Source organism: Exophiala oligosperma, assembly GCF_000835515.1.
Source record: "Exophiala oligosperma strain CBS 72588 unplaced genomic scaffold supercont1.7, whole genome shotgun sequence".
Lineage (NCBI taxonomy): Eukaryota > Fungi > Ascomycota > Eurotiomycetes > Chaetothyriales > Herpotrichiellaceae > Exophiala > Exophiala oligosperma.
In genome coordinates this window covers 1384425-1910572 of record NW_015622824.1, presented here as the reverse complement: position 1 = coordinate 1910572, position 526148 = coordinate 1384425, and the positions used below count along the sequence as shown (strand labels likewise).

The window sequence follows — 526148 nt, the reverse complement described above, 5'->3', positions numbered from 1 at the left end:
GTGACTGGCGGTGCCTCGGGCATTGGTCTGGCGATTGTGCGGAAACTCCTGGCGGTGGAAGCCAAGGTTGCCGTCGCCGACCTGTCTCCCCAACCGGAAGAATTGGCCAACAATCCTAACGTCATCTACACGAAAGTGAACGTGACTTCACGGGAGGAAGTCCACAGCTGGGTCGAAGAGATCGTTGAGAAATTCGGGCGTCTGGACGGCATGTGCGCCAACGCTGGCATCTGTCCGGTGGAAAATGGCGTTGCCAGCGACGATGTCTACCGCAGGATCATCGAGGTCTGCGTCACTGGGGTATGGAACACGGGGACCGAGGCATATCGACAATTCCAGCGACAGAAAGGTGGCGGTGTCCTGGTCAACACGGCCAGTGCTGCGGGCTTAAAGGGCTACCGAAATATGGCCGTTTACTCAACCGCCAAACATGCCGTTGTGGGTTTCACGAGATGTTGGTCGGTGGATTGGGCCCCCGAGGGCATTCGCGTGAATGCAATTGCTCCAGGTGAGAGATTCAAACTGCGTGTTGAACAGCCGTTCCATCACCCGCCGACATCTCACATATTGTTCACAATTAACACCGGGGATCCCCAGGATTTACCGAATCTCCCATGACTGACGCCGTTATCAAAGACTTCCCACAAGTCGCCGAACGTATGATCGCCGCCATCCCCTTAGGAAGAATGGGTAAGGCAGAAGAGCTTGCAGATAGTGTCTTGTTCCTGTTGGGCGATACGGCTTCCAACATCACGGGTTCTATTCTCGTCTGTGATGGCGGTATGCTCAACTCGTGAGCTTGGGTCTAGGTCGCTGCCTCTGGTGCCACAGTTTCTAAAGCAATTTCCTGTAAGTGCAGGCATCAGTTCATCCCAGGGAAGCGCGGTACTCGGTTTGCTGTTTGATGCATCGTATGCATTGGAAATGCGTGCATGAAGCGTAGCTGGCTTGCTGGGATCTCCATTTATCGTCCAGAAATGACCAATACATTTATAGGCAACGCTTTGTTATCTGTACGTCCGCCGATCATCCCAAAGCGAGACTGTGCCCTCAAGCGTAAGGAGGAATCCCTCCCAAGAAGACCGTATTGTGGTCCCGGAAGCCCTTTCGTGATGTGTTTGCGCGCTCGCTTCCCCCATTCCCGCCCTACAAAGTCACTTGCACCAGATGGCTACCTCCCGGAAGCTTAGGTTGCCAGCACCTTGTTTCTATCTAATCCATATTGAATGAACGTTGAAATGAAAGTATCTCAACTATTCCAGTATTCCAGCATTCCAGTATTTCAGCATTCCAGTATTCCAGCATTCCAGTTTTCCAGCATTCCAGTTTTCCAGCATTCGTTATTAACTTTCTTCATAAAGGTTGATAATCGTGAATTGCACTTGACCGCATTGGTGGCCTCGTACCACGTTTCGCGGATCACCCCAGACCTCGTCGTTAGGATGACATCGCCATGGACCAGGGACCAAAACACAAACAAACCAGCTAACACCTATAACGAGTGGCGGGGAAAAGGCGTGTCAGAGGGTAAGTGCCGTCAGATATACCACAAGGCCAGCACCGATGAAGCTAGATGTGCCCATATGAAAAGTTTGTAAGGAACCCGACGAAAAATGGGGATAGGAAGGAAAACAACGAACGACAGTGATGATGCCCCCTATACCTAGGCATAAGTATCTCTATGGCGTAGTTAAGACAGCAGACAAGCCCGGGACATGGTCCAAATCAAGAGATGACCACGTTACAACCGGTACTACTGTGTGGAAGCTCACGAGCAGAACCGCCATGAGACCAACCGACCGATGGATCTGCCGAATCGTACGAAGCTTCTCACCTAGCAGAGCAGCTAGGGTGTCGAGATGGGACCCCGCAAACACAACTCATCCAGTCTTCCTCTTTCAAGCTACCTCTCTACCTCGTTCATCTCCTTGATCGCTGTAATCAACTCATGAGAGTCCACGAAGACCTCATAATACTCCGCCTGCAGATCTTTTCCATCTCCCGGATCCGCGAACTTGATGGCAGAAGCAAAATCGAGATCAATCTTCCGGCCATTTCGCAGCTTATACCACAGTGACCCCTTAACTATAACCTCCTGCTTTCCCTTCTCAGGTCCGCCCGCCACAACATAAAACTTTATCAAGGTGTGCTCAAGGTCCACGATGGGCCCGTTGATGGGATGGATCATGGCGTCGCGAAAAGCGCGAATTGCTTCACGGCCTGTGGTCGTTGTACCGTAGACTAATTGACCTTCCGGTGCGAAGAGATTGAGATAATCATGATTGGAATTGGGATCGTCCCAGGATCTGAAGAAGGCAGGAAGTTGTTTGTCGAGTGGAGATGGAATAGAACATTGGTTGGCGAAGGTGTAGTTGTTTCTGGAGCTCATCGTGTTGTGTTGTTCGTCAGTCCTAAACAATATGGAAGCAATCTTTTGTGTTATAGTATATCTGTAACCTGACTCCCAGCTCTATATCTGCGACACGCCCTCTATATATGTCGGCAGGCATACGGTTCAGCCTTCAAATATGGGCTAGGTATGCGAGTATGGTATCATACCCGCGGTCAGGATGACATATTATAAATCGCCCCACAAGTACTGTGTCGCGGGCCCAGAAGACTATCCCTCGGACCTCGCTATTTAACGCATCAGCTTGAGTACGTCCTACTCAAGAACCCCTCCTAGCCTCGCTCAAACTAATATTTACTAGCATTCTGACTACCCAGCACAACCTCTCCCCTCAAAATTGTCAAATAACAGGTGTCAAGCACTCCCTGGCCGAAAGTTTCGGATCCATCACTGCTCTATCCTTGTCGTTAGAATGAAACGCTTGCGTGCCCACTAGAACGCATGGCCGGTGAATACCCGTGCAAGGCTCTCCTTCAAAGCTGCTTTTGAGAGAACAAACGGGTCCTTCAATCAGGATATTGTTATTTATTACCGCAGTCGGCACAAAATAAATCGGGGTAGCTAGGCTCATTCGATAATCTATGGGAGCACCGATAAATAATAGAATCTAATCCTACCTTGGTAGCTATATAATAAAGTGAGGGTAGCCGACTTCGTAAGTAAAAATACAATAATAAGCTAGTTATCGGTTCTTTGTCAACCTGATCTACCTAAATCTACCTTGCCGTCTAAATCACAGCGAACGCGCCAATATACCTTAGCAATAAAGCACTTTGACTCGATATGCTCATGGGGATACAGAACTGCAAGGAAGAATAGCGAAGCTTAACCTAGACTCATCCGATTTCGAGAAAGGACGCTTTTACAAATAACGTTAATGTCACGGGACGCTGTATAACTCATTCGTCGACCGATCTGAGCCTTCTTCGGATACCCCTGAAGTACGCATGTCAGAATCCTCCCGAATCGTTTGACTCGACCTCGGATTTACCGAACCTCCAATAAAGCAATGATGAACCAAACATAGCTTCCACTTAGACCCGGCTAGATGGTGAAGATGGTTTGTGTTCTTTGACCAAACAAAACTTATTACCACGGTTGAGCAGTCGGAGTATTTGTCCCTTGAGTGGGGCAATGGGGAATTTACTATCGCAGGAGAACTTATTGTATCAACGGAGGTCAACTTTGCGAGGCAATTGGCAAGAGAAGGCAGGATATCAATGTCCTGATAACCAGGTGGATTTCCGAATATGAATTCGTGTCAGAAGATTCCCCCTGGGACGGAGTCTATATCAGTTATGTCACTGGTCTGCAAATCTGCCAACTCTATGGTTCAAGAGAGCTTAGCGAGTTCCTTGACGGTCTACACCTGACACAAGAAAAGCTACCACTCGAACCAGAAATCTCCGTCATCAGATGCGATAAAGTCCCTATTTCGGTCAGAAATGATTGTTACATCAAATGTGACCCATATCCTAAAACGATTCGCACAAATTGACCGCCATACAATAAATCGGATAATTCAACCAAGAAAGGAAATGCGGTTGGAGGGTTTGAACGAAGGTGATGCCAGGCACAAGGCACGTTTGCGGAATTACGAGACGCACTCAGTATCAGCAAAGACTATCAACTATGGTCTGTTGCTCGTTGCATTGAGGATTTTGGATCAAGATGGAGCTTTCGAGCCGCATGATAACGGTCGCTCCGTAAGTATGAAATTACATATACACAGGCAGAAAACCCTCGAGGAAACAGAGAGCTCCAACCCCATGATTCCACGTCTCAAGTCACAGAGAATTTCCATACCGTCTATCGTGACTTCGAGGTCGCCTTTGATAATTTGACCAAGGTCAACAACAAGATCCGGGCAATCAATAAAGAGCAAGGGCTTGAGGAGCAATCATTGGAGGACCGCGGTAGTGTACGGAGTCCCTGTAAACTGGCCGGAAGAATTCACCCTGCTGATGACCGCTTCTAGATACTGTTTTACCGAGGCGAGGGATGGGAGCGCGGAAACTGCAAAGGGCGGACACTATCATTACGATGCGAGTGAAACGCGGGAAGAGATTGAGTATGAGGGTTGGTTCAATGTCGCTATTTCCCTTGACCTCGCTGATGGCCAAGGCCGACCGGTTCGGAAGCACCTTATCCAAGAGAACTCCTGGCAGGTGTATACCTTGGTGAAGCAGTAGTCACGGCCAAGGTGCAATTCAGGTCGTTGTGGACGCGGTTGGCAGTTCAGACGTACATCGAGCTGTGTTAACTCCGTACGGACGTGGACTCCCAGTCAGACTATACGTAATAATGAGTACAGTAGTTTCCATGATGTCAATAACCAAAAATGTCAGACCATTGCGCTCGTCTCAACAACGACGGGAACGGGGCTAGTATTCACGATGTGCAAGGGCAATGGATCAGCCATGCTAAATCACCCTTTCTAGTCACTTTAATGCGTAAGGTCCAGGGTCTCTCGGCTCCGATGAATGCAGAGCTGCTAGGATGGATAGCTATCTGGCCGATATAACCTTGCACTTTCCTAAGACGGCCACGCACTCCACACTACAGCAATCTCCACCGTATATAGCAGAGTCTTCAGAGAGCATAGACGACTTATCTCTCTGAAACGAGCAGAGTTCTAGCTACATGCTGTTGCTTGGTAGGACAGTGCACATTCAAATCCGTGCAGTCGCCACTTGTGGCATGAATGGGTTCTTGGACGGATGGATTAGTCATGCCGCTTGCGAGACGGCCACCGATGGCCATTGATAGGGCGCCAGTCAAGAGCGTTGATGATTCCAGCCATGCTTCCTTTTTCCGCTTTGGGTAACTGGCCGGAGGGCAAGCAGCCAATCAAACAAAGCCAACCACTGGTGCAGACATCGTGTTCTGTACCTCAGGACTCCCTAGACAGGTAGGAAGGTAGCGGTGTATGTCAACTCCTCATCGCATCTGCCTGGTGGTTCCCGACGTGGACCGTCACCCAGCATGTAACTTGATTAACAATACTTGCGTAACGGGGTATACAAGAACGGACCTAGTGCAACGGGGATTAGAGAGGAGCTTCGGAGGCAGGAGGTAGACTACCTCCCTTTGCTAGCTGTATAAATTCACAAGCAATCCTCTCCTAAGTAGACTCTAGAACTAGCTTAGAAGACCCCTTTTTGCTCGTGACATTGTACATCCAGCGCGAATTCGTTACCTCACTTCCTTCAACCCCGTTCTCAAAACTAGTGCGTCAACCATGGGTATCGACTTTACAGTCTTCAAGGGCTCCAAGTCCGGAGAGATCGTCGAGGCCAAAGGCCACCGAGATGTCGGACCGAGACAGGCCTTGGTCCAAATTACGCACAGCGGCGTGTGCGGCACAGACGAACATTTCCGACATCAGGACCAAGGCCTGGGCCACGAAGGCGTCGGCATCATCAAGGAGATTGGTTCCATGGTGCCGGAAATCTCGGATCTTAAAGTCGGTGACCGCGTAGGTATGGGCTGGATCCAGAAGGTTTGTCTACACTGTAAGCCATGTTTGACCGGTCAACACTCCAAATGTCTCAATTCGGAGCAATTTGGGACGGCGAACTTGGACCAGGGCTCCTTCAGCACCGGACTTGCCTGGGACGTCTCCGCTCTGTTCAAGATTCCCGACGCGATTGATTCGGCGTCAGCTGGACCACTGATGTGTGGAGGAGCGACGGTCTGGGGACCTTTGTATGAACATGGCGCCAAAGCGGGAGACCGTGTCGGCATCTTGGGTATCGGAGGACTGGGTCATCTGGCCATTCAATTCGTCAACAAGATGGGGATGGAAGCCGTTGTGTTCTCAGGCACGGAGTCGAAGAAGGACGAGGCTTTCAAGCTTGGAGCGTCGGAGTTCCACGCCACCAAGGGCGTGACTAAGTTCGAAGGCATCGAGCCTGTTGATTTCTTCCTCATCACAACGAACGTCCTTCCAGATTTGTCCTTGTGAGTGGATAACCTCCCCTCCCCCCATTCTCAATCTACCTTCCGAGGATTCCTCTTGACTAATGTTATTGCAACAGATACGTTCCCGTGCTAGCACCGTTTGCAAAAGTGTTTCCCCTTACCACGAGCTTCGATGCCTGGCCTGTGCCTATCTTCCCCTTGTTGGTGTATGGGTACAGCATCATTGGGTCGGGCGGGGCGCATCCTCAATCAATGAGAGCGATGTTGTCTTTCGCTGCCAAACATGACATCAGGCCAATCTTGGAGAAGTTTCCCATGACCAAAGAGGGCATTACGGCTGCCATGAAGAAGTTGGATGAGGGAAACATGAGGTATCGGGCTATCGTCGAGGTGTGATAGGACAATGTCCCATTCCATAAGATCACACGAATGGGCATATGAAGTTGAATGAAACATACCTAGGTTTTTCCGATGCCGTATGAACAGTGATTGAATTTGCCCGTCTCCTGAGTCCTGCGCTAGAGGCCTCCAGATATCTCAATGACGCTGCCATTAACGTAGCTACTTTGCTCAGAGAACAGAAATGTTACTATGTTGGCCAAGTCTTCTGCAGTCCCCATCCTTCTGAGAGCCACACTCTGCTCCGTCTGTTGGATCACCTCCCTTCCTTGACGAACAGAATTGTTTGTTGGAGTAGTTATCGATCCTGGAGCGACAACATTCACTCTGATGCCCCGGGGGCCCAAGTTCTAGTGCCATAGACTGTGAGAAGCCGATCACGCCAAATTTTGCTGCGTTAGATATAGCATGGCCAGCACTTGACTTGAATCCTGCCACCGAAGACACATTGACAATAACGAATCCTTCAGTCAAATGCGGAATGCTAGATCTGGTCATGAGGTACGTTCCTTTTACGTCTTGTCCTAAGACTTATCTGTTGTCACCTGCAGTGGTAGATTAGTGATCAATTCGCGGCCAATCTCAACACCTGTTAGGGAGATTTAGTAGCTTGTGCTGTGAACCTGACAACACAATCTCCGTAGTGATATATCTTGACACCTCTAGCCGCCTCATTTGAAGACATGTTAAAGCTTTGATTATTATAAGCTATTTCTGTCATAAGCTCACACTAGATATGCTATTAATCATTTAGTCTGCGGCAAAGTATGAGACCTAGTACTATACTGTAGAACTACTCAGAGTGTTTTGTTTGTGAATGGAGTGTCACAAATCAAGTCATCAGGATTTGAGAGTTAATCTTAGTGTCACACTCTCTGTGTAGAAGGCACAATGTTCACAAATGTAGTAACCTGGTCTAACTTAGTAGGTATCAAGGATAGAGATGAGTAGTTAACATTGTTAGGCTCTTTCTTCGCAAGGGTCTCTCTTAAAGGTTACGCCTATTTAAAGATTAAAAGATATCGTCAAGTTTTAGGCGGGACAGGATTATAAAAGGATAGTTGTGATCATTAAGTGTTGATGTGAACATGTAAAGAAGAGAGCGAAAGCAACAATCAAAACCCCTGTCTAGATAACAGAGAGAAGTGAAAAATGGACTATATGATTAGCTTGAATAAAACAACCCGTGAGGATGCCAGGAACTGACGCTGCTTTGTGACTTTATTCCTTACCCCACAGGGCACTTCAACACCCCTAATTAGCGAAGCAGATACATAGACTGGCACTGTCCCTTACCCGGCCAGTCAAGCGTCGCACCATCAAAGCCATGAGGGCCCTTAGTGTACCGCCAGAAATTCGTCCCCTCCCATCGGTGCGTCAAGGGTGGTCACTCACCCCTGGTCGCGCGAGTCGAGGGTGAGCAAGGGCGGCATCACATATTTTCCTAATCGGGCGGGAGCCGCGAGCAGTTCGACCACACCTTGGCAAGAACGTGGTCAAAGACTTCAGCGATCTCGACCACGACGACAACGCTCTTATCTTGTTCTATTCATGCCCTAATTTTCCTTGCCAGACGGGCTACTATCAATCTTCAATCCTAATCATAATGCATACTTAAAGCCTTACAATTGTTGGTCTTTGCAACACCAGCCTTACCCTCCACCGCCCCCCCTCCCGGCGTTCCATTAGCCTCGCTCGAGTCCTACGCATCCCTTCCACGAAAAAGAACACAACACCTCGCCGCGATGGACTCTTCTATCAGTCATGGCTCCGAGCGCTTCATGGAACTTACGCAAAATCCCCACCATCGGGACCTGGACGTCCACCGACCGATGACGACATCGAAGCTGCTCCATGGCGAGGCCAAGACATCTGCGATTCCGAGCGACAACATGGTCTCTCGTCACCGAACTCCCTCGATGTTCGACGCTGAGAGTCAATCACCCATCCATGCTTCCGCCTCCGACCCTCTCGACCTGTCCCGCAGGCTCAAGTCCCGGTCCGAGCTTGACCGCATCACGGCCAACACCGCCCGAAAACGCAACGCCTGCAACCCTCTGGTCATCACCGGACGCATCCCACCGTCCAAGATTGCGGATTTCTACGAGTCTCAAAATGAGCAGATACAACGGCTCCTGAAGCCGGTGGACGAGCACGTCAGGGAAGCAAGAGACGTACAGAGCGCGACGAACCTGCGATATCAGATCGCGGTGTACGGCAGTTTCGTGGCCAACATCATCTTGGCCATTCTACAACTCTACGGCGCCATATCGTCGGGCTCCCTGTCTCTTTTCACCACCATGGCTGACGCCATCTTCGACCCCATGTCCAACGTCACGTTGATACTCTCGAACAAGGCGGTGAAGAAGGTCGACGCCCGAAAATTCCCCGCTGGGAGGTCGCGGATCGAGACGGCCGGCAACATCGTCTTCTGCTTCCTCATGACCTCTGTCAGTTTCATTCTGATCGCCTTTTCCATCCAAGAACTCGTCCGGGGCCACGAGAGCGGGACTAAGAGTTTCCACCTGCCTTCTGTGATCGCCGTCACCGTGGCGTTCTGCACGAAACTGGCCCTGTTCTTGTACTGTTGGGCTTTGCGGAACCAGTACTCTCAGGTGCGGATTCTGTGGGAGGACCACCGAAACGATCTGTTCATCAACGGCTTTGGTGTCCTCACCTCCGTCGGTGGCAGTAAGTTGCGCTGGTGGCTGGATCCGGCCGGTGCCATTGTGCTCTCGGCACTCATCTCGTTCCTGTGGCTGCACACTGCTTCGTCCGAATTCCAGTTGTTGATCGGTATCACGGCGGACACGGAGACGCAACAACTCATCACGTACGTGAGCATGACGCACAGCGACCGCATCAGACAGATCGACACGGTGCGGGCGTGGCACTCTGGCCCACGACTCGTGGTCGAGGTCGATGTCGTCATGGACCCCGAAGAGACTCTCCGCGTCTGTCATGACATCGCGGAGGAGTTGCAGATGAAACTTGAAAGGCTGCCTGACGTGGAGCGAGCATATGTCCACATTGATTTTGAAACGGACCATCGACCGGAGCATTTCTTGAAGAAGGAACTTTGAGTCGTCAGCCGTCCCAAAAAGCCCCGTGGTCAGTCCGGTCCGTGATGAGTCGCGACGACTTCGGGCTGTGGAGAGCGCCATTGACCAGATAAAATATTTCACATTGGGTGAGGCGGGTTTTGGACACCCATTAAACCATACCATGTTGCGCAACATGGTATGTGACAAGTGTAGCAAAAGGCACATGTGTGCGTCATTCAGCCTCAATTTGCCGACATGCCCATGTGCCTTACACAGCCCACAGCCATAGTGGCCTCACTATGGCGGGCCAATACAAGGCTATCACCCGGGTGAGGGAGGTTGTGGTACCAGTATACTGCAACAATGTGTTTGGTCTGTACCACGCCTGAATAATGGTGACCGAGGCAGCACCACCTAAAACCCTCCGAGAGTGGTTACCATACCAAAGGAGTTGTTTCTAAAGATCAATTAGACTTTCTCGAGTTTTTATTGAGTAAAGCCTTTGATGTCTGTTTTTTCTCGAGCGTGACTATGGTCAGACACCAGTCGGTGTCTCTGCTATCTGATGCAATGACAGTACAGTGATGGGCGGAATTCCACGTCCTTGACTCCAAGGCCTCATATATACCTCGAGCAATGCGTGTCGTGGCCATACCAACCCCGTCGGCATGCAGATGGTTACGAGAGAAGCGAGGCCCTTTCCGAAGGTCACTGCTTTTTGTATGAGGAGAGTCCCACGGGCCGTCTTTAGACAGGTTTTTTGGATGGGTGGGAAGCAGTCAGATGTTCAAGAGACACGATCGCTCTCCCTCTCGAATTAATATTGATTGAGTATACGCCTTTCCTATGCAATGATCCAGCCTACCCTTTTTGCATCCAAATTCGAGACCGTCAGCCAGGTGAATAACACAAAAGCCACCTGGGTTGTACACGAGCATTTCCCACCTCTCCTGGTCGCCATTCTGATGGATGACTCCCATAGAAGTTGCTTGTTTCACCTCAACCATGAAATCCGCGAAAGGGTCTATGTCGTACTGTGCTCTCTCTCTCTGCATCCACCTGCAAGCCCTACATAGATAGAAGATTCTGACCGTCTATGATCCGTAAAACTCGTTCCTCATCATTTTCTGCTTCATCAGAGACCTCTCTCATGACTTGAAAAAAAAGGGTGGTATGCCGCGACAAACTTGTGGTTCAACAGAGGTGATGCCCAAAGTGTTGGTCGAGCAGTTACGGTTGACTGGGTATGTTTTCGAGCCCCCATTTCCGGCTCAGGACTTCTTGTCTGAAAGAAATCTGGAAATGAACCGTGCGGGCACATGATGTACATGTCCTGATGTGGCAATGTGCATTTGACATCGCCATCATGACAGTCTTCACACGGTGCCTTGACGGCTTCGGAAATGCCGCGACCGAGGTGGTCGAGCCTGCGACATGGGTTGGGAGTCGGCACGGAAGTGTCGTACCTGCGGCGACGCAAAGGGAGCATCGTCACCGTCACTCACGACGACCGAAGGCCGTCGGTTGCCTTTACCCCGTACGAGGACCTCGGGCTCCGTGGGCGATGACGGCGCGGGAGGCGGCAAACTGTCTCGGGTCCGGGCCAGGTGGATGGGCGACGGCACCTGAAGGCTGTCCGTCGTGGTGTGGTGGCGCAACGGTGCGCCGCCGGCCCAGGACGACCCTCCCTGTCCGCTGCTGCCATTTGTGATGACGGTCGTGCCGGTCTCGAGCCGCGACAGTTGCGGCGAACGGGACCATGGTGCCGGTGGTGATCCCGCCGATGGCGAATCCGGGGATCGGTTCGCCGTTCTCGTCGAAGCGGCCTCCCCGTCACGCCTCGACTGTATGCTGGCACTTCTCGAACGCGGTTGTTGGTCGTTCATGCTGGAGGAGAGATCCCTCGAGCGTCGGTACTGATCGGCCGTCTCCCGCAACGCGGGATTCTTGTACTTCTCTCCCGGGTACTGGATCCACCTCTCCTTTGCCTGTTTGAACTTTTTGTTCTCGAACGTGTCCTCGGCGGCGGTGCCGACAAAGTCGACCAGCTTGATCATGGCTCGCGTCCCCCGTCTTCGCCAGTCGGAGAGCCTCTGCATGACCTTCTGACCTCGAGACTGGCCTCCTCTGGTCCTCCACCAGCTATCGTCGCGTGCCGCCATGATCCGGCCGCAATTGGCACATACGGCGGCGGTGGTAGTGCTGGGAAGAGGAGAAGTGGCGACGTTTGGCGTCGCATTTGGCGCCGCAACAGGCCTGGTTGGTGGTTGTGGTGGCACTTGTTGTTGACCATTATTGTTATCATCGTGATGTTCCACAGACGGACTTGTCTTTTCTTGTATGCTACTGCTCCTCTCAACTTGCTTCTTCTCCTGTTTTCGCTTTTCTTGTTCCCTCTTTTCGAGTACGATGTCTTTGGCGAGAAGAACGTAAACCGAACCGACCATGGCGAGGCCTGTTCCGACGACCGGTGCCCATTGACCTTGATAGAGACTCTGGATCAGCACAAAGCCCGAAGGGAGTAGACTCTTCGTGAGGAAGTGTGGTTGTGTCGGGGGTGGCCTTACCTATACTCGCTATGGGCTCGGTCTGGTATGAAACCTGCGTGCTGAAGAAATTCCACTCCCCGATTATGAGGATGGCCAATATCGCCGCCCCGAATATCGGGGTGGCCACGACGTTGCGAGTCCGTCGATTACCGGTGTTTGCTGGGTCTTGGTCGTTGCAAGTGCACAGCAGTACCTCTGTATCATCCGCGTCGTGACTATTCGGTCGTGGCGGCGGTTGTTGGTTGACATTCGTGTCTCCTTGATCATTCTCGTCGCTGGGTGCCATTGACCCTTGATCCTCCTCAGCATCTGCGTCCGTCTTCTCCTTGAGGCGTTTTGCTTCGAGGGCGTTGATCTCACGAATCTTGTTCCAATTTGAGATGAGGAGGAGCAGGGCAGGTACACAGCAGGCGGCGGCGAGGAGAGTGGCGGAATTGAACGTCAGCTTATCCGGAGCTGGGATCACGTAGATGTTGTTCGCGGAGCCACGTCGCATGGGAGAAAAGGGACCCTGGTCGACCGAGCATATGAGCCCACACGTTTCCGTGCCGTATTGAAAGCCCTTAGCACTGATTGGCATCGGGTTGCCGGCGCCGTCGTCGATGCAATGTGTTGACTTTGTTCGAAAGAACTCTACAGTCAAGCTCAGTAGTCCTAAACAACGTATAGATGGTCAGCCGAATGCCAGCCTGCCGGCCAGGTGTTTGCTTCTCAGCAACTCACCAGCAAGGATCAGTGCTGTCCACAGAATGATGATGCTACTCCCTGCTTGCTCAAAGTAGCTTCGAGATAGCATGACGGTGACTGGAGCGAGGAGAATGCCGATGGAGCAAACCTGGAAAGCTCCATATACATCCATGTCGACTGCGTCTGGATATGCCGTTTTTCAGTGTTTTGTTTTCTTCTGGAGCCACAGAGACTGCAGTTCCTCCGGGAGATCTTCACATACCATCGACATGGACAGCGGCGATGACAATCCCATGAAGGGCAGCAACGGCAGGGAACAGCAGAGCCGCCGCCAAACAAGCCGCTCTGAGCCACTGTATTTCCCTACCGAAAAAACATGCGCTGATAAGAGCATAATAACTATCGATGGTTCATGAGACAGTAAGCTAGTGTCTCTGTTGAGAAAGAAGGGGCAGAAGGTGTGACCGGCAGATGGGCAGTTTCCGCAGACAGGGCTGAACTACTTACAGGAACCTCGTGCCGGGCCCATATTGGCCTGACACTGGCCATGCACACACGACTTTCACCGCATGGCTGCTGACATTGGTGGTGGTAGCGATCGTCACGCTTCGATCCAGTAAGATTGCTATGGGTGAAGTTGGAGGCAGAACTGGCATGATACTTTCATCTGAACCCAAAGACCATCATCGTCTGGGAGTAATGGAAGCAAACGACCAAACCTGGGGAGGGAGGCGAGAGTGGAGAGTGTTTATCAGTTTTGCGAAAGCAAGGGCCGAACCACAAGGGCCCGGCCACATCGAAGCTTTCGTTTCGCCCCAGCTTTACTTCGACTCTTACGTCGACCTTGTCCGCAATTGCACCAATCGTCTGTGAGAAAACGGGACTTTTTGTTTCCCATGTCGGGGATGGCTTACTTGTCACTTTCGGAAACTGGTCGCGTGCCCCCATGCTGGTTCGGGCCCTTTTGCCTTCGTCACGAATGAACCCTGCAGGGCTTGAGGTGATAAAAAACAAGGCTATCGTTTAATCGATGATTGTGTCAGGCTGAGAAAATCGAGTGGATGTTTCTTCTTGTGATATGGACGGGGCTTTGATTTCCGGATTTCCCAGGGAGTCCTCGCACTGGAGTCATTTACTTGGTAACAGGAAATGGCGTTGCACAGTACGGAGTATACGGCACGGTGCATTCATTCCAAGTTCACTTTTCGAACGAACTACTACAACCAAGAGGGCTATCATTGATGGTCAGTTACGGTGGCGCTGCCAAACAACAGCCAGCCAAGTTTGATCTGGAGTTGTAAATGTTCTCAGTCACCCCTACGGAAAATGAACGTTTTGATTATAGTGTTGCCAACAACTGACATTCGTGGTAGAGACCGTAAAAGACGAGGTAAGTACTTACTGGCAGCCATTCTGGCCCGAATGTACTGTACTGTACGGAGCACGTATGGCATCATGGATCATCATTTCGTCTTATCAATCATCGTGCTGGATCCAGAGGCTCAGATGGAGTCAAAGTGTGAAAGATTTCCACTTGTCTCTGCCATTCGTTTGGATACACTGTGCGAGATTCACTTGGAGGGGCAGGACAACAAGACACAGAAAAAGAGAGGGAGAGAGCTGGAACCGGGATCTAGGGTAGTAGAGTTTGATTGGAAATGAGGCGGCTGTACTAGCCAGGGTGTGCCCTGTATTGAGCCTTATCGGGGGAGCAATTTTTGCCCTGACTGCTTTTCTTTTTGTGACAGTGTAACAGCTGCTGCAGTGCTGCATGCAGTCTTACTCTGTCACTTTTTCCTCAGCCGCGCGAAGTCAAAGGAGAGCCCGACGTTCTGGACATTGTGGAACCCAAGCACAAACACGAAGCATGTCCTGAGGTTCATCTGCTCTCCGAACCATGCATCTGGATTAAAGTGGTCACCCCGTGGAGCTTCTCCTCGCTAAGAAACGACCAAGTGGCGGTGGGGGTGGAATGAAAGGCGTCCTTTTCCTATTTTCGGAGTACAGCAGGGCAGTAGAGCTGAAACTCCTCGCGTACTCCTACTCGTCATAACCCCTACACTGGTTGGGATGCCTTTCCAGCCACTTTACCAACACATGGTTACACCCCAATCATCCAACCGTAGGACAGCTGCAAAACGCAAACTTTGGGTGCTAATGCGGCCCTCTTTCACGCCTTGCATATCCGCAGGATGGTTACTCGTCGGACGCCTTGGGTCCTAGCATCGCCCGCCCCTCCGGATATTTACGAATACTCCGTACAGTGGCAGTGAGAGCTACTGAGGGGCAGACTGCTGTGCGGTGTGCGTTTTCATCACGCCCGTCAAAGGCAGGGAGCAGACCGTGGCGGAAATGCTTTGTCCTAAGAGGGCTGGTTTACAGTGGCAGTGCTCTGGTGAGCATCACATCATTCATTTTGCGACACCTTCTACGCCGAACCTGAAGCATTTCTCTCCCTACCCGAATCACACCGAGTCAAACACCTGTCGCACTTGAAACAACAAATCCTGCTATGTCTGCTCCAAAAGACAGGTAGAAGCGACAATTCGAGGTTGGATCTAGGGCGGAGAAGAAAGCAATGGCAGAAGTCCTAGACACTGGCCAGATCAAAGACTGGCGGTCAATCGTGACTCTGATTATTTTCTTCCTGACAAGTAGGTACAACATGGTCTTTCCCAAAATTCCCGTGGTCGTTCTCTGAGATTGATTTTGTCTGCGGTCGCGTAGATCTTACTGTGCTGTTCCCATTCAGAGTGTCACTGTTCTTTCCCACGCGGGTCTGGGATGGGATCTTGCGGCTGTTGGGAACTCTACGCATCATCTCGCCTCGACGACGGCACCTCAACTATGGAACCGACAGTACCGGCAAAGTCAAGCCTTTCATGCGCTTCCAATTCCCCATGAACTTTGTGACGGCGCCTCTGCTTGCCGACCTCTTTTTGCTGGCCATCTCTGCCATTGGCCGTCAAGAGGTTCACGATGGAACGGTTGGGGCCGATAACATCTCGCCCATCGACATCATGGCCTTCTTTTTGACCTTGGCGTACCTGGCCGTGTCTATCGACGCCTCCGGCTTGATCAGGTGGTTGGCCTTGAAAGCGCTCGAGAAGGGTGGAGACAATGGACATGCCCTGTTCTTCTACCTTTACGCCTTCTTCTTCTGCCTGGGGAGTTTCATCGGCAATGATCCCATCATCTTATCTGGAACCGCATTCTTGGCATACATGACCCGAGTGTCGGACAATATTCACACAGCCAGAGCCTGGATCCACGCGCAGTTCACCGTGGCGAACGTTGTCTCGGCCATACTGGTCTCTTCCAACCCGACGAATCTTGTACTGGCAGGAGCCTTCGACATCAAGTTCATCCACTACACAGCCAACATGATTGTCCCCGTCACAGTCACCGGCATCATCTTGTTTCCCTTTTTGTTGTATGTTGTCTTTTCTGGAAAGGACGATGTCGAGAAGAAGGATTACATCCCGTCCTCGATAAAACCCAAAGTCTTGCCGGAAGCTATCATGATGCTAAAGCCTGGAAATCCCAACATCGATCATGTCAAGAGTGGTGGCGGGGACGAGGAAAAGGATAAAAAGGCCAACAATGAGAAGGGCAAAATGCGAATGGCCGAAGAAATCATGAACCCATACATCGACGAGAAAAGTGCGGCGTTCGGAGCCATCTTGATGTCTGTGACGCTTGTTACCATCCTGGTGCTGAACGCGGTCAGTCAAACCACAGGCACCCATCCCGTTTACTGGGTCACTCTGCCGGCCGCGTTCGTCATGTTCTCCTGGGACGCCCTTTATGGGCTGTCTCAGCTGCCCAAGTGGCGGCGGGATTTCAGGGAATACCAGGAGAAGCGCGATCGGATTGAACAAGAAGAATTACGAAAAGTGGCACAGGAGCAAATGCAGTCATACCAGATCGCGGATTCGAAGGCAAACTCATCTCTTGCAAAGCATGGCCAAAGTGGCGACGGATCTCGCAGCTTCGTGTTGTCCGAGGAGGAGGACCTCGTGCCAGGTGCCAAGCATGTTGCCCATATCGGTACCCGAGGGCGATCCGGAATGAATGACGATGATCGAGTGTCGCCTGTAGATAGCTCACCATCGTCGCCGAACTTTTCCAGATCCGCAACTTGCCCTATCGAAATGACCAGACCCAACCGCTCCGTCTCGAGAACAATGACCGACAGAGTCGATGAGAGACACTATGCGCATGGTGCTCTTCATTCACGGACATCAGCAGAAAAACCGGTTGGGGCAAGTTTGACAGCGAACGAGAAAGAGGAAAGGTCGAGTGACGACATGTCTGAAGAGTTCGACGCTCGCACAATTTCCGGCCCGACGACGTTCGAAAGTCTCGTGAAAAAAGGGTTTGGATGGTTTCAGTCAAAATTCCCAACTGTCACAGTGGTGGCTGCGCATCTGCCGTTTGCTCTTGTGCCGTTCGCTCTCTCGATGTTTGTCCTTGTGCAGGGACTCGTTACGAGAGGCTGGGTTCCAGTTTTTGCCTATGGGTGGGACCATTGGGTAAACAAAACGGGAACTGTGGGCGCCGTTGGTGGTATGGGATTTATCTCCGTCGTGTTATGCAACGTAAGTCCTTTCTAGAACACCAAAAATTCGGTAAGACTTCACGGGAAGTGAGATCACAGTTGACATGCGTGGTGCGTTTTTCTAGTTCGCAGGGACGAACATCGGTAGCGCCATCCTTCTTTCTCGGGTGGTTCAAGCATGGCAGACGATTCATCGCCAGAATGGAATCCCAATCTCCAACCGAACATTCTGGGCCACCGTATACAGCATGGCGATTGGCGTCAATTACGGCGCATTCAGTGCAGTCTTCAGCGCCTCACTTGCTGGTTTGCTGTGGAGGGACATCCTGGAACGCAAGTATATCGAGGTCAAGCGCCTGGAATTCGCGAAAGTCAACCTGCCCATCATCTCGGTGGCGATGGCGATAGGCTGCGCCATTCTTGTCGCCCAAGTTTACATCGTCAGAGACGATTCGCCATACGATAAATAATCGACGCCTTTGAATAAGAGGAAAGGCCCGAGTTGGTCTGTTACAATCAGTCTCATGTCAGCCGGGCGGAATACAACCATAGCGCCGAGTTGTTTTCATGGCGCAGTCTGAGGAGCTTCAGGATTCCGACGCAAGACATCCTATATAGATGCTGGAGGCTGTTCATCAATTGAATGTATAGAGAGGCTTTTGTGAAGCAAGAGCCAGCAACAAAAACTCATCTCACAACCCTTGAGATCGGGGTTGTGAGAATAGAAAACCTGGACATGCCAGATGTTTAAAGGGGCAACACTCTGGGAGTTTTAACGTCAATGGCAAGCGGTCACTCCCTGCTCAGGTTCACAGAGCCCAGCCTCCAGAAGGAGGTCCGAAAATTGTTTCCTGAGCGCCCCAACCGCCGTTCAGGACGAGGGTCAGAGACTGAAAGTGAGCGCTACCATTACGCCATGTACCCCATTGTTGCCTGGAATTCTGAAAATGAAATATTTAAACACAACATTATTGAAGGATGTCTTCACTGTGGTTGGGGAGGGTGTCTTCACCTTGTTCACCGCGACGGTGCATCAGGGAGGGCTGAGGACTTTTCTATATTCGAGGAAAAGGAGAGGGAGAAGAGGACAATGCGCTACGTTCGAAAGAAGATAAACTCCACCGTATTCAAAACGGTGGATCAAACAAGCGAGGCCGACGGACATTGACAAACGTCCAACAATGCCTCAATATCACGAAAAGTTACGATCCATATATACACAATACACCACAGTAGGTGGCAGTCTGTTGCCCTTGACAGTACATACAGTACACAATGGGATCATCCTTGATCTCATATCTGCGTCTATAACGTCCCGCCTCTGCACGATCATCGTGCGGCTGTTCCATGGAGCATGTCGAGTGACATGTGTCAAAGGCTCTCTTGACGCGTTTTCAATCTAAAGGACGAACGATCTGGTCCGTGACCCTTTTTTTTGACATGGAAAGCTAAGAAACCCCCTTTCGATGTCCATGGAAGTACAATTTGAGGTAAGTCTTGTTCAGCTTCTTCATGTAGAACGCATGATGCTTCCTTCCTCGGTCGAAGTACTGTAGAAGGTTTCCCCATACCTACAGGATTCGTTGTCACGATGGCTATACAGTCATTCAAGAACGTCCTACCGGACGACGACGAGCGGCACCGGTCCCAGCAGTACCCGCTGTTGAATGGAGATCTCGAAGACGAAGAATTCGGCGGCGCGTGCCAGGCTTCATCAAACGACCAAAGGCGACGACGTACTCTACTCGCCAAAGCATTGGCAGTTTTTTATTTGATACAACAATACCTGAAACCACGACGGTCACTTCTAGACAGCTCTTCACAACAACAAGCATCTCTCCTTGCGTTTTCTACCGGAGACAGCAAAACCGGTTCGATCCTGAGGGCGGCCTGGGTGGCCGTCCGCCCCACCATCCTGTGTCCGACGACGACGACAAATCGCAAAGTCCACGCGACGGCGTGGTTGGACGGCCTCCGAGGCATCGCGTGCTTCACCGTCGTCTTCTACCACAACTCCCTCTTGTTGTACCCGGGCCACTGCGCGGCGTGGCAGAGTTCGGACTCGCGCCTGTTCCGCCTCCCCGTCCTCCGCCTCCCCTGCACGGGTCCGGCGATGGTGGACATTTTTTTCGTCATATCCGGCTACGCCCTGAGCTGCCGGCCCTTGTCGCTCACGCGGACGGCCGACTTCACCCGGTTTTCCGAGTCCCTCTCGTCGGCCCTCTTCCGACGCGGCATCCGACTCTACGCGCCCGTGGTTTTCCTGACCCTCCTCAACGCCGTGCTGAGTTACCTCAAGCTGTTTGACCCCGAGGGCGCCGACCACGTCCCCTACGACGGCACCGTGGCCGCGACCCTGTGGCACTGGCTGGACGACCTGTTGACGGGCCTGAACCCGCTCAACCTCGACCGGTACCACTCCTGGAACATCAAGGGCCTACGGTACGCCATCGGCATGTGGACCATCCCCTTTGAGTATCGAGGGTCGATCATCGTCTTCGTGGTCCTCCTGGCCCTGGGCAGGACTCGTCCGCCCCTGAGGTTCGCCGTCATAGCGTCGCTCGTCCTATACTGCGTCGCTCAAGGACAGTGGGACGTGTTTTTGTTTCTCTCGGGACCCCTGTGCTGCGACCTTCACCATTATCTTGAAAACCGAACGATGCCACAATCCACGTCCACGTCCGCTTCGACTTCTGCCAACAGCTCCGGTGTTGTCGGTTTGTCGAGCGAGAAACCACAAAATCCTCGTCAGCGTACGAATCTGATTGCCTTGACACTGAAACGCGTCGCTCTCATCTCAGGCCTCGTCGCGATCCTCGCCGTCGTCACCATGCCCGAGTACCCTCACATGGGGGACGTGCGGCTGTACACCACCATCAAGTCTTTCGACCCCAGCAGCTGGGACAAACTCCCGAGCGTCGGCCGGTTCCCGGTCTGCGTCGCCTCGGTGGTTCTGGTGTTTTACACGGGTCAAACACGAATGCTTCGGAGGTTCCTGTCCACCCCTTTTCCGCAGTACCTCGGGGAGAACTCTTTCGGAATCTACCTCATGCACGTCACCTTGATCAACAGCATAGGAAGGCCATTGATGCGTTTTCTCTCTCGAATTCCCTCCCACGTCGGTCTCAGACCGGAAGGCCAAGTCGGTTCTTGGTTGGTGTTTTTGCTCTACGCCGCCATCGCCATCCCCACCTTGTTCTGGATCAGTGAGTTGGTCACGCGGTACGTCGACAAGAAGAGCGTCCAGTTGGCCAGGTGGTTGGAGCAAAAGTGTATGATGAAGACGGCCTGATCGGCTTTTTTCTCTCCTTGGTACTCTCGCTCCACAGAGCAAAATGTTTTTGCATGCATAGCCATCTTTTTCCTATTCGTACCGTTGGACAATCACACCAAAGAACATTCGTTTGCTTACGATAGTTCTAAAGAAATCTACTCCCTACTGCCGACCCATGTAGCATTAACGATACTTTGCAATCGTCACACCTGGAGTGCATCACTCCGCACACACAAAGTAACTATCAGAAACAGGAATAAAATATTGGAAAAGAACAAGCCCAGGTCGAATCTTCAAAGGCTTTCTAGTGGTCTCAATCCCATTTGGGTTCAGTACATATTATTCAATATACATTTTTCCATGTGTGCGATTGTGACTGCAGAGCTCAAGAATTTTGCCCAACACACAATCACAAAAATCGAACCCCTGTTTATTGTTATTGTGCGAAGCCGTCCTTCAAGTTCTCGTTCTCCGTAGAAAGAGAGAGAGCAGCTTACCACTTTACAACAAAGACAAGTTGACAAACACAACAAAACACAACCGCTATACTCGCACCAATCAAGCAATGCCTTGCATAGTTCGTCTTTTGACCAAAGACGACTTTCTTTTTCCCCGAAATTCAAATGAGAAGAAAAAAAAGGTCAACCCCCATAAACACCAATTCAAGTCGACACTGTGATATTGGTCTTGGTCGTAACTTCGTTGAATGGCCAATGTCCAAGCCGTAGCAAATGCCAAGTGGTATACATCCCAATGGGTTATGCATTCGTGTAACATCCGTGATCTGGTGCAGCGATCCTCAAACGTCATGACGCCAACTCATTTTCCCTCAAAAGCTTCAAGCGTTGCCATATTGACCAGGCAAGAGGCCTTCAGCGTGTGCAAGGCCCAACTTTGGCCACCACAAAACTCCAAAGCGTGCCATCAAACCCGATCATGTCATGTCGTAAAATTTCGCTGAATCGACACACCCCGCCGTCCCAATGCACAAAGAGACCCCGTCGAACCAACAGAATGATACCCAATTTCCTCGGAGGGGAGGTCCCTGGATTGCCTCACCAAAGCAGGGATGCGAACCAAATTGAGATTCCCACTGTTCTGGCAAAAATCCAGAAGTAAGATGTCAAGATCAGACCTTACCCTCGCTGGTGCTGAAATTGCATGCCTTGCTGCTGTTGTTGTTGTTGTTGCTGCTGCTGCTGCTGCTGATGTTGTTGTTGTTGTTGTTGTTGCGCCATCATTTGTTGGGCATGCTGCATCTGCATCTGTTGCATTTGCTGAGCCTGATGCTGCTGTAAGGCTGCGGCCATGTTCGGATTGACATTCATGCCCATGCCACCGCCATTCATATTCATTCCTCCTCCACCTTGTTGAGTTTGCTGCCTCATCTGAGCATGCATCTGCATCTGGTTCATCTGGCTCATCTCAGCCTGACGTTTGCGCACAGCAGTCATGGCCGCCTGTTTGGCTTGACCCTGCACCTGTTGCAGTTCGGCAGGTTGAAGCATATTTGTATTGCCGCCATACTTAGAAGCGGCTTGGGTCAAAAAGCGTTGGGTGTATGCACTAAGGGTGTTCTGATAGAGCGCCTGTAGCTGGGGACTGATCTGTGGTCGTTGTTGAGGGCCATTGCCACCCATCATTTGGCCCTGAGCCTGAGCAGCCATTATCCTTTGCTGTTGCTGGGCCTGTGCCATTTGTGCAGCTTGTTGTTGAGGGGTCATCTGATTCTGACCAGGTGAACCTTGGGAGTGTGGTTGCTGAAGGCTCTGCATTTGTGCTTTGACATGATCGGCAACGGACTGGTTGTACGCCTTCTGACTCTGTGCAGGAACGGGCGACATGTGCTGACTTTGTGGTGTGCCCTGCTGCATAGCTTGCTGCTGTGCTTGCTGACGCTGCATGGCGGCTTGGCGGTCCATTTGTGCATGATGCTGAGCCTGCATATGAGCCATTTGGGCTTGGGCCATCTGAGGAGTGCCATTGATCATCTGCTGATGCATAGCAGCCTGTTGGGCTGCAGCCTGCTGCTGCATTGCATGGCGTCGTTGCATTTCTGCGAGCTGCTGAGGATTGGGTTGTCTTGGGACACCGTTCGGCATTTGGCCTTGCATGCCTTGAAGCATGCCGTTTGGCATCATTTGAGGTGTAGGCGCCGCCATGCTACTATGTGGGCTTGCCTGGCTGATATGCTGACCAGGAGTGCCTTGGCGCATGATTGGCGTGGCGTTTCCACCAGCAGGTGTTCCATGGGGCAGTTGTGGTGTGCCGTTGCGACTGAGAGCTTGTCCACTACCGACTCTTGCCATCGGAGCGGTGGGATGAGCGTGCTGAACTGCGGAACCGGGTCGAGCCGGCGAGCCATTGCCTTGTTGTGAGCCAGAGACTACCATGGGAAGCCCACCTTGTGCAGTAGCGTTTGTGACTACGGGTGAGGATGCCGCGTGAGGAGTACCTTGTCTGAGTATTGGCGAGCCACGTTGTTGTTGAGCAGCCATTATCTGATTCTGCATATTTGGAGGTATGCCATTCATCTGCTGCGAAGGCGGTCTCTGGTTCGTTTGAGCTGACTGCTGTTGCGCCGCCAACGCTGCTTGCATTTCTTGCTGGCGGGCACGGATGGCTCTAGCCTCTTGCGCCCGCTGCATCAGTATGCGTTTCTTTTCCTCCTCTTGTAGGCGTTCTTGCTGGCCTCTCCTATTCTCATCTTCCTGCAGTTGCCGATCCTTTTCACGTTGTTTCCGCTCTGCGATTTCCCTCTTAATGTTATCAAGAGCGTTGAACTTCTCGAAGCGTGGTTGGAATAGCGCAGAGGCAGCTTGGCCATCAACAGCTCCCGCGTTCGGCGCACCAGATGCACCGGACGTGCGCTCATCCATGATGAGCATGAATTTCTCCTGTTCCTTGGCATGCGCGTCGTCGGCAGCGAGTTCTGCAACAGTTCGCTTCCGGCTGATTGGTGAAGGAGGACGTGCGTCGTGGTAAGGATCTCGGAGCATATCCATCAGCGTCTCTGCCTCTTCGATGCTTTCAACGGCATCTAGGTATAGAGGGGGGGCAGTGGCGTTCACAATCCGAGCCTCATAGTCGAGGAGATCCTTGGGGTCGATCTTCAATTTCAGCTTCTTGTGCGGTGGACCTTTGTCGGTGGATGGCGTTGAAGGTACCCCGGAGATCGGGGTTTGTGGAGCTCCTGACCCTGGTGCTCGATTACTCGAGTTCGCTTGTGACTGTTTGCGATTGACGGATTTTGGATCAGGAGTCATAGCATCAATTACCATATCCATATGTTTTGAGAGGACGGTAGGTCGCAAAGCAACATGATATATCTTGGGTTTTGGCTTCGTGGATTTCGGGGCGACATCAATAGTATCGTCAGAATTGAGAGTATCTTTGAGCTCTCCTGATATGGAGTCCCGACGCTCTTGCTTCGTTGGTGGTGATCGAGCCACCGACTGCTCTTTCGTTGGATATGGCACGTACGGGGATGGAGTGATGTATTGGTTGTAATTGTGTATACTGAAAGGCTTCTCGTCTCCGTTACAAGCATCGTTGGCAGCGGCATCTTTCGCGACGGATTTGTAGTCGAGTACCCGTACTATGAGCCAACCATCATAGTATTTGACGTCTGACTTCCGAAACTCTTCCACCATATCATGCGGTATTGTACCCTTGGCCAGGTGGTCGATGAAGATGCGCATCTCGGAGTGGTAACTGAAGCTCCCTTCTTGCTGATCGAAACGGAAGTGGGTAGGATGCAGGTGAACAATGAGTGAGGGCGGAGAACCTTTGAATTTCCGTAAGATGTGAGATTCTTTAGGAACTATACCGAGGACACGTGTTAGTCCAAAGGCGCACGATATCTTACGTGTAGGAAACATACCATATGGCTCAGGAAATTTCTTGGTGCCTCGTTTATCTGAACCCAGGGTGTCTGTCGTGCTATTTCTCGTGTTGAGTCTTTGTAGTCTTCGGTTTGGCCTCGCGGTACCATTTACTGCGGCACTATTGCTAGCCGCGGAGGGAGCATTTTGGCTTTGACCAGGGAGCGTCTTCCTGGCACTACTCGGGGAGGAGGAGGGCGCAGCGGGCTTCGTTCCGTTCGTATTCGTCTGGAGGACAGGTGCAGGCGGTTTCTTCATTTTGGTGGCCGTACCTGTGGCCTTTGCCGCGACAGCAGCCATCTTGGGCGTGACTATCGATCAATGTGGGGTTCCAGGCTCTTGGACTTGTCACAACAACTCTTCAAAAGCTGTAGAAGCCTGTAAAGGTTCCCGGCCAGATTGCGACGGTACTGGCGACACGCGCATCATGAGGGGCACGTCAGGGCGTTGCAGGCAACTCTGGGGGCATATGTTGTTGATCTTGCTGTTCTACCAAGTGTCTCAATACGTGTATCGTTGCCAGACCGACAGTCGTGTACAAGTTGATATTTGTTGAATGGAAATTGCTGTATGATGGTCATTCGTATGTCGTCGCCCATGCCCAGGTTCTCGCGAGATCGGGGTATGATTAAGAGATGCTCGGCCTTGGCACCGATCCAAGTGTCACGTGCGCCCAGATATGACTTACCCCTACTCCGTACTTGTACTGTGTAGACTTCAAAAAGATCTTTGGTTGACCCAGAATTTGTACTGGCTTAGGATATGCCGGTCAGTGAGACCCGATGATACATACAATTCTTCTCTACGAATGTGATCTATCCGCATAACACAGTAAGGATTAATGGTTTTCTTGATTGATGGTCCGCCACCCCACTGAATATGGCAATCTCAAGACTATCATGACTACTCTGAGGCTGTTACTGATATTATCTGAAGTCTTAGGCTCTATTGACACTTTGCCCTTTGTGTTGGAGAGTACTCCGTATCGAGCATCAAGTTGTCGAGCGAGGCTGAGACCCACAAGGAGATGCTTTGGCCAATCAATACGTCGAGACCTATGGAATAGCAGTCGGCTACATATCCGCACAACGAAGAAGATTGATGCAATAGTACTCCGTACGGATGACTGGCAGTGGCAGTCAAGTCAGAGGCCCAGGGCTGCAATAATGCCTACCTGATAGTCTTTACAGGCACGTTCTCCGAATTACATGAGCCATTCATTAGCCTATACAGCGATGTTCGCTATGCTGAACTCCCCGGCAGATATCGAAGTATCGATGTATTGTACTCATTGATCAGAGGCGGAAGCCTTCGGTATAAAACACTTCTTTCAATACGCTAAATAGTAACTAGACTATTCATGTGGCAGCTTTGAGCCTCCAGAGCCATTATGCCATTTGTTGACATCAAAATCATCAATCTGCTCAGTCTCGATCATTAATTCGCCTTTGCCAATCCTCGCCTATCTTCAGACTCTCGACAACGCCCACACGTTTCCCCAGTCCAGTCCTTTCCTCTTTTTGCCACCATATCTCATGCTTATGGGTAACCGACTCATCGTCCGTGTCCACTAAGCCGCCGTGCCCTCCCTCGTCACCAATAACAACAACAGTTTGGCGCACCCAACCAGAAAGCTCGGAAACAAGTTCGCCATCAGCTCCGCAGAGAGATTCTTGAATGTATACAAGTTCTGGTGCTAGGCTTCGTAAGATGTGTTTGTGTCCTTTTGATGAAGTGAATGGGAGAATCATGGTCTCCCTGTCCACTATCGTGAGAGCTTGATCGCGAAGAGCCTTATATGCGGAGAATCCATCTTCAACTGGCTTGGGATCAACCTGTGCTAGTATACCATCATCTGGCGTTCCTGATGGGAAGTCGCCAGGTGTTTGAGCTGGTGTGTGTGCTTCGGCCTGGCTAATGTTCGAGAAGGACGACGTCATTGACTGTGATGGTCTTCTGTGGCTAAGTGGATGCGTCTTCAATTCAGGAGCGTAGATCAGTACAAAAATCCGGGTTGTGTCGGGGTCAACATATTCAGGAAGATGTGACAAAATGGACTTGCTCTTGTCAGCTTGCGTAGACGGAGTGTTGACTGTTGGATAAAACTTACAGCGTGATCCACATCACCATCAGATCCTAGACCGGCCGCAGAAACAACGACGGCAACAGTTTTCCTCTTCTGACGAGCAATGGACGACTCTCTTGGAACTTCGACATCGCCAGAGAAGAACTCGTCGGCTGTGCCCCTACGTTTGATTCCTTGTTTGACGTCCCTGTCGGTTTCACGTTGTTCGACTTCTTCACTCCACCGCTCATGGTCTTCGTAGCCGTCGCCACCATCGCCTCTGATAGAACTGATGGCAGCACCCACCATGGCGCCAGCAGCTGCGACTCCGGAAGCGAATGGTTTGTTGGCCCAGTCGTAAGGCTGTTGAACGGAGTCCCCTCGTATTAACGGCTGCGATGGGGTTGTTGACCGACCAAATCCAAGTGCACTTGACATCCTGGCGACGAATCCAGTCTCTACCTGCTGCTCTTCCGCCGTTGATCTTGAAGCGTAATATTCTCCGCCAGCTTCACGGTAACCATCAGGGCCTTGTCCTGGAAATCCAGGAGGAGGTGGATAGCCTTGGAAGCCGCCGGGTTGATTCGGACCAGGCATCATCGGACCCTGAAAGCCTTCTGGCCCAGCGCCTGGAGGCCCTTGATAGCCACCGGGAGGCGGTGGGCCGGCAGGTAGAGCACCGCTCATGCTTGCATATCCTGGAGGTGGTACTCCTCCTTGGTAGTGTTCCTCCTCGCTCGCCTCTTCTTCATCATCGCGCCGTTCACTCCACACCCAGGCGGCAACTCCGATGGCCGCAGCTGTGACAGTGACGACCAAGGGAACCCAGTAGCCAAATGCGGACCTATGCCCGGAGTGGCCGTAGCCACCGGTATTCGCTGTTCTGCGCCTGCGTTCGGTGACAGTATATTGATAGGACATATCGCGTTTACTATCGCACAAGGTGCCGACTTATATAGTCATGGAGGCAGACTGCTCGAAGTTCTGAAGTCGTGGAATGTTGATTGTGGGTATGACCGCTGGTCGTTTGTTTACTTCGTCAAGCCGAGGCTTGTTTGTCGATGACTTTCTATGGTGAGCGCAATACGACTTCCTGAGATGAAATCGATACACCCGTGCTCCGTACAGAGTCAATGCGCAATCGATAGGAAATGAGGAGGACAAAAGAGGGACGAGCGCTGGGGGATGGGTGGTTGTGCTTTGATTTTCGTGGAATCCATGTGGCTGGTTCATTAGGCCGCGGCCTATTCGACCTTCCCAGCCTGCGATTGCAGCTACGCAACTCAGGGCCCACTTCTCACCAGACGAATTGTTGTCAGCACCAAACATTGTCCAACTCGATGACCAAATTCTTGGAAGTGCATCCTCTGCTACTAGAATTGAAGACTCACGGAAATGGCAGACTCTTCCTTGCGTAGACGCCCACCAAAGACCCAAAGCTCAACAGTGCGAACGAAATCTCCCGCGCAAGATGAGATCGAAGACCAAACGTCTCGAGTAATCTCCGTTCTCGATGTCCTTCGGGTTATAATAACTCTTATTGGCGTCTCCTGTGCATTGTCATACTACCTAACTTCTGGCTCTTCCTTCACTTGGAACTACCATCCCTGGTTCGCGAACCCTGCACAACTCGCGCGATGGTGGAAAGGGCCACTGTATCTAAGTCCTGACGAGCTGGCGCTATACAACGGCACAGACCCCAGAAAGCCGATATATCTCGCCATCAATCGCACGATCTTCGATGTTACCGAGGGAAGACGGACATATGGCCCTGGTGGAAGCTATGAAGTATTTGCTGGGAGAGACGCCACCAGGGCGTTTGTCACCGGATGTTTCCTCGAAGATCGAACGGGTGATCTGAGAGGGGCAGAAGAAATCTACATCCCCAAAGAAGATACCGATGAGGACATCTCGAGCGGAGCGAGGAAAACAAGGGCTGAGAAAGAGAGGAGGAACGCAAAGAAACGTGTCCTGGAGGAAGTGGCTAAGTGGGAGGCTTTCTACAGGAATCACAAGAAATATTTTGAAGTGGGAAAGCTGGTAGGCGTGCCAGAGTACACAGGTGATGCCCCAAAGTTGTGCGAGCCGGCTGAAAAAGGACGACCCAAGAGGAAGAAGGGAAAGCAAATAGATAAGGCGCAAGGAAAGCCGGTACAGTAATTGAGCTCAGGACAAGACCAAATGGCGTTGATCGTTAGAGTCGAAACAAATCATGATAGACAACATGGATATCAATTCCTCCTGGAACGAAGGTTACTGCAGACAATGATCGAGAATGGGATCGCGTATCCTTCGGGATAATCGTGACCATGGGTCTGAAAATTGCTCCCCAGTCCTCCGTATGTGCAGGAAATTTGCATTATGCCTGTCTCAGTTCTCATCCGTGGCCATCCTCGACCACACTTGGACCCGTCCCAGATGCATATTCGTGACCATCATACAAGCGCCATCGAGCCTCATTGTCTATTCGGCATTGGTGCCTTGCAAAGACTGAATTGATTTTTCCTAGTCGCCTTGCTTCGTAAACCAATTGTGATTTAGTCGCTGCCGGCAGCCGCTCTCGTGTAGATGCCACCACTGTGATGTGCCACAACCTTGCGAATAACACCACGGTCCTCGAGATCAGCGAGCGCCTTTCGTGCTAGCGAGCCATTGATCTTCAGTCTGTCAACGAGAACAGCGACGGTGATGAGTCGGTACGATTGGACGTCCTTGTTGAGCTTGTCGGAGGTGGCCTTGTCCAATACAACGGCGTGGTTCGCCTTGTCCTTGACTGTAGACGAGCAGAATATTAGCTTTTTGATCAGAAGAATGCGAAATGTTCGAATGTAGCTGGTTGAGATGGTGAACGTGGATGCGCAGGTTCAGAACATACCCTTTCCCTTTGACCACTTCTTCTTTTGCTTCTTGCCGCCGGATGATGCTGCGGGCGCCTGGTATCGTCAGTTACGAGTTCTCCGCGACATCAGCACCGGGCTTGGAAATAAACATACCATTTTTGCGATGTTGTCTTGACGGATAACTAGGGATACTGAAAGACTTGATGTTCAAAGTTGAAGAGATAGGTATTGTGGGCGGGCCGGCTTGGCACGGCGTGAAAAGTGCGGTGGGGACATTTGTGGTGCGCCAAAGTCGAACGGAGCAGCACGCGAGGAAACGCATGGACTGAGAGAAGTCTGCACAAATAATACAAGCATACAAGTCTCTACATTGCTGTTTTCTGGCAGATGATTGCTTTTATTGAATTGACAGTCACTGCCTCAAGGTCTATGTGATTTCTTGTCCAGTGTCTATGACAAGCTGGAAAATTCGAGAGAACTTTTCGAGATCATTCCCACGCTCATGTCATCGTCAGAAAACATCAGAATACGCAATGTCTAGTAGAAGAAGCCAATAACCTTTCCAGCGACGTGCTTTCTTCTGGCCTCCTCGTGGTCCATGATACCAGCACTGGTGGTCAGGACGATGTATCCGAATTGACGAGATGGCAACAACTTGACAACCCACTTCTCGAGGTCTCGGAGCTGAACGTTGTAGCGGGGCGAGATGACGCCGGTTTTGTTCAGACGGCCGTTGAGCTGGATGACAATCTTGCCGTTGCGGTGGTCATCGACCTCCTCGAATTCGCCGATGTAACCTGTGCAAAAGCCGTCAGCAGAAGTTGAGGTAGAGTATGTTGCGATCGAATAAACATATAACCAACACGAAGAAAGAAAGCAAATGTGTAAGATCGACCGCCGAGATCTTGATTTCTCGGGTACTTAAAGGGCAAAGGCTGTTGAGCAAACTGAAACCGCCGCCTAGTTATCAACCCGAATACCATGCGCAGTCCTCCTCTTCCTTGTACAATCGCAACAGCGGGGGCAAACGTACCATGCTTCTGCATGACAGACAAGAACTTGATGATGACCTTGGAGCTAGGTCGGATCAGGACTTGACGCTTGCCAGCCTTTTCGGCGTTGTTGATGCTCTTGAGAGCGTCGTTGAGAACGGAGGTCTTGACCATTTTGGCGGTATGTAGTGAGATTCTCAAGTCAGGAAGAACAAGGACTTGAGGTGTCTGTCGAGAAATATGTTAGTCTTCAGAAGCCTCGAGCAGGAAGAGTGCCCATTCAAGGGTTCTTCAGCTCGTGTCGCAAAAGATGAGCGTATCCTGAGTGCGCCATCCGGAAATGTTACAATCCAGACGGACAATCGGATTGCTCATCCAAGGCCAGCTGAAGAGCGCATGAAGGTCCACATACCTCGGAAAGATGTGGTGGTTTGGACGATGTAAATTGTCGTTGTCGTTGCGAAATCAGAATTTGAGATCTTGTGAGACTGCGTTTCAAGCAGAAGTTTGGAGTGCGTGTGGCCAAGAGTTTTCACCAGCCATGCCTATCTGGGTATAGCGTCTGTGTCTGTGTCTGTGCGTGACTTGTCCAATGAGCATTTAGAGGCTCCAGCCTTATCCGACCTGCCAGTGATCAGAGAGAAAGGGATTAGAGTAACTGTCCTTGTTAATACCATAACAAAACACTTCATATACTGTCGCTCAGAAATAGTGATGTACTATGGATTGTCGCAACAACTGCAACAGTAACAAAGCTGAACAGCTTTGCTTCTATCAAACCAAGTGTCCACACTAGTCCTCTCGCCGTAGTCGCAAGCAGTATCACTCATCATTCAACATGACTCTACTCAGCAAAAGAAGGCTATGCACTGTTGTCTGGCTCTCGGAGACATCAACTGACCCAAAGCACTGATATCCCTGATTTCTTCACTTGGACATGACCTTTACTTCGAGCAGATAGATCGCAGACGCTACAGAATGCTGGCTTACTCTGCCGAGGGAACGGACGGGAACTGGTCAGCAGTCCACAGCATCACCAAGTTTCTAGGTTGGTGGGACAAACCAAAATTCACAGGTTGGTCAATCCGTCGAGGCCTTAGAGGACAAATTTCATTCACTGCAGCTTCACGCTCAAATTGGAAAGTGGTGAGCTTATTGCGTCTGCCTCACCTTACCTCGAGTAGGTCCCAGTAGACCAAGATGCCACTTCACCGCGGCAGTACGAGAACACACACCACAAAGATCAATAATGCCCTTCCCCTCCGAAACGATCGAAAAGAGGCATAGAAACTTGGTGGGTATGCCGCGATTATCTCAGAGTGGTGTTTACAGAAGAGGCCGTCACGCCGACTCGGTCTATCTATGCGGCGAGTCAGGAGCAGGAAGCTTTTCAGGACGTCTTTTCGCGACTCACCGTATCCACGAGCATGACATTAAAGATTTCGTCAGGTGGTCACATCCGAGCTTGTACCAGAAACTGAAGAACATGCCGCTCTCCAGCTCATACTTACCAGAAGATGGTGAAGCAGAGTCGCGTTCGGCTTTGCCTGAGCGGAAAGAGGAGGATGGTCAGACATACTGCAAGGGACTGTCTTCATCGTCCAGAAAATTCGAGCTTCGGGGTCGTGCTGGACGAGATTTCCAAACGGCGGGAGCAATCACGAAAGACATCACGCGCCCTGGCTTCAAGCTGCAAGAGTTGGCTGCGCCTAGTAAGATCCCAGCCCAGCTGATTTGGTTGCAGACACTAACTCCACATTGATGAAGGAAATGTTGAGATCCTGCAGATGCAGAATGATTTGGACAGAATCTGTCACCGTTGCAGCACTGCTTGTGGGGGATTGACGTATATCATTCCACATGAAAGTACTTCTCTGAGCATGGCCGACAACGTTGAGAATGACCTCCAAGAAACCCGGACTAATAGCGTTTATCTCTGCCTCGACTGCGTCCAGCTTGCTTCGCCAAGTGAGCCTGCAGGTGAGAACGAGCGGAAGGTCTTCCCCTACAACATCGATGGAGCCTGTGAAAAGGATCAGATCATGGAAGCTGCTGAAAAGCTTCATCCTCTCCTAAAGCAAAAAGAGGTTTTCTGCATCTACCTGCCCGAAGGACCAACACTTGAACCAGGTAAAGGATCGAACTGTAAACAAGGCCTCCGGCTCCGACGTCAAAAACAGTACGACGTTATCAAAATCCATGAGGAACTCGGAAAAATAAATTCCGGCCATAACTGTCAACATATAGACCTGAATAATGACGAACTAGGTCTTCGCATTCTATCTCCAGTACTCTTTGAAGGTTACAGGGAGAGCTACAAGAAGCAAGGGCTGGAGTGGAAAAACCGCATGGACCATGTCAAAGACCTGGAGGTTGAGCATATTTCCGAATCCGAATGCGAAGACGAACCCAAGTCTGGCATGACCAAGCGTGTTCTGGAGGAGATCAGAGCTACCTGTTACTGCGATAAGACGCTCTTTCATGAGAAGATGATTCGCTGCAGCTCCGCATCGTGTCTCTATGTTTGGCTTCATCTTCGTTGTGCAGGTCTTACGGAGATACCACAAGATTGTGAGGACTATCTTTGTCCGCGTTGCACGGAACTCGCAGCTGAGCGGCTAGAATCAAGTTTTGAAGACGGACCAATACATCGAAGCTCAAGTGTTGGCTGTTCCGAGGGCTATGAAGCGAGCATCAGTGGCAACGAACAGTCATCTGGTGATGAAGAGCTTGCTCAAGATGGTGCTGAGAACGGCCAATATGTCTCGCGGGCCTCTGGCTGGGTTGCTGTCAACAATTGAAGGATGATGCTCAGTCAGAGACTAGCCTAGCTGGTGATGATGGATGTGACAACAGCAGGGCATGTCAAGGGACTTGGATATGAAATCTGTATCAGGGTTTGGCTTAGGATTGATGGAAGGCAGCAAGTAGTGCTTGGATCGCTTTGGATCTGCTTGATGAGAGTTTGGAGCACAGAAATACCAGGCCCAAGATGATACTCGTCGGTACGTCGGTAAGGTAGACAATGTCGCCTTATGTAATCATGCCAAGCCCAAATAGGCGCCAAATCCAAACTGCGTTGTTCTTTCCGCTTCAACTTCCATCTTCTACTCCCCACCAGAAAGTGAATCAGATCGACTCTCAAACCCCTTTGTTCTCGGTCGGATCGACCAACTACTCTAATCGTTAATAACAGTCTTTTGACCGTATACGATAGAACCACCGCCTCGCAGGCCGAAGGAAAGCTCCTATACGGAGCAGCACCGTCTAACAACTTTTCTTGCAAGGGTTTGCCTGCGCACCCTTTGCTTCATTGCTCGACTCTGACAGCTCAAGTGACTCTCTCCTTCAGCAAATATATCAAGTTTGAGCAAGCCGCCGACTATTATTCAAAATGTCAGGAATCGATGTCGAAGCTCTTCTCGACTCCACTGCCACTAGCGACGTCAAAGACTCTCCTCGCGATAATGAAGACCTACACCAGACCGAACGCAACGAGCGTCGCGACAAGGACAAGTATCGTGATGGCTCGCGAGACCGTGATAGGGACCGTGATCGCAAAAGACGGGATCGAAGTCGAGAACATCGAAGGGATCGGGATCGAGACAGAGACGATGACATAAGAAGCCCCAGAAGCGAACACGGCTCTGCTAATGGCAGTCATAGGAGCAGGAGGAGAAGTCGGAGTCGCGAAGATGACAGAAGACGCTCCGGACGTGACGAAGGTTACCATCGCCGACGATCGAGGTCTCCTGGATATGATCGCTATTACCGAGCAGAAGGCCGATCAAGACGTGACGACGATGAGCGCCGGGATCGTGAAAAGGGTCACAGAGACCGCCGTCGCTCCGAAAGTCCCAAAAACGCCCTGAAGCGCAAGACGCCAGAGCCACAGCTTACTGAGGATGAGCGTGACAGGAGAACGGTTTTCGTACAACAACTTGCCGCGCGACTCCGAACAAAAGAGTTGATCCAATTCTTCGAGAAGGTCGGCCCGGTCAAAGAGGCACAGATTGTAAAGGATCGTGTCAGCGGACGTTCCAAGGGGTAAGCTTGATGCACATTTCAGGTCGCTTCTTTTGTACTAACAAGTGTACAGTGTTGGCTATGTTGAGTTCAAAGATGAAGATTCGGTACCCCTCGCCATTCAGATGACTGGACAAAAGCTACTCGGAATCCCCATTATCGCTCAACTCACTGAAGCAGAGAAGAATCGACAAGCTCGCAACCCGGAGGCGAGCAGTGGCAACCATAATTCCGTTCCGTTTCACCGCCTTTATGTTGGAAATATTCACTTCAGCATAACTGAACAGGATTTACAGAACGTCTTCGAACCTTTCGGTGAGCTAGAATTCGTACAACTTCAAAAAGATGAGACAGGTCGTAGTCGCGGTTATGGCTTTGTACAGTAAGTTCTTCGCTCATTGCTATCTACAGGTGCTGACGTCTGCAGATTTCGTGATCCCAATCAAGCTCGTGAGGCTCTTGAGAAGATGAACGGCTTTGATCTTGCAGGTCGTCCCATCCGCGTGGGTCTAGGCAACGACAAGTTCACACCCGAATCGACGGCCAATCTGCTTCAGCGCTTCCAGGGTCAAAACCACTCTGGTTATCAAGGCTCTGCATTTTCTGGATCTGGCGGACGAGGTGCCCATGCTGGTGGCTCTGGCGGGACCTTCGACCGCGCAGGCGGCCGTGACAATGACAAAGGTACTGGTGGCGCAAGTGCGTTAGACGATACAGATGTTGCCGGTGTGAACTTCAACAACTATAGCAGAGATGCATTGATGCGTAAACTCGCCAGGACAGACGATTCAAACGTCGAATCCCAGAAGAAAACGGTTGTTCCGAAGAAGGAGAGCAAGCCTCTTCCTGTCAACGTGAGCCAAGCGAGTCGTTGTGTCTTGCTGCGTAACATGTTCGACCCAGCTGAGTAAGTTCTTCACCGCTCGTTGCGATTTTTACTGACAGTTATGTACAGCGAAGAAGGCGACAGCTGGATCAAAGAGCTCGAGGACGACGTGCGAGCCGAGTGCGAGGAGAAATATGGTCACGTCGTGCACATTTCGCTTGACCCGAATACTCAGGGCGACATCTATCTGAAGTTCGAACGTGTATCGGGTGGTGAGAACGCAATCAAAGGCCTCAACGGCCGCTACTTCGGTGGTAGGCAAATCAGCGCACAGCCAGTCGTTGACGCCGTCTACAGCAGCTTGTTCTCTAGGACCAAGGCATTGTGACCTTTTCCGAACGAAGACATTGATCCGCAACTCCCAGCCACCATGTCGCGAATCATGGTGGGACTAGAGCCTATATCATCAAAGTCAGCACTCGTTACTGCATCAAGGCCGGGCATGCTAGTCGTTTTGGGAGGAGTTCGGGATGGTCAGAGCTGGAATCTCGACTGGTGTGTCAAGATCCGGGGTTGTTGTTGTTGACAGTCTTTAGTGCCTTTCTCCAGGTCCTTTCCAGTACCAGGGCATCGCGAGCACCAGTACTGCTTCACGCCCATCCAGGTGCTCTAGTAGGTCGGCGTTGCAGTTTTTTGTTCGATTTGATCTTGACGACGTGAATTTCTTTTCATGCGAAGGACATTAACCGATAGCTAGGACATACTCTTTTGAATGCTACGGCGTCTTTTCTCTGACCATCTATGTGCTAGGGGTTTTAGTCACATTCGATGCTCTTCTTGCCTTGTTCTTTGAGCATTTTGTATGTCCCCTCCAGAATCTGGATGTTTACTGATGTGTGAAAGTTCGTTATGACTTTTTGATAGTAATCCACGCCCGTTGTATACTCGTACTGAGTCGAAAAGATGATACGCACTCTTTCCTCTTCGCAGGTCAAACTAGGTTGTTCCCAGCCTTCAGTGCCGCAGATGCCTCTTGGCCCCGGGTGCTTGGTGTTGCTCACTGGGCGAGTGTGTAGATAAAGGTATTTTTGATCTAATACATCTTATACCACCGCCATTCGAACGCAACTTTGAGGATTCAGCTTTAGAGTCACAGAGCCCGAAAAGTAATAATATTCTCGGTACCCGCGTCTTCTGTCTCTAGTTGCAGTTACGTGTCATGCTGTGTAGACCTTCCCTGCCATTCCTCCTATTATTTTTATTGTCTCTTAATCCAAATCATTTCATTTTCCAACGGTCAGTGGGACACCTGTCGTTGTGGCATCTTCCATCTCGTTGTTGACCGTCAACTAGTGACATTCGTCGTAGACCTGTAATCCTTGAAAGTCGAATCGGCCGCAAATGTAATGCTTTTGAGCCAAATAGAGAAGTGTTGACGCTCGCTTGCCTCCGCCACGACAAGACTGATTTGTCTTTTTCCGGGATCTTGTCATTGGTGTCTCTCAGATCTCAGATGCTTCGATACCTGGTGGCGGTATTGCTCTCGACTTCTGTAAGATGGGTCGTATCACAACCGGACCCAGACCCAAATCGATACCTCTGTAGCGGCCGGAATGATTGTACTGTGCTTGTCATCGTCGAAGTGTCAGGAAGATGAGCAGGCTCCATCTCCCTGAACACTGGTCTGCCTTGGGAGCAGCTCTTGGCCCTGAACACTGAATGAGAATCGCTGGGGATAGTGCTACACTTGTTCCTGAGGATGCGGAGGAGGGTTATCGACCAATTAGACTAGGAAGTTCATTAGCTATCATGGAAAGTTGTCAACAGATTTTGGACTAGGATATTGAGCAGGTGAAAGTGGAGGCTTGCCTATTTTCAGGACCACTCGTGAAGGAAAGGGCGTCGAAGATGACAGGATCCTGAGAACGGCCCTCCCTTTGTAATAGGCTGACCAGTCCGGTTGTCCAACGTGGATTTTTCAACACTGTGAGAAGGAAGAGACCGGATATGTGACCAGGAGGCCCGATGATGTTTGATCAGGGCGTGTTTGTGCTGATGTTGTCAAAGAGAGTAGCTCGCCGTAGCGAAGACAGAGCACTTGGAATGCTTTCAGGTCAAGAGAATCAACAGGAATCTCCTAGGATAGCGGTTCGAATCAACCAGCACTCTGCATGATCTCTTCTCGCTTGTCCCTTTCTCGTTGAGGGCTTTCACAACATGCGGAACGAAAAGGCACCATAATCCTCGTCCTACCACCAACAGCCGCACTTCATCAGCCGCGAATGCTCCTTGGCTTGCTGTCTAATCCATGAATAGAAGCGGCTGATGCTTTGTCCTTGCGTTCTAGCCCTGGTGAAAACTATAAAGTCTTGACTTTTTTTCTCTTCCTGAACTTTCTCTTTTCTTTTCTCCCCAAGTGCGGACAGCGACAGATCATCACAATCATCATCAGAACCTCTTGGATTAGGACTTGTTGATCATTTTCTCTGTAGCAACACACTTGACTCTCTCTCCTCTTGGACACGGGGATGATTCTTTCTTGTAAAGAATCATCCCCGTGTTAGGAGACCTTCCGGCTCTTTTCAAAGTAAGTGAGATCTGCAGGCAGTGTCCGCCTCAAAAACATCTCGATTAACCATTCATCAGCAGATGCAAAATATATATTATCAAGAGTCTGCTCAGCCCTGCCTTGATGGCAGTTGGTGTCTCTTGTGTCTCTGGTATGTTCACTTTGCCATATCTGTGTTTTGTCTCGCTGGCTTCACTGGATGAGAATAAGAGGAGGATCAACACCAAAAATAATATGAAACAAACCCATACTGGAAGATGACATGACATTTGTACTGGACCCTCTAAAGACTCAGTCGTGGAAAGCTCGAGGAGACTTGTGGTACTGAGTACAGGGAGAGCCATCACTGCCTTGAAACTCACCTTGGACATGTCTTACCTGAAGACAACAATGATATTGTCAGACTTGATCTGATAATGAGAACCACTGCCACTGTGGATGACAACTATCATTCCTCTCACTCAGTCTTGTTCGCTTTATTCAGGGGTCAACGCCTTGTGAACCTTTCACGTGACCTGACGATTGTGTCCATCAGCATTGTCACTTGCACGCAGGCAAACACAGCAAGCACATGGCTATTGGCGGTCAAAGAAGGTGATGACAAAGTGAATGAGTGAATGAGCCTCAACAATTGCAAGGATCCGCACAACCTTCCGCCTCCAGGATATAAATTGGCCAGATACTCTCTTCGACCTTCCTCATTCTTCTTCATCACAAGCATCATACCATCTGCACACTCATGAGCTTCTCTTTTCTGCAACTACACGCAAATCTTCTTGCACAAACCCCTGTCGATCGAAACTTTGGTCAGCAAGAACGGAATTCTTTGCCATCGATCTCACTCTTCAGAAACCGACATCGACATTACCAATCTCACACTGCCGGCTCTTCTCTAGCTCGCTCAGATCAAAGCACGAAAGAGAATAGCAACAACATCATTGCCATCGACAAGACTGCTTCAAGGGAACGGATTTTTGCAGCCGCTCGGACAACACAACACATACATACACCATCGTCTTTTTCAGAGTGAAGGGTCAATAACATCCAGTGCGGCTGGCGTTCTGATTTTGATACAGGAATTTGAACTGACCTTTTTTGTCTTAGTTTACCTTTTTTTGTCTCCTGACTGCATTTCCTTCTTCTCTCGAGTCTCTTGTTCCTGGTCACAGAACCTTCGAAGTTCAAACATTCAACAAAATCAGAATATCGGCGATATTGATTCGACTTTTAAACACGTCCGACTTTCCACAAAAACCTCAACAGCCACTCGTCATCACACACCTCTGTTTAAGTCGAACACAGTCGATCTGAAGAAGTTTGATCTTCAACCTTTTTGAACTCGTGCAAGTGATTGAACACTTGTCACAAATATCAAGAGAAAGAGAAGAAACCGAAGTCAAAACAATCTCACCAAACCATCAACATCCAACCTGTTTTTTTGAAGAAAATAAAAATCACAGACTGGATTGTAAATCTTTTATCCAACACCCTCCATACCTTTCCAAGACAATATTCATACTTTATACCACCGGGAAGATGTCTTACTACTTCGGCAACACGGCCATGCCCTCTGGATTCTCGCCTGTGCTTGACCAAGCACAGAGTCAATTGAATTCCGCCAGAATGAGTCATGCGCAGATCCAACAGGAGCTGCAAAGTCTCATACAATATAGGGCTATGACGCCAATGTCAGTAGTGGAGGGTCAACAAAGAGATGGGGAGATGTCACAACTTCGAGTGCGCCTCCGACAAATGGAGGACGAAATGAATGGATTGAGAGACACGATTGTCCGTCAACAAGCCACAATCCGGAACCAGAGCGTGGCGATCTCTAATCCGAGACAATACTATCCTGCACCAAACGCCACACCCACAGGGTGTGGGGACAACCCACCGCAGGATAGGACGGTGGTACAATCAATGGGGCCAACGATGCGCTCGACGCATCAGACAGTCTACAACCACCCATCCAGTGTCAACCCGTTCGGTTCGCCGGCGGATAGATCATCCAACAACACTGGCAACCCACCGTCGGCTCACGGAGGAGGCCAAAGGGCACCAGGAACCGGCATGCAACAGCCAGAGAATAACATGGCATTGGTGCCGGTTTCGGCAGTCACGAGCACTGCCACCACCATCAATGAGCAGTTCGCTTGCGTTTTCGGCATGGTCGAGAAGTTCAGCTGGTCACATGTCAACTTCCCCAGCTCCCACGGGGACAACCAACTGAACAGACACATCAAAGAGCGTTTTCTCCAAGCAGCGGCACCGACGCAGGCATTTCCTCTGATGACTTCACCAGCGACCCGTTACCTGTTGGTGGCGAAGGTCATCAATGCCTGGATTCAAGACAAGGTGCTGAGAGCCGACAGCTTTCGAGGCTTCAACGCCAACATCGACTCGATGATCGACGATGCCAAGAACCAGGTCTATCAGTCGACGCCTGCCCAAGTCAAGTTTCAGCTTTTCAACAAAATCGCAGCACAGATGCGAGAGCTGAGGCAGAATGCTCAATTCATGAGATTCGTCGGCAAGCTGGCACAGGACCGTGGAAACGAGCTCTGGCAGCAAATTGTGCTGCCCCTGATGCACAACAAGACGAGTCGAGATTGGGACGACATGGCCTCGCTGATGGAAGAAGCACACAGGCTGGCAATAATGATGTACTCGACCACGGACCAATATCGATTCGAGATGCCAGAAGGAAGTACGCTCTTCAAGAAAAACGCAATGATGGTGACCTCCAAACAGACGATGCCAAATGGCATGTCGACGGATCAATTGGAGGCAAGAGGTGCAAGAGTGAAACTGGGCATTTCGCCCCGAGTCGTCGTCAAAACCAGCACACCAACGGGCCTGATCAATGAAAAGACAGTGGTACCGGCAAAGGTGTTGGTGGACATGGCGTTTAGGTGAGGAAGAGCAGCAAATTCGCAAATAGGTGGGTTTAGCTGCCGAATCTGAACAAGGAGGAGGGAAAAGGCATATGCCGTTCAGCTAAACAAGGAAAAGAAAGAAATGATTGCCCTCCCTCAATACTTTGTACTTGTGTTTCGCCTGTGATCTCGTGAGTTCTCCTAGCTCGTACTGTTTGACATGAGATTGTTTTTATCTTACCAAGGCGTTATTTGACCATTCATACCTCACCCTGTTCTTGGAGGGAGGTCGATGTCGCCCTGGGTAACGCGTGAGCCCTGTGAGCGAGTACTCTTGACTTAGCCGTTGAAGAGGGTTAAGAGGTTAAGGAGGAGCTTGTTCTCGAAGTCTAATAAGGCCCCACATAGATGGACTTTCGAGGAGCCCACAGCTCTGATGTTTGGGCAGCACTATGAGAAGCGGGATCTGAAGATGTCCTCTCTTTCAAGCTCAGTCCGAGAAGGCTTAACCTGCTTATATGAGAGATTCATAGGCGAATGCGTTACGTCAAGCGTTTTGGAGCTCGCTCCGATTCCGCAGCTGCGAGCCCGGAGTGGATCATCTGATTCGATAAGATACCAGTAATCTGATTAGATTTTCCCCACTACATGGCCATGGAGTACTTGAACGTTCCATCAGGTCAAAGGCTTTTCTCATGTGGCTTTTTCACCATGCCTGAGAAGGAATGGTAAGTGGCACTGGGTATGTAGAGGCGATGTCGGGTGCTGTGAGGGCTACACAAATGACATGGGTTCGGCGACATACTTTCGGAGGTCGGCTCGATGGCCCATTCATAAGGGGTGAAGGGGCTCTGCTCAATTCTGTGTCTGACCTATCTCACCCGTCGTTTTGCCCATCATGGTGAAGATTCATGCTTTTGCGAAGCATTTCCGCCATGAGGAGGCTGATGTATCAGCGGCAATTACAGACCTTACCGAGGGTGCACCTACGGACAGTCTGTCAAACGAGAACGTGTCGGTGCACCAGGCGACCGGGTCCAGTCGAATCGAGTCATTCTACGCCGTCTTCGGTCGATCCTGGCGGTTTTGGGGATTCTGTGCCGCCTTTCTTACCTGGACGTTTGCCATTAGCCTCGATAGCGATACAACCTATGTGTGTGCGTGACAGAAGATCACAATACCGTGAAGCGCCCAGCTGACAACACAACATAGACCTTCAGTTTGCTACTTCTGAATACTCTAGCCAGCCAGTGATAGGGACTATCTCCATCATTACTTCGATCATCTCTGGTGTAACTTCTCCCTTCTGGTAAGGCATCATTCTGTTCAGCTTGTGAATGTCTCGGGGCGAACACTGATTTTAAAGGGCGGAAATGGCCAACTTCACCACCCGTCCAACGACGTTACTCCTCTCTACTTGCATATACACGCTCGGATATCTTGTGACCGCCGTGTCATCGACCGTATCCGCAGTGTGCGCGGGACAAATTGTCTACACGCTCGGAAATTCTGGGTTGGAGTATCTGGAAACCCTGCTTGTCGCCGATCTGACCACATTGCAATGGCGGGGCTTCATGATCAGTGTTCTGGATCTCTCATACATACCATTTGCTTTTGTTGCTGGAAATATTACCGACGGCTTAGGATTGCAAAATTGGCGATGGGGTGTACGTCCGTGTCAATGTGCCGTATTTCCGACGAAGCTGACCGCTATAGTTTGGTATGTTCTGCATCATCATGCCTGTGTGCCTCGCGCCTATTATCATTGCCCTCTATTGGGCTGACCGTCGCGCCATCAAGCTGGGCTGTAAGTCAAGTCGCTGTTCTCAGTACATGCTATATCGTTAACCGATTACAGTAAACTCTTCGACTGCTCCATCTCGCGAGATGCACGCGCAGTCTGCTCATGGCACCAAAAGTTCTACAGTCTCAGCAATCTGGTCCCGTTTGAAGACAGCCGATCTCTTCGGCTTTGTCCTCCTCGGCTTCTCCTTCGCCCTCCTGCTGGCTCCTTCTAGTCTGTCCTACACGGCGTCTCACGGATGGAAAAATCCTTCGCTTATCGCTATGCAGACTGTCGGAGGTATTTTGTTCATCGCACTGATTTTGTGGGAGGGATGGGGCACTCGTTACCCTTTGATGCCGAAGAGAATCCTCAATCGGACTTTCGTCCTCTGCGTCGGCATTGAATTCCTCTACGAGCTCGGATCCAATTTGACCGACACCTTTTGGTCGACACGGTTGTACGTCATCCAAGACTATTCAACCCGTGATTATACCTACATGAACCAGATCGAAACGGTCACCGTCTGCTTCTTCGGTCTCATAGCAGGGATCATCCAGCGATACACACATCGCTACAAGACTCTACAGATCGTCTCGCTCGCAATCCGCATCGTCGGTGCAGGAATCAACTATTACTCGTCTGGCGGGCACTACAACACCGCAACACTCTTCTGGGCTCAATTTCTTCTCAACCTTGGCGGATGCATGTCGGTCACATGTTCAACCGTGGCTTCGCAAGGCTCAGTGCATCATACCGACCTCAGCATCGCTGTCGCTCTGCTGGGCCTCTGGTCGTCCTTGGGAGGATCGATAGGGTCTGCCATCTCTACGGGGATATGGACTCATCAATTGCCTCGACAGCTGAGGAGATATGCTGGAGACTTCCTCTCCGCCGACGATATCGCCGCAATCGTGGGCGACGTGAACACGGCGAAATCCGCCAATCCCCACGATATGGTCATTCGATCGTTCAACGCTGCCTATCGTCAACTATGCATCCCTCAGCTCGTGATTGTCTTCATTCCTTTCGCCCTCGCATTCTTTACGGAGGATTTTCGTCTCGATTCGCGTCAGAATGCAAGGGAAGAGACTTCGTATTAAGGAAAAAAGCAACGATTTCCTCCGAACAGAAATATCAGATCGGGTGAAGTGGCAAGGTTAAATTTTGATGGCGTCTCTTCTGCGAGTTAATTCTTCTCTGCCAGAGTGTGCATACCCGTTTGCAGAGATTATTCTGCTTTGAGAATATCTGACCCATTCAGCCTTTTCTCGAGGGTATGGAAACATTTGATAAGTTTTAATAAGTGTTATGAAGGAAGAGTAGATTTGGACCCACTTGGGGGGGGGGGGGGGGTCACCGTCTCCGAGCATAGTTATGTTCTACCAGTTGGATAATGGAAAACGATGTTTTGTTCATATTTTTCGTATCCAAAAATGCTATTTTCGGGACGCGAGGCTTATACCCCTAAATTCCCGACAATCGCACTGGATCATTATCGATTGAGTACCTAGGTGAACATTGACAATCCGTACTATCCATTTTTGTGGCCAGCAGGCCAGCCAGGTATACTGATACCGTTACTGTGATGACTGACCCTGTCTGGCTTGATGGTTCATTCCCTAAGTGGAATATATAAACTTGTCCCTTGTGTGTGTTTTCGTTCCCTCTCAACTCTGGCCCATTCTTTCGACGTTTACAGAGTGTATCTGTAGAAGGGGCTCAAGTCTCCGAGTTCCAAGAGTTCCTGCTCGGTGAACCTGGCCTTGATGGTGGCCTCTCCCTCCCTGGCGACGTACTCGTCACGCCTGTTGTTCTCGCGGCGGTAGGCGATGCGGAGGACAACGGCCGCGACGATGGAAAGGAAGCAGATGGCGAGACACACACCGAAACCGGTTGGGTATTTGGGAGCCTCGGCCGCGAAGTAGATGTTGGAACCACAGATACCACCCATCTAGAAAGAAAGAAAAGGGTCAAAAGTCAGTGTGACCTCCAAATGAAGAGAAACCAACAAAAAGAGAAGTTGACTCACGTTTCCAACACTGATCAACAGTGCCATGCCGACAGCACGCTTGCTCGACGGGGCGAGGTTGTTGCCGACCAACGTGACCACGCACGTAAAGGGGCAGTACAGACCGATGGCGACGAGGAACAAGAAAAAGTAGGTCACGCCGGGCAGGCGAGGGTGAGGGATGGCCAGCTCGCCGATGAACCCGACACAGGCGATGGCGAAGCCGCCCATCAAGAACGGCGTGCGCTGTTGGATGCGATCGGACCACCACGCGACCCCGACCGTGGCGAAGGTGGCGGCGACGTAGATGGGGATGGTCATCAGCTGGGCGTTCGCGTCGCTGTACCCGAGGTCCTTGACGACGGTCGGCACGGTCGCGGTGAAGCCGTAGGTGCCGATACTGCAGCCCCAGAAGGGGATGACGGAGAGCCAGACTCGCCAGTCCCTGAACCCGGCCTTGAACGAGGTCCAGTTGATCCTGTCGGCGTTGGTGACGCGGCCGGCGCCGGAGCCGGTGTTCAGCGCGATCCGGTTGACCACGAACTCACGCTCGCGGATGGTGAGGAACTTGGCCGTCTCGGGTTTGTCCGGGAGGAGGAAGTAAAGCGTGAAGGAGACGGCTATCGGGGCCAGGCCTTCGAGGATGAAGATCCATTTCCACCCCGCGAGGCCGGCGATTCCGTCCATTTTCTCGATGGCAAAAGCGAGGAGACCAGAAAATGCACCCGACAACGAGGCTGCGGCGTAGAAGATTGCCATACGTCTCTGGACTTCGTATCGTCGATACCAAATGGTAAGGAGCTGTGAGGTTCGCCGTGTCAGTTCGACCAGACAACCGCCACCGCCACCATAACAAGGACAACAACAAAAACAGGAGGCTTGGAGGTTCCAATCAAACTTACGAAAGTGGCAGCAGGGAAAAATCCGGCTTCTGCAACACCCAAAAAGATACGTGCTGCCAGCAGACCCGAGTAAGAGTTGACCAGACCCATCAGAGTCATGACGAGACCCCAGGCAAAGCAAATGATGGAGAGCCAGATCGATGGTCGGAGGATTTTGAGTACCTAAAAGAGAGTCACATTAGTACATTTTCCCCCGTTGTGATGTTGTGGTGAATGCTCCCGGTCTATCTTGTTGACCCACTTTTCCCGGATCAACTCGACGACGACCATCACCATCACCACCAGCGCTCAAATGGGCCAAACATACCACGTTGGAAGGTATCTCGAAAATAACATAGGTCACGAAGAAAACGGTCAGAGCCGTGTTGTATTTCATTCCGTAGAGCTCTAGGTCGTCGTACATGCCGGCAATCTTTGCGTTGCCCAGATTGCTTCGGTCGATGTATGCGAGACTGTTGGGTACGGACACAGTCAGTGATGGAACGCAGCCAATCAGAACTTGTATCCACAACTCACAGGTACAAGAGGGTGAGAAGAGGAATAAGGCGGTAGTCGATCTTGCGGATGGCGAGGGCTTCTTCAGCCGGGCTCATTTCACCGATGACCTCGTCAGGAGAGAGACCAGCGTCGACGGTACGGAGGCCACCGTCATTGGGACGAACGTCTGGAGAAGTGTCAGAGGAGACGCCACCGAGGCCCTTCTCCTCGGCCCCGTATTCTACTCGCTTCTCATCTTGAATCTTGTCCGTCATGTTGGGTATGGCAGGGGGGTAAGAGTCAGTGAGTCGGTGTTTGTGAGAGAGTGAGAGAGAGAGATAGACAGAATGTGTGCACTGTATAGATGGCACAAAAGGAAAATGGGAAAAGGACAAAAGTGAAGCTCAGGGGATGATTTTGAGGAGTGATCTGGAGAGGATCCGGGGTTTATTATAATACCAGGGTCACTGTCAACAACAAGAAAAGAAAAGGGAACCCATTTAATTACCATGCTCGCGGGGCACGGGGGCATGGGCAAGAAATCAAGCGTGGAGTTGCGCCAGAGCTGGAGTTACTTCTGGAGTCATTCACGGAGAATACACCTTTGGCCCTACTCGGAGAGGGTCTCTAGACTCGATACAGCAAGATATTCAGACGGCCCTTGTCAGATTCAAACTCGATCCGGTAAGGCTGCCTCGGTATGCATATGGAAATATAGCCCATTAAAGTTTAGGTAGGTCGTGGGATGGATAGGGTGGTTGTGTGTGTACATACATCCACCGGGTGATGGTTGGCCTGGCGCGCCGAGACCTGCGTCGAAAATTCCACCGCTTCGGTCGTCGATAATTCATGGCAAAAGTTCTGGGCACAAAGAGATCGTCCGACTGGGCTCGAAGCGATGGAGGGTGCGGAATTACAGCAGTTGGTTATGGAGGAAAAATTTGCCTGACGAGAAGGCTTGGTCCATAAGTCGGTGATACACCCGGCTAAGTGGACCTCACGTGATGCTGTCCTACCAGATATGGAAGGCTTGGCTATAGTAGCAAGATCCATATTCGGGCTTGGTACGGGCATCCGGAGTACTCTTTACTAGGTACGGTGTCAACCATGATGTCTACTCAGTATCAACTGTTGCGCATATCGGGGGCAAGGTTCAGGAGACAAAATGCCCCAGAGCTTGTGATCCTGCCTCACCCTATTTCGAGTCGTTTCTCAATGGAATCTTTCTCCCCTCAAAACGATAAATCGAGGTCGCCGTCAAATCCGGGGCCCCGACGCCACACACAATCAACCACCGGAAGCTCCGGTGGAAGTGTTCCCTCATAACCAGTAAGTGGCATCACGAGATACCACATCGAGCGCGGGACGTCAGAACACACCTTAGTAACAAAAGTATATTGTATCCAGTGGCGTCGAGACCAGGTGGACAGACACCCCTTGGCGACGCTGACTTCTTTCCCCACAGATCGCTTGACACGAGAATCCTCGACAACCAGTTCTCCTCGTTCGCGGGCATGAGTGTTCTCGCGTGTGAATGATGTTTCTATCGTGCTACGACCCTTGACTTGCCATGAGGTCTTCCACATACTCCACGTGCGACAATGCATGGGCGGCTCTAAGCTCGATGAGGACGCCTCGGTTCGGAACAGATCTTCGTAGTCATGGTATTCTAGTCATTTAATGATGCTAAAAAGGGCATTGGCAATAATATGCGGACTACTGTACGTTACCTATCCGCATCCGTACTTTCACGAATTTCCAAGATCTTGCTAAGGAAGATACTTCATGTCGCCTAGCAGAAATCATTCTCGTTCAACAATCTTGTAGATGCATAGGCTATGTTATATTCACTTTCATTGGGATGAACTGCGACTGACAACACTGGTAAAGTGTGATCACCAACAACCTATTCGAGAACCGTGACTCTTTGTACTCCTTCCTCCACTGGACACATTTCTTCAGGATCTGGATCTCCTGTATCCTTAGACCTCGGAAATTGATCTAATACTCGTATTATTGTGATGCTGGCATTGCGGGTCAAGCGCCACAACCGGTTAGACTTGGAACAGCCGCTTTAGCGGGAAAAAGCATATCGCGACGTTGGGACACGACAACAACCATTTCTTCCATCTTTGCAATCTCAGGAATAATTGGACTTTGAACGGCCTCCCTATTGACATACTTGTTCATTGATCGTTCAATTCCAATCTCCATGTATAGCAATTGTCCGTTTGTCGCGTGTTATTCCTATCTATGAACCAACGACAAAGCAGCTCTTCTCATCTCATATCGAGCCCGCCCAGTTATACTAAAGTTGTCGCCGGCGATCGTGTGGTACAATCTTCGCTTAGAAGAGCGGCCAGCGTCGTTCCTTTCCTACTAGCAACAAAATGTCACCCAGCAACAAAATGTCTGGGTGTCAAGTACTTGTTGCTAGAGAAAATCATGTCGATTACAAACATCAAGCGCCATCTTGACTCTTGGTAACCCCCTACTTTCTTCACGCTCCCTCACCAGAAGGGGAGGAAACACGCAGAGAGGGCGGCGGTAACTTATCGCAAACTCTTCGGTATTGTCTTCGAGGTGCAATTTCGCCGTCATGAAGTCTCATTCTGACATTGTCCGTGTCATCGCCATGCCATACGCTGATGGCTTAACTATCAATTCACCCAGGCCTCAGGGTTGCTCCTCAATTCCATCGTCAAAGTCTCCCATGACATACCTCTTCCTCTTCGACAACCGTGTCTGCCATCCAACGTCTGCCCGAACCATTGCCCTTGCCTTCTCGATATTGTCACGTATATGCTCGTCATATCGACAAGAGTCTGTCTTTGCGGCCGTCTCTTCCTTCGAGGGGCCTCCGTGCGCTTAGTCAACACCCTCCTGCCCTGTAACCTTCTTTGCAACCTTATTGTCAACTCGGGTCTCTGTTTTTCTGAGTCCAAACACTTTCAGCCTATAGGGTTTGTGAAAAGCCCTCATCTTTGGCGTTGCTTGTTTTCTCTCAATTTCTTGTTCATATGTTGTGAGTTTGGAATTCCGTTGAGTATGGTCGATTCGGTACATGAATAAGGTCGCGAATGGCGCCTGTGCGAAGATGTTTCTCTGTGATTTTTGTGGTGACTCCAGAAACGAGCAACATGGTCTCGCAGCACTTCACGTGTGAGTGCATGGTGAATGCCCTCAGCAAGAACCACGTTGCTAGCGTGTCAGGCAGTTCGCGGTTTGTTGTAAGAGGGCAGTGCCGAAGCAATTGTTCTCTTTCATTTGTCTGGGCGAGATACCGATCCAAACAAACATGGATCGATGCAATTTATATATATATATTTGTTGAAAGCGACGCCAACAATGGTGGTCCTCCATTGGGTCAATGAAAGGAGGATTGTTTGAGGCTGTGTACTGTACGGATGTCTCTGCTTGGGCGGCGGCAGCGCAAGATCCAGCGGCGACATCATACAACTGAACATTCCGGCATTTCAGGACGATGTCATCGTCGACCATGTCGATTATGTCGTCGCCGAGTGTCGCCGAGAGTGACAAGGACACACGCATCATCAAAGGGTTTGACTATTGTTCTCGCTGGTCAAAAATTTCCAATATCTCAAACTTCACAAACGTCTCGATCTCAGTCCTTTTTTGGTGTCAAGAGATCAGACTCTGCACGTCTTTGTGTCTCATCTTATCCAACAAAGACTGCAAGACCATCACACCTGGCTACTGTCGAGTTTTCTTTGTGACCAGACAATCCTCCCACACAAAGACAGCAAGAATGTCGACCATAGCTGGACGTGACGAAGTTGAGATCGAATGGGCCGAGTTCCTGGCCAACCTCGAGTCCTACAAACGTCAAACCACCTTTCAAACCCTCTCCAACTCGCTCGGCCCTCCCTGCCGCACCCAGAGCATCCAGTCGGCCAGAGAGGACGCGCAGGCTCACCAGCAGTCTGTGCGGATCGAGCTCATCGGCACTTCCAAGGCGTCGGCGGCAACAGACAACCACAAAGCCAAGTATGTGGAGAAGCATACGAGGCCAGATGGAAGGCTACTTCCGTCTGCGTTTGCCAACGACTTCGAGCCCAAGGCGGCCCGTCGTCCAAGACGGGTCAGAAAGACCGGATACACGCGAGTCTCGCCTTGGGCAAGACAAGCCATGGAGACGAGGCGGCTGTTGTCCCTAAAACGCCGCTGTCAGGAGGAGGTGGAGGACGGCCCTCCGACAGACATCACCCAGCAGCCAAGAAGATCATATCCTGGTGATGTGAGGAACGCCGTCGCCAGAGAGCGGTCGTTGGGCGTGGTCGGTGCTCACTGGACATCTCCCGTCCAGCACCTGTCTGGCGTGGTGTCCCCGATGGGGGCATCACGTCAGCAGGTGCCGGCGGGGGATGCGAGCCCGGCCACGATGGGTCCAGGTGGGACGTCTGTCGGAAGGGTCGCGGGCAGGGAGGAGGGAGCTGGCACGATGGCGGCCGATGTAGACGAGGAGGACGTGGTGGTGGTGAGAGAGCCGCCACGCCTCTTCCAAGAGGTCTACCACGCAGACCGGCCATTCACGCTCTGCACGGTCGTCGACGAGACGAGGGCCGTCAATCAACTCGTCTGGCGTCTGTTCGAGATCCCAATCTTCGGATGGACACCGAGGCACCCCGTCATGTCGGCCGTCCCCAGACCCGGCCAGTTCCAGCAGGGCCCGGGCGAGGTTTACGTGTTCCGGGGAGTCAGCTACTACGGTGGCGACGTCGAAACCCCACACGGCGACACCGACTTGGCGGCGTTCGAGTGCGGCGATACGCCCGGCGAGGCACAAATGAGCCGTTTACGCCTGATGAGGTCCGAACCGTTGCGCGATTGGCCGCGCCGGAGTGCCATAGACGATTACAACGAAGACGACGACGATTCTGACGAAGACTCTTGAATCAACACTGAGAAAAAGCGGTCAGATACTCCGGACCCCCGCAAAAGATACTTGAATTTGATACATCAGAGACTCATGAGATCAGTTGGCATTGATTTGAGAAATGACACAAGAGTGGAGAATGTCACGATGAGACTCACGGGGCGATAATGAACTACTAAAAGAACTGCCACGCCATTCCTTTTGCAAAATGTCGGAAAGTCAGAAACTCGCATTTCACCTTTGCGACAGAGTACTTGTCAGCAGGCAAAGTCCAGATGAACGGACTAAATGGGAATCGATGGAAACATGCAATTACGAAAGACAGAAGATAGAAGTCAAATACAACAGACTCGGCGAAAGAAAGAGAAAATTGATTTCCTGTCGATTGCACACTTGAATCACAAGCCACTTGAATATTACAGACCTGGTCTGGCACTGGAGAACTTTGGGAGAATTGGAATGGTGACATGAGACTGGATGGGAGAGATGAGGCGTTTGGCGAGCACGAGATTTCATTGCTGAGAGACAGTATCACCAGCAGCATCAGCACGACACAAGGGGATCAGGAACTACTTGGTTGCAGTTTGTACGGATTCAGGATACTTTTGTGAGGCTCAACACGATAGGGTAAGGAGGAGAGGCACGAGAGCGCCAAAAAGATTGCGACGCCTCAATGCCACAGCGAGTAGAGAAGATAGCAAAAAGACGTGTATGGAACATGAGACCAAAAAAAAGCAAACAAACACCAATTTGAAGTAAATGGTTTTTTTTCTTCTTTTTCACATTGCGGGGAATTACCATGCTACAAGTTTGAAAGATGCACGTTCTTCTCTCGTTCAAGTCCTAAGGCCCTTCCATGCCGCAAGTGTAAAGTTGTGTGATCATCGAAAGCCGATATCGACTCCAACTACATACAATTCTCCTTTTGCAGTCGAGCCGCCATACTTGTGTGTGTCCAGCTAGCGACGACACCTTCGCCTTCCCATCCGTCATCCATCAACCACGTTTGTACTTTCACCAAAAAAAATTGCCATTCGATCGAGATCATCATCTTTCACGCCCAGGGGGGAAAGAAAAGGTCGGTTCACGACATTTGTTTTTTCAATTCGTGTCCTTTCAGCTTGCGGTTCAGAATCTCCTCGACTGAGTTGATTGATTTTGCAAAGCAAAGAGAATGAACCCCGTCTATGAGGAGGTGATGGCCTTTCGTCTCTGAGCACCTCGCTGTCTGGAGTTCAGTCTCTGGGAGACACCCAACTCCTCGGCCTTGGTGACGGCCTCCTCGCCTTCGGTCAGGATCAGCTCGATGTGGCACGGGTTGGACATGTAAGGGTTGATGCGACCGTGGGCGCGGTACGTTCGGCGACGCTGCTTGGGGGCCTGGTTGACTTGGATGTGCTTGACGATCAGGTTAGAGGTGTCGAGGCCCTTGGTGTCGGCGTTGGCTTCGGCGTTCTTGAGCAGACCGAGGAGGAACTCGGCCGACTTGACTGGGTGGCGGGCCTTGGAGACACCGAATTGCTTGCCTGTGCGAGAGAGAAGAAGAATTGTTAGCCCACGTGTACATTGAAGTTTTTGACGGTTTTGTGCGGTTGTAGGTTTTTCTTGAAAGGCCAACGTCTGATGTCTTTTCGACCATCCTTTTGCATCGACAAAAGCAAGTACGGCTGGCCAACAGCGAGAGAAGACCACAAATCCCATGGGCCGCTGTGTTGTTTTTCCAAATTCTTTTTTCCTAATCGGTGCATGAATTCATACCTTGTGCGCTTCGGCCAGTGCTGCCGGCATATCTCCTCATCGGAACAGCCTCCTTCAATTCCTGGACGTTCTCAAGGTACTTGACGGCGCGCTCGAGTTTCCAGCCGTTGATGGCCTGGGCCGTCTCGCGGGTGTTCTTGAAGCTGACTCGGAGGTAGCTGCCACGGCTCTTTGCCGATTTGGCGCTGGGGATGCGGTCGGCGGGGGCGTAGCGGACCTGCAAAAGTATTTGTGAGTACTTGTGTATAGCATAACATGATATCGGGGCTTGTCCTACCATCTTGTCGATTGTGTGCGGTAAAGAGATGGTCCTTTGTTTATCGGCGTTGTCAATTGATCCTCGAAATCGACTTTGCCAGAATTTGGGATGTGCGAAAGCCAAGACTGCGATTTCACACAATCGAAAGGGCAGGTGTACCGAATAATTTTCGTCACGTGTGCGTCTTGGCACTTCCCACATCCACAGCCTTGTCAGGCTCGCGAGGCTATGGGGACAAAATTCAACTTCGGACCAAATGTCTCTGTTGGTAATGTCTCTACGAACTGTAGTCACTTTCTACGTATATACGAGCAATCGGAACAGTGTGTAACCATCATCAACAACGCGAACAGGTTGAAAAAAGCTGTCTAGAGAACATTAAATCTGGGGTTAGGATATTCAGCATCGTGCTGCGAGACGATTCTCGGCAATATTGTGTACATTTGAGCCCTCTGTTCTAAACCAATCACCACAATTCCAGTCATCGAAGCCTTTCCCATATCAAGAACTCTGTGTCCGTGATCACTGAACTCGTATTCATGCGAGGGTCTCACTTCTCACTCCAATAAACAACTGCACCATTCCAGGTCCATCATGACCAGACCCAAAACTCCCTGTTGCCGGAATCTACTCAAAATCAGGTCGGTAGTCACCGCCTTCGGATTCTTCTGTTCCTCCCCGAATTGGGGGATGATTGTGCAACCACTCGTCGTCATCGTCGTCATCGTCATCATCGTCATCGATATCCTCCGGGTTCTGCATAATCTGTGCCTTTGATTGAACCGGCGTCCTCTTCTTTTGAGGAAGAGGACTTCTACGATCCATTGCACTGACCAGCGACCGATCCTCAACCGATGGCAACACTTCCTCAGCATCTTCGAAATGCTCATTCTCGTCTTCGTCGCCTTCATCGTCCTCATCATCAGTTGATACCAAAGCAGCTCCCGCAAGTTGACTGCTCCCGTGTCTTGGCGTCCAATTGGGCTCTGCGAACGCTTTACCAGCAGCCTCTTCATATCCTGGATCGCCTGGCATGACCACCTTGCCATTAACAAGCTTTGAGCCAGGCTTCCTTCCACGGCGGCCACCCACCCCTGAGAGTCCTGATAGAGAAGGAAAATCCGACTTGAACTTGAAGAGCTCTGGCGTATCTGTATGTCCGTTGATAAGCTTCATATACATCCGCCATTGCTGGAGAGTCTGTGGGGTCCTGGCATCGTGATACTTTCCAACCTCAATGCCGTTGATTGTCTGGATATCCAGTGCCTCGACTCTCGTGTCAGCCCAAAACCATCCTAATTGACCTGGCTTTGGTTCCTCGATGCGCTCATCATTCTCGCTCGCAAATTTCCGACCATGCTCGATAGCTCTCAAATCAAAGTCCAGGCTCGGTCTGATATCCAACTGCTCACGACCTCTTTGTTTGAACTGTGATTGGCCGGTCCATAGCTTCACCGCCGCAGCTTCGTATAACCTGCCCAGCACGCGGTCATAAGAGATTTGATACCTCTTAGTTGGGTCGTGTAGGTAGTACCAAGTACCGTAATCACCCGTACCAACAGGTCGAAATACCGTTTTGACTTCCTCTTGTGGCACTGGCGCTGGTAGCACCGTCTGGGCGGCATTCGGGTCATGGTTATGCATTGTATAATGACGCCGTATGTCCAGAGTGTATGCTCTGCCGACAAGAGTGATTGAGGATGCAGAAGAGAGGAGCGGTGTATCTGGTAAGACATCTTCTGATCGGATGTTCAGCAGATTCAGTCTAATTGAGTCCACGATCATGACATCTGTGCACCTCTTGACCTTACCCGCAGCTTTGGCATCGGGAGTTATTCTGACCGTATCACCTGTCATGATGAATTCAGGACCGATGTATATTCCTTTGCACAAGACGCTTGCAGTGGGCCATTCTCCCTTGAACCACCACTTCTCGTACAACGATATACTCGTCATACAGGTCATGGCAGACATGATAGACGGATGCCACTCTGAATGGGGAATTCCACGAAGAAGCATCTGCCAATGGCTAAGCGGTCGGACATTCCGCAGCGGGACATATCGATACTGTTTGGATGCTGTCTTGTCAATCTCATCGTTCGGGTCTGGAAAGGTCTCGATGCGGAAGCCAGAAGTGTTCAGAGAAGTGCTCTTATCCGGCAGTGTTTGAATGTCCGGAAAATCAACAGGGCCATCTGTTGCAGTTGTCAATGGCACCTGGGTGACAAGACCAGCCCGCCATCGGGGAAATCCGTGGTATTGTTTCTGGTCGAAGGAGTAGAACTTGAATTCGCCCCTGGTAGAGTCTAGCATCAGATAGTGATCGTCAAGGAAATGTGGCGTCCAGAGAACGAGCTCGCCAATTCTAGGCGCGAAGGAATGTTGTTGTGAGATCAAGGTGAGATGTCGCTTTATCAGTTCGACTCCATACTTCTCATCCTTTGCGAATTCCTCGTGCTCAGCTCTCCAGTCAAAGGAGTTGAGTTCTCGAATGTCGTCTTCGATTCCTTTCTTGCCATCCCTGCTATTTTCAAGCTTTTTGAGATACCCTTTGTAAACATCTTCGTTTCCCTCCTCATCAACGGCGTAGTGAGCTCCGGCTGGTTTTAATTGACGCTGAGGTCTTCTGGAGGGGCGTCCCGTCATACTGCCACCAGCAGAGGTCGATCCTGACGTATTATCAGATTGGTATCCGTTGTTTTCGCTTCCGCGCAGGGGAAGGAGTCGTTCAAACCCGGTCGGGCGTGGCTTTCGTCCTATGGCGGGTCGTGTCTGAGGTTTTCCACAGTTGATACATCCACAGTCACCCTGTTTGCCGGACATCAGCCATAAAAAGTGAACCTGAAACCTCACAATAGAATCGTAATAGTTTCCGCTAGGGTGGCCGAACAGGCGTTTCCACACTTGATTGCCGGTAAGTTGATCCAGCTCAAACACAGCATATCCCTCGGGAAGTTTGTCTAGGTAGTAATTAACTCCTTCAGCAAGGTCATGCTGTTGCTTCTTCCATGCTTTGGCCAACTGGATTAAGTGGCGTTCTTCGGAACTTGGACGGTATCTGCCTTGTAAAGAGCCTTCACCGGGCCAAGTTTTGGACTGCCCGTCAGTGAATGGCTTTATTGGGACTTTAATCCATGGCCCGCCTTTCTTTCCAATGATTTGCCACATATGTGGCTCTGACGCGGTTGGATTCATGGCTGAGAGCTACTGACTGACACAGCAACTTGCGCGATGAGAGTGTGATCAATTGGCCGGTGATACAACAACTTGCGCCAGTCCAGATGAACTATCGGGAACAGCATGCATGCCTTATGTGAAGTGTTGTGCATGACAAAGGCCTGTCAACCATGCGACGAATAATGGTCGCATGGAGATAGAATGCGCGTCGAGGGGTTTGATCTTTAATAATCTGAGTGAATGGGTTTTAATGTTCCAGTGAAATGAGAATGATGTGAAGTTCCGGATATAATTCCTAAAATATTCCCAAGGTATCCTTTTGGTTAGACAGGCTACATCCTGGGCATAAATATTCGTCATTACAAGTATAAATAAAACCAGTAGGCCATCACTGCCATCATGCTCCAGGCACACTGGCTCCAGGTATCAATGTCCTCTCCAGGCTAACTTGTATCTTCCGTCGTCCCTTTGGTACAAATCTGCTTAATCCATCGTTATCCATGTCATAATATATCTGCCATTTGTGGGTTTTTGGATCTTCCACGGCTGTAAAGTCTTCCGTCTCATCGAACGTAATGCCTTCTTCATCCTCGGTCCAGTCCCAGGGCCCGACATGATGCTCAATGCTTGCGCTTTTGTTCCCATACTTTACTTCCATTGTGTCCTTGTCCACATATAGCCAATTCAGCAAAGGAGGGTCCTCGCGAACCTGGCTCACAAGGCCAATCGGTATCGGCACTCTCTTGACTCACGTTAGTTGTCACGGAGATCAGGTCTTTGCGTAAACAAGGTCGGATCGCTTACTTCGTTGTCCGGATACTCGATGTAGAAACACTCAGCGACATAGCCCTCGGGACAGGGATTCAACGCTTCCCTCGGGCCTATCCATACCCTATCATCCCTCAAGACCAGCCTCTTTTCATGAATCTCTTTTGTGCGAGAGCTCACAGCCTCGCAGTACACATCGATGTGGAACTTCTTCATTCGTTTTTCATCTTTCTGCCGCTCATCGCGGGTCTTCTGGGCGGAGATGGCTTGAGCGACGCCAGTCACAGTAGGAATCGAGGTCAATATGAGCAATCCAATGACCATCGTGAGGGGCGCTTTTAGGATTTGTATGTTTTGTATGGACGCCTGAGTATAACAGAGATATTCTCTGAGAATGCCATCGTCATGCTAGAAGCGCTGCATGTTCTGGCGCAAGATGATACTGCAGTCGGCGCAAGTTGGCACTTGGCTGTAGAAACTTGGAAAGCTTGCGATTTGAGGCTAGTTCTGTCACATAATCATGGTTCATGCTTTTAGACGTTTTAGTGCAATGACAAAAAATAACGTTGTCTGACAGAAAGATGACCTCCTGGTTTCGACGTGTTGATGTCCGAGTACAAGTAAAAGGGAGGTAGCGCATGATGATCAAAGTAGCTGTATTATCGCAGCAGGAGACAAGAAGACCAGTATCAGGTCGAACGTAAAGTGATTTCGAAGTATCATCTTTTGTTCTGCCACGTACTTGAGCCTGAGAACTAAATGGTGAAACCGCAGCGGCGCGCTTTTGATTCCGGGATCAAAGTTTATCCGCAAGTTCTTGGCATCAAAGCCAAATCTTCCTTGCCCTGGAATCGACAGAGAGAATTGAATAAATTTTGAGACGAACTCGAAATCCGGAGGGAATAGTCCGCGGACAATGACCGTGTCATAAGATGAATGCCTTCCAAATACTGTCTCGGTCAACAGGCCTTAAATCAAGGACGACGAGGCCTTCGCAACAAAATCAAGTGCCAACATCGGGACAATCAATAAATTCAATTTCTCCCGGTGCATCTTCAGGTCAGAAACGGAAAAGAGAAGATGATGTGACGGCAGTGACTACAGCATCACCGAGTACCAGGGTCCCACCCACTGAAGATGAGATTCGACAATACCAAAAGAAGCACAAGATAAAAATTGTCGATTTAAATCGATTTCGTTCGGCTGGTAAAACCGAAGAATCACGAAAGGCGCAAAAGGAACAGTCGCGCATTTTCCCTCAGCCTCTCGTTACGTTCGATCAACTCTCTCAGCAGAATGCCAATAAATCTCTTGTCCGTAATGTCTCGGAACAGGCGTATTTCCAGCCTACAGAAGTTCAAACGGCAACCATTCCACTACTCCTGTCGAGTCTCTCCAAAGATGCCCAAGAACCAGATTTATTGACTATTGCGCCTACCGGGAGCGGAAAGACTCTCGCTTTCCTGATCCCGCTGATAGACAAGGTGTCCAGAAGTCACAGAGAGCAGTCCAACACTACTGAAAAACATGCCAGTGCCATCGTCTTAGCTCCAACAAAAGAGCTCGTGTCGCAAATCGTCACAGAAGGACGAAAACTCTGCACAAAGACCGGCGTACGAATAACAGCCATGAGGAAGGGAATGAGGCTCTTCGGGATGCAAGAGTCGGCTGTGGAAAATGAGGAATCGGAGGGTGAAGATGACGAGAAAGAGAGCGAGGACGAGCATTCAAGGGAGTCTGCCACGCTGACCAAAGCCGACATCATCGTCTCTACGCCGCTAAGTCTTGTCCATACGCTTTGTCCGTCCTGGGAAGAGGACGAAACGACACCGCCTAATCCTCTTCCCAAGATCGAAACCCTGATATTCGACGAGGCTGATGTACTTCTGGATCCTCTGTTTCGTGCGCAGACACTGGCGATCTGGTCAGCATGCACATCTCCCACGCTACGGGTCAGCATGTGGTCGGCAACGATTGGTTCCAACGTTGAGGAATTGGCTGTGCAGAAGATCCACGATCGACAGAAGAGCCTGAAGATCCGCCGGAGCGATCGACCACCTTTGCTGCGGACGATCATCGGGCTGAAGGACATCAGCTTACCAACTATATCACATCGTTTGACTTACACGGCGACCGAATCTGGAAAGCTGTTGGGCATGCGCCAGTTGCTCCATCCGTCCCGTTCAGGAGGGGCGTCATCCTCCAAGGGCGGATATCAAGCCGCGGCGGCACCGCTTCGACCACCGTTCCTCGTCTTCACCCAGACCATTGACCGAGCACAGTCGCTGTACGATGAACTAAAGTACGACATCCCTGCACCGGCAGGAGGGTCTTCACGGATTGCCGTGCTGCACTCGTCACTCCCGGCGCACGCACGCTCGAGCATCATGCAGAATTTCCGGCTCGGCAAGATCTGGATCCTGATCACGACGGACCTGCTGTCGCGCGGCGTGGACTTTCGTGGCGTGAACGTGGTGGTCAATTACGACATCCCCAACACGGTGGCCGGATACGTCCATCGTGCAGGCCGGACTGGGAGGGCTGGTCGGGAGGGTGGTGTCTGCGTCAGCTTCTACACCAAGGAAGATGTCCAATACGTCAAAGGCATCGCCAATGTGATCGCCGCGAGTGAGAAGGCCCAGGTCCGGTCGGATCGTCCCACCGGAGCAGGCGACGGCGGCGGCACCACAACCACATCCGATGTCCCGGTGACTGCCAACGGGGGCCTACAGCCGTGGCTTCTACATGCGTTGCCATCCGTGTCGAAATCTACCCGAAAGGATCTCAAACTCCACGGCGTCCAGTCCCGACGTGCCATCCACGCCGACGATGACGAAAAGACCAAACGCATGAAACGGAAAGCCAGGATCGGCACGCAAAGCGGCTACGAGAGGCGCGAGGTTAATCGGAAACGTGGTGCGATAGTGCATAGTATGCAGGAGAAGAAGAAAGAAGCAAACCAAACAGCCGATCCAGAGAATGGGGAATAGGAAGGGTTTACTTGAGCGTTGTGTGTACGGAGGGAGTACTTTGGTATCGAATACGGTTTATTGAACGACGCCGGCAGTTTTGAGTATGAACATTCCGCTTCCGCTTCTGCTTCCGCTTCTTCTACCGCCGGGTCATCACCAGAGGTGGGCGATATAGTGATCCAAGGTTGTCGGTTTGGGTACCGTGTGTTGTCTCCTTTTCTTTTTATGAAAATTGCATGTACAGGCCCGGGTAAAAGAATGTGCGTGTTCAGACTGGGGGGCTTAGTAACGTCAGGTGTACTCCGTACCTGTCCAATGCCTATTAACTCGGTAAGTGTTGGGTGAGCCTCAAGAGTCTAGAACCGCAACCACACCCCCCCCCTGTCAAGCCTGGGTACGGTATCGTACCTGACTGAGCGGTCCCTTCCAGACTTTGTAATTGTATGTATGGTAGGTAAACATTGCCGACAAGCAACACAAACAGGGTTGACTCGGACGTCGCCCGTATCCGCATTCCATTGAGACCCTCCCCAAAATAAATAACCGTCGTTCTCACCTGATGTTTTACAAGAACTCGCCACACGATTCACATGGCAAGTAGACGTGGATTTTGATTTTTCTTTTTCTCTCTCGGAACCGCAACGAGGGACTTTGCTCTTGACATACTGGTTCTTTGTTCATTCCGTTCGAGCGGAAGCGCGTACAGTACCGCACATTGCGGTCCCGGATGTTCTCGTTTTTGATGTTCCGCCCCGGGATGGCCGTAACGAGTACCATTGTGTGATGGCAAACGACGGAGCGGCCCTTTTGGTTCTCGGATGCTCCCACACTGGTAGTGATAAGTACCGTAGTTTTCAGATTGCGGTAGGTACGGATATACACGGAAGGACTTTTCTTATTACCATAGGTAGGCAGGGGATGTACTCGTACCGTGCCTTTTGCTGTTACGTGATTTCGAGCAAAGAGAGAGGAAAAACACACATACACTGACCACCACCTGGGCCTTGACCCTATCCAAACCATGTACCTCGTTCTCTTCTCCGTGGACTCGCGACTAGAAAAAGCGTGAATGGGAAATACTTTCGTTCGTACCCCCCCTCTTACGGTACAAAACGCGCACGTTCCTCATCCTTTGGAATCTGTCGGTGTGTACTGTATATCATCCGATGTGGCGTTGTCATTTTTTCGTTAGTACCCAGTGATTAATCACTGGTGGCACGGCTTTTTTTTCTTATTATTCTTTCTTTCTTCTTGTTTTTTTTCTCGGGTCATTGTATCCTGACTTCTCGGTAACTTGACCGATGCTCTTTTTGTTTGAATCGGCACGGCAATTTGCTTCGATTTGATTCATCACGAGTACCACGATGAATATTTCGGGGCGGGTTGAGGTTCCGAATTGTTCATGTAAGGGAATTTCCCGAGATATTCCAGAGGGGGGGCGTTCATTTTAGCCTGGCGTGGCACCCGGATACGAGATTTCCCTACTGAGTACTCGGTAATCCCCCTCGTATTTATTACCTGTACTGTATGTAAGTGGTGTTTTGTTCTAGGTCTCGCCACGCCTAGACAAACACCAGTGGCCGAGTTTCCCAGGGGCCAAGGCTTGATTGTTTGGTGCCAGCCGCCTTTTACCCATCGACAAAATCATCACCCCGTTGGACCACCCATCACCACCGGCGGTCCCCGTAGCCGATGGTTCCCGACTGGAAGAGGTGCATCCTATACCGTCGCTTCATCGTGTTGACCATATTGCCATCTCGCCACCAAACGGTCGTAGCCGCCCACTGCCTCGTCTATATACACCTCCTCTCACATTTCATACCCGTGACCATGACCCATGCAAGCAAAACGGAATCGGCGGTAGCCTACACGTGGGACTGAACTACTCTCCTGTTACCGACGGTACCAGGTAGGGGGATTCCGCCAAACATGACTCAATCATTTACTCTCGACAGCCGCCGGGACACTATTGTCGATTTGCGTTGTGATTACATACTTCCGCACAGTACTGTAGGTGATTTACCTAGGTCACTCACCTACCAGTGGAAGCGGAAGCGCAAACGCTTCTCCGTCTTCTTTGCCTCGCGTGCTCTGCGGATCCGCCGCATTAACTTGGTAGTGTCGTGCAGTATACATGTCCCAGTTACAATCTCCCAGGATCGAGATGGTGAAGGAATGACACGAGAGGTGTGTCAAGATCGAATGAAAAACAAAAAAACCGACAGCCAGCTGAAAGGAAACCTGCGTAGATGACACTACCTAGAATTTCTACATGTTACCACCTACCCTGCACAGATATCTGTATTGCGACACCCCGAGAGCATAACCACAACACGCGGGCATCCAAAGAGGAAGATCAAAAATGTCTTGACTCGATCTTCGGGACTTGGTCGCCAAATCATTCTCGACATCCCAGAATGCAGAAACCCGGACAAGAAATTAACTGGATACGAAAATTGTTTTTCGTTTTGGGACGTTGGCATTACCAATACATACTACTCTTTCTCCATTGTGGGAAAAGAAAATCGAGTCTTATAGCTACCTATAAGCAAAACATGCAAAATACATCCGGGGTATCATGAACTCTCGTTACCAAATTAAAAAAAAACATTCACCATTTCCCCCGCCCGTAGACCTCTAATGCTTGCCCGTTGCCATGCCGTCTGAAAATGTTGTAAGATCCAACCTCCTGCTCCTATAAACACTTCGTTTGTTCGGTCTGAAAAAGAAAAATGTGATTCTGAAAAGGAGAAAAACCGTCGTGCTTGGGGATCAGGCACTCCGTACTCATGTCGCAAGCAACGACGACGACATCGGGTGGCAACGCCATATGTTTCCACTCAACGAGAGGTCCCATCCCTCCACCTCTCCCTTGGCAGACGCCGTCTCATGTGCCGTAGAGTACGAGGAGGTGCGGATTGTGTTCCACGTTGATAATGCCTATCATACCACATGCATAATGACGCAGAAGTCCGCCAAGACACGCGTACACAATGGTGCGAGTATTTTAGCCCCGATTGACAGGGCTGCCGGAGCGGCACAACTGTCCCGTTGATCTCGGAGAATCTCGAGGCGAAATCGAACCGGCATCTTTGTCTAGACTCGTCGATCGCATGGGTTGTCTTTCGAATGCCATGACTATTTTGTGTGGCCGTCGGTATTTCGTCTCGTGCGGGGCTTCGAGTCCCCTGATTTTGCCTGCGAGACAACCCTCACCCTTGTTTGCCGGGTAAATAACGTGACGCCTGGGGAAGAAAGAGGCTAATTGCCGGGTATTGCGTCGCTCGAAAGACAACAGAGAATGGCAATCAGAGGTAGGACTGTCCAGAGAAATGCCTAGGGACTGGTTCTCTTCCTCATCCTGGCTGGTTTTCTGACCGTGGCAATTGAACCGCTTCGACTTTTCTCGATCCGTCCGGTGTTCATAATTTCAGCTGTTCCCAACCCTGAAAGCCCGCTCGTCGAATCGCTCCTCCCATTCGTCAGTCTCGCCGTGTCGTTACCAAGAGGTAGTGAACTCGGATGGCATTCTTCAATCAACATAGCAAGATCTGGCGCCCGTGATACCAAACACTGTAGCCTCACCAATGCTTGCCGTTGCTTTCGTCGCATCGTATACGAGGACAGCGCCTGTGCTTCAAGTGATAGTGATGGTCGGGGTGATGATGTAGCTGTCATGGCGTCGGACATGCTCAAATCCCACCAGGTAGGATCAACTTCGGCCGACTCATATTCATCGGACGCTGTGGTGGCTGGAGTATCCGGACCATCATAAAAACCTTCGTCTACGTCAGTTGCGCATGCAGAATCGGCAGGTGAACAAGGATCGCTGGGCGACAGCGACGGTGACTTCATCTCGGTGTCATTGAGAGCGTGGGACTGTAATTGTGCTGTGAGTGCCGTCACGGAAGGGTGTCGAGGTGCGACGACATATCGGTGCGTATCGAAGCGAGAGTCTCTTTGAGAAGAGGCTCTCCGGTCCTCGCGTGGTGAAGAGCATCGTGAGGTAAACGGGGAGATGTCGGATGAGGTACACTCGTCAACGGCCGGTGGTAGCTGATGTTCAATTGGTGATGAGCCAAAGGAGAAACTTTCATTGAACATTGTGACAACTTCCTCTTCCACGTCTGCAGACTGTTCAACCGACAGGAGGCTGCAGGGAGAGAGATCAGTAATCGCAGCTTGTAGTCCCGGTTTGCGGCATGGAAAACTTCGAGATGTATATGTGGACGACTAGGAGAAGGTGGGATGTCGAGACTGTTCGTTATTCTATATCGGCGACGCGAGGAAGGTCAGAGTCCTTTGGTATTGAATTCAATGGAGAGTCACATTGAAAAAGAAGATCATTCCTTCTTAGATGTTGGGTGGTAACCGAGTAAGTATAAACCGCCGCTCGTCATGGCGTAAGTGAAGAGGCGATCGGTGCCTATCGGATAATAACAGCGTCTGGTGAGTGGATCGAGATGTGTGGAAGAAAAGAAACAGCGAGCAGGGGTGTCGGACCTTTAAAAGTTATCGTTCCATCGTGGTATCGTGCCCGCACAGGCCCTCGTAGGCGAGCGAAAATACGAGCGAAACATCGATGGGGCGGATGCTTTGGGTGATGCAGGCTCCAGAGAGGCCGCCCGCCGGCAATCGGGGAAGCGTTGCTGAGTCTGGCAGGTTGTTGCAGGGCTCTGGGGCCCAAGCTCAAGGAGGAATGGCCGGCTGCCTTGGTGGTCTGCCGAGGGTGCCCAGAGCGACGTGGAGAAGGCCCAAAGAAGTTCCAGAGGTGCCTCCAAAGGTGCCAGGGAGGCGCCATCTGGCCCCCCGAGCAAGCCACCTCGACAATCAAGGATTTGTACCGTTTCAATTGCGACGTTGAGGAGCTGATCCATGTTCTCGGCCTTTCTCTTGCTGATCCGACTCTACCCATCCTTATTTCGGACTTCTCCTCACCTCAGCCCGGACCCCTGCTGTCGATTTGACGTTTCCACCCAGGCCGCGAACGCTCTTATGCCGACGGATTGATTGGCGGTGATGTCTGAAGAAAATCACACGCTGCATATGAGTAGTGATATCCTCGCGACTCGCTGTCACAAAACGAAAAGCAACATTGAAATTATTATTCAGACCAAACAGCTTTCGATTCGCATGTGTCTCGACCGCGGTAACAACTCGGAAGCCTTCATCACGGATGGAGTCAAAGCCTCGTCACCACAATGGTGGCATGTTATCGTCGACTAGGAAACATATCCACGTGGTAGAGTTCTGCCCGTAGAGTGGGCTGCAGTACATATGTTTCCCAAGGCCTTGGTTACCCCATTTTACCTTCATTGAGAAGCGCTGGCCCTGCGCAAGGCGTTCACTCATTTCCACAATAGCTTCCTGTCCCGTGTGCGAAAGATGTCCATTGACATAATCCTTCGCGGCGTGCACCGTGGGCGACACGTTGCAAATCTCATAGTATGTGTCATCGAGAGGAGATTTACCGAGCAAGAAGCAGTCGGAGTATAACTCTTGCAAATTGCCCATAAACTCCTCCAAAACCTCGTCCACAGTGCTGCTGTTGCTAGATGAAGGTGTCGACTTCGACGACTTTGTCCGCGCATGGCTTTTCGGTGTCGACCGAGGAGTGCTGCTGCGGGTGGATGATCTACTCTTCTCCTCATGCGCAAGGTTCAGCCAGATATCTTCTCGATGTGCGATGCCTAGTGATCCAGTTCCTCTGTCTCCTGGTAGGACGCAACCACCTAAAAGGTCCTCTGCTGACAGCTGGGGAGTCGATGCAACCCAGCTAGGCTCTAAGCGATCCTGCACTGGGGTCTGCAGATCACTTTCCATGAGAGAACTTTCCGGGGATTTGTCTAATTCTGGCAACGACGCAGCCCCGGAGATGAACCGGGTGACATCGACCAAGCTTGCAAGCATAAACCTGCAGCGACCACTGCTTGGAATAACCAGTGGGCTGAAGAGTACAAGGTGAGTGACAGGATCCCCCGCTGCGTCCTGGCCAGTCACAATGTCCATCGAAGCTCCTTCACATTCGCAACTATTGAGGAAGAAGTGCTCGCCAATCTCAAAGATATATCTGAGCTCTTGAGACGTAGCCACCACAGGGAAACCTGGAGCAGCTGTGTCAAGCACACAAAAAGACCTGAAGTGTTCGACCAAGGGCATGTCTCCGGACACACTCTCGCTGCTCCGCCAGCTGTGAGTTTCCGACATGGATGCAGAACTGATGGATGGAGATTGCAGCCATGACACCTGCTTCTTCCGAATTTGTTGATTCCCTATAACAGGCTGTGAGGGGGCAAGCCCCGATATTGGTCGACGCTGCTCGACGAGATGCTGGTGAGAGTCTCTCAGTCTCAAGGTGGATGTGCTTTGGAATGATGATAGAGTCGATATGCTCCCTTGTCGACTGGTCAGAGTTGCGCAGTTTGGCGGCACTGCTTGTTGTGCATACCCGCATGGAACTGTTGATTGTTGCAGATACGCGTGATGAAGATCGAATTGACTCAAACTCGTCGCTGGAAGAAGAGTCTGACGAGCTCGGCTTGGTGAGGCCACGTTGGGAGGAGGCGACTGAAATCGATTTGGTATAGATCGAGAAATGGTCCACTGGTCCAAACTGGCTTGGCTGTTGGTCAGGTCGGAGAATGAAGTAAAGGTTGTGACGGATGAAACGACAAAACTTGAAGGATCTGCTCTACGCAGGATGCCCGATCCGATGGTGTCGGGAGGACTTGGTGACTTTCGCATTCGACGCAAAAAGACATCCTTGAGGGATTGTTTTAATGATCTTCGAGGCGCCTGGCGCGGCTTGGCGGCCATTGTTGAGACGGCGCGAGGCCTGGGAAACTAGTTGTCGACTCTCCTTCTCATTGATCAATATTGTCTGAGAAGAACAAAACTATGCGTCGCGAGGGATTACTTTTGTGGCTCGATCGAGGGATAGGATCAGGACAAATGCGCCTGTGATAAAAAGTTTGCTAGAACGCGAGGGACCGTAGTGACAGTCGAGAACATGACGGATAAACAAAGAACGCCTCCCCAGAACCCTAGAATCGCAAGTCAGAAGAGACCTACCCCATGTACGCAACAGAATGATGATGTATGTAGTGTCAAGTCTCTGCTACATGGCGGAGCGTTGTCCAAGGAGGAATGAAAAGAGAGATGATCAAAAAGTCTTCCCTGTCTTTGGGAGTTGGGTGAAAAACAACCGAAGATCGGGTCTCCTGCAGGGGCTTGGGGGCCGGCACTGTCACCGGGGAGCTCGGATATGGATTCCTCTGGGTCAAGTGTGGCCTCACGGAATGTTTCAGGTTCCTTTGACAACCGCAAGACTGGTTATGGCAGACGTGAGACAGTATTTAGGGGGGTCCGAGAGAAAGTGAGGCGAGGCGACCGGACGCAGAAAAATGGTTAGATGGTCTGCTGTGAATACTGTAGGTGGTGGTGGCAAGTGAAAGGACATACGAGGCCTTGGACGGCGAAGGAGAAGCGGCTTCGAGATAGGAATCAACACCTGGCTTTCATGACCACATGAGGTCACTTCGCAACAGTGTCAACCCTTGGTAATGACCGAATGAGGCATTGAGGAGTGGGAAGTAGTATACACGTCGTCTTTTTTTCTCCCTTCTGTATCTTCTTCGCCATGTCAATTTGGTTGTTGCCAGCCCAGGTACCGGAGAATATTTAGACCAATCACGAGCTTTGGCGGCTGGGCGCAGTTTTTGGTGTGGAATAATGGCAACGATCGGGAGAATTTGGGGAGCTGCTTTTCATGCCTTTTCACTCCCTCTTCGCAACCACCATCATTCGACATCTGTGATCAGGACGCGCCTTTCCCGGTGTGTAGTCACGCAAGCTCTTCCTTCACCTCTCCTCTCATTCTCTACGTCCCCTTAGGGAGCTTCTGTAGCCATGTCTGCAGCTCCGGTCTCGAGAGCCGTTCTCCGCCAAAGCCGACTTGTCTTGCGCCGCAACGCTTTTAGACAAGCTTCTACCACCTCAGAGGCGGCCTCGAAAGCACAGGAAACCGGCAAGCAAGCTGTATCAAAAGCATCAGAAGGCCTCAGCCGAGTTCAGAGCTCCGCTAGCTCGGCCATCACCAGAGTTGGATCTTCGGCCTACAATGCAGTGAGCAAGATTGGCGGAAGGACAGGACGAGTGATTTCTTTTGTTGAATGTAGGTCATATGGCTGTGGGATCGATATGGATGAGGCTTACTGACTGTGGACAGCCTTAATACCACCGACTCTATACTACTCACGCGTCGGGTTGGAGCTTGCAAGAATTGTTTTCAAGGGTCAAAACATGGCGCCTCCGTGAGTATTGCAAGCAGATATTCTACTGAGCAATGACTGATAGATCCCAGATCCTCAGCACAATGGCAGTCATACTTCCAGCCTTTGGTCAACGCCTTCCGGAACCCTCGAACAATCGGCTCCAGCTTGAGCTCTGTGTCCAACACCGTTAGCCCCGAATCCTTCCTCGGCGGCGTCCGCAACATGAACTCTCGACAATTGACTACGGCTGGCATCGTCTTCGCTCAAGTACTGGGTTTTTTCACCGTTGGTGAAATGATCGGAAGATTCAAGGTCGTCGGCTATCACGGCGAGGCACACCACGAGCATTAGACGAAAAAACATCGCCCTATTTTGCATTGGCTGCCCTTGTAATCTTAGGACTTGATTCATGTATCGAAAAGGAAGGACAATACATATTCACAGATTACAAAATGCATTGACTTTCACCCATTACGCGCCTTATTTGAACACATCTTAGGGGAGGGCGTTCTATCAGAATGCCTAAAGTCGAAGAGATGGCAATGCTAATTGGCGCAGAGTACCTGTTTCCACTTTCGACACATCTCTCAGAGCCTTGAGAGCCGAAAATATAGCCATACTCGAGATTCTGGCTTTACCTCTTTTGTTTTCGCTTTGCTGGAGGACTTTTCCCTGGCTCCCAACAATGCGCCCAGTCTTACGTTTCTGATACTTGATTGAAGATGCCAGCATGGGACCGGTAATTCCGGGCTCAAAAGTCGTGCAGGATGCGCTACGATGGCTGTTCCAATTGCATACGTTGTGAAATTGCAAAATGACTTGAATCAGATTGACTCCAGGAGAATTGGTGTTCCTACGGAACCTTGCCAATATTGACAGACTGTGCCATTCAGAAGAATATCAGGTTTAATAGACATACCTCGACTTGTCCATCGTGGGAAGCAACCGCCGACATCGGGAACGACAGTCATCCGAAAGAGAAATTCGAAGTCTTTGCCCCGAAAGATTGCAGTCACTACAGCCACGAGACAACAAAACTGCACGTGGGAGGAGTCGTCTATCACATCAGACAGCTTTGTCTGAACTTTCTTCTGTCTTTCGTCCGCTGCACTGTTCTCTTCGTCCGCGTCGATTGTGCGAGGACGCTTTGCTTTTGTTTCGGATCAGGTGGAAAGAGGCTGTGACAATACTTGATTGCAGCTGCATTTCCCGACTAGTAGGAAGCCGCAATGTTCGTCCAGTGACACGCAGAATCGGGAAAATTCCTCGAACCTGCTAAGCCCTGTAGAGACCTGCAGAGGCGATTTGACTTTCGTGATCCTCGCCGAGATTACCATGGATTGCATCGCGGCCTAGACGAAGCCAGACCATTCTCCAGTGTTGAAGAGACCAATCAAGAGGTGACTTATCAGTAAGCTAGCTTCTGTGCAAGAATTGATGCTTGGTCTCGTAGTGCTTCTGATCATGGACAAAGTCCTGGGGACAAGTCTGTGTATCAGTCTCCATCCCGAATCTTGGTCGCCCAGTCTTGATCAAGGGCTTGGTGGCAACAGCAATGTCTACTCGGGACAAAGACTTGCAACGACGCCTCTGCTCGGAACTGGAAATCTTTCAATTCCCGGGTCGTGCGGCAAGACGGTCCATAGTAGAACTCGCAATTGCAATGTTCGAAGTAGATTATGGAATAAGCAAACAAAAAGCAATTTCTGGCCGCGGAGGAAGTAGGAGGCTCGTCCTCCCTAGACGTGAAAGGAGTGGATCGCCTTCCTCTTTCGCATGGAGTAGCCTGATAGAAAAGACATAGCTGGACCAACAAGAATTTCTAGTCTGGGCCGGAGCCTGGCAGGTAGATCATGATAGCGAACATCCCCTCCGTAGGTACGGGGACATAGATACAGGTAGTTTTTAAGATATGCGGGAGGCTGATTGCTTGTCTGGGGATTGGCTTAGCAAAGGGCATCAAGTAATGGACCACAAGACTCCATCAGCCTCGACAGAGCCTCGTAACCAATCACCATCCGCGCTCCCTTGGTCTGATAAGCAACGGCGTCGACCGACGACATCATGTCGACACAGAGACACAGATGTGTCATGTCTTCTTTATCTCTCATCAACTGTACTCGTACTCCGTACACGGATGATCTGCACAACCACCGTAACTGCCCCCCTATATCGCCTATACTGATTGGTACATCGCTTGCTTATCAGTGTTTCCCCCCCCCAAAGTTCTCGTAGCTTGCATTCGCGCGCGTCACAAGCTTCAAGCATCCTTGCCTTCGATTTTTCCCCCGTCGTGTCCAACCACATACACCACCACGGACTGGTCCAGTGACCGTTCTACAGTCGAGTTCTGGCTGTCACCATGCTTGCGACTCTGGTCGAGTTTGCCGTTATCGGCGCCCGTCGACCCAAACCAAACCCACATGCTGAGCTTCCTGGGTCAGGATCGCGTGCGCTCATGCGAGAGCCGTGGGAACCACCGATTGTCTCCGTACGGAGGAGTTTCAGCTCCAGATCTTCTTTTTGTGGTTGTTTTTGATCATCGAAATTCCTCGTGTAGCTCCACCCAGCCTCCGGACATCATACTGAACGAACTATATAGCTTGCACGGCATCCCACGAAAATCCTGCCCTTCAGGACCATTTGGAGGCCTTCTCTTCTCATTCTAATTACATCCAAGAATCCACTCTCACCCAGCATGCCAGATACAGCGGGGTCTGCGTACGTCCCTCTCTCACAAGGCTTCGGCTATGGCATCATCCTCGGTCTAGGATTCGCCTTTGCCTTGGGCATGATAGGAACTACGTGGGCTCTGAAGCGATACCATGGAGAGGTTTGTGCTCGTTTGGCGTCGAGGATACACAAGACTAAGGATTTCCAGGTCCAAACCTCGGAGGCTTTCTCCACTGCCGGTAGGACGGTCAAATCTGGTCTCGTTGCAGCGGCTGTTGTCTCGAGCTGGACCTGGGCTGCAACTCTGCTTCAATCGTCGGGCGTCGCCTATTCTTATGGCGTTTCTGGGCCGGTCTGGTATGCATCAGGAGCCACTGTGCAGATCATACTTTTCGCGACATTGGCTATCGAGTATACTCACCTCAAAACTTTTCCTCTCCACCTACGATCCTGACAAGCTCTCAGGCTCAAGCGTCGAGCTCCAAATGCGCATACTTTCCTCGAAGTCATCAAGGCTAGATACGGAGTCGTCACGCACATTGTCTTCCTGACATTTGGTCTGATGACAAACATCTTGGTTACGGCCATGCTCTTGACCGGTGGTAGCGCGGTGGCCAGCTCTCTCTGTGGTGTTCCCACAGCGGCAGCTTGTTTCCTGCTCCCTGTTGGCGTTGTTCTTTACGTAAGCACGCACTTTCTGGCCATTTTCCTCATTCACTCGTGCTTTTCCGACCCCTGAAGATGGATGCACCGTCGCAACCTCGGATGAGCCACGACAGTCTCTCAATGCTAACGAATGCTTCATGTACTCAGACGATGTTTGGAGGAATCAAGGCGACGTTCTTGACTGATTATGTCCATACGGTTATCATCCTGGTCATCATATTCGTCTTTGCATTCTCAGCTTATGCCACAAACGAAGTTGCAGGCTCCCCGGGCAAAGTCTGGGAACTTCTGGTCGATGCTGCGAAACGACACCCGGTCAAGGGCAATCACGAAGGTAGCTATTTGACCATGCAATCTCGAGAGGGAGCCATCTTTTTCGTCATCAACATCGTGGGCAATTTTGGGTAAGGTTTTGGTCAATTCTTCTGATTGACGTTGAACCCCCCTACTGTATTGAAGAATATCTCTGACGGAAGAAAATTATAGGACCGTCTTCTTGGACAACGGATATTACAACAAGGCAATCGCAGCTTCTCCGGTCGACGCATTGCCAGGATATGTCATGGGAGGGTTGTCGTGGTTCGCCATCCCCTGGCTATGTGCCACCACAATGGGACTAGCGGCTCTCGCTCTGGAGAACAACCCGGTCTTTCCAACCTATCCGAATCGAATGGCGCAATCAGACGTTTCTGCCGGTCTGGTGTTGCCGTACGCGGCGGTGGCCCTCCTCGGAAAGGGGGGTGCCAGCGCGACGCTCCTGCTGATCTTCATGGCGGTCACGTCGGCGTCGTCGGCGGAGCTCATCGCCGTCTCGTCGATCTGGACGTACGATATCTACCAGACCTACATCAACCCGAAGGCCAGCGGGAAGTTCCTGATCCGCATGTCGCACGTGGCCTGCATAGTCTACGCGCTCATCCTCGCCAGTTTCTCGACGGGGCTCTTCTACGCCGGCGTCTCGATGGGGTACTTGTACCTGATGATGGGCTGCATCATCTCGAGCGCCGTCATTCCCGCCACGCTGTCGCTGATGTGGAAGGGCCAGAACTGGCAGGCCGCGGCCGGCGCCCCGGTGCTCGGTCTGGCCTGTGCCCTCGTGGCCTGGCTCGTCACGGCGAAGAAGGAGTGCGGCGTCCTGAACGTCGACTGCACGGGGAGCAACAACCCCATGCTGGCGGGCAACGTGACGGCGTTGCTCAGCCCGCTCATCTTCGTCCCGGTCTTGACGTTTGCCTTCGGCCAGCAAAACTACGACTGGCAGAGCATGAGGGCCATCCGCAAGGGCGACGACAGCGAGATCATCCGTCGTGCGAGCGTGAGTGTCGAGAGCGACGTCGTACCCACCGCCGACGTCCCGGACGAGACGGCCGAGCAAGAGGCCGTGGAGCAAAAGAAGCTCAAGAAGGCGGCCATCATCGCCAGAAGTCTGACCGCGTTCATGACCGTCGCCTTGTTGGTACTGTGGCCCATGCCCATGTACGGGAGTGGATACGTCTTTAGCAAAAAGTTCTTTACCGGTAGGCTATTGTGGTGTCTGTACCATGTCCCCGACATGTTTCAGATCCCATGTGCGTGAGTGTTTGGGCTGACGTGTAATTTCAGGTTGGGTCGTCGTCGGTATCCTGTGGCTCTTCTGCAGCACCTTCGCCGTGGGATTGTTCCCGCTGTGGCAGGGACGCAAGACAATGGCCCACACCGTCAAGTCGATCATCTTGGATATCTCGGGCAAGAAACATCCGGCCATTCATGGTCGCGTCAGTGCCGTCGGGGACGACGAGACCAGCGGAGCCGCCACGCCAGAGGAGAAGACCACCGTCAAGACTGAATAGGGTGGACTTGGAACAGGTTTGCGAGAAAGTACTTGTTACTCTGATGTGACGATACCCCTTTTTGGTGTCTCGTTTTCAAGATGTGGTCGATGTGTGGGATGTGGATGTGTGGCACACTTGAATTATTGATACCCTTTTTTGTTACGGCGAGGTAGATGACATTAAGCAATCCATTTGATCGAGATACATTGTATCCTCGTCACAGTTACAACGTTTACCAAACATGTTTGTTATCAAGGACAGAGAACACGAGTTGTTATTGTCAAAGAGTTGAAATCAAATACTTGACTGTCTGAATATACTACATAAACTCCTCCCTCCACTGTTTTCACTGTTTCCGGTGTGCCCTTCGAACGCGTGTTTTGTCAGAGAGTATTGCCCTCCCTTCTTTTTGTTTCCTTTTTGTTTCTTTTTTTCCCTTTTTTCTTTTGGATTTTCTTCTTTTTTCATTTTGTGGGTGTTTTACTTAGTGGGGATTTCCAATTCTCAATTCGGGGGGTATCCATTCTCTTTGGAAGAGTCCAAACTTTCGAACCGAAAGACGTAAAGAGGGAGTGAGTCTCGAAAATCACTTCTTGTCTCCAGACTTGTTGACGAATCCTCCAAACAAGCCACCCAGTCCACCTGGAGCTTTCATGTCTTCCCAACCCTGACGGCGTTGATCGTAATCATCCTTGCCGCTGCGAGTGGCCATGAGACCACTGAACACACCACCATTGGAAGCCGAGGACTATTGAGAAATTGTGAATGTCAGTACTTATTCTGGACTCTCTGGTAAGGGAATGCCAGAATGAATGTTGGAGTGAATAGGATTCTGGGCTCAATCACAGACAAAACATGCCTAAGGGGAGGGCTGGGGGGTCATGTCATTTTGTGGTCATGGTGATGACGATGATGGTGGTGGTGGTGGTTGTATAGACCTGGTGTTCAGTAACGTACCCTTCTTCTACCCGCTATCGCAGCTGCGATCCCACCACCTGGAGACGTCGGTGGTGAGGCTGAGGTCTTGACGGCCCCTGCGAATCCCGTACTTCCCGTGCTCTTGTCACTGGATTGGGAATTCCGACGAGCTCCGGCACCCTCGTGTATCTCCCTGGGTACTGTACCCATGAATCTTCGGTCTCCTTCCCAAGAAGGGAGGATCTTTCCGGTAGGCATTGCGGCCGCGGCGGTGGAGGTGGAGGTGGTGGTGGTAGGAGGAGGTTGGGAATCAATGACGGCAGAGTCCGCAGCAACGGCGGAAGCAGTAGCAGCAGCAGCAGTACTGACAGAAGGATCCGAGTCCTTGTTGCTACCGCTGTATCGACGTGAACCCTGATGGACCTCACGGCCCGCGGGGAACATGAAGCGACGATCTTGCCAGGATGATGAAGACATGGTGGTGAGTTATCGTAGATTGTAGGTTTGACTCTGAGCAAGATCAACTAAACTAAAGATAAAATTCAGAGGTAGTAGTCGTGGGATGGATGTTCGTTCTGATAAGGAGGAGGAGGAGGAGGAGGTTGGGAACAGTAACTGAGAAAGATACGAGGTTCAACCCACAAGACGAGGAGGGATGAAAGAGGAGTAAGGAACGAAGTAGAATAAGGGCACGTGTGATTTGTGCTCGTATTACAGTAGACCATGGGGAGGAAAATACCTCCAAGGTACGGAGTACAACACGTACTTTCCCCACCATGTCAAGGATGAGGTCAGTGCTTGCTTGCATCCGAGTACTTACGAGTACGAGTCCTCTACGAATAGCAAGGGTAAGAAGTTGGGTTGGTAAGCGACGTATCTTTTACCAATTACTCCGTAGGTCAATGTAAGAGCCCGTCATACTGTATGTATGGGTACGCGTGCGAAGACTTCGTAGTGGCTAAGTGTTTGCAGTAGTACGCCGTACTGTACTGTACACTAACTTACCCCTCTTCTTAGAAATCCGGGGTAATTGTACCCAGTTGCCGAGTATGACGTGTACCGGTCCCAGTCGGACCGGTCAGTGATGAGCCCCGACTTTGGGTCCCTTGTCAGGTGCTCTGTCTTCATGCCCTCGAACAAGCATCATAGTTACTCCTATCCGTACGAATAAAGTCAGCACAGTGGAAAGTGAGGCAGAAAATAATGAGTTCGCATGGTTGTACTCCGTACATGAAAGATAAACGCCACTTCCCATTTTGTCCAATTTCGAGGGTAGCACCCCAAACGCTCAATGATCCTCAACGTATTCGTTCCTCATACATGACTTGAGATCACTCATCGCCAGCTGGATTGCTCACTCGACCAAGAGTTACTACCTCTACCACGAATAATCATCACTCCAGTCATCCAGCATATCTCCGACGTGTCTTTCGATGCGAGCTCGCAATGCTTCCACATCAGAATAGGCACCATAATCTTCATTACAGGCTGGACTCTCCACATGTTGCAACAATGCGCTGACCTTGGGGAAATTCATGTCGCACTCGGGGCATCGATACTTGTTGTGACTCGACCGGTGGTTGGTATAGCTGCCGCTGTTCCAGGAGTCGAACGCCCATTGCTCAATGTGTGCTGGAGTGACTCTTGAGCGACAAGTCCTTGATTCGAGGTGGATGAGGATACCGGATGGACTCTTGAACATCTTGTCGCAGCCATAACATTCTTCATTGCGTTCCATATGGACTTGCGCGTGCTTTGAACGAGGCATTGTTAGCACATTCTGGGTTTGCCGAAAAGCCCCAAGGATGAACGACTTACCATCAAAAGCGCGTTTCGAGTTGCAAACTCCTGGCTGCAGTCGGCGCATCGATTGTGATCTTTTCTACGATGCTGCTCGTAAGACCGAAAGGACGCTTCGCAGTCCCAGCAGAAGCCGTGCTCATCTGCCAGGTGTTCGACAAGGCTCTCTCGATCCAAGCCGTCGAAATAATTGCACAGGTGACAGTCCCAATGGTGCGACGATGCTTCGACATGATTCTGTCGGGCGTGTGAAGAGACAAATAGCCATCGGCATCTCTCACACCACTCGTCTTGGTGGCATGCTGCGTACCGACAATGTTGAAGTAATGAATGTTCCGATTTGAAGGAACGATTGCCACAGGAATTGCAAAGGTAGGAATTCTGATCAGGAGCGATGACAACTTGATTCTCTCGGGCCATCTTCGCAGCTCTTATCTATTGACGGAGTTGGAGCTTACCGGATCTTTAGCGACCGAAGCTGCCTCTACACAGAGGCCGTCAAGGATCATGGAGGCAATTGGGAAAAATCGATGATCAAGGAGAATGAGTGAATAACTCATGAAGGCAGCAGTGTTGGAATGCTGTGAAGCTTGAGTTCAGACAAAGAATTTCCAGCTGTGAATATTTGGTCTAGTCTGATGGGAGCTTCGCCATTACTGGTCTGACCAAATTCCGACTTGGCATTCTATCCGGCAACTGATATAGCGGTTTTTGCATCCAGACATGGTGTTGACCGGCAGAGTGCTTTCCTTCTCGGAAAACTCCGTCAGACGCGTCTTTACAACGTTCTTTCCCACGCCAGACCTTTCACTAGTTTCAAACACTCCTGCTGTAATAGTCCTATTTCCCGTAGTGATTCTTTTGTCCTTTTCGTAGTGTATCTGAAAGAGCGCTTGTTTGTGGCGAACAACGTTTAGCCTCGAGCCCTCAGACTAAGCCGATCGAGACCTCATCCGGTACCTACAGAGAAAAGCCTCAATCGTATAGAAAGTTTTTGACCCCTGCCCTATATGTTACCGATCAGTCGGCTTGTCGGAACAAAGGCTTCATAACAGAGGGACATCCGTGTTGCTTGCTTGTATATACATGACTATGGGCTCCTTCAAGCTCATATACACATTATGAGTGCTTGGTGCTAGAATCTGCAACCTCTATCTCTGGTTCGAGGGCTGATTTCGTAAAAGGTGCCAGGATACCTTCCTCCTCGGCCTCCAAGATTCGCTGATAGATACATTAGCAAAGGTCAAGAAAGATACGCCACATAGCTTCATCCAGTGACAGAGGTAGACAATAACGAGCGACTTACATCAATTGCATGTGTCGCTGTCAACCAACTGGCGACCAACATACTTCGCAATACCCAGCTTTGCCGAAACTCGGAACTTCTGAAGCGGCTGGCTGGCCATGTCTCGAAACCACGATGTGGGAAGTTCGCGTCCAGATGTAATTGCAACAGGCGAGGATACCGATCGAGGCTGCGGAGGGATTTGCGAACGGCGTCCCGGTAGAAACCCAAGGTCCCGAGCACGAACCCCGTACATGCGGAAGCGACGAACGGGACGGTTGCCGTGTCGAATATCATGGCGCCGATTGTAGCACCAGTCATGCCCATAAACACCGATGCAACGGTGCCGGAAATTATGACGCGGACCATGCTGTGGCCCAAAGAGGTGTTTCGTCAGTGGCCGACACAAGTACAGATCAGGATATACGTAAGATGGAAGCTATCCAAGGCTCATGACTAGCACAAAGCCGTCGAGCTTTGAGAGAATGCAGCACTTACAACAAGCCTGGACCACTGAGCGAGCGGACAAAGGTCAGCTTTTGAGTTTCAAGGTATTTGGAGCTTTTTCTAGCTTTCCAGATCTCGCGTATAACCCACGCAGAGACGGTTCGATGCAGCACATATGAAAAGGGGGAGTTTTCTACACCTACCTAACTGTCCCCCAGCCGCCTCCAACTCGCATCATCGTCTTGAATGCATCAGTGTAACTACTATTGCCGATAATCTCGTTTCCGGGATTGTTGCCGCGAAAAGTTGACATGATGTTCCACGCCACCAGGGCAGTTGGGTGGCCGGAAAATCAGTGGTGTATTGTCCAGGAAGTATGCGCTCAAGGTCGCCAAATGAAATGTTAGAAACCTACATGAAACATGACCAGAATATGTTTCCGATAGCTACGAGATACGATCGACGCGTTTTCGTGGATGGGAATGAAAAATGTTTTAAAAGTGCCATGATTTAATCGACGTGGAGGGATAAGAGTTGATGCTGCTCTTAGCATAGACCGATCATGCTCTGACTCGTATTACAGAAAAGCAGTTCATGATGGGTGTCGGTGGTATTCGTTATTTTGAATGTCACGATAGTTGTTGTTGTTATTGTTGGTGGTGGTGGCGGTGGTGATGATATACGAGTACGCTGCTATTCGACAAATGCTCGTAAGCAAGGAATGTACGGAGTAGGTATGCAATAAATTTATTGCTCAGCCTCCTTGCATTCCAGGTTATTACGACTTGTGCATTATTGTCGCTCTTACATACGGCTTCCTCGGGCGGCGTACTCGCATCCGTACCGGCGACAATATGCCCTCTTCCGGGGGCGGTTCATCGGCCGTACCCGTTATTCCTAGGGGCCAAGCTTCACCTAGAGACCTACTAGTCAGGGCACATTCGTTTAGGTAGGCTTGACACCATCTTTTTACTACCCCGTACCGAAAACCCACCCGAATCTCAGTGGTACCACCAGGGGAAGACCTTTTCCGACCCAAAAATTATACTCCGTATTTACGGTAGATAGATAATCGCTGAAGCAGAGCGAACTCTTTTTACAAGGCTCAAGCCCATTGACTTTTACCTTACAATCACCTCCAAGCCTGTCAAACAAGGGCACTTTTGTGTTTTCGTTTTTCATTTTCAATTTTTCAATTTTGCATTTACTTTTCTTTGGAAAAAAAGAAAACGAAGAAGAACTGTCGAGTTTCGCCAGGGACAAAAAAAACAACCCCAAAGAGCAGAGGAAATAATGCTCTCGACACGACTCTTGTTCTTCGGGGCCTTGCTCCTACCTATATTCTACTTTCTCGACCAGAACCTCCACAAGGCTTACGTTTTCGACCCTGTCAAGTTACAACAGATATCTCAGAATGCCATCGCGGTTCACGGCAACGACACCTTACCCATGATGAGGCAAATCACCGAGGATTTGAAGGCGGAATACGGTAGTGCCATTGTCGACGACTGGACAAAGGAAGATTGGTTTTTTAACAATGCCGGTGGTGCCATGGTACGTTTATGCCTTCCCCCCCTTCTTTTTCTGAAGAAAGTTACTCGGTAAAATAGCCAAAAACTGACAAATACAAAGGGCACCATGGTGATTCTACACGCTTCATTGACGGAATACTTGATCTTTTTCGGTACCGCCTTGTTGACAGAGGGTCATTCCGGTGTACACATGGCCGACGACTATTTTACCATCTTGGTCGGCGAGGAACACTTTGCGGGCCCGGGTGACCTGACGGCACAAGTCTACCGGGCAGGAGATCAAAACCATTTACCCCGTGGCGCTACATCCAGACAGTATTCGATGCCAGGTCCCTGTTTCGCCCTGGAACTCGCCCAAGGTTGGATTCCTGCCATGTTACCATTCGGTAAGCACTTGCTCTCTCTCTCTCACTCACACACACACTCCCGCCCCCTTTCTTCGTCTGTATGCCACTGTTTTCAGAACATGAGGAGAACGACGACCACCACGGCACGCTCGCTAACAAACAATTTTGTACCTTTAGGCTTCGCGGATACTTTTAGTAGTACATTGGATTTTGGTAACCTTTGGAAGACCGTCTGGTTGACAGGAAAGCATATGGGATCTCAAGCTCTTATGGGAAAGTTTTGAAAGGAACAACAAGGAAAAACCTCCGGCTACCTACCTACCTACCTCAGGTATCATTCTGTCAAGCATTGTATGTTTAACTACTCGTACTTTGTTTCCTTTCCCCCCTTTCCTGCTGTAGCGGAATGGTTGTATCATGAGGACGATTTCTGGCATCACTTCAGGTCGCATACTAGATTGGACGGGATTGATCATCATTATCGAAAATACCAAATTCAAGATAAACTCTCCTTTTCTCGCACACAAACAGCATGTACAGTACGTATACAATACTTGTCTAATCCGTGGCACTTGTGGAAATACAAATGACCAAAACATCAACACAGACGCGATACTCGGTGCATTGCGTCCACAGAACCAAGGCAGAGCGTTGATGGCTGCGAGTACTACAAACAACCTCCATTGTCACCGATTTCACGACACGAAATGGAACCAGGGTTCAAATAGAATTACTCTATTAAGATATGGAGCTTATCAGCATGCTATGGTTTAAAACTGTTTCATCATCCATGCCAAAACTCCTTCGCGCCGTTTATCATGCTGTGGTAGCATGCGTGTCATCATATCGTCACATCTGAATAGAAGATGATGCATCTGCCTAATCGTGCCCGAGAGAAGTAATGCTCGCGCAATTCAAGCTCGAGAATAGCTATCATGCCGGCCAAGTAGCATGACTCCATTCCTGAGACTGTTCAATGAGGCTATCGGCTAGACCTTGACCGGCGGACCAATTGATAAACTTGGTGAAACCAACGGTAGACCAATATCTGAAGTACGTGCCTCTGGGAATGAAAGCCAAATCACCAAAGATCAATTGCGCCGTGTCATTGCCGATCTGGAGATGAACCTGGCCCTCGGTGACTTGTAACGCTTGATCGACGCTGAATTTGATCTGGGCAGATGGTTGGTTGGGTTTCATGGTGATTGTTGCAATGCTGAGCTTGTCGTTCGTCTGCTTACCGCTGGCAAGCTGAGCAATCACCTTGTTCGAGCCATGCTGCAGGTACTTTGGGCCACGGTTGCTGGATATGAAGTATGGCTTCGAAGGGTCGGTAGGCAAGGTTTGATCCGCAATATGCCAGGTATCCAACCCATCTGCGGTGGTACCGTTGATCCATTCGATATTGATGGTATTGTATGGCTCAGGAACGATGTTGAACTTGGGCATCAAGCTCAAGACTTTGGTGACGTTTAGCTCAGACTGATCCTCGGGATTGAATGGTGCAGAAGATTGATAGGGCACACCGGTAGCCGCAAAGAATTCGTCAATGCCACCGGGGGCCATACACAGACTGAGCTGGAAGTCAAGGTCATTTGGACGGTAGGTGTGATTGTTTCCAGGGGCGAGAAGAACGAAGTCATTGGCCTGAACTTGACGACCTTGGTTTGAATTGTGGAAGACCTGGACACCGCCTTTGAGTGCGTAGAAGGCTTCAAATTCCTTGTGGTAGTGGATGAGATTGAGTGGAGACGGGCCAGAGTTGACGCCGACGATAGAGAGACTTCCACATGAGGTGGTGTTTGGGACGAGAGTTCGGATGATGAGGCCACCGAAATCGACTGCGCTGCCTCTCAGGTTGGGAAGGACGTAGGGCTGAGGCGTGGTTGGTGCGGTATCGACGACTAGGCCGCCTGCTGCAGGGGACGCTGTGGCTAGAATGGCCGCAGCCGAGGTAATTGCTTGCATGACTTTGGTGGGACCCATGTCGGCGGCGTCGATGGTGTTTGGAGAGAATAACCACCGTTGTGTCTTCGAGATGAGGGTGTTGAGTAAGTACATCTCGGATCACAAATTTAATGAGCGCAATGAATTTGGCCTGAATTCCCTTACACTCACTGTCGAGGCAGGAACGATGCAGTGAAGTACCTTGATATATGGTGGGGAGGAAGGAGTCAGCTGAAAGAAGGTGCCATTGGAGAGCGCTCAGCCGCATCAGGCACACTGGGTTACAAACAGGATGGTCAGATAGCACAGCCAATTACCACCAAACAGTTCAATTTGGAATCTGACACTATCCAAAGTGCGGATGATGGATCATGTTGAGGATTCTCTCAATCGGACTACGGCTGACATCCACGCATCATAGGGCAACGGAGGCGTCACCACCTTCCCGTTGTTTCCTCTTCTTGAGCCATGCTTCGCGCAGAACATCCTTGATGTTATCTTCACTATCCGCGAAATTTGCGAGGCATACTGTGATGAGCATCTCGACTTGTTCAGGAGTCCAGACAAGGTTGTACGAGCCAGAGAATTTGGCAGTGGACGGGTCGAAGTCTGGCACCGCAGTTTCATTTGGCAGAAGCGGCATGTATATCATCGTTGATTTGTGAAGACAAGGAGGTGCTGGTGGGTTTGTGACTGTATGCCCGTAAGAATCAACAACCTTTTCTGGTCTATCGACAAGAATGTTGCCATCATATATTTGCGCATAAAGCCCCTTGAACTGGTTCGCCTTATCCGACTCCGGGTCTGGCTTCGGCTTCGGGGACCGCCTGGCAAATCTTAGACTTCTGCGACTGGCAATCTGATCAACACGCTCTTGGAAGCTGTCTTTCAATACGTCGCTCGATGCGTCCATGTTCAGGACGACATCAACGTATCTGCGGGGATGCAGCATGACATAGGTGGGACAGTTGTTGTCCATGCCACTATCAATCAGATGGATCCTTGGTGAATTCTCGACTGGCGGTGATGGCTGCTCTCGAGCCTCAGACTTTGTCAGATGGAACATAAAGTTGTGCTCGTTGACTGCATGGAGAGGATGATGTCCTTGGAACTCTTCGGTTCCCTCTCGGCCCCAGAGTCTCGTGATACCCTTTGCCATGTCCTGTATAGAATTGCCAATGAACCCCGAAGGCAGGCTTCTCTTGATGGTTGCTAAATAAGACGTCAACGGTCCTGCTGGTGCACTTGTGCAAAGACCTAGCAATAAGGCCAGAGACTGCTCAGGAAGTTGCATAACATCCTGGCCTCGTTCGAAGGGTCGACCGAAAGCCCAGGTAGGTACCCAGGCCTCCAGTTCGTCGCATCCAACCTCGATGGGAGAAAGCTCGAACCAATTGAACCACGCATCCGAAGCTTCCTGCTGCTCTTTCGTATGGGGATCTGCATGCACGAATGGATGCTCTGCATCTGCCCAGTCTTTCCAGGGTCTTTCATGACGGATAGCTGTCAAGATGGGCAAAGGCTCTGTTCCATCGTTGATGTATCGTTATGCGGAAGACCATTTATACCATTGGTCGTGGTATCCTGCAACCTCTTTTCTAACTCCCATGCCCTTCGGGTCTATGTTCGGGTCGCTTCGCAAGAAGAGATGCCCGGTAGTAAAGACTGAGTATAGGTCCATGGCAACTGTATGCAGACCAGAATGGTGTTTTTGCACGATGGGCCCAATGGTAGTTGTCGGGCCACCCGGCGAATGGAGGACATCTCTAATAGCTTCGGGTGATAAGGGATGGTATGGGCTCAGCCTTCTCTTGCAATGTTCAATGACCGCTTCCATACTTGCATCTGCCCATGTGTAATAGGCGGCCAACGACCAACAACTGCCACTCACGCCAGCAACGTAGGTGAGTAAGTCCCATAACCCAGACTGTTTCATCCCATGGGAATATCCAAGCAGACCCAGCATGGCCCTGTATCCGCCACCCGAGCCTCCAAAAGCCACAATGGGCACGTCGTCAATATGTACTTCTGCTGCATCAAGACCCAAGTACCGACAGAAGGCATCTTTCACCCTAGCTTTCCTGGCTTCTCGAAATGCCACTTCTTGAGGAGAGAGCTCAAAGCCCCGTCTAACAGTAGCAACTTGAGCAATTTCGGGGTGTTTAGTCGCATCCCTGATGTCTTTGGTAACCATCGCTTCGACTTTCAGCGTCGCCTTCAATAATGTGATGTCTGCTACAGCCTCGGGGAAAGCGGGAACAACTTTCTTCTCCCAGAACGACAGGAATCTGTGTTTGATTCTAGAACTATGATTTGAGCCTGTTGCTTCGTTCTCTGCGTCATTCATCCTTGGTGATATATCATTAGCCAAATAGTTACCGTCGCTGCCAACCTGCTCTGGACGGTAGTGTTTATGCAGGATTGCTTGCTCATAGTGTTGCTGTTCACGAGTCTCTGACAAACGTGGGCTTCTAATTGTGTGTCAGTATTGTCGTTCGTTGTAAAACACTTCGCCTTACAATGGTGTGAATGTCATCCTGTTGATGGCTATCGGAAAGGATCATACCACTCACTCTACACTCACTCTAACACATTTATTCCTGGCAAAATAACAAATCGTCTCATCAAATTTACCTGCTGTCAGGGCATCACGGCTACTCAAGCACTATCAGGGAGATTCTGTTAGCCAAAGGGTCGCATGGACCTATCACTGAATTCAGCATGAGCATTGTGTCCTATAATCACGATGGTTGGCCACTGATGGCAAGTCAGCTTGCACGTGGTGGAGGTGAAGGCTGCGGTCATGATGTAGTCCGCTAGGGATTGTTCTTCACACGGCGAGGTAGAACAAGATGGCTACCTAGGTCATTAGGGCATGCTGGGAGTGTTACAGTAGTATGATGCATGGATGCATAGAGTCAGGAGGGCAAAGCTCTGAGAGACAGAAAGTGACAGGGGCTACTGGGCATTCCAGGGGTTACAATATGTACAGTACTGTACAAGGCTGGGATGCGCTGGCCAGAACTTCGGAAGCTGTTGGTGCTGCGAATTTCCCCAGAATTTCAGTCGTTTGGTAAAAGTGTCCACAACCACAATCACCTTTCAAACCACAACCCGCAACTCACATTCCTTTGCAAAGCAACTGCGCGTCGATATCTCATGCGCTCGATAGTCTTTGGAACAATCACTTGAGCACTTCTTCGTTTACCTTCGCGCAGTCGCCCACAAGTCGCGGCACGAGATCACTGCCCACCCCTACAATTCTTTCCAGCCATGGTACGGCTCTTCCTTCTCCTTGCTCAATATCACCTATCCTCCGTTTCAGAGGCACAACATGTGCTTCAAGCCAGATTGCAAGAGCATGCGGTGCTAACATTGGCTTTCAGGCTTCTCCCAGACCCTCCTCACCTCTGACCTCTGGCCCTGAATCCGGTCCCGATTCCACTCCGTCCGCTGCCAAAACCAGTGGTTCGTCCTCGATCGCACGCGCAGGCTCGCCTCCTGGAGGTCCTCGATCTGCTATTCGACGTCGCGCAGCTGCCGACCACAAGGAATCAGTCAAGAATGCTCGACCAGCCTCAACACGCGCCGCCGGCGCAGGTGGTTCCTCAGGCACTATGCTGAGGCTATACACCGACGAGAGCCCAGGGCTCAAGGTTGACCCCATGGTTATTTTGTTTCTGAGTTTGGGTTTCATTTTCAGCGTGGTCGCCTTGCATCGTATGTGTTTACTACAGCCAATTGGAGGTTTGTCATCGAAGAAATCACAGCTAACACCCTCTACAGTCATCGCGAAGGTTACGAAGAGATTCTCCTAGACTTATCTGGCAAAACACGGACAAGCGGGTACACGGGATGCAGACAAAAGCTCAAGTTCAGTCATATTTTGTATAGTACCGACAAGTGGTTGCAAATCACCATGCAAGGCTATCCCATCTTTCAAGCTTTGATAGCAGAAATACCGACAACGGCCTCGGAGTTGATTCGAGCTTTGTGAAAAGAAGGATTACAGATGAATACGGCGCGTTGTGAAGGAGTCTGAGGAATAAATGATCACTTCTTGCTCCTGTCCATTCAAGACCACTGGCCAGTTCTGCCAGAATTCTGAAGAGTTTTTTCGTGCCTATTGAAGTTTTGTTTCGTAAAGAAGACGAAGAACGCTGTAGGGTCTGCTGGGCGTATTGAATGTGACCACTTCTCTATGCATGTTATAAATGCACTTTTGTACCTTGCATGTGACGATCTCGTTCGATCTGACCTGATCGCGTGGCACGATACTTTGTGGCAAACATCTCACACCCCGCTGTCTTCAACTACACACTGTCGGACTCGCTACCCTTCCTTTGCGCTGGTTAGATAATTTCACATTCAACGCATGCCATTTAGGAACCTCTGAAACGTCTGCAAAAGCCCTGCCAATTCCCCACGTCATGGTCGAACAGGCCTCAGAGGGCCAGTCGCAGCCTGAAGGTCAAGGCGATCACCAAGTTCACCCTCACATAGAACTTCCTCCCTCAGATTCCTCGCACCAGCATTCGTCTGCACCTTTGGTCAATAGCAATGGATGGGATGGGAAACTGCGCATGCCTTCGCGCCATGCAGTCCTCAGCAATCCGGAGGCTCTCTCCGATCCAGACTACTCTGACCCCGAAGCCCCTCCCACCGAGCAGATCGATGCGGACGAAGATCTCCTGGACGACTATCCTCTAGACTCCGAAGATGTCGATCTTGTCCACTGCCGCATCTCCTCCATTTCTGCCCTCAAACTCGAGCGTTTCTCGCAACTCAAGAGGTTGTGTCTACGCCAGAACGCCATCACATCTATATCTCTGCCCGAGAACTTTGGTGACTCGTTGGAAGAGCTGGATCTCTATGACAACTTGATATCCCACGTCAAGGGACTGGACGAGTTGAAGAATCTGACGAGCTTGGACCTGAGTTTCAACAAGATCAAACACATCAAGAATCTGAACCACCTGAACAAATTGACACAGGCATTCTTCGTCCAGAATCGGATATCCAGGATCGAGAATCTCGATGGTCTGGAGAATTTGACCCTGATAGAATTGGGTGCGAACAGGATCCGTGAAATTGAGAACCTAGATCCTCTAAAGAGCCTACAGGAATTGTGGTTAGGCAAGAACAAGATCACCGAGATCAAGAATCTATCGCCGTTGACGAATCTACGGCTTCTGGACATCAAGTCGAACCGCCTTACTTCAATCACAGGTCTTGAAGAGCTGTCGAATCTGGAAGAACTGTACGTCTCGCACAACGGTATCACTGGGATCGACCCATCGGCCCTCGCAAACAACAAGAAACTTCGCGTGTTGGATATCTCGAGCAACCAGATATCTCATCTGGAGAACATTGGTCATCTCAAGGACCTCGAAGAGTTGTGGGCCAGCAGCAATAAACTCGCCGACTTCAGAGAGGTCGAACGAGAACTGGCCGACAAGGAAAACCTGGAGACGGTGTATTTCGAAATGAACCCTCTACAACTGTCCGGTCCTGCCGTGTATAGGAACAAGGTTCGCCTGGCTCTACCACAGGTCAAACAAATCGATGCCAGTAAGTACAAATTTCATGTGCAAGATTCGAACAGGGAATTGGGACCATTGCTAATGGGGTAATCACAGCTTTTGTCCGAGTATAGGTCAGAGGCCTGGTATACCAGTCATGCTCTCACTCGAGTGAAGACTGTCGTTACTCCTTGAAAACTCAAATGGGATTGATTGCCTAACGCACACCATGGCGAAGATTCTCCCTGTAATCACGAGAGATGACCAGTGAGCGTCATCATGGTGGTCGAGGTCTACATCACCAATGGCTCTGGTCATTTCGTTTCACGAGCATTTTCCGAGATGAGCCCCAGCGACTTTGTTGTCCAACAAGCGTATGATCAACCTCCCCCGGCTACAACGGAGTGAGGAGTAGGGGAAATGTGGCCGTCATGGCTACGCCGTATACGAGACATGAGAAGGAAGCCTGAATCATTTTCTGGCTGCCAGTTCGCATGGCAAGATGCATGGTGCTGGGACACAAAACGCACAGGTAGAATATATCAGGCACCAAATTTCAGTGGCAACTGCAAGTGCCAGTCCCAGAGAATACATTGCGCAAATTCGCACTTTTGCTCGGCAACGTATATCCGTCTTCCCCTTTTCTTCCTCCCGTCGTGCGTGTCGTTTCTTCTACTCCTGTGCGCGGTCAGAAAGTCATATCCCGAGACGACAGCTCCCCTCGAAGGTCAGTGTCCTCGGACTGTGTTTATGATCTCTCCCTGAGGATGTCCGTAATGTGCACAAATTTTTGTTTCACACGGTCATTCTACCAAAAATAAAACCTAGCCTAAAGACGTCTTGTAAAATAGTTCATTGCCCGGCTCCTTTGCCAACAAACGCATCGAAAACGCCGTGAACGCCCTTTTTTTCAAGTTCAAGCATTGCCACTTCATACAGGAAGGAAACATGACCATTGGGCTTCCGTGTTCCACTTCCGGTCCCCAAACCCCTCGGACTGGACCATTCGGCGTGGCGAATGACTTCTCCATCCATACAACACAACACCCTTTTTGCCTGCCGCATATTTGCAATTCGATCAATCAGGCCCTCCTCGCTGGCTCAGGCTATCCCGAGATGACGAGAGGATTGTACAGTACTTCACACATCAGACCGGAGACACCGTGAGTTACGGGGCGAACAGAGAGCTAAATCTAGCTTGGATTCGACCAAGCAACTTGAGGCGGCCTCGTTGGCTGGTGTATCAATGGTGCAAAGGTCGACGGGACAATTTACTGTTCGCTGTGCTGATAGATACCAGCCACGATACAGTGGTCTCGCTCGAAGGGTTCTGTTTGGGTAATCACGTTAGCTCATTTTATGGGTATGGACGAGAAGGAACAGAACGACATACCTAGCGTAAGTTGCTCTCTGGGCTTGATTCTCTCCTCGCGCATCTTCTTCACTTCCGAGGCAAACACCACTTCTGGCTTGGCCGTCGAGTCGATACAGTTTGCCTTGATACTAACAAGCACACCGCCACCGACCTTCAGAAACAGGTGAGCGTTCAAGCCTACGATACGAGCTTGATCGGGCTGGGCCACGTCGGCAAAGATGACGTCGACCATGCCGACGAGCATGCGGTAGCGCAGAGGGTGTCGGGCGTCTTCGATGATGGGGATGACGTTGGTGCGGTGAGTGGCCATGGTGATGAGATCACGACCGCTTCGGTGCGAGAACTCGACGGCGTACACGCGGCCCGTAGGTCCGACGATGTCGGCGACGTGCGAGACGGACGTTCCCGAGGCGGCACCCAGGTAGAGCACGCTGGCGCCGGGACGGATGTAGATGTCGTCGAGACCACCGAGGATACCGGCGGCCAACTTGCTGCGGAAGGGGTTCCATACTCTGTATTCCGTCTTTGTGGCTGCGGGGGTCTCGTCGGCGGAACCGTTGGTAGCAGGAGCAGGTGCTGCATCAACCGAGATGCGCTTCTCGCCGTACACGGACTCGCCTGGGGTGAGGTTCTTGGTCACCAGGAGATCTTCTTTGCCGCCGCGGGCTACGAAGACGCCGGGGTGTCGGTGTGGTTCCTGGCGTGGAAAGAAATTTTGTTAATACTTTTTGTGCTCACTCTCCTTTGCCGGGTGGTCACTGAGAGGAAGGAGGAGCATACAATGATGACTTTGGCACCTCCTCTGATACCAGGCTTTGCACCGCCTCGTCCACCTCCTCGTCCTCCTCGACCACCACGAGGTGCTCCTCGGCCACCACCTCTAGCACCGCCTCTTGGTGCGCCTGTGACGAGAAGAGAAGGGGTTAGTATATGCATTGCGCTGACACTTTTGTGTTTTTAGAGAGTAGACACAGCCACCTCCAAAATGTTGCTGGCTTACCTCTACCACCGCCGAAGCCACCACCGCGACCACCACCACCGAAACCACCTCTTGCGCCGCCTCTAGGTGCTCCTCGACCACCACCGCCGCCGCCGCGGCCTCGTGGAGGGCCTCCGAAAGCCATCTCTTCGCTTGTGTGTTTTCCTTGTGGGATTAGAAGGTGAAAGGGTTGGAAGTGCCGAGAGTAGATGAGCTGATATTTTCAGTCAAATTGGGCGACAAAGATAACCTTGGATTGTCTCTTCTCTTGTTGCAGACTGCGAAATTCTTTGGGTGATACTTTTTCTCGAAATTTGGAGCTCGATGGAGAAAATCCCGCGCTAGTTTGAAAGTGGTTAAGTAGAGCCTTGTTGGCCAAGACTTGGAGTTATTGGTGGATTGAGATTTTGTCATCACAGCCTTGTAGGGTGCCCCCGGCAAGTCCGGCACCACGCGGCCATCAACAGCTCATTCTAGGTATGCTGACAATATCGAGCTTACCGTGCATTCGCGTGTGATGGCTTTTGATGATTTTGGTTGTATTTTTTTTGGTTGGCAGTTTGTGGACATGTGGCGCTGAGTTGTCGTGACTGGTAGGAGCTATGGCATACCAGGCCATGCATGGGTATATATCTGCAATAACGGCATTTGTTTTGATCGGATTTACACAACTTGTGCTCTCGAATTCATTCGCTCCAGACTATGTCAAGAAACATGGTATGTTGGTCGGAAGCCATTTCTTCTTCAATGCCCCATGTACGTTCTTGACGCGAGTGGTGTTAATGTTGTTGTTCAGCTCCTATTATATGGCTTCATTCGGAAGATTCGTTGATGCCCAGTGATATACTCGGCCATGTATCACATACCACTCCCTACGACGGTTTCAAGCCCGTACGAGACTCCCCGGCTATGGATCTCGACAACTTGTCGTCTTTGAACAGGTTGAGTAAGGACACGTTCCTGACGGCGATTGAGAATGTTACTTCAATGCCGGACTGGCTGCTGGGAGAGACACCAGACGCCAAGGGGGCCTTGCACAACTCTACCGCATGTGCTGTCGTTCTCGTCGAGAAAGACAGTTCTGTCACGGATGCGTTCTACTTTTACTTCTACTCCTTTGACGAGGGCGCCGACATAACACAAGTCGTGCCACCTTTGAACAAAATTCTGCCCGACGCTAAACCAGGCGACCATTTTGGAAACCATGTCGGAGACTGGTAAGTGGAGATGTACATCACTACTTTTCCCAGTCCAACATTATCTGAAATTATTCTTCTCAAGGGAACATAACATGATCCGGTTCAAGGATGGAGTACCTTATGGTATGTGGTTCAGTCAACATGGCTTTGGCGAAGTTTGTCTCTGGGAGGACGAAGCTTGTCTTTCAATGCAAAGTGATAGGGTAAGATATGGCTCTCTCGTTCTATGGAATACAAGTTTGTGTGCTTATTTTGGCGCAAAAAGCCAGTTGTATACAGTGCTAGAGGCTCACACGCCAACTATCCTTCGGCAGGGTAATGTGTCGCCGGACTTTTCTTCATGCTGATATATCGTTGAGGGCTAACAACTGGATAGGAGCCACGTACATGACTCCGCCTTGATCGATGTCGCCGATAAAGGTCGCATCTGGGATCCGGTATCACCTGCCTGGTTCTACTCATATGATCCTACGACCGACCTCTTCGTGGCCTTGGAGCCAGAATCAGCTCCGACAGATTGGTTGTATTTCAATGGTGGCTGGGGGGACAAACAGTATCCCGACGACGATCCACGGCAAAGTACTGTTCCGTACTTTGGGCTGAAGAAGTACAACAGTGGTCCGACTGGCCCAAAATTCAAGCACCTTGCACGCAAAGGAATCGAGCCAGACCAAAAGCCGAAAGGGAGTCTTTTGAAGAGTGCGGTCGAGTTCTACATGTCAATGTATGGATGTTGTCTTAGAGGGATAAATCCATGGGTTGTTGTGATCAGCCTGGTCCTGATACTTGCCCTTGTCATCGGCCTGTTAGTATTCACTGTCAAGCGCTTGATCCCTGTCGTCAAGAGACGCCTTGTCAATCAAAGAGCGGAGAAGGACAGCGAGGGACTCTTTTCGCGACTGAAGGACTGGATATCAAGAAAGAAGCGACAACCTAAGGATCAGTCGGAATTCTCGTTACGGTTGCTTGACCCTGAACGACCGGATGACGAAGTATGATGATTACTACTAGAAGGAGGATCGTCGGCTACTTCTTGGGTATAAAATTCTGCGAATGTCTTACTGTCCATCCGACCCGTCGACGCTAAGTTCTATCACCCAAACCAATTGACCCTACAAAGCGATCTATGTCAAACATTCCTAACCATGCTTCGTTTTTCTCCCATCTCAAATTAGATTCTACCCATCTCCATCCACCAAACAAAAAGCAGGACCGGCCATTTACTGTTAAACACGTGCTGCCTTTTGCGACATCTTTGATGGCTGGTTTCTGACGAACTCCTGGAGCCAGATAGGATACGCCCTCAACCTGGCCAAGTGCTGATGGTTGGCTGGAAGGACGATCTGACCGCTACTTCCGGAGACAATCTGCTTGACGACGGCGCCTGAGACATCCTCTGGCTTCAGGATGTTGTTCCCGAACTTGGCTCCTTGCTTCTCCAAGGCCTCTACCATGGGGGTTCGCGTCCACAACGGATGAATGATACTATTTTGTGGGGCAAGGGTCAGTATTCAGCCGGGGTGGACGTCACTGTGCCTGCACGGAAAAGGGCCAATTCTCACCTCGTCCGGATCCTCTTCGCACCGTACTGGTGCCGAATCTCCTGCGTCAGGGCCTCGTGGAAGGCGAGAACGCCGACCTTGGAACAACAGTAGTCGCTCGACCGGGCGAAAGAGACGAAGCTGGCGACGCTCGCAATCGAGACGACGTGGCCGTGGTTGTTGCGTACCATGGCGGGCAGGAATTCCTTGACGGTCCAGTAGTTCGCCATCAGATTGACCTCGAACGTCCGTCGGATCAACTCTTCTGACTTGTCGATGATGGAACCGCCGTTGCCCACTCCGGCATTGTTCACCAGGATGGTCGGATCACCGTGTTCCCGTCGGATCTTGTCGGCCGTGATCTTGAGAGTTTCGGTGGACGTGATGTCTGTCTTGTAGAACCATACACCACGTGCTATTTTTGCCGCAAATGAAGGTTTTTTGGTTAGATGTGGCATTCTCCAACGGAGCGTCGTGGACGACAGTGACAATTTCGTACTTACGCAGGGGTCCCTTTGGTTCCTGGACGTCCAGAATTACAACTCTGACGTTCAACGCCGAGAGGTCCTTCATGATCTGCCATCCTATCCCGCTCGAGCCTCCTGTGACGACGGCGAGTTCGTTGGTTGGCTCGAATTTGCTCAGCGTGGTGTAATTGTTGAGAGTGTACCGTGAGAGTTGACTGTTCAAACCTCGCAACAACCGCAACGCGAGCCATGCTCCCAAGGCGTATCGAGTCAGCGGTGCTTTGACGATGTCTTGTGCCCGTGAAGGTAGTCGGTCGAGCAATGAGTGTATGATTTTGACGAGGGGTTGGAGAGAAGAATCCATTCTTTTCCGAATAGCTCTTGTTGCCGTATTCACACAGAATGTGTAGTGCTAGTAACTGATAACTAGTAGACTTGTAGTACCCGTCCAAAAAGTCAAGTTATTGTAAGAACTGAAGAAAATAAGGCGGGATACAATTTCCTATATACTAAAGCGGGTACCTCCCTAGGGAAGTAGGCCCTGGACAGGAATATGTACTTGGGTTTCTTCCTCGTGTTATGTTCTTGTTCAGGAAAGGTAAGGTATGGGGGGGATGGGTACGGGGCAAAACGGTCATGGCTCAGTCTTCTGAACACCGTCCTCGGTTTTGACAACTTGGTGGGTTGGTCTCAACAGCCATGTGTGCCTTTTCGTATCTGCTCCGTACTCCGTACCCCGTATTGGGTAGAAAGGTACTTTTCCATCCCCGTCTCAACAGGCGTAAAAGGGCCAAGGCTTACCCCGATTCGTACACCTCTTGCGACACTGACGACAGAAGCCACTGTACAACAAAGTCCCGTTTGAACTCCAACAGGTTTCGTGGTCATGTAACCTGGTGAGTCACATTGAACCGAGGTACTTTGTTTATTCAGGTGGCTTAGATCAACAAAAGTGTTTTTAATTTTTGTGTCGTTATCACTGACTACGTTTCGTACTCCTTGACGGAGCGTCAAGTGTGTACATAGGGTGAAGTGATGGTCTATGGTGGACTCCACCGGAATGTTGCTACCCGATTGGGAATCATTCGCGATGTCGAGAATCCCGGACGAGAAAGTCTGGGCTCCACCATTTTTTCCCCTGCGAAGCCGAGGACCAAACACTATAGCCGGAGGAATGAGTTACTCTGAGTAAGTAGACTTTGTTCCTTCATAATACCAAGTACCAGTACGAGATATCGAGGGGGGATTGGAAAACATAACATACAGGACATACGGAGTAGCACGTCCTTATCTTTTCTACACAGCCTCGGCTTCTTCAAGGGCACCGCGTGAAGGACTCGTAGTTGGTAAATTCGTACTCCGTATTATCTCCTCCCCCGCCCCCTTTCCTTCGATTGCACCGCCGCCCCCCAACCCACCCACACACGGACATCATTGTTCCTCCTTGGTCCGAGTGTGTGTCCGTTCAGGCACCTTCGGGTATTTCACCAGAGCCCGCTCCCCGCGAAGTCTGTTTGTACAGTACACAACGCCGGGTTTCGCTTGCTCAATCGCCTACAGAGTTCAAGACGTCAAGCCGAGGTATCATTTTAGTTCTGTGGCGACTCGTATGGGAGTTGGTATATCTTTCCTCACATCTCAGGCAACACTGTTCACTTCCAGCAAGTCTAAAACCAACAACATCACCAAAACCACCACCACCACCAACAACGAGCTGTTCTGGGAGGCACAATGAACGCAACGAACAAGCCCTCGAAAGAGCAGGCCTTTTGGGATGTCATCATCATAGGTGCGGGAATATCTGGCATCAACGCCGCGTATCGCCTACAGACCCAACTCCCCAGCTACAGCTACACCATCCTCGAAGCTCGACCTCGCATGGGCGGCACGTGGGATCTCTTTCGGTACCCGGGAATTCGATCCGACTCTGACCTCATCACGTTCGGCTTCGCCTGGAATCCCTGGGACAAGGAGAACCCCATCGCCGACGGCACGTCCATCAAGCAGTACATGCAAAAGTCGGCGTCGCAGTACGGCATCGACAAACAGATCCAGTACGAAACTTCGGTGGCCTCGGCGTCGTGGTCCTCGGAAGATGCCCTCTGGACGCTCAGCGTCTCCGTCAACGGAGGCCAGGCGACGTTCCTGACCACCCGCTTCCTCATCTTCGGCGCCGGGTACTACGACTACCACACGCCGCTGGCCGCCGCCATCCCCGGACTCGAGAACTTCAAGGGACACACCATCCACCCCCAATTCTGGCCCGAGAATCTCGACTACGCGGACAAAAAGGTCGTCGTGATCGGATCGGGCGCGACGGCGATAACGCTGGTGCCCGAGCTGGCGCAAAAGGCCGCCTCGACCACCATGCTGCAGCGCAGTCCGACGTACATTGTCTCACTGCCCAACAAGGTCCGGATGCGCCCCTGGTGGAGTCGGTTCATGCCGCGGTTCCTGTTCAGCAAGCTCCAGCGCCTGTTCTGGATCATTCGTGGCCGCTTCATATACAATTGGTGCATGAAGAATCCAGAAAAGGCCAAGGCCCTGTTCGCCAAAGGCGCCGTCAGCCAACTCCCCCAGAGCATCCCGTACGACCCACACTTCAAGCCGAGCTACTCGCCCTGGGAACAGCGGCTCTGCATCTGTCCCGACGGCGACTTTTACACGGCGCTCCGAGAAGGCAGAGCCAACGTCGAGACCGACACGATCGAGAGCGTCGTCGAAGATGGCATCGTCCTGGCCTCGGGCAAGAAGTTGGACTGCGACATGATCGTCACCGCCACTGGATTGAAGCTGCAATTCGCTGGAGGAGTCAAGATCGAAGTCGACGGAAAGCCCGTCGAGATTCACTCAAAATACTGGTGGAATGGTGTCATGATACAGGACATCCCCAACGCCGCCTTCGTCATGGGATACCCCAATGCCTCGTGGACGTTGGGTGCTGACGCCACGGCTCTTTTCGTCTGCCGATTCCTCAAGGCGCTCGACAGTAAAAAGCAAAAGGCCGCTGCACCATATTTGGAGGACGCTGGATCTCTCAAACCCACTCCCTCATTGCCACTGACGTCGACGTATGTCAGGCTAGGGTCTGGAAGTCTACCCAAAGCGTCTCAAGACACTCCATGGGTGGCACGAAGGAGTTATTTCGAAGATGTATTTTTTGCAAAGTATGGAAGTCTGACAAAGGGAATGAAGTTCATCGACACTTCTAGGACTGAGAAAAAGTACGTATAGTTTATGTACCTCGACATTGGCGTTTGGAGTTGGTTTGGACGTAGCGAAAGTCTGGATATCCCACGTCTCTTTCAATTTGAAGCGCATTAATAGTTGGTGTAGATAGGGCACTAGATCCCGAGGAAGATGGTTGATCTTATACAGAATGACATGTCTCAGATAGACAATGGCGAACTCTAATAAATTTTACTGAGTGCTGAAAATCGATATCATCAGCATGACTCTTACTCTTGCTCATGGGAGTACCACGAAGCTTGGACCGCTCTCAAGGAGATCAAAGAGCGATCCAGAGAAGCCCGCGTCGCGCTTGTCCCATGCTGCCTTGACTGCTTTGGCCAATTTGTCCAGACCGAGTGATGGACCGTCCATGATCTTCAAGCTTTTCCAGACTTCTTCCGAAAGAGTACGGCTTTCCAACATGGATAGAAATATTGGAACGAACACAAACTGGAGCTTCTTGCGTGGGGCTGCCGCGGAGAGGTAGTTTGATAGCTCGAGGGCAACAGTATCGGCGTAGGCCACTGCAACGTAGTCGTTTGTTCCCATGGGGTTCATGATACGGTGGATCAGCAGCAAGGCGGCTGTGCGATACATCCTCGCTTGTGTGTTTAGCTGCAAGCATTCCATTGTGGAGAACCGTTGTTCTTCTTCCGCCGACAATGTCCGCGTCCACGATGAGATGGCCGCGTGGAGATCTAGAAGAGGCTCAAGATGTACCTGGAGACTTGATTGGGCGATGCCATGGCTCAAAGTGCACAGTCTGTAAAGCAAGGGCAGAAGCGTCGTGCATAAGCCTGCCACTCGGTCGATGACATGTTCATCTCTGGCTTCAAATTCAACCACGGGTATCTGTCGGTTAAGGAGGCAATGGGCCGTGTCCCAGAATATCGAGGAGATCGTCACTGGGTTGAGAGCCGGGGTATCCAGGAGCGTTTGGTACCATGGCTTCGCTAACCTTAGGGCATGGCGCAGGATCAGAGCTGACCCTATTCCTGAAGTGAGAAGGTCGAATGCAGCTAGAATTGGGCCCAGACCGATGGCCATCACAGCACCCGAAAGGTCACAAACCGTAGCCGTCCGCAGTCGTTGAAGAGTCAAGGCGCCCGTGGTAATGTCCACCTGCTCGTAGGAGGAAGTGCGGAGACGCGCCCAGGTGAGTGCAGATAACATGGCCCGGCCAATATCACGCAAATAGGCAGGTGAGAACCTATACACTAGCAGCAGGCTGTCGCGGTACTGGTTGGCGAAACTGGGCCCGGACATGAAAATGTCGTTCGTGGTGTAGAAAACGTCGAGGTCCACATATCGATCTTCGAACAATTCCCTGGCTACAAACTGAGACTGATTCTGTAACCAACGTATGGTCACTCGGTAACCTCGAGGATTTCGTTGTTCGAGGTCGAGACTGGGTGTGGCGGGGTCGGCATGGCTGACGGCACGTGGCGATCTATCAGTCCGTATTGAGAGCGTCTCTGCATCGCCCTCGCTAGAATCTTCGGTTGCCCATTCCGTCGCAGAGGTGGCTGTGGTGGCAGGGGTATTTGGAAGAGCAAGTGTGCTGCTGGAGGTTGATGCCTCGGCACCAGGGACGGTCGATTTTTGTGATGTTCGATCACTGTCCCAGACGTGCATGTAATCGCGCGAGCCGAAGCGATTGACCTTTGGCCGTCGTCCCACTCTTCGCCGAACGCGGACAAATGTACAGTCGGCTTGGTGGCGCTCGCACAATGTGCACGAAGAAGCGCCGTGGCTGTTGAACGTACATCGTTCTTTCTTCGCGTAACAGCGGTCACACGATCTTCGGGGTTTCGTGGTGCTGGCTGTCGACATGCGGAGCGAATGAGTCAGGGATCGTACTTGGTAAGGACAATATTGGACACCATGTACTCGATGATGAAAGGGAGCGAAGACGGCGGGGTTGAAAGAGAAGTACGATGTCTGTCTTGCGGACTATGTTAGGAAACAAATCCCCGCCACTAAGCCCAATATGGCATGAACAACGAAGACCCGCCTGAAGAGGCCTGATCGCCAGAGCATTATACGGGGCTCATACTCGCCTCCGGGCACTTGTTTCCCTTTACTGAATAGTTCACTTCACGTCAAAACCAATCCCGCAAACTCATATATGGAGTCAGGCTGTCCAGGAGGGAGGCTTTGACTGTCGCTCTGCACACCGGCAGCGCCCTAACCCCCACAAATACCACCAAAGCCCCACAGCTTCTGTTCCCCGGAGTCTTGACAAGCCTCAATCATTAGTAGTCCTGTGCAACACCATGACTACACCTCAAGTCGTTTGAGATGTATATAACAACCATGATCTGGCCATGCCAGACTTGTCGGCTCATACCAGCAAGCTCCTCCTATCAACCCCCGAAGCCCTTTTGAATAACCCAGTGCAATCATTGATGGCAAAAGCAATGGAGAACCCCGATTTCAAGAATGGATCTTCCATGATCGAGAAACCCGAGGTAGCCCACCTCGCTTCCTCTGCCAGTTCCGACGTCAACATTGACCGTCATGTTGAGCAGGTCGAGACTGAAGACAAGGAGAGAGGTGAAGATGAAGCCAACGAGGGCCAGCCACCGGTAAGAACATCGACTCCCTATATCTATCTGGACGATCAACTTTGGCGGTGGCTGACGATGATTGTGCTCCTCAGTGGACGGTGAAGCGTATCTTGAGTTTCGTGGCCATGGCATTCCTGTGGACAGGCTCCCAGATCCCGATGTACCTCCTCGGTAGTGTTCCTCCTCGCATCTACAGGGACATTGGCGGTCTTGACCGATGGACATGGTTTGTGATCGGTCATGCCGTAGCACTTGCTGCCGTGTGCCCTTTCGTCGGCAGCTTATCTGACCTTTTGGGTCGACGTTATGTTGCTTTGCTCGGGGCCAGTCTGCTCATTATTGGCATGGCCGTCTGTGGGAGCTCGTTCAATATGAACCAATTCATTGGTCTGTCATGCATCTCGTCTCTACGAACTGAACGGCCCGAACTGACGTTTGTTTTTCCCAGCTGGCATGTGCGTCTCTGGTGGCGGAGCAGGCATCTGTGAGCTGACCTGTCTCGCCGGTACGTCGGAGCTGGTACCAGCACGAAAACGTGGGTTTTACGTCGCACTCTTGGTGGCTACGGTAGGCACTTCATCCTAAAAGACTTACTGTTATGGGTCTTCTGATGGTTCCCAGATCATCCCATTTTGTCCGTCCGCTTTGTATGCTCAGCTGATTGCGGGATACGGAAGCTGGAGATACTGCTGTCTCTTCGCAGGTGGGTGGGCCTTGGTTGGCTTCGTTGGTGTGCTGTTTGTAAGTGCTCTTCTCAAATGGCTGTTTATCCTTCACTCACCACTCTCTATATTGACAGTTCTACTTTCCTCCACCGCGAGAAAACTCCAAAGGCCTCAATAAACGACAGATCATCTCCGAGATCGACTTTGTTGGTGGCTTCCTGAGTATCGCAGGTGTCAGCATCTTCGTCGCCGGCTTGTCATGGGGTGGTTATCAGTATCCCTGGAAATCGGCCCATGTCATTGCCCCGCTGGTCGTAGGGGCACTGCTACTCTTCGTCGCGTTTCCAGTATGGGAGATCAAATTCGCAACTCACCCGATGTTTCCATCGCGCATGAAACAGGAAGCGCGCTTGTTCACCATGACATTAATCATCACCGCCATCTCGGGGGCCAATTTTTTCTCCGTACTCATGTTCTGGCCCACACAGTCCTTTAATGTTTATGGACATGATCCTGTTGGTACGTCTCTCACTCTTTCTGACCTACTCATTCCTCCCTCACTTTTGTTTCCACCCAAAGAGCCACGTCGGAAGATCGCGATGAGAGCCATGACTGAAAATCACATGTTTTCTAGACAACGGCATCCGCACGCTCCCCATCGGTTTCGCCATCCTCGGTGGCTGCGTGGTTTGCCTGACACTGCTGTCCTACATGAAAGGCCACGTCCGTTCCATCTTGTTGGGGTCCAGCATCCTCATGACAGCCGGCACGGGGGCCCTGGCGTGCGCCAACACGCACAACCTGCACACCGTGTACGCCCTCTTGTTCATTGGCGGTTTCGGCATCGGCGGCATCGTCGTCCCGGCCAGCATCATCACCACCATCATCTGCCCCGACGACATCATCGCCACGGTCACGGCCTTGACCTTGTCCATCCGCGTCATCGGCGGCTGCGTCGCCTACGCAATCTACCACAGCGTCTTTGTGCAGAAGCTCGAGCCTCGCCTCATCTCCGCCATCTCCCACGTCATGGTCGGCGAACTGGGTATATTCAACAAGACCGAGATCACCGCCGCGATCGAGTACACCGCGACGTCGTTGACCGAGGACATCATCTACCTCCCCGGCGTGGCCGGCAATCAGACGGCGTACGAGATGATCGTTCGCGCTGGCCAACAGGCCTATTCCGACAGTTACTCCATCGTCTATTACATTTCACTCGCCTTCGGCGGATTGGCCATTATCTGCTCGTGCTTCATAGGCAAGATCCACAGGTACATGGATGATCGTGTTGCGGTCGACATTCATTGAAAGAGCGGCTTTGCCGCTTGAGGTGCAGGACACGAATGGGTCAATCCAGGCTGGACACTGAATCATAAAATCCCGAGACCGAAAGACAAGTGGAAATGTGAGACCGGCGTTTCAACCACGGAACAGGTACAAAGCAAAGAGGCAGGTATGCAATGTGGACCTACAATCATAAAATGAGCCTTTCTGATAAGTGGGAGCAAGGTAGAAACAATGAAAAAGGGTATGAAACATGAACCCATAAAATGATTAAATCAAAACACTACGATCCTTGACCGCGTCAAGTGAAATCCATGCCCTTTTCCAGGGTAAAAAATACGAATACACATGGAAAATGAATGAATGGCGGCCATAATCTCTCCTGTTCTCTCCCCGTAGCGATGAACCCTTCCACTCGTACTGCCCGAGACATGCATATCCCACTAAACTCTTAAATCAAATGTGGATCGTACAGAAAAGTCAGTGATGCTTTACACGTCGAGCTCGGACTGTTCAACGTAACCACCGCGCTCATCACCCAGGCTCGCAGCGTCCATATCGACCGTAGAATGCACCGCTTTCACTTCCCGTGTCTCTTGCGACGGCGGGGTCAATACCTTGACGTGGTTATCGTCGTCGTTATCGTCGTCGGCATCAGCATCAACATCGTCATCAACCTCCACCACGTTCAACACAGGCAACGCGTCATTAATGTCACTGGGCAAAGAAGGGAGAGGGGGAATGCCTTTGGTGTTGTTTTCCGCACCCCCTACGAGCGTGTAGATGTCTGACTCGCTGTGCGCCCGAGGCAATCCTCGACTCCCGACATCCATGCCATTTTGTTGACTTTGTGTGAAATGCGGTTGGAATGACTGATGATCATGTTGTTGAGAAGGTGATTCAGCACTACCACCACCAAACCCATCCACTGCCGAGTTGAAGTCGTAAACATCATGGAAGGTGTGGTCCAATAGACCAGAGTCGGCAAAAGAGCCTTGTCGAGGTAACGTGTCAAAGCTGTGGTGAGTCTGCATGGCCGGACGAGCCAGATGAGAGCCCCAATGAGGATGAACGCCCGGAGTTTCCGCAGAAAAATGCTGATGAGCCTGATGGAGATGATTATGCCGCTGATGATGACGACGACGAAGACGTTGCGTCGCTTGTTCATCTTGGCTCGGTGACCATGGTTTGTCCCCGTCACTCCTCTTCCTCTTGCGTGTCTGCTCCTGGTGGCTATCCGCCAGAAAACGCAAAACGTGCATCTCTTCCTCGGGCACCTTATCCCATGGTTGGATGTCTGTTGTACGTGAATGTTGCTCTGATTCCGCGAAGGTGGTCTTGGACGATGGTATCACAATCTTCAAACCCTCAGCCGGCATGCCGATGTGTTCCTGCAACGCCTGGTGCGTCTGCAGGACCAGACCAGGACTGCAATTGGTAGTCTGCACCACGTCTTCGTGTGCGTCTGTCAAGGTATGCATGGTTTCGTCTTGCTCGGGGAGGTGTGGAAGATCAAACATATTTCCAGCCTGGGGCACTGGGCCCTCTGTCGCAGGAGGAAAGTGAGGAGGGGAGAAACCGTAGTATTGTAGGTTGTTACCGTTGTTGTTTTCAATGTTCAACTCCGGTGCAGTTGAAACACTCAATACGGAGTGTAGGTGGTCTGCGCTCGAAAGTTCTGGATCGAATGGATTGAAACTGCCACGTTGACACACATCTTCACCCGCCATCATAGGGAATTCGTCAAAACCATTGAAGGTGTGACGAGGTTCTTGAGCGACGGATCCCATTGCGTACTCGATCGTATTGATTGGTAAAGATGGTAACTCCATGCTCGGCATAGGCATAAGAGGGCTATTCTTGAAGGACCTATCGATAGGCTCGGGCAGTGTCAGTGGTTGCCAGGTTGTGGTCCGTTCTGAACTAGACCTTGCCTGGGCGAACTTCCACAAAAGTATTGCCGCTCTTCGGGGCTGTTCACTCTTTGCGTTGAGGTTTTCGCCTACGGTATATCGTAGCGCGAGGATCTCCTGCATGATCGTCAGACCTGCAAAGAATCCACGCGAATGTTCGTCTGCAGCTTGAAGAGCACCGGACTCGCTCGAGTCCTTTGCCATCAGCCTCTCAGCCGTGAGATCTGTGAGAGCCGATGCCCACCACGTGCTGTGAAAAGAAGGCTCGACTAACCCATCTATCGTGGCTCGGCATTCCTCGTGGGTGGGCGAGGCAACGAGCTGGCCGTCTTGATAGATATGGGTGGCAACAGTCCAACGCTTAGATTCTCTGCTGTGCTCCATCTCAGGCCAATCCTGACACTGAAAATCGACTTCCAGGCTTATTCCCAATTTCGAATGTTCAGGTGGAAAACCATCCAGGAGGTGAAACGACGAATTGAGTAGAATGATCTCACACGGATTACTCGTGCAGAGTTCGTCCATGATGGTGTTCAAACGAGGGAAAGAACGGCGCCAGTTGTTGAGACTATCGAGGGGCAAGTCTCTGGGTCTCGACTTGCGGGAGGACAGTTGCGTATAATGATGCAACACACGTGTTGAATCAGGCTCCGGATGATTGGAAGATGCTGGAGGGATAACACGGACTTCGAACTGCATGTGCTGCACAATGTAGCTTGCCAGGATGAATGTGTGAACAGAGCTATCAAAGAAAGTATCATCTTTGCCATCCCAGGCATCTTCTTCCCTGCACTCTGTAGGGTGGTAATAGGATTGCTCGAAGCCGCCTATCGGTCGCTGCGGGAGTTTCCCAATGTCATCCAGAGGCCTTTGTCGAAAGTATGGGCCTTTTGATTGAGTTTGAGAGCCACCTTTCACGTCGTCAGGTACTTTAGTAAGACGTACCCCTATAATACGTCAGCTTTGAATAGAAGGAACTTGCAAGAAGTAAGAATACACACATTCCGGCTCATTTCGCAGGAATTTGTCAAGCACCTGAATATGGCTCGAAACTTGCTTCCTTGTGCGTCGCTGTCCTGTCCTGTGATATATGAATTCGGAAATGAGCATGTTACGGCCATTTAATTTCCCTCCTCTGGCCCACTTCTTACGGCCCATGGGTTGTATACATTGGAGCGCTGTCAATGTCAGAGGAAGTCTACAGGGTCTGGTTTAGAGCACACCTTCTTGGAAGGCATCTTCGATGAAGAGAGGCCAGACCGGTTTGCCATCACCACCAAGATCTTGTCGTGGGCGTTTTCGATAGGTCTGATACTTGTCATTCTTGGTGTATCTGAATGAGCGTGCAGGCCTAGGAACGTGACGTCGACCGAGGAACTGGGTTTGTGACTGGGGTTGTGGTTCTCGGTCGAAAGCGTGGTCGGGGACGTCACACAACAGTGTTGTGGGAAGAGAGAGCTGATGAAGTGATGGTTTAGATGCGACTTCGACTTGCGTGCTCCAGGAAGTAAGCGGTTGCTCATTCTCGAGACCATCCCGCATTGTGCGGACTGTCGACTGAATGTTGCCTGATGTGATAGACAGAGGGTCCACGCCCAGTTCAGGCTTCTGGTGCGGTTGGAACGACACGGAATGCAGCATATTCATTGCAAGTCATGCGAGCAGGGCTTGTTGCATCATGCTCAGAGCAAATATGCAGTGAATGGGAAACAAAAAGACTCAGGAATGGGAAAAGGGAATGTGAATCTGGGGAGTCGAGCGTAATATGGAGGGCTTATAATATAACAGCCATTGTAAAACATGGTCTGGTCTGGTGCAATCTCTTCAGCAAACCTCACCAATGCATCTTGGTCACAACCCTTGCGATATTTGGTTGGACGGAAAGAGACGCTCAGGGAGCTTGATCTCGTTCCGCCCTAGAAATCACGGACAAGCAAGACAAGCAATCTCACGACGTAAAGGTCCTCTGCTATCCTTACCGCGCAGGGGTGCAAGGTCTAGAAGGGGCAATGCAAGGGATGCTGAGAACCCAGGCTTCGACTGGAGGGAGCGTGGATGCGATTTGCTTCGATCAGCGCGCCGGGTGAATGGTTGGCCTTTGCCGCTGCTGCTGGAATTCAGAGGTAGAGCCGGCCCGTGCGCACAACGATTGCCAGTGCACTCATCTTGGTCGGTTAGGAACCCACCCCCTTCGTTGGCAGAGTAGAAAAATCCCGTGCATTGAACGCTACTTGATAGAGAGCAAATGGAGATGGCTGTGAGGCGGCTCCAGGAAAGGACTTGAGGCAGTTCTTCACTAGAACTAACCATACTGATGTTTTCCTCGCCTTGAGATGGAGTTGCAGAAGAGTTCTCCTGTATTTCTGACGAACTAGAGATGAACGCTGCAAGGGGTAGGGTGGGTCCAACGCATATTAGGCGATCAGAGCGGTTCAACATCTTCTCGTGCATCGACGTTGAATTTCTTCCGGACCGATCCTGTCATCCTATGATGAGTCAACTTGTTCTGATGACTTTGTACTTTCTTCTCCATGGCACTGATCTCAGCTTCGGGGTCGATGATCTCGCTCTCCGCGAAATCGAGGACGAGTCTGCGACCGAGGAGATGAGTATTAGATAATGCCTCGATTGCGTTCTCAGCTTCCTTGGCAGTAACAAATTCGGCAAATGCAAAGCCTCGAGCACTGCTGTCAAACTTCTTGGGCATTCGGACGGTGCGAAGCTGACCGTATGCACCGAAAAGAGAGCGAACGTCTTTCTTCGTTGCCTCAAACGGCAAGTTCTTAATGATGACCTTCGTTTGGTTGGCATTTCTCTTCTTGGCGATGTCATCTTTTCGACGTTCCTCGGCTAGATCGGTAGATTTCTGCGATAGTTGAACAAGGAGCTCGTGCCCATCGAGCACTCGGGCATTCATGGTTGACAATGCAGCCTCAGCCTGGCTCTTGGAGCGGAACTCGACAAACCCGAAGCCCATACTCAAGACTTCGCCAGGTCGCTTGCTATCATTTCTTGTCTTTACACGCGCGGATAAAAACCCAGGGAGAGGGCTGAATGCTTCAGCCAGCCTTGCTCTGGTTGTGGCGAAGTTCAAGTTCCTAACAAAGAGGGTTGTCGTGGTGCCTGGTGCCTCACCATCTGTGTCTACAACAAACAAGGGTTTCTCATGTCGTACCGTATCCTGGCCACCTTCCCATAATCCTCGAGGTGCCTTTTCGAGGTAAAGGACTGACCCTCTGAGATTTCGATAAGCAAGACCTTTCAGCGCCAAGGTTGCAGAGTTTGCTTCAGCGTACTGAGCAACGGCCATAGTTCCAGTGGTAGGAAACACGAATCGTTCGACTGTGCCATACTGACCTAGCATTCCAGACAGTTCTTCCGAAGTGGTTCCAAAGGCAAAATTTTTCAACAAAATCGTCCTATCATCACGAGCCTGATTGAGGAACGCTTCAATCTTGACACCATGTGATTTCAAATAATCTTTGGTTTCCTTGATCACGCTCGTTTCTGCATGAGCTTGCTTAACAGCTGCATCAGCTGAAGCAGGGTCGAGTAATTCTGCTTTCGATACCCCAAGGCGATCAGCCACTGACGCGAGAACTGCGTCAGGGTTCATGTACAATGAATTCCAACTGAACTGTGATTTGGATGCTTCAGTCTTGCGTTTTATGGCTTTCTGTTGTTTCAAGGGCAACTTTGATATTTCGAATTCAGTCAATTTTGAGATCTTCTTGTCTGAAGCGGGCAAAATATGCATCAGTCGGCCTTGGAAATCTCGTCCATCGAGTTCGAGAAGAGCTTGTGCTGCATCTTGCGGTTCGACATATTGGACGTAGCCTAGACCCTTGCCAGTAGATCTTTTTGTATCCGTGACTAAGTGTATCTGAGTCTGGTCAGCATGTGTTCAGGCATAGCATGGCAATCAAGGCTAAGAGTGAACATCGAATGATCAGAAGTGAGAAGCATCTACTAAAATACTCTTTCCCGGTTCACATCAAATGCAATGCATAAGTTGTCCCTATCAGGAAATCATCATGAAAAAATGGGCAAGGAAGAAATGGTATAGCGTACCTCGGATATTCGGCCATAAGGAGAGAACGTCGCCCTGATATCATCGTCCCTGGTATCAAACGGCAGGTTTCTGACGAATAGTCGCGCATTCGGTACCGACACTTGAGAGGGATTTTCGGGGGAATTTTGGTGCCCTGTGACGCTTGTATTATCCTCTACAACATCGTTGGTGACAGTTTCTGGTTTTGTGGGCTGACCGTCACCCAAGGACTGCTGTTGCATGTCGGTCTGATCATCCTCTACCAAGTCTAGAAGCCTGCTGGTCTTCCCTCGAAGCCAATCGTTATCAGATTGAGGTGTCGCATCCATATACTCATCTTCTGGGGATTCAATTGGTGGTTGGGCAAGGCTTAGATCTTCTTGTGCTTCTGTAGAAGACACCAACGCCTCACCCTGACCATCTGCTCTAGACGTTTCTTGTGCGGCAGGCTCCTGCCTAGAATTGGCTTTTTGATCTCCATCGTCCTGAGTTGCACGCTTCCTTTTGCCAATTACAGTATGCCTAGGATGTTCATTCTCTTGCCGTTGCCTCGAAGAACGCTGGGATACGGGCGCTGCTTGCCCTCGAGGGTCACGTTTGATCTCGACAGGCTTGGCCAGGGTGACGGAGATCTTGGACATACGAATAAAGGACTTGTTGAAATAATGCACAGCATCTTTTGCATGCTGGTGGGAAGGGAACCCAACAAAGCCAATCCGGCGGTCTGCTACAACATGAGCGTCTGTAACTGGGAACTTTCCTTGAAAATGCGATCGCAGTTGTTCTTTGGTCATGGACGGAGGCAAGCCTGAAACGTAAACCCTGGTCAGAGAGGTGGCATCGACCTCTGTCTCTGCCATGATGATGTCTCCGAGGGCTCAAACGAAAGCAGTGAACGTGGAGGGGGAGGACATTGTCTGTTACACTGCGTACTGTAAAAAAAAGTTGCAGACGGAGAGAGCAGATCCTTGCATGACGCGCCAAGAGAAGATAAATCAACGGCTAGCTCGCCCCGCTTTCGGAAGAGGATGATGCCGCCCTGTGCTCACCACCAGCTTAGCCTTGCGTACCTAATGAACCAAGATCCCAACTGTTTTCACAGCGCGAGGCACACTGTAGCCAAGTTTGTGACTCGTTGGTGTTGCTCATCGGCCGGCTGAGTTCATGATTACCACCATGCTTCTAGCTATGAATCTGGTCAAGCTATTTACAAGGGTGCAATTGTACGATTCTCTATGCTGGCCCAGAAAAGGGGCACGGCAGTGCCTTGCTGGACTTAAAGTATCTGAACACCGAACCAATCCACGTAGAAAACGTTTCAACAGACGTCTAAGGTCATTTGCAAGAAGCCATCAGAAGTGATGAGTTGCAAGTGGCGGCTGGATGTTTGCTCTGGGAATTGTAAGGAGTAAATATTTCTTAAATTATCCACAACTTTTAAGGTACTCAAACAGCGAATATTATTCATTGCACCTCTCTCAGGATATCATATGCCGCCATGGTAATGGTCCTCACTTTTAGTTTTGCATGTCCTCAAAATTGACTGTTCTCTCATAGGACGACACGAATTTACATATGACGTGCGTGCATACATACATGTAGAAATGTGCTCCACAACCAGGTAGGTGTCTAAAGCCACCGTTGTACCATAGGTACGGAGTACAGAGGCAAGAAGGTACTCCGTAGGTACATACGTACATATAAATATCACCGCACCTTCCCCCACGGTCTTTAACCTCTCGCATCGTCCACATAATAGACCTGGTACTCCCTATAATTCCATTTCAGGGCTTCGAAAAAATGGCATTCTTGGGCGCTCCTCAAACTAGTAGTACATTCGACCCGAGAAACGTCGATCTCGCCACGGCCAACGCGCGCGACGTGATATGTGCGCTCACCCTCGCGGAGTCGGGCAACGGGTACAATGGACACCTGGGGGCGAGGGTGTCTTCGATCTTTGTCATCTTGTTTGTATCTTCGGCTGCGACGGTTTTTCCGGTGTTGGCAAAGTGGTTTCCACGTCTGAGACTGCCGCTTTACGTCTATCTCTTTGTGAGGTATTTTGGAGCCGGTGTGATTGTCGCCACGGCCTTTGTGAGAACTCTTGTCTGCCCTTTTTTTGCACAGTCTGTTGACAAACTCGCCACTAACTAAATTTTTTGTTAGATACACCTTCTTGACCCCGCCTACGATGAGATCGGCCCTAGTACTTGTGTCGGCATGACTGGTGGGTGGGCAGAGTATTCATGGTGTCCGGCCATCGTGTTAGCTTCTGTCGTAAGTGGAAAACATATGCATATCCTTGCTAGGTTGGTGAATCTTTAGATCCAACCCGACTAACAATAAACTCCCTTCATAGATGATCATCTTCCTCATGGACTTTGCGGCCGAATGGTATGTAGAGGTCAAGTATGGCATCGGTAACCCTCATCCAGACCTTCAGGAGGCAATCACGGGAGTAGGAGGGGGAGGAGGTGGTGGTGGTGGTCAAGCAGAGAGAGCATCCCAGGAGCAAAGAAGAGGAGACCATGACACAGAAGGACATGGCCCTAGCAGCGTCTGTGTCTTACCTATCTCGAGTTCGAGGAAATCGGCCTTTGAGAAACGATTCATCGAAACTGCTGTCGATATGAATGGAGATCTTGAGGCCGCGGCGGTGCAGACGGCATTCCGTCAACAGATTGCCGGCTTCCTCATCCTCGAGTTCGGCATCATATTCCACTCTGTCATCATCGGTATGAATCTTGGGGTTTCCGGCGATGAATTTAGCACCTTGTACCCCGTGCTGGTGTTTCATCAATCCTTTGAAGGTTTAGGGATTGGTGCACGAATGTCTTCCATACCGTTCGATAGAAGGAGTTGGCTACCATGGATTCTCTGCGCCATGTATGGCCTTACGACGCCCGTCTCCATTGCCATCGGATTGGGGTTGAGAACGACTTACAAGCCAAATAGTTTTACAGCCAACGTTGTGAGTGGTATTTTTGATGCAGTGTCTGCTGGAATCTTGATCTATAGTGGGTTGGTGGAGTTGTTGGCCCGAGACTTCATTTTCAATCCGGTCAGGACCAGAGATGGGAAGAGGATTGTTTTCATGCTCGTCAGTGTTTACCTTGGTGCTGGGATTATGTCGCTGTTGGGCCATTGGGCATAAGAGCATGCAGGACAGACGACATGACGAATTGTTCAGTGCGCCGACTCAAGAGCACATGCTTTCCAGACATGCACAGTGAGCGTGTCGACTTATCACGTCCTCGTATGGATACAGTACATCGATCGATCTGGGATGTCGATCTGATGCCTCGGCAGGAGAAAAAACATTTGGGCCAGAAGAATGCGTTCACGTGATGCAGATACGCTAGTACTGTTATAGGACTAGCGTAGACTTGGCAGTTCTCTCCCTCGATTGGGGCTGTCCGCTTTTCATCTGCGACTTTTCGCGAACTCGTCTTGTCGCCCTTTCTTATCAGCTGGTGTTGATTGTCAGAACGAGTTCGACGGAGGCTGGAAGACGTTGGAAAGGTCGAGAGGGAAGTTGCGCCATCTGTGAGTCCTCGTCCACCCTGTTCAATTCTCTTTCTGGAATCCTGCCCCTCTTTCCCACCCCCCGGTCGCCCATCCCCCTCTGCAACTACCCGCGCGCAGTCGCAGCTCCAGCGGCTAACCCTTGCGCCAGAGGTCGCGGGCATTTGGGATACTTCTACAAGGCCCAGCTTGAGCAGGTAATACTGTCTACCCTGCCGCCGCGTTTGCGCAAAGACCCCTCTGCTGCCTCGTCGGCCAATCTTTTCGCGACCCGGCGGGCCCGCGCGACACATTTTCATATGATATACCCGTGTCTTCTTTTGGCGCATCACGAACAAGAGCTGGATCTGACATTCAAGACTGTTCAGGAAATCGAGGAAGTTCTTCAAATACAACATTTACAAAGATGTCGTCTCTATCTCGTCGTGCATGCTACAAGTGTGGCAACGTCGGCCACTATGCAGAAGTCTGCACTTCGTCTGAACGACTGTGCTACAACTGCAAACAGCCTGGTCACGAATCCAACCAGTGCCCGATGCCGCGCACTACAGAAAGTGAGTCTAGAAGCCGAAGATGGTGACCAGAACTGCCGCTGATTACAAGTTGCAGCTAAACAATGTTATCATTGCCAGGGTCTAGGCCATGTCCAAGCCGACTGTCCCACCCTGCGACTTAGCGGTGGCCCTGCAGGCGGTCGCTGCTACTCATGCGGACAAATTGGTCACCTCGCCCGCAACTGCCCTACACCTGGCGCGGGACCTGCCACTCGCGGCGGTCGTGGTGGCTATGGCGGTGGCTTCCGCGGCGGTTACAACGTCGTCAACAACCGGGCTGCCACCTGCTACAAGTGCGGTGGACCTAACCATTATGCTCGCGATTGTCAAGCACAAGCCATGAAGTGCTATGCTTGCGGCAAGCTTGTACGTTCCAGCCTTTTAGTGTCCTGGTGGCTTCCCACTAACAGCTCACAGGGTCATATCTCAAGGGACTGCACCGCTCCCAATGGCGGTCCATTGAATGCAGCTGGAAAGACCTGCTACAAGTGCGGTCAGCCCGGCCATATTAGCAAAGACTGCACTTCTACTGAAACCAATGGTTCGGCTGTTGCTGTTCCAAATGGAACTTCTGCTGATGCTCCCGCAGCTGCACCTGCTGCAGATGGCTCCGACATCAATGTCGCTGCGGCTGCCACTGCGGCGGTCGCATAGATTGGCTATCTCATCATATCTTCAACCACCAAGCACTTGCAGAGCTCCAATTATTTCTCTTTGTTCGGCATCAAATTTCCCCTCTCGATCTGCAAGTGCTGCAACAGTCGTTTCCGAACGAACCACAGCTATTCGAATTTCGTTGGTTTTTCATTATTGCAATTTTGAGTCTTATCAGAGCATCTCGTCGCAAATTTCCTGGAGGCTGTTTATGCCTTGACTCTTTTTTTCGGTTTCGGTGACGTCAAGTACGTCGTCAACATCTCTTATCATTTATTCACGACTTTCCCCCAACCCACAACATATTCGGAAAAAGTTTTCACGACAGCCTCGGGCAAGACTACGGTCGATGCCCCTTGATGATCAAGAACGAACCTTCACCACGATGGCCACAACGGAGGTGCGAAGTGTTAGTGGCCGAGACTCTCGGGAATTTGTCACACACATCGATCACGAGCATCCAAGGTTCCACGGTTACTTTAGGCAGGCGCAATGATCTTGCTTTTCTACAGCAAATGCAGAGTATGGCCACCCTTTTTTTATATCAACGAATTTACTTGCTTTCTGCTTGGACCGGACGGCAGCCCGCAATGAGAAATCTGACCCCCATGGACAATCACGCTTTTTATTGATATGACACGACCGCAGCAAGGCCAATCATGACACGAAGGCAGTGAGCGACGCAGTAGGCTGAGCGAGCGTTGGGCAGGACAAGACAAGGACAGAAGCGAAGCAAGAAGCAGAGGGCCAAGAAATGAGTGGTGGATGAGTGATGAGTGGGTGAGGGATGAGCAGCAGGACGTGAAGCAAAGGAGCTACTTTGCATCGCAAAGCTGGTGTGACTGAGCGATAGATTGGTTGATACCCTAGGCAGACAGTCGAAGCAAAGAAAAAGAAATCAAGGTTGGCAGCTAAATTGAGCATTGAGCATTGAAATTGTCATGTTTCCCGCGGTGCTATATCAATTGCACCGCTGATCCATCCGTACGACGAACTCACATATGTTTCTCTACCGTGCGAATCCGTGAACCTTTCCATCTACCCCAGTGCAAGTAAAAATGGTTGATTTCTTTTTCCGTTTAACAATGCTATACCTTCATAAATCTCGTACAGTCATAGCGTTCCACTGGCCAGAACCTCTAGTTCAGAGGGTCTAGGCAGCACGAGGTTGTTGTACCAACTCTAATCATCCTTGCTATCAGCTCTTTCGATGACAGCCGGCGCCTTGATCTCTCGAGTGTTGAGATAGTCAAGTCCTTCACCACCCTGTTAGAAAGTTAGTACTCAAGGGCGTGGGCAAAAAGTAGAAGGAGAAGTAGAGTGTCGTGTGGGTAGACTTACATAGCTGATGAAAGGAGAGACCTCGACGCCTGCAGTGTCAGTTTCAGATACCACGACGGCCCCCGCGGCACGTAGCCATCTGGCACCCTGTTCCATGACGTCTCTTTTGCTCGTGTCCGCGTTGTCTTCGGTCGAGCCCTTGCCGTTCTTGAGCGGTGAGAACTCCTCCTTGCGATCGACTTCCAGGCAGGCAAACTTGGACATGGGGAGGAAGGGGAAGACGTCGAAGACGAACTGTTCCAGTTTGACGCCGTTGGGCTTCTCGGGCTTGACGGACTCGCCGGTCTCGGTGTCGAGGTAGGGGATCTTCTTCTTCGCGACGTGGTGGGGGAGCTTGTACGCCCACTGCTCGATCGACTCTAGGAAACGGAAGGAGTAGTAGTGGTTGACGATGTTGGCGGCACGGAATTTGAGGAGGCCGGAGGAGCCTTCGGTGGCCTCGGCCATGGACTGGTCAATCTCGGAGTACTCGACGACGTCGGGCTTGCCGTTCTTCTGGACGATCAGGCCGACGGACTCGTTGGCGGCCCGTTTCCGGACGACCTTGGTCGCGATGTCGACGTCTTTGGACGAGGCGAAGCCGAGGAAGACGGGGTCGGCGACTTTGACGAGGCAGTTGTCGACGCAGTAGGCGTGGACGTGCTCGATGCCGCGTTTGCGCATGTCGGAGCGGGCCTCGGACAGCATCAGCGCCTGGTAGATGCCGCCGTTTCCATCCGGAGCCACGGCCACGCGGGACTTGGATTCCATCAGGATCTTGCCCTCGTTGGAAATGCACGGGAGGACGCCCTGCTCGAAGATGACGACATTCTCCCTGGACAGGCCAAAGTAGTTGTGTTCTCGGAAGAACTTTTCCGTAGGACCACGAGTAGGACCGCTGGTCATAACGTACCACGGCACGACGGGATCTGTCGACGTAGACGCGTGCTTCTTGGCCAGTTGCTGCACTTTCCAGATCCGTTCCGCCTGCATTTGGAAGAGGGACTTGTGGCTTGGTAAACCGATGTCGAAGCAGCCTTTGGGGTCGGAACTTCCCAATCGTGTGCCCTGCCCACCGGCCATGAGGACCACTGCCACCTTGTTCTCTGCGATGTGACCTAGGCCGGCGTCGTACCATTCATCTTTCTCTTCTTGGGCGGCGTCCAGGAGGGAGGCACACGCCGAGGAAGGCAGTGGTTCAATGGAGGGTTGCTGCTCTTCCGGGGACGGCGTGGGGGGATTGAGGGCTTTGTCCGCCAGGACATTGATGCGACCTGGATCGATGGAGGAGAGTTGGTCGAACAGTGCAGCTCTGCCCTCTGTGTCGAGGCTGTCGTAAAAGGCGAACACATGCCCTTGTTTGGCCTTCTCGTACTTCTCTTGCAGTTCTTTGAGGTCTTCGCTGCTGGGCTCCTGGGCGGGGGCTCCTCCTTGGTCCGCAGACGTCAGATGGAGCTTTTCCAGGAGCGTGTTCATCATGTTTGCTGCCATGATGATGACGGTGGATTCTTTTCCCCCCCTTGTGACAGTTCGGCCGTCGAGAAAAACAGAGCGGAGGTACAGTACTCGTAGGGGATGAGAGAAGGGAGGGTCTGGCGTCGTACAGTCGGAAAGAGATGACGGGGTGCGCCAGTCAAAGGAAACGTATCGGGGTCCGTCAGCTTTTGCCCAACAGCTACAAGAGTACAAGCCCTGCTCGTTTCAGCTTCTTGTTAGCGTAGTGAGACAAAGGGATCAAAAAACGTTCCGTATCCCGTGGACAAGAATTCTCCGCAAACAAAGCGCAGCGCAGCCTCATCCTTCATCTTCATCCCTCGTGCTGACGTATGACAAGCCAATGGTCAATGCAATGACCACCACTCATGCACCCAACGAGATACGTACCGCTACACAGTCTGAATGCTTTGCGATATTCGAGAGACAGATTGAAAAGATCAGGGTATCACTAAGTCTTGTCTTTTTTCTACTGTACATATTACACGTCCAGAATACCGCCAAAAGGATGTGAGAGAGAGACTCTCATCTGCGACTGTCTCTCCTATCAGAATTACCCTTCCAGCCCCTATCACGGTCTCTGTCCCTATCTCGATCTGATTTCCGATAGTGTCTATCTCGGTCTCGTTCCCGTCCCTTTTCTCTTTCGTCATGGCGCCCCAGATCTCTGTCCGTTCGGTCATCACGATAGCGTCTGTCTCTGTCGCTCGCTGCTTCATTCCGACTGTGTGCTGGGCTCTGGCTTCTAGACCGTCGGGACTCGCGATTCCGACGGATATCATCTTTGTCAAAGACCATTCTGTAGTCGCGTCCACCTCGCTCTCCCCCATACTGCTCCCGGTAGTGGCTTTTCTTTTCCAGACTGTCAAACCCACCAAATCCTCCGGATCGCTTTGCCCTCTTTGAATTTGTAGCATCTCTCCACACATTGGAGAGTTTTGACACGCTTTGTGAGAAGTCGACGTGGATACGATGGTCATCGATCAGGACGCCTTGCATTTTGAAATATGCTTGTTCGCAGTCCTTTTGATTTTCAAATTCAATGAAGGCGTATTGGAGGCTGTCACCAGTCCGTTTATCTCTAATGACCTCGCACGAGAGAATTCTCCCGAACCGGCTGAAAATCAATTCGAGATCTTCATCATGTGTGACTGGGTTCAGCTTGCAGACAAAGAGAACATTTTCTGGAGGCTTGACTTCCGCAAAAGGGAGATCTCCAACCATTTCAAGAGTCAGCGCCTGGGCTCGTGCCTCGCGCTCTCTTCGCAACTTCTCCATGGCAGCTTCATCCATATCATCAGCCAACTCTTCATCGTCGGCAATCCTGACGGTAGCGAGCTGGGCTTTGGAAGGAGCAGGACTTTCATCTGGCACGGCCAGGCCCGGAGGGTCATCATAAGGGTCTTCCAGTATGATGGTATGGCGTATGCGTATATCCTTCAGAGGTCGGCCATTGCCGTCGGTGAAAGCATCGTTAATTTTTTCGAGTGTATCGAACCCTTCCACAACCGTGCCAAAGGGAGCGGCCTTGCCGTCCAAGGAGTCGATATCATCGCCAAGTGTTATGATGAATTGGCTACCGGCGAGCCGCTCATCAGCATCTTTGGACGAAGGCACTGTCGCCATACTAACCGTGCCGCGCTGAGTGTGTTTTAATTTCGGATCAATTTCTGCTATGAAACTCTTCTTGGAGGCTCCGGACAAAAGCCCCCATATCGAGCTGCCGCCATCACTGTCAGGAGAGTCAGGTCCTAACGGGTCTCCCGTTTGAAAAGAGAAGCCTTTCTGGACGGTGTGGATGGGCGAAAAGTTGTAGTACTTGACTTTACAAAGTTTTAGGAAACTAGAGTCGTGGTTAGATCAAGTCTGACCAACAATGTGTGGTACTTACTTCTCACAGCATTTAGGTGCATTCTCAACCAAGAGGTCAATGACAATCTCGCCCAAAGATGTCTCTAGAAGAACACTCATGATGAATTAACCGTCAGAACCGGACTTGGCTCAAACCATGGCCGGCCAAGGTGACGAGTGATTCAAATTGTGCCGAAGAACACAGAAGATTATTCTCCGTGAGAATACAGGTCTGAATCCGAGCACTCCCAGAGTGTAATGTAGTGAGGTAACTGATAAAGGTGGTCGGTGCAGACTCATCTCTAGGCAGTCTCCCCAATGTCTGGAAATCGAGTCGACAAAAATATATATGTACTATTCCAAAAGAGGAACAGCTCATCTGGAGATTCCTATTCTGCCTCTAAATGCGTTGTTCGGCCAACTTCGAGCTTTCAAGCTGCCTCAAGTCTATCAACTCATCTTCTCCCTGATCACGACTTTCACTACACCGGTTATTCAATCCATCATCTGATGCGGAAGTGCAATGCATACCTACCGAGTAGACCCATCCGACCTACGAATCGTGCGCGGAATTGAGAAAATCCTCGGATGATTTTGACTGCATGGTGTGTCACCTTAAAATGGTTGCGTCAAGAGACCTGCATCCAGCTACATCGAAACCCAGCTTGACCAAGTCTTGTGACACCATCTTTATGGGCGACTGGTTTCTATGCGGTAATGTATTCTGCGGACCTGTCCAGCGCGGTCTTTGCAACCAGGTTATGGGCTTCCGCTGAGGCTAATCACATCCCCTTGGAAATTGAATAAACCCATCTGATACATTGGTGCGATGCTGAGAAGTAGAGGGATATTCATGGGACCAAGTGACGATCCCCAGGAACGTCGACGAATCTCCCGACTTGATGGGCCCAAATGAAACCTTCGAGGTCTGACACCTCTAACACTGAAAGCCCTTCACGGCCTCGCTTTTGTTTCTATGAACTCTAGGGCTTGCTGCCAACTGACTAGTTCATATCTACACATGCAACTGTCCACAACCTCCCTACTCACCTACCACAGTCATACAGAAATCCCCCGATTCTGTCACAAACCGCCTTCTTTCTCGGCTTCCACCCGCTTCGATGACAGGTCCAGCCGCTCAGCCCTGGTCAGGCTGTCGGCCTTCCTTGTGTCGCATCAACCACTTCCTTGCACAACTTATCCATTTTCGGAAGGCTTCGATCGGGCATGGTCTAATTTTGAACTTACGGCTACCTTTGCTGCACGTGGGCCGCAAACAACCTGGAGAAAAACATTTCGATGCATCGGCACAAGTGCATTCTATTGCACTCACAGGCCAATCTTTGATTCTGCACATCGGCTCCGCCACTCCTTCCGTGTGATTATGGTTAGAACACGAAGGTAACTTCCACATGCCAACCAAAATCTCCCAGCAGCCCTTCATGTTGCGCATGACCTGTCTCCATTGTGGGTGCATTCGTTAGCAAAAGCTCTCAAAGGGGTGTGGCAAGACTCTTATTCTTCTTTGGTCTTCGTGCTAGACCATTGCGCCTCTGTGTGACCATCTCAGACTGCTAACTCTGTCTCTGATTTGTCAGGATTGTTGAGCGCTGGCCCGGTCGTTGCTGGGGCTTAATCTTTTGACATCTCTGTGTTACCAGAAATCCCTGTAATGTTCCGCAGGTATTCTGCAGCAGCTGCTCAGGGGCTACCCTTGTGGCATCACTGCAAGCTGTTTGATCCTACCTCAAACCAGTGGCAGGATTCACTGCTGGTATCTGTCATGTGCCTTGATGGAGCTGGCCGCCTTCTACATGGAATCTTCTGCGAATGCTTGATTGAATTTCCGCCACTGGCGCGAACTCATTGCTTCACGAGCCAGGCCAGAGCCGAATTCAGCGTCAAAAGCTGGCGCTAATTGGAAATGCTCAGCATTTGTGACCGTCTACGTACCGCACAATGCGAGAGCAGCCAGGCAGATTGAAGGTTCGTGTCGGATCCCTTCAACACCGGAGGGCTCCGAACCTCGGATTCCTTCGATTTCTGTGTCGAATGTGTCCTGCCGGCTAATAAGTTTGCTTGGATATTTGGTGGTGTAGTTGCCACGTTGGAAGCAGAAATCTGCGGCCAATCAGGCAGCTTGATCTTGCTAGCAAACAGAACATGACCTCCAGGCTTGATCATAACCAGGAGTGCCAATGAAACGATGATTTGAGTCGCACTCTCCACAGAAGACGCTGGTTCAGCCTGTACACCATGTTCACACCCCACTCAACCGGTCTAAGAAGCAGCTGGACAACCTGTTTGTCTCCCCACATGGAACCTATCTGCAAGACATCTAGATCCAATTCAGCCTACATTCTATGATGGATACGATTGATGGTCAGCCTCCGAGATAACATATAGGTGTCATTGGTGGGAGTAACCCCGATTTGTTTCACGATTGATATGGGAGGCACCGTTTGATCAAGTTCATGACTGGTCAGCCCAACTTTCCTCTCCTAAATCAGGTTGTTGAAGTGGACCAAGCATTATCGTGACACGAACGGAAGCTTGCAGCAAGCCCGTTACAAAGAAATCTTACGATCAAGTTTCAAGGACACTTCCGACAGCATGACCTACTGCATGCAATGGTTTTGAGGGAGCAATGAATATTTCACGCCTAATACAAATGGGGATATGACATATTGCATGGGTTTGATTCAGGCATCGATACAAGGACTGGCGACAAATCCTCCTATTGGAGTGTATGCTTGAAAAGCATTCGCATCTACCTCATCCTGGCTCAAGTCTATCTTCTCCGCCAACTCTCATTGCTCAAAATTCATAACAACGCGTTCAAGTGCGTCTGAACGTCCCCCGAGAACCTTGGTTCTCTAGTTTGATGGTATTTGCTACCACTCATCGGTCGAAGGAATAGTCTGGTTCGTTCCCAGAAGGCAATGTTTGCTTGTTTCAATAGAGTCTCGGACAAGCATCATGGTAAATTCACCCCACCATCTTCGCCCATGGAACTGCTTACAATTGAGTTAGATCTCAACACGGCCCGTCTACACTTCCGATCTCGAATTCTTCAGACGCAGTGATCGAGGTAATCATATGCCATTGAGCCAAATCCATCATATCCAGGACTATCATGAGCCCTCAGGACATCTGAGCAACCGGACTACTCCATCTTCGGAACCAGACAACAGAACAACAGGTGGGCCGAGAAAGCGTGTTCCAGTTGCAGTATGTTTGATGTATCCGGTAAAGCACTTTTGTTGTTTGAGCTGACCATGGATAGTGCGAACGATGCCGCAAGCGCAAAATCAAGTGTAGCGGGAACGAAGGAGACAACCAGAGTTGTGCAAACTGCAGAAATGCCGGGCACGGTGATTCCTGTCGCTTCTTGCGAGTAAGTCAATCCCTATCTCGCCGCACCTCACTCTAATATAATCATTTCAGGTTTCTTCGGCCGATGTGGGCTCTTTCAGTCTGCGAGGCTGGCATTCACCTCTCCGATATTCGCCTTATTCGGTGCCTTCGTCACACCGTCCCGAATATGTACCCTCATCCTCAAGATACACTCAACAAACCTCCGTGACTTATCCAACTGTTCACTCGAACATTGAATACGCTCCTTATGGAACGTCAAACCCCGGTGTTGACTGGACCAAAGCACCCTATATTGGAACATACTCTCCATATCCCGATGACGAAGAACGGAGCCCATACACGTCCCATCCTCCTCCTTATATCCTTCCTAACACTGATCCAATGTCATCTGCAAGTGGCTATTATGTTCATACTCAGAATGTCCGCCCAAACCCTGGTACGCTTTGGTCTGAGCAGCAAAATTGTCTTCCACAGCAAAATACTTCTCTGTCAAATCCAGCATTCACAGTTGTCTCAGAACCTCAACAGTCATATGCTGCGACCGTAGCACTTGGCAGTCTATCCTCCGATCGTATTCTACCCACCCCATTTTCTGCCCGTGGCACAAGTTCAACGCACGGAAGCTCACTGGATAGCGTTCCAAATTCTGCGTCGACCCAAAGAAGCTCAATATACTGGTCTCCAGACTCTGTTGCTTCTACTCAACATCTTCCATCTCAAGTCGACAGCGATGCAAGCCAAGAGCATCTCGATGATAGGAGGAACGCATCTTACAGCTTGCATGACATGTCATACAGCCACATGGCCTTGGGCGACAGCCTTTCTACAGATATCTTACCCATTGGACTCTCTCTCACTGCTGATGTGCCACATACATCTCCTCCTGTCGTCTCTGCTGAAGGCTTGCAAGCTCATCAATCCCGTATGCAGGCGTCCCGAGAAAGTCCAAAATCCCACTCAGACAACACGTCCGTCACGTATGGTTACACGGCACTGATGACAGGTCGCAGTTCCCAAGTGAGGACGACCTCAAGTCAGCTCTCAAACGGGGCATTGTATTGCCGCTCCCAACCACTCGTGACACGACCAGAATCCATGCCGGAAGGTTGCAGCCCAGACTCCTCAGGATGCCCAATGGACTCCACTCGAGGCTCAATCGCTACCATCAGCAATGTGTCGTCTGGATACTGAGCGAATCACCTATCATCTCATTTGGCGGATTTGTTCTTCAGTTGTTTTCTATACAAACGTTGTACTATGACGTGATTGACACATCAACTTGGTTCTAGTTTTGGGATTCCGTCTCGAGTGCATCGCAACATTGGTTCATATGCCTAGTGGGTGCTACGTGGCTGAGGCTACAGATCAAGAGACACAAGACTACAACGACTGTAGTACTTGAGAGGAATTTCTTTCGGGCTCGTTATTAGGACGGAAATAATTGGCTTCAATATTGCCATTGTGACCTTGACTATTCTGGAGTGGCTGTATGCATGGTTGTTCTGTCTCTCTTTGCAAATGGTGTTATCGGGAGACTCTGGTCATGGGAAAAGCATCTCTTACGGACATCTGGAAGCTAATATGTTCCCATCAGCGGCGGAGCACTGCGTTTTTTTGTTGTTGTTTGTTTGATTGCTCTGTCACTCAACCTTTGCCTAGCTGGTACACGGAATCATCGGCTTCGGTTGACTTTTGGTGTGAGAGTCTTCCAGAGGGATGGGCGATGGGCATGGAATCGGCGCCAGCTAAGTTGTAACAATAGCCCAGTCAGGCGCAACTGTTCACGAAGCTAGCATCATCAAAAGCAGAATACATAGAAACAGGAATTTCATGACCACGACGACTCCAAGTCTGTTTTGAAGGCTCGTTTGTGATTCACATTTGCTGTTTCATTTCAAAGCATTATCGATCTCATGCGCCGTTTGCCCATCGTTGAAACTGTTCAATGCACAATTGTCCTAGCCACATGCGAGATTTGCTTTCAGTTCCAATGTGACTCGGCCCTCCCTTCGTTTTTTGCGTTTTGGAAAATGATGGCCCGGTCACATTTTGGGCTCGTCGACACACCTCGTACCGCTTGAAAACAAGATGCGGACTAAGGAAACGCCTCCGATGCACACACTAAGGGCAAAATTTTTTTCACCTCGTCCCTCTGTCCTACACCCGCCGTCCACGTCCACATCCGCATCCACACCCCACGGCACGAGGATAACATCATCACCACCGCCCCGACGAAAATCTTCACGTTTATTTCTTGTCCTTCTTGGCACCCTTCGTCTTGGCTGTGCCTCGGAACTCCTTGGATCGATTCTTGCGCTGTTTCCGCTGTTGTCTGCTGGCCTTTTCGATCTTGGTGGCGTGGCCGACACGAACGAGTCTGTAGTAGGGTTCGAACTTCTTCATGGCCTCGACCGAGTCGTAGATCAGGGCGAACCCGGTGGACTTGCCACCACCGTACTGCGTCCGCATGCCGAACACGTTGATTTGGTCCTTGTTGGACTTGTACACTTCGGCGAGTTTCGCGCGGAGGTCGTCCTTGGAGACGTTGGGTCGGTTGGGGTGCAGGACATCACTGTATGAAGTTACACATGTCAGGAAACGCTATTCTCATGGGGGGTCCGTTGTAGTGCAGTAGTAGCAACAGCGCAAAAAACGAGCAATGGAGGTTTGAGCACAACAGAAAGTGGCAAGGGACGAGGGCTTTTTTTCACATACACAACCATCTGCTTGCGCGAGAGAAGTCTGTTGGTGATGAACTTGCGAGTTCGAATGGTGACAGGTGAGTCGGCCATGATTGCGGATCTGTGTGTGTGAGACGAGAGGATGACTCGCAATCAAAGGAAGGAATTGAAAAGACCGTCGAAGGTGCGGTTGAGGTGGTTTCGAGGGTGATCTTTTTGACTGCGCCTGGGTGAGGTCGTCGAAGGCTTCTTGGGTTCACTGTCCAAAAGAGATTGTGTGAGCTTCTTGGCGAAAACTTGGCGGGAAGTGCGCTAGTCCAGATGTGGCCGAGAATGATTTCTACAGGCAGGACTGGGGACTGGACATGGAAAATTGTTCTTCGAAGGGCTTTGTTACGAATATGCCTAGAATTGTGTGAGATCTTTTCCGGTACTTCTTTCGAGGAGAAAATCCAGATGCTGGACCAAGTCGACAAGCTTGCCGCAGCACCATATATTGTTGCGTACGTGGACTGGATCTTTGCACCTCCAAACCACTCCACGCGAGTTGCACGAAACGTGTAAAAGGACCATGGACATCACCAAGGCGGGCACCGAGCCTGTGATGGTCAAATTCTATCGTCAATACATGCAGGTGATCAACGATGTCAATTATCCTCCCGGAAGTCTTCTCGTCAACCAAGATGTCCAGGATTGTTTGTTCAAGTATTTCTTCGACGTCAAACAGAACAAATTCCTACCACCTGTTCGGTACCAGGCCAGAATCTTGAAGCATATCATTCAAGAGATCGAAAGGTCATGCAAAGACCCCGAAGAAGATGTAGGCTTTTATATTTTGCTCCGATTGCTGCTCTAGCTGCTGCTCGTCATCTTGTCTCCCTGTCCATGATGGTGTTTTGTTTTGTTCTTCAAGCGCGGCTGCCCTGTAATCAAGCATCGAACTACTGACTTTTCTTTTTTGAATCCACCACAGCAAGTATCCGATCAGCTGATGGAGCATATGGCTTACCTGACGACGATCCCGCAACAAGACGAGTCTGACGAAGCTCAAGAGCTGCACGTTCACTCGTACTTTCCACCGTTGCCGCTCGACCGGCACGGCGTCCGGCCGGTCTTGATCAAGGAGGCGCGCAACCTTCTCTCGAGAGGCAACAATGTCGGCCTCCGGACGTGGGAAGCGGCTCTACATCTGGCGTGGTATCTGACCGTCGAGCGACCGGACCTCGTACGGCGTCAAGGCGTGCTCGAACTGGGAGCCGGGACAGGTCTTCTGTCCCTTCTTTGTGCCGGACATCTCGAAGCCTCAGGTGTCCTGGCGACCGACGGTCTCGGCCACGTCTGCGAAAGTCTCCAGAACAATGTCGATCTCAACGTCGAGAACGGCACACTGGACGACCACACTCCACCCGAGGTCCGTCAACTAGACTGGACGGACGGACTGGAGATCGATCGACTGTTGAGGGAAGCCAACCAGTCTGGTGTACGCTACGGTCTGATCGTAGGTGCAGATATCACGTATCATCCGGATATACTGCGACCTCTGGCCGAACTCTTAAAGACCCTAAAAGACGCATTTCCCGAAACAAAGATATTGATCTCCGCCACGATACGAAGCGACACTTTTGCAAACTTTGTGAAGATTTGCAAGGAACTTGACTTTATTGTCTCTGAACTCCCATGTATCATACCCGACGGTCTACGAAATTGTGGATTCTTCCACTCAGTGGCTACAGAGATTAAGATTGTGTCACTGGAGCGATGACTCTCCTGGATTTTGGCTACCAATGGAGGACGGGCGTATACTCGAAACTTACACCAGGATGATTAGCACAACCACGGAGTAGATAGCAGAATAGACATAATTCATGGTATACACTTGTTGTGGCTTTTCATTAAGTCATTTAGAGTTAATAATGTAAGTGAGGTCCTCGAGTCGGCGAGAAGAAAGCCACAATGATATGCTGAACAGTGAGAAAAGGCGAAAACATCATAAGTCTTCGCCCCGAATTTTGTCTCCTAAATCATGGCGAGATATTAAGCCAATTGACGGTCAGATGGCCGAGTGGTCTATGGCGCAAGTTTCAGGTACACCTGAAGCAACAGCTTCTTGGGTTCAAAGAAGTCCTACTTGTGGGTAAAACCGCGTGGGTTCGAATCCCACTCTGATCATCATTATCATGACATTCGTCGTGAGTTATTTTTTTTTGTTAATTTTTCATTTTTATGTCCTGTTGAAAACCTGCACGGGGCCTCGGATTGCGGCCCGTAGGTGTCGGAATATGAAAATCTGTCGGCCCCGTGAAGTTCAAACACGTGAACTCGCTCGGTCCGGACATTAGAATTCCCCGATTCCTCTCATACTCCGCAAGGCCCGAGGCGAACACACTCCTTGCCACTTTCGCCTCCCCCGTCCAGGCACCAAGCAATAACGACAACCACCACCACAACTTCAAATCATGATGTGTGAAATAGTGACGGCCCTGGCCGCGTGGCTACAGTCTTGCCTTGTATGATTTCACCCAATCCCATCGTCACTCGTGTATAGTAGTGTGGTATCCCCCCGGTTCGAGCACCTTCTCGCCTCGTCTCTAGGTGAGTCTGATTCGTTGCTTGGTTGCCTCTTTGTCTTGACACTCGCTGAGGAAACACGTTTGCCTAATCGCGGGGAATCATGGTATAAGGTCTGCATCCCTTCTCTTGTGGCTTGAACGAGAACTTCCCTTTCCTTTCTATCCATCTATCCATCTATCCATCTATCCATCTCTACCTCTATTCAAACAATGCCTCCCATCTATTACCTCAATCCGCCACCAAATCCCTTCTGGGACTTTGTGGCCGGTCTCGAAGACCACCCTTTCTTCGCTCAACGTGGCCAAAACGTTCCTCCTCCAGCTAGACCTCAACGACCTGGCGGAGAACAAACTCGACCACCACCGGATACAGCCTCTGCTGCCGCGGCGGAGGCGAGTGGCAATGCCAAAAGCAAGCAAGCCGATGTGAATGTCGAGGATCCACCAGAAGTTGATCCCTCTACCGTCCGATCCGAACAAGGCATGCCGTTCCGTGGCCGTGGACGATTTGAAAAAGCCTTCCAGGCCGAAAACAGCAACGAAACCAACGACAACAATGGCTGCCCTGGCCGTGCTAAGAACCGTCACGGTCGACCTCATCATCACCATCACCACCATCGTCGCCACGGCAAAGGTCGACGCCGCAGTCGAAGCTCTTCCTCGAGCTCAAGTTCTTGTTCCAGCTCCAGCGACACCGACAGAAACAAAGACAACAACCCCAACACCAACACCAACTGGACCCCTTTCGGTGGCAGGTGGTGGCGTAACCGAGGGCCACCTGGAGGCCCTTGGAGAAACGGTCCTACTTTCGGTCCTCCACCATTCATGGCTGCGGGCAGCAGGGGTCCCATTCCAGGATATCCTGGCGGTCCAGGTGGATTTATGGGCATGGGCATGGGAATGGGAAGGGGCATGGGCGGCGGTCCTCGCGGTGGCCGAGGAGGACATCATCATCACCCTCATGGTCCCCATCCGCATGGTCCCCACTCACGAGGTGACCCCCCATTTGATCCTCACCACGGTCGCACTGGAGGGTTCGACTTGAACGCCTTCCTCAACAATCTGGGAGAACGTATTGGCGTCGATCTTTCCACGGCCGCTGAAGGCTTGGGTCTCAAGTCGCCCCAGTCGGGAGACACCGACTTCGAACCAAGAACTGACATTTTCGAAACCGAGAACGAGTATGTTATGCACCTCTCACTTCCTGGCGCCAAGAAGACCGACTTGGGCGTCGAGTATGACGGTGAACACTCGGCCCTCCGGATCACTGGCGTCGTTCACAGACCCGGTGTCGACGAGGAGATGATGACCAAGTTGGTTGTGGACGGCAGAAAGCGTGAGACGGGAGTTTTCGAAAAGAACATCCGCCTCGGAACTCCCAGAGACCCCGCCAAGGTCGACGTCCAAGGCATTACCGCAAAAATGGTCGACGGTGTCCTCGTCGTCCGCGTGCCAAAGGTCGACAAAGCCTTTGAGCGCAAATCGGTCAACGTCGCCTCGTCCTCGCCGGAGATTCCAGTCGAGAATCCCGAGGATATCTACAACAACGACAACGAGAGAGATCTTCTTTTTGACGCCGAGGAACAACAAGGGGAAGATGACCAAATGATGCAAGACGCGTACACGGACCTACCAAACTCCCCCCCTGTCCAGCCATACCCTGCCAAGGCATCCATGAGTAGTAGCAACGATGCCAACGGCAAGCGCAAGGAAGCCGAGGCGGAACGCGAACGTTCTACGACTTTGGACTTTGAACACCCAAACGAGACGGTCGAGACTCTACCTCGTTACGAGGCCGAGGCTACTACTACCGACGCTCATGAAGGAAAAGAAGAACATATGAGTGATTGGGAAAAAGAAGGGTCGGACGATGAAGGCGAGTACGTCAAGATCAACGTCGACTAATAACAACAACGACGACGACGACACATTTTACGGAAACCAAAACCCCACGCAAGGTTTAAGGAAGGAATGAAAGGATATGTAGGGCAATTTCTTGGGAATGGGTTTTTCCTCTCTTTTTCGAGGGACGTCTTGGAGTGTTCTCATTTCAGCACAAGAAAACAAAAGTGCAAGTGCAAATGCAAGTAATATATACGAAAGTTCATGTGTCACCACAAAGATCATGATCTACGGTGTCGAGCTGTTGGCCGTACAGGCAAAAAAAATAGTATATAAAATACAAACAAACCAAAAAAACAACAACGGCAGGGCATGATGGCCCTCGCTGAATTACAAACACTCAGTCATATACATACACATAATCAAATATAAAAATTTAATATATACCAGATCTTCATTTTACTTCTTTCCACAAAGTATATCGGTTTTTTCCTCTTTTCCCCGTTCGTTTTCAAATTTAACATCTTCGCGCGTATGTCAGTCTTCTAATCACTTCCAAAAAACAACATCTCCAAAGTACATAGTAAGCATAGATAACAATGGTGTTGATCAAGTCATGTCCATGATCAGATGAATAGATTCAGCATAAAAGTCACGTTCGTCATTAAGCATGAGCTAGAAAAGAAATAACATCACATCTAAACAAGGGATCTTCTTCGAGGATGGAGACAGGCATGGTGAGCACTCTAGAGAAGATAAAGGAGGTCTTCCTACTGGTACACTTGCTTACAGTCTACGGCGAACCATCTCCCCCGAGACAAAGGAAGTGATGCAAACAACTGATATTGGTTTTCCTTTTGGGTCGTGCGGTCATGCGTTTCATCTTTGTTTTTTGGCCAGAATCAACCCTTTTTCTTGTCCTTTTTCTTCTTTCCACCACCGCCACTTGAATCTCCTCCTCCTCCGCCGAGGCCAGGCATTCCTCCCATGCCACCCATACTACTCATCATGTTCTGTAGGGCAGCCATGTCCGGCATACCACCGCCGCCGGGCATACCAGGCATACCACCACCAGCGCCACCAGGTAATTGACCCGCACTTTGAGCCTGTCTCATTTCCTCCATCGCCTCTTTAAAGAAATCGTCCCTCACACCCCCGCCACTGACGGCCGGAGAGTGGACGGGCAAGATCGTACCCATCTTCCAACCTCTGGGTTTTGGGATTTCTTCTTTGCCAAAATTCTCGGGGACCGGCAACCCTTGGATCCTCAACTCGAGAGGGTCTTCCTTGGAGGTCGGGTGGTCCTGCAGCCACTGTCCAATCACCCTGTATAAGTGAGCCTTGTTTTTGATCTGAGGGTGAAGGGGCCTCCGTGTGTCCTTGTCGAACAGCTGAATCCTCACCCGACCCGGGTTCGCCCAATCCTTGGGGTGCGTCTTGTCCGGCTCGAAGGCGACGTGCAGCGCCGTACTGCCCAGGGTGTCTCGAGCGGCCATGACCAGGTTGTAGGCCAGAGGGTTGGGAACGGCGAGCTTAGATCCCACCCGCCGGCCCTGAGCCTTGGTCCGCGTGCTGTCAAAGTAGATCGGGTAGAGGCATTGGTAGGTCTTGATGCTCTCTCTGGTTTGTTGTTGCTGCTGTTGCGTCTGCGGTGTCGGAGGTGGAGGGCGGAAGAGGGTCGGGTTGGGGGTGCCTGAAGGTACAGGCGATGGTTTCGGGGAGGAAGAGGTCGAGGATGACGAGCGTTGAGTCGGGGCAGCGGCTGCTGCAGGGCGCAGGATCTGGTTGTCTGATTGTGGGAGAAAGTCGGAGGGGTCTTCGATGTCTGGATCCGAGTCGGACAGCTCTTCCACTCGAGCGTGAGACATGGTGGGCGCCAGGAAATTCAATAGTCTGGCGATTTAGACACTGTCAGTCCCTCTCACAAACGGGGAGCTGCGTCGTTTGTCTATATTTTTGTGGTTTTATGAGTATGTAACGTAGAACTGAGTACCTACAAGTACGCTTGGAGATACCGCACCAAGTAACTTGTAGAGGAGTGTGGGGAATCAGAATACGCTTGGCGCAGCCTCGTGGTTGTTCTTTCAGCCTCGTCGATTACGCTACAATCTACCACTCACTTGTATCTTTACTTCGTCTACACCAACATTCTCTCTCTCTCTCTATCATTCAAAGACGTTGAGAAGGCTCATTTCTACAGAGTACTGACGAATGCAATCATTTGCTGTGTCATCACCTTTCGGCAAATTTAACAGAATTTAGCAGCATGTTGTCCTTCATACACACTCTACGAGTGAAACAATCGAGCAAGACATCACATTTCTCTTTTTCAGATGATAAAAGTTTTGCACGCAAATATGCATATTCTGATTCATTGAATAAATCATGCTGCACAGATCTAATAAAATATGCTCCAGGCCGTCTCACACTCCCAAAAGAATAAGTACCTCAAAACAACTAAGCAAATTTTTCTGTCACTACAAAACAGCAGCAACACCAGCAGCAATGGCACCTGCGAGCAAGAGTCCATTCTTGACAGATACAGATCCGGCTCCGTTGCCGGCGGTAGTGGACGCGCTAGAACCCGAGCCAGTGGCCGATGCAGAGGTGGTCGATCCACTGCCAGACGTGGTGGATGAGCCATTGGCGGTGGCGGCACCAAAGACACCACCTTGGACCGTGGCAGGTGACGAGCCTTGGGCGTTTTGAGCGGCCGACTTGTACGCGTCGAGGGTGTTTGCGCTGTTTCTGTGTCATGCAGTCAGCATATGAACCAGCAAAAGTCCCCAAGTTTGGGTTGGGAGAAGCCGAGGACTTACGGTGGGTTCACGACCATGGCCATACCGCCCTCACAGTGGCCACTGGCGGAGCAGTACAGCCACAGAGGATCGGTGCTGTTGATCTGGATGCGCCAGACTTGTCCGTCGTCGGGGAAGCCAGAGTAGACGGCCGAACCGTTCTCCATGGGCACGCAGGGCGCGGCGAAGGAACTCTGGGCGACCGAGTGGCCTTGTCCGAAGGTGAACTCGACCCAGTCCCCGACGGCGGCCTGGACAGTGTCCGGGGTGAAGGTCAGGCCAGGACCGACCTTGACGTTGTGGATACCGGTGGACGAGGAGCCAGAGGCGGAAGCCGTCGCGGAAGACATGCCCATGCTCATCGTGGAGGAGGATCCCGAGTCGCCGTATTGAGGAGACGCGAGGACTGACGAGGTAAGGGCGGAAAGGACGAAGGCGGCGGAAGTGATTGCTGAATGCATTTTGTTCGGTTCGGTTGAGGGTGTTGATGATTATTTTTAAGTGGTGGTGGTTGTCGTGAGGTTTGTGTTTTGTTTGTCTTTTGAGAATGGAGCTTTGGGGAACGTAAAATGACCACCAGGGTTCACAAGAGGCAAGGAGATGATGGGAGGTTTGTGTGCTGCGTGCGATTTTATTTGGGTTTTTTGAGGCGTGAGAATCTCTTTTTCTGTAAGGAGACACGACTACCTACTTATATACAGCTTCTGTTCTGCCATACCCGTGCAATTAAAGGGGACGTGCTTACCTAGGCCGGAAAGGTGACTCCGTATATCGGCCCTGTACGTACAGGGGACGTGGACGTTTTGGATTTGCCAAATTTAGGTCCCAAACGTCAACTGTCGGAGACTGCCCAGAAGAAGAGAATGTGACCTTGGTCAGTGTGATCCTGGGTGACCCTTTCAGTAGTAGTGGTGGTTACTAGCTAGGGTCAAGGCGGGCGCGTTCGAAGAGATTCAAACGGAGTTACGAGCAAGTGAGTCCAGTAGGGGTGTGGACACCTGTGCACTGACTGGACACACATGGGATACTCGCACGAGTACGGGGTACTAGGGACGTCTTCAGACGGAGTTGTACAGAAGTAGTAGGTTGTTGTATGATAGGACCGCCGTCGGCTCGCATCGACTGGAATCCGAGACTGGAAACGTTTTGAGGGACTCGCTTGGCTCGATTGAGCCAGTCCAAAACCACGATGGCGTTCCCTGAAAAGGGGTTGGAATTGAGAGAAAAGGGTTCTGATTTAGCTAAGCCTTACTGGCTACGGGACGTACTTCGATAGTCCCCCTTCGGTGGGGGGCTGTGCCGCACGTTTCCCGGGGGTGGGCTTGCGAGCTGGATTGATCTGTAGCATGGGAAGGCAAAAAAGGAGATCAAACCGATGTTGTTCGGTATGAGTACTCCGTAGTGGTTCGCTATAAGTCATGAAACGATTCGAAAACATTCTTCCCCCCCTTGAGACGAGAGAGAAGACCTCCCTGTTGACTCCTGTTTCCTTGGCTGGAGTGTAACCCATATTCTTGGTATGAACTACAATATTTCTTTGGTTGAAGTTGTGATTGTGACTACCACCACTCATCACTCAGGTCGAATCACTGGTGACTATTGTTGATTAGGTCAAGAGTCTGGAATCAATGTAGAGTTGTACGCGCGCGCACACACACACACCCAGCCTCGTCGACACGTACACGCCTACACGCATGCGTAATTAGTCTACCATATTGTAATGTACCTCTGCTATAGCAAAGGGCCACGCTGGCGGATGCGGCTCAATGATTAGATTGTGTCGTCTCATTGGAAAACGACCGCTCAATGTCACCGTTGGGGGAACGGCCGGTCATACTGCTATTACTACGAGTACGAGTATTGTACCACTTTAACGAGTGCATTGGTTCCCTTCAAGCACGTCAAGTACGGAGCATCCTTACAGTACGGAGTAGAATGATTTGAGATATCTTACTTGGGTACCCGTCGAAGTAGACTGTTTAGGGATTTAGCGGCTTCGGACTATTGTATATTGTGCTTGATCGTGGTCTTGTGAGTGGAAACTTTCCACGCAACGCAACGAAAGACTTGCAAGTTGGACCGAGCGGTAAGTTTCCCTCGATATCTAAATTTAATGCGGCCAAGTTTGGTAAGCACACGGAGACTCATGTGGGATTCTTTTTTCGCAGAGTAAAAAAGACGATACTCATCAATTATGGAGTAATTAGATGGAGTTTGACTTTACTCTGTTGGTACCCGCGGGATTTGACCGGAACAAACAAAAGACCTTGCGAGCAGTTCCATCCCGTCCCTCTTTCACGGAGTACTGTACGAGCACTCGTAGGATGTACGGATTACAAAGAAGGGTGCCCGGATGGATATTACTTCAGGCTGCTGACCGCTAACGTAAGGTACGATCGTATGTCGTCTAACAATCAAATTGCCATGATTTGTGACGGATGGCTTTCCCAATGTCAATGATGCATCTTCAAGAATAGTTTGTCATACAGGAAGACTTAAGAAGAACCTGAGTGAAGATGCGCACTTGCGAAAGTGGCATCCGTACAGTAGTATCGGTGGACGTAGACAGCAGCCGCTTATTAACCTAAAATGCGCTGAAAAGCCACACGGCTCAGTGAAGGACGATTCAGTTTGCACCAACCCCACATAGCGTCCACACAACTCAAATATATATTGATAATACCTCCAAAAATGTATCACAATTGCCACAAATTTCAGTAGGATCTGGTTCAATCCGCATTGGTGTAACGGTCAACATCGCCGGTTTTCAGTTAAGAAAGCCTCTACCCGGCAGCTCGGGGTTCGATTCCCCGATGCGGAAGACTATGAAGCTTTTTTTTTGTGTGGTTTTTGTTCCATTTCTTTGTATTTTATCTCCTGCGCTCACTTTTTTGCAGGTTGAGAAAAGGGACTGTTTGAGTAGTGAACTCATGTGTAAGTGAATGGACAACGCGGAGTCACGTGAAATTATTATTGGCCAGAAACGTCGTTGGTGAATTTCAACCAAGCCTCAGCACCAGCACCAGAACCTGACCTTTGCAAAATTCCGTAACAGCCTTAATTTTTGCAACATCCAACACTTCGAACCGACCCAATGTGACAATATGAGATCCTGCTACAACAACAATAACAACAACAACAACAATAACTCCTCGTTCATTTCATAATATCTCTGTACAGATCCACTCGGATTCTAATCCTCTATCCTCTATGCCAGCATTACTAGTTATAGAGGTGTACTTAGTGTGTAACAATAAGAGAATATCAGTAGTCAGTACAACACAATAGTAGTGATTCCGCTTGGCCACCGCACTCCATGCTTAACACTTGTATTGTGTTGTATTGACTACTGATATTCTCTTATTGTTACACACTAAGTACACCTCTATAACTAGTAATGCTGGCATAGAGGATAGAGGATTAGAATCCGAGTGGATCTGTACAGAGATATTATGAAATGAACGAGGAGTTATTGTTGTTGTTGTTGTTGTTGTTGTTGTAGCAGGATCTCATATTGTCACATTGGGTCGGTTCGAAGTGTTGGATGTTGCAAAAATTAAGGCTGTTACGGAATTTTGCAAAGCACAATGCTACGCCGACATCATACATTTCCCTAGCGAGCCTAGGAAGGTACGTTCCGTCTGCTTCTAAGGAAAAAAGAAAGTCGTATATCAACTTCCAGAGCCCCTGTTTCTCCTATACGCACGTATGGGCTTCTATGATTGGCACCACTCCTCCCTTAAAGACTCACTCAGCCTTCCTCCCAAGTACGACAGCAGTCTTGTATACGATCAATCCACCATTTGCCAGATATTCAGCAAACAAGCGCTCACTCTCATCCAACTCTTGACTCTTCTCAGCAGTCATTCGTCCCGTTGCAGTGAGCATACCCCTGACTTGCCCCGAGATCTCGCCAAAAACCTTGATAGCAAAGTCCGTCTCGTACCTGAGTAACCACCATCATCAGCATGCCTCAATTACCTGGACTACCTCGACTTATAGTTGGGTTGTAGAGTTGTAGTTCAGTGCTTCGCTCGTGACTCGTATCTTACCACCATCCGAGTATGAAAGAAACACAGGCCAACAAAGACATGAATATGAAAACAAGTGACTAACCTCAATAGTCTCGGTACAAGATCCGGATTAACAGTCTCCACCTTTTCGAACAAACCGCTGGTCTCAAATATCTCATCAAGTTTATAGTTGAGAGATCCTTGCAAGAGCCCACCACTGGCTCTGTCAAACGCTTCGGCAAAGTTTGCCAACTCCGTTTTCGAATCGTCTATCTCGAGACTCTTGTCGACGAGTATCCAACCTGGGGCCATTGCATCCTGCCACTGAAGGTATCCTCCTGGCTCTATCCATGACAGATGGAAGTGTTAGCACATTGACGACTTCATTGACGACTTACAGCAGACCCGACACTGCATTACAAGAGACAGACTCGGAACATACTCAACATGGATCCCACATTCTGCACAACTTTCGCAAAGTTGTCTATACCTCTGAGCCCACCAGCAAGGAAGCGGATATGTATTATGTCAAAGGTGCCAACAAACTTATCGGGCGGAGGTTCAAGACAATTGTACAAGTCGAAAGAAATATTCTCTGGACATGTCCATGCTGGCGGGTACTGTCTATCGGAGATATCCAGTCCTACAATAGTGGCATTGGGATGTTGTTCTGCGAGTTCGGACGCCCAGATTCTGTCATTGAGGTACGTCAGCACACTATTCTTTCAGCGAGGAGGATGAGAGCTTGCTGGGCGACGTTCTCGTTCGATCAAAATCGGATTGAACTTTCTGCCCACCTGAACCTGCTCTGGGTACGTGCAATGAAAAAAGAGGGAAACCGGTACGTACCCATTCCCGGTCGCCACGTCGGCAATCTTCACCCCCGATCTCTCAGCCAGGCGCTGTACCTTGGGATGTAGTAACCACTTTGTTCGCTTTGTGGTCAAGAAGTGTTGACCGTAGAGCCTAGCATGGGCGTGTCAGTTCATACATCGAGACTTGGAGGAAGGATGTGTAGGGTCAAGCGTATTTACCGAACGGAGGCGTCGAAATCGCGACCCAGAAAATATTGATCCTTTGCTGTCTCTGGAGCCATTGTTGATGGAAGATATATCTGAAAGGCCCTCCTATGTCAGGCGGCATTCCCATGGCTCTTTTATGTGACATCGAACGATGCCGAAATCATTCGGAATATGCCATCACATCTCCACCATCCCCTCCATTGTCGTTAAGAAAACCTGTGGGAGATTTATTGATCTGCAGCGCGTATATGTATCCTATCAACGTCTCACATGCGAGAGCCGAAACCATGATACCATGGGCCCTAAAGAGAGAGTTGGACGGTATGTACTAGTGGGACAAGCTCTAGTCAGCGTTTTGGTTTCTTGTCTCAAGTCGCATCATGCCGGCGGCAACAACGGAACGTATTCGTTCTGGCATACTAAAGTTTCCTGCGCCAGTGTGGGATGCCTGAACGCCTAGAATTGTGCAATACGTAACGCGATCTGAAGAAGGTAAACCTAGGTAGCTAAGTAGCTTTTGACACTGTCTTTTTTCAGGCAATTCATCGACAGCGCCGGCGCCCTCGCTAGCCACTGGAGTAGCGACTACGTACAGATAGATACATACCTGACCTCGTATGCAAATGTTCGCTCAGGTGGGCAGCTTTTCAGGTTGCGTAAAAGTGCAGGGGGGTAAGCAGGATGGTCCACTGGAGATACTGGTGTTTGGCTTTTTCAACCATCGCATAAGCTTACTCTTGTCTTGTATACCTGGTATCTATCCCCCATGGCGCCAAAGGTATGGTCGAACTGCTCGCGCCTCACCCCGGATCGGGAAACAGGGTGATGCCGCTCTTTCACAATCCCGGCTCGCGCGAGCCGCCTCACCGGTCATGGCGGCGAAGAAAGAGACGGACTAGACGACGAAATTTCTTTGCATTACCCTCAAGATAACGATGTAGTCCGAGAGACTACTTAGTGCGTCGTTTGTATTCTACACCACCAGAGTCTTGCCGGTATATCAAGTGTATCCGTACCCCACACTCTTTTGTCTAATAATCTATTCAGGTCTTTGTCTTCTCCTTTCACGCGATGCTGTAGATGTCAGAATCAAACTCTAGATGATCAATCTTGTCCCTGCCCTCGGCGCCTCGATTCACCCACACACTCACGCTGGTTCCAGGACACATGAAGCCGCCGAGTCCTTCGTCGTCAATCGTGACCTCGTCAGTCTGCCAGCCCAGCACATCCGTCCACACCTCTCCCTTGTGCTCTTTGCCCACGAACATGCGCTTCTGGCCTGGGCCGGCATTGGACAAGACACACGCCAACCCCGCCGGCCTGTCCTCTGTCCCCCGGCGCACAAAGCCCAGACAATTCGCGTCGTCAAAGTAGTCATCCTGCTCGCCGTACGCGAACAGCTTCCTCGCCAGCACCAGGTGAGGCAGTCTATCACCGCACGACGGCGGCTCCTCGTGGTCGCCCTTCATCCCGTACAGATCCCCGTAAAACACACACGGGTAGCCCGTGTTCCGCAGCAGGATCAGCGCGTAGGCAATGGGCTTGAAGAAGCCCTCGATGCGCGTCGCGACCGTCTGTCCGGGCTGGGTGTCGTGGTTCATGACCACGGTGACGGCGCTCTCGGGCCGGGCCTGGGCCAGGCTCCCGTCAAAGACCCCGCGCAGGTCGGCCGACTCGGTCGTGGACAGGCGCGAAAACGTGTTCAGCAGCGGCGAGTCGTACAGGGAGAACTTGTGGTCCATATCGTCGAGGTACTTGAGCATCTCGTCGACGTCGCCGGACCAGAACTCGCCGACGAGGAAGAGTGAGTTCTTCCCGAACCGGCGCTCCAGGTTGGCGACGAACTCGTTGGTGAAGCGCTCGCTGAAGTGCTGGCACGCGTCGAAGCGGAAGCCGGCGAGCTTGAACTCGCGCACCACCCACTCGCCCCAGTGCGTGACGTCCCGCTCGACCTCGGGGTGCGAGTAGTCGACGTCGGCGAACATGAGGAAGTCGGCGTTGCCGTCCTCGTCGCCCACCGAGTGCGACCAGTGCTTGTTGTCGCCGAGGATGCGGAAGATGCCCGTGCGCTCCGCCCCGGCGTCGTAGTCGGTCCCCGAGAAGTGCTCCCAGTGGTACTTTTGGGACGAGTACGTGTCCCCTCGGCCGGGGAAGTCGAAGCCCAACCACGCCGAAATCTCAAACGGCTCGCCGACCTCCTGGGTCCGGTCGCCCTGGTCGACTTCGATCACGCGGCACTTCTCCTGCCGGTCCGCCCCGGCCTTGTGGTTCAGCACCGCGTCAAAGTACAGGCCGACACCGACGTCCTGGGCGTGCGCCACCAACGCGTCGAGGTCGGAGCGCGGGCCCCATTTCGTCGGCTTGCCTCCCTTTTGGTCGAATTCGCCCACGTCGTAGAGATCGTAGATGTCGTAGCCGTTGGCCTGCGACCCGCCTTGGCCTTTACAGGCCGGCGGGAGCCAGACGTTGTCGATGCCGATGTCCTTGAGGCTCTGCAGTGCGGTTCGTAGTCGGATCCAGTGTTTTTGGTCTGCCGGCACGTTCCACTCGAAACCTTGCAGCAAGCAGTAGTTCTCTGGGGTTTTGGCCATCGTTGGAGTTGCGTAACACCGGCTGCAGCCTGATACCTCGTAAAACCGGTGTATATGTTGGCAGTATGAAATCTCGCAGGCTCCAGAGGACAGGAGTGGCCCTGGACCAAAAAGAAGGGAATCTAAACCAAAAAGGATACTCTATGCGAGAAAAATGACTAGACAGAGGAAATAACAAGTCTACGAGTAGTCTTTGCTGTGTCCAGTTGTGACACCGTGGGCGACCTGCGTACATACATATATACACATGTCTTCTGCAGATGGACGAAGTGTCCTCCCCGATGCTGCCAACTTCTTGCCGCATTTCACATGGCACAAACTTCAGATTGATACAGAATGATATCATTGTACATGCACCACGAGTAGAGCTGGCACCGCCACAGTGGTTCTCGGCGTCAGTGGCATCCAAACATATCATGACATTATGAAACATGGGGCACTATTCGCATCGTCGTGCACTACGAGTACGAGGACGAGGACCGACTGGCTCCCTTCCTATTGACACGTGCAGTGGTCCACCTTCTACTCTACCTCAAGGATGACTCACGTGACTTATCACGTGTCGATGGTGCGCTCACGTCTTTCGTCGATCGTTCTCTCAAGTCGGTCCTTTTTTCCTCTCCGCTACATAATTGCATACTCTCATTGGGAACTGTCATTATCTTCTCATCAGTCCACACCTCCTGCGGCCATTCTGTTTCTAGACTCACCCTCGCGCATGCTCGATCTGCTTGCTCGGCTCCACGACGATCCTCTGCAGCAGGACAATGCTCTGACGCGCGACGATTTCTGAAACGCCACTATAGACGAGCGATAAGTCTGAATTTATCCACTAACTATACTACACCAGCGATACTTTCAGAGGCTCCTTCCTTATGTCTTCATCGTCGAGATTCATTGGAGTTTAGTCTGCGAGGGGCTTATTCACTCAGAAACATATGAACAGAGGGGCAACGTTCCCGACTAATCCGTCCAGAGAGTCTAAAATTAAGAGATTGAGGTATGCCCTTTCCCAGACGACGTCTCCGTGAATCGCAGGCTTCAGCTCAGCCTAGCTTCAACGTTGATTTCTCTCGGATTCGCTTTCCAAACCTTTCCAAGACCAACGGGATCGGGATGCAGGCCAGGGCAATAAAGCCCAAGAGTGAGTTGCCCCAGCCCAAAGTCAGGGATTTGTACATCGGAGACCCAGCGAGAGGGAGGACGGCGCCCACAAGTGATCGAGTAGCGGTAAGGGTCGCTACAGCGGATGCAGCGTATGTGGGGTAACAGTCGATCAGATAAGTTTGAATGGGTAAAAAGATACCAATCATTCCGAAGCCGAAAGGGGCCAGTCCGATGATGGGCACGATCCATTGTACCTTCTTGTCCGCCGCCCAGCCGTACCAGAAGAAGCTGATTGGAATAAAACAGGCGAAGAAGATCATCAGCGGCATTCGCATTTCCGGCTGGAATTCGCCCCCATTGCGTTCCATCAACCTCACGACCATGCGATCTGAGCTTAAAGCGACTATAGCCGCCCCAATGAAGAAACCGATGCCGAGTCCGAGGTAAGCCAGACCGGTCATTTGAGGAGACCACTTATACTGGCCTTCGAAGACCTCTGTGATCGTGGTGAAGAGCAGATACATCAGACCGTAGGCAATCGACATGTACAGAGACAAGACGAAGACGATCGGAGACTTGACGAGCATTTGCAAGGGCCGGAGCATCCCTATGCGGAGAGCATGCTGAGGGCTGACGGGACCGGTCTCTCGGTCATACCAGCTGATCAGGTCGTTACGGCCGAGCTCTTTGGCTAGTCGCTGTGTCTTCCAGCGGATCAAGACTCGGGCATATGTCTCTTTGTTGAGTAGCTCGATGCCGACCGTGGCCACGCCACCGGCGATTAACAAAACCCAGAAGACCCATCGCCACCCGGCTTGTTGGGCGATGAAGCCGCCACAGATCGGCCCTACCACTGGACCAAAGAGCGGACCGGCGCTCCAAATGGACGTTGCCATACCGCGTTGGGCGACCGGAAACATATCAGCGATAAGACCTGCGCCCACAGTCAGGCACCCCGATCCGCCAATGCCGGCCATGAACCGAGAGAAGACCAGGAGACCGATGTTGGGGGCACGAGCGCAACCGATCTGCCAGGCGACGAAGAAGATATTCGTGCAGGTTAGCACGATCCGTCGCCCGCATATCTCACTCATGGGTGCGAGCACCAAGGGGCCGAACTAGGGTTCAGGTCAGCAAAGACCGTCCGTAAGAGTGTGGTGCACACACTGGGTTTCCCATTGATCTGCCAGACTCCCAAGATGGTGAACTTACCGCGTATCCAAGAACATAAACACTCACGCTGAATGCAAGGAGGGTCTGCTGTTTTACATCAAACTCTCTCGCCATAAATCCGGCTGCGGGAGCGAACATGCTTGACGCCAAGGGAGAAACAAAAGACATTGCGGACGTCAAGAGCAGCAGCAACATTTTTCGCCGCCATGCGAAATTCAGCGGATTCTCGGGGTCGTCTGGCCCTTCCCACCCAACAATACCATGATCGAGATCTGTCAGTGGTAATTCTGGTGGTTGATTCTGGATCCTGCTGACTTCGCTGCGTGTGCTGTAGATTCTCTCCAATACTGGAATCTCTTCTCGGAGCTCGTGCGTCTCATAGTCACGGTTTGCGTCGAACTGCAGAGGCTGAATGGCAGGATCGCTGCGGCGGCTTTCATTCGACGAATCGGACCTGCCTGGCTTTTCGGAGCCCTTTTCTGCGTCAATGCTCGGATCGGAACGAGACGAATCTCGGGTATTTTTTTCATTGTTGGCTAAGGGGTCTGCCATAGCGAAGACGAGCTTTGACGAGCCGGAGTCGCTAATAGAAGTAGCGAAAACACTTGGAAGAGGTCATTGACTCCATATGTAGCATGAAAGGAGGCGCAGGAGGGAAAGAGCATCGAGGAGTAGCTTCGATTCTTCCTTTCAAGAGAAGAGACCGGCATCTCGTGCTTGCAGGTACTCATACTCCGTACTTACTTCTGATGTGCACAACCCGAGATCTATGAAACTTATGCCAATGCATAAACATGCACACATGGCCTCTGGGGCTGGCTGTCCACTCCAGTGTTCGGTCACGTGGCAGCCTTGCATAGTTCTCTGATATTACCGCTGCCAATGATAACGAGGTGCTCTGAGTCGAGCGCCGTGTTTGGTGCTATGGTCAGTTTCTGCGCCGACGTTCAAATTCAAACCCAAAATTCAATTTATTGACAAATCATGGCTCGGCTTGTGGTGATTGTCGACTCGGAGTCGTTCTGCGCATGGACCCAAAACAAGATCCCGTACGGAGGACGGATGGGCAATGCACTCACCGGTCCGCGGACTGTCCACTCAGCCCTCCGAGTGCGAGCTCCTCTTGAGATTACAGAAGATGTGTTTGTAATTTTTCTGTCAGTTACTACCACAGTACGGAGTACTTGATAGCGTGCCGTGGCTCTTAAGACGAGAATGTCTCCATTGGTACTAATCTAGTCTGCATACTCCTTCAAGCACGCTGTGGGACCCGTTTTCAGCGACGCAGCCCGGTCCGCGACGATGGACGAGATGAGCGAGGTGAACGATTTCTTCACACCGCCTGGGAAGAGGAGAAACAGGCTGCCGGAGTGGTTGGATCACTTCAACCAAGCAGACCTGAAAACCCTGTTCAAATGCTGCGTTGCGGCATGGGTCATGACTCTCTTGATCCTCATCAATCCGGCCCTGAGGGTAATCGGACAGGCGACATTTTTCGGTGTCGTCGTCATCATTATTGCGCCGCCATCGGGTGTTGTGTTCATGGGACTGGCGGCCGGTCTTACGGTCCTGGTCGGCATGTGTCTAGCCTGGGCTTGGGGAGTCATCTCTATGAAGGCCGCTCTTTCAACACGACCGGCGGCAGATCTACAGCGCCAGTACCAAACGCTACAGGAATCCATCCCACCAAATTCGCCCAGCACTTTCCTGCAAGTTGCCATTTTCGAAGGATACATGCTCGACACAAGAGTGACCATCACCTATTTCTGCATGATCGGCCTGTTCGTCTATCTGATCGCCCGATTGCGTGTGGCCGCACCTAAACTGACCTTGGTGTCACTTTTTGGGATCATCATCAGCGACACTTTCCTCACAGTTGGTCCATTGCTGCCGACATTCAACGGAACCTTGGCTCGAACACTTGTCATCCCTGCCTCCATAGGCGTGGCGCTCAGCCTGATCTGCAATGTTCTGCTGTTTCCCAAATCCACGTCACATCTGGTGCTGGATGATATGGAGAAAATGCTGCCCCCCATGCACAAATTCATCGAGGCGTGCTCCATACACTTCGCAACGCCCAGCATGACCATGGATTTAGCCCGACTGAAGCAAACCAAGGCGAACCTCGTTCAGACGTACGGTGGGTTGGATCTGAAGCTCAAATTTTTGGCCTTGGACGTATCCTTCTGCAGGTGGAGCGCCGGTGACATCAAATCGCTCCGTGACCCCGTTCGGCAATTACTACTATCTTTTCTTTCTCTTCTGCATATTCAAATCGGGGTCCAAGAATTCAGATTAAAAGACGATGAACTACTCCAACTTGCAGAACAGATACACGGAGCTCTTGAAAAGCATGAAGTCTCGGGAGAATATCAGCTTATGAGAACTTTGGATCTGCGGAGAAACTTCCGTGATGAAAGAGACAAATCGATTATAGAAGATTCATTGAAGGATTTCGCGGTTTCGTCCAGAAACTTGCTGCAGACCGCTCAGCAGGCACTTGAATGTGTCGGAGAGGGTATCAGAGAGTGCAACCGAAAAAGGTGGTCCATGAAATTGGCCCAGGCTGATTGCGAAAAGAGACGTCATACTTATGACGGGGTGCTGAGAGAGCTGCAACTTCACAAGGATAAGTTTGTCGCCGAAGTGGCCTCGAGTCTCTGGTCAAGGTACGCTCAACATTCACAATCGACCGGCCCAAATGCAGGACTTTCCTCGAAATCGACTCATTCCTTGGCCGGTCTTGTGCGCGTCCTTGTATTGGAAGAAAGATTGATCCACTTCGCGGATTCGGTACAGTCGCTGCTTGGTCGCGTCAGAACACTAGAACATGAAAGGATCAAGACCAAGCTTTGGATGCCAGGCAGTCTGAAGGACGTGATACCCTGGGTGCTTGCCACCGACGCGGGAAGTGACGAACTGGACCCTCAACTCAACCGCATCCAGACTGTGACCGAACGAGGAGAAGGATCCACCACGAAACAGAGTCCTATCGACAACGAACCGCCTGCGTTGAGCGTGGAGCTGACAAGTTCGAACGTCGTCAAGCCACGAGGAGGACGACGACGAAGTGGGGTCGCCAGGCTGACGATAGCCGTGGTAGGCTGGTTGAGCAGTACCGAAGGAGTATACGCCCTGAGGATGCTGATCCTTACAATGGCCCTCGGGGCCATCGCCGCCAATAAACACACCGCGGGCTTCTTTTACCGTGAAAAGGGGATATGGGGTCTGATCATGGGACAGTTCGCTCTCGCCCCGTACACGGCAGATTTCTTGTTCGGTCTCATCCTTCGGCTTTGTGGCACAGTCCTGGGAGCCATCATCGGGTTGGCTGCCTGGTACATCGGTGCCGGAGATGGCCCAGGCAATCCTTACGGCATGGCTGCGATCCTGGCCCCGGCCATTGTCGTCGCCATGTGGCTGAGACTATTCACCAAACCGGTGTTTCTACAGGCCATCATGATCACCACCGCGACGGTCTACCTGGTCGTCGCGTACAGTTGGGTGGACACGCACATGCCGAGATTTGGCAACCCCGGGGTGGGATACGAGGTGTTCTGGCGGCGGATGCTCCTCGTGATTATCGGTTTCACAGCCGCCACGTTGGTGACTCTGCTCCCCCGGCCCCCGTCCGCGAACCGCCACTACCGCGAACTGCTCCTGAACGCCCTGGGTACCGTCAAGGACCAGTACGCGCTCTTCGTCGGCTGCAAAGCCTCGGTCCATTCCCCGTCCACCATCAAAGAGATCGCCGAAAAGATGGCAGTCGGCCTGGGCGAGATCTTGGTCCCGGCCGAATCGGGCGTCAAATTGACCAGACTCGAGTTCTCCACGTCCACGATCGATTCAAACACCCTCGGGCTGGTGTGCCACCTTTGCATGAATCTAAACCAGTACATCACCCAGCTGATCATGTACGTCAACTCGCTCCCCGCCGACGCCAAAGAACGCTTCTTCGGTGACACTGGGGCGGCAGAAGAGCAGAATGTGGCCAACGTCATGGCCGTGCTGACCATCGCGCAACACGGGTTGAAGAACGGGAAACCACTTCCCACGGTTCTGCCCGTACCGCTGATGGAAAAGGCACTCGCGAGGATGGAGAACAGGCTGAGGGAAATGGGCACGAATCTCGGCAAGATGGACCACAGCGTGCTCGAGAAGAGGGAGACTCGCAGGTATCTTTCGGCCCTCTCTGCCTTCACGCAATTCCTCGGGAGCATGGATGAACTTGTGCTTGTCGTGAAGAGGGCAGTGGGCGAAACCAGCTACATTGACCCGGTCGCGTACTGACTTGGTCGTTGGCTTTTCCCAGGGAGAGCCGGGAGCGTGACTGTACGCCATTCACACGTAGGTGGTAGGCCGAAGACTTTCTATACAGGCGGATTATTGTACCGCCACACGTGATTGATATAGACGGCCAGACGAAACAACGGCAATACACACTAGTAGAGTGCTGAGGCGACCTTCTTATGTGTATACTCATCATGCCTCCCTTTTTTAAAAATTGGATCTTGTAACTTAAATTTCGACCGTCCTTCAAGGGTCCAAGCGTAGTAGTGAGGTGGTCCTTTCTGGAGCCGCGTAGTACGGTGTTTACGATAAAACTACAACTGAGCTTTGAATTGAAGAAACCGGTCTGTTCCATCTAGAGGTTCGTTTTATAGAGGCAACTCCATCTCTCGTCAATTTACCCCTTGCTCCTGCGGTTGGCGGGTGATCGCTAGGCGAGCAAACCGTATCGAGTTCAAATCCCATCAGTTGAGGAGACAAATGGTTCATTGGAAGGCGATCCTGGGGTTTGGGCTGGGGAAAAGTCAAGTAAGTGTTAGGAACTGCTCAAAGCCAAAACAAAGAGACGTGGACGAGAGAACAAGGCAAGGCAAGGAAGGACGGACGACCTCGAAGATCGTGCTTGAGAATCAGTTCGACAAAATACGTGTGTGTCCATAAGGAGGACAATGTATATCTTTGAGTGAGACTTTCAGAGGTACACATGTCCCTACCTAGGTAGGAGGTATCTTGTTGTACAGGGGGTTTGGACCTGTTTGACGACGTCCCCGAGACCAATTGTCTGTCTAGAAGAAGGGCGTCGCAGTCACCGTCGCCCGACACATACACACACACAGTGTATACTATATATACCGACACGACACACTTATAGCTTGGATTGAGACTTGGCCTTTCCGAGAATTGGTTCAAGTTTCGTTGCTAGAAAAATGTATGTCAGCCAGCGGCCCATTTGATCGTCCTTTTTTGGGTGTTTCTGACAATGTTTGCAACGTCGACAAGTCGTCCAGAGTCAAAGAAAAAACAGTAAAAACTAAACTCACCCTTCATGACGTTGCCCTTGACCTTCAATTTCCCACCCATGAAGAGTGTCTGAGCCTTGGACTTGCCGGCGACCAATTTGCCAAAGTTTTCATCCGTCAGAATCAATGTGACTATATTTTTGCGGAGTTTGTATTAGAGTATGCTTCTTCGAGGCCCATGTTCTGTCAGGTAGAGAGGTTCGAAAGGATCTCACACACCATCTGCTTTCTTGGGAGGTTGTCCTTTGCCGACCTTTCCACTCTCTTTCAGGTCCAGGTACCAAGACTCCTTTTCATTCTTGTCGTTTGTCAATTCAAAGGCGAAGACCGCACCACCATTCTTGATGGCGGCTTTTCTTTCGGCGTCGTTGGACAAGGCGTCGCTGATGGCGTCAAAGGCTTCAGAGGAAGGGAAAGCGTCTGTGGAGAAGAAGAAGCAGCGCAACAACGTTAGCACATCATGTTGTGTTTTGATAAAATTAAAACCAACTCTCACACGCGCGAAAGAAGACCATTCTGCGCATACATACCGCTTTTGAGAGACATTGTTGTTTCTGGTGTAAGACTCAAAACTCGGGCTCTGGTGGAAAGGGTGAGATGGTTTGCAGTAGGAGACGGGGAGAATTCAGGTAGGGTTGGCCCAGATGTCGGATCCTCAAGTGATTATAATCAGTTTACTTAAAATCTAGGTAAAGTAAGGTAATAGAGAAAGGAAACATGAGAGATCGATCACGAGGGCTTTTCAAAAAGAAAGATGACAAGGATACACTCCGTAACTCGAAATGCCTAGGCAAATTGGTCAACACTGAAATACGTCACTGTATACACAGTAATTGTGCATGTGAAAAGTCTCTCGCCGAGGCTCAGCATGTGTATACACACAATATTACAACAAAACACATGGGATCCAGGGCCCTAGCTCCTTCTACTCTCTCTCCCCACAACGATCGCCCGGGACTATGTACATCTCGGTACCAAATGGCAGACAAATACTGGAGCAACTTGGTACCGTTACATATCATTGTCATATGTTGTCATATGTACCAACACTCATCCGAGGACAACTTTTGATATTTTCTATTCTTCTGGCTTGTAAACAGCATCTTGACTAAGTACAGCCATTCTCTTAAAGAATCTTCGCCATTCCAGGGGATCTCCAGATGCCTTGACGAAATTGACCTCTACAAGTCCAGTATCGACGAGCTCAAGTGCAATCTCACCTCGTAGAGAACATCCTCGACTATCTTGTGCCTTGACCTTGATTCGACATTCCACATCCCTGGCTGTAGGTCGAGGTGTGTTCGGAGTCGGTACTCCCAGCCGGCTCAAAGCTTCCAGGATATATGGGAATAGCAAATGTAATGCCCAAACAGAATAGAACTTGGTCATTCCGTGAGAAGGTAGAATGTCACCGAATTTACGAGCCATTTGCGTTCTGGTCAACGGCACCATAGGACGCTGTGAGAATTGCTGGGTCGCCGGTTCATCGAGGAGGAAGTTGGTGGTTGACATGGATTGTGTAGCAAATCCGCCTGCGCTCAAACCGTGCGCCGCCTGCGTGTTGAAGGATGTGAGATCTGTTGGCCGTCTCCAATCAAACAGCATGTCTTCGGTCGGGATTTCAGGTTGCGTTGACGATAGTTTGGCCGCAGGTCCATCAATGTCCATTTCGTCGACAGACTTTTGTCGCTGCGTACCAGCCAAAGGATCTGAATCAAAGCTGACATGTAGTGCTTCAAACATGTCTGTGGCCAGAGTGATAGGATCATTGAGTCTGCCCTTCTGGTCCAGAAATCTATTGGGTCTCGTGAACCACGGATGCCGCCGAACATCTTCAAGGGAGAATCTCGACTTGACATCAACTCGCATCATTCCTCGAAGAAGCGACAATACTTCGGAAGGAAGCGCCTCCCATAGCTCGTCATCGGGTCGTCCGTTGCTGGAAATGTACTCGCTGTACTCGTTCGGTCTGCCATATTCGTCTCGTCCTTCTACCGGACGACTCCACGGCGTATTTCCCGCGAGCAAAACAAAAAGGACGACACCGCAGGACCATATATCCGCCATATCGGCTGCATAGCCGGCGACTTTCGTGCCTGGTTGCGAGCTACACGACAACACTTCGGGAGCAACATATGGTGGGCTCCCACAGAGAGTTGTTGCAAGTTTTCTCCGGCCTCCGTATTCGAATAATGTGGCCATGCCGAAATCAGCGATCTTGAGGTCTCCCTCCGCAGACAGCAGCACGTTCTCAGGTTTGATATCTCGATGAGCCACCCCTTTTGCATGCATGTAACCAATGGCACTGATCATCTGCGTAAAGTAGACGTGGGCAATGTCCTCGGAAACACCAGCATCTGCCTCGATCTTGTCAAAGAGATCTCCTCCTTCTGCCAGCTCCATGGCTATCCACACCCAGTCAGGATCCGCACCATGGTCGAAGAACTCGACTATGTTTTTATGTAGACCGAGATGTTTGTGTAGGGAGATCTCCATCTCGAGTTGTTTCTGTTTGATGCGGCCATATTTCTGGGCGAAGAGTTTGTTGATGAATTTGATGGCAAAGACAGGGACTTCTTCCTTGAGAGGAGCGGCTTTCTTGATACTAAGCGCGTCAGTGAGCGTTCAATCTCGATGACCAGCCATCTGCAAAAAAAAACAAGAAGTCGTTACCATGCATATGCTCCAGATCCTATTGTAGGTGAGACGATTCGAAACGGCAGCTGAGATGGCAGAGGTGCCAATTGGGAATGTGGAATGCCGTTCATGACGAGACGGTAGAGGAAGAAGGGTCTTGCTGAACGTCAACGTCGTCTCGTCATCCTTTGACGCTGTCGTTGTCTGAGAATATTGTCTCGCATATGTGGTGAGGCCGTCGATTGTATGGGCAACGCGGGCGTGTTTTCAGGTGGAGCAGACCGCGTGCAGGGCTCCAGGCGTGAAGAAACATCCAGGGCGCGCCTAAATACGAGGGTCCACTAGCTTATACAATAGCCGCCTAGGCTCACTAGTGAATATCTGTCTAGGCACTTTTAAGCAGTGGTGCCTGCGCCCCGACGTCACTTGTTACCACCGCAAAGGCGTGTCTTGTGCGCGACTTGTTACTCCAGTGACACTCCCACAGTCAACAAGGCCCGAAACTTCAATCGATCCTCCCACGCACCACTAACCTTCGTCGTTCTTGCTTCATATCTCTTGTCCAACCTCGATGATTATTCCATTGTGAAAAGAACTCCTCAATCCTTCTTGTACCTTTTCTTGTCTTCTTGCGTTGTACAGTCGAGTCTTTTCTGGCGCCGGCACAGCGGACCTTGCTTTTTGTTGTCTAGAACATTGTTCCGTTTGCAGCATTCCAAGCTCATACATTCTCACCATCTTCGAAAGCAGACTTTTGTCTCCACCGTCCGTCGAATCTTTATAACCTGTCACCACTGTTATGGACTTTGCTCTTGAATATACTCAGAACGCAGCTCCTGGCTTGTCCACAATGGCGGAACAACAGAAATTCTCGGCTGTACCGAGAAAGGCAGATACTCAGAGCGTCACGAAAAGGTACGTTCGTTCAGGTCAACTCTGTCTCTTGCTCTGGTCATTAACGATGGCATAGACTTCAGTCTGAACTGATGACGCTGATGATGTCTCCCACTCCGGGAATCTCGGCCTTTCCAGATGCAGATGGCAACTTGCTACACTGGACCGCCACCATCATCGGACCCAAAGACACCCCATACGCAGACCTCAATCTCAAGCTTAGCTTTGAATTCCCGGGAAACTATCCTTATGTTGCTCCTACCGTACTCTTCAAGACGCCGATCTACCATCCAAACATTGATTTCAGCGGGAGGATATGCCTCGACATTCTCAAGGACAAGTGGAGTGCAGTCTACAATGTGCAAACGGTACTTTTGAGTTTGCAGAGTTTGCTCGGGGAGCCCAATAAGTATGAAACTTTTGGATAAGTGTGACGACAAAATAACTGACATTGAGTTAGCGCGAGCCCTTTGAACAACGAAGCTGCCCAACTTCACCAGAAAGACCCTGAGGAGTATCAGCGAAAGGTCTTGGCCCGTCATCAGGATATCGATGATTAAACAATTCTGCACTTGAGAAGATGGGATGGGCATGACCCTCATATTGTTTGGTCCCTAGATTGAATAAGAGTCCTGGCGTTGGTTGAACGGGGTCCATCTTTGGGGGCTGGCGGTGAAGTGAACATTACTTGGCGTCAAGAGCATTGGTAGGAGGGGAGTGCAAGTATTGAGCGTTGCAGTCATGTCACATTGAGCATTGTATAAACCACCTAGAAGGGATGCACCCAGAACATCCTATTCCTATTACCCTAGTCCATATCCTAACCGTTCACGTCCTGCGTCCCGGTATAGTTGGTGCCGAAATGGCAAGCTTTCATCGTAAATCACTTTTGGTCGCCAAAAACCTATTGGAGCCATCGTCTAGCCCTTCAAATAGTTCAACCCCCCAGCTCTTTGACGGGTTGTTGAACCTCGACCTCTTATCTTGCATTTGTATATCCCTCATCTCCTCCTTTGAGAAGGTGACGTTCAAACTTGCCAGGTTCTCGATGATCCTCTCCTCGTGCACGGACTTTGGGATCACGACGGTGCCTCTCTGGATGCCCCAGGCGAGGACAGCCTGTGCGACGGTGCAGTTTTTCTTGCCCGCCAGGTCCTCCCAGAAGCCATCTTCCAGGATGGGGCCGAGCTTTGGGTACTTGCCCTCGTAGGTCGGGTTCATGTTGGCCAGCGGGCTGTAGGCGATGACGGTGATGTTGTTGTCGGCGTGCCAGTCGACAAAGTCCTGCTGCTGGAGGTAAGGGTGGGTCTCGAACTCGTGCGCGTACGGGCAGATGTCGCAGTTTTTCAGGATCTGGTCGAGCTGGCGAGGGGAGAAGTTGCTCACGCCGATGTGGCGGGTCCCGTTTGACCGGACGAGATCCTCCATGGCCCGCCAGGTGTCGAGGATGGACGTGTCCTGGTCGATGACGGTCCGGCCGGGCGACTGGTTCGGGAGGAACGCGACGGGCCAGTGCATCAGGTACAGGTCGAGGTAGGGGATGCCGAGGTCGGAGAGGGTCTTGTTGAGGGCGCCGGCGACGAGCTTGGGCTTGTGCGCGTCGTTCCACAGTTTGCTCGTCACCCAGTACTTGTGGCGGGGCGGGGAGTGTTTTTTGGACGACAGGGTGCGACCGACGAATGCTTCGTTGCCGTACGCCGCGGCCGAGTCCAAGTGCCTGTAGCCGGCGTCAAAGGCGTAGGTCACGGCCTCGGTCGCATTGTCGTCCTTGGAGTTCCAGAGGCCGAGGCCGATGGAGGGGATTGACAGGTGGTGGTGTTTCGATTCAGGAGACGGTCGGAGGAGCGTTTGGTCTGCGAGAACGGGTATGGGGATTGGGAGGAAGGAGAGGAGGAGAACCACGACGCCGAGGCGAGGAATGGTTGCGAGCGTGTCGCGGTACATTTCTGTTGCGTCTCTACACAAAGTCTGTGGTGGTACCTGTCGAGGCGGGCTCAGTCAATCTAGTGAAGAAGCAGTGGTATACGATCAAGTCGTGTCTCCGATCGATAAAATTCAGAACAGAACTCGAGATTCGAGGGTCCGTATCGATGTGCTCAAGTATTGATTGAATACTTGGGGTGTATGCGTACGAGTACAAGTGCTTGTACCATATGCTGGTGGTTGGTTGAAATGTCGTCACCAACAACGAAGCGAGGAGGAGAGGAAGAGGAGGAGGAGGAAGAGGGTCTCAGACTTGTCATCGTGTTGCCTGGGCGGATTCTCTTGCCCGGGACCAAGTATCCGCCAATCACGCTCTGTTATTTTCGGCGTGGAAAAACTGGCTAAGAAACTCCTTCTCCGCCTTCCCCGTCTCTACATCCCTGTCGCGGGAAACAGTTCGAGAGAAAACCATCAGAGAGGATGCCAACTTCTTACCTAGTATTCATACATATCCAACAGGGTTCTCAGTCAGCGCAATTGTCAATAGTCAGAGAATCCTTTTGACTCAGCTTTATCAACGGAATTGCACCCGCGTGTCTTTGAATTAACATTACAACGATCTGCAACACGCTGTACCAGGGTACAACATCCCAAAAAGGTAGTCCCCTTCCTAGAGAAGAAGGTCTAGTCGAAAACACTCCGCCAAGTGAGGATGTCCCACTCGACGTCCACCAGTCATGTTCCAGCTTGTCCGGACTGCCGCAACAAGGCTGTCAGCACGGTATGCATGTCAACCCGGAAATCTGCTAAAGACCGCAGGGAATTCCATACAGCGCTGTGAAATGGGTGGCTTTGTGTCCAGCAATCGGCTTTGCGCGTTGTTCAAATGCTTCAGAATGCCTTTTTAAGGTCAGACCGGACCAACAGCGGAATTGCAACCATGCAACCGTGCATGATGGGTGATGAAATTGTGTATATAAAGGTAGGTGTGGGCGCCAGGAATCATATCTTCTATCTGGTCCAGCTCCATCGACAAAGAAGCAGAATCCAAACATAGAACATTACCTTGGTCGAGAGATCTCTGACAATATCCCATCATGTCTTCACCTTTCCCAGCTCTTCCAATATGTCAGGTCACATTCCCTTCCAGCCCAATCGTCAATGCGGCATTGGCATATTCCAAGGCGCACACCAACCAATCCACCGTCAACCACTGTCTGCGCTCGGCGGCCTTCTCATTGCTTCTTATGCGCAAGCTGCCACCGTTCGCGGCCGGCGACGTCGACGTCGAGGCTGTCGTGCTGTCGAGCATTCTTCACGACATGGGTTGGGCAACAACGAAATCATTGTTGTCTACCGATAAGCGCTTCGAGGTCGACGGGGCCAACATTGCGCGGGAATTTCTCAAGTCATCAATCCGCAACAACGATGAAGAATGGGGCAAACATCGCCTTCAATTGATATGGGACGCGATCGCACTGCACACAACGCCTTCTATTGCTCACAACAAGGAGCCAGAAGTGTTTGCTGCACAGCTGGGTATCTTTGCTGATTTTGCTGGGCCAAATATACCAATTCCAGGAAACCCAATCTCGGTCGCCGAGTACAAGGAGGTCGTCACTGCCTTCCCTCGCCTTGGCTTCGGCGATCAAGTCGTGGAGATCATGTGCGGCCTTTGCCGTGACAAGAGTGAGACGACTTTTGACAACTTCGTATCTGACTTTGGTAAGTCGTTTGGTCTCGACGGAAAAGGTACGGGCAAGGAAGAATACACCAAGTTGTGTGAGGAACACAACTTTTCTAAGATGCTTTTGGGTGGTCTTGAGGCTTGTAAACAATGGGAAGACTAAATGACATTGAGACCACAACGACGAGGTGGATGAAGATGATACCATGGCAGTTGATACTGTTACCTTCTGGCTCATATACACGCTCCTTAATGGACTGTAGGATAATGCAGTTGCAGTTTCTGGACAATCAAATATTTGTACTTGCAAGGGTCTACTCGGTACATTCGGTTTAAGCTGATCCTGTATTGGTTGAATCCAATCATTAAATTACTATCCAAATCGACTTGCTCACTATGGATCAATGAGCGGATGCGATCTCTGGACAATTTACTCTTCCCGGAAAGATGTCTAGATACCAATCATTGAGACCATGTTATGACTCTTGTGGTGATTACTATTCGTTCCCGGTCAATCATTGCACGGTGGGCCAGTAGAGATTCTTTTTTCGCTTCTCCTAGAACTAACAGCACAAGTCCAGGCCCCAACAAATTACTAATTGCTCGAGACACCCGTAACGCCCTGTTCATAATCTGGCCGACTCGTCAAGCACCATCATCCACATTCATTCTGCGGACCGTGGAGCATGGAAATGACGAGAATACCTGTGATGGGACCGAAATGGATCGGGCTTTGCTTTTCAGTCCGAATACGGCAGCCCATTTTAGATGCACTACCACCACCAGCACGGCATTGCTGACGAATTGACCACTCACATGAATGTCTCCGAGCCCTCCACGATGTCGTTCCCAGACAGATTTGGTGCTGTATTGCTAAGCTGTGTTCGTCCGAGACGGCGGTCTCCTGAACGATGGTCAGGAAAAATGATTGGGGTGCTGGACTACCTTAAAAGTCCAACTTGCAAAACTTTGATCAGAATGCATTCTGTAAGGTTATCGCAATTCTTGACGATAACATCGAACTCATCCAAATGCTGGACACGATAAGAGATGCGCCCCTCGGCCAGCTCATTCGGTTCATCACCAACAATCGAACCGTTCTGTACCCTGACGAGCGACCCGGGTTCGCGCTCCCGAAGCTGGTTCGTCATCTTTACCCATTCATCTCGAGCCGCCTTTTGCTCAATGGCATTCGTATATAGGCACCCGAAAGTCCAGGAGATCTATCCCCAGAGGACGAGAGAACACCGAGCACCGATGAAGAAGCTGCGGGTAGACTCAGTCTTGAGCGACAAATCAGTCGAGTCTTTACCCAGGAACGACTGGAATTGGATCGTCAGCTTGAACTGGAAAAGACAAGAAGCATCCCGATATCTCTTCACAAGTCCGCCGATGGAACCGTGCTCGTCGACTGGTACACGACCGATGACCCGGAGAACCCACAAAATTGGTCCAAGGGGAAGAAGAGTTTTGTCCTGTTGCAGATATGGTAATGATCCTCCATGTGAAGTCGGATACCGACGTGTAGACTGACATGCATATCTACAGTCTCTACAGTTTCGCAATGTATGCTGGATCCAGTATCTACGTGGTTGGTGAGGCGTGAGTTCCCACAGGAAGAGGGTACATGTTTCCATCCATTTCTAACCCTCCTATAGGGGCGTCATGGAAGAGTTTGGGGTTTCACAGGCTGCAGCGGCCATGGGACTGGCAATCTATGTCATAGGATGTGAGCATTTACACTCTTCTTCCCTGATACCGAGACCTGGGACAAAAAGCTGACCTGTTCCTTGTTCAAGATGGTATCGGTCCTCTCCTTTTTGCACCCCTCAGTGAAATCCCAGCCATCGGTCGGAACGGAGTGTATACCCCGACATTCTTCCTCTTCGTCATCCTGTCCGTACCCACCGCGGTGGTCAAGAACTACGCCGGTCTTCTCGTCCTGCGATTCTTACAAGGATTCCTGAGCAGTCCGTGCTTAGCGAACGGAGGTGCATCTGTGGGTGACATGGTATGTGAAAGCTGTCGATGCCAATACATCCTACGCCGACGACGACGACAACAACAACAACAACTGATTGCTCTCTTAGTACAATTTACTCCTTCTCCCGCTTTACCTGTCTGCGTGGACGGCCGCGTGCTTTTGGGGTCCAGCGTTGGGTCCCGTCATTGCTGGATTCGCAGTCTCTGCCAAGGGGTGAGTTTTCTTCTCGAGTGATGCCATTAGATGTTTGGTGTTGTGTGATACTGACGACTGAATATAGATGGCGCTGGTCACTCTGGGAACTCGTGTGGATGTCAGCCCCCATCCTAGTTCTCTACCTCATCGCCTGCCCCGAGACACGTGGATCGACCATCCTCCGTCGTCGAGCACGGCGCCTTCGTAGAACCATGGGACGGAACGACCTTCGTTCTCAAAGCGAGATCCAGCAAGCAGACATGAGTGTGTCATCGATCTTTGTCGACGCCGTCATCAAACCTGTGGAAATTATGATCAAAGATCCAGCTGTACTGTTTACAAATGTCTATGTATGTTGTTTTTCTCCATACCTACCTCTACACCTTGAAATCCGAACCGACTTGGAAGGGAGGGAAAATCCACTGACACATGACCTTCTCATTTGCAGACGGCTTTGACTTACGGGATATACTACTCGTTTTTCGAGGTGTTTCCACTCGTATACATCGACATCTACGGCTTCAACCTCGGCGAGCTGGGCTTGACTTTTCTAACCATCGGCATCGCTTGTCTCATCGGTGTCACCGGCTTTACTTCCTACCTGCTCCTGTATCTCGTTCCGGACATTCGTAACCGAGGTTTCCGGCCCCCCGAGCATCGCTTGGTTCCGGCCTTGTTTGGTGTCTGTGCCCTTCCGATGGGGTACTTTATGTTTGGTAAGTCTTGTACCATCCTACCACTCCTCCTTTTCCTCTTCCTCCGTCTCTTCTACCCGGCCCTTTTAGGCGTCGACTGATGAATCTGTTGTCCCTCCAGGCTGGACCGCACGTGCCTCGATACATTGGATCGTGAGCATGGTTGGAGTTGTCATCCTCGTGGCTGCCAACTTTTTCATCTTCCAGTGCATCTTTGTGTACTTGCCACTGTCTTACCCACGGTACGCGGCGTCGTTGTTCGCCGGCAACGATCTTTTCCGCGCCCTCTTCGCCGCCGGTTGCGTCGTCTTCTCTCGACCAATGTTTCTCACCCTCGGCGTCGGAGGTGGCGTCAGTCTCCTCGCCGGTTTGGCCGTCGTCGGTGTCGTTGGCATGTTTGCCTTGTACTTTTACGGCGCCAAGTTGAGAGCCAGAAGTACATTTGCCGTGGCATAACAAGGTTTGATTGAGAGCATCTCAGGAAAAAATAGAGTAATTCGAGTGTGCTAGAGGGGTGCTTAGTCTGATAATTGTATAGTATATTGTGGGTTGTGGAATATCACTGTTCTCGTACCCATCACCTTCACCATGTTCACTCACTCACTGCCTCTTGCTTTGGACTGTATTCACCGCCCTCGCCTGGCACTCTCCTTTCAGAAAGAGAAAACAAGACCCAAAAAGTTTTTGAAAAAAAATCGCAAGGAACAAAAATTCAAAGGTCCTTTTCGAAGCCCCGACCCCAGTCTTTCGACCGGCCGAGGCTCCTAAATACTTATCCCGACTATGACCATTCACAAATCTCAACTCCCTGAGGAACGTATTACATCCCGTAATACTTGTAGAGGTTGCTACAGTAGTCATGGAAAGCAGCCGACTCCCAGTTTAATCCCAACCGGGCTGACTTTCCAAGGATAAGCCCAACCTCCAAACCATGCGTGTAACAAAGTCACATTTCGACGTGGTGAGTCTTGCTAGTTGGGCCATCAAGGCGAATTTCTTTGTTGAAGACAAGTTCACTCTTTTAACATATAAAGTATGAATTGTTGGTGGATCACTCAGGTGAATACATCCCGTAGTGACAGTAGATACATGCCCAAGGTAGTAACGTATATGTGCAAGTCAGTGAAGTGTTCAGACCAGATGCAGCTTGGGGAGAGGAGAGTATGGAGTGACGGAAGATGTCATTTTTCTACTCGGATGGATTCTTGTCTGGCAGTCAGATTCGAATCATGAATGTTGAGGCTTTGAATCTATATCCTGAATTTGGCCCAACATCCGACGTCTGTGGTCTATATTCTATGTTCTATGCTGAAATTCCATCCCACAGCTACTGCCCATCTACTTTTGGTTTGACCATACCGTCCACAATCTTCCCCTGGTCCTGTTCGTCTTTGAGGATGGGTCTGGGAATCTCAAACCCGTCGAGGACCCTGGCGTAAGTGATGCCACCAAGTCTCGCAATTGGTCTCAAGACTTCGGGCGCGATGATACTCTTGTCCTCGTTGATGGCGTCCTCTCGGACCCAAAAGTGCACACCCTCGATCACGGCCAAGACTCCCGTCTTCTTCCCCGGGGTCGTCCTGGACTCGAATTCTTGAGTGTTGAGTAATTTACCTTCCACACTAAACACGGCCTCTCTCACCCTAGACGCCCTTACCGTTTTACTCTGGGCGGGAGTCAGACCCGACACCGACCACTCGCTCTCGCCGTAGGGCAGGTCGATGGCGCAAGAGTTGGCCGCCTCGACGTAATCCTCGCTGATGATGTTGATGACGCACTCGCCCGTGTCCATCAGGTTCCGGAGAGTGTCCTTGGCGTTGTCGAACCCCCCGCTGAACCCTACCCCGAAGATGGGAGGGTCGTGGTTGAAGACCTGGGTGTAGCTGAAGGGGGCCAGGTTGGTGGACGCCCCGTCCTTGGACCGAGTCGAGAGGAACCCGATCGGTCGAGGGATGATACCCGAGATGAGAAGTTTGTAGTTCGACACGGGCGAGCGTCCCTCGGCGTAAGGGTCGATCGAGACGTGAGACCGGGACAGGCCCGACTTGTCAGACGCGCCACCACCGTAGGTCCACGTCGGATCTTGCGTCTTTGTGAAACGCCATTCACGGTCTTGGTCCCAGTCAGGTCTCGACGCTTGGACCTTGGTGAAGTCACCGTGAGGGTTTCGTTTGATGGTCGATTCGGCATCGTGCTTCTCTTGAGCTTCTTGCGGTTTGGATTCGGTCGAAGACATTTTGTTATTGTCCTGCTTGGATAAGCTCGGTGTTCGACTTGAGAGGGCTGAGAGAGAGCAGGTCCAAGTTGAAACGACAAGAGAGACGGCACGAGAACTGTATTAATAAGTACTACTGCCGGCCAGGAGATTATATCATCAAAAGCCTTACTATGATGATTCTAGTCATGTAGATTTGGTGAGATATTCTTCAAGTTTACGTCATCATTTTTTTTTTCTGTAGGAAGCACCGTGTGTAATCCACACAGCCTTGTGCGGCCTTTTGAAAACTCCCTCTTTATCCGTAGCCTTAAGGGTCTTCGCTAAAAAGGAGATGCCCGTCCTTATCCGTGTCGAAACTGCGGGGTCGATGTATCTGCCAGGGATGGTATCAGTCAACAATTGCGATTACGAGTACGGAGTAACGAGTCTCACCTATTGAATTCGTTACTGTTCCATTGATCCATGCGAGGGAAGAGGGGCCAGATCAACGACTTTCTAGTCATTCGACTTCTTCACTCCATCATTCAAGGACACATTCTCTTTCCAGCTCCAGCATCATCTGCATCCAACTGAGGCACCATACTAGTCATCGACATACGATCAACTACCTAGTATCTTGGGCAGGTTCTCCTATTGAGGAGTCCGTACCCAGTACGTATCGGCAACAATGTCGGAAATCTCAACCTACTCTCTGGGGGACTTTGCCCTACAATCCGGCGAAACCATCCCCGGAGCTTTCATAGCGTACCGGACGTTTGGGTCTCCCTCCAACCCGGCGATCCTCTACCCGACGTGGTTCAGCGGGTTGATCAGTGACAATGAATGGCTCGTCGGGACCGACAAGGCCCTCGACCCGAATCACTATTTCATCATCATCCCGGCGTTGTTCGGCAATGGCCAGTCCATCTCGCCGTCCAACTCGTCCGTCTCCCCCTTCCCCAAGGTCAGTTTTTTCGACAACGTGAGGGCCCAGCACGTCTTGGTCACCGAGCACCTCAAGGTCACCCACCTCCGCCTCGTGACGGGGTGGTCCATGGGGGCCGCCCAGTCTTTCCAGTGGGCCACTCAGTACCCTTCGTTCATGGACGTCGTGGTCCCCTTTTGCGGCTCCGCCCGGACCAGCTTCCACAACCAGACCATGCTCGAGGGGGTCAAGGTCGCCCTGCTCGCCGCAAAGGGTCAGTCCTCGGCGGGTCCGGCCCTCGAGCGTGTCGAGGATAGGGCGGCAGCTCGGCCTCGCGACGAATGGACCCAGACCGAACGCACCGTCGGCCTCAAGGCTTTCGGTCGCGCCTACGCCGGCTGGGGGTTCAGCCAGACCTTTTACCGCCAACGACTCCACGAAACGGCATACGGGGCCAAGTCGCTCGAGGACTTTTTGCAAACCTTTTGGGAACCGTGGGCGTTGAGCAAGGACCCGGAAAACCTCCTGACCATGCTGTGGACCTGGACAAACGGCGACGTGAGCCTCCAGGGACCCTACGACGGGGACTTTGAAAAGGCAATGGCCGCCATCAAGGCCAAAACTCTCGTGTTGCCCAGTAAGACGGATTTGTATTTCCCGTGAGTTGTCATTACCCAGTCCCTTCTCTTTGATTGATCTATCGCCAACTTTTGTGTGTCCAGACCCGAAGATTCAGAATACGAAGTGTCATCAATGTCCCCCGGAGTCGGCACCCTCGACGTCTACCCCTCGGTCTGGGGACACTGGGCCGGAGGCCCGCCGGGGAACATGGAAGATGTCAAGTGGCTCGACGAACGACTCGCGAGATTACTCGCAGAAGCACCAAAGTTGGGTTGACCAGGGATTCATTAAGAGTCGGACATAGGATTGTGAAGCGAGGAGGGAAGTGATGGCTCCAACACAGGAATCTAACGAGTACGTAGTATAAGACTGCTACACTCTGACGATGTGGTAAATAAGTATTCAGAATGTGCAACATCTTTCTCTCAATTCATGCCTATCAAGGTCCCCTCCATGACTGACCGACCATACTTCATACTACCCATCATACTTCGTACGGCAAAGGACAGCTCCATTCCGACCCAGATATCTTCTCGTTTCCCTTGCCAAACAATATCGTGTCATCAGTAAAACAAAGCCTGAATCGTCGGAACTGCAAAATCCCTTGTCAGAAAAGGGAAAAAACGTGCCACCCAAAGCATATACCTTCGTACACATACTGTTGATGTGTCAAACCGCATCAACGACCATGCAACCATATCAAAACACCATTCTTACGCCAAACTCCTATTTCTCGTAAACCCATGTCGTTGAAATCGTGACAGTGCCATTCATGCCCATTCGACAAAATACCATTTCCGACTCTATCGTTCACCCGTTCACTGACTCTTCAAAGCCAGCTTGAATCTCAATGTTGCCGACCAAGTGTCACACTAGTGAGATTGACCCAGTCCGCCCGTAATCCCATCCACATCAACAGCCAGACTCTGATGCTTTTCCCAATGATCCAACAACTTCCCGACCTCCTTGAAACTCACCGGCTTCGTCATGTAAATATCACACCCAGAGTCAAACACCTCGGTCTGGTCCTTGCCGCTTGCAAGCCCCGTCAGCGCAATGATCATCGCGCCTGGGTCGGAACTGCCGCCATTACTCCTGCTGTCCTCGAACTGGCGAATCGCCCTTGTCGCGTCGAAGCCGTTCATCACGGGCATCGAAATATCCATAAAGATGACGTCAAACGGTACCTGCGCTTGCCTGACGGCATCAACCGCTTGCTCACCATCTTCGGCCTGACAGATGCGCGTGTATTTTCTCTTCGTCCGCAGATACGTCTCCAGGAGTCGGAGGTTGATTTTGTTGTCATCTACCAGGAGAACGTGAGGGTCGATACGTTCAGGTTTCAACTCGGTCAAGAGATGGGAAGGCCGAGGCGCTTCGAGTGGCGTGGTTCCATTGCTGGGAGTATTTTGAGACAACCCATTTCCGGACATGCTCCTGTTCCGCTCGCGACGCACCCTTGATGCATCCTGCGTCTGTATGGGAAATGGAAATGAATCTCCTTCGCTAACATGAGTCCGGGGCGTGCGCAGAGCTGTGATGGGCTCGTGAAGCGCCATCTGTGCGTTTTGACTGGCCTGTGACGCTGCAAAAGTCTCGGTCGCTTGCACCACTTTCGCCTTGTCGTTTTGGCCAGGAGGGTTCAAGTCCATGTCACGCAACTCCTCCGTGACTGACTCGAGTGCTGTTCGGGTGGTTGCTGGGCTGGCAGGAGGAGGTGCGGACTGAGAAGGCGCGGCGAACTGAGGATTCTGAGCTTGCTTCTTATCCAAAGCTATGCGTATACTACGGGCAAGCTTATGGGGCCCGCACGGCGTCGAAACAAACTCCACCACGCTCGCTATCCGTTGTTCGAGAGAATGTAGCAACGCGGCGCTGTGTTTACTCGAGACAGAGCACATCACTATGAGAGCAGGGCGGTTTCCCGGCGTTCCCATAGTATCCTCGATCAGCTTCTCCAAATGTTCCTCTCTCACAAGAACAACAGTGCATGTCTTGTAGAGCACGGAATCGACAAAGTCGAGATTGTACCATTCCTGGACGTATGACTTGATCACTTGACTCAACTCAACGTCCACATTGGGCACGGGCTGGTAGAAGGTCATTGTAACGTTTGCTGAATTGGCGTGGAGAAAGGTGATACTGTCATCTCCACCCGAGGCAGTAGAAGACACTGTCCCACCAGACCAGGGCGTTGTCTGGGTTGAGGTTTGACCTGGTAGAGGTCTCTTCATAGGCAGGCTCACCTCGACCGTAGTTCCTTGATCAACTTTGCTCTTCACGTTGATCGTACCACCAAGCATGAGAACGATACTTCTAACGATACTCATGCCCAAGCCGGTACCGGGTGCCAGTGAGTTTTCTTGAGCAAATGGTACAAAAAGCTTCGACGAGAGAAACTCTTGAGATATTCCCTTGCCAGTATCCATTACCGTGAAAACCATCAGATCATTGCCATCATCCTCGGTCGATGACTTCAATTGTAGCTGAACATGTATTGACCCTTGACTGGTATACTTGATGGCATTTCCAGTGATGTTCATGATGATGCGTCGGATTGCTCCAGGTTGTGTCAAAAAATTCCAGTCAGCTTGCTGAACATCAATCAGGATGTCAACAGTATCCGGGCCCAATCCATCCTGTTTGCCAAGTCTGGTCCCTCGCCCTCGAGCGTGGCGAGAAATGTCTGTTATGTCGATCCCAGAATTGTACGTATGACCAAGGACCAAACCATCCACCACTTCCTCCAGGACAGCAGAGACATCGGTAACACCGAACAGTTGCAGCAGAGGAGGAGCACCATGGGATAGTGGCTTAGAGGAGTTTTCGGGGCCTAAAAAGTTGTTTCGTTTGGAACTGTGCGACTTCTTATTCGACGCCTGCCATACCCTCTGGAACGAGTTGACTTTGGAGAAGTCAAGAACGTGGTTGATGGTGTCTAACAAAGTCCGACCGCATGAGTCAATCGTATCAACAAGAGACCTCTGAAAACCCGTGAGATCGGTCTCGGTGAGAAACTCCACACTGGCCAACAATCCGTGGAGAGGGGACCGCATTTCATGCGAGATAGTACCGACAAAGTCGCTCTTTTGCTTGTCGGCTACCATAGTATCGAGTCGACTGCACTCCGCCATTAAGGTGCTGCAGAATGAGTTGAGAAAAGGCAATTCGACGGTAGAACTGAAGGATCTTGTGTCTAGTGTTGTCGCGACAAAACAAGCATGAGCAAACGACCCACTACTGGCATCCCACAGGGGAGCAAAGAGCACTTGTAAAGCGGAAGGGAATTCCTTTCTCAAGGCATCCATCTCTAACTGTTTTCGTCTGCTCTTTTTGCGAGGGCGTAACGGAGAGTTGGGTACAGTCCTGTCTTCTTCCGAGGACGAGACGTTATTAATGTCCAAGGACCACAGTTTCCCCCCGGGATACCGTCGCATCAGGCTTTGCAGCATTTCATCATCGATGCCTCTCACATGTGCCACTTCCTTTTCTGGAAGATAAGGTTCCGTCTGCGTCGAGTACGCAATAAAGCATGGCCGACTTGCCGTCGTTTGGGGGATAGCACTGGCTTTCTCTCCATCTGAGGGTGGCTTTTGGTGGGCATTTTTTGAGGCTGGTAGAAACGGTATCGATCGACGCCTTTGGCCACGGACAGGGGTTTTCTCGGCGGTCGGGTTTAGACTGAGGAATGTTACTGCGCCGTCCTCCCCAATATCACCAAAGGACTCGCGGAGAATGTTGGCCGCTCTACCAAAGGTTTTGATATGCGACCGCGACTCCGCATCGTCTTCAACTTTGGCCCACCCATCGTCCGAATCTGATGAATGGCCTGATGTGCTGTCATTGTCGCCAAGGGAGTTCCAAGATGTTATTCTCTGAGCTGCCCAACGGTACTCGCTTGACGATGGGCGCTCTCGCATTCCGTCGACATTCGGTGGCTCGCTGCCATTGAGCATTTTGGATCGTCTCTTGATGGATCTCTCCACTTGGTGCGCAAACAATTGGATGGTTTTTTTCCCAGCGATGAAAGCTTCTAGACCTTCCGCTAGGCGGCGACACCGCATCCCTTCGATTGCCTGTCTGTTGATTTCTAGATGCTGCATTATTTGTCGCGCGGAATTGGCCATAAACTTCACCTCGTCATCCGTTAGGCCATCGGGGCGAGGTCTGGTGTCCATAACCGCAAGACTGCCAATGTTGATGCCTTCTCTTGTGGTGATTGGGACACCGGCATAGAACCTGTAGTATGGAGGGCCAGTAACAATTTCCATTTCAGAGAAGTCGGATTGCGACAGATCCGGGATCACAAACATTGGTGTAGGTTGCGATCCTTCGGCACTTTGTGACTTGATGGTCAATTCACATATTTTCCCCTTCAATGGCACCGAACTGCACCTCGTGAGTATGGGATCTTCCACGAACTCATATGTTGTGTCTCCTTTTCCTTTGGATTCCTTCGTAGCCTCGGCCAGGAAGTACATGAGGTCTCGGTCCATCACGTTGAGCATGGCTTTCCTGCAGTCGCAGCGGAGAACCGCAAGCTGACAGAAGGGAGCCAGGGCATCGCTAAGGCTAGGGACATCGTCGGAGGCGAGGTCGAAGAGTGAGTCGGGGCGTCGAGAGTCTGGGTGAATGAGATTGTCTGGCTGGAGGTAGTGGTAGAACTCTCGAGCTCGTTGCAGATCGCCCAAACTGAAGTCTACAGGTTGGATTGGAAAGCCGCTCGTGCCGGTGCTTGTGCTGTTGGCCATGGCTGACGGTGTCCTACGCTGTAGATGCTCGAGAGCGGAGGACGAGGGATGACAGATTCTGCGTTACCGGCGCAGGAACAATCAATAACGGGATCATACCTAGAATGCGAAAAAGTGGTTACTGAAGAAGAGAAGTCTCGTGTATTACCAGAAGCAAGCAGAGGAGTTGTACACTTGCTGCGTGGTGGAGTGAGTGGATGCAAAGTCTACATTGATTTGATGTGCAATGCGCAATGGCCAGGCCCGCGCGGAACGTCCAAACATACGTACAGTACCGACTGCACAATAATGCAGACAGGGTCCTCGGATACATGGCTATTGTACAATATCCTAAGCCTTACAAGTCCTGTACTAATTGATACACCACTTGCCTTGAGGTGGTCTAGACCGCATTGTTGTTGGCCCGCAATGCGTGTGACTGGCGCAGCTGGCGATTGCTCCCTGGATAATAGGGCAGACAGCGCAGATGAGGGGCATAATCGTAAGCCCCAAAGATCCAGAATCCAGATGCCAGGGACCAGTGAGCGCCCGGAAAATTTCACCGATCCAGCCACATCTGAGCCCTAATGAGCCTAATCGCCCCGTCCAGGGGACAACAGGGACCGACTCCCTGTCACGCCATGCCCCTTCCAGCCAGCGGCCGCAGACCCTGCATGTCTGAGGATCTTCACAGATCTTCAGTGTCTCTTTTCCACACGTGTACGAGAGCGACTCGTAGGCGGCGTGGAATATTCTGCTTCGAGGCAAATTGATAAGTCGTGTCGAAAAGATCATCGCACGAGGTGTCCCCTTCTCTGCTTTGCTGCCCACCGGCTCACTCGTATTTGGCCATCTGCATGGCGACTTTGCTTCCTCGCCGTCCACTGGTCCTCCGTAGTCGAGAAGCAAAGGGAGGACCGGTGGTGGCCAATGAATGACTGGTGACATACCAATGCCCTGCGATTGCAGCCTTTCGTCTCAGTAAGAACAGTTTGGGATTTCATCTTTCCGTCGTTGGAGCTTGCTCCTGCAACAGACCTTCCTCCTTCAATTTATCCTGTTCTGCTCGTCGCAGTGCTGCGATCTTCTGAATCCTGAATTTTTCCTTGACTTCATCAACTTTCTGCTCCTTCTTTTCAGGGCTCAGTCCAGCTTTATCCGCAAGCCTTTCGGCTTCAGCGACAGCCTCTCTTTGCTGATCATCTTGTTCGGTCCCAACCCTAATCAAGATATGCCATCGACGCCAGTACGTGTCTTGATTCTTCTTATCGTGGCGAGCGTCGTTATTCCAGAATTCAGTGATATTTTTGACGTGTGTCGTGTCGGCGAGAGGTATTTCATACCGCGCATTCTGATCCCGAACGCGGCTGAGCCATCCCCTGATGATGTCTGGCCGGGCCTCGCTGGTGCCAGGAAGGTGAATCAGCAGATCTCCAGGTTCAAAATAGCCGTGTCTCCATTCCCACTCAGGAGGGACCGTGTCATCAATGCCAAAGTTTTGGTACGCATTGAACCAACGTTGTGGAACGTGTGTGGTGTTCCGCCCCCACTTCTCCTGTACCAAGATTAATTTACACTCGACAACGTGCAGTCAGCAGGATACTCACTTCTTGAATCAGCCACTCCATAGCTGTCTGTTCCGAATATCGCAAGGGTCGCTCGGGATGATAGTTGGTGTACGACATGACCGCCGACAAATACCACATGGACCACTCGTGGACACGCAGGAAGAAGACTCCAGCATTCAGACCGTTCAGATCATTCGCCACGACGTGATGAATGTGAGAAAATTCGACCGGCGGCACGAAGAGCTCGAGTGGGATGTTGGAATTCATTAAGACCAGGTCAGCATCGTGCCAAAAGAGCCATTCCAGACGGTCACCCATGGGTTTTGCCAACTCTTGCAGCAGGATCGAGAGGATGAAAGCCTGCTTCGACCAGATATCGGGCACGATTTCGTGACGCAAGACGAAGTGTTTGTACCCGAACCGCATGTTGTGTTCTTTGTGCCCAGAGAGAGCCTTCTCATACCAGATGGTATCCTTAGACACTTCGTTGTAGTACAGCATGGTCAACTTTCCGATCTTGGAATAGAGATTTCCCTCCCCACTCGGGCTGATTTCTTTATCATGCTCTGTCAATGATTTTGCAGTTGGTGCTCGTGGCGCCTCGGTCGGTGGGGAGTCTTCAGGGTTGGCTGCCATGGTATGAGGTGCAACCTGATCCTTGGTGGGGTTGGCCTGTTTGGCGATCACTGTGGCAGGATCATCGATGATAGGAGTCTCGAGGACTCCAGGTTCGATAGGATGGGGTTGCTGCTCGTGTTCCCATCTTGAGTTGGTCGCGTACAATATCAGCATGATAAGGGCCGTGGCGAGGAGGACGACCCGTCCAAGGCGATGACGCCCACGAAAGGAGGCATTGTGTCCTGTGGTCATCGTTTGGTCTGTCACGACCTTCCTCACAATATTCAGCACTAGGTGAGGGTAGAGTGTAGCATGCGACAGGTATATTTCAATGGATCGTCCATCACTACATATTATTTCTTTCGCGAATACAGGCCCGAGCGACGAATCCACCGCGCCCCTGGTGCCCCCTAATTGCTTGTTAATAATAGCTTCGCCTTTGACCAAAAATGGCCAAGGAGCAATGGCAGAATTGAGACGGCACGGGATGCACTTTTCTCATTCGAAGAGAGACGGAGGCGCACGATCCGGGATCCAGTCTTTAGGTCAAAATTTTCTAGGCGAAAGTCTACCGGCTTGTCTCGTGCGGCCACCAAAGAGAAGCGAACGTTGCAACACGACGCATAGCAGCCCCCGGGGAGATTCAACGAGATTGCCCTGGGTAAGATCCCTGAACCCAAGCAACAAGTACAGGGATAGAGAACGTGTTGCCCAACCTGAAAACAGTTAAAAAGGGCACACAACCCCAGCAGCCGAAGTGCATCGCAGATATTGCGCATCTCGAGGGATCTCTGTTCGATCGAGGGTCCTATGTACTCCGTACTGGGACTGTTGACTCGCGAGGTCCAGGGTTTGGTATGAAACGAGAAATTCGTTTTTTCATTTCGGAATGCACGGGTGTAGGCGAAACAACGATGGCAGAGAGGTGAAGAGAAGTCATTGTTGATAGCAGATTCAATGGACATACTATTGTCACAGCTAATTGCCTATGTATTTAGTGCCGCTATTGACATGTGTATGTAGAGGACAATCTTACCAAGGTTGATCTGGGGGATGCGCCAAATGTCAAATGCCATACTATGGTAACAGAACAAATACAGTACCCGAGTGAAGACTGGACAAGATGGATACAGGCGCCTGAGGGTGGGAGTTTAGTGGCTCAATAAGCCTACGGTGCTGCCTACGATACTTGAACTGGGGCCTATTGTACTGCTGGGTGGGGGCACACAGCAAGGGCAAGTATCCAGTTATCCGCCTTCACTAGCGCTGGCCACTACTCAGACTCGTCGCCCTCTGCGCCGCTGCATTGTTGTGTCAAACTGCGCTGTGTCTTCGCAGGGTCTTCACATCAGCACCATCTTCACCTTTACCTTCACTTCCACCTCATCATCTCGACCTGCATATTTCGCCATCATCTTTTCCTTTGGAGTTTGGGGACGATGATGTTTTCCATTCAACACCCTTTTTGTGCCCTCTTTCAATATTAATTCTTGTCCTTCTCTTTCTCCCACCTGTCCTTCCACTGTTGCCTGTCATCGAAACAATCATCACAAACAACCAACGATCGATCCTGGATTAGATACTTGCTTCGACTTCCTCCGCTATCATGGCTGCTCCTCCGTCTAAACAATGGGGCATCACTCCTCCCATGTCAACCGCGCTTCCCGAGTCTATTGACACGGAAAAGACGGCCGATTTGATCGAAGAACTGAAGAAAGAAAACAACTATGAACCCCTCGAAGCAACTCAGAAGAGGATGGCTACGCTCGGATTGCTCAATAGAGTTACTCAAGAATTCGTGAGAGAAGTGAGTCGCCGGCGGAGGATGCCCCCTTCGCAAATCGAGCAGTTCGGTGGCAAGATATTTCCTTACGGAAGTTATCGTTTGGGAGTATTTGGACCTGGTGTGTTTGAATTCATACCTAGGGATCGATCAAAGCGCTGACACATGATAGGATCTGATATTGATACTTTGGCTGTGGCTCCAAGACATGTCACTCGCGAAGACTTTTTCGAATACTTCCCAACCGTGCTCAAACGAATGACTGGCGAAAGTGATATCTCGTCGCTCACACCTGTGCCAGATTCCTATGTCCCCATCATCAAGCTGGTCTTGAACGATATCGAAATCGACCTGATCTTTGCCTCGATCGCTAGTCTCCAGACTATTCCGAAGAACCTGACTTTGAACGATAACAACTTGCTTACCGGGTTGGATCAAGCAACTATCCGAGCAGTCACAGGACCACGTGTGACAGATGAGATCTTGAGTTTGGTGCCCGAACAGAAGACCTTCCGAACCGCTTTGAGAGCCATCAAACTTTGGGCGCAACGAAGAGCTGTATACGCCAATATTGTTGGTTATCCTGGTGGCGTGGCATGGGCAATGCTAGTTGCAAGAGTATGCCAGTTGTATCCACATGCAGTTGGTGCCACGCTCGTGGACAAATTCTTCTTCGTCATGAAGTGCTGGGATTGGCCAACACCGGTCATGTTGAAAGACATCGAACAACCAAAGCCCTCGCAGGCCAATGAGTTCAAGGTGTGGAATCCGGCGCTTTACAGAGGTGACAAGAAGATGTTAATGCCTATAATTACCCCTGCTTTCCCGAGCATGTCGGCTACATACAACATCTCCAAGTCTGGCAAAGCTGTCATCCTGCGTGAATTGGAAAGAGGGAGCCAGATCACAAACAACATCTTTGCTGGCAAAGCACGTTGGGGTGATCTTTTCAAAAAGCACTCTTTCTTCACTGCTGATCACAAGTACTACTTGGGAGTCACTGCGAGCACGCTTAACGCAGACTCGGCCAAACAGTGGGCAGGTTTGGTTGAGTCCAAAGTCCGTATTTTTGTAATGCTATTGGAGGGCATTCCAGACATCACTCTGGCTCGTCCGTTCACAAAGGGTTTCAAGAGGGTCCACAAATGTTCAGACGAAACTCAAATTCGAGAAGTCCAGAAGGGTAGCATGAAATACAAGTTCGAAGACACCAAAACTGTCGAAACCACCGACCCAGAACTGGTCACCAGTAACGGTGATGGAGCTGCTGTCCCAGCTGCCGATGGTGCCCAGCCAGAAACAGAACAAGGCGCTCACACCGTATATACATACACTTTCTACATCGGCATCGACACGACTGCCAAAGGAAGCCTCAATATCGCGCCATCTTTCCAGAATTTCAAGGATATCTGCGAGGGCTGGGCAAGCTTCAAACGAGACTTGCATTTCCTCACCCTCGCGTCGATTAAGTGGTAAGAGCATTCATGTCTCCTTCAAATGTTGTTCCAGGTACTGACTGCAATAGTTGGGACTTGCCCGATGACGTTTTCGATGCTAAAGCTGGCGAAGTCAAACCCAGCAAACCTGTCAAGAAGATTGCAAAGCCGGTCAAGGCGGATGCTAAGTCAGGTGTTCGGCGAAGTATCAACGAAGTCGAGGTAACTTCCGTCAATCCAGGTTTTCCTTGGCTTCTATACTGACGTATTCAACCAGGCCACTGAAACCAACGGTGATACCGCAAAGCGGCAGAAATTGATGACACCTACACCTGCTCCTACTCCCACTCCAACACCTACTGCAGCCCCGGCTTGAAAAAAAGAGATAAGCTGACCAGTAGCACCATTGCCACATTGTGGCATCCTTCAAAATTGCCTCACAAGATGACCTGATGTGGGTTCGCGACGCGACCGTTCTCGTTGATTTCGAGCATCGTTGCTCCTCAGATGTCAATCGTTATGAAACACCAAAAAAAGGTGAAAAGACAAAAGGACAAAAAAACAAAGAAAATGTTGCAGCCAAAAAGAGCTGACAACGATCCAAGTGAAGTCCCGTAGTTACTGAAGATACTAACCTGCATACAGCACATTATGCATCAGAGCACCGTGCAACAGCAGATTGGACTTCGTTCGAATGGTACGATCGAGCCCCAGAGAGGCATGCGATGTGGAATATACAGCTTGATCCTACAAGAGTGTCGATTGAATGGTTGCGGTCGACGGGTGGAAAGGATTACGGAGAGTCGAGGCGCTACAGAAGACAAGAATTCTAGTTTCGAAGATTACTACGGGGCAAGCAGGCACGAATCTGCTGCATATGTACATAATATTCACAAATCACTTGAGTACGCATTACCAGCAGACAGACAGATACCAAATCAATACCAGAGAGATTTCGAGGTTTTCGAACCTCGCAAGACACACAGACGATGCAATGAGGACATCTACCCTACGGACTACATGCATGAGCTGATCCCAATCTCAACTTAACAGATCATATCTGGCCTCACATGACTCATCTAGTGTTTGTGCTTTGTGGCCAGCATGATGTGGCAGTACCACATCCCCGTTTCAATGATTTGACCATGCTGAGTTGCTCGGGTTTTCTCGCACAGATCCCATGGGCTCATGCGGCTGAGAGAATCCCCCCTCTTTTGATGCTGGTGGCCTCAGATGTCATCTCACACTCTGAGAGGGTGTGCGCCAATGAGATCAAGACCAACCAGACACCACATCAATACAGAGGTACTGTCCAAGTTGACACAACTCTCACTCGCTTACATTTCCGGGGAGGCTGATGGCGTCTTGGTCCTTGAGAAACCATTGGTTATAATATCTAGACAGGGCATAAGCTGAGAGTTCTGGCCCCCTCCTTGTCAGGCATGCATGCAAAGAGCTCGTACAAAAAAAGATCACTCCAACGGAGTAAATAAGGGCTGCGTAAGTGGGCGTCAGCTGAGCTACCAGGCCAACTTTTGAATGTGGCACAAGCCTCCTCATACTACTCATCATGCCTTCAACAAGGGTCTAACAGTGACACCTAGAGGAGAGGGTTCATGAATGTGGCTCTCCGAGCATGTGTTGAGTTGTGTGTGTGTGTGTGTGTGCGAGTGCGACACACTATTAAGCGAACTCGTCTCTGTCTCTCTCTCTCTTCGCCTGCCCGGTTGACACGATATATCAACGCCTCTGACCCCTTAGAGCACGCCGTGGTATTATAGACAGCGTCTTCTTTTCACATCTACCTCCTACCGAAAAAGTGCCATTCATCGTCCTCCTCAACATGGCCACCACCAACGGGTCTACTAGAAAGCGCATCGTCATATGCTGCGATGGAACATGGATGGACAGCGACGGTGATTATCAAACGCCGAGCAACGTCACTCGAATCGCCCGCGCCATTCCACCAGTGGGATTCGACAAGACCGTCGATCCACCACAGGCCATCCACCAGGTCGTCTTTTATCAAAACGGCGTGGGCACGGGGGACAATTCACTCTACAACAGGTATGTCGGCGGTGCCACGGGTGAAGGGCTGGCCGAACACATCCGAGAAGCTTACAGCTTCGTCGCCCTGAACTACAACGAAGGGGACGAGATCTTTATAATTGGCTTCTCGCGTGGAGCCTTCACGGCCCGGTCGATCTCGAGCTTGATCAACGCCGTCGGACTGCTGACGTCCAAAGGCCTGGAGTATTTTGTCCAGGTGTTTGAGGATTGGGAGTTTCAGCAGAAAAAGGACTTTGTGACCAAGTGGCCCAACGTCCCATTTTCCGGGCACAAGCCGCCCGTCACCGATCCGCACTACCAACGGCAGTTGATAGACAAAAACCTCACGAGGCCAAACATCAAGATCAAGTGCGTCGCCGTCTGGGACACGGTCGGTGGCTTGGGCATTCCCATGATAGGTCTCCTCCCGCAACCTCCTAGCCGTGACTTTGCCTTCGTCGACACGCGAGTCGAGTCCAACATCGAGTACGCGTTCCAGGCGCTGGCTCTCGACGAGCACCGCCGCGCCTACTCCCCGACCATCTGGGACTGGCCGAGTGTCGAGCCCAACGAGCTCAAAGTCCTCAAACAGACCTGGTTCCCGGGAGTGCACAGCGACATAGGCGGGAGCTACGACGACACGGCTCTGGCCAACCTCACGCTGGCGTGGATGGTGTCGCAGCTCGACCCGATCCTGACCGTCGACCATGCCTACGTCTTTGCGCTGATCGAGCCGCAGCAGCACCCGGGGATAGGCATCCCACGAGGCCATCTGACCTTTACTCACGAAGGGTTGCCGAAACGCGTAGAAAACACCGCGCCGCACCCCGGCCGACCCTGGGGCATGGGCAAGATTCACAACAGCATGACGGCATTTTTCCGCTTGGGGGGTTCGCGCATCCGCACGCCGGGGGAGTACCGCGAGGCCGAACTCCCTTCCCAACAGCACGGTACGCTCATCTGGATGTTTCGCAAGATCGGCGGCAGGTTGTTTGGTGGTTTACTGAACGACGAAAACACCAAACGGCCCAGACTTCATAGGACCAACGAGACCATCCACGCCAGCGTGCGCATCCGCCGCGGCAAGCACGGTTTTGGGTATGACGACAAGGGCACGTACGACCCGCCAGCCCTCAAGGGTTGGATGCTCCACGGTACCGAGACGAACCCGGACACGCCCATCGCCCTCAACGCCCCAGGGCAGGTGGGCAAGATGACGGGTGTCGTGTACAAAAAGGCAGTGTTCCCGGAAGTTCTCGAGAGTGGTGGAAAGGACAAGAAACGGGCGAGAGTGAAAGTTCTCGACGACCATGACAAAAAGGATACGCTCGAGTTGCGCGAAGAGCCTTTGGGTGCCTTTGAACGCCAGATCCTTCAACTATGGCCCGATATCCAGAGAGATTTTGACAATATCGGGGCAGAAGGTGCGAGCGTCGATCGGGCTCAGACCTATCCCGTACATCAACGTGCCGGGACACCTGGGACGGCCGGTGGTTTGAACGGATTGAGCGTGCATACAAAACTCAATCAGCCTGGTAGGAGGAGCGAAACGACGTGAAGAGACTTCTTGCTTGGGTTGGCTTTGATTTTGATTTGCAAACTGCGATTGGCCCTCTTGTGGACGGCGCGGCGCCCGTTGGAAAATAATGTTCATTTAGCTATCATCACATGGTTCTCCACGGGGGTGTAATATCTAAACAGTCATGTATAACCATCACATGAAAAAATTCTCCTTCCTTCCACTTTCACTGTACAGCATGATGTTAATATCAAGAAAGGACAACGGGGAACCTAGAACGAGGAACACGCAAGCATCACGAAGCAAGCATGGAAATCCCGTTTTCCTACAGTAAGAAGAGAAGAACAACTTCATTCTTTGGCAAACTACAATACAGCAACTTTGTGCCTCGTTGTGTCCAGTCTAAGCTGGCGTGTCTGAAACACTCTTCAACCAGTCAGACTTGACCTTTTCATAAAACCCGTCATCCGTGATGGCATCCCAACCCAACAACGCCAGGATCTTACCCACGACCAACGCCGGTCCATGGGCCGCCTCCTCTCCGGCTGCACTGGCAAAAGAGGGGTGATGAGGATAACTTCCTTCGGGGCAAGGTATGGCGAACATGGAGTGGAGTGTCGGTAGGGCGTAGCTGATGTTACCTGTGTGAACCAGAGTCACGAAGTTAGATACTGCTACACAATAACTTTTCCGTAGCCTGTGTTTTCAACCGACGTACCAATATCTGACGATCCGGTCAAGATCTCTGGGCTGGTCGCCTCTAGCTCCAATCCGTACTCGTCACCATGAGCTTTATATCGTTGGCACAAGGTGTCGTTGATGACAATGTCCGCATAGTGCTTTTCCCTTTATTGATTTGACCCCCACTCGTTAGCATGGCCCTTCCGAAATCGGTACGGTGTATGTCAAGGTGAATTGGGGAAGGAGAAATAAAATACTTTGTAATTTTGACTGTACAGCCCGTTGCCAGTGCGCCAGCCTCGACACACTTGGTGACTCTGGCGGTCAAGGCTTTTAATGACTTCAAAGTCTGACTTCTTGTGGTGAACATGGCTCGAATCTGGGCAGGTATGATGTTTGCCGCCTTGGGGGCCTCGAGAATGGCCGAGTGGATACGGTCGGTGTCGTTTGTTTGCTGGCGAAGCATGGAGATGTTGTTGTATGAAGCCACAAAAGCATCCAGAGCGTTGATTCCGTCCCAGGGGTTGCCGCCGGCGTGGGCGTTCTTACCCTCAAAGTCACAGAAGATTTGTTCTCGAGCCACCATTCGGACACCGGCAATCCCATCACACGGTTTCAGAGGTCCCATTCTCCTGGGTCCTCCGTGACTACAACAAGCGTATCCGAAGTTAGAATGATCCCAACCACATCGCGAGTGGTCGACCAAAGGCCGCGCAGTCTGTAACTTACGCCATCAGTGAGACATCCACGTCCTTGTACGCTCCGGCGTCGAGCAGTTCAACTTTGCCTCCACCGCTCTCCTCTGCCGGAGTCCCGAGTAATTGCGTCCTTCCAGGGATACCAAAGTCCCTGAGGGCGAAGGAGAGGGAGAGAAAAGCAGCCAGGCTGCTCGTGGCGATCAGGTTGTGGCCGCACGCGTGACCGATATTGGGCAACGCATCGTACTCAGCGTTGAAGTTGACCAGGCGACCTCCAGAGCCACTGCGTGCCTCAAAGGCAGTCTCGATCCCATGAGCATGACGAGTGACGGTGAAGCCTTGAGCTTCAAGGAAATCACAGATCGTGTCATGAGCCTTGTACTCTTTGAAGCCGAGTTCAGGGTTGCTCCAGATCTACGCAGAGATGTGTCAGGAGGTTCCCCAAGATTTATCAGACCAGCTGGTGAGCAGTGGAGTCGCACGTACTTTGTGGTTGACCTGCCAGAGATCCTGGTTTAGTTTCGTTATCAAGGTATCCACCCGTTCCTTGACCTCTTGGTTGGGGGGTAGTTTGGCAATCATCCTGGAGAAATATGGATGTCTTGATTCCTTGTCGTTAAAGTCATGGCGGAACACTTGTCATCGAATATCTTCGTTCTTTAAATACGTGAACGGCGAGATAGTATAGACTCCTTCGGCTCTCGAGTGTATGCTTCGGCTAAACGCAGATAGAGCGATCGCGGAATTTGGGTGGAGAGTGGCGAGAAGCGATTTGCCGATACAACCAATCCTCGTCGAATATTTGCCGAGATAACAACTAGCAGGGCTCCCTCGCGTACCCAAAGGACACTGGCAAACACCAAAGTCCTGTCAAGATTGCCGACCTCAACCTGGAACAGATCCTCAGATCCAATCAAAGTAATCAGTCAAATCTCAAGCCCAGCATCGAATTCACTACAGAAGCGGAACTCAGAATCAGTTGCAGATAAGGGAACGTATTCCGAAAGAGCAAAAGATTCCGCTGCAGCATGTATTTAAAGAGGCGCCTGGTCGACACTTTGAGAGAGAGAAAGAGAGAAAGAGAACCCGCAGGTGTTCGAAACAGCAAGCTGTTCATCGTCTTCTCAGTGACACACACCCCGAGATAGATTTCAAGAATCCAAGATGGGGACCGCCACCTCCAACCCAGAGTCTGTTCTATCAGAGAAGATGTCTGCTCGCTGCGCCGGCTCTATCGAGGCCAAGGAGGTAGACATGCAACTTGGAGAGGTGTCGACCACTGCTCCTAGCAGTGCTGACAACAAGCGAGTCCTTCGTCGCATCGACTACTGGTAAGGGCCTCTCCGATTTTGATAGGGATGAAACCCCGACCTTACTGACGATCAACAAGCATAATCCCATTGATGGGTTTCTGCTACATGCTGCAGTTCATGGACAAACTCGCTCTCAGCCAGGCCACTCTCCTCGGGCTCCGTCAGGATATTGTAGGTCGATCCCTCGGTGTTTCTCTCAGGTCGACAATATCTGACCGTTGATCTTACGCGCGCAGCACCTTCGTGGCTCGGAATACTCTTGGTGCTCCGCTGTATTCTATTTTGGCTACTTGGCCTGGAGCTGGCCAAGTTCATATTTGATTGTTCGATTTCCCACGGGGAAATATGTTTCTCTGATGGTGTAAGTCTCCATTCGAAGGACGTCGCCGGTAACCCTCCTTCTAACATGTGAACACTTCAGTTTCTTATGGGGCGTCATCCTCATGTGTCATGGGGCATGCAAAAACTTTGCAGGCTTGATGGCCTTGAGATTTTTTCTCGGTGTCGGGGAGGCATGTCTCGCTCCTGGATTCGCTTTGATAACTGGCATGTTTTACACACGTCAAGAGCAGCCGATCCGGTAAGATCCATGCACGTGGGAGAATTGTGCACTTCAAAACTGACGCCGGCGTTAACAGACAAGGCGCGTGGTTCATAGGTAATGCCATCGCGAACATGTTTGGCGGCCTTGTCGCCTACGGCATTGGGAATATAACGACTTCTTCTCTGCCTACCTGGCGTCTTTTATTTCTCATCCTCGGAGCCACCACTTCTGTTTATTCGATTATCCTTTTCTGGTTTCTTCCAGACTCGCCACAACAGGCCCGGTTTCTCTCGAAACAAGACCAGCAAATCGCCGTCATCCGCACGTTGACTAACAAGACCGGTGTCCTTGATCATGACAAGTTCGTCATGGCGCAGTTATGGGACGCCCTCCTCGATCCTCAGACGTGGGGTCTGTTTCTGTACACGGCCTCTGTGAATATCGCAAATGGTGGTCTGACAAGCGTGAGTCTTTCCCCTTTCATCAGAAGAAAATGTTGATGATAATCCCTATGTCTGCAGTTCGGTGCCATTGTCATTGCAGGGTTTGGGTTTTCCGATCTCAGAGCACTCCTGATTCAGATGCCCATGGGCGCCACCCAACTAGTCTTCTTACTCCTGACCTCCGGGCTTGCCAGTTTCATTCCGTCGTCACGAATCGCTCTCATGATGTTCAATACTTTGACATCCCTGGTTGGTATGGTAATGGTATACGCTGCCGAAGGAAAAGCCACTCGGATGGCAGGCTTGTGTTTGGCCACGGTATTTGCGACCAACATTCCCCTCTCGTTGTCCTTGATCAGTTCAAACGTCGGAGGCTTCACCAAACGCTCGGTCATCAGTGCCACCTTGTTCGTTGCGTATTGCACAGGAAACATCATCGGACCTCAATTTTTCCTGGCGAGTCAGGAACCAAGGTACCAGGTATGTGTCTTTCCAGTTTCTTGTATAGCAAACCACCTTACTGACATTGGCACAGACTGGACTCATCGCTTCTGTGTCAGGCCTTGCGCTTGGAATTGTCTTCCTGGTCGCTCTATTGTTCTACTATATCTGGGAAAACCGTCGCAGGGACAAACTGTACAATTCGCGTTCGCCATCGACCTCAGCTGGAGAGCCACCCGAGGAGGTGTCAAATAAGACGGACAGACAACTCAGTAGCTTCAGATATGTGCTATAGATGGTTAATCTGCCGGTTCTAAGGATATTCAAGAGCCTGATCCATCATAACAATGTTATGAACTCGTCCTTGTGAATGGATGGACAGATGGAGTCCCTGGTGCAGTGATAAAATAAATCAAGTGTTGGTCGGTTGCATTGAGTAGATAAATCGTCTGTTCTTATCTTATCTCGGATCATATATTTTCCCACCCTCCATATTGAAAACGAGGGGTCGATATGAACAACCTCTTCATACTTTCTCTTCTCAACAACCTCGGCGCAGGTGAAACGGCATCCATGGTTGCAATATCCCACAGATCTCGCGAAAATGATAACTCCTCAGTTCGGTCGACATGGCCCAAGGTCCAAGAGAGGTAAAGAAGCTCCATCCATTCAGTGACTGTCGACACCCCGACGACTGAGCAAATTCTTAGGCTGTACGACTTGTCGAACTCGAAAACTCAAGTGCGATGAACGAAGACCATTATGCACACGGTGTGAACGCATAGGCATGAAATGTGAGTGGGATAAGCCGGTCCAGCGACGTCGGCAGCGAGTCTTCGGTCAACCCGTGAAAGCGACTTCCACTCCCTCCAGCACACCCGATTCAGCGCAACCACCAACAGAAGCCTCACCAGCCAGCGATGAACAGAAGTCACTGATCTATTCAGGACTTGAGGAAGCTCCAAGCACGTTTGAGAATTGCGAGAAACAAGATGGCGATTCTCGGCTTGTCTTGGACACCAGACAGCAGCTTAGCCCAGTCTACAGCGCTAGGACTAACTCCCCCCAATCCGCACTCTCAACCAGCCATATTCCCCTGTCAAACTCCTTGAAGCTCTGTCCACAAGACCATGAATGCTTCCAATACATTCCCAATTCATTCCTCGTGCAGTTCATCGGGAAACCATGGCAATGGAGCATGCTTTCGTACGTCCATTCAGAAATCGCGAGTTACGAAAGTGGAGTCATGAGGGCCTTTATCGCGCTCGCTTCAATGGAACTTCGATGCAGATACATGTCTTCCCACTCTGGAGATTCTGGAGACATTGCAACTGCGCAGCAGCATGAGATACTCGCCACTGATCATTATCACCAGGCTCTGAGAGATCTATCGCGCCTTTTAGATCGAGCCTCTCAGCCGGCGAGAACCGATCGGGACCTTGATTCTTTGTTTGCGACGTGGTTCCTTCTCCTATGGGTTGGATACTACAACGTCGAGCTAGCCAGAGCTTCTCAAGTTCATCTGAGTGGCATCCGCAGCTTTCTTGTGGAAGATGTGCATGGTCCTAGAGGCCAACTCTGCCTTCCGCCCGCATCGCAACAACTCCTTTATTTCATCTCGTTAGTTTGCCTCACTATTGGGACCCGTAGCCACAAGGACTAATATCGAATAGAATCGTCGATACACACCTCGCACTTGGCAACCTAGGGGTGGGCCAATTGACCCAGGAACTATTGCAGGCCGATTCACACTTGCACCAAGATCGATTATTTCAAGAAGCACGCACTTGTCTCCCAAGGATGTGGGGACCGGAATACCCTGCTGAGCAGCTGCTCGATGATCTTGAAAACTATCGGCCCCTGAGTTTTATACAGGCATGCGCAAAGCTCAAGGTGGAGGTGTGGAACTTGGGCCTCGCGTTGAGGGGGCTGACTGTCAACCAAAGCAGCCTCGATCAATTGTGGCAGAAGATAAAACACAATGGCCAGGTAATTTCATCTCGCGCCGCATTCATGGAATGGAGTTCAATTACTAATTTCTTCGGGGGGCTCGCAGGACTTCCTCGATGTCCTCGCCCTGGCCCGTATCGCCACAAATTCGGGAGGACGCCGAGTTATGTGGACAATTTATCATGCCGCACTCGAATACTATGCTATCCAGATATTGTTTTCCTGCCTTGGTGACAGCAAGAGTACATTTTCTCCTTGGCTGGACAACACATTGAGAGATCTCCTTGGGATCGCGTATAAGGCGCTGGGAGAGAAGCCGGTCATGGTGTATCGGTACGCCTGGCCATTAGCTGTGGCTTTGATCAGGATTCGTGACCCAATCCATAAAGATTGGGTGGCTGCGCAGGTGAAGCGAGCAAGTGTTCTCATTGGGAATCCAGGCATTCCAAAGCATTTACTCGAGGAGAGCCCGCCACCAAATACGCCACTCTTTCTCGGACTTCCGCATCAGGGAGACTCTGAGGCACAAGAAATATGATAGTCGACAAATTTTGAGGAATGCGACTAATGTCTACCCGGTACCCTGTCCTCTAGTGTCGTACTGTGAAAGCCTTATATTCCATAGACCTGATATCGCCCCTACGATGAGTGAGGGAAGAATGAGCAAGGAGACCTTCATCCTCTTTACAGACTTGTTTAGTCGCCTTCATTCAACCCATCCAACAACAACGGCGTCGACACCACCGAGCATTTCTCCAAACCTGCCTCTCACTAGGACAATGCGTCAGTACGCAGATGCGCCCAATGCCGCGATACAGCGTCATGGCTTCGCTAGGCGGGGTCGTTGGACTATTGCCACAAGACGCAATGGTATCCTCGTATCTTCCAAAATCAAAGTATGGGACCATGTCTCAGGTGTTGCTTGGAAGGGGTTGTGAAAGCGAGGCCAAGACCTGCCACACCGGATATGTCTTTTCAGCTCTTGTCCCACACTTCGTGTCCTCCTTTGGCGCCTCCTCTCATGTGGTCATGGCTCAACATGATTGGACACACCTTGCTGTGGTCTGCAACACTGTCATGAGGCTGTAGGATTTTCCTCCTCTTGGTGCTCCCATGCAAAAGTTCCAAAGATGCTGGTGGCGCTGGCGAGACTGCCAAGTCCGCCGTAGAGCAGTCGAGATGCAAACGGTGGCACAAAAGCTCACCTTGGACAACGCCTGACGTCGACCGCCGCATCAGTCTTGGTCTCAGCTTCTTCTCGTGTTTATACAGGAGCGTGCTCATGGCTTGCGACACCCAAGACTTTTCACGCGAGATCCAGGAGAAACACGAACATCGAAAGGCTGAGTTGTCACAGGAGGCTCCCTCCACCCCCCTTGTCTGCATTGATGACACTGGGAGGAGTGGAATGAATAGGTGGAAAGGTATAAGAAAACGCCGAAGGATCGAATGATCTTCTCCTCCTTTTCCTCTCCCAACCACTGTCATCTGCACCTCTGATCTTCCGTTTGAAAAACCTTGATCTCATTGCAAATCTATTTTCAACCTAGCAAACATGTGCTTTGGCTCGAGGTCTCACTCTCATGGGCCGTGCCTCGTATCACCCCATCCAAGTGTCCTGGTCGGTAGCACTACGAGTGGGCGAGATGCGTTACGAGAGCAGATCCCAGGACGACTGCCACCGGGTGGTCCCACAGGGACACTTCATGGTTTGAACGATGGCACCATCTTCCCCGAATCACACTACCGACAGGTACCTGTTCCATCGTTGGCCCGAATGGGCAGGGCGGCTCTGGAGAGGACTCCATTGAGAGGAGCAATTCGGTATGTTCCGCGAAACCGAGTCTCAAGCAAGTTGTCTTGGGTGAACGCTAACGCCGTTCCGTGCCGTGTGATGTAGCGTTGCCATCGTTCTTGTCGATTTCTCCGACAAGCCAATGACGATGTCGAGGCAACACTTTGAGGATCTCTTCTTCTCAAAGGGAAAGATTGCCACAGGCAGCGTCACCGAGTACTACGAGGACGTCAGCGGTGGTAAGGTCTCGTTGATTGGAGAGGCCACCGGCCCTTTCAGGATGCCTCTCACCTTGGCCCAATACGCACACAACGCGTCAGGCATAGTCGACCAAGCCCCCAACACGCAGGATCTCGCAGCTCACGCTCTCGCGGCCGTCGACGGAAGCCTGGACCTCACACCTTACGACAACGACCACAATGGCCAGGTCGACGCCTTCATCGTGGTCCATGCCGGCAGAGGAGCAGAGGAATTCCCGCCTGGGCCCGATCGCAACGGCAACATCTGGTCGGCCAAATGGGTTTTGAGGAATGAAACTCGGGCTGATTCCACCCGCGTGTATGGGTTTCTCACCGTACCAGAGTTCGCCCAGATCGGCGTCTGCGCCCACGAGCTCGGCCATTTGTTGTTTGGCTGGCCCGACCTCTACGACATCGACGGCGATGGCGACCCGCAGGACATTGGTGTCCAGTCTGCGGGCGTCGGCGACTGGTGTCTCATGGGCAGCGGGTCTTGGGGTCACCTCCCGGGCAACGAACCGGGAACCACCCCGTGCCACCCGAGCGCCTGGTGCAAGGCGAACCAAGGCTGGATCGGTGTCGTGCCTGACCAGCAGAACCGCGCCCTCTCGCTCAAGGACGTCAAGAGGGAACCCCGCGAGGTCCACCGGCTCTGGACGAACGGCGACACCGTCAGCCAGGAGTACTTTTTGATCGAGAATCGACAGCAAGACGGCTTCGATCGATCTCTCCCAGGTCAAGGGTTATTGAGTAAGTCGCTCGTCCACTGAAACCCCCCGCAGAGTGCTGTCCTTTTTTTTCGCGGCCTGTGTATGTCGGGTCGACCGTGAGAGTTTCCATGGTACTGATCAGAAATGTTAGTCTGGCACGTCGACGACAGGAAGGAAAATAATCGAGACGAGAATCACTACAAGGTCGGTCTGGTCCAGAGTGACAACCGTCGACAACTCGAGGCGGCAGAGGATGGACCCGTGGGCAATCGAGGCGACGCCGGTGATCCTTACCCCGGCTCCGCGCACAATACCTCCTTCGGGGCCTTCACAAGCCCCAACAGTCGCACGTACGCTGGTCGTGACAGTAGGGTGTCGATCAGGAACATTTCGGCCCCGTCACAGACCATGACCATGGACGTTACAATTCGATCCGGTCGTCCTGTGGCCGTGGCATCAAAGCTGTGAGGCTTGGTAGGCTTGATATCAATTCAGCAGGTGCACTGTAATGAGTGAATTAGTGAGTCGAAAACGAGTGCTTTCAGGTATTATCTAGGTAGTTTCTCGCGGTCAAAAATTGATTGATTTTCAATATGCTACTGTATCTTATTTTTCAAATTTGTGATGTTGTACCAAGATCAGACAACTGGCTGTGATGGCCATCCAAATGGGTTTTCTGATGGAATGTTACTCTCCACGACCACTCTCATAGTTTTGACTTGACATCCGCTTGGCCTTTACAAGCTCGATCGACCCAGCCCATGACCTCTACGAGCTTCTCATCCTGCAACCTAGGCACCACGACCTGAACGCTCAATGGCGTGTCCAGGTAGATTCGTCGATTGAGCTTGTTCTCGTCCCACAGCTCGCGAGTCTTTTCGTCCCAACTGCTCAGGGGCTTACCGGGTTGGGGGGTGCCCAACTGGAGATCCTCCTCCGTACAATTTCTGACGGGAACCGTTCCCGCCGGGTAATCGAACAGGACCCAACTGCTCGTCATGCCGACCGCGTTGTAACCCTCGATGGGAGGCACCGGGTGAGGGGCGACGGGACAGACGAGGGCGTCGATCTTTTGGCGCCGTCGACCCTCGCCGTCGTCCTCGATCCAGACCCTAAGCATTTCGCGTTCCAACTCGGCTCGGAGGGCCTGCAACTCGGCCACGCGAGTCAAGGGTTGAGGCTTGCCTTTGCGGAACCGGGTCTTCATCCACGGCACCAGAGGTTCACCCGTCTTGTCGATCATGTCGGCCATGGTGACGCCGCCGTCGACCCCCATCAACTTGCTCATGACCGATTGGGACTTGGTCCAGGCTTTCGGGCAGGGGACCTCGACGACCTTGACGTTGGGAGTGCCCGCCAGCCGGCCCACCACGTCGGTGAGGACGTTGTCGATGGGCGGCAAGAGGGCGCAGTTGCCGTCGCTCCGGAGCACTCCCACGACGAACTCGCCGTTTTTGCCGCTCCCGTGTGGCGGCGTCGGTCGTCGTTGCTGCTTAGCGTCTCTGCTGCTGGGCGTCAATGTCCACGGCATGCAATCCTCGCCAAATAAGTGGGCACGAGGGCCGACCTCTCGCAAAAAGACGTCAATGTCCTCGACGCTCCTGGCTATGGGACCCGCCACGGCCTGGACGCTCGTCCTGCTCATACCCTCGACGCCCGTGAGAGCCTGTCCGCCGTAGGGGAGGCGGCCGTTGGAAGGTTTGAAGCCGTACACTCCGTTGCACATTGCGGGGACACGGATGCTACCGCCAATGTCGGTGCCAATGCCGACCATGCTACCCTTCATGGCGACTAGCACACCCTCGCCACCGGAAGAGCCCCCCGCTGTGCAGAGACGGTTGATAGGGTTCATGGTCCGGCCGAACACATTGTTGACCGAGTCCAGGGAAGCTAGGGTTTGGGGAATGTTGGTTTTGGCGATGATCACGCAACCCAGCGACAGCAAAAGGTCGATGAAGGGAGAGTTTTGCTTCGCCGGTTGGTGACACAGCGACGCGAGGCCAATCGACGTGTCGACCCCGATGACGTTGAACGTGTCCTTGACCGAGACCGGTAGGCCGTGCAAGGGCCCAAAGGCGCGTTTGTGCTTGCGAAGGTATGTGTCGAGGTACTTAGCACGAGAAAGGGCGGTGTCGAACAGTGGTTCCGTCAAGCAGTTGGTCAGCTGTTGGGCGATGGCGGCCCGGTGGGAGAATGCCCTCGTCACCTCCTCGCTGCTGAGTCTGGACGACGAGATGGCGTCCAACAACGAGGCGACGCTGTACGATTCGGTGATGTCGACTTCTGACGGCGAAAGGATTTTGGCAGGGATGTGCATGACATTTTGAGCTCCTTGGGAAGGCAATGGAGGGTCAGAAGGGAGGAGGTGAGAGGGTACCTTCCATTGTGAAGGAATCCTAGATGCTCTTTCGGCTTGTTTGCGACGTGCGATTGGTTCCCATGCTGCTTCGGTGGACATTGTGATCAGTACCTATGTACGGAGTACTGGTAACTGTTATGTACTTTGGGGCGTTGGAGAGCGAGAGTATCGAGAGTACACAGGGTTGGGACAACTTTCGATCTCACAGATGAGAAAACAAATCTAGAGATACACTCCTAAAGATTAATATACGTTCTGTACGGTGTCCCTCGTACATCAAGCACATCTCCGCAATTTGAAAGCTGGAGAGTCGCCGGATTGTTCGACTTTGAACCTCGGCATACAGTACTTGGGACGGAGTATGACTAAGTAAACCGTCTATAAGAGTTCAGCCTTGAGAGTTCAGCCTTGTCGATGAGACGGCGTCTGCACGGCAAGTTTGCCGAGCCGCAGTTCCCCGCCGATTACGGCATCTCGTACTCGTACTCGTCGTAGGTGTATGTAGGGCGTGCTTGTACTCCGTATCTACAATATTTTGGAAATTTGTTTCGGATCGCTCCATCTTTTATGATTCGCACCCAAACTACTACCACGTTGCCGACGTATTTGTTCCTTTCAATCGTGAAACTCTGTTGGCATTAAATCTCTAGTCTAACCCAGTCTCTTATTGCTTGCAAGATGGCTACCAACGGAGTGTCGATGGACCAAGTCGAAGACGTTGAATTCAATTCTCTACACATATCCTCCCTCTCACCCGCCACGCAAGCAATCCACGCCGACGACCCTCTGAATCTCGTTGACGATGTAGCACCACCGATCCACGTCAGCACAACCTTCCGCTACGAAAAAGACCCAGAGAAGTTGCGTCCCTTTCACCAACGTCCAGCGCCTGTCTACGACCAGGGTGAACACTGTTACTCACGGCACACCACGCACAGCACCTCGCGACTGGAAGCCATCCTGAGCGTCCTCCTCCACAACCCTTGCCTGACATACTCCTCTGGCCTTTCTGCCTTCAACGCCCTCGTAACGTTCGTCAACCCGAAAAGAGTCGCAATCGGTGCTGGATACCACGGCTGTCACGGTGTATTGAAGCTCCACCAAAGACTATCTGGGTGTAAGATACTTTCGCTAGACTGCAAGCCCGAAGAGCTGGAAAAGGGTGACTTGCTACACCTGGAAACGCCGGTCAACCCAACTGGCTTGGCGTTCAACATCCAGCACTATGCAGACATTGCACATTCAAGAGGTGCTTATCTCAGTGTTGATGCGACGTTCGCACCACCACCCTTGCAAGATCCGTTCAGACATGGGGCAGACTTTGTGATGCACTCGGGAACGAAATATTTCGGTGGTCATTCAGATATGCTCTGTGGTGTTTTGGCGGTCAAGAACAAGGATTGCATTCCACAATTATTAGAGGATCGCTTGGTTCTAGGCTCGGTGATGGGGGGACTCGAGGGATGGCTCGGTGTGAGGAGTCTGAGAACGCTCGAGTTGCGTGTAACGAGACAGAGTCAAAGTGCGCAGAGGCTGGTTGATGCACTTGATGGTGCATTGACCGGGGCGACCGTAGGCACTGGATTGTCTCAGTCCGATGTCGAGATCATCAAGTCTGTGCTCAAGAAGGTTCACCATGCAAGCCTTCAGACCGAAGACTACAAGACTTGGTTGAGGAAGCAGATGCCGAATGGGTATGGTCCGGTATTTTCCATCGTCATGAAGACCCCGGAAATGGCTCGAGCCTTGCCCAGCAAATTACATCTTTTCCAGCATGCGACCAGTCTTGGTGGCGTGGAGAGCTTGATCGAATGGCGAACTATGACTGACTCGACGGTCGAACAGGACTTGTTGCGGGTTAGTGTGGGTATCGAGGACGATAGAGATCTGCTGGATGATTTGATTCAAGGGTTCAAGGCCTTAGGAGAGCAACGGCCCTAGAAAGAAACTTTCGTTGTAATTCGTTACGGACATTCATAGGCATACAGAGGTCGGAAAAGAATAGAACCATGGGTGTGAAACTAGTCACACAAAGTTCTGGTACTGTCGCTGTTTGACAGGGCTGACCTCCTTGCTGGAAGCTGATGCTGAGGTGGTGTCTTCGACATTAGGAATGTTGGGGTCGTGATGTATTCGAAGAACGTCACCCTCTCGAAAATGGTCCTTGAGATTGCGATCAGGCCGCTCCATGACTAGTGGCGGTGGTTGGACGGGACGGACCGGTTCCGGAGCAATGATTTCCGGACCGTTGTTGGACGCGGGATCGTTGTCGGCGGGACTATTATTATTGGATTTGTTACCAATTTGTAGAGTCATCTCGAATTCCTTGTCCAGGCCTGAGGACGCAGTGGCGGCCGTCGATGGTGAGAGACCCGTCTGCACTCGCTGTAACCCTCTAGGTCTCAGGACATCAGGCGGTTCATAACGTCGATTTGGCAGTTGCGGTGCTGGCGGAGGCGGAGGCGGCGGTTGTGGTCGCTGCTGATGGTATGATGGTCCAGCGCCTCCTCCGGCCGTCGAGCGCGCAGACAAGTCTGCATGTCTCTGTCTGCCTCGTGGTGACATTGGCGAGACTGACCTCGCTCTCGCTTTTGCCTTTGAAATCTCGACGGGCGGCGTGGGTGCGTCATCTCCCCCTTCGCCGATGACGGTCGGCGGATCGTCGATGAAGGTGACACTCAGCCCGCGTGCCCTGCCCTTTCTCTTGGTCATGGACGACACAGACTGGCTTCGACCATGGTACTCTGGACGGAGAAAGTCCGACGCGGCACCCCGTTGAGGACCGATCGGCTGCGCCGCAGGCCATCGTTGCGAGTTGGAGACGTCGATCTTGGGCACCGCGATGGGCCTCCTCGGGGAGTGTTTGGATATCGACGCCGAGTCTGATGTCGACGGTCGCGGCGAAGGAGCCTGATCGGGCGACGACGACGAGTAACCCTGCCGCGTCGCAGAAGTTGTAGTATTGCCCCCAAAGCGCAGTATGTCTTTGCCCGAAGTCCAACTCGAAGTCGACGGCCTCCCTCCGGCCAAGAAATCATTCACCACGTCATTGTTTTCCGCCTCGTTCTTGTTGTCATTCTTTTTGAATTTACTCTTTGTCCTTGACAAGGCTCCCTTAAATCGATCACGCTTGGATGTTTTGTTGTTGCTGTCGTTGTCGTGGTGGACCTGCGCTGCAGCAGCGGCGCTTTCATCCCCTTCCATCTTTTCCACGATGTGGTATCGTCGAGATCATTGTAAGGAGGAGGTCTCAGGGAAACATGTGCTGCAGGAGTTTACGTACTCTGTAGTAGGTTCTATACTAGACTGCACGGATACAAAAGGATGATCGCGAGGGTGCTGGGTTGTCTTGAAACGATGTGGATTCGGGGGGAGGAGGGACGATCAGTGGCTGTGTCACCGCCCTAAAACGACGTTGTGAGCAAGAAGATCGTTCAATGTAGATAGATGTCCGAGTACTGCAACTCCGTAGCAGCAGCAAAAAGGCAGGAGATGAATACCTAGTTCTCGTCCAGTATGCATTACATTACAGAGTACTTGTACCGGGTGTGTGTGCGGACAGTTCAGTGAATTGGGATTGGAATTGGAATTGGAATGCGGTGCCGTCAAATGCCCAACACGCGTTAAACACGCATGACCCTGCGATGCGAGACGAATGCAAAAAGCAAAGCCACCGAACAATGCAACTCAAGGCTGGGATGATCATGCAACCAAATTCATTCGTTACTACTGACAAATCGCTGAGTCGCTGACTTTGGGGGGGCGCAGACAATGGGTCGATTCTCCTATCAAAATCCCTTTGCCTGTCGCTTGGTTTCATGTTTGTCTCCAAACGCATACGAGTACGAGTACGAGCATGATAAGGTCCAGACAGTGTTTTCTTATCAGCACGTGTTGTCTGTTTTTCCGTCTCCCCCTGAAAATGAATGAAAATGAATGGAAATGAACCTCGGCTCATTGACGGCATTTTCTTACTCATCGTCATCCTATTACTACATTGTACCGTATCAAACATCTACTTATTCTTACTGGAATATTTGTTTCTGTTCTTACCTCAACAAGTGTCAATCATTCATTCATTCAATAAAATTGATCCGTCCTGACCCTAATAGCCTCGACCGTTCTCTCTCTCTCTCTCTAGAAATTACACGAACACGGCAACACAACAACAAAAGACAACAACCCTGAAGAAGTCGACTTCCAGACAAGATAGACCAAAAAAAAATGTCGAAAACTCCGGACACGGCGCGGAACCCATCTCGTATGGTGTGGCAACGAGAAGCTTTTCTGAGCATGAGCGTCCGCGACCGGGTGATGGCCCTGCAGGCCCAGATCGTCGCCGACCCGGACTTTTTCGGTTTCGACACGTACGCCCTCAAGGGCAGCAACATCACCCTCCTCGAGGCCGAACCCAACAGGACGGTGTGGGAGATGGACATCGGTGGCAACCTGTGCAACAAGTCCGGGAACCTCCACGGTGGCGCGGCCGCGACTTTGCTCGACAACCTCACGTCGACCGCTCTGATCACGATTTCGAAACCGGGTTTCTTGGACGGCGGGCACGTCTCGAGGACAATCACCATGACCTACCTCCGTCCCGTACCCCGAGACAGCCGCGTCCGGATCGAGTGCGAAACCCAGGCGGCCGGACGCAACACGGCCAACATTCACGGCAAGATCTACCTCAATGGGAAACTTTGCGTGACTTGCGTCCACGACAAGGCTGTATTCTCGACGGCTGCCAAATTATGATTTTGTTATATGGGAGGCTCGGAGGCGTCGTCACCGTGGTGGCGGGTATAGAGATTGGATAGCCTGTCAGTGCATCTTTTGTTTTTGTCCGTGTCAATTTATACGATATCTGGCTGTTGTTCAAGAATTGCCCACCTATACACACAAGGACCATGGGGGCAGTTGGGTTTTGGTGGGTTCTGGTGGGTTCAAGAGAGCATGGTTTCATGTCATGAGTCGACATTGGGCACAAGAGTGGCGGCTCTATGCGGTGATTAAGAGGCCACTCTTGTGGGTGATAGACAGGATAGAAGCGGGTCAGCATAGAGCAATATAGCGCAAAGACACGTACAGACAATAACGAGAGTGATTTCAAGCTCCCACAGGTCTATCAAGGAGATATTTGAAGGTCTCAACGGAAATAATAGTAAGGCTTGCTCCTATAACTCTCTGGATGATGAGTTCGTTTAAAAAAGCCACGTACACGTCGATATGGTCATTGTTGCAACCATACTACTACTGCCGTCTTTGTGCTTTGACAAATGCACGCCATAAAAGCACCAACAGATCTGGCATTTTGGTAGATGTCGACATTGCAAGGCTTCAGCGACTCAAGACATCGTCTCGGAGGGCAACGCGTGCACTTATATCACTTCAACGACTTCTTCCCGTCCTTCTTCATATCCTTCTTCACATCCTTCTTCCTGTCCTTTTTCACGTCCGCAAGTTTTCTCTTCAAGTCCACGACCTCTTTCTCGAGTTTGATGATGTCACCACTCGCAGTGTTCCTGTCTCCCAACAGCCGATCGATCATCTGGAAACTCGCCTCGTGCATCCTCCCGTTCTTGGTGGTGCCTTTTCGCTTCCGGTCAGTCGACACCAGGAGGTCTTCGTCAATCAGAGATCGAAGTCGATTAAGTTGTTTCTCTTCTGTAACCTTACGGGCAGGCTTTATGTTCTTGGCTTTTGCTGATGAAAAGGTCAGTAGTGTCCATAATCTCCCAATATGGAAGAAGAAGACTGGTGAGACTGAGGAAACGTACACGTCTTGACAATCTTTTTCTGCGAGGATTTTTTGGATAGCCCATGTTTCTTCGCAGGTGCAACGTTGTGGGTCGGGGATCTCTCCCTAGTATCCTGCGGTGACTCAAGACAATCGTCTTGTTTCGGCGATGTGAGACACAATCGAAAATTTCGCCGTTCCTGGCGAAGAGGCTTATCATCATCATCATCATCATCATCATCATCATCGGCGCCACCTGATTCGTATGCATCCTCCACCGCAGCCGTGATTGGAGTGCGCCGAGCTCGCTGCTGCTGATGAAGACGTGCCATTGACCTGGTGAAAAGCACACACGGTGACACTGAGATGTCTTCTGGGGAGACCATCTCTGGATATTCAAGTGGCGCAGCAGTTTTCTCTTCTTCTCCTTCACGATGAATGCTTCCTACATCACTGTCTTCCGAATCATCAGATGGGTACACATCTGAACAAGAAGTTACCGAAACAGCAGGGCTTGCAGGCTCGGATTCACTGGCAGGAGAGCTTTGTGCTGACTGCTTGAAGTTGTCTACTTCAACATTGTTAGTATGGTAGTTCAGACCGGTGGTTGGAGTTCGAATATTGACCGTTTCCATTGCGAGTGAGTCGGCGTCTGACAGTGCGAATAACGTCATCGTCACATATCTTCAGGATCTCAACCATGCCAGATGGTCTTGTCCACTTCGGCTTCCTCATTGCGTTCTTCTTTGTCCTTCCCTTTCCGGTTGCGGTCTTCTTTCTCGGGTTTCGAATTGCTTTGGCCATTGCGAGCCCAGATTTGGTAAATGGTCAACGTGATTGGAAAGACTGTACAATTCTTTGAGAGATGGATAGGTGTTGATGGTGCTGTATGAGGAGTGTGCTGGTTGGTTGTGTATGCGCGAGAAAGACGTGCTCAAAGGTAACCTCATGCAGTGCATCATCTCAACAATTGTTTCAAGTGAATAATGAATGCTTTGATTCAAAATGGTCCAATCAAAGGGAAACTTTTGGCACAATAACATTCTTGATAATGCAAAGGCAGACCATAGGAGTGAGTGAAGCCAAAATGAATGAGCAGCGAGACCCAACTCAGAGTGAATAGCATTGACAACTGATCGCGAATTCAATGATGCCGCTCGCAGCGCTTTCCGGCATATATAAGTAGTATGGGCCATTTTGTATGTAGGTTCGCAACATTATTCCTAGGTAATGTCCAAGGAGCCTGTCTCATCCATACCTGTATATTTACTCTAGGAGAATACCTTTCACGATGCGCATTTTGACATCTTCTCTCGGCGCTTCCTGAATTGATGTCTTCGCTTGTCGCACAAATATTTGTACACGAGACTTTCATGTAAGGCACCTTCAATGGTTCTGGCCCTGCCGATTTCGTCTTCATCCTCCTCCAGCACGGCGCCGAATTCCAACAAAGACCTGTTTCATGTTCAAGGTGCCCATCCCCTCATCCCACGTGACACTTGGTACCCAATGGGTAATTCGGCAAATATCTGCAGCAATGTGTGCAGAAGCGATGCTTCATGCTGCGCACTTTCTTGGAGCCGTGCCCTCCAAAATGTCGACGATTTCTGCTCCCTCCACAACGACACTTGCTTATCCGGTTGTCACAGATCTGACCATACACATCTTCTCTCCGACAGATTCTCTCTCCACCTGCGAGCTCAATCCGGAAACATGGCACCGCATAGAGAAGGAGCTCTACCTGCATACATCTCAGCGGAGCGCATGGCTATATGTGGCGCTGGCCAATGAGGATGACCTTACAGCTGAAGATCTGCTGGTTATGGATATCGCAATGGGCGAGGCGCCTCCCAACCCTAGCTCAAATCGTTCATGGGAGAGCCGACCTGGCGGAATTTGGGTGCTGAGAAGCAAGTTCTCTGGTAAGGTCGACGATGTTGTGACAGAGGTTGATGTTCTCTTTGGCATAGATGCCGTCGACCCACGACCACAATGGACTCTCATGCGATCACCGCTACAGCTTGACGCTCAGCCAAAGGTGCCGGGTGCAAGACTAAGCCTCCTCCGCGGCAGGGCCAAGCGGAGACCGAATGATTCGGCAGCTTTGAGAGTCAGAGAAAATGGCAAATTCAGGATTGTCCAGATCTCTGACACGCACATGGTGACCGGCGTCGGGGTATGCAGCGACGCTATTGATGCGCACGGGAAGAATCTCCCAGAGAGCGAGGCCGATCCACTCACGATGGACCTCATTGGAAAGATCTTGGATATCGAAAAGCCAGACCTTGTAATTCTCGCTGGAGACCAGTTACACCACGACATCTCCGACAGCCAATCTGCCCTATTCAAAGTGGTTGCTCCTATGATCGTGCGTTCAATCCCATTCGCAGCTGTTTTTGGTAATCATGACTGCGAGGGTACCCATGCATTGACACGTGAGTTGCACTCTCCCAACCCATGTAGACCACTATGCTCCCCAAGACACTTATGCAATCTCAATAAGCTGAGCCTTGGGGACGATAGCTATCCATGCTTGCTGACCAGATTACAGGCACAGCACAGATGTCAATACTTCAAAAACTGCCTTTTAGCCTCTGCGAGTCAGGTCCACAGGAGGTTGACGGTGTAGGCAACTTCTACCTCCAGATCCTGGCTACCGCACCGTCACAGCGTCCGCTATCGACTTTGTATTTCTTAGATTCTCACGGTCAGGTTCCGAACGAAACAACCGACCCCGACTATCACCCAGTCACGCAAAGCCAAATTGACTGGTTCACGAACATTTCCCAAGCGCAAAGAAGAGCTCGTGAGGAAGGTACCGACAGTCTCTTTCACGTGTCTCTGGCTTTTTTTCACATCCCTCTTCCCGAATTCAGGGATCCCCATCTGAATATACGCAACGGCCATCGGAGAGAACCGACAGAGTGCCCCAGCTTTAATTCCCATTTCTACGACGCCTTGGTTAAGGGAGGCATATCAGCATTAGGCTGCGGACATGATCACGTTAATGATTTTTGCGCTCTGCTGCCACAATCGCAGCAAGATGGCGACATGACTCCTCGGTCTGGCCCTTGGCTATGCTATGGAGGTGGCAGTGGGTTCGGGGGATATTGTTCGTACGGCAGGGAGCGATTTCACCGACGAATGAGGATTTGGGAAATCGACACCACTACGGGGAGCTTAAAGACTTGGAAACGTGTCGAATATGCTGCTGACAGAGTGGATGAGCTGGTGCTCGTGCAAAATGGAGTTGTGGTGTGAAACTCGGATCCTTCAAACTTCTCAAATCTTACAACTAACAATTCCTTCACAACTACGAAGTACTGTTCTGAACAAAAGTCAGTCACTTCAACAACCCAGCCCATCGCGACATTTGCTGCTTAAAATGGTCGTGTCAGAGGAGAGAAATGTCCGAGTGGTCCCGCGCCAGTGGTCACCTCGACCACCCGCTGCGTTCGAAGTATTTCGACTTCGTCCCTGGCACTGAGTATGTGGATCCGGATCTTCTATGGGACGCGAATTCCTTGTCCTAATATTTCACATACAACGGGTCCGGTAGCTCAATTCCGCAGTGAAAACCTGATCAAGACAATTCTAGATTCGTAGATATCGACTGCACCAGACTATTCAACTAAAGGCAGTTATGGCGGACAAGGTGGTGCTCTGCGACCACGATGACTATCTGATGGCTTCCTTCCGCGCCATACCACGATTTCATGACGGATACATAAGGGTTCAAGGATGTTGACAATTTGGTCGGGTCACAGCGCCAGCACACCGGTGCGCCCCCACAAAATCAAACTTGTCGAACGGAGATAGTCCATCTCTTTGCCTCAACTGCAACATCGTTGGCGCTTCTTCCAATGTAGGTCATCAGTGTGAGGAAGAAAAGGGTCCGTGACAAGGACACACCAGCCGCCGAAAAAGGAGTAGACCAGACTTCTAGAGACGGGTCCTATCATGGCAGTCGACTTGTACTTCACCGAGATCTAGATCAATGGAATCGGAAAGGCGCTCTCTGTGTTTGTCATTTGGTCGTGTGGCTTTGGGCTTTGCACCTTCATTCTTCGTATCAAGCCCTCTCAGGATGTCAATGGCCTCAAGCCTTAACTGTCTGTCATTGTTGTCCGTTTTTGCACTTCAGTGTGGGTTTGCTTGTGGAAGCCGGGAGTATTCAGTATTTGATTGACTTGCCTCAAACCATTAGGAATTTCCACCCGTTATCGATCATAACATCCATCCAAAAGACTTCACGATTCTCATCATCACTGATTTGCCATGTTTTGAGTACCAGCTCTTCCACGAGCTCAATTGATTTGTATGGCAAAATCTCGCGAATCGCTCGAAGACGCTTGAGCACGGTAGCCCGAGCCTGAGTGATGCTCGAGCTAGGGGTGACGTCTTCAGGAGAATGACGGGGTTTTGTTAAGCCATGCACACCTTCGAAGTGGTCGAAAGCAGAGCTTGTCGTTGGGGATAGCGTAGAATCGTCGGCGTCCGCTGTCGGCGATCCAGAGTCCACCAGACTCAGCCGCTCCTCCGTGATGCGAGAGCCATTGACGCACGTGTCTCTGCGCAGCTCTCCAGCAAGAATGACCAGAAGTATCTGCTCGACACTGCGGGTGCCAGATCGTTGTCCGTTCCTGGAAAGAATGTCGAGTGCGTGAAGGGATAGTGATGTTACCCAGAGCAACCGTCGATTCGTTGTGGTTGTGGAATGACACGCATCGAATCCATCTCCTCTGGCTCCTAGTCTGACATTCAACAGATCAGGGAAGGCTCGGTACAGTAGCACCAGGGCCGAAAGTCGATAGACTTCTGCGGTGTTGATAAGATCTTGTATGGGGGTGTCCGGATCCTCGGTGTCAGCGAATTCACCGACCTCGGGCAAGGCAAGAGATAATGCATCTTGTTCCAGAGCTTGCGCCTTCTGAACAGCTTCGAGATCATTTTGTAATCTGGCCATGGAAGTGAAAGACATTTCCCGGGACCTCACCCTTTGCGAGTAAATCAGTGATCCGACCTGCCCAAGAAGCTTCTGTGCCTCCGGGGAGACGCCAGCCAGGATATGTGGGTATCTCTTGGCTGGAATTTTGCTGTAGGTATCATCTTCATTACCGGGCTCGAGAACCGGAGATGCCAGCAAAGTCTCTTTTGTAGTGTCCGTGACAAAGGCAAGACCCATCCGCCAGTACGCCAGTGAGTGCAATAAGAATGCATGATGATCTTCAACTCGCGGTTCAAGTGTGTCGTGCCGGTATGTCTGCAGGTATAGCTGAACAGCTGCATTGTAGTGGAAGATACTGGGACTGTCAGATCCATCCCAGTTAATGCTGAGGCCGTACATGATAATCGCTGTCAGGACATCCACGGGGTTTGCTCCCATTGAGGTATGTAACCGCGCCACCTCATTGTGTAATCGGTGTAGTATATCGGTCTGCGCATCCTGCACAACAAGGGCACTGCTCGTGTCCATGCCGCTCGAGGTCAAGAAGGCCGCAGTGACGTAGCGGACTAGGGAGAAGAACAACAGCGATTCCTTCGTCCGCGATATGCTCACCAACCTGAACGGATTGATTTTCGAGTCAAATACTGTCAGCGCTTTACATATCCTTTGCGCGAAGAAATCCACTTGAGTTTGCGGGCCGCCGAGGATGGTGTCCGGGGGTGGCCAGATGTGTTTCCGAGTGACGAGAGTCAATTGTTCTGGTAATGAGGATTTCGACACCGAGACGCTCCGACGTCTTCTTGATCTCGAAGCAGGGCGCTCGACAACATCCCATACGTCACTCAACAATGCGTGATCTGTATTGCAACCGAATCTGTCACTTCCATATCGACTGCCAAGGTCGGGGTCGATAGTGGGACTCGCAGACTTGAATTGGTCGACATGCGCCGCCGTTCCCTCGTTTCCTTGCTGCCGAGAATGACAAATGATGCCTGCTGGGGGCTTAAGGGGAGAATGGAGAGAATCCGCAATTTTCCTGCGGGAAGTAGGACTTCGTTGGAGGTCGAAGTTTGTCGACCGCTCATGTTTGGTTGACCATCTCCATCGGATGTCATAGCCTGGACATTCCAGATTCTTAGATACGCACTGTCTACAGAGCGGTTTGGTTTCGTCGCATTTTACCTGCCTCTTAGTTGAACATCTTTAGCACACGGTTGTGAGCCTCGACTTACCCTTCGCCTTTTGCATGTTACACAGCCGGATCTGGATTTTACCCCCTTAGGCACCGCAGCCATGGGACTGACAACGGTCGAAAGAAGTTGAAATCAGTTATATTGCGGCTCCGCTCCTACAAAGTGTGAATTATTTCCACTAACGGAAACTGAAGTGCAACTTCTTTTCCAGATGCCGGTTGACAAATCTCCTTCGCCAGGTTTGAGAGACTCAGAAGCATCATTATTGCTTGTCTCGCGACGGCAGACAGACGACATGACCAAGATGAAAGACATTTATGGGGTCTATCGTCATGAGCCTTACTACATTCGGAGAGAAAGTGCGATTGGTCGGTTTTGAGAGCCTTGTAACGACATGTGGAGCTGTCTGGCGGGGCTGTAGTGAACCTCACAGAAATCCCACTCCTATCCGACCTCATCTGTCACTTGCCATCTCTAAAGTCTAGCCATCAGCCTAGACCCGCACTTGAACGCGATTCCATAGTCGCTTGAAGAGAAGGCAACCGTGCTTCCTCGGTGAATCACGAAGGTATCACCAGCCTCGACAGTCTTCTTGGTACCCATCTCGTCCTCCAAGATAATAGTACCTACAACGGCACGGGGTCGGTCAGAGAGTCCTGGTTGCAGTCTACACATACATCTGTGTGGGGGCCTTGAGAGCGGTCTCACCTTTGATGACAACGCCAACCTCATCATAGTCGTACTTGGGAGATGTGGCCGGAGGTCCTTTCTCGATGCGAAACCATGAGCCTGTAATGGGGTTGGGGACCCCTTCGTCACGACTTCCAAGAAGATCGGCTGTTGAACGTGGTTAGAAGGCTACAAGCCGGAGAACGACTCTAACTGAAACGGTTGCTTCACTTACTGAAGTACACGTGGTGCGGTGTCCCGGGTAGGTTCTGGATCTTAAAAATGTTGGTCTTGGATTCGACTTCTAAGACCATGGTGACTTTCGTTGAGGATCTTTGCACAGGTCTCTTAGGTGCGAAGGTACACACTCGGTCTTTCTGGGGAGGTCTTCCTGTTTATCTATCAGACATTCGGACCCTCTCGATGCTTGATACAAAAAGATTTCCAGATTGGGAAATCTTAGGGCTTCGGAAGGCATTCCGCTGCGGACATGGGGAACCTAGCAAAGCAATTTGATGTTGAAGAAACATGCCCTCCAGCCGCCATGCTAAGGAGAACCCTTGCCGGGTCAAAAAGCGTACCTCATCCCCCCCCCCAAACGAATGCAAGTTTTCGTCTTTTTCATTTTCATTTTCAAAAACACCCGGCCTGGAGCTTACTATATTACCATGCCGAAGTCACGTGAAGGATATATTTGGACTGACGGCAAACTCATCACTGGCCTCGACACGCAGGCAGTGGTCCCGAGCAGCACAGTGAATAATCTCAAGTCAGATGATTACGATGTGATCGTCATCGGGGCGGGATTCGCTGGCCTACGAGCTGCGCGGGAGCTCGCAAGCCATCACTCTGGATTGCGCGTTTTGATCGTCGAGGGACGAGACCGCATTGGCGGTCGAACATGGACGGCACAGGCGTTGGGAGAGGACTTTGAAATGGGTGGGACCTGGGTATGATATGAAGAAAATTCCATGTCCACCACCACCACCACCACCACCACCACCACCACATAAGGTCATGTGAGTTCCTGATCTGATTTTAAGATCTCTAGGTCCACTGGGCTCAGCCACATGTCTACACCGAGCTACATCGATACGGCCTACACAAGAATCTAAAGACGTCGGCCGGCACTCTCGCGGCACAGAAAACGTATTACAAGCAATCGGAAAGCGGCCTTGTGGAAGAGATGGATGGGGCCGCGCTGGCACAAATCACCCAAGACGTGGCTGAGAAATTCTTCACCATCGACGGGCTGTCCAGTCGAGACCTGATGCCGTACCCTCATGATCCGTTCCGAGAGCCGGCACTTTGGAAGAAGTATGACCATCTCACGGTACGGCAGCGCCTCGATCAACTTGAAGACATTCCCGGGATTCACAAGGGCTATTTCGAGAGTAATGTCAATACATTTGGCAGCGCACGCAGTTCAGAGATCGGATTCACGGAAGCCCTCCGCTGGTACGCCTTGGGTGGTCACAACATGACCCAGGTGTTCGAGCTGGCAGGGATCTACAAACTTGGCAAGGGTGGCATGACCTCATTCTCACGTTCTGTGCTCCAGGAATTTCGGGGCGATATCCTCTTTGATACCATAGTCACCGAGATTATACAGGACGATGCTTCTGGTGTGGTGGTGATCAAGACCAATGATGGTAAATGCTCATTCAAGGCCAAGGCAGCTATCTGCACCATCCCACTAAATTGTCTCGGCGACATCAAGTTCTGGCCGCCACTTGGTCCATTGAAACGCGAAGCAATCGCAAAGGGACATATAAACCGAGGCGCCAAAATCCACTTCAAACTTGCGTCCACCGAGCCAGGGTGGTTTGCGGCGTGCGATGGTTCCGCTCCCTCGTCTTTCTGCTTTTCTTTGTCTGACCACAATGGCACCACCAACCCGTCATCCGGACCAAATGGTACTTACTGTATCGGATTTGGATACAACAACTGTCTGACGGATCCGCGAGACAGCAAGAATATCATCGAAGACTTCAGAAAGGACGTGCGACCTGACGCCACGGTGGAAGCATATCTTACGCATGACTGGGCGAATGACCCCCTGGCCAAAGGTGAATGGTGTTGTTGGGGGAGTGATTGTATGTCAAAGTATCTTCAGGAACTGCAGAAAGACCATGGAAACGTCTTTTTTGCTAGTGCTGATTGGGCTGATGGGTGGCGAGGGTTCATTGATGGTGCACTCGAGAGCGGGCTGAAGACGGCATTGCGCGTGGCAGAGAGGCTTCAGAAGAATCCTGCTCCAAGATTGTAACTCTGTGAATCCAGTGTCTTCGATGACTGCTGGAGGGGCGCGTTCAGGACATCATTGAACGTCATATTGACAGCACATTCGCTTCGGAGACACTTCCTTTGCCTTCAGAGCATCTTGACCTGTCTTAACTTTTGGTTTTGGACGACAAATCGAATCTTTTCTCGTGAGAAGCCTCTCGTCCTTTTTGTGAACTTCTGGGTTAGATTTTACTGTGAAGTGAGGCACTATTCGGAAGCGTCCAAAACGTCCAAGGATTCAGAAGTGCGACCGGATCGTCTGGCTTTAGGTGAACTGGTGGCCAAGGGTTGTGCCGGAGCAGGTCTCGACCGTTTGATCCTTCTGACCTCATTACGAGCCAACTCATCTTCAGAAGTGTCGGAGGCGTCAATTAGGTTAGTTGACCAGGATGTACTGCTGTCCAAGATCTCGGTTGCGCACTTTTTAGGCGGCGGCCGACGAGCAGTCTCATTTGCTTGATCGATGGCATCAGTAAGGAAGCTCTTTGCCTGATCTCGGCAGTTTCGGTAGGCAGCAGCACCTTCCCGGAAAGTCTTCACGTTTCCCGTCATTCCATATGAATTTATTTGCGTCATATGATATTCGGACTGCCCTCCTGGGTCGGCAGCTCGGCTGACATGGGTCGCGTACAATTGGAGCGTTCCGGTTCCGGCATGATATGTACTACTAAAACTCTGCGCCTTGTTGTCGTACACTGACTCATCTTCACCAAAGTTCTGAAGTTTATGCATGGCCCGAGCCCCAACGGCCCCGTCATACATCGCTTGGTTTCGGGCCTCATAGGCGTTTCCGGACTTGCTCTTGCCCTCAAGAAAGAAATTGGGGGCTGCAGGACGGCTGGTGGTGGAGGAGGGAATGATGTACTTCTCAAGGTCGGCTCGTACACGTTGGTCAATACGAGAAGGTTGTGCGCCGTAGTACAAATCAGGTTTAGCATCGCTCACCTCCTTTACCAGCGGCTCGAGATTGGTCAAGGGAAGATCAGCTTCGAAAGGTGATCCTTTTCATTTCCAGCAATGAGCGGATGGACCCTATACAGGCCGGTAGCTTCGCCGGACGCCCGTGCATTTGCTCTTTTAAATGCCTTGAAATCGTCATCAATGAACCGCGACGGAGAGAGGGATGCTCGATAAGTAGTGAGCTCATGCTGAATGTCTTCCAAATTTGCAGGTTCAACCGGTTCTCTTCCATCCGGGTGTTCATATTCAGGAGGGTATATACCATTGTCAAGCATCTTTTGCTCAAAATTCCTACTCTTGGTTGTCGTGTTTGTGGTTCGAGTCGATTTGCTTCTCTTCGACGAGTTGGAGGATCGTTTCCGGCCTCGCAAGCCAGAAGGTTCGCTCATGGCATCGGTGACGGGAAGTGCTAAACTCGCAAACTGTTACCCCGAGATTAGCCGTAATTGTATCAACCACATACTATAGGACTCACTCCTCTAATATGTGACAAGTCAGGACCACCGCGCCGAGCAAATCTCTTAAGCCGTTGGAGAGTCTGTCCTTGTGGATGTTCCGCGGCGGGCTTGAACGTGCAATACTGCTGGCTGGTCTCTTGAATTGTTCTGCTGTCAAACTCTTTTAGGGCACTGAAGCTCAGGTAAACTTTGGATAGAGTGTCCCAGAAGCTGGGAGGACGATGTTGAGGTTCGGAACGAGTCTTCAAAGATGGTTTGTGTTTCTTCGTTGCTTGCTCCTGCTGAACATCATCGAGGACTTGCGAGGACAGTCGTCGCTTTCCTGACTTAGCTTCATCTATAACGAACATGAGGGTGGAAGAGTAGAGAAATCGAAGGGTATATATCAAGACGGAGAACGGGCGAGGGCGCCTGTGGGCGTGGTCGCGGTCGAGGTGTTGCCCTGCTGGAATAGGCGCCGGGCCTCGAGAGACTGTGTAACAGGTGCATAGGGAACAAATTCAGGTATTGGTTGTCAGTACGAGTGTCAGTTGTCAATACGAGGATCAGTTCCAGGTTGTCTATACGAGCATCAATCGCGAGCCTTAATGGGCAGTTGACTTAGCGTTGCAGCCTAAATCGTGCCAAGACATGGTCGAACTAGTCGCTTCTCAAAACCCCCAATCGGGGAATAGGGTGATGCCGCCCTTGCTCACCCCCTGGCTCGCCCGAGCCTCGGGAGCAACCACCCTTGACTCACCTACTGGATATTCCCTTGCGGTTAAAGAAGTATCAGGAAAAAAATATTGTATGAATGCGAGAGTCACTCTGTAACTGGCTAAGAGCAATTCTTCTTCTATGTATTATACAATGTTGCCTAGAAAAGGGACCTCCAGGGTTTCCCCTTCGCCGAGGAAGGAGGCTCTGGCTCATCTGTTCTCTGGCATTAAGGCACTTCTAACATGCATTGCGGAGTGTGATATCGGAATAGTAGTCGTAACTCTATACATTTATTGAAGACGAAGTTGAACAAGTCTGCCCAGCCTCAGAATATCTCAAAAGTCTCAAATAGCGCTCTCTCTCCCTCCCCATGCCTTTCCCCTTTGGCCGATCTTGGCCAGACCACTCTAAAACATCTCATAGGACACCGTCTGACTCCCAAAGCCTTCCATTTTGCAGATTTATAGCATTATTGAAGGTCATGCCTTCGAGGAAGATGAGTCCTCGATTACTGCAGACATGTCGACTGTCGTGCTGAAATTCCGTCACCGTGCTCGCTGTCACCTTAGTGGGAGTTTTTGGCTGCGCTGAGGGTCTACTTTGCGAGAATCATCCCCACGTCCTTGAGCTTCCCACCGCAGCGGTACATGCAGGGGCTGCTTCACAGCCCATGGTGTAAGCATCCATCCGAGGATGCCCAGCATACACGGACAAAATCGTCGTGCGATTCCGAATCTTCTCAACTCGATCTTGACCTACTGATATATACCACTATGAGTTCGTGCGTGATTCGCCGACCTCCTTCAAGCCACTCTCACCGCGCATAAGTCTCCTTGTCGTGGCTGCTTGACGAGGTGTACAGGCATCAGGGCCGGTCATGAAGGGTGAGAATTTCCTCGACTGTGTGCTATGCACGATGGTTTCGCCACTGCCTGGACATCAGACCTGCCATACTGGTTTTCCGCAAATGGCGACCAACAGCTCCGAACATTTCGTTCAGGGTGGCTGCAGACGTGTAACTGAGAGATAGCTGGTTGGCATCTTCAAAGACGGAAGTTGGAGTTGTGTTATGCTACAGCTATCGAAAGGTGACATGCCGTTCGTATTGTTGATCGTATTTCTGCTGGTGTCGTTTCTGCACCAGGAGATTGGGCCGTATATCTCCTGCCATTCGCTTTGTCCTTCTTTGGAGAACGATACCTTGCTTTGTTTCGCCATGCCCTTTGCGACTCGTGCCCTATGAGGCCTGCTGACTAGCACTTCCACCATTGCTTCAGTCTCGACTTTCGGATCAGTCAACCAGAAACTGGAACTGACTGTGCTCTTCGCTCTAGCCTGTGAACCTGTGCTTCCCACGACGGTCAGAGCTCACAGCAGTCGAGATCGGGAATGGCAACAGTGGAGGAAGGTTTGACCAGACAAGTTTCCAAGTGGACCTTGATCGCGGCTTGGACTTGACATGAAGGGTCTTCGAAAAGGGAGAGTATGTTGATTAGAAAGTCAGTCAAGCTGATAAGCCCATTCACCCAGCATCCACTGTCCACCATTCAGCGGTCCACCCGCTAGCGATTTACTTCCGCCCGACCGACTTCTCTTATTCCCGGTTCCGCCCCGAGCGACGATTCTGATTCGTGCGCCGGACCGTGTCACGTGTAAACTGCCTTATAATCTCATGCTTCCCGTTATCAGGGTCTCCCCTGGGTTCTGAGGGCTTGATACCCCATGTTTGTAGAGCTTCCCCAGACTCTGCTGGCTGTCCACATCCTCTAGTTAAACGAATGAGCTACTGATAGCTCTATCTCGCCAGTGATAACCAAGAGATGTAACGTCTCTTTTCGCGAGGCACAAATCACCGCAAAATGCTCCCCACTCTCAAGGACGCCGCTCGTCTGTTAGCCGTAAGTGCTGATAGGGGTGGTTGAACGACATTAGAAGCTTCAAAAGCTCAGTCGAATTTATCATATCTCCGAGATGTATTTAATCCATCCCACCTATTCCACCCTGGTCTCCCCTTGCAGTACGAGGTAAAGACTATCGACGCAACGGGCTCTACGCTTGAGTATACCATGGATCCCACCAGAACCGAGAAGGCGCAGGACATTGTCGAAGCGCATGATGCACCTTCGGGCCAGGATGTTGACCACGGAAATCTGGCCGAAAAATTCGACGTCGACACCGTCCATAATGACGAGGCTATGAAGGTGCTGGCCGCTTACCATGGGAACCAAGTTTGGGACGGCCAGGAAGAGAAGAGGGTCAGGACCAAGATTGATAAGCGTTTACTGCCAATCCTCGTCATAACCTATGGATTACAATATGCAGACAAGACGATGATTTCTCAGGCTGTAAGCTCTCCCCAAAACCATCCTAGTCGCATGGTCACTGGCCAATGCCAGATACTGATTTTCCTCGCTTGCTTCCAGGCCCTCTTCGGACTCCGCAAGGATCTTGAGCTGACGGGGAACCGATATTCCATGGCATCTGCCATATTTTATCTAGGCTTTGTCGGAGGAGCGTATCCGGCTTCTCAGCTAGCCCAGCGATTTCCGATCGAGAGAGTCGCTGGCGGATTGGTCTTGCTCTGGGGTATCACCTTCCTCTTGACTGCGGCTTGTTTTGCCTGGCAGGCCCTCTACGTCCAACGCTTCTTCCTAGGCTTCCTCGAAGCAGGAGTGAGCCCTATTTTCATGCTTATGGTGGGCCAGTTCTACAAAAAGAACGAGCAATCTTTCAGGATGGGGTGAGATCAATACCTTCGGTGTGGAAAGGTACAGCCAACTGACGCTCTCCTAGTGTCTGGTATGCTGCATCTGGACTTATAACTCTCGTTGCGCCGCTGGTCAATTATGGTCTCGGTCACATTCAAGGTTCCCTATCTCCTTGGAGATACATGTACATCGTGGGTGGAATCATTACGACCCTCTGGTCCGCTGTCATCTACTTGTTTATGCCGCCTGATCCGATTCGCGCAAAAGGTTTCAGCGAGCGAGAGAGATACATTGCAGTCGCTCGTCTCCGAATCAACAACAGCGGAGTGCGAAATACTCATTTCAAGAAGCAACAAGTGCTGGAACTATTCCGCGATGAGAAGTTCTGGCTCATTTTTGCCCAAGCATTCCTGAGCATGATTGCTGCAGGGCCGGTCAATACCTTTATGCCCATCATCATCTCCGGATTTGGCTACAATACTCTCAACAGTCTCCTTCTAACTATTCCTGCCGGAGCCGCTGGTGCTATACTCATCCTTGGGACAACGTACGTAAGCTACAAATTTCGCAACATGAGAACAATTGCAATTCTTGTTTGCGAGCTCCTTGTTATCATGTCGTCATTACTTTTGTGGAAGCTTCCTCGCCATTCAAAGGGCGGCCTCCTCTTTGCGGTGTATATGATGACGGCTTTCAGTGGCGGCTGGGGTGTCATCATGGGTTTGTCCATTGCCAATTCCGCTGGATATACCAAGCGTGTTGTTAGCTCATCGGCCATCCACATTGGGTACTGCCTGGGTAAGTCTCAAGTTCCTCTAGCCCTGCAACAATTTCGGCCCCAATTGGCCTCTGACTTACCGTCAATCAGGCCAGTTCACTGCACCGCTTCTGTTCAAAGCCAAAGATGCGCCAGAATATGCCCCTGGCTTCATTGCAGTCCTCGTAACCGCGGCGGCATCGGCCGGTCTCAACATCCTTTACCGTTTCATCTGTGTCTGCCAAAACAAACGTCGGGACCGCGCCGGTACTATGGAGGCCTATGATCATGCCTATGAGGATGATGTGACAGACAAGAAGGTATGCTTACTACAATACATGCTCACCTGCCTCTTGTGACTGGCTAGCCCCCGGGACTTCACTGACCTTGAGCAAAAATATAGAACCCTCAATTCAGATATGTCTACTAGTGATGGTCGACTGGTGTGGAAGCTAGACAGTAAAGTTTGGAGAACAAATCACCTACGCTACGAGTGTCGTAAGGCCTGAGGTTGCATAGCTTCTTAGACTGTAGTATCGTTTGAACGGTATCTGTAAGACTTGATTTAGTTTATGTCAGACAACCTAGCATTCTCAGCACCTACACACGATCCTACCATACGATGGTTTCTGCTTATAGATTTAGCAGTCTAGAGAGCCCCTCAGGCCCAACAATGATCACTCTACTATCAATCCAGGGGCCTCAGAATTTGCCTGACTTATCCACTCTACCTAAGGGGAACCTGCTGAATTGAGCCACATTTCCATCTTCCGCCCGGATGCGTCTTGTAATTGCTAGAGGCACCTCTCCACTCATTGATATCACATTGTAGAAGTTCGCCTTCACCAACTGTTGAAGTTAGCTTACAGACTTGCCTTGACCGTTACGATTAGGCAGGCTGTGATGCCAGACCAGAAGTTCGTGCAAAAGATCAGTGCTCGCAACTATCTCTTTCATTTTCGAACAAGCTTTATCAGACGTCCCATCCGTGTTATACACCGCATCCGAAGCCGAGCATCTCCGAGTTGGAGCGAGAGTATAGTAACTTCGCTGCCCATCTACTTGCCCAGCTTATGACAGTAGATCAAACGCGGCCTGCATCAATATCAACGACCTGATGCATGTCAATTCACGTGTCCGTAGACCCAGTGGCAAGAAGTCGAATACGTACCGATGAGGTGATGAAAGAACTACCATCACTGAGCAGGAAGAGTATGACATTGGCCATCTCAATTGGGTCCGCTAAACGTCCAAGGACGTTGGCTTTTCTCCATCCGTCGCGAATGGATTCGGGTACAGCGTCGACCATGGGAGTGTCCGTGATACCACTACAGTCAATAGTTAGATGCAACAGTCGCCGCAAATATGGACTCCAAGCAAGCAACACATACGGTGCAATAGCGTTGACCCTGACTCCATGCGGGCCCATCTCTCTTGCAACAGACTTGGTGAGACCACTGACTGCTGCCTTGCTTGCCGAGTAGGCTGCATTGCCAGGTGATCCGATCCGCGCACCGATACTCGAAGCATTGACAATCGAGGCACCTTTAGGATTTCTATGCTGGAGTTGGGCGCGTAAGGCATTCTTGACTCCTCCCAAGTTAATCCGGATAACGCGATCCCATTCCTCGTCGGTCTCTTGCTCCAGGTTGACTGTTCCTTTCCCACTGACACCAGCCAGATTGGCACCGCCTCAAAGGAGTAGATTAGTCAGCTGTTGGAAAACGAGGCGCGACCTAGTGGTCCATTGTTTTGACATACCATCGACTGGGCCAAAGGCGTCCACCACGGCTTTGGTGGCTGCGTCAACTTCTGCAGAAGAACAGACATCCACTTTTATAGCGATAGCTGTGCCTCCTGCAGATTTTATCTGCTCCTCAACATCGAAGATGCTTGGGTTGACATCGAACAGCGCGACTTTGGCCTTTTCTGCTCCCAGAAGGATGGCTGTCGCTTTCCCAATCCCGCTTCCCGCACCGGTGACAATTATGACTTTATCCGCGACCGACATGTTCCTTTCACTTTCTCTCTCTGGTTGCCTCTGACTGTGACTTGGAGCTTTTACTATCAGAGCCGGATCGCAATATGCTTGAAGGGAGAGCAGTGGTGATGATAGCGGCTCATCTCCCCCACTGTTCTACTCAATTTTACCTCAACACTCTCGGACAAACGCTACAGCACAAGCCAGCATCAGCTACCCTCACAGCACTTCCAAAGCCGACGGGTCTGATACGCCGGGATTGTGGGCCCTTCGCGGAGTCGGGCACTAGGTATAGTTATAGGATCCACTCTCCGAATCTCTAGCGTCTTTCGATGATTGTTGCATACACCACCTTTTCGGTCGTACAATAGCCACAGCATCCACAGCCTGTGGCCTTCCCCCACCCTTCTTGACCCCTATGGAAGAGCAGCTAGAGACCACCCTTCAGCGCCGTCAACTCGAGTGTGGTCTCGGACTTTAGTAAATGCAGCAGTCCTATGCATATATTTCCTTACCAATCGTTTCCAGATTCATCATTGACCCGTCTTTCACTATGTCAACCGCCATGGCGACGAACATCACCACTATACCATCCTCTATGGACACCGGCAACACCAAGGCTGCGGTCTATACCATCGGAGCCTTCGTGGCTTTGACCACCTGGTTGATGCTCAAGGATCGGGCCCGGAATCTCCCGAATGGTCCGCGAGGCCTCCCCTTGCTGGGGAATATGTTTTCCATGAACGATGGTACTTTGCTGCACCTCAAGCTCACCGAATGGTCTCGTCAGTATGGAGACTTTTACTCTTACATGATGGGCCGCGCCCCGGTCATTGTGCTCAACAGCCCTCAAGCCATCAATGATCTTTTTGTGAAGCGGGGAAACAAGTACAGTTCGAGGCCAAAGGCATCGAATCAGGCTAGTATAATCACACAAGATGCTCGGATTGTGGCTATCCCATACGGAGATCAGTGGCGGGTGAGTTCTGTTTAGCCCAAGGTTGTCGAGGCACGATCGTAACGTATGACCAGAAACACAGGAAAGCCTATCACGAGCTTCTCAATATGCAAAACGCAAAGTTGTTCCTCCCGTACCAGGAATACGAGAGCAGACAGACTCTGAAGCACCTCCTCGACGAGCCGACTGGGTTTTGGCGAGAAGTGACCAGGTATTCAGCAAGTGTGACCTTCAGCCTGCTGTACGGTTGTGCCCAAAGTGGCTTTCTTTGAGAGACACCGTTTGACTGACCATTATCACTAGCCTGGGGTGCCGTTTTGACTCCGCCGACACTTTGATCCCCAAGGAGATCAACAAGAGAATGTTGATGATGTTCAAAGGCATCCGTCCGGGCGCCTGGCTTGTTGACTGGGTTCCTTTCCTCGACCACCTCCCAGACACGCTGGCCCCATGGCGCGGCTCGGCGGTGGACCTGCGCAACCAGATCATGGGATTCTTCCTCATATTCTACAAAGCCATGAAGGAGAGGGTCCGAAACGGCAGCGCACCAGACTGCTTCTTGGCTCGCGTGCTGGAGCAAGAGGGATCCGTCTTCGACGAATCGGAACCTCCCCATATCATCGCGACGACCATGGCGGCCGGAACTGACACGACTGCGACGACTCTGCAGTGGTTTTTCAAGGCGGCCGTGCTGTTTCCCGACGCGATCAAAAAGGCGCAAGAAGAGATCGATCGGGTTGTGGGACGAGATCGTCTTCCGGGTTGGGAAGACCGCGCGAGTCTGCCATACCTCGCGGCCGTCATCAATGAGACACACCGATGGGCCACGGCGACACCGCTGGCCTTCATCCACGCCACGAGCGAGGCAGACGTGTACAGGGGAAAGGACATCCCGAGCGGCACGATCGTGTACAGCAACATCTACGCCGTGCATAACGACCCCAACGTCTTTGCGAGGCCGGAAGAATGGATTCCGGAAAGATATCTCCCTCGATCCGACGAAAGAGCGGCGCCGGAGGCCAACCATGCAGGCACACATTACGCGTTTGGAGCGGGTCGTCGAGAGTGTCCGGGTCGACATGTGGCAGATGCCAGTCTCTACATCGTGATCAGCCGTATCTTGTGGGCATTCGACATCGTGGGAAACCCACAGAAGCCACCCCGGATAGGCTACTGTAAGTCACAGACTGCAGTCACACCCAGACTCAAGATGTCGAGCTGACCTCATTCAATAGCGGGAGCTTTCCCTGTATATGGGCCTGTGGAGTTTGAAGCCAAAGTCATACCACGCGGCGAAACAGCTGCTCGTTTGGTTCGTGAGGAAGCAGAGACCAATCGCCCTGCTGATATGGAGGATTCAACAGTCTACGATGAGCTTGTTGCTCAGCTACCATCACTGCCATGAGTTTGCGAACCCCCGGTCAAAGCTGTACATAGGCTGCAAGGTTTGCCCACTGAACGAGACAGATGTGAATAGGCTATAAAGTGTGTATTCATTTCCGTAGGAACTGTTTTGTGCCTCGTAGCCGGCTCCAAATACTCCGTAATATAACCTCCAACATCAGGCTGTGCTGTCAACGGCTGGTATTATGCTGTAAGGCCCTGTACTGCCGCAGACGGAAACTACCTGGTCGATGTGAGCGGGTACGATCCATTCACAAAGTTGAAAGAACCAATATACAGTATAATGGCTAGGTGCCGGAGTCCACCTAGATTGCTGTTTTCTGCCCTGCCTTTCCTGAATGTTTGATCGGCATAGATGAGCACAAATGAAATCTGTACAGTTCTAGAAATTTCCCTTACCCAGGCAATTGGCATGTCCACTTATGGTCTATTCTATCTCCAGCACTTTGATCGTTCGTTCCCACACCAGCCTTCGTAGAAGCCCTGATCCAGGATTGGGTCCCAGGGTGTGGACAAGACATCCTCGGCAGCCTACGCTCCTGGCTCTGTGATGTGGATTGCCATATCGGCACCTTGAATTTCCCGTATGGTTCTTCCCATCCCGAAGTAGGTGAAACGATTTGGCGTGCAGTAGGTTAGATTGTAATCCTCGTATCGAGGCTCCTTGAGAACCTCGTTGAAGTGCCAGGTTGATCCCACCGAGGGGCCAATAACAGGACCATCCACTTTGCCATTTTTAAACCTGTAAGTGTTTTCGTGTCAGCAGAGAATTCATCGTATTGACAGGAAAGAAGAAGATCAAACTCACCAGCTGCGGCATGTACTGCTCCACACCATTTCTTTCATGATCGCATTTCTGTACTCGATGAAGTCTTGCATAGCCTCTTCGGTGGGCTCCATGCTGGACACATTTTCGGTCTGCATCTTCACTATACACTTAAAGGCATAGTTGATTTCAGTTTCTACGCCGGAGATGAGTGATCCGTTTGCAATGGGACTATTCGGACCACCAGTGACTAGCAGAAGATACCCGGGTTAGTAAAGAGCTGGCCCATACTGAGGTCTTTGTGAAAGAACAAGGATTGACTTACTAAAATAGTTGGGAAAACCGGGTGCTGCAACGGACATGTAGTGCAGCGGCTCATGTTTCCAGTATTCAGACAGATTCCGCTCCTTCCGACCAATGATTGGGAACGGAGGACGGTGAGAACAATCGAAACCTGTAGCACAAATGATGGCGTCCAAGTCAAAGTGTCTTCCGTCGATCAGATCGATACCAGTCTCAGTCACTCCGTCAATTTCACAGGTGACGACGGTGACGTTGGGCTCAAGCAACGACTCGAGATAGCCATCTCCTGGGGTAAACCTGAATCGGCTTCAGTATACCAAGGCATCACTGTCAACTCCCCTCCGAACTTACCTTCTGCAGCCAACATGGAATTTCGGAATCAGTTTACCGCACAATTCCTCGTTCCCACGTAGTCGTTGCTTCATCAACTCCGCGTACTTGGCAAAAACCTGTTTTTGCATGTCGGAATGCTTGTAATAAAGAGGATACGTCGCACTGCCAAAGTTCTGGATGTTTTTCCGATACTCTAAGAAATATTTCTTGTCTGTGTTGAACTTCTCAATTTCTTCCTCAGTGTAAATCGTAGCTCGTCCGTCTGAAGCGAGACCCTGGCTGAACTCTGGAGTGATCCAGTTAGGTGACCTGTTGAAGCTCACGACCGATTTGCACACTGCTCACGGTTAATGTGTTGTCCGACTCGACAGCGCCGAGACTTACCTTTCTGCATCTTAGGAACGATCTGAATTCCAGACGAGCCGGCACCAATTACGGCAACGTTCTTGCCAGCGTAATCCCAGTTACTGTCCCATCTGGCAGAATGCAGGAGTTTGCCTTTAAAGTCATGTAAACCTTTGATCTCGGGCCACTTCCAATTACTGTGATGGACATTTTAGCATGAGGGTAGTTTAGGGGTAGTGATGATCGGACTTGAGAACTCCATTACAGTTGAGAAGCACATGGCAGAAGTCTTCTACCATCGTACCTTCGGCTTGATTCTCAATCTTGACATGCCAGCCCTTGTCGGACTCGGACCATCGAGCTTCGACTACACGGTGTTGGAGCTTGATATATTTCATGCAGCCCCATTTAATGGCGCAACTCTTGTAATAGGCAAAGATCTCTGGGCGCTCAACGTAGCTGCAGAGACACGTCAGAGCGCGGTTACTCAGATGGATGCGGCCCGGAATACTTACAATCGTGACCAGTTGGGATTTCCCTCCCAAGAATATGTATAAGCGTGGGCCGGGATATCACACGCGCAGCCAGGGTATCGATTTTCGTACCAAGTACCTCCAACGTCGTCATTCTTCTCGTAAATGATGAACTCGACATTTTCAAGGTCTTTCTGGTACTTGTATGCTGCAGCAATGCCTGAAATGCCAGCGCCGATGCAAATCAAGCGCAACTTGCGCTTCGTGTGCAGAGGTTGATCCAGCAGCTCAACTGGACCAGCACTTCTTGGAGCTACACCATTCGTGTTTGAGAAGTGAACCATCTTGGTGATCTGATGCTGTGAGTCGCTGTGTCATCCAAAGGTCTCGCTAAAGAGGAGGTCACTTGAGATCCTGAACAGATAGTAGTGCCTAATACATGAGTGATTCTGGCCTCCAACAACGTTCAAAGAATGGGTTAGCGGTTCACCTGCGTTTGTCAATTTGCCATGAACAAGGATGGGGTGCACCTCACGCGCTCAAGAGCCCTTCGCCACGTCCCCTGCCGGGTAGGGTTCTATAGAGCAAAGGCCGCAGAGATCTAGCCATCTGATCAGAAGATGGGGGTTGACTGTTGTCGCTCTCTACTTCGTACAATACTCGAGTCAAGGCTTGGGATATCGTTTCGGGCTTTAGGGGCATGGAGTACTCCGTACTCCGTTTGCCGTTGACAGTGGGTCCAGACTCCAGACCACGACATCCCGGTGTCCCACATTCCCACCCAACATTGTTTTGTCCAATCCAATGCCATGCTCGGGGCGGAACCGGAAATAGCGATCAAAATGCGCCATCAACTTTCAGATACCAAGCCTTGCTGTTGTCATTCGATTCTCCCGAGCCAAGGACTACGAAGTTGGACCTTGCAATCACGACCATGCCCCAGAAGAATGGGGATCCCATTTAGGATGCACTTCAACCGCAGCAGTGTAATCAATTACACCACAGACGAAATTGGCCCCCCCCAGGCTGCACTGATGGTGATATCATCCCTAATCTTGCTATCTTTGCTGATAGCTGTCGCCATAACATCATCGTGGACACGAGTATCGCTCGCAGACTAGCTCCTGATACGAGAACACGCGACCGAATGGCATGGCTCCTCGATCAGACCTGGCCATCTCTCGAATTCATCATAGACGACCCTTTCGTTATTGTCGAATCAGGTTTCTTCCCCGCAGCTAATACTGTAATTAACATAGCCAGAAGATCGTGCGCTCTTGCATGCGCTGATATTGATGTCTAGGTCCCTGTTTGAAATTCTGCCAGTACCGGCTCTTTCTTCAAGGTCCATTGGCTCATGGTACCTTTTGAAAATTGGGAACCCGCTACTCTAGTCAGTTTTGGTGGACACTACGGTCTACAGTGACCCAGTCGTCTATGCGACCCCCGCGATCGGCTTTGTCTGCGCTTGGGAATAGTCTGGTTCCTTTCCCAGTAGCCAACCCATACCTTCAATTTGCTCCTTTCGAAATTTCTCGCTGCCCTTCAAGAACGGAAAGAAGGCCCAATGGGCATGCGGCAGACCTGGGTAGAGATAAAACTTGGTCCGGATTCCATTCTCTTCTCGAAGCACACGTTCGTAGATAAGTGCATCATCACGCAGCGGGTCCATTCCGTCAATTTGTAGCAGAGTGGGTGGTAGGTCTGCATGTCCTCGAGGGTGGTTGAACGAGGCGTAAAATACGCCGTCGGCCTCATCTGGGCCATATGCAGTCGTAAACATATCAATAGCGGCGACAGGTAAGACTGCTGCTTCTCTGTTTTGCTCAAAGGATAGGAACCACTTCTTGTACTTTTCTGGAACTTTTGAGGACGGTAGAAGCATCGGAGCCGCAAGATACTGGCCCGTTAGAGGCGGAGAAAGCTTTTCGTCGCGGGCTAGATGAGCAACAGCGGCTGCCAGGTTTGCACCAGACGAGGTTCCGCCCACGACGAAGCCCACTGATGGATCTGCACCCCAGGAGATCGCGTTCACGGCAGCCCATCTCAGGGCATCCCACGCATCCTTAGGCGCGTAGGGGAACTTGAACTCGGGCGCGAGTCGGTAGGCAGCCGAGATACAGGTGGCGCCGAAGGCGAGAACAAAATTCCGCGCTGTTTGCTCTTCGCCTTCGGGCTCCCCAGTGCAGAAGCCTCCGCCATGGAACAGCACGATAAGTGGACTTCCGGTCGGCGTTGGGATAGTAGGTTGATATAATTTTGCACGAAGCTTGCTGCTGTCTTCAGTGGTGTACTGCAAGTCGGTCTGCTTGACCCCGGCTGGCGGGGCACCTAACGCCTTTCGGGAGGCTTCAATGCGTGGTAGAGAGATTCGCTTGAAAGCGGCGATGTCATTGAAGTTTGGGGGAGGCAGATTTGCTTTCGCCAGAAACTATGCAGACCCTGTGAGAAGAGAACTTGGTTCCTAACGAGCTTGCGGACAAACCTCTTGCAACTCGGGATCAATACTCGCCGTAGCCAGAATTGACTCCCTATCTTTATATGACATGGCTCTAGGGGTAGTCCACCTGTTGATTATGAGCTCAGTGAAAAGGAATCCTGTTCTGAGTATTTCGCCTGGCTGATGTCGTATCCCCAGGAGGATATCTGAAGATCAGAAAGAAGGTCGAGAGAGCTGTTGGTTCCGGGACTACTTGAGTCAGAGCTATCAGACTAGTCTCCAAAACGCCTGCAGTGCAACAAATGGTACGTTATTACAACCTACCCGCTCCGCGCCTCACAGACATATCCATATGCTTCCCGACGTTGTTCTCAGCGGCTGGTTCCACTCAGGTACATGGGGGAGAATCTCCGGTTGTGAAAGTCTCCCCCACCACTCGTTCAGCCTAATTGATCCTGCAAAAGCCAGGCTGCTGGATATGGCGACCACGATGACTCCTATTCTGCATATTAAGGGTACATAAGAAAACACCCTCGCGGGCGAGAGAAGTGGGGGAGAGACTACGTTTTCGAAATCTTTCTGGTTTTCACTGTGCTTCCAGGCAGAATTTGATTCAAGCGGAAAGGCCAAAGATCACAATGGCTTCATCGACATACACCAATAAAACGGTCGACGTTTCGGTCAAGCCAGACACCACGACGCTTAGAGGCAAGAGTGTGGTCGTTACGGGAGGTAAGAGAGAGTCCTAGTGTTGCTGCATGGCTTAGGTGCGGATGCGTCGAAACGAGACTGACACAGAATTGAGCACAGGGGCAAGCGGTTTCGGCGAGAATCATGCGCGTGCGTTTGCCCCCGCAGGGTAAGTCAAAGCTCGAGAAGACTATTGTACCGTGGACTGAGTATCGTCTTTCCTGTAGGGCGTTTGTGACTATCGGCGACATCAATGAGGACAGGGGTCGGAAGCTGGTTGCCGAACTAGGATGGTTTGTGCTCGATGCCGCATTGTGGTGCCACGGAGAGATGGCATAATGCTACAGACCTACCCCCTCTCTAAGTGTTTGGAGGAAGGGATCTTGTGCCAAATCCAATTGCATTTCTTACCTTCACAAGAACAACCACCGTCTCCACCCCCAAACACCCAGTCGAGATCGGTGCATCATTATCAAGGGTAGCGTTGCCGCCTACCTTGACCACCCCGGCTCCTTCTTGGCTCCTTCTTGTACCAGACGTCGAAGTTTGGGCTTCGAAGTCTCACGGCGTGTGCAAGGCGTACGTCGAGGGCGGAGGGTATCCGAGTGAATAGTATCGGCCCGTGGTAAGATGTCAGTTGGAGACTGGATGTGTGGAGCTAACGGTGCTCCCTCTCAAGGTACACCAAGACCTCGCTCATAAAGCCGCATATCGTCGACATCTTGACTTCAAAAGGCATTGAATTCGCAGAAATCGCAGATTGTACGCTAGCTGTGCTGAGAGTCGCTTGTGATACAAATATCAATGGTAGCGACTTTGCTGACAGCTACGAGGAGCAATTGCTGACTAAGGTGAAGCAGGCCGATATCTGATGGTTGTGCCGCGTTCAATAGCTCCCAACGGCTATATCGAGCCACAGTTAGATGACTTCGAGATTGAACCTTGGAAGGGTATGCAAAAAGCCATGTTGGAGGCTTCTATACGGGCGTACCTTGGCAAGCAAAATGTTCTGTACTTCGAGTGCCGCGGCCACTGTTGTGGGCAAGGAGCGAGCCACCGAGTAGTTTCCACGTCTAGATATCTAAATTGTCTTTCGTCTTGCCATAGCAGCGTTATCAGTGATTTCAGAGTGGTTTGAGTGTATCTCAGCGGCTATAATAAACAGCCTGGTTCCCCGAAAGACCTGAATTCATGGGCTCGAAGCTCTTGCAGTTGAATTGGGCAGTTTGCTAGTTTAGTACGGACTACGCTCGGCTCGAGTGGGGTCTTGATCATGGGGCCCATATGTCGATGTCTTGGTCTTTCTTATCGCCTCAATCTCACGACTTCCGTGATCGTTGTGATTTATTGTTCAGGTTACGCCAGACGTTCTCATTTAAAACAATTTACATAGTTCTTCCTAAAGCGAGCCGCTTGCCTCTTTCAATCTGGCGGACATTGTGTGTGCAAAAACGAATTCGGCGTTCTCAGGAATAAGGTTCTTGGACCGCTCTCGCCAGGAAACGAGGGCCAGGCGGTTTGATGGCGAGTTCCAACGTCCAGCATGAGGGACCTCCAAATGAGGCTCCTAGCGTCCAAAAAATCAACCAGCTACTCGCAAAAAGGCGGCGTAAGTCTTACCCAAAGGCATGTTACCCATGCCGCTGCCGAAAGATACGTTGTGATCATATGAACCCTTGTGGAAATTGCGTCAAGCATGAACAACCCACGCTCTGTGTGTATCTAGACCAGAACGGCCAAGTGCGGAGCCAACATGGTTTTGCGCATTCTAGAGCATCGAATACATCGACCAGAGATCGAGTAGCGGCGCTTGCAGATCTCGAATGTAGAATGCAAACAATCGCAGAGGAGGTGGTCAGACGCCTGGGTTCTTCTGAAGCACTTCAAGAGTATGCGAATAAACTGCAGGGGGACGACAGCAGCTCCAATTTCATGCGCTCAGTTTCGGTTGCCCCAGGGTATCAGCAGATTTCACCAGGCCTCGCGCCAACAGCCACTGCCGCAGCAGATGGAAATGGTTCATTTGCGCACATTGGAACCGAGTCATTGGCCTCGATCCTCGTCGACAATCTCAAATGCCCTCATCCCATGGCAGCTGGTCCACAATCAGAAGCTGGGAAAGGTAGGTCTCGACACTCGGCATACGAGACCATGAAGCTGCTATACATGACGGACACGGGCTCTACACATCCTTTCACTAGCCTTTGGACACCAGGGGCCACAGTGGAAGACATCTGCCTCGCCCTGCCAGACGATGAAACCTTTGAGCAGTATGTCACCTTTGGCGCAACAAGGCATGGTTCAAGCTAATCGCCGTTTTCTTAGGTGTATGGCTTCTTTTGAAGGATCCACCAACCTCGTCTCCCCGTCGGTTCCCTTACACGAGTTTGCTGCGGATGCCAAGGGCTTTTGGAGGGAACGTTCTAATGGCCAGAAGACAGAAAGCGAGCTTCGACCCACGTCGTGGCTTGCACTCCTCTTTGTCGCGCTTGCAGGCGGGTGCTCCTATGGCGGGGTTCATCGGCCTGACATGGAGTTAAGTTCTAGAGTCTTCGGTATGGCGCCTGCGTCTTCTCCATGCGTTTCCAAGGCAAATTGGCTTACGACCTGCAATCATAGTCTGTTGCGCCTTTGAGCTTCTGCGGATCGACAACTATCTTCTTCAGCCAACGGTCGGCAACGTGCGCGTACTCGCCGGCCTAGCCGCAATACTACGAGTCCAGGCCAACCCCGCTGCATCTTGGTCATTGCTAGGTAAGCACGCCGCTTCCTATTGAGTGTTCAGACACAAAACTCATTCTACCCTCAGGAATGGCGATCCGTGCGGCGCAGTCCATAGGCATACATTGCGTGCCGCCACCATCCAAGGACTCCAGCGACATTGAGCGCCAATCTTGGCTATTGTGGTATGAGATAGACCTTGCCAACTGTCTCTTATTTTCTCCGATTAACACTACCATCTAGGCAAGGCCTTGTTTGGCAGGACACCACGATCTCTTTATGCTACGATCGATCTCCATCTGCTTTCGTGGATGGCTCTGTCCAGCGAATCCCCCGACCCCCTAATCCGAAAGGATATCCGTATCTGGAGAGCTGTTATGGACTTGCTATGGTGATGAACGACATATACCACGAATGGACCCATTCGCGCCGCACCGGCTTACGAGCTCTCCCAGCAGTGCGATTCCAAGTTGCCACCGAGCAGATTCTTTTATGGGAAGCTTCAGCTGAAGAATACTTGCGAAACCGTGCTAGCTGTAAAGATGACGATCAGCGTGTGCTTCACGATGTGTTTCAGATATTCGTCAGCTTCTTCATGTTCCAGCTTCATCGGCACCACCTGACAGCCCCACCACTGTTTGCAAATGGTCTCCAATCTGCGTCTCCTTCGGTGATGACAGGATGGGAAACACCAGAAGCTACCGAGGCCCAGAGCATGGCATGTACGAGCCGTTGTGAGACAATTCTTCGTCGATTCATGTCTTTACGGAAAGCAGACTACCAGGCTAGCCGTCTATGGATCATCATGCACATCTGTCTGGGCTGTGCGTTCTACCTCGCAAGTGAATTGAAGAAGAATGTCGGAGATCAACAGGTGGCATTCCCGGAGCAGGATAAGATCAGGGCACGCCACCGCCTGCTGCATGACTTGGCCGAAACTTTTGAGCAGGTCCTCCCTTACACGATCCATCCTCAGGATGTGGACGTTTTGAACGCACTTAAGCAAATGATTGAGATATGACCATCGGGTATAACCTATACCATCCAGTGCTGTCTTTACCCCTGCGGACTGCAAAAGAGACTGCAAAGGACTTTGGATTTGGTCCAATTGTTGCTGAGCTCAAGGCTTCAATCGTGTCACGCTTCGGTAAACTGGAGCGTCTACTTGACAAGACTCTCAGGAAATGAGATCCAGATGTCGACGAAGCTGACAGCCAGACACCGGTACATAACAGCCTCTCCTTGTCGAGGAAGTTGGACGACTACGAGGGATTAGGTGGTCAAGTCGGCTTCCCGCGAGTCTTCTGGCAAGGGCAGATAGGCGATTTCAATGCCATGGTTTTTGAACCATCTTGGGGCCAATCTAGAGGACCTGTTTGGATTATGTGGCAGTTCCATCTCTCTGAAGGCGACCCTGAATGCTGGCTAAACCAACTCCTTCAACGTCTTCATACCTTCACCGAGACATTAAGCCCGAAAAAATCTCTCCCGGGCATAGGCCGGAAGGGGCGACGCCAAATATCTGCTTGTTTTGCAATAAAAGAAGCCCATTACTGCCGGAGACCTTTGTGCTGACCTTCCAGTCGAATTCGCAGAGCATGTTCATTATATCAGGGGCCCGCGGGATACAGGCGAACCAGACCATCGGTACAATCAACAATTGTTCGCTAAGCTCTTCCGACGACAGGGGTCCGAACACGACAACGTCTTTGACTGGACTATTACAGAGTATAACAGGCTACTTCTTGGCACGGCGGTCTAAGTCCCACATTGGGCTCAGATACTATGCAATGATGAGCTCCGTTGGGTCCCAAGTGTTGAAATGAATCCAAATTGGTCACGATGGATTGGCTCAGGGGATCGTGTGGGCAGCGCTCGTTGATTGGCTCTCGCATTGACGTCTCGGTTGAAGATTCCAGAGCCCCCATCACCTTCAATGCCACGTAGCGTGAGTTCTCGCAACAAAACATTGGAGTCAGTGCTCTCTAGCTGTAGAAATGATCGGTCGTCACCGACATTGTGTCTCTGGCTAACCAGACAGTTGAAAATGAGCCGTGGCCCAGTTTACGGATGCTCTGGTACTATACACTCTTGAAACTGTCTCCCAAATTGACAGAATGACGCCCCCAGGCCGATATGTCTCTATCCATTCACTTGGATAGGTAGTGTCATGGAATCATCATTGACGTTGCGTTCTTTTGGCAAAGTTGCCGAGGGGGTAGTCGGGCTCGAGGTTATCGTTTGCGCCAGTCGAAGGGCCAGTCGGCCCCGAAGTCATTGTCTGGGGTGCGAAAAGGAACGCCCTCGATTCTGCATGGCCCCTGTGGGGCGCTAGATACCTACCTGAGGTATCTAGCATGGTTCCTAATCCCTCGTGTCACTTATTCTCGTCAGTTAGACTGCTGTTGTGATGTGAGATGCTGTGAGGGAGCGCCCTCAGTCTAGATGTCAAGATTACCTCATCATCTTCCTCGTGATTGGACTGTCTCTTCTGTACAGGCATTCTCCGCAAAATGCCACCGGCGCCTTGTTCCCTCCCCCGAACTCTGGGATTCTCCCACTTGATTCAAGTCCCACTATCTTACTCTGTAGACCCCTTCGGCATCACATTACAGGGAATACCTTCGAGGCGGCTGTGTTCCTTCAGTCGAGACCCGAACAAAAAAGCCACGTGCCGTGTAAATTTGACAAATTTGCTGCCTCGGGCTACCCCAGACGAATCAGCAGATTGGTTGTGCTCGCCAACTCCACCGACATGCTCTCCAGGATTTTGTCGCTTAGAGAATAGGCCTCCCGCGGGATTCACCCGATATGGGAGGATAGATCAACTGCCGGGGTGGACTAGTGTTGGTGCGGCTCGCCCTGCATTGATACCTCGGGGCTCTATATATCCCACTAGGGATCCATGTGAGGCAAACGAGCCAGTTCCCTCATCAAAATTTCTTCTTCTTTGTGCCTCTGCTTGACCTCCGACATCATTTCGTCGCCTGATACCTGGCACCGCCATCATGACGGCCGAGAAAGAGCTCAATGAGACCACAGAGGTCATTGAAAATGCTCCAGCACGGCAACAACGCGCCCACGCCACCGAGTTTGAGGCTCCCATGGAACACATTCAGGAACTCAATGAGGCTGAACATATCAACTTGAGCTGGCGATCATGGCTGGTTGTTTTTGTCACCTGTTTCGCCATCATGGCACAGGTCTTTGTTGTCGTCGCTGCAGGATCGGTCATCGCGTTCATCATCCGAGATCTTGGTGATGGCTCAATCGCTGGATGGATCATTCGTTCGTACCAGCATCATACTTACCTCGTCTTCTGTTGCTAACCAGGATCAACAGAGGGACCTCTGCTGATGCAAAGCGTGCTTTCACCAATCGTCGGTCGACTCAGTGATGTCCTGGACCGAAAGTACCTTGCTTCGATTCCTCCATTGATTGCATTTGTTGGTGCCGTTGTATCAGCAAAAGCTACTTCCATGTCCATGTTGATTGGCGGTGGTATACTCATTGGCGTGACCTTGAGCACCATCTCCATCGTCCAAGCCATTCCCAGTGAAGTGCTACCTCTGAAGTACAGAGCTCTGGCTAATGGCTTCGCTTTCCTCGGAGGTGCTGTTGGTGGACTGTATGCTACCAGACTCCCTCTCCCAGAACACGACTGCTAACTACGCGTGTAGTGTTGGAACCCTTGGGTCAGGAGGAGTCACAAATGCCAGTCCGTCCGGTTGGCGTGACATCTTCTGGATGCAAGCGGCCTTCCATTTGGCCACTTGTGTGGGATTGCTTCTCTTCTACCACCCCGTCCGTCGTTCGGACTACCCGAAGATGTCCTTCAAACAACTTGCCTGGGCTTGTGATCCTATTGGATCTTTCCTTTTCATCGCCGCATGTACCCTGCTTCTCTTGGCCTTGGATTGGGCAGGCGGTGCATATGCTTGGTCGGATGCCCATGTGGCAGCGCCTTTGGGCATTGGTTTCGGCTTCCTCGCATTGTTCTGCATTTATGGTGGGTGGCCTCCATTCCTTCCTCGGTACTCGCACAGCGCGACAGACTAACTGATCTCAACAGAATGGAAGGGTCGATCTGATGGTTTGGTTGCCCACGTCTTCTTTAAGGGTTCGCCGAACTTCGCACTGTCTGTCTTCGCATTCGCGGTCGAGGGTTGGCTCTTCTACAGTGCTGTGAACAGCGTGACGCCTCAAATCGTGCTGAATCTCGGGTTCCAAACCAATGCCTGGAAGATCTCCATCAGGCAATTGTCCTACAACTTGGTCACCCTATTTGTTTCGATCCCAATCACGTAAGCATTGCCATTGACTTTGGGTACACAACCATGACTGACGTGATCTCAAGTTTGTACGCCACAAAATACAAGGATCTGAAATCTCCATTGATCTTGACGTTTATCATCTTCCTAGCTGTGTAAGTCCAAAGAATGTTGGGACAAATGGAAAATTGCCGCTAATCAAGAACAGAACAATTTGTTATGCGGTCATCACTCCGAACATGAACAAGGCACAGATTGGTTTCAACGTGCTTTCGGGTATCGGTCAGTCTGGGCCATTGACTCTTATCGTGGCCCTGATCCAGTTCACTGCACCACACGCCTTCCTGTCCACGGCCACTGGTCTCGGGTTTTCTGCTCGAGCAATTGGAGGAGCGTTTGGATCTGCCGTATTGGATGCCATCATCAATGGCAAATTGAAGTCCTATGACACCAAGGTTGGCAATGCAGCTGTACAGGCTGGCTTACCTCAATCTTCCCTACCAGCGTTGTTCCAAGCTCTAGCCACTGGTGCTGGGTTTGGAGAAGTCAAAGGCTTGAACAGCACCATCCTGGACACGACCATGGATGCAAGCCACTGGGAGTATGCTCACGCATACCGACTTGCATGGGCGAGTATCATCCCCTTCGTTGTCCTGGCCTTGGTGGCAATCTGGTTCCTGAAGGGTGTGAAGGACTTGATGACTGAGAAGGTGGAAGCCACAGTGGAACATGTCAAAGCTCCAGAGCTTGACAAGGCCTAAGGAAAGACTGCAAGATCGTACTGGATGCCGTAGCCAGTGGTGGACGAACTCAATTATTCTCGAATTATGCAGACGTACACGGACAAAATGTAGAGGGGTTCCTTGCCCCGGGCTTGATACGTGTAGCTCTTGACCACCTAATATAACTTACATATGAGTCGAAGCCCCCTGCCCGGTACTGTACAACATCATCTTGAAACGCAAAACAGACCGCGTAAACAAAATGCCCGAATGAGTTCATCGCGTGGACTATTCGTTCGAGTTTCTGTGGAGTATGTCCCAGCGTACAGTAGGACTGTAGAGCGACGTTTGACATTTCGCACGTGACGAGGCTCAGCCACAGCCTTGGGCCAATTAATTCCCTCCTTTTTCTCACTCTTTCGCCGGTGATTAAAAGTGGCCGAACTCTGCATAATGGCAATTTCGCCAACAACTCCACCTTGACCCAAGCATGTCCCTGGCCCAGCAACTCCTGTCTCTCGTTTTGCTCTCTGTCGACATCCACTCACCTTATCACCTCGAGTTGCTAGCTCACCATTGGATCCCATCTACGAGATAGGCAAGCCTCCCGGTGCAGTGACATTTACTCGAAGAGAGGCCTTTGGAGACGATAACCCTGGCCAATCGCGGATGTTGTCCGTGTTGATTGGCGTCGATGAGATTGTTTATCCCGACGCCCACTGTTTCCAAAATCGCCTTGTCCAAAACCTTGTCACATGGAAGGGCCTGGGTCGATGGAAATCAGCTTTTTGCGAGGTACGCACAAACACGACCTGGGAAAGCATGTGGGTTTCGAATTGTTGATTGAGGCTCTTGGATAAGAGTTTCGTTACGGTAAGCTAATTAGAAAACGAATCCATGGGATCCTCCCTGGTTCCTGGACATGTAACACTGTTGTTACTTCCTGCCTTTTTGTTCCTTGAATTGTTCTTTCTTCTTGCTTTCCAAGGATGTGATCCGAGTTGCTCTTGCTACATACTCCCCTTGTCGTTTGTCTTTCTTTTGCTTTTTTGGTTTCCGAGATCTGTTGCACTCACTCGTTTCGTGCCTCAGTATCGTCCGCTCGTTTTTTTGAGAAAGATTAGTTTTGTGCCTGTTTTGTTTTCAGCAGCGAAAGCCAAAGCACGAAAAACATACCAGACCTGAATTAAACGCCTCTGGCGACGACTTCCCGCCTCCTAAAGAACTCCTCGAATCTTTTCGACCAAAAAGGCAAAAGGGAAAAATCAAACAAACCGACAAACTCACCACGCTGGGGGCGGACCATATCAATCATGGCAGGTGTCCGCGACCCGGCCTTCTGGCGCCGATTTTCGATGGCGGTACACATGGATGAAGAGAAGGGGAACATGTCTGACTCGAGGTCTACATCTACTTCATCGTCCAACGGCGGATTAAAACATACGTACGTGGCAGGCGAAATATTGGACCGGGAAGCATGGAGAGCAAGGACTAACGATTCATGACAGTGCCACATGGCTCGAACGAAATCGAAAGAAGCAAAGAAGAACGAGAATCGTAGGCTGGTTAATAGCTCTGAGTTTCCTTATTGTTATTGCCGCCGTCGTCCTGGTCGTGTTATGGTTTTTGAATGTCGGTCCGTTCAAAAACTAGCCAGCTCGATCAATTCGATCTGGATTCAGGATGCCTTCCGAGCACAGATTCTCACACCAGCGGCCGCCTTACAAATCGAATATTCTGTTCTCCAAGTGAACAAATCCACGACTGAAGGTTTCATGGGAATTGTATTGTTTTTTCCAAATCAACAAAGGTTCGCTCAACATGAATATACTGCACGCATCATATTGAACACTCTTGCGTGTTGAGCTCGTGGGAAAATCCCTTCGCTGTTGAAGGTCAGAGTTGAGGTCGAGGCAGAGGATGAGAAGGATGGACAGAGGCAAGCAAAAGACCACCAGCGTGCAAGAAGGTGGAATTGTATCACGACATGACGCGAAACACGTTACTACACCGGCCCACGATAGATGGCCGATAATAGACATAGATGGTTATTATTCAAATATTATCTCGGTCCCCTTGGGTGCTATAGACAACCTAATGCTCGGGTTTTGAAAAGAAACTAATAGTGAAAGAGATAGGATTGATCAAGATGCATTCTCAAGTGCTATCTAAATCTCTTGCCTACAAGCGAATCGAATGATGTCCCTATCGGACGGGGCAGGGCATCCCCATCTCAAATCTCAGGTGATAAGGAGACCTCATGTTGTGGCCAACGTGCAAAACACGAAGTACACTTGACAATACCACAGACTTGCCACGTGTTGCGTGTTCTCACGTGCGAGTCCCTTGGATCTTCGGGACTGGGATCGGTGCGCACAAGTTGATCAACCCACCCCAGGTTAAGGTGGCCACTGATGTCTTCACATCCTGTGAGTTTTGCCCACTCTTCAGATGCGCGATGCCTTTAGTTGCCGGAGAACAAAACTTCAGAAAACAACTTTTCACGTCGGACCGAATACGCAGGATTCTTATCCTTTTGATCTTCTTGAGAGGTCGCGTTCCATCCGTATTCGATCCCGTTCCCGCGCAGGGTATTTAGATAGTTGAGTGGTACGCATCTTTCGAGAAGTTGTTGTGAGGCTGTATCTCTAGTCGAGAGTCCTGACCTTTCGAGTATCACAGAGACCAATTTTATTTTTCTTCCTCTCGCTCTGAAGTCCTATCCATACCAATGGGTTTTTTTTTTCGGGCTGACCGCGGGCACTCAATATCTCTTCCTCGTGGGTTCCGGGGACGGGCTTCTGGTGACGCTTCGTTCGTCCCGACCTCTCTCCTTCAACCATTTCTTGGTGCTGAGTTCGAGTTCTCGGTCGAGTTCGGCGCTAGGTTCTTTACGGTGGATGAAGTTGCAAAACCCTCCTCTGACGCATCCCTCGCCGGAGTTGAGTCTACAGCAAGCCTCTCTAAAGTCGGTGACGGGGCTGAGTTCGCAGTAGACGGGGCGCGCGGCGTACCACCGGCCGTTGAGGGCGTCGCAGGCGGCCTGGGCGCTGTCCTCGTACTTGAAGCGGGCGTAGACGTTGCCGATCAGGTGGTCGTTGTTGTTGTCGCACACGACCACCTCCTCGATCTCGCCGTACTTGCACATCTCGCACCACAGGTCCTCGTAGAAGGCGTCAAAGTGGTTCTGGAGCTGTGACGGGTTCATCTTGTTCTTCGGGTCGTACGCCGGGTTCTGGTACAGGTTCGGCATGAGGATCGTCTGCGAGTATGAGGGTTTGACGTGTTTTCGCGAGCACCGGTCGCCGTGCCGGCACGCGCCGATCTTGTAGTAGAACGAGCAGTTGACCTTGTCTTGCTCCGTGCCGAAGATGGAGGCTAGGTAGTTGGCCATGGCTGAATGATAGGCTGGTAGACGGTTTTCGAAATGGAGTGTGAGAGGTGTGTGTTGGTGTGTATGTTCACAAAAGTAGCAGTTTCTGAGATCTGCTGAAGGATTGAATCAATAAATGCGTCGTTTCTGCTGTGGGCGGAGAGAGTGGTGGCAAGAGGAGTGGACTATGTACTCCGTAGAAGAAGATGCTTTTATCGACTGCGAGCGAACGAAGTATTAGCGTGAGAAGGCGAAAATCACTTGGTACGCGACGTGTCATGTGACTGGGGCAAAACGAGGCTGTCTAGAAATTTCCAAGTTACATAAGCGAGGCTGAAGAATTTGAAATACAACTACAAGATCAAGATAGCAATACCTACCAGGGCGTATACAGGACATTTTTGAGAACTAATCAGTGTATCACAATTCAGTGTTGGAGATTAGTACTCGTATGTAGATGGTATATGAGCGCAGCCGAACCTTCAAACCGCCTCTGGCGCTCAAAGTCGTCAATACGACTTGGGGACTGTTTCGTTTTGTCAGCAGGAGTGAGGCGATCTTGTAGCCCGTATCAATCTTCAGCATACAACTGTGTGCAGTGAACTCGCTCCGGAACAACCTTTGCGCGAGATCCATTAATTCAGGGTTTATGTTTTTAATTCCTCAAATTTTGTTCAACAATGGGCAAGAATCCATGCCATCACTCCTTCCAGTATCTGGCCTCTTTCTAGGACGGTGGTAGTGACTGTCAAGCGCAGGTCTGGAGGCGTAGAAGCTCTACAAGTATCTTCCTAATTCGTTCTCACCCCCTGTAACGGGACTTGGACAGGATCATAGCGGCGATCAAAGTAATGCCAGAGAGTGGTGATTTGGTCATGGATTCAAACCCGGCGTTGACCGCTTCAAAAATCAGTTCGCCTGGTTTTCTAATCCCATGTCTTCTCCTTCGGGAGGGACATGGGAGGAGTTTTTGTCATTTGATGGATTTTTTCTTCTTCTTTTTTTCCCGTTTTCTTTTGCGGTCTTGAACTTCGCCATATTCTGTGGTGTGTCAGTCATTTCCGGGTGTCTTACATCTAGATAGTTTAGTGAATGTGAGTGGTTCAATCCGTTGTCGGTGACTAGATGTCTCAGTAGGGCACCTGGGGAGCAACCAAGTGTTGCAAGTCCCTTGGATGCCAGCATCTAACTGTAGACAAGCATCAATACAAACGTCCGTCGTTGCAGATCAATCTCCAGGGCAGGCATTTTATTTCTTGAGTATCGATTCAGCATCGAGTCTGACTCGGTACTTGGTTTCGGCCTTTCTTGTGCACATCGACCGTGAAAGCAAAGGCTCACCACTGACAAGTCTGCTCGAACTGGCCCTTGATACTGTTTGCAATCGTCGCATTCAAGTCCTGCTCATGTTTCACAGCCTCGCCGTGGAGTGATGTTGTTGCAAGGCTGGATGTTGAGGTCAGACCACTCTGGGCTGCCAAGACCTTGAGCTCTCAGCTTCGCAGTGGCCAATCATCAATAATCTTTCTAAACTGCGTCTTTGACCAAACCACCTCCTGCTTTCCACAAGGTCTTTTGCTTCTTTGCAACAACTTCATCCCACTCCACTCCACCTCGAATCCATTCACCATGTCGGTAGCACGCGCAGCCTTCTCGCTGGCTCGCCGTGTCCCTCTCAGTTCCGCCCGCGTCGCCCCACGATCCTTCGCGACTGTCGCAGCTCGTCGTATGTCAACTGATCCTTCAAGCTCCGAGACAGCACTTTTTGGAGCGGGATAAAGACGAATGGATGTGTGCTAACGATGGAATATGAGCAGGCTCGAAATGGGACCCAAAGCCAGGTGATCCGGAAGGCAAGCTGCTGCCATTCGAAGGTTCGTCTTTCCGAAAATGACCTGCAGCCAGCTTCCTCAACCAGGAACTGTGCAGGGATGCTGCAAAAGGAACATCAATGCTGATTTTTGCTCCTCTATAGAGATCAAGACTGAGAAGGATCTTCTCCCCCCTGGAGCTGAACCTGGTACCGTCCCTACCGATCTCGAACAAGCTACCGGTCTCGAACGTCTTGAAATTCTCGGAAAGATGCAAGGCATTGATATCTTCGACATGTCACCACTTCCATCCGACAGAAAGGGTATGTCGAAGCTTCGAAGCAGTCCGCTGGCCTTGTTGTGGCAGCAAATCGCTATACGAAAGACGCATGGATCACAAGAGCTGACAGGTTTTTTTAATTCAGGCACTTTCGAAGACCCAATCATCGTCAAGTCTGCTGGTGACGAAATCCAAGCTGGTTGCACCGGCTCTCCCGCAGATTCTCACATTGTGAAGTGGCTTGTGGTATGTTGTAAATCGATGTGTTTTGGTTCAGACCATTACCTGCCGCGGCCTTTGCAATAGATTTGCTAACCCACCGACTTGCTCCAGCTTTCCCGAAAGCGACCATTTGAAAGATGCAACGAGTGCGGCAGCTGCTACAGAATGGACTACGTTGGACCCCCAGATGACCCGCATGACCATCACCACCACCATGGCTATGAGGAGCCAAAGACCATGGCTGACTACGTCAAGCCAGAGTACTGGTACAGATAAGGCGATGGATGTCAGCTGAAGTCGTTAAAAGAATATTTGGGGGTGTTTTGTACATAAGGTGAATTTGAGTCAATCAGACCTTGAAGAACAATTGATTGTGTGGTGTGACAACGAGAGCTCTCGCATATTTTCCCTTCTGTTCCTGCCTTATTGTTCAAGTATAGGCTTGCATATGCACGCACGACAACTATATATAACGCAACAGATTCGTCTTGAAAATTGCAACGATGTGTCCAAGCAATAGAGCCGCAAATTGCAATGAATGGACTCGACCTAGGGACCTGCAATTGCCTATCAATCAGCGGGCAACTCTCGAGGCCTAGCATTTCAGCCACAAGGGCCAGACCTCGAATCAGAGAATACCGCTCCGGCTCTACTGAATCTACATTTTGACACAAGCGTCGGTTTGACGGCACAAGACGGGCTTCTCCATGCTCAAATTGGAGATGAGATAAGCTGGAGAGGGGACGGATATGCGAGCCCTCGTGTTCCTTGACTCGAAATGGTACAAAGAGAAATATAAACCTAACCCCGACCTTTTGCCTCGGAACTCCTCAATACACTACATCTGTTGCGTGGAACTGATCTTCACATTACAGGACTGCATGGTGATCCTGAGTTTACAAGCAGCGCAATGCCTCATGCGACCGCCGCAGAATACCAACACATACAAGTGACTGAGCTCGCGCCCACTTTTGGCGCCGAAGTCTCGGGCATCGACTTTAGCAAACCTGTCGAACCGCACGTGTTTGCCGAAGTGCTAGATGCGTCGGCCAAAGTACGTGCGCTACTGTGCTATAGTCCCTTGGTGGTTGTTTCCCTATCTCAATCTAGACACTGACCCGGTATGGGAATTTTTTTTTTTAGTATGGCGTTTTAGTATTTCGCAAGGCCGGCCTCGACGATGAGCGACATGTCGCATTTAGTCGGTTATTTGGCGAATTGGACGATGTGAAGCCGTACCTCACACTAGGTCGCAAGAACCGATTTCCCTTTGACGAATTATTCGACGTCTCGAATCAAGAGGACGACGGGTCCATAGTCCAGATTGGTAGTAGGAGAGAACAGATGGGGAGGGTACGGATATGCATTTGTTTGTTTATTATTACCACACCCATTTCCCACCACCAACAAGATTTACTCGTGGCTGTTGCGGAGCACAGACTGATACCACTTCTGACTTTTTTGTCTGGTAGGGAAACTCCCTTTTCCACTGCGACTCTGCCTTCAACCCCCGTCGGGCTGGATACTCTTTGTTGAGGGCGCACGAGTTACCCCCTCCAGGCCACGGAGGCAACACGGAGTTCGCAGACACGCGCACGGCGTTTGCCGAGTTGCCCGACGCGCTCAAGGCTGAGCTCGTCGAGAACGACTACGTCGGCGCCAACAGCCTCTGGCACAGTCGGCGCAAGGCGTGCCCCGAGTCCGAGTACTTGGCGTCGATGGACCCGGAGGCGTTCCCGTTCGGACGGCACAAGGTCGTACAGCTCCACGGACCTTCGGGGAGGACGAACCTGTACATTGCCAACCACCTTCACCATCTGGAGCACCCGGACGGGACGCGCGTGCCGGAACCCCAAAGCACCGAGTTGATCGAGGCACTCCTCGACCACGCGACGCAGGAAAGGTACGTGCTGAGCGTGGAGTGGAGGGACGTCGGGGACCTGGTTTGTTGGGACAATACGGCCGTCATGCACAGGGCGGGCGAGGGAACCTTCCAGGGCAAGTTCAAACGGGACATGCGTCGGACGACGGTTCACGATGGGAGTAGTAGCGCCTGGGGCATGAATGAGAGGTCGACAAAGAGGATGGGGATGCCTTGACGGTGGTAAGAGGTGGAGACGAGAGAGACTCGACTGATTCGTAAAGATCCAGTGTTATGGAACGAGTGGTGGAGACTATGAGATTGTGAGGGATGAGATATGGACATATGGATATTGAACATTGGGACTCGGGTAATGCAGTATCACACACGTCTGGATGAATGATGAATGCCACTTTATTTTCCCCCATACCCTGCGACTCCTTGCCTGCCCAGTTGTCGGCTGGGATGTCTTTTTCGTGAATGTCTCTGATGATCATGTAGACTTTTCTATCTCTCTGTGTACAGTAGACAGACTAGACGGGTTCGGAACATCTTGCGTGAGTCTCATTCGTCTCTTTTTTTTCTTGATCCAAGAGACTCAGACAGATCATGGGTCTCGGAAGATGTTTACTTGAATTCACATATGCCTTTGAACACCTTGGATAACATCAGATGTGACAGGTCAGTGGACTCGTACTTTGTCCGATCCGAGAGTGAGGAGCCCAGTGAGTGCCTAGAATGCTGAGTCTTAGCCGAGTGCCCGGAGACGGCCTAATTATATTGGAGGTCCGTCTAGGAAATCGCTCGTGTACATTATCAGGTCAACCCCCCTACTCGTGGCTGGTAGTAGGATCCCAACTACAAGGGGCATAAGAATTGGGCATGTCCAGGCTCTCCATATCTTCCTGGTCCAGCTCGAAGTCGTAAATGTCGGCATTCTGTTCGATCCTGGTCGGGGTGACGCTCTTCGGCAGCGGCACGTAGCCCTTTTGCAAACTCCAGCGTAACAGGACCTGTGCCCACGTCTTGCCGTGCTTCTTGGACAGGGACTTGAGGACCGGTTCCTCGGCACGCTCCCCTCTGACGATGGGACAGTAGGCCTCGACCACGACGTTTCGTCCCTTGGCCCACTCGACGATGTCGTTACGGGGCAACCAAGGGTGTATCTCCCACTGGCCGACGTCGATCGTGCCCCCGACGCCGGAGGTCTTTATGTAGTCCTCGAGCTCGTCCAGGTGGTGGACGCCGTAGTTGGAGACGCCGATGGAGCGGATCCTGCCCTGCTTCTGGGCCTCGGCGAGGGCCCTCCAGGAGCCGCACCGGGCCTCCTTCCCGCCGTAGGGGGCGTGGATCAGGTACAGGTCGATGTAGTCGAGGCCCGTCTGGAAGAAGGACGACTCGATGGCTTTCTTGGTCTCCTCGTAGCCCATGGCCCTCGGCGGGACTTTGCTCGTGAAGAAGATCTCCTCCCGCTTCAGACCCGACGCCCGGATCGCGTCGGCGCACGGCTGTTCGTTGCGGTACGCCCGGGCCGAGTCCACGTGTCGGTAGCCCGTCTTGAAGGCGTGCAGGACCACCGCCTCGCAGTCGGCGGCGGGGGTGTGGTAGACCCCGTACCCCAACGCCGAGATCTTGTGGCCCGAGTTCATGGTGTACGAGGTGTTGATGTCGAACTTGGTGGCGGCGGCGGGGGCCTGGTGGTGGTGGTGGTGGGCATGATGATGTTGATGATGTTGATGAGCCATGATGCGAGTCTGATTAGGTATTCTCGTTATCGACCTTGTTGATGTTGAAGATGACAATGATGGGATCTGAGATTGAAGTGAAACGAGTCGTCTTAAAACTGGCGATGATCGCATGACCCGAGATATCGAGGAGGAGAGGTTTCCTAACAATGTAAAGTGGATGATTGGTGATTAAGTACTTTCAAAAAGGTCTGTCCAAACTTGGTCAATGAACTGATGAATAGACGATTAAGGCGACCACTTCACCAGGTGTCCGTACACTGTACATCCTTGTTGTACGGGCGTATCGAAGCTTGATGAAGTCAAGGATGATACGACTATTCCGGAAACCGACTAGCGTGAATAAAGGAGGGAACCCGCGGGCGCCCGAATGCTGACTAATGGGTATTAAGCGACACAGGGTTGATATGAGGACGAGGTCGATGATCTCGAATTACTCTATACAATAATATGTCAAGTCTATGATTATATCTAAGATTTACACTCTTCTAGAACAAAACATCATCATCCTATGCTTTTGGACATCCATCCCGAATCTTTGTACACCATTGCTCGCTAGAACGCTCGACACACAAATTAAATCCGACCCAAAATGCTGACTCTCTTTTCAAAAATGTCTAGAAATGGTGATGACTCGTATGACTGTACACCCTGACAAAGTCGTCCACGCGACTCCGATCTTCGCTTCGCGACGCACGGGTGCTGGCTCGTCCCATGTTTCGTTGACTCGCTCTGCTGTTCCGAGTCGCTTGTGCGCTCAATCGACTCATACCAGGATCGCCAGCCTGGCTCGCCTTCTCATCCTCTTCTTCCTCGGCTTCTTCGCGTTCTTCTTCCTCGACATGCTTCTGCTGCTCGCGGAACTGCGCCATAATCTCATGCGCCTGCGCTGCATACTTGCACTTCATCCGAATCGGCTCGCCATACTTGTAAAAGATGAACGGGAACGGGGTACAGGCCAGAGCCAGGAATGCAGGTATCGATGACGCCCAATGAATACCGAGATTTGCATACATCTGGGAGGTGAATAGAGGAAACGCAGCACCAAAGAGAGATCGAAGTACCGAGTTCGCGGCCAAGACTGATGCTGCGTAAATGGTGTACGCGTCGATGAGATAATTCATACAGCCCAAAAAGACCAACACCATGCCGAAGCCGAACGGTGCAGTCGCGATTATACTGACAATCCAGTGAACAGAAGGCCCATTTGTCTATAAAAGATGTTAGCGTCAAGTCATCACAAAGAGGGATTTTGACGAATCTTACCCATGCAAACCAGAATAGGCCGATCGGAAGTGCAACCGAACCCACCATTACTGGAGGTAGTCGTGCTTCGGGGGGAGCATCGCCATCATGTTCCTCTTCGATTCTCGCATAACGTTTGTTGTCGATGATGCTGTAAGTAACGCCGAGCAGCATTCCAACAGCCACACCCAAGAAAGCGAGCCCACCAATGCCTGCCGACCAACCTCGTCCCTGTTGATAGACAATTGGAAAGGCTCCAAAACACATATAAAGAGTTCCGTAAATGATTGCCATGTAGATGGAGATGAGCAAGACGATAGGCTCGAGAAACAACAAAGCCCATGGCCGAGCCAATGATTTTTGGAAGGCAGCTTTGGGAGTCGTTTTGCCCTGTCTTCTTTCCAATACCGAGATATAGACCTTTCCAGTCTTCTTGGATAGCTTAGCAGCACGACGTGAAAGAATGACGGGCGAATAGGTCTCCGGAATGGTCAAGGTGCCGAAGATCCACAAGACCCCTGTGAAACAAGCCATGACACCTTCATTCCATCTCCATCCGATCGTCTCACCGACGAAGCCACCAACGATAGGTCCAACGACTGGACCCAAAAAGGGTGCAGCAGCGAATATGGACATGCCGAGACCTCTTTGATTGGAAGGAAACATATCAGCAATGACACCGCCAGCATTTGTGAGAGGAGACGATCCGAAAGTGCCAGCGAAGAATCTTAAAACGATAAGAGTTGCCATCGAATTTGCACCAGCTGCGCCCGCATTGAAAGCGGTCAGAACCGCGTAGGTACCGAAAAAGAGAACTTGTCGTCCATAAAGCTCACTCATAGGTGCCCTGGTGGGTGGATTAGCAGGAGCTCGACCACAAGATGAAAAATAATGGCCCTCAACCGACCACAGTCACTTACCAGAGTAATGGACCGATAGCGAAGCCCAGCACAAACAAGGAAATACCAAGAGTATAAACCTCCTGACTGACTCCGAAGGTTCTGATGACTTCCTCTGCTCCACCTGAGTATGCAGAAGACACAAATGCAACAGCAAGGGTGGCCAAAGCGACAGTGAGTGTTATAAACCACTTCTTGACCTGTGAGAATTCCATGGGATTTCGAGGATCGTTCGGGATAAATTCAACAATAAAAGGGTCATCTTCGGTGCCGGATCCCGAGTATGGGTAGTTGGCAACAGCATCTGTGATGAGCGACTGACTGGCGACCAGTCTCCAATGGGGAACCTTCTCCCTCGGGTGGTGATACTGCTGAAGCTCTGCTTGCTTTTCGGGATCGGTGCTGGGTCGTTGATTCACTTCGTAACCCTCCGGTGTGGTCGTCGACGTTGTAGATGATGGGGTTCTGGAAGGCGATGGCGGGGCGGTGACTGGAGACTGAGGAGATGCCATGGTGGGAATGTATTCGAGGGCGACACACGTGGTGGCACAAGTCTCCCAAGTCTTTTGCGACAAAGATAGACGATAGAGGAAGGAAAACGTGGTCGGAGAAAATTGCAACCATCATAGTTCTATTATAGGCGGCGCATTGGGCACATGAATATGTTGATGCAGTACGGAGTAAATCCATTGATACAAATGATTGCATCGGTGCACCTTTTCACTAAAGTCCGCATCATTGTTGCATTAGCGCCGATCTAGCGCCACTTGATTCTCCCACCAAGTCATTTCATTGGCTCAATTTCACTAAAGGGTCTTTTAAGCTCATACTGCTGACATCATCCCATGGACTCTCCGACTCGTGGCTTTTTCTGGATCGTTGAATATGGTGCATAATTTGCTTCATTAAAATTTTGTTCGGGCTCAAATTCCCATGTTGAACTCCGAAAAGAGGCTGTGTCCTTGCCGTGTAACCGATCGAAGTCTTTTTCCAGTTCCTGAATATTGAGTTCATGACTTGAAACGATCCAAATTTCTTGCCCAAGTACGGAGTCAACGCTGCCGAACAAGGTGCCACCAAGCAAAGACTCGCCAGTCTTCAGTAGGATGAGTAAACAAATGGACTCCACCCAATGGCGAGGGAAAACGGATTCAAACCCATCCAAGAGCTATCCCAAATATTTGTACACATATCACTTGTTCGAAGGTGAACTAGCACGCCATTCTTCGTTGCTGTTCAGCACTTTATTGCCAGGGTCATCCAGCTGAGGAGCATCGTCGTCATCATCATCGGCAAACTCAAATGATTCCGGGTCCGGTTGGAATGAGCCTGAAGCAAGCATGGGATCTGCTTCAGTATCACCGCTATCACCGCTCTTTACGGCTCTCTTTCCCTTATCATGCTCGTGCAATGTATCGTCGGCCGAAATCTGCAAGTTGTGGTTAGAAACTGCAACAAATCGCCGTCAACACTCAAGCATAAAAGGCAGACACTTACGGATATGCCACGTGGGCCCCAGCGATTGACTTTGGGCTGGACATTCCCATTTGGCTCTCTATTTCCTGCTTCCGCTTCATCTTCCTCTGTCGGTTCTTGGCCTTGCTTGAACACGCGGTTGACCAGCCATCCTTTTCTCAGATCTTCTGCATCCACAACGCCGCCGCCTCTCAGCTTGACTCTTTGTCTCGTCCAGTATACCCACGCAAAGTCCACATAGAATGCCGTTTGGACAATACCGAAGATAACCGAAACTGCATCTGGTTTCGAGGGAGTAAATGCACGGTAGATCCAGTTGAGAAGGTAGAATGCTCGGTAGGAACCCAAGGTAACCAAATAGAACGAGTCAATCACGGTTGGTACAGTCGTTTGGCGCAGGAGGATAAGCTGTGGAAGGACACAGACAGATTCGAGAATGATGGAGAATGTCCAGAGCACTTCGCTAAAGGTACTGCGTGTCCAACCGTTGAAGATCAGTGAGATCAAAGGTGCCGCAATCAGTGATGCGCCGGCTGCGTATGCGCCCCATTTCCAGGCCTTCTCTTGCTCGCGTGTCCTGGCATACACCCTGGTCATCAACACAATGATGTATATGGACGACCAGATATAGAAATTCTTGAGCACAAAATTCCACCAGGATACAGTCGGCGATACCCAAAAGAGGTCTAGATAGCGAGTGCAGAAGACTGCAATATAGAGGATCTGTGTAAGGAGTGAAACGCCTGGTTGATAGCAAGTTAGCTGTAGATGCTTGAATCTCACAACGAGGAGGACCAACCTTCAGCGCTCTTATTGGAGTGAATAGCCCAGATGAGAATGCATTTTGAGGCCGTGTGCGAGACATCGCCCAAGATGCGAAAGATATTGAGATTCATTGTTGCTGCGTAGACATCACCAACTGAGACGAGAGAGTGGTGCCTGTGCGAATGATAAGGGAAGATTATTAGAAGTAAATATCTCTCAGATAAGACGATGGCCTCCAGATAGCCAGAAACGAAAGCATAGAAGTGAAAGCAATCACAGGGAACGACGCAGGCTGCGTTACCTCATCGCAGTTGTTGGAATTGCGCAGCCTGCGTGAGCTGAGACAACGCTCGGAATAGGAGAAACGTAAGTGTCTCGGGAAACCTTCCATATTCAGGCGCGCTTCACTTCTCTATCTTCCTGTGAGTACGAGGAGTCTGGTGTGGTCCACATTCATGTCGACCGACCTGTTACTCCTCTCTTTCCCAACTCATATGTCTGATCAGTCACCGAGCTCTTCGCCATCTATGGTCGGTCTGTACACGTCTACCAAAAGACTTGCATCATAATAACAGTATCTCCTCCCTCCGCGCACTCACGGCGCTTCAGGTTGGTCCGTGTCCATGACTTGTCCAGGCACACGACTCGGGCCGGTCCTGAAGCTGCCAGGCACAGGTCATTGTCATGTGTGCTGCTTCGGCATCACTCTACGGCTAAGTGACGGGCGTATCTTACCATAAGTGCCTGTGCATTCGTCACTTAATCACTGGAATCTATCGGTCAATCGTATCTTCAAGTCCCATGACAAATGCAGAGCCTATTGTAATGGAAGCCTTTACGGGAGCGATGGTTACATGGGACGCACCATTGATCACCGAAGCTATTGAGTGTGTGGGTCAATCTTCATCGGATTTCCACTTGGAGCACATCATGCGACCGTTGCTGGAGACTTCATCATTCTCATAAAGGTTCCCCGAATGTGACAGTGGCTGACATTCTCATGCAGCAATAATGCACGCTCTTAGCCTTCTGCTATCTGATCCTCATCACTCGGCACAGTCTCAAGATGGCGCACTATTCGAGGTTGCTATCGTCTTGGGTGGTAGAACCGCTCTCGGGAGGCACACTTGACGACATGTTGCGTACCTTGCACCTCATCTAAATTCTAGCTTTCTTATCGAGTTGCCCGAAGCCTTCCGATCTAGGCGATGTATCATCCTTTCGCTGAGATTGCAGGCTTTGCTGGGAACAGACTCTGTCGCATTCAACAAGAAATCTTGAAAATGGAGGTATCGATAATGGCTGGTATGCGAGATCGTAGAGGCATCAAGACAGGGATCGCAATCAAATGCACGAATGTGCTATTTGTTTCCGTGATACTGTCCATGACACCTGCTCTAGACAGAAGGATGGTATCACTCGAGGTCTCTAGGTCTGGACCAATGCTTGTTTTAAGATCTTCGACCTGCAGCTACGAAATTTCACCGTTTGCTTTGTTGGGCTCTTCGACCAGAGTCCCAAACGCCTGTTCATGATGCCCTGTGCCATCGAGCTTGCTTACAAAGTCTAAGGCCGCAAGATGAAAGAGTCTCACTGTGCCAAGGTGGTGTATGATGTACTCCAAACTGCGACTGCCACACTCTGCATATGCGTGTCTTTTGGCCCTCGGCGCCAGCGTCTTCGGAACAATAACCGATGCATGCAATGGCGCTTCTATCACACCGGAGATTGACGTGGTAGGCTCATGAGCTGCAGAAGTACATAGGGGCTTGGGCACTAAAACGTCCCACTTTCCGCCCCCAAGATGCAACCAGGTTTTAGCCGACCGCGTTCCCGATGTCAGCTCAATGTTCCGACGCGTCTCGGTCGTTACACCTGACTTCCATTCTCGTCAAGAACAACAATTACAATAGCAACTTCACCCAGCATCAGTTCGTGACCAGCACTGTATCTTCAGTCCCTCCTCAATCTGCAAATGCGCTGAGGTCAAGTAGAGCCTCGAAAAGGCAAGATATGTTGACGTCCAACAGTAAAGATTGGGCCAACCACAAGATGGCAGTGCCAATTTCTCATTCCATCAGGTCAACGCGCATTATCGTCTGCTCGCATTACGACAGCCGGCAGAAGCAGCCCTGCGGGGGCGGGAGCATCGTTGCCATGCGGCATACCCTGTCTTTGAATTGTCAAGTGTGCATGAAAATCGCACTGGTTCAGCCCTTCGACCTGCAGAATGGATGCCCGAACACGACTATTGAATGAGCGTGGCATTCGTGCTGCGAGATTTGCAGTGCCGCAACGACCACAGCACTTCTGGCCAGTCGCTTGAGATAGCGTTACCTCGATTCTGTGGCTCCGCCAACTATGAATTAGCCGCCCGAAGGCTTTGGCGCTTGCTGGACCACAATATGACCCCCAATTCGCCGAACAGGTCTTTAAGGCAGACCTGGGTGAACCCTGTGTCGAGCATGGCGACCCTCCAACATGGAAGTTTTACTCGGAACCCATGGAGGCCAGCATTATGCTTTGCCGGTCGCGGTAGCCATGCCTACTCGAGGTGAGTGTATTCAGTCGCTTCCTGACAAAGGCCAAGGAGCTGCATGGGCGTTTCGATGCCAGACTGGTTGTATGACTGTGATGCCTATCGGCCGATCGACCCTTTCACTTTTCACTTCCGCTACGTCGCCTGTTTGTTGAACCATGTAGCCTCGGGGGTAGGATGGGCTCCTTTGGTCGCGACCACACGACGGCCGGGTCTCATTGCATGAACCCACCTTGTACCCCATCACTCTTCTCACGCCTGTCATGCCTATACCTAGCGTAGGTATAGTGACTCCAGACATCTAATGCAAGCCACCTTGTGCGGTATCAGCGGCTACCCGTCCCCTCACAAAGCCAGACGATCCAACTAAGCCATGGATCAAGTCAATGAATGATTCTTTCATGACCACGGCCATGGCATGGTTGCATAACAACTGAGCCAGCATCAAGTCCGCCTCCGCGTTTCGTCAAGGCAGATTGATTGTGCTTGGTCTCTGTAAAGTGCATATGGATCCTGAGGGTCAAAGAGTCGTAGAAGAATATATGTACTTCTTTGCTCCAAGAGTCACTGCTCCCCCGATATCTCCCTTTTGACTTGCTAGGTGTCTTTCCTCCGCACACAACTTCAACATCGCAATCATTAATCCTTCGTTGCCTCCGGAATTCCGGGGTAGAGGCTGACCAGCATCTTCATTTTGATTGCCATGTGCGATGTCGTCTTCGAGCAATCAAAGGCCATCCTCAAGGTCGACGTCGCAGTCTCTGGGGATGCAAAGGTCTCCGAACTCGTCTAGGAGGGACAAAGTCCGTCAGGGCAAGTTGATTCGCGCATGGACGGATGAAGAGGTTTCTATGCTTGCACCCAACCGCAGATTTCATAGCTGACACTACCCTAGGAGAAGTTTCTGGTTCAAAGCCGAGACCAGAAAATCCACTACAAGGAAATCGCACGGCGACTTGACAAAACGGTCATGGCTTGTCGTATGCACCGTCACCACTTGAAAGCGGGAAGAAAAGGCCGTCGTCGCGATGGCATTGAGGATGACGAGTCAGAGCTTAGTGACACCACCGACGCATCGAACAGCCCTTCGCCATCGGCAATCACAGGTGGAGCGGGCAAGGGGCCACAAGAGCAGTCCCCCAAATTTAACAGTCCTCCACAAAACCTGGCGGTGCGCCCAGCACCATCGCAGCCACAAAGGCTTCCGAACTTCGAGACGTTCATTCGGAACACTTTTCCTGATAGCACTCACCGTCGCACAGCGTCGGCTCCTCAAAACAATGCCAACGTTGCGACTGCGACGTGGAGCAGTGACAGCAGGAGCACAAGCTTTCCTGCCAATGATAGCAGGCATGTGCGGACACAATCCGGTAAGCGACTGCGACAAGGTGAAACTGCATCAACAACTGCTGATAGTTACTGTGCAGGGAGGCCGCAAAATAATACATCACAGAGTTATCAGAGTCCCGAGGAGCGACCAGCTTACAGTCGTCGTCACTAGCAGTAATACCCTTTCGAGCAAGCTTGGTGTGATCGACAGACCAAGCAAACGTGGGCATTATGGCTGTGTGGAGGCTGAGGCTCTCGACTCCCTTCGAAGCACTCTCGCGTTGAAATCTAACGAATCTCCTACTATCACATCACGATCATTATCATTTATGGCAATGTGGATTTTTTTTTATGGCTGCATCGAAAGAGCATTGGGAGGAAAGACGTCGGCATTTTGGTGCACTTAAGCTCGTTTCTGCAGGCCAGGTCACCAGCGGGCCGCCAGGTGGCTAGGCCTGTTCCTGGCCAGCGCTTGGATGGCGCAGAATCACCACCATCTTGGTGGTCTCTCACATCGTCGCTCACGACTGATGTAGCTCGAACCTGGTTGGCGAGGACATGCAGTTGGCCTGCAGCCGACGAGGGCACTGCAGAACAAGGCATAATCGAGAGAGATAGTTATTTAGCGAAGAAGTTGTAATATGAATCACCTTAGGAATCTACGTATATGGCCTGTATTGGGGCATTTGTACATGTGGGCTCGATAGACATCACCGGCTCTCCACTCTCACAACAGCAGCACTATAACGAAAGATGCCGGAAGTTGTCACAGTGAGAGAGGTGTGCACAGTCGAGCTCGAGCTTCGTAGGCGCTGCTGCTACCACTACGCAATGAGGCCTTGGTCGTGGCCCAGGCTGTGGTTTGTACCTGAGACACGGCTCATTACTTGAGTGCGGATCGAGGTCAAATCCTGGTCCATCACTTCAGCGACCACCTGTGATACATGTGATAAGCCTCCGTGGAGAAATCAAGCCAAATCATCCACTTGAATGTCATTGGAATGTCATTGAGGCTATAGTATGACATCTTGGTCATGGCCTATTTTCAGCCTCGTCCAAATCGCTTGTACGGCGCTCCGTGTTGTAAGAATTACCAGCCGGATGAATTGTTTCGCCGATCCGCCAGACGTCGAGTTGGGCGCAGTTTGTCATAACGGCATTCATTCTTTATGTCAATGCCGATTCGGACGGACACTGGAACAGGATAACAAGACATGCCGATATAGGGATACGCAGTTTACATGATTACCTAGATACAACTGAGTTCATGAGTAAGTTGGTGTCAAGACACTGGTGCCATCAGGTTCTTGACCAATTGTTCAAGTCGGTATTCTCTTTCGCTGTGTGTCTAGCTAGATACCACAATTGTTGGATTCGTAACGGGTTGACGCCGCGGACTTTGATCCCTTCCCCACATTTCCCTGATTCCATCTCTCAACAATAGAATCCCATTATTAAGCTACAGTCACACACCTACCGGGACTGGCACCCCTCTTCGTCATAGAGGGGGGGGGGAGACGCGGTAGTTCGAAACAGGAAGGGTAGGTAAGGCATAATTATAAACCACTTTGCCCGGCACCGATGCTGTTTTGAGAGAGCTTCTTTTCACTTATTACCTTCACTTAAAAGACCTCGATCCACACTCCTATACCTTAATTTTCTTTTCCTCAAACCTGAAGCAGACAGTAAACCGTAGACAAGAATCAACTCGGGACCCACCCAGAAAAAACAAAGACATGGCATCAGAGGGACTCAAGGTCGTCTTTGGCGGGGCCGTCATTGGAAACTACGAGCACTGGCAGGACGACAAAAACATCAACGATGCCTTTGACATGCTCCTGGCTCATGGAGCCAACACCATCGACTCTGCCCAGCTCTATGGAGAGTCTGAGAAGAAGCTCGGTGAACTCAAGGCCGGAGACAGGTTCACCATTGACACCAAGTGGCTCGGTGGGTGGACACTCGGTTCGGCGACCAAGGACAACATCGTCAACACGGCCAAGGACAGTATCAAGAAGTTGGGTGTGAAACAGGTATGTGGAATATCAGAACATCGACTTGCGTCTGAAAGAGAACAGAATTTCGGCGTTGTTTTTACTTCCTGTATCACTTGATCTGAAAACTGTTCTGGTTTTGCTGACGTTGCCAAATGCAAAACTCACAGGTCGACATCTTTTACATCCACGCTCCTGACAAGGACAGTCCGATCGAAGAGACGGTGGCCGGGGTCAACGAAGCCTACAAACTCGGCCTGTTTAAGCGTTTCGGCCTGTCCAACTACTCGGCCGAGGACGTGCAAAGGGTCTACGACGCGTGCAAGAAGAACGGCTACGTGCTCCCGACGGCCTACCAGGGCAACTACAGCCCCGTCACTCGACTCCAGGAGACGAAACTGTTCCCCACGCTCCGCAAGCTCAACATGGCGTTCTACGCCTACTCGCCCATGGCCGGTGGGTTCCTGACCAAGACGGCCCAGCAGATCAAGGACGGCGCCGGTCGGTTCAGCGAGCAGGCCCTGGGCGGCATGTACCGGGACATGTACATGAAGGAGTCGTTCCTCAACGCCCTGGCCAAGTGGGAGGTCATCGCCAACGAGGAAGGCTGCTCTCGCGCCGAGTTGGCCTACCGTTGGGTGGCGTACAACTCTCCCCTCAAGAAGAGCCACGGGGACGCCATCATCGTCGGCGCCAGCTCCAAGCAACAGCTCGAGCAGACGCTCAAAGGCTTGGCCAATGGTCCTTTGAGTGACAAGGCCTGTAAGGGCATCGATGAGATCTGGGAGAGCGTCAAGGACGAAGCTCCGTATGACAACTACTCTCGGTAGTTTCATACTCTTCGCGAAATAGATGGATCCGTATGGAGTACGAGGAGAAAAGTAAATCGTCATCCAGAATAGGGATAAAAAATCAATCGATACCGCATAAGACATCTCACTCTCTCTTCGTACATCTTTGATCGATGCTCGACTTATCATCTCTAACCATGTGGCTTTTCGGCGGGGGCGTACAAAATGCCTGTCGATCAGGTACAAAAGATCCCGCATTAAGGCGCCCTACATTAGGTCCAATTACGAGGTAGTCAAGCATTTCCCATAATCAAGCAACCTCCATTGATGATGAACTAAAAGGTACTCTAGGGCAATCATTAAGCGGTAAGCGAGACCTATCGTGTTCCATCCTTTATTCCATCGAACGAGCATAAGGATTGAAGAGGGGTAAGAACTGACGATGCCACCCTTCGGTAGGTGATGACAAAAAGTTTGTTGATTCCTTTGTCATCTACGGAGTACCTGAATAAACACTTGATCAATTCAGACACTTGATACAACGGGTTCAAGATGCCATCTTATGAAACGATCAAGACACTTACGATTGGAAAGGTATGTGATCCGTACAAAGTACCTACTCTTGGTTTATACCGCGATTTGCTCCGGGTCTGGGGGTCATACGGGAGTAACCCCCACAAACATTCAGCATGATTTACACTGGTGCCACTGGGGTTAACATACATATACTCAATCTTACGAGTAACAAATAGGGATGTATCATGCACATCAAAATCGACAAGGAAAAAGCGGATGGTTCTTTTGAAAAATATGTAATGGACACAGTTTACGATGGTGAAGAAGGGTCAGAAGTCTTTGAAGTTCCACCACACTGGCACAAGGTATTTTATTTTCCAATGGATTTTCCCTTTTTTCCCCTCCTTGCAGGACAAAGTGTCTGCAGTGTGTGAAAGAGGAGTGTATGTGTGTATGTGTGACCGCTGATGGTTTGACATTGACATTGACATTGACAATGACACACTCTCGGTAAATGAATAGTATCACGATGAATACTTGACCGTTCTAGAAGGTCGAATCGAAGCGAATCTCGAGGGGAAAGGGAAGACGGTGATCAATGCGGGAGACGAAGCCTTCTTCGTGCCACGATGGCATGTACACAGTATGAAAGGGTTCCAGGGAGAGAAGACTGTGTTGAGAGAGACGGCGGTCCCGGCGGAAACGTGGGGTCTGGGGAAAGCTTTGTAAGTCACACAAACTGTCCATCCCAAAATCGTCGGGAGTGTGTGGAAATCTTGATCTGTTCGAGTCCAGGTATTGAGGCGGGCTGACGTGGTCATTATGTCCTTTGAAAACAGGTTCTTCAATGACGCCCTCGGTCAAGATGGTCGACCTGGGTTTTGGAGGCTGTTGAGAGTCGCGTATGATGGTGACTTGTATCCTCCGTTGCCAGGAGGTATCAAGTTCATTGATCAGGCGGTGAGTATCTTGTTCCTTACTCACTATTAGCACATGTGTCCTGTCCGTGCCTATCTGCATATCCGCTATGCCTAGGTATTTGGGTTCTGAGGCTCTCGGACTGACAGGTCTCGTGCTTGTTTTAGTTTGTCACGGTGTTGGGGTTTATTGCAAAGTTCTTTGTCCAGGCGAAGGAACAGACACTTTGAGTCGGTGTATAGGTGGCTAATCATACCAGCGTCTTCGAATAATATGCCTTGCAATGCATGCCGGATTCCTTTATTAGCTGACTTCGTCTCGCTAGTCACGATGCTGCTGGTGGTCATGCGGACGTTTGGAGTGTTCGGGGTTGGGGGGGCGCAGGTCAAGGCTAGTCTGATCGTTTTAGGCGTATTCCTCACTCGTTATAGGCCAAGGTACCTGGAGAAGTGCCCAGTCACAAGGGCCAAGGCGCCTCCATCGGCAAGTCTCCGATGCCCAGATCTCGCATTTCTGTGGGCGCCACCAAGTTTTCCACCCAACGACATGGCTGCGCTTACGCCCACGCAACCTTCATATTCACCCATCTCCAACCTTCGACTTTCCTGCTGCACTTCTGACATCTTTTGCATGCCATATGATTTATCGAGCTAGTCTCCATCGGCATTCCCTTCTCTAAGAATCCCTATTCAACCCAGTCAGGTCACAAGGCCCGTCCTGTCGTGGTCTTCAGTCGTTCAGTGTCGACCCTTCCCGTGAGATGAAGCCTTGAAAATACAGATGAGAGTGGCCGCTGGGCTATCCTTTTCGCCGTTTCACCATTCCCTCGTATCAATTTAGCACGGCGATGATATAGAATATACAACCTTTTCCAACAACATGCGGCCTTTCCTTGTCTTTTTCATCTTCCTCGAGATACTGGGACTTGCAGAGCCGAGATCTGTCGAACGATCTGCCTATGCGTCAGTCGCGGATTCCCTGGTTGTTGAAGATCCCGGTCAAATACGCTTGGTCGCGAATGAAAGAGACGAAATACATAAAAAGCCATGGAAGAACGATCTTCCACCCGTCCTACAGGACATGCTCGACGCATTGGAGGCCATGCAAGACACATACTTTGACTTGTTCTCTGGGACCTGGCCAAGTGCCATAGATTGGACTTCTGCCGTCATGGGAACCCAGGTCTCGGCAACGTTGGGCAGCATTGTATCTTCGCTGGACGTCTCTGCGACCTCTACTTGCGCCGACATGTTGGTCATGCAAAACATCATTGATCGATACTTTGCACAAACATCGGTCTTCTACTTTGGCGAGAACGCATTTGGATTGCGGAATCAGGCCTATGATGATATGCTTTGGGTGGTGCTCGGCTGGCTCGAGAACCTCAAATTTGCTGAAATGTATTCCTTGAAACATTGGGACTTTCTACGACACAATAACGGATGGCATGGCTTGCAGGTCATCCCTATGGCGGCGCATAGGGCTCGCATTTTTTACGATTTAGCAGCAGCTGGATGGGACGAATCATTGTGTGGTGGCGGCATGATCTGGAACCCTTATCTTACGCCCTACAAAAACGCCATAACGAATGAATTATTCGCCGCTGCGAGCATTGGAATGTATCTGTATTTCCCGGGAGATAACAACACTTCACCCTACATGGCGCAAGGCTCGGAAGGTTCTGCCAAACCGCATGATTCTGTATATCTGGAGAACGCGATCAAGAGTTACAAATGGCTCATGGAGAGTCAGATGCGCAGTCCCGATGCAGGCATGTATCAAGATGGATTTCACGTTACCGGCTGGCACCGCTATCCCAATGGGACAGTCAATCCGGGCACCGGAAAATGCGATGAACTGAACCGGATGGTCTACACCTACAACCAAGGTGTCGTCTTGTCCGCCAGCCGTGGCCTCTGGATTGCTACTGGAGCACGGAGCTATCTAGACGATGGCCATGCTCTGGTGGAAAGTGTGATTCGTGCCACTGGATGGCCAAATCTTGACCCTGCGTGGAGTGGCCTGGGACGAGGCGGAGTTCTGGAGGAGTTTTGCGACCACGGTGGCTATTGCAGTCAGGATGGACAAACTTTCAAAGGCATTTTCTTCCACCATTTGTCAGAATTCTGTAGGCCACTCTGGGCCCAAGAGCAGTCATTCCTCACCTCAAAAGGAGGTTCCGATGACTTTGACCGGGACACTTATGATTACCACCTTGCACGGTGCGCTGCTTATGATAAATGGGTGGCTCACAACTCACGAGCTGCCTTGGCCACCAAAAACACCAATGGTCATTTTGGAATGTGGTGGACTTTTGGACAACCTGATGAGAAAGAAATGGAGATCATTCACGAAACGACCGTCCTCGCAGACGACGCTGAGGACCATCTCAACCCGAAACTACAAGTTTGGCCGGGCCAATCTGTTGCCCCGGCGGACTATAACGATCGAGGAAGAGGTCGAACAGTTGAGACTCAAAGTGGAGGATTGGCAGTACTTCGAGCGAGATGGAATTGGGACGTCTATTTCAGACAGATCTCTATATGACAGATATGACAGTAAATGACTTGTGTATCGTTTGTACATACAATTTTGGATGGATATGATTGGAGGTGTCACAATTGAATATGTACATACTCCGTATGATGATCAGCTTTGAGGCTTGACAGTCCGGGGAAGGTCCTTGTTCTCCGTATCCTCCCTATACCTGACCTGGTCTGGGCTTCGGAGCCAGCAATTGGCCAAGTCTTTCCCTGGAACAAGGCAGTATTCTGTCTGACGAAATGGTGACTGGGTTTTAATACCATTTTAAGCAAAACTAAGCTGAGACTTTTCCTGGTCAGACCGAACCCCTTCTTCTTCGCATCGCCGGAGTGGCTTTGTGTGTTCGCCGAAATCTTCCTACATCCGCAAGTCGCAAGCATTCTACATCAGTTGATATTCGACGGTATTGCGAAACGCTAGTTCTGATATGCGGAAACTCATCGCCCTCACTCAAACTGAAAGATTGAGAGGATCGACCCGATGAAAAGACTGATGTGCCACAGCTTTTACATATTCGTGGACCCGTGAGAGGTGGGACGGAGGACCTGCCGCTGAATCAGCACAACAGCTATTGAGAATGCGTAACATCCCTGGACCACGCAGGACACAATTCTCCAGCTGCGATGCGTGCCGAAATTCGCGTCTAGGTGTGTACTTCTTGGCCTTCAGTCAAATCCTTACGACGTCGCTAATCGGGTTACGTAGCCTGTGATGCTGCAAGGGTAGGATTTGATCCATCTCAGCCTGATTGGGATGGGTCTTGTTCAAGGTGCACTCGTCGGCGAAGACCATGTACCTTTGAGGTAAGTTGATACTCGGATAACACATCTATGATCGCCTTGAATAAAGAGCCTGACCCTCGTAACGCTAGTGGATCAAGGATGTAAAGAAGCCAGCCAGACAGCCTCGACGTAACAAGCGCGAGGCTTCGCCACCACGAGCAGCCTCATCATCCCCGGAATCTGTTCGTGCCAGTGTCGATGCTACCACAACATCGGCTCGGACCATCTTCCAGCCCTCCGCAGGGTACACACCGTAGGGTTTCGCGATTTTGACAAGCACAGACTGTTTCTGATATGATGCTAGAACTCATTCGTCCGACTCAGGTGTCGCGGTCCCAATCATCAGCCCTCCAAGCAATCCGCAATTGCATCCGGACAATGTGAGCAGCTCGCTCGGATCATGGTTTCACCAAATTTTCGAGTCCTGCTGGGAGCAGATATTTGGTTTCTGGCTGGGCCGTGACTGCTGTCCCTTCATGTACGCGGCTACCTGATGACTTACATCCTTCTTGAAGTCTCTCATTAACGTTTGCAATACAGTTGGGATCCCAGCTACGATCTTATCTTCCGCCCTTCCAAACTATTTGCCGAACTCGACGCTGCGATTGACCACGATTGGGAAGCGCGCAACCTGGAAGATGCTGCAGCTACACCACTCAGCCAGCGACTGGAGCGGAACTTCCAGATTGAAGATTCTCTGAAACTAGCCATTCGATCATTTGCCTCGCCATGGCTGCACCTCATACCACAGCAGGAATGGGTAGGTCTCAACCAGGAGGATTTGGTCCGCGAATCGTGGCGCGCATCCCGGCGAGATATGCTCAAGGTCATCAACCGTGTCTCTTATCGCTCCGTCTTGACGCTTTTCCTTTTTGGCCTGACGCCGATCCCTGTTGGGGTATCCAGAGACGAAGAAGTCGACGGGATCACGGGCCAGATTTGCGTCCAAGTTGCATTCCAACAAATACAAAGTCTGCGTGAGCGTCAACGCAACTGTCAATTCAGTGGTTCGAACGTGTCATTTGGCATGGCTCCTCTAGCCAATTCCAAACCAAAGAGTTTCCCACTAAGCGAGGCATTCTTGAACAGCGAGAGCCGAGCTTACTGGGGCGCGTTGACGTTCGACACATCGGCTAGTCTTACTCTTAACTTTCGCTCGTCACTCTCGTCTGGCTTGCACGGGGTTGCGTCCGAGTCAGCATGGCGAGTATTACGCACCGGTGCCCATTCCTTCCAAACGCGGACCAAAGAATGGCGCACTTCAGCATTCGAAGTCTCTGACGACACTGCCTCGCAGATCATTGCAGCTGCGGCAGCTTGTAAAGTGTTCGTATGGAAGATGATTGCAATCCTCAAAGAGGCACTCCGCGAAGGTGATGAGGAAGATAAAGTCCAGCAAGCTTGGGATGCCTTCACGGAAGCTGCCGACATATACCAGGACACCTTTCGACCCTTGTTGAGCGCATGTGAACGAAGACTTCATTTCCTCAGCCAGGTGGAGCGTCTTAATTGGTACGAGGTCATGTTACATTATCACTTGGGCATCTTGATGCTAGTGGATAACGTTGAGGCAGCTGAGCGAGATGATCTACTTCTTTTGTTGAAAGAAAAAAGACTCTTTGCCGAGCAAGAGATTGTCAATGCATTGAAGTTTGGTCTGGAGAATACTTTAACAATAGGAGCTCCAGCGGACGATTCCGAATCCACAGAAGGTCCATGTACATTCACGGCCTCTTTTGTCCAACTCGACCCATACCCGCATCATGTTGTTGCTGCAGTACAGCTCATGAACAAAGTCATCAGCCGAGAGCGCAGGCACGGAAAGATGAAGCTTGAGGCGTACAATTATCTGAAAAGCACCTTGTTGAAGGCTCTAGACCAATTACCACAAACTTCAAGGTCGGTGCAAGAGGCCCGACAATATATCAACGTAGCTGTGCAGGAGCCGGAACATCCGGGTGACAGCTCTGGCCTAACAAAAGCCGCTCTTTGGCCGTAGCGGCTCTCACATGGCTGGTCGACATCTGTTCCCTTCAGACAGCGGGCGCCTACGAATTTCCCCTCTCTGGATATCTGGAGTTACCATTGATCTGGCACGCCTACAACACCTCTTGTAGGCTGATTTCAAACCCATTTCCAAGCGCTCAAGGAGACATGTCAGCATTCTCATTCCGGAGATGATACCCGGCTTGAGGAAGTGTTTCTGACGTCATTTAAGCGAGGACAGAGATTCAATGTCTTTCACGTACATCCATTTTTCGTACGTCGTGCTCACTATCTTGACAGTGACGAACGCATACAGATATTGATGTCCCTGGATATCAACGTCACCTTTTGAGAGAGATACCCGTATCATCATCGACATAGGACGAGTGATCCGAAGTCCGGAGGCTCTAACAAGATTGGCAGGACATGGCCCAACTCATCCAGCAACAATGCTAAAGTTCTACTGTCCCTAAGTCTGAGCCAAGTCCGTCCGGACTACTGGGATTCACTGGGGTGGCATATTCTGGCACCTCAGACGAGGAAGATGCCGATTTCCGCAATCTTCCCTGATTGGGTGCTTGGTCATCCTCAACACGCAAAGACCACACCCCAGGATGTGCCCCGACGAAATCCAAAAGCCAGACCACCAAGCGGTATCAGGGACAAGGTGCCTCTATACGGCAAATTACCAAAATATACTGGTCCATACCATGTTGGGACCATCGACCTCGAAGTTCCTGCCCGAGAGCCACGGACCTTTTCCCACATCACGCGGCAGAAGGTGCATCTGATTGCACTCGAGACTGTCCTCATGACTATTTACTACCCGGCCCATTTTGAGTCAAGGGCTGACTTCAATACATCTACCCCGGGGCAGAGATATCGTCCCACCTGGCTGAGTCGTCCGAGGAATGAGACGAGTCGTGGATATGGTCGCTTCGCCTCTCTCCCTGAACACTTGGCTGAATGGTGGTTCTTTTGTACAACATGGTACACGAAGCTACCGGCGTACAAGAATGCGCGACTTGCGAATCATTGGCCCCGTCAGGGTTACGAATCGACGAATGACGGTGTACATCGACGCGGCATGGGTGCGCCTCCGACGTGCGGACCCGAAAAGCCCAGATTCCCACTTATCATCTTCAGTCACGGTCTTGGTGGTACTAGAACGGCATATTCGACAGTTTGTGGTGAGTTTGCTAGTCACGGTTTCGTAGTCGTTGCTTTAGAGCACAGAGACGGTAGCGGCCCCAGGACCTTGATCAACCATCCTCCGGGTAGCTCGGCAGATCGGGACCACCTTGAAAGACGTGGAAACATTGAGCATTTCAAGCATGATCAACAAAGGCCGTATGATGTTGTCGACTTCATCTTCCCAAAAGGCGATAAGTATGATACAACCCCGGGCCACAAAGTTGACAAAGAGCTTCGACGTGCTCAAATCGACCTGCGCTTGGCGGAGATCCATGAGGCTTATCAAGTCATGCAAGAGATATGTGCTGGCGATGGGGCTCAAGTTGCTGCTAGTAATCTTCGAGTACGAGGCGCCATTGGTGCTTCAAAAGCTGGTCTCGAAGGTATTGACTGGTCGGCTTGGGAAAGCCGTTTTCATACCGAAGGCGTTACAATTGTAGGACACTCCTTTGGTGGCACCACGACAATCAGCTTGCTACGCGAAAGGGAGAAGTTCAAATATGTCACGCAAGGCATAGTCTACGACATCTGGGGCATGGCGGTGCTCCCTCCTCCAGATGACAAGAAATATCGGCTGCATGTCCCGCTTCTTGGCATCAATTCCGAGGCATTCATGTACTGGAAAGAGAATTTTGATGTTGCGCAATCAGTCGTCTCAGAAGCTCTCGACGAAGAACAGCCGGCCTGGCTAGTGACTGTTCGAGGCACTGTTCACATCTCTCAGTCGGATTTCTGCGTCCTGTATCCTCATATTGCGAGTGGTGTGCTGAAAATGACGATCAATCCCATCAGAGCCATCGATTTGAATATTGACACATCCTTGGACTTTCTCTCCCGCGTGATGCCAGAAGAGGTCAAACGCGACCAGCCTTTTTTGAGAACACTATCGAAGAACAATCCCCTCGATTTGGAAGTGTTACATGAAATGCCGACTGAGCATCAACCGGACGAGAAGTGGACGGCTACCAGACTAAAGATCAAGCACGAGGGCCTCAAAAGAATGATACCAGGCTGGCGACGGAGATACTGGGATCGGTTGCAACGGTCAGGTGAAGAGATCTGGCTTCATTTGAAACCAGAATGTGCCAAATTTGGGCGATGCCAGACTTGTATTGATCGAAGGGCACGTTACACCCAAGCGGGCGAAGATTCCATCATAGCGGCAGGTGGATCTGAAGAGGAATGAAATGATATTGATGCTGGACAAGTACGATGAGATGATCTGTACAAGCGACATGAAGTATAAACTTGGCAATATGCTACAAAATGGCTTGGGAGGATTTACTTACCCTGGATGAAACCCAACCCGCAAACCCATCTCTTTATCAGTCTTGTGGACAGTGATATCGACTTGCACCAGTCGGAATCTCTCTTTTCACCGCGGTGAGATGTGAGACCGCCTCTCTACAAGTCCATTAGTCGATCCACAGATCCTCTCAGCTTGGCGGCCAACCAAAACCAATATCTGAATAGCCTAGTGAGCTTCTTACCCAAGGATCGACCAGTCCTTTTACCCCGGCAATGCAGCGTAACATCAACTAAGATTGAATGCTATCTGGTTGAGGTGGTACGCAGAACGCATATATCCGAACTCACACATTACAAGGATCTACAAAACCATCATGACCACCTTGCACTCCCCGTAATTCCCAACGCTTGATGCCGACCATCTGGGCATCTGTAATTTTGCAATTCTCAAGATCTGTCATGCTGATATCGTTATGGAGCCTGAGCCCAAAGACATCGAGCCTGGCAAGGTAGAAGATGCCGACGTCGACGCCCGCACCGACGACGAAGATCTCAAAAACCTTGAGCACGAGCAGAGAAACGTTGGCACCCTCGATCGTAAGCTGAAGTCGCGTCATGTTCAATTTCTGGCATTATCAGGCGCCATCGGCACTGGCCTGTTCGTCGGAAGCGGCCAGGCCTTGAGTCTTGCCGGACCGTTGTCCGCCTTCCTAGCCTACCTCATCACGGGTTTCAACCTTTATGCTGTCATTAACTCTCTCGGAGAGATGGCTACATACCTGCCTCTTCCCGGTGCTGTTCCAGTGTTTGCAGCGCGATTTGTCGACCCTGCTTTGGGCTTCACCTTGGTCCGTCGGACACAAACCCCATCATCCTGGTATCGTTGGCTGACATGCTTTAGGGCTGGAACTACTGGTACCAACTGGCGATCGGTGTGCCAATCGAGATCTCCGCCTCAGCGGTCGTCATAGGATATTGGCCCAATTCAGTGCCCAACGCAGTCTGGATCACCGTCCTTTTCGTACCAATGGTGGCCATCAACTGCTTCCCAGTGCGCGTCTATGGAGAAGCCGAATTTGTCTTTGGTGCGATCAAGTTGACCACTATCGTTGGACTTATCCTGCTGATGTTCATCATCACCCTTGGTGGCGCCCCGAACCACGACAGAATTGGCTTTCGGTATTGGGATCACCCTGGCCCGATGCTGGAGTATCTCGAGACGGGGGCTTTGGGCCGCTTCCTCGCCTTCTGGAAGATCTTCATCTCTGCTACCTTTAGCTACGGAGGCAGTGAGATGGTTGTCATCGCGGCCGGAGAGACTGTAAGTACGGCTCTTCTTGACCGAGATTCGAAAATTCACATCCACACAGGAAAATCCTCGCAGAAATATCCCCAAAGCCGTACGGAGAGTGTTTTGGAGAGTTGCTATTTTCTACGTCCTCACGATGTTATTGATCGGCATGTGTGTCTCATCCAAAGACCCTCGGCTTTTGAATGCAATCGACAATTCGGCACCAGGAGCAGCAGCGAGTCCCTTTGTGATTGCGATTGTTAACGGAGGAATCCCAGCGCTGCCATCCATCATCAATGCGGTCATCCTGTCATCTGCATGGTCGGCGGGGAATTCATTCTTTTACGCCTCCACGCGAGTCTTATACTCTACTGCTCTTGATCACAGAGCTCCCGCTTTTCTCAGGTTCGAACGGTTCGGTGTGCCATATGCGTGCGTGGCTGCGACCAGCCTACTCAGCCTGCTGGTCTACCTCAACGTCAGTTCTCGTTCATCCGATGTCTTTTTCTGGATCTCGAACCTTTCGGCCGTGAGCACCTTGATCGTGTGGGCCAGTATCTGCGTCACGTATCTTCGGTTTTACTACGCTCTCAGGCACAACGGCATAGCACGATCCAGCTTGCCGTACAAGTCTCCGTTCCAACCGTTCCTGGCTTATTTTTCCATCTGCTTCTGCCTCACCGTCGCCCTTTTCAACGGCTTCGACTGCTTCTTCCCTGGCCGCTTCAGTGCGAAATCCTTTGTCCCGCCTTACATCGACATTCCGATCTTTGCCTGTCTTTTCTTGGGTTACAAATTTATCAAACGGACGAGATTTGTTCGTCTGAAGGATATGGACCTGTGGAGTGGGAAAGCCGAGATCGACCGCATGGAAGGAGGTTGGCCAGAGGTGAAACCAAGAAACGTCTTTGAACGGGTATGGTTCTGGATTGCCTGATGTTGGTTTTTTTGGGCTTGCTTGATATGGTCTTCTTGACTGAGTTGTTTTTCCTGGCCGGGGTTTGTTTATTTTCGGCGAGGAAAGAAGACAAAGACATTCTGCGAATGCATGTCTAGCGTGGTTTGTTTTACGATCCAATTCATCAATGGTTCGCGATGGCTCTACATCATTCACAATCTTCTGTTCTTCTCACCGGCCATTCGACACCGCCTTCCCATAGTGGACTTCGCGACCCTTTTTTGTACCCGACCGCCTTTGGTTATTGATGGAACTTCGCAATGTTGAATGCTCAGTTTTACTTTGTGAATTCACATCTTTTTTGATATTCCTGCTGGTCTCTTCGTCTTACTTTTCTCTGTATCTTCTTTTTTTCAGCTTCGTCCAGCAGGAATTGGTTGTCTATCATCACGCATTTTCCGTTGGCTCTTGCTCTAAAAAAACCTCACAACCTACTTCTGTCATTCGACCGAGTCTTGTCCTCTCTTTTTTGTTCCTTTCGGTCTTGGTCTTGGGCGCAGAAGACATCCAAAAAAAATGGACTGGATTCAACAACTTCGCTTGGGTCGCGTTTACGCTCGACCTCGTGCCATTGATATGGCGAACGTCAGTAAGTGTTGATGAACTTGCGCTTTTCTTTTCTTTTTCTTTTACTTCTACTCCCGCACTAATGATTGCGTGCGTGCATGCGTGTGTGTGATGTGTTCCCATGCTACTTCTTACCTTTTTTTTGGTTTAGCACCCATGTCCTTTGAAGCGTGTCGTTTCAACGGAGGCCGACTCCTCCTCCCGCTTCATCTCCTGGCACCCTCCGCCATGACCCGTGCGGACATGGCCCTTGGAGCTTCGGGTCTCCCCGTCGACAATGGTTACTTGACAATGACGGACTACCAACGTGGTTGGTGGGATTCGGAGACCGTCCACATGATGAGAAAGATGGCCAACAATATCTCTTTGTCTCTGGTGGCACGCCAACACCGAGTCACGCCTCGTGACGTGGTGGTCCGTATCGCTCAACACGTTGAGAGGAAGATGGATGAGTTTGGGTTTGCCACCCAGGACAACAACAACAGCAGCAACGGCAACAACGGCAACACCAACACCAACAACAACTACCCACCAACAAATGCGATGGAATTGAGGGTTTGGTTACTTGGAAGTATGGTATGGGAGATTTGTGAAGGTGTCTTTCCAGAGGTGGTGGCGAGTCGGTACGCTTTTACCGTCAGGGATATGATCGAGACGATTGCCCAATGGGGTTTGTGTATGGAGTGATGACAAAATATGGGGCGGTCTCGTTTGTGTGTGTGTGCGTTTATGTGGACAGGTGGAAGACACCATTGATGACTGGTGGCCGGTCAGTACGTAGATGGGCGTAGGTGACCTCTGACCCAGGAGGATTGGCCTTGAAAGCCTCTTAACGTTCAAATGAAACGAAACTGGATGGTGTTGGGTGTCGTTGACCTTTTTTCTTTCCATTTCTTACTCTTGCTCTCGTCTGGTGTCTTTCGTGTTCATGTGTTTTCGTTCGTCTGGTCAGTCATGTAAACGGTGAACTGATTGTAGCACTTCAAGTAGATAAACGAGTTCTCGTTTGTCATCTGCGCTCTACTTAAGTGAAGCTCCGGGACTGTGTAGACGGTGAGTTTGGCGTATACCTTTAACATGATGAATCATGGAACCAAGTGAAATTCAATATCATTATATGGTATGTTCGTAGTTGACTTCCATCCTGGCCTCTGTCATTGTTACTGACCACTGACCACTTTTGCCATGACAGGATCGAAATCATTTTCGAGTCTTGGGTTTCACAGATCCGCTCTCCAACGTACAGTCCTATACCATTTATACAAAGAGGACCTCCAACTGCCTTCTGTTTCGGGGTGACAGCCTGACAGCATCAATAGTCATGGATGGATGGATGGCATTTCCCTGCCATCCTAGCATCACCTGCATCACCCACATCCATTCTTCACCACCTGTAAGGTCTCCCTTTCTGCATCATCCTGTATCACCCGTAAGTTTTTCCCTTTCTTCTTTGTTTCTGTGGGATAACTGGAATGATATACCCCTTGTTGGGTGTTGGGGGGGTGAACAAGGATAGAGATGCGTTTGCCACTACGTCTGCGTCCCCATCACCTATTGTCTACGTTCATTGTACTTACCTTTTCCCTCCCTTTTCCATCTTTATTCCAAACTTATAAGTTGTGGATGTTCTTACAGAGTGATAGGATCTCTGGAATTTCTTTTCCAAGGAAATTCTCACAGCGCGACATCATCTCTCTTCGCTTGTCGACGAAGCACTTTCAACAACTCCGGACATGGCATCAACTAAGCTATCAGGTAAGTGGGGGAGTGGTATCGTTTTGTTCACGGACAATTGTGACTGACTTGTCGATGATACAGAGAAACTCTTGGAAAGACCAAAGCCAGATGATGGCGATTCAAGGCTTGAACATGAGAGTGATGGTAGTGACGACGAGAGCAGCTTCGAGATGATTTTGGAAGATATCACGACCAAGAGTATGTGCCCTTCTTTCCTCTCATACGTTTTTGCTGCGTTTATGATGATAACAAATCAAGCTAACTTTGTGAACCGTGCAGAAGCAGAACGTCGGAACCATGTTCGCCAGAATGCAGCTAATGTCATCGTTCCAACCATTACTTCGGCTATTGATGACCCGCTCGTCGATACCAATGTTTACATCAAAGGCCACCTTATGAAAAACAGCACCGATACCGAGCCCAAGACCAAAACTCGAACGATTCCCATACACTTGGATCCGTACATGGCTGTCTCACAGAATGACGAGGATGGTTGGACGACAATCACATCCGACGAAGTCGCAGAAGCACTGGCTGACCAGCAACATCGTCCTGCTCCTGCTCCTGCTCCAAAATTGGGCGCCGCCGTCGTTGGTGTTCATTGGACCGCCCGCGACGCCATCGGGACGGCAGGTGTACGCCGCATGATCAGACACATCAACAATGGAATGTCAGTCGAGGAGGTCGCGAGGAGATTTCGGATGCGTGGTCACCCTTCTAGCATTGTGAGAGAAATTGCGCGGTTCGCGGCTCAGAGGGATGCGGACGCTGCAAACGCGGGCGTTTGAAATCAGTCGAAGGTTCCGTCAGAGGACACAAGAATGGGAAATTTTGTGGTGTGGAGTCAAGACACTGTTGGATGATTGATTGTTTTTCGAAATCTAGCAAACATGATGTTCAAGTTGCAGACCAAGACCCCATAGAGAATGAGGTTCAAATTGATGTCCTTGTTTCTGTGTTTCCTTGGGATTGTGGCGGCACGACATTGTTCATCCTTGTAATCACAGCCTTGCCAAGAAGGTATTGGCTCACATTACTTAAGCACAAGGCTGTGTATCATTAGGTAAGATTTCACGTACCTTGCAAGGTCTTGCCGTCATTCGAACGATGGATGCGTATTACCATTTGACGACTTCTTCCCTCTCAACGGGTGTACTCAATGTAGTTGAACAGGAGTTCCATATTCGTACCGAGGCAGCTCTTAGCAAGCGTACTACACTCAGATGGTGAATCATGGGGCTTCTCGTGGTTGTAAGGCCTGTAAACAGAGACGGAAGAAGGTAGGTTTGCTATAGACACTCAGACGATAAAATCGCCGTGGCTAATTGGAAGTTCAGTGCGACGAGACCCGACCAGTAAGTCTTTGTGGCATATTAATTTGATCCTACACGCGGACTAATATTGAAAGGCCTGCAATCGGTGCCTCAAGTCGAAAAGGCCTTGTCCAGGGTACGATGAGTATGACTCGAGTCTCGTCTTTCGCCAATATGTGGGACAACCTAAACTTCAAAGGATGAATCTATCATCTGTCAAGCTGTGTGAAGATGATCTAGAACCTCAGACTCAATCTAAAGCAATCGATTTCCTTCGAGTATTTCTCGAAGACTTTTGCGTAACTTCGAAAGACAGAAACATCTCACGAGGATATCTCGATGGATTTGAATCTTTGGTGGGCAAGGACACTTCGTCTGATCTTGCCGAAGCTGCACGAACCGTCGCATTGGCAGCCGTGGGGAACAAGTCCGGCCGGTCTGACTACGTAGAGGAAGCAAGAAGTCAATATGGTAGGTTGCTTCTGTCGTTTCAGAAGGTGCTGGGCACGCCGGCGACAGCAGGATCAGTGGAGGCACTGATGACAGCTGTTTTACTTGGTATTTATGAGGTTCGTGCCTTCATTATATCGTTGTCCTTCTCACTTATGCCCTTTCTAGATCGTCGCCGGTGACAATGAAAACCCCGGCCATCACACTCTCCATGTTCGCGGCATTGCCGCCATCTTGTCCGAACCCCATTCGCCATTCGACTTGGCTGCCGGAATCGAACTCTTCCAGCTCCATAACCCGCTAGTTCTCAAAAAACTGTTGGAGGCGAGTACAGTCCTCGCTGGACAATCTATAGGGGGAGACATGTTAACCTCTGAAGTAGGTTCGAGGTTGTGGGCTCCTATGCGCACCATTTTCCAATGATTCGGTTCAGAATCTGGACAAGATATTGATCAGATTCCACTCTGTCTTCTACAAAGCACGAGAAGCCTTTGTCTTGGACGAAACGGTCCCTCCGGACGAAGAGATCAGTAATATCCTCGAGGAAGCTAAGACACTTGATGGAGCTTTTGCACAATGGGAAGCCAGTCAAATCCAAGAGTGGCAGCCCAAGACAATCAGCCAGGCAGGATTTCGGTTATCCAATAGTAAAAATTACTGTTCAGGAAGAATTGACAGCTACTTTGATTGTAAGTGTTCTCTGGCCTATTGTTGGGCAATTTGTCTCACCACCACAGATTACGTTGCCGCCGTCTGGAATACATACCGAAAATCACGCCTCCTCATCCTTGAGATCATCGTCCGATGTAAGAGCATCCTGATTGATGTTCCCAATGCACAGGACGACTTGACCACAGCTCTCATTCTTGTCGAAGACATTATCGCATCCATCCCGTACCAGTTGAGCACCGACAGGTTGTCCCTTGATTCCAAGTCTAACGGCGACATGCCAACGATTCTTCCTGGCAAATCTATCGGCGGACTACTTTTGCTTCATCCACTGTGGGTGATCACCGCCACATCTATCGTACCGTTGGAGATTAGAGCTCGGATGCGCGAATGTCTGGCATGGATTGGTCTCACCATGGGTATTGGTCAGGCCACACTTCTTTCGCAGGTATGAAGTACTACTGACAGTTATGTGGCCCTCAGCTAAGAATGCACAGGAACAAGAAACCCTTCCCTTTCGATACATTGCCGAGGGACACGTTCTGATATGGGCGGGTATGTTGCTTCAGCCTGTATGACTGATCGACCTCGAAGGAGTTGGCGGCGAGACGAACATGACTCAATCCCAGTTCCATTGTCGCTCCGATCAGAGCAAACATTGATCTGCTGTACCTGTGATCTCCACCTGTGGAACTCCTACGTCCATGAGAAACCTTGCAACGATCCACGATAGGCCACTTCATCATGCCCCTGGTACAAGTGCAAGGAAGTCGGACTTACCCATCGTGGTTAGCTTTGCGCAACATTCTGACGCTAGCAATGGGACGAGTGGAGCTCCATCATACCATCGAGCATCAGATGAAGACTATAAAGGTGAAGACAGAGGATACTAACACCTGCGTGCGTACAGTCCCCTCGATGGTCTTGCTTTGGCTCTTCCAAAATCTCCTCGTGTTCGCCAATAAAAGTCACCATGTACGACATTGTGCGGGATTCAACACTTGGCTATCTTCTTCGTCAATTCAGTCGTGGCCGCCTTGCCCCTCATCGTGAATCTTTACCAGACTTTCTGCTAAGGACAGAGTACTGGCAGCCTGAAGATGTCCAGAAGCAAGTCGACAATCATGATAACATTCCTGAACATGGCGATCTCCCCCAAGCACATCAACCGAGCTGTGAAGTGGACGACTTTGACAGCGGTGGACAAAAGAGACGCAATGGATCACTTGACCCGGAAGCAGGACCAAACTACAACCAGAGGAAAGAAATCATTGTGTCCTGGTACGAGGACTCGGATCCAGACGATCCTCACAACTGGTCGCCTCTCAAGAAAGGCTACGTCTCCTTCGTTATACTGTTGTATACTTTCACTGTGTACATTGGCACGTCGATGTACACTGCAAGTATTCCCGACATCGTCAACATGTACCACATCCCTCAAGTCATTGGCTCTCTTGGCTTGTCTTTGTACGTCCTTGGATACGGAGTGGCGCCGCTCATTCTGAGCCCACTCTCTGAGATTCCATCGATCGGTCGAAACATTCCTTACATCATCACCTTCTTCCTGTTGTTCATCCTCTGTATCCCAATGGCTCTTGTCGACAATATTCCGGGGCTACTGGTCCTGCGATTTCTGCTGGGATTCTTTGGATCACCTGCTCTCTCAACAGGTGGAGCAAGCTATGGAGACTTTTACGGTGCAAAGATCATGCCTTATGTGATAACGTTCTGGGGATGTGGAGCGACGCTTGGTCCAGTATGTTGTGTCTCTTGTTGCCTGTCACGTCATTCACTTCTTTCCATATCATGCCCACATCTGGCTAACACTAAACATCGTCTTAGGCTCTCGGTCCTCTTGTAGGTGGGTTCTCAGTCCAGGCTAAGACGTGGCGATGGTCCTCATGGGAGCTTCTATGGCTGTCCGGCTTCACTTTGTTCCTCATGCTTTTATCCCTGCCAGAGACATCATCCGACAACATTTTGCTCCGTCGGGCTCAACGACTCCGAGCACGCACAGGATGTCTTGACCTCAAAGCTGCGTCTGAATTCAAACAAGCCAAACTATCGCCTCGACAAGTTGTCTTCGATGCCCTCATCAAACCTTGGCAGATCAACATACTCGACCCGGCGGTTTTGTTCACCACGATCTACACGGCATTGATATACGGGATATACTATTCCTTCTTCGAGGCCTTTCCACTCGTATATGGCGATGAGTACGGGTTCAATCTTGGCCAGATTGGACTTGCATTTCTCTCCGTGCTCGTGGGTTTGGTTCTCGCAATGATGTTGTACTGTTCATACTTTTATTTCTACGCGGACGCAAAGATGGCGAGTATGCAAGTTGTTCCACCTGAAGCGCGGCTGTGGCCTGGACTTGTCGCGACATTCTTCATCCCGGCTGGGTTGATCATCTTTGGTACGTTTATACTGACCTGCTCTCGGCACTCTCAGGTCGAGGTCGATATTCTAACGCATGTGTGACGATATTACAGCTTGGACAGCACGGTCGAGTGTACACTGGATCGTCAGCCTGATTGGAGTGGGACTTAGTATGATGGGCGTCTTTGTCATCACACAGTGCATGTTTATTTACTTGCCGTTTACGTACGCGCAGTATTCGGGATCTCTGTTCGCCGCCAACGGATTTGCAAGGGCATTGTTCGCGGCTGGGGCAATCTCCTACGCGCGGCCCATGTTTGATACGCTTGGTATAGACGGTGCAGTCAGCTTGCTTGCTGGATTGACTGTGATTTGTGTCTTTGGAATGTACTTCATCTACTTTTATGGGGCCAGGTTGAGGAAAAGGAGTCGATTTGCGGTATCTTAGGAGGTATGAGGAGGGCAGAGTCGGTCGGTCATTATTCGATTACTTAGACCGCAAAGACTTGAGCCTATGAACGTCTCTTGAGTAGGTGATGCTGTAGCTGTAAAGGCAGGCAGCAAGCTGAAGTCCAAGGGTGAAGCTAAAGAAAAAAAAGCCGACACCCAATCAAAAGGAGAAATTCAGCCTCGCGTTCGTTCAGCCTTGTGTAACCTCGAGCCACAACAATCATGACGCGTCAATTTTCGGTCAGCTTTTCCATTCAGTTTCGATCTCTTTCTCATGCTTCATCAATCGACATTCTCTGTCATCGCTGAATAGGTATCTCAATCTCAATCACATGAGAAACTAATGTCAATTTCTCTCTCGCTTTGGACACAACCACAAAAGGTATCGTGACTAGCCCGCGGGCCACCGCGTCTACAGGCGGTAGTACACGAAAGGATTGAAATTCTGAGGCATCCGTGGCGGGATCTTTGTTGCCTCATCTTCATCCTCTTTCTCTTCCTCTGCTCCGTTCTTCAAGCCATTTGACACTTTGTGATTCGCCTTCATCATCTCTTGCTCACATTGATCTTGGATGGCCTTGCCTTGACCTTCCTTGTTCTCGGCGATGACGTTGTACATGGTGTCCTACATTCTTGCAGTTAGTTGTCGGCACATGATTCATATAATTGACTGCGTGGAGACGTCAAGGCGAGAGAAAGAAAAAACATACCGATCCAAGAGTGGCTCTGGCAATTTCGCCCGCTTGATCTGCAAACATGGCAACCATGCGACAGACTTGTTCCACAGTCATGTTCTGGTCGTGTGCAAGGGTCTGCAGGTTCGCACCACCGGCGATACGCTTGGCCATATCAGAGGCAATCTTGGCTCGGTCCGTGTGATGAGTTGAAGGGAAGGAGGAGGAAGAGGAGGAGTTGTATTTGCTGTTGTTTTCGTCGTCGTCGTCATGACTGGCGCCGTTGACTTTGTTGGTTGCGGTTGCGTCGTCCATTTTCGTTGTTTGGTTTGTTGGTTCTGTTCCGTTCCGCTGCCGCCGAAGATGTTGACGCTGATGCGTAGGGTCAAGGAAATCGTTTTGCCTGCGAAGAAGAGGAATGTGTGCTTTCGGTGAGATGGATGGTTCAACAGAGATTGAAGAGAGATGAGCAAGTGAAGCTCGTCGCGAGTTTGTGTTGTCTGATGGATTCTGGAGGCGCAGGCAGTAAACCACAAACACAACTTTTTCTTTCTTTCCACGCAAACCTTTTGGGGAAAGAAAAGGATCAAGTACTTTGCACTTTGACGAGATGGATCTTCTTTTTGATCTCCTCATGTGCAACTCATAATTTTCACCATGTGGACATTTTGTTGATACATCTGTCTTATGCCTCAAACCTGAATTCACATGACTGCCAAAAAGAAGTGAATCTCATACGCAGGCACCGATAAACTTACAACCGTAAACCATGGAACTTCACTGAGCAAGCCAACAATATCAGACAGGCAGCCATCCAAACAGTGGAGTAGAAGCAGAAGGCATGTCTTAACCACTCTGGAAACATTTCTGCCATTTTTTCCTTTTGTGGTTTACCCCCATTTTGACTCGTAGAGCTCTCATCTGGATGGTGAGAAGAAGGCTGGAAACAAACTGAGTCAGGACATGGAGAGTGAGCAGCCCGCCTATTTCTCCTCCAGCAAGTAAATGTACTGACAGCATCTTTGTTACAGCAGCAGTCTCCTCCGGCCATCCACGGTACACGTACGAATGCAGTGTCCTCCTCTGGCCAGAACACCATCCGCCACAGCCTACTGTTCAACGGCCACCCATGTCAACCCAGAATTAGCTTGAGACCCGATTACACATTACACATCAAGGCAATAAACAATAGGCAAGGCGGAAGAACTACACATATATCCAAGGCACGAACACACTCGGGCCTGGGTTGACGTGATGACCCTCCAAACTACGCCGTCGATGCATGAACAAACAGTCATCAACATATTCCAACCCGAGGAGTTTATGCTGTCCACGGTACTCCAGTGGTCCTCTCCGGATCCAATAGCATTGTGCAGCACTTTTCTGAGAAATCCCTCAAAAATGTCAAATTTAATCCTTCTCGTCCTCGCAGCTGGCTAAGAGGACTTACGAGGAGGAGAAGGACTGGCCTTGATGATTATAGAATATGGCTACCTCGAATGAGCTGCTAAGAAGATGAAAGCTGACCCTATCCCCTTGGCTCATGTTTTGACTTCCTTTTGATAGACTTCTTTTGTTTCCTCGGAACGGCCATAGCATAATCAATCGCATAAAATTCTGTTGTTTTGATCCATCAAGACTTTATTTTCTCTCCGTTTTTCCTTCATGCGTGTTACACGTAATATGAATAATTATTCAATTTCTTATAGGACTAGAAGCAATATATTCATGATTATGATTATTGGGTCTGTTCAAAATGCAGTGTCAATGACTCTAAAGAAGCCAATATTCAATTTGAACTCGTATGGAAACTGAGGATTCATTCTGCTATGATTTTCGGTCAGATTTGGCGAGTCTAGTGGCATGACCGATGCTCAATATGCAATAAAGATTTTCGAGAATGAAAATGAAGTCTCAATGGTACCTACGACGAGCATTTGGGGCAGTTTATCTTGACCCCGTAACGCAGTTCGCTCGAAGTCCTTTCTGGGAAATTCTAGCCCTCGGCCAGGTTGGGTGACCCACAATTCCGTCTCCTCCACAAGAAAGAAAGGCTGCACTGCCTCATTATCCTCCTCCGTACTGTGAAGGAATCTTTCCACATGTTGATTTCAATGCGACCTAGTTCGCCTTACCTGGTACAAAAAATTTCTCATCTTGCTCATGTCAATGGTCAGTGCTGGACCACCCGCTACATTCATTAGACATCCGCCGGCCTCGAGGCTGGCAAAACTCAAGTCTCAATCTCACCAATCCGGTCTCTCGATTGAACAAGCAATGGTGTAGACGCGCAAAGTTTGGCCACGTAAGCATTCTGTTCACTGCGGCAGAACTCGAACGGCACAGCCTCATGGGAACCACACAGGAATTTGACGGTGAAATAAAATACCTCTGTCTAAACTCCTACAGAAAAAGGAAATTTCAAAATCAATAAACCCATACAACGGCAAATCTATATAAATCCTCTGGGAAGCGTACTTGTTTTCTGGAACTACCTGTGTTCTAATCACACACTTGACATTGTAAATCCCCGTGAATGGAACACCTTGCCTTCGATCGAATTTGCTCCCGGGTCATGGTCTGTAAACGACCCTCGAGCCCAAAGATCCCGACGTTCTCCTGCGAGACAGCTCCACGAGACCTACAGCCACCATAGGGCGAGATTTTCCTGCAGTGAGACGTATAAAAACTGAACTATACATGACTGGCTGGGATTTGGTTGAGAAGGATAGTTGGATGACGAGCCCCGAGTGATGAGCGACGAGCCGACCTGGCAGAAGAAGACCTTTTCAAATTGAGCTCCGCTTGAGAAGAAGGACAATGGCGAGACAAGCTGAAACTCAAATGACGGCCGCCGGCCCTGGTGAAAAGAACAATCTACTGAGGCAGATTGGCAATGTCATCAGCAAGCCGGGGGAAAAAGGAGAGATCCGGGGAGCTGCTCCGACTCAGAGTGTAAGTGAGGGTGGTCAACACAACACTACTGGCTTCACGCCAATGGCCAAAGCGAGACTGTTGGATCGCTGGCTCGACAGGGTCGTCGCCGCTGCAGGTTCTCAATCTGCACTCGCCATCATCATGTCGGGATTGTTGACGTGGGCCTTGCTCGGCATCCACTACGGCCACGACAATCTCTGGCAGATCCTGATCTCGGACATCCAAGCCATCGTCAACTACATCTACGATTCTTTCCTCGTTCGGCAACAGCTCAACGGATACGACGATGGGATGTACGCGACCATCCAGCTGCAGTCCCGACTCCTGAGCCACGTCAGAATGCTCGACAGGGTTCGTCGCGGCTCCGGCTTTGACGAACTTGTCGACCTTTCCAACCAACAGCAACTGTCGGATCGGGACATATCGGACTTTGCTGATAGTCTTCCTCCAGAGACGCGGTTCGGGCGTTTCGTGACCAAGACATCTGAGATCCTGGGACATCTGCTCACGATATGCGCGTACTGGGTGGCCGTCTTTGTTTGGATCGGCATCGGTCCGCTCAACGGTTGGAGCAACGACTGGCAACTGTACATGAACTCGGCCTCGTCTGCGACCATGGTCTTCAGCTTTGCCTTCATCGCCAACGTCCGGGAACGCCACTCGGCGTACATGGAAAGGTGTCTCGACCTGATCTTCAAGGTGGACTCGGCCCTGGAAATCAAGCTTCGACGTTTGACGGGTGATTCTCTGGACAACCCGGTCGTGGTCGCGCCGCCACCAAAGATGAGCAAGATCCAACGGGCCACCTTCTACTACGCCGACTTTGTCGGAACACTCATCGGCATCGCCATCCTGGTCTGCGTGATGGTGACGTGGGTCGCCATCGGCCCGGTCCTCGACTTCAACGACAACTGGTGGCTCATCATCGGCACCTACGCCGGTCTCGTGGGAATGAATGACGGTTTCGTGCTCCGAAACATCCAGGCCCGACTGAATTCGTACGTCGAAAGGGAATTCGATGAAATCGACGTCGGCGACGAGAGGCTCTTCGGGGCGATCGGGCTGACACCGCCCCCCAGGGAGACGATCCACGACCCGAGCCTGACGTACAGACTTTCCGAGGTCATGGCTCGCGTCTGTGCCCACGAAATCACCGTCGTCCTCGGGGTGCTGACACTTGTCGGCCTGGTGGCCGGATCGTCCGCCATGAGATGGAGCTTCACCGGCCAGTTGCTCTCGAACGTCCCACCGAGTTTGATCGAGAACTTTCTCATGCTCGTGCTCATCACGGGACACAATGCCGCCGACAAAAGGTCCCGCGTCAACCTGCGGAATCTGTACGACCGGCGACTGATGCTTCTTTCTTTCGTGAACCGGCTTGAAAACGCTGCCCGGGACCGAGACGTGCTGTCTCCCGGGGATGGAACCAAGGAGCCTGCGTCGGTGAGTTGCCGCCCCAAACATGATGCGTGAGTGGGGCCCCCGGACTTTGTGATTGCTTCGTTGCTTTCGTGGGAAATCAGGAAAAATGTCACATGTGTTCAGAGTAGAATAGAACTTTACAAGAGAAAAAAAAAGGTGAAAATGATGAAACCGGAACGGAAAAAAAAGAACAAAACCAAAAGAGAAAAAAAAGAGGGAAGGATTCCTCCTAGAAGATAGTCGCCGTAGGGTGTAGCTAGCTTATACCCAAGGTAGAGAATTCTTTCCTCAAAATTATCTCGTGGCACGTTTCATCCCCATCTCGTAGCCTCGTAACATGGAAGCTGGCCGCCGAAGATGACAAGGGAAGAAAGATTTGCCTCGAATCGAAATGGACCAGGACATGGCGACTTTGGTTTGATAAGAGTGGTAGTTGCACTATGGTCATGGATCGAGAAAAGCTCATCGATATTTGTATCCGTCACCGATGACCAAAAGTCACCTTCGCGGTTGATGGCAGCCGGGGAAAAGCCTACCGCCTTTGATTCGGCGTGTTGTTTGCGCCGATACTTCGGTATACATGAAAGAACGAGGTACTCTGCTTCCCTGTGCCCCCTCTGAGCTTAAAGAAGCTACCCTGATAGTAATAGCTAAAATAGGTATTTCGAAGCGCTTGAGGAAAACACAAGCTCGACATTTAAAGAACGAGAGGTGATTCGCCCAGCGACGCACTATTCTTGTAAAAGGGGGACTTTGGCCAGTTCTCATTGCACTAGACAGCGGACAAGGCTGTTCTTTATCACACCGGTTGTGAAATACACCAATGGTTGTTTGCCACATCATTTCGAGCTTCTAGGTTTCTCGCATGCCTCTAGCTACAGAAACAACGTGTTTGGTCAAACGTCGGCACTCAGAAGCTTCAACGCAGCTACGACAGACGATCTTGCAGGCCATATTTGGGAGAGGGCAACAGCGGCGGCGAGCCAAATGCTATTTCGGCCCCGGACGGGAAAGGGTGGGTCCACGTCCTGACGATCAAGACGAGCCCTACATTGACGACCTTTGGAACGTACGATTCGAGGAGCATAAGCCGAACGATATTGATGATCTGGTCAGCCATACTGGACTGTTCGCAACGTTTGCAAGTATACAGAGTACAAGTTCCTTTAAAACGGGTACCTTGCGGCGGTGAAAGCTTTTCCTATGATAGGCCCCGGACAAGGATGATATGAAATGCCTAGATCGCTCGAGAACAAGAACACAATTGTCGTTGACGGCCCGATACCAACGGCTAAGCGAAGGCTGCCTGAACGCTCCCTGAGCTGCGATCGGCTATACCATACCACTCAGTCAGGCATCTGCTTCAGACGGGCGCCAGTGACCCTGGCAGATTCCCTGTCCTAGTGTTGTACTGGTCTTACAAGCTGTCAGCCCCGTCGCATGAGGCTGTGTCTTTGAAGCCGCACAGCCCAGCGTATTGCGGTGAAGGCCCCCGTCATTATAGAAGCCTACACTACAACCTCGTTTCCTATTAGTTTCTCCCCTTTTTCACAACTTCTCATCCTTCAAAGAACTCCATGTTCCGCTGTTATGGCCCTATGCACTACTTGCAATAGCTTCGATCTGTACCAGATCTTCAATTACCCTGACGTGGGTTTGCCAACAAACGTCGTTCTAGATCGACAATATTTTTGGGACGAGCACTTAGACAGTTTGTGCTTCAGGCATTCTGATAACATATCCCAGATACAAGCCGCAGCTTCGGCCGGTTGTGGTTTGTGCACGCTTCTATTCGACGCATTCAAACGCAAAGAGCCAGGGGCAGCACAACTAGCGGGCGATCTTCCTATAATCCTCACGCAGGGCAAGACAATAGAAGACTATAAAAATGATCCTCCTCACTTTTCGCCATACCTAGAGCCGAAACTAAGGTCATTCTTCGCGAGCCCTGAGGAAGGGCCGATCAGCCTTTGTGATCTTGACATTAGCATTGATTATAGTATGTCTCATTTGCTGCAGAGCACCTTTCTACTGACCTAACACTGAAAGATTCTGTCAACATACCTTCAAACCTTCCGTTCGAACCGCTCAGCAAATTGTATCCTCATTCTAAGGATCCCGGCTGTGTGGCGCTTGCTTCAAGATGGCTCACATCTTGCCTGGAGAATCACGCTTGCCCGGCCCCCAACTTAACAGGTCCGAGATCGCTAATACGCTTCCTACATGTCGGAAGTGAGAGTAGAAATCCGCACCTTGTCGAGTTCCCGCCCAGAGTATCACTGCGACCATGGATTGCTCTGAGCTACCGGTGGGGGGACAGGGAGCCGCCGTTGAAGTTGATGAAAAGAACAGAAAAGCTTTTGAAAGACGGTGTTGAGATCTCGGCTTTGGACGCAACCATCCAGGATGCAATCATCATCAGTAGGGGGTTAGGGATTCAATATCTGTGGGTTGATGCACTGTGCATATTTCAAGACCAGGAGTCCGATTGGTTGGAGCAATCTTCACAGATGAGTTTCATCTATGGACAATCAACGGTGACCATCGCCAGCGTGGACACGGATGATGCCTCGCAGAGCTTCCTGAGACAGCGGGAAACCCAGTACGTCGGAATCTCTTGGAAAGAGGAGACGAATCAGGTCGCCAGTGACGAATGCCGAAACCCGCCGCAGGTGTACGTCTCGCACTCGTGGCCCGATCGCAACGACCAGTTGACCGGACCATGGTCTAAACGTGCCTGGACTCTGCAAGAAGGACTCCTACCAAACCGAATCTTGTTCTATTCTTCTCATCACATCGCCTGGAAATGCTGTAGTATGGTTCGGTACGAGCGAGCCGTCCAACACGTTCCCATGACTGAGTTCGTTCTCAGCATTGTGGACGAACCAGGTGGAAGGCCCTTCTGGACGTTCGACCTTTTCACCAAGTTCAAACTCCTGCCAAAGTACCTGGAGAATCCGGAATGTCATTCACTCCATGATAGATATCGCATCTGGTACGACATCGTCGAAGACTACTCTGCTCGATGTGTGAAATACCGGCGAGATCGACTCGTTGCAATTTCAGGAATTGCGAGAATGTATGGAGCGACCCTCCAAAGCGATAGGTATGTGGCAGGTCTTTGGCAGTCAGACATGCTTCCAGGTTTGTTGTGGTACGCCAAAGGCTTGGAGCTATTCGGCAACAAACTTGATCAGTCTACCCATGATGTCGAGGTCGAAGCTCCTTCCTGGAGCTGGGCCAACGCTCCTTGTGGGTATACCATTCGAAACGACTGGACAAACAAGAGCCTTAGGTCCCTGGCAGCACTGGAAGACGTCAGCTTTGATCTGGTGGAGTCAAGCAATCCGTTCGGCGGTGTCTTGCACGCCCAAGTCACCATACGCGGACCGGTCTGCCGGTTTTCTCGGCTTTACCATCCTACCTGGCGTTCCGCATCGAGTAATCTTTCGGCTTTCGAGCGCCACCTTTCTCGTGTGGTTGAGCTCGATTACGGTCAGAGAGCAAACGAATTTTCTGGTGAAGGCTGCTACGCCGCCTTGTTGTTGGTTCAAGAATTTCCTTCAATTGATTGCCGTGTTGATGCCCTTATCCTCAGGAGATCACAGTCACGCAAAGACGAGAGGGGCACGGTCTTTGAACGCCTGGGTGTTTTGCGACTGAGCTTCTACAGCATACCGACGTCTCCCTCGTTCTTATCCAGAAGAATCGGACCTCAGGAACAATCACTGGACCATCGCCTCAACTCTAGGGGTGGGGTCCGACGGTCAAAGCGCATCTTTTGCAGAGAAGTCTTCCAAGAGTATAAGAGGAGCAGATGGCCCCGCGAATCTGTCAGAATCGTCTAATCACCACCAACATGTCAATTTTGATGGGCTCGCGGGCTTGTCTGAGCTACGACGGCCTCAAAAATTCCCTTTATAGCACAAGAGAGGCTCACACGATCTATTTTGCGTCAATGTGAACTGATTCGGCAGAAAAACTAACCAGAGGTGTGTCTGTGGTGAGGGCAAGAAGCATATGTACCCTCGGTAGGTCTTCCACCTTGTACGAGTACTCAATTCTTATAGCGAGGAATCATAATATATTACTCAGTCATCATTAATCAAAAGCTTGACGCTACTCTCCTGTCTCCTTGATCAAACTACTCCTATAACGTCCATAGTGCTAATCCATGATTCATGACCCCTATCCATGCCCATCATTCATAAATCCCCAAAACAATATCCATCCTTCAATCAAAATAATCCTCCCCCAAAGCGGTTCAACAGAACCCTAACCAGCTAGACAGATGGATTTGTGAATGAAGAAAAAAAGACAACACTTCTCCCTGAAAAGTCAATTCATCTTCTCACCACGCTCGGACCCGTCATTCTACCACCACCGGCAAGTAGACTCTGTCGTACAATCATCTCTGCTGCCGCGGCAGCCGCAAGACGTTCCTTTTGTCGTGATCGATCTCTGAGGTAGCCAGTTGCTTCAGGCCTCATTCGGAGAATGCGTAGAATCATATCATCGTTCGGATCGGCTTGTGCAGCTTTCCACTTCTCCTCCTTGGCTTTGCGCATGGTCCCCAAGTTCCTCGAAAGCATGATGCTCTTAGCACGTCTTGCACCCGCGATGCCGCCCGGGTTGAGCAGCGCACCACCGCCCATGGTTCCCAGGTTCGCTGGTGCACTAAACCTCGAGCGCTGCATTTGCTGACTCGCGGCGGTCGCGGATGCCATACGTTCCGACTCTCGGATGAGACTGTCGGTCGGCTCGAAATAAAAGAAATTCAGCATTTGGAGCTCATGATATTTTGGATTCTTCAAGACATTCAACGGTACACCATTGGCTTCACCAGTATCTTCGTCCACAGCGTTGAAGAACTCGAAGAGGCTTTGTAACCATTTGAAGACAATGTCAAGTTCTTGTTGCGTCAAAGCCTTCTGCTGTGATGGTTTGTCGGACAAAGGAGGTACAAGTAGACCTTCAACAGTCACCAGCACTTCTTTCCAGATCCGTGTCATCACAGCAATCATGGCTTCCCCAGTCAGAGTTTGCTGCATTATAGCAAAATTGTCGTCAAAATAGTCAAACAGGGGCTTGAGGGCGTTGAGGATCTCGGCGTCGGTTGGCATTGTTGATGCTGGCATCACTGAAGCACGGTTCCGCGCAAAATAGCTGGAGACTGTTGAAATGGATATGCCACGGTTGAGGAGAGATCTCAGCGCTCGTCGAGAGAGACAATGATTGATATAGGCGGACAGCTTGTCGGTGATTTTCCTCGTCATGTCTCGTTGAGTTCTCTGCAGGGTTCGGAAGGCCTTGCCAAAGTAAAATTGGATGTCATCTCGTTCACCTTCCATGCTTACACGAACCATAAGTCGACCTTGAGTGTCGAGGTCCAACCAATACTCGCGAGGCAGAAAGTCGCTGAAATGTGATGGGTCCAACTTGAGGGAGGTTCGTCCAACATAGTCGTGGTCACCAACTGCATCCCAGTCCCAGATGGTAGCGATGAGGTTCAAAGGGCCTTGCGTCGTAATGTCAACTGACTCGTCCCAGCGCGGGTTCAAATTTCGGTAGATGATCCTACTCTTTGACAGTCGCTTCTGATACTCGTCGGTCAGAACCACATACGGGTCACTGAACCCGTTGACATCACAAGCTTTCAGGTCCTCGGCCTCTACAATCTTGATGGTGAATACATAATTCGTCGTCCTCCGAGGCCGTTGAGCAGCGGGAGGAGCATACTTCTTTATTACCTCGGCACATGCGTCAACATTGACTTCCTGCTCGAGTTTGTCCCACTGCTGGATGGCAAAAGAGATGTTGTTCAATTTCACAAAAGATTGAGGGTAAAACTGGAAAGGCTCCACTCTTTCTTTGTTGTTCCATGTGTCTTTTGCCAGTTGTACCCATTTCTCCTGTCTGGTCATGTTGGCAGCGGCTTCTTGTTCCGGGGTCAGTCGATCCATCTCTTTACTGAACATCTGATCCAACAATTCACAATACCTCGAGACACCATTGCCTATCGCCTTCGAGACAGCTGTGAGAAACTTCGCATATGTCAAGTCATCGTCCCAGTTAAGTTGGCCTATTTGATCGATAATCTGATTGAAAGAGCTGAAGATATCCATGACCGACGTTGAATGACGCTCATCCTCAGTCGGTACCTGGCCCGGGTTTTGGGTTCTCATGGTGAACGTATCATGTTTGACTGCACCTTCAACCCAACCAATGACTTGTTCTTCGGTAGTACGGATCCATTTCCAGACAAAGTCTGCCAGTAGATCTTCCAGCTTGTACGGGAATGGACGATGCGGTAGAGCATCGGCGTGAACTCGTCGAAATTCGCTAAGCTCCTTGTAGAGGTCGAATCCGTCTTGAATGGGAATGTCTACTTGATTCCTCTGAGCAGTGTTGAGTACTGATTCAACTATCGCCTTCGAATCCTCTGCAAACGCTGGAAGGGTGCAATTGAGTAGAATCATCAGAGGATTGATGCCAAAGATCTCTGGATTCTTTCGAAACCTCTTCTGAACTTTCTCGGCAAGTTTTAATACACCAGTTGCCACCTGCTGAATGTGGTAAAACTCCCATTTTTCGTTCTCTTGAGGCAGCTCCTTGTCGAGAAGATTGTCATATAATTTTCGAGCTTCAGCTGCAAGACCATCAATGGCTGCATTCTTGAAATTTTGAAAATCTTCCGCATTTTGTGCAAAGTTGGGATCACTTTTGATGTGTTCGTCAATAATAGCCATAATCATACCCAGTTTTGGCAAATGAGCCTTGTCTGCAAAGGAGGTCATGATTGTCTCGTAAAGGTCTCGAAGCAGTGCCTCATGTAGGGCACTGAGTATTTTGCCCATCAAGGCAAAGTCGGATATCGTCCAATTATATCGATCATAGAGGACCGAACTCATAATGAGGGATGCTCTCTTGTTTTTGGAATCATCTTGCAGAGGCTCCTTCACATAATTGAAGGCCCCGTCCAGCATTTCCAACCCAATGGCCTGTTCCACAAACTTCTCACGGACAACATCCAGAAAAAGTACAATTCGAGTAAACTTGGGTATTCGCCATCTCAAAGCAATCTCGTTGAGCAACTCTGTGGTCTTTTTCGAAAACAATTGACCATTTGCTCCATCATTCGTATCATCGTTAAGGTCGTGATTGAGAGCCTGCAGCATTATCGTTCGAAACATGGCTCTGGCATCTGAGGGTATAAAAGTATAAACGTGGCCTGGTTCACTTTCGCGCTGGGCCGATTCCGCATTCAAATCAAGCGAGCCCAGATCTGCCGGCAGATCTAGGACATAAGAGGAGGAGTCATTGGAGAGAAGTTTCGATACTTCTGCATAGTGAGACTCCGTGGAAATGGGGCCAGCACCTTGAGGATTGAATTGTGGCAGGCTCCCGCCTGGAGTGCTTTTAGCCAAGTCGGGATTTGCTTGTACAATCGCAAGCATAAGCTGAGAAAGATCTGGCCCTTCGGTTTTTTTCCAGAATTCGTATGCTTCTTGAGTGTCGAAATCGCCGGAATTGAGAGTCAATTTGGTGCCAAGGTTGAGGTGTTGCTGGTATGTCTTCAAATCTTGAAGCGCCGCTTTTTCGGTCCAGACATGTTTGTGTTTGTCGATGTCTGACTTCATCATGGTGTTGGTCAAGCCGAAGATTCGCCCGACCACCTGTACCAAAGGCATGTCCTTGATATCATAGCTGAGCGGCACCATTTCTTCCACCACACTGCTCTGTCCGTTGATTTGTGCGGCAGCCAGATTTTCATCTCCTTTGAGCAGCTTCGACTCGAACGTCTGTAATCGGGACGCCAACTCAGGCTTATCCTTTGCCCAGTCTCGGTCTTTCAGTATGAGACTCAAAAGGCGGACGAAGAGCGCAACATGACGGTCGACCATACGCTTCACCCCGTCGTCACCAGGTGGCTTTCCACGTTGCAGCTCTTTCGTTGTGTTAGAAAAGAAGATCAATACCAGGTCCTCAACTCTTCTATCCGCATCCATCCGCTTTTTGAACGAAGGGTCCGACAGTGTGTTGAGGAAAATGGCGAAGGTCCGCTTGACCACCGCATCTTGGTATTCCGGGCGCCTCTCTTTGCCAATGAGGATACCTTGCAACCTCTTCTCCAGCTCTTTGATAAAGTCATGAGGAAACCTTGTACTTTTGGAGTCTCGCACAATGGTGAAATCGTTCATCAAGTCATGGAAGGAGGAGGAAGTGGTTGCGCGGTGGACGGCAGGTCTGTTTTCGACATGTTTCTTGCGGAACGTACGAGGCTGAAGCAAGTAGGAGAGATAGGCAACCCTTAACGCATACAGATAGGCATCATTTATGCTGATGGATTTTCTGCGAACCCTGGAGGACTCTCTAGACACCCTATCCCCGTTTCGCAGGCTGTTGACGCTCCGACTGGGCGCTTTCGAGCGGTGGGAGGATTGGGACATATGGCGGGCATAGAACCAAAAATCGCTAAAGAACGAGAGACAACGAGAGGGAGAAAGAGAGAAGAGAGACTCAAAGTTAGAAAATGTGCAAGGAAGACCTTATGCTGCGGCTCGTGATTGCGTGGTGGAACAGGATCAGCCTGCTTTTACTCCGTAGAGACTCAAGACGACGCAGGAAGGGAGTGCGCCTAAGTCTGACTACCAGGGGGCGACAGTGGCGGGGAACTTGTAGAAGAAGAAGCAGTAAGTCAACTTCGCCTCATGTCTTATCATTGCGTTGAGTAGTTTTGTAACAATAAGAAAAGAGAGTCTTGGGCCACAGCTACGAGGAGAGTGATCTTGCTGATCTCAACACGACTGTGTAGTCATTCATGACACGCTCTTCGATGCAAGCCTGATCCCTGTGTGATGAATTGTGCTTCGCTGGTTTCAGATTTCGGGAAGTGACAACCGACCTCCACCTCACGTGCCATACAGGCACCTAAATATACCGTCTCCAGCGCCGCAGCCACGGCTCACCAGTGATTCAATATGCGGGGGATTGGCTTGTCTGAGTACGACAACGTGCGGCAGATTCTGAAGCAGTAGCCTTGTGGAAAGGTTGTCGCATTTGAACTCAAGACACATATGAATTGAGCAGCCCGTACAAAAGCTCCTGCGCCGCTGCCGTGTGTGGCTCAGGCAATGGCACATGACTGAGAACGCCCATGCGCGAACCGAGGTCTGGCTATGTTCTCTGCACTCCTCTGGGTACAACAGTATTTGTATATGTATCAGGATCATCACCAGGTAAGCATTTCGGTCATCTGCGCACGTTAACACCATGCAGATCAAGAACCGCACCTTCATCGTCAGCGGAGGCTCCAGTGGCCTCGGACTAGCCACCACTTTGATCTTTTTGCAGAATGGCGCCAATGTCTCTATCCTCGATCTGAATCCTCCTCCCTCCGATGCGTCGTCGCTCCTTAACACATCCAAGGTCATCTTCAACAAGACCAATGTCGCTTCTACCGAATCCTTACAGGCCGCACTGAAGAGCACGTTGTCATGGACTCAAGAAACCCACATGGCTCTCTCGGGCGTGATATGCTGCGCTGGTATCGGAACCGCTGCGCTCTCCCTCCCAAAACAAGACCCCTCCGCCACACATGAGTCGGTGAAATACATGGACATGTCAGTGTTTGACCGAACGCTGACCATCAATGTGCGAGGCACCGTGGACCTGATCCGTCTGGCCGTGCCACACATGGCATTGAATCAACCGTGGGGCCCTGATGGTGAACGAGGCATCATTGTCGTGGTCTCTTCAGTCGCAGCCTACGAAGGGCAAGTAGGGCAATTGGCCTACAGCGCAAGCAAGGGTGCTGTCAGGAGTATTGTGTTACCACTGGCGAGAGAATTAGGGCAGAAGGCAGGTATTCGAGCGTTGGGCATTGCGCCTGGTGTCTTCCAGACGGGAATGACCGCGCCAGTGAAGAAGACTGCCGCAGCGCCAGCCAAAAAGGAGGGAGTCGAAAGCAAGCCGAAGGGTAGCACTGGTTCTCGTGCATCAATCAATACTGAGATGATCCAGTACCCAATGCGCATGGGGAGAGGGGACGAATTCGCCCGTCTCGTCAAAGAAATGGTTGAGAACCCCATGCTCAACGGTATTGTTATACGTCTCGACGGCGCGGTTAGAATGCCTAGCCGGCTGTGATGCAACGCATATCAGGGGATTGTACTGCCGTACCTCTTAGAGCGTGATCTTGGAAATCAGAATAGAAACAACTCAAAGTCGAAATATTGCAAATCTTTGTACCTAGGTATTTAATCATATTCTACATCATACACCACATAAAGCAATCGTCACGATCCCCAGGATCACCACACCTTTTGGGGGAGGTTTCCTCGAGGTTGAGAAGAGTCCCCGCGCACTTCACTTCAACTCGGGAAAAGGTCTCACGAAGTGAGCAGGGCAATGATAACCGTAGCCGCCCTTCATCTCCTGCTTCTTGAGGTAATCCTGGTGGTAGTCTTCAGCGTCGTACCACTGTGTGGCTCTCAGGATTTCCGTGGTGATGGGTTTTCCCTTGTACCACTGCTCGCCGACTTTTTCCTTCACCTCGGTCGCGATCTTGGCCTGCTCGTCGTCCTCGGCGAAGACGGCGGACCGGTACTGGGTGCCCGTGTCGGCCCCCTGCCGGTTCATGGTCGTCGGGTCGTGCATCTTGAAAAAGTACTCGACCAGTTGTCGGTACGTGACCCTGTCCGGGTCGAAGACGACGAGGAGCGACTCGGCGTGGCCCGTCCTCCCCGAACACACGGCCTCGTACGAGGGGGCCTCGGTCTTTCCGCCAGTGTATCCCACGCGGCAGTCCAGCAACCCTTTACCGTTGCCCCAGTCCTTGCGGTAGAGTTCCTCCAGACCCCAAAAGCAGCCCCCGGCGAAGATGGCCCGTTGGGAGTTGGCGGGGAACTGCGCCACGGCCAGGGCGTCGGGTTGGAGGGACATGTGGGGGGACGAGGACAATGGTCGGAGGAACCGAGATAGGAACCCGGGCATCTGAAAGGCCATGGAGAGAGACGTGAGGAGGATGAGGAGGAGGCCGAGGTAATGGAGCGTTTTGTAGTTGTCTTGTTGGTCGTCACTCGGCTAAGCGGTTCGATGGGACGAAGATGGCGACACAGGAGGGGTACGATGATGGGTGACGGTGGTTGTTGATAAACCCTGGTAAGTCTTTTGGCGTCGGCTTTTACTAGAACTTCTGTGGTAGAGTAGTTGAGTGTGTACAGGATGAGGAGTAGCAAGAACTTATATACGCAGTTTATCGAAGTGTGTAAAGTTCCATAAACTTCGAGACTCGGAAGTCCAGCACGTCATACAGTAATAGTCTGTACAAGTATCCGATGCGGGCAAATAATAATAATGACAATTTCTACATATGGGGGGCGCAGCAGTTGAAACGAGTGCTAGGGCTCTAGGTAAGTATGTACCTAACAAACGGTGCCCATAACCCTCAATTACCTACGGAGTGCTATTTGTGCCCTTTGAAGAAATTTTGGTTTACTTAATCCCATCGGCGGCAGATTATGACAATTACTTCCAGCACCCCGTGCGTTTTTCGACCAACAAATCACTTTGGTAGACTTTTACTGGTATCCCTACCCCTACGTTGATTACGCTATCTAGAATTCCTACTACCGAACAATATTTGTGCTGTTCGAAAGACCTGTCGTCCAATGATCACCTCTTTTAAAGGATGCCAGGCCCTTAAGAGACAATTAAAATGGTCTACACGCTCGTCATGTCGAATGCATAATATCTCTCAAAAAGTATCAATCCTCATTGAATGATGATTCCAAGCAAAAAGACTTATCGTTAGTCATAAAAGGTCTTGTTCTAAAACTCGAACATGAGCAGACCGCTACTAATTACAAGGGCCCCCTGGTGGCGCTGTTGTTGAAGGTGAACATCATGTCGACTCCGGTCAAAGATGCGCAGCCCATACCAAGGCCTCTGGTCCCTTCATCCGTCCTTGAGACGCCCAAGAATGCCAAAACCGAAGAAAAAGACAAGAATCCATGAACGATCCGATTCTAAGTTTTTGCTTTTGGGACACCCATCAACGCCAGACAGCCTTTCCATTGGGCATCAGACTTCCCCTTGAAGTCGAACCCATTCTAACTCCATTACGATCATTGCTGATGGGTGTCGATCTCGCATCGCCATTCATAGTTGTTCGTCGGGCCGAATTCATGCTGAGGCTCTTCGAGTCCCTGACAATACCAGACACACGAGGGCTCAACACACCAACTTTCCACTCATTCTCTTTGTCGGTCTTGCCCAGGACCATCCTTCTAACATGGCCAGCAGCAAACATACTGTCATTAGGTGGAGATCCCGAGATGCCCGTCGCCGCTGTCGGAGATCGTCTGCGTTGAGTACGAGAGCCGATCCCAGAGCGACGAACCGAGCTTGAGCGCCTAACTGCCTCACGGATCTTCATGACTTCGTCTTTGTTGGGGTTGTTCTGGTTCTCCGTGTCTGACGACGGGTTGCTGGAACTGTCGGTGCCGATATCGAGAACGTGCTTATTAGACGGAGTCAAAGAGCGTCGATTTGTCGCTTTGCTAGGATCAATCTCTCTGAGAGGCGAAGTCTCACTATCTGAAGACGAAAGTGGGGTCATCCTAGGCGGCGGCATGGATCCCAATGGTGAACCATCATATTTCTTAGACAAGAAACCTGCTTGGAACCGACTGTTCTTCGGTTGCACCGCTAGTTGCGATTCAGGTGGTGGTGGGATTGGAGACGATCCTGGAGACTGATCTCGGGCCTGTCCCAGGGAGGCGGTCAGGTCGGAGTCTTGTGGGACGGCAATCTCTGTAGTCGACTCCTCAGGTGAAGATGTTGCAAGCTTCTGAGGGGTCTTCTCGAACTCAGCCAATGTACCATCCTCGGTATCATCTCGCCATCTAACCGCTCGCTTTACCTTGGTGGGAGACTTTCGCTTCTTTGGAGTAAAGGACACGCCCTTCTTCGCGCTGCCGAGTAATCCTCGTCGTTTGGGAGATGCCTTGGGCGGTGAGTGCATGACGTGCATGGGGATAGCAGACGCCATGCTGGGTCGAAGAGGGCTGAGCTCAAGCACAGAGTTGTTCAGATTCTGCCTACGTCTTTTAGGAGTGCCAGTCTTAGAGGGTGCGAATGCTTCGACTGGGGCGAGGCTGCCGTCAGGCTTCACGATGTACGAAGCAGCACCCGAGGCTGACTTGAGCATCTTTCCAAGAATCTGTGTTGCGGCTTCGACGGCTTCGTCGACGTTCATCCTATTCAAGTTTTCGATGGCCGAGATCGTTTCGAAGTGGGCTTGCAGTAAAACCTGAATGGTAGCCGCATCGCCTGTCTTTTCGGATTCATTGATAGCCGAAAGTGTCTCGCGTTCAGCTGTCAGCTTCAGCATCTCGACTTCGCGACGCAACATCTCGGAGTCGGTCATGTCTCCAGTATCAACTTCGCAAAGTTGCTTCAAAGAGTGGTCTAGTGCAGTGTTCATGCCTCGATCCCACGCGTTCTTTGAGACTTTTTGCTGGCAGTGGTGACGGCCACTCTCCAGTTCCATCATGATTCCTTGAGCAGTCTTCTTGATGGCGTGCATGTTTTTCAAAGGCTCTTCGTCCTCGAGCGCATCGCAGACAGTATCGAAGGCTGTGATCCATGCAGATAACATGGCGATACGTCGTCCCAACTGCTTCAACTTGATCATATTGTTGGTTCGCTCTTGTCTCTCGATGGCAGAATGTTCGTATGCACTTCTGATTCTCTGCACTCCCTCCCTTGCGATGGTTTCCTTTTTCTCGTTTAGCTTCTTGAATTTGGCAAATGCTACAGCCTCGTAGTCCTTTTGTTGGGCCTTCAATTCATTGATGAGAGCCATCTGCTCGTCAATCTTGACGAGGAAGTCCTTGACGTGTCGATTGACATTGTACACATTACGGGTGACTTTGGTCTGGATATTCTTTGCCCTATTGGCGTATCTTAGGGTATTCTGGGTCTCATCGAAATGTGCACTGGAAGGGCTGACGCACACAATCATCACAGTCTTGCAATTCCCTCCAAGAGAAAATTTGAGCAGGCGTGTCAGCTTGGAGTTTCGATAAGGAACATGATTGCGTTTCCGAGGGTCACAGAGAGCGTTGATGCAGCTGCCGAGAGCGAGAAGAGACTTGTTTATGTTGGCACCCTCCAATAGTCGTTCTCCTCTATTTTTCGTTGCACTAGCTCTTTCGCTTCCGGCCAGGTCGATGATGCTTAAGGTTGCCATGGTGTGAGGTTCCTCGATGCCAGCATTTTTATCTTTTTGGGCAACATTGATTTGAAGTACTGCGTGGGAACGGGAAGAGGTAGCATTAGCTTCGGTGGGTGACATTGTCCGCATCTCATTTCCTTGCATGATCATGTCCATGACCTCTTGTACATTCTGTGGGTGGTGACTAGATAGCCCTGCAACGGATACTGTTTGGTTCGCATCCTCTCTCAACATGAGACCTCCTTTTACATTGCTCGGCACCAGCAGATCGCGGATCGTCTCGTTATAAATCTCGAGGTATGACAAGGAAATATCGGTGACCTTCTCGGATGACAGTTCTGACACTCTTTCAAAGAGCTCTTGCATGGTAAGGAAGATGATGCCTGGTTGTTGAACCGTACCCGTAATGGTGTGCGTCTTGCCACACCCTGTGGCACCGTAGGCGAAGACCGTCGCATTGTAGCCGTCCAAAACACTGTCCAGCAGTGGCCTAGTGGTTGACTCGTACACTTCCCCTTGGGACGCATTTTCATCAAAGATTCTGTCGAAACCAAAGGTTTGGTCTTTCACTCGCTTACCGGAAGGGACGAGGGAGCGAGAGAATTTCTGTACTGGATTGTCTTCGGGAGGATCGAACACTCTAGAGAATATCTGTGAGCTGAAGTCATGATTCCGCGTATCTCTCCTTTACTCACAAACATTTCTCGTCCACCACCTTGATCACTGGCCGGATGCCCTTTTGTGACAGCTTGGGTGTTGGTGCGGCCGCCAGCGAACCGTCGCCCAGAAAGATAGTCGTCTCGTCGCATTTTGTCAATTGAGCAGCTTCTCTGATTGTGAAAGGTCGGACTCGGACCGTGACCGAGATCGAGGAAGCACCGCCAGACGAAGCCATGGCTGTTGTTGTTCTCGCTATTTGTTTACCTCCAGGCCCTAGAGAGAAATAAAAGTCAGGGAACCATGGAAAAAGTGGTGGCCCTTCTAAAAGTACAAAACGAGCGGGTATTGACGCGAATGCCTCGAAAACACGAATAACAAGCTGTGGACAGTCGACGTCAGTTGCCTGCGGTTGAAGGCCATCACTTTTGGGATTGAATTCGGTACAACCCAGTGATTTGCTATAGACGCCAAGATGACGCGAAACTAAGCCATTTTAGATTTCCTTCTCGTTGCGACGGCAACGCAGTTTTTCTCCAGCTTATCACCATACCCAGCGTTTCTTCCGGATACAGTGAAGCAACATGCCATATCTGATTCGTCCTGAGTGTAGAATCTGGAAACACAACATATTCATCGCAACTATTTGATGTTGGTACTTCTCATCGCAGTGTCCTAGATATCTAAAAACGCGCCGGCGAACGTGTGACACTGAGCAATTAGTGGACCATGGAAAAGCTCGAGTGTGCGAAGGAGGTTTCAGCCTTACCCTCACAAATATTGGAGGGATGATCTTTATCGACATGGCACTGCAAGCAACATGAAGGAGCTTGAACATCACAATCTGCATGTAAGTATTCCAGAAGTGAGAAGTCACCTCAAGCACCAGCCTGTGCTTTGAACCCAGTTCACAGGTAAGCTGTTGGTCTGTGGCGCACGTGATTTCGCTTATCCGCGGCAGGCTCGCAGTGACACTTCCGCCATTATCCTCCATCATCCCGCTTTCGGCACAGTCGAGCCCTCAGTGCCGCCTATCGTCACTGATGTTTGGACTCACGGGTCTCCAGTTACTCTCTTATCGTGATCCATGGCAGTGGACTGACGTTCCACTTGCATCCGTACATGACTGTTTGGATAAGGATATATAAGTGTTTTCTTCATTTATGCCCCATGTCCATGCCCATGCCTGCTGCCTGAGTCTTCGCCTCCACTGACCAAAGCATACCCTTTCTCTGCCGAGAATGGAACCACGACTGGCTGCCAGATCAGCGCTGCCGAAACATTCGAGGCAATTCCTCCTGGGCGTGGTCGTGGCATCGCATATCCGGCCGAATCACTTCATCCGACTCCCTGCGCAGGTCAACACACCCCAGCAGATTCATCAGGATCGCAAGGCACATACTAGACGCAATGCCTCATCGGCCGCGCCTCACATCATCGAGACGGAGCATGTAACGACCTCAGTGCCAGTCTCACGACCTTTGTCATGTCTTTCTCTGCCCACGCTGATCCGCTCTTACATTATCACCTCAGTGTCCTCAATCCCGCTCCTCCTTCGACCCTCCTTATCAGTAATGTCCTTCCTCGCACATACTAAGTCGCCTCTCTTCATGCCGGATCGGAATCCTCTCCTCCATTTTCTTCTCAAGAAAACATTCTATGCACAGTTCTGTGCTGGAGAGACCCCTACCGAGGTCAGAGCCACAATCGCAGACCTAAAACATACAGGTTACAGCGGCGTGATACTGGGGCATGCAAAAGAGGTTGTACTTACAAAGGAGGATTCTGAAGGGTTGGATGCGTCTCGAGACTCATCACAGCAAGCAGCTCTCAACGCAGATGAAATTGCGACATGGAGAAGTAATACTGTTGCAACCGTGGACCTAGCCCAACCGGGCGATTTCGTTGCGCTCAAGTTTACTGGTGCGGGTCGTCAAGCCTTGCAACATCTCAAGGCTACCATAGCATGTTCTCCGGATTTTGAGCAGGCTGTCCATGAAATCTGCCAAAGCGCTCAACAGAAAGGTGTAAAGCTCCTCTTTGACGCTGAGCAGGCGTCCCTCCAGCAGGGTATTGACAATTGGACCATGTACTTCGCAAAAAGATACAACAAGAATCAAGCGTTGGTGTATGGCACTTACCAAGCATATGCCCAACGCACTCCACGAATATTGGCGCGCCACCTCGAGTTAGCCAGGAACGAGGAGTTCGTCTTGGGCGTCAAGCTCGTCCGGGGAGCATATCTAGGTAGCGACCCACGAGAGCTCTTTTGGCCAACCATCGAGGAGACTCACAAGTGCTACAATGAGATCGCAAAGGCCATTCTGCAGAGACAGTATCAAGGCATGCTGCAACCCATTGCTGGTGGTTCGTCAGAATTCCCGCAAGCGAGCCTGGTACTAGCGACGCACAACGCCGAGTCTGTAAGACTAGCAGGGAAACTTCGTGATGAACAGGCTCGGAATGGCGAGCCACAAATTGAACTTGCATACGGTCAGTTGATGGGGATGGCAGACAACGTGAGCTGCGAGGTGGTACAAACTGCAAGAAGCCGTTTAGAGTCTAGCGCCACCAACGTGGAAATCCCCCGGGCCTACAAGTATCTGGTATGGGGCAAATTGGGCGAATGCATGAAGTATCTCCTGCGTCGTGCCCATGAAAATCGAGATGCAGTCACCAGGACGGTCGAGGCGAGACGGGCATTGAGCCGAGAGTTGGGCAGCAGGATGGCGTTCTGGAGGACATGATGATTGGCAGAGGGAAATGTGGATTGCTACTGAGCATGAGGGCACTATTGATTTGAGGTTATTGAGGCGATTTATTGATGCAAATGTGAGGCGCCTTTCACGGTGGTTTGGGAGTTGAATTCTTCTGTTGGCGTGGCTGGCTTGATTTGCAGCGGAAAGAGCATCAGATGTGCGAGCACCTCAACATAGAAAAGGGGATTAATCTTCTTGTTTCCATTGTGACTGTTTATCTCGAGAGCAAACATTTTTGCGTCGATATCCTCAGCAATTACTGATCCTCCCAGTCCCATATCCCCATCTCCTCCTAAGGCAAGGAACAGACCCGGGTAGCTGCTGCCTGGATCCCTGCATTCTCAGGCAGGCTGGTTCAGTTCACTCAGTTCACCTTGGGCCAGATTTTCTTTGTTCACCAAAATCATTCACTTTCACCGATACGCCTTCACTACATTTGTTGACGCTGCCTTCTTCTGCCTCCGATATGGCTACAAGGCGCGCACCTTACTCTCCCCCGTGTTCACCACGACGCACCTTGAGCAATATCTCAACCGACGTTACCAACACACCGTCTCTCGTCTATAGCGACTGCAGCAGCCCTGCCTCTGAGGTTGGTTTTCCGTCCAGGGTATGCCCACCCTGTTCTCGCTAATTCAGGCATCAATGCAGGACATGATGGCGATTGAGAACGACTCTAATCATGTCAGTGGAGTCATGGCTGAGGCCCTGAGCCATCTCAATAGGGTGGTGGAGCATGTATGTCGTGTCTCTCACGTCTATACGGCATGTTGGGGCTAATCAGGAGCAAGCTTCGAGGCGAGGATGAAAACGAGGCAGCGAATGAGATCGCGAGAGATGTCCATTCAATGCTGGACACGTTCAACCATGTCACCGCGCCTTGGGACCAAGAGCAGTTCCTGATGAAACCCGTCCCTGCATCCGACCCTGCAGTCAGCATTCGCCCCCCTCCTCCTGGCACCAGATCTACCTGGGCTGCCGTCGCCGCCACCGACATACCGAGAAACAACCGTCTAGTGAAATTCCGGCCCTCTGATGGTTTAAAGCGACAGGTCAATAAAGAAGAGTTGCCAAAAGATGAAGATTATCGTTGTGTCTGGATCTATGGCTGGAGCAAGAACAGACCGTTGAAGGACGTCACCCAACGTGTCAGTTATGGAGCAATCTTTTCCATGGTATATGTGGAACAGCACAACGCTACTTGCGTCATCTTCCAATATGCGAGCTCGGCCATAGCCCTCGTGGACGAGGATTCATATGCTCGACGTGACCATGGAGGAGGCTTGTTCGGACCAGGTACCGAGATCAAGATGGGAGAGGCATATCCAGAAAACGATGAGCTCCAGCGCATGTCGGCTCCTATCAATGAGCGTCGCCGCCTAACCTTTGCTCGCCAACAACTCTTCACCAATGGCATGAATCAAGTACGATTCATGAAAGACTTGAGTGATATTGTTGGAGAACACAACATAGAGTTGGTTTGGCTATTCAATACTGGAAACGGTAGGCTTCCCCCTGGTTGCTTACGCTCCATCTAATCGAGGATTAGCCACGGTTGTCTTTGCTGCAACTGCGATTGCACGAATTATCCGTGACGAATTTATCAAGCGTTCACGAAAGCCTGGTCCGTACCAGGAAGTACAGATTGGGTTCAGTCATGACCCGTGCGAACGCCCCTTGAACCTCATCACCCAGATCCCTTGTCCTGGAGACGGTTATCCTGGAAAAGGTCGCGATCGACGGGACAGCGCAGTGTCGGCTTCGAACATTCGCTCATACAATCCGACTGCACCTAAGTTCACACCAGGAAATGTTATTGTGAATCGAGGCAAGAAGGGAACTGATGCTGATGGTTGGCAGACTGTTCACAGAAAACGCTAAGGCCATGCTGCAAGCTGGTCTAGTTTCTCCTCGTATCGAATCAACCGATAGGACGAATGTGAGTATAGGACGGACATGGAGAGAATTCTCTTCCGACACGAAAAGTGGGTACAGTCAAGGCTTTGAACATCGATGGGTTACAAAGCAAGAGTCGAGACGTGGGCAAAACTTGAGCACGCGAGAAGGATGAATATCGAATGGCAGAAAGAAGAGCCAGTCTTTGTATGTACAACTTAGACAAATGAACCAGTCACATCATTGCCTTTGGCAGCAATATGCCAGGTTACGCCAATTCCGAATTCAAATTCTTCCGTATTGAAACATGAGAGTAGTCTTGAACCTTGAGGTAAGAGTGGGTTTTTGTCTAGAGCTGTCACATATTGATCTGAGACCTCAAGGGCATTTCGGAGCAAATGTTTCAGAAACGGCTTTTTCTCCTTGTTATGTAGAAAGTCGGGGACGTCAGGCATAGGTATCAGGCTCGATCATGCCATCTTTGCACAATTGTCGATGCTGCATACTCCGTAGCTAAGGAAGAAATGATTTGTTAAATCGGGTCATGAGGTAGGCGAGGTTTCCAAGACGTTAGCGACGGGCAGCTATAAAAATCAGTCAAAAATACTTGGCTATTGTGGAGTAGAAGGACAATCGCCATGCCTAAGGCACGCTTATTCTTTGTTATCGTTGTTGTTGTTCTTCCCACAAGTATCTACATGCCATTCCACTCGAAAAGCACAGTCACCAAAATTCTCGACAATCTTGACCACGTATTGCGCCGTTTCCAGTGCGATGATCCGGTCAACGGCAAAATGGGACGACCACCAACATGCCCAAGCATTACCATGCCAAACAACATATCACCATCAGTAGGTGTTTGAGCTCTAGAGTATGTTCTCACAAGGGTAGGATCTAGGATCTAGAGTCTAAGCCACACGAAGCTTTCTTCCCATGCACAATCTTTGATTGCTTTCTTCTCTGCTTCAGAATCATGCAACGGTCTGAGCCTTTGAAAGATGTGTGCACCTCGTTCGAAGCATTTACTTTCCGCGCGGACGTCATGCGCCTGGCTCTGGGGAAAGATTTTCGGAAAGACGCAGAAGCAGATTGCTACGGCGCCAGTCATTCACAGTGACTCACCTTTCAAGGCGGCGAGCTGCAGAGCGCGTTTTTCGTTCCATCGGTAACAAGTCAACCATTTTTGTACAATGGCAAAAAAAAGAATATGCTGATGCCGGGGTTTGAGCCCAGGTCTTCCCCTATTTCCACGTGAAGAGAGGTGTCTTTGTTGTGGGAAAGGGATATGCTATACCACTGCACTACATCAGCGAAATGCCATGTCTTGACGAGTGAACGACAGCAAAATGTCCGGTGTTTAACTATTTCAGTTAATTGATGGAGCAGGATGCAAGGCTCATATTGACAAGGCTGTCCAGTGTATCGAAGGTGAGATTGATAAATGGCAACATCGTCGAAATCATTCTGTCAGCCTCAGTGGACTGCTTCATTTGATCCAGGGTGATTTTATCTCTAGAGGCTGTTCGAGAATGAGTCAAACATGTTAAAATGGCTGCCAGTCCAGTTCCTACGCTTCTCGAGCCATATATGCCCCTAACTCCCGAACCCACTTGAGATGCCTCTGTTGTATTACTTCCACGGTTCAGGTGCCACATATGCTCAAGTTCAGAGAGAGGGACGCTCTGAGCTACGACATTAAGCTAGTACTGTGTGTGATGAACCACCAAAAAAACATCGGCTGGCGGCATCCAGATTTGAACCGGAATCTCCCTCACGAAAGTGGAAGCGCACACAATCCAGTCCGGACTTGACATCCTGGCGTAAGACCAGGAGCATGTCGGGTATCTGAAGGGGTTCCTCAAGCTGAAGGTATGCTCCCATTGCACCATGCCACCTCACAACAAAGTGGGCGCTTTGGCTTAAAATCCGGGGTAAGGGGCATATGGGGGAAAGAACAGGAATTGAGGTGAATAGAGATACGCCGACAGTCAATGGGTGAGAAAGAAACTTGGTGGTGAAGAGAGTGACTGCTCGCCTGACTAGAGCATCACTTCAACAGGACAGACAAAGAAAACTTGCGTCACGGCCACGCAAGGAGCAAGCAGAAGTCCAGAGAGACATCATGGAAGTTGGGCCAGCTGCGACAAGAATATCGCTCTTTGGATGGGCTGAGGATGGTTTTGAAGCGGATCCGACATGTCTGAAATGTATGTGAAACCACGATGTCCAGGAGTGACCAACACTACCCTCAATAGAGGAGTAGTAGGTGTGTATATGAGGAAAACTACGGCCGGTCAAAACCCGAGCTATACACGAGGCAAGCCGAAAATGATCTGGTCACAAAGAGGTCTTCATTTCTCAGGGACCAGAGGGAATCGCTCAACTTTGCAGATCTCCGGACATCCCGATCATCCTGCCTTGCAAGTCGCTCGTACGAATTTCAGGGGCGGTGGCAACAAGAACATTGAGTTGTCGAAATTATTGAGAGATTTCCCATTCAACTTTCGCTTTCGGGGTCTGTGACTGCATTGATCCTGGTACATTCCATCCAGGCGTACATGGACTGAGGAAAACCGTTCCCAAGGCGTAGTCTCCGTCCTGATCATCATGTCGCTGAGCAGAATAAGAGAATTGAATCTGCGAGGCAGGTGTCTTTGCACCCTCCTTGAATGGCGAGAGCGAGGATTTCATTCGTGGGCCATCCCCTGGCACTAGGATTTGACAGAAACCTTGTGAAGATGTTGGATACAGTAGCATTTTCGCCTTTCGTGGCTTGGATCCCCTGATGTGCTGACGGTGGAACCGTGTCCGAGAGATCGGATCAGACATGTGAATTCTTTGACTAAGTAATGACTTAGCAGCGCGGAAAAGCACTCCCTACTGTCCTCGCCAATAATCTCCCACCATCAACTGGACTTAGTGAGTCTCATTGAGCCTATCTGGAGCCCGCCCTACAAGTAGGAGTCTTAGCGAAGCCTAAAGATCCTAGTGGATTTTAGTGGCATCCCACTTCGCTGCCTCACCGAGATCCAACCCTGATGTTTGGCTCTCTGGGCCATTCCTAGAGAGTCCATCCCAGCCGCATCAGGCATTAGTTTCGTCAGCTGGCGCCAGAGAATTTGGCTGGTCAAGACCGGTCGAAACCCCCGCAAAGCCTGTGTCTCGCCAACCCTGGCCACCTCGAAGTCCGGGGTTTTGGTGATCGACCTTAAACCGGCGGCTGCGCTTCGTTGGTCGTCATGCCCGCAGACTTTCACATCATGACCTTGAAGACATCTTCATTTCTGCCCCATTCTATTACAATAATATGAACCTGGGCACTCGATAGCATCCAGCCTAGTCGACTCTTCGGTTACATGAGCATTATGACGACCAAAATTGTACCCACGCCCATCAGTCAGCGGCCTGCCTCCAACGACTCCGCCGAATCGAGCGAGAAACTCGTCTCCTCTCGACGGCTCAAGAAACGAGAGATTGACCGGCGGTGCCAACGGCAAGCCCGTGAACGTACCAAATCTCGAATAGCTCACCTGGAAGGCCTCGTCGAAGAGTTTCGCCGTCAAGATGCCACCGGACAAGTAGCGCTTCTGATGAAGCAGTTGCAAGAGGTGGAAGCTGATCGGAGCTTGATGGCAAAAACATTGAAAGACATTCAAAAGGCACTCGACCTACGCAAATCCTCAGCATCACACGAGGAACACATATTCCTAGACGAAGATGATGAACCGAAACCGAACATGATGTCCTTATCCGATGATACCCCACTAAACCTCAAGACCGAGCCGGAGGAAGATAGACAAGTGTCTACTGTCTGCAGTTTCGACAGAACCAACTTCACTCCTTCTCCATTCAGCAATGGCAAGCCACAAGACACCCTCCTTGCACGGCCCATCGTGCAACTGAGCTGCGACGTCCCTCGTCCGAAGAATCAGGCAATGGTACAATGTAAGAGCAGTGAAAGTGATGTTCCACAGCTCCCACAGTGGACAGATCATTGGGCAAAGCCGAGAAAGTCATGTACATGCCATACATTCTCGAAGCATGTGCCCGGACAACCCGTCGCCTGGCGTGGGAACTACTGGGTGTATGCCAACCAGGTGTTGAGTCAGCGATTCGCCTGGCCCAAGGACATAACGCCGGCATCTGATGATGTGACCGACGATGTGCCCATTCGTGCTCTGTTAGAAGGATGGGATGCTGTTGCCAAACGAGGCCCATTGCACCCTTCGTGGCAGATCCTCCGGCAGATCGACGAGAATTTGTTCTGTACATGTTCAAAGACCGAACGACTGGCCTGCATGAGGGCGATGCATGCACTCATTCAGTTTCACACCCAGTCCAACTCGCGCTTTTTCCAGCGCTTACCTCCGTGGTACATGCGTCGTCCTTCGCAATCAATCGCGCATTCCTACGCAATCGACTACTACGCCTGGCCTGGGCTCCGCGAGCGTTTCATCTTCGGTGAGCATAACTATTGTGGGAACGAATTTTGGCATCTGTTCTGCAAGAGCCTGCGTATACTGTGGCCGTACGAATTCCGAGACTGCTACACGCACGAGGTGGAAACTGGGTTGTACAAGATCAATCCCACGTTTGACCAAAGATTGTCTGATATCAAATGTTGGACAATGGGGCCCGATATCTTTCAGCGATACCCAGAACTTTACAGTGATATGCCTTCATTCAACCAGATTCCGCAGAAAATGTCAACTCGAGTGTCAACGCAAGAGAACAACTCCATTGCCAGGCCTAGATCACCCAGGGCCGCAACATCATCGCCCAACGAGCAAGAAGAAGTCATCAAGCTTCCACCTGCATCAGCCCACTACGTACCTATGCAGCATAATTATATGCATGTGCAGCAATCACATACACAGGCGTACCTTCAGGACGGACAAAATGGTGATCACTCGAATTCGAATCCGCACGCATATAATCTGTCCGAGATCACGCCCATGATGGCCCTAGACGCATTTGCGTACGGTGCCATTAGTGAGGTCGACTTCGCCACCGTCTATCATTCAGAAGCGATGGAGGGATACCCTAATATGAACTTCTAATTCGAGAGTATCGAAAATCTACATGAAAGTCGGCCGACTCGAAGCGATTTTACAAGCAGCGCAACAGTTCATATTTTTCCAGTCTCAGATGATTAGCCTGCGTGGTTTCCTACTCTTCCTGGGCTCGGCAAACACGATGACGTTTTGTAAGGGTAGTCTTTTGATATGGGATATTCTGCTGCGATTTTTTTCCGCCCGGACGTATCCGAACGAGCACAAGTTGTTTTGATCACTCAATATGTTGTGAGATCTGGGTAAGTCTGTGCTGATTATTGCCTGTTGAAATCTCCTCTAACTGTTTATTTGACCTGCTAACACTCCGCAGTGCTCCTTATGTGCCGCATGTACAGATTCTGCTTATGCAACATATGCAACACGAATATACTGTACATATTTCACCAATCTACCACCCTCTCCCACCCGACGATTACCTTCGGGGCAATCAAGCCATAGGTTTTGTGCTTATTCCAACACCTTCACTCGTAGAAGGGGGAGGTGGTCATTGATCAGGAACACTTTATCTGCCGTGATTCAGATGACACGTCTGAGCACAGACCCATACATCATCTAGAGCATGCAACGGATGTTTGTTGGGTTCGGCAAAAATTCAACAGTGGTGCCTATGAGGAATAATGGCAGAGCGGGACGTCAATAAAGTAGACATTACATGGTGAACACATTCCTGACTTACAATTATTCGCAAGCTGGTGTTTCAAAGCTATCAACGTCTGTTATTCAGAGAAAGATATGTTCCAGGATGGCATCACCACGAGCACCACCTGTGTTGATTGCTGGGGGCCAATGTCATTTGCCCCATTTCTTGCGCAAAACTATTGCTGATGGTGTGGTGTCGCGCAAATTGACCCTGAACTGCCATATCAAAGAGAGAGTCATTAATAGCAAACTACAGAAAAGATTGTGTCTCTACGTTTTCCATGTATGTAGTTGAATGCGACGTACACGTTTGTTTGATCTCTTGTGAGTATGAACAAATTTGTTCGTTTGCCAACTTTGTGATATTCGTTCTTGAATGCAAACAGATATTGAACGATTGTTTTGTTTGCACGCCGAAGGGGTGTTCAAACAGAAGGGTCAGACTTGGGGGATATATCAAGTAGATTTGAAGAACGATAAGCCGGCCACTTTCTTTGATGAAGAGTCGTTCAACGGCCATTGAAGATACAACCAAACGCGCGGTCGTTACATCCTTTGACGAATTTGTCCACAGCAGGACATCGGTACACACTCTCACCTTCCGAAAGAGCAAAAACATGGGTGACAACGACACGGCAAAGATCTGGGTACCCGTCACGGTCGGTTGTTCCATCTTGGTGTTTTTCCTCGTCTTCCACTGTCTCTCCGGCGGCAACGACAAGAACAAAAGCGCCTTCGACGACATTCCACCCGCCGATCTGTTGAGGGGTCGGAGGAGAGGACGACCCGGGGGGTTTCGGGTCCGACAACCACCTCGACATTCACCACCTCGAGGGATGCCTTTGGAAGAGTTTGTCATGGCACGGGAAGAACCCAGGAGGCCGGGGTCGCCAGAATGGCAGAGGGGAAGGGAGAGAGAAAGGGAGCACCTCAGGAGGCCAGAACCCATCTATCTGTTCAGAGAGCCGAGGAGGGGGTTTCGTCCAATGTTTGTCGACCCCGAAGATCCTGATCCTTGGTTGTTCGATGATAGGAGACGGCAGAGACAGCCCATGTTTCCACCGCAGGCCAGAGTGCGTCGAGGAGGGCCCCAACCGAGGATCATCGAGAGGGAACCGATGTTTTTATGAGGAGGGGGTGTGTGTGTGTGTGGGTGTGTGTGGGTGTGTTCGCTGGACGTTTGCGCGTGTCGTTGAATTAAGTGTTGGTTGATATTTGTACCGGTGATACTTTGGGTTCCATGTGAATGGAGGTTTCAGAAATACTTGTATCTATATGAGAGATCAAGGAGAAGCTCATCCAGCCATTCTCAAACGTGTCCACAATCCACGGTCTCTCGCGCACTAGATTCACTGACACAAGCCATCAGACTTACCGGGTATTCTCACTACTTCTGCCAGGCATCGTTGCTGAGACTGCTACTTCGTACGTCGCAGTCAGGAAGAAAGGAGCAACAAAAGATGGAAGAAGAAGAGTCTGTCTGGAAGGGTTCACGCATGAGACGGACCAGGTCAAAGGGATGTCAATGAGTGTGTCTGTGGCGGTGTGGAGGATAAAGAATATTGATCATCCTTCACCGTACCATGAATATTTTTTATTCTCTCCAAATAGTAGCCAAGTCGATCTTAGAGAAAAATGCCGTTCACTCGTTGAAGAGTTACTTGAGACTGCATTGATTTTCTTACTTGCCAATGGTCTAGAGTGCCCATTCCTCGGTCGGCCCAACTGTAGATGGATACGATGATTCGTGATTCGAACAATTGTTCAGATGCAGTGAAGTCGTTGTCATCATTGATGCTCCCAAATAAAATGGTCGTTATCTTATCGAGACCGCGGAGTATTTTACCGAAGATTAAACGGCAACTTTTCAAAATCAACTTTGGCCGCCTGTTGCCATTACATTCTACGGAAGTACTTGGTGAGACAACTCGGGTGCCACGCCTCTCAAAGACACGACGGCCATTTCATCAACGACTCAGTGACGTCAAGATGAGTGACTACAATTCTGCGACGAAACGAAAGCGCTCGCGCTCCCCTCCTCCACCCTGGCGAAAGCGAGACAATGACCGACAACAACATCGAGACCGCGATGTGCCTCGAAATGACCGAGGGGGAGGGGGAGGACAGTCACAACGATGGTCCCACAAGGACCAAATGAGAATAAACCAGTTGCAAGAAGACGAACGGATGAGGGAATGGGTCGCCCAAGAGGACGATTTCGTGCTCAAGCAGGCCAAGAAAAAGGCCGAGATTCGAGTCAAAGAAGGCCGGGCGAGGCCGATAGACTGGCTCGCCGTGACGCTGCGCGTGGTTGACCCCACGAGGAACCCCCTGGATGACGAGGTGGACGAGAAGGACCTGGACTTCATGGACCCCCAGAGCGTCTTCGAAGGACTCGCCGAGTCACAATTGTCCGATCTGCGCAAGGACATCGAGACGTACATGAACTTGGAGTCCAACAAGAAGAACCGAGAATACTGGCGGACGATGCAGATCATATGCAAGGACAGACAGAAGAAAATACGGACAGGTGGACCGGAAGGACGGGCGGTCAGTTCTGTGGCGTCGGACATTGACAAATTGCTCTCCCCGAAGACGTACGAGCAGTTGGAAGTGCTGGAGAAACAGATCCGGTCGAAGCTCGACTCCGACGAGCCCATCGACACCGATTACTGGCAGCAACTGCTGGATAGCCTGCTTGTGTGGAAGGCAAAGGCCAAACTGAAAAGGGTGTATCAGGACGTTCTCGATTCACGACTCAAGCAATTACGAGACGAGAACGAAGGGAAAGCGAACGAGGCATGCCAGCAGATGCTCGATGCTGGCGTCCAACCCGCCGCCCGGACCGTCGAGTACACAAAAGAGCTGGACCCGGACCCATTACTTGAGATCCCATCCAGGGACAAAGGTCTTGATATCGTCGACGAGCAGGACTTTCTACGTTCTGTCGCCAGTGCCAGACGTAAAGTTCTAAACATGGGTTACGTACCCGAACCAAAATCCACGGGTTCAAAATCCTCGTCATCCACAACAATCACAACAACACAAACCTCGCGTGCCGCCGCCGCCGCCGCTCGCCCCGATCCGACGTCTCGCTTCGACACCGTCGACGATTCGTTTGCCACCAAAGCGCTCTTTGACCGCGAAGTTGCAAGGGGTGTCAACGAGGACGAAGAAATCTTTGCCGGCGAAGAAACCCTCGACGATCCGTCAACATCAACAACCGCGAAACCGATCTGGAGCAACAAATACCGTCCCCGCAAACCGAAATACTTCAACCGCGTCCAGATGGGTTACGAGTGGAACAAGTACAACCAGACTCACTACGACCACGACAACCCGCCTCCCAAGGTCGTCCAGGGTTACAAGTTCCACATCTTCTACCCGGACCTCATCGACCCGACCAAGGCTCCCACTTACAAGATTGTCCGAGAGGGGGGCAGGAAGAAGGGTCAGACCCTGGCCCCCGCTGGCGAGGAGGACACCTGTATCATTCGCTTCATGGCCGGCCCCCCTTACGAGGACGTGGCGTTCCGCATCGTGGATCGCGATTGGGATTACTCGGCCAAGCACGACCGCGGGTTCAAGAGTACGTTTGAAAAGGGTATCTTGACCCTCCATTTCAGTTTCAAGAGGATCGTTTATAGAAAGTAAAGTACCTACCTAGGCTAGTCTGCTGTTTTGGCGTGGTGCACCGGGTCACCCACGTGTACCTCCCTACAGTACCTGGTACGTAGGTACCTCGGGTGGTCTCCTGATGTCAAGGTACAGTGCCAGGCATGTGCGCATGCATTACTTGCATAATTTCAGGTTACTGGAACAAAGGCCTCGGGCTTCTGTCTGTATTTACACTGCGACGCGATCTTATCAGTTTGTTGTTTCCGGGTCCCAAGGTGATTTCCGGGCCCCAGTTCTAGGCGCCCAGGGCTTTGTTTTTTTCGTGTTCGGCAAGCGTGAAGGAATGATCGTGCAAGGGGCTGATTTTACAAGTCTCTCTTTCCCGCGGAGTACTGGGTCGCCCGATCATCTCGTCCATCATACAAGTGACGAGGCGACCATGCACGGACAAGGAGGTCTCGATCAATCGGTGTCCGCAAGAAAAAGGCCCGGGGGACCAAGTCTTCCTGCGAGTGCGGCTCATAGGGCAAGGGGGGAGGCAGAAGGAGAAGGAGGACAATATTGTACTCGTACTTGTAGTGAAAACCGGGGGTTCCATGTCAATTGGAGCCATACTTCACATGTATCATCTCATTAGGTACCTAGGCAGGTGATAGATATCCTTTCCACTTGGAAGTGATTTTCCAGTACAGCATCGACACACCACACTTCAAGACTACCGTGTATATCGTCAAATAGTCAACAAGTCAAAGATTTTGACTCTATAAGAAAGAAGGAAGAAAAAAGAGGACAAGGAGGATCCAACGCTCACTGCTACCAAGTTATCATCACAACCAGCTTTTTTTCTCTGCAACACACAAGCTATATATCCATCTGAATCTGACTCCGACCGACTGACTGCGACAGGGTATCTTTGTTTCGAAAAGAGGGGGACAAACAACAAAAGAAAAAGGCCTAATGTTTTAATGCGCTGGTTCGGGGATTTTGGGTTCCTTGGGAGCCTCTCCGTTCTCCAGATCGTTGACGGCGTGCTTGTGCTTCTTCTCGGGCACGATACCGAAATCTTCTTCCCACGTCACGGTCTCCTTGTGCATGTCACGGCGGATCCAGGGGAAAGAGATGGCGACCCATATACCGACCCAAACAAACGGAACACCCCATCCTGATAGAATGTGTCAGTAGATTTGCAGAAAGAAGCGATGTGAGAAACGTACCAACACCATAGGCCACTTCTTTAGACACGGGGTGAATGACAATAACCACCGTACAAACAACGGCGACGACTAGGGATGGTATCGACCAGAACAACGATTGTGTTTTGATCATTCTCCGGAAGCGGGGGCTCGCAGCATACCGCGCAGCAAGCGCTTCACGGAAAGGCCTTCCGGCGCCGGCATTGACGGCAATGATGTCCTCCATGATATAATACACTCCTGGATACACGTCTCCTCCTTTCGGTGTCGAGCTGATTCGGAAAGGTGCTTTTCGGCCCGTAAGACTGTACATTGTGATTATGAACACACTGCCGCCCACGCAGTAGAGGATCGCAGGAGCCGGCATTGACAGCACCCGCAGCCACACAATGTGAGGCGCGCTGCCAATGATGAGGAACGCAGTGACCGCTGCGATAGTCAAACTTGAAATCCAATGTGTGATATCGAACGCCCAGCGATTAGAGGTGCCCAATGGTCGAAAGAAGTTCTCTTTCTTGATAAGTCTCCAGGATCGTACGGCGAATTCAACGTAGGTCGGACCACCCCAAATGGTAGCAACCACGGCAAAAACTACATGCTCAACATTAGCAATGTGTTCCGACGTCGACGCGTAGGGCTCTCATACTTATATATCCCTGCACATGGCCCACAAACTTCATCGTGTAGTATAGCACAAGTGGAATGACACATGCATCAACAACCATTATAAATATCGTAAAGAATAATTTCCATCTTTTGATACCATGACGCCAGGTAAAAGGTAGTTGTGGAAGCAATTCAGGATGCTCCTGGTAGTATTCCTGTAAAGTACTCGCTCGTCTTCGAAATTCTCTTTTGGTTGCAGCACGACTGTCATAATATGCGGCCCTTTCCGGAGAGGTCATGTCCTGGGTCCGCCTTCTCTTGTGTTGCGAGCTTCTCCTACGCCCGGAATCCGTGCTTAGACCTGTGTCGACAGCATTTATGCCGGGTGTAGGGGTGTCTTCGGCCGATGGGCTTTCGAGCCCGAAATGGACGGCTCGTCGTTCCTGCGAAGGAGAGGCGGGGGAGACATTCCGGTCCAGCTGTAGACTGGCACGACTGCCTCTTACAACTTCCGGCATGGCGATATGATATCGTTCAGGGTATGAAATGTACGAAGAAGGACAAGATCATGGTCTGTCTGGGCGTTGAAATGTTCAAGAGGACTCTGACTGTGCAGGATGTTGGCGGAAAGCTAGTGCAGACCTGGGGACAACAGGGCCGTGGTATGCCGAGCCTTGGTATCACACCAGAGATGTGCTTGGTCGAAGCGTGACGGTAGATGCAGAATAATGCGCTTTCTGAAAGAGGGTTGATTTGAGGCTGTGCTGACTTACATCAGCGGCGATGATCATATCAGCGTAATCAGCAATTCGGGGCCTTAGAAAGGAGATATGAAACTGCAACTTGACGTAGCAAAACGAGGAACAACACCAATGGGACGAGGCGAGCCTTTCGGAGTAAAAGAAAGCACTATCTCTGATGGAGTAGTACACATCATCTCAGATGGGCTCGCACACTAGAAGATCCTAATACTCCGTGAAGGGAATGCGGAATAACATTGGGGCCGAGACCGTTGAGCCAAGAAATCTTATCTTATCTGCCGTGACAATCACAATCTGCTCCCAGATTCCGCCTCAGGTTGGAACAAAATGGCTATTCCATCCCCCTTCTACCTTCCAGACTACCTACGTGTCATAAAGCAGAAGAGAAAGGCCCCTTTAACAAGACAAGAAACCTCGGAATTTCTGATCTTTTGTCAATACCACTCATCCGCACTTGAAACACAGGTCAATACTGAATGGCCAGTTAGTCCTGGACGAGGAGCTTAACCCTCCTCAGGGAACACACCAGATCTCACCATCCACCCCCCTCTCTCCGGAGACGCATGAGCTCTGCATGGTAGGTGCATACTCAGCCTGATCATCCTTTGTTTCTTACTTGCCTAGACCTGCTGTTGGCCCGCACAGGACAAGCCTGTATGCTGCATGGTCCGTCCCGTATTCGCTCAGCCTTGTATCCTTGTCCGATCCGCACTCAACCCCCAATATTTTCGGATTCCAGCGTGGCTTTTTGATAAGTGCTACGGAAGCCGCTTTGCCCACATCTCCACACCACTAAAGGGAAACAGACAAGGTGAAATTTTTTGGCCTACGGGATGACGGGTGCTTGTGGGTTACTGCAGGTTGGCAGTTTGAATCCAACTATCATGCAACATCCCGTCTTCATGACAGCCGTTAACGTGCCTGTTGTAGCACAAGAGGTCTCCTCATTCCGCATATCAATTGATTGGGCAGAGGAGGGCCAGAATGCTTCCGGGCTTTCTGGGTAACCGTGATACACTGACTGCTGTATTGCACTAGCATCAACCGTCCTGAATTCGAGCGGTCTTTTCCTCCTGCAGAAGCGGATATGGGCTTGACTTCAGGAACCCTTTGTTTGCGTTCCGTTCCTCATCCCTGTCTGTTTGTATTGATCCTCCCCTTTCTGCATGTACCAATCTATGTGCCTCCATACCACCTGCTTGCTTGAGATGATGAGCATTTACAACCTTGACTTTCTTTGTCTGGCTTGATGTACCATATACTCTCCTTGTCCCTCCCTAATATACAAACTCACAAGCCATTGTCGTGGGAGTGTTACTTCCTTCTAACCAGTCAACACATATGGGGTTACTGCCATTGTTCTGCTATTCAGCGCATCCATTCATGTCTACAAATCCATACCCACTGTCCCAAATGGAGGACGATACTTCACCTCACAAATGTGACGCTCACGAGAGCTTTGAGCTTGGACGCCATGTCGACTTACAGAGAGGCCTCAGCCTTTCTAGTCTACGAAGCTTGAATTTCGACGCACTGCAAGCAGAACTCCACCAATTCCACAGTTTTTACGACAGCAACGTAATTGATCAGCCTGCTGATGCGTCTGGTAACGATGCCGATCAGCTCCTGCCACCGAGATCCCAAATTCAGCTGTCCGATCTGGAGTTGGCCCCAACATGGACAACTCATGAGACCTACTCCAATCACGTCCACAGTCATCAGACTAGCAAGACTGGACATCCTGATATGCATTTCTATCATGACAGCTCAGACATAATGGCATCTCCCTATTCGTCGTACCAATACTATGACGAATGCGATACCAAAAGTCCCTGGTCAGTCGCATCCGATGTTATCTACAGTCAAGCGCCCGCTTTTTCCGAAGAGGCGGAACCTCTTGACGACAAGCCGTACGCCATGCTGATCTACGATGCTCTGAAGCAGGCGCCAGGGCACAGGATGATGTTGAAAGATATCTATGAGTGGTTTTGCAACAACACAACCAAGCCACAGGAATCGGGTTCCAAGGGCTGGCAGAACAGCATCAGACATAACCTGTCTATGAACAAGGTGAGAATTCTACCATATTCGAAGAGATTTTGCTGACATATGGCCACCAGGCGTTCGAAAATGACAGAGATAATGCTCGTGGTGGCTCGAGGAAATCCAATAGTGTCTGGGTCTTGACCGAAGATGCGATCAAGAACGGAATACAGTCAACGACAAGATATCGAAAGACTGGAGGGGGGAAACGTCATAATGGGCATCGCGCGCCTGCAATACAACGACAGAGATCAGGAGCAAAGGGAGGTCGTGCTGCAAGCCGTGCCGCAAGACAACGGCGTCAAGAGAACCCCTATGTCACATCAACGCCTTTGACATGCAGCCCCACCACTCAATACTCCGATCTCAGTGATTACCGGAGTCTCGATTGCTACGACCTACAACCAGCCGTTGGAGGTTGGCCCGTGATGTTTGGGGATCATAACCAACCGGAGGATCTAGTGCGATTCTTATCTAGTTCACCTCCAATGGGATTCGATCTCCAAACTCGATCATGCCAGAGTCTTTCAGAAGAGGACCTACGCCTCCGCAGCATGCTTTTGCGATCAAGTTTCGACCAGTCTTTGCACGACGCTTCTTCAATCCAGACTTAATGAGGTGCTATTCTGCAATAGGTATCGATGCCACAGGCAGCAGAGGCGAAGTGCATGGATCCGACGGACAAGGGCATAAGAAAATGCAAAAACATCAGTGAACGAAGTCAGAGGGACCAGGGTCGGCAGGAGTGGACCGCTGTGTGGGATATTTTGGGGGCTATCGCGGTTATTCCTGGCCAATGTGTCAGGGATCTCGTTTGTTTGCTTGTATGTAGGAGCGAGGGTGTCTGTTTATGCAATCTAGTACTAGTCCCATGATCGTACATGTTTTCTGCACAAATATCTACGTTGAGATAAACATTTTCCAGGCGATGTGACTTACCTCCCTCGATTGACGCAGAAAGCCCTGTGTGCCTGTGCTTGCTCGCCGGCAGGTGGCCGGCATCAAGTGTTTCCATTCACGATCCACAAAACTTCCAAACCCGACTTAAGCCTCGTGTGGGATTTCAGCTCCAGCCACGTCAAAATTCAACGGCTTTTGTGAGACGACGCTGAAGAACAGGGTTGACTTTACCAGGCACCCCTGACCATGCGAAACCACCACTTGAAGCTGGGCTGGCTGTATCCGCTGCCAGCCGCCAACGAAAAACGCAATCGCTACGACCGACAGGAGACACACGCATTTCTTCATGTTTCCACCGCCACAAGTGCTCTTGCTCGTCAAACACCTTGCTTTGGCTGGTTTGAGCTATAGCCCCAACCGCATCCAAGATTGCTAAGCAAGACTGCCTCTCGAGTCAGATTCGCTTCCATCTTTCGCCTGTGCCAGCTTAGCTGCAGATGAACCCGCAGATTCGCAGTCCTTTCCAAACAACCCGGGGTTGGCGAATCCCACCATGTTTTAAGCGAAAGATCAACTGCCTGGTCCTTTTTCAAGGCACTAATGCGTGATTCTGCTTCCCCGACACTTCTCAGGGAGCAGTCGTACCCTGTTCGCCTCCTTCACAATTACGCCGGTCCTGACTGCACTAATCCCATGATCGCTTGATTGGCACCGAACAATGGACGTGTAAGCCTCCACAAGCGACTAGATAGGCGAATTAAAACCGAGATCTAGGTCCGTCACCCGACAAAATCCAAGATAAGTACGATGAGGAGGCAGATCCATCAGTTTTACGTCGGCAACTTGAGACCCCTGTCACCACCCTTTCAGATAGCCACTGCGGCTGACTCTTGCTTTAGTCCACGAGCATTACAGGGGTCATGAATGATGATGATTCAATCGCGCCCAGGCTCTGTCGGTCTGCGGATTCGGGACAAAGCAGGAAGCTGCACCACAAATCAGCTCGTAAAGGATCGAGGATCCCAAAGCGAAACAATCGTGTGACAGACGAAACCGTCCTTCTGCGTTGCAGGAAGCTATGAAGCGATGAAGTCAATTAGTTCGGCTTCTATCGCCAGAATGACAGCTTGGACGCCTCTGCTGGTCCCAGATTTTATTCCACGTTCAATCAGGGATGCGGATCTTGGGGGCGGTTGAGGATGTTGATCTCTGCATGCTGATGGCTACTGATCTCATTGATCTTGGAATCTTGATTCCTCGGACATGCGCCATGGAATAGTCACTCGAGTTCGACAAATGGGACTGGTTTATGCAACGACAAATGAAGCTCGGAGTCCATGTAGGGCTCGATTCTCAGAGCCCTTGCACTTCCGTCGGTCCCAAAGACCGATCGATTGCAGATGGTCACTACAACTTATTAGATGAAATCTCGGTTCATCTGACTGAAACCCAGCAAGGACGATGCATTTACATTAGCGCTTGAAGGATCTCGATCATCCCCTTCGACATCATGCTCTCTTCCCCAACAACCACCATTTCTATCCCGATTCAGGCTCTCGAAATAAGAAGCATGCTATTTTCCCAAGACAGTTCCGGGCTGGTTAGTGTCATCCTGGCATGCCGCTTTCCGCACGCCCTGGACCTTGTCAGCTGCTCGAAACGTGCTTGACATATGTCAGGTAACGTATCACAATACAACCTGGTCCACTCCTCCAAATCAGCATCACTTGCCGCAGCTCACGGCAGCACGGCCATGTCAGGTATTTTGTTGTCTGTATTACGATCTCCTTGCAGCTGTAGCTATTCGCAGTACCGTTCCCCCCTATTGATCGGATGCCTCTGGTAAGACGCCCTGCTTCCGGGGTGTCATGGCTACATTAGGCAAGAGGCTGAAGAAGGGGGAAGACAACTCCTGCACGTGGACTGGGCCTGATAGGCCTCCTCCTGCTGCTGTTACTCTGAGATGTTTTGTTGCTCGCAAGTTTCGAGGTCGAGCTCATCTTGGTCAGCATTGATGCACCCTTCCTTTCGAGTCTTTGTGTAGCGCATACGCTGCTGTAACGGCAGTCTAACGATTAGGCGTAGGTGAGGGCGTTCTAGTTTTGGCGTGCAGGTGTGCCCTGGCATGCTATGCTGCCGGTATTGCATGGACAATTTGCCAATGCCCAAATACGACCGACAAGAGGTGGATTAGTTTCGAATTCTCTTTGTCATCGCAACTAGCTCAGAGACTCGTTGCGCGGGAGCCCTTGTGTTACCTGCCGGACCTCGAGGGCCTTCGCCATCACCAACCCACTCGTGAAGTCACTGAGTCTCTCATTCCCCTGAGAACACTTCGAGAAGGTATGTGGCACTGATGAGACGGCATAATCGTGAGATTGCGCCTCGCGACAACGGGATATTCCCGTTGCTTCTCAAGTTTCGCTATAATTACAATCAAATGCTGCTGCGAAAGAGATAAAATGTTGACCACATCATGTTGCACAATCCGATCTTGAGCACTCCAGAAATTCCCCGAGTCATCCCAATGAGTTCCACGTCACGGAGAGCAACAGATATGACAGTTTTGACAGCGGCTTTGTGCCACCCTAGAAATATGCGAGCAATTGACCCCCTTCGTTGTGTGAACCTTGGTTGAGATGGCCTGCACTATTGTCACGAGTCGTTTTCTGATCCATCGAGACCTCTCACTCTCTCAAACTGGAAGATGATGCAATCAGTGAAGAGAGAACACTCAATTCAAGTTAGTAGGGCATGTTCCGGAGTACAACTTACCTAGTTGGTGGCATATCTTCAGGGAGAAAAGTCGAGCTCTTGAGCAACCATTCCTCCTACTCTGGTCTTTAGACAGCATTCGTGAATCGTTGTGCGGTGCCACTGTACTAGTTAAATGATTCGTTTCATTCCCAAGTTTTCAGCCCTTGTGGTTGTTGAAAGGAGGTAAAATCAAGGAATATATGAGAACTGTGGGCGATGGTATTACTTTCCTTTGGGGAGTGTAGACAATAGCAGTCGTGCTTCTAATCGTGGAAGTAGTACAGTGAGTGGTGGGAAAGCATTGATTCTTGTGTGTCCGTCCAAGGGAGGACCGACCTTTGAACGACCATGTTCACTCATTGAGGGAGGGCAACTTCAGGGCCACCCTGGAAGCATTCATTGCAGTCCAGGGTAAGGTAAGAGGTACAAATACATTCGTCAGTTGTGCCGCCCAAAAGAAATTTGATTGTGGAGGGGGACGTGTGTGTGTGTGTGTGTGTGTGTGGGCATGGCTTTAAGGAGTCGGTTACATTTGGGCACTTCGATGCCACGCAAGAATCACCTCAATGAAGTGTTGACGGGCCTAGGCCAAGAACCGCAACGACGCAATGGAGGGGAGCTCGCTGTTCGGCTGTGTCGAGGTTGCCTGGACATTTTTTGTTCACTGGTACTGTCCAAGGATCCTTCATCGAGATTACCTTGACACAACTCCATTGCCTGACATATGAACGATGTGCACGGCGCAATGGTCACGGATGAGCGTAACAGTCTCCGACCGAGAACAAAAGCATCTCAAAGGTGATCATTTTCAGGTATCATTTGCATTGGATGTTCTTGACTCCCATCAGTCACCGTATCTGAAATTTTCGCATCAAGACAAGCCCCGAGTTCTGGAAGGACGGTCTTTGGATCCAACCAATATTTTTCTCGCTATGCTGATGCTTCCTTGGACATGAGAACTCCCTGCCTCGTTTGCAGTCGACAGCCTTGCTCATCGTGAAAATGCCCTTGCTACAAACCCGTCGGCTTGGGTTTTGTTTTTTTCCATCGAAGGAAAAAAAAATCCATCAACCCCCCCTTCAACTTCTACCCATTTATTTCTTTCCCTTCTTCTCCTGGGTCTCCTTCAGCACCTTCTTGACAATCTTCTGCTCCTCAATGAGGAAGGCCCGGACGATTCTGTCTCGGACGCAATTGGCGCATCTCGAGCCACCGTAGGCACGTTGGACGGTCTTCTTCGGTCGGGATGTCGTTGCGTATTCTCTAGGTCGTAGAGCTGGGATCTATGATAGCGCGTGCAAGTCAGAACAACGTTAATTTTTTTGGTGCCTGCCTCCTCCGATCGTCGTTGTGTGTAAAAGACTCGATCGACGTGTGTGAGACTCGGATGCTGGAAACAACTTACACCTGGGAGTTTGACGCCGCAGTCACCGCATTTAGGGGCAGTTCCTCGCTTCTTGATGTGCAGGAGTCGGAGCTTTCCACCTGGGGTCTTGATCACACGGACATTGTTCGAGGAGGTGTTGTAACTGTACGGCGCAAAAAGTGATGTTAGTTTATAACCCGATCCCAACTTGTGAAATCTGCAACTCAATCGGGCGGAGGGGGACAGGAGGGAGGAACGTACGGGTTGCGGCGGCGGTATTGGAGTCGAACACCTGCCATTGCGACGGTATTGAAGAAGCAATGGATTGATGGAGGAAGAAGAAAGTTGGCTGGGTGTGTGAAATGTCGTTGTCGTTGTCTCGACGGCTTCGATCAAAGTTCCTCAAAATTTCGTTTGTGGATGTGATTCTTGGCGGCAGATGCCTGATTCGTGTTAGGGCGGGACCCAGGTCACGTGTAAGTAAATTGGTGGAGTATCGAAAAGAAGTTCCTTTCGCCGCGTTTGCGAGGCAAATGGACACGAAAAGAAATCCTGAAAAACATCAATCCATCAGCACGCCTTTGTTCCTCTGGGGTTCACTGTAGGTGGATGGCCGTTGCGACATAATCAATCCTGATCAAGCTTGCTCTCTCGGCCAAAAGCAGAGGGTAGAGCTGTCTGCGTGGTTGGTAAATGGTAAGAATTCTACCAATGCACTTTCTCGGCTAGGACAGTACGATTCATCTTTTCCCTTTCCTTCGTCGCAATAGTCACCTTCAGCCGCCTGAAGACACGGGATGGCTTCAATACCCCCTCCTCCGCCTCCAGGATGGAGTGCCGGCGCTCCTCCCCCGCCGCCTCCTGGCATGGCGCCTCCTCCGCCGGGTTATCGTCCGCCGCCAGACCCTCGGATCGCCAAATTCGCCCAGAAGAAGAAAGAATGGCTCCGGAGCCAGCGCAACCGCTTCAGCGAGAAGCGCAAGGGTGGTTTCGTCGAGACGCAAAAGGCCGATATGCCGCCCGAACATTTGAGGAAGATTGTCAAGGATATCGGTGATGTCAGTCAGAAAAAGTTCAGCAGCGACAAGCGCAGTTATCTTGGTGCGTTGAAGTACATGCCACACGCTGTGTTCAAGCTCCTGGAGAACATGCCGATGCCCTGGGAGAGTGCGAGAGAAGTGAAGGTGTTGTACCACGTCAATGGATGTCTGACGTTGGTCAACGAAACGCCTCGAGTAATCGAGCCCGTCTTTCACGCGCAATGGGCCACGATGTGGGTGAGCATGAGACGGGAAAAGAGCGACAGACGACACTTCAAGCGCATGCGATTCCCACCTTTCGACGACGAAGAGCCGCCTCTGTCGTGGTCCGAGAACATTGAAGATGTCGAACCTCTCGAGCCGATTCAGATGGAGTTGGACGAGAATGAAGACGGTCCCGTCTACGAGTGGTTCTACGAACACCGGCCGCTGCTCGACACTCCCCACGTCAATGGGCCGAGTTACAAAAAGTGGAATCTGTCACTGCCACAGATGGCGACGCTGTATCGGTTATCTCATCAGTTGCTCAGTGACGTTGTCGACAAGAACTATTTCCACATGTTCGACCGGGAAAGCTTCTTCACCGCAAAAGCTCTGAACGTTGCAATTCCTGGTGGACCACGCTTTGAACCTCTTTACAAGGATATTGATCCGAATGACGAAGATTTTGGCGAGTTCAACGCTATCGATCGCATCATTTTCAGAGCACCCATCCGGACGGAATACAGAGTGGCGTTCCCATACCTCTACAACTCTCTGCCGCGCAGCGTCAAAATCTCTTGGTACTCTCATCCCCAGGTCGTCTATGTTCGATCCGAAGACCCCAACCTGCCAGCATTCTACTTCGACCCTGTCATCAACCCTATCTCTTCGCGGTCGGTAGCACCAAAGAACATCACCGTGAGTCATGAGGACGAGATCTTTGGGGCAGGGAACAACGAGGACGACGAATTTGAGCTTCCTGGAAATGTGGAACCTTTCCTTGCCGACGAGGAGCTGTACAACAATGACACATCATCTGCCATCGCATTGTGGTGGGCTCCCTTCCCATTCGACCGCCGATCCGGGAAAATGGTTCGTGCTCAGGATGTGCCGCTTGTCAAGCAGTGGTACCTCGAGCATTGCCCTCCAGGCCAGCCGGTCAAAGTCAGAGTCTCGTATCAGAAGCTCTTGAAGTCATTTGTCCTGAACGAATTACATAAGAAGAAGCCAAAAGCACAGAACAAGCAGGATCTTCTGAAGACCCTGAAGCAGACCAAGTTCTTCCAACAGACCACTATCGACTGGGTTGAAGCCGGTCTACAAGTGTGCCGACAAGGTTTCAACATGCTAAATTTACTCATTCACCGCAAGAACTTGACATACCTCCATCTCGACTACAATTTCAACCTTAAGCCCGTCAAGACGCTGACGACAAAGGAACGAAAGAAGTCAAGATTCGGCAATGCTTTCCACTTGATGCGTGAAATCCTCAGATTGACCAAGCTCATTGTGGACGCTCAAGTTCAGTACAGACTGGGCAACATTGATGCTTTCCAACTTGCCGATGGTATCTTGTATGCCTTCAACCACGTTGGACAGCTGACGGGGATGTACCGATACAAGTACAAGCTCATGCACCAGATCCGATCATGCAAAGATCTGAAGCACTTAATTTACTACCGCTTCAACTCTGGCCCTGTCGGTAAAGGTCCCGGATGTGGTTTCTGGGCACCTTCGTGGCGCGTCTGGCTGTTCTTCATGAGAGGCATCATCCCTCTTTTGGAAAGATGGCTCGGTAACCTGTTGTCCAGACAGTTCGAAGGCCGACACAGTAAGGGCGTCGCTAAGACTGTCACAAAACAACGTGTTGAATCACATTTCGATCTGGAGTTGCGTGCTTCGGTCATGGCTGATCTGATGGATATGATGCCGGAGGGTATCAGACAGAACAAGGTCAACACCGTCCTTCAGCATCTTTCAGAAGCATGGCGTTGCTGGAAGAGTAACATCCCATGGAAAGTGCCTGGCCTGCCCGCACCAATTGAGAACATCATCTTGCGATACGTCAAGAGTAAGGCCGATTGGTGGATCTCAGTGGCGCACTACAACAGAGAACGAATTCGAAGAGGTGCCACTGTCGACAAGACCGTTGCGAAGAAGAATCTTGGCCGTCTGACTAGATTGTGGCTCAAAGCTGAACAAGAAAGACAGCACAATTACCTCAAGGATGGTCCTTACGTGTCGTCCGAAGAGGCGGTGGCCATCTATACCACCACTGTTCACTGGCTCGAATCGCGCAAGTTCATGCCTATTCCGTTCCCAAGCGTTTCCTACAAGCATGACACAAAGATCCTCATTCTTGCTCTCGAAAGACTAAGAGAAGCATACTCGGTCAAAGGAAGATTGAACCAAAGTCAACGAGAGGAGCTTGCTCTCATTGAGCAGGCGTACGACTCCCCCGGAACCACCCTTGCAAGAATCAAGCGCTTCTTGCTCACTCAGCGAGCCTTTAAAGAAGTTGGCATTGATATGAACGACAACTACAGCTCCATCAATCCTGTTTATGACGTTGAGCCGATCGAGAAGATCACCGATGCATATCTCGATCAATATCTCTGGTACCAAGCTTCTGAGCGCAAGCTGTTCCCATCATGGGTTAAACCGTCAGATTCAGAGGTTCCACCACTGTTGGTTTACAAGTGGGCTCAAGGTATCAACAACCTGACCAACGTCTGGGAGACTGCCGATGGCGAGTGCAATGTGATGATTGAGACTCAATTGTCCAAGGTCTATGAGAAGATCGATCTTACTCTACTCAACCGTCTTCTGAGGTTGATCATGGATCACAACTTGGCTGATTATATCACGTCCAAGAACAACGTCCAGCTGAACTACAAGGACATGAATCATACCAACAGCTATGGTCTGATCAGAGGTCTACAATTCTCGGGCTTCGTGTTCCAGTACTACGGCCTGGTTATTGACCTGCTTCTTCTCGGTCTTCAACGGGCCAGTGAACTTGCAGGACCACCTAATGCACCAAATGACTTCTTGCAATTCCGTGACAGAGAAACAGAGACGAGACATCCTATTCGACTGTACACTCGTTACATCGATAAGATCTGGGTCTTCCTCAGATTCAGTGCCGAAGACTCGAAAGACCTGATTCAACGATTCTTGACCGAGCAGCCTGACCCCAACTTCGAGAACGTCATTGGGTACAGGAATAAGAAATGTTGGCCTCGCGACTCCCGAATGAGGCTCATGAGACACGATGTCAACCTCGGTCGGGCGGTATTCTGGGATCTCAAGAACAGATTGCCTCGTTCCATTACCACAATCGAATGGGACGACACGTTCGCTAGCGTATACTCGCGCGACAACCCGAACCTGTTGTTCTCTATGTGCGGGTTCGAAGTCAGGATCTTGCCCAAGATCAGAAATCCCAATGACGAATTCCCAATCAAGGACAGCGTTTGGGCTCTTGCCAACAATGAGACCAAAGAACGCACTGCATATGCGTTCTTGCAAGTCACCGAGGAAGACATTCAGAAGTTCAACAACCGTATCAGACAAATCTTGATGTCTTCAGGTAGTACCACTTTCACCAAGATTGCGAACAAGTGGAACACGACTTTGATCGCACTCTTCACGTACTACAGAGAAGCTGCTGTGTCAACGGTGAACTTGTTGGACACAATTGTCAAGTGCGAGACGAAGATCCAGACTCGTGTCAAGATTGGCCTGAACTCCAAGATGCCTTCTCGATTCCCACCGGCAGTCTTCTATACCCCCAAGGAACTTGGTGGTCTCGGCATGATCTCCGGTTCTCATATCCTCATCCCTACCAGTGACAAGCGATGGTTCAAACAGACTGATACTGGCGTCACACACTATCGTGCTGGTATGTCTCACGACGAGGAAACGCTAATTCCCAACATCTTCCGTTACGTGGCCCCCTGGCAAAGTGAATTCATCGATTCACAACGTGTGTGGACCGAATATTCCCAAAAGAGACTAGAGGCTCAACAACAGAACCGAAGACTGACACTCGAGGATTTGGAGGATTCGTTCGACAGAGGTTTGCCAAGAATCAACACCCTCTTCCAAAAGGATAGAAGCACATTGTCCTTTGACAAGGGTTTCCGAGCCCGGACTGAGTTCAAGCAGTACCAGATCATGAAGAGCAACCCCTTCTGGTGGACTAGTCAGCGACATGACGGTAAACTCTGGAATCTCAATTCGTACAGAACCGATGTCATCCAGGCACTCGGTGGTGTCGAGACTATTCTTGAACATACCTTGTTCAAGGCAACAGCATTCCCGTCCTGGGAAGGTCTCTTTTGGGAGAGAGCTTGTCTTGCTAATGGAACTCTACTTCTGCGGTATGACGGCTACAAGGTTGCAGTTGAAGATGTCAAAGAGGGCGATTTACTTCTTGGTCCTGACGGTGGCCCTCGCCGCGCGTTCAATATCGTGAATGGCTCCGATCGGCTGTATCGCATCAAGATGGGCTCTCTCATGGAAGATCTTGTTGTGACTCCTAACCATATCCTAGTACTGCACCGGGAGAAGACTGAAGCCGTAATCCTAGAAAATTCTGCTGAGAAGGCCTCTGCCGCTGACCGCTTCGACACTGTTGAATTGACTGCTGCTGATTTTGCAGCTCTGGATTCGGCCGAGCAAGCGAGCTATCAACTGTTCCGATCTCCTGAATATGAGCAGAAAGTCCCCACATCCGGCACTCTGGCCGAGATACCGTCCCTTCTCGCGCGGAAGCAGACCTGCGATCGTCTCGTCCCGGAGATGCATGACTTCAAGATTGAAAGCATATCACTCGAAGCCGAGCCAATGGAATGGTCTGGATTCAGGGTCGACAAGGACCAGCTGTACTTGCGATATGATTATCTCGTCCTTCACAATTCTGGTTTCGAGTAAGTCCATCATATTTTCATCAGCCCAAAAGACTTATTCCCACATCCCGTCCCCCGAAAGTCTTCGGTTTCTTCTAAGAGGAGATCTTACATGCCTGGCGTAGAACGCGTTTTGGCTAGACCTGAAGAGCTTCTTTCTCAAGGCTCCCTCGTGCTTTTCGCTTTTTTTGTGATCTAATACTGACTGACTTGACTACAGGGAATCGATGAAGTACAAAAAGCTCACCAACGCTCAGCGATCCGGTTTGAATCAAATCCCCAATCGACGATTCACTTTGTGGTGGTCACCGACCATTAACAGAGCCAACGTATACGTCGGTTTCCAAGTCCAACTTGATCTCACAGGCATTTTCCTTCACGGAAAGATTCCCACATTGAAGATTTCATTGATCCAGATCTTCCGAGCACATTTGTGGCAGAAGATCCACGAGTCTGTTGTCATGGATTTGTGCCAGGTATTTGACCAGGAACTGGAGCAGCTTGGTATCGAGACTGTACAGAAAGAGACTATTCATCCTCGAAAGTCATATAAGATGAACAGTTCTTGTGCAGACATCCTGTTATTTGCCAGTCACAAATGGAACGTCACGCGACCATCGCTTCTCTTTGATACCAAGGACCAAATTGAAGCCACTACTACAAACAAAATGTGGCTCGACGTCCAATTGAGGTACGGAGACTATGACTCCCACGATATCGAACGTTACGTCCGTGCGAAGTATCTCGATTACACCACGGATAGCATGAGTATCTATCCTTCGGCAACTGGGTTGATGATCGGTATCGATTTGGCTTACAACCTTTACTCGGCTTACGGCCAGTACTTCCCAGGTCTGAAGGCTCTGGTTCAGCAAGCCATGGCCAAGATCATGAAGGCGAATCCTGCCCTTTATGTCCTGCGTGAACGTATCAGAAAGGGTCTTCAATTGTATGCCTCGGAAAGCACGCAAGAGTTCTTGAATTCTCAGAACTACTCCGAGTTGTTCAGCAACCAGACTCAACTGTTCATTGACGATACGAATGTCTATCGGGTCACCATTCACAAGACATTCGAAGGTAACTTGACAACAAAGCCTATCAACGGGTTAGTCGTTATATATTCACTCGTGCTTAGTATTTACTAACTGGTTATACAGCGCAATCTTCATCTTCAATCCCAGAACTGGTCAACTCTTCTTGAAGATCATCCATACCAGTGTATGGGCTGGTCAGAAACGTCTCGGTCAACTGGCCAAGTGGAAGACGGCTGAAGAAGTAGCAGCGCTTATCAGATCCCTGCCTGTGGAAGAACAACCAAAGCAGCTCATTGTCACTCGCAAGGGTCTTCTTGATCCACTCGAAGTTCACTTGTTGGATTTCCCGAATATTTCGATTAGAGCGTCAGAGCTCCAACTGCCCTTCCAAGCCGCAATGAAAGTCGAAAAGCTGGCCGACATGATTCTGCAAGCTAAAGAACCACAGATGGTGCTCTTCAACTTGTACGATGAGTGGTTGAAGACCATATCGTCGTATACTGCCTTTTCGAGACTGATCCTGCTTCTGCGAGCATTGCATGTCAATACGGACAAGACCAAGCTGCTCCTGAGACCCGACAAGACCGTCATTACCCAGGCCCATCACATTTGGCCTTCGTTGTCTGATGAGGACTGGGTCAAGGTAGAAGTGCAGCTTCGAGATATGATCCTGAATGATTATGGCAAGAAGAACAATGTCAATGTCCAGAGTTTAACCAACAGCGAAATCAGGGATATCATTCTTGGTCAAGAAATCGCAGCGCCGTCAATGCAACGACAACAAGCCGCCGAGATTGAGAAGCAACAACAAGATCAGCAGCAGTTGACCGCTGTGACCACCAAGACCCAAAATGTTCGTGGTGAGGAGATCATCGTGACGACGACATCTCAGTATGAGCAACAGTCGTTTGCGTCCAAGACTGAATGGCGTACTCGAGCCATTGCCACGACCAATCTCCGGAATCGTTCGAACAACATTTACATCTCGAGCGACGACATCCATGAAGCCGAGGATGCTTACACATACATCATGCCGAAGAACACGTTGAAGAAGTTCATTGCAATCGCAGACTTGCGTGTCCAGGTAGCCGGATATCTGTACGGTTCATCACCGCCCGACAATGACCAAGTCAAGGAGATCCGGACGATTGTCATGATGCCTCAGGTCGGAAGTACTCGCGAGGTTCAATTGCCTCACCAGCTGCCCCAACATGAGTACTTGAAGAGTATGGAGCCGTTGGGTATCATCCACACGACCTCGGGCAATGAAACAAGCTACATGACACCCGGGGACGTGACGCAACATGCTCGCTTGATGGCTCAACATTCGTCTTGGGACAAGAAGACAATCACTCTGACTGTGAGCTTCACGCCCGGATCGGTCTCGTTGTCGGCTTGGTCCCTCACACCCGCCGGGTACACGTGGGGTGCCAGCAACAAGGACACCCAGTCCGACAATCCTGTCGGGTTCTCGACGTCGTTTGGAGTCAAGACGCAACTTCTCCTGTCGGACAAGATCAGGGGTTACTTTTTGGTCCCTGAGACCGAGGTTTGGAATTACAGTTTCATGGGCGCAGGATTCTCTTCGGTAGAAAAGAGACCGGTCTATGTCAAGATCGACACGCCGAGGCGGTTTTACGATGATAGGCACCGGCCTATTCATTTTAGCAGTTTCAATGAGCTGGAGGATATTTGGGCTGATAGGGAGGATGTTTTTGCTTAGGATTTCCAAAAAGGTTTTGGCGAGCATATTTTTATAGGCATGTATATGTACATGAGCGTATTTTATGTTCTATGATAGTGTGTCATGCGATAAGTGTAGTCTGTATGGAATATGAACATGACTTGTGATATTGATTAACGAAATATTGAGAATGATTTGTACTCGTTCACTCGTATCCTTGTCGAGGCAAGTTATATCAGTATGGTCTACTCTCGAGATACTCCGTTGGTAAGCGAAAGCAATACTACTTACTGGGTACTCAATAGTACGACTATACGAGTACACGAGTGTACAGTACATTTGAAAAAAAAAACCAAAAAGTTCACAACCCCCTGAATCCCAAAGGGATCATCAAGGCCGCGACCTGATCGACGCCTCTTTCCGTGGCGAGCAGATTGTAAGCGGCGGCGGCGTTGGGTGTGTCCATGACGTCCACCTTGATGCCCAGGTCCTCGAAGATGTGTTTCCGAGTTTCCTTGCTCAACATCCACAACTTTTCCCCGGTGCCGACGATGAGCAGGTCCGGTTTCGGGTACAACAAACCCAGGACCCCCAACGACGAAGGGGGTAGACCGAGGGTGCCACGTCTGGACAGGAACGTCGAAAATCTCTCTTCTCGTCCCCTGGTGGTCTCCGTACTCGTCGTCGTCGTGTCGACGGTCGTACCCCACGGTGTCCAGACAAAAGTCTCACCGTCCAACAACATCACACCCACCCCCCCGTGGGTTTGCGTACCGTTGTTCAAATGGAAACCGTCGCGTGTGCAGGCGTCAATGGCCGTCGCCGGGACCGCCACGCCCGAACTCGTGAGTATGTCCATGGCGGAAAAGTCGGTCTGAGTGTCTTCGGTCGAAGCCGGACCTCGGTCGTGAGACTTGGGGGCTTTTGGGTTGATACGGTTCAGACTCGTGCTCGTACTTGCATTTTCCAATGTACCGGTCGTCGAGCCCGCGCCTGCGCCTGCCCCTGTACTTCCGACCGAGGTAGAATTCGAGGATACGTCTCGAACGGGGCGGCGCCTCGTGGACGAAGATTGAGGTTGAGATGCATTACGAACCATGCATGTCGAAAATGGACGAGGTGAGTGTGAGGAAGTCAGAACAGGTGACGATGATGATGATGATGATGATGCGCAGAAACCGCCGGTAGAGGTCCGAGAGATTCGTAACGATGAGGAAGGTGTTGATGTAGTAGCTAGGCGCAAGACCCTGAGAAGGTCTACAGATGGAGCTCTCATGACATATGCTCTTGCGAGCTTGGTGAGTGAGTGAGTGAGTGAAGCCCGCGAGAGAGAGAATTGACTCCCCCCAAGCTCAAGGTAGGTAGGTTCGTCGCGTAGGCTGATTCTCCTCCAGAAAGCTGAATGTCGCTTTGAAACTGGATTCGCCTGCAACGATGAGGAGACCAAAAAAGAAAAGAGAATTGTTCTCAATCACCGAGTCTACTGGATCAAGTTGGTATTGAGACTTGGAAAGTTGTTCATTACAGAGCACCCGGGGGAAAAAAAGGTCCATGACACGCAGCAAAGAAATGACTTCATAAATTCTTTGCCGAAGATGCACCAACCAGACACAACATAATTCGATACTCATTACTCAGTACTCTGTATCCCCTACCTACCATGTATCCCATACACCTGATCCATACAATCACAAACCATTCGAGAACCTATGTAGTGCCTAGTACCTAGTTGTACCTGATACCTGGTAATTGAGATCACACATATTGATGTTCATCGAGGCATTGAAGTGGTAGAGTTCAAACTGATGGACAACCACACCCACACCATTTTTGTTTGGATTCTTCATCTAGCATGAACATGTAAAAATTATGGTCCCAGTATATCCTCGCAATGCAAAACCCTCCCAATACCAAAAGAATGTCAGTCAGTGCATATACACCCATATTGATGTCAACCTCAAAACTATAGCACGCAAAGTCCAACCAAAGCAACGACAACAGCAAATAGACTGCCTCTCAGGACAGCCTCGCTATTGCCGCCGATCTGACCGGCACCATTGCTGCCTCCGTTACTTCCACCGCCTTGGACAAATCCAGTTGATGCACTACCGGTTGCTGTAGCACTTCCGGACCCTGAATCAGTACCCGAAGCGCTGCTGCCATCGGAGTTGTTATCACCACCACGCTGGCCGTTGTTGCCAGTACCACCACCGCTCAAACCAGGCACGCTCTCAGGATTGTTCGTCTTCGCAGAACCACTGGCGCTAGCAGAGGCACTCGCGTCGCCAGCCGACATGTTCAGACCAGTTGCCATAAATGACTTGAGGATCGTGTTATCGTTGGTAATCTCGACAGTATTGTTGGTCATGGCGTCGTTGTTGTAGACATATGACTTGCTGCCACTTGAGTTGGCACCGCTAGGAGGATTGTAGCATTGAATTGACACTTCATCGAAGGTGGCGTAGTAGTAACCATTCTCCATGTACGGGGAATTCCACTGAACAAGACCACCGGCCCATTGAATCGTACCCTCACCGTTAGTGGACAGACCACCAGGCCAGAGAGACAGCTGCACTCTGCATGGGGTTTGAGGGTATGAGTATCGGTTGGCGGTAGCGTTCCAGGTATCTTCACGGTTGAGGGTACGAACAACCTTGCCATCGATGGACCAGGTGATAGTATCGGGTTGCCAATCGATTTCATAATCGTGCATGTTTGCGTGCACGTCGGTCAAGCCAGTAGTGTTGCCACCGTTGTGATCTATATACGTCAGTACCGGCTTCCATTGCTGAATCCGATAAACTTACAGTCAGTGACACCCTGAGAGTAAAAGTTGGTTTGAGCACTCTCGAGTTCCACTCCGACAAATTCGAAATCAATTTCGTCTTTAGAGTCACCCAAGAGAATGAACGCAGTCACGACACCAGCACCAGCAGCGGTGCTCAATCGAGCCCCCACTTTGCCATACCACACATAGTGTGTGCTGGCCAGGAGTGTTCCAACCGTTCCTTCGGCCATCGTAAGCAACACGGAGCCATCGTACTCGAGGGGTTGTCCAGAAGACACCCAATCTGCTTTGCTGGCATCTCCGAGATATTTGGTGTTCGGTACGATGCCATCGAGGTTGTCGAATTTGTATGTCTGAGATTGACAGACAGGCGCAGGTACACAGGCTTCAAGCGAGAAAGAGTTGACAGGATCGCAGCCACCCAGACAATAGGCGCCGACACCGCATTGGCCGTACTCTGCCTCAGTATTAGTATCGATGAGTCGTCTTTCCTGGCAGATGACATACGTGAACAACAAGGAGTATCCTCTGGGCATTGCGTTCCACCACCGCAGGAAACTGCAGCATATGCCGCAGGCGCCAAAGAGGCGGCTAAGAGCCAGAAGCGGCCGGCCATGTCGTTATGCAGTCGTCAATGAAAGGAGGTCAAGAATCGGGTGGAAGAGAGAACGATGTATGACAGAACCCCGTCCGGTGGTAGTACAAAGAAAGGGCTTTCTTTCGCAGGTGAGCGAATGGGAGGAATTCGAGGAATGTTCTGAGGGTCTGGGGGAGATTGCTCGACAAAGACCGACGGGTCACAACGAATGTGGTATTGTATGTAGCGAGAGTGGCACGTCTGCTGTAGAAAAGGACTTTAAAGAAGCAGCAAACGCTTGAATTACAGAAAAAAGTGAGATGGCAATGTACAACGATTGAACAGGTGAGAGTGCGTTGAATGAATAGCGAAAATCAGGGAAAAAAGGGCGCAGTCTGCACTGTTACTAACATTATCTTTGGCCACCGACTGACGCGGCGCGTGAAACATGTGAGCCTCAAAAGAGTTAGTCGGTCACGTGCTACTGCTGCTTTAGACTCTTGAAGCTCGTTCATTCGTAAATTAATTCTCCGGGGCACTTGCGATTGTGGCGCTGCTTTCAGGGGTAAGACACTAATGTGGCTAGTGTGATAACAGAGCCAATGGGAGAATATTGGACAAGGTCGGCACGGTTCGGAGGGAAGATCGTGACCAGGTGTTGCCCAAGCCATATCCATAGCAATGGCCTTGGAATGATACTTGTAATGGCCTGATGGTGTCAATGTACTTTGCATGTACAGCATGGCATCAAGACATAAACAACATCCTGTTCGCAGTGATAACTTGGGTTGGGAATGAGTCTTCCAGATGGCTCTCAAGTGGAAAAGGTCGACGATGCATGAGACTGACTGATATGGTTATTTCCGTCGTTCAAGAGTATTCCATATGTAAAAGCTGCTGGGCTGGTCCCGAAGCATGAATGGCAGACCAGTTCTTCGACGCCCGGACGCAAATTGAATGATGGCTGGAAAATATTGTACATTCGACATGACTTGATCAGGGACTGAAATGGGGTGCTATGCAGAGCTCAAGTCGCAGCTCGTCTGGCCACTTCTTTCATACTGGAAAGCACCAAGGTGTGCGGTATATTTCGCGAACACCTGTAGAGGTGAAGTAGTCGAGGGCGATCATGAGGAGGCCACACCATAGTTCGACAGATCGATGTGGTGGGAGTGGAAAGTCGATACTTAACTCTCCCTTTTCAGTCAGTAGCACCTCCGATATCGAGGTATTGCTCGACATGAGCAAGACCAGTTGGACATACTTCAACTCAGTACCTCCCTAGACAGACTCTGCTAGCAACACCTGCAAATCTTTGTCAGAGCGCGACGGTTCTAGACCTGGTGGGAGCTCTCCCAGTTAGTCAAAAGTGAAAGGGAGTTAACCTGGAAAGATCTTTTTATTTTGCCTTCATATACCGGTGCACTTGAAAACACGACATCGTGGTAGCAATTTCCGAGCACGATATGGTGTAGATTGTGTCTCGCAAGAATCTTTACGAAGATAGTCACGTAGCGCGTCAATGTCAGTCCAGACTTTGGTGAAAGAGTTTGCGAATTCGAGACTTTGACACATTCGGAATGTCCCGAGAGAAGTACATGTCGAGAGTACGTGTACTCCGTACCAATGCATCTATCGCGTTCAAAGGAAGTGTCTCTTCGTTGTAGTGTCATAGACCGGGTCGGCTACGCCTACCTGTTCAATCACCGATGATGAGGAATCGTGCAGAGTGAGACTCGTGTGTACTTCACCGAAGCGCCACTCAGCAACGATCAACGGAAGAGTTCATGTGTGCGCTAACGCGCGAGCCTTGACAAGGAGATGGGCAACAGAACGCGGTTTGGGACGCCTTATCATACTCCGTACTCCTTGTAGCGTGTGACTGACGCGAGGGTGTATTAGGTTCCCAGCGACAAAGGGGCTTTCTCCAGGTTGTCGATGTGGTTGAGCTAGGGTTGAGAGTTGTCGACCGAATATGGTTGAATCTTCGTTGGGTACTCAAAGTCTAACGTGGATTACGTCCAGTAGACTTTGTATGGTGCAGATGCTTGTTCGTCAAAGTTGATGACAAGATTGCGAGTTGCGCAGTGGCCAGCTAACGTCCCGTGTCGAAGCGCAATCGACTAAACGCATCTAACGAGTTATCGCTCGGTATGATCCATCATCATTGGTGGCGTATACCCCTTAGTATGGAGTGAGAGCGCGAGTAAAGCAGAACATGCTCTGTCTCAGCGAGTCATTTCAGACCAGTGGACACCCGAGACAAGAGACCCCGATGCTTTTACCTCGGGCGTCGCTCGAACTCAAGGCATGACGCTCAAAATGCGATCGTACAGTACTGTAGACTTCATGCGTGGCGCACGTCCCCCTGACTAGGGTGGATGATTCTGGTAACAATGTCTCGATATTTAAAATGTGCTTTGGCGATAGTTCGTGAGCTATTGCGTAGGGGTACGGCGATTGGCAGTCTCGCGAGCTACGGAGTAGATGCAAATGCAAAAGAAATGATGCCGTTGCGAAGGGCATGCCAACGTCGTCAGACTGACTTCGATGGCAACAGACTATGCTAAGCAACAGGATGTCATGCGGCCCGGTCTACCTAGTGACCCCTGCTTAGGATCATCCCTGCTTCATTGAATACGGAGAAGGTGTCAGAGACATGACAAGATTGCTTGATGGCGAAGCAACAGTGCCAAGCACAGACAAACACTGCCGATCGTCAGGTAGTCTGTGGAAAACTCGTTTGTAGAGACTGGGTTGGGTGGGAAGAGTCTCGAGTGGGAGTTCGCGTCGCCTAGTGAGATAATTCCTCGTGCTCTCGACAAATAGAGTCAGAGAGAGCGCGCGAGAGAGTGAGAGAACGCCTCATAGAGAACAACTGGACCACGATATGAATGCTGAACAGTTGAGAGGCAGTGCGACGAGCCCTCACACTAGAGGTCGTCGCGTGCGCGGAGGGGCAGGACAAAGTAATTGCAGTCGAATCCAACCCCCCTTTCCAGGAGACAAGTGTGGCTCTAGGGTGGCGCCCTCCAGGGGAACCTCGTCATTCGTCATTTGCGGTCCTCGTTTTCTGCAGATTTCCAGTCTCCTGCAGGTCCCTGGCCAGTGGCTGAACGCCTTCTCCGTAATTTCGAGTCAAAGTTGACGGCTCTTCGCAGCGGTTCTGCCACTTCTTCCCAGTCCTGTTTCATCTTCAAATTCGCCCGAAAGGCTAAAAAGCTTGGTTTGTATCACCGAAGCTGAGCACATTCCACCAGCAGTGCGGAGTGCTCCATCGAAGGTCGTTGTAAGTCATACCTAGCGATGTTGTGTACCCTTGAGCCTGTAGATGCAGCAACGCGAGTGTGGTTCAGTCAGATCAGAGCAATATTGAGATCCTGACCGATCGAACTGGGGATTTTCGCATCTGTACTCCGTACGCAAAGTCGGAAATTATGCGTTCGTTACTTCGAACTCTGCCGAAAGGTTAGCAGGGAGATCAACAGCCAAGGTCGCTAGGACATCCGCAAAAGAAACGGCCTAGGTGGCATTTCCCTGCGACTTTGCTTGTTGAAGTTAAGTTCTTACGAGCCGCTATCAAAGCTCGCCGAGGTGGATCTGTTTGGGGGATGGTTTATCGTCGGGGCCGCTGCATTTGCTCAAAACCCATGTCTCCTTGGGCTAACTCGATCTCTCGTGTGTGCCTGGGCTGGCCTGACCGGTTCCGGGAACTCCATAGGGTTGAACAAGAGGCGATCTGGATATGAAAAAAGAGATAAGGTCGGTCTTTTCCCCCTCTCCTTCGCGTGCTTGTTGGAACCTATCGTGTGTACCTGTCAACGTCAATTGCCATAAAGCTTCGCCTTACACAGTGATCTGCTTGCTTCGCCTTATCCTTTGCTTGAACAACATCCCACTTACCTCTTCGCCATCCCTCCCATTACAATTGACCATGGGTCAGACCGCATCTCAGCCTGCACATGACCGCTCCCTGAGGGTTATTGGCGCCGGCTTGTCGAGAACAGGAACAACATCCTTTGGCGCCGCTTGCTCATACCTCCTCGACGGTCCATGCTACCATGGAGGTACTCAAATGCTCAACTCTCCAGAGTCCCACATCAAACGATGGATCGAAATCATCAGACACACCCCCATCAAGTCCGAAGAAGATCGTAAAGCCCTCAACGAAGGGGTAAAGGAAATGCTCGACGGTTACGTCGCCTGCACTGATCTCCCGTCGAATGCCTTTGTCGAAGAGTTGATGGCCATGTATCCGGATGCCAAGGTCATCTGCACCGTCCGAGACCCAGAGAAATGGTGGAACAGTCTGGCGCCAATCGTCGAGAAGGGAAACCTTACAATTCTGTCATGGATTCTAGCACCGCTACCAACTCTCCGAATGTTCCGCGCCTACCACAACGCCCTGGACGAGGGTCGAGTCGGAGAACTATACTTCCGTGAGGGTGAACCACAAAGACCAACGCGAGCCATGTGGGACCGTCATATCGAACACCTGAAGAAAGTCGTGCCAAAGGAAAAGCTGTTCTTCTATGATGTCCGTGATGGCTGGGAACCTCTATGCGCTATCCTCGGCGTTCCTGTTCCAAAGGACGTACCTTTCCCCAAGTTGAACGACGCTCAGGCCATGGAATCCTTCATGCAAGCGAGTATGAGGAGAGGGTTGATGGCCTGGGCTGGCATCTTCTTGACTGCTGGTGCTGTAGGCTTCTCGGCAGCCAAATATGCCAAAGTGTTATAAAAACAAAAGTCGTTCTCGGTCTGGTATTTGTGGCTTCACTCGGAGTATGGGTACGTTTTTAATGGGTTGGCGTTTCTGGACATCGTCGAACAGAAGATACCGAATGGATGATTGATCCTATGTTGAGATTTCTGGCAGGCAAGACGTATTGATGACGATGAGGAGGGGCAATGGATCCTATCTCTGGGATGATATTGGCAACCCTGATGAATGACATAGACTGCGTCGACTGTAGTCGAAAGACTTCTAGATGAACAATTACCTTGTGGGCGCTCGGGTTCATGTGGGACAGATATGCGGACCCTTTCTTGGGTTTGGTATAATTCATTAATACACGAATGTTGCAATTGCTCTCAATGGTGAAGCGTCGTTTCGATGAGTGTTGGGTGATATCTCTTCGATATTACCACTCATGGGGCTTCCCTCTCCTGAGTTCTCAGATTGATGTGATTAGCGCTGGAGTGCCGTAGTCTCACCTGAATAGCACCTAATACTTGTCGGATGGTGAAGTAACGTTGAGTGGGAAATATAAAGCACGAGTTCAGCCTTGCGGTTGTTGGAAGTAATGCCGACCAAACACATCCCGAGACGGTCCTACTCGCATTGGTTGATATCACAAAGCAAGAAGAGCGACATTCGATTCTGGCACAGATTATATTAAAATAAATCGACGAAGTCATGTCCCTAAACTAGATGTCGGCCAATTTCAGGGTGTGATAATATGCCCCTTACATGGCGCAATCACCGCTAAGATGGCATCAGGCTGGCCTTTCGGACCTGGATAACGAGCCAGCCTCTTCAATTTTGTGGCGTTCTGATCTGTCTGGTGGGAATATCCATGTTATCGGGTTCAACATTGGCCCAGCAGGATAAAAATATGATTAAACGAGTTGACCTCTGTTTGTCCCCATCGAGAAAAGTGTTTTCATCTACATCTATCATTTCCCCGTCCTGATAACACATGTCTAGATCTCCAGCATAGTCTGACTGGTCAGCTCAAGCCAACAATTTGGACATAAAAGGGCTGCCACATGAAGTTATCTGTCTGTGAAGTTCGTCTGGTGTAAGTCTCAATCCATGTATCTTCAGCTGTGATACACTGTACGACGCACCATTCAGCACTTCAATATTATCGTCCCCTAGTGTCCTCTGAAGTGATCAATGATGATATGACAATCTCCCACCCGTACAATTTAAAGTCGTAGGGAGTGTGTTGAATCCTAGACGATATTCCTAGGGCAACACGACGAATGCCTACCTATATCAGCCTTGTTGGGTTACACCTCATTCTCACTTGAAATCTGTTCGAATGTATGCACACGTGTAACCATACTGTAGCTCTCTTATGCGACATAGCGTACCTCTATTGACACCGAGCATCCACGATACATTGCTTATCTGCTCAGATCGACGTGGATTTTGCACTTCTTGCTGACGACATCACGTGCAGTCACGTGCGTGCTCCAAATGTCCTCATGACACCGCAGCCATGCATCAACCCCCCCTCTCAAACAGATCCGTCCTACACGTACAGCACCTTTCGCCCTCCATCATCACATAGACGGGCGATGCTGACCTCAATCCCTCCTACCACCCGATAACATTCGTGTCGCAATGACACGCTCCGAAGAACCTCTCCTGGCGCGCCCAAGCTCCCCCAACTCCTCGATTGACAACATCGATGAAGAAGATGCCCTCCTCACAGGCCGGTCCGCACACCACACACCTTCCAAATTCGCCCGTTGGCGCGAGATAGGTGTCTTCGTCTGGGCCCTCCTCGCCACGATTGCTGTTGTCATCCTCGCGGTGGTCTATCAACATGAAACATCAATTCAGCGGCACCGCACCGGGGGTTGGGGCCCTGATGGCAAACCGACGGGCAAAAGAAACATGATATTCATGGTGTCAGATGGTATGGGTCCTACCTCCCTAGCCATGACTCGAAACTTTCGCCAACACACGTCCGGTCTGCCTATCGACGACGTTCTCGTGCTGGACCGACATTTGATTGGCTCCTCCCGCACTCGCAGCACAAGCAGCCTGATCACTGACTCGGCTGCCGGTGCGACGGCCTTCTCTTGCGGCTTCAAATCATACAACGGTGCCATTTCCGTTCTGCCAGACCACACACCCTGCGGCTCCGTTCTTGAAGCGGCCAAAAAGGCAGGCTACATGACAGGACTTGTGGTCACAACACGCATCACAGATGCCACTCCTGCCTGTTTCGCCTCGCATGCCAACAGGCGTGAATATGAAGATCTGATTGCCGAGCAAATGATCGGACACTATCCCCTCGGTCGCGTCGTCGACATCATGATCGGGGGAGGACGATGCCACTTTCTGCCCAACACCACCCAAGGCTCCTGCCGGGCCGACTCCACGGACGTCGTATCCTTGGCTCAAGAAAAATACGGTTTCAAATATGTCGACAATAGAGCCGACTTCGATAACCTCGAGGCTGAGGGTGGAGTTAAATTGCCTCTCCTCGCGCTTCTCGCGTCGACTGATATTCCCTACGAGATTGACCGTGTGCACGTCTCTGACACATATCCAAGCCAAGCCGAGATGGCTGAGGTCGCACTCAAGGCCCTCTCCGCCGCAACCAAGGACAGTGACAAGGGTTTCTTCCTAATGATCGAAGGCTCCCGCATCGACCATGCAGGCCACGGCAATGACCCAGCGGCTCAAGTTCACGAAGTCATGGCTCACGACAAAGCATTTGCGGCCGTCCTCAAATTCCTCGAACAAGACACAACCGAGGGCGTTTTGGTCTCGACATCGGACCATGAAACAGGTGGTCTCGCCGCCGCACGACAGTTGCACCAAACATATCCCATGTATAGATGGTATCCTGAAGTTCTCGCCAACGCAAGCCACTCAGGCGAATGGATGTCCAGCGCGTGGGCCGAGTGGGCGGATAGCTCGCCAGACTGGTCACGAGAAGACAAGACTGAGAAGCTTTCTGATCTTTTGAAGTCCGGTCTGGGCATTGTAGACTACACGCAAGAAGAGATCGACGCAGTCATTGATGCCAAACCCATCTGGCCTCCGTCGTACCTTTTCGCGGATATGATCTCCCGTCGCGCACAGATAGGCTGGTCTACGCACGGCCACAGTGCGGTCGATGTGAACATCTACGCTTCCAGCCCCGACCACGCCCCGGGTCTAGTGGGCAACCATGAGAACAACGAAGTCGGCGAGTTCATTGCCGAGTATCTCGGCCTTGACCTCGATGCGGTCACGGAGGAATTGAAGGCCAAAGGCGTCAAGACTTCGTCGTCTGATTCATCACAAGAACAGGACCAGGAGTGGGGTGAATGGATGGGTCCCCTCGGACTACCGGTAAACGAGAATGGACAGCTCGTTCATCTCGATGAATACCACGGCGATTTCAAACATAGAAAGCGCGAGGCCGAATTTAGTTCGGATTGCGGCTGTGGGCTAAAGCATTGAGATAGTGAATCAACCGGAATAGTATAGCCATTGCATGACACAGCACAACACATTATACCACCGGCTTATACAACGCGGTTCAGGAAATAGGGCCTGGGCATCATATGATGTTGGCAAATTGTATAGAATGCATCATGAATAGGGAGTACGGGGAATTGGCATCACGGAATTTGATTAATGATGCAGCATAGTTTTATAGACAACGAACGTAGATTATGAAGTCGATCGTTACTTTGTCTTGCTTCTTTTTGTCACTTCATATCTGCCATTGCTGTCGGAATTTTGAGGTATCGTTTATCAAGCCCCAACAAATTCCGGGGTATACAATGTAAGAGTGACATACCGGTGACATACACACCCGTGCACACAAAGTGGAGTACCTCCTTTACGGTGTATCTAGACGACAAGCGCATCTTCACCACTTTGAATGGTTGGGTATGAGTTGAAACTTGTCCTACATGGTGAGTCTAGGGTGCCCCTCGGATTCCGAAATTTCCTCCTGACCGCTGTACGAGTGGTATACGGAGTACGGAGTACAAAGGATCATATTACCATGGATTCTAGAGTAACCGATATGGTTCATCATCAACAAGGATCTTCGATGATGAAATCTCAGAGTTTCTTGATTTTTTTGCCAAAAAGAAAAAACACCTGATTTTTTTCATGAATGTAATTACATCCCCTCCCCTATCATATTATTTATATGCTGCGTACTACTCACGACCTTTTGGCCGGTGGCCGACTGACTTGCCCCAAAAAGAAAACCGGGTTTATTCTCATCACCATTACCGTGAATCCCCCCATCATTACATTTCCACACTCCATATCGGAGGGGGAGGGTTTGGCCCGTCTCAACCCCTCAACTTGCGAGAAGCCTGGGCGGCGGGTGACACGCAAGTACCGCCGATGTCGAGAACCCAGGCGGCGGAGTTGAACTCGGTGAACAGCTGACCCAACTGCCAACCCGTGGGGCCGACGGCGTCACAGTCGGACCCGGATTGGACGGCGTGAAGGATGGAAATGCCCTTTGCCTCGGCCACGTTGGAGCCGACCGTGCCCACCCAGCGGACGGCGATGACTCCGTCACAGGTCACGGCGTCCAGGTTCAGGACGTCGACCCCGATCGGGGGCTGGGCCCCCTGGCCGGCGATGTACGCCCCGGGGTTCGGGAAGGTGACGGAACCCAGGGGGATGCCGGCGACGAAGTTGATCGAGTCGGAATAGTCCGAGAAGCTCGGGGCCAGGACGTTTTCCATGTTGGCCACGTCCGAAGGGGTGGTCAAGGTGGTGACCCAGTCGGCCACGAGCTTCTGGGCGGTGGCGTACGGGATGCATTGGCCGTCACCGCCTCGCTTGTTGGCCACGGGTTGGAAGGCGGCCGCCATGCCCACGAGGCCAATCGGGGCGACGATTTGGGAGAAACGCATGATCCGCTGCTGCTGCTGTGTGTATTGATGTTGCTGTTGCCGATGCCGATGCCACTCAATAAACACGGCAAGTTGAATCAACTCTTGTAGAAACGAGAAATGACTGTGTTTGTCAAATCCGAGGGATGCAGATTATATATGTGCGAGTTGTGAGTGCGAGTACCGACACAACGAAAGGCTGGAGGGGAGAGAGAAAGAGAGAGAGAAAAAAAAGTAGCGACTGGAAATACTTTTTCTCAGCAGACCTTGCAATAGGTATTTGTCCTGTTGGTCAAAATGATGTACCGAGTTACAGACGAAAAAGGTAGAAGAACCAAAAGGGAGAGATATAGGTCTAAACCACCACTTTATGAAGTAAATTGCAGGCTGCCTCAATACACTTCCGTAGAGCTTTCTCATAGACCCACGTATCCGTACGGAGTGTGGCACTCTTTTAGTTGATCCAAATACCTCCACATGCATACGGAGGACTTGGGTACGTGAACACTCCGTAAAGATGCCTTGGTCTTCTGCTGTATCATGTGGTATGTTGCATGCGCCCCCATGTCTTTCCGGGGCTGGCGAGGCGAAGGCTGGGAACTCTGCCGTGTTAGCTCCGCGGGCTGGATTGCAAAGCCTTTAGCCCAACTCTTAGCGGCTTACCGAGTTGCCAAAAACCAAGGGACCAAAGGATCTAGGAACCACTCGTCGTCAATAATCTGATGTGAGAGATGTAAAACCTCCAAGACCAGACGATTCGTGATACCCTTTGAGGCTCCAAAGCAATCTTGCTCTTGTCCTGGGGCCACCCAGCCCGTACGTACATAGTGCTGATTTATAATTGGGCCTTTTGTTGACTGTACCTAATGAGGTACACAAATCCACTAACGCATAACAAGTATAGTTTGGTCTTGAAGAGGAATGGAATACGGCGACTATAGCGAATCATGAGCCGCAGAGTATAGGCGATTTGCCCTAATTAGGTTAAGATGGCAAGGTGCTTCTGCACCACCTGATTGGACATCGACCAGTGGGTATTTATTTTTATCTCTGACCACCCAAGACTTCCTACTGGAGGTACTCTGCCATGAGCAAGGTTGCAGTGTTGATGTTTGCCGGTTACGATGTACTCCGTATAGTGCAGTAATTTCACCGTCTTGGTTGATGCGGATTTGATCCATGGAACTCCGCTAGCACTCGGCGCCTCAATATGCGGTACAACCGGACATTTGTTGCAAAGTAGGTCAAGTAGTGATTGCGAGTATAGGGAAGACTTGTTGGGCCAAGTAGCGGGGAACTCGTTGTCACACCCACCTTGTCTCTCTTTCTTGCTGCTGTCCTTTCCACTATGGAGGGGCAACCTTCGACACCCCAAGTATTGTACAATTGATTGGTAAACAATTCGGAATATACAATCTGGTGCATGCATCAAAGTCCGGTGGCTTGCAGTGTTCTGCTCGGCTACGGACTCTGGGCACCACTCAAGAGTCATGCCACAAAACATATACCGGGTCACTCCCGCTGAACACGAGCTATACAAGCGACAGGCATTTTGTTAGGAGTCTGCACTGCATCAAGAGCCGCCTGTTGGGAAAAGTCGTTCCAAGTAAAGGTGCATTCGACAAAACCGGTGGCATTCCCTATTTCGTTACAAGAGGCAATCGTGTGCTGAGTGGCGTTCAGCACTAGCAACCCCAGTCGGCATATCTGTAGTTGGTGGTTTCACTTGAGGATCCGCATCAGCTCGTGAATTCGTTTTGCACCGTCAGCGGGTGCAAGTGCTTTCTTTGTACACCGTATGGTAATAGTGCTCATGCCCTGGTGTGTTTCCTCAAGACTTGGAATGGGACTGCCCATATTCTTCGCCTGGGGTGACCAATCGTACACTCTTGCGCGAGGTGCTGAAGCCTGACACGCCAGCACGACTACTCTCACGCTTCCCGCTGAAACTCCGTTCATCACTGCTCTGCGTGGCTTTCTCGCTTTCCATGGTGGACCGAAGTGCAGCTCGTGCTTTGTCAACTGCTGGGCTGGCTGACGCTCGAAGAGGATCACGCTTAGTAGACACCCGCCCAGACCCAAACCCGCGAATGAGTTTTGCTTCCTCGTCGCGCTTTATCTGTTGCTGTATACGAAGCTGCCTGGTCATGCCGGGGCCGCAGTCGCAGCTACAGCCTTGGCTAGGGCATGTACCTTCACTGAAGGGTTGAGCAAACCACTCGCTTATGCAAGACGCATGCCCTGAGTGTCCGCATGCCTGACAAAAGCACCAAAAGTCTTGACTTCGCCCTAAGAGATGCCTCTTGTCACCCGATGACTCTCGGTCACCGACAGCCTCTTGCCTTAATGACAGGCAGACTGGACATACAGACCTTGCCAGCTGACACCGCTCACAGACTCCCTGGCCGATTGCCATGTGCATCTGACAATGCCTGCAGGCTATTGACAAGCTCCTAGCATCTCCATTGGTAAGACTACCGTTGGCCTGCTTGTTAGCCTTTGTCATACTGTAGAGTCTGGAATAACTCAATTCCACGGCCTGCTTTCGTATCAGCGCCGCCGATGCAAACAAGTCGATTTGTCCCAAGAACAACACATGATCCTCCAAAATGCCTTCAATAATCCTATGCCCAAGGCGTGGCGTCATCAACCTGTCCACGAGGCTGTTTGCTTCGTATCCATCAGCTTTCGTGGATTTTCGGAATTCCGGGTGGAAAAAGTACGGATGGACATGCATCAAGAGATGTGCCGCAAATTGGCAATGTCCAATCCCGTTTTCCATGTCGAATGCGATGCTATGGCAGATCAAAGGTAGTGCTGACCACGCAAAAGGAAGCCTTGGTTCATAATGTGATAGATCGATGGGCCGAAAATCCTGGTAGAGGTATGTCTCACTGTCAAGTTCATCCATAGTTATGGTGTGAAACAATTCGTTCTGTCTTTGGACATGGCGAAAATCGATGGACTCAGGAGATTTTAGGCGCATTGGGTTGGAAGTGTATATTTGTGGTTTCGAAAGTGGTAGATGATCCTCAAAAGAGACCGCTTCTAGTGAAGAAGAGATATTGGTGTCGACGTGAGATGCGGACTTCATGCTATGCTCAGGCCCGGTCTCGGGTTCAAAGCCATGCCCAGGTCCAGAGTGAGAGTCAGGTTGCCATACTGACTTGTCATTGTGCATATGCAACTCAAGGGCATTGCGGTCTAATCGATTTTGGTCAAAGCTCATATCCAATGGAGTCTCGATATCTGAGACCCGGCTTTCCTGCCCCTCGGATCGATCGCTTGGCCCATGTTGCAAATGAGGCCGCTTCATCTTCGTGTCTCCGAGGGAAGAATGATCTGAATCGTCTTCGAACTCGAACTCTCCACGTTGAACAGGAGGCCTAGTACCACTCCGAGGCGAGTCAGCAGAAAGTCCCAAAGACCGGGCTTTGTGTGAGCTATCTGTCGACGCCGAGAACATGGCAAAGCTGTCCCCTGAGTCGGGGTGCGCCTCTGATGCCGGCTTATGCGCTCTATCTTCCAGCGAAAATATGGGTCTAGCCTGGACCCGATAATTCTTCAAAGCTGCTCTTCGTTGTTCTTGTGTCTGGTTTTCTTGTGCCAGAGCGCGCGTTGCTGCAACATCAATTGGGGCTCGTGCGCTGCCCTGGACGAAGGACTGAGAGGCGGGCGCGGGTTTAGTATTCGGCTGGGGTGTGTTAGGCTGTTTGGACCTCAAAGTTTCGGGTGATGAAGGCGTAGATTTGTTCACTCGTCCCGGACTGTCAAGAAGAGCCCGAGAAGCGGCGGCCGCGGTTGAATGCGAGTTCAAGATAGAAGGGGGCAGCGGTGCGATTTCATCAATACTATCATCACTGCTAGAGTGACTCCATCTTTTCCGCTCGGAAGGAGGCGTGTCTGGCAAAGGCTTAGCGAGAGGAGTGGTCATGTTCGAAGTACTATCCATCTCACTGCCCAGATGTTTTCGTTCAGATGACTTGAACAAGCTGCTTATGAGCGTATGGGACTTATGGTCACCCTTTCTAGTGGGCAATCCTGCTAGCGGAGAAAGCCCGGGCTTTGTCGTCCCTGAACGAAAGTTCTCCAGATTTTGCCGTCTTCTGGCTGCATCCGCCCTTCGTTTGGCCCGATTGCTGTCCGCCCAGTCTTTCAGTTCTGGAATGATGACGGCGGCTAGGATTCTCCAAGACTGTGCCATACGGTGCATGGACACCGCGTCACATGCCCTCGCATTCTGAATGAAGGCGTCCTCCAGTCGAGGAAGAATGGTATCCGGACAATGTTTTCTTTCGTCTTCTGTGGCCGGAGCCGCCCAGTTCGAGGCCAGATACTCCACAACCTCGGGCTCTGCGGCTACACCAGGAATGTAGCCTGAAGCACCCACCTGTTCGTTGCTAAAAAGGTCTTGACGATCAATGACTGTGCGATCCAATGACAGCACGTGCGGCTTGTCGTCCAGGGAAGGGGGACTATTAGCGAGCGATCTCATAGATTTTGACGACGTGGTATTTCGACCACGACGTCGTATTTTTCTCCCACTGGTTGGCTCTTGACTAGCTTCATCATCCGTAAAACTGCGACTGACTGCAGCGTCCTCCCCGCCGCTCAATTTATCCGGAGGAATGCTCAGAAATCCCAAGGCGGCATCATCTAATCCAGGTGCGTAGCAGGGTTCTCTGTCTTCAGTAAATGTGTAGTACTGTCCATCTGGCATGAACATCGAGGCACCAGGGGGGAGCTGATTATACAGAGGAGTTGCATGTTTCACGTCCCATTGGGTGAAGACTCCTTCGTCCCCAACCGTCCAAAGCAAATCTTGATCCGCCCACAGGAGGTCATTGGCAGGTGTAGCATATCTGTCAAGCTCCCGAAAGGGAAGCAGAGGCCGCCTGAGATCCCAGATATGAAGTCGTGGATCGTCGTGGTAATACGACACCGCGACCTGAGTGCTCTGGCACTGGTTCGCTGCGGACTCTGTTTCCCTACATGGAGGTCTCCATCTGATATTCCTGATTGCATGCGGTGCCCGAAACTGTAAGACTGGCTTTTGCCGTCTGTTGTCGCTTTGAAAATCCCATACTCGAACGAACTTGTCAAAGCCTCCAGAAACCACATGGCGGCCATCTGGGTGCCAATCGAGACAGTAGCATGCCTTCTCGTGGCCATTGATACTCAACTTTGGTCCTGTGGGAGATCGAGCATCCCACTTCTGGACAATGCCACCATCAGCGCAGACGGCGAAATCAAAGGGCTCAAGCGGTGACCAACGAACGTCCCTTACAGCGCTACGCACATCAAAGCGCTGTCGAGACTTCTCTGGTTTTGGCTCTCGCATATCCCATAATTTTACCGACTTGTCTTGGGATGCTGACAGCAACAGGTAGCCGGCATGAGGATCAAAGTCCAGTTTGTTGATCTGGCCAGTATGTTCATGCAGCCATGCCAACTCAATTCTTGGGCCCGGGGCATTCAAGTCATAGAGTGCAACGCGGCCATTTGTGGCGGCTGTGGCAACGACATGGGCCCAATTTCCGGTAGACCATCGCACATCTCTTGCTGGCAGGAAGTCCCTGCGTCTTGCCGCCCAGTCAAACTGAGGCGTCGTATGGGCGGAGGAATATGAATTGATGGAGGCCCGAAGATTCAGATCCTCAGTCACTTTTCCTTCGTGGACGTGGACAGTCTTGAGGATCTCCTTTCCGGCGAGGATCGCATGTGTCCCGGACTGATTTATATCGAGCGCAGCAATCGGTATGCCTGTACGATGGGTGGCTGTCTGGGAGGGTAGGGAACTGAAGTTCCTTGTTAGCTGTGCGCCACATCCAGAGAGACAACAGTCCATACCTGTAGTTGTGTGAGCCACTGATTCGACGTAGACCACGATCACCGTCGCCTTGCGCTGGGCCGCCACGCGATTTTGAGCCAATATGTTTTCCCCAAGGTGCAATGATTCTTTGCAATTGACCCAACCGACTGGGGGGGAGCGGCGGCGCAGGTGGAGGCAGGACAGTCTCACTTTCGGCAGAGACAGGATCAGACATGACTGTGTTTTCCCGGCATTAGCGATATGCGCTCAGATAGCCATTGTCGATGTCGATGACGATGAGTCTAGGGCTAGTAGCGTGAAGGCGGCGGCAGAGGATGGAATTCCTAGCTTCATGGCTGACGGGGAAGAGCATCATTGGAACAGTGAGGTAGTCGGTAAGCGAAGACGTGTCTTCACTTATGCGCGGTGGCTGCAGTGTCAGATGTCATCAGGATGCGTTGGAGAAGGATTCAAGTGAAGCATGTAGAGCACAAAGAATTCAAGCGAGCGACGACGTGGTATGAGTGGTTGCAAGGCTGGTGAGGCTGCGACAGGAAGATAGTGGGCAGCTTGTCCGGATCGCTAAGAGGGCAGGCTCAAGTGGTTAGCTTCCCCGGGGGGGTCAACCACCTACCAGAAGCCCCTGAGGAAGGCCTAAGGCATGCTTGGGTTATCCTTACAAGGCCACGGCTATGCGCGTCGGCGGGTGCCAGGTGTCGCAGTCTGGGCGGGCGAGGGTGGCACGAATAGCAGGGGCTTTTAGGGAGCGACTAGGCCTATTTGCGCCCGTGGGCCCCCAATGTATCAACTAGCTCCTGCCGGCAGCAGCAGACCTAATGTGCAGGAGCTGCGTCCCTGACTTTCCGACGAGTGGCGTGTTGTTGGGCATGAAAATACCAGGTCAATTGCAGATATCATTCGCATTTGATTTGCAGGCGACCGGCATTAATACTGCAGACACTTTGCATTTCACATATCCCGTTCTCCATATACCTTGCCTACCTTAATTCATACGAGTAGCGACGTTTTTTTATTTTATTTCCATATTTTATTTCCACAACCTGGCGGTGAGGGAAAGACTCGACTCTGTTGCTCTCTTGCTGATACTCGCGCGCTCATTCTCATCCCCCTTTTCGCCCTCTCGCCCGCCCTCTTTGCTCGACTCTCATTCCTCGTTCCGACTCTCCCTCTTCGGCTTCATCACCTTGGTCGCTCTCTTTCGTCCTCGCAGGATCCGCTACTTCGCCATCCCAATCGTCCTTGGGGCCCTGGATCGACGCGACACGTTCCCTCATGCCATTTACTCGTATCTTTCCATTTGCCAGACTGGTCCAAGGTCTGAGGTCAAGCACGATGTCCATGTCATCTGTGCTGTCGTCTCAAGTCCCTGCGGCGTTTGATGCCGGCGTGGTGCCTCGCGAGAATTGACCTCTCTCTTTCTCTTCTCGCCTACTTCCGTGTACCCAAACCACCATGGCCAGAAGTCAAATCAGTATATCTGTCACTCATTGCTCCCTCTCTCGATCTTGTGTCTTCTTCTCTCTCTCCTTCTAGTCATATATCTTCATTCTTCTCGACTGTCTTTTCCTCGGCCAGTTACATGACATTGATCATCATCGTTGTCTCCCGTGTGTCAAACGCCATCAACGATACTTAGTATATCCACTGACCGTCGCCCCCTCCTCTGCAACTCTGCAACCTCCGCCACCACCACCACTGCGAGTATCCTCCAGAACGTATTCTCTACCTAATCCTCCTTGTCTGCGATCCGGAGCCCTAGCCGGTCCTCAGAAACGATCTGACAATTCTTTAATTCTGTTACCGGCATCGACAGCGTCTCTAGTGACAAAACTAGGGCTACAAAGGCCGTCATCCGCTGCGTCGTCCCGTTCAGCCTCGACCAACAGCAGTGCCACCAGTCAACCCCACCATCTACACTACCGCCAGTCAAGCGGTCGCTAAAGCCATAATACAGTTGCTGAATCCAGACTCAGCTTACCCGCCATTGGCACCGACCTCTACCAGACTCGCCGTCACGCGACTTCAGCGCCATCTCTACTAGAGGCGAAGCGAACCCTCTTCGTACCCGTCTAGGCCGCTAGTTACGAAAGTCTCTTCAGCGCAGTCAGTATTCACTTGGCTTACTCCAGACTGCCGCAGGACAGTGAGGGAGCCTGGCCCATCACCCAGCTCGCCACCAGAAGGCTTCCTCCCATAAACGTCGTCATTCCATCACGTACACTTTACACCTTCTTAAAGATTCATCACTTGACTGTTTGTCCACGCTCGCTCGCTATTTCCTTGCCGGCATCTATCTCTTCTTTTTTAATTTTATTTCCTTGAGGCATCTTGTAATTCTGTCACTCGCTCATACTCGACCTCGACAAGTTGCAGCTGGGGAACGGTCATCCGACTTTCAGAGTTTTCTTTCAGGATACCGAGGCAGCACAGACGAGCGGCCTGTCCCGCCCTCGATTCTTTGGATACGCCACTTTTGCGCGACTTCGACCTTCCTCGTCGTTGACCTGAACACCTTGTCGAGTCGTCATCTCTTTCGTATCTGGGAGGCCATTCTTGTTTTCACTGGGGCAAATTCCTCGGCGGTGGCACGGCTTGGGAGAATATGCATGGGAAACCAGACGTGGGTGCATTGCAGACGTCTTTACGGGTGCTCAATGTAGCCAAAACCGCCTACCCCGCCATCGTCCTGGTCATCTTTGTCGTCGCCTTTATCATCCACGGTATCAGAACAGCGCCAGACAATGGGGACAAGGTCAAGATTCATCCTATGCGAGGACCGGGGGGCAGGCCTCTTCCAATCCGTCGAAAATCCGCCAATCAAGTCAAAGCTGCTGCGGCGGTCAAGGACCTACCACCAGCAACCAAGACCTTCTTCAAAATCACTCAAATTGCTGTCGTTCTGACTTTCCTCGTCAATGCCGGCTTGATTCTGTTCGAAACGCTTTTGGAGCGTGTGGACAAATGGTGGCCCGGCAAAAATGCAGTCGTAGGTGTTGCCTCATCTCAATCCTGACGACATAGACTGACAGTGACTAGATATACGTTATCGCCTCGACATTTCTTTGGCTCGTCATTTTCATCTCCATACTTGATGTAAAGCCCTCGCCAAACTCGGCTCATTTTATTACCTGGCTGTCGGCTCTCCCTCTGGAGATTTTGATCATTGTCGCAAGCCTGCAAGTGTACAGTGTCCCTCATTTTGAACCCCGCGTTGGCGATCAACTGGGTGGAAAATTTCGAGAGTCGATCACAGGCTGGGAAACTGTCGAAGTCATTGTTTATCTGATCCGGGTTGTTTTGCTTCTTGGACTTTCGATTGTTTTCTTAAGCATCAAGATCCAGTTTCGCAAACCCAAGGAGTCAAGCTCGACAACCCAGGATGAACGAACACCGCTACTTCGTGGGGATGCAGAAGCCGGGATTCGTCCGAACGGGCATGCACGGGTGCCTGGTCCAACTTCGGAACCTAAGGAGCAAGTTGATGCCTGGGCAAAGCCAACAGAGGTCCCAAACATCACCTGGTATGCTTATTTGAAAGGCTTCGTGCTACTGATACCTTATCTTTGGCCTAAAAAGTCACTCAAATTGCAGCTTCTGGCGGCAAGTTGCATTCTTATAATGGTCGGACAACGAGTCATCAACGTTTTTGTGCCCGTCATGGTCGGCAAAATCACAAATGCCTTGTCTGGAGACGACGGTAACGGTGTACATGCCCCGTGGCTTGACATTGCCTTGTACATCTTGTTTAGGTGGCTTCAAGGTTCTCAAGGCATTTTGTCAGCCACAAGATCTATTCTGTGGATACCGGTCGAGCAGTACTCGTATCGAGCTATCTCAACAGCTGCGTTCGAGCATGTTCATGGGCTCAGCGCAGAATTCCATACCGGTAAAAGAACTGGAGAACTGATCTCAGCATTGAACAAGGGTAGTGCCATCAATTCATTCCTGGAGATGGTGACGTTCCAAGTCGGTCCTATGGTGTTCGATCTCGTTGTCGCCGTTGTCTATCTCACCATTAAATTCGACGCCTACCTGGGACTGGTTGTGGCCATGACTACGTTCCTTTACATTTACGTTACTATACGACTTGCCTCGTGGAGAGTGGCACTGCGACGAAACTATGTCAACGCAGAACGAGAGATGGAGGCAGTGAAAAACGACTCTCTGCATTCATGGGATACGGTCAAGTACTTCAACGCCGAGGATTATGAGTTCAACCGGTATAGAAGTGCGATCAAGGTCATGCAAAGTTTCGAGTATTGGGTTGACGTTACTTTGGCTTATATGAATACTGTTCAAGGAGCCCTCTTTATGGTTGCGCTGCTCATTGCCAGTTTCATTGAAGCTTTCGAAGTCGCACAGGGTGATCAGAAGGTTGGTGACTTTGTGCTCCTAATCACATACATGGCACAACTACAAGGTCCTTTGAACTTTTTCGGTACATTTTACAGGTCTATTCAGTCGAACCTGATTAATGCAGAAAGGATGCTTGAATTGTTCAAAGAACAACCTCATGTTGTTGACAAAGAGGGTGCAGAGGTTCTGGAAGACTGTTCAGGCGACATCATCTTTGATAATGTCTCTTTCAGCTACGACAAACGACGCAATGCCCTCGATCGACTGACATTCCGATGTCCTCCGGGTACTACCACTGCCCTTGTCGGTGAATCGGGTGGAGGAAAGAGCACGGTTATGAGGCTGATCTTCCGGTACTACAACCCGGAATCTGGACGAATCATGGTTGACGGGAAAGACGTTCAAGACGTCACTATCAATTCTCTTCGCAAATTTATTGGTGTTGTACCTCAAGACTGCAACATGTTCAACGAGTCAATCATGTACAACCTCAAATATGCAAATCAAAACGCCACCGACGAGGACGTCTTTGATGCTTGCAAGGCTGCATCGATCCACGACCGCATCATGGAATTTCCCGACGGATACAACACAAAGGTTGGTGAACGTGGAGTGCGACTTTCGGGCGGAGAGCGTCAGAGAGTGGCTATCGCAAGGACTATCTTGAAGAACCCACGGGTTACGATGCTAGACGAAGCTACAGCTGCTCTCGACACAGAGACCGAGGAGAAGATTCAAGAGTCGTTCAACACCCTGGCTGAGGGTCGTACCATGCTCATAATTGCTCACCGACTGAGTACCATCGTCCACGCCGATCAGATTTTGGTGTTATCACATGGCACGGTCGTAGAAAGTGGCACGCACGAAGAGCTTATTGCCCTTGGAGGCAAGTATGCGAGCATGTGGCGCAAACAGTCTAGAGCACAGAAGGCTGCAGCGGAAGCTGCCGAGCTGAGAACACGTGCGAAGAAAGCATTGGAGGAAGCTGAAGCCGATAGCGCCAGCGTCAGCGAGGAAGAAATTGAACAAGCCAAGAAGAGAGACAAATCAGTCGTCAGAGGTCACAAGAGGGTGAACTTCAGCCAGAGTAGTAACCTACGGGCGGCTTGGGGTACCGATGATCGAGACCAAGATCAAAGGTCAGTAGATTCTCGCGATGATCATGGACATGGAGGCAAACCTCCAGGCCATCCTTGAGACGAAGAAAAGGAATTCGACTGGCAGAGGGAGGGCAGGAAAGAGAAACCCATGCTCTTTACGATCACGATGGCACCATTCATTCGATTTCAGGAGATCAGTCTTGGTCTTTTGGGGAGGCGTTTTAGATCCTTTCTTGCACAAACCCTTTAACGTTGAGATAAGACTTGAAGCAACTTTGGAGTATTTTGTCACTCTGCAGAGGTACCAGGTACAACAAGCCAGGAGGAACAGCGGACCTCCCACACACACACACAGAGAGAGAGACGCACACACAGAGAGAGGTAACTGGGCGGAACGAGGGAGAGCATTGCGACGACTGCAACGACATCTATGACCAGAGGGAGGTAATTTGTGTTTTTGGTTTCTTGTTTTTTCTTCCTTATTGGAGACTCAAAAAATACACTGTTTTCTCTTATTCTTTTCCATTTTTTCTTGGTTTTGTTCTTGTTCCTTTTTCCGCAACGAGGAATTTGTTATTTTTCCTTGTTCTTGAGAGAATCTTAGAGGCTACGCGGCCAAAAAAAAATAGACGCAGGGAAAGGAGGGCCTGGATAGTCTTCTGCTACTACTTGTAGTTAACCTACTTTACCCACATGCAACACACATCCATTGCGACATATACATAAACGTATACACACGTACGCATAGATGTAGAAACCAACACAAAAACCGGTTCCGGAGGAAGGGGAAAGAGGGAAAAAAAGAAGGGAAAAAAAGAAAAACAAAGGCGAAACGTGTACTCTCGTCCGTCAGGGAGGTGGTGACCTGGGTAGATCAGAAGCGTCTCTTCTTCTTCGCACCGGCGTTGGCAGCTATGCTACGCTTGAGTTCCATCCGTCTACGGTTGGCCCTTTCTTCCGCCGTCTCTTCCTTTGCCGGGGACGTCGAGTTTTGTCGTTGACGATGGGGTTCAGACTCTGTTTCTGGTTCGTCCTTGTCCTCGGTCTGCCCCTGAGGCTGTACGTCTCCTGACCGAAGTCGTGTGGTGGACGGTGAGGGTGACGGCGATGGTGAGTCTGTGGCGTCCGAGTCGCGCGATTGTGTCTGAGTGGATTGCCTGTTGCGTATGCCGATTCTGCCTAATCTTCGCCGTGGCGTGGTTTGAGTTGCAGCAGTAGCCTTGGATTCGGAATCCGGTTCGGATCCAGATGGGTTGTTGTTCGTCGTGGTGGTGGTGGTGGTGGGGTTGCTCTTCTTCAGATCAGATTGTGGAGGAGACGATGAAGTGGCTGCCATCCCTCTTCTCGAAGTCGTCGTCGTCGTGGCAGATTTGCCGCCTAGACGTCCAAGACGGTGGCGTTGGCGTGGGGGTGTTTTGGCCGGAGGAGGCGAATTGTCGAGATCGAGGTCAGACGAATCGTCAGAGTGTGCCGAAGGCGAGGGCCGATGATGAACATTCTCCTTCGATGCGTCTCGGCTTGGAGATGGGGACGTGGATGGTGACTTCCGCGAAGGCTGCTTCGATCTGAGGGCGCCAATTCTAGGTTTCGGGTCGCTCTCTTTAGATGGCGGTTTGACTTCCTCGTCCTGGTCCTCGGATGCTGTCGCTGTTGCTGTAGACGTAGAGGCGTCGGAACCACGGCGCTGGGGTGAAGATACCTTTGATGCATCAGGTGAAGGTGATTTGCTTTTTGAATCTGCGCGACCAAATGACTTTGCGGCATTGCGGCGACCCAGTTTGCCTTTCTTGGTTAGGTTGGCTCGTTTGTTTGTACGTTCTTCATCCTTCTCGTCTGCTTCGGGAGCAGTAGAAGTTGCCGCTGTCTTACTTGTGCCACGGCCTTTGGATCTGAGGGCTGGTGGTGTAGATTGTCTCTGAGGTACAATGTTAGCAAATCGAGAGACACGCTCCTCGAAGATATATGCTTCAAACACGAACCTCGAATTCGTCATCAGAATCTGTAGACTCATCGCCCGACTTGCTCTCGCCTCGGACACTCTTCTTCGCAGTTGACTTGTCGGGCGGACCTGTCTTCTTCGACTCGACCACTTCCTTTTTCGCAGGTGAAGAAAGGTCTCTGATCCAATCCTCGTGCTCGGCCTTGGAATGAGCGAAACACTTCTCGCACCCACGGACAAGATTCCCCAGGCCCGTGCGGTCGGCGCCTTCATACACGTCGTCATTGGCGAACTGCTTGATCCACGATTTCTCATCGAAAGATGCCATCCCTGGAATGTGCCTTTTGGCGTCTGACACAGTGACTTGGGCCCCTCGACGAGCCGCGCCCGTGATCCCAGGAAACACCAGGCTCAGATCTATCGAGGAACTGCCTATTCTCTCGAGCAGTCGAGAGATGATGTGATCCTTGTCCTCGATGGTACGAAGTAGGGATTTGATCTTCCCCTGTGAGACAGCCACTTCGTGTAGACTGGGCCGGAGGATGCGTTCCGCCATCTCCGAAGCGTCTCGGGGGCCGAGTTTGAAGGTCCATTCGAGCGGTTTCAGTGGCTTGGGGAGATCGATTTTGGTAGTTAGCAGTAGGATTTGCGAGTTGCGAACTTCTTGTTTCGAAAGTACGTTTTCGCCATCTTTCAAGCTCTCGGTGATTTTGGTCAAGAGAACCTCGAATTGATCAGGTGAAACTGACGGGTCGATGCTCGTGTGTTGTCGGGCGGCTTCGCCTATGATGTCGTATTTATCGAGTGAGCTCTCCCATACCGAAATCAAATCGGTCATCAACAAGGTCAGATGCTCATCCTCTACGTTCAGACTGTAAAACAGTTTGGGGCATTGTCTCCGAGACGGCACTTGCAGTTCCTGCCAGCCTTCACGCCCTGAGTCCGGCATTGTCGTGGCGCGGTGCCACGTACCTACATGGTAGGTGTAGAATTGCCCCGCAGTATTGAGATCCCAGCAGATGTGGAAGCTTATGATGTACGTTTGCAACACCCGCAAGCTGGTACCAAGCGATGAACTAATGTAGATCGGAAGGCTTATAGGGTTGAGGCACGAAGTCACAAAGGTAGAGAGAAACGTGACGTTGAATTCGGATGACTAAGCGAGGCACCTCACTAAGGATTGAGCTTTGGTGGTGCTGACTCTGTGAACAGGTCGCTGCACATCTGCTTTACGAATATACACTGGTATTCTTCAGACCGACCATTTCTTTCATAACAGAGTCTGGAGTCTGGAGTCTGGAGTATATGTGTTCGAGAATTTGATCTCATCTGCTGCTGTTATGGCCAAGCTTGGCATCGACTTTACATGTCATTCATTTCATCCCACCTTCATACCTCTTCTCATACCTTCTTCTCCCACAATCCATCGGTCTAGTTCTAGCAGAAGATTATGCCTCGTGATGTGATGTGCCTCTTCGTTCACTCTCCTCGGATGATACCACTTTCTTGCCCCAACACCTATCTGCGACCAGGGACGAGTTTTCGATTGTGACCTAAATGCTACCCGGACGACAGAAATGGACCAGAACAAGGACAGGCTGTTGGACTTGCAGGTGAGCCGTCTCATTGGCATTCATATCTGCTCGACTAAATCCCGTTAGGCAAGCTGGATATAAGTGTGATGAACTCAAACCAACCTGTGGGCGATGCGCCAGACTCAAAATCACTTGCGAGGGTTATGCGCCTCGACTGACATGGCGTGATACTGCAACCCAAGAATCGGGTGGACGTAGTAGAAAGCGAAAACAGACCTCCAAATCGTCTTCAAATCCAAATCTGCGTGGTCACTATGCAACGCCATCGGTGGCCAGCACAGTTTCTGCATCTCAATCAATAAAGTCCGAAGATGCTATCGAGGTTGTGCCGAGAAAAGAGCTGTCACGTTATAGCGGCCCTGCCAGTATGGTCCAAGGGCTACAGATCGAGGAATATCGTCACTTGCACCATTGGTCTACAGTTGTAGCGCCTTTGCTGTCGGTCGCCTCGCAGAACGAAGTCAACCCTTTCCAGCAATACTTAATCCCTATGGCTTACGAGAATAGCCCACTGCTCTATACTGTTTTGCTCTGCGCTGCAAAACATCTCTCTCTACTTGTTGGCCAACAGCAGGATCAGAAACAGGTTCTGCGCTACCAGGGCCTTGCCCTTCGCAGTTTGAATGAAGCTTTGAGCAATGAGCGTGAAGCTCTTAATGATCCCACCCTAGCCGCGGTGCTATTGATGCAGCTCAGCCAGATGTTCGCCTCGGATCAGGAGCCGAAAGCAGATCATCTAGTTGGTGCAAAATACATCATCACGAAGAGACGTCGTCTCACTGATAAGCCCGATTCTTGTGGAAGGTTCCTGGAAAGTCTGTTCAAGTACCACGATATCATGTCCTCAATATCGAGAAGCGATCGCCCTCTTCTACATTATGATGGAACGATTGCCTCGGATTCGGACGCATTTCTTGGAACTATCGAACCACTACTGGAGATCATCTCCCAGATCAGTGAGCTTCGGCCGCGGAAGAGGCTCACATCTTGGAACACAGTAGGCGATGTTGACGGAGAATCCCACGCCTCATTTGTTCGCGTAAGTGGCTCACTCCTGGAGAGTCAACTGAATAGCTGGATTGCACCACACAACGACGCAGACTGGGTCAACACGGCCGAGGCCTTTCGTCATGCCGCGTACATTTACTTGTATCGTGTCATCGATAACATCGGCGCACCTGATCCCCGCACGTTGCGACACGTCAAGCATTGCATTGACGCCCTGAGATCCACTGCAATCACCTCGCCTTTACTATCCGTTCATGCTTGGCCAATATTTACGGCAGGATGTGAGGCATTGGATGCTTCTGAGCGAGACTTTTGCCGCCAAAGGCTTGACGACATGTACAATGACCGAAAATTATTGTCGTTACTCCGGATCAGACGAGCAATGGAAGACGTCTGGAGTCAAAAGGATCAAGAAGCCCTATTTGGTGCAGATGTGGGCAAACTCGACTGTATCGATGTATTAAAGCAAAGAGGAAGCAACGTTGAGCTCGGTTGATACAAAGGCCCCCTTTTCCGGACAATGCATTTTCAGCGACACCAGCACTATTTGTTCGCCGGGCTAGGTGTGCTCAACGTCGCCTGGTGTCGGTTCTTCCTTCCGGAGACCGGAGGTCGGACGTTTGAAGAGTTGGACCTGATGTTCCAGCTCAAAGTGCCCACGAGGAAGTTCAAGTCTTATAGGATCGAGGGGACACATATCGCTGATGATGAACTTGGGGAAGAGTAACCTGCACCGCGCCGGACACTTAGCGAACCCATCTACTCCGACCAAGGACAAGGACAGATGTTGTCTATAGTAGTCCGTACAATACAATACTGGATATTTCTAGAGCTTTCCGTCTGAACAGACTGATGACACATTTACAATGATAAAGAGCATGCTTGACGGAAGGGTCGGCTTCTGTTCCGAACTTTCTTAAGCAAACAAAAGGGGGGGTATCACCATCTCCAAACACATTGAACTATCCATCATAACATCATCAAGTCGTCGTATCATCTCAGCTTCTTAACCATTCACAAGTCGATCAAAGTTCGTCGTCCTCACTCTCACTTTCGGTCTCCGTCTCCGTCTCGGTGTCGGGGTCAATCCACTTTGCCTCTTCGCGTTTGACTTCATCCTTGACTTCATGCTTGACAGTCTTTTCCGTCTTCACTTCTGTCTTGTCTTCATCTTCTTCCCCTTTTACCCCGTGTTCTGGCTTGACATCGGCCGAGTAAAATCCTTTGTTCTTGACAAGTCCAGCCAGGACGTCCCGTCGGGCATGATAAAACCGATCGAGACACTCTCTCCTCCTGGCCTGCGTCCAGCTCTCAACGGCCAGAGCGAACGAGACCACGTCGTCGTATCCCGCCCAGCGAGCCATGGTGCAGAACTGTCGCCGCTTCACAGGCGTAGGCGGCCTGAACTTATACCTAACATCGCCATACGGAGTGACGATCCTGTCGTCGTCGTCCGTGTAGACGCCCTCGTCATCGGCCGCGGTGCGCTGTCGCCGTGATTGTTGTGACTCGTCCTCGAACACCTTGGTCAATTGCTCCCGGGGCCCCCATTCGGCGTCGCCCGCTGCCTTCTCGGCCCGCTTCGACAGGTACTCCTCCACCTTGGACGTGCCGATGACTTCGCTATTCTCGTGCGTGTACGAAACACCGACCGAGGACAGGATGGCTTGAACCGGATCGCTCTTTCTCGGGGCATCTTCGGATCGGAATGAGGATTTGCCCTTGTTCCCTCGACGAGGTTTGTCGTCGCCGATGATCTCTGCCGCGAGCTGAGACATGGCCGCGTTTTCCTTCTCCTCGCTCTTGATCGGGTGGTCTTCATCTTTGACCTCGCCGTCTGACGACGAGTCCGAGTCGTGATCCTCCAATTCAAGACTCGTGACGCGGACGCCGGCCTTGGACTCTGCGACGTTGGTCTTGTTCACAATATCACGAAGCACCTGGTTTTCATTCTGGTAGGCGAAGAGGTTCTGGAGTCCGAAAATCTCACCCTTTTGATCTTTGTTGTCTTGGACCCCCTGGAAATATCGTCGCTCGGACGTCGCGCTGTATCCGATGTTGGCTTGCTGCTGCTTGTATATCTGACGTGCGTATACGATTTCTTCCAATGTCCCTTGACTGACGAGACGAAACACTTCGACGTCGCGGGTTTGTCCGATTCTGTACGCACGATCTTGTGCTTGCAGGTCATAACTCGGGTTCCAGTTGGGATCGACAATCACGACCTTGTTGGCGGAAGTAATATTCAGTCCTACGCCGCCGGCTTTCGTACTGATCAGGAACACGAATTGGGTCGGATCAGTGTTGAATTCCTTGACGGCTTGATACCGATCCTCGTACGACATACTCCCATCGAGGTACTTCACGTTAAACTGCGTGCTGATGAATAAGTTGAGCAGCATGCGTAGCAGCCGGACGCTGTGCGAGAAGATCAGCACCTTGTTGTCACCCTGATTGTGCCAAAATGTGAGCAGCTTTTTCAACACCCTCCACTTGCCACAATACTCGGGATTGCCAGTGTGCAGAATGCTGTCGCGAGTTTTGTACAGTTCCCTCCATTGACCGGGCATTGCTATCTCGAGCAGGTCGAGATCTTTCGCCTGTTTCTCGCTCGAGTCGCTGCCTTGAGGAATGAGGCTGGCAAGGTGATTTGATATCTTCTGAAGGTTGGCTATTGCAGGGAAGACCCAGTGCTGCCATGGAGTTCCGTCTTCCAGCACCATGCTGCAGCACCAACCAGCCTTCTTTCTACTGCCACACTCACACAGCTGGCCGCTGTCTCTGATGCAGGAGACAATGTCGCTATCGAGGAAATTTTGATAAGCTTTGGCCTGTGTGGATGTCAAAGGACAAAACACCACACGGTCGGTCTTCTTTGGAAGCTGGGCTCTGATGAGGGCTTTTGTACGGCGCAAGAAGAATTGCGGTAGAAGATTAGTGACTAGCATTTTCGCCGTCTTTCTCGCTCGAGCAAGCTCATAATTGGAGGCATTGTGGCTTTGACCCAGCTTTAGTGGTATGCAGACCGTATTCTTCCATGTCGTTATCGGACCCAGTTTGCCAGGATTAGTCCAGTTGAGCAGCACCCACAACTCTTCGTACTTGTTCTGTATAGCTGTTCCTGTAAGTCCAATACGGCACAGGGCATTGATCCCGGCCATGGCTTTTGTGATTTCCGACGTGCGTTCTTTGATCTGATGACACTCGTCTGCAACGACACAATCCCACTCAACCATATTGATCTCCTCCTTGTGCGTGCGATAGGTATGGTAAGTTGTGATCATAACCTCTAACATGCCTGCTTGAGCCTCTGATAATACATCACGCCGACGAGAAGCGCCACCATGATAGGTATCGATGTGCCACCATCCCCAATGTCTGAACTCGTCTTTCCAGTTTTCCATCAAAGTGCCGGGACAAATGATCAACGTCTTGGGGTATTTCTGGTTTGCTCGTCTCATCTTGCGCATTCTCTTTTTGTCTCGTTCGTCACCGGTCTTCCCATAGGCCACGGTTAGGAATGATATGACCTGTACAGTTTTTCCAAGGCCCATATCATCACCAAGGATTCCTCCTTTCTGGTAAACAAACAGTTCGTGCAAGAATGCCACACCTTTAACTTGGTAGTCTCGCAAGAACTGTGCTATTGGGGCAGGTATGAGGCCTAGGGAATATGGCAATTGGATGTCCTTGTACTCTCTGGAGGCCGTAGACACGGGGAACTCTGGTCGTTCTCTCAATTGCTGGATATTCTCATCGTCTGAGAAGTAGACGTCGTCGTAGGTGGGTGGCAAATATAAACCGCCTTGTTTCAAATCTTTGATTCGTCTATCAAATTTACTTCGACGGTCCTTGATATAGTCTGGCATTGTCCATTCCATGAGATCGGAGTCTGAATTTGAATCGCCATAACTCTGGACACGTTTGCGCTTCTTCTGAGGACCTCGCACGCCGACACCAGTCGTAGCACTACCTCTTGTCGATCCTGGCGGTGGATGGTTCGCTTTCTCAGCCTTTCTCGCTCTATGGGCAGATTTGACCGCTCTGGCATTTGCCTTCTTCTCACGATTGTTGAACCTTTCATCATCCGACTGCATATAGTTCAACTCATCGTCCGAATCCAATTGCACCCGTTCGAAACTAGTTGTAGCCGGATCGCGCTGCTTGTGCCTGGACATCCATTCTTTGGAAGCTTCTGTACCAGAATGTCTCGCATGGGCGGCGGAAATGGCCTGGTGAGCGCCCGGGGAAGATCTCTCGCCCTTGACGGCATCTTTGAAAACAACGGCAGCCTCGCGCTTGTTGCGTGGCGCTTCGAGATCGTCATCTTCGCTGTCGGTAAACACCATTGTATTGAGATGCACAGCCTTGGGAAGCAAACTTGGCTAGAAGGAATGCGAGTTGAACTGTACTAAGTACCTAGATAATACATAGTACTGTGTCTACCGCGGGCACCAAAGTACGCGGGGCGAAGATGACTTCATTATTGGCCTGCGCGAAATTTCCGCGACAGCACGTGAAATGTCAATGGATTTCTTCAACACCAACGCTTCAACCACTGCCTCACATTGAAGAGTACTTACACACGCAAAAATGCCTGCCAGACGGAGGCAGTAGCATATTCACCCGCTACCATCCCCTCCACTCATTGGTGCACCGTTCAAAATGCCTCTCGACACCCATTCCACATATTATCAGACCCTTCTTCGTCAAGATGGACGACGATGGAACGAACTCCGCAGAATCACTGCCTCAATATCAACGCAGCCTTCGAGCGACGGGAGCAGCTTATTGACGATGGGAAATACAATGGTTGTCTGTACTGTGACGGGTCCAAGAGAAGGGTATGCATCCTGCACAATTAAACAAAGCCGTCCAGAAATTCTGATAATGTTATAGGCGAGGCCAGCGAGACAACAACAATGCTACTGTCGAAACAGAGTTGAACATTGCTCCCTTTGCGCAAATGGACCGCAGACGCTTCAGCCGCATGGACAAACGAGTTCAGGAGTTGCAGACCACCGTCTCGAATGCCTTTCAAAGTCACTTATTCACACATCTATACCCGCGATCGACGATATCAATATCTCTTCACATACTTAGTCTTGACGGCGCCTTGCTGGTGGCATGTCTGAACGCGGCGAGTCTTGCACTCATCGACGCGGGTGTACCGATGCCGTCGATTCTCGCCGCAGTCTCAAGCGGAAACATCACGCCCGCAGACGACTCATCTGCGAAGGCAGAACCAATTCTCGACCTCAATAATGCAGAGGAGCAGGAGCTTCCATTCTTGTCCATCGCTACTGTATCTGGTCAGCCTGGAATGGAGGACCGGGTATCTGTGCTGTTGATGGAGTCCCGTTGTCAGATTGGCGGAGCGAATAATAAGATGGAAAGCATGCTGGCTACTGGTGTGGACGGATGCCAACAAGTGAGACGAAAGATGGAGAATGTGATCAGAAAGCATGGCGCAAAGATCATGCAGAGCAGGAAATGAACCCGTGGTAACGACAGCCTAGAGGCCCTGACATAGGGGGTGACTGTGCTCAGCGTGCCAGAGGGCCGGCTCAACATTAGGGATCCAGCTACGAAGGACGAAAAAGGCTACAGAAACTCTCGCTGTTGAGCTCTTTACGCATAGCATTGGCATCACGGCTCAATAAGGGATAAAACACATCCCAATTGCGACCAATAACCTCACCATGATCGATAACATTTGTGTCTGAATGAAGGCGCCGCAGAGTATACGCCCGCAGTAACGGTCGACTTACTTTCTCATGAGAGTCCCGGTCGATTGCCCGCGTGGGAATGGCGACGATGTAGCACACGTCTGAGTTCTCGACGCGATCAGAAGCGACATTCGGTGCTTTGAAAGCGTCGAACAGGGGCGGATGAGTCCAGATCAATCTTGAAGTTACGTCTGGAAAGCTATCTCTTGAGCCGTGAAAAGGAAGCTCGCCGCTCACGCAACAACTCATGCTGGCGAGAAATATAATCTACGCCGAGTTGTTGCCTCCAGAAATCCAGGGATGGCTTTGTCTGCAGGGGTACACCAACACCTTGTTCACTTATACATCCCGAGTCTTTAAATAGAAACTATCATAGGTGATTCACCCCTGAAGGTTGGTTATAGCCCATGAAGAGGTAAAGTACAGATGTATGGAGTTTGTCGCATCGAATTGCCGTCAGATGTGTCTAGACCCAATGCAACAGCCACCATCGCGGCGACCATGGCGATCCCTCTTCTCATCTCATGGTAGTATGTTGTAATTGCCTCCTATACTCAGTGCCTTTGATGCGCGTACATCGGCTCGTATGGGGACTAATTGTAGCTGAACTGGCTGATGACTATTACATCACAATTTTCCGACTGAGAAAAGTGATAGAAGCGCACGCAACCCTCTGCCCACACGTCTGAAATAGAGACTTTCGCATTGATTGGTGTGTGGAAACAGTATATGCAGGTACCGATGCTTAATGCATGACGAAGCTGACCGGGATGTTGGATTGAGAGATGGCAGCTTGGAGAGCCGAGTCGGCCCACGATTGCCACCACTCAATCAAATGTTGGCAGCAGATGGTGGCTGAAATCATGTCGATGGAGGCGGATGATTGGGTGTAATTTAAGCCTTAGAAGAAGATTTGTGATGGAAGGGATTGATTGATAGACTGGGGCTTTGGCGATGGTAAGGTACTTTACCCGGAAGCAACTCGCACCCCTAGGTGGTGATGATTGTGGGCGACTGGGATGTTTTTAAGGGTTCGTTACCTTGTAAATGGTAGAGAGTCCTCTACAGGGTACAGTACAGCAGGTACCTGCCTAGGGAGGCTTAGGTACCCCGTAGGCATTGTACGATAGGCGGACAGAGACCTGCTAAGGAGGGATTCCCTGTCCTTGTACTTTCGGGTGGAGGTGGGAAATTTTTGAAGGCGATCGCTCTGGTTCTTGTATGCGACGGTTGGAAGTCTTGACCTTCTGCCAACTTATTCATTATTCTGCAATCTTTACTTCTGCTCCTGTCTACACCTACTTTGTTGATATCTCGGCTGTGCCTCAGGGAGATCGAGTCCGAAAGTCTTCGTCTCTGTGCTCGCACTCTTCCACCGGAACCAGGTTCGTAAACCACACTCCCCTTTCACCGCCACTCACTTTCCTTCCTCACGACTTCGTCCTACACTATTTTCTGTATGTACGTCTGGCATGCGACTGACAACCGTCCAAGTAGGATTCCTCCCTCTCCATCTTGAGTATGGCAACATAGAAAGCCACCTCCAACCTCTGCGCCACACACTTTCTCCTCTCTCTGATTATCGTCCTGTCCGCTATTCAACATGCGAGGCTCTCATCTTCTACCCAAACAACTTCGCTCGCTGGGAAAAAGCGATAGCTGGCTGAACCGGACTGTTACTTCCAATCTCCTCGCGACCTCGCATGTGGCTTGCCAGCATCCTATTCATACCATTGTTGCGATCGCCCTGTTGGCCAGTACCTCCTATATCGGGCTGTTGCAAGAGAGTCTGTTTGACAGTGGTATAAAATCCCTTCAACACAACGGCCGGGTAGACGTCGAGGCACTTCTCAAAGGAAGCAGGACACTGGAACTATCGCAGAATACGGCATGGAAGTGGCAGTTCTCCGACGACTCTGGTGTCCCAGAGGTATCACTTGTGAGTGATACTCCGGATGACCTTGACATATGTATTGACATGTTCGTGCTAGGGTCCCAACCACTACGCCCTTACAACTTTTGTCTTCCCAGACTCCTCGTCTGCTCCTGACGCTCAGTCTATTCCTATCCCCGTCAATGTCACAGCCACGAATGTTCCGACCACCTCGAACCTCCTTTCTCCGATATCGCACGACACTTCCCTCGCATTCTACACCACCTTTTCCGAATTACCCGACTTTCTCAGGGCTGCTCAAGAATTACCAGCACAGAATGTACCATCAGAGACGGACGAACAAGCGTCATGGACTATGAAAGCTGCTCGCGTGGGCAATGGCCAGGCGACCTACGCAACCTGGTTTCGGGAAGGCTGGACATCGTTCGTGGATCTGATCAAACATGCTGAGACGCTGGACATTATCATCATGGCGCTGGGCTACCTTTCCATGCATTTGACCTTCATCTCACTCTTTTTATCCATGAAAAGACTAGGGTCCAACGCATGGTTGGCTGTTTCGGTGCTGTTTTCTAGCTTGTTCGCTTTTCTGTTTGGCTTGGTTACGACCACCAAACTTGGTGTACCGATCAACATGGTACTGCTGTCCGAAGGACTGCCCTTCCTTGTTGTGACAGTGGGATTCGAAAAGTCTATAATACTTACGAAAGCTGTTCTATCGGCCTCTTATGACACAAAACGACGACCGACTGCCAATGGCTCTGCCAATGGAAACGTTGTTGGTCCCGTCGTTGCGCCAAACGCCCCCAACTCAATCCAGGATGCAATTCAAATCGCCATCAAGGAAACCGGCTTTGAAATTGTGCGAGATTACGCAGTTGAGATTGCTATTCTCATTGCTGGTGCTGCATCTGGCGTGCAAGGTGGTCTACGACAGTTCTGCTTCTTAGCTGCTTGGATTCTCTTCTATGACTGTGTCCTCCTTTTCACTTGGTACACTACTATTCTGTGCATCAAACTGGAAATCAACCGAATCAAGCGTCATGTTGCGCTCCGCAAAACTCTCGAGGAAGATGGCATCAATCACCGAGTAGCCGAAAATGTAGCCTCTAACAGCGACTGGCCTAATGGACCATCGGGTCAGACGGGCTTCAATATCTTCGGCCAAAAGATCAGAGCCAGCAGTGTACCGAAGTTCAAGATCTGGATGGTTGGTGGTTTCGTGATCATCAATATCGTAAATCTCTGCACCATTCCATTCCGAACCTCGACTACCATCAACGCACCAGGAGCTGCAATGCCAAGCGTTCTTACACCTGCGCCTATTGATCCGTTCAAAGTGGCCGAGAACGGCTTGGATTCAATCTACGTCTCGGCAAAGAGCAGAAAACTTGATACCTTTGTGACAGTCATACCCCCAATCAAATACGAAATCGACTATCCCTCTGCACAGCAAGATGCACAAGACGTTCTTGGCTGGTTTGATCAAGAATATACCGATCAGTTCTTGAACGTGGTGGGTGGTCGCGTCATTGAGGGTGTCCTCAAGAGCTTAGAAGATCCGGTCTTGAGCAAATGGGTGCTGATTGCTTTAACGCTCAGCTTGATACTCAATGGCTACTTGTTCAATGCTGCACGTTGGAGTCTTAAAGAGCCTCAGTCATCAACAAGTTCGCCCGCCGGGCCGCAAGTGCCGAAACTTGAATTACCCCAAACTCCTAAACCCAAGCCGCTCAACATTGACCTGCAAGCAGCCTCTGGCCGCTCGAAAGAGGAGTGCGAGCAAATGTTGAAAGACAAGAAGGCCGCATACCTTACCGACGAGGAATTAATTGACTTATCCTTGAAGGGCAAAATCCCCGGTTATGCCATCGAGAAGACGCTGGAAGCTCCCGAACTTATGACTCGTTTGGACTCGTTCGTCCGGGCTGTCAAAGTGCGAAGGGCTGTAGTCTCGCGAACATCAGGTCCGAAATTTGCAGCTGGACTAGAAGTGTCAAAATCACCCTACAGAGATTACAACTACGAACTTGTCCATGGTGCCTGCTGCGAGAACGTTATCGGATATCTCCCTCTTCCACTTGGTGTTGCTGGGCCCATCATCATTGATGGTCAGAGCTATTTCTTACCTATGGCCACAACTGAAGGTGTGCTTGTTGCGTCCACAAGTCGTGGCTGCAAAGCCATCAATGCTGGAGGTGGCGCTTCGACCATCGTCACTGGTGATGGTATGACCCGAGGACCTTGCATGAGTTTTCCAACCGTCTCAAGAACTGGAGAAGCTAAAATCTGGTTGGATTCAGAAGAAGGTCAACGGACAATGCGGGAAGCATTCAACTCAACTAGTCGATTTGCTCGTCTGCAGTCGATGAAGTCGGCAATTGCAGGTACGAACTTGTTCGTCAGGTTCAAAACAACAACGGGCGATGCTATGGGTATGAACATGATTTCGAAAGGTGTCGAAAAGGCTTTGTCTGTCATGTCGACCGAATGTGGTTTTGAAGACATGACCATTGTTTCATTGTCTGGAAATTATTGTATCGACAAGAAAGCATCCGCCATCAACTGGATCGATGGACGAGGTAAGGCAGTCGTTGCTGAAGCCATCATCCCAGGCGATGTGGTAAGGAATGTTCTCAAGAGCAACGTCGATGATCTTGTCGAGCTCAATGTGTCCAAGAACTTGATTGGCAGCGCCATGGCAGGCAGTATCGGAGGGAACAATGCTCATGCAGCAAACATTGTGGCTGCGATCTTCTTGGCCACAGGCCAAGATCCTGCCCAAGTTGTCGAGAGCGCCAGCTGCATGACCCTCATGAAGAAGTAAGTCTCCACATGTCATCTTGCATGAACATATCTAACAAGTTCTAGCAACAATGGAAATCTTCAGATCAGTGTATCAATGCCCTGTCTCGAAGTTGGGACAATTGGTGGAGGCACCATCCTGGAAGCTCAATCATCGATGCTCGATCTGCTTGGAGTTCGTGGCGCTCACCAAACCACACCCGGTGATAATGCTCGACAGCTCGCGAGAATCATCGCCGCAGCTGTCCTCGCAGGTGAACTCAGCTTGTGTGCTGCTCTGCGTGCAGGACACCTGGTGAAGGCTCATATGGCGCATAACAGGAGTGCCGCTCCTACCAGGACGAGCACACCTGTCTCAGCAGCCGTGGAGCCCTTCCTCAAAGCCCAAAATGGGCCGAATGTTCCTGCCTCTCTGCGGATGACAAATGGGAATGGCAGATGACAACGTTGATGTTTTAAAAGTGTATATACAGCCGGGAGTCATTTGTACATACGGGAATGGTCAGGCTTTTAGCATTGGTGTTGGTACTTTCTGCATGGGACGGAGTCTCGAGAGTGAGTCCGACTACTGTCCGATAGCGACGCTCCGGGAATGACCACAGCTGCATCTATTGTCCCTGCCGGAAACCAATTGGAAGGCGTGCGCACGAAGGAATGTGGAATTCTTAAGAGCCAGGTCCTTGAGTTCCATGGCCAGGAAAAACAAGAATAGTCATATTGATATGGTGATATCCCTAGTACAGAGTATGTGATGGAATATTAATACTCGCCTGGGTTGTGTGAAACATATGAGGTGCAGATACTTGTATACGGATATAATATCGCACAATATTGTCCGCGTAACTGATTTCTGGACAATTACAGTCAAAGATGAGGCTTTCAAGATGGCTTTGATATTTCTCTAGCAGTGTTGACTGAGTCTTGAAGATTCAAGCCGCACTGGAGAGAAGAGTATTTCGCAAGCGGTTTTCTCCGGATCCCACTGCTTTGTTGAATCAATATTCATGGACGAAGTGGCCGATAACGGTGCTACTTGGTGTATTCCGTATTATATCGAGTTACGCCAATTCTAAGCAATAGGTTGACGGCTGGTGATGGCCAGTCCAGTGTCAACAGACGGTAAGAGACGGGCAAGGCTCATGGTTCAACGAGAAACTCCGATCACATTGAGAAAGATTTACTCCGTATGATAGTGAATAGTGAATCAAATAAGAATACGGAGTAATTGTCGGCCGGATGCACGGATGCGTTAATACAAGAACAAAATAGTGAAAAGTTGCCGGCAACGAGGCTGAGGGTGCGGCTTCCGAGAATTTCCCATCTCATCCCGTATTAGGCAAGTCCGGCGAGATGGTTTGGAGAGCGAAACATCCCGTTGACACTTTTTCACAAAATCCGCAACATATTGTCTCCTTGAATCAGTGCCTCTAAACATGCCTTGAATAATTGCATCTCATCTCTGGAAGATGACCTCGATTGATGAGATCTTTCGCAAGCCAAATGCGTTACCGAAACGCAAGTTGGAAGACCCTAATACCACCTTCTCTCATGCCCTCTCTAACAAATCCTCCAAATTGACCGACGGATCATCTCCACGAAGCAACGGTTATGAGTCTTCTACGCCCAGTTCTGGTTCCAATGGAAAAGGGGCATTTGTCCAAGACGAAATTCTTGACGAAGAGGACGTTGAAGCCGGACCTGCGCGGCCTCCGAGCGAGGATGACGTAGAGGACGAAGCCGGCGACGACGATGAAGGCCGCTTCTTTGGCGGTGGTGTAACAAAGCAAGAACGCGAAGTGATCGACTTTCTTGAACAAAACGAAGGCGATGATGTTGAAGAAAAGGTTGATTCTGCCTGGTTACGGCGGACGGCGATCAACTTCGAGCGAAAGATCAACAAGAATGCGGAACTACGCGCGAAGTATGAAAGCGAGCCTATGAAATTCGTGGGTAGCGAAGCCGATCTCGATGCGGAAATCAAAGGTCTCAGTCTTCTCAGCGAACATGGTGAATTGTACGAGGAATTCGTCAAGCTGGGCTGCGTGGGGAGTCTAGTGGGACTGCTCGCACATGAAAACACAGACATCGCCATCGCAGTGTGCGAGTTGCTGGCTGAGTTGACCGACGAGGACTCCTCAACAAATGAAGAGCAATGGAAGTCACTGGCGCAGGCAATGATCAAGGCAGATCTGATCGATCTCTTGGTGAGTAACCTGGGACGATTGGATGAAGCAAATGAGAGCGATCGTGCTGGCGTCTACCACATCCTGAACGTGTTGGAGAACATACTTTCGGATACACAGTACCAGGAGGTGGCTGGCTCCAAAGATGGGCTCATGTCGTGGCTGCTTGTACGGGTCAAGAAGGCCGACCCAACTGCCCGTGGAAAGGTGGGACAGAATAGGCAGTATGCCGCCGAACTCTTGGCCATTCTTCTCCAAAGCAGCAGGGCCAACCGAGAGAGGTTCGCACGAAAAGAGGGAGTTGATACCTTGCTCGAACTGCTGAGCGTATACCGCAAACGGGATCCAGAGAAAGATTCCGACGAGGAAGAATACGCCGAGAATCTATTCGACTGCTTGGCCTGTGTTGTGGAAGAGAAACTTCCGGCCGATAAATTCATCGAGGGCGAAGGCGTCGAATTATGTCTCATCATGCTGCGAGAAGGAAGACTAGCCAAAGCACGCGCGTTGAGAGTGCTCGACCACGCCATGAGCGGCGCTAATGCCGTGGCCGTCTCGATGAAATTCGTCGATGCAGCTGGTTTGAAGACGATCTTTGGCATGCTCATGAAAAGCCATAAGATGGAAAGAAGTCTGCTGGAACATCTGATCGGTATCTTGGCAAGCTTACTGAGGTACCTCCCGGGCGGAACAGCTGAACGAATTCGTACCCTCGCAAAATTCGTCGAAAACAATTACGAGAAGACTCACAAACTGGTGGAACTTCGGAAAGAGTACAAGACACGGCTGATCAAGACCGACGCACAAATCCAGAGGGAGCGACAGGACATGGACGAGGCACAACTAGAGGAGCATGCAGACGAATGGTTGTCTCGCCGACTCGATGCAGGACTTTTCTCCTTACAAGCTCTCGAACTTATTCTGAGCTGGATGGTAGCGGAGGATACTGGCGCCCGAGAGACCATAACTGTTCTTCTTGGGGAAGATGGGCTGAAGGTCTTGGAGCGCAGCTTGCGCGATCAGTTGGATGGCATGGAGGTTGGTCAGGGCGAGGGAGGCAAGGCCACTGAAGAAATGCTGGAAGCATTGTTATTGTGCGTTGAGCAATGATTGCTAGTATTTATGCTTGCGCATGACAGCTAATCGGGGACCAGCAACAAATGTATGACTTTTGACGATAATACATAATGCATGATACCCGTCTCGATTTCTTGTTTTCGCCATTCGTGCGCATCTCCCATGGCGGTGCGCATGTTTGCAGTGATTCCTGCTACCCAAAACCTCGTATTCTTCGAGCATCAATGACGAAGATGCCTAATGAGGACCACGAATCCAAACACACCCGCCGCAAATGAGCTAGTGGCCGAGGCGACGGCCAAGGCACAGGCATGCCACAGAGTCGTCGTAGTCTGTAACTCGACGCACTTAGCAGTCCCCATCGCAGGCCCTGTGACTGGGAGGCTCACATGTCACATCTGAGTCTCAACCTGGTGGGCATTGGGAATTGGCTGATTCCACACCCAGCGGTCTTTGGTGTACAATTCCAACGCTGGAGTTGGTGGTGCGGTTTCGAACTCATCGAAGAGCGTTGTCCTCACGAACGCTTTGTCAGGGAATACCTCCTTGAGTAAACCAAACACTGGCGAGCCGCAATTTTCACAAAAATGTCGATGGACCGAGCGACCAGTGTCTGTCTGCTTGTCTTCGTAAGACTTGATCGGTCCAGAGATGCTGAGATCTGCAAGAGGGAGGATGAGGATGCATGCTCCAACTAGACATGGAAAGCAATGTCAAAATCCAGCAGACTAGCAAGGGAATGTGCCAGGGCAAATCTATACCTGAACCGCTTGTCTTCTTGCAGTTCTTGCAGTGGCAGACAATGGCATTTGGCTTCTCCTCTTGAGGAATGTTGGCCTCGACAGTGACAACGCCACAGTTGCAGGAGCCGTGCATCGTTGCGGAGGGAGAGAAGTTGTACCGTTTGTGACACTATGAAGAAAGTTAAATAAGGCCTTGAATAAGTGACCTGTCAATCCTTCTCATCTGAAGGGCATCCACGGTCAAGACGGGAGGTATATAAAGGCAGAGAGTGCCGGGAGGCTGACGGAATGGTTACTCGACTCGCAAAGAACACGGACCCAGCTATCTAAGGGAGGTCGGGAGTATGCCGAAGACCGTCACGGTGACATCCTTGACGTTCCTTTAGGATTTACGACATGATCATCTAGCTGACGCACTGAAGACCGTTCGAGTCAAACAATCGTGATCCGTTTGAGTCTCCACCAATCTCACCGGAGCGTAATACTGAAAGCGAGGGCTCCGTGTTTTCCAGGTACGCACGTAAGGTTGGTTGTGAGGAGAGAGGCCACCAATGCTGACTCATGGCAACGGGGGAATGTCAATCGTATGCTCGAGGCTATTGCGATTCGATATTGCTCGATTCGTTTCGTACGAATACGGTACGGTAGACAATGTTGAAGTTGTGGATTCTAATAAACCTTTGTACTCTATAAGGCTGATGAGTAAGCCATATTTTGTTTGCAGGCAGTGATTTTCACGTGACTGCGCTAATGCCAAGCCTGCGCCTGGCGCTTCATTCCCGAGTCGCGATCTCGAAGGCGATATTTCTCAAAAGTTTCCAGACGGACTGGACGACTTCATTCTTCATTCTCCATCTTACCTCGCCTGCACCGTCAAGATGGAGAAGTACGAAGATGTCGGCGACTACTACGGGGAGGAGGTTGCGGACCAAGACATCACCTCTGAAGACTGCTGGAAAGTCATCAGTTCCTTCTTCGACATTAAGCAACTCGCCTCCATGCAGATCGACTCGTTCAATCACTTCATGAGGTCCGGTTTACAAGATTTGGTCAACGAAAAGGGAGGCGTCACGCTGGACCACGCACAGAATGTCGAAGATGACGATCCCAACCCGATTGTCATCAAGAGACACGAGGTCAAATTCGGCAAAGTCACGCTCAGCAAGCCCAACATGGTCGAAGGAGATGGCACCACGACAGACTGCATGCCGCACGAAGCGCGATTACGAAGCCTCACGTACGCGAGTCCTGTCTACGTGAAGATGAGCAAGAAGACTTGGTACGCGAAAGAGAGACCGTGGGATGACCAGAGCGCGGATCAAGGCGTGATGAGGGATGACGGCTCTGAGCTTTTCTGGCGCGAAGGCTTCGAAGAGGGTGATGAGAATCAAGAGGAAGATGTCTACATTGGGAAAATCCCGATCATGGTACGAAGTATGACATGCCATCTGAAGGGTGAAAGATTCCAAAGTGACAAGGACCTCTTCGCGTGGGGCGAATGCCCTTACGATCAGGGAGGTTATTTCATCATCAACGGCAGTGAAAAGGTGCTCATCGCTCAAGAGAGAAGTGCTGGAAACATTGTGCAAGTGTTCCAGAAGGCCGCGCCTGCGCCTTTTACACATCTCGCCGAAATCAGATCCGTCATTGATCGCGGTGCTCGAATGATGTCTCAATGTACCGTCAAGCTCTTCCGCAGAGTCGACGGCCCTGACGGGACCAAGATCGACAACCCCATCCGGGTACAATTGCCATATGTCAAGCAGGATATCCCACTTGTCATTGTCTTTCGAGCGTTGGATATCGTCTCGGATGCCGACATCCTGGAGAAGATCTGCTTTGACCAGAGTGACAAAGAGATGCTCGATATGCTGATGGGTTCTTTGCAAGAAGGTCAACCCATTCAGAGCGCCGACCTGGCTAGAGACTTTATCGCGCGACGTGGCAATATTCCCACCCTCAAGAGCCACGAGAGACAGAAGCATGCTATAGATATTCTGCAGAAGGAGTTTTTGCCGCACATTGGACAGGGTCCTGATGTTGCTACGAAGAAGGCTTTCTTCCTTGGTTACATGGTGAATCGACTGCTTAAGGCCGCTCTTGGACGTGCCGAACCAGACGACAGAGATCATCTCGGCAAGAAACGATTGGACCTGGCCGGACCACTAATGACCAATCTTTTCCGCTTGCAGTTCGACAAAGCCACCAAGGACTTTTTCCGTTATATGCAGAAACGTGTCGAAGCTGGCCAGCCGATCAGCATTCACGCCGGCTTCAAGCACCCCATCATCACAAGCGGCTTGAAATACTCACTCGCCACTGGTAATTGGGGTGATCAGAAGAAGCTCGATAAGGCCAAAGCGGGTGTCTCTCAAGTGCTCAGTCGATACACTTTTGCTTCAACTCTGTCACATCTTCGTCGAACAAATGCACCCATCGGTCGTGAAGGGAAAATTGCCAAACCGCGTCAGCTCCACAACACTCATTGGGGTTACGTCTGTCCTGCAGAAACACCTGAAGGTCAGGCTTGTGGCCTGGTCAAGAACTTGTCCTTGATGTCAATGGTTACAAATTCCTACGAGACTGAACCGTTGAGAGCCTATGTCCTGAACAAGCACGTCGACGCCATCGAGGAATGGGAACCCAGGTTAAACCCTCAAGCCACAAAGATCTTTATCGACGGCGTGTGGTTTGCAGTGGTCCTGAGAGATCCGAAGCGACTCGTCGACGATCTTCGCCGACTTCGAAGACAGGGCACTTTCGATGCCCAAGTCAGCTTGGTCTGGGATATCAGAGAGAAGGAGTTCAGGATCTCTGGTGACTCTGGCAGGATAATCCGCCCGCTCTTCGTTGTGGAGACCGATAAGGCATCCGAAAACGTTGGCAATCTGGTTCTGAACAAGGAGCATATCAACAAGCTCGACCAGACCAATTATCTGAAAGAAGGCGGGTACCAATTTAACGATGAGTTTAGCGCATACGGCTGGGATGACCTGCTCAAAGCTGGTGTCGTCGAGTACTTGGACGCGGAGGAGGAAGAGACAGCCATGATTGTCATGACGCCTGAAGTCCTGGCCGATTCGAAGGCAAGATGGCTAGGAATGGAGATTGAAAACTTTGACGATCCGCTGGGCAGAAACGAACCATTGCTTACGCCAAACTCGCACTCTTTCACCCATTGCGAAATTCACCCCAGTATGATTTTGGGCGTCTGCGCCAGTATCATTCCTTTCCCCGACCACAACCAATCGCCTCGTAACACCTATCAATCCGCCATGGGTAAACAAGCTATGGGCGTTTTCCTCACAAACTTCGACCAACGTATGGAAACAATGGCCAACATTCTCTACTATCCTCAGAAGCCTCTTGCAAGAACAATGGCAATGGATTATCTGAAGTTCCGAGAACTCCCGGCTGGGCAGAATGCCATTGTCGCCATCGCCTGTTACTCCGGCTACAATCAAGAAGATTCTGTTATAATGAACCAGAGTTCAATCGATCGTGGTCTGTTCCGGTCACTATTCTATCGTGCGTACCAGGACCAAGAAAAGAGCGTCGGGCATGCTGTCATTGAGTCATTTGAGAAGCCTACGAGAGCCGACACTTTGAGATTGAAGCATGGCACATACGACAAGATCGATGAAGATGGTATCGTGGCTCCGGGTGTTCGTGTTAGTGGCGAGGACATCATCATGGGTAAAACAGCCCCCATGGCTCCGGATGCAGAAGAATTGGGTCAACGACAGAAACAGCACGTCAAGCGCGACGTGTCGACACCCCTACGGTCCACCGAGTCAGGTATTGTCGATCAGGTCATGCTGACCACGACCAATGACGGCCATCGGTTTGCCAAGGTCCGTGTTCGAACTACCAAGGTTCCCCAGATCGGTGACAAGTTCGCATCCCGTCATGGTCAAAAAGGTACTATCGGTATCACCTATCGCCACGAGGACATGCCTTTTACCCGAGAAGGTATCGTGCCAGACTTGATCATCAACCCACACGCCATTCCTTCTCGAATGACCATTGCCCATTTGATTGAGTGTCAGCTGTCCAAAGTCGCTACTTTGCGTGGAGAAGAAGGTGACGCTACTCCGTTCACCAAAGTCACAGTCACTCAGATCTCGGATATCTTGAGGAAGATGGGCTACCAATCTCGTGGGTTTGAAGTCATGTACAACGGGCACACGGGCAAGAAGCTCGTTGCGCAAGTGTTTTTGGGCCCCACGTACTACCAACGCCTCCGACACATGGTCGACGACAAGATCCACTCGCGCGCCCGTGGTCCAACCCAGATCCTGACCAGACAACCCGTCGAAGGTCGAGCAAGGGATGGTGGTTTGCGTTTCGGAGAAATGGAGCGCGATTGCATGATTGCCCATGGCGCCAGCTCCTTCCTGAAGGAACGTCTCTTCGACGTCTCAGACCCGTTCAGGGTTCACGTGTGCGACATTTGCGGATTGATGACGGTGATTGCGAAATTGAAAAAGAACACCTTCGAGTGCAAGAATTGCAATAATAAGAACAAAATCAGCCAGATTTATCTGCCCTACGCCGCCAAGTTGTTGTTCCAGGAACTTTGGAGTATGAACATCGCGGCTAGGTTGTATACCAAACGGAGTCGCTAGGAGCGAGCTCAGGATAAAAAGGCTTTGGACCCTTTTAATCGTGTGTCGACGGATTCCGGTTCTGAGATTTGAGTCCGACTTGCCAAGTGCCAGGTCAATGTTGAGGATCTAATCGAATATCGGTTGTTTCCTTTTCGATGGCCGATATTATCGAAACCGCGAGGGATGGGACGATGGAGAGGCAGAGAGAGTTTAATGTTGGCTTGCGACCCTCCAGCAGTGCAAGAGTCGAGTCTTTGGTGATTCTAGATTCTCGATTCTCGATCCTGATCTTGCAAGGTCTTGGTTTTGCAGAGTGCGACACACGAGAGGAACAACGAGTTGTGGGTCTCGCGACGCCTGAGGACGGAGAAAAAAGCCCGTATCGTGTAATTTTGTCTGTTGTTGCCTGCATCGCAAAGGATTCCCCCGGGATTGCATTGACCGCCCATGGACCAGGGGCGGAGGTCAGTCACTACATCGAGACAAGTTTGCGCACAGCCATCCAAGGAAACCAAAAAAAAGGGCACGAAAGCATGAAATGCAAGGTCGGGGGTGGGCTGGGTTTTTGTAACATTATTCGGAAAAAAGTAGCATTGGCGTTCGCGAGGTATTTATAACTTGGTAACATGATACTATCTGCTACTGCCGCTACTTATAAAGAGAAATTCCTTGCCGACGAGAGGGAGAGAGAGAGAGAGAGACCAGAAGAAGGAAGAAATAAAACAAAATGTGTTGCATTGGCCACATCTGAACTTGCCAACCTTTGACTTGTCTATTTCACCTGCCCAAGTGTAATTGATTCACACGTACTCCGTAGACACTGGTACGATCGTCTTTTTTCCTAACCCCGCAAGTCGAGTCTTCTAGTAGCAGGTAGAAGACGCATGTGAAAGAAACGAATGCAACGACGGTCGAACATTTAAAATGTATTCGAGTAGGGAGTGATCGGGAGGGTGCAAACAGTGTCGCGCGCGTCGACCGGACTTTTGAGGAGTCCAAGGTATTATCAATTATATTCCAAATCGCGGCGGCAAACCACTTGTCGTGCGGTCATTAAAACGTACCAAAGTATTCCTCGACGGCACGAATCATCAATGAAGCCTTTCCGAAGTCACCGTATGAACAGAACCATTGGTACAATTGAGCCACTCTTTGGGGTTCCATTTGGCAAAACTAGGCAAACATTACTACCGAAATCCAAATTCTCAGTCTCGTATACTTGTTTACAGGCAAAGGCCAGAAGCCCACAAGAACAAAAAGAAAACTCGTTTGTGAACACTGGGAAGGTATCATCGTAATCACTCTTGCTCAGGGGTCGTTCGTATTCGCCGGACCAATTTTGTTGATCCATAAGAGACCCTCTCTTAACGAGCATGGTCGGTCGTCGTCGACGTGTTTGTCCTGCCTACTCCTGGACCGCTGTGGCTGGGATCCGCGGCGACAGGCTCCTGTTGTTGTTGTTGTCCATAGTTTGCCGATGTCGGGCTTTGCTTGGAAAAGGGATTGTAAGATGGCTTCTGGAGACCACCACTCTGTTCCTCGTAAGAACTTCCATGGTGTTGCTCTGTACTGATGCGAGAAGTGGTTGAACCAGGCTCGTGGCGAGAGGTTTCTGCACCTGCGACTCCAGCACCGGCACCGGCACCCAGAACTCCTGCTTCAGCGGCGTGGCGACCGTCATGACCGTGACCGTGATCTTCATCGTCATCGGTGCTGTATTCCTCTTCTTCACCAGTGTCCTTGTTCTTGCGTCGTTTGAAGATGCGTTTGAAGATGTTGGGCTTCTTCTCCTCGTGAGGAGGGTCCTTGTGCAAAACGTTATGACCACCATCGTCGGCGACGACAGCAGGGCGTCCTCCCTGACTACCGGCCGACTGCTTTCCGATGCCATAAGCAGTGTCCAGAGATTCTTGTTCGTGTTGCTTTTGTGCATCTGACTTCTGGTCGTGCTCATGGGCACCGTATGCGGCGGCAGCACCGGTTCCACCGACTGCAGCGGCGGCCGCGGCTTCTTTCTCACGACGCCTGTGCCTTTCAGCCTCTTCAGCCTCAACGCCAGCCCCAGGCTGTTCCTCCTTCTTGGGATGCCTCTCATGTTCGGCCTCGCCAGCGGCAAGCTCTTTATCGTGTTTCTTTTCTTCCTTCTCAAGCCCCTTTTGATGCTCCTTTTCCTCCTTGGCCGCGGCCTTTTCTTGTGCCTTGTGCTCCTTTGCTAATTCCTTCTGGTGTTGCTTCTCCTCCTTGTGAGCCTGCTTCTCTGCTGCCTTTTGATCCTTTTCGAATTGTTTTTGGCGAGCTGCCTCCTGCTCAGCGAGATCCTTTTGTCGTCGAGCCTCGGCATTGGCAGCGTCCTGTCCAACCTCGTGTTTGCTGTATTCATGGGCACCGTAAGCCCCAGCACCGGCGCCGGCGGCTCCAGCTAGAGCGGCATCACGGCCGGTGTGACTCTCCCCCTGCTCTGGGGCAGCTGGATCAGTTCTGGCGGCCTTGTCCGAAGTCGGTCCCGAAGAGGCTGCAATAGGGGTTGCCTTTGTGTCGTTGCGTGCCGCGCTGGTGTCCTTGGTACTAGTAGTAGGTACTTGCCGGGCTGCTGACGGGTCTTGTTCCGCATGATGTTTGTTGTACTCGTGAGCACCATAAGCACCGGCACCAGTGCCCGCAGCACCTGCCAAAGCAGCATCACGACCGGCATGACTCTTGTCTTGCTCCGGCGCTGCAGTTGGATCATTTCTGGTAGATCTCTCAACTGCAGGCTGCGAGGAAGCGGCGACAGGAGCTATTTTTGTATCCTTGGTACTGGTAGTTGGTCCTTGGCGGCCTACTGATGGATCTTCTGCAGCGCGATGCTTGTTGTATTCGTGGGCCCCGTAAGCACCAGCGCCGGCACCAGCAGCACCTGCTAGAGCTGCGTTGCGTCCAGTGCGACGATCATCTGCTGCTGGAGTATGTTCCGTGGGATATTCTCCAGAAGTCGAGGTTGTTGCTGGGCCAGCTTGCTTTTCGCGGACAGGCAGTTGGGAAGTGGTAGCCGGAGGCTGAGTAGCAGATTCAGAAGATGTGTAGGGCTTCTCTGCTCGAAGGTCTCCGGTCTCTGGCTTATTCCTTTCGTGTCCCAGAGCATAGGCACCAGCGCCAGCTGCGCCAGCACCAAGACCAGCGGCAGCAGCAGTCTTACCATACCCCTTCGAGTCACTCTCCGGAGTTGAGTCGTTGTAGGGTGTTGCCGTTGTCTGACCCTGAGCCATGCCTCTTTCAGTACCAGTACTTGTTGCAGGAGCATACGGTGCAGCTGGAGTCGTGTTCTGGGCACTGGAGCCAATGCTGTACTCATTGATTTCTCCTGGTTCTGATCTGTGCTTCCCGAGTTCATGAGCTCCCAAAGCTCCTGCACCAACACCGGCCGCAGCAAGGCCTGCGTTGCGGCCGGTATGGTCCTTGTGCTCTCGCTCATTGACAGCGGCTGCCGTGCCACCTACTGGAGGATTAATGGGAGCAGGAGAATCCTGGCCAGCAGGATAGGCGCTTGTCGGAATACTCTCCTTACGATAATGGGTCGGCGGCTGTGTTGCTGCTGTACTGGGTGTAGATTCGGTAGGAGCAGTGTATGAACTCACGCCCGTTGTAGTTGTAGGTTGGTCTGGAGTGCCCGACACTGCATCAGGCTTCTCATTTTCTCTTCCTCTGGTCGCAGCTGCGGTCGCACCACCAGCTGCTGCTCCCAGGCCCATGGCTCCAAGGATCTTTCCAAATGTCCCACCCTGGTTTGATCCGGTCGCCGTCTCATCGGGAACCTTCGTCTTCTCGGCTGCACCAAATCCAGCAGAGCGATCGGCTGGTGACGTGGTTGATGTTAGACCCGAGGGTGCAATTGTGGTCGCATCGTGAGTTGTGCCACCGCGAGAAAGTGCATTTTCAGTGGCCACACCGGCCGCGGCAGCAGAGACCCCTTGACCCAAGCTACTGGAACCACCCGTGCCTGCCGCTCCTCCAGAGGCAGCTTCGAGGCCCCTTGACCCGTAAGGATCTCGTGTAGTACCAGACCCAGTGAAGCCCGACGTAGCTGCTGAAGCTGCTCGAGTTGAATCGTGGGGAGAAGATTCGTCTTTAGGGAAAGCGCCCGGAATCTGCGAAGCTAGACTCTCGTCAATATTCTGTCAAACAGAATCCATGTCAGCCGTGTACATACTACTTTGTTGTCTGTCCTTGTTGAAGGCCAGGGATGCTGCGGTGCCTGCTGCACCCTCGGGCACCCCGGTGCCGGAGGAGCCATACATATGTTCAGGCATTTTGTAAGTCGTAGGATCTGCCGACTGGGGATCAGCGACGTTGCCAACCGGATCTCCTTTGGCTAGGTAGTGTGAGCTATAAGTAGATGTCGTGCCAATGGCAGCAGTGCCGAGTCCGTCGTCAGGGTTTTGTCGGGCTGGTTGACGTGTGTCCAAGCCTGAAGACGAGTTAGAGATTCTGTAAGGACAGCAAAGGTATGAGAATAGTATGAGGCACTCACCTGGACCACCACCTGAAGAGATCGTGTCTTCTGCCTGTGGAAAATGGGATCCCTGTCCAGTCATTCGACCACTAGGACCTGCACTTGTAGATGGTTCTGGATCTTCTTTGTTGGAATGGCTGTCGTCGCACCTCCTGGTCAGGCTATGATGACGCACAGTGGATTCAAGTCAGCACTCACAGCACGGATTTCACCTTGTCCATATCTTTGCTGCTCTCTGTCAATTAGTAGCAACCAGCAGTACAGGCAAAGTTTCTACAAGCTGAGGAAGGGCTCAAAGCATCAATAAAGACCGCAAGGGAAGAAAAACGCGGTGAAGCTCAACTTCGTAATGTCTTGTTTGGGGTTGCGTCATCATTCCTGGTGGTCAAAAACCTGTGATCTTGGTTGTACGAGTACTGTGTATGTCACCAGCTCGATACGTCAAGGGCATCATCTTCAAGCCACCGAACAAACAAGGCCTGTGGACAGCCACTGAGCGAGTTTGTGGGGTAGCGAATATCCAAGATTCGCGATCAGTGATGGGCCAGCCAAAACAGTGATGGCCAGGGATCATTAGAGGAGAACGACTTGTTGGTTGAACCAGTCGAGATGTGGGAAGTTCAGCTGTCTGGTGGAGGAGGAAAACCTGTTATGAAGTCATGGCTCAGCCAAAACGGACAATTTGAGCGACAGGGACTTGACTTGGTGGATGAGGATTCGCCAGTGTGTCGCACTGCTGCACATCATTTGCCCACTTTGGCTGATGTACTTTGTACTCCATTCGAGCACGAGTATTGAAGGACGTGCCACATTAGTTTTGATCAATTTCAAGGCACGACAATAGGAAAAGGGTTGTCATACTCCCCGTAAATTCGAGGCTGACACACATTTCGGTACGATAGAAACACAGAGTAAGATGACGACATGTCGAATATTGTAGGCTGAGATAGAGAGATTGCACGTGATACCCATGTGATCTCTTGTCACGTGGAAGACGCTTCCCCTGCGCTCCGACTTTTTCCCGTTATGATGATGGGTACTCCGTATTCGTACGAAGTACTGTATGGTGACAAGAGCCTACGAGTACGAGTTCTGTGCCTCCTTGTGCCCCTTGTTGCCACCGGAGAGGTTTCTTATCAGCAGTCCACAGGCACATGTCACTGCGGCAAACAATTCTACAATAGGAATCACTCGCTAATCGACCAACGAACACCTCGTGTTCGATCTCGTTACCTGCCGATAGATGTCTTGAATGGTTGTTCGTCCCGGACTCTAGTGTTAGACCTAGAGCATTTCTATCTCAAGAAGACACGAATCCTTACCAGTACTCGGACGAGTCCAGAAAGTACAACAAGGTCCTTGAATGGCGTGTGTGAGATTCACAACCTCGAGCCAAGTCTGACGCGGCACGGCACAGAAATCAAGCGATGCCCAGATAAAATCGCCAACACCAGGTTTGGGCCCAGCGAGGCGCCCAATGCAAGGCACAAGCACACCACAGTCTCGCCACCCAACCAGACCTCGGCGAGTACAGAATAGGCTGTGATCCCCCTGGAAAGAAGGTTTTTCTAGAAGGTGACACCGGCCCTTCTGTGCTGGTGACACGAGATGCAGATCGTTGTTTATTGCGAAGCTGGCGACCCATTCGCATACTGTACTTGCATAAACAAACCGTGGCCTGCTCTCCCTGCAATATCACCTGAACATCGGAGATTGCTTTTGATCCCAACCACGGGGCGTTCCCATGCCTCCAAGCGGGTTGCATTGCAACGACGGCAAATCTGGAGAAAACAGGGAGGAAGAAGAAGCAGCAACGGGTTTAGTGAGGTAGGATTGCCAGCCCACCGGGAGGCGGGCGTCTGCACCAATGGGGCCTGTCTCAGGAGCCATCAGGAGCCCTTAAGGTCCGCCGCCCGGGCCTCTGGCCACTTGGGAACGTCAAGGAACCTATCGGGCGGTCCTGCGGCGGAATTATCGGATGGTCGAGGCTTATCCTTTCAAGCTGCTCTGGCCTCTCAACGTCCTCTGTACGTCTCATACGGAGCCCTCGCACGTTACAACACCTGAATTCAGCGATAAAGATGATGTCTACAAGTGGATACTACACCCGCTCACAATCTACGCATAACTCGGAGTGCAACACTCTCTCATCCTTAGCACAATATGTCTACGGCGAATCCGTCAATGATGCGCAATTCCAGCTATCGTCTTGGGCTGGTTTTATGTCCAAACACCCCGGCCCCCACTGCCTTTGAGTCTCCTCCGTACTGTACTTGTACCAGGCTTCGACTAACCGTACTATCGATCCCTCTGTCTTGTCATCCTTCCTGTCTGGTTCTGATTGAAGAAACTCTTCTTTAACTCCAAGCTTCATTTATCTATCCGGAGGTGGTCGAATCACTTATGTGCCAGCTGTTATAGCCTTGACCTGCTTGTATACTCCTTGCCTCTCCCTCCTACTTCTACCGATCTCTTATCCCTAAGACCGAAACAGTTTGATCCTACAAAACCTCAACCACCATACGAAGATACAGACAACCCTCAGGGTACACCCTTCTTGACACCATATACCTCGTTTTCCCTCAGTCTTCCGACTTTCTCCTCAAGACATCAACATGGGTCTCCGATTAAGATTACGAAAAACATTCTCGTCGTCTCATAAAAAGCCCAATCCCGAAACTCATCACACTCCTACTCCAGGCGAAACGTACTACACCGACCGCACAGACATAGAGTACTATAAGCCCCATGAGATCCCGCGGTCCAAGTACAGAGGCAAGGTAGACCCCGAGCATGCCGCCAGCCTTGCCGCCTTCAGCCTCGCCGACGCCTTTGCCTCAGTCAAGCGGAGGTCGAGTGTTGCCCTCTCGGGCACTTTCAGCCCCGGTGGCACAAAAGCACAGAGTCGAGCGACGAGCAGAGCACCAAGTAGAGTCCAGAGCAGGGCGGCGAGTAGGGTCCACAGTCGTGCACCAAGCAGAGTTCAGAGCAGAATACAAAGCAGAGCGCCCAGTCGCCGACCCTCACATTCTGGGCTCCGTACGGAAACTCATATGGAGAGCCTGAGCTCCAGCGGAAGCACGTCCAGGGAGAAGAGCCTCACCGCCAGCACGGCCCTGGACGTCGAGACTGCCAGTAGTATGTTGCTCCTTCTCCCCTTATCATATCCCCGTACCTGCGCTATCGTCCAAGAAACTGACTTTCTTTTCTTGTAGCAAGCATATCCGATCAACCCACCGCCGTATCCTCGGCTCCTGCGGAACAGAACCCAAAGTACAACACGACCGCCTCGGGCTTGACGCAACACGACAGCGGTGTCGCGCTGGACATCCCCGAGATCGTATTGACGAAGCAGACAACCGCACACGACACCCCTTTCACCGCGGAGGAGCTGGAGCAAGCAATGACGAGAGCGACCTTGAAGTCTCGAGATTTCAGAAACCACGATGAGCCACCGGTGCGGATGGGCCGGAGGAGTGCGATTGCGTCTTGATGAACATGATGGGACACACGACGTTATGGAAAAGAAGTGGCGTTGGTGATGGGTTCGTTATACTGGTTATACAAAAGATTTTGTACACATTAACAAAAGCACGACACGACCTGGCGGATACGGTCCCTTTGGCTTGTGTGCTGGATTTATCACGAACCGTGTTCGACATCTCGTGTTCGAACAGCATTTTACTCCCGGCGCAGGAAAGCTGGGGATTTGGGATTTTGGGATTTTTGGGGGTTCTTATCGGCATGGCATAGCACGGTATGGCGCGAACTTTTGACGACAGGGAACGGCATGGCACGACATTTGTGGGCGAGGCGTGGATTCGAATTACGAGCAATAACAACAACATGGGTCGTGGAGCATGGGAACTTGAACCATCTTAACTTGAAGGGGTTTGAACGGCGGCATTATAGACGTTCTATTCTCCTGTCACCTTGGTTGGGGACAGACCCTGATACTCAACCACACGGCAAGATCCAAGGAAACGACAACGAGCTTGAGCAAAGGGGTTTGCCCTCACTCAACGAATGAATGATTAAATGAACCATGACAAAAATATGCTTGACTTTGAAATCGTTAAGTTTCGTGCTGTATACCATGTGTCTCACAAACAGGCCATCTAAAGACGTACTCCATTCCTTAGGCCACCTCACTGCTCAGCCTTGTCATCTGGTAAGGAAACATGGGCGGTGTCGGTCTCTTATTGCCTCGACGGACCTGATAAGTAACCCGGCTCACCACCCCATGTCCCATCCATGTTGTGTGGTGAAATTAACGCAATGATGACTTGGGGGTTTGGTGGGATCGTTCTGGCCTTTTTCCTCGCGCTCGTGCTTTTTTTCTTGGAGGGTGTAACATGATGATCATGTGAGGTATATTTATAGTGAATAACCACTCAACGAGTCAAGGCTCTACTTCGGTCCGGGGCGGGAAACATCGAGGCTTTGCAAACTACGGCGACCCCAATCGTTGAAGAGGCGAGATGTCGTTGAGTGACACAGTACATTGGCTTTGTCGCATACAGCAAGCAAGCAAGCCTCTCGGAACCCCCCCGAACAACGTCCTCATTTCATAGATCATTGTGACCATGCTTCTCGTGTCATGTCAGAGTATGATTAACTCTCTCCCACATTGGGGGGTGGGAGCCTTGGCCTTTTTTTTGTTTCTTTTTGCCTAACTTGGCTCATGCCTCCGATTTCCATGTCCGACTCAGCACCCTTTCTAGGTGAGTGATGCATCGTAACCACGGATGTTACCATCTATAGCATGTTTTGTTTTGTCCAGGGTGGTAGGAGGAGACTGGACCTCGTGGCAGAGAGACGATCGTCATGTGCCGCGACATCGGGGTGCCGGTCCATAGCGTCTCATGTCATCTTTTGGGACGTAAAGGAGATTTATAGCTGCAAGAGGTGTGTGCGCCTCGTTGTAGGTGTTCATGCATCGCAATTCAGTCGTCGGTGTGTGTTACTGCCATATCGAGAACTTCCAGCCTTCCTCGGCCTTTCGTTTCGGCGGAGCAGAACTCGCCCAAGGCCTTGAAGGCACCTGGCTCGACGAACCCGATGACCTCCCATTCATCACCTGCCGTGTCTTGACTTTCCACTTGTTCGACGAATGAAAGGATCCTATCTTTGACCGTACCTTTGCCTTGGTCGCCGTCCGTACTCCCTTCCGCCACGGCCACCTTGGACTTTGCTGACTGTTTGGCGATACTCGTCGGACAGGTAATGCGTAACCTCATTCTCGCGCGCATTACAGGGATGGGCTGCCAGGCTATCAATGCGCGGATGGCCTCAAGAGCTTGCTGTTTCACCGACTTTGTTGTCACGACGCCGGTCCACATGGGCATGTCGCTCTTTTTGCCTCTAGTGCTGGCACTCGTCGAGTCGTTGTCGTCGTCGGTCATGGGGGTGGCTTGACCACTTGTCTCGCTGGAGCCTTTCGGTAGACCATACCCCATTTTCCCACCTTCTCCCAGGTTCAATTTGCCGAGTTTGTGCCCAAGTGAGTCTTGAGGGGGGGCGTGACCGCCTTGCTTGGTGAGAACGTCTAATCCCTTCTTGATCATTCCGGTCGTGTACACCCTCTTCGTCTGTGGGTCGACCAGTCTCTGGGCGACTTCTTCAACAATCTCTCGCTCCATCCGTTCCAGTAGTTCTTTTCTCTCGTTGGCATTGACTTGTATTTCACCCTTTTTGAGAATCTCTTCTATAATGGAATCTTTCCAGGATTTCTCGTCTTCGCCCTCGTCTGCAGCCTTTCCTTTGCCCTTTTTCCCACCCTTGCCGCCCGACCTGCCACTGTGCGAGGACTCGGATGGTGGCATAGGCCAGGCTTTGGCAAGTTCGGCATTTGGTGCAGTCTCGCCCTTGGATGCATTGAGGAAGACGGTGGGAACTTGAAGGACATTGTCGAGATCGGTCTCGGTGCCTGAGCGGTATTCGAGCAGCTTATTTTTGTAACATGCTAGTTCAAATCTCTTCTTGCCCTTCTTGTAGCGGACCAGTGAGACATTGGTCAATTTGATCTGGTTCGCAGGCTGTTGTATCATAGGCATGGTGACGGTAGTAAGTAGGAGGAATATATCGGTACCGACGGAGTGACGTTTTCAATGCGCGGAAGATTGAAATGTGCTCTGATATTCACGGCCCTTCGCGTATTCAAGCACATGCATCCAGATAGAAAGAAGAACTAGAATCATGGACAAGAGAGGGTGAGTTTAGTTGCAGGAGGTGTAGGCAGTGTATGCAGTGTGGCGGTCTGGCTTGACTCACTCACTCATGCATTTGATGAGCATTTGTTACTAAGACACGTATGAGTTGGAGATGCGGAGAAAAAAGTCTCGACGACTTTCAACTGCCTGCGTATGGGAGGCGATAATACATACGAAGTACCAGTCGATACATCACTGTGAGAACCTGAACCTGATGCGAAGTAATTGCCTGGATACTATAGGCATTTGGTCTCATTGTTGTCTCCTTTGATGTTGCTTTCCCTCAGTCTCTTCTTTTCTCATTGGTTACCTCGACCTTTCTCCTCTGGCTGGACATGTGGACAACAGCGAGCCCTGTGCGCTCCTCGATAACACGGCGACTACCATACATATGCCCTGAATGTTACTCACAGTTGCTTTGTCGACCACCAGCCTATTCACGATGGCGATCATACAAGATCACAAACTCCGGGTTGGAAGCGCGGACATCGAAAAACAAGAGGAGACAGTATCATGATCAGACGGGTCGTAGGTCGTCAGCAGAGGCTGAACAGAGTGCTCCCGTGCCGTCTATTCCCGTTCTCGAATCGATACTTGGCTCAGAATCTACCCGTCCGCAATCTCCAAAGTCCGTGGTTCGGGATCACCTACGGACGTGGACGATCCAAAACAAAAAGAAGAAGGTCGAAGGCGCAGAGGCGCAGTATGCCCAGGGACATAGACTGGACACCCTTCCGAATTCTCTTTTCATTGAAGAAACGACATCAGACGAGGACACCCTTGAACAGGATGTTGACCAGCTAGATGACTCTGTCGAAGCTACGGAGGCAATAGCACGAATCTGGCCAGGAGATCTCGTCTACCTACACGCAAGACACACTGGCTCTCGGGGGCAGTGGGCGATATACTTGGATTCCGTACTACAAAACCAGCATCGTCTGTTCCTCAGCGACGGCAGATGGGTTACCACTTCTACTGTCGACTTTAAGTGCGCCCCTGTTTATAAGAACTTCGCTTCGGAGGAAGAATTGCGACCTATCAAGAAACATTTGCCAGTCAAGCATTTATACATGCGGACGGATGGAATTGAGGAGATCCCTATCGCTCGTAATTTTTCAGGCGATATACCGCACGACGAAAGTGCTGCTCTAATGCAACGTGTTGCAACGCTGGCCGATTTAGTATTGGACTTTCGCCGAAGCAATCTTGATATTCTGGACTCTTTATATGAACGGATTGCCCACCATGACGCTTATAGAACTTTGACTTACGCTGAGATCTACGCCGAGGCATTCAACGACACTTCCGGTGATGTTCCTTTCGAGGCTGAGATGAGCATTTACCTCCAAACTAAGAAAGACTCCACTTTGATGCGGTCGTTTTCGATGGGATTGATCGTTTCTAGAGTTTCGATTATCCCTCGGAGAGCAGCAGAGCACTTTGAACAAGTCTGCACATGGGCTCGCGAATATCAGGAGGCTGCCGCGGAAGCAGCTTTGGGAAAGAACGTGTCTTCGCTCCTTGCACGGAATCCGCTGACCAAGTTCATCGAAAAGGCTCGAGGCTTGATATTGCAGAGTCGAGACCTGCGGTCTCCCACAACGATTGGAAGTCTAGGACCAAGCTCGATCCAGCCTTCCACTGGCCGACATGTTGAACCAAAAGACACTGGAACCGTCTTTTCGGAGGACGACATGAAGGTTTTAGAATTTCTTTGGGACTGTTATGCTCGTTTACCCACACCTCTACATCGAAATAAAAACCATTCTATCGGCTCTTTGATCCTTCGTGCCATCGGTGCATATCCCAAACTGCGGCTCGAACGCAAGATTGGCACTCTTCTTCTCCAGGAGTTGGGCGTTTTGACACCGTGGTTTGAGCCAACAGATCAAAATACATCAATGCCTCTAGCCAAAAGGAGAGGGGCTGAGGCAATTGACGCCATTTTTGCAGAGTCTGAACGTACGTGCGAAGAAATTGGACTGAGCCAGAACGCGAGCCATGCATTGCTCCAAGACTCCATGGGGCATTTGCGTGAAGATCTAGGAGATATGCCTGTCTTCATTGTCGATAGTGCTAAAACGGTGGTCAAGGATGATGGTTATTCTTTGGAGCCTCACCCAGCTTTGCCGGACACGTACTGGATCCATGTCCATATTGCTCATCCCACTGCATTCATCGACCCGGATCACATATTTAACAAACGAGCTCGGGCTGTGACCAGATCCTACTATACCCCGACGACGATGCAACACATGCTTCCCAGGCCGTTTACAGACTTTGTGAGTCTCGGCCCTGGGAAGCCTACAGTGACCGTCAGCACCCTGATCGCCGAGTCTGGTGAAGTGCTAGACATCCGCGTTCGCCCTACGAGAATACACAACACGATCACGCTGACTCCTGAAGAAGAATTCGCGCTCTTAGGAAAACCAAAACCAGAACGGATATCCTACATGATTGTTGGCCAACCTCCACGCCTTGATATGATAGGGCCCCCATCGATGACGGATGCTGAGGTCAAGAATGTTGAGCCATACCGCTCTACCCTCTTAAAGTTAGAGGAACTCGTCGTTGCAAGGATGAAAGCGAGGCGCCGGGAGGTTTCTGAGTACATGGACGTCGCATTTCTCCGAACAAATCTCAAGACAACCGTTCACTACGTTGAAGAATATGACCCGGGACGCCTCTCCAAAAGTTACCATTATGTTGGAGACCCGGCAATTACGGTTACCCATCCGCACGATCTTGAAATTTCACGCAGTACCAATGTTGAAGACTTGTGGCCCCTGACTGCCATGCTCATGCAGCTCGCTTGCGAGTCTGCGGGCAAGTGGTTTGGCGATCGCGATATACCAGCGTATTTCTCTGGGTCCTCCTTTCAGCCAGGGGCTCCTCTATCCATGTTGAAGGGGACCGGTGTTTTCGACCTTGAACGGCGGATGCCAGAGCACATTAACTCAACCAGTCCAGTCCCACATGTTTTCCTAGATGTTGCTTCCTATGTTCGATGCACTAGCCCACTTCGCCGATACACTGATCTATGTGTATGGTGGCAGGCTGACGCGTATCTACGGGCAGTGGCAAATGGCTTAATTAAAGGGGGAGACAGTGCGAATAACATCGAATTGCCCTTCAAGCGGTCCGACATCGAAGCCAGTTTTGGCGATCTCGACAGATTCCAACGGGCCGAGATGGCGCTGGCGAAAGTCCCAATGTACACCTGGGCTATTCGCGCCTTGTTTAGAGCCTTTCACTTCAAGGAGGCAAAGCTACCTGAGATCTGGGATGTCGTGGTCATCAGACGGGATTCACCTTCAACAGATGTACGACAAGACGACACTGGTATCCGAGGTTGGCTGCATCCCTTCCGCATACCAATGTGGTTACTCAAATCCCCAGAGGGGTGGGAGAAATCGGTAAGACCCGGCTCATACATACCAGTGAAGTTGGAATTGGTAGATCTTTCGATGGGCACAGTCTACTGCAAGCCTGTGGGAGCGCCGAGTGACACACCGTATCATTCGGAACCCCTTCAGATTGCCCCTGATGGACTATCATTGCCATGAATAGAGCAGTTTTCGCCGTGGATTCACGCTTTTGCCAACATTTTATAAGACCAAATCTGCGGGTGAACGTAAATTCAGGCGACTTGCGAGGTGGTGGAGATGGATCTCGTCTGCCTATAGGAACCTGCAGTTCGCGAGAAATACGAGGGGACACCCTTCTTGGCTACTCCTGCATGTAGAGTTGTTACTTGGGAGCTGGACCTGCGTGAAAGCCAACCAGAAGATGGCAGGGATGTCGGAGGAGTCTGCCGGCGCCAATCTATACACGTCAAATCTGGGACTTAATGTTGCCTCTGACCACTCAGTCGAATGAATATGGCTGCTGTCAGTGTCGCATTTTGACCGGGGGGAAACGGTTCCGCGGATGACAGACACCACAGTGCGTGCGTATCGCACTCTGCCCGGCTGAGGTCTGATTTCCTGCACAATTTGCCCCCCCTCAACAGTACTAAATGTTCGACACTACTGACGTTCTGGACATTGTGTCGTGGCCTGGCGAACCCCGAACCTAGAAAGCATGGCCATGGCGATGTCGATTGCGGCTAGTTTAGGCCTCCCGGTGTGTTCGAACAAGCAAGCACTTACTCAGTTATCCATATTGCCACTACCGTATTGAGAATTCCCCCGGGTCGCGTCTCAGGCGACTGAAGCTATTGTCATCCAGCGGAAACGCACAGCAAGGGGGTAGGTCTCGAGGCCCGTTTAATTGTACGTGAAGCATGTAGGGGATACCCCAGTGCCAAGTTTCCCTGAAGCGCCCAAAAATTCAGACTAGCTTCGTGTTGGGATCAGATGTCAGCGAATCGATCAGGCGTGATTGCGCCAATGAAGCAATAATGTGCGCGCCGTCTTGGCTGGCTTTCCGGGCGTATCATTCTTATTATTGTCCCAGGCCTCAACAACTATCTCTAGGGTACACCAGGGCGTTCCTATCACTCCTATCGTTTTGAGATTCTAGTTAGCCGTGGGGCCATGGCCCACCGCCCAAAGCCGCTGTTGTACCGTGTTCTCTCTGGCTCCCGGGCTGAGCCGTTGGCGAAGGCTCTCCCCCTCTCCCCGTCGATAGCGTCGACTGCAATACGAATGGATACCCAGATCTCTTGTGGAGGTGTCGTAGGCGGCTCATGATGAACACGCACACAATGACACGCATACAATTGGGACGAGTATCAGCTCAAATGTTTAGCGTGGACAGTGTGAAGCTGAGGTGCTTACTGGGCATCCTGCAGGACCATGGCATTGTTCCATGCTTGCCTGAGCCCTACCGCGTCATCCTTACAGCACGACACCTGCACAGTACTGTTTGCTGGAGGGGCGGTGTGGGCGGTGTGGGCTGTCAAAGTCAGGGACAAACGCTTGCCAGGGACGCCTACAGAGGTCATTGGCAAAACGGAAATTCCGGCTCGCCAAACTAGAGACAAAGGCAAACGTTAGGTGCAGTAGGGGCACCGGAAAGGTGAAAATAGGCGTCAAATTTCTGGTCTGAGGGACACTAGTTAAGCGAGTCTTTCAAACTTTTCGGTGTTGGCCTTACTGCTTCAGGTATGAGGAGTCCGGGATGGGTTAGGGATCACGGGCTTTAGGAACGTCCCTTCGGTCGAACGGTCCTCTCAAGCGCCAGCTTCGCCCTCCCAGGCGGATACGAAGGGTTGTTCGGAGGGCAACTCGAAGAGTCAAGATTGGCCTCGAGAGAATGCTCTTGTTGCATCTCGCAACTGCAACACGACACGGCGGTCGCCTGTCAGTGTTAGAAACCTCGTCAGTTTCATTTGCTTTTTTCAAGACTCCGCACCTCCAGGGCTTGTCGTTCTTGTTTAAAGCCAATTACTCTCGAGAGCATAAAGGGCTCGGCAATGGTGATACCCAGGTTGGACCCCGGTCACACAAGATCGATCCAAAATTCCCACCCATCCGTCCAAGCAAGATCTGACCGCGATCTCGTCTATCTTTGCTCACGAAAACGTTTCCGGTCCGAGCACAGTGTTGTCATGACCTTGAACTTTGCCCTGCCTTGCCTTCTCCATCTCCATCACAGCCCGCCAGCATCAGGCCAGGCTCGAGTCTCCCTCGCTGTGTCAAGATCGTCGTTTCGCCGCCAGGGACAAACGAGTCCAGCATTTGTCATGATCTGCATCCATCATGTTCACCTGCTCGGGCCGTTCACAATTCGGCTCTACGAGATTGACACGATGCAGACTCGTGGCTGTCTGTCTTCCACGGATGGTAGAGACCACGATCTCGTGGACTCGTGGAAGCAAATGCACCTCAGATCTGCTCTTCTCAAATCACCATTGCAGCCCGACATTGCACCATCCCGGTCGGCACATTGTTGTGTAATCTTGCAAGGCCCCAAGACAACCATTGACGCCTAGTAAGCTGGCTAACCCCAGTACTCACTGCAGCGTCAAGCACAGACCTGAAACTAATGCTCGCCGCTCCTGGCTCCCGTACCGGGGTCTTTTGATTGCTGATTCAAGCCGGTGTATTCATTTCTCGTCTCGACATTCGTGGACTCCACAGCTGACGTGAATGGGCCTGGCTGATGGTGGGACTCGATTGGCGTTACGGATACCAGCCGTCGGTGGGTTCGTATCTCCAGTTTCTCGTCTAACCCTTCCACCAAGTCCCTTTTTCGTCTCGCCTTTGAATTGGCCATGACTCTTTTGCGGTCGTCTTTATGAACCTTTTCAGCTGAAAGTTGTGCCCGATTGGTACAATGATCAGACATCTCTATCCTAGCAGCTTTTCGATACCAACGCTACTGCCATTTCAGGTCCCCTCCTCATCCTCCACCACTCCTCTTCTCGCTTCCATTGGCATTTAGAGCTATGGAAGGCCGATGAAATGCACCATAATTGCGTGCAGCTTGCTGTCAACAAGCCCGTTGCTTTGCCACCGATGTTTCTTATTACTGTGCCCACACTACTGGACTTTCTCAACGCACTGTCTCTACCTCCTAAGGTTCAGCTCCTCTCAAGTACTGATCACCAGGACAGTTGGATCTCAGTATTTATCTTCTGGGTCACCTCGTGCTCCGCATCAGTGAGATAGACTATTAGTACTCAGTCTGTGACATTAACCTTTGGCATTGACAAGACGTTCCACTGCTTTGCTTCGATCTCTCCCTACCCGAACGGGTACTCCCAGAAGACCAACTGTGGCTGCGGTTACGCAACGGCTCGTCGGGAGGATATGGTTACACAGAACCATGAGATTTACACCTGACAATGTCAACTCCGGTGCCTCCATTGTCACACGGTGATAATATCACAAAAGTTCCGAAGAGACGAGCGAATTCTTGTGTGCCTTGCCGTGTGAGCAAGTCCAAGGTATGCTCTCGCTCCAGTACCGTCTCGCTCGATGATGATTGACAAGGCCTACAGTGCTCTGGCGGAATTCCTTGCACAACATGCCAAAAGAAGCGCAAGAAGCCTCGCTGCCACTACTCCAGTGTGCACCTAAGAGATGGGGAGGACAATGATGTACGCACTTGTACCACCACGTCTCGTCGCTTTGCTAACGACTCACTCTAGGTGACCAGGTCAAGTTCCCATGACCAAGCCGACGAAATTGATGGGCTCGGCCCACAAGATCAGGTTTCGGACTATGAAGATGATGCTGAGGAAGGCCGCTTCGTGCTGCGCCCTCACGATGCTTTTTATGATGAGTTCTCGTTGGCACGTTGCATAGACGAGGTACGTGATGTACAATTTTGCCGTCTAGCAGCTCCTTCCTAACTCGGTTGTTGTCCAGTACAAATCGATGGTGTCTTTAGATGGCCGAGTCCTCGACATTGTTAACTCAATTCAAGCGCTTCGAGTCTTTAGAGTTCAATATGATGAGGAAGCAAGTACCCCCGTCGGCATGCTGGAAGAGCATGAAGGAACCCTGGCTGTGGCCGGACCTCGCTCAGCCCTAGTGGCTGATTTGGACAGCGTCTCGTCACGCTCGCTTCGGCGCCTGTATTTGCGATGTCTGTCAGCAAGAAAGCTACTCGATCAGGGCATGGTAGCCCAAGCTTGGACTTTGCTACCTTGCCTTGTGCGCGAAGCTGAGTTACTTGGCTGTAAGTCCCAGGCTCCATAAGTAGATCTAATATCCAGCTGACCAGGAGAAGTGGAACAAGACAAGATTGTTGAGGAATCGGAGTATTGTCGTCGCATATGGTGGCTCATTATCGACCTCGATGCTCAACTCAGCTTCATCCTTGGTCGCCAACCCATAACTTTCTCTTACCGCTTTAGCCCCAGGCCATTGTTGAAGAACATGAAGGCCGAGGAGCGAGAACTTCGTCAAAACACGGAGGACTTTTCGTCCTTCATGCTGGAGTTCTTGAATGAATCAAGGTCAGAAAAACCTGAAGACGGACAAGCACAAAGGTTCGAGGATGCACTCCAACGTCTGCAGAAGCATAAGTCCCGTCTACCTCAGCTTCGACAGGAGAATTTGACCGATCCGACACTTTGGACTGCTATAGCGGACCATCAATTCGAGGTGCAGCTGTTCGAGGTCGCATTGCACTGTAATATGGCCCGTCTGAACCTGCAGGATCCGGCTCACAATACCAATGAAATGGAGAATGGTACCACCAAGACGGGCAGGTCTCGACTGTCACGCAAGGTCGTGAAGCACAATTTTAGAAACTTGCTGCAGACAGTGAGGGATGCCATCGATGTATTTCAGTACATCCATGATTTGGATCACGTCAAAGCTGCTTCTTCATGGCTCCGGTGTTTCGGTCTGTATTCCGCATCTGTCATTTTGGCCATTTCTCGACTGCGTGGAGACACCGATGTAAAGGAAGATGTCCTCCGGGTTGAACGAGCCTTGAAGGTATTTCAAGATTCTGCGATCCCTGCAGCATCCTCGATCGCCTCTGTCGGTATATCTGCTCTGGGTGACCTGCTCGATGAGATCAAGAAGATGGAGCAAGAGCAACGCGAGGATTCTGCAGAAGGAGACTCCGAGGCTGAAAGCATGAAGAGGTTCACAGGTGGCCCATTATCGACAGATGGTCAATCGAAACCACCTACAAAGGTTGAAACTGGGGACCTCAAACGCTCAGCATCTTCCTCATTTCAAGAACAGCAGCAAGTCGAGAAAAAACTAAAATTCGAACAGCCACACACCAGCTTTGACCAGACTACCCAAGGCGACATACAGCCGTGGCAGCCAAATATGCAGCAGTCATTTGGACAACCAATCCTGTATGGCGATTTGACGGCAACATCATTCCATGAGGCGCCGCCCCAGAACAGCTTTGAGCGGCCCTCCTTCACGACGAGTACAGCCACATCGTTTAATGCCACGGAGCAAAATGAATTTCCGAGCATCAGCTATCCACCAGAGTCCAATCCCGAATTCCATCCTCCCTTGTGGGTACACTATCCACCCCTATACGACAAGTCGATATGGCCGTATCCGGGAATGCCTTGTGACATGATGTCTCAGGAGCCAGCATCTAGTACATACTACGGCCAACATACCATGACAATCAATGAGCAGCGGGCATCCGAGGTGCATGACGGACAGAACATTGGCGCACAGTCTTCTCTTCCCCAGACCATCGTACCAATGGAAAATCCCAGAGTCCCTCACGAGCCTACTGGACGTCCAATGAGTATGGAAGCCGAGCACATCACCGTGCAACATGGCGTGCAGTTCTACGACCCGAAGTTTGCACGTCCGGGGCATGTTGTCAGCTCTCCGATCATAGGTGATGGCTTTGCGCCGCCTGTAGACAGATTCGGCCCAGCAGACCAGGCTTTACGACGCAGGAGTATTGCAGATATCCGACAGCACCAGGTCGTACCATCCCATTCCCGGTTTGGGAGAGATGTTGGCCATCCTCCCACGCCGCCGCAAGAAAGAATACTATCTCCAATCAGCGAAGTACATCCTGGCTCGCGACGAAATTCGGCGACACCAAGACAGATTGCATACTCCGGTCAGCCTCCGGACAGACCGCTTGCGGGTGCTCAACTGGCGGTCCCCGGTCAAACGATAGAAACAAAACATTATTCTCAGCCGCCTTCACGCAGACAGTCAGCGGCTGAAATTCCTGATGTGGTTATGACCAATGCGAGTGTCTCGCCTCAAGGACAGGCTGACATGCAGACATGGCAAAATTATGCTCCGACCATGGCTGCCAGCGGCCCGGTGGTGTACCAAAGTCCCGACGGCATTATAGGACATATTATGAGCTACGACCAGCAATACCAACGACATTTACAAGCAAATCAAATCGTCTCAACCGGAGCCTACCCAGGCAATGGGGGACAACACTGGTGGACATAGAATATTGAGTGTGAATTGCTGTGTATGAGATACCCACTATACCAACTTTGTACGACGAGACGACAGCGATGGCAGTGGTTTTGAAGATGGGCAGCTGAGGTGCCCCTTGTATATTATCAGTAGCGGACAGCGAGCGAGCGAGCGACTTTCTCTTTCCCCTTAGCGATGGACCGAAATGACATGATGGATGGCACGGATTTTTGAAATTTACAGTCGATCTGTTTCAATGTAATCGTATCTGGGCGCGGTCTTCAAAGTCTAGCAGAGCCTACAAAAAGAGAAAGCGAAATTTATTGGTACATTAAAGGCCATCAAAGCGTGGAGAAGCGAATATTCGTCTTGCTTCAAAACACTCGGCGATGTCACCCAAACAACGTAAATACGTGTATCGGTAGATGTCTCAATCTGGCACTTCGATCCTCTGCCATTCCCACGCTCTGATCCTCACATTTCTTTTTGAGCGCCCGATCCAACTATGTAATCACCGCAATGTATCCTCCATTTGACTATTTCGAGCACCGCCGGGCCTGGTAAGGCGTCATCTACTGTCCTGTATCGGTCTTCCACCGAGGTACTCACTTTTTGTCCAGCGTAATAAAGCAGCGCCAGCGTGATGCGCGTTTCGAATCCCTCCCAGACGTATACAAAGGACCACTGACATCGCATCAACGGTCCATCCTCAACGCGCCAATCGCGACCCTCGTACAAGACGTACACAGCGGAACTCTCTCGCCTGTTGACATCCTTCGAACGTACGGCAAAACCGCGGCCATCGCTCAAGAACGCACAAACTGCGTCACAGAATTGCTTCTCCCCGAAGCTGAGGCATGGTCCAGATCGTCCGATGTGAACCTCCAAGGGCCCCTGGCTGGCATCCCGGTGTCTCTAAAGGATAGCATTGCAGTGGCAGGCTTCGACGTTTCGGTTGGATATTCACGGCACGTCTTTAAACCGTGTGCAGAAGATGGAGTCATGGTCCAATTGCTCAAACGAGCAGGTGCCATACCACATGTCAAGACAGCATTGCCTATCACATTACTTTCCTTCGAGAGCACGAATGACCTCTGGGGTGTGGCCAGAAACCCCCACAATGACCGCTATTCGCCAGGAGGGAGTACAGGAGGTGAAGGAGCACTTCTTGCACTGAACGGCTCCAGGATAGGAATCGGCTCAGATGTAGCAGGAAGTGTACGTACACCGGCTGCATGGGCGGGCATCAATAGTCTGCGGTGCAGCACGGGGCGGTGGCCCAAGGTCGGCATGAATACCAGTATGCCTGGTCAGGAAGGCATTCCAAGTGTATTCTCTCCGATGGCGCGAACGCTCGATGATCTTACCTACTTCACAAAAGCCTTCATCGAAATGAAACCATGGGAGGTCGACTACACTGTCCACCCTATTCCGTGGAGGCAGGAGCTTTACGACGAAGCCCGCTCAGCGGAGAAACTCAGGATCGGACTGATCAGCACGGACGGCGTGGTTCGACCTTCGCCGGCAATAGCAAGAGGCCTCAAATTAACGGCAGATGCATTGCGCAAAGCAGGCCATCAAGTCGTCGAGATTCCGCTTGAATCCTTCCCTCAGAAGGCAACTCCCGCACAGGGCCTTCAGATTGCGAGTGTCTTGCTTTGCGCAGACGGTGGCAAGACGTTCGGCTCGTTCTTCCGCACAGGCGAACACAACGACCCTGGCGCAGCGCAGATCAAGTTCTACATGTCCCTCCCTCGACCTGTCAAGTACCTGTGGTATCTCTGGACGCGGTATGTGAAATGTGATCCTCTTTGGGCGAGCATACTACAGTACTTTCACCCCCTGAGCGCGGCCGAACAGTGGCAATGGGTGGCCAAGCGCGAAGCATTTCGAGCGACCTGGTATGAATGGTGGAATAGGCCGGAGCAGGCGTTTGACTTGATACTGTGCCCCGCTAATGCGACGCCGGCTCTACCACATGGTGCCATGAAGGATGCCGTGGCAAGCTGTGGGTACACTTTCCTCTGGAACTTGCTGGATTACTCTGCAGGCATTGTGCCCGTTGCAAAGGTCGATAAGGAGCTCGATGCGCTCGAAGCAGGATGGAAACCAAACAACAGCATCGAGAGAGGTACTTACAAATACTACGATGCGTCGAAGATGGAGGGCTTGCCGATTGCAGTACAGGTTGTCGGACGAAGACTGACGGAGGAGAAGACGTTGGGATACATGGGTGTGGTGGAATATTGTCTTAGAGAGGCAGGCATTGTATACGAGCATCTCGATGTCGACAATTTGCCAGAGCTCAAGGATATAGAGCGCCAGAAGAGTAATGTTTCGGTTCACCCTGGACGAATATGGTGAAGGATGGTGTTACTACTAATGGACGCGAGCTGACGGTGAGTATGTACGGCGAAGACTACTGAGGTTGCACAAATAGGTATAGACGTACATGACAGCGGCATAGCAACGACATAGACAGAAATAGAGACTATACTTGGTTTTGTAGCAACTGTCCATTTCATATGACACCTCAGAGTACGATCTCCTTACTTGACCTTCTACTCGATATCCTCCATACGAGTACGAGAGGACCTCGAGAAGTCTCGCGTGGTCATCAAATGAGCTAAACCATATTGGGCTACAGTGGCTGGTCACGTGAATCTCAAACTCTCCCGCTTTCAGATTCGATTCATTTCATTTCATTTCATTTCATTTCATTTCATTTCATTCCATCAACAACTGCTGTCTCCCTTTTCTCTCTTCACACCCTCCTTAATCGGACCTTCTTGTGAAGTGAATCTTACATGACAATGCTTCCTATGAAGCTGTTGCTATTGAGATGAATGATTGGATCATTATCTGATTGCAACAACTTTCTGCCGACTTACGTCCTTACAAGATAAATTCCAGCTTGCAGCCTACACCTACCTCCCCGCGCGTCTTGTTACTATTTGTCCCTTTCGCTTGCCTTCCTTTCCACTCCCATCGAAACCGCGAACTTCCAAGAACCACAGTAATAGGCAAAGAGATTTGATACACGTGGGCAGACTGCGCACTAGCTCGTCGGCAGAGTAATGACTACGATACCTTCTTTCGCTTTCCACGACATGGACGCGCCACACCTGGACGACCAAATGGACGTGGCATCATCACCTTTTCGACAGACTGACGATATTGACATCGACCTTGACTCAGTTCGTGATCCTTCCGTCATGGGCTCGGTCAATGATGACATGATTGATGACGACCCGGACCAAATGGACGACAATGCCGCTGGATTTGTTCAAAACCAACCCGAGGCCGCCGTGGCCGATGATGACATGATTGATGAGACCAACGAGGAGGACTTTGATTTCAGTATGGATGGAGACGCTGGTGGAATTCATGTGGACGAAGATGAGGATATTCTCTACGAAGACGACGTCGAAGACGCCACCCAACCAGAAGGCGACCTCGCCCAGAATGATAAAGAGGTCGGTACGGAGATCGATCTTGGGGATTTTGACACTGATGCCGTTACACAACCTCAGCCATTTCAAGAGACAGTCGCTCCAGTTGAAGATGAGCAACTTTCTGCCGAAGCTGCCCCAGTACCTTCTGAAGGAATCGTCCGTGAAGAATTTGAATCCACAGTGGAGCAATTGGGAGAAGATGTTTCTCGTGAGAAAGATCATGTTCCTCCAGAGGATCAATCTGCCGATGATGGTCAACCCCAGAATGTGAGCGGCGTAGAGGAGCCTACGCCGGAGCCAGCTGATGGTGAAGATCCGTCAGCCGCGGCGCCGGACGCCTTTGGTGCTTCGGAATCAGTGCCACAAGAGTACGAGCCTCTAGACGCGACCACCAACGAGCATCCACCCCTCCACCCTGTCACACTAAATTACATGGACGAAGAGATGTCACTGTTTCCTCCTATGATGGAAGACGCGTCTGCTGTGTATTTCCTCCAGGATTCTACACTCGCCTTCGAACCACTGGACAAATTGCTTGCGGCGTGCCGTGAGATATTGACGGGCACACTTGAACATCATGACGAGCTTGTTCTCGATATCGGTTCTCTTGGACTGCACATTTGCGAGGACTCGAAGTATGCTTCTCAGCTGAGTCTCTCTCAAATCCTCGACACATACTTGCTTCTTTGCCATAACGATGGCAGTCAAGACATTCCTCCATTGTATTGTTACCTGAGCAGCCGGGTGAGCTTGGCCTCTCAATATGCTTACCTGTTGTCTTCAGCTACTGAAGGCAAGGCCTTCTCCGAGATAGCTGCTGAATACGTTGATACGCCCGAGCCAGAGGCAGTTCACGATGAGTCGGCCGTTGCGCAGAGCCCTGAACGTTCTGAACAGCATGCAGGTCCCGCTGAGCGAAACCCCGACAACGTTGTAGGTACAGTTGCCCATCAGGCAGAGCAAGAGGACATGACGCAGGATGAGGATGGCACTACCAAGAGTGCGGCCGGCGAAGTTCCAGAAGCCGTTGCTGATGCCACCTACGATGATGCAGAGACTGATTTGCCACTTCCATCTGAGTCTGAAGCCATCACCACTGCCCAAGAACCAACCAAAGTGGACGAGGCACCCCAAGCCGATCAATCCGTGCCTGTTGAAGAAGTGCCTGATGACCTACATGATGAACCTGCCGTTGAGAGCTTTCCCGATGAGATCCATGACGAGATTGCCGACGAATCTGAGTCTGGTCATGCGCCAGAAAGCCACGTCCACGAGGACGAGACTAATAGCTCGCATACCCTTGAAGCGTACCCTCAAGAAGCCGAGGAAGACCAAGTCAATGGCGAAGTCGAAGTCGAAAACCTCTTTGACGAGTTGTATGAACATATTGATCTGGAGCATGATGACTCTGTTCCTCAAGACGAAGAGGGCATCGAATCTTATGACGATGAAAAACTGATCACCAAGGATGATGAGGTCGATCTTGTCGATGATGACCTTGCGACCACTGTTGCTGACCCTCAGCCCTCCGTGGTCAATTCAGAGAATAGAGAAGAGTCGCCCAAGCTGCATGATGTTGTTCCTGCACCCGCCTCTCCTGGACCAAACAGTGCCGATGTATCTGCAGATTCTGGTTTGCAACCGCCCCAAACTACAAGTCCTCCCATTACACCATCCAAGAATATGCACGCTAAGCGAAAAGTCGAGGACGATGATGAATTGGATCTCCTGGATTTCGACACACCTGAGCCGAAGCGTCGTCGACCCTCGTGATCCCCTTTCTTGGACCCGGCTACGACCCATTTTCGACATACCGAGGATATCCAGGACGCATTCAACCCTACTAACCAAATGCAAAACTAATATTTTAGGTCGAATTAGTATTCCCCTTGTTACTACAACGAAAGATTCTTTCCTGACATTCGTCGAAACCCCCTGGATTATATTTTTGCAGCCATGCATTCCCCCTGTAATACTAACGATAGATACTTTTTTTCACATCCAGCTGAGGCCTTTCGAGACTGCATTGGTGCCAGACTGGGCGCCAATACTGCACGCTCGAAGAAGCCATGTACCCAAATGATTGGCGACTGCAATGGTTGGGTGGGAGGGTTTGCAGTTCGCCGTAAGTCGATGGATCAAGAATGGGCCAGGAAAAGTTGGGGTTTGCTATCTTCGAGCTGGAATGAAGCACAGACAGGATAGTAGAGAGCAAGTCTAAATTTATTGATGATTGGATTTTTCTTTCTCTCTCGCCTCTTATTGTTATGGATCTTCTCAAGCTGGGAGAACATGGCTCGTGTAACGGACTGGGAATCTTTACTCCCTCTAGAAAGCGAAGAGACGATTGGATTGGGGTGTGCGCATGCGGGTGTCCACTTGATATTCAGTATTCCGATATCAGATACCATCGTACTTTGTCCCGTCCATCATCTACTTGACAGCACTAATTGTCACTGATATTGCACACTTCAACGAACGGGCGAATGAACAAGATCTATGAAGCATTCATTCATTGCATGTTTTTTCTTCCGTTTTTGGTACCTAAGCATCAAACAGCACAGCCATCCATATATGCATAGATGATGAGTTCCTAAGTCTCGTACACTACTACTGGTTTGTTGTTGTCACTGTTGCTGGACGTGTCGCTTTCGACGATACCTACTTTGGTAAATGAGGTTCAAGGAAAACCCGAGATTGGCAAAAACTCGGCTTGTGTTTGTGTTTCTTTTCTCGTTTCTTTTCGTGATCTCGCAAGACTGAATTAGAACTAGACGTTCATGACTTATGGCTATATGACCAGGCACAGAGCGAGTATATGTGATAGTTACGCTACTCCGTAAGCATCTGATGGTTGAAACTTGACTAGCTATCTGTATTTGTTCTTTTTTGTTTGTGCTTCTCATATCCCCATTTGTTGGGGGTTTCGGGGAAGTCAAATCAAGACGAAGCGGATTTTTGATTCAAATTGACTTGGTCCGTCACCAAGAGTCCAGCGATGGAAGCGGAAGTCAGCGTCGACAAGACCCCGGAAAAGAGGGCCGAAAGGGCCACACGAGAAACGTCGCCGGCTCTGGAGGGGGCGATTTGTGAAAGGACGCCGATTTGAGTTCCCAGACTACCAAAGTTGCCGAATCCTACAAAGAAAACCCCCACAGAGATTAGCCACGGACAAATACAGGGCGCGGGAGGATGGAGTGAAGGAACGGTGGGAAAGATAGAGACGTACCACACAATGCATAAGTGGCGATCAACTGTGACCTGGGACTCATGTCGATGTACTGTTGTTCCGAAGTCAAACTGTTGTAGGCGACAAACTCGTTGGCGATGACCTTGATGCCTATGAGTTGGGCGACCTTCAACAGATCGTCGCGGGGCACGCCGAGCAGGAAGGCCACGGGGTAACAGATGTAGCCCAGGATGAGCTGCAGGGTGAGGTAAGGTTCGCCGTCCTGGGTGATGTCGATGTATCGACCCCACCAGCCCAAGAGGCCGTTGATCAGGCCGATCAGGGCGATGATGCAGAGCAAGGTGGCGACGATCATTCCGGCGATCTTGATGCCCAGCCAGGCCCCGTTGGCGAAGGCGTGGAGGGCGTTCGTGGCCCGGTGCTCGTCGTCGTCCGGGATGACGCAGCGACCCGAGGTGATGGTCTCCTCCGTCTCCGGGTACCTCATCTTACTCACGGCCAACGACGCGGGGATGGACATGATGCAGCTCGAGACCAAGGCCTGGGCGTTCAACCCGAGACTGATGTAGGCCACGAGGACCGAACCGGCGATGGTGGCGAACCCCGAAGTCATGACCTGGTGGAGTTCGGCCAGGGTCAGGTGAGACACAAAGGGCCGGATGAGCATGGCGGATTCGCCCTGGCCGATGAACGGTGAGGCCGCTGCCACGACGGCCTCGGCCCCGGACACCCGCAGACTCCAGAAGAAGAAGGTCGCAAACTTTTGGATGAACCACTGGAGGATGCCAAAGTAATACAAGACCTGGACGAGGGAGACGAAGAAGATGATGGGCGGGACGACCCCGGTCAAGAACCAACCCAGCTTGAGGACCGAGGCGTTGGTCAAGAATTCGGTGCCTTGGTCGGCGAACCCGAGCAGGTCTCGCGCCAGGCCGGAGATGAAGTTGAAAATGTCATAGCCCGCCTTTGTGCGCAGGACAAAGACGGCGATGACAAATTGGGTCAGCATGCCCCCGATGACCGTGTGCCAGCGGATCTTGCGGCGGTCGCGGGACGTGACCCACAACAAGGCCAGCATGATGGCGAGGCCCAGCAGGGAGATGGCGCGGTTGCCGCGAGTGTTGTCGGCCGACTCCTCGGACACAAACGACCCGACCAGGATGACGGCGAGGGCGACCAGGGCGGCCAGCGGGAGTCGCAATTTCTCGGGAACCATCTGGTAGACTCGCACGCCCGTGTGGTTCCAGACAAAGTGCATGGGCACGGTGACGACGGTGATGGGCGCCCAGAAAAAGATCAGGCGCAGCGTGATGGCGAGGTACAACAAAAAGGGGATCAGCCAGCCCAGGTCGTGACGATGGAGGACGAGGCCGGCGATCCACCAGCTAACGATTTCAGGACTCGTCAGGACTCTGACTTTTCAGGAGAGAGAACATCATGTCATGGGTGGTAGAAGAGGACGGACGGCTGGGTTGTGCCAAACTTACCCGGTGAAGAATAACCAGATGAACAAATGTACAAAGATCTTGTACTTGACATAGGCCCTCTTGACGCGATGTTTTCGAGCGTCGCCTTGCTCGGAGCTGGTCGAGTCTGCCGGGACGCCTCCCATCTGGCCGATGGCGCCCTTTTCGGCGTCGGCGGCGACAAAGTCCTTTTCGTCGACGACGACGGGATGCTGTTGTTGTTGTTGTTGTTGTTGTTGCGCCGCTCGGAGATGATGAGTCTTGTAGTCTTGAGGTCCGACTTCGCCAATGTTGGACTTGTCAAAGGTCGTGCCTTCGGCGTACAAGACCTCATCGTCGCGACCACTCAAGGAAGGACGACCGTGGTGGAGATGCTTATGTTGATGTTCATGAGAGTAGTGTAGAGTCAAGTCTGGGTTCTCGTCGACACCTATCTGTTTTGAAGGGTTATGACCATGTTCGGGAATGCCATGGTGTTTGGGGGTAGTGGTGGTCGTGGTGGTCGTGCCTGTGTGGTGAGTATGAGCGTCGCCAGCTTCGGTGGGAGCGGCGACGGGATGTATGGGATCATCATTCGCACCCATGTTTTTTGTATGTTCTTGTCCACTTGTCACCGTCTTTTGGGAACAACCAGTTGATCAAGGCACACCTGGTCAAGAACAGTGGAGCGCCAAAAAAAAGGCCAGGGCCACCACGAGGAGGACTGGGGATGAGAAAGCGACCAGAGGCAACGATCAAACATGAAGACATGATGGTGGAGATCTTACCAATGACATACATATATGTACTTGTACAGTAAAGAGCAATAGAGCACGAGGTTTCATCTGAAGATCCTCACCCTAGCGAGTCCAAAGGCGCATTCGATGGTACATCGGTGGTGGATCATGGAAACCAGGACTTGGGGTGCAAAGTTGGGCACAGAAGAGGTGAAGTCGGGATTGGAACAGCAGCATTTCATCCATCCCCCGATCCAATCCCTGGTCTGTCTCTGGTCTGGGCATGATGTCGACGAACCTCACACACTCGGCAAAAGAGGACCTAATGAAGGGTAATGGAGTAAGAACAAGAAAAATACCGTCGAGGGAGAAGCTTTTCAGTGGTCCATGCTGAACGAGCTCGCGCCACTGGACCGGACGATCCTACGGTACTCGGGCACACAACGAGTAAATGGGCCGTCTGGTCCGTGGTGTCGTCGAAAAGGAAAAAGGGCATTCTGCATCCTTCTCTGTATTCTCGTCTACTCGATCGACTCGCTTGTCTCGTCCATCATCTCTTGGATTCTTGCCAAGTGATAAGAAAATGAAGCCAACGTCTCCTCTGTCGCACCGGGTCGAAGTTCCCAAAGCCGCCCTGGACGGACCCTGGCGAGTATAGTCAGTACCTTGTCGATAGGCGCGTACTAGAGCTGGTGTACCATCATCCGAATGCAACCCAGCGACTCCGTATGCCAATACCTTGTCAAATAGGAATCCCCGATGCTCCTCATCTGTCCTTGTCAGCCATGATACACTTCGGTCACCTCCGCCTCTAGATCCCAAGAAACTGTCCACAGCGAAGTGTGGGCACCAACAAGAGATAAACGATGGTCAGCGGATTGATCTTTCTTGCCACCCATCACCTGTTTGTGGTTAAAAACACCTGGAGACGCGGGCCAAGCAGTGCATCCTCCTTCCTATTTATGCTGCTCAGGCCGAGATATGAAATATGTATAGGTCATACGAGGTAGCACTCTGGCGGTCCGTAATGTCAAGGGATGTCGCTTATCATGAGTGGGCAAGCAGTCCCAGGGACAAGAGATTTGATTTGATATTCTCGGGCTGTGTGATCTCAAAAACAACCCCCAAACACCGTGCTAGTGTGATATATACGCAATACGCTGAACCAATGATCAAACCATCAACTCCTTTCACAGTTCACTGCCAAGTGATAGCACTGGTAGAGCCTTGGCCACCTGGGGTCCTTTTGTGCTGAGCATTCCAAACCGAAGGAACACTTCCGAGCACGTAACCAGAATAGAGATACAGATGAGCACAATGATTATCCAGGTGATCCTCGACATCTTGTCATCAGAAATATAATCCGACAAAACCTCGGCCAGATCGAGAAACACGCGGCATCGCTCGTTGAGCACTTGAATCCGGGGCTTGATTTCGAGATACTCCCGGACGGCATTGTAGAGAGGATGTAGCGTCGGCTCACTATCCCAGATCAGGTTGGGAACGTCGAGGACATTGGAGGCTAAAAATGGTCAGCAACAAATTCGACTTCCAGCGACAAAAGGATACCACCTACATAAATTGACCTCAACTCGGCTTTTGAAGAGGCCGCCCAGTAGTTTGATGACTTCTTCTCGCTTCAACCCGAGTTCTCCGGTCTTCGCTAACCTGCCTGGCACATCCTTGGCCTCTTCCATCTGCGCGGCCATCCTCTCTTCGAAATAGCTCAGCTTGGTACTTTGCGCAATGGCGTGGCTGATTGCAAGCTTGATCATATGGTCGCCGCTGCGGAGAGTTATCATATCGTTGTATACTCGAGGCCGCGAGATTTCGTTGTTGTACTCGAAATGGAACTCTTCGGTTTCGAAGTCTTCTTCGTCCAAAGCATTGGTGGTCAAAGGAAGGGGTGACACCACGTTGGTGACGGGGTCTACGGTGGTCGAAAAGGCAAAGTCGGCCAGGATATCTTTCTCCTGTCTCTCAGTGAAGTTCCAGAATACGACCACACCATAATCCAACACGAACATTTCTGCAAAACGATAGGCGTCAACAGGCACACCTGTAGGACCAGGGCTGTTTGATCTCTGAGACTGATTGCTGCCCCGTCGTTCGCCGTTCAGCCGTGGCCTCTCGAGCTCACCGTCATCATGTCTTGATTCAGAGGAGTGTTCTTCTGGAGTATAGTGCCCTCTCACTGAATGTTGTTCCTCCTCCTCAGCATAGTATGCACCCCGATAGTCTCTCTGTTCACTGCGCTCGATAGCCTCGTCCAAAACCGTTCCACCTTTTGCGCTCTTTACCGGCGGACTACTTCGTAACCGATAACCCTCAATGCCTGGCAGTAAGGGTAAATGGTAGGCGCAATATAAGCAATCGTCGTAGAGTTTGGCTCGTGCACCATGTCGTTGTCGCACAAACGTCGCCACGGACTGTAGTTTGTATGCTTGAGCGGTGCAATAGGCAGTCACTCGAGGCAATTCTTTCTCCGTTCTTCTGGCTTTCGGTAATCTTTCTGCATAACTCTTCACGCCTTCTCTTCCGGGTCTTCTGAAGTCTTCGTCGTCCCGAGGCGGGCCTCTATCGGAATCGAGACCGAAGTCGCCCTTTTCATCCTCTTCTTCATCGGCTTCCGGCAAAAGGACTAGCTTTTCGGATTTCTTAGTAGACCTGGCTGGCCCGCGAGGATTGATCACACGACCGGTGAGTCTCGGTTCGACAGGGTTCCCCGAGCCTGTCCTAAAAACTTTTGGTCGTTGAGGTTGTCTCTGTTGAGCGGACGGAATATCGGAAGCATATTGGAGGACACTATCGACCGTTATGAATCGCGAGGGCTGTCTTCTTGAAAGGGTTGGTCTGCCCTCACGCGGATCCTGAACCTGTTCAAGTTCGATGTTAGCCACGGGATAGATCATGATGTCGCAATGATGATACTGACTAGAACACTTGGTCCTCTTCTGGCTGTAGCACTTGGAGGCATTGCTGCACGGGCGCGCCTGCCTCGGGCTGATGAAATGCACAATCAAGTAAGGTTGGGTATCAATTAGTTGTTAGGCAAGCGCGAGAAACGATGGAAAGAAGTTGTTGGTGCCGGTATGGAGGCTGAATTGCTGGGACTTGAATGATGCTTCTTTCCAGGCAGCCTGGGTTTCATCATGCACGTGTTCGTCATGGCTGATTATTGGTCCCTTGGCACTAGCTACTGAGGGGCTTAGGTAAGAGACGAGCCCTAAGAAAATTGGTCGTGGGGGCTTCAGCTGCCCATAAGCAGCGCCTGGGCCGTGCGCCGCCGAGGGGCAATTGAGGTACCGCCTATTGCTTCCTAGGAGGCAATTCGTATTCGTACAGCGACCAATCCACTCTTTCCAGATCATTCTTTATCTTACTCCTTATACAAAGGACCATCACTCCTTCATCCATACATTCATCCTTACACTGTTACGATACTCACCACTATCTCAAATTATGGGACTTGATACTATCGGACGTTTACGTTGAAGCTATCGCGGTCAAGGGTCAATTCCCAAGCCTGAAGGTCGCAGGAGCCTAGGCTAAGGAGTTTCACCAATTCGTCGACGTCTCTGCCTGCCGTAGACGTTAACCTACTTATTGCAGCCTGCTGAATCTTCTGATCGAGGCATCGTCCTTTCCTAACTCAGTTGTTGTAGAGTCTGTTATGCCACCATGGACAGACTCCCCGAGGAAATCGTCGTGGACATTCTTGACCATCTTGAACCCAAAGATCTTATCTCGGTCCGAAAGACATGCACTACCTTGGCCAAGTCAGCACATATCAACCGCCTGTGGCGGAACAAGTGCTTTGAAAAGTCACCCAGTGCCTCGATGAGAAGGAATCCCGGTACATTGACCGATTTGACTTCTGCGTTACAAGGTCTGACCTTATCAGAACGGACTCCTGCCACACGCAACCATCAGTCTGACTCGGACGGCTTGATGCGAGAGAGCCCACGGGCTCGAGCAATTAATCAATGGGATCAATCTGCCCAAGATGAAATTGTCGATTGGTACTCAGAGTACAAAAGTCGACATGCGCCTCTCAGTGCTGACTGGGCGGTCCAACCCCCTGCAAGGCAGCTTGAAATCAAAGGCGTCGCAACTCTCGGTGGGTCCGAACATGCTGTTGGCTATCTGGAAGATGCCAGTATCTGCCTCTGGGATCTCAGTGCGAGCTCTACCGGGCGTAGAACAATGACAGAGATCGGTCGGAGCAAACCTGGAGTCCTGTTCACAGACGGCTCACAAGCGAGCGAGTCATTGGTTGTCGATTGTGTCAGTACCGTTTCGTCTCAACAAAAAGCTTTCATTGCCATTGGTGATATATTGAACGAAATCGATCTCAACACACTGAAGGTGGTATCCCATTCAAAATACGCCTACCCGATAACAGCCTTGTCACAGTCTACTGGATTTGATCTTCCGCTGACGGTTGGCACGCAATGGAGTCTACATATCCTTGACCCCAGGCTGTCGGTGTCCATATTTTCAAAGTCACCTTCGGAATGCGTTGAAGAGGTTCCTGCAGTGTCAGGAAAGTCAACCGCTATACTTCCGGATTTCTCGCAAACCTCAATATTTGCTCCGTCGTCGAACTTTGGCCCTGCAGCGCCATTCACATCCGACCATAACCCTCCTGCTTGGACCCCAAGGGTATCCAATCTGCCACCTTCTCACCACCGGCAGAACCCTCACTGGATGGCATATGCTAGAGTAGAGCCCGGGCCACTCTCTATCCTGCACCACGCGGACAACGAAATCCTACTTGCCGGCAGGTTCTCCAGCATCCTATCGTATGATCGCCGCTTCTTCCCACGTCTTCAGTACGTTATACACTCTGGAGGAAGTCTGTCATCCCTTGCCAGCATCCCACATCCACCGGCGGGATCCCCGGCCAGCGTTTCCGGAGGTTCGACTCTGGTTGCTTGTGGTGAGTACAGAGGTCGCGGCTCATTGGAACTATATTCTCTTCCACACACCAAGCCTGGACAGCCCAGTCTGAATGAAGATACAATCTCCAGACAGCCATCAACCGACGACATTCTTGACCTTGGCAGGACGCCCAGCACCAGCTCAGACGGTACTCTCTTCAGTTACAAGAACAGACAGGAAGCAGCCAGCTCCAAACTGCTGTCGGTCGCTTCTCATGGCACCAAGATTGTCTTCTCCGATTCAGAGGGTGGCCTCAAATGGGTTGAGCGCGACGGTCGCAGCTTGGTTCGGAAGTGGAACCTGAACGACTTCGAAGTCAGCGAGACCGGCGCCTCCATCCATGGAGACAAAGTCGCGCGGAAAATCATCCCGCTCGAGAGCGCCGACTCGGAATACAGACAGCGTGGGGATGCCGATTTGTTGATATGGACAGGCGAGAAGATCGGCATCATCACGACGAACCCGCAGTTTATGGATCACCAAGAAATGGTCAAGGCACTCGAAGAGGGCGAAGATGCCAACGAGAGAGAAGAGAGGGAGAGAGCCGAAGAATATTCTAAGACAATGCGGCGAGCCTTGGAAAGACAGGCGGATGAGAGAAGGTGGATGAGTCAATTTAGACTTAAAAGGGGATATTTCTAGATTTGGGTTGCTGACAGAGGACTGGCAGTAAGCACTTGGTTAGACAAGACAGGCCAGAGCTGGCTAGAAAGGCTCCAAGGCTACGCTTTCTGCCAATGCGAGTACATACATAGGTGGAGTTTGAAATGACTAGAAGGATAAAGCGATACATTGAGTCAGGGATGTATCAAGAATAGCCCTAGGTATGGAGTACTTGGACGCTGTAGATAAACATCCGTATGTGTAGGTGGTGTACTGGGGTCAGGTACCTGACTCTATAGTGGGTACCGTATGTACATTCACCACAGTGGATCATGTTAGATTTTAGACGGGTATTTACATAGCACCCCGTACGAGTACTTGGGAATATATACATTGCCTCGAAGAAGGGGTACGGGGGTTGGCCTTACTTATGGAGTAGTATCTTCGTGTCTACCTACTTACGGAGGAGTTGTCATAAGACCGAAAGCTCCGTCGCGACCGTTCCTGCGTTTCTGGTTTCAACCCTCGGCTGAAATGTCTTACATGTTTCATAGAAGCATGAGGCCATGGCGTGCATACTTGCATACTCCGTACATCATTTGCATTCCAAATGATGTTTTCGTGGAGTAGGATCGACCACGGCAGGACGGAGCAGCCTGTAGAGAGGGAGGGGGAGAGGGAGAGGGAGAGGGAGAGAAAGAATAGATCAAGACTACTTACGAGAGAAATGATACACAACGTTGATGTACTCTTTGAAAGGTAGTGAACACACATTTCTTGGATACTGGCGAAGTATTCTCGACATCAAATAGATGCGGAGAATATTGATGTGAGCCAATGTTGAAATTCATACCATGTACTTTTTTTCTTATTCATGTACTCGGTCCTCATACTTGTCTTCTCGTGAATGGAAACATGGTGATGATTATGAATTATTATCATTATTCAGTGTGCTTGCAGATGTAAAATTCCCAACTCTCCCTTCAATGAAGGCTGTGTTTTTGCGTGCTTGCATACTGACATGCTGCGTACTCGTTCTTGTTCATCAAGATACATCCCATTAGTTTGAATCCCTTCCCGCCCTCTTTTTTTTGGTTCTTTTCCTATTATGATAAACCGGGTTTTGGATGATTCCAAGCAATCCGGAATTCTTCAACGATTCCCTTTTATTCAAGAAATGACGGTATCATATTGATAACAAAACGGACCCGAGGTGGTGCTCAACAGGTCACGCACTTGGATCTGACCGAGTTGGAAATAACCCCAGTCGGGTTCGATGGAGTCGAGGGTGACGACGTCGCTGGGAGGGGTGTTGAGGGCGGTCCCCGTGCTCCCGTCCAGGGTGTCGGCGAGGTCCGGGTAGTTGATCTGCCAACTCGTGTAGACCTTGTCGATCATGGTGTGCAGGGGGTACCAGATGGGGTCCTGGGCCGAGACGTGGATCGAGTTCATCTGGCCCCCGACGCTGAAGTGAGCCCCCGAGTGGATGCCCAGGCTGGAGCTCCCGATGACCCCGTTGAGGAGGTACTCGAAGTCGCTGGCGTTGGCGGCGTGGGCGGCGGCCAGGAGTTGGGCCGAGTTGGTGTACGTCTGGGAGACGTAGGCGTTGAGGTCCCTCATCAGGCACACGGGGGTGTAGGCGAAGGCGTCGTCGGGGAGCGTCCCCGTCGTGAGCGCCGTCGGGTCGATGAACTTGATCGGGGCGATCATGTCTGCGAAAGGGCCGGTCGTCACGCACCCTCCCCCCGTGCCGTGGGGGATGGTGAGTTCGGCTCCCAACACGATCGGCCCGGTGTTGTTGTAGAGGCCGTCGCCGGACATGCTGTACTCGGAGCCGTCGAAGATCGGGTAGCTGTGAGGGTCGTCGGCCGTCTCGGCGAAGTCCCAGTAAGGGAAAGCCCCCTCGTAGCCGCACGTCTGTTGGAGGTCGGACTCGTAGAGCCACAGGAAGTACCGGTGCCAGGTCAGGAAGAAGGCGTCGAGGTGCACGTGTTGGGTGCGGTTGACGTGGATCACGGCGTAGTCCATGTATCGGTTGGTCGCGGCCGGGTAGAGTGTCTGGTCGAGTTGGGAAGGTTGAGCCATCAGGCACTTGACGGCGTCAGTGTACGCTTTCCGGTCGGCCGGAGCCATGTTGTTGAAGTCGACGCGAGTCCGGATGTTTTCCGACGTGCACGTCCAGTCGTCCCACTGAGCAGAGGTGGACCGAGCATTGTGTTGTGTGTCGACGGGAATGGCGGAGACGACCGAAGAAGCGAGCAAGGCTGAGGCGGATACAAAGGGCAACAGTGAACGAAGCATCTCGGGGGCAGTATTTATCAAAGCGAGAGTCTGGGACGGTGAGAACGACGGAAGAGCCCGAGGATTGGGCCAATGATGCTTTCAAGTGAAGGGCAGACGAGTACTTTGGTATCTTTTTTGTAGTGACTGTGTGTGTCTGTCTGTGTGATGGAGAGGAGGATTGTTTGGATGATGGGTGAGACATCGTGAGGACTAAATAGTCCATGAGCCTTGTAAGAAGATACTGATTCAACAGTGCGGCTGGTCCCATTCAGCTTCACACACCCCTCCTCCAGCCATACCGAATAGTACTCCGTGAAACAAGCCTACCTGCATTTGGCCCGCCGACAATACGAGAGAGGCGGGATGGAGAGAAAATCCAAGATGTTGTAGAGGCGGGACAATCGACCAGGGTGTTGATGGTTTTGTGGCGATGTCAATGTAGTCACAGTCTCGGCCAAGGGTTATTTTGGGGTACAACATGCGCTGTTCAGCCAATCATGATATCCGGTGGCGGTCAGGCTGGACAATGTGGCAGGGTTGCCAGGTACTCTTGTTGGTTAGATCCAGATCATTCTGCAACCCGAAGCAAACCACACCGAGAGGCTGACTCGGCCTTTCGCTTCTAACCCATGTCTAGCTTCTCCAGGTCAACCTATTGTTGTGGAGGTGCTCTCCAAGCAGAATTGGGATAGAACCAGAGGCGCAGTGAGAGCCTCTGGCTGGGCGTGCATGGTAGCCCTGCCAATGCGGCTCGCTCCAAATGGCTGCGCCTGAGATGAGAGGAGGAGCGAGAGGTTTTGGTCTTTTCGGCTTACCCTCGCTCCTCCAGCTTCTTTCCGACGGCTTTGACAATCCTTGTGGAAGAAAAAAATGCCAGAAATGGTCAATGTGACATTGGGCGATTTCGCATTGGATTGGTAACCCCAGACCTCCTTTGTCGGAATTACTCTCTCTACAATGCCTGGCCCTATTCTGATCGCAAGCCTCACTGCACACAAGTCCGGATGGTGCGCTTCAAGCCACTCGGGTCATGGATCGTATTGCGACAGGCCAGCCCGGACGCTTCAACTGTGACATCTTTTGCATATACTTTTGTCATACGAGGTTTCCAGGTCCACTAGAGATGCTACGTGACCGGTTCCCCCCTCGTATCTTACATCGGGCTGCAGCTGAAAGCTGATGCTGCAGCTTCATCAGGGCTCTCTAAACGATGAGGCTGCAGGATGTGCCGCATCTGGAACCAACCTAACTGCTTGCAATTGAAATAACAGCCGAGCACCAGCATGCAGGAAGCCTCAATGCCATGTGTTGAACCGTTGATCCTTGCACCTTGTGTGTTCGAAATGAAATTGCTTCCAGTCGCTGATCAAATATGAGATGGCAGGGACATAACAAGGAGGGGAACATGAGCTCATCTAGTCGTGACTCGTTGTTACACAGCAGTCAGCCGGATGATTTGTCCTGGGAATGCTGGAGAATACTCCGTACTCCGTAGTGCAATGTGATTGTTGAAGTGTGTGCTTTTCGAAGCACGTTGCTGTGCTACATATTCCGAAGGTCCACATGCTGATAAGGTACCCGGCGGGATATCCTCTTCTAATGCATCCTAGTCTTTCATGACGAACCGAGGATGCATGATTTGTTCTCCAGGGGTAAGCCTATCAGTTTTGTGTTCGGCTGCACTGTACTCAAGCTTGAGGCAAGCACAATGTCATACCCTTTACGGACTTTGGTAATCTGGGCTGTTGTCGTCAGAGCCTGACATGACATGACTGGATGAGAATCGATATGATCAGCTGTTGAGAAGTTTGCCGTAAGAGCAAACGAGTGAAGCATTTTCTGGGGAGGATTTAAAGAGTTGGACCGTGTTTGAACTTCAACACAATGTCAGACAATGATAAGACGATACTAGCGGCCTCTGCCAACGCTCAGCAGAAGACCAATACCGAGGTGCTCGTTTAGACTGGGAAGAATATCTAGTGCATTGTACTGAGCAGTCGGTATCTGACTGCTCAATTCGATAAAGCACAACACAGGGAACTCCTCGCAACCCACAAACGTGGTAAATGGGCTTCGTCGTTAGTATCGAGATCAGAGTTCCGATACTATTGTAAGATTGAAGTGAGGAATGGCCTTAAGCAAGCTGTCATATGCTCAGAAAGCATCTTTGAAAGATTGATACCACTCAAAGGTCACCGACGGCAGTACTGTGCGCTAGCCAACCTGACGCAGGACATTATCTATTCTCACTGTGGCTTCTGAGCATCTTTATTGTCTGATTGTCGAGAGGAGGTGACATCTGCCTGCTTGCAACAAAGAGAAATGAGGATGAATGGGTTTACTTTATCTCAGAACTGTTAGCTGATCACTGCCTGCGCAAACTTGGGGCCAGCTAGAGATTCATTCAGAGTACTCCTTACTGTTTGCAGCATCATCCATGATGGTTTCTCTCTCCTCGTGGACTCGAGGCTGAAACCAATTTCCTTGGATCCTCAGCCTTGTCACGTGATTCTCCTTGCGCCAAGCGCAGCTAGACTCGAGTTCCCGGGCTGCGGGTCATAATAACCGTGGCAGCGAAGAAGCCCTGAGAATCTCATCACGACAACTTTTTGATCGACTGTTGTTCGAATCGAAGTCTGGTCCATCCGAGGAAGGTTCTTGATCGACGCGCACGCCTCGATGGTACAGCTTCTTCGACCCTTCACCGATCCTACCTCTTCCCTTCGGCCATTCCAAGGCCTCCAGTGACATGCCTAAACGTGGTGCAGAAGATTATATAACCAAAGAGCACGGTACTATACCAAACAACGCTGGAGGTGACGACAAGGTCAAAATGTCCACCGCTGCTCAACAAGCGCGAAGAAAGTCAGTATTCAATCTTTGATTTCCACCAGATCGCCTTGGCGGGCATTTCCTGTCGTTTTGTTGTTTAGTGAATAAGACTTCAATGCGTGGCTCTGGCGCGCTGTCCCAATGCATCACGCGCTCCGTTATCACTGAATCATCCGTTTTCCTCAGAACGCGGCAGCCATACTGACACACTTTATACAGAATCGCAACGCCCAGAGGTAGATTAGGTGCCAACCGACCTCATTCCTCGATGGCCGGGACGAACACTTTCGGACAAAGCACGCAACAACAGCAACCCTTTCCCACGATGAATGGTGGCACAAGTTTCGGCACAAATATGTCGTTCCCTCAAACCGGTTCGAACACGAACAGTGGCTTCAATTTTCAGCCTCCCCAATCGAGTTCCTTCACGTTCGGCGCGCCGACAGGTACTCCAAATCCGTTTGCGACGCTGAATGGGACAGGGGGACCAGGAAACAGCCAACAGGGTGACATTGCAATGGAGTCTCCGCAGAAGAAGGCAGCAACTGGAAATACTTTTGGCTCAAGTTCTGGATTCAGTTTTGGCCAGACAACAAAACAACCATCAGGCTCAGGGTTCTCTTTTGGTGGGACACAAAGCACACAACCTGCTGCAAACGGCACAAACCCCTTCAATGCGGTGTCCAAGCCAGATGACTCTGCAGCCCCGGGAAATCCTTTCGGTCAGCCCTCACAACCTCAACCTGCTTTTGGTGGTTTTGGTCAACCTACGCAAACACAGTCATCAGGCTTCACCTTCGGCCAGAGTACAAGCACTCCAGCTCCTGCCGTGCCAGCAACAACAACGCCGAGCTTCAGTTTTAGTCAAAACACGAGTACTCCAGCTCCTGCTACAACAGCCCCTAGCTTCAGCTTCGGCCAAACTACCGCGACCCCTCAATCTGCGTTGCCTGCATTTTCCTTTGGACAAGCAAGCACTACAACACAACCCGAGGCGCCCAAAGAAGCACCGAAATTCTCTTTTGGTCAGCCTCCTGCAACGACAGAAAGTCAATCCAGCGGACCCGGTTTCGGATTTGCCTCACCAGCTGCAACTCCAGCAAGTAAACCAGCGTCGACCTTCTCATTCGGCCAGACACAACAATCTGCAGCACAGAGCACATCCTTCACAGGTTTTGGTGCAAAGAGTGGAGAGACAAAACCTGCATCTTCATTGTTTGGCTCGTCTACGACTACCCCACAATCTGCAGCCACCGAGCAGCGCAGTCAATCCCCAGAAAAAGCTGCTACTCCAGAACCAGAGAAAAGTGCCACAAATCCATTCGCAAGTTTATTTGCTGGCTCTAGCGGTGCATCACCTGCCCCCGTCTCGCAACCGGCTTTCAGCTTTGGCGCACCTTCGACGTCGCCAACCCACAACGCGACGGGGTCGAGCAGTATGCCATCAAAGCCAACATTCAGCTTCGGTGCAATCAACCAAGCATCGACGCCAGCTGCAGGTACCACAGAGCCAAAATCATCAGACACCAGGTCGACATTCTCGTTTGCACAAATTGAATCTACGCCCAACGCTCGGGGACCTCAAGAAACCGTGGGAGGTAGTGTTGGAGAAGAATGGAGCAAGGGACAGGAGGATAAGACCACATCTACAAAGCCAATGTTTGGGTTCGCGCAATCTGCTTCGCCTGCACCGATTAGAGAGCTATTTCCTCCTGCGAAGCCAGATGACAAGCCAGAAGGAATGTCTCAGTTCTCTGCACTTGCAAAGGATTCAACAAAGGGTGTAAATTTTGGTGGAATGACCGAACCTCGTTCATACCCTAGGACTCACACACCTTCTAAAGAGTCGGGCTCGATCCAGAAACCACTGTTCGGTGCTCCTGCTCAGCAGACCCCTCGAACGGAGAAACCCAGTCCTGCACCAACTTTTTCAGCACCCACCACAGACAAAGTCACTGAAGATACCACTAGCCCATCTATCTTCTCAAAGGACAGCACGACCATCAAAGGCCAAGGATCAGCTGGGAAAGCAGCAGATACCGTCTCAGCGGCGGAACCTTCGAAGCATCCGGTGTACACGAAAGGGTCTCCGTTTTTTCCTGGCCATCTTGACGCAAAGAAGTTTCAAGAATACGACCGGGATTATCGTCTGCACTCATTGAATCGTGAGTTGCAGAAAAGAATTGCTGCGTTGGACCCCTCCGTTCATGACTTTGGCAATATAATTCGACATTATGTTGCAGCACGCGACGGCATTGGTGCTTCATTGGGCCTCTACAAGAGAAGCTTCGCGGGCACTAAACGCAAGGGTGACGACGTCGATGATTACGATGATGAACCTCCCAGCAAGAGAACTCGCCCTGGTGACAATGAACAAGCCCAGCCTCCACAACCTGCATCTATTCCTAAACCTTCCGGTGGCCCCTTTACACCTCAGCCCTCCAGCTTCAAAGCTGCGTCAACTACTCTTTTCCCACCCTCGGGCGCAGAGTCTTCATCCAAGGCAGCGTCTTTGCTCAGCAACATGATTCCACAGTCTGCGCCAGCCAAAAGTGCGCAGGCAGCTACGGCGTTCAATCCGAGCGCTTCATCGGCTGCTGCCGAGGAGACGAGTTCAAGCGTTGCTGCTAACCCCTTCGCGTCATTGAAGACCCAGAGTACTGGCCACAGTTCTGGATTGGCCTCGTCAACTTCGACTACACCCACGAAACCACCACCAAAGAAACCGACTTTCGAACTTCCAAAATTTGGGGGTGGCGGTACAAATTTCATGAGTGCTTTTGGTCAGCAGGCGAAAGTCAACGCAGAAAAATTTGAGAAGAGTCTTATGGAGAAGCGTAAAGCTGAAGATTTTGATTCAGATGAAGATGACGAGGAACAATTCCAGAAGCAGCTTGATGAAGAGGCGAAAGCTAAGCGGGCTAAGATTGATGCCATTGCTAAAGGGGGTTTCACCCCATCGTTCACTCCATCGACCAAGTCGGCTCCGTCAACCCAGCCAAAAGCAGACGAAACTCCAACATCTACCTTTGGCGGGTTCAAGCCCTCTGCTTCGAATCCATTTGCAGCCCTGAACTCAACGGAAACCAGCGAAGACCATTCGCAGGCTGAAGATGAAGATGAAGAGGCTAGCGCGTCACCAGCCAGCGGCGACGAAGATGGCGATGAAGAGACTCAGGAAGATGAAGGCACGGAAGCTCAAAACGATGATGATGAAGAGGCAGAAGAAGATGATGACGATGATGACAACGATTTCCAGACTGCTATGGCGAAGTCTAGGAATAGTGCAAATGCAGGCAGGAGCTTGTTTGATCGAATCGAGCCGAATCCGAACAAGCAAGACTCTACATCAAATGCTGAGGAGAACACCAACGCCTCGACAGATGAAGCGCCCACTGCACAAGCAGCAAACAAGCCCACTTTCTCATCTTCCGGCTTTGGATTTCAAGCTGGCAAGTCTACCCCTGAGACCCCCTCATTTTCACCTAACACTCCGGCTACTGGTACTTACAAGCCTTCCACTACCTTCACCTTCACTCCGACACCGCCAGCATCATCTTCTACGCCAACTCCAGGAGCTTCCATATTTGCTGGTGGTTTGACCAAAGAGGGTCCTGTCCCAGGTGAAGGATTATTTGGCTCCCGGCCAAGCACGCCCAGTAATGGCGAGAAGTCTAGTAATCTGGCCAGATCAGTGCTAACTTCGCCCGCGGGAACTGACAACACCTGGAAACAGGGTGGCGCAATTTCCTTCGCGAACGGCGAGAAAAACGCTGATGCACCTAGCTTCAAGTTCACCGCACCGTCGCCGGGAAAAGAGACGCCAAAGCCATTTGGATCTCTTTTCGGCACGCCGGCTCCGGGCGCGAAACCTTCAGATACACCTACTGTTGGATTTCAATTCGGGGCTCCAACTTCAACACCAGCTCCAGGGTTTCTGGGTGCTGTCACGCATCTTGGCGGCGGATCTGCCACGAGCTCTGCCATGTCTTCTCGTGCCACCTCACCTGGCTTGACAGATAACGAGTCTAATGCTACCAACGATACGGAAGAAACGAATGACGAGCCACAAGTGACACTGATGGATTCACGAACAGGTGAAGAGAACGAAACGTGTCTCTGGGAAGGCCGCTCGAAAGCTTTGATGTTTGTCAACAAGGACATCGCCCAAGGGACCAAATTGACCCCGAATGATTGGAATTCGATGGGCGTTGGTGTTCTCCGTGTCCTTAAGGACAAGACAACAGGCAAAACACGCGTCGTTTTCCGAGTAGAACCTAGTGCTTCTGTCCTCATCAACTCCCACCTTCTCGACAGCGTCACGTACGAGAACGTGGCGTCGAACAAGAGCGGCGCCGTCCGTGGTGCTCTCTTTTACAAAGGAAACCTGGCTCGATGGGTCTTCAAGGTCAAGACTCCAGAAATGGCCAGCGAACTCTCGACCACCATGGAGGAGAACAAAAAGTCGAATTGATTTTATATTTCTTGTATTAATCTCTTTTCTTTGTCAACATTGACTACTTTTGTGTTTTGTTTTTATAGCTCTTGTACTTTTCCCCCACAATGCACAGCGGAGGAGTTCTTGGCTTTTTTTTGCAATACTGTACAGAACAACAGAACGAGTTTCCTCTTCTTTCTTTTACAAGCCCCTCGTTGGAAGCCGGAACGGGAAGCCGAGTCTCCGTATAGGGGGTGACGGACAGGAAGGAAAGTGCCCTTGGGCCTGGCCGGGGGCTGGGTGAATCTATCTTCAATTGACTGGACTGGACTTTGCCTCAGAGGGTCAAGAAGACTTTTGAGGAGTTGGTATACTCCGTAGATATGAGGAAAAATTAATGTATGTGTCAAAAGCAAGGGTCATTAAACATGTCTGCTGGGGGGCCGTAATTGACGAGCTTTATACGGAATTGCTATCCTTATACGACTGGTAAATGCCACTTATCACGCACAAACAGGAGAATACTTAGATCGATGTTGATCTAACCTGGAAGGTTTATATCGTTTTTGATTTCTTTTGATTTGAAGCTTTTTTCATAACATTTCGCTGCAATGCTAAGTAGGTATGGTAACTCGTAGAGCAGTTTAACAACTCCCATAATCATGGAGGGTGCTCTGAGGTCTTAATTTCTTTTGGATTGTGGAAAAGAAAAAAAGAACAGAGCCTTCCATATTGTCCCATCTCTCCAAACGAAAGATCCCCAAGGTTGAGATTTCCCTCGTACCATTCACGTTGTGCGCCCCGTGCTCCGACCACAACAGGGTCTCAAACCGCGCGGTTCTTCGTTGTTCCCCCCCGCATGGCCGCACAATCACATATCTATCCGCCATCCGTCAATTTGAGAAGGCTGCCCCTGCTTCACGGTAACATCCCCGATTAAGAAAGCATCCCCGGCCAGTGGTCTGACGTTCCGTTCGTTGGCGCTCTTTTTTTCCCCCTCTCGTTTGTGGGTCGGTTGATTTGATTTACGAGTCCTCGACGACGACAGTCTGCAGGCCCTTGGCTTCCTTGTTCTTGACGTTGACGGCCTGGACGTAGCTGTACAGCTTCTCCTTGGCGCCCTCCTCGTCGTTACGCTTACGGCTGATGCGCACGCGCAGGCGGAAGGGGACTCCCTTGATGCCGGATTCCCAGACCTTCTTGTTCAATTGAGGGTCGAGGCGGACGTCCGAGGTGCCCTGTTCTACGTTAGTCTGGGTGGATTCGAATTCGTCGTGGCTGGACCACTTGACGGAATGCTTTTCAGATCACGTACCATGGCTTGAGTCGCAAATTTGCGAATCTCCTTGATCGCACGAGGGGCTCGCTTCTTGAAGCTCACACCGTGAACCTTTTATGTCACAAAAAGTGTATAAAATCAGTCTTCCGTCCAAAATGCTTGGTTCATGTTGAGAGATAGAGAAGGGTATGTGTGTGTGAGAGAGAGAGAGAGAGTCAAGGGGGCGCAAGCCATTCGGGTGGACTTCATAAAACTGATTGTCCCTCCTCTTTAATTTTTTTTTCTCCCATTGCTCCAAACGCAGGTGCAAAACTAAGGTATCACTTTAGGATTTTAAAACATACTCGCTTGTGGAGGTGGATGGTGTATTCGCGGGCGACGACATCGGAGATGGCTGATCGAGTCTTCTTGGGTGCTCCCGTCTTCTTGGGCTGAGTCTTTGGGTTGTCCTTGACCATTTTGGCGGTGCTGTTTGGTTTTCGTCAGTGTTCAAGTCTGCGTCGGTTGGCCGGGGATGGAGAGATCGTGCCAGCTGTAGAAGAAATGGAAGATTACTTACATCTGAAGAAGATGGACAGGGGGAGGTTGTTGGAAGTTGGGCGACAAAAAGGTGGTTGTTGAACTGCGACAAAAGACAAAACCTACTGGTTTGCGCAGACTGAAAGTTGAAGATTCCAAAGTGTGGGCTATTCCAAAATCGGCAAGTTTGGCCAAGATTTCGTTCACGTGATGAGACTTTTGGAGTGCTGTAAGACACTAAATACAACGGCGGGTCTTATAGACAAGATGCGCAATTTGTTCAATGGGCAACTTCTGCTCCCTATGGTCTGAGTGGAATCCATATTTGAGGTATGGAGGGAATTTGATATTTCTCGTCCATGGCATATCTATGGCCCGCTTTCGTCCTCGAAGCGTACTTTTCCAGCACTCACATCAGGATAGACATCGAACCTTCTCTGAGTATAAATAGGAATACCTTTCCTCGTCTCTTCAATCTTTGCCCCGTCAAGGTCAGCGTAAACAGTCACCTCGTGTTCGTCCGCCTCTGTCACGACCTCGGCATTTGGATTGACAACCATTGAGTGCCCATAAGCATGATATGTTGCATCCATATCTCGTGCTGGACTGCACATGGCAACGTAGATCTGGTTATCCATGGCTCTGGCGCGTGCTTGTAAGGACCAGTGCATCGGACCGGTTGTGGTGTTGAATGCGCCGGGGTAGACGAACATGAATGCTCCTTTCCTGGCTGCAATCATGGCCAATTCCGGGAATCGAACATCGTAGCAGATGGCCAGTCCTATCTTACCATATTCTGGCAAGTCAACGATAGTCACCTTGTTACCCGCGGTGAGCACATCACTCTCTTTAAATTTGATCTTCCCGGGAATGTCTATGTCGAATAGATGTGTCTTCCGGTGTGTGGCCACAAGCTTCCCTGTCGGCGAGAAGACCAGCGAGGTGTTGAAATACTCTTTCGTCTCTGGAACAAATTCCGGTATGCTCCCTCCTATCAGATATGTCTTGGTCTCTGCTGCTACCGATGACAACATATGCCATGACGGCGACTTTTCTGGTGAAGGAGGAGACGGCAGAATGGTCTCTGCGTATTTCGGGAAATACTGGCAACCATACGGCGAGTTAAAGCATTCTGGGAGCACGACCAGCGATGCCCCGGCTTTGGCTGCTTCGACTATCTTGGACCGCGCATGTGCAAGATTCACCGTCTTGTCACCACCTGAATATATACATTAGACCTATTCCCATGGCTGGACCGGTAATGTCACTGACCACTTACCTGAGGCTAGCTGAATGAGAGCCAGCTTGAAAGGCTTCTTCAATAACCCTGCCATGGTGTGCAAAATGAGAACAGTTGCAATGCAGGACTCGTGATGGTGGGGGATTGAAAGGTTCTAAAGCAATCCGTCGTGATGGTGAAGGGCGCAGTCTCCAGGTAAGTCAATCGGAGGTCGGACTTTATCCCGAACTGCCGGACTTTGCAGTCCGAGGTGCTTCACCTCTAGAACTTCAATTTTGTTCCACGACATCGAGTACATTCATCCATCACAAGCAAGGAACATGCCATCATGGGTACGTATAGTGCGTTGTCGGCTCGCAGCAGACACCATATCAATTGGCGAAGGGCATCACATTTGCTTTAGCAAACATGTATGGTGAGCTTCTTCAGACTTGATGCAAACTGCTTGCCAGCCTTAGGATATGGCCTCAAATGGAAAGAGAATGCCCAAAACAAGTCCAAACAATTCCAAGAGTACTTTCCGCATGTTTGCCTTGTTGTCTTCCTTTGATGCCGTTTGACTTGCGGCTGTCTACAGCACCTTCTTTGTTCTACCTGGGCAGGCGTCAGACACTACTTCCAGGTAATCGTGCCTGCATCTTGTAACAAGACGTCGCCATGCCTACTTGCCAACTTTACAAATACACAACTGCTGCCCTTCTCTTTCCCACATACTGCTTCAAGTTCCTCTTCTCTGACCTTCATCATTGTTGTCACCTGGGTTCACTGCGATCGAAGCAGACGTAGGTGACTGTTGTGTTTCCTCTCTTCCATCTCGAAGTCCAGCACCTGACGCCACTACCTCCGCGAGACTTCACATTCAAGGCTGTTCCGCTGTCTACCATGACTGAAATAGCATCTACCCCTCAGACTGGCGTCAAGTCACCACCGGCTGCAGATACCATGACTGAACCCGGAGCTAATGAGAACGGCACTGCTGACAACATTCCCTCCCAAGAGACGCTGGGTGCTACTCCTGCCACGCTTGCTACATCTGCAAACCGTGGAAAGGGTATGTCGACAACTCGATCCCATGTCAATTACAAGTTCGACCCTGCTACTGAGAACGAGATTCGTGATCTGATGCAAAATGCACGTAATGTTGACAAGACCCATCACTTCAAATCGGACAAAGACACGACAAAGCTGGCCCATCTAGCCACCAACTTGATTCAGCTATTGAATGCAGAGTACATTGTGAGTTAGTCTGAACGTCATGCAATCTTTTCTGACGACATGTCTTAGGCCAAAGATATCATTGTCCGAGCCGTTGCTTACATGCAAGGCGAGAGTCAAGTCCCACCACACCGTGCTCTCACACAGGCTCACCGTGATCGCAAAGCGGAACGTCGAAACACTCACAGCGGCCAGAAACCTCATAACATCACCAACGGGAACAGTCGTGTTCGTGCTACCAGTGAGGGTATCAAGGGGGCTTTGGGCAATAGCAAGGTTGAATCGTCCACATCTGCAACTCCTCAAAAGGCGGACGTCAATGCCAAGGCGGTAGACTCACCTTCACAGTCAAGCTCAAATGGCGAGTCCCCTGGCAATGCCACAGGCTCCGAGAAGGAAAACACCTCCCCAGCAAGTGCCCATGTGACGTCGAACAAGCTTCCCAAGAAAAGCTACTGGAAGAATCGACGTGAAGCCAAGAAAAGAGCAGTGTCTCACAATGCTGGCGTGGCTGGACACAATGAGAGTGGCAGTACCAACAGCAAAGCCGAACCGAAGGACGCTGCTACCAGTCAAGCTACACATAACGGATCGGTCGTTGTTGAGGCTAAGGACACCACTGCTAGCAAAGGTCATCCAGAAACAGCCGTCAAGCAAGGCTAAGACGCCATGCTCCAGGTTGAAAAGGAGGCGAGTGCTGCTTCCCAAGCCTAAAGGCTCATATGATCATCATATGCTATCACAAGCATCAAAGAATGAGACAGTACGCAAGGTGTGTGAGATTATGCTTGCAGCGATGGAGGGAATGGAGTTTCACATTGCAGTTGGCGGAATCCAAGATAACTCAAGACATCCAAAAATACTTAGCAAATGGCAGATATAGATTTGCGCATCATTCTCTCGACCCAATTCATACATATCGCAATCCATTAGAACATGCAGACGTCATCCACACACCTCCATCTCATGAGGTAGAATACGTAGGTGTTCAGATCTACTCCAGCTCATCCCGCGTTATCAATCTCGGACTGTCGCTGCCGGGGAAGATCCACAAACTCGGGCCGAATGCGAACAATGATTGGATTTGAAGCGTGATAACCGTTCAGGTGTGGACGCGGAGACGGATTTGGGTGGTAGACAGTCTACTGGTCTGCGCAGCCAGCACCGCATGATATTGTACTAGGCTACCCTAAGAGTACAGTTAGTCTCTCAAGAGTTCCAAGCATCCATATTCTGCAGATCAGCACACGGTGTAGAATGTAGGGCACGAGATTCAACATAGACGATTTCTTTGCTCAGATCGCACTCTCATGACTCCACTAAAGTTCTCAGTATCACGACTACGGTACACACAAAGCTGGTCTGCTGGGAATTCACATTTGAAACAGTGATACTTTACTATCACAGTTCAATTTGGCCTCGGCGGACTCGAGCGATTCTAGCAAGGCCGCTCAACGGTGACATCAAGTATGGAAAACATCTCACCACCGCCAGACACCAATACCCAACAACCACAGCGGTTGATGTTCGAACAGACCGAGCAGCATCCCTGGCTACCAGACAATGTCGACTTCGATGCTTGGTCATTTTCTGATCTGCCAGGAGACACTTATGCGGTCCCTTTTCTTGACTTCAGCTACCTGCCTCCCGATCATCACTACAGCCCGCAACCACCGCAGAAGCGGCGAAGGGGGAGACCATATACTGTGAGTGGAATTCTCATCATCAAAAAATGTGCAGCTATGCATTCAGGCATTTGCTGACGTCTGCCAACTACCTAAGGGTTGTCTGACCTGCCGTGACAGAAAGATCAAGGTAAGTCATACGGCCGTGTTGCTGGATTACTCTGGTCGTGACTAACGGCGACAGTGTGATGGAGGACGTCCTGTCTGCTCGAACTGTGAGAAGTCACGGCACTATGCATGTCGCGGATACTTGGACTTTGATGCTGCGAAATCCAAGGCAAGGATAGCAACACACGACGTGCATACTACTGCCCTCTCCGATGCTCCTGACACTGCTCTGGCGCAGTCGCCGATACCCTTCCAGCAACAGTTTCATGCTGGTACCAGGTCTCCAGGAGAGAAGTACGCCGTTCACCAAAGCAAGGTCAGGTCTCCGCTGCATGTAGGTGGCCGGTCACAGAGTACCCCTTCGAATGTTACGGCCACCGAAGACGGCCAACCCACTTCATGGGAAGACCTCATCCCACGTTCAGAGATCCAGTCCGAGCGACTCGATAACGATGGGGTCCCATCTCACACGGCTCTGACCCTGGTGGACAACCAGCTGGACAACCAGAACGAGCAGGCAACCGTGGGCAGTGATTATAAGGACTATGATCTGTTGCTCCACTACAAGAAGGTGGTATGTCACATTATGATGCCAACGATAGACATTGTGAGAAACCCCTGGCTGCAGATTTACCTGCCAATGGCCATGCGCGATCCGCCCACTGCCTCTCAGCTAGCCTTGCGGTACGCCCTCATGTCAGTAGCGGCGTATAACCTCGCACAGGCCGACGACCCTCGCGCCCACAAGGATGACCAGCGAGCCGTGCACTACAGATCCAAAGCAGCGGAGATTCTCAAGGACCTGGTGCACTCCTGCATGGAAGAAAAGGATACTTCCGACAGATGCGCATCCCTAGCTGCGGCCATGAGTCTGATCTCGACCGACGTGTTCGGCGACGACGGTTTCGACTGTAACGTCAACGTCAACATGGCTAAGCGGATCGTCCAAAAGACTGGAGGCGAGAGGTTTTGGACATCGACACACGAGACGAGTGTATTGTATCAGATCTTTCGGTGCTACGACATGGTCGCATCGACGACTCGTTCTGGCCCAAATGATCCGTCTTCACAAAACTCGTCGCAAAAGTCTACTGGTTCTGTTGCTAGCGACCAGTCTGAATCACCCAGCGACGAGTCTGCGAACGAGGGATTATTAGACACGGCTACTCTTCGCGAAGACGTTTTTCCGTACCAGGGCCATTACATTCTCGACACGACGTTCGGCATCGGTCTACGAACCATGTCGTTGCTCCATCGCACCATCAGACTCAGCATGTTGTGCGCGCAACATAAAGCGAGATCGTCACGCTGGCCAGATGACCTGAGTCAGGATGTAGGCGCGTTAAGGAACCAATTGCATCGCATAGCGGAAAACCCTGCATCCTTCATACCTAGTGTCTCGGGCCATCAGATGGTACCTAGGCTGGACTCAAGGGAATGTCGCGCGACAGTGGCTTCACTTGGATCCTCGACGCAGCCACGCTCGCTATTTCCAGGTGTCATATGTGATGAACTCATGGAGAATCACCAGTGGGCTTTCCACTATGCCGTCATTGTGTATTATTACCGCGTCTTCTCGACGTTGTCAGCTGCACTGCAGCAACAGCAGCAGCAGCATAACATCATCGAGGCTGACAACAGTGATGCCAACTGCCAGCGCTATGTGGACAAGATCCTCGAACGGCTGGAGAATATCGATTGTCTCACGCGAGGCACGGATGTACGGCCTGCGAACACGCTGTGGCCTGCGTTCGTGGCTGCTGCGGAGGCTGTGAATGTCGACCTCAGGCATCGTGCGTTGCTATGGTTTTCGAGAGCGGCGAGGCAGGGTATAGGGAACATCCCACGCGCGAAACATTTGACCATGGAGATCTGGAGGAGGGTCGATCGGCAGTTGCCTCCAGATGAACCGTCGTCGTCGTTCTCGTCGAATCAGGGACTTGGGCCCGTGGATTGGAGAGAGGTCATGGAGGAACTCGGGAGCTTGATCATGTTGACTTGACGCTGATCTTGAATCTGGGGTGTGCCGCATGGAACTTTTCCTAGTGAGCCGATATCCAATTCTCAGTCCCAAAGAGCCCCGACGAGTTTTCGCCAGAATGGAAGTTCTGGCTCGACCTCGATATCGACGGCGGCTCGCTCAAGAGCCTCTGTGAGAGGAATGTCTGCCAGCTTGACGATTCTCGTACGTTTTATGATCTTCCATAGCACAAAGGCTGTAATGACGAGGGGAATGTCTCTGTGAAGGCAAGGAAAGAGGTTAGTGTTATACCCTGCAGATTGACGGACCCAAGGTTCCTCGACGGTGGGATAGACGTACAGATATGAAGAAATGAAGCGACTCGTTGACCAATTACCCTTTGTGAAGACTGGGAAGCCGGCAGTGAAGAGAATAATGATACACATGACCAGTGCCAGAGGTGTAGAGAATTCTGTTACAGTCAAGGATTTGAATGAATTAGCCTTGGGACAGACAAGCACATGAACGACAACAAGTCAATGATGCCTTTCTTGGGGGGGAAGGAAGAAGTGACATTAATATTCGCTGATTTGGAAACACAAACACGTACCTGTAAACTTGGTGTGCCACGGGAGTCTCGAGAGTGGGATTCCCTGTGAGCGCATCGCGAGCATAAGCCGCGAATGATTTGCGAGCACCGTGATCCAAGACACGAGCACGCCGCAGGCGGTCAAGTCGACCAACCACCAAAACACGGTCAGGGCGTTCTCCGACAGGCTCATGAAGGCCAGGAACATGAAGGCCGTGAACAGGAGGACGCACACGTAGGGGACACCCCAAGGGGTGGTGCGCAGGAAGACCCGGGGGGCTTGCCTCTTCAACGCGAGACCGTACAGGACCCTGGTCCCGGAGAGCAAGGCCTGGTTCGACGAAGACCAGGCCGAGGTGATGACGACGGCGTTGACCACCGACGGGACACCCTTGAGGCCCGCGGCGCTCGCGGCGATGACGAAGGGACTCTGGGCGGCGGTCCCCGACTGGTCGTCCAGCCTGGGGTCGTCGCTCGACACGAGCATGCCGACGACGAGGACGGCTAGGACGTAGAACGTGGCGACCCTCACAAAGACCCTCTTGCAGGCCTTTGGGATGGCCACGCGCGGGTTCCGTGTTTCGGCCGCCGCCATGGCGATGCTTTCGACTCCGGCGAAGCTGAAGACGGCGTTGCTCATGACGGCCCAGTAGGCCAAAAACCTCCCCCAACTCCCGCTGCCGATGTACTCCACGAACGGTCCCGGATGGGACCAGTACCGGAAACCGATTCGAGGGGTGCCCGGGACACCACCCAGGTCGATGACCAGACCCAGGAGGATCAGGAATACAATGAACAAAATCTTGAGCAGGGCGAACCAGAATTCGACCTCGCCGTAGATACCTATAAAGGACATGCCGACGATGACGGTCAAACAGATGAAGACGACGATCCACACGGAAGAGTTGACCGAGGTCGTCCAGTATTGAAACAGGACGCATATCGCCGTGATCTCGGTCGGGATGGACAGGCAATTGCCGTAGACCAGGTTGTACCTGTAGGGTTTCATTATTGTGAGATTCAACACTCCGTACGTACAATCTCTCGAGTTCGTGGAAGATGTGACGTGAGAGACGTGTAGGATGTGAAAAAAAACATACCCAATGGCAAACCCTAACGCCGGGTCGATCAGTACTTCGGCATGTCGCACAAAACTTCCAGTGACAGGAAACAAAGCCGTCACTTCTCCCAATGCGAATTGGACCGCGCAGACGATGAGACCGACGGTGGCGTAACCCAGGAGAGCGCCCAGAGGGCCAGCGGTTTGAATCGACCCTCCGAGACCGAGGAAGAGACCGGTGCCCTATATATATGCGCGCAGTAATGTGAGCCATCAGATTCCGGAACAAGTACACAACATTGGGTAGGTAAGGGGTTGGAGGTTGTGTTCCTTACGATGGCCCCGGCGATAGCAATCAACCCAATATGTCGTTGATGCAAGCCTCGACGAAGATCCTGATCTTCTCTCGTGGTCACAAAGTCACTGTCATCGACGTGAGATGGCGATCGAAGTTGTGCCTCGTCCGCCTCTCCGACCACCGAAGTCTCTTGTACATGTTTGGCTCCAGTCGCTGGTGATGGCGCCATGACGACGATGTGGGAAAGGAAAATGATGGGGATTTCGAAAAGAGTCAATCAGTCCTGGAGACACAAGATATCATAAAAGGTCCGTAATCATACTCCCGTATGTGGCCGAAAAATGGCGTGCTATTTAATATTAGTTTTTCTGCAAAAATGTAACTTGGTCGGGGCTTCTCCGTATGTACGGATAGTATATGTGAAAATTTTCTGCCACTTGTACTATCCACCGATACCGCTGGTGAGGATTTATATGACATTATCGCTGGCCAGAAATACCTTCATTCTACTGTTTTATTCCTGAGCAGGGAACAAGATACTGGTCTTTTGATCTCTCAATATGATATATTCAGTGTGTTTACTGCAAGTACAGCGGCAGTGTGGTGGGGGACGTTGTCGGTGTCTTCTAGGCGAGGCTGGCCATGTTTCGGCAAAGGCTTAGGCAAGGCTTAGGCTTAACATCACCACTTCTTAAGCGGGATGATCTACGTAATGGACCGAAGTACGGAGCACCTTGAGGTACCTAAGGAAGCATCTAATAATCAAATAGGCCAGTTAACACGGAGTACCAGTGCCTAATTGACCTTAATTGACAGCGCTGGCTACCTTGATGATTCTTATAGATGCATATTGATTCCCACCACCCTTCCTGAGGTCGTCATCACCCTTTTGTGTCCTACAACTCTGTAGCAGTTTATCATAGACCATGATTTAATATTCCCATCAAGCAATGGCTCAACTACCCCTCTTTTCGGCGTTACACACCTCTCCTGATCCCTTTTCCCAACCAAGTCAAGTCGCCCGCAATGCCAAGGTAAAGTGTGTCATTTCTACTCCGTAACAAAGTGAAGAAAACAAGCATTTCGGGGACAGGGAGGGGGATCATGGAGTACAAGTATGAGCGGAAATCCGACATCACCAAGAACTGCATCTGTACCTGATCATCGCTCGGTCAGGGATCGACACCAACCAAAGGAGAAAGGATGGCTGGAATCTGACGCAAGGAGAAAACCGTCAGAGAGTAGGGTCGCAATACCGACTACTCACTGCCAGATCAATAAAAGAGCAAAAAACATAAACAAAATGCAAGCTCCAGATCCGAACCGACACCATTCCTCTTCACTTTGGGGCATCAAGTGCTGAAAGCGCCAGGAAAGCGTCTCACAACCAGCATCCAATTCGCTATTCCCAAAGGCAGGGGATCCTTGCAAGCCACCGACTGATTATCTCCTTTTAACCCTTTTACTCATTCGGGTACGGATACCAGGACCGGTGAGGCTACATCCAAAAAAATAGAAAAATTGAGGGCAAGGATTAGAGGAACGAAGGAGGGCCAGAACGGTACTTGGAAGTGTTTCAAGGAGCCACCAGAATCACTCTTGGGGGGTTGACCAGGTACTGTACCCCCAGTACGGGGTGGCTAAACCAGACTTGTACTCTTTATCATGAAGACATCCCTTTCGGTCTCTCGCGCACACTCAAGATTGTCGTTTCCTGTTCTTCTCTCAACAACAATGATTTTTGCAAAACATGGCACCTCCAAGAACCGATAGCAATATCACCTTCCTTATCTGGAAGCCAGGTACTCAGCCGGAAGAAGAAAGAAACAAGCAACTCTTCAACAGACATCAACATACAGCCTTGGCAAGTCACAGAAATCGAAGAATTCAGGCCGATGCTTCACACACTCCAACTAGGCGGCCCGCTCGGGAGACCGTTGCGGCTAGGCCGCGGACAAAGCATGCGGTGTCGAGGCGCTCAAACAAGAAGAAGCAAAACAAGGCGGTAATCCCGACCTCTCCAGCTGCGGAAAAGATTGAACCCTTCAACGCCTGCTGTATCACTGGCATATCCGCCTGTGCGCAATCGATGCTGCAATTCGGTAGGTATCCAAATGGCCCAACCCCCCCCACCCCTTCTGGTTGAAAGCTCAGGGTTTAACAAGCAGCAGCCATCACTCACCAGTGGCCCGCGTATGCAACCTCCGCCGAAAACATGGTTGTCGACAAGTGGAAGGCGACCAGTGTCAAGATCGCAATCGGCGCACCTTACCTACTCCAAGCAATCATCTATGCTGGCTCATGTTATAGGTCTTTCCTCGGTCCTCCTGGCACCATGGTTGACCGGGTTCGAACTCAGTCTTACCACGAAACCCTGACGCTATTGCGCACATCGATCCAGTCCCTGAAAGGACCCCCGCCGGACGAGTTACTACTCGCCATAGCCATACTGGCGATCAACGGAGAGCCCGATTATAGCAACAGGCAGGCGTTGACCACTCTCGAACACTACCGAGATAACGAATTCTACTTTAGCAAACCCTGGGTACCGGAGCATTTTCATGCGCTGATTGAGCTGACCAAGCTCAAAGGTGGGCCTCAAAACGTTGCCATACCGTCAATAGCAGCAATGATTTTCATGTATGTTGTCCCCGACAGGTCGACATGACATCTATTGACATGACTAGAATTGATCTGATTGAAAGCTTCTCAACGCTGAGAAAACCCAGCTTTCCTATCTTTCCTCCACCACACCAAATTCTTCGTCGCCTCCTCGTGGATAAATCAAACACCCAGCGCGATGATGGGTTTCACTTCCTCTGCACAAAACGTCACGGTTTGTCAATCTTGCGCCTCGTCAAAAGCACCCGTAACCTCCTCTTCAATTACTCTGTGTGTCTGCAAGGACGTGGAGGAGCGGTCGAACTGGGGGATCTTGTGTTGGCGCGTCGAGTACTGCAACACCGAGCCCTCTCACTAGAAACGAGCACGGACCAGTCGTACATGCTCTGTCGACTCGCATTGTCGGTTTATCTCATCGAATCGCTCGTCCTCATGCCGGCCCTTCTGCCATTCCACGATTGCGCCTCTCGGAAATTGATGCTGCTCATCGATGAGTGCGATCGGCTAGACTATTGGCGAACCAGTCCTGATATGATGCTTTGGGCTACTATACTAGGAGGAGTCACTGCTCGTGGCCGGCCTCTTAGATGGTGGTTTGCGGAACAACTGCGAGGAAGCACAATTCCGACGGCAAAGGGCAATTGGCCTGAAGTGTTGAAGATATCAGGGCTCTTCCTACCATTCGTAGGCCCTCAAGGCGAGGGCTGTCGGATTTTCTGGGAGGAAGCCTGCAACTGGCTGGATAATGCTGGCATGAGACCTGATCGCGTCAATCTTACTCTCCCGAGGAGAGAACGCCCACAAGGCTCGGACCCTGCTTGTGTGAAGAAGTCTCCCGAGTCCGAGTCCCAAACGAGCGTCTCGAAAAACTATGCAAAAGGAGATCCACGAAGGTCTAAAAGTCCATGATTGTTGCCAACCGGAGTCTCCGAATGATGTTGCAATATCTTGGTAATTTTGTGGATTGCCTATATGTTTCTTGTGCGGCTCGACCATTTCGCGGAGGGAACATCCGAACTCCGAACTCTTGATAATTCTCCGCATGAAAAAGATTGGGGAAACAAACCCTCGGGCCTCGGACGCAGTGAGAGTTGGTACTCTATCCAAAGAAAGTCAACGCCTTGTGAAGGCCAGGCTGATGATGAGTCCAACTTCGTCTTTGTCTCCATATCGACCTCAAACATGGCTTCCTCAGCACCAACACGTATACCGACTTCACAGCTCTTCTCCCTCGAGGGAAAGACGGTCATCGCCACCGGCGGTATGTCGTGCACACCAGCTTCTAGTGGATTAAAACAGAAAGCCTGATTCAATGAACAGGGACGGGAGGGTTGGGATCAGAGATGTGTCTAGCCATGGCAGAGTCCGGGGCTGATATCGTGTCAATATACCCACCCAATGACCCTGCCCAACCCAAGCTGGAAGAGCTCATTCGAGGTGTTGGTCGCAAGATTGTCAGCTTCGAATGTGATGTTAGCAACTCGCAGAACCTGCGAAACACCTTCAAGCAAATCTGGGATGCAGGTATCGTCCCTGATATACTTCTGAACTGTGCGGGATTGAACCGCAGAGGAGCTATCGAGGAAATGACGGACGAGAAGATCGATCTGGTCGGTACCCGAATTTCTCATATCAGAAGCGTCGAGGACTAAGACTTGAAAGATTTTCGCGGTCAATCTCAAAGCAGTATATGTGGCTGCTCAGGAATTCGGCATGCAGTTGATCAAGCTAGGACGGCCCGGCAAGATCATCAACATTGCATCCTTGACTTCATTTGTGGCAATGACAAATGTCTCTGCATATGCTTCGACCAAAGGCGGTGTCCTGCAAATGACCAAGGCATTTAGCAATGAATGGGCGGTCCATGGTATTCAGGTGAGCATCCTTTTTTTTCCTGAGCATAAACTCCAAGATGACAAAGTACCAAGTCACTGACTTGATCGGGCAGGTGAACTGTATATGTCCTGGGTATATCAAGACGCCCCTGTCGGAAACTCTGGTCAAGCAGTATCCAGAGATGGAACGGCACGTCATCGACAGAACACCATCTGGACGGTGGGGGGCGCCGATGGATTTGAGGGGGGCGACATTGTTCCTTGCATGTCCGGCCTCTGACTATGTCACCGGTACGAGTATTGTGGTCGATGGAGGGATGATGGCGAGATAGAGAGGATACGCTGCTATGTGCCCGTGTCGCTGGGGAGGAGAAGTTGGACAGATGATGCAAGAATTTGGCCCACGAATCCTGGCGACCTACGCTGCTTCTTGTATACCATGGTCCTCCTCGCTTCATTCGGGGCCTCCAGTGAAGACTTGGCCATGCCTAGATGTCTAGCCACCTACCAAGGCCACCTCGGAGCAATCTGGACCATGTGTACGGAGTATGTTTGTACATGTATGCTGCCAAGGCTTATGTAATCACCGGCAGAATTTAATGCAAGAACGACTTTTCAATCGAAAACAATCTTCACGTCCTCGTTGTTGATCATCACCAGGAACAACATCAGCATTCGTCGGAAATGGAGGTTGAATATCATGCAAGACATGGTGAGTCCGTATGCACAGAGAAATATTTCGCCGGTCCACCGCCCCGAGGACCGGCCTGGTATGCCAATAACAGGAACTGCCAGAAACGTGTCCCAGACTTGACCATTACCGCAGCTCGAGAGTGCACGGCACAAGTCTTTACAGGTACGAATGAAGTACCTTGACTGTTCCACCATCATCTCGAGATGGCCTACTTGGTGAGTTTCTGAGAGGCTGCTAGCACTATATTGTCACCGCCAAAGCAGCATCGAGTGAACGTCCTGGCGGCACGCAGTACGCAGTGATCGCAATCTACGCATCACGTGTAAGTGATTCACTCACCACCATTGAGAAACTGCAAAAATAAAAGAAGAACAAAAAGGAAAGGCCGGATTCGAACCGGCGACCACTCTGAAATGGAAGAATCCGTTTGAGAAAATGGAACCATGAAGGTAGGTGATTCAGGAGTCACCTATACTGGGATTGAACCAGCTGATACCTCCTTACTGGTTGGCCAGGCCAGTAGGAGAGTCATGAGAGAGTCGTGTGGTAGCGAAGTCCTGCCTCATCTGAGCTATGCATAGCATTAAATATGGACCATCATCGGCCCGGGCTACATCGACTAGAAGACAGGTTACATGCGCTACCACTGGGCCTCTCATGCATCTGAATTTGAGTATTAATTTGCGGTGTTTAATATATCAAGTGATGAAACAGGGAAACAGGGCCAGCGGTGAATTGCTCTGGTACGTGTGGACGCGGGGCCGCGTGGCAGATGCAGTGAACGAGGCTGGCAGTGATTGAAATATTTCTCGAAATCTCTGTTGACCGCCAAAGGTGAAGTCTCAGTGAAAACACTCACACATTCTCTCATTCTCCTCGAAATATTTTCTCACCAGTCCATCCTCTTCTCTTTCCATCAGCGCGTCCCTCTTGAAGCTCGTCTTCATCAAGTCATTTCTTTGAAAGACGTCTCTTGCATCACAACTGCCTCCAGTATCTTCTCTTGTCTCGACACTCTCCCGCCACAAATCTCCTGTTCCCATCGTGGAAATGGCAGCTCCCATGGCTGAAGAAGTGGCTAGAAAAGTCAAGAAGTACGTTGAAGTCCGAGTCCTCTTCAACGACACCGTTGCGTCCGAATCGTTTTTGGTTCCAGCTTCGAAGGCATCGAGGCTCCACGATCTCTACCTTAGAATCAGTCGCAAGACCGACGTTGGCGTAAGTGATCCTTGAATCCTATCAAACACATGATGCTTACTCATCTCCAAGGGCCATGGACTCTTCAACCTCGACAGAGAGGACCGCCCTGGCCTCTACACTGGCAACCTGTACCCGGTGTTGGTTGTCCTGCAAGAGAACTCCGTGCAGAAACATCACCTGCGACATTGTCGATGGATCATTGTTGGATGGGACGATTTGCAGGTGTACACCCGATGGTACGAGCGTGTTGTTCAAGGTTCGAACCAAGGAGAAATCTTCAAGGTGGAAATGAGATTGAATATGACGCGAGACAAGACCCCCCTGTCGCCTGAACAGGTGGCAGCCTTCAAGGCAATGAGGGAGACTCTCACGGCGGCTGGCATGGGTGAAGAAGTTTTGGAATGGCAAGCTCCCCCAAGCATGTTGACGCTCGACGATTTCAAGAACAGAAACGTCTGGGAATGGCACCCTGCCTATGCACATGAGGCAACCTTCAACTATCGCAGTATTGCCGCGGTGCCGCCGACTGACGAGTGGTTTCCCTTGAGGGATCCCGTCTCTCCATTGGTTACCGATGGAACATGTGTTGCGTGCCTGAAGACCGTCAAGGAGCTTGGTGTTCCGACAATGGGCAAGAAGGCGCTGAAGAAGGCCAAGGCCAAGGCCAAGCGCGATGCGGCAGCGGCGGCTGAGGCAGAAGAGGGTGAGGAGGGGGAAGATGATGACATGGCGGGCATGGTCGAGAAGATGGAGATTGTTGACGATGGAGAGGATGGAGAGGAAGATGAAGAGGAAGATGAAGATGAAGGGGAAGAGGCTGGTGGTCCAGAGGATGACGAGATGGACATCGATTAGGGTAGCCTGTGTGGCTTTGTTGATCGTTGACGGCATCAGGATTGCCTACGGGCTTGTTTGTTCGGAGTACAGAGAGATTGATCATTGATCATTGATCAAAGATGCCCACGGGCTTTTGTTTCTACGAGTACTCCGAATTAGATAGCGATTGCAAATGACAATCGACAAAAGATTATGAAATTAGCCTTGACGTTTGACATGATGGTAGACACTGCTAGATTTTGCCGTCATTTTGTGTTTACGATGGTCTCGGAACTCATACTAATGTCATCTTTCGGTTTCCAATCTCGCTGCGGCGAATGTACCAAACAACAACAACCCGTCAACCCCGAAACCAAATCCGCGTCAACATTTCCCTACGTCTCTCCTCTCCGCCACGATTGTCCCTGTACGATTCGAGTGTATCTTCAATTCCTAGGCAGGCCCAGAGCTTCTCGTCGCCCGGTCGAAGCAGGGTCAAGGTAAGGTTTCTCACCTACACCCGAAGCGCGGACGCCGGTTCGGACACCGTCGACGAGATGAGTATCGGGCTGCATATGAATTTGTCAGCTCTCGTGACCAACAAGAAACGAAAAGGAAAGGGGAAAAGAGAGGCAAAAAGGAGGTTTTCACTGGGCTCGCCAGAGATCATGAAACTGAGTAAAAGGGGGGAAGGGAAGCTTTGAGACAGAAGACAGAGGGACCCAACGTACGGTGGCGGCATGCAGGGTGCAGGCGTTGCTCCAGATGGCGCAGGCCTGCTTGGTCCAGTGCATGCGGGCGACGCAGTCGTGGTTCCGGGTGATGAGCCTCATGACGTGGTCCCGGATGACCTGGTCCTCGTGGTTGTAGACGTCGTTGATGCGGGTGACGTGGAGGCCGACGCCGGCGAAGAGCGACTTCCAGCCCGTGACCGGGTGGGTCCGGACGACCGGGTGGACGGGGCTGAAGTTGAGGTCGGTGTTCAGGGGGCTGCCCCGGGGGGTCATGACCTCGTAGCCCCCGGCCTCGGTGGCGGACTTGAACACGGGTTGGGCGCAGGTGGCCGTGAGGGATTCGAAAAAGGCCTGCATGGGCGGCGACAGGCGGTCGTATCTGGGCAGATCACAGATGAGTCGGGAAGTGTCAGGCGAGAGGAAAGACACGGAGGGATGGTTGGCAAGGTAGAGAGACAGTGTCGGGGGGATGAAGAAAAAAAAAGAGACATACAATTCATAACCAGAAACCCAAAGTGTATCACCTCCCGAAGGTGGTGTATCTTGCATACGGAGGAAGCTAAAGTCGGCAGGACATTCTTCAAAGAGACCTATAATCCGAGGACACAGAGATGTGAGTATGTTGTCGACATCGACAAAGGAAAAAAAGGGGGGGGGAGGAGTGTGCAAAGAAGGGAAAAAAAAGGAGGTGAGATGGGGGAGGGAAGGGGGGGAAACATACAATCACTGTGCCATTCTCGACCGAGATCTCTGGGCTCCGATTGAGCATTTGGTCGATCCTTCATGGTTGCGTAAATCTTTTTCATGGCTTCAGAATTGATCACGTATCTAGAAATGTAACCGAAAGTGGTCAGCGAAGACAAAAAAGGGGACACAATCGGTTGTCGTTATTGCCACGGATACCGACACAAAAATGAAACGTGGTTGCTCACATATTCTCATCGGTGGTGCCATCCGCCATGGGGATATTGTTTGGGTCATTGTACAACGGGTGGACGTGCAACCCGTGGTCCTTGGGACGTCCGGTCAGTTTTCCCAACAGGTCCGTGATGTGCTTTTGTTCGGCGACGGTCAAGTCGTCCTGAGGGGCCCGGAAGAAGACGACGCCGCGTTCACAGATGGTGATGGCCAGGTCGCGAATCTGATCCTCCGAGTTGGGGGCGTCGAGAATGTCCTTGAGTTTGGCCGTCGGGTACTCGCGACCGATGATGGGAGTCACGTCGACGTACTCGAGGTGGTCGATCGACCCCGAGTTCTTGAGCGGGGAGCGTCGTAGTTTGACGGGGGATATGGAGCCCATTTTGTTTGATTTTTTTTTCTTCTTCCCGTCGCAAAAGTTTGTAGAGTTGTGAAAGGTTGTTGTAGTTTCGTCAAGAGGCAGATGGATCCGTAGTGAGTTGACGAAGTTGAAGTATCGAGTACACAGTACGGATATGAAAAAAAAAGACAAGATGGAACAGTCTTTTTTTTTTCAAACAATCAGCCCCTTGTACTTTCTGGCCAGTTTGTGTCTTTTTCGGACTAGAACAAGAAACCTGAGCTCAAAGTTCGGCACCTGGATTTTGAACAGGAGAATGTAACGAGTACAAACGCGCTATTTTGACGGCATGTGCCACTTTGTTTTTTACTTGACTTCCTGTACGCTAAAGGCTACGAAGAGGACGGCCGATGGATCGAGGCAAGAGGACCATTCGTGGGGCTCTTCTATTTCGTCGCTTAGGCTTATGAACAGTAAGTAGCTACGAGTACAGCAAAGAACATAGGACAAGAGGAGGAGGTGGTGGGGAAGGGGGAGAGTGGACGTGACAATGGAGGAGGAAGACATGGGCACGGCAGTGGGTTCCAAAACGGTATCTTTCGTCTCGTAAGCCGCAAGTCGGTAAAGTCGGTAGAGCGTCTACGGAGTGTTTACGGGAGTATCTACCTGCAGCAACAGAGCGAGTACCGAGTAAATATGACATGGGTGGTGACGGTAGTGGTGGTGGTGGTGGTGGTGATGATGTTGATCCCCACGGGGCCAAGCGTTTCCTTGTCCGAAGTTGAGGAGAAACGAACACGGAGAGACCAACAAGGGAGAGGTTTGTGGGCCACTCAGACGATACTGTATGTACATACATACTGTAATAGCCATTACCATAGCATGGGATTTGAACGAGAAAGCAGATTGGAAAATGTTCAAGGACCGAGTAGTATCAATCTATGTACTGAGTAACAATACAAAATGCATGAATGGGTATTGTCCGGGACCATCAATGTGTCTTTTTTTCCTTGGCTATGCGACTAGACTACGAGATGGATTTGATGAATATCCTGGATACAACACGAAGTCTGGGTAAGGAGTGTCTGAGTAGATGTCTGTTACCGAAAGCGAAGGTAGAAGAGTCAGTCAAAAAGGTAAGAAACGATCAAAAGGGATGCAATACTCCGGGCCAAGCATTTGTGGCTTGATTTCTCTCCAAACCTCGGTAGATCAAGATCAAACTGCCTTGATAGCAGAAAATGTATCAAGCTGTTGGAGATATTTACAAGAACATGATCGCAGTCGGAGAAGCTGTTACCAAACAAGGACTCGAGATGGGAAAAAAAAAGCATAACGGTGCCGATCTTCCGCGGAGGAGAAAAATGTTCTTTTTACCATTCGTAGGGAGTTTTCCCTTTCAAAATGAGGGACAGAGGGACAGATCCCTAACGAATCAAATGAGAACAAACAACTGCCGAACTGTACGACATTCTATACTTGTCCTAAGGGGTAAACCTGACCCATTATTGGTACTCGTTGACTCCTTTCCTTGGTTACACTTCTTGACGACCATCTTCGTCGAGTATCTTTACAGTACTCTAGTAAATAACTTGGGGAAGATTGGAGATGACCAAAGATTGTCCAAGAAGCTATACCCATCCATGCCGTATCGGCTTCAGCATGTCTAGTGATGGAGCAGATTAGGCGAAAGGAATGGGTACAAACGAAACTCAAACCTCGAGATTGACGAGCACAGACAAGGGCAGACTTTTATTTTTCAGACTACGGCAGTTATTTTGACTCCCTACAATATGGATCCCAGCTGTCAAAGGGGTAAAATAAATTCCACGGAATTATGATTTGGATATCCCAAAGTCGTCCATCGATGCTGACGCCAGCCGGTGTAGATGCAAGGCTGTAGGCCCCTCTCGGACGTCGTTTTGGATGGTCGGAGAGTTGCTGGGTGATTACGATACCGGCGTACCATGTCTCGGGAATACATGTACTGTGTGTATGCAAAATGTCACAAATGTCAATCTGAATGGTCTGCATCACGTATACTGCTATACCACTACATCGATCTCTTCAGAGCCATCCACAGCCAGCCTCCTAAATAATCCTTACTTGCTTCCCTCACACCCTCTTATCAGGTGCAGCCGTAGTATCACTCATCTCAACGTGTGCCGCCTGGACGTGCATGCCCTTCCTTTCTGCAAGATCATCTCCCATTGCTTCGGCGGCGTAGCCCTCTACACCAACACACACGTAACCCTTGAATTTCCTGGCAGGTAGTCTGGCCTCGAACATTTCGTGAATCTCTTCGAGGGTCCGATCTTTGGTTTCTGGCAAGAAGAACCAAGTAAAGATGACACAGACAATGTTCGATGCGAACCAGATATACCCGTACTTGGGCCCCCAGCCGAACTTGGCAGGATTGATGAAGTAAGGAGCGCTGAATGTGCCTGCCCAGTTGCCCAGGAAGTTCATGGCCGTTGCCAGGCCAAAAGTAAAGGCACGGAGCTGGTTATTGACGTATTCTCCTCCGAGGAGCCATGCGTACGGAGCTAGATTCAGGGGTGGTCAGCCTGATTACTTGGTTGTGGAAGCCGAAGGAAAGGAAACACTCACCGTAGGCGACGTAGAAAAATGTAAACAGAGCGATGAAAGCGACGACGACCCTGCCAGTCGATTCACTGCCTGGACTCTTTGTCCAAGCGATTGCTGGTATTAACTGACAGATGGCGCATGCGGTGATCCCCACAAGCATCACCGTCCGCCGGTCAATCAGTCTCACGAAGAAAAAGCTCACCAACACCCCAATCAAGCCTGTGCACGTTACAAGGACGGAATATGAGAACGGCTGCTTGACGCCAGCTATCTGTAAGAAGTACGTCGTATAGATATTCACCCAAGACGAGCTAGACGACGCTGTTAGCAAGGGGAGGGCAAAGGGGAAACGGAGGGAAGAGGGAGAAAGGAATGTACAAAAGTGAGTCGAGGGGGAGGAATAGAAAAGAGGTAACACTCACCCGTTTGCCGAGTGGAAGCACACGACAGCAATACTCAGTAGGGTCCTTCGGAGGTTGGTCCCACGCCACATCTCCAAGAAGGCACCCTTCTTGTTTTGTTCCAATTGTGCCAAGGTCGACTGCCGGATCTCATTGAGTTCGGCCTGGAACTCTAGCTCGTCGATGTGAGCGTTGCGCATGCGTCGAAGCGCCTTTTCAGCCTCGGCGTCCTTGCGCTGGGTGAACAACCATCGAGGGCTTTCGGGGGCGAAGAAGAACAAGAGCACACTCTGCAAAGTAGGCGCCACGAAGAAGATGGCCAAGGGGATCTGGTACGCTCGTCTGCTCGTCATGGTATGGGTACCGTAATCGACACACGCCCCGACGATGGATCCGATCGATAGCATGACCTGGTACACGGCAAAAGTGACACCTCGAAGGTGGGCAGGGGCCGCTTCGTGGACGTAGAGTTGGGCGAACGTCAGGAACCAGCCCACGGATATACCCAGGATCAATCTGGAGACGTAGAGCGCCGCCTTGCTGGTGGTGCCGAGTTGTATCGCCGTCGCAACGTAGTTTAGGATCGCGGCCGCCCAGAGGCCATGTCGTCGACCGAATTTGGCACTGAAGGGTCCCACGAGGAGTGACGAGAGGAATGTACCGATGGTCATGAGTGAAGAGATGAGTTGTTGGACCGTGTACTGCCAGACGTGTGTGTAAGTAGGGATGCATATTTCGGATGGATGTGAGAAAGGGAGGACAAAACACGTACGTCAATGTTCCACTTCTTCAGCTCTTCATCATAGTACCCAAACACTTCGAGAAATCCAGGCATTCTAGAGAAAAAAAGACTCCGTATTAACTCTGGTTCGTCTCATACGACCGTGACGGTTCAACATACGATAGGAATCCTCCAACAAGAGCATAATCGAGGCCTGTACAGAACCATATCGTCAGCTACATGATTCGTCCGGTGACAAAAAGGTCAAGTCGTTCACAAAAAGCAAAACAAAACATACCATATTGGAACGTCGACAAGGTCGCTACGAAACAAATAGCAATACACTTCCAATGACTTCTCACATCGAGTTTGAGTGGATTGGCCGAGACTGTGGCGGCCACCATGGTTGCTTTCGAGTTTCGTTTGATCTTGATCAAAAACAATACCGGCGTTATTGTGGTCCTGTTCTTGATGGGCAGCAAGGACAAATGCAAAAGATAGGAGGAGTAGAGCTAGAAAAGGATATCCCTGGAAGGACCGAAAAAAAGGAAGACAAGTTCTTCTTTTCCTCTTTTCCTCTTCTCGCCACGTGAACAACTGACTACTTCTCACAAAAAGGGCATGGGGAGCGGGCGGAGTTCTCTGGGTAGGTACTCTTTTAAATATGTATATCAACTACCCTTAAAAGCGAGTAGTGCAACCCAAGACGCCAATGCTCTAGATCAGCATAAAAAGATACGTGTAGGTTTCGAGTACCGAAGGGGAGGGGACCCCTGTATGGACTCGACTCTAACTTTTAGACTCCCCCCAGAACCAGTGAGGTTAGGTTTGTTCCTAAGCATCGTCCGCCATTTATTCTTTCTTGCACTGTATTGTTACCCTACTCCGTAAAGTGAAAAAAAAGATACCTACCGGAGTAATCGTACCGGTGTATTGTATTGGTCTTTCAGGTATGGCGGAAAAGAGTGGTGCTTTTTTAGTTGGATTCCCCTCCATGTACTCCGTACGGTGGCAAGCACTCCGCAAAAGTGGCACAGTCCATGGAATAACTAGTACTCCGTACTCCGTGGGTACCTAGGAAATGAATAATACCAGTACCGACTTGTATAGTATTTGCCCCCGTACAATACGGACGGAGAACCGAATTACGGGGTAAATAATGGAGTTCCACGGCAGGTCTCCGCCATCAACAAACCCTTGGATATAGAGTACTACAATATGACTAGTAATGTTGACAGCCCTGCTTTGCTGGGTTTATCCCGGTTACCCAACCAAACGTTGACTTTGACCTATTTTACCAACGAGACGTTGACGAGTAGGTAAATATTACCTACAGCCAGAACTGTAGGTATAGCATTAGCACTCTGTATACTCTATACTCTGTATACTCTGTTCCTGTCAACGAATTACCCGGAGAAAATTCAACTTCCACTCCTCCTCATCTCTCTCTCTCACTCCGTACAATTTGGCACATTACAGTAACCATAGACTTTCCGGGTGAGGATGGTTATGGTGGAATGTGGTGGTGGGATGTGGTGGTGATGGGTGGTCAATTCGGTGAATGACCGGCTTAGCTCCTTGGTACTGTTCCAACGCTGCACCGTCCTTGAATACTTTTCCGTCTAATAAGATGCTATGGTCCCTACCTAGTATTGAACCAAATCCCTTGATCAATGAGTAACCAAATAATAACACAACTGCCGAACCGTGTGGCTTGGCTCACCAAGACCAACTGATCGAATCCCACCACAATCGTTCAATCTGGACTCCTGTCTGTCAGCAAACCTCACACATGTCTTCCTTCGTACCACGAGTGTTACCTCCGTCCGGCTTATACTCTCTCAATTGCTAACGGGTCATGGTATCTTATCCGACGGCTGTGCTCTCCCTCTCGCTCTCATATGGGTCTTGGTCGTCGAGGAGAACTAAACTGTTGTCCTTCGGTCCGTGAGCCAGGACGAGCCGAGACAAGGTAAGCAACCGGGAAGGGAGGCATCGGTATCGATAGCATTGAGAGGCATGAATTAGTATCGGCCAAAGAAAGAACATCAGAGGTAAGAGGGCCAAAGGCAGAGGACAATTCATGATTCGGTCCAAATGTCCAGCATATTTAAATACTATCAACCATCCTTCATACGGTAACATGTAAGTATCAAACCATTAACCATACACAACGAAATTCATCAATCAACTAGTCCGGTAAGCTCTGGGAGGCCGTCAACCCCGTTAAAGATCATCCACGCATGAAAAAAATGATATGTACAGCACCATGACACAACATAGGAAATTCATCTCATACAAAACGACCCTGCCGCGGTGATGTTGTCCACAACACCACTCAAAATCATATCCAATTTCCCTGCTCAAACCCAAAGTTCATGGCAAGGAACTCATCACCAAACCCAAACGCCATGAGTTCGTCATTGGTGAAATCCATGGGTCCGAGTTCTTGGGGCATGCCATACGGTATCATGCCTTGGTTGTGCATACCCATCTCGGTCACACCGGGCAACATCGGCGGTTGATTCATCGGCGGCATCCATTGCTGTGGCGGGGCTATGACTGAGGGAGGTACAGGTCCTGGTCCCATAGCTGCATCCGAGAGCATCTGGAGGCCGTTCCGTGGTTGTTGATGAGCTTGTGCATTCTGATCCATCGATGACCGGTTCTGTGAATTCCATCCGAGACTTGCAGGGTTTTGCTGCGGAGGTACGGCTTTGTATATGGGCTGGCTGTTAGTCCGACCTGCAGGAGTGTGCTGTCGCGAGACACGATTGCTCCCGCTGTTGATCGGCTCCATACGCTTCATGTGCCAGCTCCTGAGCATGTTGAAGATGAGACTGAACTTGTGGGCTACCCTGCTCATGCCACCCTCTGACGTCTTGGTAAGCATATCAATCATTCGTTCCAGATAGTATTCGACCTTTAAATCTTTGGTCTTGAAGATGAGGGCAAATTTGGAGCCTTTCGCGGAAACGGCGGAATACAGTTTGATCAAGGCCACAGCAGCATACGATGATCGAACGAAGAATAGCGTGGGCAATGCTCGGAGCATCTTGACGTCCATGCTCAAAAACGCTTCAAAGGCAGCATGCGCAGAATGAATACATGTCGTCAGGGCCTCAATATGAGCGGGTGTAACATTATCAGGATCAGGCGGTCCTTCAATTGGGGTGGCGTTGAACGGCGGCCTAAAGTCATCAATGTTATGGTTGTGATGCATGGCGATTTCATGCATGTAGAGGTTAATGATTCCCTCGCTGTGCTGTATAATCGGCTTCTTCAACAATTCAGGGTTAGCAGTGGCGTGCAAGTCTTTCAACCTCCGCTCGAAATTTTTGAGATGGTACTGAGTCTTTTGATCAGTCAAGGTCAACTGGGACAGAGGGTCGTCCATAGAAAACTCCATGCCGATGTCTTCAGCCATATGCTGAGTGTGGACTAGATGGCATAGTGCCTTATCAGATGGTAGTGCATCTGACGCAGTATTCAGAATTTCGATACTCTCGTCCGCATAAGCACTCCATCGAACAAGTAATGGTCGTCGTAGCGACATGGAAGAACTGTATGGAGTTAGCCGAGGACTGAGATCATTCAAAGAAAACTCACTTGGAACACATGTAATAGCAGCCCAACCAGCACCGTCGAGTTTCAGCACTATTCGGATCGGCAAGTGGACGCTTGTTTTCATTATACGGTCGCCACATATTTGGGCCACCACGTTTCGCGCGTTTTCCCATACCAAGGTCCATGGCCATTACAGCGGCAATGTGGATGAGTTGATTAAAATTTAATTCTTCATATTTCTCGGGTGGCTGGTAGAAGCATGTTGTCACTTGAATGGCCTGAACCAGTTCGAGAGATTTCTCGCCTCGAAATATGACGCGGTCTGCAAGAGCTCTGGTGATTTCGCTGATCAACTTCTGTTGTGCGTCTGGTCTGATGGTGCTCGATGCCACTGCAAGCACCGCCAGAAATAGAACGGGCTTGTTTTTTCGTACATCGTCCGCATTGGTGCCAGGGGGGAATACAACGAGTGGGAGATGTTCGCACATCTCTGCCATATATCTCTCAAAGCACTTCCTAGCTGTATTGGCATCCAGGATTCCGCGTTCGACTGGGTCAACTGGAGGCAATTCGTCCGGGTCGACTTTGGGCCTGACATGCTCGGGCATGACAGGTTGATAATGGGAGGCCGGGCCATTTGACTTGAATGAGGGTGACACTGATTTGTGTAGTTCACCTCCAAAATAGTCATAATCAGCAATCTTTCGTTTTACGCCTTGTTGACTCTGTTGTGGCGACAGACTTGTGACCGGCGGAGGAGGACCATGCCATTGTTCTCCATACGCGGGGGGTCTTGTTGGCTGAGTCTGACTGTGGGATACGGTCGGGTCTACCGCGCCATCACCTTCGCTGCTACCCCGTGCAGCCAAAGTGGCAGTCAGGGCGTCGATTTTTCTTTCTAGTTCGGCAACGCGACTGTCTGTCTTTTTCTGTCTCTTCCTACTCGGAGCAGTAACAATGCATTGTCGATTGGCCTTGGCGCATCTTTTGCACGAACCTGCCGGATGGTTGTCGTCCGGCTCGCATTTGACTTTGAGCTGTCGACAAGCCTCGCAGGCCCGTGGTCTCTTGAGATCATTTGGATCGGCGGGATTACCTGACGGACTCCCATCGTCGGGGCTTTCCTGTGCATGGGGGTTTGTAGGGTAGTAGTTGGGTGTTTGAATGCTCTGGAAGGACGGATTGGGCGACGGTTGTAGAGGCGAATAGGCAGCAGGGGCGCCGGTTGGGAAATGCTGAGGATCGCGGGGATTCGGAGGACTACTCAACGAAGAGGCTCGCAATTGAGGATCAATATGGTTGTATGGCTCGATATTCGCCATGGCTTCAGTGGCCACGACGCGGTGGGATGGTCGAGGTTGATGATCGGGAGGGCGGTGGTTTGTGACGCCGTTGGGTTGGCCGGAGCGCCGACTTCTGATCTCCCTTTTCAATTACCGCGACGACTTGAAGACACCATTGTCGCGTTCAGGAAGTTGTTCTCTGCATGTTGACTCTCCGAACATCAAGATACGAGATTTCAACATTGTCCAGGAAGACTTCAATCCATACAACTCGTCGAATGGGTGAATCACTCGAATTCAAGGCCGACTTGAGGATGACGGATGATGGGCTCTTGGCGAGGCACCGCGAACAGTAATTTGGCCCCTGCTGTCATCTGTTCCTAGTTCAACAGCCCACGAGTGTTTAGTTGTTATTGAGCCAGGAGACGGTCATCCTGACCTAGTATGTAGAATATGACATATTCTATACATCACTTAGAGGACAACCCTTCATCCATGTCAGGGGGGCTTCCAGGGACATTGCGTGGCTTTCGAGGCCAAAAACCATTGAGCCTGAACCCAGCCACTCTGACTACGAAATTTAATAATAGAACATCAGGTGTCTGCACAATCTGACTGGCTTTTCGCGTGATCCTTCCATTCTTCTATTGCTGGTGGTGGATCGAGAGCACGAGGTAGAGAGAAGATGACGTTGTTGTACGGATATGAGTAGGAGTCAACATCATATAACATCAGGTAGAGAAGCTATACCATCAACAGAGGGGGAATCCTTGTATAACTGTCCACGTAGCACCTCCGACCTGACCCAACCTTTCCAAACTCCAAATGCCCATCAGATGGAAATCAGTCCCAGAAGCAGTCCATCAATCTTCAATCGTCGTATCGTCATGTCGTGATTCATAACAGAAGTTTGTGCACTGGGCACTCCGCTTTGCGCTCAAGCCATTCTACAATGCAGCTTTTATGGAATTTGCACAAGCACTCCAGCCGTGCCAATTCATCTCCGACATCGTATTCAACCATACATATCGAGCACTCTTGTGGACTACCATCCGAGCCGACGCAGTCCTTTTCAGTCGCAATGAATGGGAGCATGTGAACTCGAGACTGGGAGGGACCGCCAGCGCCCTCAAATCGGGCTGATGGGTCTCTTGCAATGATGCAAGACATGATGTGCGCTTCTCGCGCATTCTCCGTGCCGTCTGGCTCTCTCGGAGGAAGTGCACGTCGACAGATAGGACAGATATCTCTCTCGTCAATGCGAGGTCGCGGCGGGCCGTCAACGATATTCTGCAGGGTAACAGGAAATCGAGTGGCCGTAGTCTCGTAAGGCGCGCGTGGTGGAGCATAAGGGCCGCGATTGAAACCAGTGGCCGACTCATCTCGCGGCTGACGGGAGAGTGGTTGTGTATTGCCGTAGCTGGACCGGCGTTCTGAAGGAATGAAATCCTGTAAAGGTCAGGAAAGATACATGGGACCAGATTAACATCACTTACTCTTGACGGCACAGAGAATGCCCGTTCCCCTACTGACGTAGATAACACAGGGCGGTACCGACTAGGAGAAATCTGGGAATGGGGATGACCAGTCCAACTCGCACGATTTGGGAAAGCGCTGGACCCGTCATATCTCATGGGATGACGAAGAGAATCGTCCTGCAATAAACGGTTAGCCTTTGCTGAGGATCTTCGAAGGACTTTTCCACTAATACTGACTCTTGCTGGTATGGTTGGTCCTGTCCTTATACCTGACGGATGGCTAGAGCCTCTTGCATGTCCGATCGTGTGACTCCAGGGTGGTCCACGTCGACCGGATTCGTTTTCGAGAAGGGAGTAGTGTGGGAATGGGTCTGGTTGAGGATCTGGCACGCAAGGGTTGCAAAGTCGAACTTTCTCGCCTCCGTCAAGTGCAAGGTATGGGTCAGGCGAGGCTCGAGCATCAAAGGGATCATCATCATGACCGTCTGCTGTTAAATCTATCGGGTCGTGTCGGCTTCTAACCCCTTGCCCCGGCGATGGAACAGCATCTGATTCCGGCGGATGAACGATGAACTGTCGAGGAATGGTTATGCGATGAGGGGAGCAGTCGTTGCATACTACTCTCCCACATTTCCTACAGTGATGCCTGCGGAACATCCAGCTGAAGGGACGCTTGCAGATAGGACATTCGCTGACTTCGGAATCTGGCTGCCAACGAGGCACCACGTACCGCCTCGAGGACTCTGGAGAAGGCTTGTTCATCCTCACCTCGTCCGTCTGATGGAGTGGTGTTGGACGTGATGGCGAAGGAGTAGTTTCTGTCAAGTCGATGAATTCTGGTGCAGGTCTTGTGCCCACTGTGTCGTTCCGCATCGGGGTTGAAGGACCATCCATTCGGTACCCATCATGAGTGGTCCTTCGATCATAGTAGCTGCCACTATTGGTCCTTCTTCTGCCATCCTCTAGAGTTGTTGTGAGCCTTCTCTTGCGGTCCATTGCTATTATGCTGCGTCTGCGCTCTTCAGCAGTCTGCTCGTTCGGAGGAGTCGGTAGAGAACGATCTCTGAGTGCTGCAGTCGACATTTGGCTGCTTTGACCTGAACCTGAGCGGATGAGCGGGTTAGGTAGCGGTCTGTAATTCAAAGCATTGAAAGACGTTGGTCTCTGATGATTGCTGTTACCATGGCTGCCAGAGGGAGGTCCGGAAAGCGTGGCGGTGTCAAGATCGATACTCGCACTGCTGGAAGAAACGACCGAGTCCGAAGATGACATTGTCTTCAGCCACAGTCAGATCCGGAGAACAGTGATCCGCGAGGGGATGAAGCAGGAGATAAGAACGCAACAGTCAGATGTTCGGCCAAAACAGACTGCGATAACAACCTCGACAGAACATGGGCAACCAGGCCCGCGAGGGACGACAGAGGTGATTCGATACCCGAAGAAAGTCGACTACATAGCATTAAGAATGACGAGAAATCAACTTTCGTTGAAAGAATACGGAATGAGTCGCCACAACCTGGCGAGGCTTTCAAGGGCGATGGTGAAATCACAAGACAAGTGATTTGCAAATGTGTCGGTCCTGTTACGGCAATGTCATTCACCACAGCCGCCAATCAAGCATGCAGTTTCAGAACATCTTCCACCTTCTCCTCGCGTGACCCCTTCGACCAGGAAAGTGACATCCGGTCTCCGTCTGGTATACGACCACGTACGAGTACGAGTACGGATGCTGAGGCTCTTCATCTTGATAGATTGGTTTCTACCAGGGATTTGGGTCAGCGAGCCTCAAGACCGCTTTTCGGACGGGTCACAACGATTGCAATACAGGCTGCGGCGGCCACCAGCATTAGCGAAACATTATACGGAGTACTGGACTCTGCTCGACGCTGGCATGCTCATGTAGGTGCCAGATGGTCTCGTACTTGGACGGCGTACCACTGAGGGTCGGATCGAGGAAACAGCACATGGATACTGTACGGAGTCAAGCGTGAATCAAAGGGCAACCCTGGAGGCACGTGCTAGAATTGGTGTCGCACAATCATATGGGTGGTTGGCACTCTTCGCTTACCGCGTACGGAGTACGAGAGGAAGGACGATGGATTTCTACTACCATGTCTGTAACGGTTTGAGTCGCAAGCTGCAAACGAGAACTAAATAACAGGTGAACCAGAAATAGTATACGGAGCACACCCGCGCCACCTTAGCACGATGGATCGTGAACCATCTGTGCTGGCACAAACTGCCCTTCCAATTGTGGGAGATCGCCAGACCTAGTGGATGTTATGGACTGGTCGATTTCTCAAGGGTTCAATTGACCTTACTGTGTGACCATGTAAAATATTGGATGGAGGACCAAAGGATGGTGTTTGACTGGATACGAAGCCGGGAGGTACTTAGTGCAATTGCCCTTAGGCTAGGTAGGTACTCCGTACTCCGTACAAGTACGAGTATACTGTACAGCCGACATGGGATTGTAGCAGCGATGAGTCCCCTTTAGCGGGTGGCTTTCAGGCCTAGTAGGACCCAAAAGCTGGATGTTGCCGGGTAAGTGGGCGCCCGCATCATTGGACTCGATGCTTGTGCTTGAACAGTCCAGCCCGGAGGAGCCTTGGGTAGGCCAGAACGAGCCCTAAGCTGCTTCCCGCCCGCCTTCGCATCGCATCCCAAGCCTGATCCTCCCCAGCAAATCGGTTATGACGCTTGTTGGCTGGAAACCAGGAAAACCTTGCTGTACTCGCCTCTCGCCTCTTCGCCAACTGTATGTCTCAAAAGTCTTTCCTGCGCTGCGCCTCGACACACTCTTCTGTTCTACTTTGACTTCTTGAACTGTACACTATTTCATCCTTTTTCGTCATTCGCTCAGTTTGTTCATCTCGTACATTTCTTCCTCCAAGGGCAAACCCTGTATTCTGCTACTCAAACTCCTTTGACGAACGACTTCCGCAGATCCGCCGACTATCAATTCTCTTCCCGGAAAATACCACAAACCCTCCGAGACATTTTGTCCCCTCGACTCATCCTTGCTCGTTGCCCTCTTTTTCCATTAGAACGGCCTTCTTTCGGAGTCACTTGGGACGTCGGTATCGTTCACGCTTAGTTATTTGCTCGAGTTACGTGTTGGAGGAAGAAACGGGAGTACCGACCTTCTCCAGAACATCTTTAGTGGAAGCCAGAAAAATGTCGTATCATTAAGCCCACCATAATAGGCGGCGAAAGCAAGGACCATTTACAGTTCTCTTCAATGGCGTTCAATGGTCAGCATGAACCCTCTCAACACCCGACAGGATCAGCTGGAGGAAGTACACATCGACCAAGTCGGTGGTCTTGGTTGAGGATGTCGAGTAATTCACTCACCGTCCCGCTGTTCTTGCTCCTCTGGATAAGCGTGGTCGAAGCTGCCTATGTCGAATTTCACAATTGTCTGGATAAGAATATCATAAATTCACAACCTCGACTTCTGCAGTTCGACCCGCTCAATGTATCGGCGGTTTTCAATACAACTTCAGGCCGACACCACCTCAATGTGACCGTGTATGGGAATGTTACCGGAAAGGCCACAGATCAGCCTTATCCTGCGCCGGACGATCCGTCATGGAAGAACCCGAACGATACCTTTGGCAAGATCCCAGACGTCAGCGAGTCCAACAACAAGTATACGACACTCTTCACTCGGTTTAATCTTCTCAGCTATACCCCATGGAACGACGAGCCCAGAAGGTTTTGCACGGCCGTCACGCAAGACGACTGCCCGCTAGCTCCAGCCTTCTACGCCAATTCTACTGAACTCACTCGACTCCCTGCGTTTTCCGTCGCACATGACATGGGTTCAAGTTACGCTTTCACCTCTTTAGAAGCGACTATACAAGTACAATCAGGCGATGCTAGCGGGCAATACTACGGCTGTGTAACTGCCACGGTCACGCCAGATCTAGGAGGATACCTCAATGGCTTACTGAGGTATCTACCTCTTGCGGTCCTGATTGTCGTTGGCATTGCAACAATTGCCGCTTCCGTCTTCAGTCCCTGGGGGTCGGCTGATCTATTCAACTGGAGCAGCAATTTTGGCCGTGATGAGGATTTGCTTCGCCTCGTTACCCCGGGTTTCGGTGATTGCTTACAGTATATCCAATTCGTGGTCTTGACCGGAAGCTTGAGTCTTAATTACCCGGGCTTCTATCAGCCTGCTGTGAGTCGAGTCAGTTGGTCGTCCTTGATGTTCAACGAAAGCTTTGTCTCTGGAGGCAATGGGACCCAGCCTCTGGTTGACGGCATCTACCAATATAGGCCAGGCACTAAATATGGTCTGGACCAAATGAGCCAATTAGTCGGCATGACTTCGGACAGAGACATCTGGGCCGCCATGATTGTCTGGCTGGTTGTGATCGTTGCAGGTGCCACGCTTTTGACACAACTCGGCTTTGCTGCTCGCTGGATATATCGGCAAATTGCAAACGAACCTGCCGAAGATTTTCGCTCCAAGAACGGACCTTTCACCATCGGAAATGTGGTGCGAATCACCTTCAACTACTTCATTCTGCCCTGGATCTCGCTTTCCTTCTATCAGCTCTTGATCGCCGCTCGAGGACCCTCATATTCCGTCGCACTTGCGGCTGTTTCGTTGGTCGTGGTGATCCTGTTCTCAGTGCGGCTTATGCTGCTCTTCACTCGGACAAGACCACGTTCGTTTCTGTTCGACGATCTCTTAACAGTTCTTGCCTATGGTCCGTTATATAATACTTACTGTGATGATGCTGCCACTTTCGCTATGATTCCCCTCATGATCAACTTTTTACGGGGTATTGCTATTGGAGCTGTACAGCCTTCAGGCGTGGCCCAGGTTGTACTTTTGGCAATCTCTGAGGTAATTCTCATTCTGACGATCAACCTTTTTCGACCATTTCCGTCTGCAACATCGATGAACATCTATCACACCTGCTTTTCGGCCATCCGACTCATCACCATACTACTGTCGATTGCATTCGTGCCGTCTCTCGGTGTCGAAGCCTCCACACGAGGGTGGATGGGATACGCTATCTTGATTATTCATGCCTGCACCCTTGTCTTCGGCTTCTTTCTCAACGCGGTTCAGACCCTGATCGAGGTGGTTGCCAGGCTTGCAGGGGCCGGTGGACGCGATCAAGATACTGGTGGCGCCACTCGGGGAGGATTGACCAAGGTCTTTGGAATGCGACAATTGTCTAGGCGACTCCCACGCCGCGACGCGAATTCTCGTCATAGCATGGCTTCAAATGCCGCCATGCTCAATGCCATGGACCCTGAGCAGAAACAACTTCAGGAAGCGAAGACACGCTCTCGTAGCGTCTCGGCCGCCTCGGGAGCTTTGTTAGATAGTGGCCGGAGTGCGCACAGATTGAGCTCTAACATCGATGCCCAGGCAATGGGTACAACCACGCCAGATCGTACGAGCAAAACTTCAAGACGCCTGACAAACCGATTGAGTGGTTCTGCGTCGCTGGGCGGAATAGTCGGTCTCCATCACAAATCTGAGACGAAAGATCCTTATTACCGACCTCCACGCCGAAATACCATTGACCCTCTTGCCGGAAGCAACGGGCTTCCGATTGCGTCCCTGGGGGGTGAAGGTTCTAAGAGTGTAAATCTGGACGACCGAGCGCTAGACGAAGAAGCTGGAGAAGGTGCCTCTACTCCCCTACGACAGGATGACGAAGCCTTTGAGGATGTTAATGTTGACCCCCATCGGGCCAAGACCGACTATGCTGTGCGAGAAGTGGACTTTTATTACGGCGTCCGTGGTGCAGCATTATCTAGTGGGACAAGAAAACTAAAAACTGGTCCAGCCGATCCAACGGGTCCAGTCTCGACAGCTAGAGGCTGGTTCAAGGGACTACTAGGTGGCAAAACCAAGGAGAAAACAAAAGGCTTTGAGGTTGTTAGGAGTGCTCGTGCTCCTCCACCGGGTCTTTTCCCTCCGACGCCTGAGCCTGAAGCTCAACATGTCGAACCATACCGTGACGAGCAACCTAATATCGACGAAGGTCGACCGGATCCAACAGGTTCAAGAATAGCATCTCCCGTTCTGCAGCGGCATAGCGTCTACGATGACGACTCAGTTGTCGAGTCCGACGACGATATTGAGTCAATTCCTCATGTGCCTGCACAGCCCCCCTCGTTGCCTCTGGTGGAATCGGTGGGCGGCATCGAGCTACCCAGTCGAATCGGTTCCGAAGCTTCAAAGAAATCTAGAAAAAGGCCTCTACCTACAGAAGTCCCGGACGTCCCAGCTGTCCCTGCTATCCCGAGGAAGAGTTCGCGAAGACAATCTGGTTCAGACACTGGATCGAGGGTGAGGGCTCCACAACCACCTTTCCCCCCAACGAAGTTCCCTGATCACAAAGGCTATGGTTACAATCTGAGCGCGAGTCGTATACCTTTCTCGAGTACACAGTCACCGGCAGCTCAGAACAAGCGATGGTCGACTGGGGCAGAGTCAACTACGTCAAGTTTAGCGCGTGACGGCGAGGAAAATGTGCCTGCCCGTCAGTCCTATATTAGCCAATTGCGCAATTCTGGCTCGGCACTAGGAGCTGCACATGGTGCAGACATTCAGAATGACCGGCCATCGACTATGGGGTTTGTTCAGCAACACCGCGCAAGTGATCATATTCACTACAACCCAGAATACGAAGGTAGCACGGCGGAAGTGCATGGCAGGCCTTCATGATAGTTCAATGTTTGCCCAACATGATGAGTTTCCTTTTGATCTCAAAAGAAGGTGTTCCAGCTTGACAACGAAAAGTTGACGGTGAGGAGTATGAGCTCCATGATATGTGAGGCTTGGTGGAATATGTTTTTGGCGATATATACATACAGCGCGGTGTTCAGGTTTGGTTTTTTGTTTCGTTTACATGCTCGATATGCTATGTGATTTGACGCAGAAGGCTTGATGTGGTGGGCACTGAAAAGTTGGTTGAAATTCCGAATCATCCAGGGGATCAGGAGATCGGGAACTGCATTAATATCACATGCAGTGTGTCATATTCGGGGGACTCGGAATATATACTCCACAGTATAGTAATACATAAAGGACCTTTATTAAAAGTCATCTACGGAATACCCAGTTTATCTCTTTTCTGTTGTTGTCGTGACTGGCCCTGCTCGGCTTTGTACAGATGATCTTGGTACCTGGCGCAGACAGTTATTGATTAGCTCAACCAAAGACATTCACACATCAACTGTCACGAAAAATGATAGCAAGAATGAATGATTCTAGTCTTTGACATTAAAGTCGATCATATTTCATGAAGGAATCTTGAGACCAAATCAAACCTATTTCTTGCTCCGGACACGCCCTTGGCTCCGATGCTTCCCCTACACACAAACACCGCCCTCTTAGAAGATGAAGATGAAGATGACTGTGTAGATATATCGATCCACAGTCTTCCAAGTTTTCAGTCAAATGCTAAGCCAAAAGAAAAAGGTGAAAGAACCAACTCCGGCCCCCCTAAATCTCCATCACCTCGTAATGCAAAGTTGTCATCAAACCACATAACATTGGGCCGTGAGAAAGAAGAAGAAAAAACAAAAGTCGCTGATAAAGTTGTGCATGAGAAAATAAAGAAAGAATCCCGATCCACGGGTAGGTTGTTAGCCAGATTATGACTTGATGGAGTCCAATCTGCCGCAGGTGTAGGCAGGAGGGGCGTCAGCCGCCGGTGTGCAGTTGTCGGAAGCCTCGATTGCAGACGTTGACTGAGGCCTCGTCATGCCGATATCGATCTCCCAATCCGTTCCTTCGTGGCTGCTGCTGTTCGTGACCTGAACCGTGGCGAGGACCGAGACGCCGAGCTCATCGGCCCATCTGACCGACTTGGGGCTGGCAGATGACGAGGGCGATCTCTTGACGCCGAGGTATACAGAGTGCCTTTGGCACGGAGGTGACGGTGACTTGGAGAGTGCGGACCGTAGAGGCGTGACTGGGGGAGAGGAAGTGCGGTTATTTTGCGGATGATATCTGGGAGGAGAAGGAGGTGAAGACGCTTTCCGTCGACACGAAAACGGCGACGCGACGACACTGATCTTTGTGACGACTGGTTGTTGTCGACTCAGACAGTGGTGGGCCTTTCGGCCTCGACGTACCGGGCTGCCGGTGCTGTTGCCGTCGGCGTGGCGTTTCTCGCGTGGCGACGAGTATACGTAGTCGTCGTTCAGTTCGAGGTCGTTCCGATCCCAGCGGCCCTTGTCGTTCCGGTCAAAGTACGCAGCCAGGGCGCAGAGGACGCATATCAGCATGCATATCAAGCAGCCCAGGATCAGCAGCGCAGAGACGACTCCCTGGACAAAGCCGAGCTCCATTATCCTCCGGAAGGTTTGGAGAAACAGCTCGGACAAGGAAAGGGATCCCAAATCCGGGTGGATTATCTGTGGCACAGGACCCGTGAGGCCAGGCTGGGGAGCACATGCCAGGACCACGAGGAGCGTGCCGTATACTGTGCTTCGAGAGGCCATGTTGCTCTTGGTGCCTTTGTTGTGGTGATTTCTGTAGAAGTGGAATGGAACCTTTGTGAACGGAGCATTGTTGATTTAAAGATGTCTGGGGCAATTCTATCAAGGGCAGATGCCCTGGCTGGGGAGAGCGCGTGTATTTCATTGACAGATGGGTGGCTTACGACGTGACAGATCTCACCCGTCAGCTTTGGCCATAAACGGGATTTGTGTTGTTGATTCTGTCTTCGGGCCCATTTTTGGGCAGAATGAGAATGGTATGCGGCGAACCGAGGAATGTGATTGGGAATGAGGGAGCGCGTGTGTGGTGGTCTGTGATGCGTGTAGTGTCCCTCACCTTCACCTACCTGAGAGTAAACCACCGGAGGAGGTAACTACCATTCTGATCCTGCTTAGACAACAAGATAATAATGTGATGGGTGTTGGTCTCCGGGCTTTATTTTTACACGAGTAGATGGCGGCAGAGACATTCCACGATAGGGTCCGTTTGGAATCGATCCGGAACGGCAGACGGTACATACAATAAAAACATGTGAGGTGGAGAGACATGCAGAAATTAGCCTGTCATGGCCTTGTCATGTCGACCGGTGGTTAGATTACCGAAGATTAAGGGGGATACACATCCAATGCAGGGTTTTATCTCTCTTGTCGTTACCGCTGCCACTGTCACGGGAAAGTCAGTAAAAGAAGAAGGATGTGTGTCACCGAGAGAGGATGTGATATGAACTGGGGGGGTGTTTTTTGCTGTTGTATGCAAGGTGTCTTGGTGGGTAGAGAAATTGAACAATCCGAGTTTTACAGAAATTCTTTTTTGTCTGACATCAAGTGTTTGGCCACGTTTTGCAACTAGTCGGGCTCCTTGACGGCAGCGAAACGGTTCTCTCCGCCCCGCGTCTGACCGTCCGGCGGTGGATGCGAATCTGGCGAGGGCCGAACCCTTTGATGCTTTGTGATTTATTTCTGACCCTTGAAGTCTTGAGCTGAGCCATTCTTGCGAGTACGAGCTGAACCCTGGGGCTTGGGGCTGTCACCAGTAAGCCTAACAAGTACGGAGTACCTAGAATACAATGCTAAAACTCTACCTTGGGTACCTTAGGGACGGAGTACGGGCATAAGGTACCTATGGACTGCATGTTTGTAGGTAATTAGGGCCTTTCTTTAATAAAAACCCACTTCACGCCGGCTCACCCAAAGACCCAAAGTCCTGCAGCTGCGGTACTTTGAGACTTTTACCTCAGCCTACACTACTACCTGTCCGTACTCGTTACAGTGGCTCCGTCCCCATCACCATCTTTTATTAGTGCCAACTGCTGGTCCCTCTCGCCTGCTCGGATGATTCTTCGCCATCGCCATCTGCCATTCATCCATGTTTCTTTCTTCCCGCCCACTTCGCAAGCCTCTGCTCCGGACGAATCCATGAGATCAACCTGATTGATACCTACTGCGCAAACTTTGCCATCTTACTCGACATATCAATAATTAATTATACAATTCTTTACTGCGTCTTCCGGTTTTTCATTGCTTCAAATGTCTCACTCGATCTTCATCGCTGAATCTCCTCAAACCCTTTAGCGCTCAGGTGCCCCAGCCACCCACCTCCACCATTCTCGATCTCGACTGCGTTGAACATCATCGCAGAACCCTGTCCCAGCCGGAAATCCGCTGTCCGTGCCACTGAAAGGGGAACGAATTCCTCTCATTCGACCTATAGTCGCGATCAATCCAGTTCAGAGACTCTGCGCACGACCACTGCGCACGCACTGTTCTCCGGGGTCTGATACGCTTCGCGTCACGTACGGGTACCTCAACCCTTCCGGACGCATCACGGACTTCAGAGTCATTAGCGAGCGAACCCCTTTGCGCGACCACGAGAGCATATTTTCGAATGCGACCTGAACTGCTGTGAAGAGCGTTGCAATCTCAGATCCCCAGTCGCAATGAAGAGGAAGGGCATCTAAAGATATTTGCGTGCACTATGACTGCGTTACAAATGGGGAGGACAATTGAATACACCATTATGGGCCCCCCTGCGGAAACTGTAGGACTTTCGCCGCCTCTGTCCTTGAACTCATCATCATATCGAAAAGACTCCAAGACCGCCTCGCTCAATTTGCGGACCTTGTACAGGACATCAGCTCAAGATGGTCAAATGACTGAATCAGAATCGCATCAACCGACGACTGCCATCTTGCCGACCTCCCCACATCTTCCTCCCACGCCACCTGGTGCGAGCAACGGCGAGATACGTACGGCTGAAGATGTGGTCTCTGATGGGACCGCCTTCAGGTCAGCTTTGGTGACACCATCAAACCCGAATAGCCCTCCAACTCCGGATAACACACCTCCACGCCATAGGAAAATCTCGTTCGTGCGGCCATTTTTGGAAACGCAGCCATCCCTAACCTCGACTCGCGCCGAATCGTTCACGACCGCTCGAGAAGATATCGGGTCAGAGGATGAGGCTGGGGACACTTCCCAATATCAAGGAAATTTGGCATGGTCGCATTCGTCTCTACACCAGCCGAGTCAACCCACCCACAAGCTGCGACACAGTTCTCTGCCACTGTCGCCCTTGCTCTATACTGAGAAACAGATTCCTGACGATGAAGTTTGCGTACCGACAGAGATTCCATCCGGGTCTGGTCACAAGGACACCTACTTTTGGCAGAACGGTGACAATGACGGACACAGACTGCATGCAAGCCCTCAGCCACTCAGCACTTCAACCACGCCCGTTGAATTGAAAAAAGGAAGAGCCATGCCTCGGAAAAATGTTTTTTTGCCTTTGGAGGAGTCGCATGATGTCAAATCGGCAACAGACAATACGTCAGAAGTGCATCCAGATGGCCTGAAGCGAGGGAAAAGTCTCCGCGACAGACTTCTTGATGCGCAACACCAAGATCTGTCGGCCTCCACAGAGAAATTTGCGAGCATAATTGGCTGGAATGACTCTGTGCCAATTGAAATTTTACCAACGACTACTCAAAATGAGGTTCGTGATGATGATAGACGCCTGTCAGGAGTTTCTACTACTTCCACCATTGAAGCATATGTATTCGAGCCCATCGCCCTACCCAAGCGGAAGATCACGTTGCGTCACGTCAACAAACACGAGTCTTTAAGGTCGGTGAGCTCACCACTTCCTGCCTCGAATCGGAACTCCATGCACTCAACTTCAGACTCGCCTCACCGGCTAGTGCATAAGAAGGCTCGTCTGAGCAACCAGAACCGTTGGAGCTTTGGATCCGAGATCTCTAGATCTCACAGCCTGGCATCTAGTGCTGTCCTTCCCAAGACGGAGATCATTCGAGTAGCAGTTATTCCTGAACGAAGTTCTTCGTTGCCTGCTTCGAGCAGCAGCGGCAGTAAAAGACAATCTCTGTCCACTGGCTCTGCGCGGTCGCAATCCCGGAAAGTATCGGAAAAGCCGCCTTCAGCTTGGCAGCATAGGCGAACGGTGTCTGAAACGACAGATCGTGGCAGACCACAAACAGAGCCAGCACCTGTGATTCCTCCACGAAGTTCTTCTCTTTCTGCCCCAACATCTAGAAGTACTTCGCGAGCCAATTCGATCACCTCCGAGAATCTGCGCGTACGCCGACAACAAGCAGAAAAGGACTTGAGAAAGACATTGGACAGGATGGAGTCTGATCGCTTATTGACAAATGTGCGTGACTGGGCATTGGAAGATGACGAAGGTGCTTCACACGCAAAAGAGACCAGCCAGGTTGACAACAATTCGGATCAGGCGACGGTCAGGACACCATCACATCCGCGTGCTTTAGTCATCTCTTCCACCTACGATAGTGAGCTGGCAAACAATGCGCTCGGGCTGTTTGTTCCTGGTACTTTGGAATGGGCAGCGTTGCGACCTACATCCACCCTGGAAACACCATTTTCCCAGCCGTCTTTCAGGTCTACGTCTCCTGAGATTAATGAGGCCAGGGTGATCAACTTCTTCCCGCACAATAATCATTCGCTCCAGTTGATTGAACCATTCTCCGTGGCAGAATCAGGAGCTGTTCGCGAAGTACAATTACAGCATTTGCCTCATATCGAGGTGGATTCTCCTCTTCGGAACCCCAGGCGGCCGCCGCAACCACCTTCAGTCAAGGTGATACCACCTACCCCGGGCGATGAGTCCGAAAAGCGACTCGGTATTGATGGAACTTCCCCCAGGCGTGCAACATCGCTGCGACGGCCTGGGACACATCGCCGCTCGGAGTCTTTGATGAGTTCTATCTCGCGGGGGTTGAGCTTGAAAAATGCGCGTAACAAGAAGGCGGATCAAGATCTCGATGGCCAACTTAATCCATTTTGGCGGCCCCGAGCATTTTGGGACGATGTAGACAGCCATCGACCCGAAGAACAACCACAGTCGCGACAAATAGGTGTGGTAAACAACTCTCTTGGACTGCCACAAGAGAGAACCGTAGTTACCGGCCCGGTTTCCCTTGTTCGACGGATCTCTGAACGTCGCCGGCAAAGAAGAGGTGTAGTTAAACAGACCAGCCACGGGAGCCTGGCGCGAATTCGAGCCACGCGCCAGTTCTGTTCGTCTCCAGGGTTGAGTCTCAGATTCCACCTCGTTGGAATCAAGAATATCCAAGAACGCATACTACGAGCTCGTCAAAGAAAGGAAGACGACCGACGAGAAAAGAGAAGAGCTGATCTCCGACGAAGTATTGGGCCTAACGTGGTCATGCAGGGAGATTCCAGGTTCCCTGCCAGCAATACCAGTTTATCACGGGATACGTGAGGGATAACAGCTCAAAAGCTGACGACACTATAATCGACGTTGTTTTAGTGCGGCCCTGGTGGCTGCAAATGCTTTGGTTTTGCTTTGATATCTTTTGGGAAGGCAATATTGAATTCAGCGACGAAGGTGAAGAGTGCACGATGCAATGCCTTTGATGATTGAATGATTTTGGATGATGAATTGACGATATGTACATTTAAACCACGTCGACGTGAATCTCTAAGCAGCCGGGGTTTAGACAGGGTTTCATGATGACATTTCCTCTGCCTTTTGTTGTCTCTTTTGAAGTTTCTCGAGTTCAAGTGTATCGAGAAAAGGCTCTGGTGTGATACTTGAATCGAAGACCGTGACTGTAGTTGTTAGTATAATTAAGTGATGGGGTTGGCCGTGAGTCATCGATGCTCACCGCGATGATCGTCTTGTTGTAGGGCGAAGCGGATGGTGCTTATGGCGTGGTTTGATTCGGCCGCCTGGGAAGAAGCATGAAATCTCTTCAAGGGTCCTCGGAGCTTCTCTTTGCTTTGAGCGGTAGCCATGAGCTTCTGACCACCTCGATACCTGAGTATGTGTGTTGGATACGGTCGATTCGACGCTGTGACCCTTGTCGTTACAAGAATCCGAGACTGTGCCCCTCCATCACCGGGGTCCCTTGTTGTCATCCCCTCGTCCTACTCCGACTGATCATTTTTATCTTATCAGATCAAAAAACCATGGACTTGGCGCCCTTTTCGGCAATGGACGACTTTGCGTACTCCGGCTTTGCGACTGCGACCATCAGCGACCAACCGATATCGGCGTCCAACTGGATGTCAGACCCCAGACTCGAAATACGCGACACACAATACAAGCTGGCGTCGCAATCGATTGATGGTGATGGTCCTGGTACTGGCCTGACCAGTCCGACCCAGAGCCACAAAAGAAATGCCTCTGTCGCGGGGTTCGACAGCTCACCTGCGAGTGCCAGCTTCGGTTCTCCAGACCTGAACGATGAACATGGCCGCGGTGACGGCAAGCGCAGGCCCATCAAACGAGCATGCAATGAGTGTCGACAGCAGAAGGTGAGATACCAGCGATTGTGTTAGATGTTGTTCTATGTCGCTGCCGGATGAGGCCGTTGTCATCTCCTACTTGCCAACAACCCCGGTTCTGCGCCTTGCCACGGCTGCTGACAGAGTTATAGCTACGATGCGATGTTACTCAAGAGCCCTTCCAAACGTGCTCGAGATGCAAACGTCTCAACCTTGAATGCAAGATCGAAGACAATTTCAAGAGAGTGGGCAAGAGGTCGCGCAATGCAGAAATGGAACGGGAGATCGTCGAGTTGAGGAAACAGGTCGCGGCGCAAAAGTCAGGGACGGCATCGAAATCGAATGGCGGAGCGCAGAATGGACATACTGGCCCCAATCTCGCTCCGACTGCACTAGGTGGCTTCACACAAGACGCCGCCGCCGCAGGCCTCCTGGACCTGAGGGAAGGCAAGAGTCCTGGGAGGTCAATATTCAAACGCCTGGAAGATGTTACTCTGACTCAGGATCGAGTGCAAGAGCTCTTCCAGCGCTTCTTCACCTTTCAACACCCATTCTTACCATTCCTCAATCCCGATAGAACGCCGGAAGAATATCACACGAGATCACCGTTGTTGTTCTGGACAATCCTGGCCGTGGGTGCTCGCCATTACACCCCAGAACCAGAGCTTTTCAATGCACTTTCGGGCCCGTTGACGCGACTGATGTGGTCGACGATAGCCGAAGTACCTCAGAACTACCACATCGTCAAAGCACTGATATTGCTGTGCGCGTGGCCATTGCCTACGAGCAGCACATCGACGGACCCAACCTTCATGATTTGTGGGTTGATGATGCAAATTGCCTTGCAAATAGGCTTACATCGTCCGAGTCATGCCCAGGATTTCAGCAAATTCCGCGTCGAGCTCAGAGAGGTGGAACTACAAGATCGTATCGTGGTTTGGAGTGTTTGCAACATCGTCGCGCAAAGGATATGCACAGCATATGGACAGCCTCCTCTGACCATCTACGACTGGGCTCTAGGCCCCAAACCCATCGATACGAATCCTAATTACGAGCTGCCGGCGCCGATATACAATAGGTTACTAATCGAGAAGTTCGTGGACAAGGTCTCGCGGACCTTGTACATGAACGCTCATGATCCAGTGGGACTAGCTTCCGATGCAGAACGTCCTACGTACGTATCCTTTCTAGCCCATGATTTCGAGGAGCTCGAAGACAAACTCAGGCATGATACCTCGCCAATCACTAAGCTCTACTTGAAAGCCGCAGCCTTGCACATGCGGTTGAGCGCATTTTTCTCACCACCTTCTTTACCATCATATCGCGCCGACATGTTCAAGCTCTATCAAAGCACAACCGAGTTTCTTGAGGTATGCTTAGGGCTGGAGAACAGCATGAGCATAAACCTACCGTCCAACTATTCACATGGTCTGTCATTGGCTCATGCCACCAACTACATTTTTCACATGATGTTGGCAGCTGGGTTTTCACTTCTTAAGCTAATGCACAACTTCCTCGGCGAGCACGACATGGATGTCCAAGGAGCGTCCGAGTTGCTTTCGAGGACTGTATGGGCGTTGCGAAGTATGAGTGTGGTTGAGAATGATCTTGCCGAGAGGCTTGCTGAAGTTTTGGCCCAAGTCTGGAAGAGTGGACGAGTTCGAGCGCAACCTGATCTCAACAAGATTGGTGAAGGTGAAGTTGATGACAGTCTTCAATTGAAGGTCAAATGTCGTATGTCGGTTTCATTGGTCTTTGACTCGGTGTGGCGATGGCGTAGGAATTTCCATTTTGGCGGAGGAAAGCCATCTGATGGTAAGTCACGTTCCCGCCCTTTTTACTTTCAATGTGTTACTCGCGATTGGGATTCGCAGTCAAAGTGCACAGCTGACATCCTGTATAGTTCGACAACATGATGCCAAACTTCAACAGGCGGATAGCATCGTCATTCCTTCTTCGACAAACGTCGACGCCGCCGCCAATAATACTGCTGCAGTCAACGATCCTATGCTCTCAGCGTCGGCCATCGTTCCTGGCATGGCCGGCATGGCAACGGGGATGGTAGACAGCAACAACAGCTACTCCATGGATTACAGCCAGGCGAGCTACGACGTGTTTGACCCTCTGAATTGGATGCTTGATGGAATTGTGGATTTCCCTTATAACTTTAATAGTTCGGGGATTGACACAATGGGTGGGATATGATTGAGTGATTTCAGCAAGGAGGTAGTGGTGCGTTTGGTACGACTTAAGCTCGTGATGTGATTTGCGATGCGATGCCTTATGAATTTCTTTTTTCTTCACAAGATATTTCTTTGGTTCAGCAACGTCTTGGGGTCTTCTAGGAGCGGCTGTACAGTGAAGCGCTATGATTTGGTTTCTTTACACTTGAAATGTAGATAGACTTTTATCCTGCCTGACTCACATACAGTACAGTACCTCAGACTCAGAGACTAGATCACAGTCATGACATAGATTTATTTGATACCCTTGAGATGTCATGCAGACCATTACTACCCCAGATCGAGGAATTATGTGCCCACAGCCGTCACTGTTTATGAATAAGTACCCTCGGCACTCTGAATACTTTGTATCCTCAGGGCAGGGAAGCGACCAAGAGGGTGTAAAAGCGTCTCGCCACTGCAAGGTATCAGTCTCATTCAGGCTCTCGAAGAGACACCTCCGCGAGCACCTACAGAATACAAATAGCTTTTGGTTAGTCCGCGCTCGTTTCGGAGCTTCATCGATACTCCGGATACCGGTATACCGGCTATGAATGCCGGGTTCGTCCCGTGGGGGGATTATCCCGGTCCCCAGACAGACCCCAGACGAAGGGTATGAAAGAGGGAATTTCAGCCGTCACTGCGGGGAGGCGGAGAACATCTAATGAACGCCGGGAGTCCTTTGATTCCTACCTCCAAGTCTCTTTCGAAGGTGTCTAAATTCGGTGGCATGAGACCCGGAAACGCTGTCTGAGACAGCTTCTGTATTGTAAACATTCCGACAACACCATGGCGGATCAGGCAAGCTATGAGGCAGACACATTGACTGCCGGGTTGACACCCAGCCCTACCAGCGCCACCACCCACGCCGGCGGTCAACCACAAGCCACGAAGCCTACGACAGAAAAACCTCGTCAAACACGTCGAAAGATTGCTCTTGCATGTACTCCATGTCGAGAGCGCAAGTCACGATGCAACGGTGAACGACCTGCGTGTCTACCATGCCGGAAAAGGCACCGAGAGCACCTTTGTACGTGGGAGGAAAGTAAGTTCGTCAATAGCGTGTAGGTGTTTCATACATTAGTGTATATTCTTGTCCTTCTTGTATACTGACGGTCAGCTATGCCACTCACCCTCGAAGGGGCCGAGAGGTCCATGTATCCAGTCTTGATACCGCTAGGATCACCTCGATCACATCATCATCATCATCAACGGGTATGGCGATACTCTTTTTCGGATACATGAGAAAGCTAGGCTGATCAGAATGCTTCCGTCGAACAAGGTGGCCGCGGTAGGACAGACCTCAATTTAGACGGCTAAGTTCAACACAATCCTTCTTCGGTCACTTCAGCTCATGTCGAGACACTACCGGCATCGACTCCTTCCGATAACTCCAACCACCAGGGCTCATCGGCCCGTGCTATCACCGAGGCCGTCATACAAACCATGGATTTGATGGTGAGTCCTCAAGGATCATCTCGAACATCCGGTAAGATGAGTGATGCTTCGCCAAAGTCGTCATTCCGGGACAGTTATAGAAAATGGGACACCAGCAGCAACCACGGTTTCGGCCTCCCAATGCGATCTACCGCCGACAAGTATACTACATATTTCTTCAAATACGTCTTATCAATATTCCCCGTGCTTCACTGGCCATCGTTTCAAGCAAGATACTTCAAGGTATGGACAGGTGACGTTGACGACGATGGCGGCGATGATGATCTCGATAAACACATCTTCATGGCCACACTTTATATGGTCTTCGCCTTGGGATGCATGTACAGCGACATGAGTCCGACCAAAGACAAAGCGTGTCTCGCAAACCAATTCTACATACGTTCTACGGAAGTCATCGCCGTCGAAGCTTTGGACACCATTCCACTCGAAGGTATTCAGTTGCTATTATTACAGACAATCCATCTCCAATCCACGAAACACGAAAATCGGTGGTGGAACATTACCGGCATAGCGACTCGAGGTGCCGTCAGCCTTGGGTTGAATTTACCGTTCGATGGCTCCTACTCGAGGAGGAATCAACTGCAACGAGAAATGAGACGGCGCGCGTGGCATACTTGCGTCATATTCGATAGGTTTGTCCGAGCACCACGAATTTCTTCATTCCCGAGAAGGCTGACGGAAAACCCACCACCCCTAAAACCAGGTTGTTGGCACTCAATCTAGGTCGTCCAATGATGGTCGGTTCGATCAATGACTTTCCTCTTCCGCAAGCAGTTGACGACGAGTATCTGCTTGAAGACGGCGAAGGAGTACAACCTGCACACCAAGAGTCTCGAATCACCCTCTTCATACATTGCATCAAGCTTTTCGAGATACAACGTGACACCTTGTTGGCCTTGTACACCAAAGAGGCCAGCCTCAAGCTGAGTGGAAAGTTGCATCTCTCCGGGTGGTCTGAACATTGGCTTTCCGAACTTCTAAAGATCAACCATTCTCTTGAAGAAGTGGAGGAAGCCCTTCCAGATCAACTGAGGCTAACACCACTGGCGGATCATCACGAACATGGTCGATTCCAGTCCAACGTGTTCAACGGTCGGTAAGTTTCCGAGCGGCTGACGTTTGGCTGTTGAAATTTGAGTTGATTGGCTTTCTAGATTCCTTTATATTCGTGCTTTACTATTACGTCCTGTGCTACTACTGGTCGCACGACTCGGTAGGGAAATTGACCTCTCATCTTCCCAGACAACCTCGTTGGAGATGGACATTATGAAACGAATATGTGCACACTGCATACTGACGGTTACGGCACTGGTGAACCTCAAATACCAAACAATTTCGGACCCATGCGCGGGACCACCGTGGCCGAATAGTCATTGTGAGTTCAATCTCTCAAACGCATACACAGAGCCTTGGCAATCGTGTACTGATGCAAGAGTTATGATAGACATCTTTGTCTCAGCTGTCATTCTTGCCGCCGCTCGTCTATGCCCGGCTTTCGATCCAGCCCTGGACCATGACGTGTTGAGATCAGCTTGGGACCGCTGCATCACGGTTCTGGAGCACTATGCACCTCAAATCGAAGCGGCCGACTCCTTCCTACACACGGTGTCACTCCTGGGAAGGAGGATTCATGACATGGAACAACCATGTAAGGGCAAGCTTGGAACGACTGTTGTGGCTTCTAACATGTTTTGCCCCGTAGCAAGCAATACCAGAGACGGCGAGAACAACACCTCCTCGGAGGAACCCATCCTCATCCAGACGCCGTCACAGAATGCCCAGATGGAAAATCAGGATTATTTCGGTGATGGGATTTACGATTTCCTGCAAAAGGATCTTGACATGTTGGGCAAAGTGGACTTTTCATTGCTCCCCGATGATACGATGGATATGGCCGATTTTTACGTTCCATCATGAAAGTGAGACCATTGAAGTAGCTACACTCCATCGGATATGGGAAGAGAAAAATGTAACATCCAAATAGTCATTAACTGCACCGAAATATAACACAATGCACTCACTCATTACCCACCGCTTAGAGTATCTGATTGTTCCAAGCGCAACCACATTCTAGTGATAATTTCGGAATTATTCAACCTCACTCTTGGATGCTTTGTTCAGAGCAGACCGAATGAAGAGAATTATCTCCCCGAGATGGTAGTGGGAAAGTCGGAGTGAAATGCTGTACGGCATCTGGCCCCAGTCCGGGGAGATAAACCCTTTTTGGAACAATACCAGGTTCCATCCCCCCCCACATCCAACTGGAGTTCCCCCCTCGTCCGGATCCCATGGGGGGGATGTTGAGAATCAACCGGTAGAACTGAAAGTATCACTATTTTTCTCTGGAGCACGTAACAATGGCAAGCCGGATCTTTGAACGCGTTCAAAAAAAGGTTCATAAAACTTGGGATCGGTGTCCCCTGGGATGAATCTGTAACATTTCGTTCTTCTTCAAGCCTGTAGAACACAAATCGTCACTCAACATCTCTCCCCTCCCCTTACACCAGGGTCTCTGCCTTTCTACCGTCATGATGATGACCGCCACCGCTTTGACAGACTTGGTGGTCAAGTACGATCTCAAGACGCTGGTCTTTTTTGGCGTCGTCCTCGCCTATCTTGCGTATCAACTTTCCTTACTCCTGTACAACGCCTGGTTCCATCCTCTTCGAAAGATCCCGGGCCCTTTCTTCGCACGGACGACACGATTGTGGGCGACTTACTGGAACCGTCAGGGTCGAAGGGCAGAACAGATCCAGGCGGCGCACCAACGTTACGGCCCGATCGTCCGCGTGGGACCCAACCAAGTCTCGTTCGCCGACCCCGATGCCATCCCCGAGATCTACAACAACCCGAGTCTGATCAAGGACGAGAAGTTTTACTCGGCGAGGAGGATGTTCAGAGAGGACCACACGTTTGCGTTCCGAGACCCCGAAGCCCACAGACAGCGGAGGAAACTCCTGAGTCGGGGCTTCTCCCAGGCCTCCATGTTCGACTTTGAGCCGGTCCTCACGACGAAGATCGAGACCTTGTTACGGCAGTGGTCGACGAGGACCAAGGACGGTTCCCCCATCGACGTCTACCCTTGGTGTCACTGGTTGGGGTTCGACGCCGTCTATCACCTCATGTTCGACCGGGACGCCGGGTCCCTCAAGGCCGGGGAGCCGAGTCCCGTCATGGCCTGGCTTCGGGCGTGGAGGCCCATGTTCATCTACAAAGAAATCGTCCCCCAGCTGGAACAGTGGGGCGTCTACGTGCCCGGTCCGATCGGGGACAACTTCCGTCGAGTCCGAGACTGGAAGAATTACTCCGTGGAACTCATCCGGAACGTTCGCAAGACGAAAGTCGAGACCCCCTTCCTACGGGGCGCCTTGGCGGAGAAGGATGGCCTTCTCGGTAGACCACTCAACGACAGTGAACTGGCCGAGGAGTGCATGGGTGGGATGTAAGTTTGTCTACCGATTCTCACTTCTGGACTCTGGATTGGTGTCACGAGGATAAGAGATCAAATTGCTCGCATTCTAACCGCGTTCTTCCAGGTTTGGTGGTAGCGGCACAACTGCAAATACCTTTCTTTTCCTCATCTATGCTGTTTGCCGTGATCCTCGGGTATACACCAAGTTGAAGCAAGAACTTGCGGAAGCAATACCGGATCCCAAGACGATCCCAAGTTACACGGTAAGCGTCGAAACATGCCCATCACGCCTGATTCTCCCTTTAACCCTCTGTCTTTTTCTTTCACGCTCGCTCGGGGGGAGCAGTTCCTATAGGTTACTGACCAATTTTTGAAACAGATGGCAAGCAAACTGCCTTACCTGAGTGCGGTCATCAATGAAGCATTGAGAAGGCACCCTACCATCGTGGCCACCTTGCCACGTGAAGCTAAAGAGACAGTCGTGGTTCAAGGCATGGTCTTTCCAAAAGGAGTAAGTTGTTGTTGTTGACTGTTCCTCGCCCCCTTGAAACTTCCCGAACCACTGCTAATCTATTTTCTGTGATAGACCATCTTGGGGACACAAAACTATACAGTTCATCGGGACAGCAAAGCGTTTCCCGACCCCGAGTTGTACCTTCCAGAACGTTGGCTGGACGAGGATAAAGAACAACAAAAGCTCATGAAGGCTGCTTTCAACGCATTCGGAAATGGAAGTAGGAAATGTATTGGAATCAAGTAGGGATGCCTAATGCTTTGTTTTTCTGGTCTCTTTCTACCATCACGACGAAGCCACCAGCTAACCCTTGTTTCGATTAGTCTTGCTCAATTCGAGCTCTGGAAAGTTGTTGCGGCTTTCTTCAGACGCTTCGAGTGTACCATTGATTCCTCGATGATGGATGAAGATATGAGACCGTACGACAATTTCAGTGCCGGGCCGGCGGGTCTGAGGCTTTTGATTCACCTCAAGGACACCGCTGCAAGTTAGGACGCAGAAGATAGATCACGGATCATTGGTCGCATATCATCAGGATGCATGTCATGGATTCTAAAACATCGATCTTTTCGTCTGTCGGTTGCTAGTTTGTTAGTTATCCGAAGGACTTGACCCCGTATATCCAAGTCTCAAGTCAAATAGAATGAACATCAAGTCAGCTATCAATTTATGAAATGAGATCTAGTTTTCAATATATGACATTAGATGGAGAGACATGTGTAGAGCAGGTATAGGGTAAGGTAGCAGTTAATGAGTCGCTCCTATGTTCATAAAATCGGATGCTTCATCTGATATTGCAGAGAGAAAGTCTGGAGAGTTGAGTAATGAACCTTTTGTCAATGAAATCAATTATAGGTCGGATGGCTATTTCTGTCAAAAAATATACCTACAAGCACGCCAAGTTTTACAATCTTAGATGTATAGCCTTGAGAACCACCCTGAACTTCACTTTGTAGTCGTTTGCAATTGAGGAGGCGTCGTGATCCATTGTTTTGTTTCTGGATCCAAACATTCACTCTGCGCCTGTTCCCATGCTCTCCTGACCATGTCAGCACGCTCTTTTGAACGTGGTTTGATCTGCGCAGGGAAATCGACGGGCAACACGACAAACCCTTGGGTGAGTTCGTTTGGGTCCGGAAGGATCGGCTGTCCCTGGGAGTTCAACTTTGGTGTGATCTCAAAGGCCCACAGGATCCGACTGATGCCCAAAAACAAACTTCGCTCTGCTACGTGAATCCCAGGGCAGATTCGACGCCCGGCACCGAAGGAAAATTGATCTCGTTGCGTCGCGTCGGGGTTGCTGGCGGCGTCATACAAACTCTGCGAATCCTTCTCGTATCGCTCCGGCATGAACCGTCGCGGGTCCGGGTGTCTGCGAGGATCCATGTGGATGGCCCAGACGTTGTTCATGACGGCCGCTCCCTTGGGGATCAGGTACCCTTCGTAAAAGTCGTCCTGGGTCACCGCGTGAGGTACCGCTCCTAGGATGGTCGTCGGCATCCAGCGGAGAGTTTCCTTCATGCAGGCTCGAATGTAGGGGAGTTGGACATCGTCGTCCATGGTCGGCATACGATCCTCCCCGACCACCTTGTCCAATTCGATTTGGGCCTTCTTTTGGACGTCGGGATACAACAGCATGGCTTGAACAAACGCATACAGTGTACTCGAGGTCGTGTCGGACCCGGCTTCGAGAAGAGTCCCCGCGATATAAGAGGCTTGGTCGTCACTGAACCCGTCGACTTTTTGCGCTTGGTCGAGTCCGACGCAGAAACATGGTTTGATCTCTTTGGCTGCGATGTCCTTTTTGGCTGTCAGCCAATGGCCCAGGTAGAGTGCCTTTTCGCGTTTATGTAACCGTCTGGCTTCCCTCACTGTGCCCAAGACGCTGTCGGGCAGATTTCTCAATAGAGGAAAGAAGTCCACCAAGGCGGCCACCCCGGTGGCGTTTAGATGAGCGAATTCAGAAAACCCGTCGAATAGTTGCATCATCTTGGGATCTTCGTACGTCGGTGTCCGCCAACCATAGACCATGGTGGTGGTGAGAGCGTTGGCATATCGTCGAATGTGGTTGAGAAAGTCGTCGGGCTGTTCTAGAAACTGATAAAGCATCTGTTTGTTCTCCAGAACCTGATATGGAACATAAGACCGGGCAGATTGGACGTTGAGCAATTGATGTATCATTTTACGGAACTAACAACTTTTTGTTAGGAAAAGTGCTCTCTCCATTCTCTTAAAAAAGGAAAATCCGCGAGGGACTGACTGACCTTGCGCCACTTGTCGCCATATCCCTATTGAGGTTTCATTAGCCTACCTGGGTCGAATGTTTTACATCTTTTGAGGGTTAAGGGGTGGTGATACTTACCATCATAAGAAGTCGTAGGCCGCCGCTGGCCAAACCCTGACCGACATACATTTCCTGTCGGTCGGAATAGATTCCACTCTTTTTATCCAAGAGACTCTTGACGGCGGCGTCACTCGAAAGGACAATCATGGTCTTGGTCCCGAGTATCAGGCTGTACACTGGACCATACTGACGTGCCCACTTTTCGAATTGAAGGTGGACATCATGAGTTGGGATCTGTATGTGGGGAGGGGGAAATTCAGTATTCGGCACCTCAAAGGCCCAACAATGCTGTAACGTGAATGCGAACGAACCTGATGAATATTTCCCAATATAGGGATAGTCGGGGGTCCCGGTGGATAATTTTTGGGACGTTGACCAATCTGGAGTAGGCGATACAGGAGAAAAGTGACCAATCCCACAGCGACGAGGACCGTTGGTGTCGATGGCATTTTTACTGTCTGGGGTTGAGCATGGGAATGAAATCATGCGATAAACGATGATAACAATCCAGCCAGAGCACTCTTTCAGCTCTCAATAAGTAGGAAAATATGCAGTTGGATTTCAGTCATTCTCGGACCGGGGTAAATCCTGGAGAATTGAGACGGGGCAATCCGAAGAACGGGGAGGAAACATCCTAATTGGGACGAAGGGCCATCGACCACGACTTCACTGTTCTCAAGCCGGTATCAGTCCTTCGTCACTTACCGGATCATAGAAACGGCCCAAGACTTCTAGTAAGGGTCGGATTGGTAATCCTGATTCCGAGTCCGGATGAGGGCCTCCGCAATCTCATAATCTCAATTTTGTCGCGGAGAGAGTATGCAGCAGGTAGCTATAGACTCCGGAATCCAATGTTCCGCAATGTCCATCAGTGAGAAGGACAAAACTTACGACGTCCCAAAGTGGGAGAGAAAAAGGAGTTGCTCCACTAACAGTTGCTAGATCAAGCAATCGTCTCAAGTTGATGCAAGATGGGTTCAATCGACGTCGACAAGCCTCAATTCGCAGATGTACCTCTCTGGATAGACAATCATCCAGTGACTACTTCAAACAAATTTGAAGTGCGAAATTCAACTACACAAAAGGTCGTCTGGACTGCTTCCGGCGCCGACGTCGACTTGGCCAAAAAGGCCGTCGATTCAGCATCCAAAGCATTTCCGGCGTGGGCACAGACACATCCAACTGAAAGAAGACGAATTCTTTTCAAGGCAGCAGAAATTTTCAGACTCCGCAAAGATGAAATCATTGATGTCATGGTTCAAGAGACCAATTGTACGAGAGAGTGGGCTACAGGAATTAATTTGAACTTTGGGACGGCGTTATTGGAGGAGCTAGGCTGCATGGCGACCTCTTGCGCTACAGGATCATTGCCAACGACTGAAAGTAGAGGTAAGTCGAACGAGTAAGCAGCTATCCCACTATAGAATACTGACGGAGGGAAAGATCGTCTTGCCCTCGTATACAAGGAACCATACGGTGTTGTGCTCGGGATTGCTCCTTGGAATGCCGCTTTCATACTGGCCATTCGAGCAGTGGCAACTCCGATACTTTGTGGAAACACGGCTGTGTTGAAAGCTTCGGAGCTTAGCCCAAGAACGCATCACTTCATAGGAGAGATCTTCCAAGAAGCAGGGCTACCAGCTGGGGTTCTCAACATTGTTCATCACTCGCGTGAGAAGGCGGCAGAGGTGATCGAAGCGATGATAGCTCATCCCTCTGTGCGCAAGATCAACTTTACGGGATCGACAGCGGTTGGGAAAATCATTGCAAAGACTGCAGGACTTCATCTCAAGCCGGTGTTGATGGAACTCGGCGGAAAATCGTCATGCATCGTCCTGGAAGATGCGGATTTGACCAAGGCGGCCAAGGCGGTCGTTCTCGGAGCTTTTCTCAACGTAAGTACAAGTCATGATTGCTGCGATGTTCTTCTTGTTCTTACAAACTTCTAGCATGGCCAAGTCTGTATGGGGACTGAGCGAGTTATCGTCTTGCGTTCAGTTGCCGAGGACTTTCGACGCCTTCTTGTGAAAGAGGCCCAGAGCTTCCCAGCAGGCAAAGCCGTGACTGTCTCTGGAGCACAAAAGACAGAAAGCCTCATCGTATCAGCCGTGAGACAAGGAGCCCACTTGGAGTTCGGGACGCCCAATGTGACTGTGGCTGCGCTACAGCCCACGATAGTCTCTGGCGTCACTAAAGAGATGGATCTGTTTTACAATGAGACCTTCGGGCCTACAGTGACCCTGTTAGTGGTTGATACTGTTGATGAGGCAATTTCTCAGGCCAATGACACCGCTTACGGCCTATCCGCAAGCATCTTTTCGAGGGATGTTCCCAAGGCTGTCCGCTGTGCGAGGCGTATAGAGACAGGCGCCTGCCACATTAATGCCATGACTATCCATGATGAGCCGTGGCTTCCGCACGGAGGCTCGAAGGAAAGCGGATTTGGCAGATTCAACGGACAATGGGGTTTGGATGAGTTTCTACAGACTAAGACAATCACGATCACAGACGAGCCGTCAGATGTGATTTGAGAGCAAGATGAATTGAATGTGTAACTCAACGTAAGGAACAAGAGGGATAATACTTTTCAGCACTTTTTTGGTGATAAAACGTGGAGAATGCGTCTATAATGGTCTTCCTAAAACTTCACAACTCTTGACTCCGGAATCTACTCTACGATCGGTTCTTCTCACGGAACTATTTAACCGTTCCGATATCCCTAGAGAGGATGACACCGTTCCCCGTGTTGTATTTAAGAGCTTTGTCATCCTTACGACCTCGTCGTACTGAGCACACTCTCTCGCTCTCTTAACTTAATCTATTATACAATGCAGACCAGCGGCATCATGAATAAGTCTCCAGGTCCATCCGCCAGTAGCAAGCCTGTAACTGCCTTGGTCATTACAAGCCACAATGGACCTTTTGAACAGAGACAGGTCCAACTCAAGGACATGAGACCCGACGAGATTATCGTTCGCATGGTCGCCACCGGCGTTTGTCACACCGACGTAGGCTCCGCCATGGGCAAACTGCCTCCGTCCCCGCCGGCCGTGCTAGGCCACGAAGGGGCGGGGATTGTGGAGGAAGTTGGCGCCGATGTCAATCACCTCGCCCCTGGAGACCATGTTCTTCTCTCCATCACCAGCTGCGGAGCCTGTCGACCTTGCCTTCGTGGCCTCCCGTCATACTGTCGAGTCGGTCCCAGACTTCTTTTCGGTGGCGCCCGTGCCGACGGCAGTCATACAATGTCGATGGGCGACGTCGACATTGCTTCACCCTACTTTGGACAATCCTCGTTCGCTTCTAGATCGATCGTCACGGCGAACTGTGCCGTCAAGCTCGACAAAGATGTCCCCCTGGATGTTCTCTGCCCACTCGGCTGCGGCCTGCAAACCGGAGCTGGGACCGTCCTCAACGACTTGAAACCGTCTGTGGGAGAATCTATTGCGGTCTTTGGAGTGGGCTCAGTTGGGCTGGCCGCTGTCATGGCGGCGGTACGCTTCACACCGGCTACACAGATCATAGCCATTGACATCAACGAATCGAGGCTCCAGCTAGCCGCCGAGCTCGGGGCGACGGTCACGATAAACTTGAGCGGCAAGGATGTTGTTGAACTGATCAAGGCTGCAACGGCCGGCGAGGGTGTCGACCGTGCGCTCGACGCCACAGGGAATACTGCAGTCATTGAAGCGATGATAGCATCGGCCGCAAACAACGGAATCGTCGCCACGGTTGGAGCAGCGCCGGCAGGGAAATTCGTCAACATCGAGCCAGCAGAGTGGATCGGAAGGAATGTCAGCTACGTCGGATCTTGTGAAGGGTCGGCTCATCCTCAAACGGTAAGAATGACACAATATTTCCCCTCGGATCCGTTGTTTTATTTCATTTCGTTTTTGGCTCACATGAACCTTGGCAGTTTATTCCTGCTCTTGTGGAATTTTGGAAGCAAGGTCGCTTTCCGATTGAGCGCCTGATTAAACGATATCCATTCACCGAAATAAACAAGGCTATAGACGATATGCACCACGGACGGTGTATCAAGCCTGTATTGATTTGGCCATGATGAAGAAAATAGCAGTGTTATTACACAGATCGGTTACGGTACTATCATTTGTCGAATTCTGCAATACATGCGGTGATATTACATTGTATGGAAATGATCATTCTCATGCAATCTGACCCCTAAACTCTTAATGAGATCAAGATTAGACATTGGTGGAACATCTTGAGTTCCTCAATCTTAGCTTTTCTGGAACATGGGTAAAATTTTCTCCGCATTCTCAAAGTTGATCATATCCCTTGTTTGCTGGTCCAGTGGGAATTCTTCCCAGTTGTCGTTCATTCGCCGAATACCCGGTTCCAAGGCGTATGGATAGTCGCTTCCAAAGAGGATATGATCCTCTGGAACAAAGCCCAGGAGAGTTCTCAGGGTGTTGGGGTGTCCTGACATGGCCAAGTCGTAGTAAAAGCTTTGGATCTCCTGGTAGATCTCCTCGTGACCCTTTTTGTTCGGTGAGCTTGGGAATATCTCCATGAAGCTGACTCGGCCCGCCAGGTACGGCAAAGTTCCACCGGCGTGGGAGAGGATAAATTTTATGCTGGGATGATCTCTCCGGGTGTTGGAGAAGATCAGATCAACCGCTGACCTCGTCGTTTCGTGCGGGTATTCCGTGACGTGAGGAAGAAGTGTGTCCGGGAACGTCGCCTTGTCACGAGGTGGGCACGGATGCACAAACGCAATGGCTTTCAGGTCGTCTAGAAGTTTCCACAGGGGCCGGAAGGATGGGTGACCGAGATAGTGATTTTCCGGACCGTAGTGGGTGAAAACGATGACCCCCTCAGCTTTGAGAGTGGTCAAGGCATACCGAGCCTCTTCAACTGCTCCATAGATGTCGTCGTGTAGGGATGGGAGCGTTGCGAAGAACCCAAACTTCCCAGGATTCTTCTCCCGGAGCTCAGCTGAGTACTCGTTGACCGCCCGAGCGACTCGACGTGCCGTAACTAGGTCAAACTTGGTGACACCCGGCGTGGTCAAGGAGAAGATAGTTGTCGTGAGGCCAGCCTTCTTCATGAAGCTCTCAGAGCCCGCCAGGGTCCAGTTCAGAGGTGGAATTTCTTCGGGACCCAATGCGATTTTTGTGATTTCTTTCAACAGGGCATGTCAGTACAACATTAAGAAGCCTTCGACACAAGTTCTTTCAAAGGGATAGCAGACCCTCTTTCCAGACATCAGGCACCAAGTGGTGGTGCACGTCGACTTTCCGTGCAGAATTCGACGTTTGTCTTGCCGTATAGGACATTTTTTCGAGTGTATTGGATCTTGTTCTATTGCACTGCTGAGGGCAAAGTGAAGAAGTGAAACGATCAAGTGTGAGGTAGCCGTCTCGAGCTATTGTGTGTTGTTCAAAAAAGAAGACTACAGGAGAATCATCTTTGGGGCCTTTTTGATTCCTGGAGAAGACCCCGGCTCGACATCTTCGATATCTCAAAATGGAATATCCTCCCGGTCCCGATTCCGGGGACAACCATGCCGAAGTTTGAGCCGGATTCTCTGACCGTTTTATCCGTGGTAACATACACTAGCTTGTCACATTGGCCCTGGGTTCGTTCAATTTACTTGAACTCAGTTTAATTCTAGTTCCTTGTTGAAAGTAATGATATAGTACCTTGTTCACATATAGTACAGTAAATAGTGTACCTCAGTGGGTCCAGGCTCACTGGTGGGTCTACAGTGATAACCCCTCTCGCTATAGCCTCGTGGGCATTCTCCACTTCCTCTGTATTGGCCAAGCTACGTTATCTTATCAAACCTAAATCTTCTTGGTTATATTTCTCTCCTCTTACAGTATCAACATTTCATCCAGCGTATCAAAACTCGGTCTTCCAAGCTGTTGAATGATACTATTTTTTTTATAAAGCGGAAGATTGATATAGAGGCGAAGAACGTAAGATTTTACTCTACATTTTCACTTCGATATTTGCTCAAATCAACCTTCACCATACAGAAACGTCTCTGCAACGCGGTAAATCCGGCCTGGTTGCGTCACTTGCAACTGAGTATCACGTGCTCACAAGGTCGTTGCACCGCAAGCCATTTGACAATACTGCCGCCAAAGGTTTCTATCACTGACAAGTGACAAGACTCGTGGAGGCTACTATCTACCACACTATGACGAGGGTGGTCGGTCTCATTGGGGGCTTCTCGTGGCAAACCACTGCTATTTACTACCATAAAATCAACCAGCACGTCAATTCCAAGCTGGGAGGCATACATTCGGCGCGCCTCCTCATCAACTCGATCGACTACACGGACCTGGCCTCCTTGGCTGGCGCAAGAGATTATGCGGGCATGACGAGACTCCTCTGTAAAAGTGGCCGGGATTTGAAGGCCGCCAACGCCGAGGCTCTCGCTCTCTGTGCAAACGTGGCCCACAAGGCCGCGGACGCGCTGGAGAAAACTACCGGCTTGCGCGTATTGCACATCGTGGACTCGACAGCTCCGGAGATTGTCAGTCGGGGCATCAAGAAGGTCGGTCTGCTCGCAACACGCGCCGTCATGGAGGAGGAAGATTTTTACGTCTCGCGGCTACAAAAGAAATTCGGCCTGGAGGTCGTGGTCCCTGACGGCAAATTCAGGTCCAAAGCGGACCGCATGATCTTCGAGGAAATGAACAAGGAGGAAATTCCCGAGACCGTCAAGTCGACATGGCGGTCGGCCTATGCGTCTTTAGTCAAGGAGCATCAAGTCGGCGGCGTCATCCTTGGATGTACAGAACTTCGACTCGTTTTTCGGCCGCAGGATCTCACGGCGCCTACATTTGAAACAACCACTCTACATGCGAAAGGAATTTCGGAATGGGCTCTCTGTGGAAAGATAGACTAGTCATCTACCATATCCTCTAAGTACAAAAGAGGCAATCCCGGGCGTTGTGATGTGTTGTTGCTCTCAACTTAGCACACACTTTCCTGGATTCATTCATGCATTGTCAGGAGTCTGTCCCCACCGGAGGGAAGCCAGAGACTCGATATTGATAAGAGACCAAGGACCAGTGGGTGACGAGACGAAAAGGCAATTGAATAATGTAGGCATACGGTGGTGGAGTAAGACGTGACGAGAAATGTCCCAAGGAGTGACAGAGCAAGTAAAGTAGTTTGTGAAGGATTTTCTGCGAAGAACTGACCCTACAAAAGCAAAATTGTGACCGGCAATCCTCCAATTCCTCTTTGACTGGGACCACATTCAAGCACGGATTCATTGCAGACGCTTTACATCTGGATCATGGTTTCTCTTATCAACAAAGACATATGTGATTGGGAATTTCCTACCCCCTGAAGAATTTAAAACTCGTTGGTTACAAATCAAAGATCGACATTTACGTTAAGGCGTCATAAATCCCCTTTGGAGGTGATACAAAATGGCAACAAAAGGACGTATCCCGAGGAGCGGGGTGAGGGTTTTCCGGCCCTCCCGTGTCACCACATTATAGACTGCACATATTAATGAATATCATACCAACACCGGATAGTCGGAGCGAAGATCCAAGACTCATCGACATTATGACACCGTAAAAACCGAGTCAAGGATCCGAGGCTCTAGAAGACGGTCACTACCGAGGGTATACTTGTACTCATGGCCCCCAGATTTTGGAGTTTCCATGCTTATGGGCCCCCTGATGTTGGAGTCCTTACGGCTGATCGTTTGCGGGGAACTGGAGTACAATCCGAGGTCGTCACAGTATATGTACCTCTGCGCCTGCGGCCTCGTATTCCTCAAAGCTTGAAGGGAGTGCTAAGTTGTGTGTAACTTTCTAAGATCCCGTCCAAGACTTCAGCCAAAAAAGCTTGGGATCCTCAAACGTACGCCATCGTCTCTCGAGCTCGCCAGTTTCCAAGATGGCTCGTAATACTTCCAAAACGCACGACAAGCCGAACTTGTATACCATCGGTGTGCTTGCTTATATCGGATTGTGCTCATTCAATTTTGGATATCCTGCGGCTGTGATAGGAACGCTGCTTGGTGAGTGGAACCGCGAAAACATTTATTTGGCTGTGGTTGGGATTATGCCGCTGACGACTCGTTGATCCAGGCCAACCATCATTCTGTACGGAATACCCATGGCAATCTCTTTCGCCCTCCTATTAACACTCTCCTCTGTCAGTGGAATACTTTGAGCTGGAAACGCGATCCAATGGCACAGACCTTATATCCACCATGAATGGCATCTTCCAGACAGGAGGGCTCATTGGGACCCTGATTCTGCCTTGGATAGCAGACAAGTGGGGACGGCGTTGGGCCCTTGCAGTGGTAAGCTCTCCGAGGAGCAGGACAATAAGATACTCTATGCTCACCTGTCTTCCGGCAGCCTGCAATTCTGGTCCTTGTCTCGGGCGCCATCATGGCGGGCAGCAACAATGTAGCCCTCTTTATAGTCTTTCGATTTTTCAGCGGTGCAGGATCGTGGATGTCGGTCGCAGCAGCTCCGGTGCGCTTTGACCGTTGTTTACTAAGTACTGGCCTCTGTCTGACTGTATGCAGCTTATGATGAGTGAACTGGTCGCTGTCAATTTGCGTGGTAGCCTCGTCGAGATCCATGGCATCTGCTTCCAGATCGGCTACATGTCATCCGGCTGGATCGGCTTCGGGACCTTTTTCTGGGAGAACAACGGCAACAATTGGCGTCTTCCCGTCGCGGTTCAATGCATAGCACCGATAATCTTGCTTTGCGGCCTGCCCTTCTGCCCAGAAAGCCCAAGGTATTCCAACCTCTCTGGATATCTCCATTTCCTCCCAAACCGGTTCTCGAACTGACAAAGGACTCCCTAGATGGCTGGTCATGCAGAATCGTGACGATGAGGCCAAAGCTGTGTTGGAGAAGGTGCATTCTCGTTCCGGCACAGGACATGACCGAGCCCACACAGAACTGTACCAGATCCAGAAACAAGTGGCCATCGATCGAGAACTGAACTGCACTTGGGTCCAACTCTTTCGCAAACCCTCGTACAGAAAGCGAGCGTGGTACGCAATTGGTACCACGGGGATTGTTCAGTTTGCAGGAGTGTTGGTCATCAACAGTAACTCAACCCCCACCCACCTCCCTCCCCTCCCCCCTCGCGGTTGTGTCTTTGACATGTTACTGACCATAAACCAGATTATGGCCCAGTCATCTACAAGCTCCTGGGATATGGACCGGAAAAACAGCTGCTCTTCCCCGTAATTTGGTTGACGGTGGGGTTCTGCCTTTTCCTCATCGCGCCGGGATTGATCGATCTACTACCGAGAAACATTCTCATCGGCGGTGGCATCATTGGCTGCTCGGTCATGTTGATCTTCATCTCCGCCCTCATTGCCAATTTCGTACCGTCCACCAACACTGCCGCGCTGAAGGCGACGGTCGCATTCTTTTATCTGTACCAACCCTTCTACGTCGTGGGCCTCGATGGCACCCAGTTCACCTACCTGGGCGAGATCTTCCCCACCCATCTACGAGCCAAAGGGGTCTCTCTGGGCTCAGCAATGATTGCACTGATGAACATTGTCTGGCTTCAATCGGCCCCGACAGGACTGGCGTAAGTTGCAGTAGTGCACGTACCCATTCTGTCCATCCCTTGACTGACTCGGCGAACCTAATTAGGAACATTGGATGGAAGTACTTCCTTGTTTTCATCATCGGTGGAATCCTCGGAGGCATCCTCATCCTCATATACTGGCCCGACACGAGGAACATCCCATTAGAAGAAATTGCCGCTATCTTTGGTGACGAAGATGAAGTGGCCGTCTATCAGTACGAACTCGATGTCGATCCGACGACGCACACAATCAGAGACCACCATACCCAGAGTAAGGCTCAGGCCCAAGAAATCGAAGAGCAAGCGACATCGCGTCAGGTAGAGGAGGTTACTGAAACTCATTGAGATCCACTCACGATATATCTTAGACAAACGTACGGTACATAGATGGTATCACAGTCGCAGACGTCAAATTGTCAAGTCGCATCTCTTGAAATTTCCCACGCCGTCCGAACCGCGTTCCGACCGGGGTTTGTCGGCACTGAAGGCCGTACGATGGAATAGTATGCCTCGACCCTTCGTTTTTCTCGGAAGCTCGTGCTTCTATTTCTGTCTTGCCGGATCCACGGCCAAGGATAGGCTAGACGTTGTTCGTGGAGTCCAGTATCGAAAAACAGGATCGTCGAGATCGGGATATACCCCTTGCGACAGTAGTTTGGTGCTTTGTTCATCAATTTTGTCCTCGGCGTGTATGAGGTAAGAGGACCAAGAAGAAAGTCGCCCGCGGACACCTGGGTTTCAAAAGTCTGCCTCCAAGCCTGGCTCCTGAGTAGCGCAACATGAGCGTACTCACGGCCGATTTGTCCGAGATTAAAACTGTCGTAGCTCATGGTGCGTGTGGCTTGGGAAGGTGAAACTGGCATCTGGGGGAAGGGGTGTTTCCGAGACGCAGATCGACGAACCTGGGGTCCGGGGAGCATGCCGCGATTCTACGATCGGATTAATCGACCCTTGAGACTTTGCTGTCGATGGGAGGCTCGGGAAAGGGAGGGCATAGTACATAGCTATAGCCACGAGTCGGCAGGGGGATTCCTAAGGTGGTAGGAAGGGAATTGGAGCAGAAGATCTGTGGAAGCAGGCTATGAGTGCCGAACTTCCCCCTGTAAGTTTCCGTACCTTGACATATGGTAAAGCGAGGTCAAATTCTCTCAAATTCCCAGTCGGTTCAGGTGTCGGGGCAACAGTGCTTCGCCTCGATGACCCATTACGTCGAGGCAATCGACACCCCGGCTCGCGTATCCCTGGGGAGTGAATGAAGCGGTACCAGTATGTTGCTAAACAGGGTGAAGTGCAAGCGGGTTTTCCAAGTCCAGTAGTCTCGGTCAAAGCAATCCTGGAGGGGACGAACAATTCCAGGGCCCGAAGATGAGGTTAGTTCAGTAAGTGGAGACCTGATGGTTCGACCACTAGAGATAGACCTTCGGCATCTTGCCGGGTGAACTGGCCGCCGGACTCAGACGAGTGGATGCCAAGTGGAGCAGGATGTCGCGACGCCTCTGTGAGTGAACGGAATGAGCAATGCTAACAAGGTACCGTCTTGATCGGTCACTCGTTATATTACTTAATCAATTGAGCCTTTTCTGAAAGCCTTCGTTCATACAAAAGCAGTCGGGAGTTCCTTTCTACCCTAGCAAACCATTCGTTGAAAGGGCACATCGAAACTTTTGCACGCGATGAGCTCGTTTCAACAAAGAACCCTCAGGGCTGGCGATATGTTCTCTTCCAGAATCGACTTCGAGAACGCTGCGAAGGCAAGTTTCGAGCGCTATGGCCTTACCGGTACTTTGTGGCGTATCATGCTGGTCACTACATTCGTCTACGTACTCCTCAGAGTCGCGTACAACCTTTGGTTTCACCCTCTCCGAAAGGTGCCGGGTCCTCGATTAGCTCGCATCTCTCCTCTATGGTCACGAATTGGGAACTACAGTGGCACCAAATCAGAACGTATCGATGCTGCTCATAAACGATATGGTACTTTACGCCACCACATCCCATGGCCATTAGTGTTCTCTGGGCACCTCGACTGATATTCAATCATAGGACCCGTCGTTCGAGTATCACCGAATGAACTCTCGTTTGCCAACCCAGATGCAGTACATGAAATATATACTTCTGCGAATTTTGGAAAGGAGGAGAACTTCTACGTATGAACCATTGCCCAAATTCTCCGGTTAGAATACGTGTGCTAAGCGAATTACACAGAGCGCAAAGATCATGCTTAGCGAAATCCGCATGTTCATCATGATGTAAGAGGAGCTTAGTTCGCATGAGACTTGTCATTGTATTGACTGGAGCGACTACAGGGACCCCGAAGCGCACAGGCAACGACGAAAACTTCTCAGCCGCGGCTTCGCTCAGGCGTCGTTGCTAGAATTCGAGCCTCAATTAACCGAAAAGATCGAAACGGTGCTGAATCAGTGGTCCTCCAGGACAAAAGACGGTTCGGCCATTGATATTTATCCTTGGTGTCATTGGTTAGGATTCGACACAGTTTGTCAGTTCTCGCCGACCCCTGAACGTCAACGATACCTACTGACACTGACATCAGATCATCTGTTGTTCGATCACGATCCGCGACAGGTTGCAACCGGCCAGGCTCACGAGGTTATGAAATACATTCGAGCCTGGAGACCACTTTTCACCTATGTAAAGCCCCCCCTTGCTTCTTCTGTGCCGTCAAGACCACCGAGTACTGATCGAAACTATTAGCGGGAGGTCTTCCCGTCCATCGGCAAATGGGCAATCTGGCTTCCGGGACCTCTGGGCAACAGGTTTCGATTGATCAAGGAATGGAAGGCGTACGCGGTCGGACTCATCAGAGACTGCCGTGCCAGGGGCACAAAGACACCTTACCTGGGCCATGCTCTACGTGACACGGATGCGCATCTGGGAAGGCCGCTTACAGATTCGGAGTTGGCTGAGGAAAGTATGGGCGGAATGTAAGGAGACAAGTTTTCCTGCCTCGTTTCCCGATCGCCGTTCAAAACTGACAAAACCTATTCAAGGTTTGCGGGAAGCGGTACCACTGCCAACACTTTTGTGTACATTTGCTATGCTGTCGCGCGAGATCAAGAGGTTCAGAAGAAATTGAGGAAAGAACTTCAAGAGGCGATGCCTGACCCGTCGATAATACCGGACTACACTGTGAGTACTTTGGAATCTTATGATTTTTGAGAAGAAGAGACATGCTGACTCGAATCTAGATGGTTAGCAAACTTCCATACCTCACCGCCGTCATCAACGAGACACTTCGACGATATCCGACCGTGGTTGCGACTCTGCCAAGGACGGCCAAGAGAGACGTGGTTGTACAGGGCGTTCATGTACCCAAGGGGGTCAGTATTTCTTTCTTTTGTTTGTCTTGAAGAAACTCCACGAACAGTGTCCTGACAAAAAGTTACAGACTTCGGTAGGAACTCAGAACTGTACAATCCATCGAGACCCTGAAGCTTTCCCTGAGCCAATGCGTTTCATTCCCGAACGCTGGTTGGACGAGGATCCTCTTGCAACCAAACGTCGGAACAATGCCTTTGTGCCGTTTAGTGTCGGCCCCAGACGTTGTATCGGAATCAAGTATGTGTCTGGAAGAATATCAATATAAAAAGGAATTTTACTGATATCATTTGCAGTCTTGCTCAAATGGAACTATGGAAGCTCACGAGCGCGTTTTTCCGGAGATTTGAAGTGACGCTTGATCCAAGCGTGACTGAAGAAGGAATGCGAGTGTTCGACACCTTCAGTGCTGGCCCGGCCGGTTCCAAGTTGGTGATACAACTGAAACACCTGTCATGAGAATGGGAAAATCCAATTGAAACATCATTTCGAGTAGATATTTAAATAGACTTACATAGCTTTCACCATGACGATCATAGTCGAAATCACCATCTCATCCTCACTCATAGTGATACTATACTTGCAGAGGGTAACAGTACCCTGCTGTGTACATCAAATTCACGTCTCAAAGCGTTACAAATGGACTGTGGCCAATCACAAGTGTTTGTGGATTCCAATCTATAAAACGCGGAGAGAAGTCACAAAACCTTCGAGGAGAAGGAAGAATGCTACCAGATAAGCCAGAAATATGGACAAAGGGATGAGAGTGAATGAAATGAGTCCCTGTACCAAAATAAGACTTTTAAAACCCAAGTGTGCTTTCGCCAGACTTTTTGGGCTACAGTCACTATTCGATCCGCTTCCCATACACCGGTTGGCGGCTCCTTTCTAACCCCAATAGTTTGGAGCCACATACGATTTATCCTAGCTGTTTTATCTAGTCCATCCATGTCATCTACTTCTGCTTCTACCACATCGTGACAGCGTGGTCTTCTACAAGGTATACCTAAAGCCCTCGGCACCTTCAAGGACCTTCAAGCCAGCATCGGCAAGCCTGTTCTCCCGTCGGAAGAAGAACATGCTGACGGGGGCGACAACGGCCGCCAGACCGATAGCCAGCAACGTGGCGATCATTCCTGGAATGTAATTCGGTGCGTCCTAATCAATACATATTAGTATCAATGTGATATGCCGAATTTCCATTCAGGGGTTACAAAAAGCATACCTGTTGTCTAAAGACCAGGGCAGAATATATTCCTCCAATGGCCGCACAAACAACCTGGATGACGGTGCCGACTGCTCGTTTCGCGTCGCTGCGGATATTGTTCTGGCCCCAAGCCTGTCCGGTGATGATGACCCCGTAGGTGCCACTGTAGCCCAAGAAGGAACCGACGTAGCGAGGGGTGGGACTGTTTAAGAAAGCCATCATCGCGAGCCCGACCACGGAGAGCAGGGAGTGGAAAATCACAAACGGTCCTCGTATGTGATATTTGTCCGAAAGCCAAGCGGTGGTGTAGCCCGTGATGATGGACAACGCAGCGGGTGGCGTTGTCAGGCAGAACGACGCTGCCAGGGAGTATCCGAGGCCGTTACGAAGAATGAGAGGTAGGAAGATCAAGAAACCATAGCTGGATGCAGAGCCGGCGAAGAAGAGGTACGCCCTGTTGTGCATCGTCAGAGGAGACTCCAAACATCGGGGATCGTAAATGAGACAGTCAACTTACCCCGACCAGACCGGCCAGCTCATCAAGGTATCCTTGATAACGGACCAAGTCACCTTGGGGCTTTCAGCCTCTCCTCGTTCACGCAACAGGCGGTTTCTGAGGCAAGCCTGTAGCTCGGGAGAGAGAAATTTGTTCCGCTTGGAGTCGGGAAAGTCGAGAAGTATGAATCGTGATACGATGGCAACTCCAATGGTGAGACAACCTTCAATGATGTAGATCCACTTCCAACCTCCATTGGCCGGATCGTCTGCTACTTGAATCAAACCATATGCCAGAATACTGGCAAAGGAGGCTAGAAAGCTGCCGGTGAGAAAGAATGCAGCAAGCCTATATCTGAGGTCAGCATTTCGTGTCTTGATGATATGGAAAAGGCCCGGTTTTCTATACACGTACCTTTTCTGGACTTCATAAGGTCTATACCACGAGGCAAGCAGGTACAGCAAACCTGGAACCAATCCCTGTGGGCCCTGTGTCAGTCTTTGATAATCTTTTTCGAGAGAATGAGAATATACTCACGCCTTCAAATGCTCCCAAGAATGCTCGCATGATGACTAGATCGGAATAACTCTTGCTGAATCCGATCCCAAAGGTCAAGAACCCCCATCCCAGGCAGAGGAAGGAGATCCAATTGGCGGCGCCAAATTTCCGCAGGGCGATGTTGCTAGGGAGCTCAACGATGGCGTATCCCAAGTACACAATCAGGGCTTGATTATCATCCAACGTCAGTGTATATTCTGTAATTTCTGTTGCGGGATCGTCGAGCCGAGGGGGAGCCCAGCAAGAATACTTACTGGCGACAGAAGCACGGTTCGAGATATTGAGACCAAGCTTTTCATCGATTCCAGAAATCCTGGCGACTCCGATATTGGTACGGTCAATGAGAGACCACATGTATATGACCGTGAGGATTGGGAGAAGACGAAAATCTATCTTGCGTCTAGAAAAATTGGATTAGTTAGTATGAAGAGGACGATGGATAGAGTCAAAGACATAGACGGCATGGGCCACATACGTGAGTTGTCTCTCGAGCTCTGGGTCAAGCGTAACGTCGAGATACAAATGATGCACTCCATTCTTCCCTGGGTGTTCATCTGCCGTGATTGACTATTGCAATGCGGCTTCTGCTTCGACGTGAGCCACGTCCATGTCCTTTTCAGTTGCCATTTTTTTCTCTGCTGTTGGGTTTTCGGGGTGGAAACTTCAAAAGGTGGTGTGACTCGGAGTGGGTAATATATATAGTCAGGAGATGTATCAGGGCTTCATGGATTTTGCTGGAATAGATAACATCCCGTCTTACTTCTACGTCGAACCCGAACCTGGAGCGGTGGCGGGGGGAGATAACAGGTTGGGGTTGGTCCGGGGAGATACAGCTAGAGCAAACGACCCTCGTGCGGGTGCCCCGGCAAGGGATCCCGAAAATGCGGGATTGGAAGGTATTTCTTATTCTCCAGGTTTGTTCCGGACCTTGTTTTTCTTTCATGATGGAGACATAGGTTGGCCCCGGTTGGACCAGCCGCGCACATCCCGGTGCCGGCGCGAGGGGCTCAACAATCAGCAACACCTCATCTAAACAGGCGTTGAAAATTCTTAGCATATTTACACAGTGGTGGCCTCGGCTCTTTACGTTGGTTTCTGATATCCCAATTCTTTCCAGACGTACTGCAGAAAGACTCGTGCCTATCTTCAACTAATTGACTCCTGATTATCAATCTTCATGGATTATAAGCCAAAATACTCGACGAGCTCAAGGGCCAAGGTCGACGTACATCATCATCCAGTGCCACCTTTCTGGCTTGAAGGTACGTTGCAGACTTTTAAGTTTCCATTGGATCGTCACACCTCCTGACATATACCAAAGAGGTCCAAAAGGCCAATGTGCTTCCCAAGCCTTTGCCGTGGAGCCTCGAATTGACCGAGGCGTTTATGGGTGATGTCGGCACCACTACAACCGTCTTGTCCTTGACCACTCCTGGTGTTGGCTTCTTCGAGCCACCAAAGGCACGAGACATGGCACGCCGTGTCAATGAGTGGACTGCCGAGCTACGAGATAGTCGGCCTGGAAAGATAGGTTTCTTTGCGACTATTCCTCCGCCAACAGACATTGACGGAGCCATCGAAGAGGCCAAGTATGCTTTGACCGTGCTGAAGGCCGAAGGCATCACGCTCTTCACCCGCTACGGCAACGACGAAAATCGATACTTGGGCCACGAGTCGTTCCGTCCGCTATGGAAGGTCCTCGACGAACTCAAGGCGGTTGTCTTTATTCATCCATGTGCGCCCAAAGACACAACACCGTTTCCCGCCACGCTCGTGACCAGCATTTCCGAGTTTCCCCACGAAACAACCCGCACTGCCCTCGACCTCATCTTTACAAATACAAAGCGCGATTTTCCGAACTGTAAGGTCATCTTGTCTCACGCAGGAGGCACACTCCCTTACCTCGCTGCACGGGCTAGCTTCATGGAAATCTTCCCGGCGTCGCCGCTGCACAAGCCGGCACAGGAGATTTGGGACGACATGAAGAGCTTCTATTACGACTTAGCCATGGCCGGTCACGAAAACACCCTAAATACATTGCTAGGTTTTATCCCCCAAGATCATATTCTGTACGGGAGCGACTATCCTTATGCCCGTAGACCAGGCATTCTTCGAATGAATGACGGATGGGAAGGGTATCCAGTCTCGGACAAGATTCGAGACATGATAAATTCTGAAAACGCCCAGAAAATCCTGCCCATGTTTTCGAAGCAGTAGAAAACGAAAATCTGTATAGATATTGGATAGATCGCAGCACGAATCCTCGACTATCAGGGTGCTAAATTCAAACTATGGTTGTCCCAGATTGTTCACCCAACAGTGCTCACGGAAATATACTCTCTCAGTCATGGTCACTCAACTATGCCCAACCACTCATAATGCCAATGGTTGCTTTGTTCCGTCGTCTAGACCGTTGAGCCGCACTCTCATCTACTTCAGCTTTTCTCCGTTGGGGGAAATACCGAGACGGGATCGAGGCCCTAGGTGTGACTCCTACACCATGTGCTACCTCCGGGACTGGGACGAAGAGCGCGACAGATGGCAGAGGAGCCGAAAAGATGCAAGCATGAGGTTCTCAAACGGCCTCCGGTTGGGATGTGGATAGAAGCACCGCGATAATGCTCGGGAAAGAATGCCGGACGTGTTCCGGTAAGACAGCTGGGGAAGCATCCAATGCTTTTGCCGTTCCAGTAGTCATCATCATCATCCGGTCTCGGCTGGGCCAGACAGAACGATCCCAAAGGTGAAACGGAGATTCAAGCTAGATTTGGTTGCATGTGCCGTTCTTCAACCTAACAGGCTTTGCTCTAGAACATCTATTGGCTATTGGATCGGAGCGGATGTACAGGATGTTGAACGTTCAAATTCCTTCCGCCTTTTACAAACTTCAATTCCAAGAGTACTTTATTTGTAGCCAAGTTTCATGCTTTTTTTTCAATGAATCAAGATCGATTTGAAATTCTTTGAGTATCCAAGATCCCCCCTCCTCCAACAAATCAGTTGAAATCGAAACCTATTCACCATGGAGATCATCATTGTTGGCGCGGGCATCGCAGGGCTGGCTTTGGCGGGCCTGTTGGGCCGCTCTGGACACAAAGTCACCGTACTGGAAGCGGCGCCTGCTATCTCTGAGGTCGGTGCCGGCCTGACATGTTCGCCCAATCTGACACGACTCTTGAGTCGCTGGGGTCATGACGCGGAGATACGCAAGCACATTGACGTGCTGTCCCAGATCAGCTTGAGGCGATGGGAGAAAGGGGAGTTTCTCGGCGCTGCACCTCTCATGCCTCGGGTTGAAGAGCTTCACGGGGCGCCTCAGTACGTGGCACACCGAGCGGACATCCACAAGGTTCTCCTGGAGGACGCCGCCACCGTGTCGGAACTTCGAGTCAACAGTATGGTCACGGCCGTCGACTTTTTCGCCCCGTCTGTGACACTGAGCGACGGGATAACTCTACGAGCAGATTTGATAGTCGGGGCCGACGGTAAGTAGGAGAGAGAAGGAAAGACACCGTCAGGCAAAGTGGGTCTAACCTAGCATCAGGGATGAAATCTACATGTCGAAGGCTTATATACGACTACCTTGGAATGGTAGATAAGGCTACTCCGACCGGAGACGCTGCTTACAGGGCATGCATACCACTTGACGAGATCAACGATCCCGAACTGCGTGAATTTGTCACAGAGAGAGTCGCCACACGGTGGATGGGAGGCGGTAGACATGTCCAAGCCTATCCAATCCGCCATGGCCAACTCTACAATATGGTAAACACACATTCCCTCCTCGTTCCGAACTGGTGAAAGATTAACTAACTCCACATCTACTGTAGGTCTTGTGCCATCCCGACACCGACATTTCGGAAGAGTCGTGGACTGCGAAAGCTTCGAAACAAAGGGTGCTCGAGAACTTTGCAGACTGGGACACGGGTCGATTACAAAAGTTGCTCGACTTGATCCCCGAGGACAACGTCTTGGAGTGGCGCTTGTGCCAACACGACCCCTTGCCGACATGGATACTGGGTAAGCTGGTCCTGCTTGGCGACGCTTGCCATCCGATGTTGCCCTACAATGCACAAGGTGCCGCCCAAGCTGTCGAAGACGTTGCAGTCCTCCACCTCGCCATTGATCGCGTCAAGAAACCCAACGATCTTCCCGCACTCCTCAAGGCTTATGAATTGGCCCGGAAATCCAGGTCAGAGTTCATTATGCTGCAGAGTGGAGTGACGGGAAAGGCACTCCATCTTCACGACGGTCCTGAACAGCAAGCCAGGGACCAGAAATTCGGTTCCGTGTCACAAGGTGGTGACAATCCCGACCTGCTGGGAGATGCGGCCACCCAAACGTTCTTATGGGATCATGATCCCGAACAGCATTTCCTTGACAACATTGAGGGTAAGTCTCTGATCTTGACAAGGGGCATGATCTGACAATCAATACTCTAGCTCTTCTTCAAAGCGCCCACAGCCAACTTACCTCGAATCATGTTGTGGAGAGACCAAATGGCAAGCTCTAATGGGGGTGTCTCAGCGCCTTCCTGGTTTTGCGAGCAGGTGTTAGGTGGTAACAACGCCATGAGAGAGTGGAACGGTAGATTGTCTGCAAGATATTGCCCCATACCAGTACGAGTACTCACCTATGGTTATGACAGAGTCGTCCTTGAGTTGAGCCTTGTTTCTTTATCCTGTATAGTTTGGCTACCCACAAAGTACAGTGCAATTTATTTACTTCTTCGATTCATGACAGCATGCTTCTTCGTGTCATCAAAATCAGCTCGCCTAGAGTTAGTTGTTGGTCGATGGTCTTCTCAACTACTTCGATCCTGGCCAAGGTGGGACTTGTGAATGCAGAGAGTAAACACATCCTACAGCTGCCAGTCATCCGGGCCTGGGCCTTTCTCTACAGCAAGCGTCGCCTTCGCCACTCATCAAATAATGAGTTCTTACAAAGTACGGAGTACAACTCGGCAATTCGGCAAGAGCTCTCCCCTTTGAGCCGGGATTTGGGTAGAAACCAGTGGCGATCGCTTGCCGCAGACGAGGTTAGAGCCAACGGGTCCTTGAGCATATGGCGCCGCCAAAATTCCGATAGTTGCGACCTTGTTCCGAGGACAGAGTTGGCCTAGGATCGCATGGCCTTTCAAAGTGCTCGTGGTCGAGCGAAGGTGTTCCAGCGACTATTAGCAATAATTCACCGTCTCCCCTAGACTTTGTGATTTTGTCCCTGCTTTTGTTTGATGATAACCGGGATGCACAGTACGGAGTAGTGTTGACGATGATTTCTAGTGTTACCACCATGGCTACAGAACCATTACCCAAATGCCCAGCCTCTGTCTCTGGGTAGCGGGCGCCCCATTAAAGGGTCTTTCGCTCAGGGAGGGAGTCCACGCGTTATTTCTAATGCTGTTCTTCCTATCAGGGACTCCTTGTGGGGAGGCTCAGACCTTGCGAGCTTTACCCCGGGGTCCCCCATACCTCATACCTCATACCTCATACCTGGGGTTTGAACGCTTTCATCCCAGCAGCATGTCAATCTCGATGTCGATGAATCGTTCTTCCTCGCTTCCTGATTGTCGGGACCGGCCAGCGTGAACCTTACCTCCAGTCTGAGTCTACGTGTTTTGACGCAGATCAATTATCAAATCGTATTCGCTACTGCATAGAGCCATCATCGTCTTCGTCCATGTGAAGTGGCTTATCGGGGTGCTTCCAGCAATCAGCAAACTCCCCCTTTCACTTTGCGTGGAACAATGCTCTCCATGCAACAATCAGAATCGCAAACAGGTCAAGAGACCAATCGAGATACTCGTCACAAGCGGAGACGGGTAGGTTTGGCCTGCCTTCCGTGTCGCTCACGCAAGACTCGATGCGATGGTGTGAGACCGACGTGCTCTCCGTGCGTGCGTGGCTTCCACGACTGTGTCTATCAAGATGCGAGTCAGATGGTAAAAGTTTCAAGGGAGTAGGATTCATCACCATACTTTGACCCTGTGTACATGTACATATACTAAACCTTGAAAACTGTGCACAGCTACATTTCGAAACTTCGACGTCGAGCCGAAGCCGCGAATGAGGCTGACACACACTTGGGAGGTCCAGTCGACAACACCAACCAGTGCAACAACCCTCCCTCGATGGCAACTTACAGGTACGGTCAAGAGCCAGATACTTTTGGTCAGCCTGCTGCTGAACAGACCAACAACGATCCCGTATCACGTTTTTCCGAGCTTGGGTCAAGTGAATTCGACGGTCGCCGACAAAGGGATTCCCAATCCCGTACCATGAATTCTTCTGCATGGACGGGGATATCCAGCATGGGTCAGCAGTCAGCAAGCTCGAATCGCTCTTTGAACAATACTGGGCCGCAGCTCTTGAATCAGTCCACGTCCGCCAACGGTGGCGGTACGGCGACATCATCGTTCCCAGAGGCTCCTCCGTCAGAGCCTGACACGTCGTTTGAAAGACAAGATGAACCGTCCGACTTTTACGGAGGTTCGTCTACCCTGTCGTACATCCAGGCCATGCAACATTCGATCGAAACCGGACAGACGACGACGTCACCGTCCATGACGACGACCAACAGGCTGCATCCCACTCTCGACGGCGGCAACACGGACAGGTCAAACACGTCGAACCTTCATCATGGTCTCCGACCGTCCAGACCTCTGGCCGACGAGCTGGTCGCGTCGTATTTTCGCCACGTCCACGTGCTCTACCCTTTCTTACACAGGCCGACCTTTCAGGTTCAGTACGAGAAGACGTGGGACGCGACGGTACGGCCGGACGAGGAATGGCTCGCCCTGCTCCATTTGGTCTTTGCCCTCGGCATTCGTTTCGGCCAAGTCTTTGGCGACGAGACGACAGCCAGCGATGAGTACTTTGCGCACGCACGGGGCAGGTCGTCCGTTCAGAACCTGGCCAAACCCAAGCTGCAAACCTTGCAACTTCTCCTGCTAGAGGGACTCTACTATCAATTCACCAACCGGACCAACGAGAATTGGAATGCCATCGGGTTGGCCATCCGCATCGCGATGATGATTGGGGCTCACGTCAACCCGCCCCCTGGGCAATACAACGCCATAGTGTTGGAAGTTAGGAGACGTTGTTGGCACGTCTGTATCGTTCTCGACTCGTATGTGTTCAAAATACAGCACACCCTCCCTATGGAGTCAATCTTGATTTTGCTTTTGGTATTGTCGTCTCGCTCACTTCTTTTTGTTTCTAGTCACCTCGCACTCAACTTGGGACGGCCGACGGCCATTCCGGACGACTTGAACGTGACCGCTCCAACGGATCTCGACGACGAATACATCACCGCCCACGGCTACGCGGCGCACCCTCCTCGCGCCAGATCGAGAACGGCCTTTTTTGTCCAGGTGGCCAAATTCTGTGCCATCATGAAGGATGTCCAGCGCACATTGTATCCCCAAAATTCTTCCTGTCATACCACGAACACGACCACGAATACGGCCAACAATGGTGCTTGTGGAAACGAAAGTCCTGCCCTGACGTTTGGGGAAGCCGTGAGACTAGATAAACGGCTACTCGATTGGTACCAGAATGTGCCGGGATTTCTCAAATGTCGCGCTGCGGATGAGGATGATTCGTTTGACTGGATCAGAAACGTCTTGTTGTGCAGGTAAGAAGACATCCTTTGTTGTTTCATGATTTCAGTGGTGGTGACCATGTGGTCCTCGGCTCACAATTCCACAAATTCCATCGCAGGTTCTTGAATCTACGAATCTTGATCCATCGACCATTTGCCTCTTTGTGGCGACCGTCCCGCCATTCCGGCAGCGACACGGATCAAATGTGCTTATCACCGCTCGACAATGTTTTGTGTTCTACCAGTGTCGACTTGTGTCAATCCGCCGCCGTCAAGTTGGTCGGAGCTGTGAGTGAGAACTTTGCCACCGGTCTCCCTGGGGCATGGTGGGCAGAAATGAATTGTAGGAAATTCCTACCTTTTCCTACATTGTTTCTCTTCTTTGTTTTCCTACAAAGCATCGCGTCACTAACTTGGAGGACTATGGTTTTGGTCGTTTACAGATCTTTTCACGGCCGCAAGTCTACTGTTGGCTATTCAACATACGAGACAAGGGTCGCACTCTGCCGGTGGAGGTGCAGGAGGAGGAGGAGGAGGAGGTGGTGGTGGTGGTGGTGGACTTGGTTCGGCTCAAGCGGCATTTGACAAGTCACTCGAAATTCTTCAGAGGATGGGAGAACAATCTTCAATGGCAGACACGTACGCCACTCTGCTCGGTAAAGCGAGAGAGGCCCATGTCAGAGCACAAGATGCGACGGCGGGGGCGGTCTCATCCTCTACATCTACTTCGAGACCAAGTGCCGCCAACCACAGCAACAACAACAATAACAACAAACCGGATTCGACGGTGAACCTCAACCTCGGTCTGGGCCACCATCATCAGGCATTCGTACCTAACACGAACGCCTTCAACGTGTCGCCTTTCTTGGGGATATCGTCCGAGTTGGATCACCTGTCGTCGTCGGCCTGGAATCCACAAGATCAGATCTATGAACCATGGGATTTTTATCTAGAAGGGAGTTCAATGCCTTGGAATTGATGACAAACACAGTTATCGTAGCAAAAAAAAGACATGACTCTGAATGATTCCATCAAGTCACAATCCCATAAGCATCGGGGCTCCTTCTTGACATCGTGAGGTGAAGTGTGGTGATAACTTTCCATTTGAGCAGTAGTCACAGCCCCGGTGACATATCACACGTCCACCAAGAGTCAAGACTTTCCCTCTCTTTCTCTGTCTCTTGCAACTCAAAGTGTCCCAGAATACCAGTCACCCCTAGCCAGTGTTTCCCCTTCGTGGCCAGTCATCTCGTTGACTCGTTGCTCGACATACATTGTAAAAACAAACTGTACCAGAGAGGGTAGGGGTTTTCGTGAATCATACACCAAAAGCATGCACCACAAATGTAACATCACAACAAACAGAAGTTTAGACAAACGCCGCCGTATTGCAGACATGTATAAGAAGAGGAAAATTTCGAGTTGCTTTTTCCTGCCTGGAGTAATCATACATACATAAATCTCTCTGTGGCTGTGAAAGGGGAGAAAAACCCAAAATAAATCAATATGGACAGAAATTTCAGAGCTATCATAATGGGGAACATGATCAGCAGCATTCCAATGAGCCTGAAATCGAGTCTGGTGGCCCCAGCTATACTCGTATCTTTTGTGTAAGCGAAACAGAAACCCACCCATCCCTCCGCTGACCTGACATGCCACGGACGGGGACAGTGTCTGGGACCTTCTTGAACATCGAGAGTCGTTGCGGAATAGAGCTAAATACAAACCATTCCCTATCCCTGAACCGTCAGAACGACGACATCACCCGTCGGATGTGAGCGTCGTGATACCCACCGTCGACCACGAGGACACATTTGCTGACTGCATCTGCGGCGTCCTATGCAACAGTGTCGGGGAGATTATCATCGTCACGACCGAGGCAGAGGTTTCCAGAATTGAAAAACTCTTGCAAAACGACCGGATACGATCTTTGCAAGGAGCTATCCAAATTCAGGTCTTGACCGTGGTGGCGGCACACAAACGGGATCAGATTGTGCGTGGGGTGAATGCTAGCAGAGGCAGTATCATCGCCCTTGTCGATGATGACGCCTATTGGCCTCATAACAATGTTTTGGTTCACTTGTTGGCTCCATTCCAAAAAGAAGACGTTGGCCTTTCGGGTGGTGCAGTATTGTAAGTTTTTCTCAGTATCAGGATTGACCCCATGATCGGATCTCTTTCTCCTGACGAATCTGCCTCGTAGTTCATACCTTCCAGAGGGTCGACAGAATTCTAAAGTCATCACTGCATGGGAGGTTGCCGCCATGCGTCTCAGGGGCAAGCGTCATGACAGCATGCAGAGTGCATACGCGGCAGATGGAGGAACCAACTTTTGTGTTTCTGGTGTCACCATGTTATTCCGTGGCGAGATCGTGCGAGACTCTGAATTTCAGCATGCATTCACAAACGAGTATTGGATGGGTGTACGCCAGAACAGCGGTGATGATGGGTTTCTCACTCGATGGGTCTTGTTCTACCATCTACTGCGCCCGCCTTGCCGTCAGAAAGAAGTTACAAAGACAAAACCTCGACCATGGACATTAGGAATCCAACTGATACCAGAGGCGGAAGTCGGGACCACCCTGATGCGTGATTCGCGCTTTGTCGGACAGGTGAAGAGATGGTACAGAAGTGGACTGAGGCACCGTTTGCTCTGCTTGCTGTACGAACCGGGATACCCAAGTATGCGGCGGACGTATCCATTCATGGCTCGGAAGATGGTCGAGGGAATGCTGAACCCTATCTTATTGTGGGTAAGGCTGTGGGCAATATACAAAACAGCGTGGACAGTTCCGCAACTGGCGTAAGTCTGCATGGTTCGCAGGCTGGTTCGTACTGACGATACTAGATTATTCCTTCTGGGTTGGAAGACATACAACTATGCCCGTGGCTTGCTTGCCTTTGCCAAAGAATACCCTTTCACGAGGAAATATCTGTGGGCTGCTATTCTCGTTGACAGACTCTACCTCATTTCTGACTGGTACTGCTGGGCTACATTAGGCTCAGAAGCATGGTTGACCAGGGCGATCGTAGATGAGGCCAGTCCAAAGCTTGAGGTCAGACATGTTGTTGACAAAGAGGACTAGTGTTGTCTGTATTGGCATTGCTGTGATAGCTGACCTGGGTTGTTCTTGAGTAGTCACAAACACCCTCTCTAGAGGGGCAATGCAACTAGTGGCGCTTCTCTTGTCGGTCATACAAAACATCTCGGCCTGTCACGACTACATCAGGTGTCGTTGGCTCGCAGTATAAGGCATTTGCGATAACTGATCCTTTGCGACAGACAGGCACTGAAATAAAAGTAAAAATGTTTCAACTGTAGAAGGATGAGCAAAGGGGCAGGAAACATTGCGAAGATTCGATGATGAAGCCGAGAGAATTGTAGGGGCACCTTCGTCTTTTAATCATCCTTGCTCCTTCCCTGCGGCCTTCGTGTTTTCCGATGGACTCGTTCTTTGCTATACTGTCGTCCTTGTCCATTTTGACTGGATGTGGTATCAGTCTTTCCCTAAAAGATATCGTCACAGCCACTCCAGTCCTGCTCCACTCGTCGCTGCCAATACAATCCATTATGTTCCCAATAGCTCTCGCCCGTGATCGGATCCGACTTCTTCTCGAACCATTTGGGTTTCCACTCTTCACCAGCAGATTCACGTTGTCGACGAGCTGCACGCTGCTTTTCTTCCACTCTGTTCTTTTCCGTGGCAGCTAGATCATACTCGCCATCCTCCATTGCGCGTTGATCGGGCCGGAGGCGGGTATCTGTGGGTGGGAGATGAGGACGCAGATTTTCAGGGACGGCATTCAGCGTGACAACAAATGGAGTAAGGTTGAATGGAATGCCTTGTGGACGCTTGTGGGCTTCCCAGACGAGGAGGGCTTGATTGCCAGACTTGTGTTGCTGGCCTTGCCCAACAAACTCGTCTTCATACCCCTCGGTTTCGCGGGCATAGATTTTATCGTTCCACCGGCCACCGATACTCCATTTCGTCACCCCATCAACACCAACAACTTTGCCAAAGACCTGGTAAGCAGAGCTGGCTTTCCAGCCTCGTGCTTTAAAATCCAAATAGCAGACCTCGCCGGTGGTCCAGTTTTTGATCTCCATTGGTCCGTAGTTGTCCACAGTAGGATTTCCGGTAATGATTCCGACGACTGAGCTCGTGACTTTCTTCCAGGTGTACAATTCGGCTGGCCCGCCGCCGGAAGGACGTAGACGCAGGAACCAGGTGCCTAACGGGTTGATATCAAACGACTTGCCATAGAACTTTGACTTGACTGCAGATTCACCCCAGTAGTCCCAGCGAGCAGACTCAGCGTGAGCGGCACCAATGGGGGGATGATGACTGACTTGCTCGATGAAGAATCTGTATCCCTTATCTGGTCGGACATATTCATATGTCTCACCCAGAAGAGGATTGAAGGGTTTGGCAACACGGCCAATAGTACTTGCATACTCTGAAGCAGCAAATGCAGCAACATAGACTAGGCGTTCGGTCGAGTCAGGCCGATCAGCTGCGATATCCAGAAGGTCTGCATATTCCATGTCTTCGGCGACACGTTGCAGTAGCGAAGTAGGCTCGTTGAAGGAGACAGGCAAGGTCATCTTGGTCATGTCTTTTCCAATCATGGACTTCAAAATACCCCATAAGGAGATCTTGGGACGATCATCAGCGTCCATCTTGAGTCGTTCACGAATGCCATCTTGGTAGCCAGCATATGATGGCTCGATTTGCATTTGTTTCATTGCTCGCTCGTTAAGTTTCGACAAAAGTTCTTCCTGCTCAACGTGTACGGGAGGAGGACTTGCAAGAGGCGGCTCAACAACTTCAACCCTTCCAGCGTCAATAGCATCGAAGAACTCCTCGTCGTCACCGGACTCGGAATCTGAAATATTGGTGTACTGCGCAATGATTGACTTCCTCCTGTTGCCTTCTCTCGTAAAGGACTTGCGCCGTGATCGATCTCTGACTGCAGCTGTTGCTTCAGGTCTGAGACCTGTTTGATCCTCAATAGCTTCTTCAAATTGAACACGGTCTGCAGACTCTTGCTGCACCAATGAGCTCGGACGACTCACAGGACGCGATTGACCTTCCAAAGCTTCCTTCAGTGCACGTTTCGTGCGCTTGCGCTTCTCCTCCGACTCTGCGATGGACTTCTTGAGGTCTTCATGTTCATAAGCAATCTTGGCCATGCTCTCTTCCCACATCCTGCGGACATCGGCATCCCGGTCGAGTCGATATTGCCAATATGCGTCTCTGTCTTTGGAAATCTTTAGCAAGTCTGCCACTAAACTATTCAAGCTGCTGACAGCCTCTTGGTAGGCGGAGAGCGCCTGCGAAACATTGTCATCAGCCAACGTAGTATCTGGCTGAGAGTCTTTCCGCTTGATAAGCGCATCTGAAACTCGTGCAAGAAGGTCAAGCTGCAATTTGGCAGATTGCGCAGTGATGTTGAAGGCATCCTTGCTGCCGGGGTTGTGCACTTCACGACTACTAGCATCATCACCGTCGCCGTCTTCTTCTGCATCAATTGTTGCAGTGTGGGCATTTGTGGGCAAGCGCTGCAATTCTTCTCCAATGATGCTAGCATCATAGGAATCGTACGTTGAGCCACCCTCAACATCAGACCTGAAGCTCACTTTTGAGGAACCTCCAGGGGCACTCAAGTTTGCAGCAATAGGCTGCTTCGTTCGACTAGGAGTAACCGAGAGCATGTCTGAGGATGATTCGCCTCTCGTATGTCGAATACTGTCGACATCAAGAGTGCGGCGCTTCTCTTCATCCTTGGCCTCGTCTTTGGTGTATTGAATCGCATTATTCAAAGCCCAAAACCACCGTTTCGCTTCCACAACATGATTGGCCTTTAGGTGATACTTGACAGAGGACTTTCCGTGGATTTCAAACCTCGTCTTATCTTGTGCATCCATGTGTAATCCGGCGATGCGCATGTTGATAGCTCCGCGGCAAGCAGAACCCGCATCGTCTTGGTGTTTATAATAGCTAAGAACGCCTTCTTCGAGGACGAACCACCGCAGCTTGTACCCACTGGTGTAGTTTGTCCATTTCTTCAGGTATCCTTTCATCTCTCGAGCATCCTTACTGGCGTCGTTTGCTCCTGTTCTGGACTGTGTTGGGTGGTTTCCCAAAATTGCTTTCTCCTGTATCCCTCGCTGAGCGGCGGCAGCGGCAGGAGACTTTTTCAGTATTGCCCTCGTACGGTCATCCTTGGTTACATCTTGAGGTAATTTGCCCTTTCGATCCCTCCTAAATGGATCAGCGCCATGTAATAGCAGGAGCTGAGCTAGTTGTAGATCTCTTTTGCGGGCCGCTTCGTGAAGCAGAGTGCCACCGGTCTGCACTGTTATCGGCTCGGTGGCCAGTTCCAAAGCATTGACATCCAATGTGCCTTCGACTCGAGGTTCTGTCAAGATCGCCTCGATCTGTTTATACGCGCCCTGGGACAGCGCCGTCTGTATGGCTCTGATTTTGTCGTCCAGGAAGATTGATCTAGTCAATTGTAACTGTTGAAAAATCTCGGGAGTTCGGGCCAAGTCAATGGGGAGTTTGCCCTGCCTGTTGGCGATGGAGTCGTTGATGTCCGGAAGCTCGAGGAGGCTTCTAACAACGGGTGCTCTGCCCAGTTGTGCGGCAAGATGTAAAGCAGTATTTCCCTCCTTGTCCTGAGCGTTATAATCTAAGCCTTTCCCTTCTTTTATCACCTGGTCAACCACGTTCGGCTCGGCACACTGTACAGCCAGATGAAGGATCGTGGTTCCGGGGATAGGCTGGGGATTTGAGGCGGAAGGTATAGATTCGGCGATTGCTTTGGAGACCGCCGCACTGTCTTTGTTCCTGAGAACTTCGAAGACCCGAAATGTTCGCACTGAGTCTTCAATGGATGCTCCATTAGTTGAAGCAAGGCCCGACGTGACTTTGAGCGAAGCCTCAGGTGGACCTGCTGGAGACTCTAGAGTATCCATATTCTTTTGGGAGGTGCGAGTAGTAGTCGGAGAGAGGGGACTTAATCGGGGACCGTCGGTCGGTGTAGGAGGGCCCAGAGCACTGGGTGTAAAAGGTCCAGTGGGGGAAGTTGTGGTGTTGACTGGAGAGTCTGGCTCTGAGCCGCTATCTCGTGGCAAGTTGTCGCTGCGCAACAAGTTGATGACACGAGAGCTTTTGGATCGTTTGTGGGTCGGTCTATCGGCCATCATCAGCACGGTCAAGGATTAGAAGAAGGAAGTGATGAACAAAGCTCGCAAAGATAGGCGCAAAAGAACTCGAGAAGCACGCAGAGGTCACTCTCTCTCTCACCTTTTAATAACGATAATGTATGGGAGGATCACTAGGGAAGTCCGTCGACTGCGCTTGTGGTGATGGTCTCAACCCCGCCATTCACCCAATGATTGGAGAAGTCGAAGCGATGGCGAAAGAACGATCAACCAGCGATCTCCCCATCTGCACTATGACGGAAGAGGCAGCACAAGCGTTCCGCGTCAAAGAGAAGTGTAACTAGTTACAGGACGATATTGCAGATAACAACGCGGGTGCACAGGGTAGGACATGTTCGATAGAGTGCAGGTCCAGGGAAATGCGAGACCGGAGTATCTGCACCTGTTCTAATACGTCAGTGCTCCTCTCGTCTCAGCATTGAAACGACCCGGGCAGCTTTGGTGAGCGTGGGCAACTCGTGTCCTGGCTGAGTAATGACATTGGATGCTAGAAGCGAGATCAAAGCTTGAACAGATTTTGGCCTCCCAAATGAGGCAATAAGCTGCGAAGAAGTCTGTATGTACTTGTAGGACTTCCACGCTTCCAAGTAATGGGTTCATTAGGCACGCAGCAGAAGGTTTAGTTGTGAAGAGAATATGTGTATCGTCTGTTATTTTCCAGTCACCCCTGGTTTTCATAACTCCATCGCAAGTCTGAATAACTATCCAAGAAGATCATCGAGACCGTTTCCCAAAGGTGCGGTTGGTTTTCCCTGTACAGCACTCGGCGTTGACGACGCCGATCCGGCTTTGGGGGTGGAGCTGGCAGCTGATGCGGCTCCCCAGATTCCTGCCTGACTCTTTGCTTTTGCCATGCTTGCCAAATCAGGGCCTTTTTGAGTCGCAGTGGTGCTCTTTACACCAGCCTTGTTACTAGCCGAAGACCAGAGTGATCCAAATGCGTCACCACCGCTGCTGGCTGCCGGTTTCGAGACTGGCTTACCAAGAGAGGCAGCGGATGTTGAGGATGTGTATGAGGGTGTAGCCGCAGTCATTGGAGTTGAGGCTGCCGAAGTAGAGGCCTGGGACATGGGAACGGAGGTGAAATAGTTCGGTCCGCTAGGCTTGTAGCCTCCTGCAGGCTGCATAGGCTGCGCAGGCTTCTGCACTGGCGGAGGGGAAAATGTCGAAGTCGAAGGGGACATTAGAGATGATGTGTTCGACGGCGCTGGAGAAGCAGTTGAAAGGATTGTGTTGAAATTTGATGCTTGTCCAGGAGCCAAAGGTGTTGGGGCTGCAAATTTGGTGGATGAGGTCGTCGTAGACGTGGTAGCTGCGGGAGGCGCAATCGAAGCCATTGGGTTGGCCACTGGCTGTGTAGCTGCTGGACTTGTCGCCGATTGGAAGTCGTCAAAATCATCGTCATCGTTAGCAGTACTGCCTTGCATAGCACCGAAGTCTCCCAGGGCACTCGAAGCAGCTGGCGCCTTGCCGTTAGAGGTCGATGGAGCGGTGGGTTCATCGCCGAAGTCGAATAGATCCTGCTCTGGGGCTTTAGGCTTGGGAGGTTCTCGCTTTGGCGGTGCAGATGGTGTTGTTCGTGAAGTGGTGGTGGTTCTCGTAGGTCTGGTTATTTCCTCATCATCGGCTTCATCGTACTCTTCGAACTGATCAGCACGGCGCTGTGTGCCTGAGAAGTCGGTCTCACGTCCACCGAAGCCACCACCATCACCGTAAACCTCTCCCTGGTAGTTTCCGAAATTGGCAGATTCACTTCCGAAGCCGCCATATCGACTGCCACTGGAAAAACCGCCTCCCAAACCGGCACCACCTTCAACGCCTCCATATTTGTTTCTGTTTGCACGAGCTTTCTTTCTTTCTGCCCGAATTATGTCTACATCGCCCAGCATCTTGACAAGCTCTGCTGATCTATTCCGGACGTTGACGCCTTGGTCCTTGCCATTTTGATCAATGTAATGGAATTGCCGCAGCATTCGGAGGAGGGAGAGGTGGGATCTGGCATCATCGATGACTCGCTCTGAGCCATGCTTGCAGAGATATTCCAGCAATTGGAGTGCCTATAACCATCTGAATGAGCTTTTGTCTGAAAACATATCTCCGCACTGCCATACTTTGTATATCTGTCTCCATTCTTCTGCGGTCTTGTCTGTAAATCTCTTGTAGATCATGGGCATAATCTCGTTCAGTTGTTGACTAGAAGGGTCAGCAGGTTAGAGATAGGCAGAGTGACGAACTCACTAGTTGTGTGTGCCCTGCGCAATCTCTTGCATGAGCGTGGCCGACGCGCCCCATGGGTCTCCGTTCGTAGCTTCTCGAACCTGTCACTGTCAGGGTGGTGGTGAGGAGGGTTATGACGACCAAATGCGGACCTTCGATTCCATCTCGGTCAAATTCATAACAGCTAACCTCAGATGATTAGTAGACTATCTCTGATTGTGACAGACGACGCACCATTTTGGACCTTGCGTACACCAGCTTTGATGTCGTACAGCGTCAGGTTGCTGACCTGACTTTTCAGGCTGTCGAAATCCATGTTGATGAGGATCGCGGAGTTAAAGGAAAAGTGAGAATTGAGAAAGGATAGCGATTGCACGTACAAGACCGCACGTTCGAGAGCACGGTGTGTTACACAAAGTGATGGGAGTTGGCGGATTGAGATTCACGGAAACGCAGCCAAGAAGATGCATCATGTCAGCCCCTGTTTATGCCCAATAATCCTCCTCCGCTGCCACATCATCACAGCTACCGCCAAACAATCAGCAATACAGAGTAAATAATGGAGCAAGAAACGATTTATGAGGACGTCCGGCGTAACCAAGTGATTCAAATCAAAACTTGTATTCATTTCCACCCATTTCCAGCTTTTCATGTGCAAATAACGAATAGACCATCACTTATGTGCTCTTAAACCCACGCTATGCCATCCATAATATTCCTTTCAGTGCCCTTTTCGTAATTCTTGACCTCATCATCAATCGCTCAGCAATATCAAGAAGTCAGCGGTTTTTGTGCTGTGGCGTATGAACTGAGTGGTGTCAATATGTGTTGTATATCAGGCGGACTGGGTGGAGGTTTTCAGAACAGAAAGTACTTACCAATGCGTATACAAATGCATCTTCCTACTTTTCGTCTCGGAACGCACTTGTGCTAGCAACACCTGTGTTTCTAGCTCACTCCAGCCTCCGAGACGAGTGAACAATGCCAGGGAGTATCCATCAACGGCCCCTTCCAGAAACTGATGCTCGAAGAACATCCCGATCTCTTTCAACCGCTTGTCCTTCGGCCACGTTCCGACGGGAGTCGGCGCCTCATGAGTCTTGACATTAATGAAACCAGCATCTTTCAAAAATCCGGCATATTGAGGGAAAGCATCGAACTCGAGGCCGGCACCTCGGGAGATTCTGTAGAATTCGGCCTGAAAGAGGCTGATGTCAGCAGGAACTCCAGGGCCGGCAACCAGAAGAGTCAGTCTCATGTACATACTACCCATTTGTAAGTTGCGCTGTCTTCGGAATACGTTCCATCATCACAGCACATATGGGGCCGTCCTTCAGATACCTCTATAAGTCCACCTGGTTTCAAGTGCCTAAACAGTGTGAACAAGTCATCCAAAAAAGTTGTGCGAATGTCATACATGTATGCCTGACGCAAGAGCTCTGGCCAGTCTTTGATACTGCCAGCCAGGCCACGAACGTGAATGAAATCGAATGAGTCGTGTGGAAAGGCCCATTCTTGGGTGGCATCATCTATCTCGAAGCGGACGTTGGGCGGCACCTAAGAGAAGTTAGCAGTCTTCATGTGGAGCAAGCGTCTCCCATACCCAAGTTGATTGAATCGGCGAGAGGTCTGTGCCTATGATCTCTGCAGAAGGATATTCATCACCCACTAGTGGAAGGATATTTGTTAGTGTTGGTATAGACGGGGAATGGAGAGCAGACATACTGTCAATGGCCCAGATGCCCGTGCCAGTCCCAATGTCCAAAATCTTTTGCGGATCTTTGAGATCGGGTTGGCTTAGGCACAAGCCACCACCTAGTGTTAAACGGAACACATGGTGAAGAACATCTAGCCGTTCTTGCTCTTTGTCATCGTTGGGCAGCATCTGGCCATGAAGTCAACATGAGTGCCTAGAAAGTAGTTGTTGCCGTGTGTTGCCCCTACGAAGCCCAGCTGTGTGGTCTGACTTACATATTTTCCGGCCTGGTAGCCATGATATCGTCGGCCATTTTCATACTCGTAGTTCATAACGGATGATTTGAGGGAAGTCATATCAGACTCGATGGTGGCGGTGTCATAGCCCTCATCGGACTGCGACTATCAGCACATCAATTAAGGAACTTCTCAAGACCGGGTGGCGGGGTGGGTATTTTTCACTCACATCGGGTTCAATGGGCTGTCCATGCTGATGGTGCTCCATGCAGACCGTTGCGATACTCAAGTTTTGACTTAAAATACCTGCAATATTGCAAAACCACTGTCGAGCGACAATTCGTTCAACAGTTCAGAGTAAGAGAAGACAAACATCAAGCAATGAAAGTACGGGTAGATACAAATGCTGAAATGATGGGAAAACCGTATGGAGCAAGTGCCGTTTGGTGGCACACCTAAGAAATAACGAAATGGCACCATGTGTAATTTGCTCGCGCCTAGACTCGGTAGTTGACACCCCCATTGGCGTCTGCGTTGGTGGGCGATGGGGCCTACCAAGTCTACTGCGTAGAACCGCAGCGGGAGGAACAGGGTGCTTCCTAGCGGGCAGCGGAAGGGACAGGTGCCTAATCCCTAGTGGACGGAGGCTGTCTTAGGCATTGTTTAGGGGGAACACATGCATTTAGCGACGCCGGAGGGGCCACCGGCAACAACGCCTCACTCCACCCTCCTGCAAACAAGGAACAACGTGTCGCTCGCCAGGGGTGAATGCAAATGCAAGTTTGGAAGCTACTTGTCTTTTTGTTCTGTGCCGGGTTCTCGTCGGCGAAGCGATCGAGAATCGACAAGTAGGAGGCTAGGCGTTATAGCGTACGCATTCCCTAGCTTCAACCTCCTATCTACGCGCAATCGCCTCCCAAGATCACCAGATTGGGAGCTGGAGCTACTACCACCACCACCACCTCCTCCTCCTCCTCCTCAATGGAAACTACCACTCACTAGTCGACCCAAAGTCCCAAAGTAGAGCTACTCGGGACTCCCTAGAACATCGTCTAGACTGGTTGAATATGCTTGTGGTCCACACACCACTGTGTTTCGTTTCACAGACCCAGAACCCAACAACCTCGACGGTGGCAGTTTTCTTTTTTTGTGATCCCCCCTCTTTCTTCGCATCACTGTCACACCCCTAGGCACATACTTTCAAAACGCCCTTGATAACCACCAGGAATAGTTACTAGGTACCTTTAACGGTATCGGCCCCAAGCGACAGCTCGGGATCGGCGGGCAAAGGTAAATCTACGAAGAACTGAGCCATTCATACCGATCTAGGTAGGTATACGGAGTGTGTGTCACACCATGGTTTTCCCGGCGATGTCTGTCGCGCACATGTGCTATACCGCGCTCTTCACATGGATCGCCTACCTTGTCGTCGGCGCCGTCTATCGACTGTACTTCCACCCTCTCGCCAAGTTCCCCGGACCGAAGCTCGCGGCGTTGACAGGCTGGTACGAATTCTACCATGATATCATCCACAAAGGTCAATTCATCTGGAAGCTCCAAGAGCTTCACGACAAATATGGCCCCATCATCCGCATCTCGCCAGAGGAGCTCCACATCCGCGACTCTCATTACTACGAGGAACTCTATGCACCGGGGTCGAAGAAACGCGACAAGTACGTGGGATGGGTGGTCATGGCGGGCGCTCCAGACTCGTCCTTTGCGACGGCTCCGCACAATCTGCACCGCATCCGTCGCGCGGCTCTGAACCCGTACTTTTCCAAACGATCAATCGGCCAGACCGAGAGCCTGATCATGACCAAGGTTCAAGTGCTCTGTCGCCGGTTTGAGGAAGCCTGCAAGTCGGGCCAGGTCATCCGGCTGGACGCCGCGTACATGGCCTTGACCATGGATGTCATAACCCACTACTGCTTCGGTGACAGCTACAACTACCTGGAGGAAGATGACTTCAGGGCCTCGTGGAAGGAGACTGTGATAGCCGGGTCGGCCAACGGCGCATTCCTCCGACAATTCCCTTGGGCGCTACCGATTTTGAAGATGGCTCCGCTCCCGCTGGTCCAGATGATGAATCCGCCGGCCGGGCACCTCATGGCGTGGCAGCGGATGGTGCGCGCCCAGGTCGACGACATCATCGCTCAGAACAAAGAAGGCAAGAAGACCACGGGCACCGTCTTTCAGGCGCTGCTGGATAGTGACCTGCCGCCTAAAGAGAAGAGCGCCGACCGTCTACAGGACGAGGGTCAGACCCTCGTCGGTGCCGGTTCAGAAACCACCGCAAAGTCACTTGCCGTCATCACCTTCTATCTCTATCAGGACAAGACGAAACTCGAGAAACTTCGGGAGGAATTGCGCACCGTCATGCCTACGCCTACAAGTTCCGTGTCGTTGACTACATTGGAACAGTTGCCATACTTTGTAAGCTTTCGACATGACCACCCCGGCCCACATTGCTTCCAACTCCCTAGATCGTTTTGTTATAATCCATACTCAATCCGTATAGAACCTATTCTGACGTGTTTGTTTCAGACCGCCGTCATCAACGAAGGCATCCGTCTCATGTTTGGTGTGACTACAAGATTACCTCGCGTATCACCCACCGAAGTCCTACGGTACAAAGATTGGGTTATACCACCTGGAGTGAGTTTTGACAATGATCAACACCCAACATTCCCCATCCTATCTATGCTTGAATGGTTGCCCGTCGTGCTAATGCGTTGATACGTTCCCACGAAAAAATAGACACCAGTAAGCCAATCTAACTATTTCGTCCACATGGACAGCAACATATTTCCGAATCCCGAAATCTACGATCCAGACCGATGGATTCGTGCTGCAAAGGAAGGATTCCGTCTCGATCGATACTTTGTTTCATTTTCAAAGGGTAGTCGTATGTGTGTTGGTATCAAGTAAGTAACAACAACAGGAGTTTCCTTCCAATTCCTCCTTTATACTCCCACTCCTTTTCCGACGCTCACCCACTAACCCGAATCTTTGTAGCCTCGCATACGCCGAACTATACTTGACACTAGCACACGTCGTTTCCCGTTTCGACATTGAAAATTTTGACACCACGGTCGAGAGAGACATACAAATCAGTAGGGACTTGTTCGTCGGTGTACCTAGGGCTGATTCGAAAGGGATAAGGGCAAAGATTGTTGGAGTGAAGAGTTGAGAGAATGTCAAGCGTAATACTGCAAGCTATGTGTCCATGTTAATTCCCGGTCACCGACCTACCTACCAACACCACACTCACAGGAGCGATGACCACTTCACTCCCACCCATTTCCCTTTTTCCCCTCTGCTGCTATTTTAGTCGGCAAATTCGATGACGAGAATGCGTATGTACACACGTACGTACAATGGTGAAGACCTGTACAAGTCTAAAGTCACATTTTGGTCGGGAAGGCTTCACCGGCTTTGACACGATGTGACGTGTCAAAAAAAGAGTCGGTTTACCCTCTACGAGTAGCAACAAGCAAACAAACAAACTAGTATGCTGTATATACCTGAGTTACATACTCTCTCTGTACACGATTACCAAATTGAATGGACTTGGGGGAAAAGGTCCTCATCAAGAAACATGTCGTAGTCATACATCTACTCGGTAAACACACATCTTGATGTCATGTTAAGATACCACGAGGAATTACTGTCACCACCTAGATACTCGGGAGAGATTCCGTCTTTTCATCCTTTCAATTCATTTCATCTCATTTCACGACAGTGACACCCGCGTAGGCTAGAATTTACAGGCGCTCCAAAGAAAAGAATATCCCCATCCAATTTTCATGCTTCTCGCGCAAAATCTCTCTCAACGATGAAAATATCGAATCTCAAATGTCCTAAACACGATATACGTCGTCGCGGCGAAGCTGAATGCCAACTCGAATCCAATGTCACCACCGAATCCGATTCCGATCAATTTGCCTATCGGACCGATGTACCATACTTGAGCCATCCCCATGACTATTTATCAGCGTTCGTCAGCCTCCTGAATTGTTTCATTCTTTGACGGATGTCTGAAAAAAAAAGGGACAAAGAAACAAAAACCGGGGGAAACTCACCAGCTCCGACGACACCGAAACAAAAAGCCCCCAAAGCGGCAAAACTAGGAGGCAGATATTTCGGTTGATCATAATGTTCGGGACTATATCCACGGATGCCCCTCTTGAAGATGAAGTGTTCGGGGAGTGAAATGGCCGAGTACACAGCAAGCCAATACCCGATGAGCAACATGAAATCTTCCAGGACGGCTTCAAAGTGACTGTAACCGGGGATGGCGATGGCGCAGTAGACCACGGTGCCGACGAACGTCCACAAGAAACGCGGCACCTTCTGGGCGTAGTGGGTGAGGATCTGGAGACTGAAGGTCAAACTGTAGATGTTGGGGCAGTTGTTCCCGACGATGCTGAGGGCGAGGATGACCAGACAGAACTTGCCGAATCCACCCAATGGGGGAACGAGGACTTGATGCAAGAGCCCACCGACGGCGTTGGTTTTGTAAGCGGTCGCAAATGCCGGGTCGTTGACGGTCGCGGTGGCGATGGCCAAACCGAGGGTCTCGGTGAACATCAAGGGGAAGATGAGGCCGACGAAGACGTAGAAAAAGACTCTGGTCCGAGAAGTCGTGACTGGTTGGTAGCCTGGCGGAGGAAGAGGAGAAGGGGAGGTTAGCAAAGTCTGTGCGCAAAGCCAAATGCAAGTGTAGATGCGTAGGACGGAAGGCAACGTACAGGTATAATCACTTGCATAGCTTGACCAGCCTGTGGCGAACCCAAATACTGACGCTCCGAAGGACAAGATACTGGCCGTCTCGCCCGCTCCACTGCCCATGGGCAAGTTCTCAAAGGACCCGTGGTGCGCGAATTCGCCGAGCACGATGAGGAAGATGATGAAGCAAGGCACCCAAGAAATCATCTCGTACATGTGCACGACCTTGTACCCGAAGAGGGTGATGAGGAAAGTACACGCAGCGATGATGATGATTCCCGCCCAGCCGGGGACGTCGGGGTTGACGGCGTGCAGGAGCTGAGAGCCCACGATGACATTGACACTCGACCATCCCAAACAAGCGAGACAGTTGAAGATGGCGATGACCTTGACGCCGTAGTCTAGGCCAATCGAGTGTCAGCGATACGGAACGCGAAACCAAGAGGATCACAACTCACAGCCAAACCAAAACCTCGACAGAATCATCTGTCTCATGCCAAACTTGGGCCCAAACGTCGAAAAGAAACACACCGGCATGATTCCGAGAATGTTGAAAAAGAGAATGGTCAAAAAGGCATCGACGAAGCCGAGATCAAAGACGGGAATCGCGAGGACACCGATCGCGAACGACGAAACCACCATGTTGGCAGCGCACCACTGTTGTCGACCGTCAGTGATGATGATTCTCTCAGACTCATGCCGAATAGACGTACCATCGTGCCAACCTTCAACGTAGACTTGTCCGTCCTCTCATCTTCAGGCACGCGCTCTATACCACGTTGTTCCACGCCAAATCGTCCAGCCAGGCGTTGCAACCTGGCGTACAGAGTATTGCCGGTGACAAACGATTCACCATGGACGGCACCCGATGCGTCCGGAACGACAATGGATCGATGCTTCTCTCCTTCTCCCACCGACAGAGGCTCGGGTTGATATTCCAGGTCGTAACCCGACTTTTCGTAAGAGGTCGTCGCCATTTTATAATTTTTCGGCGATTTGTGTTTCCCCCAAGCCAAGGTGAAAACACCGTCAATGAAGTGTTCTGACAACAAGCCTAGAGAGAGACCGCAAGAGAAGGGGAAACCTTGTCCATATATGTAGTGGGCGCGAAACAACCCTTTTTAATTCAATTATCAAGAGACAGAACAAATGACCTGGTTATCGGCAAACACCATAACTGGGTGCTGGTGGGAGGCGCCGACACGCACAAATGTCGATTTTATTACTTTGCACCTTTACGAGTCCTTTTCCGTCAAACCAAACCAATGAGCCCTTGACGCACCCATCAAAGTGGGTGTCCCTCGGCGCCCAGATAAGAAACCTCCATCAGAGAAAACCCACCACAAGGGATCGCGTTTTCGTGGCCTGCCTCATTCTGACTGGGGCCGGTCGGCAGCGAATACCACTCTGGGTCCATCCATCCATTATCAGGGTCAGCCATCCACTGAGAGCTCGAGTTGTAGTCAAGGAATCTCCAGCAAAAAACAAGCTCGATGGGTCGGAGGTCGCCTCTTATGACAGATCGCTACTCGTAACATATCTCGTTGGCCTGGGCCAATGATTCTCACCTACCTGAGGTAATGAGCCCGTGGTTAGTACAGTACTTTCCCCTCCTTCGGCAGAGACACACACAATCTCTCTATCTCTCTATCTCTCTCCGTCATACGCGCGCACACGCGATGGTGGCTGGCCAAATAAGCAATTCGAAGAGCGACCAACGACTCGGCTTGAAGCTTGGGCCAAAGCTTGCAACGGCCGGCTTATTTATCATTCGTAACTCGTAACTCGGGAGTGTGGAATCATCCCCCTCCCTACAATACGAGCCATGGTGTGTTCTCGAACGGTAACCCCTCCTCTCATACGCCAGTATCCGTTGTGTTGTGTCCATTTCATGATGTAAGAACTACCCAAACAACGACAAGATAAGGGTCCTTGTCCAATGTACGTACAATTGATCAATGCGATGTGCACATGATTCGTTCATCCGAGCATTAGATCAAAGCTGTCTTCTATTCCCCCAGTCAGACCCCAAAGGTCGATCAGCATAACAGTTCTCTCGTTCTCGGCTGCCTCCGCCATCGCTTTATTGGATGGAATATACGGGCAAGGCCTGGATTGTGCTTGCCAGAAGAAAGTTTCCATGTACAATCATATCACAGTCGTATCGATGTTTGGTTCTTCCTCGCAAGACTCTCTCGCATTTGCATGCATTGAACACAAAAAGTGAGCACGACAATAACTTCTATCGGGCCATAGCAACCCCAGGTTGAATTAGGTCTTGACTCTTAACTCTTACCAGGACCTTTCACTCCCAAGGAGTGATGTCCCTGGCATGTCTCTTCTTGAACCATCCGCTGGCCAACTTCACATCCGTCTCCACCTTCCCATCGACAATCATGTACTTGATGTTCCTCCTACCCTGACTCTGCAACCTGGAAGCCCACTCATCTGGTGTGTCCGTGATGATCCAATCGAAGCCCGTCGACAATATCCAGCCAAAGTCGGAACGGTGATCGCGTCCGTCGACGCTTGAATTGCCCACGATATTGTCGAGCAGCTTCGGCGCCTGGTTGTCCTGGTAGACGAAAACCGAGCCGTTGACCGAAAGGTCTTCGGGGAGGGAATAGTTTGCGGTGTCGAAGAACTTTTCCGATATCGGCATCACGAGGTCACCGGGAGCATAAAAGATACCTGACGTCTGGAACATACTGTCCTCTGGAGATTTCTTGAGGTCGTCGACGCGAGTTTGAATCGCTTGAAGCGGCCCATCGGTCGAGAACAGCTCAATCTCGGCTGAGATCGTGTAGTTTGTCTTCCCAAAGGCGTCGAGGCTGGCCATGGTGTCGAAGTGCACCTCGTCGATTGGGTTGTAGACGGGGATGAAGGCAAGCTGCACCCCCGAGGCGAAGGCGTCTTGCACCCACGGAAGGGCTTCAAACTCCTCGGGAGTTCGATACCACGTCGCCTGGAGCTTGTAAATGCACCATTCGTTGGCAGGTACCCCGGCGGCGTTTGTCAGATTCTTGAGCTGCCAATACGCCGGTTCGACGGCTTCCTTGTCCTTGAAGTCGAGTTGCAGCACCACGTTCATGCCACTCTCGTGGATGCTCTCGACCATGTCCGGCAGCGAAGGGACGGTCTCGTCCCTGACACGGCCACCCTCGTCACGCAAGTGCAGCTTCTCAATGAAGGCCTTGAAGGGCACGTCGCTGACCTTTGGGTTGTATCCTTGACCCGTGAAAGGGTTGTACGCGGGCTTGCCACTCTGTTCGCCGACGTCAGTCTCTCGACCCAGGCCGGCATCGTGGATCATGGGCAAGTAGCCGTCGCTCGAAAGATGGATGTCGGTCTCGATGCATTCGAGTCCAGCCTCCGAGGCACGAAAGTACGCATCACGAGAGTTCTCCGCCGTTCCGTTCCATCTGCGTTCCATATCAGCTTGCTTTCTTGCTTTCAAGGGTGAGGTGATTTGTTTTTGATCTTCTTACCGAAGTCCTCGATGTGCGCACAAGATGACAAGGTCATCATGAGGATGACGAAAGGCATCGATGATCTTCCTCACATCGTAAGGCTGACGTGCTGCATATGCAGAGAAAGACAAAAGACTAGGGACAGTCACTAGTGATATGAGGAGAGAATACATTCTGGCGTGAGTTGTTTTCTTTTTCGGACTCTTCCTCTTTCTATTGGTATTCTTTCTTTGAGGTCGATAACACTTGTGAGGGATATCTGGGCCATTTTATAGCTGGCGGAGGAGGAACCGCAATACCGGTTCCTTGAGACTTGTGCATTCTGGAACGATTTGAAAATATCTCCTCTTCCCGTTGTACGTTGATGTGGACTGGTATATCAAGGTCAAGCATACAGGTCTTGCCTTGCACGTGCTGATGTATTCCCATCTTATATGGTGGTCGGCCTCGTCCGGGATATCCATGTTGCAGGCCAAGACGGCAAAGAGAGGATCAGCATCTGGGTATAGTGGGTATAGAAGTACTCCGTAGGTACCAAGGAAAATAGCATACTCTGTGCCGAGAGTATCTAGGTAACCCCCAAGGGTATATACTCCATTATACTCAGACTAGAAAGAGAAAGACTCGCAAGAGCTTGTTGATCTCTCACGACTTCCAAGCCCGCTAGATAACGCGCGGATCCATTCTATAGTGGTTTAGGTATCCGTATCTAATGCAATGATACTTTCTAAGAACTACAATACTGCATCTGCCGGATATAAAGATTACTGTGCATTTTTTATACCCCAACCACATGTGGTGTTGAACTGGCTTCTCATAGGATACTTACTATTCTACCTTGTATGTATGTACAACAACGTGTTGACTTTGTTTTCTTAGCAGATAACTTTGTTTCTTTTCTCAGGTGGACTATTATTGTCCTCAATAGGTGTGTAACAGCATGGATACTCTCTCTATACCTGGGGTAGGTAGCTATCGTGCCTACACTTTCACGGACAAAGTACGACAATAGCACAACACCCTCGAAATAAAGAGTCGAGACCTCCTCAGTTGGCCTTTATTGTCGCCCATAACATCTTCATTGTTCATCAGGTTTGCCGTCATACTGGAAAACATCCCCTGAATGCCTTGTATACCATGGTATAAGGGCAACGCCTGAGGAGTTTATCGTATCCAAGGTCATTTACATCAGGCGGTATGTACGAATCTAGTGTTCGAGGCATGCGAGGCTGTCGAATCTCGAGTCCATCACCCCGCGTTTAACCGCGACTTTTCCTCCAACAAGATGCGACTTTAACCCCTTCTCCTAGAAATCACATTATCACCGCTCGGGTTGAAAAACCTTCACGTCGAGAACCGATCAGATCCCCTTTTGCCGCTGCTGAACCCTTTGAACGATGCTCCGATCAGAAGGATTCCCCGCCACACCGGAGGATTCTTGAGCTGATGACCGGACAACGAGTGTAGAGAGAATGTTCTACGACAGTCGGGTGTACGAGCAGCTCGAGGTGCAACCGCGGCAAGAAGGAGAAGAAGAATTTGTTGAGGGCCGGCGTCGGACTCGAATGGAGGTTACCACGGTAGGTATCGTACATAAACAACAAGCAGCAGTACCTCGGAAATTTCGAGGACAAAGTCTACCTGGGTAGCAGATGAGAGACAGAAGAAGAGGAACGCGGAGAAGAGGAAGGCGGCGGGGAAAACAACCTGGGTAGTGATGATGGCCTTTTAATATCAAGGACTTTTGACATGGATCGATGTGTGAGAGATCAGCGAACGTTTCGAGGCATTGTATACGGGAGCAAGCAATGGAGAGAGAGAGAACACGATACAAGACGGGACACCATGAGATATGAATAACGAGTAACGAGGAAACTTTTGGACGGTCACTCAGAGTAACAAAACCCCCCCTCCCACAAAAACTTGATATGGAGATTCATGCCATTTAATAGGCTCAACTTTTCATTTTCTCCTATTAACTTGTATCTGCTTTTTACCAACCCTCAAATAATTCTTGCATGTATGAGTGGTGGTGTGTGTGTGTGTGAAAGGCCTTTTGCATGTCTTTGTCTGTCCACAAGCATTTGTTCCCGCCGAAACTTTGCAGTCTTGCTTTCTCTCATACTATGAGGGTGGGGGGGAGAGTGATCTATTTCTCGGCACCGCTGTCGACGATGACGGGCTTGAACTCCAGCTTGACTTGGCCAGTGCCGGATCCAGTGTTCTCAAGTTCAGCGACAATGTCCATGCTCTTCTGGTCCGCGACCTCACCAAAGACGACATGCTTGCCATCCAACCACGAGGTAACGACGGTGGTGATGAAGAATTGAGAGCCGTTGCTGTCAGTTCATCATTGTCAGTGTTGTTTTTCGTGCAGACTTTTTTGGGAGGGGAGAGGAGTTGTTTTTATTGTCTTACGTGTTGGGTCCCGCGTTGGCCATGGACAAAAGACCAGGCTTGGAGTGCTGCAGCTTGAAGTTCTCATCCGCGAATTTCTCGCCGTAGATGGACTTGCCACCGGTGCCCTAATTGAGAGTGAGTATGTGTCTCTTGTCCATCTCTTGACGCCGTGGGAAAACCTACGTTGCCACGAGTGAAGTCACCACCCTGCAACATGAACTCAGGGATGATTCGGTGGAACTTGCTGCCCTTGTAGCCGAAGCCCTTCTCGCCAGTGCAAAGAGCACGGAAGTTCTCGGCAGTCTTTGGGACTACATCGTCGAAGAGGTTGAAATTGATACGACCCCGCTTGGCTGCACCAAAAAAAACAGAAGAGGTCAGTGATGGATTCAATCTGAGCAAGCTCAATGCAACCCGCAGGCAGGGCAGAAGAAGCGAGTGTCGACAGGCTTGGTGCTCAGCTGCGGTTGTGACTGCGGGCACAACCCTTGCGAGGGTTTTGCCAGGGTTGCGTGGGGTGACTTGGGAACTGGAAAACGAGGAAAAAGGGAAAGGGGCGAGCTTACGAGGAGGAACATCACCACCGGATCGCTTAGCATCAGCTCGAGCACGGTCGAGAGCTGCGTCGGTGTACTCGACGTCGAACCAGGCTTTGATAGTCATGTTTGCAGGTGAAGATGAGAAAGATCGGACAGTCCAAGGGGTGGTTGTGGCAGGTCGATGAGAGAGAGATTGAAGAAGAGATGGACGAGAAGAAATCCGCGGGGTGAAGGCGTGAATTTTAGTATTGACGCAGCGGGGCAGAGCAGCCATGGTCACCAATTTGTGATGAGGTGAATGAGGGGTCAAAAACAAAGACTCGGGTGGCTGTCCAGATCACGTTCGGTCACGTGATGGGAAATTTTCAGTCGGCTGGCGACGCTTCTGTGCCTGTATGGGACAGCCATCCGTCAGCTCATCCCCTCGCACGCGTTTCTGTCGGAGCAGATAGGACTGAAGCTCCAGCAGGGTAAGCACTCACCGGATAAATGGACTAGAAGATGTCTGGCACCCCAATATCGACACCACGAGCTGTACACTCCGTAGTTGCGATGGCTAAGGATGGAACTAGAAGTACGAGGACACTGTAGAATGTTGGAAATATCCTGCTACGAGTACTCTCAACGCCAGAGATTGAGAAATGCCTCCAACTAATTGCACAATGATATAATACAATCTTGTAATGTACAATGATGTAAAGGAGAGACGCAGACAGAAAAAGCTCGAGCTCTTCCCATCATCTCGACTCGCCCGCCAAGCAGCACGTGATATAAGAATAGGGGTAACGAGGTACCCATGATAAACGAGCAATTGTACGGAGCACCAAGGTATTCATGGTCTCTGCCATCTGGTACCGCCATTCTCCGGCAGGTGCATTGATACATTATGGTTCATCTATACAAGTCTATTTCAAACCAGGCAAGCCTGTGTCTGGGTCATTTGCTTGTCGTGATACTGCTCTAACAACGCCTTCAGCTAAAATCCTCCTCGCCACGTCCAGCTTCAATGGCCATGATTCTCGACACGAGCTCTTTAGTCTCACGAGCGACCTGGAACGCCAATGGTGGCAGTGTCTGTATGACTTCCTTGCTTTGCGGGGTTCCATTATAAGCCGTTGAATCGGCCCCTGCTTGGAGCAGCTTCTCGCGACAATCCTGCAGTATCAACACAATAGGCTGTGACTTTTCAATCAACAGCGTCTGATATGAAGAAGTCTCGTTGCTCGTTCTCTCCACGGCAGTCACGACATTTCCGATGGTTCCTGCGATGGTGCTGATGTGGGTTTGAATTGGTGCTGTCGCATCGTCGTTCCGGATGGCGTCGACTAGTGAGGTGATGGACTGAACCAGGCCATCAGTTTGATCTTCCAGGTACATCTATCAAAGTACGTTAGCTAGATTCCTTCGCGAAAGAACTGTGGTGCCATACCTTAAGATCTTCAAGATCAGCCTCCTCCTGGCTCAGACCATACGTAGACTGAATTCCCAAACCTGTCCCGTTGAGATAGCTTGAACCATTTCGTTGATGCCCGATTTGCATGGAACCATTTCTAGTCTCTGGTGGAGTGCTCAACGCGCTGTAGACACTTTCTACAGCACTACGGCGTCTCAGGGTCTCGGCAATATTGAAGTAACCATTGCTCTGCAAAGGCTCCAGAGTGCCATCGTCGTCGTCTTCTAGCTCACCAGGAGGCGTAGGTCGAATTTTGACGGTGTGGAGAAGATCAACAACCGCAGCGGTCAAGTGAGAGGCAGCAGCATCAACAAGACTGACGGGTGAGAGACCGCTTGCAGAAGCGAAATTCTTGGATGCGGTGATGAGATTATTGGCCGTGACTGAGACCTTGCTCTTCATCTTTGCTCGTTTCTTGGTAATGTCGTCATTCTTGTCGGTGCCGGCGGCATCAACATCAGAAGTGATGCTCCTTACGGCCAAAACCACAGTCTTCATGTGGTCAAGGACAGCCGCTGGATTATCGGATCTCGCAATACGAAGTAGTTCGTCAATGGAGATTTGGAATTTAGTGACATGAACGTCCTTGACCAGACCTTCGCGATCCTGGAGAGCAGCTGCATGTTGATTGGCGTCTGGTCGAGCGATACTAAGCCCGAGCGAGCTGGCACGCACACTGCGAAGCTGTGTTTTCGTCTTGACATATCGAGCTTTCCATTCCTTGACTTCCTCTTCCAGTTTGGAAACATCGGCTTGCAATTTCTGCTCGCGATCAGGGTTGCCTCCGGAATCAGCCATGGCTCGCATCTCTTCCAAGAATGTTTGACCTTGTCGACGAACCTCCTCGGTCAATTCTTGTTGCTGAGCAAGACGGCTCTGCAAACCTTCATTCTCTTGATCGAGTTTGAGATATTTGGTCTTCCACAAAACACTCTCGCCACTATAATTAGGCTGCTCAACCTTGAGTTTTTCAATTTCCGCCTTCAAGGATTGATTAAGAACTTCCGCCGCTTGTAGCTTCTTCTCCAGGTCGTCGGTAGTTATTTTCCACTTCTCGGCTTCCGCGGTGGAATTGCGAAGTTCGGTATCTCTTGCTTCGAGGCTGGCTTCCAGATCTGCCAGCTTGTCCTGCAGCTCGGTCATTGCAGGAGGAAGAGGTTTGGAATTGTAACTGACTCCGCTTTGTGAAGTCGCTGAGGTATCTCGGTCGCTTCGGGGACTAGTTAGGGAACTCTCAAGGCCGAAAGCATCGCTGGAACGGTCGTATTTCAAGTCTGTGGCCTGCGCCTCATCCTCATCTTCCACCATCATACTCTTGTTTGGAGTTATGGTGTTGCTTTGGAATTGCTTTGCCATGGGGCGTCCATAGTCGTTCATCGGTGGGTTGTCGAATTGCGGAATGCTAGTCACAGAGTCCTGTCTCTGAGAATAGCCCATTGGACCTGGGCCGAATGTTTGAGCTCTGGATGGCAGGCCATATCCCCCTCCACCGTTACTTGAGGCGACACTACCAGGACCTCTTGAGTGCGAGCGAGAACTTTCTCTCCTTCCCCCTTCGGAGCGCGCAAATTGTGGAAATCTCCTTTCTAGTTCACAGAACACATCGGTCGACAAGTCTTTGAATCGTGGCGCCTGTAAGGATGAGAGTTTCTGCCTTGCCTGGTTTCTCTTTTCGTGGAAATCCGGACGCGGTTGTAGAAATGGAGGCACGTTCTGTTGCCGCGGTGGCCGGCCAGGTAGGGGTGTGGCCGCTTGTCTACGTTGCAATTCATCGAAAACATCGGTACTTAACTCATGGAATTGCACGGGAGATAGGCGCAGCAGTTTGTCTCGGGCTTTATTGGGGCGCGGCGGAACTTGTGCACCTCCTTTTAGATATCCCTTGAGAACAGTGTAGTGCTGGAAGAGTTGCGCTTCCATCCGCCTGTATTTCCGACTCTGGTCATCTGCCAATGTGCCATCACTCGAGCGAGAAGCTGCGATTGATCCTGCTCGTGACGATCCACGTGAACCGACTTCGGAGGGACGACGTTGGCCCATAGGATCAAGAGGCCCGGGAGGGAAGTTGGCGCCATTCGGACCAGGGCGCGGAAAGGGAGGTGCTTTGGAAAGATAGTCGTCGCCGGGGCCGTTCAAGGATGAGAAATTTCCATCATTGCGCGGTAACTGGCTGTAGTTGTTGAGACCTGACCATCCATCGCTTCCAGTCGTAGACACTGGGGACAACTCAGGCCCTCGTGAGGGCGGTGGCATTGCTGCTTGCATCTCTCCTGCTGACCATTCGCAAACAGGTGGTAGAAACCTCGTACGGTCTGTAGAAGATTGAAATCGACCAATCCGGCCAAGCAATAAGATGCTGGGATCGGGTGAGGTGTGGTGTGGAAGTGAAGCACGAAATGTTTTAGGATCTGCAACAGGTGCAAGGGAGTGGACGACCCGGAAACGGTCAACACGCAAGCGCGACTGGAGGTGACTCGAAGGAGCGGACGGTGTTGCCGTGCAATAGGAAGGGAAGAAGAAGCGTAGGATGTGACTGTCCAGCAGACGGGTGAGCAACGAGCGTGGAGAGTGAAGGAATGCAAGGGGAGGAAACTTGGACTCTGGCGTCTGGACGGTGATGAGTTGGTGGTGGTGATGGGTGCGCAGTCCGCACAGTAGTAGCAGTATGGAGTATTTGGTGAGGAATTCTGGGCTGCGGATGCAGCAGGGGCATTATTGGACATGCGCCTTGGATGGTTCCTTCCCTCCCTACCAAGTCTGATAGATATTGACCAAAAGTGCTCCAGTTATGGCACTGAAAGAACATATAGTGAATGTGTCCAGGCTGTCTTCGGTATGTCACTCTTCAATCCTTTTGTTTGTTACTACTACAAAGAAAGCTGCATCCGACTCATCTAGGGCTATCAACTCGTTCTATGTCCCAGAACCAGTCGCATGCACTCCGTAGGCTGCTGCAGATCTCACACCCCGGGAATCTCTACAATTGCCCTTGTTCTCTCCCTGGACCAGCCAAATCACCCATGCGAAATGCACTGCGGATATCCCTGCTCCGTTCTGCAAAATCCACCGGCTTCTCAACGACCCTCTTGCCCCTTACTAAACGCGGGCGCTAGTGGCTGACAATTCTCGACGAAGACTGAAAGAATAACTACCTAATAGTCAATTCCCAGCTGAACCTTCTACACCCTTTTTTCCTCACTGGCGTCAAGCATCTGCTGCTATTGGCGAGCATAGTGATTGTTACACAATTCCATTGGAGCCCATTGACGCCGATGGGACAACAGCATGCCCTGGATTACGCAGTCTCCTTACATGTTCGATGCTAGGGTCGTGGTATACTGAATTCAGTCCATACCTATGAACCATCCCGTGCGAGTTTTCGCTGCAGACCAATTCCAACTCCTTGCGTAAATATTCTTGAGAGAACCGGACAAAGAACCTCCGAACCCTGTGTTACCTCATCGTAGCTGAAATCGTGATTGTCGTCGATTTACCCGCCGCTGGTACCGTTGCAAAGTATCGCAGGCAGCCCCTAATACTTTCGCTTGCGAGCAGCTTTGGCCGGTTCATCAGCTTCGTTTTCATACTCCTTGCCCTCGTGAAAATCCTTCTTTCTCATGGTGCCAACACCCATACGCACCAATTCCTGGTCATCCCCGTCGCTGTCTTCGACGTTATATAACATTGGCAGAACAAAGCTTTCTTCTTCGCCCATTTTCCTCTCAACAGTCAAAACGTCAACAATCTCATCTTCTCGATCAAGACGTCGTTTTTGGTGCTCTTCCTTGGGATACGTGTCGAATTCATCCTCACGTTCCACGTATTCAACGTTCTCGGTTACTTCAGTGAAATCCGGCGCAAGCGCCGACCATTTCTGTTGTGGTTCAATTCCCCAGATTTGTATGCTCCCCGTTTCGATGCTTGTACATGCAAGCAGCGGCCGCGATGGATGCCATTCGATGATAGCAGGCTCCTCACGGTTCTCGAGAATTCGAAGCAATGAATTCGTGCGTAACTCCCAAATGTAAATGTCTTTTTTCATGTACGTCGACGCAGTGACATAGTCGGCAATGCCAGTGGATGACGAGTGACTGAAGGCACAATGATTCCAACGTAGGCGATTCACCAGATCCTGGAATTTGTGCTCCGTGGTGAGGACAATATTTTCAGCCAATGTGGCTGGGTCAGGAGTATCTTCCTCGCTAGTAGGCTCAAAGGGGGGCGCAGTTGAGGGCGTGATCAGAGAAAGATCAGGTAGATTGATTGTACGAATGATACGATCAGTACTATTGGCGAGGAGTTGGCGGCCGTTGGATGTCAGGCGCAGAAGCGAGATCAAGCCCGAGGAGATTTTGGTGGAATGAATGATTTTACGAGACTCTGTCTCAAGGATGTTGATGTAGCCTTTCGATGTGCCTGTGATGATGTGATTGCCCAGGACAGAAAATATGGCTGAGGTTGTGGCCTGCTTGTTCTCGGACCGCGAGACACTTTCGCCATCACTGAGTGGAGTAGTGGGCAAGATTTTCTTGATGCATTCAGGGTTTGTAATGTCGACAAGGTAGGGGCGGTCCTCAAATAACGAGGCTACGAAGAGATTGTGATTGTATGGATGAAGTTCGGCAGTGTAAATCGGTGCCTCGAACTTGACAGTCCGTATGCGTTGTTGAGTTTGTAAGTCCCAAAGACAGGCACGACAATCCTGAGACGAAGTGAGAAGATACCGTCCATCTCGAGACCAGCTCAGACTTTGAATTTGTTTCCAGTGGCCCACTAGTCTCATGGCGACGCCAAATGTTTCCATGTCCCTTTCTCGGGTCAGACATCCTGACATCAAAGAAGCATGGGTAGAGGTGCAGTCAACTTACCATATCACAACTTTGCCATCCACTCTACCTGATGCCAAATAATCACCCTTTCGACTGAAACGAAGAGTTGTGGCATGGCCACACCCTATTCAGGTCAGTCCTCGGGCCAAGTGAAAACGAGACGCGGGCGAGATGCGCTAGACATGCACTATGCTATACTTACTGAGATCGTTTGTGAGAGCATCCGGAGAGTCTTGGGCTAGCTGGAATGGGTCTATTAGTGCTAAATTCATGGTGTGCTTGGATATGGAGAGAATGTAGATGCCACGTCCAGAATTTGTTGATAGAGGCCGACGCTTCCTAATTGAGACTAGCGCGGTGTAGGTGGCTCGAGTTTCGGCCTCAGCGGTTACGAACAGTTCAAATAAGAAGTTATTCACACTAGTAGATGGAAGTGAATGGTCAAAGGTATGTCTTCTTATAATCGCAGCTCATTCACTTGCATGAGCGATGTATACATCTCACATTAGGGTATACAGGAACAGCTACCATAGACTTTGAAGATACTCAGTAGAACCCAAGGAAATTAAATCAATGAACACCCAGCACATAGCAAGACACACTCTCTATACTCCGTACCAGTAGCCATACCTCGTACTGGCCTTCGGATTATTGCATATGTGCTACAGCAGGAAAAAGGCCATTGCTCGACGGATTAGTGTAGCCGTGTCTTTGTTCGGTGGATAAACCTACATGAATCCGGCCTTCCTCTTGGGGAGTCAACACTCTTATGAGTTTCGGCCTTGCTCGGTCACGTCGGGATCAGAGATGAGTTCAATCCTTCGCGTCTCTGACAGGCAGAAGAAGAGTGAGTCAATAGAGAGTGACATGATTGTCCATTGCGGCTGATTTAGAGAGCGCGACAAGCGTGAATAGCAACTAAGCCGGATGCGTCTTGGCGTGTTGGTTGCCTGTTTAGCCTGCGCCTCCCAGTGCTCAATCAAAAATTCATCTGCCACCTCATACCAATCCTCATCCACTTCCATCATCACCATCCCACCTCAACCATCTCGACTCGATCGCGCTCCCGAATTAACACGTTTCGATCGACGAGCCGAACAGGATCCAGGAAGTCTGGGGTCAAAGAAACAAGAATTGGTGAAACGCGCAGCTGGAGAAGTGCGCATTGTTTTGGGTGGCCCTGGAGGGCGAAGGGTCGTCCTTGACCACGTCGCGCTGCCATCTGCGCAGGCACTGCGATCATCGAAAATCGTCTTGAAAAATAATATCGTCTCTCTGGGATAACGCGAGTAACCATGTCGAACCTCAATTTCCCTTATTCGAGCGCGCCGCTGCGGACCGTCGAGGAGATTCAGTTTGGCCTGTTCTCGGCCAAGGAAACCGAACGCCTCGCGGTCATCGATATCGAATATCCTGAGACGATGTATGTAGTCATAAATGAAGAAACCACACCTCTTAAAATTTTTCTAACATTTTTGTGAACCAGGGATGAGCAGCGCCTCAGACCTCGAGAGAAAGGTCCGAACGATCCTCATCTCGGTACAATCGATCGCAATTTCAAATGCAGTACCTGTGAAGAAAACATGGCCGAATGTCCTGGGCATTTTGGTGTCATCAAGCTTGCAACTCCAGTATTCCACTATGGTTTCATGACCAAGGTCAAGAAGATACTGGAGACTGTCTGCCACAACTGTGGCAAGATCAAAGCGCTTGATGTTAGTTTTGCCACTCTTCTCTGATCATACCGTTCTCTAACCATAGGAAAATAGACTGAAGAGTTTAAACACGCGATTTCCCTTCGAGACCGAAAGCGTCGTTTCGACGCAGTTTGGCGATTGAGCAAGCCTCGACTTATTTGCGAAGCAGATCCTCCTGATGATCCAGACCAACCGCTCAAAGGACCTCAACAGCCTAAGCACGGCGGTTGTGGTAACGCGCAGCCTGAAATCCGAAGAACCGGGTTGCAGCTGTGGGCAACCTGGAAACCGCGCAAGGGCGATGACGACGAAGATATCACACCGGACAAAAAGCGAATCTTCCCTCAAGATGCTCTCAATACTTTCCGCACCCTCACTGATGAGACTTTGGAAATGATGGGACTCAGTCTCGACTACGCTCGACCAGAATGGATGATCTTATCTGCGCTGCCTGTACCTCCTCCTCCCGTCCGTCCTTCTATCAGCGTGGACGGGAGTGGTCAAGGTTCTCGTGGTGAGGATGATCTGACCTTCAAACTGGGTGATATCATCAGAGCCAACCAGGCAGTGCTGCGGACAGAGGTTGACGGTACTCCTGACCATATCAAGGTCGACCTGTGCGATCTTTTGCAGTACCACATCGCGACCTACATGGACAATGAGATTGCCGGCTTAGAGAAGGCACAACACAAGAGTGGTCGACCTATCAAGTCAATACGCGCGAGACTGAAGGGCAAAGAAGGTCGTCTGCGACAGAACCTTATGGGAAAACGTGTGGACTTCTCTGCACGTACAGTTATTACAGGTGATCCGAACTTATCTCTCGATGAAGTCGGCGTGCCGCGCAGCATTGCCCGTACACTGACCTATCCTGAAACTGTCACGCCGTTCAATCTCGATAAGCTCAAGCGTCTCGTGGCCAATGGTCCAAATGAGCACCCTGGTGCGCGGTATGTCATTCGTGACACCGGCGAGCGTATTGATCTTCGCCATCACAAGCGGGCTGGAGAGATGACTCTGCAGTATGGTTGGAAAGTCGAACGGCACATTCAAGATGGAGATGTCATTCTTTTCAACCGTCAGCCTTCCCTACACAAAGAGTCAATGATGGGTCACCGTGTTCGCGTCATGCCTTACTCTACCTTCAGACTCAATCTTTCGGTCACCACTCCATACAATGCTGATTTCGATGGCGACGAAATGAACTTGCACGTTCCTCAAAGCGAAGAATCTAGAGCCGAATTGGCGAACCTCTGCATGGTTCCTCTCAACATTGTTTCTCCGCAACGCAATGGCCCTCTGATGGGTATTGTGCAAGACACCCTCTGTGGTATCTACAAGATTTGTCGACGTGACATCTTCTTGTCACGAGACCAAGTCATGAATGTCATGATGTGGGTTCCTGATTGGGATGGGGTGATTCCTCAACCAGCTATCATCAAGCCTAGGCCCCGCTGGACGGGCAAGCAGATGATCAGTATGGTTCTTCCGAAAGCCCTGAATCTTGAACGATTCGAAGCGAAGGGCGATGCTTTCAGGGACCAAAAGGACGAAAGTCTATCTCCCATCAACGACACTGGCTTGATGGTTTTGGAGGGCAACTTGATGTTCGGTTTGTTCAGCAAGAAATTTGTGGGCACCAGTGCCGGTGGTATTATTCATACCATCTACAATGAGTTTGGTCACGAAGCTGCTATGGCTTTCTTCAACGGTGCGCAGACTGTCGTCAACTACTGGCTTCTGCACAACGGCTTCAGCATCGGTATTGGTGATACAGTGCCAGATCCGGCCACGGTTGTCAAAATTCAGCAAGCTGTCGATGACAGAAAAGCCGACGTTGAGCAGCTAACCAAGGCGGCATACAATGAAGATCTAGAACCTGCACCTGGTATGAACGTCCGTCAGACATTCGAAAGCAAGGTCATGAACTTCCTCAATCAAGCTCGTGATCAGGCTGGTTCGGCAACAGAAAACAGTCTGAAAGATCTTAACAATGCCATCACCATGGCTCGAGCTGGTTCGAAGGGTTCAACGATCAACATTGCTCAAATGACTGCCATTGTTGGTCAGCAAGCTGTGGAAGGCAAGCGTATTCCTTTCGGCTTCAAGTACCGTACTTTGCCCCATTTCGCAAAGGACGACTACTCGGCACCATCTCGAGGCTTCGTCGAAAACTCTTATTTGCGAGGCCTAACTCCAACAGAATTCTTCTTTCACGCCATGGCAGGTCGTGAAGGTCTCATCGACACAGCTGTCAAGACTGCCGAAACTGGTTACATTCAGCGCCGACTCGTCAAGGCCCTTGAAGAAGTCACTGTAAAGTACGATAGCACAGTCCGAGATTCTCGGGGCAATATCGTTCAATTCATATATGGAGAAGATGGTCTTGATGGTGGACATATCGAAAATCAGAAGGTTGACATCGTCACCATGTCTGACAAGGCTTTCATGAACCGTTACTCTGTCGATGTCATGAGCGGCGACACCTCGATGTGGAGAGGCAAACTACTCCAAGCCAGAGAGATTCAAGGTGATACCGAATTGCAAGAGCTTTTCGACGAAGAGCTTGAAGATCTGCGCGAGTCCCGAGATTTCCTTCGAAAGATGGGCAAAGGCACCGAGGATAATTTCCAATTGCCTCTCAACGTTGCGCGAATCATCGATCAGGCACAGAAGAACTTCAAGATCCGACGTGGAGATAGGACTGACCTTGACCCTCGCTACGCACTCACCGCTGTCAAGCAGTTGCTGGATCGTCTCATCGTTGTTCGCGGTGATGATGCCATTTCACAAGAGGCACAATCGAACGCCACTCTTCTTTTCAAAGCACAGTTGCGATCTCGTCTCGCTTACAAGAGACTTGTTCTTGAACATGGTCTGAACCGATTAGCCTTTGACAATGTCATCGGTGGTATTGAGAGTCGATTCATCGCGGCGCATGCTAACCCTGGTGAAATGGTCGGTGTCCTGGCTGCGCAGTCTATTGGAGAACCTGCTACTCAGATGACTTTGAACACCTTCCATTTTACTGGTGTCTCTGCCAAGAACGTCACACTGGGTGTCCCTCGTCTGAAGGAAATTTTGAACGTCTCCCAGAACATCCGCACACCATCAATGACGGTCTATCAACTCCCAGAGTACACTGGCGACAAAGAGGCAGCCAAGTTACTTCGAAGCCGAGTACAGCATACCAACTTGCGATCCGTGGCTGAGACATGTGAATTGTGGTACGATCCAGACATCCAAAGTACTATCATTCCCGAGGATCTCGATATGGTCGAGTCATACTTCATTATTCCTGAAGACAATGAGGCAGACCTTTCCCTCCATTCGAAATGGCTTCTGCGTATCACGCTTAGTCGCGCGAAGCTCCTTGACAAGGGATTGAACATTCAAGAGGTCTCGTCAAAGATCAAATCCACTTATGGCAAGGACCTGTCAGTGATCTTCAGTGATATCAATGCCGATGAGCAGGTCATTCGTGTTCGACTGGTTCAGAACTATGGTAAGGACGAAGAAGAAGACCGCAGAGAGGACGATGAGATTCTCCGCCGCTTCCTGAACGAAATGCTCGATCACCTCACATTCCACGGTGTTCCTGGAGTATCAAGGGCCTTCATCGATCAGAAGAGCAAAGCCATCATTGACACGGACAATTCCGTCAGAATGACCAAGTCTGACCCCAAATGCAACGAGTATGTCCTCGAGACTAGCGGCAGCTCTTTCGCAAAAGTTCTCGCGATCGATGGAGTCGATACCAGTCGTACCTACACCAACAGATTCACTGAGATTTTCGAGGTGCTGGGTATCGAAGCTACCCGTGCTGCCATTCTCCGAGAATTGACTCAAGTATTGTCTTTCGATGGTTCATATGTCAATGCTCGTCACTTGGGTATTCTTTGCGATGTGATGACGAGTCGTGGCTATGTCATGGCTGTCACCCGTCATGGTATCAACAAATCTGATACTGGTGCTCTCATGAGATGTTCGTTTGAGCAGACCGTGGAGATTCTTCTTGAAGCAGCTGCTGCTGGTGAATTGGACGACTGTCGGGGTGTATCTGAAAATTTGATCCTGGGTCAACCTGCTCCCGTCGGAACAGGCACTATGGACATCTTGCTCGATCACAACATGCTGTCAACAGTTGTCACCGACAATGCCAATCTCGGCCTTGGAGGAGTCATCGGTGTTAAAGGCACCCAGCAAATGTTGGAGGGCGCTGCGACTCCCTACGATAGTGGCTCACCAATGCAGGACAACCAGTACCTTGGTTCCCCGGATTATGGTGCGTCTTTCTCGCCAATTGCTGCTTCTGGGTCGGAGACTCCTGGCGGGTTCACGGACTATCAACCTGGCTTTGGTGGCGCTGGAGGCTTCAGTCCCTATGGGGCTCGCAGTCCTGCAGGATATTCTCCGGCCAGTCCTTTCGGTGGTATGAGCCCGGCTTCGCCTGGTTTTTCACCAACCGCTGGGTACTCGCCTACCTCCCCAGCCTTTGGTGCAACCAGTCCTGGCTTTGGCCCAACGTCACCGTCGTTTTCTCCAGCCAGTCCAGCATTCACGCCGACCTCACCTGCGTACTCGCCTACCTCGCCTGGTTATCAAGCATCGCCAACGTCACCCAGCTACTCTCCAACTTCACCGAACTACTCTCCGACGTCTCCTGCCTATGGCAACTCCCCAACATCGCCAAGTTACTCTCCTACGTCTCCAGCATTCAGCCCGACGTCACCGACTTCACCGACATCGCCTGCCTACAGTCCCACGTCACCACAGTATAGCCCGACTAGTCCTGTGTATGGCGATGGCAAGCAGCAATCTCCCACGTCACCAAGCTATTCTCCGACGTCTCCTACGTACAGTCCTACCAGTCCGACTTCGCCAACTAGTCCCTCGTACTCACCTACGAGTCCGATGTACAATGCATCGCCGCGAAGCCCGCAAGGGAGACCAGGTGGTATTAGTAGTCCACAATACTCTCCCAACAGCCCGCAGTATTCTCCGACTTCTCCAAAAGAGGACAAGGATGACTAGTACTGCTTTGTATCATCACACGACATCATTGTCGACCAAAAACAACTTCAGGTACATGCAAGAAGGATCCATTAGATTGACCTTCTTTCTTGACATGCTCTATGACGTTGCCATGTTATGTTTTATCATGCCTTATTTTATCGTTTGGCCACTAAATTGTCACGGACGCCAACGGCCGTCCTATTCCGGCTACGTTGCTACTTTCCAACCAAACCCCAAAAAAGATTCGAATTCACAAATTAGCGATGGCGTTGGATGGTTTTTATTCGCTTGGTTTTTTTTCTCGAAGCACGATCGAAGCACTCTTTGAGGTGCTCGCATGAACTGGAGAGGAAGTGAAGAATGCATTTTCATACAGGGGAAAGCAAAGGATGACGATTACCCTATTTTCCGATGGATGTGCTCACCAAGCAAAACGGGGTGAGAGCGAGAGTAGAGAGAGGATAGGCAGGGTTCGTTGTTGCGAGTTGTAGATTCAGAGAAGGAAGTGTTTCGAGGAAGAATGAGCAGCTGGAGTTGGCCGAGAATTGATCCAGGGTGGTGTGGGAGGCGAGGCAGTGGGTGGTGCATGAGGCTTTTTCTTGCTGTGTACTTTAAGAGATAATTTGCATAGACTGACTTGGCTTGCTGGGACGAAAAAGGGACGGGCAGATGCGGTGCAATGCGAAAGGCATCAAGAGGCGAGAAGAGATTCAGATGAGATGACGGTCGACCAATTGAAAGGGTTCTGGCCTAGACAGAACGCACTGCGTAAACTTGATTCATTAGATTGGCTTGCTCATTTTTCAAAACAAAATGTCTGTTTGCTTAATTCGTGAGATTATAGAGAGAGAGAGAGAGAGAGAGAGAGAGAGAGAGAGATCCGCCTTGATCAGATTTGAGTAGAAGAGAAGAACAATGAGGAACTTTAAAAAAGAAGAAAGCTTGGTCGTGATGATATTCTCGATGTGGTTGATGTCCTCGTGAAGTCTTTTCTTTTCCCCTCTGACCCGAGTCACGTCCTGCGTATTTATATAAGGTGATGCCTGTATCGGGTATGTTTTGACTCGTCCAAAGGAGGAGACAGACTTTTTGTCGTGAGCTTTTGGCCGTTAAGGCTTCCCGGGGGTCATTTTACTCGAGGATCGGTGAGACCAGTGAGCTGGGACAACCCCAAGATACCGGCGTCAAGAGTTGTAACCAATACATCTCAAGAGGAGGAAAAACACCGTACATGCGTATCTACCTGTCTCACACGTCCACGAGGAAGGAATTTCCAAGATCGAGTGCACAAGGGTGTTAACAGTCCGCGTCGTTTTTGGAAAGTAGACGTTGTTCTCAAGGTCACCGCGAAGACCTTGACAAGTTTGTCCTCGTCCGTCTCCTTGGTTTCTTTCTTTCTCAATCTTTCTTGGTTTGCGTCAATCATTGACATTGACCCCCAAGCTTACTTTGACAAAAAGGCACCAGAGGTTTGTGTGGTTTTGGGGCGCCCTTTGATCTTGAAGATTCGGTGCATTGTTAGTATGTGACCGACCGGACTTTCTCTTTTTTCTCAAATCGGATTGGAGTTTTTTTTTTCGAATCGAATCGAATTCATCAAGTTGCACCCCTCAAGGCCATGAGTCCCAGTACCTGTCTCACAAGGTTGGAGGAGAAGGTGGTCGAGTCAAGGATCGTAACCTTGTCACCATTCGTGACCACGTCGTCCCTGCCACCTTTGTGGTTTTTACCAGAAGAAGAATGCGGCGGCGGGAGACTGATCTTGTACACTTTTCGAATCCTTTCGACGTCGGACAAGCCTCGCAAGGTGACGTCGTCGAATGGGATTTCCCTGCCCTTTACGTGTGTCGAGAGGTGTTGAGCGACCGTGGCTTGTGTCACTTGCGGGTCGGTCGAGACCTTGACGACCAGCAAATTTCGTGTAGAATCCGATATACCAAACCTCCGAAACGCTTCACCGATCTTTTGAATGGGGGAACGTTCGTCAGTCAAAACCCAAATATGGACATCCATACAGGGACAGTGGACGGTGGATGGTGGTAGTGGAAAGTGAAAAGTATAGCTAAGCTGGGTAAATAATACGTACATTGTTATTTGGACTCAAGGAAAAGACGATTTCGGAATGAATGTTGTGAGACTTGAGGCGATCGTTCAAGTAGTCATTCATGGCACGGAAGGCCGCCGCGAGGACATGGGTCGTCGAGAGGATCTGTGAAAAGGGTCCTGAGGCGTGAGTAACGTGGACTGTGCCGTTTTATTGTATACGGCCGGTGTGGGGGGGGGGTGTGGAATGAAGGGAAAGGAACATTCCTCACCATGCTAGCATCGATGAATGCGTATTCAAACTCTGCGTTCCCCGCGAGGAGCTGTTGCTTGAGAAACGGGGCGTTCTCGACGTCGGTGTACAACGAGACGTAGAGTGCCAGTTCGGGTGGCATGTGTGCGAGGTGGATCGTTTGGGCCATGTTTGAGCTAGAGTCGGGAAAAGAGTCTGGCTAGGTGGGTGAAGAAGACAATGATGGTAGAATTCAGCGCGATTGAGTACTGTTATGGTTGGTCGAAATGTTTGAGGTGATGGCAACACTTGTACTCGGTAGAGCAAAGAGAGAGCGAACCATATGTTGATAATATATTTATTTGTTCTTTGTCGGAGACTTGTCAAACTCATTTCCAAACGACGTCACGTGGATTGACCTCAGCCTCGTCGAACCTGGTACTACGAGTATCACATCTTTTGTTTTTAATCAGAGCATCAAGTGGACATTGGGGTGCTTATTCACAACTCAGGTCTCTTAATGTATCCATGTTTGATAACAACTCACAGGAAGGGGTGAGAAATCCACAGAAGGAAAACTGTAATAAGGGCCATAAAATTCTATCAAAGTCAACCTTGTAAGAGTGGAAGTAATACATTTTTTTTATATATCTGTTTTCTCCTATATTGGTGGTGTAGAGTATGTCTTTGACCAAGTTGAAGACCTGTACACTGTGATCAAGTCATATATGAATTACAAGTCGCATCCCCGAGGAATAAATATACTCCTTCTCAAGTTCGACCCGATCATCGTCGCTTGCTGCCTTGCATGCTCAAGATTTGAACCATGCGGATGAAGATATTCAGGAAGTCCAACTCAAGGCTCACACTCTCATTCACGACATCTTTTCTGACCAGACCACGTTCACTCATCCTAGCGTGGTGCAGGATTTTCTGAACGTCGTACAGAGTAAATCCACCAAAGACAGCCAAACCACCGTAGAGCCAAATGTTCTCAGTCCAGGCCAATGTTCGAACGGCGGTGGCTGGTAGGACGAGAGGTGCAAATCCGGAGATAGCAACGATGGCGACACCAGCAAGCAGAGGACCTCCGAGGTAGAGATATTTCTCTTGTTTGGCAGTTGCACCGACAAAGGCAATGCTTCCCATCATGCCGATAGTGTAAAGACCGGCGCGAGCCAGGATTGCCGGATGCATGAACATCAATGGGGACAGAATGGCTGCTTGAGTGACGTTGAACGCGGTCCAGAGAGCGTACTTCTGTACGTAGCTGCAGACGGGTCATCAGTTGACGTGTCCAAATGATCACAATAAGACCGGAAGTAAAACTTACTTGTCAGGATGCGTGTAGAATGTTCCGTACATGGTTCCAAAGCTGGCAGCGAGACCAACACCGATAACCAGCCAAGGGTTCGTGGCCATCAACCGATAACTCCAGCCACTGGTGTGCAGAGTCCGAGCCGCCAAACCAATGATACCGATACCCAGTCCGGTGTGCATGAAAGTCTGGTTCAGGTATTCTCGTTCGTACGTGGGCATACCGCCATCTTCGCGCGTTTCCCGGTTGAAGATCAGGTTCGTGGCAAAGATTGTACCACCCACCAGAGCGGCGCCGTAGAGAAGTCGCTGTGTCAGATTGCCGCTGGAAGTTGTGCTCGCAGGCTGATAGGAAGGAGTCTGGTAACTTCGCTTGAAACCATTGCGGAGAGCTTCGGACTTGAGCAGGGATTGTGCGCTCGACGTCGTCGTCGTCGTCGTCCGGGGAGTGAAGAATGAATTCGATGATTTGGGGTTTGAGTGGAAGCTGCGGATCAACGAGGAGGGTTTGCTGAATTGCTTGAAAGCGTTGGAGGAGACCGCAAAGGGCCTCCTGAGGACGAAAGACATGATGGGAACTCCGCACGCGAGATGTGGTGTATGAGGGATGATGAGGTTGACAATGGCGACGAGAGGATGAATCGAATAAATATATACACGCCGGCGCAGGCAGAGAAGGACGACTACGAATTGGCCGTAGAAGCTTCGCGGTGCCGATTATTGGGGGAAATGCCGCCACCGAAATGACGTCGACCACTAAGGTAGAAGAACTTCCAATCACGTGCACTCGGTTTAATTGTTCCGGGGTTTGGTAGCAACCTCAGCTTAGGGAATCACTTTTCGAGTATTTGTGTGGTGGGCTCCGATCATTCGGACTGAAGTTCCAACAGGAATTCCCTTTCCAACAGAAATTCATTTGCACTATCATGGGTATATCTCCAGTGTTTCCCTATCCATATATCTCAATTGCTCGTAAAGTAGTTGACCGCCACCACCGCCCCAAGACCAAGCTTCTTCTCCCAAGCATCCAGGCTACATCTCATCCTGCTCCAATTGGACATTTTCTGACCATTTGGCGGAGCATACTGCTTCCCATCGAAGCCAGCTGGTTGTTCATACAGAAAGAAGCAATACCGATGAGGAGCAGCTCCTGGTGGTGGTGCCGGTCCGATGTAGTCGACAACGAACGGTGCTGTGCTGTTGAGTTCGGCTGATCCCTGCGCTGCCGCGAATCCAGGTTGTATCCAGTGAAGAATAGGACCCAATACGTCAAAGGATCGGAATGGTGCGTCTATATCGAGACAGACGACTATGTAGGATCTTGAACTGTCCAGTCCGGCGTATGATATTGAAGGAGCACTTTGAGCGTCTAAAGAACATTGCCGTCAGACACAGTTCATGTCGGAGACACCGTTCGAATATGACTCACCAGCTCTAGGGATGTAGTCTCCAGGTTTTGGCATGTGCTTCTTGCCCACAGTCAAGCCCAGGACTTTGGACGGATCATCTTGGATGAGTTTCAGGTTACGCTTGACACTCTCGTTCGATGGCATGGTGATGTGTCCCCTGCTTGGCTATCGACCCGATATGATGAAGGGTAAGAAAACGAGGCCGGCGTGACCAAAAGAATTGTTCTCGTCAATATACGAGTACTCAGCTGGGACGCCTGACTGGAAATGTGAATCCGAACTTGGGCAGGTCAATACAAGCTTTGCCCATGACTGAGTATGAGGCCCCCCACGTCCGTCTTATATACTTGGCCCAAAGTCCAATGGCAAGTGATCAGGGATCGTAGAGACTCTTGATGGTGATCATTTCGGCGAAAAATGCAGAAGTCGGCTTCAATGCGACCGAGTGACCGGACCATACAAAATGTGTTCTTCGGATCAATTGATGTGTCCGCGTTCGGCGTTAAGGAATTTGTTAAGTCCTCGAGAGTAGATTGCCCACCGTGTGATGGGTGCGTGTGGGAGCATGCGGTACCTAGGCACTCGTACTTACCCACGAAGTGCCATTACTTCGTATTCTGCATTCATGGACAAAGTCCCAAGTCCTTCCACCTTAGAGGTTCATCGCCTCTCAGTTCTCTCCACTTGTCGGTCGATCGGAGAAGTGGTTCGCAGTTCTCCTTGAGCATCCATCCCCATTTCTTGACGAATCCTTCTTCAACTTCCCAGGAATCGACTCTCCACGGCTCACCCCATACCACAAGGCCTTTTCGAGCATCCTCTCCGTCCTCCTCGGCCTTCGAGTAGCCCTGGACCTGTGGGTCGGCTATGGAGCCAAGCAAGTCGATACAAAGCTCACAGTCATCGTACATCCCGTCTGCCAGAATCAAGGTGTCTCGGAGACCAGGTAAGGGGAACAAATCAACATAGGGCGGATGTGGCACCTGCCTTTGCAGCACCGTAGGTTCGAGTAGTGGCGGAACGGCAAAGGGGTGGGGGAGTTTCGAGATGCTCATCGCTTCGGGTGTCTCATCTTCACAGTCGAAAAGGTGAGTGAGGCGGAGCATGACCATGTTGCTCAAGATCGCACGCCAGACATTGAACTGGATCAAATGCATCAAATGGTCGCATGATAGAGGGAAATAGTAACCTCCCTTCCACGCCGACACTATGGGCTTCGTTCTTGGGAATGGATATGGCCCTTCAGCAAGAGATGGGAATCTGCCGAGTCTCGCAGTCGGAGCTGCCGTTATTTGGTGTCCTTGCGCAATATCGTCCATTTTTGATCGCAGTGGTGTCCATTTTCCAGGATCTTTGCGTCGACCTGGGACGATTGTTAGGAATTTTGCACGTTTTGTATCTGAAGGCAACACGTTGAAGACTTTGTCTCAAGAATGATATGGCTCGAATTGGCCTGCCGACTACGGAGTAAGATCTCGAGGGTCAAACGTACGCCGAGCTCGTTGGTTCAGTCGATTCTGGATCTTTCTTCTAGACTTGGGGTCTGAAAGTCCACTCCAATCGTCTTTGTGATCGATGCCCTCCTGACAAGAAATAACAGCAGTGAGTTAGTCAAGCCTATATCAGTCAATAGCAGAAGCTTTTACCTCCAGCAGCGGACCTGGTTGCGTAAGCATGAGCGTATGCATTTCTGAAAGTCCCATTCTTATTCCAAGTACAGGGTATGACTACCGAGCTCATCTCAGGCTCTGCCAATCTGTTGCACGGGTCTGGGAATCGATCCCTCATCAACCCATGAAGAGAGGTTTGCGTTGACTTCCAGAGAGTTGAACTGGCGAGAAGATGGGAGCCTAGACAGCGAGAAGACGGAGAGCCTGACTGGGGCCCCATTTCTCCGTTAGTGTCATGCAAGATGCTGATAAGCCAAACCTTTTCCGGTATAGAAGGCTGTACTCTCCGTGTATAGGTAGTACTCTGTATGTAGGTATTATGTACGGAGTAGGTAGATAGGAGACTATCTGTTCATGACCTGTATTGCATGTATATATTCCCCGAAGGTAAGCAATAGACATTTTGTTCTCTATTGTTTCCCTTTATATCTTCTACACCAACTAACAGGTGCCTACTCGCACGAACGCACCCTCCATACGTGACAACGAGACACCACTGACGCGGTCGTAGATCCAACACTTTTGCAATGTCTCCACGAAACAAAAGCATTCTCATAACGGGCTGTTCTAGGGGAGGCATCGGCCACGCCTTGGCCGTCGAATGTCAACGTCGAGGCATGACCGTGTTCGCCACGGCACGCACGCCTTCCAAAATGTCCGACCTCGAGGACCTGCCCAACGTGGCCCTCTTGTCGTTGGACGTCACTTCTCCTACCTCGATTGCCGATGCCGTTAAACAAGTTGGCGTCACGACGGCGGGCCACCTCGACTACCTCCTGAACAATTCGGGTCAGGACATTGTCCTTCCGGCGTTGGACCTGGACATTGACCAAGGGAAAAAAATGTTCGACGTCAATTTCTGGGGCGTCTTACGTATGATTCAAGCCTTTGCACCGTTGTTGATCGAATCCAGCGGGACGATTGTCAACATAGGTAGTATCGTGGCTTATTTGAATACTCCATATACCGGTACGTGACTTTACCTAGTTTTTTCGAGTGTCTATCTACAACTCCTCGAGAGACCCGGCACACTCTATTTAATACACCTAACGTGTCCATCTATGAAACCCTACAGCGCAACACCTTTCATTGTCTGAATGCCCCTCGACTTTATTGACGTTGACATGATGATATATGCTAACGCGTTCGTGATGTGTACCATTGTTTCTGTTCAGCCGTCTACAACTCTTCCAAAGCGGCAATACACATGCTGTCCGACACACTCCGTTTGGAGCTGGCACCCCTCAACATCAAGGTCCTAACCGTCGTGACTGGAAGTGTCAAAACCAACATTCACCAAAACTCTCCCAAATTCATGTTGCCTACTGGTGCAGCAGTCGGAGAAGGAGGAACGGCGACAGAATCCAGATACCTCGCCGTGTCCTCGACCCTGGAGAAAAGATGGAACGACCAGGTCGATTATGACCCGAGCACTCCCCAGGACTTTGCCAGGGACGTGATCGGTGACGTCCTCGCAGGTGCCACTGGGAAAATCTGGAGAGGGAGACACGCCAGTGAGACCAGATGGGCGAGGTATTTCATGCCCGTGTGGCTTTCGGTATGTATCTAGTAGAGTTATACAAGTGTGAACAAACAACCAACTAATGGTGGAACAGGACATGATTTTGACGAGGGGAACCGATTTGGATAAAGTCGGAAAGCTATAATCTCCCGGATTCGAAGTGAATCGTGAACATGAATCCGGAAAGAAAGTGCTTGGAAAGTGTAGGGATAAAAGATCTAGGCATTTTATTCATTTGTCTGGTTCAAGTCTGATTTATCAAGTAGTCTCTACTATGATCATATGTTGCGTGCCACAAGATTTCTATGAAACAAACCCCAATCGTCCAAACATCCAAGAATTCCTCCAGAGACATCCAGTCTCTCTCATTCACCCAAACTTGCTTGCAACCACGACCTCACCACCTTCCTTTCCCACCACATTGCCACCGTAGGTGAAGTATCCTTCTAGACTCCCATTGACGGGGTTTGAGTAGTCGCTGATTTCCTCCGGTGTCCCAAACACCCACACCGTCTGCTGACCCATGATCATGTGTTGGAGTATATGGCAATGCATCATCCACACACCGACGTTGCGCTCCGTCACGCGAGTACGCCAGACGCGCCACCCATCCACCTCACCTTCACCGCCAGTGTCGGCATACGTGTACAGCATAGTCGTATCTCGAAGCGACCCTGCCCAACCTCCGTGCTGAGCCAGCAGTGCCTCGTGCGCTTCGGGGCTATAAGTCCCCGGTCCGCTGCCCATGTCCCAGTAGGCGCCACCGTGCGCGTGCATGGGATGGACGCCGAACGTGCCACCCGGGATGGAACCACTGTTCTGCCAGACGATTTCGATCACGTCTCCTACGGCCGCCGGGTAGGTGTGTGTCACAGGGTCGAACCCAGGCGTTTCCTGATTAGCAAGGGCACGCGAGATGTTGGGAAGCGCGCCATTCACAGTACCGCTCTGTAGGATCTCGACAAGGTAAGGCGTCTGCGTGGTCGGTATGAGGGGTGGGTTATCGAACCATGGATCATTGTTGAAGGGGAATGTCGCCGATTGAGATTGGCCTACGATCTGTTCGGTGGAGATTATCACCCGTCGGGTCACAGATGAGGATGGGGGTGCCGTGCCGTAGTTCGGGAGGCTTTGGAAGGTGTATTCGAGCCAAGAGGAAATATCTTGTGGGAGAGTGATGATAGGCTGGGAAGGAATGTAGTTGGGAATCTGGCCTGTGGATGGCGACGATGGTGAGGACGAGGGAGATGGCGAGTAGGACCCTGGGCTTGAAGCTGAGCTGGCTGGTGGGGCGGGCTGAGGGCCATTCTTGGGAGAATTGTATCCATCCGGGCCAGGATGGCCTCGTCTTGTAAGTGTGGTGTTGGTTGTGGTGGGGTCGGTGGCGTAGACCAGTTTCGCCCAGGCAGTAACGGTGCCAGACCCAGCACGAGTCTCGTACTGGATCCATGTTGACGTCTGCCCTGCAAGTTCAGCGGTGCTTTTGGTTTTGAAGATGAAACTGAACCGTTGGCCGGAATCGATCTGGATATGGTCACTTTCCACAGGATATACGTAGGTGTTGTCGGTTTCAATGATTGTGAGATTGTCGTAACCCTCTATCCCGAATGTGATGAAAGATATGGCAGTGCCACCGATGACTCGCACTCGATATGTCGTATCGGGAGTGACGTTGAATTCGTATGGTTGACACGACATGTCTGAGGGATTGGG

The 526148-nt window shown here is 50.8% G+C and overlaps 156 protein-coding genes and 3 non-coding genes across 171 annotated transcripts; 87 read left to right on the top strand and 72 right to left on the bottom strand.

The window, feature by feature from the left end:
• The first annotated feature begins 8255 nt into the window (after positions 1–8255).
• On the top strand, positions 8256–10614 carry PV06_07942 (uncharacterized protein). Its single transcript, XM_016409230.1, has one exon. It carries the CDS (start codon positions 8479–8481, stop codon positions 9814–9816), a length of 1338 nt encoding a protein of 445 aa, XP_016260984.1. The 5' UTR covers positions 8256–8478; the 3' UTR covers positions 9817–10614.
• Positions 10615–19078: 8464 nt separating this feature from the next.
• PV06_07941 (uncharacterized protein) lies at positions 19079–20949 on the top strand. Its single transcript, XM_016409229.1, has one exon. The coding sequence runs from the start codon at positions 19166–19168 to the stop codon at positions 20864–20866; it is 1701 nt and encodes a 566-aa protein (XP_016260983.1). The 5' UTR covers positions 19079–19165; the 3' UTR covers positions 20867–20949.
• Positions 20950–21110: 161 nt separating this feature from the next.
• On the bottom strand, positions 21111–25314 carry PV06_07940 (uncharacterized protein). Its single transcript, XM_016409228.1, has 2 exons — positions 24732–25314; positions 21111–24671 (listed from the first exon to the last, which is right to left on the bottom strand). The coding sequence occupies exons 1-2, from the start codon at positions 25030–25032 to the stop codon at positions 21985–21987; spliced, it is 2988 nt and encodes a 995-aa protein (XP_016260982.1). The 5' UTR covers positions 25033–25314; the 3' UTR covers positions 21111–21984.
• Positions 25315–26047: 733 nt separating this feature from the next.
• Positions 26048–27993, bottom strand: PV06_07939 (uncharacterized protein). The gene is made up of 2 exons (XM_016409227.1): positions 26843–27993; positions 26048–26789 (listed from the first exon to the last, which is right to left on the bottom strand). The coding sequence occupies exons 1-2, from the start codon at positions 27716–27718 to the stop codon at positions 26157–26159; spliced, it is 1509 nt and encodes a 502-aa protein (XP_016260981.1). The 5' UTR covers positions 27719–27993; the 3' UTR covers positions 26048–26156.
• A 142-nt stretch (positions 27994–28135) lies between these two features.
• On the top strand, positions 28136–29128 carry PV06_07938 (uncharacterized protein). Its single transcript, XM_016409226.1, has one exon. It carries the CDS (start codon positions 28193–28195, stop codon positions 28955–28957), a length of 765 nt encoding a protein of 254 aa, XP_016260980.1. The 5' UTR covers positions 28136–28192; the 3' UTR covers positions 28958–29128.
• Positions 29129–29464: 336 nt separating this feature from the next.
• On the bottom strand, positions 29465–29793 carry PV06_07937 (40S ribosomal protein S25; the record flags this gene model as incomplete). The annotated part of the gene is made up of 3 exons (XM_016409225.1): positions 29465–29570; positions 29673–29730; positions 29791–29793. Coding segments are annotated over 3 exons (165 nt in total), but the record flags the coding sequence as incomplete, so codon positions are not given.
• Positions 29794–29978: 185 nt separating this feature from the next.
• On the bottom strand, positions 29979–31086 carry PV06_07936. Of its 2 annotated transcripts, XM_016409224.1 has the most exons (3): positions 31042–31086; positions 30671–30857; positions 29979–30434 (listed from the first exon to the last, which is right to left on the bottom strand). In XM_016409224.1, the coding sequence occupies exons 2-3, from the start codon at positions 30801–30803 to the stop codon at positions 30175–30177; spliced, it is 393 nt and encodes a 130-aa protein (XP_016260978.1). In that variant the 5' UTR covers positions 30804–30857; positions 31042–31086; the 3' UTR covers positions 29979–30174. The 2 variants fall into 2 exon arrangements, with proteins under 2 accessions (XP_016260978.1, XP_016260977.1); XM_016409223.1 differs by having other exon boundaries at positions 30671–31086.
• Positions 31087–33747: 2661 nt separating this feature from the next.
• Positions 33748–36557, top strand: PV06_07935. Of its 2 annotated transcripts, none has more exons than XM_016409222.1 (4): positions 33748–34676; positions 34729–35037; positions 35083–35509; positions 35626–36557. In XM_016409222.1, the coding sequence occupies exons 1-4, from the start codon at positions 34024–34026 to the stop codon at positions 35701–35703; spliced, it is 1467 nt and encodes a 488-aa protein (XP_016260976.1). In that variant the 5' UTR covers positions 33748–34023; the 3' UTR covers positions 35704–36557. The 2 variants fall into 2 exon arrangements, with proteins under 2 accessions (XP_016260976.1, XP_016260975.1); XM_016409221.1 differs by having other exon boundaries at positions 35083–35562; positions 35611–36557.
• A 5244-nt stretch (positions 36558–41801) lies between these two features.
• On the top strand, positions 41802–44053 carry PV06_07934. 2 transcript variants are annotated; one of them, XM_016409219.1, is made up of 5 exons: positions 41802–42083; positions 42139–42235; positions 42293–42593; positions 42643–42733; positions 42785–44053. In XM_016409219.1, exons 1-5 carry the CDS (start codon positions 41825–41827, stop codon positions 43810–43812), a joined length of 1776 nt encoding a protein of 591 aa, XP_016260973.1. In that variant the 5' UTR covers positions 41802–41824; the 3' UTR covers positions 43813–44053. The 2 variants fall into 2 exon arrangements, with proteins under 2 accessions (XP_016260973.1, XP_016260974.1); XM_016409220.1 differs by having other exon boundaries at positions 42139–42593.
• A 7706-nt stretch (positions 44054–51759) lies between these two features.
• On the bottom strand, positions 51760–53093 carry PV06_07933 (60S ribosomal protein L17). Its single transcript, XM_016409218.1, has 3 exons — positions 53032–53093; positions 52755–52971; positions 51760–52522 (listed from the first exon to the last, which is right to left on the bottom strand). The coding sequence occupies exons 1-3, from the start codon at positions 53032–53034 to the stop codon at positions 52182–52184; spliced, it is 561 nt and encodes a 186-aa protein (XP_016260972.1). The 5' UTR covers positions 53035–53093; the 3' UTR covers positions 51760–52181.
• A 371-nt stretch (positions 53094–53464) lies between these two features.
• On the bottom strand, positions 53465–56208 carry PV06_07932 (uncharacterized protein; the record flags this gene model as incomplete). The annotated part of the gene is made up of 1 exon (XM_016409217.1): positions 53465–56208. One exon carries the CDS (start codon positions 56206–56208, stop codon positions 53641–53643), a length of 2568 nt encoding a protein of 855 aa, XP_016260971.1. The 3' UTR covers positions 53465–53640.
• Positions 56209–56478: 270 nt separating this feature from the next.
• Positions 56479–57692, bottom strand: PV06_07931 (uncharacterized protein). Its single transcript, XM_016409216.1, has 2 exons — positions 56995–57692; positions 56479–56932 (listed from the first exon to the last, which is right to left on the bottom strand). The coding sequence occupies exons 1-2, from the start codon at positions 57280–57282 to the stop codon at positions 56588–56590; spliced, it is 633 nt and encodes a 210-aa protein (XP_016260970.1). The 5' UTR covers positions 57283–57692; the 3' UTR covers positions 56479–56587.
• Positions 57693–57843: 151 nt separating this feature from the next.
• PV06_07930 (uncharacterized protein) lies at positions 57844–60208 on the top strand. The gene has a single exon (XM_016409215.1). The coding sequence runs from the start codon at positions 57891–57893 to the stop codon at positions 59946–59948; it is 2058 nt and encodes a 685-aa protein (XP_016260969.1). The 5' UTR covers positions 57844–57890; the 3' UTR covers positions 59949–60208.
• On the bottom strand, positions 59915–61331 carry PV06_07929 (uncharacterized protein). The gene is made up of 2 exons (XM_016409214.1): positions 60339–61331; positions 59915–60249 (listed from the first exon to the last, which is right to left on the bottom strand). The coding sequence occupies exon 1, from the start codon at positions 60951–60953 to the stop codon at positions 60495–60497; it is 459 nt and encodes a 152-aa protein (XP_016260968.1). The 5' UTR covers positions 60954–61331; the 3' UTR covers positions 59915–60249; positions 60339–60494.
• A 448-nt stretch (positions 61332–61779) lies between these two features.
• Positions 61780–62521, top strand: PV06_07928 (uncharacterized protein). Its single transcript, XM_016409213.1, has one exon. It carries the CDS (start codon positions 62180–62182, stop codon positions 62510–62512), a length of 333 nt encoding a protein of 110 aa, XP_016260967.1. The 5' UTR covers positions 61780–62179; the 3' UTR covers positions 62513–62521.
• Positions 62522–63266: 745 nt separating this feature from the next.
• On the bottom strand, positions 63267–64034 carry PV06_07927 (uncharacterized protein; the record flags this gene model as incomplete). The annotated part of the gene is made up of 1 exon (XM_016409212.1): positions 63267–64034. One exon carries the CDS (start codon positions 64032–64034, stop codon positions 63267–63269), a length of 768 nt encoding a protein of 255 aa, XP_016260966.1.
• Positions 64035–65123: 1089 nt separating this feature from the next.
• On the bottom strand, positions 65124–66746 carry PV06_07926 (uncharacterized protein; the record flags this gene model as incomplete). Its single annotated transcript, XM_016409211.1, has 1 exon — positions 65124–66746. The coding sequence occupies one exon, from the start codon at positions 66744–66746 to the stop codon at positions 65124–65126; it is 1623 nt and encodes a 540-aa protein (XP_016260965.1).
• Positions 66747–67702: 956 nt separating this feature from the next.
• On the top strand, positions 67703–69543 carry PV06_07925 (uncharacterized protein). Its single transcript, XM_016409210.1, has 3 exons — positions 67703–68103; positions 68158–68242; positions 68293–69543. Exons 1-3 carry the CDS (start codon positions 67839–67841, stop codon positions 68552–68554), a joined length of 612 nt encoding a protein of 203 aa, XP_016260964.1. The 5' UTR covers positions 67703–67838; the 3' UTR covers positions 68555–69543.
• A 1259-nt stretch (positions 69544–70802) lies between these two features.
• PV06_07924 (uncharacterized protein) lies at positions 70803–73540 on the top strand. The gene is made up of 6 exons (XM_016409209.1): positions 70803–71036; positions 71085–71287; positions 71342–71558; positions 71690–71946; positions 72029–73059; positions 73145–73540. Exons 1-6 carry the CDS (start codon positions 70902–70904, stop codon positions 73369–73371), a joined length of 2070 nt encoding a protein of 689 aa, XP_016260963.1. The 5' UTR covers positions 70803–70901; the 3' UTR covers positions 73372–73540.
• Positions 73541–75481: 1941 nt separating this feature from the next.
• On the bottom strand, positions 75482–76659 carry PV06_07923 (uncharacterized protein). The gene is made up of 2 exons (XM_016409208.1): positions 76090–76659; positions 75482–76024 (listed from the first exon to the last, which is right to left on the bottom strand). Exons 1-2 carry the CDS (start codon positions 76489–76491, stop codon positions 75650–75652), a joined length of 777 nt encoding a protein of 258 aa, XP_016260962.1. The 5' UTR covers positions 76492–76659; the 3' UTR covers positions 75482–75649.
• A 183-nt stretch (positions 76660–76842) lies between these two features.
• Positions 76843–78392, bottom strand: PV06_07922 (uncharacterized protein). Its single transcript, XM_016409207.1, has 4 exons — positions 78007–78392; positions 77855–77869; positions 77378–77726; positions 76843–77292 (listed from the first exon to the last, which is right to left on the bottom strand). Exons 1-4 carry the CDS (start codon positions 78114–78116, stop codon positions 77191–77193), a joined length of 576 nt encoding a protein of 191 aa, XP_016260961.1. The 5' UTR covers positions 78117–78392; the 3' UTR covers positions 76843–77190.
• Positions 78393–78918: 526 nt separating this feature from the next.
• PV06_07921 lies at positions 78919–80400 on the top strand. 2 transcript variants are annotated; one of them, XM_016409206.1, is made up of 4 exons: positions 78919–79357; positions 79436–79721; positions 79860–80221; positions 80290–80400. In XM_016409206.1, the coding sequence occupies exons 1-3, from the start codon at positions 79097–79099 to the stop codon at positions 79964–79966; spliced, it is 654 nt and encodes a 217-aa protein (XP_016260960.1). In that variant the 5' UTR covers positions 78919–79096; the 3' UTR covers positions 79967–80221; positions 80290–80400. The 2 variants fall into 2 exon arrangements, with proteins under 2 accessions (XP_016260960.1, XP_016260959.1); XM_016409205.1 differs by having other exon boundaries at positions 79860–80400.
• A 4305-nt stretch (positions 80401–84705) lies between these two features.
• PV06_07920 (uncharacterized protein) lies at positions 84706–85829 on the top strand. The gene is made up of 3 exons (XM_016409204.1): positions 84706–84905; positions 85016–85349; positions 85416–85829. Exons 1-3 carry the CDS (start codon positions 84903–84905, stop codon positions 85445–85447), a joined length of 369 nt encoding a protein of 122 aa, XP_016260958.1. The 5' UTR covers positions 84706–84902; the 3' UTR covers positions 85448–85829.
• A 107-nt stretch (positions 85830–85936) lies between these two features.
• On the top strand, positions 85937–87769 carry PV06_07919 (uncharacterized protein). The gene is made up of 2 exons (XM_016409203.1): positions 85937–87200; positions 87269–87769. Exons 1-2 carry the CDS (start codon positions 86060–86062, stop codon positions 87283–87285), a joined length of 1158 nt encoding a protein of 385 aa, XP_016260957.1. The 5' UTR covers positions 85937–86059; the 3' UTR covers positions 87286–87769.
• Positions 87770–87925: 156 nt separating this feature from the next.
• On the bottom strand, positions 87926–89782 carry PV06_07918 (rRNA 2'-O-methyltransferase fibrillarin). The gene is made up of 4 exons (XM_016409202.1): positions 89527–89782; positions 89307–89428; positions 88545–89223; positions 87926–88481 (listed from the first exon to the last, which is right to left on the bottom strand). Exons 1-4 carry the CDS (start codon positions 89648–89650, stop codon positions 88423–88425), a joined length of 984 nt encoding a protein of 327 aa, XP_016260956.1. The 5' UTR covers positions 89651–89782; the 3' UTR covers positions 87926–88422.
• A 224-nt stretch (positions 89783–90006) lies between these two features.
• Positions 90007–92148, top strand: PV06_07917 (uncharacterized protein). Its single transcript, XM_016409201.1, has 5 exons — positions 90007–90222; positions 90302–90722; positions 90787–90907; positions 90970–91019; positions 91081–92148. The coding sequence occupies exons 1-5, from the start codon at positions 90108–90110 to the stop codon at positions 91700–91702; spliced, it is 1329 nt and encodes a 442-aa protein (XP_016260955.1). The 5' UTR covers positions 90007–90107; the 3' UTR covers positions 91703–92148.
• Positions 91931–93076, bottom strand: PV06_07916 (uncharacterized protein; the record flags this gene model as incomplete). Its single annotated transcript, XM_016409200.1, has 3 exons — positions 91931–92189; positions 92267–92660; positions 92749–93076. The coding sequence occupies 3 exons, from the start codon at positions 93074–93076 to the stop codon at positions 91931–91933; spliced, it is 981 nt and encodes a 326-aa protein (XP_016260954.1).
• A 7880-nt stretch (positions 93077–100956) lies between these two features.
• On the bottom strand, positions 100957–104025 carry PV06_07915 (uncharacterized protein; the record flags this gene model as incomplete). Its single annotated transcript, XM_016409199.1, has 3 exons — positions 100957–103325; positions 103380–103556; positions 103602–104025. The coding sequence occupies 3 exons, from the start codon at positions 104023–104025 to the stop codon at positions 100957–100959; spliced, it is 2970 nt and encodes a 989-aa protein (XP_016260953.1).
• A 775-nt stretch (positions 104026–104800) lies between these two features.
• On the bottom strand, positions 104801–107289 carry PV06_07914 (uncharacterized protein; the record flags this gene model as incomplete). The annotated part of the gene is made up of 2 exons (XM_016409198.1): positions 104801–106261; positions 106450–107289. 2 exons carry the CDS (start codon positions 107287–107289, stop codon positions 104801–104803), a joined length of 2301 nt encoding a protein of 766 aa, XP_016260952.1.
• A 940-nt stretch (positions 107290–108229) lies between these two features.
• Positions 108230–109583, top strand: PV06_07913 (uncharacterized protein; the record flags this gene model as incomplete). The annotated part of the gene is made up of 3 exons (XM_016409197.1): positions 108230–108523; positions 108596–108706; positions 108789–109583. The coding sequence occupies 3 exons, from the start codon at positions 108230–108232 to the stop codon at positions 109581–109583; spliced, it is 1200 nt and encodes a 399-aa protein (XP_016260951.1).
• A 777-nt stretch (positions 109584–110360) lies between these two features.
• PV06_07912 (uncharacterized protein) lies at positions 110361–111162 on the top strand (the record flags this gene model as incomplete). The annotated part of the gene is made up of 3 exons (XM_016409196.1): positions 110361–110508; positions 110564–110874; positions 110926–111162. 3 exons carry the CDS (start codon positions 110361–110363, stop codon positions 111160–111162), a joined length of 696 nt encoding a protein of 231 aa, XP_016260950.1.
• An 865-nt stretch (positions 111163–112027) lies between these two features.
• Positions 112028–114267, bottom strand: PV06_07911 (uncharacterized protein). The gene is made up of 2 exons (XM_016409195.1): positions 112504–114267; positions 112028–112428 (listed from the first exon to the last, which is right to left on the bottom strand). Exons 1-2 carry the CDS (start codon positions 113971–113973, stop codon positions 112345–112347), a joined length of 1554 nt encoding a protein of 517 aa, XP_016260949.1. The 5' UTR covers positions 113974–114267; the 3' UTR covers positions 112028–112344.
• A 169-nt stretch (positions 114268–114436) lies between these two features.
• On the bottom strand, positions 114437–116096 carry PV06_07910 (peptidyl-prolyl cis-trans isomerase-like 4). Its single transcript, XM_016409194.1, has 2 exons — positions 115868–116096; positions 114437–115819 (listed from the first exon to the last, which is right to left on the bottom strand). The coding sequence occupies exons 1-2, from the start codon at positions 115945–115947 to the stop codon at positions 114502–114504; spliced, it is 1398 nt and encodes a 465-aa protein (XP_016260948.1). The 5' UTR covers positions 115948–116096; the 3' UTR covers positions 114437–114501.
• A 2482-nt stretch (positions 116097–118578) lies between these two features.
• Positions 118579–120423, top strand: PV06_07909 (uncharacterized protein). Its single transcript, XM_016409193.1, has 4 exons — positions 118579–118809; positions 118861–119058; positions 119114–119224; positions 119275–120423. The coding sequence occupies exons 1-4, from the start codon at positions 118807–118809 to the stop codon at positions 120394–120396; spliced, it is 1434 nt and encodes a 477-aa protein (XP_016260947.1). The 5' UTR covers positions 118579–118806; the 3' UTR covers positions 120397–120423.
• Positions 120424–120886: 463 nt separating this feature from the next.
• PV06_07908 (uncharacterized protein) lies at positions 120887–122137 on the bottom strand. Its single transcript, XM_016409192.1, has 2 exons — positions 121921–122137; positions 120887–121777 (listed from the first exon to the last, which is right to left on the bottom strand). The coding sequence occupies exons 1-2, from the start codon at positions 121995–121997 to the stop codon at positions 121453–121455; spliced, it is 402 nt and encodes a 133-aa protein (XP_016260946.1). The 5' UTR covers positions 121998–122137; the 3' UTR covers positions 120887–121452.
• A 320-nt stretch (positions 122138–122457) lies between these two features.
• PV06_07907 (uncharacterized protein) lies at positions 122458–123700 on the top strand (the record flags this gene model as incomplete). Its single annotated transcript, XM_016409191.1, has 2 exons — positions 122458–122706; positions 122860–123700. 2 exons carry the CDS (start codon positions 122458–122460, stop codon positions 123646–123648), a joined length of 1038 nt encoding a protein of 345 aa, XP_016260945.1. The 3' UTR covers positions 123649–123700.
• A 234-nt stretch (positions 123701–123934) lies between these two features.
• Positions 123935–124055, top strand: PV06_07906. The gene has a single exon. It is a non-coding gene; the product is annotated as a tRNA-Leu (tRNA).
• Positions 124056–124614: 559 nt separating this feature from the next.
• On the top strand, positions 124615–126724 carry PV06_07905 (uncharacterized protein). Its single transcript, XM_016409190.1, has one exon. It carries the CDS (start codon positions 124667–124669, stop codon positions 126359–126361), a length of 1695 nt encoding a protein of 564 aa, XP_016260944.1. The 5' UTR covers positions 124615–124666; the 3' UTR covers positions 126362–126724.
• Positions 126725–126942: 218 nt separating this feature from the next.
• PV06_07904 (uncharacterized protein) lies at positions 126943–128264 on the bottom strand. The gene has a single exon (XM_016409189.1). The coding sequence runs from the start codon at positions 128164–128166 to the stop codon at positions 127201–127203; it is 966 nt and encodes a 321-aa protein (XP_016260943.1). The 5' UTR covers positions 128167–128264; the 3' UTR covers positions 126943–127200.
• Positions 128265–128645: 381 nt separating this feature from the next.
• On the bottom strand, positions 128646–129737 carry PV06_07903 (uncharacterized protein). Its single transcript, XM_016409188.1, has 2 exons — positions 129118–129737; positions 128646–129046 (listed from the first exon to the last, which is right to left on the bottom strand). Exons 1-2 carry the CDS (start codon positions 129555–129557, stop codon positions 128776–128778), a joined length of 711 nt encoding a protein of 236 aa, XP_016260942.1. The 5' UTR covers positions 129558–129737; the 3' UTR covers positions 128646–128775.
• A 2092-nt stretch (positions 129738–131829) lies between these two features.
• On the top strand, positions 131830–131917 carry PV06_07902. Its single transcript has one exon. It is a non-coding gene; the product is annotated as a tRNA-Glu (tRNA).
• A 3228-nt stretch (positions 131918–135145) lies between these two features.
• Positions 135146–136898, bottom strand: PV06_07901 (uncharacterized protein). Its single transcript, XM_016409187.1, has one exon. The coding sequence runs from the start codon at positions 136720–136722 to the stop codon at positions 135196–135198; it is 1527 nt and encodes a 508-aa protein (XP_016260941.1). The 5' UTR covers positions 136723–136898; the 3' UTR covers positions 135146–135195.
• Positions 136899–137361: 463 nt separating this feature from the next.
• PV06_07900 lies at positions 137362–139769 on the top strand. Of its 2 annotated transcripts, XM_016409186.1 has the most exons (3): positions 137362–137952; positions 138003–138079; positions 138136–139769. In XM_016409186.1, exon 3 carries the CDS (start codon positions 138583–138585, stop codon positions 138949–138951), a length of 369 nt encoding a protein of 122 aa, XP_016260940.1. In that variant the 5' UTR covers positions 137362–137952; positions 138003–138079; positions 138136–138582; the 3' UTR covers positions 138952–139769. The 2 variants fall into 2 exon arrangements, with proteins under 2 accessions (XP_016260940.1, XP_016260939.1); XM_016409185.1 differs by having other exon boundaries at positions 137362–139276; positions 139337–139769.
• A 413-nt stretch (positions 139770–140182) lies between these two features.
• Positions 140183–143510, top strand: PV06_07899 (uncharacterized protein). Its single transcript, XM_016409184.1, has one exon. The coding sequence runs from the start codon at positions 140305–140307 to the stop codon at positions 143290–143292; it is 2988 nt and encodes a 995-aa protein (XP_016260938.1). The 5' UTR covers positions 140183–140304; the 3' UTR covers positions 143293–143510.
• A 372-nt stretch (positions 143511–143882) lies between these two features.
• On the bottom strand, positions 143883–145049 carry PV06_07898 (uncharacterized protein). Its single transcript, XM_016409183.1, has 4 exons — positions 144842–145049; positions 144531–144731; positions 144333–144443; positions 143883–144210 (listed from the first exon to the last, which is right to left on the bottom strand). Exons 1-4 carry the CDS (start codon positions 144855–144857, stop codon positions 144158–144160), a joined length of 381 nt encoding a protein of 126 aa, XP_016260937.1. The 5' UTR covers positions 144858–145049; the 3' UTR covers positions 143883–144157.
• A 296-nt stretch (positions 145050–145345) lies between these two features.
• On the bottom strand, positions 145346–147159 carry PV06_07897 (uncharacterized protein). Its single transcript, XM_016409182.1, has 2 exons — positions 146985–147159; positions 145346–146916 (listed from the first exon to the last, which is right to left on the bottom strand). The coding sequence occupies exons 1-2, from the start codon at positions 147077–147079 to the stop codon at positions 145389–145391; spliced, it is 1623 nt and encodes a 540-aa protein (XP_016260936.1). The 5' UTR covers positions 147080–147159; the 3' UTR covers positions 145346–145388.
• A 317-nt stretch (positions 147160–147476) lies between these two features.
• Positions 147477–148719, top strand: PV06_07896 (uncharacterized protein). The gene is made up of 3 exons (XM_016409181.1): positions 147477–147863; positions 147919–148251; positions 148303–148719. The coding sequence occupies exons 1-3, from the start codon at positions 147748–147750 to the stop codon at positions 148400–148402; spliced, it is 549 nt and encodes a 182-aa protein (XP_016260935.1). The 5' UTR covers positions 147477–147747; the 3' UTR covers positions 148403–148719.
• PV06_07895 (uncharacterized protein) lies at positions 148584–150009 on the bottom strand. The gene has a single exon (XM_016409180.1). The coding sequence runs from the start codon at positions 149784–149786 to the stop codon at positions 148716–148718; it is 1071 nt and encodes a 356-aa protein (XP_016260934.1). The 5' UTR covers positions 149787–150009; the 3' UTR covers positions 148584–148715.
• Positions 150010–150862: 853 nt separating this feature from the next.
• On the top strand, positions 150863–151615 carry PV06_07894 (uncharacterized protein; the record flags this gene model as incomplete). Its single annotated transcript, XM_016409179.1, has 1 exon — positions 150863–151615. The coding sequence occupies one exon, from the start codon at positions 150863–150865 to the stop codon at positions 151613–151615; it is 753 nt and encodes a 250-aa protein (XP_016260933.1).
• An 868-nt stretch (positions 151616–152483) lies between these two features.
• Positions 152484–154782, top strand: PV06_07893 (uncharacterized protein; the record flags this gene model as incomplete). Its single annotated transcript, XM_016409178.1, has 9 exons — positions 152484–152594; positions 152655–152941; positions 153001–153054; positions 153111–153181; positions 153252–153463; positions 153543–153649; positions 153717–153981; positions 154080–154347; positions 154448–154782. The coding sequence occupies 9 exons, from the start codon at positions 152484–152486 to the stop codon at positions 154780–154782; spliced, it is 1710 nt and encodes a 569-aa protein (XP_016260932.1).
• A 717-nt stretch (positions 154783–155499) lies between these two features.
• On the bottom strand, positions 155500–156691 carry PV06_07892 (uncharacterized protein). The gene has a single exon (XM_016409177.1). The coding sequence runs from the start codon at positions 156560–156562 to the stop codon at positions 155654–155656; it is 909 nt and encodes a 302-aa protein (XP_016260931.1). The 5' UTR covers positions 156563–156691; the 3' UTR covers positions 155500–155653.
• A 221-nt stretch (positions 156692–156912) lies between these two features.
• Positions 156913–158482, top strand: PV06_07891 (uncharacterized protein). Its single transcript, XM_016409176.1, has 2 exons — positions 156913–158107; positions 158171–158482. The coding sequence occupies exons 1-2, from the start codon at positions 157212–157214 to the stop codon at positions 158343–158345; spliced, it is 1071 nt and encodes a 356-aa protein (XP_016260930.1). The 5' UTR covers positions 156913–157211; the 3' UTR covers positions 158346–158482.
• PV06_07890 (uncharacterized protein) lies at positions 158402–162947 on the bottom strand. Its single transcript, XM_016409175.1, has one exon. It carries the CDS (start codon positions 162818–162820, stop codon positions 158942–158944), a length of 3879 nt encoding a protein of 1292 aa, XP_016260929.1. The 5' UTR covers positions 162821–162947; the 3' UTR covers positions 158402–158941.
• A 112-nt stretch (positions 162948–163059) lies between these two features.
• Positions 163060–165291, bottom strand: PV06_07889 (uncharacterized protein). The gene is made up of 2 exons (XM_016409174.1): positions 164407–165291; positions 163060–164354 (listed from the first exon to the last, which is right to left on the bottom strand). The coding sequence occupies exons 1-2, from the start codon at positions 165235–165237 to the stop codon at positions 163800–163802; spliced, it is 1386 nt and encodes a 461-aa protein (XP_016260928.1). The 5' UTR covers positions 165238–165291; the 3' UTR covers positions 163060–163799.
• A 1027-nt stretch (positions 165292–166318) lies between these two features.
• PV06_07888 (uncharacterized protein) lies at positions 166319–169192 on the top strand. Its single transcript, XM_016409173.1, has 4 exons — positions 166319–166889; positions 166941–168240; positions 168294–168426; positions 168482–169192. The coding sequence occupies exons 1-4, from the start codon at positions 166592–166594 to the stop codon at positions 168578–168580; spliced, it is 1830 nt and encodes a 609-aa protein (XP_016260927.1). The 5' UTR covers positions 166319–166591; the 3' UTR covers positions 168581–169192.
• Positions 169193–170025: 833 nt separating this feature from the next.
• On the top strand, positions 170026–171827 carry PV06_07887 (uncharacterized protein). Its single transcript, XM_016409172.1, has one exon. It carries the CDS (start codon positions 170048–170050, stop codon positions 171809–171811), a length of 1764 nt encoding a protein of 587 aa, XP_016260926.1. The 5' UTR covers positions 170026–170047; the 3' UTR covers positions 171812–171827.
• A 4852-nt stretch (positions 171828–176679) lies between these two features.
• On the top strand, positions 176680–178380 carry PV06_07886 (uncharacterized protein; the record flags this gene model as incomplete). Its single annotated transcript, XM_016409171.1, has 3 exons — positions 176680–177512; positions 177566–177881; positions 177949–178380. 3 exons carry the CDS (start codon positions 176680–176682, stop codon positions 178378–178380), a joined length of 1581 nt encoding a protein of 526 aa, XP_016260925.1.
• Positions 178381–181292: 2912 nt separating this feature from the next.
• On the bottom strand, positions 181293–183044 carry PV06_07885 (uncharacterized protein; the record flags this gene model as incomplete). The annotated part of the gene is made up of 1 exon (XM_016409170.1): positions 181293–183044. One exon carries the CDS (start codon positions 183042–183044, stop codon positions 181293–181295), a length of 1752 nt encoding a protein of 583 aa, XP_016260924.1.
• Positions 183045–183510: 466 nt separating this feature from the next.
• PV06_07884 (uncharacterized protein) lies at positions 183511–185217 on the top strand. Its single transcript, XM_016409169.1, has one exon. It carries the CDS (start codon positions 183624–183626, stop codon positions 184884–184886), a length of 1263 nt encoding a protein of 420 aa, XP_016260923.1. The 5' UTR covers positions 183511–183623; the 3' UTR covers positions 184887–185217.
• Positions 183643–186591, bottom strand: PV06_07883 (uncharacterized protein). Its single transcript, XM_016409168.1, has 2 exons — positions 186446–186591; positions 183643–186349 (listed from the first exon to the last, which is right to left on the bottom strand). The coding sequence occupies exon 2, from the start codon at positions 186147–186149 to the stop codon at positions 184971–184973; it is 1179 nt and encodes a 392-aa protein (XP_016260922.1). The 5' UTR covers positions 186150–186349; positions 186446–186591; the 3' UTR covers positions 183643–184970.
• Positions 186592–186924: 333 nt separating this feature from the next.
• PV06_07882 (uncharacterized protein) lies at positions 186925–188058 on the top strand. Its single transcript, XM_016409167.1, has one exon. The coding sequence runs from the start codon at positions 187170–187172 to the stop codon at positions 187695–187697; it is 528 nt and encodes a 175-aa protein (XP_016260921.1). The 5' UTR covers positions 186925–187169; the 3' UTR covers positions 187698–188058.
• Positions 188059–190273: 2215 nt separating this feature from the next.
• PV06_07881 (uncharacterized protein) lies at positions 190274–191940 on the top strand (the record flags this gene model as incomplete). The annotated part of the gene is made up of 2 exons (XM_016409166.1): positions 190274–191114; positions 191231–191940. 2 exons carry the CDS (start codon positions 190274–190276, stop codon positions 191938–191940), a joined length of 1551 nt encoding a protein of 516 aa, XP_016260920.1.
• A 934-nt stretch (positions 191941–192874) lies between these two features.
• On the bottom strand, positions 192875–194922 carry PV06_07880 (uncharacterized protein; the record flags this gene model as incomplete). Its single annotated transcript, XM_016409165.1, has 2 exons — positions 192875–194809; positions 194860–194922. The coding sequence occupies 2 exons, from the start codon at positions 194920–194922 to the stop codon at positions 192875–192877; spliced, it is 1998 nt and encodes a 665-aa protein (XP_016260919.1).
• Positions 194923–195294: 372 nt separating this feature from the next.
• Positions 195295–195803, bottom strand: PV06_07879 (uncharacterized protein; the record flags this gene model as incomplete). Its single annotated transcript, XM_016409164.1, has 3 exons — positions 195295–195446; positions 195529–195657; positions 195725–195803. The coding sequence occupies 3 exons, from the start codon at positions 195801–195803 to the stop codon at positions 195295–195297; spliced, it is 360 nt and encodes a 119-aa protein (XP_016260918.1).
• Positions 195804–196088: 285 nt separating this feature from the next.
• Positions 196089–199098, top strand: PV06_07878 (uncharacterized protein). Its single transcript, XM_016409163.1, has 2 exons — positions 196089–196439; positions 196541–199098. The coding sequence occupies exons 1-2, from the start codon at positions 196092–196094 to the stop codon at positions 197756–197758; spliced, it is 1566 nt and encodes a 521-aa protein (XP_016260917.1). The 5' UTR covers positions 196089–196091; the 3' UTR covers positions 197759–199098.
• PV06_07877 (uncharacterized protein) lies at positions 197983–199543 on the bottom strand (the record flags this gene model as incomplete). The annotated part of the gene is made up of 3 exons (XM_016409162.1): positions 197983–198723; positions 198807–199157; positions 199211–199543. The coding sequence occupies 3 exons, from the start codon at positions 199541–199543 to the stop codon at positions 197983–197985; spliced, it is 1425 nt and encodes a 474-aa protein (XP_016260916.1).
• A 13455-nt stretch (positions 199544–212998) lies between these two features.
• Positions 212999–213389, top strand: PV06_07876 (uncharacterized protein; the record flags this gene model as incomplete). The annotated part of the gene is made up of 3 exons (XM_016409161.1): positions 212999–213092; positions 213171–213219; positions 213278–213389. 3 exons carry the CDS (start codon positions 212999–213001, stop codon positions 213387–213389), a joined length of 255 nt encoding a protein of 84 aa, XP_016260915.1.
• Positions 213390–222077: 8688 nt separating this feature from the next.
• PV06_07875 (uncharacterized protein) lies at positions 222078–222417 on the top strand (the record flags this gene model as incomplete). Its single annotated transcript, XM_016409160.1, has 2 exons — positions 222078–222208; positions 222273–222417. 2 exons carry the CDS (start codon positions 222078–222080, stop codon positions 222415–222417), a joined length of 276 nt encoding a protein of 91 aa, XP_016260914.1.
• Positions 222279–222629, top strand: PV06_07874 (uncharacterized protein; the record flags this gene model as incomplete). Its single annotated transcript, XM_016409159.1, has 1 exon — positions 222279–222629. One exon carries the CDS (start codon positions 222279–222281, stop codon positions 222627–222629), a length of 351 nt encoding a protein of 116 aa, XP_016260913.1.
• Positions 222630–222820: 191 nt separating this feature from the next.
• PV06_07873 (uncharacterized protein) lies at positions 222821–224350 on the bottom strand. The gene has a single exon (XM_016409158.1). It carries the CDS (start codon positions 224156–224158, stop codon positions 223529–223531), a length of 630 nt encoding a protein of 209 aa, XP_016260912.1. The 5' UTR covers positions 224159–224350; the 3' UTR covers positions 222821–223528.
• Positions 224351–225679: 1329 nt separating this feature from the next.
• On the top strand, positions 225680–227230 carry PV06_07872 (uncharacterized protein). The gene is made up of 5 exons (XM_016409157.1): positions 225680–225863; positions 225955–226011; positions 226113–226271; positions 226374–226474; positions 226562–227230. The coding sequence occupies exons 1-5, from the start codon at positions 225767–225769 to the stop codon at positions 226724–226726; spliced, it is 579 nt and encodes a 192-aa protein (XP_016260911.1). The 5' UTR covers positions 225680–225766; the 3' UTR covers positions 226727–227230.
• A 130-nt stretch (positions 227231–227360) lies between these two features.
• PV06_07871 (uncharacterized protein) lies at positions 227361–228549 on the top strand (the record flags this gene model as incomplete). The annotated part of the gene is made up of 3 exons (XM_016409156.1): positions 227361–227504; positions 227594–227803; positions 227923–228549. The coding sequence occupies 3 exons, from the start codon at positions 227361–227363 to the stop codon at positions 228547–228549; spliced, it is 981 nt and encodes a 326-aa protein (XP_016260910.1).
• Positions 228460–230312, bottom strand: PV06_07870 (uncharacterized protein). The gene has a single exon (XM_016409155.1). The coding sequence runs from the start codon at positions 230168–230170 to the stop codon at positions 229142–229144; it is 1029 nt and encodes a 342-aa protein (XP_016260909.1). The 5' UTR covers positions 230171–230312; the 3' UTR covers positions 228460–229141.
• A 361-nt stretch (positions 230313–230673) lies between these two features.
• PV06_07869 (uncharacterized protein) lies at positions 230674–232712 on the bottom strand (the record flags this gene model as incomplete). The annotated part of the gene is made up of 3 exons (XM_016409154.1): positions 230674–231267; positions 231323–232148; positions 232222–232712. 3 exons carry the CDS (start codon positions 232710–232712, stop codon positions 230674–230676), a joined length of 1911 nt encoding a protein of 636 aa, XP_016260908.1.
• Positions 232713–233392: 680 nt separating this feature from the next.
• PV06_07868 (uncharacterized protein) lies at positions 233393–234572 on the bottom strand (the record flags this gene model as incomplete). Its single annotated transcript, XM_016409153.1, has 3 exons — positions 233393–233629; positions 233698–234419; positions 234476–234572. 3 exons carry the CDS (start codon positions 234570–234572, stop codon positions 233393–233395), a joined length of 1056 nt encoding a protein of 351 aa, XP_016260907.1.
• A 5282-nt stretch (positions 234573–239854) lies between these two features.
• On the top strand, positions 239855–241253 carry PV06_07867 (uncharacterized protein). The gene is made up of 2 exons (XM_016409152.1): positions 239855–240342; positions 240474–241253. Exons 1-2 carry the CDS (start codon positions 240046–240048, stop codon positions 241131–241133), a joined length of 957 nt encoding a protein of 318 aa, XP_016260906.1. The 5' UTR covers positions 239855–240045; the 3' UTR covers positions 241134–241253.
• A 748-nt stretch (positions 241254–242001) lies between these two features.
• PV06_07866 (uncharacterized protein) lies at positions 242002–242758 on the top strand (the record flags this gene model as incomplete). The annotated part of the gene is made up of 4 exons (XM_016409151.1): positions 242002–242061; positions 242133–242335; positions 242450–242570; positions 242696–242758. The coding sequence occupies exons 1-4, from the start codon at positions 242056–242058 to the stop codon at positions 242756–242758; spliced, it is 393 nt and encodes a 130-aa protein (XP_016260905.1). The 5' UTR covers positions 242002–242055.
• A 386-nt stretch (positions 242759–243144) lies between these two features.
• Positions 243145–245141, top strand: PV06_07865 (uncharacterized protein). The gene has a single exon (XM_016409150.1). The coding sequence runs from the start codon at positions 243408–243410 to the stop codon at positions 245073–245075; it is 1668 nt and encodes a 555-aa protein (XP_016260904.1). The 5' UTR covers positions 243145–243407; the 3' UTR covers positions 245076–245141.
• A 508-nt stretch (positions 245142–245649) lies between these two features.
• Positions 245650–247853, top strand: PV06_07864 (uncharacterized protein; the record flags this gene model as incomplete). The annotated part of the gene is made up of 5 exons (XM_016409149.1): positions 245650–245719; positions 245778–245875; positions 245944–246107; positions 246159–246332; positions 246395–247853. The coding sequence occupies 5 exons, from the start codon at positions 245650–245652 to the stop codon at positions 247851–247853; spliced, it is 1965 nt and encodes a 654-aa protein (XP_016260903.1).
• Positions 247854–248384: 531 nt separating this feature from the next.
• On the top strand, positions 248385–250220 carry PV06_07863 (uncharacterized protein; the record flags this gene model as incomplete). The annotated part of the gene is made up of 1 exon (XM_016409148.1): positions 248385–250220. One exon carries the CDS (start codon positions 248385–248387, stop codon positions 250218–250220), a length of 1836 nt encoding a protein of 611 aa, XP_016260902.1.
• Positions 250221–250755: 535 nt separating this feature from the next.
• On the top strand, positions 250756–252510 carry PV06_07862 (uncharacterized protein; the record flags this gene model as incomplete). The annotated part of the gene is made up of 3 exons (XM_016409147.1): positions 250756–251130; positions 251184–251603; positions 251653–252510. The coding sequence occupies 3 exons, from the start codon at positions 250756–250758 to the stop codon at positions 252508–252510; spliced, it is 1653 nt and encodes a 550-aa protein (XP_016260901.1).
• A 3838-nt stretch (positions 252511–256348) lies between these two features.
• Positions 256349–257845, top strand: PV06_07861 (uncharacterized protein; the record flags this gene model as incomplete). Its single annotated transcript, XM_016409146.1, has 5 exons — positions 256349–256717; positions 256767–256976; positions 257032–257287; positions 257336–257715; positions 257765–257845. The coding sequence occupies 5 exons, from the start codon at positions 256349–256351 to the stop codon at positions 257843–257845; spliced, it is 1296 nt and encodes a 431-aa protein (XP_016260900.1).
• A 395-nt stretch (positions 257846–258240) lies between these two features.
• PV06_07860 (uncharacterized protein) lies at positions 258241–260186 on the top strand (the record flags this gene model as incomplete). The annotated part of the gene is made up of 3 exons (XM_016409145.1): positions 258241–259023; positions 259110–259686; positions 259763–260186. The coding sequence occupies 3 exons, from the start codon at positions 258241–258243 to the stop codon at positions 260095–260097; spliced, it is 1695 nt and encodes a 564-aa protein (XP_016260899.1). The 3' UTR covers positions 260098–260186.
• A 3095-nt stretch (positions 260187–263281) lies between these two features.
• On the top strand, positions 263282–265254 carry PV06_07859 (uncharacterized protein). Its single transcript, XM_016409144.1, has one exon. The coding sequence runs from the start codon at positions 263594–263596 to the stop codon at positions 265181–265183; it is 1590 nt and encodes a 529-aa protein (XP_016260898.1). The 5' UTR covers positions 263282–263593; the 3' UTR covers positions 265184–265254.
• Positions 265255–266722: 1468 nt separating this feature from the next.
• Positions 266723–268980, top strand: PV06_07858 (uncharacterized protein; the record flags this gene model as incomplete). Its single annotated transcript, XM_016409143.1, has 2 exons — positions 266723–267131; positions 267182–268980. 2 exons carry the CDS (start codon positions 266723–266725, stop codon positions 268978–268980), a joined length of 2208 nt encoding a protein of 735 aa, XP_016260897.1.
• A 244-nt stretch (positions 268981–269224) lies between these two features.
• PV06_07857 (uncharacterized protein) lies at positions 269225–274037 on the bottom strand. The gene has a single exon (XM_016409142.1). It carries the CDS (start codon positions 273580–273582, stop codon positions 269476–269478), a length of 4107 nt encoding a protein of 1368 aa, XP_016260896.1. The 5' UTR covers positions 273583–274037; the 3' UTR covers positions 269225–269475.
• A 321-nt stretch (positions 274038–274358) lies between these two features.
• Positions 274359–275406, top strand: PV06_07856 (uncharacterized protein). Its single transcript, XM_016409141.1, has one exon. The coding sequence runs from the start codon at positions 274406–274408 to the stop codon at positions 275279–275281; it is 876 nt and encodes a 291-aa protein (XP_016260895.1). The 5' UTR covers positions 274359–274405; the 3' UTR covers positions 275282–275406.
• PV06_07855 (peptide-methionine (S)-S-oxide reductase) lies at positions 275354–276438 on the bottom strand. Its single transcript, XM_016409140.1, has one exon. The coding sequence runs from the start codon at positions 276137–276139 to the stop codon at positions 275501–275503; it is 639 nt and encodes a 212-aa protein (XP_016260894.1). The 5' UTR covers positions 276140–276438; the 3' UTR covers positions 275354–275500.
• A 482-nt stretch (positions 276439–276920) lies between these two features.
• On the bottom strand, positions 276921–280451 carry PV06_07854 (uncharacterized protein). The gene is made up of 2 exons (XM_016409139.1): positions 280070–280451; positions 276921–280014 (listed from the first exon to the last, which is right to left on the bottom strand). The coding sequence occupies exons 1-2, from the start codon at positions 280267–280269 to the stop codon at positions 277188–277190; spliced, it is 3027 nt and encodes a 1008-aa protein (XP_016260893.1). The 5' UTR covers positions 280270–280451; the 3' UTR covers positions 276921–277187.
• An 821-nt stretch (positions 280452–281272) lies between these two features.
• PV06_07853 (uncharacterized protein) lies at positions 281273–282778 on the top strand (the record flags this gene model as incomplete). Its single annotated transcript, XM_016409138.1, has 1 exon — positions 281273–282778. One exon carries the CDS (start codon positions 281273–281275, stop codon positions 282776–282778), a length of 1506 nt encoding a protein of 501 aa, XP_016260892.1.
• A 669-nt stretch (positions 282779–283447) lies between these two features.
• Positions 283448–284671, top strand: PV06_07852 (uncharacterized protein; the record flags this gene model as incomplete). Its single annotated transcript, XM_016409137.1, has 3 exons — positions 283448–283528; positions 283582–284293; positions 284340–284671. The coding sequence occupies 3 exons, from the start codon at positions 283448–283450 to the stop codon at positions 284669–284671; spliced, it is 1125 nt and encodes a 374-aa protein (XP_016260891.1).
• Positions 284672–285894: 1223 nt separating this feature from the next.
• On the bottom strand, positions 285895–285997 carry PV06_07851. Its single transcript has one exon. It is a non-coding gene; the product is annotated as a tRNA-Gly (tRNA).
• A 1941-nt stretch (positions 285998–287938) lies between these two features.
• On the top strand, positions 287939–290708 carry PV06_07850 (uncharacterized protein). Its single transcript, XM_016409136.1, has 2 exons — positions 287939–290000; positions 290072–290708. Exon 1 carries the CDS (start codon positions 288043–288045, stop codon positions 289744–289746), a length of 1704 nt encoding a protein of 567 aa, XP_016260890.1. The 5' UTR covers positions 287939–288042; the 3' UTR covers positions 289747–290000; positions 290072–290708.
• Positions 290709–292317: 1609 nt separating this feature from the next.
• Positions 292318–294638, top strand: PV06_07849 (uncharacterized protein). The gene has a single exon (XM_016409135.1). The coding sequence runs from the start codon at positions 292390–292392 to the stop codon at positions 294052–294054; it is 1665 nt and encodes a 554-aa protein (XP_016260889.1). The 5' UTR covers positions 292318–292389; the 3' UTR covers positions 294055–294638.
• On the bottom strand, positions 294589–296759 carry PV06_07848 (uncharacterized protein). The gene is made up of 3 exons (XM_016409134.1): positions 295858–296759; positions 295233–295802; positions 294589–295180 (listed from the first exon to the last, which is right to left on the bottom strand). Exons 1-3 carry the CDS (start codon positions 296333–296335, stop codon positions 294981–294983), a joined length of 1248 nt encoding a protein of 415 aa, XP_016260888.1. The 5' UTR covers positions 296336–296759; the 3' UTR covers positions 294589–294980.
• Positions 296760–297516: 757 nt separating this feature from the next.
• Positions 297517–299488, top strand: PV06_07847 (uncharacterized protein). Its single transcript, XM_016409133.1, has 2 exons — positions 297517–298648; positions 298699–299488. Exons 1-2 carry the CDS (start codon positions 297920–297922, stop codon positions 299233–299235), a joined length of 1266 nt encoding a protein of 421 aa, XP_016260887.1. The 5' UTR covers positions 297517–297919; the 3' UTR covers positions 299236–299488.
• Positions 299489–302981: 3493 nt separating this feature from the next.
• Positions 302982–304018, bottom strand: PV06_07846 (60S ribosomal protein L34-B). The gene is made up of 3 exons (XM_016409132.1): positions 303906–304018; positions 303684–303807; positions 302982–303561 (listed from the first exon to the last, which is right to left on the bottom strand). The coding sequence occupies exons 1-3, from the start codon at positions 303941–303943 to the stop codon at positions 303373–303375; spliced, it is 351 nt and encodes a 116-aa protein (XP_016260886.1). The 5' UTR covers positions 303944–304018; the 3' UTR covers positions 302982–303372.
• Positions 304019–304190: 172 nt separating this feature from the next.
• Positions 304191–312446, top strand: PV06_07845. 2 transcript variants are annotated; one of them, XM_016409131.1, is made up of 4 exons: positions 304191–304340; positions 304415–309600; positions 309800–310684; positions 310737–312446. In XM_016409131.1, exons 2-4 carry the CDS (start codon positions 304442–304444, stop codon positions 312334–312336), a joined length of 7644 nt encoding a protein of 2547 aa, XP_016260885.1. In that variant the 5' UTR covers positions 304191–304340; positions 304415–304441; the 3' UTR covers positions 312337–312446. The 2 variants fall into 2 exon arrangements, with proteins under 2 accessions (XP_016260885.1, XP_016260884.1); XM_016409130.1 differs by having other exon boundaries at positions 304191–309600.
• An 8-nt stretch (positions 312447–312454) lies between these two features.
• PV06_07844 (uncharacterized protein) lies at positions 312455–313814 on the bottom strand. The gene has a single exon (XM_016409129.1). The coding sequence runs from the start codon at positions 313571–313573 to the stop codon at positions 312659–312661; it is 915 nt and encodes a 304-aa protein (XP_016260883.1). The 5' UTR covers positions 313574–313814; the 3' UTR covers positions 312455–312658.
• Positions 313815–313844: 30 nt separating this feature from the next.
• Positions 313845–316056, bottom strand: PV06_07843 (uncharacterized protein). Its single transcript, XM_016409128.1, has 3 exons — positions 315593–316056; positions 315105–315542; positions 313845–315057 (listed from the first exon to the last, which is right to left on the bottom strand). The coding sequence occupies exons 1-3, from the start codon at positions 315699–315701 to the stop codon at positions 314261–314263; spliced, it is 1344 nt and encodes a 447-aa protein (XP_016260882.1). The 5' UTR covers positions 315702–316056; the 3' UTR covers positions 313845–314260.
• Positions 316057–319428: 3372 nt separating this feature from the next.
• PV06_07842 (uncharacterized protein) lies at positions 319429–320753 on the top strand. The gene has a single exon (XM_016409127.1). It carries the CDS (start codon positions 319597–319599, stop codon positions 320401–320403), a length of 807 nt encoding a protein of 268 aa, XP_016260881.1. The 5' UTR covers positions 319429–319596; the 3' UTR covers positions 320404–320753.
• Positions 320754–321920: 1167 nt separating this feature from the next.
• Positions 321921–324092, top strand: PV06_07841 (uncharacterized protein). Its single transcript, XM_016409126.1, has one exon. The coding sequence runs from the start codon at positions 322018–322020 to the stop codon at positions 323854–323856; it is 1839 nt and encodes a 612-aa protein (XP_016260880.1). The 5' UTR covers positions 321921–322017; the 3' UTR covers positions 323857–324092.
• A 2185-nt stretch (positions 324093–326277) lies between these two features.
• PV06_07840 (uncharacterized protein) lies at positions 326278–331605 on the bottom strand. The gene is made up of 2 exons (XM_016409125.1): positions 331113–331605; positions 326278–331060 (listed from the first exon to the last, which is right to left on the bottom strand). The coding sequence occupies exons 1-2, from the start codon at positions 331307–331309 to the stop codon at positions 327094–327096; spliced, it is 4164 nt and encodes a 1387-aa protein (XP_016260879.1). The 5' UTR covers positions 331310–331605; the 3' UTR covers positions 326278–327093.
• Positions 331606–333303: 1698 nt separating this feature from the next.
• Positions 333304–337114, top strand: PV06_07839 (uncharacterized protein). The gene is made up of 2 exons (XM_016409124.1): positions 333304–334081; positions 334132–337114. Exons 1-2 carry the CDS (start codon positions 333698–333700, stop codon positions 336646–336648), a joined length of 2901 nt encoding a protein of 966 aa, XP_016260878.1. The 5' UTR covers positions 333304–333697; the 3' UTR covers positions 336649–337114.
• A 34-nt stretch (positions 337115–337148) lies between these two features.
• PV06_07838 (uncharacterized protein) lies at positions 337149–339576 on the bottom strand. The gene is made up of 2 exons (XM_016409123.1): positions 338531–339576; positions 337149–338466 (listed from the first exon to the last, which is right to left on the bottom strand). The coding sequence occupies exons 1-2, from the start codon at positions 339437–339439 to the stop codon at positions 337426–337428; spliced, it is 1950 nt and encodes a 649-aa protein (XP_016260877.1). The 5' UTR covers positions 339440–339576; the 3' UTR covers positions 337149–337425.
• Positions 339577–340047: 471 nt separating this feature from the next.
• On the top strand, positions 340048–341589 carry PV06_07837 (uncharacterized protein; the record flags this gene model as incomplete). Its single annotated transcript, XM_016409122.1, has 2 exons — positions 340048–340103; positions 340152–341589. The coding sequence occupies 2 exons, from the start codon at positions 340048–340050 to the stop codon at positions 341587–341589; spliced, it is 1494 nt and encodes a 497-aa protein (XP_016260876.1).
• Positions 341590–341613: 24 nt separating this feature from the next.
• Positions 341614–341820, top strand: PV06_07836 (uncharacterized protein; the record flags this gene model as incomplete). Its single annotated transcript, XM_016409121.1, has 1 exon — positions 341614–341820. The coding sequence occupies one exon, from the start codon at positions 341614–341616 to the stop codon at positions 341818–341820; it is 207 nt and encodes a 68-aa protein (XP_016260875.1).
• A 64-nt stretch (positions 341821–341884) lies between these two features.
• PV06_07835 (uncharacterized protein) lies at positions 341885–345442 on the bottom strand (the record flags this gene model as incomplete). Its single annotated transcript, XM_016409120.1, has 1 exon — positions 341885–345442. The coding sequence occupies one exon, from the start codon at positions 345440–345442 to the stop codon at positions 342119–342121; it is 3324 nt and encodes a 1107-aa protein (XP_016260874.1). The 3' UTR covers positions 341885–342118.
• A 196-nt stretch (positions 345443–345638) lies between these two features.
• On the top strand, positions 345639–347436 carry PV06_07834 (uncharacterized protein). The gene is made up of 2 exons (XM_016409119.1): positions 345639–345937; positions 345993–347436. Exons 1-2 carry the CDS (start codon positions 345759–345761, stop codon positions 346588–346590), a joined length of 777 nt encoding a protein of 258 aa, XP_016260873.1. The 5' UTR covers positions 345639–345758; the 3' UTR covers positions 346591–347436.
• A 638-nt stretch (positions 347437–348074) lies between these two features.
• PV06_07833 (hydroxymethylglutaryl-CoA reductase (NADPH)) lies at positions 348075–352348 on the top strand. The gene is made up of 4 exons (XM_016409118.1): positions 348075–348207; positions 348320–348761; positions 348814–351539; positions 351588–352348. Exons 2-4 carry the CDS (start codon positions 348426–348428, stop codon positions 351961–351963), a joined length of 3438 nt encoding a protein of 1145 aa, XP_016260872.1. The 5' UTR covers positions 348075–348207; positions 348320–348425; the 3' UTR covers positions 351964–352348.
• Positions 352349–352918: 570 nt separating this feature from the next.
• On the top strand, positions 352919–356197 carry PV06_07831 (uncharacterized protein). Its single transcript, XM_016409116.1, has one exon. The coding sequence runs from the start codon at positions 352988–352990 to the stop codon at positions 354812–354814; it is 1827 nt and encodes a 608-aa protein (XP_016260870.1). The 5' UTR covers positions 352919–352987; the 3' UTR covers positions 354815–356197.
• Positions 355174–355657, bottom strand: PV06_07832 (uncharacterized protein; the record flags this gene model as incomplete). The annotated part of the gene is made up of 2 exons (XM_016409117.1): positions 355174–355475; positions 355543–355657. 2 exons carry the CDS (start codon positions 355655–355657, stop codon positions 355174–355176), a joined length of 417 nt encoding a protein of 138 aa, XP_016260871.1.
• Positions 356198–356328: 131 nt separating the features above from the next.
• PV06_07830 (uncharacterized protein) lies at positions 356329–360877 on the top strand. Its single transcript, XM_016409115.1, has one exon. It carries the CDS (start codon positions 356403–356405, stop codon positions 360150–360152), a length of 3750 nt encoding a protein of 1249 aa, XP_016260869.1. The 5' UTR covers positions 356329–356402; the 3' UTR covers positions 360153–360877.
• Positions 360769–365517, bottom strand: PV06_07829. Of its 3 annotated transcripts, XM_016409112.1 has the most exons (4): positions 364822–365517; positions 364642–364760; positions 364321–364578; positions 360769–364266 (listed from the first exon to the last, which is right to left on the bottom strand). In XM_016409112.1, the coding sequence occupies exons 1-4, from the start codon at positions 364842–364844 to the stop codon at positions 361499–361501; spliced, it is 3168 nt and encodes a 1055-aa protein (XP_016260866.1). In that variant the 5' UTR covers positions 364845–365517; the 3' UTR covers positions 360769–361498. The 3 variants fall into 3 exon arrangements, with proteins under 3 accessions (XP_016260866.1, XP_016260867.1, XP_016260868.1); XM_016409113.1 differs by having other exon boundaries at positions 364642–365517; XM_016409114.1 differs by lacking the exons at positions 364642–364760; positions 364822–365517 and having other exon boundaries at positions 364321–364625.
• Positions 365518–366635: 1118 nt separating this feature from the next.
• PV06_07828 (uncharacterized protein) lies at positions 366636–368734 on the top strand. Its single transcript, XM_016409111.1, has 2 exons — positions 366636–367761; positions 367839–368734. Exons 1-2 carry the CDS (start codon positions 367239–367241, stop codon positions 368114–368116), a joined length of 801 nt encoding a protein of 266 aa, XP_016260865.1. The 5' UTR covers positions 366636–367238; the 3' UTR covers positions 368117–368734.
• Positions 368664–370910, bottom strand: PV06_07827 (uncharacterized protein). The gene has a single exon (XM_016409110.1). It carries the CDS (start codon positions 370677–370679, stop codon positions 369570–369572), a length of 1110 nt encoding a protein of 369 aa, XP_016260864.1. The 5' UTR covers positions 370680–370910; the 3' UTR covers positions 368664–369569.
• A 108-nt stretch (positions 370911–371018) lies between these two features.
• PV06_07826 (uncharacterized protein) lies at positions 371019–374548 on the top strand. Its single transcript, XM_016409109.1, has one exon. It carries the CDS (start codon positions 371171–371173, stop codon positions 374399–374401), a length of 3231 nt encoding a protein of 1076 aa, XP_016260863.1. The 5' UTR covers positions 371019–371170; the 3' UTR covers positions 374402–374548.
• Positions 374549–377628: 3080 nt separating this feature from the next.
• Positions 377629–380698, top strand: PV06_07825 (uncharacterized protein; the record flags this gene model as incomplete). The annotated part of the gene is made up of 5 exons (XM_016409108.1): positions 377629–377730; positions 377785–377883; positions 377935–378096; positions 378155–378467; positions 378519–380698. The coding sequence occupies 5 exons, from the start codon at positions 377629–377631 to the stop codon at positions 380696–380698; spliced, it is 2856 nt and encodes a 951-aa protein (XP_016260862.1).
• A 401-nt stretch (positions 380699–381099) lies between these two features.
• PV06_07824 (uncharacterized protein) lies at positions 381100–383199 on the top strand. Its single transcript, XM_016409107.1, has 2 exons — positions 381100–381228; positions 381289–383199. The coding sequence occupies exons 1-2, from the start codon at positions 381188–381190 to the stop codon at positions 383030–383032; spliced, it is 1785 nt and encodes a 594-aa protein (XP_016260861.1). The 5' UTR covers positions 381100–381187; the 3' UTR covers positions 383033–383199.
• Positions 383200–383401: 202 nt separating this feature from the next.
• PV06_07823 (uncharacterized protein) lies at positions 383402–386625 on the top strand. The gene has a single exon (XM_016409106.1). The coding sequence runs from the start codon at positions 383746–383748 to the stop codon at positions 385894–385896; it is 2151 nt and encodes a 716-aa protein (XP_016260860.1). The 5' UTR covers positions 383402–383745; the 3' UTR covers positions 385897–386625.
• Positions 386626–386912: 287 nt separating this feature from the next.
• Positions 386913–389381, bottom strand: PV06_07822 (uncharacterized protein). The gene is made up of 3 exons (XM_016409105.1): positions 388801–389381; positions 387353–388698; positions 386913–387260 (listed from the first exon to the last, which is right to left on the bottom strand). The coding sequence occupies exons 1-3, from the start codon at positions 389361–389363 to the stop codon at positions 387064–387066; spliced, it is 2106 nt and encodes a 701-aa protein (XP_016260859.1). The 5' UTR covers positions 389364–389381; the 3' UTR covers positions 386913–387063.
• A 1116-nt stretch (positions 389382–390497) lies between these two features.
• On the bottom strand, positions 390498–392603 carry PV06_07821 (uncharacterized protein). The gene is made up of 3 exons (XM_016409104.1): positions 392431–392603; positions 391072–392371; positions 390498–391017 (listed from the first exon to the last, which is right to left on the bottom strand). Exons 1-3 carry the CDS (start codon positions 392470–392472, stop codon positions 390686–390688), a joined length of 1674 nt encoding a protein of 557 aa, XP_016260858.1. The 5' UTR covers positions 392473–392603; the 3' UTR covers positions 390498–390685.
• A 268-nt stretch (positions 392604–392871) lies between these two features.
• Positions 392872–395581, top strand: PV06_07820. 2 transcript variants are annotated; one of them, XM_016409103.1, is made up of 2 exons: positions 392872–393351; positions 393400–395581. In XM_016409103.1, the coding sequence occupies exons 1-2, from the start codon at positions 393177–393179 to the stop codon at positions 395079–395081; spliced, it is 1857 nt and encodes a 618-aa protein (XP_016260857.1). In that variant the 5' UTR covers positions 392872–393176; the 3' UTR covers positions 395082–395581. The 2 variants fall into 2 exon arrangements, with proteins under 2 accessions (XP_016260857.1, XP_016260856.1); XM_016409102.1 differs by having other exon boundaries at positions 392872–395581.
• A 604-nt stretch (positions 395582–396185) lies between these two features.
• On the bottom strand, positions 396186–397343 carry PV06_07819 (uncharacterized protein; the record flags this gene model as incomplete). The annotated part of the gene is made up of 1 exon (XM_016409101.1): positions 396186–397343. One exon carries the CDS (start codon positions 397341–397343, stop codon positions 396213–396215), a length of 1131 nt encoding a protein of 376 aa, XP_016260855.1. The 3' UTR covers positions 396186–396212.
• Positions 397344–399930: 2587 nt separating this feature from the next.
• On the top strand, positions 399931–405115 carry PV06_07818 (uncharacterized protein). Its single transcript, XM_016409100.1, has 2 exons — positions 399931–400190; positions 400377–405115. The coding sequence occupies exons 1-2, from the start codon at positions 400075–400077 to the stop codon at positions 404629–404631; spliced, it is 4371 nt and encodes a 1456-aa protein (XP_016260854.1). The 5' UTR covers positions 399931–400074; the 3' UTR covers positions 404632–405115.
• Positions 405116–405166: 51 nt separating this feature from the next.
• Positions 405167–407727, bottom strand: PV06_07817 (the record flags this gene model as incomplete). Of its 2 annotated transcripts, XM_016409098.1 has the most annotated exons (6): positions 405167–405833; positions 405911–405985; positions 406219–406342; positions 406434–406609; positions 406807–407612; positions 407673–407727. In XM_016409098.1, the coding sequence occupies 6 exons, from the start codon at positions 407725–407727 to the stop codon at positions 405621–405623; spliced, it is 1449 nt and encodes a 482-aa protein (XP_016260852.1). In that variant the 3' UTR covers positions 405167–405620. The 2 variants fall into 2 exon arrangements, with proteins under 2 accessions (XP_016260852.1, XP_016260853.1); XM_016409099.1 differs by having other exon boundaries at positions 405911–406342.
• Positions 407728–408515: 788 nt separating this feature from the next.
• Positions 408516–409687, top strand: PV06_07816 (uncharacterized protein; the record flags this gene model as incomplete). The annotated part of the gene is made up of 2 exons (XM_016409097.1): positions 408516–408869; positions 408918–409687. 2 exons carry the CDS (start codon positions 408516–408518, stop codon positions 409509–409511), a joined length of 948 nt encoding a protein of 315 aa, XP_016260851.1. The 3' UTR covers positions 409512–409687.
• A 630-nt stretch (positions 409688–410317) lies between these two features.
• PV06_07815 (uncharacterized protein) lies at positions 410318–412643 on the top strand (the record flags this gene model as incomplete). Its single annotated transcript, XM_016409096.1, has 3 exons — positions 410318–410554; positions 410631–410663; positions 410718–412643. 3 exons carry the CDS (start codon positions 410318–410320, stop codon positions 412641–412643), a joined length of 2196 nt encoding a protein of 731 aa, XP_016260850.1.
• PV06_07814 (uncharacterized protein) lies at positions 410339–414835 on the bottom strand. The gene is made up of 5 exons (XM_016409095.1): positions 414586–414835; positions 414291–414493; positions 413212–414185; positions 412962–413073; positions 410339–412880 (listed from the first exon to the last, which is right to left on the bottom strand). Exons 1-5 carry the CDS (start codon positions 414775–414777, stop codon positions 412706–412708), a joined length of 1656 nt encoding a protein of 551 aa, XP_016260849.1. The 5' UTR covers positions 414778–414835; the 3' UTR covers positions 410339–412705.
• A 1222-nt stretch (positions 414836–416057) lies between these two features.
• Positions 416058–418079, top strand: PV06_07813 (uncharacterized protein; the record flags this gene model as incomplete). Its single annotated transcript, XM_016409094.1, has 3 exons — positions 416058–416650; positions 416720–417188; positions 417236–418079. The coding sequence occupies exons 1-3, from the start codon at positions 416299–416301 to the stop codon at positions 418077–418079; spliced, it is 1665 nt and encodes a 554-aa protein (XP_016260848.1). The 5' UTR covers positions 416058–416298.
• A 273-nt stretch (positions 418080–418352) lies between these two features.
• PV06_07812 (uncharacterized protein) lies at positions 418353–419468 on the top strand (the record flags this gene model as incomplete). The annotated part of the gene is made up of 4 exons (XM_016409093.1): positions 418353–418431; positions 418491–418780; positions 418833–419045; positions 419119–419468. 4 exons carry the CDS (start codon positions 418353–418355, stop codon positions 419335–419337), a joined length of 801 nt encoding a protein of 266 aa, XP_016260847.1. The 3' UTR covers positions 419338–419468.
• A 1281-nt stretch (positions 419469–420749) lies between these two features.
• Positions 420750–421754, top strand: PV06_07811 (uncharacterized protein; the record flags this gene model as incomplete). Its single annotated transcript, XM_016409092.1, has 2 exons — positions 420750–420917; positions 420969–421754. The coding sequence occupies 2 exons, from the start codon at positions 420750–420752 to the stop codon at positions 421752–421754; spliced, it is 954 nt and encodes a 317-aa protein (XP_016260846.1).
• A 7704-nt stretch (positions 421755–429458) lies between these two features.
• PV06_07810 (uncharacterized protein) lies at positions 429459–432605 on the bottom strand. The gene is made up of 2 exons (XM_016409091.1): positions 431028–432605; positions 429459–430981 (listed from the first exon to the last, which is right to left on the bottom strand). Exons 1-2 carry the CDS (start codon positions 432305–432307, stop codon positions 429763–429765), a joined length of 2499 nt encoding a protein of 832 aa, XP_016260845.1. The 5' UTR covers positions 432308–432605; the 3' UTR covers positions 429459–429762.
• A 267-nt stretch (positions 432606–432872) lies between these two features.
• On the bottom strand, positions 432873–435289 carry PV06_07809 (uncharacterized protein). The gene is made up of 3 exons (XM_016409090.1): positions 433984–435289; positions 433765–433923; positions 432873–433717 (listed from the first exon to the last, which is right to left on the bottom strand). The coding sequence occupies exons 1-3, from the start codon at positions 435016–435018 to the stop codon at positions 433166–433168; spliced, it is 1746 nt and encodes a 581-aa protein (XP_016260844.1). The 5' UTR covers positions 435019–435289; the 3' UTR covers positions 432873–433165.
• A 1223-nt stretch (positions 435290–436512) lies between these two features.
• Positions 436513–440830, top strand: PV06_07808 (uncharacterized protein). Its single transcript, XM_016409089.1, has one exon. The coding sequence runs from the start codon at positions 436988–436990 to the stop codon at positions 440447–440449; it is 3462 nt and encodes a 1153-aa protein (XP_016260843.1). The 5' UTR covers positions 436513–436987; the 3' UTR covers positions 440450–440830.
• A 1-nt stretch (position 440831) lies between these two features.
• PV06_07807 (uncharacterized protein) lies at positions 440832–442613 on the bottom strand. The gene has a single exon (XM_016409088.1). It carries the CDS (start codon positions 442231–442233, stop codon positions 441382–441384), a length of 852 nt encoding a protein of 283 aa, XP_016260842.1. The 5' UTR covers positions 442234–442613; the 3' UTR covers positions 440832–441381.
• A 966-nt stretch (positions 442614–443579) lies between these two features.
• Positions 443580–447262, top strand: PV06_07806 (uncharacterized protein). Its single transcript, XM_016409087.1, has one exon. It carries the CDS (start codon positions 444206–444208, stop codon positions 446987–446989), a length of 2784 nt encoding a protein of 927 aa, XP_016260841.1. The 5' UTR covers positions 443580–444205; the 3' UTR covers positions 446990–447262.
• Positions 447263–447403: 141 nt separating this feature from the next.
• On the top strand, positions 447404–450563 carry PV06_07805. 2 transcript variants are annotated; one of them, XM_016409085.1, is made up of 3 exons: positions 447404–448047; positions 448170–449832; positions 449921–450563. In XM_016409085.1, exons 1-3 carry the CDS (start codon positions 447472–447474, stop codon positions 450220–450222), a joined length of 2541 nt encoding a protein of 846 aa, XP_016260839.1. In that variant the 5' UTR covers positions 447404–447471; the 3' UTR covers positions 450223–450563. The 2 variants fall into 2 exon arrangements, with proteins under 2 accessions (XP_016260839.1, XP_016260840.1); XM_016409086.1 differs by having other exon boundaries at positions 447404–449832.
• A 465-nt stretch (positions 450564–451028) lies between these two features.
• Positions 451029–453614, top strand: PV06_07804 (uncharacterized protein; the record flags this gene model as incomplete). Its single annotated transcript, XM_016409084.1, has 8 exons — positions 451029–451284; positions 451360–451454; positions 451503–451530; positions 451591–452329; positions 452401–452793; positions 452852–453072; positions 453142–453345; positions 453400–453614. The coding sequence occupies 8 exons, from the start codon at positions 451029–451031 to the stop codon at positions 453612–453614; spliced, it is 2151 nt and encodes a 716-aa protein (XP_016260838.1).
• A 2954-nt stretch (positions 453615–456568) lies between these two features.
• Positions 456569–458416, bottom strand: PV06_07803 (uncharacterized protein; the record flags this gene model as incomplete). Its single annotated transcript, XM_016409083.1, has 4 exons — positions 456569–457813; positions 457888–457911; positions 457986–458201; positions 458279–458416. 4 exons carry the CDS (start codon positions 458414–458416, stop codon positions 456569–456571), a joined length of 1623 nt encoding a protein of 540 aa, XP_016260837.1.
• A 2379-nt stretch (positions 458417–460795) lies between these two features.
• On the top strand, positions 460796–462030 carry PV06_07802 (uncharacterized protein; the record flags this gene model as incomplete). The annotated part of the gene is made up of 2 exons (XM_016409082.1): positions 460796–461806; positions 461884–462030. The coding sequence occupies 2 exons, from the start codon at positions 460796–460798 to the stop codon at positions 462028–462030; spliced, it is 1158 nt and encodes a 385-aa protein (XP_016260836.1).
• Positions 462031–463821: 1791 nt separating this feature from the next.
• On the top strand, positions 463822–465484 carry PV06_07801 (uncharacterized protein). The gene has a single exon (XM_016409081.1). The coding sequence runs from the start codon at positions 464137–464139 to the stop codon at positions 464848–464850; it is 714 nt and encodes a 237-aa protein (XP_016260835.1). The 5' UTR covers positions 463822–464136; the 3' UTR covers positions 464851–465484.
• Positions 465485–465860: 376 nt separating this feature from the next.
• PV06_07800 (uncharacterized protein) lies at positions 465861–467879 on the top strand (the record flags this gene model as incomplete). Its single annotated transcript, XM_016409080.1, has 8 exons — positions 465861–465984; positions 466055–466069; positions 466127–466272; positions 466331–466450; positions 466504–466721; positions 466792–467039; positions 467117–467534; positions 467600–467879. The coding sequence occupies 8 exons, from the start codon at positions 465861–465863 to the stop codon at positions 467877–467879; spliced, it is 1569 nt and encodes a 522-aa protein (XP_016260834.1).
• A 3981-nt stretch (positions 467880–471860) lies between these two features.
• PV06_07799 (uncharacterized protein) lies at positions 471861–473592 on the bottom strand (the record flags this gene model as incomplete). Its single annotated transcript, XM_016409079.1, has 7 exons — positions 471861–472025; positions 472093–472528; positions 472592–472918; positions 472985–473049; positions 473108–473325; positions 473383–473528; positions 473588–473592. 7 exons carry the CDS (start codon positions 473590–473592, stop codon positions 471861–471863), a joined length of 1362 nt encoding a protein of 453 aa, XP_016260833.1.
• A 2558-nt stretch (positions 473593–476150) lies between these two features.
• Positions 476151–477641, top strand: PV06_07798 (uncharacterized protein; the record flags this gene model as incomplete). Its single annotated transcript, XM_016409078.1, has 4 exons — positions 476151–476613; positions 476673–476893; positions 476959–477520; positions 477571–477641. The coding sequence occupies 4 exons, from the start codon at positions 476151–476153 to the stop codon at positions 477639–477641; spliced, it is 1317 nt and encodes a 438-aa protein (XP_016260832.1).
• A 4433-nt stretch (positions 477642–482074) lies between these two features.
• Positions 482075–488122, bottom strand: PV06_07796 (uncharacterized protein). The gene is made up of 2 exons (XM_016409076.1): positions 488044–488122; positions 482075–487929 (listed from the first exon to the last, which is right to left on the bottom strand). The coding sequence occupies exon 2, from the start codon at positions 487710–487712 to the stop codon at positions 484239–484241; it is 3474 nt and encodes a 1157-aa protein (XP_016260830.1). The 5' UTR covers positions 487713–487929; positions 488044–488122; the 3' UTR covers positions 482075–484238.
• On the top strand, positions 482237–483816 carry PV06_07797 (uncharacterized protein; the record flags this gene model as incomplete). Its single annotated transcript, XM_016409077.1, has 4 exons — positions 482237–482340; positions 482402–482863; positions 482934–483533; positions 483579–483816. The coding sequence occupies 4 exons, from the start codon at positions 482237–482239 to the stop codon at positions 483814–483816; spliced, it is 1404 nt and encodes a 467-aa protein (XP_016260831.1).
• A 407-nt stretch (positions 488123–488529) lies between the features above and the next one.
• On the bottom strand, positions 488530–490596 carry PV06_07795. 2 transcript variants are annotated; one of them, XM_016409074.1, is made up of 5 exons: positions 490413–490596; positions 490331–490362; positions 490200–490279; positions 490073–490154; positions 488530–490018 (listed from the first exon to the last, which is right to left on the bottom strand). In XM_016409074.1, the coding sequence occupies exons 1-5, from the start codon at positions 490492–490494 to the stop codon at positions 488663–488665; spliced, it is 1632 nt and encodes a 543-aa protein (XP_016260828.1). In that variant the 5' UTR covers positions 490495–490596; the 3' UTR covers positions 488530–488662. The 2 variants fall into 2 exon arrangements, with proteins under 2 accessions (XP_016260828.1, XP_016260829.1); XM_016409075.1 differs by having other exon boundaries at positions 490200–490362.
• Positions 490597–490651: 55 nt separating this feature from the next.
• PV06_07794 (uncharacterized protein) lies at positions 490652–492527 on the bottom strand. Its single transcript, XM_016409073.1, has 8 exons — positions 492340–492527; positions 492150–492275; positions 491904–492063; positions 491782–491846; positions 491596–491735; positions 491445–491547; positions 491057–491376; positions 490652–490986 (listed from the first exon to the last, which is right to left on the bottom strand). The coding sequence occupies exons 1-8, from the start codon at positions 492376–492378 to the stop codon at positions 490950–490952; spliced, it is 990 nt and encodes a 329-aa protein (XP_016260827.1). The 5' UTR covers positions 492379–492527; the 3' UTR covers positions 490652–490949.
• A 485-nt stretch (positions 492528–493012) lies between these two features.
• Positions 493013–495703, top strand: PV06_07793 (uncharacterized protein). Its single transcript, XM_016409072.1, has 4 exons — positions 493013–494543; positions 494655–494765; positions 494868–495034; positions 495126–495703. Exons 1-4 carry the CDS (start codon positions 493467–493469, stop codon positions 495298–495300), a joined length of 1530 nt encoding a protein of 509 aa, XP_016260826.1. The 5' UTR covers positions 493013–493466; the 3' UTR covers positions 495301–495703.
• A 236-nt stretch (positions 495704–495939) lies between these two features.
• Positions 495940–497960, bottom strand: PV06_07792 (uncharacterized protein; the record flags this gene model as incomplete). Its single annotated transcript, XM_016409071.1, has 5 exons — positions 497552–497960; positions 497297–497495; positions 496862–497239; positions 496193–496771; positions 495940–496094 (listed from the first exon to the last, which is right to left on the bottom strand). Exons 1-5 carry the CDS (start codon positions 497813–497815, stop codon positions 495940–495942), a joined length of 1575 nt encoding a protein of 524 aa, XP_016260825.1. The 5' UTR covers positions 497816–497960.
• A 4271-nt stretch (positions 497961–502231) lies between these two features.
• Positions 502232–503928, bottom strand: PV06_07791 (peptidyl-prolyl cis-trans isomerase). The gene is made up of 5 exons (XM_016409070.1): positions 503730–503928; positions 503275–503638; positions 502892–503061; positions 502727–502833; positions 502232–502647 (listed from the first exon to the last, which is right to left on the bottom strand). The coding sequence occupies exons 2-5, from the start codon at positions 503519–503521 to the stop codon at positions 502458–502460; spliced, it is 714 nt and encodes a 237-aa protein (XP_016260824.1). The 5' UTR covers positions 503522–503638; positions 503730–503928; the 3' UTR covers positions 502232–502457.
• Positions 503929–504088: 160 nt separating this feature from the next.
• Positions 504089–507354, bottom strand: PV06_07790 (uncharacterized protein). Its single transcript, XM_016409069.1, has 2 exons — positions 504677–507354; positions 504089–504624 (listed from the first exon to the last, which is right to left on the bottom strand). Exons 1-2 carry the CDS (start codon positions 506963–506965, stop codon positions 504220–504222), a joined length of 2694 nt encoding a protein of 897 aa, XP_016260823.1. The 5' UTR covers positions 506966–507354; the 3' UTR covers positions 504089–504219.
• Positions 507355–507992: 638 nt separating this feature from the next.
• Positions 507993–509802, bottom strand: PV06_07789 (uncharacterized protein; the record flags this gene model as incomplete). Its single annotated transcript, XM_016409068.1, has 3 exons — positions 507993–509508; positions 509569–509653; positions 509732–509802. Coding segments are annotated over 3 exons (1432 nt in total), but the record flags the coding sequence as incomplete, so codon positions are not given.
• Positions 509803–510531: 729 nt separating this feature from the next.
• Positions 510532–517079, top strand: PV06_07788 (uncharacterized protein). Its single transcript, XM_016409067.1, has 3 exons — positions 510532–510952; positions 511016–511244; positions 511299–517079. The coding sequence occupies exons 1-3, from the start codon at positions 510825–510827 to the stop codon at positions 516258–516260; spliced, it is 5319 nt and encodes a 1772-aa protein (XP_016260821.1). The 5' UTR covers positions 510532–510824; the 3' UTR covers positions 516261–517079.
• Positions 517080–517838: 759 nt separating this feature from the next.
• Positions 517839–518707, bottom strand: PV06_07787 (uncharacterized protein; the record flags this gene model as incomplete). The annotated part of the gene is made up of 3 exons (XM_016409066.1): positions 517839–518204; positions 518329–518451; positions 518558–518707. The coding sequence occupies 3 exons, from the start codon at positions 518705–518707 to the stop codon at positions 517839–517841; spliced, it is 639 nt and encodes a 212-aa protein (XP_016260820.1).
• A 425-nt stretch (positions 518708–519132) lies between these two features.
• On the bottom strand, positions 519133–520512 carry PV06_07786 (uncharacterized protein). The gene is made up of 2 exons (XM_016409065.1): positions 519851–520512; positions 519133–519787 (listed from the first exon to the last, which is right to left on the bottom strand). Exons 1-2 carry the CDS (start codon positions 520402–520404, stop codon positions 519304–519306), a joined length of 1038 nt encoding a protein of 345 aa, XP_016260819.1. The 5' UTR covers positions 520405–520512; the 3' UTR covers positions 519133–519303.
• A 284-nt stretch (positions 520513–520796) lies between these two features.
• PV06_07785 (uncharacterized protein) lies at positions 520797–521481 on the bottom strand (the record flags this gene model as incomplete). Its single annotated transcript, XM_016409064.1, has 2 exons — positions 521264–521481; positions 520797–521203 (listed from the first exon to the last, which is right to left on the bottom strand). Exons 1-2 carry the CDS (start codon positions 521385–521387, stop codon positions 520797–520799), a joined length of 531 nt encoding a protein of 176 aa, XP_016260818.1. The 5' UTR covers positions 521388–521481.
• Positions 521482–521866: 385 nt separating this feature from the next.
• On the bottom strand, positions 521867–522931 carry PV06_07784 (uncharacterized protein; the record flags this gene model as incomplete). Its single annotated transcript, XM_016409063.1, has 3 exons — positions 521867–522606; positions 522736–522826; positions 522890–522931. The coding sequence occupies 3 exons, from the start codon at positions 522929–522931 to the stop codon at positions 521867–521869; spliced, it is 873 nt and encodes a 290-aa protein (XP_016260817.1).
• Between the last annotated feature and the right edge of the window lie 3217 nt (positions 522932–526148).

Bases quoted from the DNA above. Each gene is read 5' to 3' on its own strand.
- PV06_07942 (XM_016409230.1), top strand. From the start codon at position 8,479: ATGGACTCTTCTATCAGTCATGGCTCCGAGCGCTTCATGGAACTTACG.
- PV06_07941 (XM_016409229.1), top strand. From the start codon at position 19,166: ATGGCTATACAGTCATTCAAGAACGTCCTACCGGACGACGACGAGCGG.
- PV06_07940 (XM_016409228.1), bottom strand. From the start codon at position 25,032: ATGGCTGCTGTCGCGGCAAAGGCCACAGGTACGGCCACCAAAATGAAG. The intron at 24,672-24,731 runs GTATGTTTCCTA...TCCTCGGTATAG, and splicing joins GAAATTTCCTGAGCCATATG to TTCCTAAAGAATCTCACATC.
- PV06_07939 (XM_016409227.1), bottom strand. From the start codon at position 27,718: ATGTCCTATCAATATACTGTCACCGAACGCAGGCGCAGAACAGCGAAT. The intron at 26,790-26,842 runs GTAAGTTTTATC...GACAAGAGCAAG, and splicing joins ATGGTGATGTGGATCACGCT to TCCATTTTGTCACATCTTCC.
- PV06_07938 (XM_016409226.1), top strand. From the start codon at position 28,193: ATGGCAGACTCTTCCTTGCGTAGACGCCCACCAAAGACCCAAAGCTCA.
- PV06_07936 (XM_016409223.1), bottom strand. From the start codon at position 30,803: ATGGTCAAGACCTCCGTTCTCAACGACGCTCTCAAGAGCATCAACAAC. The intron at 30,435-30,670 runs GTACGTTTGCCC...GCTTTTGCACAG, and splicing joins GTCTGTCATGCAGAAGCATG to GTTACATCGGCGAATTCGAG.
- PV06_07935 (XM_016409221.1), top strand. From the start codon at position 34,024: ATGTCAGGAATCGATGTCGAAGCTCTTCTCGACTCCACTGCCACTAGC. The intron at 34,677-34,728 runs GTAAGCTTGATG...ACAAGTGTACAG, and splicing joins GTCAGCGGACGTTCCAAGGG to TGTTGGCTATGTTGAGTTCA. The intron at 35,038-35,082 runs GTAAGTTCTTCG...TGACGTCTGCAG, and splicing joins CGCGGTTATGGCTTTGTACA to ATTTCGTGATCCCAATCAAG.
- PV06_07934 (XM_016409219.1), top strand. From the start codon at position 41,825: ATGGTGAAGATTCATGCTTTTGCGAAGCATTTCCGCCATGAGGAGGCT. The intron at 42,236-42,292 runs GTAAGGCATCAT...CTGATTTTAAAG, and splicing joins GGTGTAACTTCTCCCTTCTG to GGCGGAAATGGCCAACTTCA. The intron at 42,734-42,784 runs GTAAGTCAAGTC...AACCGATTACAG, and splicing joins TCGCGCCATCAAGCTGGGCT to TAAACTCTTCGACTGCTCCA.
- PV06_07933 (XM_016409218.1), bottom strand. The intron at 52,523-52,754 runs GTATGAATTCAT...TCTCTCGCACAG, and splicing joins CACTGGCCGAAGCGCACAAG to GCAAGCAATTCGGTGTCTCC.
- PV06_07931 (XM_016409216.1), bottom strand. From the start codon at position 57,282: ATGGTCATTGGATTGCTCATATTGACCTCGATTCCTACTGTGACTGGC. The intron at 56,933-56,994 runs GTAAGCGATCCG...ACGTGAGTCAAG, and splicing joins TCGAGTATCCGGACAACGAA to AGAGTGCCGATACCGATTGG.
- PV06_07930 (XM_016409215.1), top strand. From the start codon at position 57,891: ATGAATGCCTTCCAAATACTGTCTCGGTCAACAGGCCTTAAATCAAGG.
- PV06_07929 (XM_016409214.1), bottom strand. From the start codon at position 60,953: ATGGTTTGGATAGGGTCAAGGCCCAGGTGGTGGTCAGTGTATGTGTGT.
- PV06_07928 (XM_016409213.1), top strand. From the start codon at position 62,180: ATGACACTACCTAGAATTTCTACATGTTACCACCTACCCTGCACAGAT.
- PV06_07925 (XM_016409210.1), top strand. From the start codon at position 67,839: ATGTCTGCAGCTCCGGTCTCGAGAGCCGTTCTCCGCCAAAGCCGACTT. The intron at 68,104-68,157 runs GTAGGTCATATG...GACTGTGGACAG, and splicing joins AGTGATTTCTTTTGTTGAAT to CCTTAATACCACCGACTCTA. The intron at 68,243-68,292 runs GTGAGTATTGCA...GATAGATCCCAG, and splicing joins GGTCAAAACATGGCGCCTCC to ATCCTCAGCACAATGGCAGT.
- PV06_07924 (XM_016409209.1), top strand. From the start codon at position 70,902: ATGCCAGATACAGCGGGGTCTGCGTACGTCCCTCTCTCACAAGGCTTC. The intron at 71,947-72,028 runs GTAAGGTTTTGG...AGAAAATTATAG, and splicing joins AACATCGTGGGCAATTTTGG to GACCGTCTTCTTGGACAACG. The intron at 73,060-73,144 runs GTAGGCTATTGT...GTGTAATTTCAG, and splicing joins TAGCAAAAAGTTCTTTACCG to GTTGGGTCGTCGTCGGTATC.
- PV06_07923 (XM_016409208.1), bottom strand. From the start codon at position 76,491: ATGGCCCGAGAGAATCAAGTTGTCATCGCTCCTGATCAGAATTCCTAC. The intron at 76,025-76,089 runs GTAAGTCGTTCA...CCTCGTTCAAAG, and splicing joins CTCGAAACGCGCTTTTGATG to CACGCGCAAGTCCATATGGA.
- PV06_07922 (XM_016409207.1), bottom strand. From the start codon at position 78,116: ATGTCAACTTTTCGCGGCAACAATCCCGGAAACGAGATTATCGGCAAT. The intron at 77,293-77,377 runs GTAAGTCGCTCG...TGTATCTATCAG, and splicing joins CAGCGACACATGCAATTGAT to CGAATCTTGGAGGCCGAGGA.
- PV06_07921 (XM_016409206.1), top strand. From the start codon at position 79,097: ATGCTCTCGACACGACTCTTGTTCTTCGGGGCCTTGCTCCTACCTATA. The intron at 79,358-79,435 runs GTACGTTTATGC...ACAAATACAAAG, and splicing joins ACAATGCCGGTGGTGCCATG to GGCACCATGGTGATTCTACA. The intron at 79,722-79,859 runs GTAAGCACTTGC...TTGTACCTTTAG, and splicing joins TCCTGCCATGTTACCATTCG to GCTTCGCGGATACTTTTAGT.
- PV06_07920 (XM_016409204.1), top strand. The intron at 85,350-85,415 runs GTATGTGTTTAC...CACCCTCTACAG, and splicing joins CAGCGTGGTCGCCTTGCATC to TCATCGCGAAGGTTACGAAG.
- PV06_07919 (XM_016409203.1), top strand. From the start codon at position 86,060: ATGGTCGAACAGGCCTCAGAGGGCCAGTCGCAGCCTGAAGGTCAAGGC.
- PV06_07918 (XM_016409202.1), bottom strand. From the start codon at position 89,650: ATGGCTTTCGGAGGCCCTCCACGAGGCCGCGGCGGCGGCGGTGGTGGT. The intron at 89,224-89,306 runs GTATGCTCCTCC...TTTCCACGCCAG, and splicing joins GAGGTGCCAAAGTCATCATT to GAACCACACCGACACCCCGG. The intron at 88,482-88,544 runs GTATGTCGTTCT...TTACCCAAACAG, and splicing joins CAGAGAGCAACTTACGCTAG to AACCCTTCGAGCGAGACCAC.
- PV06_07917 (XM_016409201.1), top strand. From the start codon at position 90,108: ATGGCATACCAGGCCATGCATGGGTATATATCTGCAATAACGGCATTT. The intron at 90,723-90,786 runs GTAAGTGGAGAT...ATTCTTCTCAAG, and splicing joins GGAAACCATGTCGGAGACTG to GGAACATAACATGATCCGGT. The intron at 90,908-90,969 runs GTAAGATATGGC...TGGCGCAAAAAG, and splicing joins TTTCAATGCAAAGTGATAGG to CCAGTTGTATACAGTGCTAG.
- PV06_07911 (XM_016409195.1), bottom strand. From the start codon at position 113,973: ATGGCAGCAAACATGATGAACACGCTCCTGGAAAAGCTCCATCTGACG. The intron at 112,429-112,503 runs GTAAGTCTACCC...ACTTTCTAACAG, and splicing joins TCTCTCCTTTCATCAGCTAT to GGTGGTGAAGGACTTGACTA.
- PV06_07910 (XM_016409194.1), bottom strand. From the start codon at position 115,947: ATGAGTGTTCTTCTAGAGACATCTTTGGGCGAGATTGTCATTGACCTC. The intron at 115,820-115,867 runs GTAAGTACCACA...CCACGACTCTAG, and splicing joins GCACCTAAATGCTGTGAGAA to TTTCCTAAAACTTTGTAAAG.
- PV06_07909 (XM_016409193.1), top strand. The intron at 119,059-119,113 runs GTATGTTTGATG...GACCATGGATAG, and splicing joins GAAAGCGTGTTCCAGTTGCA to TGCGAACGATGCCGCAAGCG. The intron at 119,225-119,274 runs GTAAGTCAATCC...TAATCATTTCAG, and splicing joins ATTCCTGTCGCTTCTTGCGA to GTTTCTTCGGCCGATGTGGG.
- PV06_07908 (XM_016409192.1), bottom strand. From the start codon at position 121,997: ATGGCCGACTCACCTGTCACCATTCGAACTCGCAAGTTCATCACCAAC. The intron at 121,778-121,920 runs GTATGTGAAAAA...AACTTCATACAG, and splicing joins TCGCGCAAGCAGATGGTTGT to TGATGTCCTGCACCCCAACC.
- PV06_07905 (XM_016409190.1), top strand. From the start codon at position 124,667: ATGCCTCCCATCTATTACCTCAATCCGCCACCAAATCCCTTCTGGGAC.
- PV06_07904 (XM_016409189.1), bottom strand. From the start codon at position 128,166: ATGTCTCACGCTCGAGTGGAAGAGCTGTCCGACTCGGATCCAGACATC.
- PV06_07903 (XM_016409188.1), bottom strand. From the start codon at position 129,557: ATGCATTCAGCAATCACTTCCGCCGCCTTCGTCCTTTCCGCCCTTACC. The intron at 129,047-129,117 runs GTAAGTCCTCGG...TGCATGACACAG, and splicing joins GCCATGGTCGTGAACCCACC to AAACAGCGCAAACACCCTCG.
- PV06_07901 (XM_016409187.1), bottom strand. From the start codon at position 136,722: ATGGCCAAAACCCCAGAGAACTACTGCTTGCTGCAAGGTTTCGAGTGG.
- PV06_07900 (XM_016409186.1), top strand. From the start codon at position 138,583: ATGCCGACCGTGGCCACGCCACCGGCGATTAACAAAACCCAGAAGACC.
- PV06_07899 (XM_016409184.1), top strand. From the start codon at position 140,305: ATGGACGAGATGAGCGAGGTGAACGATTTCTTCACACCGCCTGGGAAG.
- PV06_07898 (XM_016409183.1), bottom strand. The intron at 144,444-144,530 runs GTGTGTGAGATC...GCAAAAATATAG, and splicing joins ACCTCCCAAGAAAGCAGATG to TCACATTGATTCTGACGGAT. The intron at 144,211-144,332 runs GTGAGTTTAGTT...ACATTTTTCTAG, and splicing joins CAAGGGCAACGTCATGAAGG to CAACGAAACTTGAACCAATT.
- PV06_07897 (XM_016409182.1), bottom strand. From the start codon at position 147,079: ATGAACGGCATTCCACATTCCCAATTGGCACCTCTGCCATCTCAGCTG. The intron at 146,917-146,984 runs GTAACGACTTCT...TGACGCGCTTAG, and splicing joins GGATCTGGAGCATATGCATG to TATCAAGAAAGCCGCTCCTC.
- PV06_07896 (XM_016409181.1), top strand. From the start codon at position 147,748: ATGGACTTTGCTCTTGAATATACTCAGAACGCAGCTCCTGGCTTGTCC. The intron at 147,864-147,918 runs GTACGTTCGTTC...ACGATGGCATAG, and splicing joins ACTCAGAGCGTCACGAAAAG to ACTTCAGTCTGAACTGATGA. The intron at 148,252-148,302 runs GTATGAAACTTT...ACATTGAGTTAG, and splicing joins TTGCTCGGGGAGCCCAATAA to CGCGAGCCCTTTGAACAACG.
- PV06_07895 (XM_016409180.1), bottom strand. From the start codon at position 149,786: ATGTACCGCGACACGCTCGCAACCATTCCTCGCCTCGGCGTCGTGGTT.
- PV06_07892 (XM_016409177.1), bottom strand. From the start codon at position 156,562: ATGTCTTCGACCGAATCCAAACCGCAAGAAGCTCAAGAGAAGCACGAT.
- PV06_07891 (XM_016409176.1), top strand. From the start codon at position 157,212: ATGTCGGAAATCTCAACCTACTCTCTGGGGGACTTTGCCCTACAATCC. The intron at 158,108-158,170 runs GTGAGTTGTCAT...TTGTGTGTCCAG, and splicing joins AAGACGGATTTGTATTTCCC to ACCCGAAGATTCAGAATACG.
- PV06_07890 (XM_016409175.1), bottom strand. From the start codon at position 162,820: ATGGCCAACAGCACAAGCACCGGCACGAGCGGCTTTCCAATCCAACCT.
- PV06_07889 (XM_016409174.1), bottom strand. From the start codon at position 165,237: ATGACCACAGGACACAATGCCTCCTTTCGTGGGCGTCATCGCCTTGGA. The intron at 164,355-164,406 runs GTGAGTATCCTG...ATCTTGGTACAG, and splicing joins TGGAGTGGCTGATTCAAGAA to GAGAAGTGGGGGCGGAACAC.
- PV06_07888 (XM_016409173.1), top strand. From the start codon at position 166,592: ATGGCTGCTCCTCCGTCTAAACAATGGGGCATCACTCCTCCCATGTCA. The intron at 168,241-168,293 runs GTAAGAGCATTC...TGACTGCAATAG, and splicing joins ACCCTCGCGTCGATTAAGTG to TTGGGACTTGCCCGATGACG. The intron at 168,427-168,481 runs GTAACTTCCGTC...GTATTCAACCAG, and splicing joins GAAGTATCAACGAAGTCGAG to GCCACTGAAACCAACGGTGA.
- PV06_07887 (XM_016409172.1), top strand. From the start codon at position 170,048: ATGGCCACCACCAACGGGTCTACTAGAAAGCGCATCGTCATATGCTGC.
- PV06_07884 (XM_016409169.1), top strand. From the start codon at position 183,624: ATGGCTACCAACGGAGTGTCGATGGACCAAGTCGAAGACGTTGAATTC.
- PV06_07883 (XM_016409168.1), bottom strand. From the start codon at position 186,149: ATGGAAGGGGATGAAAGCGCCGCTGCTGCAGCGCAGGTCCACCACGAC.
- PV06_07882 (XM_016409167.1), top strand. From the start codon at position 187,170: ATGTCGAAAACTCCGGACACGGCGCGGAACCCATCTCGTATGGTGTGG.
- PV06_07878 (XM_016409163.1), top strand. From the start codon at position 196,092: ATGCAAGTTTTCGTCTTTTTCATTTTCATTTTCAAAAACACCCGGCCT. The intron at 196,440-196,540 runs GTATGATATGAA...TAAGATCTCTAG, and splicing joins TTGAAATGGGTGGGACCTGG to GTCCACTGGGCTCAGCCACA.
- PV06_07873 (XM_016409158.1), bottom strand. From the start codon at position 224,158: ATGGCCAACTACCTAGCCTCCATCTTCGGCACGGAGCAAGACAAGGTC.
- PV06_07872 (XM_016409157.1), top strand. From the start codon at position 225,767: ATGTCGGTAGCACGCGCAGCCTTCTCGCTGGCTCGCCGTGTCCCTCTC. The intron at 226,012-226,112 runs GTTCGTCTTTCC...GCTCCTCTATAG, and splicing joins CAAGCTGCTGCCATTCGAAG to AGATCAAGACTGAGAAGGAT. The intron at 226,272-226,373 runs GTATGTCGAAGC...TTTTTAATTCAG, and splicing joins ACTTCCATCCGACAGAAAGG to GCACTTTCGAAGACCCAATC.
- PV06_07870 (XM_016409155.1), bottom strand. From the start codon at position 230,170: ATGCGATCATCGCCAGTTTTAAGACGACTCGTTTCACTTCAATCTCAG.
- PV06_07867 (XM_016409152.1), top strand. From the start codon at position 240,046: ATGGCATCAGAGGGACTCAAGGTCGTCTTTGGCGGGGCCGTCATTGGA. The intron at 240,343-240,473 runs GTATGTGGAATA...CAAAACTCACAG, and splicing joins AGAAGTTGGGTGTGAAACAG to GTCGACATCTTTTACATCCA.
- PV06_07865 (XM_016409150.1), top strand. From the start codon at position 243,408: ATGCGGCCTTTCCTTGTCTTTTTCATCTTCCTCGAGATACTGGGACTT.
- PV06_07859 (XM_016409144.1), top strand. From the start codon at position 263,594: ATGGCGAGACAAGCTGAAACTCAAATGACGGCCGCCGGCCCTGGTGAA.
- PV06_07857 (XM_016409142.1), bottom strand. From the start codon at position 273,582: ATGTCCCAATCCTCCCACCGCTCGAAAGCGCCCAGTCGGAGCGTCAAC.
- PV06_07856 (XM_016409141.1), top strand. From the start codon at position 274,406: ATGCAGATCAAGAACCGCACCTTCATCGTCAGCGGAGGCTCCAGTGGC.
- PV06_07855 (XM_016409140.1), bottom strand. From the start codon at position 276,139: ATGGCCTTTCAGATGCCCGGGTTCCTATCTCGGTTCCTCCGACCATTG.
- PV06_07854 (XM_016409139.1), bottom strand. From the start codon at position 280,269: ATGGCTTCGTCTGGCGGTGCTTCCTCGATCTCGGTCACGGTCCGAGTC. The intron at 280,015-280,069 runs GTGAGTAAAGGA...GATATTCTCTAG, and splicing joins GTGGTGGACGAGAAATGTTT to AGTGTTCGATCCTCCCGAAG.
- PV06_07850 (XM_016409136.1), top strand. From the start codon at position 288,043: ATGAGCATTATGACGACCAAAATTGTACCCACGCCCATCAGTCAGCGG.
- PV06_07849 (XM_016409135.1), top strand. From the start codon at position 292,390: ATGAGTGACTACAATTCTGCGACGAAACGAAAGCGCTCGCGCTCCCCT.
- PV06_07848 (XM_016409134.1), bottom strand. From the start codon at position 296,335: ATGCCGGAAGTTGTAAGAGGCAGTCGTGCCAGTCTACAGCTGGACCGG. The intron at 295,803-295,857 runs GTATGAGAGCCC...TTGAGCATGTAG, and splicing joins CCATGTGCAGGGATATATAA to TTTTTGCCGTGGTTGCTACC. The intron at 295,181-295,232 runs GTACGTTTCTCA...ACATTCTATCAG, and splicing joins AGAAGTGGCCTATGGTGTTG to GATGGGGTGTTCCGTTTGTT.
- PV06_07847 (XM_016409133.1), top strand. From the start codon at position 297,920: ATGGGGTTACTGCCATTGTTCTGCTATTCAGCGCATCCATTCATGTCT. The intron at 298,649-298,698 runs GTGAGAATTCTA...TATGGCCACCAG, and splicing joins ATAACCTGTCTATGAACAAG to GCGTTCGAAAATGACAGAGA.
- PV06_07846 (XM_016409132.1), bottom strand. From the start codon at position 303,943: ATGGCAGGTGTTCGACTCCAATACCGCCGCCGCAACCC. The intron at 303,808-303,905 runs GTACGTTCCTCC...TGCGCCGTACAG, and splicing joins CAATACCGCCGCCGCAACCC to TTACAACACCTCCTCGAACA. The intron at 303,562-303,683 runs GTAAGTTGTTTC...GCGCTATCATAG, and splicing joins GCGGCGTCAAACTCCCAGGT to ATCCCAGCTCTACGACCTAG.
- PV06_07845 (XM_016409131.1), top strand. From the start codon at position 304,442: ATGGCTTCAATACCCCCTCCTCCGCCTCCAGGATGGAGTGCCGGCGCT. The intron at 309,601-309,799 runs GTAAGTCCATCA...ACTTGACTACAG, and splicing joins CTTCACAATTCTGGTTTCGA to GGAATCGATGAAGTACAAAA. The intron at 310,685-310,736 runs GTTAGTCGTTAT...CTGGTTATACAG, and splicing joins ACAACAAAGCCTATCAACGG to CGCAATCTTCATCTTCAATC.
- PV06_07844 (XM_016409129.1), bottom strand. From the start codon at position 313,573: ATGAGAGCTCCATCTGTAGACCTTCTCAGGGTCTTGCGCCTAGCTACT.
- PV06_07843 (XM_016409128.1), bottom strand. From the start codon at position 315,701: ATGGCCGGCCGCTTCTGGCTCTTAGCCGCCTCTTTGGCGCCTGCGGCA. The intron at 315,543-315,592 runs GTATGTCATCTG...ATACTGAGGCAG, and splicing joins GGATACTCCTTGTTGTTCAC to AGTACGGCCAATGCGGTGTC. The intron at 315,058-315,104 runs GTAAGTTTATCG...TGACGTATATAG, and splicing joins CTCTCAGGGTGTCACTGACT to ATCACAACGGTGGCAACACT.
- PV06_07842 (XM_016409127.1), top strand. From the start codon at position 319,597: ATGGGTCAGACCGCATCTCAGCCTGCACATGACCGCTCCCTGAGGGTT.
- PV06_07841 (XM_016409126.1), top strand. From the start codon at position 322,018: ATGACACGCTCCGAAGAACCTCTCCTGGCGCGCCCAAGCTCCCCCAAC.
- PV06_07840 (XM_016409125.1), bottom strand. From the start codon at position 331,309: ATGTCTGATCCTGTCTCTGCCGAAAGTGAGACTGTCCTGCCTCCACCT. The intron at 331,061-331,112 runs GTATGGACTGTT...AAGGAACTTCAG, and splicing joins AGTGGCTCACACAACTACAG to TTCCCTACCCTCCCAGACAG.
- PV06_07839 (XM_016409124.1), top strand. From the start codon at position 333,698: ATGCATGGGAAACCAGACGTGGGTGCATTGCAGACGTCTTTACGGGTG. The intron at 334,082-334,131 runs GTAGGTGTTGCC...GACAGTGACTAG, and splicing joins GGCCCGGCAAAAATGCAGTC to ATATACGTTATCGCCTCGAC.
- PV06_07838 (XM_016409123.1), bottom strand. From the start codon at position 339,439: ATGCCGGACTCAGGGCGTGAAGGCTGGCAGGAACTGCAAGTGCCGTCT. The intron at 338,467-338,530 runs GTTCGTGTTTGA...ATTGTACCTCAG, and splicing joins ATTCTGATGACGAATTCGAG to AGACAATCTACACCACCAGC.
- PV06_07834 (XM_016409119.1), top strand. From the start codon at position 345,759: ATGCCTCTCGACACCCATTCCACATATTATCAGACCCTTCTTCGTCAA. The intron at 345,938-345,992 runs GTATGCATCCTG...ATAATGTTATAG, and splicing joins GTGACGGGTCCAAGAGAAGG to GCGAGGCCAGCGAGACAACA.
- PV06_07833 (XM_016409118.1), top strand. From the start codon at position 348,426: ATGCGAGGCTCTCATCTTCTACCCAAACAACTTCGCTCGCTGGGAAAA. The intron at 348,762-348,813 runs GTGAGTGATACT...TGTTCGTGCTAG, and splicing joins GTGTCCCAGAGGTATCACTT to GGTCCCAACCACTACGCCCT. The intron at 351,540-351,587 runs GTAAGTCTCCAC...AACAAGTTCTAG, and splicing joins TGCATGACCCTCATGAAGAA to CAACAATGGAAATCTTCAGA.
- PV06_07831 (XM_016409116.1), top strand. From the start codon at position 352,988: ATGACCTCGATTGATGAGATCTTTCGCAAGCCAAATGCGTTACCGAAA.
- PV06_07830 (XM_016409115.1), top strand. From the start codon at position 356,403: ATGGAGAAGTACGAAGATGTCGGCGACTACTACGGGGAGGAGGTTGCG.
- PV06_07829 (XM_016409112.1), bottom strand. From the start codon at position 364,844: ATGGACAAGGTGAAATCCGTGCT. The intron at 364,761-364,821 runs GTGAGTGCTGAC...GTGCGACGACAG, and splicing joins GACAAGGTGAAATCCGTGCT to CCATTCCAACAAAGAAGATC. The intron at 364,267-364,320 runs GTATGTACACGG...ACGAGAGTCTAG, and splicing joins CAAGGACAGACAACAAAGTA to CTTCGCAGATTCCGGGCGCT.
- PV06_07828 (XM_016409111.1), top strand. From the start codon at position 367,239: ATGGGTCTCCGATTAAGATTACGAAAAACATTCTCGTCGTCTCATAAA. The intron at 367,762-367,838 runs GTATGTTGCTCC...CTTTTCTTGTAG, and splicing joins GGACGTCGAGACTGCCAGTA to CAAGCATATCCGATCAACCC.
- PV06_07827 (XM_016409110.1), bottom strand. From the start codon at position 370,679: ATGCCTATGATACAACAGCCTGCGAACCAGATCAAATTGACCAATGTC.
- PV06_07826 (XM_016409109.1), top strand. From the start codon at position 371,171: ATGTGGACAACAGCGAGCCCTGTGCGCTCCTCGATAACACGGCGACTA.
- PV06_07824 (XM_016409107.1), top strand. From the start codon at position 381,188: ATGTATCCTCCATTTGACTATTTCGAGCACCGCCGGGCCTG. The intron at 381,229-381,288 runs GTAAGGCGTCAT...CTTTTTGTCCAG, and splicing joins TTCGAGCACCGCCGGGCCTG to CGTAATAAAGCAGCGCCAGC.
- PV06_07823 (XM_016409106.1), top strand. From the start codon at position 383,746: ATGACTACGATACCTTCTTTCGCTTTCCACGACATGGACGCGCCACAC.
- PV06_07822 (XM_016409105.1), bottom strand. From the start codon at position 389,363: ATGGGTGCGAATGATGATCCCATACATCCCGTCGCCGCTCCCACCGAA. The intron at 388,699-388,800 runs GTAAGTTTGGCA...TGAAATCGTTAG, and splicing joins ATCTGGTTATTCTTCACCGG to CTGGTGGATCGCCGGCCTCG. The intron at 387,261-387,352 runs GTACGTCTCTAT...TTTTCTTTGTAG, and splicing joins CGCCACTTATGCATTGTGTG to GATTCGGCAACTTTGGTAGT.
- PV06_07821 (XM_016409104.1), bottom strand. From the start codon at position 392,472: ATGCCTCCAAGTGCTACAGCCAGAAGAGGACCAAGTGTTCTA. The intron at 392,372-392,430 runs GTCAGTATCATC...GAACTTGAACAG, and splicing joins GAAGAGGACCAAGTGTTCTA to GTTCAGGATCCGCGTGAGGG. The intron at 391,018-391,071 runs GTAGGTGGTATC...GACCATTTTTAG, and splicing joins CCGAGTTGAGGTCAATTTAT to CCTCCAATGTCCTCGACGTT.
- PV06_07820 (XM_016409102.1), top strand. From the start codon at position 393,177: ATGGACAGACTCCCCGAGGAAATCGTCGTGGACATTCTTGACCATCTT.
- PV06_07818 (XM_016409100.1), top strand. From the start codon at position 400,075: ATGCCTAAACGTGGTGCAGAAGATTATATAACCAAAGAGCACGGTACT. The intron at 400,191-400,376 runs GTCAGTATTCAA...CACTTTATACAG, and splicing joins GCTCAACAAGCGCGAAGAAA to AATCGCAACGCCCAGAGGTA.
- PV06_07814 (XM_016409095.1), bottom strand. From the start codon at position 414,777: ATGGCGCCATCACCAGCGACTGGAGCCAAACATGTACAAGAGACTTCG. The intron at 414,186-414,290 runs GTATGTTTTTTT...GAAACCCTACAG, and splicing joins GCGTTAGGGTTTGCCATTGG to GTACAACCTGGTCTACGGCA. The intron at 412,881-412,961 runs GTACGTCTATCC...TTGCCTTCACAG, and splicing joins CGCTTCATTTCTTCATATCT to AGACATTCCCCTCGTCATTA.
- PV06_07810 (XM_016409091.1), bottom strand. From the start codon at position 432,307: ATGGCGAATATCGAGCCATACAACCATATTGATCCTCAATTGCGAGCC. The intron at 430,982-431,027 runs GTGAGTTTTCTT...AACTCCATACAG, and splicing joins TGCTATTACATGTGTTCCAA to TTCTTCCATGTCGCTACGAC.
- PV06_07809 (XM_016409090.1), bottom strand. From the start codon at position 435,018: ATGTCATCTTCGGACTCGGTCGTTTCTTCCAGCAGTGCGAGTATCGAT. The intron at 433,924-433,983 runs GTCAGTATTAGT...CGTTTATTGCAG, and splicing joins GACCAACCATACCAGCAAGA to GACGATTCTCTTCGTCATCC. The intron at 433,718-433,764 runs GTAAGTGATGTT...TGACCTTTACAG, and splicing joins CATTCTCTGTGCCGTCAAGA to GATTTCATTCCTTCAGAACG.
- PV06_07808 (XM_016409089.1), top strand. From the start codon at position 436,988: ATGGCGTTCAATGGTCAGCATGAACCCTCTCAACACCCGACAGGATCA.
- PV06_07807 (XM_016409088.1), bottom strand. From the start codon at position 442,233: ATGGCCTCTCGAAGCACAGTATACGGCACGCTCCTCGTGGTCCTGGCA.
- PV06_07806 (XM_016409087.1), top strand. From the start codon at position 444,206: ATGACTGCGTTACAAATGGGGAGGACAATTGAATACACCATTATGGGC.
- PV06_07805 (XM_016409085.1), top strand. From the start codon at position 447,472: ATGAAATCTCTTCAAGGGTCCTCGGAGCTTCTCTTTGCTTTGAGCGGT. The intron at 448,048-448,169 runs GTGAGATACCAG...ACAGAGTTATAG, and splicing joins ATGAGTGTCGACAGCAGAAG to CTACGATGCGATGTTACTCA. The intron at 449,833-449,920 runs GTAAGTCACGTT...CATCCTGTATAG, and splicing joins CGGAGGAAAGCCATCTGATG to TTCGACAACATGATGCCAAA.
- PV06_07801 (XM_016409081.1), top strand. From the start codon at position 464,137: ATGACGAGGGTGGTCGGTCTCATTGGGGGCTTCTCGTGGCAAACCACT.
- PV06_07796 (XM_016409076.1), bottom strand. From the start codon at position 487,712: ATGGATACTCTAGAGTCTCCAGCAGGTCCACCTGAGGCTTCGCTCAAA.
- PV06_07795 (XM_016409074.1), bottom strand. From the start codon at position 490,494: ATGGATTTCGACAGCCTGAAAAGTCAGGTCAGCAACCTGACGCTGTAC. The intron at 490,363-490,412 runs GTGCGTCGTCTG...ATCTGAGGTTAG, and splicing joins TGTACGCAAGGTCCAAAATG to CTGTTATGAATTTGACCGAG. The intron at 490,019-490,072 runs GTATGGCAGTGC...AGATGGTTATAG, and splicing joins AATGGAGACAGATATACAAA to GCACTCCAATTGCTGGAATA.
- PV06_07794 (XM_016409073.1), bottom strand. From the start codon at position 492,378: ATGGAGCACCATCAGCATGGACAGCCCATTGAACCCGAT. The intron at 492,276-492,339 runs GTGAGTGAAAAA...ATGTGCTGATAG, and splicing joins GACAGCCCATTGAACCCGAT to TCGCAGTCCGATGAGGGCTA. The intron at 491,736-491,781 runs GTATGGGAGACG...AACTTCTCTTAG, and splicing joins CGCCGATTCAATCAACTTGG to GTGCCGCCCAACGTCCGCTT.
- PV06_07793 (XM_016409072.1), top strand. From the start codon at position 493,467: ATGGTTTTCCCGGCGATGTCTGTCGCGCACATGTGCTATACCGCGCTC. The intron at 494,544-494,654 runs GTAAGCTTTCGA...TGTTTGTTTCAG, and splicing joins TGGAACAGTTGCCATACTTT to ACCGCCGTCATCAACGAAGG. The intron at 495,035-495,125 runs GTAAGTAACAAC...GAATCTTTGTAG, and splicing joins CGTATGTGTGTTGGTATCAA to CCTCGCATACGCCGAACTAT.
- PV06_07791 (XM_016409070.1), bottom strand. From the start codon at position 503,521: ATGGCTGCTCTGCCCCGCTGCGTCAATACTAAAATTCACGCCTTCACC. The intron at 502,834-502,891 runs GTAGGTTTTCCC...ACTCTCAATTAG, and splicing joins GTGACTTCACTCGTGGCAAC to GGCACCGGTGGCAAGTCCAT. The intron at 502,648-502,726 runs GTAAGACAATAA...ATGAACTGACAG, and splicing joins GCCAACGCGGGACCCAACAC to CAACGGCTCTCAATTCTTCA.
- PV06_07790 (XM_016409069.1), bottom strand. From the start codon at position 506,965: ATGCAAGCAGCAATGCCACCGCCCTCACGAGGGCCTGAGTTGTCCCCA. The intron at 504,625-504,676 runs GTATGGCACCAC...GTACTTTGATAG, and splicing joins CTGATCTTGAAGATCTTAAG to ATGTACCTGGAAGATCAAAC.
- PV06_07788 (XM_016409067.1), top strand. From the start codon at position 510,825: ATGTCGAACCTCAATTTCCCTTATTCGAGCGCGCCGCTGCGGACCGTC. The intron at 510,953-511,015 runs GTATGTAGTCAT...TTTGTGAACCAG, and splicing joins ATCGAATATCCTGAGACGAT to GGATGAGCAGCGCCTCAGAC. The intron at 511,245-511,298 runs GTTAGTTTTGCC...ATAGGAAAATAG, and splicing joins GCAAGATCAAAGCGCTTGAT to ACTGAAGAGTTTAAACACGC.
- PV06_07786 (XM_016409065.1), bottom strand. From the start codon at position 520,404: ATGTCTTTCGTCCTCAGGAGGCCCTTTGCGGTCTCCTCCAACGCTTTC. The intron at 519,788-519,850 runs GTAAGTTTTACT...ACCCGTCTGCAG, and splicing joins TTCTACACGCATCCTGACAA to CTACGTACAGAAGTACGCTC.